Here is a 576,716-nt window from a genome sequence, read left to right on the forward strand (position 1 = left end):
TGTTTCTGTTGTATTTTCATATGACTCTGTGTGTCACTGGACTAGCCTTCCATAGGTACACTCTGCCAGATCGGAACAAGCACCAGAAAGTTGGTTCCAGGACCGGCGGCAGTGGGAGAGAAGAGCCTTTGTGGGTGAAGTAAGAGTTGCGGATTGGATCAAGGTGAAGGTTCCCCTCAGGTTAGTATGGTGGAAGTCAGGTGAGACAGAGCTGTAATCATCGACTGGTGGACAAGACAGTGGGCTGCTGTCATTGATTGGGTGGCGAGCTGGGGGAGTGATGTGATTGTCAGATGGGTGGGGTGGGGTGGGGTTCAGCAAGTTGTAAGCTGAGAGTTTGGTAGTAGGTTGAAGTGAACGACTTGAGACCAGTGGTTAATTGCTAAATGGTTTCTTATTGCCATATGTACCGAGGTACAGTGAAAAACTTGTCTTGCATTACCGTTCATACAGATCAATCATTACACGGTGCATTGAGGTAGTACAAGGTAAAACAATAACAGAGTGCAGAATAAAGTGTTACAGTTACAGAGAAAGTGCAGTGCAGGTAGACAATAAGGTGCAAGGCCATAACGAGGTAGATTGTGAGATCAAGGGTCCATCTTATAGTACTAGGGAATCATTCAATAGTCTTATAACAGTGAGATAGAAGCTGTCCTTAGGCCTGGTGTTACGTGCTTTCAGGCTTTTGTATCTTTTCCCTGACGGCAGGGGGGGAAAAGAGAGAATGTCTAGGGTGGGTGGGGTCTTTGATTATGTTGGTTCCTTTACCTAGGCAGCAAGAAGCATTGACAGAATCCATGGAGGGGAGGCTGATTTCCGTGATGTGCTGAGCTGTGTCCATAACTATCCATAGCTTTTTGTGGTCATAGGCAGAGCAGTTGTCATACCAAGCCGTGATGGATCTGGACAGGATGCTCTCTAGGTTGCATCGATAAAAATTGGTGAGGGTCAAAAGGGACATGCAAATTTCTTCAGCTTCCTGAGGAAGTAGAGGCCCTGGTGAGCTTTCTTGTCTGTGGCATCAACGTGATTGGACCAGGACAGGCTACTGGCGATATTCACACCGAGCAACTTAAAGCTCTCAACCTCAGCACTGTAGATGTAAACAGGAACACGTGCACTGCCCCCCTTCCTGAAGTCAATGACCAGCTCTTTTGTTTTGCTGACACTGGGGAGGTCAGTGGAAGTGGAAATCAGGGACAAAGGTTGGCAGAGCCCAGGGAAGAGTAAATTACTCAGAAAGGATGAAAATAAAAAAAATGCAGATGCTGGAAATTTGAAATAAAATAGAAAATGTTGGAAACACTCAGCAGGTCAGGCAGCATCTGTGGAAAGAGAAACAGAGTTAACCATTCGGGTTCAGAACTGGGAAAGAGAGAATAAAAATCCCTCTCCTATCCGCTTGATAATATAAAACTAATTTGTTATCTCACTTTTCCAGTTCTGAGAACAGGTCTTTGACATGAAACATTAAGTCTCTTTCCTCATACACTGCCTAATTTGAGGGGTGTTTCCAGCATTTACTCTTACTTATAACTTAAAAGGGACCTACCTGTGCCAGACTCCCAGCGCCTGCCTGGGTTCTGAATAGAGAGCTCCATTTTAAACCATGCTAGAGTGCTTTGAAAGTTTGCTTCTTTATAAGTGACCTGCAGACCACATAGCCCAATCACAAACCAGCGAAGATCCCAGAAGCAGCATTCGGCCGTGCATTGCCTGTCATCGGGGTCACTTTGCATGAACAGCATTCTTTGTGTGTATCATTTCATCTGCATGGAGGACTCTGGAACAAGAAACACAGACATTGCCGTCCATGCACTAAATCCCTAGTTTTCATTAACATTTCGTGTTAAGTTGGATTGCGTGGTGAACAAAAATATGAAGCTACATATATTGTGTTGTAGGCGGTGATATTCAGGATGTTTTGGGCACATTTCAGGTTGCTCTTTGTTTGGTAAAATGAAATTGAATGAAATAACAATATTCTTCACGAAGACAGACAGTAGGGCATTACTTCCTGACTTTAGTGATTGACCAGTTAGAGAACAGCACTGATACCTTAATAGCACAATTATTTGAGTGTGAAATAAAATTTGAGATGACCACAAACCAATATATTTCTTTTGCTTGAAGGCTTAAACTGAGCAAAACCCCTGACTTAAATAATCTTTCTCACTCATGAGATAAAAATCAATATTCCATTTTTCATGATATATTATCCAATTTAAATACTATGTACACTTAATAAAAGCCTGACAAAACACTGCAAGACCCTTGTAACACTGTGGCGTTGGTCACATGAAAGTATTTCAGTTTATTTAATTTTGTCACAAATTTATGCTTTTCACAATTGCTGCCATCAAAGTTCATCTGAATATTTCCCAGGCCTTCTTGAGAAGAATGTTACAGATACCGCACTAACATGAATTTGGAGCAGTACACAGCATACAAATGGCAACTAAAAACAGATGGCTGAACACTCCTCTACAAATGTACCAAAGTGTAGTCCAAGCTAGAATATTGAAACACAAGAAAGACAAAAAGTAGGAGGTCATTTGCCCCCTCAATTTTATTTCCCATTCGGTAGGACCATTGCTGATCATTTACCTCAGTTCCATTTTCCTGCACTAAACCTTGATTCCCTTTGATTCCCTTAATATCTAAATATCAATCCCAGTGTTTAATATACTCAAGTGAATGCGTCGACGTTGTCCCTTTGGGTATGAATGATGACCCCATATTCTGAGATTGTGACCCTTGGATCTGGACACGCCAGCAAGGGAAACATATCAACATATGAATTAGGAGCAGAATTAGATCTCTTGGTCCTTAAACTGCCTCTGCCATTCAGCGGATTGTAACATCAACACCACATTCCCGCCTACCCCTGTATTCCTTCACCTTTCAGTTTATCAAATATTTACATAACTACCTTAAGTACATCCAACGATTCTACTCCCACCATCCCTTCAGAAGAGAATTCCAAAGACCCTCTGATTACTGTCTCTGAGATAAGGAACAACTTTCCCCTACAACATGTTTGCAGCAATATTTTCTGTAAACTATATAGGGTTGGAAACTATAGAAAATAGTGGAGTCAAGCAATCCATGACTCCCTGAAATTCCATTGCAATCCAAAATGGTGAGATCACTGATTCTGCAAACAAGATTTTGATTGGCTTCACTTTTCTGAAAATTCTGACTTAGACTTCTGCTTTTACATTTTCCTTAAGTTACGCTACTACTGCAACCATATTTCCAGGTCGATGCTGAGAGAGAAATCTGGGCCCTGATTCTTGCAGTAATCATTGAAGAACAATCAAGTCCCTGCAAAAAGCTTCTCTGTAGCAGCTTGCACAGGATCAAGGAATAGGAACAGATACTTTCTGGCATATTATTTCTGCTATGAAAAATACAAGGACTAATTACTTTGTGAAAACCTCGCCTTCAGCATGTAGCAGGCATGAGCTATTAATTTTCAGATATGTATGCCCTGAATTGTAAAAGCTAATGATCACTGCCTGAATATAATTGCAACTATGGGGTAATGAGTCAATCTCTCCATCAGAAGGACCACTTACCTCCACAGATGTGACATTGCTGTCTCCTGTAATGACATAGTAAATCATTGAAAGTACAGTTAATATAAAATATACTCTCACTATCTTTCAAAATTGTCAATAACTTTTCCTGATGCAGATCACCAACTGCTGTATTCATTGCTCTTCAGCTCACTGCAACTTAGATCTTCAAAAGTAAGACCAGTTTGAAATATTGGATTCAATCATGTGAAAACATACATGTTTTTATCCTATTTCACCAAGATGGATTTGCTTTTTTTTGCAAAAATCTATTAGAATGCATTGCTATTATAACACATATAATTACTTGTAATTGCTTCCATATTTATGGTGGATGAAGGAGTACTTCAAACATGTGAGTGATAGCTGAAGGATAACAAATATGCTTCAATATGCAATAAGCAATTACACTGTGTTTAGGTGCAGGAGGAGGGTGATTCTACTGTTAGTCGGATGATAAGAGCTCTGAGAATAAAAGATCTAGGAAATCAACACTGTTCACCCCAAAATCATACAAGTAGTTTGTCAGAAAATAACAGAGGGATTTGGCCAAGATTTTTCAGATTTCCATAACAACCAGAGCTGGAAGTGACTGGAAGTGGGCAAAGGGAATGAAATCTTTGAGCCGTGCTGTGTTTACCTTCACCTCACAATCAAAGGAAAATTACTAGATGTCCGAATTAGAATTATAGAAAATAGTACTTAACACTTCAAAGGTTTATCAATATAACTAAGAGAAACTTGATATTTGACAGAAGAAGACAGTTGCTAAAATGCTGGATAAGATATCAAAGAGAAATTATTGGAATCCATGATTTCCAGGGTGAAGAGATTGTCTAAAAAGAAGCAGTAGATAGGTGCTTCTTAGCCTTGGCAAGTGATTACTAACTTAAACTTATCATTCAGTGTTGGGATGTGTTTTAGTTTCCGTACATAGAAACTATTCAGACTTTAAGGAATAGATGTCTAAGTTTAATGAGGATACCAGATTGAAAAGAGAATTAAACTGTCTGGAAAAATGTGGGAAACTACATAAAGAAATACAAAAATTAGAAGAACAGACAAATACATGGCAGATGCAATTTAACACTGAAGATGTCAATACAACTTTTGAGAAAGAATAAATTAAATGATCAGAATCAAAATCGGTCTTATTATTACTGACATAGATTGTGAAATTTGTTGTTTGGCAGCAGCAGTACAGTGCAAGACATAAAAATTACTACATTATAAATAAATAAATAGTGCGAATGAGGAATAATGAGGTAATGTTAATGGGTTCCTGGACCATTCAGAAATCTGATGGCAGAGGGGAAGAAGCTGTTCCTAAAACATTGAGTGTGTGTCTTCAGGCTCCTGTACCTCATCCCCAATGGTAGCTTTTTTTAAATCAATGCAACACTGAGGTGATACAATTGCACAGGTACTTGGGAACACCATAATCCACAGGTTCCACTCTGAACAGGGCTTCCCTGACTTGGAAATATATCAGCATTCCTTCATCTTTCCTGGGTCTAAGTCTTGGAACTCCTTACCCAACTATACCCTGGGAGTACCTTCACCAGACAAACTGCAACAGCTCAAATAGACAGCTTCCTTCCACCTTCAAACAGACAATCAGGCCTTGCCACTGATGTGCACATCCCATAAACAAGTTTTAAAAATCTGTTATAGTTAACTATAGAGCCAGGTTGAAAAACAAATTAAATGAGAAATCAGCTTTTGTGATCTATTGTTGAAAGAGTTTGAGTATAAAAACAAGAAAATTACCATCTACCAATTCATGCCCCTTATAATTTTGTATACCTTAATCAAATCTCCCCTCAGCCTCTTCTGCTCTAAACAAAACAAACATAGCCTATCTAGTCTTTCCTCATAACTGAAATGTTCCATCCCAAGCAACAACCAGGTGAATTCCCATGTAAAAATGGGGTTGAAAGAAAGGCCCCAGTTCATGGTTTACCATGATGTCTCAGTTTCTTCAATAAGATAATGACTCATCTTTTACTGATGGCATCACATCTCTCAAGGTACATAACCTATGTTTCTTAATATCTAAAAAAGGGAGTGCTTGTCTTGGATGTCTGGAGTCAGGTATCTGGACAGTGGCCCTCTCAATGGAACTGATCAGAGTCTCAATGTCGGGTATGTTGTTCCGGAAGAGGACACTGACATTGGTTTGCTTATTGAGTGAGTGGGTTTGGAGGATTTTGTGGAGGAAATTTTTTTTCTGAGATTTTGTTTAGATGACAATTGTGTTCCTGGCCTGAAGTAGTGTCATTAAAATCTAATTGTAATATAATTGCCCAAAGAAAGACATTTCTGGGAAAACACGTTATAATTCCCCAGCAATAGTCAATCACAAACACGACTCATATCCAGAAATGCCACTCAAATTATCAGGATAATGTAGAATGTGTTTCCCTCTGGAAAAGCTGATAGCTGAATAAACAGCTCTTAAGAATCACATTTCAAGGCTGTTGGTTTACTGCAAATGCTTATCTGGGAGAAATGGAGTGCTCCTTCTCAAATACATCACAATCATGCCAACAGGTGCCAACCTCAGTCTCTCAGCAAGTCACATTTGGATGAGGATGGAGGCCATTACTGGAAGAACTTCAGGCTTAACTGTTCATTTCCTGCACCCAGTTCAAGCTGGCCAAGGAATTAATGACTTAAAACAGCAATGGGAATGAAGTAGCACTGTTAATAGCACAAAGAATTTCAAGAATCTGCAGAGAAGCATTGACAAACCAAGTTCAGCATTGGGCCACATAGGGTAACCATTCACAAGCTTGGTCAAAGAGAGAAGTTCTAAGGGCTGCTTTAAGAGAGATGGAAAGAGCTGGAGAGGTTTAAGAATGGAATTACAAATTAGAGCTTTGAGACTGAAGGCATTGTCACTATGCATTAAAAAGCAGAGATGTGCAGAACAGAGCTGTCTTGGAAACTTGTAAGATTAGAGGAAACAACAGAACTAGGGAGGAAAGAGGTATTGGATGGGTTTAAAACAAGGTGAGAATTTTAAATTCAAGAGATTCATTAAGACATGAATGGAGGTCATCCCACCCATCGAATCCATGATATGCGTGTGTAGAGCATTCCAGTCACCAGTATACCCAGTCTATCCCCACAACTCTGGGTTTCTTTCCCTCAAGTGGCTATCCCATTTCCTTTTGAGCTCTGGACCATTGCTATTCACTGTTTAATCATGCTCCTCTTCACTTCCCCATTGTACCTTCAGCTCAAAACTTTATATCTGCATCCCTGAGTCCTTGTACGAACAGCCAATGAGAACAGCTTTTCTCAAAAGATTGGAGTCAGTCAATATCAGCAAATGAAACTTAGTATAAATTAAGACACAGTCAACAGAGTTTGGGAAAAAGTAGTAGGGAGGCTGGACAGTTGTGTGTTTAATGGAAGAGTCAAGTCCAGAGGTAACAAAGGAATGGATAGGAGTTTCAACAGCAGACAAGCTGAGGCAAAGGATGTAACAAAATTGTGGTAAAAAATAGAAAATCTTAGAAATAGTCTGAAAATATGGTCCAAAATTTATCAAGAGAGACAGAGTTGGTTTGTCCTTTATTGATACCCATGCCCTCATATTGCTGATATATCTCATATCCTTTTAAATCTTCTCTGCATACTCTCTGTATTCTTTAAATAATATGGCAGCCAGTTTTGTGTCTAATATTTCATCTAGTCTATCCATGGTTTAAGACAGGTTTAGCATAACTTCCATTTTATTCTGTTCTATCCCTCTAGAAATAAACCTTAGTGCCTGGTTTGCCTTCTTTATGACGTGGCTAACCCCTGTCACAGTTCTGAGATCCTTTTGTTCTTCTACTCAACCTATGCTCTCACCTTCCAATATGTACTACCCTGTATTTCTCTGTGTTGAATCACAGCCAACAATTTTTTTTAATATATTCTACATTTATTTAATGTTCTCTCGTAATTTCTTTTACAATTCAGTGCAAATTAAATTAAAAAATGATAAAGAAAAATATTAAGGGGAACAGAAATCTGGGATGAGAATGTGGATCTGGCAATGACATAAGAGCAATGGACTAATTTAACCCAGTTAAAAAGTCAGTATCATAAGCACTTCCTTGTGCAATGAGATGCATTTTGCACAATTATGTCACCAGGAACCAGTTCCCCTAAGCTAATTTAGTGACAACTTAAATATTTAACACTTGGTAGATAAGATAACTACAAAAGCATTGTGTGATGAGATAATGTCCTGCTACCGAATTGGAATTGCAAATAAAATTCAGCAGAAAAATCCAACACATTGCTATCTTAATTCTTTTGCTATTTTCTGCAAAGTAAAATCAAATCTTTCTTTAACAGCAAAAACACAATGCTTCTTTTCATTTAAAAACATTTATTTTGACATATCATGTACTTGGGATGAACTGTCTCTCCAGATTTGAATTTGTATTTTTTTCCTTTAATGCAAAATGGTACTCCTAACATTTCCCAGCAGTGACAGTTTCAGCTACAAGTAAGATGGAGCAATTGCATCTCTTGGTTTTCCTAGTGTAGAGCAGCACTTATCAAGAAATTGCAAGCATATAGCTAGTGATTTTCTGTCCCTTTGCCTTTTAATGAATGGAAGATCACGAGCTACATACCTGTAGTTTTCTAAGAATCCCTTGTTGTGAGCACCACTCATTTCAGAGAGTGCTTGATTGTGAAATTGCATTAATCTAAAGAAATATTTTAACTCTCCAGTATCTTTCTTGTTGCAAAGGATGTCCATTACTTCACATAGTGTTAAAGAGCATACTTAAAACTGATGTGACCAGACAAGTTCAAGAATATGCATAAACACTCCTTCATTGCTGGCTCGGAAGAGGGGGAAAGAGTGAATTCTACGAAGTTCACATTAACCAAATAGAAGTTTTACAATTTTCTTGGACCCTCATAAAGGTCATCAGTCAATGCTGAATTTCAATATCAGGTAATTAGAACATAGAACATTGCAGCACAATACAGGCCCTTTGGCCCACAAGTTTTGTGCTGACATTTTATCCTGCTCTAAGATCTATCTAACCCTTCCCTCCGACATAACCCCCCATTTCTCTATCATTCATATGTCTATCTAAGAGTCTCTTAAATGTCCCTAATGCATCTGCCCCCACAACCTTTGCTGGCAGTGCATTCCATGCACCCACCACTCTGTGTAAAAAACTTACCTCTGACATCCCCCTTATATCTTCCTCCAATCACCTTAAAATTATGTCCCCTCATGTTAGCCATTGTCGCCCTGGGAAAAAGTCTCTGACTGTCCACTCGATCTATGTCTCTTATCATCTTGTACACTTCTATCAAGTCACTTCTCATCCTCCTTATCCTCCTTCTCTCCAAAGAGAAAAGCCCCAGCTCACTCAACCTATCCTCATAAGACAAAATTAATCTAATATCAAAGGAACTAACTTTTTCTCACATGGTCTTTTGTTGATACTGATCACTCCTTGATCAAGGAAAGCTACCATCAATATAAGCTCATATCTTAACTATAATAAGAATGTAAGAAGTAAAAACAGAAACACACCATTCAGCCACATGTACTTTCTCTGTCACTCAACAAGATCATACCTAATCTTTTGGTTTAGTGCCACATTCCTGCATCAACCCCATATCCTTTAACATCTGAAGATCTATCAATCCCTATCTTGAGTGTAGTCAGCCAATGAGCCACCCAGCTCTCTTAGATGGAGAATTCCAAAGAAGCTTACTTAGCATACTGAATGAAAGTGTTCTGCAAAACAGTCACCAAATCTGCACTTGGTTTCTTCAGTGTAGAGTAGATCCCATCAGAAGTACCAAAAGTAGTACATTGAATTGGAAGAAGTGTAAGTGAATCACTGCTTCACCTGGAAAGGACTGTTTCGGTCCCTGGAAGGTGGGAATGGACAAGATAAAAGAGCAGGTGTTACATCTCCTGCAGTTGCATGAGAATGTGGCATGAGAAAGAGAGTGGGTTTTGGAGTTGGGAAGATAAACCATAGAGTTAGAAAGAGAATGGTTAATTCAGATTGCTGCCAGTGGAGAAAAGGGAAAGATGTGTCTGGTGGTGTCCTCATTCATCTCACCTGACTTACAGCTCCTTCAGAGAGGTTTTTTTATGTTTCACTAAGGTTAATCCATTCATCTAAACTCAAGAGACCATATTTTAATCTCTGTTCATGTGATAAATCCGCTTTCCCAGAAATCAACCTTATGAACATTCACTGTACTTCCCCCTATCGCAGGTACAACTTCCTTATACATGAAGACCCAACCTGTTCATATTATTCCAGGTGCAGTCTCACCAGGACCCCATATACTTGGAGTGAGACATTGCTACTCTTATATTCAGAATTTCTTGTGGTAAAGACCAAAATCCTATTTGCCAATAGTGACTACAGTTCAAAAGTCCTTGATGGTAAGTCGGCGACTATAAGTATACTATTTGAATACAGTTTTTCCTTCTTTTCTTTTGGATCCTTGAAAGGGAGCTGGAAACAGAGGGATCAATGGAGCTTTTGTTGACAGACCAAGCCACTGACACATAAGAATGATGACAGCAAGGCACCAGAGGACTGGCACCTCTGCCCTCATAGATTATCAAAGATCAATGCCCTTCAGAAAGGAATTGGAATAGAAGAAGATGAGAATATTGCTTGTAAAAACAGGTTCCCCTCATTTTCCACATAAACTTCATAATTCTCTGTTGTACCATTGGCAACAACATGGTGGAATACCCAAAATGGCAAAAAAAAAATTACTTTTAATTTATCGGTACTATTGTAAATTAAAAATAGACCATTATCTAGGGGTATAGATATAGCAAGTTTGTATTTGATCGAAATGAACTTGCTGGGGAAATCTTCAGATGAGGCAGTCTATCAGGTTGTCAGAGTACAATGGTTTTTCTCCATATTTGTGACAAAGGCAATGATTAACAGTTTACAGATTGTGATGTGACCAGGCCTAAGTATTGCTAGTGGTTAGCTGTTCATTTTAGTACCCCATCAGCCTCCTTAACATTGGCCAGAAGAGAATAACTTTGTCTTCTCCACCAGGCCTCATCCTTGATAGAAATGTGACTCATAGTTCCTATCCATCTCGTCCTCACTTCACCCTTTTCTCCCAAGAAGAGAATAACTTTGTCTTCTCCACCAGGCCTCATCCTTGATAGAAATGTGACTCATAGTTCCTATCCATCTCGTCCTCACTTCACCCTTTTCTCCCAATTAGCATTCTTGTGCCAATATTTTTTTTGTATCCAAATGTTTCTTGGGTTGTCTGTTACAATATAACTGCCAGCATTGATCTATGGATTTTACTGTTCCTGGCCTTCTGACATTCTTACTTTGCTCATGTGTCCCAGCAGGCTTGCCCAGTTATACTCACAGCATTTTAACAGTGCAGAAAATACTTTTAGACTGTGGTTTATACAATTAGTAGGTTTGCATAGATACAGATTAGCGATTTTACACACTCCCCACTAAGCTATACCTAAGAGCTATGCCTAATAAAACAAGTAACATTGGAACCACTGTTACACAAACGTACCATTGGTGAATTGCCACAGAAACTGGAGGTGATTCAAAGATCATATTATTTCCATTTTATCACAGCGTTGTGTTGTGGGCACTGGTCTTGGTTCTCATGGTGAGCACAGCCTATAAAGCGGCATATTTATTCTGTATGCTGTATGAACAGATAGCCTCCATATCCACTTAATTTATTCATAATTAAATAGGTACTGGTTTTTGTTTTTGTACTCAGCTGTCTTGAGAATGCCAAGCTATGACCACTGCCTGCCTTTGACCAATGCAGTTCACAGTTTGCCTTGACACATTGTGAATCCATTCCTTACTCACTGTGCTTATAATAAAATAGAATATTGATATTGAAATAATTAGCATTGTCACTTCTGTACATCCTGTGGAGCTGTTATCTCAAAATCCACTCTTAGCTTTTAAGATTCTACAATGAGGTGGCTATTATGAAAATGAGGAACAGAGCAAACAGAACGATCCCTGCTGCATAATTGTTGCCTGAAGTGGGGCTGATACCTCAGCACGTTTGCAGCTCCTTGTTCAGGCTCTTCAAGACTGCTGTTTGAAAGCCAATTATTTTAATACACGTCCTCCTCATCAAGAATCAAAAAGATTTTCAATATTTGCATTCCAATCTCTGTTAAACTGTGGAAGGGAAAGAGAGCACAGTTGTACGGTATGCTTCATTTTCCTTTCAGAGACTTTTCTGGAGAATTACTTGAGTGCACAAGTCAGGACTTGAGGTAGGAGTTGTAGTGGATAAATTACTGGACTTCTTCAGAAAATAAGGCTATTAACTCAGAGGCATGAGTTTGAATGCTGGCATAGTAGGTGGGGATGGAATGGTGGGTGGGGGGGTGGGTTAAATTCAAGTACTTAATCAAAATATGGAATTTAAAGTCAATATCATTAATACTGCCCCTGAAATGACCAGATTGTTGTAAAAGCAAGCTAATCTGGTTGACTATTAACTGCCCTCTGAGGAGGCTTAGCAAGTTATTCAGCTCAAGGGTAATTAGTGAAGGACAATAAATGCTGACCTTGCAAGGATGTCCACACCTCATGGACAAACAAACAAGCAGAAAGGTACTGATTCTCACCCAACAGTGGTGGATTCTCCTCCTACTGTTAGTCGTGCCAACACGCCAATGGGTACAATTACAACATTTAAACAACTAAGGCATTTAGACAGGTTTAAATGGGATTACTGGGACTAGCTCAGGTAGACAATTTGGTTGACATGGATGAGTTGGGCTGAAGAGCCTGTTTCAATGCTGTAAAACTCTATGACTCTATAACAGATTCTTTGGTCGTACACTCATTGACTAGCAAGCAGTTTACCCATGACAAATTATTTCCCTTGTTAAGTGAACATTTTAAATGCTTTATTTAATGTCAAATACAAAAAAACATAATTGTGATTCTTAATTGTTATTTTGTTTGATTGTATATAGATCACTTTTTCACCGACACTACCTGACCCGTAGAGAAGGCACCCTCATCTACAAGGGAATCTAACAAAAAAGATTTTCAGGTTATGAAAAGTCATTCTGACACACAGTAAGTGATTTAGAGTAGTCTGGTACTAAATGGAGTAAGACACAAGATGCTGGAGGAAGTCTAGTGGGTCAGGCAGCAGCTGTGGAGGGGAACGGACAGTCGATGTTTCAGGTCGAGACCCTTCATCTGTCCATTTCCCTCCATTGATGCTGCTTAACCTGCTGAGTTCCTCCAGCACCTTGCGTGTTGCTCCAGATTCCAGCATTTGCAATCTCTTGTGTCTCCATGGTTCTAAATAGAATTAGTCACTAAAGGGGCATCAGCGTTGGAAAATCCTGGGAAAGGAACATCTAGATTAATTTTCAACCAGGAACAATAAATGACACATAGTGTTGAAGCAATAACATAGGGTTGAAAGATAAGAATAGAATACTTGATCCATTCTGGTGATTGTTTAAGGCTGCCTTGTGCCACACCCGACAATGTTACAAAAAAGAACAGCAAGTCCAAAAAGCTTAGGTGAAGGTGGGGGGAAGGGAGTCAAAAGGGGGAAGGGAATCTGTATAATTCAGCAAAAGATGACCAAAGAATGGTATAAAGAAAATAGATTAAGAGGAAAATCTCAAAAGAGGTACAAAAATAGATTACAGTATGTGTAAAATAACAGATTAATTCATTTAAGTCAAATAAAATGTGATGCAACTGCAAGTAAGTTTTTCATTGCACCTGTGCATAAAGTACATGCATATGACAAGAAACTCGACTTTCACTTTAAACACAGAGAGACTACAAAGACATTCATTGTAGAAGGCACAAAAATATTCTGGAAATAATGGGGAACCGATGGTTTAGTGAAAATAAGAATCTTAAAGAAATAACTGTGGGTGATGGAGAGATTAATGTGAATAAAAGATGACAAATCTCCTGAACATGATGCCCAGGTGCCCTGGAGTTTTTAAAGAGTTGGCTCAGAGATTGTCAGTCCATTGAAATAGAAACTCAAAATGCTGTAAATGGTCAGCAGGTCCAGCATCTGCAGCAGTTTTCCGTGTATTAGTTGGTGGATTGGTTTTGATCTTCCAGAATTAGCTGGATTTTAGAATGGTCCCTGCGGGTCAGAAGGTAGAAGAGATAACCATGCTGCAATAGGAAAGAGACAAGGAAAAACAAAATACCAGAGGCTATTATCTTAAAGTCACTAATTTAAGATGGGTTTTCTTATGTAACAACCAGATCAATAAAGAGGACACAATGGCTTTCCTAAAGGCACTCAAAGATCTTCCACAAAATATGGTATTACACAACATTATGGTTCATTAAAAAGAAAGTAATATTAGTAATTGGTAATTACTTTATTATTGTCACATGTCCTGAGATACAGTGAACAGCTTTGTTTTGCATCCCATCCAGACAGATCACTCCAAATATAAGTACTGTACATTGAGGTAGTACAATGGGAAAAACATAACAAATGCAGAATATAGATTTACAGCTACCAAGAAAGTGTAATGGAGGTAAACAAATAAGGTGCAAGGGCCATGACGAAATAGATTGAGAAATCAAGAGTTCATCTTTTCGTATAAAGAGTTCATCTTACTGATCAGTTTTAGGAAGCAAGATCATTTCTGGTGGTTTAACACAAGACCTGGGCCTGAACTATTTGTGATCTACATCAGTGATCTAAAATGAGATGACTAAGTGTAACTAAATGAAGTTTTCTGGTGCATAAATTAGTTATTTTAGTCAGAATAGATATATAAACTGGTTAAGTGAGGGCAAGAATATGGTAGATGCAGTATGATGTGGAGCATCTTGCTTGGTGGGAAATATCAGAAACAAAATTGAGTGGTTTTAGAAGGTGAGAGATTTCAAAATGTGACCTGACTGCCTTATAAATAAATCACAGAAAGTTAACCTGGCTGTCCTTGTAAATAAATCACAACAAGTTAACATGCTAGTACAGCAACAATTAGGAAAGCAAATTGTATGCTGGCCTCTACAACAAAGGTTTGGAATATACAAATAAAGAAGACCAGTGACAATATCTAAGGCCTTAGTGAGACTGCACCTGAATTACTGTAAATAATTTTGGTCTCCTTCCCTAAGGAAGGATTTATTTGCCACAGAAGGAAAGCAATGGAGGGTCATCAGATTCATTCCTGGAATGGGTGTCCTGTCTTATAATGAAAGGCTGAGTAAATTAGACGTTCATTCCCTGAACTTTAAAAGATTCAGAGAAGCTCTCACTGAAACACATAACATTTTTAGGAAGCTTGATGGGTATATCGCAGGAGGATATTTTCCATGGCTGGTGAATCTAGATCTAGGTGCAAAGTCTCAGTATTAAAGGTCAGAAATGAGATGAGGTGATTTTTTTTCCACTCAAAAGTTTGTGAGTTTTGGAATTTTCAATGGTACAGGGCTGCAGATGGCTTGTCATTGAGTATATTCAAGACTGTAATTGATTGATTATAGATTCAAAGGAAAGCAAGGGCTCTGTATAGGCAGGTGAAGTTGCAGTTAAAATTCAGTTAAAGATGTCATTGAACAATAAAGCAAACTCAATGAACCATGTGGCCTACTGCTGGTTCTGTTTCTTTTTCTGGTCTCTCCAAGCACCAAGACAAAAATCTGTCAATGCACAAATGTTATTGGATTTGTCTGTTGGGTATATCTGTGAGAAATAAGAATGGAGAGAACAAAAGAAACTCTGTGGATAACTCAGCATTCTATTGTGACTGTTTTAAATTTTCAATATTTTCAACGGATTATTTACATTGTTTAAGATTTTTTCTCTTTTTTGCCTACAGCCATTGTTAACTGTTGGAGGAATTCTGAAATAATTTAGCAGCCAGAAATAACATTTCAGAATATTACTGATCAGTGAATGTCAGTGAAACAGAGACAAACAGAAATATGAAGTGAAGTTGAAGTCTAATGGGAGGGAGGAGAGGGATTACCTGCCAGATAACAGGGGAACCACTGATGTGAAGAAGAGACAGAATGCAAGATGTAAGAGAATTTGAATCTGATACCAAGTACAGTTTGCAACTTAAATCTTTTATTTCATCAAGTCTTTGACAAACTTGATGGAGTAGCCACACAGAAATAAATGCAAGTGTTCCACTTTTTCTCTGTGCAGAAACATAAACTTTGTGAACCTTTCATTTTTATTTCCCCCTGCAAGTTGTTAAGGATAGCTTGGGATCTTTAAGGGTTTCTGGTCATGGTCACTCTCATTGGAACTGTGATGATTCATTAAGACAGGATTTTTTGCGAACAAAAGATAAGGTAGTTTGTGCAAAAGATAAGATGCCAACTCAAATTCCATGTAAGTATGCAACTAGTTATTCATTATCTTAGTTCACTATCTCAAGACAAATTTGTTTCTCAGCTTATTGGCAAAAAGTAGTCAATAAGCAGAAATTGTGTATACTTCAAATCCATAGCCTCAGCAGAACATAAGTGCAGTCAGCTAAACTGTACTCATACATTAAATCCTAAATCTTCCCTAGAAATAAATAATTTAACCAATTCATTACTTTTGCTACAATAGACATCCACCAAGCCAATAAAACAAAACCTTAATTAAATGAGATTAAACAAAATGCTAATCCTACATATAAATACATATACAACTGCTTTTAACACAGATAAAACATCATTTCTGATAATTAATGTTAAGACAGAGGTTAAGTCATCAACTAATGCACAAAGAATGCTATGTGAGAGGAAATTAAGTAACAATGAATGGAGTTCTGAAACCAAAATATTGCAGATGTTATAAAGCTGAAATGAAGAGGCAAGTGCAAGAAATACTCAGCAGATCAGGCAGCACTTGTGGAGAGAGAAGCAGAGTTAATGTTCCAAGTCAATGGCTTTTCATCAGAATTTGGCTTTTACAAATTCAGATTGGTATTAGGTTAGAGTGAGCTAGTGGAGTGGTAAAACTAAGATGTTACCCTGGCAATTTGTAATGAGAAAATCTAGACAGGAGGAGGCCAGGTGGACAGGAAATTCTGATAATGAGAGAATTTGTACACTGTCAGGAGTGAAAGCTCCTGGCCAAAGAAGTAGGCATGGATGCAAAGAGGGTGAATTTGCATGGAGGCAGAGTTCAACATTACATCGGGCTCATGGTTCATTGAATTGGAGATATAGGAGGGTGAAGCTAAGGATTCTGCTGAGGACAGACCTTTCAGGATTAGAGAAGAGAAGATCAAAGAGTATGACAAGGCCAAGACAAGAGGGGACAGATGGGACCAGTGGGAGGAGGCCATAGTGGGATTGAACACCGCAGGTCAAGCCTTGAGGACCTGGACTAATGCCAGAAAATACTTAAATACCTCACACTCATGTCCCTCAACTATTCTTCCTCCCAAAAACATTAGCTTCAAATCCAGCTCGATGCAAAGCATCCCATCACTCACTACTAACAAGTTCTACCAATTAAGACATGGTTACAACTTTTAAATGCCCCACATAAATCTTACATACTTCCTACTAATCCAGGTCCTGTTTGCAATTCTCTTAAATTCCATGTACTCTTACCATGGCAGGCATGGTGTTAGAGCACATTACATGATGCTCACTGATACAGTTCCCATCCTCTTGTAGGACAAGATGGCATGAGTGAGCAACTGCCAAAAAAGTTTACCAAAATGCTGCTTTTTCTGGGAGCAAGCTCACATTGAAACACCCAGGCATCCATAGAAAGCTATGGATTGAGTGCTGGAAAATGATATTGGTCTAGATAGGTACTTGATGGCCCACATGAACAAAGTGGGAATAAAGGCCCAATTCTGTGTTGTATGACTCTCTGACCATTACTTTTTGTTGTATTGTCATTCATTTTTTGATATAATCATCAGTAAAAACTGAGGGAAAGGCCTTGAAGTGGATCTTGTTGCGCCTACTTTTTTAGGTGCTTCATGATCCAGTTTTGATTTCACCTAAAATAGATCATGCTGCATTTTATTTCTGGGTGAAATCACACCACTTGCAAGAGTTGGACTGAGCTCTTCCAGTTGCAATCCATAATAATGTACCTGACCTTTCCTGAGGTCGGGTGCACACCATATGGGTAACACCTATTTTCACCTGTACTGATATAAGACAGAGTTCAGTGCTCCACACTACAACTATCATTGAACTCTCCTTGCAGAAAAAGGAGAACATGGTGTGAACATGCTGCTTTTCTCTCTATTTAAAACACTTTGTCACATCAGGAGGCCTCACTGGGCACATTCAGAACTGACTGCAGGCTGTTCAAACATTTTCCAAAGCCCATAGAAGGTGCTACAAATAACACAGAGTGTTTTTCTTTTCTGGCATTTAACTACTGAGGTACTCATGCAACAGGTGCCTCAGTGGTGATAGCGCTGACCGCTCTCCATTACTGAAGATATTGCTATCACCATGGCTGGCCACCAAGCATGAGAAAGGGATATCGGGGCCAGGGTAATGACACATCCATCTAAAAGTGCCTGGCCCCAGAGAGTCTCCAGACAAGCCAAATCCTACCTAGAGCTTTCTGATGAGTAAGGTATTCACTGGTTCAGGTTTTCTGTCATCAGTGAGATACGTGACATTCAGCGGGAAGATTTTCAGCAACTTTCTCATATCGAGACTGCTCTCTCCATGGAGGTCAAGTTCATATTGAATGTCAGCTTCATCCCACTGGGACCTTTGCAAGTGTCTGCATCAGGGAGGTCACTCACTCAGACACCAAATTCATAAAGAAATGGTTTCATCTACTTTTATTTCAGAGAGGAACATGTAGCATCTCAGGTACTAGGATTTGCTGACATTATTGGCTTCAAAAATATTTTTAGGATCTTAGAGGGCAAAATCAAATAGCACAGAAACAGGCCCTTTGGCCCACCCAGTCTGTGCTGACTTCTATTCATCCTGCTCCACAGTCATTTACAGATGTGCTGTATTTCCTTCATTCTCAGCCCTTGGTATATTACCATCTCCAGCATGTTACCAATTCTTAATGTTTCATTATGTTAGCACAGATTTCAACCACACCTGTCACCCTTCCTAACTTTCCATCCATTCATTCCTCCTATTAAAAATCTCATCAAAACAAAGTTTTTAGCAATGCATTCACTGAAAAGATTTTCAAAAGTTGTCTTGTAACTGAGTTTTTAAGATAGCAATATGCATTCTCATTTCTAAAAAGCCACTGATGAAAAATGTCTCCTAAATGCAAGCTGCTTTTCATGAATGTTAGATTTTGTTTTCTGATCACCCAGATAAATTATCTGAAATGTTTTTGACTACTCTGAAGTACATAATACCCCTAAATATGCTAGCTTCCCATGAGTGTGGACAGCCATTGCTACATTCATGTGTCCAAAAGGGATCCCATTTAAAATAGAGTTACACAGCATGGAAAATAGGCCCTTCTGCCCGATGAGCTCATTCCAACCATCAAGTATCCTTGGCACTCATCCCATTTTATTCTCTCAACATTCCCAACAACTCCCACCAGATTCACTCACCTACACACTAGGGGCAACTTACAGTGGCCAATTATCCTACCAACTGAAACATCTGGGATGTGGAAGGAAACTGGAGCACCCAGAGGAAACCCACACAGTTTTGGAGAGAATGTGTAAACACCACACAGACAGCACTGGAGGTCAGGATCAATTCCAAGTCACTAGAGCTCTGAGGCAGCACCTCTACTCGTTGTGCCATTGTGCCAAATCTTTTCATCAACAGGAAAGGGTTTGCAACGGATTGATGATTATGGATCATGAGAAGAACTTCCTCATGATGAATGCCTTGTGTTCAGGAAGCGCATGTGACACCTTCATCCCCTAGGAGTCCACACTGCTCGACCTTGTTCAGTCACTAGTGCTGTCCAGAGAGATGGATACAAGGTAATAAAGGCTATCCTTTACGTCCATGGCTACTTCCAAAGCCACTGATAGTAGGTATAAGAAGAGCCTGAATCATAGTAGAAAAACCCATAGGTCTCTTGAAGTTTAGGTTTCATTGCCTTCATCATTCCAGGGATATCTTGCAGTGTTCTTTAGCTCAGACAGATGTGAACACTTCAACCACACAAGTTTGCCAATTGAAGACAATAACTGGTGATGGCAGAGAACAAGGAGACCTGAGACCACAATACGAAACCTGGACGGCAGCAGAAGTAAGAAAATCAGGAGGTAGAAATGCAACCAGGGGAATGTTCTTGCTCAGCATCCACAGTTTCACCTCTCAGCCCATGGGTGGAGATAGGCATTGGCCACGTGTGATATAATAAATTATTTTCATAATGAATCTGCAAAACAAAATCCACCAATACAAACCAAGCATCCTTCCACACACTACTCACTGCAATCCTCAACACCAACACAGCACCCCAATAATCAGGTAGGAGAATCAAAATAACATACAAATCGCCTTACATTCTCTCCCCAGCTCTACCTGTACTGAGTATAACCCATTAATGAAAGCCTAACTTTTATATAAATTGCTTCCTGCAAATTCCCAGCATTTCCTGATGAGTCGCACTTTGCTGAAACAGTTGCAATCTCTGCACAAAATGCACTTACCTCAGATCTGCTCCACTCTGCAGGTCCTACCATTGGTCGACATCCTTGTACCCTTTAGATGGCTGCTCAGTGCTGGTTAGTCTGCATTACACCACAGCAGCTGAAATAATGCAGGTGACAGCAGATTGGCATTCAGTTGGTAGGAGATACACTGAGGAGCTGTCAGTTCAAGCTAATGAAGTCAACAGTCTCCCGGCAATGAGAAATCCCCCATGAAATTCCAACCAAATTTCATTTTAAGCCATAGCACCAACTAATCATTTCAACGTTCTCAGTGGAGAGCAGCTGATAAGGATGCATTAGTAGAAGTACTACTTTCATTCAGCTGACAACCACGGGATTTGATCAGTGCAGTGTCACATTTCCTACATAACCCATCATTTCCCATTCATAATCTCTAATCTAATCTTTTCAAAATCCCCCTGCCCTCCACACACCCACATGCACATACACATCAAGGGTGTGTGTATCAAGGGTGTGTGTATCAATGTAGATAGTTCATCTCAGCATACAAACTTCCTCGTATTTCTCACCTCCCAGAGGAGTCACTTCTTCTGAAATAGCCGCAACAACAATTGTAAGAGTAGAAAAATAATTGTGAGATAGTAATTCACTTTGCTTTGGGGCCTAAATACAATAATTGCTGGAACGGCATTGTAGCTATGGTATGAGCATAAAGACTTCACACTCGTGTAATTCACTGGGGTAGGACCCACACACAAAGGACAAACTCTTCCCTGGGTGCATATTACTGTTCATGAAGCTGCTCCCATGTGGCAAAAAGCAGACCTCTAGGTGGAACAAAGTGAGTCTGGACAGAGTTGGGAAGATGTCTATGCCTCCAAGGCAGCTGTTACCTGCACCTTTTGTACTGTTTGATGGCATGGTTAAGGATGGCTTTCAAAGAATTGCACACAGCGAAGAAGGAGTATAGTAAGCGGAGGTCATGGTCCGCTGACTCCGCACAACTTCTGCATGAGCACGGAGATTGGCCAGGCAGGTCTGACAACATGATCCCAATCTCAGTGCATATCCACATGAGGCTTGTCATGAAAGCAGCAGTCATGGTCTTCATCTGAGTCTACTAGGGCAGTACAGATGCATAGGATCCCCATCTGCTCAACCCTCACATCAGATTTCCCAAGTCAGGTGCCAGACTCCAGCCAGCCAGAGCCTGGTATATCTCGCCATGACCCTTATTATATTCTGATTTTCCCACACTGTTGCAGCCTTTGAGGTGGTAGTGTGGTAAGCCTGGCACAATGACACACTTTTCACATCATCAGCCCCTTTCCCTCTGCTGCTCGAGCTCCAACTGCTGCTCCTATTCCAAGTGATGGAGATGACATGACACCGTGTTCCAATGGCATTGGAATTGGTTTATTATTGTCACATGTACCGAGGTACAGTAAAAAACTTGTCTTGCATATCGTTCATACAGGTCAATATACTGCACATTGCATTGAGGCAGTACAAGGTAAAACAATAACAGAATGCAGAATAAGGTGTAACAGCTACAGAGGAAGTGTGGTGCAGGTAGACAATAATATGCAAGGCCACAACGAGGTAGATTGTGAGGTCAAGAGTCCATCTTATTGTACCAGGGAACCATTCAATAGTCTTATAACAGCAGGATAGAAGCTGTCCTTGAGCGTGGTGTTACATGCTTTCAGGCTTTTGAATCTTCTGCCCAATAGGAGAAGGAAGAAGAGAGAATGTCTGGGGTGGATGGGGTCTTTAATTCTGCTGGCTGCTTTACTGAGCCAGCAAGAAGAAGAAAACAAGCATAATCAACAAAAATAAAAGAGAGGATAGTTGGACTTGTAATTTTTCCCAAAAGACCTTTATTACAATGATGCAGAGTTGGTAAGGAGGGTGATTACTGTAGATCAAAAAAAAGGGATGTGGTCCACACAATGAAACATTGTTACCGAGCTTACTTGGCAGATTTCATCTCGCCTCTGTTATTGAGATGTTTGGTGTCTGTGGTCCCTCTACCATCAGAAGATCTTCTGTAGCCTGGTGTGGTGTTGAGCTCCCGAGAGCCTGTCTCCCATGCAGGTAGTTTCCCTTCTATTCCTTGCTATCTGAATGGAGGAGATGAAGAGCATTGAGTAACCTCCTCATGATCCTACCTGTGAAGACTTGATCTCTGTGTGGGGGTGGAGGAGATAGAATGCCATTGGTGGGGTAAGAATAGTGGGATGGTGTTGGAACAGGTGGAGTGTTCTGTGAGTGTGTGTATATGTCAGGGTAAGTGTGTCTGTGTAAGATAGCAGCACAACTAACCTGCACATAACATAGCATTTGTCTAGCATTGGTCCATACTGTGGAGATTCTGATTCCTGGAGAAACTGATGAGCCCTCTCCTGCCAGCTCTGCTAACTGTGGCCCTAACTAGTCTCCAGCACCCTCCTTCTGCACTTTCTCTCTCTTGGCATGTCCTTACCAACTAGAGCTTCTATGTCTCCTTGACTAACTCTAAGTGTTCTCCCCTTCTCCTTTGCAGCCTCATTCTCCTCTATAACAACTGCGGTGTGTGTTGCTGTTGTCTGGCTGCCACGTGCAGTGTGCCTTTAAGGACCACCACCTTTCTCATGTTGCTGTCCGACAGTGTTGGCAGCTGCATTCAAGAGGGCCTGAACAAGTCCAGTTTCAGCACTCGATTATGGGCATAAACCATCTTAATATTCATTCAAGCTTCAGTTCAACTAAGTTTGCAACTTTTTTACAAGGTTCCAATTCAGCAGCCATCTTTTAACACACCAAAAATAAATGAATAAAATTATTAAACAAAAATATCTATTCAATATGCATTCCTGTAAGTTTATCACACTCATCCCATGGTGAGCCAATCTTTGTAATTCCTGTGCCTAAAGAATGCTCTATATTGTTATAATATTTGATAGTTCCTTTTCCCTCCTAATTGTCCTTTTAAGCTCTTCCCTAAACTCATCCTGTCAACATTTCCACAATGTTATTTTGTATTTGTTTCTTTATTTAGATTCATATTTATCTTTGATTTTATTTATCTGTGGAGTCATATCTGAGGTTAGTTTTTCTTATTTTTAAATGAAATCTAAATCCTGAGCTCTTGCCTTTAAATATTTCTGCCTCTTTGTCATTATTCTTCTGCAGTTTATTTCCCTCAGTTTCATCATCATTGGCTCATAATTGGCTTTTTTTTCCAGTCTATTACTGTTTTTTGTAACTTATATTTCTGTGAATCATCAGTTAAAACCCACTCCCTGTACTTTCTCCAACATTTATTTCCTCATTCTGTTTCAGCTCATTTTCAATTAGTCAATTTAGCAATGCTTCCTCTTTTGTGATACTTCTAAAATATTGGGTAAATATTGAGGCCTGTACACCTGGTTAAATTTCTCCCTTTCGTTATCTCCCTCTTTGTAGTTTAGTTGGAGGTTGCGTGGAGCTTGAAATTTTTCACGATCTTGAGTCATTGTTTTTCAGTCACTTCACATAATTGCTATTTAATGCTTCCTCCACTTCCATTCTGCTTTTTGAAGCACCCACGTACATCCTGAACAGTGTGACATTTGCCTTCATTCAATACGGGTGGATTCTGCGGCCGATCTTGCTAATGTCATTGTTTCTCATCAACATGGTTGCCCCTTGATCCTCTCTCTTTTCTCAATGTATTATAGCCTGCAACACTGTTCAAGTCCTCTTTGTGGTCATCTTTTCAAAGTCAAAGTGGAGTTTATTGTCATATGCACAAGTATGCACAGGTACAATTAATTATGTTTCTCAGGCATTCCTCAGAACACTCGTATTTGAGGTTAGCCTCATGCTGTGGCACACACTGACTGCATAATAATAATCTGACCATTCTCAGAAATTCATCACTAATTTTAGTTTGCTCCATGACAACATCCCTGGCGTAATCTTCACCAATGGATCCATCGTAAACCCAATGCCAATGAGACTGGAGTCACCCAAAGGTCTGTAATGGTATTGACATTCTTCTCAATAATTTTCACTGTAATATTTCAACTCACTAAGAAGCTCACTGCTGGAGTGTTAATTAATCTCAGAATGAGCAGGAAACTGTACAACCTTTGAAGCCTCTGGTCCTAAACCAAGATCACACTGAGCTAGTCCTTGAGTTGGAGAGCAGAGACGATGGTTGTGTATCTGCATTCTTGGAAGCTGCAAGAACACAGAAACTCAAGAAAATAGGAACAAGAGTAGGCTACCTGGCCCCTTAAGCCTATCTTACCATTCAATGTGATCTTGGCTGATCTATCCCAAGCCTCAACCTCTCTTCTGTGCCTAACACCAAGCCTTTGTTGTTTCCTTAACCCAAGAGTATGAAAGGATAGGCCTTATGTTAAACATCCAGAGGACAAAATATCTTCATCAGCCTATCTATGACACACAGCACCATCCTGCAACAATCAAGATCTAAGATGAGATCCTAGTCAATGTGGATCACTACCCATATCTCAGGAGCCTGGTCTCAGCGAAGGCAGATATAGAAGATGAAATTCACCACCACTTCCTGTGTGTCAGCACAGACTTCAGCTGCCTGAAATAAAGACTGTTCTAAGATCAAGATCACAAACCCAGGGCCAGTCTCATGGTTGACTGAACAGCAGTGATTCCTGCCCTACTGTATACATCAAATACATGGACGACATAGAGTAAACACTACCAACCTCCGGAAAACCCTCCAAATTGACCTGCAAGGTAAATGAAACAACGTTAACGTCCTCTTCCAGACCAACATCTCCAACACTGAAGCTCTGATTATGTCAACCAGCTCCAATGAGCAGACCACATCATGAAGGGGAGACTGGTTTTTGTAATGGACTGAGCTGTGTCCACAACTCTCTGCAATTTCTTGTGGTATTGGACAGAGCAGTTGCCATACTAATCGGTGATGCATCCAGATAGGATGCTTTCAATGGTGCTTCTATTCAAATGGAGAGGGTCAACGTGGGTATGCTGAATCACTGCAGTTTTCTGATGAAGTAGAGGCATTAGAGTGCATTCTTGGCCATAACATCTCAAAAACCCCTTGAGAAAAAATAACTTTCTGACTACTTCATAGGGATCCCTGGCTCAAGACTAGTGAAACTGGAAAACGGGTATCTGGGAAGGCACCGATCACTTTGAGTCTCTCCAATGGGAATCCAAGCGCAAACAGTGCGAGGAGTGTATAGCAATCCAACCTGCCTTGTCACTGTCCCACTGGTGGCAGAGTCTGCAGCTCCTCCCAAAGCTTTGTTGGTCACCTCAAAATTACCAGAACTGCAGTGGAAGCAAGTCTTCCTTAGCACCAAGCAACTGATTAATCAGAGAAAGCAAGATCATGACTAACTTAGGCAAGGTTTACTAGAGGGAAGCTGTTTCTTTCTGTGCATGGTTTAAGGACCAGGGGAAACAGATTTAAAATTTGGGGAAATGGATACAAAGGAGGTGTGAAGAAAAACCTTTTTACATAGGGAGCAGTTGTAACCCAGGATTGGGAACAGAATCATTTAAGGCTCTCAAAAGAAAATTGTTCAGCAAGTGAGGGAAAATTATTTGCAGGGCTAGAGGAAAGAATGAGGAAATAACACTGACAGGAATCATCAATGAGATTCCATGATTCCAAGTGTTTTTCTTTTGCCTTTTTTTCATATTTATTTTTAGTGCCTGGGTGTCACTGGCAAGGCCAGCATTTATTGTCCACTGCTATTTTCCCTGAAGAAGGTGGTGAGTGCCACCTTGAACTGCTGCAGTCCTTCTGGTGACAGTATTCCCAAAGTGCTGCTCAGGAGGGAGTTCTAAAATTTAGACCCAGCAATGATAAAGGACCAAGAATATATTTCCAGGTTAGGATGGTGCATTATTTGAAGGAACCTGAAGACAGTGATGTTCCCATAAACCTGCTGATCTTGTCTTTAATTGGTAGCTGATGTCATAGGTTTGAGAAGTGAGCCTGGATGAGTAACTGAATCGAAATTTGTAGATGTGCATACTGCAGCCACTATGTCCCAGTGGTGGAGGGAAGGAATGTTTAGCGAGTTGATGGGATACGATTCAGGTGGGCTGCTTTGTTCTTGATGGTGTCAAGCTTCTTAAGGATGCATTCTTCTATCAAGTGGAGAATATGCCATAACACTTCTGACTTGTGTCTTGTAGATGGTAGAAGTGGAGTCACTCACCACAGGAAATCCAGCCTCTGATCTGTTTTTATAGTCCCAGCAGTTATGTGGATGGTCCAGTTGAGTTTCTCTGTTGATGCAATGATAGGAGTGCTGTGGAACGTCAAGAGTAGGTGTTAGACTCTCTCTTGTGGGAGATGATTCTTGCATTTCACTTCCATAGCTTGAATGTTGTGTAGGTCTTCCTGCATGCAGGCATGGAATTTTCATTCACTGAAGAGAAGCGAATGCAATTGAATGTTGTGCAATCAGCAGCAAACGTCCTCACCTCTGACTTTCAGGCAGGAAGGTCATGATGAAGCAGTTGAAGATGGTTGGACCTAGTACATTGCCCCATCAAGCCTGGTAACCTTAACAGGATATTGATCACAACATTTACACATTCATATTTAAGGGTTTTTGTGATTCAAAGTTCTAGGATTTTTACAGTTTGCAGCAGAGGAACAGCTGTGTGCCATTCACTCTCTCAAGTGTGTTCTACTGTTCAGGTTTGCTGAGGACTTCTCTGTGTTATGCTCCACTGCATTGGTTTACATGCTTGAGATTATTGAGAAATCCAAGGTTTGTTTCATCTTTGTCCATAGATATTTGAAATTAGTAACAAGCTTACAACTGAAAATAAACTCAGAAAACTATATTTTAATCTAATCCCTGACCTGTGCTAGCAAAGTGTCAAAACTTAGTTTAAAAAGTAGGAATTCATTCAGTTACCTGCTACTTCACAATAATCAAAAAATCTCCTTTCCATTAAATAGGCAAATGGACATCAATTGTCCTTACCAATGTATTTATTAGTTGTAATTAATTAAGAAAAGTCTGAGGCTCCAGAAATCCTTCTTCCCCCAATTTTTCACTTGTATGGCTTTATAAATCACACCCACGCACTTGCTGCAGCATCAGTAAAGCAAATGTTGAAAAGTGATATTCTTCAAAAATCTCCACAGTTGAAAAAGATTTCTGCAAAGCTGGTATGTATAGATAAATAAGAAAATCTGTTCCCTTAATACACAGAAAGCTTATGATTAATGCCTCCTGAGTAATAAGCAAATGGGAACTTGTGAAGATTTCTTCATGTTGCGTATTTTTTTATCGGATTTACTTGTAAGTGGATTTATTTATTTTTTGTTATCTGAAGACTTAAATAGCAATCCAGCCCATGATTTTACAATGAAAACATTGCTGTGGTTCAGCATTTACTGGTTGCTTTATTTTCTAAGCCCTTCTTTTGCATTCAGATAAAACGTCACTGAATATCAAACTATAAGAGACCATTTGATACCCTAATACCTACAAAGCTGGTTAATGTATTTTACCTCCCACGATTGTTGTTAAGACTGTAAATCTGACATGAAGCATTTGTGACAATTAAACCAAGCATGTTTTTGTCTGAACAATGTAAAAGTATTCCCAAGAACCTTATCATTCTAAAGCAGGATACTCAAAGTGAAGTTCACACAATGCCAGTGGATATTAGAAATGCGAAGGCAGAATCAAAATAAATTAGCATATACCATTTGAAAAGAAACATTGATTCATCACACCAAAGTAAAGGAAAACCTTAATGTTTGCCATAATTTTCTTTGATGGAAAATATGGGAAATTGTAATTACAGCTGGAGAAGTTGCAGTAAATCTGAAAAGAAGTCTGATGTATAGTAAGTGCATATGACCAGAAAGCCTTGAATCTTTATATTCCTTTCACAGTTTCAGGTCAGTTCAAAGCACCTTACAAACAATTGTCTGCTTTTTGGATGGTGAAGTATGCAGCAGTTAATACTGCTGCCTCAGCAATCCGGATTCGATTCTAACCTCTGGTGTTGTCTGTGTGGACGTCCTCCCTGTGACCATGTGGCTTTCCCTGGGGTACTAGTTTCAATCCAAAAACATGATGGCAGGTCAGTTAATTGCCTGCTATAAATTGCTGCTAGTGTAGGAAGGTAATAGGAGAATCAGGGTGGAATTGATGGGTACGTGAGAGAGAATACGTTACATGGAAATAAGTGGAGGAATGTAACTGATGGGATGGATTTGAGAATGGCCTCCTTCAAGTCATAGAGCCATAGAGAGATACAGCACAGAAACAGGCCTTTTGACCCACTCATTTATACTAGCCCTACATAAGTCTCATTCTTTTATTAGTCATAGAATCAGAGAGTAATACAGCACAGAAACTGGCCCTTCAGCCCAACTCATCCATGTCAACCAAGATTCCCATCGAAGTGAGTCCCATTTGCTTGTGCTTGGGCCATATCCCTCTAAACATTTCCTATCCAGATACCTGTCCAAGTGCTTTTTAAATGTTGTTAATGTATCTGCCTCAACGACTTTCTCTGGCAGCTCATTTCATATATATACCACCCTCTGCATGAAGAAGTTGTCCCTCAGGTCCCTTTTAAATCTTTCCCCACTCACCTTGAACCTATGCCCTCCAGTTTTTTATTCCCTTTCCCTTGGAAAAGGACTGTGTATATTTACCTTATCTATGCCCCTTGTGATTTTATACACCTCAATAAGATTACCCCTTTCACCCCTTACTATTCTTAGATTCTCATCCACTCCTTCCAGATTCTACCATTCACTTACACACTGGGGTCAATTTTAAGTGGACAATTAACCTGTCAACCCAGACATCTTTGGGCTGTGGGAGGAAATCGGAGCACTTGGAGGAAACCAATGCTGTCACAGGGAGAATGTGCAAACTCCATACAGAGAGCACCCATGGTCAGGATTGAACCAGGATCTCTGGCACATAGCTGTGCCACAGTGCTGCCCCTTTCTTTGTTGTTAAACACATGAGTAATAAATCTGAACTGTAGTCACTGATGCAATGTCGGAAAAAGCTGCAACCAACTCGCTCACTGCAAGTTCCTGAAAGAATTAATTGGGTAGTGACCAGATGATCTGTTTGCGTGATATTGATTGAAGGGTTAATATTGGCCAGAATACTGGGAATAATTCTTCACAAGACTGCCAATGGCATCATTGACATCCATTTGAAAGAGCAAACAGGGTATTAGTTTAATGTCTGGATGTGTTGGACACTTAAAACGAGGAAGTGTAATTCCAAAAATGATGTGATTGTTATCATGTTCAATATTCATAGTAAACATATTAATATGTTTGAAATAAAATAGAAAATGCTGGAAATACTCAATAGGTCAGGCAACATCTATGGAGGAAGAAACAGAGTGAACAGGTCAGATCATGCCGTATGGCTTGCCAGACAAAAACACCAATCAGCTTCAGGGTGCATATCAGCATGTTACATTTGTATCTGTATATTACAGTAAAGAAGTATGGAATATGCTGGAGATCAGCAGGCATATCTGACTTCTAACACCCAGTCCACTCGGTAAGGTACTGAACTGAAGGGTCAGATGCACTTCACACCTGGCCCTTCTGTTTTATGCCAGCCATAACTGGAGCATATCTAACATAGCCCCATATCTTTGAAGGGAGTTTTATGTACCTGCATGAAAAGCATGTAAAGCTGACTTTCTATAAGTGGAATGAATATTAATGTTTACATTATTTTTTCATAATTTTAATGATTCAAATTAATTTATTATTTTTAATTATTTTTATTTTATTTAAATTATTTAGACAAATTTCAGCTGTTTCTAAGTGACTCTGATCACCAGAAACATTTAGGAACAGTGGAAAGTGGCCTCCAATACTATGAGCGTCACAGAAGAGCTGCAGCAGTGAGAACCGGAGAATGTCAGGAACCACACAGTGCCACAAGGTTAGTGGGACCTGCGCTTCATTACAGCTGAGAGAAGTTGTAGGATGCAAAGGAAGAAGGGAGGGAGGAGAGAGAAAAAGGGAAGGACTGTGTTAAGATGGAGGGGTGGAGAAATTAAATAAGAGAAGGGTGATCGTGCTGAGTGAGAGAAGGTGGGGAAGATATACAGGAGGAGGGCCTGCAGGAGGAGTAAACAGGAAAAGAACAATAAATCTGTGAAGTACCAACAGAAAGGTGGAAAGAAACCTATGAATGCTGGAACTTGAAGGGAATTATCTGATTATCCAGAACCTCTGAGCTCAGTGTTTAGTCCTGAGAGTGTGCCGAGTAAGAAGGTGAGGTGTTGTCTCGACCTCACATTGGGCTTTGTTAGAACATTGTAAGAGGCCAAAGTCAGAAAGGTCAGAGTGAGAAGAATGGAGAATTAAAGTGACACAGAACTGAATGCTGCCTGACTCGCTAAGTATTTACATTTTCTGTTTTATTTCGGACTCCCGTCATCTACAATATTTTTCTTTTTGGACATCAGTACACCCTTGGATTACCAGTATAATGAAGATAATTTTTCCTGGGTTATGTGCACTGGTGACCTCTATTTTACTGCAGTGTGAGGGTTCTGTGGGGGGAGCTCACTAATTGGGCACATTGCCACCGTAAGTGTATCTTACGTACCCATCATTACCAAGACATTTTAAAAGCAATTGGATCAATCCTGCTGAAACCTGTAAACAACAATCCTTCAGTAAGTCTAAGTTTTATTTTACAGAAATCTCACCTTCACTTTTGTTTGCCTTGGACATCATCCTGGTTTCACTGGGTCTCATTTCTACCAGGCAGAAGGCCACTGAAAATGTTCTAATGTAATGGTAATCAATGACTGCCTTATCTGTCAACATAGGGAGACCCTGCGCCTTCCAAAAAGCTGGGCACCTTATGATTCCCTCTGTTTTCCCTGCCTGGTATCCATCATATCTTTTCTTCTCTCACATTAATCAAAACAGAAGTGTGCTGAAAGCATCAAGGAATTTCAGCCCAATTACTTATCAGCTTATGTATTAACATTTTCAGCTGTATACTTTACAAACTGTTTTAGCTTTAGATAGACAGACAGACAGACAGACAGACAGACAGACAGACAGACAGACAGACAGACAGACAGACAGACAGATAGATAGATAGATAGATAGATAGATAGATAGATAGATAGATAGATAGATAGATAGATAGATAGATAGATAGATGTACAGACAGACAGATACTTATTTATTAGTCACATGTACATGGAAACACACAGTGAAATGCATCTTTTTGCATTACTGAGAATGTGCTGGGGGCAGCCCGCAAGTGTCGCCATGCTTCCTGCGCCAACACAGCATGCCCACAGCTCCTAACCTGTATGTCTTTGGAACGTGGGAGGAAACCAGAGCACCTGGAGGAAACCCATGTAGTCATTGGGGAGAACGTACAAACTCCTTACAGACAGCGGCGGAATTGAACCCAGGTCATTGGCGAGGTAATAGTGTTACGCTAACCACTGTACTACCCCACAATTTGCTTCCCATTTTGGTGGCATTCATTAATATAACCAATCTGACTGTTTTTTCATTTGTAAGTTTTTGGTTCTAAAGATGAATAAACAGGCTATCCGTGACTGCATGGTGTTCTGCAGCTACATCTCTGGTCCTCAAGCTGATGGCTTTAATATTTCCCAGTTATGAATGAAGCTATAAGGCAGGCTGACACTAAACATAAAACATTATATGCTATTACAGTAAAAATAAAATTAACATTTCTTGGAGTTTTATGGCATGCTTCAATCCAATTTAATTTGAATTTGAAGAGTACTTTTCTGACTGCCTCACAATATTTAATTTTACCTGTTGTAATCTGTCTTCCAAGATCATCTCTTCTGCTTCATTCTGAGGATCTGGGTAACATCAGTGCTTTAATGATAAACTTATGAGTTTTATTGGTGTAAATTCTATGATGTTAATAAAAAATGCAATATGTGCTATACACAGGATCCATAGATCCAAAGCAAAATACAGTGGATGTTGAAGCCAGAGTTTTCAGAAACCGAGCATGCATCAACACTGCTCTGATGAAAGGTCACTGCATTGAAACATTGACTGTTTCTCTCTCTGCAGATGCTGCTGAGTATTTGCAGCATTTCTGCTTTGAGTTTCAGATTTCAACACCCTACAGTATTTTGCCTTTGATTTAATTGTTTTAAAGTTTCTTCCAATGAATTCAATTTCCAGGGAAACTGAATTTTAGTGGAAACATTTTTATACAAGATTGGAATCTGTCTAGTGAGAACACCTACTACAAAGTGCTTGTAACAAATTATGGCCCCAGAGGAAGCTTAAAAGAATTTTTTTGCAAATGATTATGGTATTTATTTCCTGCTTTACATTTATCATGCACAAATATCCCTTTTTGTTTCAGATTGAATAACATTAAAATACTACAGAATTGGAGGTGAATTAGTAATAGTAATAATACCAATAGTAATTGGGATTGAAATAAAAATATTTCTTTTTATATGGTATGTGCTTTAGCTTTGATCCCAGTAGAGTGGCCAATGCCCATTTAGCTATAATAATTCCATTATTACACAACCGAATATGGTTGCTATGTGCTGAGCATAGTGCACTATTGGCAAGGAATTGCACATTGAATGTTAAAGAGGGTTAGAGTTTGCTTGTACACTCTTTTCACAAGTGAATGGTCTAGATACCAATTAATGGCACTTCTCAAGATCAAGGCAAACAGCAACATTCCTCCTTTTTGTAATTTAATACCACTGAGGTGATAAATAGTTTACAGGGAAACAGATATCCTGCTCAAGGTAATGGAGTTCACTGTTAACTCAGGAAACAAAACAGCGATGACCATCAACCACGTCTTCAGAGACACTCAGAAATATTCACTGCTCTAAGTCCTCTGAGATAGAAATCTTCTCACCAGGTCCCTTTAAGCAGAGGATGCTGGATGTTGTATATTACAGAGTCCATATTTCTATATTTCCTTACCTCGCAGAAGGAGGCCATTTGACCTGTTAAGTCTATGCCAGCTCACAAAGCAATCCCATCTCCCCCCTTAAATTTCCCTGTAAACTACTTATCACTTTCCTTACTTATCAAATTCTGCATCTGCAGCCTCCTGTTTCCATTTATCACCTTCCATCCTCTGTCTCTACCTCCATCCTCCCCTCACCACACCAGGCTCCATCTGCCCCCTTTTTTCTCTCTTTTCTTTTCTGTGTCCACCTATCACTCACCAGCCACCACCATTATATGTACCAGCTCCCTCCTATCAATAGCACCACTAACTTTTGTGTTCACCTACTAATTAATTGTATGTACAATGGGGTGAAATCTAATTTTTGCTTTAAGGTCGGTGGGACTTGCTACAACTTTATAACACCATATTACAAGGTTAATTACTGCAACGTTGTATGCACCATGCCTTGAGCTGGTGTAATAAACAGATGTGCTTCCCTGGCTCTCAAAGTCCAAATGAGAAATGTAATACTCCACGGCACAAGTATAAGAGGAACCCAACACTTTTGGTTACTAATGGCCTATTTGGCTCATCGGTTTCATGGAGAGGACAGAACAACAAATTCTGCAAGGTCTGAAAGATGTTGCATCCAAGATCTTGAGCAGTCTCACACCTAACTTACAAGTTAATTCGGTATGTTGCTGTAGTTGCCCCAATACAGCAGAATAAAAGCATAGTTTGGGCTCAAAGCAGGGTGCTGAGAACCTTGCCTCCACTCCCAAGTAGACTTCAGAAGACAGTGCAAGATGACCAGAGGACTTCAGTCACTCATACCAGCCTGTGAGCCAGGTGACTGGGGAAGGGAATCTTGGAAGAGTATGGCATTCTGGGGTTTTGATGAGAGGATGAGCAGAGTGTGCTGGTTGGATCTGAAGCTGCAGATAATGCACTAACACCACACACAGTGCAAGTATAAGTGGAATACATTTTTGAATTGGAGGAGAAATTTCATCTTATGGCAGTGAACCAGAGCGCTGATGGCTGGAGGCAGGCAGTATTCTACCTCTCCTCAGTAAATGGAGCATTTGACACCTTACAGCCCTGACAGACTGTTGCCAAGGATCACAGCACTCCGTGATCGAGGAGAAGCATAAGGGCAATCCATTCTGTTAAAGACACAGAGACTCAATATGCAGGGATTCTGCAGAACAAAGCACATTCGTCCAAAGTAAAAATGCTCACTACATACAACATTATCCTGATAATCTTGTCCTATCAGCACCAATGCAGGTTAACACATTTTGGTTAAGACAAAAGGAAACAGATTGTATAATTATCATTGCAGCCAGGGCAGAAAAATAGTTTAACATAGGAGAAGGCATCATTAATTGTTGCTGCTGTTCAGATACAGCCAGTGTTCTATATCATAGAGAGGTTTGGTGTACCCTCCGTTTACAATGATGTGTCTTTATGACATGGACCTCACTGACAGGACCAGCATTTATTGTCACTTCCTAACTTCCCTTGAACTGAATAGCTGAAAGGCTATTTCAGAGGACAGCTCAACTTGTGGCAACCTTTGCTATAACAATAGATTAATAATCTATTATTAGTAATCTGTAGAATAATATAATTTGGCAGGTACAATAACAACTCTTAAAAGGTATATGGGCCAAACGCCAGCAAATGAAACCAGCTTAAATGTGCATCTTGGATGGCATGGACCACTGGGCCGAAGGGCCTGTTTCCATGATGTATGACTCTAGGACTCTATGACTCTATAATAGAGAGGGAGACTCAGCTATGAGCTGTTCAGCTGTGTGTAACCATTTTTTTTTCTTCTTCCCTCCCGATCTCCCTTGCTGGTGAATTGTTGGTAAGCCAACATTATGGCAAACAAAGTAGAAAAAGTCAACAATTTAATTTAATTAAAGGATTAAACTTCCCTTCACAAGAACGTACATGTCAAACCACTCATCAATACAGATCAGAGCAGTTACTAACTCCAGGTCAATGTTAAATATCAGTACAAGTTCAGTGGATTATTCTGCCAACTTATAGAATTTGTTGCCATCTAACAGAATGCAGTCAGATATACCAATTTAAAGGTCAATTCTCTCTGCCCCCTTCCGTTGCTACATTGGATTCCTTCATTTATGAGTAATGGAGGCTGATGAGGTCAGATGATCATTAATGTGTAGAACAGGTTCTGCTACAGTTTCATGAACAGGTACAAAGTCGTCCATGTCTCTATCTTGATCTGAAAGAACATCCCTAGTGGTGTTGGATCTCATGAAGGTAAGAGGTAATCCACACAAATGTGAAAATGTCTTTTGTCCATTTAAGATTTCTTTATTAGTCACATGTACATCTAAACACACAGTGAAATGCATCTTTGCATAGAGTGTTCTGGGGGCAGCCCGCAAGTGTCGCCACACTTCTAGCGCCAACATAGCATTCCCACAACTTCCTAACCCGTCCGTCTTTGGAATGTGGGAGGAAACCGAAGCACTTGGAGGAAACCCATGCAGACATGGGGAGAACGTACAAATTCCTTACAGACAGTGGCCAGAATTGAACCCGGGTCGCTAATGCTGTAATAGCCATTTGTAATTTTCCATGTGATGAAGTTCTTTTCTTCATATCATCCATGAAGCAGTCCATGCAAACTCTGATCCATGGTATGCAGGAAAATCACTGGTGCTGCTGAAACTCCATTGATCTGGCAAAGATATCTGCACAGCGTTTTGTTGGTGTTAATGTTGAGGTAGATGTCAGACTCTAAATCCACCTGCAGCTGCTGGTATGCAAAGGATAAATCCAGTTTATTAAAGAACCTTCCACCTCCCAAAGTAGCAAACAAATGCTCTGCGTTGGATAATGGATATGTTTCAGCTTTTATGCAGTGATTTGCTGTGACCTTGTAATCATCATAGAGCCTCAATATCATGCCTTGCTTTGGTATGACTAAAATAGTTGCTGCCCAGTCAATCCTGTCTATGTGCTGCATGGTAACTTATCTCTCCAGATGATCCAGTCCATTCTCAACTTTTTCCTTAAAGGCACAGGTCAATCTGGAAATCTTTTATCTTCCCATAGCCTTCCTTAAAGATAGAAGCATATCTAACACTTCCTGCCTTCCATCTTGTGGAATGCTCTCTTTGCATCATAAGCTTTCCCAATTCAATTTGATATTTTCCAGCCAGTTTTGCACCGGTAATACAGTGCTGTCCACCTTCAATACCACCAAGGGTGGGATTCAACAACTGTGCCTGTAATTCACTGGAACTTGATTCTCTCAGGAATTATGTTTCCTCCATACAACAGTACATGACTGAGTGATGGCTGAAAGATGCAGATCACAACATCTCTCTGTCTATTTGCCTTGGCACAAGTGATACAGATGTCCCAGTGCCTAGCTGCATACTCATGGATTTTCCTGCCTGGTCAATTTGCAGGGAAATTATGTCTCTACTCCTATGTTGTGAAGGCAATTAATAACACAAATTGCTCAATTTGTGTCAATCATATATGCTCAATCATAAACAAGAGCAGCATGTTTTGAACTTTTGCATATTCTTTATACTTTTCCGCAATTTTATTGGTATTGGTATTGGTTTATTATTGTCACTTGTACTTAGGTACAGTGAAAAACTTGTCTTGCATACCATTCATACAGATCAATTCATTACACAGTGCATTGAGGTAGTACAGAGTGCATTGAGGTAGTACAGGGTAAAAACAATATCAGAATACAGAGTAAAGTGTCACAACTACAAGGAAGTGCATTGCAGGTCGACAATAAGGTGCAAGGTCAAACAAGGTAGATTGTGAAGTCAGGAGTCCATCTTATCATATAAGGAAACTATTCAATAGTCTTATCACTGTGGGATAGAAGCTGTCCTTGAGCCTGGTGGTATGTGCCCTCAAGCTCATTTATTTTCTCCCTGATGGGAGAGGAGAGAAGAGAGAATGACCCGAGTGGGTGGGGTCTTTGATTATGCTGGCTGCTTCACCATGGCAGCGATAGGTATAGACAGAGTCCATGGAGGAAAGGCTGGTTTCCATGATGCGCTGGGCTGTGTCCACAACTCTCTGCAGTTTCCTGCAGTCCTGGGCAGAGCAGTTGTCATACGAAGCCATGATGCATCCAGACCGGATGCTCTCCATGCTACATCCTGATGAAATCTACAGGTAATTTGTTGGTGGCTTCCAGCAACAGTAACATGCTTGCTTGTGTCACTTGACAAATGTTTGAGGAGCATTCTTCTGAGATCTCTGATAATAAAATGGAGGAAGCCCACTTCTTGTCTTGGCTCTTGCAGTGCTTCCTGGTGCTGTGTAAACTTTCTGGATAAATGCCTGTGGTTAAGTCAGAATGGCTTACTATCTTCTTGGCATCCTTTCAGATAAGGTCTAAAGCCAGTGCAAAATCACAGGCTGACCTAAAAATCAAATGGTCTTTTAACAGCAATTGTTTGTGCTGAGCTTTCCCTCAGAAACTATGAACAAATTGTTCACAAGGGCCTCATTTAGGAACCCACCAAATCACAGGGGCTTGATAAATGTTTCAATGCAATGTTGCTGTCAGCAAGAACTTTCCATTCCGCTTGGAATCAATGGTGAAATCCAAAATGTTCTGCATTGAGAATTGGCTTGTATATGAAATATTTTGCCAGTGTTTCAGCAAGACAAATCCACCAATATTTTTGGTGTAAGAAGACTGCTTGGAAGCCCAAAATAGTGATGAATATATTTCCCCTTTTATCATCTGCAATAACGTTTTGCAAATAACCAGTATTCAAAAAATTCCAAATAATAATCAAAATTTTCTTTGGATTCCTGCCCAGTTAGCCTTTTATTGCTCTGCAATTTTTTGTTTACAGTGGAGGTTTAATTGCAATAAAGAAGCATTGCTGTTTACTCATGCATCCCAAAACAACGTACAGGATATTTGCAGTACCCAGCTCAGGTCAATTCTGCCTCATTGTCATTGTATTAACCTTAGTTATAATAATACAGAGAGGGAGACTGAACTACGAGATGATGCGGCCATCTTTATTCTCCTCTCCTCCTGACTGTCCCTGCTGACTAACTGCTGGTAACTATTGCAACCTAGTGCAGACAAACATAACAAATGGCACAGCTCAATACACGATACCACCATATTGGTGCATTTGGAATCACCCACAGGTCAGGAGGCCAAGTGGGGGTGCCAGATCTGATTCCCTGAAAACACTGGTAAACATGTTGACTTTTTACAAAAGTCCAGAAGTTTCAAGATTACTGTGACTCGTTCTTCATTCCATATTTATTTAAGTTAGTGAATTTAGTTCAAGTTCAAGTTCAAGTTTATTGTCATGGGCATACATACCTGGGATATAAATGCCATGAAGATTACCTTTTTTTCATAAATTACATGAACTTAAATTAATATAAATTATACATAACATACATGATGCAATAAACAAAAAATAACATAATGACAAGTTGAGGGAAATATAGTCTGAGGTAGAATTAGGGTTTTTCAGGTTTGTTTAAGAACCTGATGGCAGTGGGGAAGAAGCTGTTGTTGAACCTTGAGGTGTGGGTCTCCAGGCTCCTGTACCTCCTACCTGATGGCAGCAATGAGAAGAGGGTATGGCCTGGATGGTGGGGGTCCTGATGATTGATATTGCCTTCCTGAGACATTGCCTCTTGTAGATGTCCTCATTTGTGGGGAGAGCTGTGCCTGTGATAGAACTGGCTGAGTCCACCACGCTCTGTAGCCTCCCGTGTTCCTGTGCATTGGAGTTTCCATATTTAAAATCTGCAGATGACATGGTGGGATTCAAATGTGTACCCTCAGAATCAATGTTGCCAGTTTCTGGACTCTATTCCAGTAACTTAATCAATATGCTACCTTATTCCAGGGAGACCAGAGCAGAAATACAATCATGAGCTCACTGAAACTATTTGATGAACACTCTGATCTGGGTCTTTGTACAGATTTTATAGAAGTCACAGTTGCAGCACACAACCAGAAAAATACCAATGGCATAGACGTTGAGCACTATCATTACCCTGAATACCCTCGGGATTGTGTGTTGACTGAAGACGTTCCTGAAGCTTGTTGTTTAGTCAGCTGAAAAGCTCCCTGATTAACCCCAGTCTTTTCATATATTCTTCTTCCATTAGAAACAGCTAGTTGCTTCTTGACCTTTACACACAGCCAGAGGGTAATTGATACAGATGCTCACGAGTCTTCTGTGACATCGTTGCCTTGTGCTCCTCTGTCTCCTGTGGGTGATGCAGGACACAAAATATTATATCTGTAATACTTCACAGGCTGCTTACTTATGCCAGAAATACAATAACTGCAACTCAGATCAGGAGAACCATGCAATATGCCATCAGACAACATAATGCCTACCACAGAAAATAGCAGAAAATGCCATTAAAACCCAATGAGAAGCTCTCAACAGGAATCATTTAACATAATGTCAGTGCTAGCTCATTCTGTCTTCACAGGTCAGGAAGAAGAATTATTGCAAAAAAAAATAAGTTTATTCTACAAGCACTTTTTTGTTTCTTTTACACTGATGTTGTGCAATTTTTATGAGCAGTAGGGCTGCAGAATATTATCGGTGATAATCGCAATGTTGATGTGAAGTAGGCTAGCCTTTCCATTGATTTTTTTTAAACTTGGTAGATTGTCTTTACTTCTTAAAGCACCTCTACTCATTTAGAGATCTTTTGAATTACTACATGGTGTAGTCACAGCAAGATTTTTCACTTAGTAATCCACATACAAAACACATTCTTCCAGTCACATTTAACTACATCAGAAGTATTAGGCCATAAACTATTGGTGTTGCTTTGTAGTCAGAGAAATTTTCATTTCCCGAGTTCCTGCATGCAGCTGCAAATTTGTCCAGGAGCTCAGATGTGACACTGTCCTCAAAACAATACATTAGAGAAGAAGTTTGTCCTCTGTTGTATGCATCAAGCATATGATTTACTAACATCTGTGCATCAAACATTGCTTCTGAAATTCTATTTCATTCTCTCTTGGCTTAGGCCAAATTATTTGGAAATATTCATACTGCTATAATAAATTTGAGAGTTAGTGAATCCAGGAGGTACAGCTATAGGAGATCCACTCAAAACTTAGCTTGAATCAAGAACACGGAAAACAGGCCATTAATTCTGAGCCATTAATTCTAATAGAAATTACAGATCCTGATATTATGATTATTATTATTGTTATTATTATTATTACTTGCAAAGCCAAAATTTATTGCCCATCCCAAACTGACTTTTTTTTAGGCTTCATGATGCTATATTCAGCCTAATGCCGCCTTGATATCCAGGGACCTCTGGTGAATGTGGGATACTACTATACAAATACTGTGTTCATCTACACTTTAGGTACAGGCCTGAGAGGAACTGCTTTCAAAAGACTGGAAAATAAGTTTATGAAAACATAAGAAATAGAACTTGGTTCAGTTTATAAGGCTCTTCAAGTTTGCTCTGGTACTCATTAAGATCATGGCTGATCCAATCCCTCTAGTTCACTTGGTCGGCCAATCCCCAACATTATCAGTGTCCTATAAAAGGGGCAGCACAGTGACACAAAAGATTCTGCAGAGGGCAGAAACCGGAATAAGAAGGTTGGGGAGGGGGGCGGGGGGGGGGGGGGGGGGGTGGTGAAGGAGCACACGCAGGCACGTGATAGGTGAGCTCAGGTGATAGGCGAGTCCAGGTGAGAGGGGGAAGGTTGGTGGGTGGGGGAGGGGGGGAGATGTAAGAAGCTGAGAGGTGATAGGTAGAAGAGGCAAAGGGCTGAAGAAGAAGGAATCTAGGAAGAGAGGGCAGTGGACCATGGAATAAAGGGAAAGAGGTGAGGAATAGATGGGCAGGTCATGAGGGCGGGGAAGAGAAAAGAGAAGGGGAGACGGGCCACAGGAATGAGGAAAGGCAAAAGAGGGGGGAGAAGGAGGGAGAACAAAGGGGGGAAGGGTTACCAGAAGTTAGAGAAATCGATGTTGAGGCCGTCAGGTTGGAGACTCCCAAGGCAGAATATGAGGTATTGTCCCTCCAACCTGAGTCTGGCCTCAAAGATGCACAGTGATGTAGTTAACAGAGCTGCTGCCTCACAGGTCCAATGACTTGGGTTCAGTCCTAACCCCGAAGCTGTCTGTGTGGAGTTTGCACGTTCTCCCTGTGACTGCATGGGTTTTCCGCAGCCACTCTGCTTTGCTCCCACATTCTAAAGACATGCAAGTGGTAGGTTAGTTGATTGCTGTAAATTGTCCATAACGTGTAGGTGAACCATGGAATCTGGGGTAGCTAAGGTGGGGGAGGGTGTGAGGAGAACAAAACAGGATCACTATAGGATTGGTTTAAATGGGTGCTTGATGGTTGGCATGGAATAGATGGGCCAGAGCGTCTGTTTCCCTGCTCTCTGACACTAAAAGTCCACTGAACTCTTGAATATACTCAGCAACTTGAGTGTTCACTTCCCTCTGAGATCAGGACCTGTAAACATTTACAACACTCTGCATGAAGAAATATCTTCTAATCTCAAACAAGAACAGAAATACAGGAAGAACTCAGCTAGTCAAGCAGCGTCTGTGGAAAGGGAAGCCAGTTTTAATGTTTTGGGTCAGGGTCACTTCCTCAAAAAGTGGCAGTAGGGCCCATCAATCCAAAACATAAACATTTCTCTTTCCACAGATCCTGCTGGGCTGGCTGAGTTCTTCCAGCATTTCTGTCTTTGTTTCAGATACCCACACATGCAGTTTTATTTGTTTTCCATCTTCTGATGTCATCCCTGAACATCTCATCCATCCCTCTCCTATATCCTGGAACCATGCCTTCCCAGTTCCAAACTGTCTTGCCAGAATAAACAACATCTTGGCAATTAGCCTGTCAATCACTCTCAGAACTTTTTTATGTTTCAATGAGATCACCTCACATTCTTCTAAACTCCAACAAGTGCAGACCAACCTTACTTTTCTTAAGAAGAAACTCTCATTCCAAAACTCAACTTAATGAACTTTTGCTGCACTGACTTAAAGTCATATATATCTTTCTTTATGTTTGCGGATCAAAAAAATGAGCACACATCAACAACACAAAAATAGAGGTGTAGTTTTTACTTAGAAGGGAGTTGGAAAAAATTATGTCAATAAAGTTTTCATTCCCTTATTATTGGGGGGTTGGGAATCCATACCAGGGCTACAAATTTTCCCCATTTACATTAAAGGCTTGGATGAAATGAATGGATAGTTCTATATCAAAGTTTGCAAATAATGCTAAAAGGGAAACAAGGTAGTATATGGAGGAATTTAAAATAGAGGGATATGTGGGAGGAAGGGGTTATATAGTCTTAGGCGAGGTTTAAAGGTTGACACAACATTGACACAAAGGGCCTGTATTGTGCTGTACTTTCTATGATTCTATGATTAAGAGTGGGGAAAACAACAAAGTCTGAAATGAGGGAATGTGAAGTCATCGACTTTGGATTTCAGAAAGGCACGTCAAAATACTTTGTTGAAAGCTCATCAGCCTGAGATATTAGCTCTGCTTCTCTTCCCACAGATGCTGACTGACCTGCTGAGTATTTCCACCATTCTCTGTTTTTAATTTCAGATTTCCAGCAGCTGTAATTAGTTTCATTTTCAAAGTCAGAATATTTTCTTGTTTATTGTGGCCCCATTGGAATGAAAGTTTAAGTAGTTTTGAGCAGTTTTTGCAGTGCCTTACACTGGCCAAGGCTCATCGCGTTGGATATTTAAACTGCGAGGGGCCAGTTTTCTTTCCCCAGACACCACTACCACACCTTCCCATTCGTTCCCACTTCAGTGGTGTGCTCTGAAAATGGGCTCAGCTTGAAGAGTGCTGAACCCACCAATTTTATACTTATAACAACACTTCATTTTCCCCTATGCTTTGCTGTCCTAATCCTCTTCCTGACTCTCTTTCTCTACCCTACCACCTCATCTATCTATCTTGCCTCATCATCATTCACTGATCACAAGCTGTTGCCAGGATTTGGATACTATGTGGAAAGCAATGATACAACCCCAAACAATGACCCATTGCCCATTGCTCCGCAAATAACTCATATCCTGTGACTAGATAACCGCGGGAGACAATTGGTAGGAATATTTCTTGGATAACTCCTCAGATCCTGACCTTCTCATTTTGGTTCGTCACTTATATAAAAAAAGTATGATCAGCATTGTAAAACTATCTGCAAGAAATTTTTGCAAAGTTCTACTCTGACCATATAGTCTTCCAAAATATTTCCTACTTGTGTGTTTGCAACAGCTACAACTATGTCTGCCACTAATATTCCCCTATTGTAGTTTCTTTCCGTCTTCTCCACCTGCCCCTCCATTACGTCAACCCACTGTCCTTTAAGTTACCAGATTCTGTGATATCTGGCTTACAATGAAGTAATAACTGGAATTAGTGGCAAATTCCACATGCTGATCCTGAGAGATCATCAAGTTTGAATGATACACTATGGGTAGATCCATCTATACGAGACAAGGGGAAGACTTAGCAAGGAGAAGAGGGATTTGGGGGAAGAGATGGTGAAAGGAGATGAAGAGTGCTGACAGTTGCTATAGATGGACTTTTATTCTATTATATCATTCTTTTATGTCATTCTTCTGTATACGGGAAAACTTTTTCTTCTTCTCCAAGTCATTGGCTAATCTGTAACCTTATGAGGAAAGTTGAAATCCTACATAGAGTGGAGTTAGGTGAGAAACGATATCAGTGGTGTAGACTCCAACACAACTAATCAGTTTGCAAAATTAAGCACATGCACACACTATCATGTGAATTTGCAGAATGTCATGAAAAATATCAATATTACAGCTGCTATGAAGCCCATTAGCAATGTGATGGATCATTGGAATCACATTCACTTTCACTTCCAGCATTTTTTATTCTGTAAAATGTCTCCATCAGAACCTAATTTGCTTCTGATGCATTTTGTGCAGAAGGATGAAATGACTGAAATGACAGAGAAATGCCTTGGGGACCTTAAAACAAGATGGCAACTCAGAGGCCATTGGAAGAACCTAGGCACACAATATCTCTCTAACTGGTTGGATAAGTAGGCTGGTAAAAGTATGAAAACTGCTGATTAAATAAATTGTCCGGGTTCACATGCTGCTGCCAACTCGATCTGTGCTCAGTGCTGTCACAACATCACACAGTTGGACTAAATTATGTTTATTTCCCAAATGTCGCTATATAACATTCAAATGCTTTGGCAGGTTGCAATAAACAGAGAACAATTCGAAGTGGATAGTAGACAGGATAAGAGCTTTAAAACACCTTGTAGCATCATTGAAAAATATAGCAAGAAGTGAAGACAAACCTTGCAACATTGCATCTTCCAGTCCCATTTGCTTTGAATTGTTCAGATTTATATTGTGGTCCTCATTCCAATCACAGAAAACACAATGTCTTTACTGCCAATGAAGTGTAATTACTTTAGGGTGATGCAGAATACCCAGTACAGCAAAGTGCCACAAGGAGCAAGCTGTGTCCAGATAAACTGTTTGTTTTATTGATGCTAGTGGAGATATAAAAATTGACCACGGCACCAAGGAGAACTCCTTATTTTCTATTAAAATAGAACCAAGGGACCATTTATATCCAACCATCAGGGCAAACTGAGGATCAGAGCAAAGCTTTGCAACTAAAAGCCAACAGCTGAGACATTGTAATGCACATAACAATACATGATAAAGCAGCACTGCACAGTAAGTTTGCATTGCTTTTGTTCTGCTGTGTACCAAACCGAAGATGTCCCATGTGAGCAATAGGGATTACATGCCCGAAAGGAACCAGAGATCTTTCCTTTGTTATCGGGTGTTGTTGCGAGTGCAGATTGCAGTGGAAATTGTGAATGGGACCAGATTGGAATGATGTGTAAGGCAAAATGTGGATGATCGGGGAAAAGACTGCAGTGTGAGATAGATTTGTGGAGAAGACCGAAAGAGGGGGAGCGATCCTCAAGCAATTTGATAGTTGAGGGGCTGGTGCACAATATTACAGGTTAGTTCGGGAGATGCTCTTGGTTGGGGTCAATCAGGGAGATGATCAAGGGGGGAGAATCAGTCAGGAAAGTGTTGTGTAGGACCTCTGCACTACTGGCTAGTTAGGGAGACACCCAATATGAAGATCTGACTAAATAGGCAGGGCAAGGTGCCTGATCACTAATAATAAGAACTTAAACAAGATGGACACCTGAAGTTCCCCAGTAGCAGTAAAAGTAATGTAAGGCCCTTTATCTAAATTCTAAAATGGGCCTCAACTCTCAGTTATGACATGCTTTTGAACCCAGGTCAATAAGCTCTCAGACATACAATCACTCAGTAATGATGAAAGAGTGAAGGATGCATAGGACAATAATGTTATATATTGTGGTGGTATACAACTCTTGGCATGACCAATTGAGAATCATAGCTGTTAAATCTGACCAAGATCTAAGTTGCAGGTGTACCTCAGAAAGAGGGGTTAGTCTTGTTCAAAATAGGAGAGGGGTTAGTCTTGTTCAAAAGGCAGCCTCGGTTCCAACACCACAGGTCAAAGCAATGCTCTGTAATCCAACAAGACTCTGCTTCAGATGTCTCACACATCTGTTCACAGGCCTTACATAAGTAACTTCAAATGAAGTAATGTACCCCATTTGATTTCACTGTTATGTATGTAGAAGTGTTGAAGTGGTACAATTGCAGACACTGAGGAAATAGTACGTAGGGTTAACTCACACATTATACTATAAAAGCATTTAGAGAGATCAAAGTGAATTTCTAATCCAGTAAATAAATCAGACCTGGTTTAAGTAGTGATACAGGAATAGAAACAAGCAGACCATTGGAATGTTCTCTTAAAGATAACACCAAACTGTCTCCATGGTAACCAGGTGTGTGAGTTAGGACAAGATCCTGCATGGAGCACATGAGTACAGCATATAGTAATGACATATTTAGAGAGAATAATAGATATGTGGCCTCCAGTAAATGCATGTGATGTGGATGGCTATTGACAGATCATGAGATTAAGGGAGCCAGAAGGCTCCTGGAAGAATATGATGATTGGAACTAATGGGCCTGCTCCTAGTACCATTACAATGTTAACCAAGGCCTTAACTGAACAAAGACTGTTTTAGACATGAGACTAGCAGACTCCAACCCAGAGGCAGGGGTGTGCAAGCACACAATGATCATGCAGGAAAGGTGATGTGAGGTGTGATCAATCATGTACCTTCTCATTTTGAGTTGGTCACAAAGTGATAACCAAACGTCTATGCATTAGCAGTTAGCTATTGCAGCGCCAGCGACCCGGGTTCAATTCCAGCCACTATCTGTAAGGAGTTGCACATTCTCCCCATGTCTACATGGGTTTCCTCTGGGTGTTCCGGTTTCCTCCCACGTTCCAAAGACTTACAGGTTAGGAAGTTGTGGGCATGCTATGTTGGTGCGGAAGCGTGACGACACTTGCGGGCTGCCCCCAGAACACTCTACGCAAAAGATGCATTTCACTGTGTGTTTCGATGTACATGTGACTAATAAAGATATCTTATCTTATCTTAAAAGAAGCAGTACCTTATCTCTAAACATGTGCAAAATTGCCACACTTTATAAAATCAGAGAAAGTTTGTGGATCACACTGCTAAGGCGAATTAGCCTCCTCTTCCTCCTCAAGGTGATAGATTGATCAAATAGATATGTTCCTACTTGACCTAAGGTGAATGATTCTCTCCACAATTGAGTCATGCAACAGAGGACCTGGACTGACAATCTGAAGTTTGATCCTGATGTGCAATGTCTTCAATAGAGATTAGCAATACAAGTCTAGCCTAACCTCTCTAATGCTGTAGCACTCTTTCAATGGTACAATGGAGTAATAGTGTAGAATCTGTGCTGAAATTGCAGAATAGGGTTTGAACCCACAGCCTCTGGTCCAGAGTCAGGGATGCTGTAAAATCATGCCAATAACCAACGATCAATTGAGTACTGCGTGCAGTTCCAGTTCACCTCACTATAGGAAGGATGTCAAGTCTTTAGACAGGGTGCAAAGGAGGTTTACTAGGATGCTGCCTGGATTAGAGGGCATATGCTATCACGAGAGGCAGGACAACCTTGGGCTCTTTTCTCTGGAGCGGCGGAGGCTGAGGGGTGATCTGTTGGAAGTGTATAAAATTATGAGGGGCATAGATAAGGTGGACAAGCAATATCTTTTTCCCATTATTGAGCGATCCAATACCAGAGGGCATGCAGTTAAGGTGAGAGGGGGTAGGTTCAGAACAGACATGAGGGGTACATTTTTTACTAAGAGAGGGGTGGATGCCTGGAATGCGTTGCCTGATAGGGTGGTGGAGGCAAATTCATTGGGGGCTTTTAAGAGGGCTTGGATGAGCACATGAATGAGAGGAAAGTAGAGGGATATGGGCATTCTGTAGGTAGGAGGGATTAGCTATGTCAGCACAACATTGTGGGCCGAAGGGCCTGTTCTGTGCTGTACTATTCTATGTTCTATGTTCTAACCCAGCATAGTGCTGACTACGGCAGATTATATCCCAGTTACATGGAATTTCCAGGTATGTAATTTAGGTGTTCTGTTCCCTCCTTTGTTTCTACTTTCTAAGTAAACACTTGTTCACCGGGCCAGTCCTACTCTCTCGGGTAGGCTGCGTATTTTATATAATGGAGCACCCAAGCCAATGCTCACTGTAGGTCAAAATGCAGGGGTAGGATGCAAGGTGAAGGTGAGTTGGTAAAGGATGTAGTGAGGTTCAGAGTGAAATAAAAATAAAGATTGCAGGGAACTACTTAGACACAGCAATTTGAAAATCTAAATAAAATGAGAGAGTGGAGTGGTGGAATAGAGCTGCAGCAAACATGCTGGAATCAAAAGCGAAGCAGTTATTGTCCGAGAAGTAACATTAGAGAGGGCAGAACTAGAGGACCCAGCTTACAAAAAGAAAATCAAAGGCAAAATCAACTGAGGCACTGCAGCTAGAATTGGAGGAAAGAAAACTCACACCTAGTGAGCAAAGACGACTGAGTAGGACTGGTCCGGTGAACAAGTGTTTACCTGGAAAGTAGAAACAAAGGAGGGAACAAAACAGCTAAATTACAGCACATAAAAACTGTGAAAGGTCAGGCACAGAGTGGAGCATGGGTGAGCTGAGTCCTGAGATGGAGGAAGCCTGTGATGTTCCACAGTGACACTTAACATTAGCACAGATAAAGATGCAAAGCAGCAGGAGCAAAAGGTGATAATTTGCTGCATTAGGGAGCCAAGGAACAAGGGGTAGAGGGAGGAGCAGTGCAGCATTCATTAGATCCAAATATAATCATTATTTTGGCTCAGGTAGGATGGTGAGAAAAATGGAACAGTTGGTCTGAGCTTTAACTACAACTTAGCCTAAGGGCAGCTTTAGTAGCCATGAGATTCAATTGGTCATCTCAAGAGTTGAATCCCATGACAGTGTTTAACCTCATGATCCTGTACATTCCTCACTCATCCATCACTACAAAGGCAGTAAGACTGAGTGATTATACATTTGATGGGGTTCAGAAGATGTGTAGAAGAAAATGCCAGGAGCAGGACCAAGCAATGAGTCATCAGTCTACTGAACCAGTAGCATTGGATATCTGCTATAACATAGTGGGAAGTGGACAATCTGTTCATCCAGACCAAAGGATTAGAGCAAAGCTTTGTACTCTGTTAAGGTCCAGTAGAGAATGATCGTAGACACCAAAGTAACTATTGGGAGGAGCATATCCCAATATGCAGCACCTCAAGGCTCAAGGACAGCTTCTATCGCACTGTTATAAGACTAGATATTCCCTAGTATGATAAAATGGACTCTTGACCTCACAATTACCCCATTATGGTCTTGCACTTTATTGTCTACCTGCACTGCACCTTCTCTGTAACTGTAACACTTTATTCTGCATTCTATTATTGATTTCCCTTGCACTACCTCAATGCACTATTGTAATGAAATGATCTGTATGGACAGCATGCAAGACACATGACAATAATAAACCAATTTACCAATTTACCTGAATTATGGCAGAGAGCAACATGTAAAAGACAAGTATTGAAGTGTTTGCAACAATCAATGACAAAACATGTCAGAAGGTCAATCCCATTTGGCTCCTCCAGAAATGCATTCCATAGTTCATGCCAGTGTACTGCTAATTCAATTCAATCCATGCGACATTGTGTAGTGGCTGATATTACTGCTCACAACATGCTCCAGAACTATCTGACTCTCTGGTCAAACCATTACAGCATTGCCTACATTATTTATCACTCAACCAGCATAGTGTAGTGTTGCCTGTGTTTTGCAGAGTGACTGATAAATAATTTTGTACATTACTGCAGTGACTACACTTCATTGGCTGTCAAACACTTTGTGATGTCCTGAAAGGGATGTGAAATCCACTATATAAACACAAATCTTCTTTTTGCTCAGAAGACCCGCTGACAAAGTGGAAAATTGGCATGCATGCCGTATCCTTGGAAAGCTGAACAAATCTAACCCAGTCAATTACTGACCTGTCAGCCTCCACCCAATCATGAGCAGAGTGATAGAACAAGTAATCAATAGCACCATTATGCAGCAACTGCTCATCCATAACCTGCTCCCCAATGCTCAAATTGGGATCTGCCACAAACATTAGGCTCATCAACTTCCTGATCCAATTGCAAAGCAAGAGCACCCAAGAAGGGAGGAGGGGCCATCGGCCCTCAAAGTCAAGGCAACAGTTGATTGACTAGAGCACCAAGAAACTTTATCAAAACACAGGTTGGCAGAGGATGCAATGCCTGTCCTTTTACCTCTTTCCATCATTCAGTGATCCAAGGACTTGTTCCAGGTGAAGCAGCGATTCACTTGTCCCATCATCTCATTTATTGTACTGCATTCAGTGCTCATAATGTGGTCCCCTCAACAATGGAGAACTATGTAACGTTTGGAGTTGCATCTGAATCAAAGAAAAAGGAAACAGAATATGTGGGAAATACTCAACAGGACAGGCAGCGAAACAGAGCCAAAGATCCAACACTGCAGGTATCGTACAGGTTCCTCTATCGTAGGCAGATACATCAGAAAAGTGAAATCATTCTGTATAACTATACATATACATATGAACTATACGTATGAACCTCCTCACAGAGTCATACAGCACAGAAACAGGCTATTAATCCCACCAATTCCGCACTGAATATCAAGTACCCACTTATACTAATCTTACACTAATCCCATTTTATTAAACCCACACTCGCATCTACTCTCCCCAGAGTCTGCCACTCACCTACACTCCAGCGGCAATTTACAGTGGCCAGTTAACCTACTAACAAGCACTTCTTTGGGATTTGGGAGGAAACTAAAGTACGCAGAGGAATCCCAGGCAGTCACAGTGAGAACATACAAACTTCACACATAGGGCACCAGACATCAGGATTAAAATCAACTCACTGAAGTTGTGAGGCAGCAGCTCTACCACATGCACCATAGTTTTACCTTGATTTTTACTGTTATGAATTTTGCCACCATGAATTCAGGGCTGTTAGGAAGTTTTTATCAACAAGAAACAACAGGCAGGAATGCTGAGTTCTGTTGTTGGCAGAGCACAGAATTTCTATTGAAATCACAAATATAAATCTTAGTATAAAATGTAACTACCACTGGAACTTAATCAGTACCACTGAAACAAAGCCATAATTATCATTATAAGATTTATTGGTAGTGAGTGCAGCAAGCTGAGATATTGTTGCTGCCAGATGGCGCTGGCGAAAAATCCAATTAACTCTTTCCCAGATGGGTTTGTACAGCAAACTGTCTTCCAGATGCAAATAATGAGGAATTTTGTCCTAACAAGACGGATAATCACCCGGGTGCTGTCCAGACCCATTGTGTCCTGGAGGGTTAATAACACGTCTGTCTTACTATAACAACATAATTCCTTCTTCTGGAATCAGCTTCTAATTCTGCTTGTAAAGACTACAAGTCTGGAAGGCAATGTAAACCAGCCAGGAGCATTTACTTCTGGGCCAAGCAACATCTGAAAAATTTTTAGAGGCTCCTTGAAAATTACATCAGTGTTGGTGAACTCACTACCAAGTGCAACACAATTCCATCCTATTCTGGAGTGCCAAGTGTTCCTTCCATCCTACACTCACGCAAGAACATTTAACTGCTCTCAATTACTGTCTTTCACAGGAACTGTGTTAAAAAAAAATCTGCTCCTAATGAAACCTAAGAAAATGAATCTTCAATGTATTTAGTCCCATGACATACTGAAGCATTGAGCAAATTCTGGTCTGGGTTTACCTTTAATTATTCCTGGATTACCACAGATGTGTAGATCTGCTCAGCATTTTCTGGGGATTTCTAAATGTGAATCAAAGGGTCAATGCATATTAAAGGAGCAGGTTAACAATTCTATTATAAACTGGTGAAGGGGATAGATCCTACTTCCTACCTTATTTTCCAGAAGCTGCCAGTCATTAACTGCTTAAGGTATTTTGCCTGAGGGCCTATAGGAATCTTGAGAGTCAGGCATGTTTTAAAATTTGTGTTACTTCCACCTACAGGTTTTCAGAGACAGAACATCCTGAGTTAAAATTGAAAGATACAATCTCAGTTGATATTTTCCAGTCCAATACTAATGAATTGCTGCATTTTCTATGGCACCACCTTTCAGGTGAGAGTTTGCAGAGTTCCCAACTGCAGCATAATTTTTTGTGCAATATTGGTTGTCAACAACTATTCCTGTTTTATGGCTGTACCACTTTAAGGATTGTATCATGTGACTGTACTCTGGATTGCAATAATTTTTAGAATGGAATTTGCTGGAAGTTGTCAGTTTTTATAGAAGAGGGGCATGGTTGCAAAATATTGTCTTGACATTGTAAGCCTTTCTTTTATTTAATAAAGCACTCTTGCTGGTTTGAATTACCAAGTCTTTTTTCCAGTATACGTACTGAGACATGGTGGGAGAAGTACGGTTTGAAGTTCTACGCCAGGCCTGGAAGCAAATAACAAGTGCTGGTCATTATCCTTGACAAATGAGGTAACACATGGATGTGAACCAAGAGAAGCAAACTGTATGATTCAACTGAATAGATACACAATGCAACAAGTAAAAATGCCCAAGCTTCGAGGCAAGTAACTTGTCTAAAGAATAGAAGGAATGGAAGGAAGAGCTTACATTGTATATTGAGTTGTTCTGGCAGGTAATCCAGACAGACAAAAGTAATTGTTACTGTATCTCGTTGGTCACGTGGGGAGAGGAGTGTACAATTCCACAAAGCCCTCAAATGAGACCTTGGAGAATGCATTAGATGCATTGCCAGCACTCTGCAACCTCCTTGGAAATGAATCGGTTGACCTTTACCTGTAACCTCAAGGAGCAGTCAGTCATGTGATACAATCCTTAAAGTGGCATGGCCTTAAAATAGTAACAATAATGATTCATGTATTAAAATACCTACCCTCAATTCGACATAAAAATCCCCATATCAATATTTTCAAGAAAAGCAGGGGAGCTTTCTTTCTGCCCATTATTTATCACTTGCTAAACATCACTAAAACAGAGAATTAGGTAATGGACTGTTTGTTGGACCTTGCCATGTCAATTGGCTGTGGTTATTTTCCCATACTACAACAGTAAACTACATGTCAAAAGGTATTCCATTGGCTGTGGCATGCTTTGAGATACTGTGAAAGGTGCTATAAAAACACAAAATCTTTATTTTCATTTTGCTAGTTCTGCTTTTCAGCAGAAACCAACATCTCCAATTAATGATTTACAATTACCTGACTTCCTGGGCCATGTAAATTTACAGAATTACACATTTGTGCCAAATAATCTTCACGGTCTCATTTTGCAGCACCGAAGCATTCAAAACTCAATATCAGAAATATTGAGCTAGTGCTAATTTGTTCTTTATTTATAAATATTTACTTTCAGATAGGGAAACAATTTTTTATCCCTCAGGATGAGGTCCCTCTCTTCAGGAAGGAGAAGGAATAATTGGAGCCAATTTACAATAGATGAAAGAGGTTTCTTTCCATGTTCATTGATCTCTTAGGTTTGAAGCAGTCAAAAAGGTTTAAGGAAGAAAGGGCATGCATTTACATACTGCACTTCACTGAGCTAATAGTGTAAGAGAATAGAACAAGATGACTCTAAAGTTTACGTGTACCATCAATCAGCAATATGCAATCTGGCATGGAATTTTAAATATTATAGCACTCATGTATCAATAAATATGTTACAGGCATTTAATTGAATAATGTTTCTTGTAAATGCAGGCATTTTGGTAATACAAAAAATATCTCAGACATTACACACTGAAATTCTCAAAAAAAAGCAGCCATTAACAACCGGATACCAGGCTCTGTAATAGGCGAACCATTACATGGTATTAGCTTGAATTCACTTATGGGTTTTTCAGTGCTAACCTTTTTTTAAACTTGTTTCCATAGCTATACACTAAAGAGGCCATTGCTATTGATTTAACTCAAAGAGCAATTTTATTGAATGGCAGTCAGGTATAATCTGTCCAGTTGTATGTATTCGTTTTGATCCTGAGTGATGACACATACACAAGTGACTGCAGTGGAACCCCACCCCCCGAAGTCTTGTTAGGCTTATGCACAGCCCTTCACTGAACAAAGCCATCTAGCCCAGGATAACCGGCGGTTCAGTCCCTATGCAATACTGAACCAGCTGAGCTCAGCAGTAGGGCTAATTTAATTGGTTTCACTGACTCTGGGATAGAGAATGGGAGAAATTAGCCGGACCTCCTTCTCTAAATCACTGTCTTGGCTTTAGGTACGAAGAATGGGCTCATGTTTGAACTGTGGGAGAGCCTCTAATTTATTATGGATTGTAACCCACAGTGAATTGACATTTTTAAGACAGGAAGGAAAATAAAGGTAAAGAACATTTTGTGTTAAATTCTGAGAATATAATGCCACAGTACATTGATATTACATTGAAAAACCTTAGCGCAGATAACAAACAACTAAATAATATTCCATCCAGCACCGTTCTGGTTACTTCTGTTGTGTAGCTGATGTTTTTCCATCATAATGTGAATTCTTTCCTAAAAGCTGATTCATCCCCAAACCCTTAATTAAACCTTTTGCCAAAATGTAAATTTTCCGTTCCAAAAATGCCACTTTGACATACAGAAGGAGGCAAGTCTCTTTAGACTGTCGATTAATACGGGATGCTCTTATTCTTGTCTTTTGATTTGATGCTGTCATCATTATAACAGTGAGACATTGAGTCGAGTAATCTGATCTCATTGCCGTACCAGGATTAGACAGCATGTGATGCTTATATAAAAGCAGCTTTCTTTTATTCCTGTTGTTTCATTCCCACACTCTCACTGGATAGGATGGAGAGCAACCCTTTTCATTTCTGAACATAATGTGACTTTAAATACCAACCAATGTGATCTTAGGAGTACTGACTACAAGAAAAGACGTTGCCCTTCAAGTGTGTGGACAGACTCTCCTATGGTTTAGAATTGCTTCCAGCCATTCTATGACATGTGACCATGTTGATAGTTGTCAAATGAATTATTAGTACATAATAAATTACTATGACATTAAAAAGTACATAATTCTCTCTCTTTCCTCTGTAGAAGAATAGTTGTGGGAAAAAAATACCATATGTCATAAGTATGAGTGTTATTAGACATTAATGTTCAACTCATTAAATAATTGTAATAGGTTTCAACCTGGTTTGCATCTCTTGGAAGAACAAATCTGTTCATTCTCTGCTAATGATCCAATTGTCTTTCTCTGTAACAGAATTACATGTAACATATTCCCTCAATTACCCGATGAAGAGTGCTGTTAAAGAGAATATTGTATGAACAAGGGAGTTGTGGTTTGCCTAACCAGCAGCATGGACAGCACAGAAATTTGGCCCATCGAATCCGTGCCAGCTCTTTAAAGAGCAGTTAAAATAGACCCATTCACCTGTTTTTTGCCCATAGCCCCACAAATTATTTTCAAGTACTTAACCATTTTTTTAAAAGTTACAGCTGAATCTGCATGGGCTTTTTCAGGCACAATAAGCACATAATAACAACTTATTGTGCTAACAAAGCTTTTCCTCATATCACCCATTACCTTTTGCTAATCACTTTAAATTATGACATTTGTCTTTGACATACCTGTTGAAAAGAACACCTTCTATTTGCCCAAACCCATCACAGAATTGCAGAAGTAATCTGCTGGAGGAACTCAGCAGGTCGAGCAGCATCTGTGGGAGGAAAGGAATTGTCAATATTTTGGGTCAAAACCCTGCATCAGGACTGAAAGTGGACAGGTGAGATGGCCAGTATAAAGAGGGGAAGGGGATAGTGAGACAGGAGCCTGAGGTGATTGGGTGGACTGAGAAGGGGTGTAAAATCTGCACATCTCTATCAAAACTTGTCTCAATCTTATTTGCTTCAAGGAGAACAACCTCAAATTCTCAAGTTTGTCCTCATGATTGCATTCCCTCATTCTTGAAAACATTCTTGTAGATCATTTCTGCACCCTCTCTAGGATCCTTAAATCCCTCCAAAATTACAATAACCAAAATTGAATGCAATTCTGTGGATGCATTCCAACTGGTGTTTCAACATAACCTTCTTATTTTTGGTCTCTATGCCTGTATTTATGAAGTTCAAGACATCACTACATTTCTTTGCATTTAATTTCATCTGGCAAGGACTCTTTCCTCCTCACTGCTTACCATACTGTTGACCTTTGCATTATCCACCAAGTTTGAAATGTTACAACCCATATCTCAGTCAGACATACAAATCAAAATTAGCAATGACCTGGGGAACATTGCTATTGATCACTAATCAACCTGAAAAAAATGTTTACTATGATCTTTGCTTTATCTCCCTAAAGCAATTTCTATTGCCAAAGCAATCCATATTGCCAAAGACCCTCTTATTCCATAGACTTCACCTTCCCAGCCTTTTATGTGACATTTTATCAAATACTTTTTGAATATCCACATATACAACCTCCAGTGCTATCGTCATCAATCCTCCCTGCTAGCTCATTACAAAACAAAATCAGGTTAATCAAATACATTTTGCCTTCCGCATTTGAATCTCCTTCATTAATTCTGATTTTTCCAAGTGTCTATTAACTTTTTTCCCCGATTAACATTTTTAAAAGCCTCCCGACCATTGAAGTTAAACTGGCATTGAGATTCCTGGATTTGTCTTTATACCCATTTTTGGACAAGAGTCAGATTGCCTGTTTTTAGAATGTCCTGTATTTAATTGATCCCTGCAGTAACTAGTACCGGCACATTATATTTAGTCATAGAATGTAAAACACAGAAGGCCATTTGACCCATCATATTTGTGCTGTATCTTTCATATTGCAGTGCTCGTTTCCACATCCCTGTTTCTTTCCTGTAACACTAAATTTCCAATCTCCAAGCATCTGTCTAATTCACTTTCAAAATTATTGATGAAATCAGGTTCCACTCCCTTTGAAGTTGAGCAATACAAGTCCCCGCAACTGACTGGATGCAAAATAATCCTCTCATCTCCATATTAGGTCTTTTGAAAGTGATTTTAAATCTATAGCCCTTTGTAATGACCTGGTTTCCAAAGAGAATAGCTCATCTTTCTACTTCACCAAAAACTCTCATCATGAAAGCCTTTATTTGGTCCTCTATTTAAAATAATTATTTTCCTTATTTTAAAAAGCACAGGATGTTTTAATCATCTAAGTTAGGTAGTGAGCTGCCTTTCATTATTTTTTCTCTGTGACCTATTCTCAGAAGGTGAATTACTGTGGGGATTTCCCCACACTACATTGTAATTTGCTGAGAGATTTGGAAACCATGAAGGAACAGAGTAAACATTTACACTGATAGAGTTTCTCTCATGATCTCAAGATGTCTCAAAGCACTTTGTGGATAATAAAGTATTTTTGAAAAGTGATCGCTATTGAAAGATAGGAAAGATGGCAGCCAATACCCCATAAACATCATGAGTTAATATCAATATAATCAATTTTTCAGTGACATTCAAGTTGTTTTGCCAACTTCATTCCTGAAAAGCAAGATTCTGAGTTTTGATTTGCCCACTGGTCCTAAATTCCCAGCAAGTGTAAATAGTTTAGCCTGGCAACTCCCTTTAGTATCTTAAAAACTTCCTTCAAATCATCTTTTACTCTACTAAATTCCAGACAGTACAGCTCTAGGTTCTTAAATCTCGCTCCATAATGTAAACTTGAAAATGCACGTATCATTCTGCCCAACAACTCTCCAAGACACTCCAACCTTTGATGCCTGTGTTTTATCTCACTTTGTGTCCTCTTCGTCCTTCATTCCTGGTTATCCAATGCCTCATTTTAAATTCTTTATCCTCAAAGGTCTCTATTGCGTCATCCTTTATTTTCTGTCTAAGTCTTCTCCGGCTCCACAACCTTTGGAAGTGTCAGCATTCTTTAAATCCTGGTCTTGCGAGCTTCCCTGATAATCATTCTACAATAAGTGGTCCTGCCTTCAGCTACGAGGACAAAGCTTTGATCTGAATTTCATCCCTAAACTTTTCTGCCTCTCTACCACACTTTCTTTCTTTAAGACGTTCATTAATATAGATCTCTTCAACAACTTTTTATCAACTGCTTTAATATCTCCTAATATATTTTGTCTTTTTTTCACTGCACTCCTAGAAGAGAAATGAGATATTGTGGTGCATTAAAGGTGTGATATAGCTGTGTTTATGTTTTTTTATACAGTTCCTACACATTTTTATGGAATATTTCTTTCAAGAGCTCTCTTTATTATGAAAGTGTCTGACCTCGAATTGCTTCACATATAGAAAAATTTGTAGTATTGCTCACCATTACTGAAGCTAGATTTTTAATTCCAGATTTATTCAATTAATTGAATTCAAAATTCCCAGCTGCCAAGAAGAGATTTGAATTCATATTTCCAGGTCATTAGTCAATGCCTCTTGATACACGCACAGTACCTTTACGATGCCATCTAATCCCTTGTGAAGTTCACGGTATTCACAGATACTGCCTTCTCCACCATGCCAGTGATCTCCTCAAAAATATTAGCTAAATTAAACAGGCATAACCTACCCTTCACAAATTTCTGCTGACTTGCTGAGGAACTGATACTTGATCGTGCTGGCTCACTCTGTGAATTCCAGTAACTTCCCCACAAATAATGCTAAAGTTACAGGTCAGTTGTTACCTGGATTCTCCTCTGATGGAGAAATCCATCTTTGATCATGTGTGTTAATCATTCAATATTGGAAACATTATGAATCAGATGGACATCAGATGGACCAGAATTTGACATCAGATGGACCAGAATTTCAGAAGTAGAGTACAGTGTGCAGAATCCACTGTACCACCCAATGGAACACATGCAAGGATAAGTTTTTACTCCCTGTATCTCTTCTTAAACCTTCTGCCCAGTGCTTCTCACCAAAGCAATTCTATTCTTATTAACTTTCCTGGTCCACCAATACCCATTGCAACAATTTGAACATGCTAAATATCATTTCCAAACCATCTTTCTAATATCCCCCTAAGAAACATTCTAGTCTGTAGACTGATCCAGGATTGTTCCCTCCCATCCTCCCTTCCTCCCTACTTCCATCTGCCCTACCATCAGTTGCATAGCCTTAAGCCACCTATATTCCCAACTTCTGGAATTCTTTTATTAACCTGCACCTAAACCTCAACAACCCTCCTCCAAATCTACCTACTTAACCATAGGAAGTCACATCCCAAAGCTCTTGCATTGTTTGAAGTCATAGTGTCGAGCTCTGTGGGATAGCTTTGTAGTAGCAGAGACTTTTCCATCGTTTAAAGGCAGGAAATGATTCACCAGCAAGAAGAGGCACATTTGCTGAAAACCAATCTAGAAATAATCAACATGCTTTGCTTGATTTTCTTTTGTTTAATTCAAATAGAAGGGCAGCAAGTGGGGAGTGGGTAGTGAGATGACAAAATTCTCAAAACAACTGTCTCCAGGAGTTTCATTTCCAAATAGGTACAATGTGTAATTGGGGAATCAAATTGATCATTCCCGCATGTAAAAATCGATTTCACAGAATCAACCCCTTAATAGAAAACCTAATAATTCAGACCCACTTGACAATGAACTTCATTTTAGCTCTGCTATTTGTATTGCCAAATTCAAGTTGTTAGATAATGTAAACTCACGGACAAAAGCAAATTATGAGTCCATCGAAACTGCATTGCTTTTGAGTAGGATATAATGAGGAAAGGAAGGGAACTTTTCATTGCTCCATGCAACAGAACGAGTGGCGAAGATTTCCTAGCATTGTTGGAGTTGCAGGCTGACAAGGCATTGGGTGCTACTGGACTTCATCTGAGCAGCTTAAAAGAAATGTAGATGCGATGGTTTTAACTTTCCAAATTCCCTAGACTTGCGTAAGATTAAAAATTAGCAAGCGTAGCTACTTTATTCAAACGTTAAGGGAGACAGAAAGAAAACAGGAACACAAATAGGTTATCAGCTCCTCAAGCTTGCCTGTCAAAGCAGGAAACTATAGGTCAGTTAGCTTAACATCTGTCATTGGGAAAATGTTTGAAGTTATTATTGATTATCTTATAGTCGGCCACGTAGAAAAATTCATGATAGTCAGACAAAGACAACATGGCTTTGTGAGAGGGAAATTGTGTTTGACGAATTTATGTGTTGTTGATAAAGGGGAACTGGTGAATGCAATATACTTTAATTTCCAGAAGACACTCAGTTGGGTGCAAGTGGTCCCTTCACCTTCATTGTGCACATGGTCCCACCATCTCTACTGTGCTTATGGTTTTACTACTTACACTGTGTATTTGGTCCCATGACTTCTATTACACACGTCATACCACCACCTACGTTGTGCATGTGGTCTTTCTACTGACACCGTGCAGGAGGTCTCATTACTTATATCTGTGTACATGGTCTTACTACTTACACCTGTGTACGTGGTCTCACTACTTACACCACACAATGTCCTACCAACTAACATATTGAGTCATGGAGTTATGGAGTCATATATCACAGAAACAGGCCCTTTGGCCCAAATAGTCCATGCCGACCAAGTTTCCCATCTAAGCAAGTCCCATTTGCCCACATTTGGCCCATATCCTTCTAAGCCTTTCCTAGTCATGTACCTGTCCAAGTACTTTTTAAATGATGTTAACGTACCAGCCTCAACCACTTCCTCTGGCAGCTCACTCCATATACTGACCACTCTCTGGGTGAAAAAGTTGCCCCTCAGGTTCCTATTAAATCTCTCCCCTCTCACCTTGAACTTATGTTATCTAGTTCTTGATTCTCTAACCCTGGAGAAAAAGTCTGTGTGCATTGACCCTATCTATACCCTACATAATTTTATACACCTCCATAGATCACCCCTCATTCTCCTACACTCCAATAAAATAAGTTCCAACCTGCTCAACCTCTCTCCATAACTCAGTCCCTTGAGTCCCGGCAACAGCCTTATATATCTCCTCTGCACTCTTTCCAGTTTAATGGCATCTATCCCATAGCAGCATGATCAAAACTGAACACTATACACCAAATGTGGCCTCACTAACATCTTGTACAACTGCAACGTAACTTTCCAACTTCTATATCAATGCTAATGAAGGCCAGCATGCCAAAAGCCGTCTTCACCACCCTGTCCACCTGCAACTCCACTGTCAGGGAACCACGTGCTTGTACTCCAAGGTCCTCTGTTCAACAACAGTCTCCACTGCCTACTATTCACTGAGAAAATCCTGCCCTCACATCTTTTCCCAAGTGCAACACCTCCCACATATCCAAACTTAACTCCATTTGCCACTTCTCAGCCCAGTTACCAAGCTGATCAATGGAGACACACTCAACTATAGATGCTAGAATCTGGAACAACAAACGATCTGCTGGAGGAACACAACGGGTCGAGCAGCATCTGTGGGAGGAACGGAATTGTCGACATTTTGTGTCGAAACCTTTCATCAGGGTTGAGAGTGGAGAGGGGAGATGGCCAGTATAAAGAGAAGAAGGGGAGAGGCGAGAAAGGATTCTGAGGTGATTGGTGGACTGAGGAGGGGTGTGAGATGACGGGCAAGTGGTGCTAGGTAGGGGAGGTGAGCAGTGGGGGGGGGAGTTGGAAGACAGTGGCAGGTGAATGATAGATGGAGGCAGACAGAGAGAAAGGAAAAAGGGAAAACAACAGATGGAGCAAGGTGGGGGGAGGGGAGTGTGATGGTTGGAGAGAGCTGCTGGAGGGAGATGAGCAGGATCACAGAGCACTACCAGAGCTGGATTCAGACAAGTAAAGGAGGTGAGAATGGGAACCATTAGGGGAAAGGTGAACAGCAGTTGGAACCAGATTGAGGGGGGAGAACCTGTGTGTGAAGGGGGAATGCACGAGTGTTCCTGTTTAGCTCCCTTCCCCATTTTTGGCTGGTGGGGGGGAAGATGGGAAAGGGGACAAAAATCTGAGGACTGGAGGAGGATCATCTTTCACCTTTCACCCATCTCCATCCCCTTCCACTCCTTTTTCCTCTCTCTCTGTCTGCCTCTATCTATCATTCACCTGTCTTCCAACTCCACCCCTGCTCACCTCCCCTACCTGGCATCACCTGCCTGTCATCTCTCACCACTCCTCAGTCCACCAATCACCTCGGAATCCTTTCTCACCTCTCCCCTTCCCCTCTCTTTGTGGAGAAGGGGGTGGGCATTACTTAAAGTGGGAGAATTCAATGTTTATGCCGTTAGGCTGCAAGGTTCCAAGATGGAAAATGAGGTGCTGTTCCTCCAGTTTGAGCTTGGAATTCTCCTGGCAGTGGAGGAGGTTGAGGACTGTCATATCAGTGATAGTGTGGGAGGGGGAGTTGAAGTGACTGGCAACTGCGAGACGCAGATCGCGGTTACAGACAGAGCACAGGTGTTCTGCGAAACGGTCACCTAGTCTGCGTTCGGTCTCACCAATGTCGAGGAGGCCACACTTGGAGCACCGAATGCAATAGATGATATTAAGGGAGGTGCAGGTGAATCTCTGTCTCACCTGAAGGGACTGTTTTGGTCCCTGGATGTAGGTGATGGAGGTAGTGTAGAGGCAGGTGTTGCACCTATGGCGGGGGCAGTGCAAAGTTCTCGGGGTGGGAGCGGGATGGGTGGGGAGGGAGGATTGAACTATGGAGTTGCAGACAGAGTGGTCCCTGCGAAAGGCAGAAAGGGGTGGGGAGGGGAAGATAGGCTTGCAGGTGGGGTCTTGTTGGAGATGGCAGAAGTGGTGGAGAATGATGTGTTGGACACGTAGGCTGGTGGGATAAAATGTAAGGACAAGGGGGAACCTATCCTTGTTGGGTCTGGGAGGGGTGAGGATGAGAACAGAGGCGTGGGAAATAGTCGAGATATGGGGGTGAGCTCTTTCGACCCCAGTTGGGGGGAAGCCCTGGTTAGAAAAGAAGTTGGACATCTCAGATGTCCTGAAGTGGAAAGCCTCAACGTGGGAGCAGATGTGATGGCGGTGGAGAGATTGAGAAAAAGGGACAGGGTGGGAGGAGCTGTAATCGAGGTAGCTGTGGGCGTCAGTGGGTTTGTGGAAGATGTCAGCAGATAAGGAATCTCCTGAGATGAAGACAGAAAGATCGAGGAAGGAGAAAGAGGTGTCAGAGATAGTTCAAGTGAATTGGAGAGCAGGGTGAAAATTAGTGGCAAAATTTATGAAACTGTCGAGTTCCACACGGGTATAAGAGGTGGCTAGTCATCAATATAACAGAGAAAGAGTTGAGGAATGGGGCCGGAGTAGGCTTGGAACAGAGACTGGTCAACGTAGCCAATGAAGAGGCAGGCATAGCTGGGGCCCATGCGAGCGCACATAGCCATGTCCTGGATCTGTAAAAAGTGAGAGGAATCAAACGTTTAGGGTGAGGACAAGTTCAGCCAGGCGGAGGAGAGTGTTAGTGGAAGGGGACTGCTTCTGCCTTTGATCAAGAACAAAATGGAGGGTGGTGAGGCTATCATGATGAGGAATGGAGGTATATAGGGACTGGACATTCATGAAGATGAGGTTGTGCATGCCAGAGAACTTAAAGCTATGGAAGAGATTTTTGTCAAATTATTTCCAGGAACTAGAAGCTGGCCTGTTTGACAGGGTCATGCTTTCCCAAGAATACCTGTTTTTCAAAAGATTACAGCTTTTCAGTTTGGCAGGATTTTATGACATAATTTCTACACACAACAATTCTATGAAAAAATAGAGACTCACAAAACATCATCATATATTGGCAGTACCATTCGCCATTTGGTACTGCAGCAGTCCGTGGTAAATTGGCTGTTATGCCAGCTAGAGTGACTCATTGTTTCACAGCCAATCTGACTATTTAGGATGTCCAGAGTGCAAGAACTTATTTGCAATCATCTAATTGTTTAAGTAATTTGTAACAGAATGTAATGTAATGAGATAAAGAAAGGGAGAAGCTTAGATTTAAATGAAAGAAATTGATTTGAATGTTTGTTAGCAAGTAGGATTGCTTTATTTCATAGGTATATGGGATTTTTTTCCTGATTCTTAAGTGAATGAAACTTGTTCCAAAAACTTTTTACCTCAAGTTACTTATTCTATGTGTCTATATCCTGAACATCTGTAGTACTCAAATTCGTAAGTCTTTCAGATTTTGCAGCATGAACTTAGAAACACGTTCAGAGTGGACAATGACAAAAATAATGGATGAATTAGTCACAAAGTATGTGATGGAGAAGTTACCTCATGAGAAAGGTGGGTCTGCTTCATCAGGGACAGATATGAACTGACATATGAGGTGAGCTGTGTTGAGGATTGCAAAAGCTGTCTGGCTGTTGGGATGAAAAGACAGATTTTGAACAAGAAGTGTACAGGGATTAAGTTGCGTAATTAGGAAGTGATCATAAACCCAGCTTTTGAAAGAGCTGGAGGAGAAGAGGGAAAGAAAAAATCTTGTGGAAATTCTGTTCTTGTGGAACTGCTTGGGAAAGAAAATGAGTGACGGTGGAATAAAGAACATACCTTGAGGTCCTATGTGTTAACTACTAGAATCAGTGTGAGGTTTGAGGAAAGAGGAAAAGCCCTAGAGAATATAAACAAAACTTGCAGATGCTGGAAATTTGCCAAAAGTTCATTGACTTGAAACATTAACTCTTTCCGAGGAAGCTGCCTGATCTGTTTGAGTATTGAAGCATTGAGGGAAAGGTTGTTGTCTTGACAGCGTGCCACTAGGCTCTCTAGCTCCTTCCTGTACTCCAACGCATTGTTATTTGAGATTTGGCCCACTACGGTGGTGTCATCTGCAATCTTGTAGATGGAGTTAGAGCAGAATCTGGACACGCAGCTGTGAATGTATAGAGAGTAAAGTAGGGGGCTGAGGACACAGCCTTGTGGGGCACCAGTGTTGAGCATAATTGTGCCAGAGGTGTTGCTGCCTATCCTTTCTGATTGTGGTCTGTTGGTCAAAAAGTCAAGGATCCAGTTGCAAAGGGAAGTGTTGGGTCCCAGGTCGAGGAGTTTGGAGATGAGTTTGCTTGGAATTATAGTAATGAAGGAAGAGCTGTAGTTAATAAACAATAGTCTAACATAGGTGTCTTTACTGTCCAGATGCTCGCTAGATGAGTGTAGGGCCAGGGAGATGGTCTCCACCATGGAACTGTTTTAGTGGTAGGTGAATTGCAGTGGGTTGAGTTTGTTTGGGAGGCTGGAGTTAATGTATGCCATGACCAGACTCTCGAAACACTTCATGATGGTGGATGTCAGAGCCACTGGGTGGTAGTTATTAAGGCATGTTACCTTGTTTTTCTTAGGTATTGGGACAATGGTTGTCTCCTTAAAGCAGATGGGAACTTCAGATTGGAGTAGAGAGAGGTTAAAAATATCTGCAAATATCCCTGCAACCTGATCTGCGCAGGATCTAAGCATACAGCCAGGGACACCATCCAGGCCAGATGCTTTCCGCAGGTTCACTCTCTAGAAGGTTGATCTGGTGTCCGCAATGGTGACTGTGGGTTCAGGTGCATTGGAGGCTGTCGGGGTGGGTGGTGACATTCCAATTTCCTTCTTTTCAAAACCTTCATAGAATGCAATAAACTCATCAGAAAGGGATGAACTGTTGTTGACGATGGTCCCCGACTCTGTTTTGTACCCTGTTATGGCATGTAAGCCCTACCACAACTAACAGCTGGTCTGGGACTCGATTTTGGATTGGTATTGTCTCTTGGTATCCCTGATAGCTTTACAGAGGTCGTATCTCAATTTCTTGCATAGGTCAGTGTTAGCTAATTTGAACACCGCAGTCCTGGACTTCAGTAGGGAGTGGATCTCCCGGTTCATCCATGGTTTCCAAATTGGGAACATCCGACTGACCTCATTGGTACACAGTCCTCTATACACTTGCTGATAAAGTCTGTGATGATGGTGATATACTCGTCTAGGTTGGCTGCTGAATCTTTGAATTTGGACCAGTCTACTGACTCAAAGCAGCCACATAGAAATTGATCTATTTCCTCACACTAGCACTATATGACCTTCTTTACAGGACCCTCATGTTTCAGTTTCTGTTTGTACACAGGAAGAAGAAGCACAGCCTAGTGGTCCGATTTACCAAAGTGTGGGTGGGGGTGGATCGGTAGGCATCTTTGATGGTTGTGTAGCAATGGTCAAGCATGTTTGGGCCCCTGGTGGGACAGGAGACATGCTGATAGTATTTTGGTAATGTACTCCTGAAGTTGGCCTGATTGAAGTCACAGGCTATGATGATGCGGGCCTCAGGGTATCCTGTTTCAAAGTGGTTGATCACAAAATATAGTTCACTGACTGCATGCTTCTTCTCTGCCTGGGGTGGGATGTAGATTGCTAACCGGAATGCCCATGTTAAATGCCACAATTCATTTACCTGGAGAAGTAACTTTGTTCCATAAGTATTTTACCCATACTTACACATTGAAAAGGCTCTGCTGATTTAAGACAATGGCTGTTTACCACTGTTTAAGTCCATGTAGCAGCTTGTATCCATTATTTGCACCTTGTTCAAGTTGGGTTTTCTTTGTTCCAAGATTTTACATAAAATTATGAAAATCAAACAGCTGCAAATTTGAGACTCTGCATGTTTCAAACAATATGCCAGCTGGCTACTAGTCATTTATTGCTGTCAGTGCAGTGAAAAAAATCAAGATACTGAGCATAAGTGGATGGAACCACTTGTCAGGGCATGCCTTGATGAGGCCTCTATCTTTCTAATAATATAAGTTAATTTTAGCAGATGGTTTAATGTGGCATTCCTGCAGCCATTTCAATTAGCTGTTAAAACTTGGGTAATCCTCTGCATTGCATTTTATGATTTATTAAACTGTGTATGACACATAAAAGAAAAATAAATAGAAAGGGATTCTGAAATGAGATTAATAGAAAGGGTAGAGAAACAAAGGACTGTAGATGCTGGACTCTAGATGAAAAAACAAGATGCTGGAGGAACTGGCCTGCAGCATCCGTGGAGAAAAACAAATGGTCAACATTTCAGGTCAGATCCCTTCTTCAGGACTGAAGATAGGAAAAGGGGAAGCCCAATATATGGGGGGGGGGGACAGAGCAGGGATAGGTGGACAAAAGAGGGGAGGCAGGGTGGGCACAAGATGGTGATAGGTAGATGCACGTAAGAGATAGTGATTGGCAGATGTGGGGGAGGAGGGGAGAGCAGATCCACTTGGGAAAGGGTCAAAGGTATGGAGGCAGGCACTCCATGAGGGGAGGGAAAAAAAAGAAATAGTTGAGGATAAAAAAGAGAGAGAGAGAGAGAGGCTAGGAAAGGGAAGAAAAGAAGAGGCATGGTTGGGGGGGCAGGGAGGGAGTGTGGGTTTTAGTTTACTTTAAGTGGGAGAATTCGACGTTCATGCTGTTAGGCTGTGAGGTCCCAAGACGGAAAATGAGTTTCTGTTCCTCCAGTCTGCGCTTGGACTTCTCCTGGCAGTGGAGGAGGCCGAGGACTGACATTATCAGTGATGGAGTGGGAGGGGAAGTTGAAGTGACTAGCAACGGGAAGATGCAGATCTCGGTTACGGATGGAGTGCAGGTGTTTCTATAAAATGGTCACCTAGTCTGCATGTAGAGGAGGCCACAGTTGGTGCACCAAATGCAGTAGATGATATTAAGGGAGGTCCAGGTAAATCTCTGCCTCACCTGAAAGGACTGTTTTGGTCCCTGGATGGAGGTGATGGAGGTGGTATAGAGGCAGGTGTTACACCTATGGTAGGGACAGTGGAAAGTCCCCAGGGTGGGAGCGGGATGGGTGGGAGGGGAGGAGTGAACTAGGGAGTCATGGAGAGAGCAGTCCTGCCAAAGGGAGAAAGGGGTGGGGAGGGGAAGATATGCTTGGGTCCCGTTGGGGATGGCGGAAGTGGCAGAGAATGATGTGTTGGATACGTAGGCTGGTGGGATGAAATGTGAGGACAAGGGGGACCCTATCCCTGTTGGGTCTGGGAGGGATAGGGGTGAGAGCAGAGGTGCAGGAAATGGCAGAGATGTGGGTGTAAGCTCTCTCGACCACAGTAGGGGTGAAGTGATGGTTAATAAAGAAGTTGGACATCTCAGATGCCCTGGAGTGGAAAGCCTCTACATGGGAGCAGATGCAGCGGAGGCAGAGAAATTGAACATAGAACACTACAGCACAGTACAGGCCCTTCGGCCCACAATGTTGTGCCAACATTTTATCCTGCTAGAAAGGGATAGTGTCCTTGCAAGAGACAGGGGTGAGAGGAGCTGTAATCAAGGTGGCGTCAGTGGGCTTGTAGAAGATGTCAGTGGATAAAGAATCTCCTGAGATGAAGATAGAGAGATCGAGAAAGGAGAGAGAGGCATCAGAGATAGTCCAAGTGAATTGGAGGGCTGGGTGAAAATTAGTGGCGAAATTTATGAAACTATCGAGTTCTGCATGGATGCAAGAGGTGGCACCAATGTAGTCGTCGACATAGCAGAGAACGAGTTGAGGAATGGGGCTGGAGTAGGCTTGGAACAGAGACCTTTTGATGTAACCAACGAAAAGGCAGGCATAGCTGGGGCCCATGCGAGTACCCTGGGAGCATGTATGGCATACAAGCTAGTCCGGATGCCAATTTTCTGCTGTATTTTCCACATAATTTAATGTTATTGTGATGGTTTCAGACAAAACAGCAGCCTCTGTTCTCTCTAATATGTTTGTTTACACTTAATACAAAGGTACAAATTTCAGAATTCAGCAAAGAAGGATCAAGGCATTGATAAGGAAAGAGCAAATAGAATATGAGACCAGATCCATGAGAAACATAGACAGACATTAAAAATTTAAATCTGAACAAAAAGTTACTGTGAATCCTTGACAGGTTGAAACAGAAATGATCATATAAGTGTAATAAGGACACTGCAAACAAAGGAACCATTTTTTTTCAAATGAGGAGCTCAAGGAAATTGGCATTATTGAAAATTCAGTATTGGGGAACTTAAAGACAATAAATCCCAAGAACCTGATGGCCTGCATCCTTGAGTTTTGAAAGGGGAGCTGTGGAGATAGTAGATACATTTGCTACAATCTTCAAAAATTCCATAGATCTGAATTGATTCTTGTAAATTGGAAGGTAGCAAATAGAACTCTAACATCTAAGAAAGGACAGAGAGAGTAAAAGAGAAACTACAGACTATTTAGTTAGTGCTAGGAAATTGCAGGAATCTGGTATTAAGGAAGTACTATCCTGGCACTTAGGAAATAATAATAAGATTCAGCAGAGTCAACATAAATTTATGAAAGAAAAATCATTTTGGACTAATGGTAATTTTTTGAGGCTGTAACTAACAAAATAGGTAAGAGCAAACCAGATGAGTGTTTATATTTGGACTTTCAAAAAGCTTTTAATTAGGAGCCATACACATTAGTAAACAAAATTAGAGCACATAACGATGGGAAAAATATGACAACAATGATTCAGGTTTTGTTAACAGAGAGGTATATGGATAAATGGTTCATTTTTGGGTTGAAAGGTTATGACATGGAGTGATGCAGGGATCCTTGCTGGGACTCCAAATGTTCACAATCTATATCGATGACTAGGGTGACGAGATCAAGTTGTAACATATCAAAGATAGGAGGGATACAGAACTAAGTAGCAACATGGACTGAAAGGATTCAGGGGAATATAGACAAATATCATTGAATAATATCATTGGAATACAACATGTAAAATGTTCATTTAGCTTGATGAAAAAAAATCAAAAGATGGAGCATTGCTTACATCATGAGAGATTAAAACATGTTCGTATTCAGAGGGACTTAAATGTCCTTCTACATGAATCACTGAAAATTAATATCCAGATTAGCCAATAAGTTATGAAGGCAAATGATGTTTTGGCCTTCATTGCAAGAGGATTTGGATGCAAGAATAGATGCTTCTTTTTCCAATTACATGAGCCCTGGTGGGACAGCATTTAGAATATTGTGTGTAGATCTTGTCTCCCTACTGAAGAAAGATTATATTGCAATTGAGGGGATGAAGTGAGCATTCACTAGGTTGACTCCTGGAATGTTCAATCTGTCACATCAGGAGAGATTAAGCAGAGTGGACTGATGCTGTCTTGCGTGTAGAAGAATGGGAGGCGAGAAGGAGACAATTCTCAGAGGGATTGACAGGTGGATGCAGAGTTGGTGTTTAGAGCCAGACATCACAGTCTCAAAATAAGGGGTCAGCCATTTGGGGTAGAGATGAAAGTCTGATTCCAGTTCCATAAAGACAGCTCAATTTGTGTTTCATGCAGTTCTATGGTATCAGATCCACATTCATGCAATTGTTAGCAGAAGCTTGAAATTCCCGGTTACATGATCATAGAACTTTCTATCTGTCCATCCTGCCAGTACGAGACCTTTGAAAAGGTTTTCCAATCTGTCCCCTGCAGGTGCCACATTTTCAAGTGTTTATTCATCTCCCCTCTGAATGTCATTACTGAAATTGCCTCTACTTTCAGGACGTGTTTTCCATACTTTAACAACTTGATTAAACATATTTCGCCTTTCCTCTATTAACCCTCCTCATCAGTTCAACCCCATTAATTGTCTCCTTAACTTTCCTCCTTTAAAGTCCACCTGCACTAGTCATTCTATGTACGTGAAGTCCCTTATCCCTGGATACTGTCTGATAAATCTCCCTTCACCACTTGAAGGCTTTGGCTTCTTTCTTGAAACATGTGGGCCAGACGTGGAGACTCTGTTCCAGTCGTGACCTAACCAGATCTCACACAATATTTTTGTTTCTGTCCTTCATGAATTTAGCTGTAAGACTGTTTCAACATTGTCACCTATAAAGTTAGTGTAAAGTTATCAACAGCCCAGAGGAGAAAAGGAGAAGATTCTGGTAATTTTGCAGAATTCTATAAAAAGAATGCAAGCAGTTCAATGTTTAATTTAAAAATCTTCTGGCTGCAACCATCTCGGGCCAAATTGGGAAGGGAATCTGCAATAACCTGATGATTTACATCCGTGTGAGTAATATTGTGTTGTGATCTTATTGTTATCATGAATGTCTAAATGCTTCTTACATGGTGCTCCATTGTATAGTGAATATTGTTTTCTAATTTAATGTTTGAATTTATTGAACGGCATTGGTGCAATGCAATCAGTGATGACACACTCGTCAGAGCCCCTGTAGATTTGAATTGACAATCCTCGAATAAACCTTCCTGTTAACTGATTGGTAGTTTCCTGGCAGAAAACAATACTTACCTGGTGACATTGTATAAGAACTAAGCAGAAACTACCTTCTGGTTTCGGGTGAAGACTTTAAGCAGCAAGGCCATTTTGAGACATTGGATGGCAGTTCTTTGCAGAGTTCTTTGAGTATGGATGGAGAGCAATGCAGGGAAGCAAAGACCTTGTTTTTTTTTGTAGAGTCTAGAGGAAAATTCCTGTTCTTGGCCTTACAATGGAGATTTTCTTCTAAACTTAAGGGACCCTGCTATCTTCTGGATTGCTTCAACACAGCCACCTTGAGTGTAGGCAGAGGTCCATGTTTGGCTTAGACCCCAAGTTTCATTTTTAGTAGTAAATTAGTTTACGTCACCTCTTATGGCACGTAAGTCTTCCATGAAACCAGCTCTACTTTGATCCTTTTGATAATGCAAAGCAGTATGTACGCAAATTGTTTATCTGAAGTATACTCAAAATATTACATTCACGAGCATCCATTACCAAGAGATTTACATATATTCACAGGCATCACTTGGACAAAGACCAATGATCTAAATATCTGCTCATAGCCAATGGAAGCAGTGATAAATTAATGACAAAGTGCAATACTATTGCAAAAAAAATGTAATGTTTATCTTCTTTATTATAATGCACAGAATATTCAAGGAACAAGATGTACATTTCAAAATGCTTGAGTGTGCTTTTAAGGTCCTATAAAATAGTCAACAAAAGGAATTAATTGAAAGTAAGAATTGAAGGGAATCTCAATCTTTGAAGGTTCAAATGAATATGAACCAATTATATCAAGCAGATGGGAGATGATAATGCAAACACAAGCAGTAGTTTTCAGACAGAGTCTCTGCAATACTCTGCCATGCAACTCTCCCAACTAATCTCTCACAATCAACCCTCTCCAACCCAAACCTTTTGTATGCAAACCTTTCACGCCCAGCCCTCTTCTCACACAAACTTCTCCTACCCAATCACCTCCCACCCAGTATTCCCCCAATTAACCCTCTCCCAACTAACCCTCTCCCAACCAATCCTTTTCCATCCAATCTTCTCCTATTCCCTCTTAACCCTCATGCACCCAACACTCTCCCAAATAAGATCTCTCTCACCCAACCCTGTCCCACCCAAACTAACTAACCCAACCAATCCTCTCTCAGCTAAACATTTTCCAACCAACCCCCTCTCATACAACCCTTTCCCAAGCCAGTCCATGCAAATGGCTCCCAACTGACCCTTTCGCATCCATCCTCTTCCACTGAGCCATTATACTACCTCTCTCCTGATCAACCCTGCACCACCCCCCCCCCCCCCCCCAATCAGCAAGTCAGTTTGTGAGTAGTAGCCTTGCAAAGGCTCTGCAACTCCTAACATCCTCCTCTGAGCACCTGTGCCACTGTGCTTCCAAGGAGGTGGGAGGTGGGGAGGGCGGGGTGTTATCCTTCCACTACTGCAGGTATCTTTGAACTTGAGCAATCACAACACTTGTTCACAAATGACAAGCTGCTAATAACTGAAAAATAATAAATGTCAAGTTAGGTTCTTCTGTGTGAATTTCAGCCCAATTATAAAATGAGACTGGAAACAATGAGCAGATGCTGAAGCTGTGTTTGGCACTTGGGCAACACTTACTCTGTTGTTTGTGAAAATGAACAATGTGCACTGGCGCCAAGTAATTAATTTGCTTGGCATTAGGTAAGGGAAGGGAGTGACGGCCAGAAATGGTCTTTGGGTGGATGCAACGTTGCACTGTGACATTTCTTCATGACTAAGGCAATGTGATAGTTCCGGTCACTGGGCTAACTCCTGACTACCCCTTGCCTATCAAATCAAAGTATTTCTGAAGCTGAGTGGACCTCTCCAAGCTTTTCTGGAAGCCATGCTGTTCTTTCAGGAATCAGTCATAGAGTCATGGAATCATAAGGTAATACAGCATGGAAACAGGCCCTTTGGCTCAACTCAAACATGCCGAACATGGTGCCACCAAGCTAGTCCCATCTGCCCGCGTTTGGCCCATATCCCTTTTAACCCATTCTGTCCATGTACTTATCTAAAAGTCAGTGGAAGATGCTGGACTGGGAAAATAAGGAAGTTATGAAGGGGTTGTGTTAATTACTGGTGCCGATGTGTAGGAATCTGAGATCAGCCCACAAAAAAGTACGTGGTAACCGTCTCCCAGCCATCCCTACCAAAATTTGAACTAGAATGAGTGGCTTCTCCAATCATTGTGTTTTGTACTTACGTTTTCAGTAAAAATACAAAATTATATCTACTTTCTAGAAACTTGGCTGAATAACTTCAGTCTAAATTACTGGAAGATGTGGCTTAGGTCTGTAACAACAATGAGGAAGTCCAGAGAAGCAAAAGAACTGCAGATGCTGGAGGATATCTGAAATAAATGCCGAAAATACTGGAGGTAGTAGGTCAGGCAGCATCTGCGCAGAGAGAAACAGAGTTAACATTTCAAATAATGTTTCACTGACAGATCGTTGAAAGTTTCATTGCTCACTTTCATGGTCAAGACTGCTGTCTTGAAAGCTAAATTTGTAATTGATGCACTTTCTTGTTCTCTGTTCCCAGATTTGCATATCATATATCATTTTGTTATGTAGTTGGGAAAATATCTCAGAAATCGATGCACAAAGCCATGGTTTACAGTTCCGTGCTTTGTCCAGATGTGCTCCCAGTAAAAGCTGGTCCTACTGGCAAGACCAAAGCACAACAAGAACAGCTATTGTTCAGAGCATAAGGAGAGCAGCCAATGCTTGGTTTCAGACATGATTTTTATTACTTTATTTAATAATAATGACAAAGGTTTTAATCCCATCACTACAACTGATGAATTTAAATTTTTGTAATTAAATTCTGGGATCTGTTCTGGGACCCCTGCTCTTTGTGACTTTTATAAATGACTTGGATGAGGATGTGGAAGGGTGGGTTAGTAAGTTTGCTGATGATACAAAAGTTGGTGGTGTTGTGGACAGTGTGGAAGGTTGCTATAGATTACCACAGGATCTTGATAGGATGCAGAGCTGGGCTGAGAAGTGGCAGATGGAGTTCAACCCAGAGAAGTGTGAAGTGATACACTTTGGAAGATCGAATTTGAAGGCAAAATACAAGGTTAATGGCAGAATTCTTAGCAGTGTGGAGGAACAGAGTGATCTTGGGGTTCACGTCCATAGATCCCTCAAGGTTGCCACACAGGTCGATAAGGTTGTTAAGAAGGCATATGGTGTGTTGGCCTTCATTAGTTGGGGTTTTGATTTCACAAGCTGCGTGGTAATGTTGCAGCTCTATAGAATTCTGGTTAGATCACACTTGGAGTATTGTGTTCGGTTCTGGTCACATCATTATAGAAATGATGTGGAAGCTTTAGAGAGGGTCCAGAGGAGATTTACAAGGATGCTGCCTAGATTGGAGAGCACGTCTTATGAGGATACGTTGAGTGAGCTAGGGCTTTTCTCTTTGGAGAATAGGAGGATGAGAGGTGACTTGATAGAGGTGTACAAGATGATAAGAGGCATAGATCGAGTGGACAGTCAGAGACTTTTTCCCAGGATAACAATAACTAACATGAGGGGGTATAATTTTCAGGTGATTGGAGGAAAATATAAGGGGGATGTCAGAGGTAAATTTTTTGCAGAGTGTGGTGGGTGCGTGTAATGCACTGCCGGCAGAGATTGTGGGGGCAGATACATTAGGGACATTTAAGAGACTCTTAGATAGCCACATGTATGATAGAGATATGGAGGGCTATGTGGGAGGGAAGGGTTAAATTTGTAGTGACTCACCGTCCGAGCAAGCGAACCGGCTCGGCGGTCGGGTCACACGTCATTGAAGCGGCGAGGCCCAAGATGGCGGTGGGACTTCGTATTCCCCGAGCGACAGGGAGAACCCGCACGCAGGAAAGGTTTGATGACGTGGCATATACGTCATTGCCGTCTTGAGTGGGCGGGAACAGGCTCTCTTAAAAGGCCCACGCAAGGCGGGAAAATAAACCAGTTCTATTCTGAAACTCTACGACTAGTGTCTTGTGTTCATTCCGCGGTAGTGACCGCTACATTGGTGACCTCGACGGTCCAAACAGATTTTGGACCTGCACAATGGACAACAACGCAGCATCCAATGCAGTGGCACTCAAGCTGCCCACCTTTTGGACACTCCGTCCCAGCGTCTGGTTTCACCAGGCCGAAGCGCAATTCCACCTTCGGCGGATCACCTCCGACTCCACAAAGTACTACCATGTGGTCAGCTCTCTGGACCAGGAGACAGCCGCCCAGGTCAGTGACTTCATCCAGTCTCCTCCAGAGGAGGATAAGTACCCAGCTTTCAAAGACCTTCTGATTCGGACCTTCTGCCTCTCCCTTCATGATCGCGCCACCCGCCTGCTTCATCTCGATGGCCTGGGGGACAGATCCCCATCCGCCCTAATGAATGAGATGCTGGCATTAGCCGAGGGACACAAGCCCTGCCTAATGTTCGAACAGGCTTTCCTCAAACAACTACCCGATGACATTCACCTGCTGTTGGCCGACGTTGATTTCAGCAACCTGCGTGAGGTGGCTGTCCAGGCAGATGTCCTGTGGAAGGCCAAGTGCGAGCGTGGTTCGTCCGTTGGCCAAATCGCAAGGCCGCGAGCCCAACGCCTGCCTAAACCAGTCCCAGCAACCGGGCGACCACACCCCAGAAACACAGACGACGACAATGGCAACCAGCTGTGTTTCTACCATCAGAGGTGGGGCGCGGAGGCCCGTCGATGCCGCCCACCCTGCAAGTCAGGGAAACGCCAGTGCCAGCCGCCGCTAACAGCTACAGCAGCCGGCCGCCGACAAAGCCTCTTATTCGTTCGGGACAAGCAGTCCGGGCGGCATTTCCTCGTCGATACTGGAGCAGAGGTCAGTATTTTGCCCCCGACCAGCCGTGACACTCATAGCAGGCAACAAGGTCCAGTACTCAATGCCGCAAATGGCACAACGATATGGACTTTCGGTACCCGTACACTTCAGTTACAATTCGGCGGCAGCCGTTTCACCTGGACCTTCACCCTTGCCACCATCGCCCGACCACTCCTAGGAGCCAATTTCCTTCGGGCCCACAACCTTTTAGTCGACCTGTGGGGGAAACGGCTAGTCCACTCCAGAACCTTCCAGACCTACCCCCTGGGAGAAACCAGCCGACCAGCCCTGCGTTTGGACTCCATTTTCCTGTCTGGCCTGAGTTCACCAAGCTCCTAGTCGAATTCCCATCAGTTTGGGCACCTCAGTTTACAAATTCTATGCCCAAATACGGGGTGCAACACCACATCATTACCACAGGAGCATCCCTTCATGCCCGAGCACAACGACTACCTCCAGACAAGCTCCTCCTGGCAAAGGAAGAGTTCCGTCGCATGGAGGAGCTGGGGATTGTTCGCAGGTCAGACAGCCCCTGGGCCTCCCCCCTGCACATGGTCCCCAAAGCCACCAGCGGGTGGAGGCCCTGCGGCGACTATCACAGGCTGAATGACGCCACCAGCCCAGACTGCTACCTCACCCCTCACATCCAAGACTTCACAGCCAACCTACATTGGGCCCGCATCTTCTCCAAGGTGGACCTCATCCCGGGATACCACCAAATCCCGGTCCACCCGGATGACATCCCCAAAACTGCGATTATCACCCCATTCGGCCTCTTCGAGTTCCTTCGAATGTCGTTCGGCCTTTAGAACGTTGTGCAGACGTTCCAGCGGCTGATGGGCATGGTAGGCCGAGACCTGGACTTCGTGTTCATTTACTTAGATGACATACTAATCGCCAGCCGTGACTGCCAAGAACACCTTTCCCACCTCCGCCAACTGTATTCCCGTCTCCGTGATTTCTGCCTCACGATCAACCTGGCCAAATGCCAATTCGGGCTTGACTCTATCGCTTTCCTCGGCCACAGAATCACCAGTGACAGAGCAACACCCCTACCTGCCAAGGTGGACACTATCCGCCATTTTGCCCGCCCCAACACGGTCAAAGGCCTACAGGAATTCCTGGGGATGGTCAACTTTTACCATCGGTTCATCCCTGCAGCAGCCCGTATCATGCGCCCTTTGTTCTCGCTGATGGCTGGTAAGGGCAAGGACATCACCTGGAACGACGGGGCTGCGGCTGCCTTTGTTAAGGCCAAGGATGCCCTGGCAAATGCCATGATGCTTGTACACCCTAGGACAGACGTCCCAACCGCCCTCATGGTGGACACATCCAACACCGCAGTTGGTGGGGTACTGGAACAACTAATCGAAGGCTGTTGGCAACCCTTGGCATTTTTCAGCAGGCACCTTAAACCACCCGAACTGAAATGCAGTGCTTTTGATCGGGAACTTCTAGCGCTGTACCTGGCGGTCCGGCATTTCCAGTACTTTTTTGAAGGCAGGCCTTTCACCGCTTTCACTGACCATAAGCCTTTGTCCTTCGCCTTCTCCAAAGTCTCTGATCCCTGGTCAGCTCGTCAGCAGAGACGTTTGTCCTACATTTCCGAATTCCCAACGGATGTCCATCATGTCTCCAGGAAGGACAATGTCATTGCTGACGCACTTTCCAGACCAACCATCCGCAGCCTGTCCCTGGGTATCGACTACAAGGCCCTGGTTGACGCACAGCAAGCCGATGACGAACTGCCCAGCTACAAAACCACAATCTCGGACCTGCAGCTCCAAGATTTCCTAGTTGGTCCTGGTCAGCAGACCCTCCTTTGCGACATCGCAACAGGTCAACCCCGCCCTATAGTTCCTGCAGCCTGGCAGAAACGCATTTTCGATTCGATACATGGGTTGGCGCACCGGTCCATCAGATCAACTGTCTGGCTGGTTGCCAGCAAGTTCGTCTGGCATGGCCTGTGCAAACAGGTCAGGGAGTGGGCCAGGACTTGTCAGTACTGCCAGACATCGAAAATCCAACGACACACCAAGGTCCCGCCATGGCAGTTCGAGCCTACCCGTAGAAGGTTCGACCACATCCACGTCGACCTCGTAGGCCCTCTGCCGGTTTCAAGAGGGGCCCAGTATCTCCTTACCATCGTGGACCGGTTCACGAGGCGGCCAGAGGTAACCCCTCTATCTGACATCACGACTGATTCCTGTGCCTGGGCGCTGCTCACAACTTGGATCTCACGCTTTGGTGTTCCAGCCCACATCACTTCAGACAGAGGCACCCAATTTACCTCCAGCCTCTGGTCTGCATTAGCGAACATGCTGGGGACGCAGCTGCACACCACCACGGTCTACCACCCTCAATCAAAGGGGTTAGTGAAACGTTTCCACCGCCACCTGAAATCATCCCTGATGGCCTGCCTGAAGGGTCCTAACTGGGTCGACAAAATGCCTTGGGTCCTGCTCGGCATATGCACTGCCCCCAAAGAAGACCTCCACGCTTCGTCAGCTGAACTCGTGTACAGAGCGCCCCTGGTCGTCCCAGGGGACTTCATACCCTCCCTTCGGGACCAAGGGGAACAACCCACGGCAGTCCTGCAAAGACTGCGCGACAGGCTCTGAAACTCAGCCCTGATTCCCACTTCGCGGCACGGTCAAGCCCCGTCCTGTAAGCCCAAAGAACTATGAGACTGTAGGTTTGTTTTCGTTCGCAGGGGCACACCTCGGGCACCGTTGCAACGACCATATGAGGGGCCGTTCCGAGTCATCAGAAATAATGGGTCCACCTTTATTTTGGACATTGGGGGCAAGGAGCAGGTCTTCACGATGGAGCACCTCAGACCGGCCCATTTAGATCTACAACAACCAGTCGAGGTTCCAGCACCGTGACGCAGAGGCTGACCTCCTAAGCAGCGGCCGACACAGCCCACAGACCTTGGTGACCGTATCGCCGGTTCTGGGGGGGGGGGGGGTTGTGTAGCGACTCACCGTCCAAGCAAGCGAACTGGCTCGGCGGTCAGATCGCGCGTTGTTGAAGCGGCGAGGCCCAAGGTGGCGGTGGGCCTTCGTCTTCCCCGAGTGACAGGGAGAACCCGCGCGTGGGAAAGGTTTGATGATGTGGCGTATACGTCATTGCTGTTTTGAGTGGGCGGGAAAAGGCTCTCTTAAAAGGCCCATGCAAGGTGGGAAAATAAACCAGTTCTGTTCTGAAACTCTATGACTAGTATCTTGTATTCATTCCACGGTAGCGACCGCTACAGATTGATCATAGAGCAGGATAAGATGTTGGACAACATTGTGGGCCGAAGAGCCTATACTGTGCTGTAGTATTCTCTGTTCTATAAGTAAACCTGGAATTTAAAAAAAAAATTGGTATTGGTATTGTTTTATTACTGCCACCTGTACTGAGGTACAGTGAAAAGCTTGTCTTACAAACCGATCGTTCAGGTCAATTCATTACACAGTGCAGTTACATTGAGTCAGTACAGAGCGCATTGATGTAGTACAGGTAAGAACAATAACAGTACAGAGCAAAGTGTCACAGCTACAGAGAAAGTACAGTGCAATAAGGTGCAAGGTCACAACAAGGTAGATCATGAGGTCATAGTCCATGTCATTGTATAAGGGAACTGTTCAATAGTCTTATCACAGTGGGGTAGAAGCTGTCCTTAAGTCTGGTGGTACGTGCCTTCAGGATCCTGTATCTGCTACCCGACGGAAGAGGAGAGAAGAGAGAATGTCCCGGGTGGGTGGGGTCTCTGATTATGCTGGCTGCTTCACCAAGACAGCGAGAGGTAAAGACAGAGTCCAAGGAGGGGAGGTTGGTGTCCTTAATGCTCTGGGCTGTGTCCACAACTCTCTGCAGTTTCTTGCGGTCCTGGGCAGAGCAGTTGCCGACATGGAATGTCCAGATTGTTATTAAATCCCACTGATGTTCTTCAGTGAAGGGAATTTACGTCCTTACCCTGCCTGGCCAGACATGTAATTGACTCTTAAATGCCCTCTGAAGTAGCCCAACTCTGTAATAAATAAAATATGATTATTCAGTCTGGAGTATTGCCTGTCATTTAAACTGATGTTTCACTTGTCAGAGTCAAAGCTGGAGAGCAGGCCATCAGAAGATGTTGTTTCAACAGCCAATGTATAGGTAAACATTGATACAAGGTCTTCAGTGAAAACAAAAATCGGGAGCATCATAAAACTAGCATTGTAAAACTACACAGAATAAAACCACCCATTTTACTCTGTCATGCAGTCAAACGACTTGGACATCTGCAAACTACAGCACCAGCTGTTAAGCAGCAACTTATCTGATATCTTTTTAATTTAGTGAACAGTAATATTTCTCATTCTTTACTTCATTCAAGTGGACATTGCCAGCAAAGCTTGCATTTGATGCCTGTCCCTAATTGCCATTGAGAAGGTGCCATCTTCTTGAATTGTTCCAGTCCTTCTGGAGAAGGTGCTCCCACAATGGTATAAAGCAGAGTATTCCAGGATTTTGGCTTGGTGATGGAGAGAGATTTGCAATGCATTGCCAAATCATCTTGTCTATAACCTGGAGGGAACCCACTCACTTGGTGCCCTTATCCTTCTGGGTTGTAAAGGTCATAGGTTTTGAAAGTGCTGTCAACAAAGTCTTGTTAAGGGCTGTAGTGCATCTTAATGCTGAACATCTCACAAGATAAAAATGTAACTTTTGGGTTACTTTCAATATTATTCTTTATGTCAGCACAAGCTTTATATCCTAGTTGGCTCTAAAGTTGAAATGGTCATATCAGCGGGGATTTTATTCAGAAATTATTCCACTTAGGAAGGATTGCATGTCTGCAGTGAGATGACAAATGCTCAAGATGTTTTTTTTAAAGTATACTTTCAAATGCTAACAAGTGATCACTGAAGTTCACCTTTTTGATCTAGAGTCTTGTTTCTCAGTTAAGCTGATGTGGAAACAGGTGTAAAGATCCACAAGCCTCACAGTCACCTTATTTATGGAAGAACGTTAATATGTAGGAAACAGTTCAGAGAGGGTTTATTAGATCAGTAGTTGGATGGTTGTCTATTGCAGAAAAGTTGAACTGGTTAAGCTTATATTTGCTGGTGCTTAGAGGAGTGAGAGGGGACTTGACTGAAACATATTGAACTCTATGTGGTCTTGACAGGGTGGAGAATCTATTTAAAATAAGAGGTCACCTATTTAAGAACTAAAGTTTTTTTTATGCTTTCAGATTATTATGAGTCTTTGGAACTCTTCCTCAAAAGGAGGTGGAAGCAGAGTTTTTGAATATTTTTACGTCAAAGTAGACAGATACTTGGGAATCAAGGGTGTGATTTAACAGCAGGCATTTTTCACACCCATGATCTTATTAAATGGCAAAGCAAGAAAGCGAAGTTGAAGAGCTTACTCCTACTCCTAATTTGTAAGTTTGTTTCTAAGTACTTACCTGAATGCCAAGAAGGCCTTGAAAGACTTGTGCATCCCCATGTGCTCTTGATGTTAAGAACCTCTCTCAGATTCACCTCTCATCCAGCACACCATCCAACAAAATACCACCTACCACAGATGCCACTTGCCTAAAGGGCCCAACTCCAACCTGGAGTTAACCAAGTTCAGCATCATTGGTGATCTTCACCCAATCTCTGCTACTAATGCATGGGTCATCCAAGACTGCCAGCCCATGACAGAACTCCATCTTTGGCATGAGCTTTCAGTATTATACCCATGCTTGTCACAGCTGAAAAGTCAATTGGCAGTAAATTGTGTGCTGAAATGGCTGAAAGCTCCTTTCCGTCTAGAGCATGAATTGTCACTGGAGATTTCACAGAGCATTACCCCCTAGGCCTCTGGAGAGGCCCAGCTACTGGCTCACATTGGGCCGCCTTTTAAGAGCTGACATCAAGGCTCCGGGTGAAGACCGACACCAGGGATCCTGTTAGCCAAGGGCTGGAATGGCAGATTGAAGTTATGTCAACAGCAAAGGGTAAACTAGGCACAGTTGCTGGAGCAGGGTACATGTTGCTAGTGGAAATCAGGTAAAAGTTGCTCACAGAGGTTATTAGCAAAGTCAATGCTGGACTGAAACAGGTAGAAGCCACTGATACCTATCCTGCTTTCACCTATTTATAGAACATAGAACATAGAACAGTACAGCACAGAACAGGCCCTTCGGCCCACAATGTTGTGACGACATACCTATTCCCTCCTACCTATAGATTGTCCATATCCCTCCACTTTCCTCTCATTCATGTACTAATCCAAGCCCCTCTTAAAAGCCCCCAATGAGTTTGCCTCCACCACCCTATCAAGCAACGCATTCCAGGCATCCACCACTCTCCCAGTAAAAAATGTACCCCTCACGTCTGTTCTGAACCTACCCCCCTCATCTTAACTGCATGCCCTCTGGTATTGGCTTGCTCAATAATGGGAAAAAGATATTGCTTGTCCACCCTATCTATGCTCCTCATAATTTTATACGCTTCCAACAGATCACCCCTCAGCCTCCACCGCTCCAGAGAAAAGACCCCAAGTTTGTCCAGCCTCTCCTGATAGCACATGCCCTCTAATCCAGGCAGCATCCTAGTAAATCTCCTCTGTACCATCTCTAAAGCCTCAACATCCTTCCTGTGGTGAGGTGACCAGAATTGTATGCAATACTCTAAATGCGGCCTAACCAGAGTTCTATGGATATGCATCATAACTTCTTGACTCCTGTAGTCAATATCTTGATTAATAAATGCAAGCAATAGTTGTGAAAGTTTGAAAGCAATAGTTGGCCTGATTATGGAAAAAGTATCAGTTTAATTCAACTGATCAGGAAATCTCCACTCTCAGGTTTTTTCATTAAATGCACATTGACAATCCATGATTTTCACACATAAGTAGTTCTTATAACTAGTGTATTCACATTTAAATGAAACTAATATGTTTGCATGGACACTTTCACAACATCAGAATTCCACATCTTGTGGTCTTTGACAATTGATAAACTATAGAAAGCATGAGCGAATCAATTAAAAGCAGATCATACCTAGTTGTAGTTATAAACAAGGTTATTTGTACTTAAATAATAAAGTGTATCTTTAATGAATCCTGTAGGTTGTGGGAGCTTCCGCCTGCCAGCAAACAGCTGACTCCCTCCCTCTCTCTCTCTCTCTTCTTTCTGGGCTCGGCGAACGGCCTGGAGATCTCTAGGGTCAAGGCTGCCCCCTTCTGGGCAGCACAACCAGAAGTCGCAGAGGGAACTGGAGCACATACAATGTTGCCCTCTTGAGCTAACACCCATTTTTCTGGCCACCCATTTGGGAGTTTAGTAGAGCAGCAGTCAGGACACAAAACCTTGAAAATATCCTCACAGGTGGGCAGACCAGGAGTGCTTTTGGGATGTATTCAGTTTGCACACTCTCAGACACGGTAACAAACTCCATTTTCTCCAGGCCAACTTCTATTAATGTAGCCAACAAGCAATAAGAGAGTGAGACCAATGATTTGGGAGGATATGAGGATATGGAAAGATCTATCCTTCCTAATTTTAAGATGGAGAAGAGGCCTCCCTCTATTGCAGGTGCAATCCCAACTATGTTCATGGGCAAAGCAAAAAACTCTAAAGTAGCATAATGGAGTAGAGACCTGACAGAATGGCCTCCCCACTGTTCCCAAATTGAAAAGCAAAGAACTGCAGACACTGAAATAAAAGCAGAGAAACAGCAAGTCAGGCAGAATCTGTGGAGAGAGAAACAGAGTAAATATTTCTGGTTCTATGATCTTTAAGATGCTGCGTTACCTGCTAAGTATCTCCAGTATTTTCTGTTTTTATTTCTCATTATTCCTCTTGGCTTCAGCTCTGAACACACATTCAAAATGCAGGGAAGGGGAAAGGCAAACTCTGTGCAACTAATTACAGGGACTGCCTTTCCAAAGCAATTCATTCGAGACAAATGTCTTTCAGATTTGCCGAGAATGTGCTGAAGTTCTTTCTTATTTTATTCTGGGAAATATCTAGAGTTAATATGCAATTGGGAGCTGAAATAAATGTTTTATATATTGTCTACATATAACAGTTTTTGTTAACATTTTAGTCATAAAAATACATTAAATCAGTGGAGGTGATTGTAAGACATATCTGCAGAAACTGTGTTGAGGCAATGTCAAAAACCTGTTACAAAGAAAATCCATTCAAAACCTTTAATGTATTTGTGTGAACAGCATAAACAGCTTTGCAGATGGGTGACAAGTGGCCTCTATAGGTGTCCCCAGAGAGACTAAATGCCTGAAAGCTGTTAAGAGAAAATTACCTTAAACCTTTACAAGTGGATTGTGTTGTACTGTATGGAAAGATTTGGTACACATTGGTAAAGTAATCTGCTCATGGCTTGGATTGGGAGGTCAGTTCTGCTCACTGTAAATTCAGGATTATGTTTGTAACTTGGAGTCGGAGGATCAGTCACAACACAAAAGCAACTGCTTCTCTCTTTCAAGTTACAGTGAGCTGGAGGATTAAAGTCATTGAGTTGCAGCCTGAAGTCAGCATCTCTCTCAATCTCTTTTTTGTGAGAAAGCATGAAGCATAAACAAATGCTTTGACCATTTATACTTCCTACTTGCTTGAGCATAAATATTCATGCTAGGAGGTGATCTCGTGAATTGCCGAACATCTCATTTAATGCAAGGGAATCTAAGCCAACAAGCAACCTAACAGTCTCCAATGGGATGTTTGTTTAACCTGGGGCATTGTGGGGATCTGGAAATGTGTCAAAAGAAATAGCAGCTTTTGACTGCATCACATCAGACAGAAATAAAAAAAATCGGTCCCAACAGCAATTGGCTCAATTCAAATGTGTTTTATTTGTAGATCCTACGAAGGAGCTATGAAAATTAAAGCAGCTAAAAATTGTGTGATATTGAGACCAACTTGCTTAATATTGAAATGAATTCAATTGTTTTGTATCCAAGCTTGAGATGATGTTAGTCAAATGCAGTAGTTGCATGTAATGCAAAAAAATGGATGATATTTATTGAGAGAGAACAAATAATGTGCAGTGAGTAACTCTGTTATTGGTTTGCTTGATATGTGGTACAGATTTTTGTGCACAGTGCTCAGGGAGTGTGACAGATAGGCAGAAATGTGAAGCTTTTAGGAGAGATTTTGATTTTCATTCTTACTTGCGTAAGTAGCAGGCAAGTAGGACATATATTATGGAATGTAAAAAGGTTCATTGTTGGACCTTCTGCATCTTACTACCATTGCCTGATCTGCTTTTAGTTCTTCGTCATGGTCATTGAGCACCAACCTCTCCTTCTGATGCACACATGCAGCATGTTGTAACGAGCTTCCAGCTTTCAAAGCTGCACCAGAGTGGTTTCTTTCAGGTAAACAACACCACAAATGGTTCTTCCATCTACACCTAGTACTGGCAATCGGCTTGTGGTTGGGGAGAGTGTTAGGAGGCTGACTCATCAATAATGTCAGAATCAAAATCAGATTTATTATCACTGACATATGACATGAAATTTGTTGTTTTGCGGTAGCAGTACAGTGCAAATGTTTTGTTAGAAATAGATGTTGCTTGTGGTCCATTCTGAGCTGATGCACTTGCAGGTATAAAGCTGTTGCTCTTCACTACATGTTAACAGCAATAGAATAACAAGCAAGATGCTGGAGGAACTCAACGGGTCAGGCGGCATCTGTGGAGGAAAAAGGACAGTCGACGTTTCGGGTCAAGACGCTTCATCTAGACTGCCAGTCCAGATCCCAGGTGAAGGATCTCGACCCGAAACGCTGACTGTCCATTTTCCTCGATGGATGCTTCCTGACCCACTGAGCTCCTCCAGAATCTTGTCTGTTGCTCCAGGTTACAGCATATGCAGTCTCTTATGTCTCCATCAGCAATAGAGTCGTAGAGCCTCCAGAGATACAGCACAGAAACAGGATCTACAGTCCTCTGAGTCTGCACTGACCATCAACCACCCATTCACACCAATGCTCCATTGATCCCACATTCCCATCAACTCCCCCCTAGATTCTACCACTCACTTATGGACCAGGGCCAATTTGCAGTGGCCAAATATCCTATCAACCAGCATTTCTTTGGGATTTGCGAGGAAACCAGAATACTCAAAGGAACCCCACTTAGAGAAAATTCAAGCTCTGCACAGACAGCACCTGAGGTCAGTAATCAACATGATCTCTGGTGCTGTGAGACAGAGGCTCTATTAGGTGCCCCACCGTGCTACCTATTTGGATTATATTGCATCTTTATTGCAACAAAGTATTCCATAGTTCTTCTAAAGGAGTGTTAGCAAACAAAATCTGATGCCAAGCCACATGAGAGATATTGGATCAGATGAGAAAAACATTGGTCAAATAAGTGCATTCTAAGTAACATTTTAAAGGAGATGAGATAAGGAGGTGCAAATAATGTTAGGGTGGTGGAGGTTACTCCAGAGGTTAGACCTTGGTAACTGGTTGCCATAGGTGAAGCAATGAGACGTCCAAGTGGTGAGAAATGGAAGAGTACAGAGTTCTTGAGTATTGCTGTCTGAAGGAGTTTATAGAGAAAAGGACTGCTCAAGGCTATGATCGATTGGAAAACAAGTGTGCAGAGCATAAACAATGCTCTTGCCTGATTGGGAGCCAATGCCAGTTAGCAGAGAGGAAAGGGTGAACATAACTTGTTGTGAGATAGGACATAAGCTGTAGTTTTGCATGAACTGAAACTGAAGGAAGTGTGTTACGGACTCAGTGAAAGTCCCTTTAAGATAGAGAGTGTGTGTGTATGTGTGTGTGGGGCGTGCTTACGTCAATAGACGATAAAGGACGTAATGACGTTGTTGAAGAGGTTGAAGAAGTAAGAAGAAGGAGAGAGAGAGAGAGAGAGAAGGGAGAGAGACACCAGCCTGCTTGTTTTCTCTATCGATGGATGAGAAACAATAACTGTGTTTGCCACTGAAATCCATGTATGGAAGTTGGAAGTAATCCGGTGGAGTTCACTTTGTTGCTGACCTGTAGAAGGAAACAGCTATTTGTGTGTGGACGACCACGATTCGGATGCTTTTCGGGGTGAGGAAGTCACTACCGAGTAAACACTGGAGTGTCGTTTGGGTTCCATCATGGAACATTTGGATTTCGTATTTACTCTCCCTATGCTTCTCTACGTCTACGTCTTACCTTCAGACAACGGTGGTTGTTGAAGAAGCCCTTGCTCATGTTTCACCTTATGGCTTGCGGAACTGAACTTTAAGAACCATTCCGGAACTGGGAGTTTTGGACTTTGTCACACACACACACGACGAGTTTAGTTTTGGGGTTAACGTTCCAGGTTTAACATTTTTGAATTCTAACATACTAACATTTTTACTTTTATTTTACGTATGGTCATAAGTAGTGATTAATAAAATAGTTTTTAACACTGAATCATGCTCAGTGTGTTTCTTTTGTTGCTGGTTCGTGACAAAATTGGGGGCTCGTCCGGGATAGTTCCCAAGGTTAACGAGATCCGTCCGGGATCCAATCCAAACATTAACGAGTGTCGTCTGGGATCGTTCCCCAGATTGACGAGATTTGTTCGGGATTCAATCCAAAGATTTTTGAGGGAGGTCTGATAAATTCTTTTTAATTGGCTTGTGTGTGTGGAAACCAGCAGCAATGGATATTAAGGCATTTTTGGAGTCACCAACCCAAAAGGGATTGGAGGTGGCGAAAAAGGATGATCTGATAAAGATTGCTACAAGGTTAAACCTTACAGAAGTAAAGCAGTCTATGAGAAAGGCAGATATTCAGAGACTGATAGCTGGCCATTATGTGGAAAAGAAGGTGTTTGAGAAGGAAGTGTTAAAACAGTTTCCTGGCAGTGAAATAGCAATTTCTGAGGCACAGGTGCAGCTGGCAAAGATAGAGGCTGAACGAAAGCAAAATAAATTAGAAGCTGAACGAGAACAAAAGAGATTAGAGGCTGAACGAGAGCAAACCCAGTTAAAGATAGAGGCCGAACAAAAGAAATTAGAGGCCGAACAAAAGATAACTCAGATGAAGTTAGAGGCTGAACGGGAATGGGAACTAATTCGGTTAAAGTTTGAGGCAGAGGAGAAGGAAAAACAGAGGCAGCATGAGTTACAAATGAAGCGTAGGAGTTTGGAATCTGATTCTGATGATGGTTTTTCAGCCAGCAGGGAGGTTCGATTAGTTCCTCCTTTTGAGGAAGATCAGGTTGATCAGTATTTCCAACATTTTGAAAAGGTTGCTGTGAGTTCAAACTGGCCAAGGAAAGGATGGGCTCTTATGGTACAGAGTGTGATTAAAGGGAAAGCTCAGAAAGCTTATTCTGCTTTGTCTGCTGAGGATGCAGCTGATTATACCAAGGTAAAACAAGCTATTTTGAAGGCCTATGAATTGGTCCCTGAGGCTTATAGACAAAAATTCAGAGACTTGAGGAAATCTGCAGATCAGACTTATATGGAATTTGCCAACGGAAAGAGAATATGTTTTGAACGATGGTGCCTGGCTAAAAATGTAGGTGGGGATTTTGATAAATTGAAAGAATTGATACTAGTGGAAGACTTTAAAAGATGTGTTCCAGCTGAATTAACAACATATTTAAATGAAAAGGGAGTGGAAACTTTACAAGAAACTGCTAGGTTGGCAGATGATTATGCTTTAACCCATAAATCCAAATGGGAACAACCTAAAACCTTTCAAAAGAGTTACAAGGACAATCCAGGTAAACCAGAGATTAAATTGGGAGGTAATCAAAAAGGAAAAGATGAAAAGAAGCCAGGGCTGGAGAAACCTGTTGAGCGTACTTGTTATTACTGTAGGAAACCTGGCCATGTGATATCTAATTGTGCCCTTTTGAAGAAAAAGAAGGAAGCTGTGCCCAATGCTTGCTTTCAGGCAATTAAAAATCAAAAAGGTTTAGGAGATGCTGTTAAAGATCAGTCCTTGAAAGAGGGAAAAGCGGAAAAGTTGGAGGAGGTGAGAAAGGAATTCCGTTCGTATGTATCAGAGGGTTTTGTTTCACTGAATGATGAGTCACCCCAGGTGCCAGTGAAAATTCTTAGAGATACTGGGGCTAGTCAATCTCTCTTGCTGGACAGTGTTTTAAATTTTGGAGAAGAAAGTGACACTGGTGAAGTAAATCTAGTACGAGGCGTTACAGGTGAGACCATGTCTGTCCCTTTTCACAGGGTGATTTTAAAGTCAAAGTTCGTAGAAGGACCAGTCGAGAAGGGATAAGACCTAGTTTGCCAGTTGAAGGAGTTTCTTTGTTATTGGGAAATGACCTTGCAGCTGGAGAAATTGTTCCTGTGGTACGGTTAACGACCAAACCAAGGATTGATGAGTCTGAGAATGATCCAGATGTTTACCCATCATGTGCGGTGACTCGAGCTAGAGCTAGAGAATTAGCCAAGACAGACAGTCCGGTGCAGTCTGATGTGGTTCCTTGTGACAGTCCTAAACAGGAAGAAAATTATGATGCCTTTTCTGAGACTTTTCTGTCTTCATTGGAGGATTAACATCCTTATAGTGAGCCTGAATTTAAAGATTTGTCTTTGTCGAGGAAGGATTTTATGGTGGAACAGACAAAGGACCCTGAGTTGACAGAATTGAAAGAAAAAGCACTCTCATGTGAGGAGATTGAAAAAGTGCCAATTGGATACTATGTCAAAAATGGAGTGTTAATGAGGAAATGGAGACCTCCTCATGTTCCTGTTACTGAGGAATGGGAAGTTATTCATCAGGTTGTTGTTCCAAAAGTTTATAGGGATGAAATTTTAAACTTGGCCCACAGTATGCCTTTGGGTGGTCATTTTGGTGTGAATAAAACTGTAGGGAAGATCTTGAAACAATTCTATTGGCCTGGTTTGAGAAAAGATGTGGTGATGTTTTGTCGAACCTGCCACACATGTCAGATGGTAGGTAAACCAAATCAAAAACCCCCTGTGGCTCCGTTGAAACCAATTCCTGCTTTTGGTGAGCCCTTTTCGAAGGTGATTGTGGACTGTGTTGGTCCATTACCAAAGTCTAAGACTGGAAATCAGTATTTGTTAACCATCATGTGTGCCACTTCTAGATTTCCAGAGGCAATACCCCTTAGAAATATTAAGGCCAAGACGGTGTCAAAGGCTCTTGTAAAATTTTTTACCTTGTTTGGTTTGCCAAAAGAAATCCAATCTGATCAAGGTAGTAATTTTATGTCAAAGTTTTTTCAACAAATAGTCTATGAGCTGGGAGCAAAGCAGATTGTATCATCTGCATATCACCCAGAATCTCGAGGAGCCCTGGAGAGATTTCATTCTACTCTCAAAAATATGCTGAAGACTTATTGCTTTGAAAACACAAAGGATTGGGACGAAGGTATCCACTTACTTTTGTTTGCCGTTAGAGAATCAATCCAGGAGTCAATAGGATTTAGTCCGTTTGAGCTTGTATTTGGACATAGGGTGAGAGGACCTTTGGAGTTATTGAGAGAGCAATGGGTTAATGAGGAAGTGCACTTGAGTCTGTTGGACTATGTCCAAAAATTTAAAACTCGGTTGGAGAGAGTCTGCCAGCTAGCAAGAGAGAATTTGAAAACAAGCCAGATGAGAATGAAGACATATTTTGATAGACGTGCTCGGCCTAGGACATTCGCAGTGGGGCAAAAGGTGTTGGTATTTTTCCCTAGCCAAAATAATCCCTTGCAATCTCGTTTTTCTGGACCCTACGTTATTGAATCTCGAGTGACTGATCTAACATATATAATCAAAACACCAGATAGACGCAAGAGAACACAACTCTGTCATGTAAACATACTAAAACCTTATTATGAGAAGGATTCAGTTGTGGCCTTGGTGGATGATGTAAATGTTGTTTCTAGAATGCCTGATGTTAATGTTGAGGAAGGCCAATTTAGACCAAATATTGTTCCATCGAAAAAAAAACCAAAATATCATGGAGAACCTTGAAACGAAGTTGGACCATTTACAAGTTTCACAAAAACAACAGATGAGAGAATTAATTTTAAAATTTAAAAATCTGTTCCCAGATGTTCCAAACAGAACATCGATAATTACCCATGATGTTGATGTTGGGGATGCAAAACCAATCAAACAACACCCATATCGAATGAATGTGGAAAAAAGTAAACTTGTTGATCAGGAAATCAAATACATGTTGGAGCTTGGGAAGCCAATTGGATTCATTTCTATCAGTGGCCAAATTAATTCTTGCAAGTTGTTGATGATCCAGAAATTTGAGTGCAATAATTGCTTTGGCTTTCACCTACAGTTTTGTTTCCCTTTGGTGATTTTAGCTATGAATGTTACAGAACAAACTGCAGTCCAAGGTCAAGATCATTCGTCAGCTTGAGTGTCTTCAAAGGCAGCTTCTCACTGTAGCTGCATTTTGCATTGTAGCTTCTTAACTTATGTATTAGAACATAGAACGTAGAAGAGTACAGCACAGTACGGGCCCTTCAGCCCATGCTGTTGTGCTGACCTATATAAACCTTATCCCCATTCAACTTATCCCCCAGTCCACCTCACATAACCCTCTATTTTTCTTTCGTCCATGTGCTTATCTAATAGTCTCTTAAATGACCCTATCGTATCAGCCACTACCAACACCCCCAGCAGTGCATTCCAGGCACCCACCACTCTCTGTGTAAAAAAAAACTACCTCTGACATCTCCCCTAAACTTTCCTCCACGCACCTTAAATGGGTGACCTCTAGTACTGGCCATTGCCACCCTGGGGAAAAGATGCTGGATGTTCACTCTATCTGTGCCTCTCATAATCTAATATACTTCTTTCAAGTCTCCTCTCATCCTCCGTCACTCCAAAGAGAAAACTCATTCAACCTCTCCTCACAAGACATATTCTCCAAACAAGGTAGCGTAAATCTCCTCTGCACCCTCTCCAAAGCTTCCACATCCTTCCTAAAACATACCACCCAGAACTGAACACAATATTCCAAGTGTGGTTAACATTACCTCTCGGCTCTTGAACTCAATCCCCCAGCTAATAAAGGCCAGCACACCATATGCCTTCTTAACTGCCTCATCCACTTGTGAAGCAACTTTGAGGGATCTATGTACTTGGACCCCAAGATCTTTCTGTTCTTCCACACTGCTAAGAATCCTGCCATTAACCATGTACTCTGCCTTCACGTTCATTCTTCCAAAGTGTATCACTTCATACTTCTCCAGATTGAACTATATCTGCCACTTCTCCACCCAGCTCTGCATCCTGTCTAAATCCAGGTGCAACCTACAACAACCTTTTTCACTATCTACTACACACCAACCTTCGTGTCATCTGCAAACTTACCTACCCATCCTTTCACCTGCTTTTCTCCATGGATCACCTGTTTTTCTCCACGGATGCTGTCTGGCCTGCTGAGTTCCTCCAGCATCATCGTGTTTTTCATCTAGATTCCAGCATCTGCAGTCCTTTGTTTCTTTAAAAACATGGGCTTTTGGTCCTCAACTTTGCCACTGTTGCCTATTTACAAGGAGATGATTGCAAATAAGTGTTTCTTTGTTGAATGAATATAGAATGTTCAAGAAGAAATTTGTCTGCAGGACCATGTGAAAGCATACCACTGACTTTGGGTGCTGTCTGTGTGGAGTTTGCTCTGGTTTCCTCCCACATCCCAAAGTCAAGCTGATAGATTAATTGGCAATTTTAAATTATCCTTTGGTGGAGGTAAAGTGGCAAAAGAATGAGAGGGGGAGTTGACAGACATGTAAGAGAAGATAAGTTGCGGGGCTATAATGGAAGAGGGAAGGGGAATGGGCCTGATGGATCACTCTGTTGTGTGCTATCATGGATCTGGAATTGGAATTGGAATTGGTTTATTATTGTCACATGTACCGAGGTACAGAGAAAAACTTGTATACTGTTCATACATATCAATACATTACACAGAGCTAACGAGGTAGATAGTGAGGTCAAGAGTCCATCTTATGGTACTAGGGAACCATTCAATAGTCTTGTAACAGTGGGGTAGAAGCAGTTCTTGAGCCTGCTGGTACGTGCTTTCAGGCTTTTGTATCTTCTCCCCGATGGGAGACAGGAGAAAAGAGAATGTCCTGGGTGGGTGGGATCTTTGATTATGCTGGCTGCTTTGCCAAGGCAGTGAGAAGTATAGACTGAATCCATGAGGGGAGGCTGGTTTCCGTGATGTGTTGAGCTGTGTCCACAACTTTCTGCAGTTTCTTGCGGTCACGGGCAGAGCAGTTGCCGTACCAAACTGTGATGCATCCAGATAGGATGGTTTCTATAGTGTATTGTCAAAAGTTGGTGAGGTTTGACCCGGACGTGCCAAATTTCTTTAGCCTCCTGAGGAAGTTGAAACGCTAGTGTGCTTTCTTGGCCATGGCGTCTACGTGATTGGACCAGGATAGGCTATTGATGATGTTCGGTCCCAGGCACTTGCTCTCAGCCTTCTTGACCTCAGCACTGTTGATGTAGACAGGAGCATGTGCATCGCACCCCCCCACCCCCGCCTGAAGTCAATGACCTGCCCTTTTGTTTTGTTGACATTGAGGGAAAGGTTGTTGTCATGACAACATGGCACTTAGCTCTCTACTTCCTCCCTGTACTCCAACTCAATGTTATTTGAGATACGGCCTACTACGGTGGTATCATCTGCAAACTTGCAGATGGATCTAGAGCAGAATCTGGCCACACAGTCATGAGTGTATAGGGAGTAGAGTAGAAGGCTGAGGACACAGCCTTGTGGAGCACCAGTGTTGAGAATAATCATGCCGGAGGTGTTACTGCCTATCCTCACTGATTGCAGTCTGTTAGTCAGGAAGTCAAGGATCCAGTTACAGAGTGAGGTGTTGAGTCCCAGGTCTTGGAATTTGGTGATGAGTTTGCTTGGAATTATAGTATTGAAGGCAGAGCTGTGTCAATAGACAATAGTTTAATGTAGGTGTCTTTACTGTCCAGATGCTCCAGAGATGAGTATAGGGCCAGGGAGATGACATCTGCCGTAGACCTGTTTCGGCGATAAGCGAATTGCAGTGAATCGATGTAGTCTGGGATGCTGGAGATGATGCGTGCCATGACCAGCCTCTCAAAACACTTCATGATGGTGGATGTCATGGGCTGAGTGGCCTCTTTCCATGTCATAATAAGTAATTGTAATTCATCACCTAGTAACGATTTACGTACACAGGTTAATACTAATTTAGTACAATGATTACTTGGAGAGTATGGAGGGTTACTAACACTGGAATATTTACCGATAGGCTCCAGTAATTCACAGGTCCTGCTGATTTGGCACAAGGCACTCTGGATTATAATCCAATTAAAGTCTTGGAAGAAATGCATAAAGTCCACAGGGAGTACAAAACTGAGGAAGGGTAAACAATTTTATTAAGAAGCATTATTTTCTAAAGTGCACAGGTGAGAGATGGTTAAGAGAGATTTTTGGCTGAGGTTTTAGCTTGGTCCAGCAAAGAAGATATATTAGAGTCACATCATTCTGATTGAGCCTCAGGCCCAAACAAACAGGAGAAACTTAATTGCAGAGACCATAAATGATTTCAGGATGCATTTGAGTACAGGAAATCAGAAATGACAGTGTGATGAATAATCAACTACCTTGAAGTAGGCAAATAACCCAGTGTCACAGACCAGCAACAAAAGAAACACACTGAGCATGATTCAGTGTTAAAAACTATTTTATTAATCACTACTTATGATAATACGTAAAATAAAAGTAAAAATGTTAGTATGTTAGAATTCAAAAATGTTAAACCTTGAACGTTAACCCCAAAACTAAACTCGTCGTGTGTGTGTGTGACAAAGTCCAAAACTCCCAGTTCCGGAATGGTTCTTAAAGTTCAGTTCCGCAAGCCATAAGGTGAAACATGAGCAAGGGCTTCTTCAACAACCACCGTTGTCTGAAGGTAAGACGTAGACGTAGAGAAGCATAGGGAGAGTAAATACGAAATCCAAATGTTCCATGATGGAACCCAAACGACACTCCAGTGTTTACTCGGTAGTGACTTCCTCACCCTGAAAAGCATCCGAATCGTGGTCGTCCACACACAAATACCTGTTTCCTTCTACAGGTCAGCAACAAAGTGAACTCCACCGGATTACTTCCAACTTCCATACATGGATTTCAGTGGCAAACACAGTTATTGTTTCTCATCCATCGATAGAGAACACTAGCAGGCTGGTGTCTCTCTCCCTTCTCTCTCTCTCTCTCTCCTTCTTCTTCTAACCTCTTCAACAACGTCATTACGTCCTTTATCTTCTATCGACGTAAGCACGCCCCACACACACATACACACACACTCTCTATCTTAAAGGGACTTTCACTGAGTCCGTAACACCAGGCCCTGAAATATGAATGTTTTTTTTCTGTGATGACATGAAGAAAAGGAATATTATTGCTTTTCACTCAGAACTCAGTGAAAACATATGACATTAAAGATTCAGAAAAAAAATAGTACCTTCCACCTCTGGTATTGAATTAACTGCATTTTACTTGACAAGAGTACCACCTTATTTTGAAAAAAAAGCACTAGACAATTCACCATAAAATGTTCCAACATTTTCCACAATAAAGGCTATGAATTTGTGATTTTGTTCTCTCTGTACTTTATAAATGGGAAAATGATCATGTTTAGGTTTCAGTTATACAGTAGAAGATTCCGCAAAATGCATTTGTTTATTGGCTCGTACAGAACAGTTTAAGCTCACTTTCAATTTTGGGAGTGATCCAACTTTAAAATTAAAACAAATAATTATTAGATTTCATGACTTGGACTGAGGAGAAAAGAGGGAGAGAGATTGGTAATCCATTTCAACCGATCTGTTTCCTGTACATTTGTCAGGAAATTATTTTCTAGCTTAAGTGGAGGTGACTGGGAATATTTCTAATGATTGTGGTGAACAATGAGAGAGAAATGGATTTCTGCTCATAGTAGCAGAGTTGCACCTTGACACATATGAATATATCAACATCAGAAACATTGTAGACATTGTCCCAAAGAGTAGTTATAGCTCTTCCTTTTGCAGTATAGGTTTGGATAATAAAAACCTTAATTCTTTTGTCTTATCAATCACAGCTTCAATGGTCTTTGCTTGTCTTTACAGTTCTTAATGTCCACCTGATCAGAATGACCGAGACCTCCATTAAGCTTCTGATCTGAAGAAGGACATTCCATTATTTCCGACTCTACAGTTATGGCCAGCCACCCTTCACTGTATCATGTCTGTACTACAAGTGCCTAAACAGATGTATTTGGCTCAACGGGTAACATTCTCAACATGGACAAGCAACTTCAGCTTCATTATTGGAGTGTGAAAAATCTATTGCAAACTACAAATTGACTCCCTTACGTTGATATCAAGATTTCAAATGATGTACTTTCCAGGTGTAAATCAGGCTGATATGGTGTAAGTTTGGTTCAGTCAGTAAAATGTTTTAATAAAACCTTCATAAAGTATGTGTATCATTGATAACATCAGTATTCGTTACCCATCCCTAGTTAACCACACCTTTATAGAGGGCATTTAGAATCAATCACATTGCTGGATATGAAGACCACATAAGGATGACAGATTTCCTTCCCTGAAAAGTTTTAATGAATCAGCCAGTCATTTCATGATCACCATTGCTGATAATAGTTTCTATTATTCCAGATTACTTCTTGATCTGAATTTAAATTCCCCAGCTGTCAGAGTGGGATTTGAACTCATAGCTTTGAATCATCAGTCTGAACCTCTGCATTTCTTGTCCAGTAACTTGACCAATATGTTATTTTGCAGTAATATTTGCCTGAGTTAGAAAGGCATGGAAATGGAGCTCTACTTCATGATTTGAATATCTGATTTAAGCAAATATTGGAGTGTAGTATCAGATTAACTGCATGTTGGTGGAGATGAGGGTTCCTTATGATGAGATGTTAATCAGAAGCCTGTATAAATCTGTAACAAAGATTCCATGGCATGATTTGCAGAATAGCAAAATTATCCCCCTCATTATTCCTTTCTCAACCACTGACAATAAATGCTGATTGACTGGTTATTTATCTCACTGCTTTTTTTTGATGAGCTTTCTTTATTAGTCACATGTACATCGAAACACACAGTGAAATGCATCTTTTGCAGAGTGTTCTGATGGGACCCCACAAGTTTCGCCACGCTTCCGGTGCCAACATAGCATGCCCACAACTTCCTAACCTGTATGTCTTTGGAATGTGGGAGGAAACCGGATAGAAAACAGATGGGAAACTTTACAAGGCAGAACTTAAGATACCAAGGCTACTTGTACTAAAATGAAGTCCATTACTGAAAGTAAAAGCTAAAAGCATGAGGAAGGAAGGTAGGAGATTTGTTCTTGTTTTGGAACATAGAATATTGGCTAAGGCAGGGTGTGCTTATCTTATGAGGGAAAATTGGATGAAAATATTTGAAAGGTACTGAGCTAGGGAGAAAATGCAAAGTATGTAATTTGTCATAGCTTGTACCAAGCACAGAAATGATAGCCAAATGTACTTTCTAAGGACTTTTGTCCTCTGAATATGCTTTCAAAACAGAGGCCACACTTTATTGGATGAGTGGTTTAGCAATATCTGGAGAGATTATAGGTCATTTACAAAGGCAAATTCTTTCTATATGCTTGCTGTATTGCATCTAGCTTTATTTTAAGAAATGGATAGTTGTAGATGGAATTTTATATATATTTTATTGTTTTTATTATTTACAAACCTACATAGTAAATAAGTCTTGAAATGAATCTGATTTGAGTAGGACAATTAAGCATTGAATGCATTAGTCTTTCATGGAGTTAGTATTGATTAAATAAGATGACACCACTGGGTATATTCTATATGTTGTCAACTAGTAGGAAGAATATTGAGGAGCAAATTTGCAATGAAATTGCAGACATATGCAGATGTCATTGAATATTACTAATTGGGGACTTTGACTATCTAATTATAGACTGATGTAGGAATAACATAAGGGTTAAAGAAGGCGAGGAGTATCTGAAATATGTTCAGGAGACTTTCTTGATCAATATGTTTCTGACCCAACAGGAATACGGCATTGCTAGACCATGTTCTGGAAATGAATTGGACCAAACATCAGAAGGGAACATTCAAGAAACAATATTCATGATATCCTAGCTATGAAAAAGGATAACAAACACTCTTTGATAAAAGTAGTCAATTGGAGAGGGAACAGTTTTAATGAGATGATAACAGATCTGGCCCAGGTAAACTGGAATCAAACATAGTCAGACAAAATTATAATTGAACAATGGGATGCCTTTGAAGTGGAGATGTTTCAGCTACATTCTAGGTGGATACCTATGCAGGAGAAGGAGAGGGAAATTAAAGCCAAACCCCAAGGATAGAGAGTAAAATACAGCAGACACCAGGTTGTTAACACAAGTGAGATGCAGGCTGATTGCAGAAAGTTCCACAGGGAAATGAGGTAGGAAATAGAGAAGAGAAGAGATAGCATGATAAAAGACTGCCAACAAATAAAAAAGGGGAATCCCAAACATTCTATTGAGATGTGGGTGGGAAAAAGATTGTAGGAACAGAGGTGGGGCCAAAAAGAAAATGAACTCATGGTGGCAGAAGGCATAGCTGGGATACTAAGCAGCTACTTTATATCATTCTGCACTGAGCAAAAAGAATCTGCTGGAAAGGATAATGTAGTTGAGATTCTGGATGGACTACCAATTGAGGTGCTGGAAAGATTGGCTGCACATGATTCATATGTGATGTGCTCGAGACTGCTGAGAGAAGGAAGGGAGGACAACGCAGGAGACCTGGTTATTACTTCCAAATATCAATCAACTGCACGGTGTAATGAATTGACCTGTACAATCGGTATGCAAGACAAGTTTTTCACTGTACCTCAGTAAAAGTGACAATAATAAACCAATACCAATTTAAAAATTGCAGTACCATGGAGAGAGGGCAAGGGAGTGGAGCTAGTTAGATTGCTCTTATATAGGGCCATTATGGAATCGACAGACCAAATAGCCCCCTTTCATTCTGTAAACATTCTGTGATTCTACGATTAGGTGGTACACGCTTTCAAAATATGACAAACTCTTCTGCTGATACCTAGCATATTAAGTTCAGCCAATGCCATAAGTAGACAATAGTGAAGGGAATATTCCAAAGACTCCAAAGACCAATGACTTCTCTTTTGCAAATTAAAATAAAACAACTTGTGAAATGTTGCCTATGGGAATAACATTAATATATACCAAATTTCAGAGGCCCTCTTCTCCCATTATGAGAAATATAAAGTGAAAGCATAAGATTCTGAAATACTCAGCAAGTCAGGCTAAAAATACAACTTTATTAAGTAAGAATAGTTGAGCTATTTCACAATCTCCATTTCTGTCAGAAGCATTATTCCATTTTAAATACTTTGACTATAAATACTCTTGCTGTAGGTAATTACACAGTAGTCAAATATTGGATCAACTCCCTTTCAAAATTAAAGCAGACAATATAAAAAGCTAATGAATTTAAAAAAGAAGTTTCTGCTGAATTAGCTTCCTGTAGAATTATGTTGTACGCAGTAAAAAAGCAAAGCAAACCATGATTTCAAAATAAGCACCATTTCAGAATTTGTATGGTGTCAAACATGCCATTTGCAATGAAAACTACAGTAAGAGATTTTCTGTAAAGTGGGGACCCTTGGTGACAAGAATATAAACAGATCACATTGAATCCACACACCAGCACCTCTACTTCCTCAGAAGGCTAAGAAAATTTGGCAAGTCCTTGTTGATCCTCACTGATTTTTATAGATGCACCGTAGAAAGCATTCTATCTGGATGTATCACAGCTTGGTACGGCAACTGCTCTGCCCAAGACCGCAAGAAATTGCAGAGAGTTGTGGACGCAACTCAGTCTATCATGAAAACCAACCTCCCCTCCATTGACTCTAAGCTTCCATCTGACTTAGGAAAGCAGCATAATCAAAGACCCCTCCCACCCTAATCATTCTCTCTTCTCCCCCCTTCCATCAGGCAGATGATACGCATCTCATTTGTGTACCTTTGCTGCACTTTCTCTGTAACAGTAACTGTAACACTATATTCTGCATTCTGTTGTTACTTTTCCCTTCGTACTACCATGATCTACTTTTGTTTTGGTATGATCTGTATCAATGGCATGCAAAACAAAATTTTTTCACTGCAGCTCAGTGCATTTAACAATAATACACCAATTACCAATATTAAGTCAAAAGAGATCGCTGATGTTGGAAACTGGAACAGAAAACAGAATGCTGGAAGAATTCAGCAGTCCAAGAAGTATCTGTTTGCTATATACTGGCAATCTTTCCTCTTCCCTCTCAGTCCTAATACAGAGTCTTGACCTGAAAGTCAATTTACACCTTTTACCTCCACAGTACTTCCAGTATATACAGTTCTGTTCTTTGTCTGAAATCATATTAATTCACATTACCCTGAAGTTCTTTACAATCAATAAATTAATCTTGATATGCAGTTAAAATTCAGTGACCACTTTGCACATAATAATGTCAATCAACTACCAACTGAGTTGAATGGCAAAGTAATTAATATTTGATGATGTTAGTAGGAACTTTGTCCGGGACAGCAGATTAATCCCGGCGAAGTTCTGTGCCAATGAAATATTATCTACCCAGCAAAACAAGCAGATAGTGTTTTATCCTAACATCTCATTCAAAAGACAATGCCTCTATCAATGTAACATTTCCACAGAACCGTAGTATACAACCTAACTAATATATACGCTGGGTGGTAGAGTTTCAAATAATAATTTTAATAGAAGCAATACTGCTACGAACAGATCTAAGATGACATTCTAAGAGATCTTTGACGTTTAATTTAGCTTCTGTGATTCATTGACACCAACATTGTCGACCTGCAGCCATGTTCTGTTGCTGTATCCAAATCATCAGTTGTTTACATTATGTACCAACAATCAAATATATTTGTTTTTCAAAACCTAAAACCTTGACAACTTGTTGTTAAAACATCAATACCATCTGACTTTATGTAAATCAGACCAAACTACAAAGGGATGTATGGCCTCACTAAACAATTAGTGTTGCAGATTTTAGTGAGGCCACATGAGTAGGTTTGTTTCCTTACATTGTCCCAGATAATTCTTGAGTTTGTCTGTATGTGTGTGAACTGGCAATAAAACAGTCCAGAAAAAGTTTAGTTCTTTAGTTTTATGTCATGACAAAATTTTACTTTAAAGTCAATTTCTCTTTGTGTCTGTAGCAAAATCACATGAATCAGTTTGTGTATCAATTCCGCTTTATCAATAAACTCATTAATAAAGGGGAATTGATACACAGACTGAAGCATATGATTTTGCTATAGGTACAATCTCAGGTGCAAGGAAATTGGCTTTGCTGAACACTTCAGCTAGAATTAGAGAAGATCTGCTGAGGGAAAGTCTGCATGCAGATAAATCCAAGTCAAGTGTGAGTGGAAGATAGCAAAACATGATGTTTATCTCCATTTGACTTGCTCTTTGAACCAGAAATTTCTTCAGATTTTGACAGCTTTCTTACTGTTAAATTTGAGCCATCCTGCCTTCTTAGAAGTGAATGACAAAAATAAAATGTGTCTGTGTGTGTGTGGGTGCGCATGTGCATGTTTTGTGTATGTGGTGTCTATATATACCTGTTTGGTGACATACCCCCATTGTATGACACTGACCTCTGATAATGAAGGTTCGTAGCGAGACCCTGGAAAGCGTGAACCACCTGCGACACCTCAGGAGCGACCTCTTGGTAAAGGCAGACATCCATGATGAAATTCACCATCACTTTCAATGCACCAGCACAGCCTTTGGTTGATTGAGGGAAAATGTATTTGAAGATTAAGACCTCAGAACTGGCACAAAACTTGTAGTATATTGGGCAGCAATGATCCATGCTTTTGAGACCAGGATAACAACATCCCAAGGCACTGGATAAATGCCACCAATGCTATCTCCACAAAATCTCCCAAATTCACTGGAAGGATAAGTGTCCATGTCATCTCCTAGGACAACATATCCACCACTAAGGTCCCAGATAATGTCAGTCAGTTACATTGATTGGGCTTCATTTTTCACATATCTGGCACCAGACCCCCAAATAAACACTCTATTGCAAGCTCTCTTTGGGAGGAGATTACCAGACAGACAGAGAAAAAGATTCAAGAATGTGCTCAAAGATTCCTTCAGAAAATGCAAAACAACCCCATTTGAAGGAAACTTGGGCCCTTTACCAATCAAAGTGGAGAAGGAGCTTTCAGGATAATCTTGAGGACCTTAAGGATATGATTTGGGAGCAGGCAGAGGTCTTGTGGCAGTTGCATCTCACAAACCACTCATGTACACACCTGCCCTGTCAGCCACCACCTTGTGTGTGTGTGTGTGTGTGTGTGTGTGTGTGTGTGTATACGCATGTGTACAAACACGTTTGTACATGTTTGTTTGTGCATGTACTCACCATCATGACTTAGTCTGTACTAATGTAGTTGACCTTGATAAGGTGGTAGACCAAGGCTGTTCAATCATGAAGATTTCTCCTCCTGATCAATAACCAGAAATTACTTCTGAAGAATATAGCTGTGCATTGGATGACCATAATATGATCAGCTATGATGCCTTCACAAACGATTGACCTGACTCAGGTCCAGACCTGCGCAAGTATTTAAATAATAAAGAAATGGACAAAGAGCTTTGAATATCGCTCTTGACTTTTATACAGTGAATGGAATCCCATCTGTTTTCCTCTGGGGAATAGAAACTGTCCTTCTTGCTGACAATCAACACAGGTGTGTGCCTAGACCACAGCTCTACTCTCTCTACACGCATGACTGTGTGGCTCAGCACAGCTCAAATACCATCAATAAATTCACCGATGACACCACTGTTGTTAGCAGAATCTCAGATGGTGATGAGGAGGCGTACGGGAGTGAGATAGATCGGCTGGTTGAGTGGTGTCGCAACAACAACCTTGCACTCAATGACAGCAAGATCAAGGAATTGATTATTGATTTGTGGAAGGCGAAGTTGGGAGAACACACACCAGTCCTCGTTGAAGGGTCAGCGGTGGAAAGGGTGAGCAACTTCAAGTTCCTGGGCATCAACATCTTGGAGGATCTTTCTTGGGCCCAACATATTGATGCAATCACAAAGAAGGCATGCCAGCAGCTCTACTTTATCAGGAGTTTGAGGAGATTTGGGATGTTACTAAAGACTCTTGCAAATTTCTATAGATGTACGGTGGAGAGCATTCTGACTGGTCACATCACAGTCTGGTATGGAAGCTCCAATGTGCAGGATCACAAGAGGCTGCAGAGGGTTGTGGACTCAGCCAGCTCCATCATGGGCACAACCCTCCCCACCATCGAGGACATCGTTAAGAGGCAGTGCCTCAAGAAGGTGGCATCCATCACTGAAGATCCTCACCACCCAGGACATACCCTCTTCTTATTACTACCATTGGGGAGGAAGTACAGGAGCCTGAAGACCCACACTCAATGATTCAGGAACAGTACCTTACCCTCCGCCATCAGATTTCTGAACGGTCCATGACCCCATGAACTACCTCATTATTCTTTTATCTTTGCACTATTTATTTATTTTTGAATTTTACAGTAATTTTATGTCTTTGCATTATACCGCTGCTGCAAAACAACAAATTTCACATCTTATAAGTCAATGATAATAAATCTGATTCTGATTCTGATTCTGACATAACCTCAGTGACATAAATCACTTGCAAGTCAGTTACTCATAGTTGCAAAGCCAGGTTGTTCAATGACCACCTTGCATAACCAATGGAAGTCTCCATACTCACTGATGGCCTATTATTTAGCTTTAGTATTAAACTATAATTCTACTCTGTGCTTTTAGGTTGTTTGCCTCATATTCCATTTTATTTCAAGCAAAAGATAAGAATAGTCATTCAGGACAATAAAATAGTTTCTTTAAAATGAAAACTGTGTGCGATGTAAAGAATTTTTTAAAATGCCAGTTAATTTTTATCAGTATAAGAGAATTTACTTTCCACATTGAGTAAGTTTTATCCGCAGAATCACCCCCAATAACCATCCTCCTGTCAAATACCAAAGACCACCCCCTCTCCCAACCATATTACTACTGCTATTTCCTTGTGAGATTGTTACATTAGTGGTATTGCAGAGCACAATTTTTCTTTAGCTATCTTCTTTATCATGCTCATGTTCATTGGGACCTGGATTGAGAATGCCCTAGTTAATTTCAATTGAAATTTTATATAGCTTTTGCAGAAAAGAGACATTTATCTTATCTCTTGGGAATGAAAAGGATTGGAGCCCGTCTTGCCGAGATTAAAGGGCAAGGTTTCAAGATGCACAGTGTCTGCTTTCAACCCATTTTCTCATGTAACTGTCTTCATTTTCTTCACCTCCTGCCCTAGAGCACTTTCAGATTTCATTTAACTGCAGTAACGAACTGCCCTAATTTTTGTCTTCAGCAATTGTGTTCCATTTATTAGCCAAGAGAGCAGGGAAACTTGTTAGAAGATAGGTAAAAGTTACAAAGCTGCAAAGATCTACTTGGAAGAAAAAAAAGCAGCATTGAAATGCTGGGATCCGATCTGCTTTGTATGCTGCAGTCTTCATATAATACTGGTCGTAGAACTCATATTGAAAGCAAGTTACTGCACTGTGCAGCTGTTATTGAGCAAAGATGATGATTGGTAATTGCTTTATTATTGTCACATGTACCAAGATACGGCGAAAATCTTTTGTTTGTGTGCCATCCAGACAGATCATTCCATAGATATGTACATTTATGTACATGTATATGTATATGTACATATGTACAAACCATTTATGTGGTTTGGTTCAGGAATAAATGACAGGTTAAATCTGCAAAAAGTAATGGCCAACTTCTATATTTAAAATAAGCATGTCAGGCGACAATTGGAAAACACCCTCAGGGAAGGCAAGGAATCAATCTCACTATGGTCTAGTAATCACTCATTAAAAATGATATTCACAGGAGCATGGTACTGAGCATTCATGGGTTTCCCAAGCTTCCTAATCCAAGCCAAGAACTGTACAAGGGCTGAGAAATTGACAAACAAATAAGACAATAAAAACTGCAATCTCATGACTGTATTTTTGAGTGATTTTGTGAAAGACTTCACAGAAATGAAGAATATAAAAACATAAGAAATAAAAGCAGGAGGTCACTTGGCCATTCTTGCCTGCTCCACCATTCCAAGACATTATTTGTGTCTTGTTGGTTCTTTCTGTATAAAACTTTGAATAGAGATTTTGTAGAATTTGTCCAACTTTATGAACTTTGACTTTCAAAACACAATTAGGAAGGCAAGGACGAACTATAGAACTAAATTATGAAGGAACATAAAACAAAATAATGAAATACCTTACAGATATTAATTAAAAATGAAAATGGAGTGGGAGTAGGTCTATTAGGAAATAGACATGAGAATACTACAGAGATACATATATACCAATTACTAAAAGTTAAGCTAAAGTTTAGCAAAGATCATTAAGTAATAAACTTGACAATACAATAGGTGGTCCTATTCCCCACCCCATATCCATTTATTTTTGTTGATGTCTATAAAGGGATGTGGCAGAAATAATAAATTATTATTTTTGCTTCAGTATTTACTGGGGAGATCAGGTGGACGTAACATTAGATGATGAGATAAACAATGAAATGAGTGCATTTAAAATAGAAGAAAAGGATGTATTGAAAAACTTACTTAAATGAGGATAAAAACCCTGGTCAAGATGGATTATATCTGTGCATTTTTAAAGAATTGTGGGTTGGGATAGCATAAGCATTGCTACTCATTTTTAATAATCCATTAGTGAAAGGTATGGTGTCAGGGGACTGGCAGATGAATCATACAATGAGGGAATTATAAACCAATCAGCATAACATCAGTCATAGGACAAATAATGGAATCCCAGCTAAAGAAGAGATTGGAAGAAAATCCAAAGGTGAAAATTATAATAATAAATATCCAACATGGATTCCAGAAGGGAAGCTCTTGCTTGGCTGATATTATTGAAATTTGTGGAGGAAGCAAAACATAAAAACAGCACGACGCTATTACAGCGCCAGCGATCGGGGTTCGATTCCCGTCGCTGTCTGTAAGGAGTTTGTACATTCTCCCATGTCTGCGTGGGTTTCCTCCGGGTGCTCCAGTTTCCTCCCACATTCTAAAGACGTACAGTTAGGTTAATTTGGGGGGTTGAAAATGTGTGGCACGGACTCGTTGGGCCGGAAGGGCCTGTTACCACGCTGTAAAATAAAAATAAAAAAAAAATAAAAAAAAATTAATGCTGTGGATGCAATTTACCTAGAAGTTCAAAAGACCTTCAGTAAAATACCAATAAGAAACTAATTAAAGAGGTCAGGCAGCAGAATGACTTTCATTTGTATTCATTCATCAGTTGGATGTGATGTCACTGGCAAATCCAGCATTTACTGTCCATCACTATTTGCCCCTGAATTAAAGAGGCAATAAAGATTCAACCACATTGGTAGATCTAGATACACATATAGGTCAGAATGGGTACAGGCAGCAGATTTCCCTTCCTGAAGGACATTAGATTATTAATTGCCTTCAGGACAAAAGGCAGGGAGTGAAGGCAGTGGATAATTGCTCATAGCAGAAGAAAGAGGTCAGAATCAGAATCAGAATCAGGTTTATTATCACTGACAAATGTCATGAAATTTATTGTTTTGCGGCAGCTGTACAGTGCAAGACATAAAGACATAAAAGTACTGTAAGTTACAAAAATAAATAAATAATGTGAAAGAGGAATAATGATGTAGTGTTCGTGGACCATTCAGAAATCTGATGGCAGAGGGGAAGAAGCTGTTCCTGAAATGTTGAGTGTGGGTCTTTGAGCTCCTGTAGTGATATTCCACAAGGATCAGTGCTGGAACCAATACTTTTCATAAGTTACATTAATGATTTGACTCTGGAATGAAAAATAACAGTTCTAAATTTGGGTATTCATACCATATTGGTGGGGATGTGGATGGGGGAGGTGGGGGAGCCATCAAGACTGAGAAAGACTAGAACAAATTACAGGAGGACATCAATAAACTTGCAGATTTGACTTAAAGATTCAGATTCAGATTAGTTTATTGTCATATAATCAGGATGCAATGAAATTCCTTGCTCTTATAAAGGTCACAGAATAAACAGTACACATGGTATTACCAGATACAACAATAAATGCAATGAGTACAAAAACAATGGAATAGTGCAAAGTATAATAGTGCAAACTGAGGTAGTACAAAAGGAAATACTCAAGTGAATAATTGGCAATGAAGTTGAACAGTTAAAGGTGAGATAGTACCTTTGGTGAAAGATACAAATCTAGGTGGGGTAGAGATGCAAATATACCAAGTACTTAAATTTGTGCCAAAGGTTAGCTCAGCCATTTAAAAAAAATACTAAGGTCCCTTTACAGAGGGATAGAATTGAAAAGTTAGGAAGCTGTGCTAAATTTGAACTTTTGTCAGATTACACTCTGTCAATTTCTGGTCAACTTACTATAAAAAGGATATTGAGCCATTGACTGGGTCTGATTTCTGGTGAGATAAGGAAGCTGAGGCCTGATTTTTTTTTGGAGGTCTTCACAAAGACTGCTGGAAGTGTATAGCGCTATATTCTGGCTGGCAGCTTGTCACCCTCCATGAGGAAGGGCAACATCACCCTCACCTACAAACAGAAGGGGGAGAGGGAGAACATCAGGAATTGCGCTCTTGACTGTGGATTATAAGATCCTATCCAAGACCATCGCCAACTGGGTCAAGTCTGCTCTGGGACAGGTGATCCACCCAGATCAAACCTGTGCAGGCAAATCTCTGACAGCCTTGCGCTGCTTAAGGATACCATTGCCTACATGCAGGACAGAGGAGTGGATGCCTGCTTGGTCAGCTTGGACAAGGAGAAGGCCTTTGACAGGATATCACACACATACAAGATGGATGTGCTCTCCAAAATAGGTTTTGGAGAGTGACTCAGAAATTGGATCCAACAACTCTACACAGACATCTGTAGTGCAGATCAAATTAATGGGTAGGAGACAGATAGCTTTCCCGTCAAGTCTAGAGTCAGGTAGTGTTGTCCACTCACCTCTGTCTTGTTTGCGTGTTGCATAGAACACTTTGCTGAATCCATCAGGAAGGATGAGAGCATAAGAGGGGTGACGTTGCCAGGCAGTGGAGAAACTCGTGTCAAAATCGCCCTGCACATGAACGATATCACTGTCTTCTGCTCGGATCCACGGTCAGTTCGCAGATTGATCAACATCTGCGACCAGTTTGAGTTGGCTTTGGGGGCCAGATTCAACCGTGGTAAGAGTGAAGCCATGCTCTTCAGTAAATGGACCGACTGATCCAACATCCCTTTCATTGTCTGGTCTGATTAGCTGAAGGTGTTGGGGATCTGGGTGGGAGGGGACAAGGTGTGTAACAAGAATTCGCTGGAGCAGATTGGGAAGATTAAACAAAAATTAGGTCTCTGGAAATGGTATTCTCTGTCAGTAACTGGGAAGAATTTGGTCATCAGGCATGATATGCTCTCAGGGCTTCTGCACTTGGTGCAGGTGTGGCCTGTTCCTTGCTCCTCTGCTTTGGTAATCACCAGAGCTGTCTTCCAATTCATCTGGGGCTCCAAGATGGAGCAAGTCCGATTGGTTATGATGCACATGTCCCCAGAGAATGGGGACAAAAGTGTACCCAAAGTTGCACTCATCTGATGACCACCTTCATGTGTGGCTGCATCAGGCTGTGCATGGATCCAAAGTATGTAGGCACCAAGTGTCACTACATGCTGAGATTTTACCCGTCCCTGGTGTTGGGGACAATAGGTCTGGCCCCATTGCCATGCAACGCCCCAGTCAGCTGGATGTTACCACACTATCTGTCCTTTGTGGAAGAGTTCTTCCAAGCAAACACCTTTGTCCACAAGTCCATCAGGCAGTGGTCAGCATGGAATGTACTGCAGACATTGTGGGACAAGGATTCTATGGATGCAGTGGGTTGGTCCCTGAGCAAACTGTCCAAATCATCGGGCAGAGTGCCTCAACTCCAGAACCCACCAACAAACACCAAGACCTCACTTGACTGGCGACGAGAGGGGCCCTCGTAATCAGATCCTTCCTGCAGAAGTAACATATCATCCCTAATCCTCGCTGGTGGGGAAGAGACATAGAGCATAGAACATAGAACATGACAACACAGTGTCCCCTTCTAGCTCTCCTAAGTCCATTCTTAAGCTCCCTCTTAGCTACCTTGTAACTGTCCAGAGCCCTGCCTGATCCATGCTTTCTAAACCTCAGGTAAGCTTCTTTCTTCCTCTTGACAAGATATTCTACATCTCTTGTCAACCACGGTTCCTTCACTCTACCATCCTTACCCTGCCTCAGTGGGACAAACCTATCCAGAACCCCATGCAAGTACTCCCTAAACAACCTCCACACTTCTGCTGTGCACTTCCCCAAGAACATCTGTTCCCACAGTCACCTACATCCACAGTCACCTACCTCTTTGCAGACTGTGGATTTGGTAAGAGGGTGTGGAGAAGGATGCAAAGGCCCTTGTCTTGATTCATCCCCACCAGCTGCGCAACAGAGGACTCTCTGATCCATGGGCTGTTCCCGGGGACACACACTGAGACAGACATCAAGTGCTGCTGCAAGGTTATCATCTCGGTGAAAGATGCACTTTGGTCTGCCTGAAACTCGTTGGTCTTCCAGCACAGCGAGATATCCGTAAGGGAATGCTGCTGAGTGGCACATTCCAGGCTGCAGGAGTATGTGCTGAGGGATGCACTGAAGATTGGTGCAGCCAATTTAAAGGTTTTTTGGGAAAGGTCAACAGTATCGGCCCCTTCCGCTACTGCACATGGAGGGGCTGAGTCGGGTGGGGAAACCCTTCAAACATTGAAAGGGTATATTATCCCAGGGGGCCATATGAGTGGTAATGGTGCTATGGTTTTTAAAAACATTAGTTAAGTGTAAGGAAAGAGTTAAGTTTGCCAGCAGTCATATTTAATTCCTCCTTGATATGTGTAAAAATATGTAACACAAAATGGTGGTTGTAAGAGCATTTGTCGGCTCTTGGACAGGATTCATTGGAGTACAGAAGAATGAGAGGGCACATCATAGAAACATTTCAAATGTTGAAAGGACTGGACAGAGTAGATGTGGTTAAGCTGTTTCCCTTGGTGGGTGAGTCCAGGACTAGAGGACAGAGTCTTAGAATTAGAGGGTACCCGTTTAGAACAGAAATGAGAAATTTCTTTAGCCAGAGGGTAGTGGTTTATGGAATTCTTTGCCATGTACAGCTGTGGAGGCCCAATCATTGGGAGCGTTTAAGGAAGAGATTGATAGGTATCTAATTAGTCAAGGTATCAAGGGATATGGGGAAAAAATTGGAAATTGGGGCTAGATAGGAATAGTTTAGTTTAACTCATGGAGCAGACTCGATGGGCCGAATGGCCTACTTCTGCTCCTTTGTCTTGTGATCTTGTGAAGACAAAATGGTGTTAGTTTGGGAGGTGGAAATGTTTTGAGAAAGTAAAAGGGTACCACCGGGTGATGGGTCAAAGGTTAGGAGAGAAAAACAAAGGTAAGGAAGGTAAGTGTTTTATTCTCTCTTTACCTTTGACCCATCCCTCAATGGATCTGCTCTCCCCATCTCCCCCACACCTGCCTATCACTACCTCTTACCTGCATCTACCTATCACCTTCCTGTGCCCACCCCACCTCCCCTCTTTTGTCCACCTACCACAGCTCTGCTTTTCCTTCCTATATATTGGGCTTCCCCTTTTCCTATCTTTTCAGTCCTGAAGAAGGGTCCTGACCCAAAACATTGACTGCCTGCTTTTCTCCATGGATGCTTCCTGGCCTGCTGAGTTCCTCCAGCATCATAGTGCTTTTCAACTAGTTAGACCAGTGCTTATGTATAAACATATGAATTTGGAGCAAGGGTTAGCCACCACTCCCTGCCTTGCCTTTGTACTACCTCAATGTACTTATGTTTTGAAATGATCAGTATGAATGGCATGCTAAACAAAGTTTTACCACTGTATCTCGGTACACTTGACAATAATAAACTAATTACCAATTACCAATCACCAGGCCTACTTCTTCATTCAATAAGACCATGGCTGATCTGATTGTAAACTCATGTTCACTTTCCTATCTACCCATGGTAACCTTTCATCCCTTTACTTATCACTTACATTCAAAGACTCTGCTTCCACTATGCTTTGAGGAAGTGAGTTCCAAAGACTCATGACCTCCTGAGAGAAAAGATTTCACTTCATCTCTGTCTCAATCGGTAATAGGTAATTTTTCAAACAGTTCTAGATTCTCGAACAAGAAGAAACCTCGTGTCCACATCCATCTTGTCAAAACCCCACAGGATCTTATATAATTCAAGCAAGACCCTCTCACTCATCTAAACTCTAGTGAACACTCATCTAACCTATCCTATCTTTCCTCATAAGATACCCCTCTCATTCCAGTTATTAGTCTAGTAAATCTTCTCTGAACTGGTTCCAATCCCTTCACATCCTTCTTTAAGTAAGGAGACCAACACTGTACGCATACTCCAATGTGGTCTAGTTAATGCTTCATATAAATAAATCATATCCTCTCTACTTTTGTATTCCATTCCCCTTGTAATAAAAAATAATATTCTGTTAGCTTCCCTAATTACTTACTGTCTCTGCATACGAGCCTTATCTGAATCATGCACTAGAACAGCCAGAACCCTCTGTATCCCAGAGCTCTGCAATCTCTCACCATTCAGGCTTCTTTTAGATTTTAAATGCCAAAATGGACAATGTCACATTTTCCCACAGCATATGCCATTTGCCAAATCTCTGCCCACTCACTTAACCTTTGCAGTCTCCTTACCTTAGAGCCTCCTTGTGTCTTCTTCACAATTTACTTTCCTTCCTATCTTTGTGCTGTCCGCAAGTCTAGCCACCATAATTTCAGTGCCTCCTTTCAAGTCACTTATAGGAATAGTAAAAAGTTGAGATCCCAGCACTGATCCTTGTGGTGCACCACTCATTGCATCTTTCCAACCAGAAAAAAAAGACCCATTTAATCCCCACTGTTTGCTTCCTATTAGCCAGCCAATCCTCTATCCTTGCCAATGTTTCACCTCTCACTCCATGGGCTTTTATTTTTGCAGTAGCCTTTGATGCAGCAACTTATCAAATACTTTTTGGAAATCTCTGTAAATCCTTTGGTGGAAGACTGTGTACTGTTCTGCAGAGGATGATAGGGATTTTGAACTCACTGCCTGGAAGTGGATGAGTGCCAGAAACCTTCATTACGTTTAAAAGGTGCTTGTATGTAGACAGAAGAGCCACGTGGTGCAGGGCTAAGAACCTAATGTTGGAAGGTGTGATTAGGCTGATAGTTCCTTCTTGATCAGCATGGACACAACTAGCTGAACAGCCTCCTTCGTCATAAATAGTAGATGACTCTTTGATTATAAGGACATCAATAACTCTCGCCAGCCAAGTTTTCAGTAAATTTGGAGCAACAAAACTGATTTTTTGTAGTGTTTCATGCTGGTGCAGGATCCTGTCTGTCTGAAGCCATCCAAGGACAGAATGTATGGCACAGCAAGCCATCATGGCACTGGACAACAGTGTTGAAATCATGGATGACCGCATGTACCAAGCTTAGCCACACCACTGTGGAATAGAAAGGTGATAACATTGCTGTCAGGACTAGCTTTATTCAGGTCTCAGCACGTATGACCATTCAGCTCACATAATCATGAAAGAGCAAACTGATATGATGCGTGAGTGGACACAGAGTGTCTTGTGTACGGATATTTTGCAGAAATTGGAAGATTATCACCATCTGAAGCTATTGGAATTTGTTCTTAACCAAAGCCAAAAGACAAAGAATGAGAACAGGTTAAAAGAATTAGGGAGCACCCTGTCTCATTCTAGAACTTACTCTTGCATTGCAATTTTGGTGCCCATTTTTGGGTCGTGTCTTACATAGTACGTTTGTATATGGATAGGTAGATGAATAAAATCAGTCAAAACTGTTGAGGATGCAAGATCTGACTTATGTGTATTTGAATTTTAAATTTGTTCATCAATGAAAAGAGCATCAAAGAATATTAGGGAATTTCATCAAACAGAAAAGACTGCTATAAGTGCAGTAATACTCGAAAAGCATAACAAACTCCAACGCTACAGAACAAAATCTGGCGAGATCAGTTCAATCCGATGCTTTAATTCCAGTGGCCATCACTCACCTCGTTGTATCAATTTAGCACAAACAAGCAATTCAGTTGAGGAAAGAAAGGTCACTTTTCTATATCCTGAAAATTCAAGGGTAAGATAAGTAACAATCATAAACAGAAAGGAGAACTTTATGGTTTGGAAGTTCATTCAATGAGGGACATGATTGCACAGTATCCATGCCTTAAGCAGTAACTTCAGAAGGAAGTCAGACTTTTGAGTAAAATGTAGATTAACAACTGAAGCATTGGCATGCAAATAAATACTGCTGCAGAGTGTCCAAGAATGAATCAAGACATGTTCAGCCAGATACTACTGATAGAAAGCACCATCACGTTGAAAAACTGCACAGGTTATAAATGCCACGAAAATAAATTTTTGCAGCAGCAGCACAGTACATTACAAATATGGCAAAGTTAAGTTAATATAAACTTAAAGTAACATAAATTATACATAACTCACACAACAAAATAAACATAATGACACTAGTGCAAATTGAGAGAGAGATGATGAAATATAGTCTGAGGTAGTAGGGTTTTTCAGGTCAGTTAAAGAACCTGACGGCATTGGGGAAGAAGCTATTGTTGAACCTTGAGGTGTGGGTCTTCAGGCATGGTCCTGATGATGGATGTCGCCTTCCTGAGACATCACCTCGTGTAGATGTCCTTGAGATTTGTACCCGTGACAAATCTGTGGGAGGAAAGGAATTGTCGACATTTTGGGTCCTGATGCAGGGTTTCAACCCAAAACATTGACAATTGCTTCTCTCCCACAGATGCTGCTCGACCCGGTGAGTTCCTCCAGCAGATTCAGGTTCCAGCATCTGCAGTCTCCTGTGTCTTTGGAATGCGTACTGAGTACTCTGTGGTTGTTTTTATCAGGGGAGAGGATGCTACCAGAATCTCAGAGGGATGGGGTGATAATTGATGAGGAGGAGGTACCAGAAAGGCTGACAGTGGGAAGTCACCTGATCTGGATAGGAGGAAAGTGAAAATTACAGAAGGGCTTGATCTCCCATGATCTTCTCATCCTCCTTTAGTATTCGAGAAGTGTCAAAGGCCTGGCCCACAAGAAATGCAACATCTTTGTTCAAACAATTGTGTAACTGTGTTGCATATGAGTTGGGACATCATGTTCCAAGTTATACAAAATGTTGGTTAGGCTGCATTTGGAGTATTGTGCGTAGTTCTGATTACCACACTACAGGAAGTACACGATTATGCTGGAGAGAGTGCAGGAAATATATGCAAGTATGTTGGCTAGATTGAGGAGCTTGAATTATCACGATTGGTTGGATAGGCTAGATCTGTATTCCCTGGATCAAAGTCATCTGAGAGATGACACGGTTGCGGCATATAAAATTCGGCATAGATAGGATAGGTAGCCAGAGTCTGTTTCCCAATGTAGGGGTGTCTAAAACTCGAGGGCACAGGTTAAGCTAAGAGAGAGGAGGTTTAAAGAGAATCTGAGGGTAAATTTTTCACACAAGGAGTAATTGGTATCTGGAATGAGCTGCCAGAGGCAGTGGTGGAGGCAGGAACAGTAACAACTTTTAAGAGACATCTTGACAGGTACTTGAAATGAACAAGGCATAGAGGAATATGGAATTAATGCAGGCAAGTGGGATTAGCATAGATAGGCATGATGGCTGGCATAGACATGATGGGCTGAAGGGTCTGTTTCTATGCTGTACAACTCTGTAATTCTATGTCATGCCTGGCAATTACAGGCTGGTTAGTTTAACTTCAGTGTTGGAGAAGCTGTTAAAAACAATTAATAGGGTAACAAATTAATAGGCACTCAGTGATATCAGAGTTAATAAAGAAGAGCCAGCATAGATCTGTTGAAGAAAAAATGCGACTGACTAATGTGATTGAATTTTTTTGGTGAGATTACAGAAAAGGTTGATTATGGAATGTAGTAGATGTCATCTATATGGATTTTCAGCTACTAATTGATAAGCTCTACATAAAAGGCTAGATCACAGAATTGATGAACATGAAACAAACAGGTCAGAAGCAATGTAGATAAAGAATTAACTTAGATGAGAAATCATAGTGTTGTGGAAAATGGTTGTTCTTCACACAATGAGGATAGACAATGGCTTTCACCAAAGGTCAAATCAAGGACCATAGATTTTTTTTGATGTACAGTAATGAATTAAATATGGTTCCGCAAGATAAAATTTCAAAATATAAAGGTGACATCAAACCTGGAGCCATAGTAGATGGCTGAGAAGATATCAAGAGGATATGGATTAACAGAACGAGCAGACAAGTAGAAGACAGTTAAAAAAGAGAAGTATGAAACAATGCATTTTATCTGAAATAATACAGATAGATTAAATGGCACAGTTCTAATGAATATACAGGAATGGAGGGGCCTTTACATAAGCAATAATCTTTGAAACTGGAAGGATATGCTAAGAGAGCACCTATTAAAGGATATGGAATCCTGGACTTCATAAATAGAGGCAAGGAGTACCAAACACAGATTATACTGATACTATATAAAACAGTAGCTGGACCGCAAATGATGTATTGCATCCAATTCTGATCATCACACTTTATGAAGGATGTGAAGGTCCTAAAGAGGCTGCAGAGAAAGATTTACTCGAACAGTTCCAGGGATGGGAGAGTTCAGCTGCAAAGTTGACTGGAGAAGCTGGGATTGTTTTCCTTGGAGCAAATAAAGAAGAGGTTTGATAGCAGTTGACAGATCATGATGGGTGTGATTGGGTAAATGGATAGAAACATATTTCCCACTAAAAGTTGGTTCAAAGACTATATTAAATATTATAGATTTAAGGTGTATGTGAGGTAAAGTACTTTATACAGAGATGTTAATGATTTGGACTCACACCCTGGCATGGTGGTAGAAAGACAATTAGGGCTTTCAAAAGGGAATTAAATGGGTTCCTGGAAGAAAATAATTTGCAATGTTTCAGTTAAAGGCTGCAGGAATGGGATTAACTGACTTGTTTTACTGGAGGCAGTGTTTTAGGCTGACTGCGCCATTCTGTGCCACAACAATTCTATGATTCTAAATCCTGATATAAATGATCTGGGGTTGTTTGATATTCATCCATCAGCAACCCTCTCAATTCTGTCAAAAATTCATTTTACACATTTTTGTTTCCAGACCCAACCTTAACAAGCTTGGTTAAAGAAAAATGCCTTTAAAGGAAATTTGACCTTATACAATGGACTTTTGTAACTCAATGGAACGAGAGTGCTCTGCCCCTTCATACATCAGCCATTGAAGCCACATGAGTAAAACAATTAACCACTTGAATGAATAGGTACATCCTTAAAGTTTCTCCAATATAGATGTCATTCAAGTATGTTACAATCTCTGTACATAAGTGCTGGCGCGTAGTGCACAAATAGGAGATTCCAGTTTGTGGGCTCTTCCTTAGTCCATCTATTGGGAATTAAATGATCTTCCAATCTCCATACTCAGTTCCATTCTGTGAAAACTGTTGTGTTCATTTTCTTACTCAAGCTCCATTCTTGTATAATTTCATTAACTACAAATTAAAAAGCCAATTTCTATTTGATTTCAATAAGGCCATGACTAAATTAGCTAAAAAAAATAATTGATTTATAGGAAGAGTTGAGAACTTTTGCAGATTTCACTATGAATTTGTGTTTATTTTCCTCCCTCCATCATTTTGTTGTTCTGCCAAACAGGTCCACAACAAAGAACATGGAAGTGTCAAATGAATATCAGCCAGTATATCCAGAAATGATCTGTAGCTCCACAGTGTAATGATGGGATGAGAGAGCTAGCACAAAAGCATATTGTAGTTCTCTGTTGAATCTTTGGTTGGATCTGTACAAGGGACATCTTATATTCACAAAGGATTGCATTTACATCAGCCATCCATTCCAACCATTTGTTATTTATTTAATAGCATATATTAAATGCCCTCAATCCATTTTTTAATCTATATTTAAATTAGGCATGGTATTGTACTTCAAGGCATCATTAAATAGTATGGATTACCAGACAAGCTTATAATTTCACATCCTATTTTAATGGAAGAATGTAACAAAACCAAAGGGGAGTTCTTAAAAAGGGAACTCTTCGGCATGTGACAGTGTGGCATCCTCCTGTGCGGTAATAATTCTATGATTCCACAAAAGATTTGTTCCGATGTAAAATGATGAGGGGGACCATAAGTGAAGGAGGAGCATATTTTATTTTGAAACCATGAAAATCTTTGATAACAAAAGTACAACTCTAGCCAAATCAACACGCATGTAGCTTGCCCAGTTGTAACACCAGGAAATAGCGCCATTAGAAAGGCAGGAGAAATCTTATTTTCAACATCATTTCTGGTGCATCGTTGTGCTCATCAGGGTGAAGGGCAACAGTGAAGGAGAATGAAACAGTTGTTTTGTAACAGTAGCCCTATTAGACACAAAGTAAATGTATTTTTCTTTGATCCTAGCAACAGAGAATTGTTTTCCCTGTACAATAGATAGAACAAACTAGGCAATACTGTATAAGTAATTCCGCTAGAGTGCTTTCTACGATGCAGTAGAATTCCTGCCAAGTCCCAACCAACATGTCCAGAAGCTAACCTATGCTAAAGACTCTGGGGCCTTTGCTTATTTTCAGTGGTTCCTCATGTTATTCATGTTGCAACAAGCATACTGGCCTGGAATGGTGATGTGGCTCCCTGTACTGTGAATGATGATGTGGCTCCGTGTACTGTGAATGGTGATGTGGGTCCCTGTTCTGTGAATAGTGATGTGGCTCCCTGTGCTGTGAATGGTGATGTGGCTCCCTGTTCTGTGAATAGTGATGTGGCTCCCTGTACTGTGAATGGTGATGTGGCTCCCCGAACTGTGAATGGCCAGATTCTAATTTCTAATTTTGTTTTAAATTAACATCAAATTTACTGCACATAAACAGGTCATTCAGCCCACTTAGTCTACTCTGTTGCCAGAGAAGCCTCCAACAACTCAATTCCTTTCAGAGTGCTTTTCCAATTTGCATTGATTTTTTGCCTGAGATTAATTCCTGCAGGGAAAATAATCCCATAAATTCCTTCTGGTGTTATATAAATGTCTCTTGTTTCTTGTATATTTCATTTAATTATGTCATTATAATATGGTGGCCTATCTGTGGGAGGATATTATGGATTCTCACTGCACCATTATCCGAATTCAAACAGCTGGGAGAAGGATAAAGGGCTCAGTGTGATCAATCTCACAGTCTGCCCAGTAATTTCTCCAGTTTTACCCCTTCCCAAGTGACTCAAACTTAAAACCATTTACCAAGTGGGCTACATCAATGTGTGATACAGTATATCAGGATGTGGTGCTCCGCCTTAGAACATTGGAGGCAATGTACAGCAGGTTTGTGCCACAATATTACACTTTTGGTGCTACTGACCAGGGACATATTGAGGCAAATGTGTTCAGAATTTTTCCAATCAATATGCAAAGGAAACCTTCCTCAATGTGCCAAACTCAAGTCCAGCAGAACAGCCTATCTTGGCATTTCGATTTCACCCTTGCCTTCAGTTAGTAATCCCTCTGAGCTGCTTCATCTGTTCTGCTCAAACAATATTAAAACTGGGCAGTTTGGTGCATCAATATCTGACTTGATTATGATTCAGCCCATTGGCTCCAGGATCATTTCAGGCAAAGGGCAGATTGGGAAAGGCTGGACTGGGCTAGATTTGATTCCAGGCCTATTTGATGAAAGGACCTCATTGTAATGGACAGCCACACCCAGCAGTGAGCCATCTTCAATTATTTTAAACAAAATAATTGTTGCATGGTTGCTGCCCAGAAATGCTTATATGTCTTGCAGGTCTTTTGCCATTATAACAATTCTAATTCTCTACTAATTCCCTTCTAAATACAATATTTCTTGCAATTTTATGCATATATATGAGTATGCATGTACACATTAACTGATGTCTTGTGGCATGTCACATCTGGGGAGGTGGGGCAAGTAGAACCTTTCCAGGAAGTAGGGTTAAAGGAGAGGTAATAATTGAATGGTATAGCAAGAATAATTTAGTTTCCAATTCACCGAGCTACATTCTGTCCTTATTTTAATACAACACTTTCATTTTGTATTATTTTTTATTTATAGCTTAATAGAAAAGTACATGGTAATTTTGGAAGCAGGTGTTTGACTTCAACTCTGCCATATTGTGAGGAAGAGTTACTACCAATGTGCTCCAAAGCCAACACTAGCAAGGGAATGTGTGCACACACATGGGTGAGTGTGTTGTTTCACACTTGGAGAGTTAACTAAATCTGAGGATAGATTCCATGAATAAAGGGGTGACCTGATTTCATTTTGGATGTAGGAAGTCCAAGAAAGAATTGGGAAATTTGGGTAGGTCCAGCCTGAGTCTCTGAACATTAATTTAAGTTATTAGAACAGGGGTAGTATAGGATGCAATAGGTAATGCTGCTGTCTTGCAGCTACAGGGGCGCAGGTTTGATCCTGACCTCTGGTCCTATCTATATGGAATATGTACATTCTCCTTGTTACTACGTGGGATTCCTCTGGATGCTCCATTTTCCTCCCACATTCCAAAGAAGTGCAGGTTGGTAGATTAATCAACTACTATATATTACACCTGGTGGGTGACAGGGAATTGGGGGAAGTTGATGGGCACGTGAAAGAAAATAAGTTACAGGGAAGTATGTCGGGGAATGGGATTGATGGGATTACACTGAGAGTCAGCAGAAACTCGCTGGGCCAATTGGTCACCCTTCTGTGTTGTAAGGAAGTATGAAAAATATGTAATATGAAGATGATACTTAGTGAATACCTGAATTATCAATGATCCTGGCCAGTAGGCGAAACTCCCCACCGGAAGTGCATAAATGGAGAAGTGTTCCCCAAATGCAAATAGCAAAAACTTTAAGATACTGCAAACAGACAAAAACTAAGAACAGATTAATTCAAGGAATAGTATTAAAATGGCTAGCAGTGAAGGTGTCATTGATTCAGAGTTCTTTGTAAACTCAATGCTCAGCATGTTCAATTCTACAACCAATATTGCAAATAGAATGCTTCACTAGGTGACCAAAGCAACCACACATGTCAGAGAAATCGTGCTCAATAATATCCCAGTCAGGGTACAGCTCGAGTCCTATGCCCCGTTCTGGCCACTCGCATCCATTCTCACGGGACGCTGTTTGAAAGTTGTCAGGACTCTTGAGTCCCACCATCAGAGATCTATGGTATGGCAGAAAACAGGTAAAACTGGAATTTTTATTGGATGCCAATAAGAAGGAATTTTGTAGAAGGATATGAAATAATAACAGTAATTGAAAAGTTAGATTCAGTAAATTATCATGAGAACGGTACAATGAAAAAAACTATTAACAGGTAAATTTAGGGCTAAGTTCAGGAAACTCTCCTTGACCCAGCCCACTGGCAACAAAAATATGTGATGGTTTCCTGCATGCCAAAAATCCTAGAATAAATTAAAACTATTAAATGCCAGGATGTAGTGAGGGGGGTGGGAGGGCAGGGATCTATTGTAATTTTTCTGGATAACTAGAAGAGAAAAATGGCCAGCTTTCTTGGATTTTGGGGACATGAAACGTGTTAGTTTTGATTTTTCTGACATTTCTCAATGCGATGACATTAAACACAATTAGATTTACTTCACACCATTTCAGGTATCTGCAATATCAGCACATGGAAAAACACCATCTTTTATTCTCTATACTACTTGGTGAGGTTTTTTTTAGAATATTTGCCAAATAATACCATGAGGAAGAAGGGATCAGACACTCTTCCATTGGGAGCCAAACATTTTGTGCAAAATATTGAGTTAAATGTAGTGTGAAATATTCAATTATTTTTTTCTATTCCATTGTTTTTCTCTTTGTGCATAAACTTCAGACAATACACAGTATGGACTTCATTTATTATCACAATATATGGCCAAGACTTTGCCTTTTATTACACACAATATTTCATCACTGTATGCTATCAGCCTAATGGAAACCCATTGAGATTTAGTGCCCGTGTGTTCATTTTTTGATAAAAATTATTACAAAAATTCCATACAAAAACTATTTTCATATAAATCTTGCATTTCCACAAATAAACATGAACATCTTGAAAAACTGCCCACAAGGAGTTGTAGCAGTGGTGATTTGAGATTTAGTGCATTCTACAAAAGAGTCTCCTGCAACATTACCATGGGGTCATGTCAATGAACAATCCTATATCCGTATTTATTTTGGCGGAACCACACGAGTTGAAAGGTCAGGTGTCAAATCACTTCAGCTGGATGTGGGTGCAGGTGGGTGACACAACTTGAAAGGGCCGATTCTGAAGAGCCAGGGAGGGAAAACATACTCTTCTGTTACCACAACGAGGTATGCAAACCGAAACGTTTAAACCCTACCTCATCATTCAAGTTTTGAAAAGTACTTCACAATCCATCATTTAATAAGGTTAATTGTCTAATAGTCTTTCTTTTTTTTGAGGGTTCATTGCAGTCTGATCCATGTTTTAAAAAAAAGTAAATTTGACAGAAAACAATTATTGCCTTGTGTTGCCTTCTGCTGGCGAAACACATGAGAGATCACATGAAGGTTTCACCACGTTTCCAATGCCTCTCAGTTCTCTTTCACCTTTAACCTCAATTATTTTGGATGGCCTTTGTTACAGCAACTGCACATCTTTGAACATTTATCAGCACCGTTTCCTCTCTTTCTACTTTAGCTAAAGTAGTTTTCTCCTTCTCTTTCAGTTTTCTCTTTCTTTTCTATTTTTTTCTCTTTTCCACTATTATCACAATATATTACCTGCATGGGGAAAAAGAGAAGGAGGGATGAGAAGATGAAAGGAAGGGGAAAATTCTTTACTGCTTTTTATTTTATTTGCAAGTTTTGGTCCGTCACAAGGTTTTCAGGATCTGGCTTTGACCACCCTGTTTTCATGTGGTAGGTAATTTTTGTTTCTCGATGCGGCAACATGAGGTAACTCGCTTGTTCGGCACGGTTTGCATATTTCCACAGGAAACACTCTTGCAGGTCATTGGGAACAAAGATTACTGTTTGTGCTCGGTGTGGATTTTCTACACTTCATGCCATTGTTTCCTTTCCAGGCAATCTCCTGTCGTTGAACGTATGCATGTTGATAACCTCTTCTGTTTTCACGATGACTGGTGGCTGAGGCCTGTGTTTCAGTCGTCGTTGACACTTGAGAGACAACCTGAGCTCCTCAACCATGGCACTACAGAAGGATCTCTGCGGGGAAAATTGAAGACTGAAAATGAGATGCCTTGAAGCAACAGTGAATTCACATGTTAGCTTAGATTTCTTTCCCCTATCACCAGGCAATCTTGGCAAAGATTGGAAACAAATCACTTAGCACATTTCTTCTCTTTAAATAAAAAACAGCATGATTGATTTTAAATGTACTCTGTATAGATTGCAATAAGCTATGGGAATGAATGATATAAAGACAGAAAAGCTGGAAATACTCAGTAGGTCAGGCAGCGCCTGTAGAGTTTTTAAACTTGTTTGATTTCTAGATTTTCTAGTTCTGATGAAAAGACGTTGATCCTAAAACATTGTTTCTCTTCATAGATGTTGCCTGACCTGCTACATACTACCAACACCTGCTCTGTCTAGCATCTGCAGTTTTTTAAGAGTGGCAATGAGTCAATCTATTGCATTCACATAGTAATCAAATGAATATTACATAGCCTCAAAGATTACAAATAACAATAATAAATTCTAATCATAATCATGAATCAGTAGCTGCCACTGTAAGGTGACCAATTGCACTCTCACTGATAACCCCTGATCTCCAAACAACCCTATGCCAAACTATTCTTCAATAGAGAATGTTTTCTTTGGTTGTCAGCACTAAACAAGTGCAAGCGTATCATTCTTTGGGTGCACTCAACACCCACACATTTAATTCAATTGATTTCAATAGAGTTGAATGCGCAGGATATGGGGACAACCATTGCCTGATACACTCACACAGGTTTGGCGTTGGCAAGCAAAGGTTTGTTTTTACCTCCAAGCTGCCTGGATAAATTGTAGCATTCCTAAAATCACCAGTGGTTAGATGAAAATTACACAAATGAAGAAGAATATCATCTCGGATATTGCCATCATCTAGATTTTAACCCGTAGAATTATGGCATGGAAGGAGGCCATTCCACTCATTGTGTTGAAACTGGCTAAAAGCCATTTAGGCTAATCCCACTTCCCAGCTCTTGATCTACAGCTCGCTTCAAAATTGGCTGATAGAAGAGTTACACTTATCTTACAAAAGAATACAGAAAAGCTAGTTAATGCGTTGACCTTTTAACCGACAGTGGATTTAACAAGTCGGTGTTCCAAAAGCAACCATGATAAAACAATCAAACCTCGTTATCTTTTAATGCCTGCACAGATATGGCAGAAAGGCTCAGCCCCCAAGTTTGCTTTCTAACCAGTATGTGACTCCTTCTGCCATTCATTAGGACACTCAAGTGATGATTCGTGAAGAAACCACCCGTCCGGCAACTTAACCCCCGAGGCAAAATGAGTCCTAAAAAAATGTGGACATGTGACAAGATGTAAATTTTACATGACAAATTTAAACAGGAGAAATTAGCTAAAATGACTGAAAAAATAGAAGTGCAATGACTACAACAGTTTGTAATCCTTTGGTTTTCTATTGCTGGAGCCACAATCTTTTTCAAAAAGCTAATGGCTTCATGAGGCTGAATAAACCACATGATAGCCCACGTTTTGGCAGTAGACTAAACAATTCACAGGCTCAGACTAATTAATTGTGGTTCTAAAGACTGAACATATTTTCTCAATGGAGAAATGCAATACATTTTCTTTTCCCATAACCTTAAATGCTTGTGATAGTGACTAACTTGAACTATTTGATCGTTTTGTCATCTGCAGTAAATGGGGCAGAGTTTGCCCCAGGACTATTCTTACTTGCTGCACCTTGGCAGCCAGAGAAAGTGCAAGGCCTCACTTCATTGTGTCTTGGATCAGCATAGTAATCATTGCACATCTACAGAAGAAAACAGTGTTTAATCAGAAAGGAAAATTCAGGAGATGTACAGCAGAGACAAAGCATTATGGTTAATTAAAAGCACAGCATGAATCAAAATGCTATAAATGGCAAACATGGATCCAGCTACCTAAGCCTATTATCTGACAAAAACTGAATCAGTAGCAACATGTTCGTGAATTGAGACATGGATTCAATGACTGTTGTTTTAATGCACTCTGCTTTCTGCTATTTGTGTTAATGAAACACAGTCATATTGCTTCCTTTTTATGGTTATTTCCTGCACTGAAATACACTGAACTGCCAATAACTACTTAACACAATTACATTTATTGAATTGAACACCAAATACAATGGGTAAACAATGAAAAGATTGCTTTTTGCAGCTCTAAGTTCAGAATGTACCTCAGACACAGAACAAAATTTATGGCATTACAAACTGAGTTATTCATGCAGTACTTGAATGTATTCCCTTGTTTATCTCACACAATAAATAAATGATGCCATATAATACTACATTAGGGTTAACACTAAAAAATCATTATTATACATCTTCAGAGAACGTTTTAATAAAGTGGGCTTCAACAAAGTCAGTAACTATTATTATTGGTACAAAGTTCAAATTCTGCAAACATGTATTCAAAGTCTCAGCAATATTCTTGTCAAAGTATCTCAACATAACGTTTTGCTCTAATGTAAGATCAATTGGACTGCACTATACAATCTCCAGTAACTTGCAGATGCACTGGAAAAGTCCTTTACCTTCTCAAGCTGTGCACTTTTTTTCGACTTGTACAGAAATTCGCCCACTGCTACAAAGATGGAGAGCACCAGGCCGGCAGCCAGTACTATAAAGATGCCCCCAATGTTCTGGACTCCTAAAGCACTGGCTTCTTTGCTTTCTTCCTCTGGGCAGCCATTTCCCCTCCACCATTTCTCTTTCATCATGTGCAGCTTGCCGTCCTCTTGTAGCTGGAGAATGGCAATTGTGATCTTTTCCCTGTACGGTGAACCTGGAGATCAACAAAGTGAGACAGGATTAGCTGCTCACCATGGAATTTCATCCTTCTGTTTACAAACCTTATGATAGCCAAACCGCTTTATGTTTCCCAGCTGCTGTAAAAATCAAAGACTTCAAACCGTTAGTGCAAAATTAGTTTGTTGCAAAGAGATAAACATGTGTCTGTGAAGTAGACTGAGTACTGTGAAGTCAGGGTGGCTTGAAACAGAGCATCAGGAAGTTTGGAAACAGCCCTCTCAGATTGTTCTCCAATCCATGAATTAAGAAACATCTCTTGAATGCAGCTGCAAGCATTCTGGGAGAGTGAAAAACTCTGGAACATTAAGTACAGCATTTAGAAAGACCTTTGACCAGGTACATGGATAAGAAAGGATTAGAGCGATATGGCATGAATGAGTTGGGCCGAAGGGCCTGTTTCTATGCTGTATGACTCTGATTCTATGTCATGCCTGTCAGTGGAGGTGCCCATCTCCATGGTAAGAAAACAGAGTGAAGGGACCAATAACCAAATGATACATTAAGTCAGTTTGTAAGTATTGGCTATTTAACACACACCACCCCCACCCCCATCCACCCATTCAATCAGAATTCAATACATCTTCTGTTAACATGAGCAGGCTTATTAATGAGCTTCTATTTTTGGATGCGGTCTGGCAGTATAGGGTGTTATAAAGTGCAGCATTGAGAGGTTGGTAACAAGGATCTTTATTACTGTTAGAATTATGGAAATGTTATGATACAGGAGGGAATCATTCAGCCCATTGTGACTGTGTCAATTAAAAAAGAGCTACAAGCTTATTCCAGCTTCCTGTACTAGGTCCATAGTTTCACAGACCATGGGTCTTCAAGCACAAGCAGAGGAAGGAGCATACCGCTTCTCAAACTACCCACCCCATCAGCCACCTCCTGTCCCATCGGTAGAAGAGTGGATGGTTCCCACATTGGCCTCACAAAATCAGAATGGAGATATTATTCTCAATCCTGAGGAAATATCTGAGAAGTGAACAAGAAGAACATTTACAAATATCAGTTAAATATGGTGAGGTTTCTGTTTCTACCACAAGAACACAAGAAAATAGAAGTGGGACTAGGGCATCTGGCCCTTCAAGCCTGCCCCATCATTCAATTTGATCACTGATGACCTGACTGAGGCCTCAATTTCTCTTCTGTGCCAGTTTCCTACACCTCTGATTCCCCAATCTTTCAAAATTTTCTCTATTACCTCTGCAGATACCCCCAGTGATCCAGCCTCCACAACCCTCCGAAGTACAGAATTCCAGAGATCCACCACCCTCTATGAGCAGTTGTTCCCATGCACTTCAGTCTTAAATGACCAACCCCTTATCTTGTAAGTGTGTCTCCTAGTTTGAGACTCTTCCAATAGTAGAAACACCTCCACATCTACCTTGTCATGCTTCCTTAAGATCTTATATGTTTCAATAAGATCACCCCTCATTCTTTCAGGCAGTGAATTCAAGACCCTACTATCCTCTAAGTGAAAAGAGATTTCCTCATCTCCCCTCTAATTCTTCTACCAATTATTTTAAAACTATGGTCCTGGGTTTTGACCATCCCACTGAGGGAAATAAATCCTTCTAACTGACTCTATCTAAGACCCACGTAATTTTATACAATTGACTTCCAATTAATTTCCTCTGCCTCAAAGAAGCCTTTGGAATCTTTCCTCATTGTGAAAATGATCTAATCTTGGCAAAATCCTCGCAAATCTTCTCTGTACTTTCTTCAGTGCAATCATATATTTTCTGTGATACAGGGACCAAAATTCTACATACTTCTCAAATTATGTTCAAACAACATATGCATCCAATTCTAGTCTAACCTCTCTCTCCTCATATTCCATGCCTCAACTAATAAATGAAAGTTTCACATATACCTTTTAACAAACTTACTTAGCTATCCTGCTAAAGATCTGCGGACATACACTCCTAGGTTCCTCTGTCCCATTACACTTCACATTTGGTATGTCACCAAAGACTTGCAAATTTCTATATACGGTGGAGAGCATTCTGGTTGGTTGCATCCCCACCATGAAGGTCATCTTCAAGAGGCAGTACCTCAAGAAGGTGGCATCCATCTCTAAGGACCTTCACCATCCGGGACATGCCCTCTTTTCATTACTACCATCGGGGAGGAGGTACAGGAGCCTGAAGACCCACACTCAGTGATTTAGGAACAGCTTCTTCCCCTCTGCCATCAGATTTCTGAATGGTCCATAAACCCATGAATACTATGTCATTTTTCCTTTCTTTTACACTATTTATTTATTTTGTAATTTATAGTAATTTTATGTCTTTGCACTGTACTGCTGCTGCAAAACACCAAATTTCACAACATGTAGGTCAGTGATAATAAACCTAATTCTGATTCTGATTCTGATTCCTTGTTCCACCTCCCCAATGCATTAGGTTAAATCAGAACTGTTAAAAAAACACTACAAATGCTGGAAATCTGAAATAAAAATAAGTAATCCTGGAGACATAAAACATAAGCTCTGGTTCTCTCTCTACAGATGCTGCCCGAACTGTTGAGTATCTCCACCATTTCTGTTGTTATACTTAAATCAGACTATAGCACTGAATGGATAAGTCATTACATGTCAGAAGATAAGTGGGTTGTAGTTGAATAATTTTAAATTGTGGACTTGATTCAAACAAGGCCACATCAGTACTGAACTATACAAGAAGATGACAGTGCAATCATCCAAGGCAAAGCAGCTCATTTGATTGACACCCCACCTACCACCATAAGTATTCATTTGTCTCTACCACACCATGCCTGCAGTTTATACAACATATAATAAGTGCTGCACTGCAGATATTTGCTAAGATTTCTTGTACAGCACCTCACAAACCCACTACCTCTATCACCTGGAAAGCAAGACCAATAGGCTTTTGAGTACTCCGCCACCAACAAGGCCCCTCCAAACTGCACACCATCTTGTCTTGGAAATAAATTACAGCTCCTTTATCATCACTCAGTCTAAACCCTGGAACTCCCTGCCCAGTGGGAAAATGTTCTCAATAGGATTGCAATGGTTCAAGAAGACAGCTCATTCTCAAGGGCAATGAAAGATGAGCAATGAATTCTGGTCTTTCCAGTGATACCTACATTCTATAATTTAATAATAATAAAAAAAACAAGTGGTGGCTTTGCTCATAGACCCAGACAACAATGGAACTATTTTTACTTGGAATATCAGATAGAGAATGGCAGAAACCGGTTGCATAGAGAGTTGATAGGCCCTGTGTGTTTTATCTCCTCGAATTTCATAGATCCTGATATTAATCTGCTCTTATTTACTGACTACCTGAAAACAGCAAGGAGATTGAAAAGAATTGTTGTTCAGGGGGATGTGAGTGTCCTTGTGCATGAATCACTGAAGGTTAACATGTAGTTACAGCAAGCATATAAGAACTCAAATGATAGATTGGCCTTTACAGCAAAAGGACTTGAATACAAGAGCAAAACATCTTTCACCAATTATATTAGGCCCTGGTGAGACCGCACCTGGAAAATTGTGTACAGGTTAGGTCTACCCATCTAGGGAACAATATATTAGTGACGGAGAAAGTGCAATAAAGGTTAACCAGCTTGATTCCTAGGATGGGAGGATTGTCCTATGAGGAGAGATCAATCAAACTTTTTTTGAATTTGGAGTTTATAGTTTATTATAGTTTTGAATTTGGAAGGAAAGACAATCTTATTTAAATGTTCAAAATTGTTATTAAGCTTGACAGGTTTATGCAGGGGTGATTCATTTGGGTAAGGTCACAGTCTCAACGTAAAGTGTCAGAGATTCAACACAGAAATGAGAAGAACTTTCTTCACCCAGAGGGTGGTGACTCTTAGGAATATTCCACCCAGCACTGTAGAGGCTTAGTTGCTAATTATGTTCAGGATAGAAAGTGATAGATATATGGATATTAAGAGAATCAAGGGACATGATGGATCAGGAAAATGATGCTGAAGTAAAAGATCAGCCATGATCTTATCAAATGATGTAGTGGGCACAAGAGACCAAATGGTCTACTCTTTCTTGTTATTTTTCTGCTATTCTTTTGCTCTACAGATTGCACTCTGGTGATATATCTGGAGCCCAAACAAAGTACTAATTGCAGATCTTTGTATGGGGAATACTTGTTAGATTAGTAGGTAACCCAAAATCTACCAGAATAAGTAGGTGTGCCATGCAAAAATGAGCAGAAGCCCTCTGGTATGAGTTTAGACGGTCACTGCTAGGCAGAGCCTAGCTAAGGAATTAACAACACCTAAATGACAGGGGAACGTGTTTTGGAAGGACTCATGGAATGAAAGGGATATTGGAGATGCTGGTGCAGGAGAAGTCATAATTTGCCTTGTGGGATCTGGAGAAGAATTTCTGCTCATCCTGGTACCACAATGAAAATTTTTGAGCAGGCCCTGAAAGGACTTTCTATACTCTCAGTTGCTGCCAATACCTGGCTTTACTTCTCAAGTAAATGGTGTGGAACTTTCTTACTCAACCCCAGGTTAAAATGAAATCAGACCCCCATTGTCTTCATACATGAATTCAGCACAATCATTTTTACAGTTCACATTGAAAATGCAGATAAGATTGAGCCGACAACAAAGGTCACCGATCTGCTAAAAGATTGATTGCTTCTCCACAGATGCTGCCTGACATGTTGGCATTTTTCAGTCATTTTTCATTTTTATTTTCAGTTTGTAACATATAATTTAGTTATCTTTTCATGTTTCTTTTCTGCATATGTCTGTAATTGATTAACCAAATGGGAGGTTGAGCAAGTGGAACAAAAAATCAAATAGATTCATAGAGTTTGAGAGGTACAGCACAGAAACAGGCCCTTGGGCACACCAAGTCCTTGCTGACCATCAGCAACCCATTTGCTCTAAGCCTACATTAATCCCATACAGAAATAAACCTATAGCGTCACGGGGAGAATGTGCAACCTCCACACAGGCTGCACCAGCTTCAGCATTGAAACCAGGTCTCTGGTGCTGTGAGACAGTGGCTCTACCAACTGTACCACTATGCTGCCTCATCGGTAGCAGGCAATGTACTTGTGTGCCTGGACTAACAGAGTGGTGTACGTGAAAAGTGCAAGCTTCCATTGGGAATGAATGTGATAAATTTGCATCTGGTAACATTTTATATTTTCAACATTCAATTATAGAACTGTCTTTTTAATTCATCAATAGTCATAATTGTTACTTTGAGCATTAACCAATTACTGAAAAGCTATAATTTATTACACTGCATTAAATTACATTTTAGCTTTATTTTCCTAAAACTTTAAATGTAAGCTATGTAAATCTGTTCATTTAATGAACATCTCTAACCATAAAAATAATTAAGTTGATGGTATCTTAACTTCAAAGATAAGATTTTGTATTTATTTAGTTATGTTAGGGCATCCTACAGAGCTTTGTAGCTGATTAAGAACTTTTGCACTGTCATAATATAAAAAGCATTGCTGCTAATTTGTGCATAGCAAGATCTCACAATTATCAATCCAGTAATGACTAACAACATGGGATAAATTGAAACTAGAGTTTTAAAAAAATATAAGCTTGATCTTGCATTAGTCTCTCAATCTCAAGCATGTCGTGGTTCAAATATACTGCTATTATGCAACCATCATTCTTGCCTTGATTGAAGTTTATTGACTCTTAAAAAGATACACATTGCAAAAATAGATAATTCCAACAAAATGGTTACCCAATGGACAAAGCAACAGATGGACTTTGGCCTAGAGTTCTGCTGTATGTTTGCTTCAAGAATTGAGACTGCTCACAAAAAAAACAATGTTCTGACAGTGTTCTTCAGTTGTTACAGTTGCTCAGTACAAAGAAAAAGAAGTTTATTCGTACAAAATGTTATGTTGGACATCACTAAAAATCAATCTTTTTCAGTCCAGTAACTAAAGTGCTAAAGTGGTTGAGTATTTTGGTTCCAACTGTAAAATCATGAAATGATGTCCGAGGGTTGCCAATCTTTTTACTGTCTCTATTGGATAAGCTTTGTCAGTTTTCAACCAGCCTGCTTGGCGGAATGTCACATGTTAGCAAGCTTTTCTGTTTGAGACAGGATGAAAATGCAACAAGCTCTCGGTTGAGCAAACTCAAAGTGCTGTTAATGATAGCTGTAGAGACTAGAACGGCACAGATATGCCCTGCCATCCATTGCATACGGAGTTTATTTGAACACAGGCATCATCCATTTGGAAAAAAATGTGCAGAACTAGTTCAAAAATCATTTTTTCAATCTATTATATTAGGAACATAATATCTCAGCAATATAATATTGTTCCAGAAGACAGGTTATTCTACTGAGAATATGAAAAATGAACATTTCTTTTCTAAGCTGCAGCAGGTGTATTAGTTATTTTATTAGGACGTGAATATGTATATTAGGTTTACTGTTCCTTTGTAAAAAATCAATTGTATTTAAATTTTATGCTGCTAAATTAATCTTTCTTTTGAATCACTGGGCTGAATAAAATTGAAATTGATGTGTATTTTTTAACATGTTATTAGTGGACTTTTGTTTTTACAGCTGAAGGCCAGCTGTTATCAGGCAACCATTATCATTAGAAAGAACTATCTCTGTTCCCCTAGCAATGATTACAGGCCCTGACATACATATTGGTTATTTTAGGCTAATTGCAGTTTTTCATGTTTGCACATTTCAAATTTCTGCTCTGCATGCTAAACTGAATGATACATTAGCTCAACAAACCAACAATATGAAAATGTATGAACTAATTTTGAAACAATTCTTTCAGAGAATATAAAAAGTTTCAGCAGACTGATAAGCCACAGCCGACTGCAGTTTATAACACAAGAGCAGGAATATGACATTTCTCTGCCTAATATTTTAAAACAAGAATTAAACTATTCAATTAAAATGGGTTGTCACCCCTAATAATTATTACTGTCATTTACGATGTTTTTTCTTAGGCAATGTTACCTACTTTTCATCCTGCAAGTTTACAGATTCTGCCTTGCCCAGCCCAAATCTAACAAATTCCTCATCCACATTACTAACATAGCATCTTCTCATATCATTCTAAATTGGGCAGGCACAGTAGTGTAGCGGTTAGCGTAACAATTTACAGCACCAGCGACCCAGGTTCAATTCTAGCCACTGTCTGTAAGGAGTTTGTACATTATCCCCGTGTCTGCATGGGTTTCCTCCGGGTGCTCCGGTTTCCTCCCACATTCCAAAGACATACTGGTTAGGAAGTTGTGAGCATGCTATGTTGGCGCCGGAAGCGTGGCGACACTTGAGGGCTGCCCTCAGAATACTACGCAAAAAGATGCATTTCACTGTGTGTTTCGATGTACAAGTGACTAATAAAGATATCTTAATCTTATCTTAAATTGGCAATCTCAGACTGATCTAAATCATTGTAGATATCTCTGTGATGGCCATTATCAGATTTGTGATGCCACCTTGCTCTGGATATTCAGTTGTCTAGTTAATAAAATTTGTGCAGATGTTGGCAGTGCAAAGCAAGCTTCCCACTCTTCAATTTTCTGGTGTCACATATACTTTGTTTAAAAAATTAGAATGTCGCTAAGAAAGTTAGTTTTTATGGCCTAAACCCAAGCATTCTTGAGGAGGTGGTGGTAAGCCACCATCCTGAACTGCTGCAGTCAATTTAGTGAAGGTACTCCCACAGTGCTGTTGAGTAGGGAGTTCTAGGATTTAGACCCAGAAAGAACATTTCCAAGTGATGTGTGATTTGGTAGGTATCCTGCAGGTGGTAGTGTTCGTATGCACCTGCTGACTTTGTTCTTTCATGTGATAGAGATCACAAGTTTGGAAGATTTTCTAAAAGTAGGCTGGGCAAGTAACTGCCGTGGCTTTTGTAAATTGTACACACTGCAACCATGAGGGTGATCTTTAGGGTAGTAGATGGACTACCTGTCCAGAAGGCTGGATGTCATTGAACTTCTTGAGTGTTACGGAAGCAACAATCTTCCAGGCAAGTAGAAGATATTCCAATTTGTGAGCTATGGATAATGGAAAAGCTTGAGCAACCAGGAGATGTGCCATTTACTGCAAGATACCTAGTCTCTGACCTGCATCTACAGATTTTCTTCATAACAATAGAATGGAATCCAGTTGTGTTTTTTTACCTCTGAATAAGATACTTCCCCATGCTATAAGAACAACGTACAGCATTAAGTTGCAGTATTGGAATACAAATGGAGTTCCATGGATGACTTCAAAATGCTGTGATCAGCTTACACCTAATTTGAAAATCATTGCCTAATGTCCTTGAATCTGTGAAAATATCCAATGAGTACTTGCTAAATCTAGAATGAACAATGAGATAATATGACAATATGTATAAGAATTTATATTCAAATTCAAGAGCCCTATAAACCTAACATTCCAAATACTCCAGAGGTTATCCAGTGAAGAAAAATGGCATGGAAGAGAAAGTTAAATGGCATTAAATCTGCAAAAGTGAAATTGGGGCTTGGACAATAAGGCAACTGGGCTTTCAGGATAATTGTGCAGTGATTTCCAAATGGTCTGCTAATTCACCATTTCTCCCTTTGCATCCAGGTCAAATTTCAATCTCTTTTCCCCCCTGCTGTTGAGTATGGGCAACCTGCAACATCTGCTACAGAGATGTGCCCTACATATCCTGACACATTCAGATCAAACAATGAATGAGTGCTGACAATTCAAATAGTAAAGATAATCAGGAACAGTTGTGCAAAAGCTAAGTGTTTTAAGTTGACAACGAAAGAAAACACCTGGATATAGACAAAAGGTAGATTAAATTCAGCAATGTAAAACATCAATGCAATACTTTTTAAAAATGGGTTAATGGCTTTAGGAATTTAAACAAACTCAACTCAAATTTCTTCAAACACATCTGCCAAAATACATAACAAAAAAGAGAGGAACTGAATCACAAAACATAGATTGCACAAAGTCACAGTTAGAGCAGTCATTATATTGTCACCAAATAGCCTATAAAAAGCAATTTAACATCTAATCAACCCAACAAACAAGATGAAAAGGGTAAAGAAGACACCCCTTAAATAATGTCTCTTAGAGCACCACATACAATGAAGTGCAAAATCTGTTACATCAACTAACATGAATGTTAAAGGTAGCGGATGAGGTACACTTCTTGCTGCCTTGGTAAAGCAGCCAACATAATCAAAGACCCCTCCCACCCCAGACATTCTCTCTTCTCCCGTCTCCCATCGGGCAGAAGATACAAAGGCCTGAAAGCATGTACCACCAGGCTCGAGGACAGCTTCTATCCCTCTGTTATAAGACTATTGAACAGTCCCCTAGTACAATCAGATGACCTCACAATCTACCTTGTTATGGCCTTGTACCTTATTGTCTGCCTGCACTGCACTTTCTCTGTAACTGTAACACTTTATACTGCATTCTGTTGTTGATTTTCCCTTGTACTACCTCAATGTATTAACGTGATGAATGATCTGTATGGATGGCATGCAAGACAAAAGTTTTTCACTGTACATCAGTACATGTGACAATAATAAACCAATTTACCAATTTACCAATCAGGCATTTGCTTTGTCCTGAAAGGTAATGAATTTCTTCATTGTTGTTGGAGATGTACTCATCCGAGGAAGTGAAGAGAAAACAACATCTCTTAATTGTAATGATTATCAGCTGGCATTTGTATAGCAGAAATGTTTCCTGCCACTTATCAGCCAATGCCAAGATAGTAACTAGACCTTGCATGCAGGCATAGTCTGCTTCAGCTTCTGGGAAGTGGTGAATGGCCACAAGAAATGAGCAGCTTAATTCAAATTAGATGGCATTTGGAGCAGTTCTTCTGATTTACAGTGGACAATGACAGTAAGCCTTAAGTAAATGGTTGCTTCAAAAGGACCAACATCACCATCTTATCTCTTGCCTGTCAGTAGCTGTGGGTCTTTACAATGACACAGTGGAACAGCTTTTGTTTATGAACTCTTTTGCTTTGGATTTGGACAGACCTTGCTGAGCCATCTATGACATTGAGGCCTCTGCCTCCTCATCATGTCACACAGGATGAAGTCTGGAGTACCTAAAGCCTTTCCTGCTTTAATGCTTGCTCAGTTTTGAATGGATTCATAAAACAAGAGAATGGTACTGAACAATATAAGTTTAGTGATACTGCATGGTACATGTGGCACTGCTTGCTGACCTTGCAGAGGTAAATTAAGGCACAAACAAGCTGCAAAGTGCAACTGGAAATGTCTACCTCTTGTAGGGAGGCTGAGTCCTCTTTAGCCTTATGTTATGTTGGATCAGGACTCTGGATTCAGCTGTATTTACATTAAAAATGCAACATTAGTACAAAGCATAAAACACTTTAGTTGGCTACTTATAATGATGTGTGCATCCATGTGAGTGAATGTTGCTTGTTAAAAATAATCTGGTAATTGATCCAATAAAAAGACTACCAATAAATCACATAGACTCAATGAAGAATTTCTTCTTGTATTTGATAAAATAAGAACTGTAGCGTGATAGCCCTAATAAGATTTGCTAAAGAAGCTTTTCAAGGCCAATGAAAAATGTGTTCATTCAACCATAAATTGGGAAGCCTTCGTGTCAAGCAGCTCTGCTAAGAGCTTTGAAATGAAGGATATCTTTTGGCAGACTCTAGATCGAAGCTTAAATAGCATTGTTCCCAGACTGCTAAATTATCAATGTGTCCTGGAAGAAATTTTTTATACCATAACAATTAAGTGACTTTTTTTCCCTTTGGAAATCAAATGTTTATAGTACCTCTCCAATTCGTCTAAGTAAAACCACTGCTTCTACTTTGGAGAAAAAAATATTAAAAAGTTAAAGAGCTTCTTTTTTTATAGATCATTTCACCTCTCTTTCATAACATCCCAAAACACTTTGCAGTCAGTAAGTATTTCCCCCAATCCTGAACACACTGTTGACCAGGAGTGTAGGAATGTGGCACCATGTGTGGCTCAACTGCACAAAGGAGGCAGGAGGGTGGCAGGGGGAAGAAGAGTGAGAACACAGATGGAATTTAATGCTGACAAGTGCAAAGTCTTGCATTTGGAAGTCACATAAGGTAGGGCATATACAGTAGATGGTAGGGCATTAATGAATGTTGATGAACAGAGAGACCTAAGGGTTTAAGTCCATAGTTCCTAGAAGGTGGCAACACAGGTCAGGTAGGTTCTTGGAGGGTTCAATAGTTTAGATGCAAGAAGGAGCTTAACAAGAGTTGGATGAGATGTAACATGGGTTGTAATTCTCTTTCAACCATATTACATCGTAACACAAAGTAGAGATTATTCCTGTAATAAAGGTTGACAAAAGTGCCACTGTTCTATGTTATGGCAGAGGGAGACTTCTTAAGGGTAATACTGTAAATGAAATGTTTAAATAATTATCTTGCAATGAGTCTTCAAAGGAGATGAAGAAAATAATATATCTGACATTCAGTGGAAACTAACAATAATAATAGATCAAGGACCAGCATTCACTAACACTAAGTAAAATAACAGTATGGCACTGAAATCTGAAATGTTTTCATCACAAGATCTTAAAGGACTGTTGGAAAATTCCAGATGCTACAGTATCACACTTCCATAGCTCTGTTGATTCAGGAATTGCTCCGCCCCTTCCCCCATCACCAACTCCCTTTCTCCCGCAACACCACTTCCCCCACCCTGATAGAAAACTACAATTGTAAGTCTGTTATTAAGGTGTGTGTGGGAGATAGCAAGGGATAATAGGCCAGATAATGTAACATTTGTTATAGGGAGCTTTTTGAAATTTATAGGTAGGGATATAGGTAAAGGATTTATTGGGGGAAATTTATCGCTAAGCACTGAGAGAAATTTGAGGAATTAGCGAGAGTCAGTGTGGGTTTGTAAACGGTAAATTAATGCCTAATGAAATGAATTGTATTTTTGAGTTAATGTCAAAAGTGGCAGTCAGAGAAATAACAACTTATGCACTTCATATGGACCTCCAGAAGATGCTCATTAAAATTACACATAAGAAGCAGTGAACTAACTTTAAAGCTCATGGAATTAAAGTTAATTTATTCATCTGGATAGGAAACATCCATTGGTAGAAGGTACAGTTTAGGAAGATTGGGTGTATACTCGAATTAGAACATAGTGGTGTACTGAAGGATGGGGACTCAACTATTCATTCTGGTTGTTATTGACTGAGATAACACAGAAGAGGACAATACATTCAAGTGTATCAAAGGCATAAAATCTTATGTCACTACTTAAATACATTTGTCTACTTACTAAGAGATAAATTGTTTGTTGGCCAAACTGTGGGATAGGATTCATCACATTTAAATGAGAGGTGAAAATAAAATATGGTGAATGCAGGAAATCTGAAATAAAAACAGAAAATGCTGCAAAAATTCAGCAGGGCAGCAGCGTCTGTGAGCATCTGGGGAGAGACACATAGTTAATGTCTTGAGATGATGAGGTTTCATCTGAATTGGGGAAAGAATGTTTGAGGTGCAGAGGCCAATAATGGGAAAGAGGAGAAAGGAGAAGAGAAGATTTGTGTAAAGTGGAAGGCAAAAGTGGATGTCCAAAAAGTGGATAAGAGGAAAAGGGAAAAAATAGTATTAAAATGACAAGTAAGAGCCTAAATATCCAAATATCTTTTAAATGTTGTAAGTATACCTGTCTCTACCGCTTCCTTTGGCAGCTCGTTCCATATACCCACCATCCTTTGTATGGAAAAACTTACCTCTCAGGACCCCTTTAAATCATTCCCCTCTCACCTTAAAACTATGCCCTCTAGTTTTAGACTCCCCTCCCTGGGAAAAAGACGCTGACTATCCACCTTACCCATGCCCCTTAATATTTTATAAACCTTTGTAAGGTCACCCCTTAGCCTCCTTCGCTCCAGGGAAAACAGTCCCAGCCTACCAGTCTCCCATTATGACTCAAGCCCTCCAGTCCTGGCGACATCCTTGTAAATCTTTCCTGCACCATCTCTCGCTTAATCACATCCTTCCTATAAGTGTAGCAACCAGAACTGCACGCAATATTCCAGGTGCGGTATCACCTGTCACAGTGTCTTGTACAGCTGTAACATGATATCACAATTCTTGTTACTCAATGCCACGTCCAAGTGTGCCATATGCTTTCTTCACTAGCAGTGTCGCCACTTTCAGGGAACTATGGTTACCAAGGCTCCAAAGGTATAAGATTGTGAGGAGCAATTTCATTAGGCACATATTGTCTGGAATGTAAAAGGTTGAGGAGTGATTTGGTGAAGGTTCCAAGGAACTTGAAAAGCAAAAAAATTGCAGCTGTTGGAATTCTAAAAACAGAGAATGGTGGAAATGCTCAGCAAGTAGGTAGGAGAAATAATCAATATTTCAGCGATCCTTCCTTTTCATTGGAACAGGGAAAAGTCAGAAATCAAACATTCAAGGAAGGGAAGAGGTGGAGAGACAAAAAGGTAATTTCTGTGGAGACACAGAGAGACTGAATAATTAGGTGGCATTGCTGGCTGAAAGAGCATGTTGAAGCTTTGTCAATTTCAGCTGATCGGTTTGCAGGAGATGAAAATAAAGGGAGATCAAAAAAAATAGAAAAAAACATCCTCAATCCCTTCTGTTACCAATTTCTGCCCTGACTCCACCCCAAACTGCAACTCCCTTACTCAAAGGCAGTCATCCCTCAGTCCTCTGTATTTTCCCAACCAAATCTTTGACGACCCTTCATTACTTTATCTCAACTTTCCTCTCTCCTCTACTCTCACTCATCTCCCATTATTTGCGCCTCCTCCATATAGATTACCTGTGATTAACAAACCGTCACCGTCCTCTTTCCCAACCACCACTTGTACCACTTAGGTTCTCTTGGTCTCCATCCTACCAATTACATTGTTTTTTGTCCTCTTTCTCTTCCTCTCCTTCCGTTTCTCTGCAACTTAAAACGTTTGATTTCTAACTTTTCCTGGTCCTATTGAAAGGTCATCGATTTGGAGCATTAGTTTAGTTTCTCACTTCATGGGTAGTACCTGACCTGCTGAGTATTTCCAATATTTTCTATTTTTTTCACTTTTAAAAATAATCCACAGGATAGATAGAGATAAACTACCTGAGACAGTCTAGATAAGTCTGCAGGGCAGACTGAAGACAAGTTTTTGTTTCTTGTCAAATCATCCATGAGTATAATTAGAAAAAAATTCCTCACATTGACAAATGAAGCAAATGTGGAATACTCTTCCAAAAAGAGCAACAGATGTCACAACAGCTAATGTTTTAATTTAAGATTAATAGATCACAATAGATTGCCAGATAAAGATCTTAAGATATTAAGCAGTTTGAGGCCAGAAATTATATAAAGCCTCAACAGTGGTTTAAAGCAGCCTATTGGAGGGAATGTGCAACACTTCTCCCAGTTCTATCCCACAGAGCATCATGTGAGGACAGAAGAAAGGCTGATAAGATCAGGGGATTGAGAAAGATTCAGTGGTAAAAACAGTGCATGAGAGAGTGGGGAGAGGACTTTTTGAGATGTTGTTCAGGAACAAAGAAGGATGAAGCCAGAGTTACGTGAGAGAGTTTGGTCAGGATAGAAACTGGGTTGTACAGGCAGTCCCCAGGTTATGAATGCCCAATTTAGGGACACCCATACATACGGACGATCTCCCATAATATTATTAAATTCAAAGTCCAGCATACATACATACATTCCTTCCTACAAATGGCAGAACTAGCTTCCCCTCTCTCTCTCTCTCTCTCTCTCTCTCTCTCTCTCTCTTTCTCCACTTTACGTAATTGTTCTCTCTTACTAGTCCCATGTGTTTTTGATGCCATTCATTTCAATACTAAGGAGGTATAGCTACCATATTGAGTATTTTTGTGTAATTTCTGATTTATGGACAAAATCGGCTTAAGGACATCTGTAAAACTGGAACCTGTTTGTTACCAGGGACGGCCTGTACTTGGTAATAGAAGTCAGCAATGGATAAGTAAGTGATTGGGGGTTTGGTGTCTGGCAAAGTGGTTACTGTGTGGGGGGTTTCAGAAGCAGATGGAATTGATGGCATTGGGCACAGTAGCAATTGAGTATCAGGTATAAAGACAATCAAGGGCCCTGAAGATATCATTGCTGAGGTGGTAGGGTGGGGTGAAATCAAATGGAGATTTATTGATAATAAATTTCTACATTCAACTGTGTGTGTGCACAGTCCAGGAGTTGCTGTCAGTTTCATAGTTTAAAGATGGTGAACGCTGACAGATTTGCCATCATCACACCCACAAAATATGAGCCATGACATCTGTATTTTCCACAAATTTCATCTGATGGAGTGATGGCATGAACCTTTCCAGCAGTCATTCGACCATAGACATCAGTTATCACAATCTGAGAGATCAGATTACTGCTAATTCAATATTATGTTAAATGTTATAACAGTATGGTCTTGTTGTTTGGAATGCATTGTTCCTGCAAGAACCTATAAATAATACAAGCATCTCATTTCTGATAATTTATAGCTTGAAGAGTGGCCTTTATGGGGAGAATAAGATAAATAATTCATGATTCTCAGCTCCTGACACTAGTATGAGTCAGTGTAAGTTACAGAGGTCTAATGAAATAATATCTTGTTGCATCACCAAATTGAATTGGCCAGTTTAAACAATACAGAATAACGGTTTTCTAATGCAGTGAAGGATTTGCAGCATTTCAAAATTATATGTGAACATTTTTCAGTTGGATCAATTGTCCAGACCTTCTGTCTTTGAAGTGCTTGTGGCAAGGAATAATTAATCAAACATGATTCATCATGTATGACTACCTACAAATTGCAAGACTAGACTGTCTCCATTCTTAGCAGTTACTCCAGCAAGTACAAGTGAGCTCCCTTTGTGGCAATGCGTCTCTCTTTCTCTTAGGCAGTCCAGGTGGTGGGGGGGGGGGGGGGGGGGGGAGAGCTGGTCAAGGGTGACTTGTGTCAACTCCAGTTCTGTGAATGCTGAGGTGGTTGATGAGACCAATGTAGAATCCACAGACTGCCACAGATCAAGCAGCAGGTGCTTGGGAGAAGTGCTGAATGGATAGTTTGTGAGGTGGTGCTCTCCTTCTGTTGTTTCTGTTGGGTTTCTGTGTGCTGCTGGTGAATGAACACAAGGTTCCTCATGCCATCTCAGATGCTCCTTCTCAGTTTCGACAGTCATAGGCTGGAATTCCCAAAGGTTGTTGGAGATATTACATTGTTTTTTCAAGGAGGCTTTAAGAACATTTTGCTTTTGCCAAGTTGGAACTCAGAATAGAGTGTGTTTTGGAAGTCTGGCTTTTGGCTTATGCGTGACGTGGCCTGACATCGGTTTGCCTATCTGCCAATAGATTTGAAAAAAAATTGCAGAGACATTTCTTGTGGTATCTCTAATGCTTTGAGGTGATTGTAGGTTGTCTACGTCTCAGAAATGTACAGGAGTGCAAGGGTCACTATTGTCCAGTAAACCTGGAGACAGATGAAGGCTGTACTAGCACATGGAAGACAATGGTGAATTTCGTATTCGATGAAGTTTTTGCTGAGAAGTGACTCCCAAGAGATGGAAGGTGGTTCATATTTTTCAGGCTCTCGTCACAGACCTCTAGTGCAGGAGAGCTATACTGGGTAGGGGTGCAGCCTTGTGAATGACCTTCTGTGGATGTTAAGTGTAAAGCTTGTACACTTCTCTTCACCTCCAGATATGCACACCAGCAAGCACTGGATGCATATTGTGGCTTGATGACTAAAGTTGATGTGGCCTCCATAACTGAGATACTGTAGGTTGAATATGATATGTTGCTGTTGCACAATACGTTGGTGAGGCTACATTTGTAATATTGTGTTCAGTTTTGGTCACCCTGCAAGAGGAAAGATGCCATTAAGCTGGAAAGAGTGCAGAGGACTCGAGAGACTGAGTTATGGAAAGAGTTTGAGCAGGTTAGGACTTTATTAATTGGAGCACAGGAGAAGGAGGGGTGATATTATAGAGGTGTATAAAATCATGAGGGGTATAGATGGGGTGAATGTGCAGTGTTTTTCCCAGGGTTGGGGAATCAAGATCTAGAGGACATAAGTTTAAGGTGAGGGGAAATATTTAATAGGAACCTGAGGGGAAACATTTTCACCCAGAGAGTGGTCTGAATATGGAGGAAGTGGTTGAGGCAGGTACATTAATAGCATTTAAAAGGTACTTAGTCAGGTACATGGATGGGAAAAGTTTCGAGGGATATGGGCTAAATGCTAGCAAATGGGACTAGCTCAGATGGGAATCTTGGTTGGCATGGACCAATTGGGCAGAAGGGCCTGTTTCCGTGATATACGACTCTATGACTTCATGACCCTATGACAGTTTCCTATTGGTCCGGTACATTAACTTCACTCCATCAGAAAGCTAGTTGGAGCTGAGCTGCAGCATGGTTACAAGAATAATTGAGAACAGTTTGGGGAGAATGATCTAGCCTTGTTTGACATCAGTGTGCTCTGAACTTTGATATATTGTGGACCCATTGGTTAAGATCACAGCTTGCATGCCATCAGGTATAATATGGAGGTGTTTTACTACTGAGCAAGCATCTTCTCAGTGGGCACTATCCAAAGAACTCACATTCCTCCTCCTCATGCAAGAACAGCATTCCTTCCTGAGCCAACTGAGAAATAAGATGTTTGGGAAACTTTTAATCAGCTACTATGTACCTTCTGGGTTTAAAAATTTGAATTGCACTGTTGTTACTGCCTCAGTGACTGCAATGCAGTAGAGTGTCTGTAGTTATTCATCTTAGCTTGGAGGGAAACTTGTCAGTTCTCCCTCCGCATTTATATTTTATCCAGTATACTACAGAGAACGGCTGTTCTCTTCATCTCTAGTCCTCGGCCACTTCTTTATTTAATCTGAATCTTGTTCCCCATGAAGGCGATTGTCGAAAGGCATTTGATTCAAGTTGAGAACACATCTGCCTCAGTTGGTGGTGCTGGGCCAGCAGATATCAATTTAGAAGTCTTTCTTTGATTCTTAGCAACGCAAGAGAAATCTAGATAATGCCTTTGAGACATGAGTCTTCCCAATACAAAGCAGAAGTGACAGTAAAGCAAAAGCAAATATTGCAGATGCTGGAAATGCAAAATGTAAACAGAAATTGCTGGAAATACCCAGCAAGTTAGGGAGCATCTGCAGAATGAGGAGGAATTTTATTTTAAGTTCATTGACATCTTTTTTGCAGAGCTACAACATCTTACTAGAGCTATAACTTTAATAGAGGGCCTGTAGTTAATTTTCATTTGAATAGATGAACGGATGAAGTAGGAGCATGAGTAAGTTACTTGGCCCCTCAGGTCTGCTGTCCATTGAATAGGATGAATATGTTCCTGGTCAACCCATGGTAACCTTTTACCGCGCCCCCCCCCCCCACCCCCCGGCCCCCTCAGCTTATCAACAATCTATCAACATTTGCCTTAGAAATATTCAAAGACTCCACTTCCGCTATCCTTTAAGGAAGAGAATTCTGAAGACACACACTTCAGAGCAAAAAAAAAGTCTCATCTCTGTCTTAAATGGATGAGTCCTGCTTTTAAAACAGTGATCCCTGGCTCTAGATTCTTCCTCAAGAGAAACTATACTTCCTACTTCCACCCTATCAGGACCACTCATGATTCTGTATGTTTCAATTAAGTTCCCTCTCACTCTTCCAAAGTCCAGAAGAAACAAGCTTAGCCTGAACAACTTTTCCTCATTTCAGGTATTAGTCCAATAAACCTTCCAAAGCATTAACGTCCTTTTGTAATCTCAAGATAAGGTCTCACCAATGCCCTATATAACTGAAGCATAACCTCACTACTTCTGTATTCAAGTCCGCTAACAATAAATTAACAAAGAAAGTTACATCTGTAAATAAGAATGTAGCAATTTATGAAGTGCATGGACATATAACAATAATTGAATTTTTCTCTCCCTTTCTATCTCAACATATATTTATGTAGACACCTAGGAAATTGCTTATATAGTCTGTGCAAATTACTGGGCAGGTTAATGCAATTTACAATTTTTTTGGTTCAAAATTGATAAGCAATTACCTAATTAAAATGACCTTGAAATGTGCTCAATTCTAGAGATGAACTTGAACCTAAAATTTCACCACTGAGCCAAGGTTGATACTTGGCACATGCTGATACATTATGCCTCCATCATTACAGCAATGTAGATCACTTCCCACATCTCTGGAGCTATCACCTGGCGAGTGCGGAAATTGATGACATAATTTACCCCTGCCTCCAGAGCACCAGGGGAGCCTTTAGCCACTTAAGGAACAGAGTGTTAGAAAATCAGGCTACTAACCTGGCACCAAGCTCATGGTCTACTGAGCAGGAGTGATCCCTGCCTTCCTGTATGCTTCAGAGACACGGACAACACACAGAAGGCATCTCAATGCACTGCAGAACTACCACTAATGGCACTTCAAAAAAATCTTCCAAATGCACGGACAGGATAGATAAATCAATATTAGTGTCCCAGGCCAACACTCTCCACATCAAGGCTCTAATCATACCCACTCATTAGCAGTGGTGGATCACAATGTCTGCATGCCTGTCACCAGACCCTTGAGTCAAGCTCTCTACTTCAAGCTCCATCATGGCAAGTGATTCTCAGGAGGACCAATAATGCTTCAAAGCCTGTTTGCTGATATGCAACTGATTCACTGATTCATGAAAAATACTCAGATTGGTGGAGAAGCATCCAGGAAGACATCATGGAGACCAAATACAACCAGTTCAAGGAGTGTGTAACAACCCAAGCGATCCGCTCACCTGCCTCGTTAAGCTCCACTGCCCCCTCCCCATGGCAAAGTCTGTGGGTCCAGCCTCAAACTCATTAATCACCTCAGAAACCACAGTACAGGAGTGAGACCAAGTCACACTAACACACCAGAGGGACTGCTTAAGAAGGAAATGATAATGAGGGAGGAATAATTTGCACGCTGATGCTGGAGGAACTCAGTAGGCCAGGCAGCCTTCACCATGGACGTCCAGTCCCTATATACCTCCATTACCCATCATGCCGGCCTTACCGCCCTCTGCTTCTTTCTTGACCAGAGACAGAACCAGTCCCCTACCACTAACACTCTCCTCCGTCTGGCTGAACTTGTCCTCACCCTAAACAACTTCACTTTTGATTCCTCTCACTTTCTACAGACCAAGGGTGTAGCTATGAGCACTCGCATGGGCCCCAGCTATGCCTGACTCTTCGTTGGCAACGTTGATCAGCCTCTGTTCCACGCCTACTCCAGCCCCTTTCCTCAACTTTTTCTCCGCTATATCGACGACTGCATTGGTGCCACCTCTTGCACCTGTGTGGAACTCAACAGTTTCATAAATTTCGCCACTAATTTTCACCCAGCTCTCTAATTCACTTGGACTATCTCTGACACCTCTCCCTCATTCCTTGATCTTTCTGTCTCCATCTCAGGAGATTCCTTATCCACTGACATGTTTTACAAACCCACTGACGCCTACAGCTACCTTGATTACAGCTCCTCCCACCCTGTCTCTTGCAAGGACGCTATCCCTTTTTCTCAACTTCTCCACTTCCACTGCATCTGCACCCATGATGAGGCTTTCCACTCCAGGACATCCGAGATGTTCAACTTCATTTCCAACCGAGGCTTCCCCCTAACTGTGGTCGAGAGAGCTCACACCCACATCTCTGCCATTTCCTGCACCTCTGCTCTCACCCCCACCTCTCCCAGACCCAACAGGGATAGGGTCCCCCTTGTCCTCAGATTTCATCCCACCAGCCTATGTATCTAACACATCATTCTCCGCCACTTCCATCATCTCCAACAGGACCCCACCACCAAGCATATCTTCCCCTCTCCACCCCTTTCTGCCTTTAGCAGGTACCGCTCTCACAATGACTCCCTAGTTCACTCCTCTCCCCCCACCCATACTGCTCCCACCCCGAGAACTTTCCACTGCCCCCGCCATAGGTGCAACACCTGCCCCTACACCACCTCCATCACCTCCATTCAGGGACCCAAACAATCCTTTCAGGTGAGACAGAGATTCACCTGCACCTCCCTTAATATCATCTGCTGCATTCATTGCTCCAAGTGTGGCCTCCTCTACATTGGTGAGGCCAAACGCAGACCAGGTGACCGTTTCTCAGAACACTTGCGCTCTGTCCGTAACCACAATCTGCATCTCCCCATTGCCAGTCACTTCAACTCCCCCTCCCACACTATCTTTGATATGTCAGTCCTTGGCTTCCTCCACTGCCAGGAGAATTCCAAGTGGAAACTGGAGGAACAGCAACTCATTTTCCATCTTGGAACCTTGAAGCCTAATGGCATGAACATTGAATTCTCTCACTTTAAGTAATCCCCACACCCCTTCCCCACAACTCCCTCCCCCACATCATGCTTTTTCTCTTCCCTTTTCTAGCCCCTTTTTTCTACCTTTTTTTTCCTTTCTCTCCTTACCTTTGACCCATGCCCCCATGGACCTGCTCTCCCCTCCTCCCCCGCACCTGCCTATCACTATCTCTTACCTACATCTACCTATCACCATCTTGTGCCCACCCCACCTCCCCTCTTTTGTCCACCTATCATTGCTCTGCTTTTCCCTCCTATATACTGGGCTTCCCCTTTTCCTATCTTCAGTCCTGAAGAAGGGTCCTGACCTGAAACATTGACCGCCTGCTTTTCTCCGCAGATGCTGCCTGGCCTGCTGAGTTCCTCCAGCATCATCGTGTTTTTCATCTACATTCCAGCATCTACAGTCCTTTCTTTCTCTCAGAATAATTTGCAGCTGACTCACTTGCAGCTTTGGAGAATGTCATCATCTACAAGGAAAGTGTACCAGTGTCTTTACTTTCTTCAGAGGTTAAGGAGGTTTGGTTTGTCACCGAATACTCTAACAAACTTCTACAGATGTACTGTTTAAATTATCCTGACTGGTTGCATCATGGTCTGGTATGGCAATTCAATTGCACAGGAACGTAAAAAGCTGCAGAGAGTAGTGGACTCTGCCCAATACATCACAGGCGCATCTCTCCCCACCATCAGTTGTATCTACAGGAGGTGCTGACTCATGAAGGCAACATCCATCATCAAAGATCCCCACCATCCGGGACTTACCATTTTTTTCACAACTTCCATTGGGTAGGAGGTACAGAAGCCTGAAGTCCCGCACTACCAGGTTCAAGAACAGCTACTTCCCTTCAACTATTTGGTTCTTGAACCAACCGACAAAACCCTAATCACTACAGTTTAGCAACACTATGACAACTTTGATCACTTTGCACTAAAATGGACTTCAATTATTTTTTGTTTTAATTGTTCTTTCTTGCAAAAGTTGTGCATAATTTATGTTTAATTTCTATTTTTCTTGTGAATGCTGCTTGTATGATGCTGTGTACATGTGGTGCTGCTGCAAGTGGGTTTTTCATTGCACCTGTCCATACACGTACTTGTGCATGTGACAGTAAACTCGACTTTGACTTTGACTTTGAAGTCCACACACTAATCCACAATGAAGAAACATGTATTCAGGGATTTGGAAGGTAACACTACTTTATAAACAAATTTGATGGTAACTTGAATACAGCACCTTAAGTTGATCTCCCTTCTGTCCATTTTGTTTTTCATTCCTCCCCATATGTCTTAGAAGTGGCATCTTAAAAGTTCAGTGTTCAACTCTTATTTGTGTTCCCAAGATTCCTAATTAGCCATACCCATCCACAACACGCTCTTTTGCTTTGCTCTCTCTTTCTCTCTGAGTCTCTAAGACATAGAGATACATTTCTAAATGCATTGAAAAGCATTTATAGAACTACTTTGAGAAAGGAAAAACATATCAAGGCAGGCAGGAAACAATACCAAGCCAAGCAGAGGAGATGAAAAGATATGATGAAAAAAGTGGTAAATATCAGGTAGAAATCTATCCGGTTATCAATGCTAACACACTATTGGAATTGGTGCAGAAGTTACATTGTTTATAATTGCTGACAATGAGCATTCATAAAATGCCAATTTTGTTGCTGTAGGAATTCAAAATTGGATGGTCATTGATGCTAACACGCAAATTGATAATATACTCCACTTCCAGAATTCCATGTCAATGCAATAAAATGTTGGAAGTGCAGTACAATGGGAAACCACTGCACATTTAGTTTAAGTAACCAAGAGTGTATTTCTGCACATTTCAGGATCACTTTAAAGGAATGCAGGTGAAAGAATCCAGTGAGGAATCTCTAGCGACTAGAAGGCATAGCTGTCAACAGTGAAACAAAAAGGAGGGGAAAACAGAGGGGGTTGGAGTTAGGGGAGTAGAGAATGCAAGGGTATGGTAGAATAAGAGGAAATTACAGACATGTGGAAGGGCAGAGCATGGAGTGAACTAAACATGATAGGAATTTTCAATTCAAGTACTGGGGACCAGCAGCTACTATTGGTCAGCAGGAAGTGGGTGAGTGTGAGAACTTGGGGTAGAATGGCTATGTTTTAGATGATCCATTGAAGTTTATAGTGAGATGAGAATGGGAGGTCAGCCAGTAGGGTATTCGAGTAATTGATCCTGGAGTTGGCTAAGAAACAAATACGAGTTTCATTGTACATGGGCTAAAATTGGGTCAGACAAGGAACGTAGTTAAAACTTGGTAATGGAAAGGAAATCTGGTTTCAAAACTGGCTCAACCACAAAAAGGATGTGAAAACCCCAGTCAGAGTCCAGAGTGAGGTTTGGAGTCTGCACCAAGTATGGGGTGTTTGAAGATAGCATCAAAATACCTGGGCTTTGGTCTTCTTGATTTTAACAGGAGGATGTTATGGCTTATTCAAGACTGGATGGCAACACATGGAGCGCACAGATACAATGAGGCAGCAGAGCCAGCTAGGTGCTTACGTGAAAGTTGACCCCTAGAAGTTGAATGATATTGCCAAAGAGCTTCATCTAGAAAAGGAACAGGAAGGCTCAAGATCCTATTATTATATCTGTTCCCTAAACTGAGATCCATCCTCCAATTTTGAATTCTTACAGTGGCAAAGTTGGCATTTTATGAATGCTCATTGTAAGCAATTATAAACAATGTGACTTCTGCACCAATTCCATTAATAATAGAAATAATAAATTGGATTCAATGTAAGCATCGGCCTATTTGTCAGATATAAATTGTATATATTGGACTACTTATTTAATGTAAATCATACACATAGTCCTATTTCATAAACAGAACCTAACACATAATTTAGCACCTGATTATAAAATTGACGTTAACCTTTCTGGTGGGTATTTCAGTACCAATCAAAATAGTTATTAAGAAATTCATACATAAGGCACCCTCAGCTGCATATTGTGGTTCCAATCTGCATACACATATATCATCAGGATTTATAACAGAAAACATTTTTGCATATATTAGGTAACAGAGAGCATATTCATGCAAAGAAAATTCATTAGTCAATAGGTTAAATAATATGTGTTTATCCTGTGCAAAATGAACAGCTAGATTTATCATCATAAATCTAGCCTACAAAAAGAACACTGCCTAAGTCCTACTTGACATATTACAGCATTAAGGAACTTATGGTAAATAATGTGTGTACAAATAGCTCGCGACATTCAGTGGCAGGCCACTTTTAGTTTTATTGTGTTCCTGATTAATTTACACTGAATACATCAGCTTTGTTACATACCCATGGGAGTGCCAACTCCATAAGCCTTGGAATCTATGAGACCTCCAATCTGAGTTAAATTGCAGTTTCTCTGTGTGACAAACTCAATGGTCGTTGACTCCATTAGCAAGGCATAATCTGTGGTTAAAACACGTTGGATTCCCTCTTCATTATTTTTGACAAGCGCTGTGTGCTGTCTGCTGCTCATGAAGGCCCACATCTTCTCATAGGTTGATATTTTGGATTTCTGGAAGAAATGTGTATGCAAGGGAGAGAGAAACAAAAAGTACAGTTGAATCTGATTTCTGAATGGAAAATTAAATGACAGTGTCAGTCAAGAGAAAGAAATGTTAAAAAAAAGGAGCAAGTAATATTCCTGTCAAACTCCTTTAATGTTCATGGCATGGGAGCAGCTGAGGGCTGTAAAAGCTTGAAAGGATACTCAGGCTAACATCAGCACAAAAACAATCACAACTCCTTCATGACGTGTTGTTTTCGCTGATGACAGCAATTTGCACAGTTCACGGATCAGAAATGGACCAAAGAAATAGAATTCAAACCACAAGTGGAGTTACTGATTGGAAAGCATGTGGATATTAAACATGTAAACTCAACAATTAACTTCAGAAACGCCACCAGCAACTTCTCTCCAACTCTTCATCTCACACACATGACACACATATGTTGTTACCTTCTGTGTGCTATCAATGGTCATTAATGGAATTCCTCTCCTGGGAGTCAGCATGGGTGTAAGTATAACTTTGATCTAAATTGCAACTTTATTTCAATTCTTCCGTGTATCTAACACATGGAGAAAGCCAGGCATGCACAGTGTAATCCACTGGTGTGCAGATGTAGCCTTTACCATGTTATCCTCTTGACTGAAAGACAATTTGCCTGACCAAGTCCCAGGTCATGCTGACACCCACCCTTCCCACCTCCACCACTCCCAATCAGTCATCCAATTTCTCTCTCCCCCATTGATCCCTGAGCCAACTCTCCACTAATCCTTTGCTCAACTATCCACCCTATTCCAATCTATGCCTAAAATCTCTCCACAACCCCAGAAGCTAATCATGAACTATCTGAAAAATTTCCCAGACCCTTGAAGTCGCAGTCCCCTGGCCACTGATTGACCTCCTAAACCTCAAGGAATATCTCTCCCTTGCAATCCCAGGTGCCCCAGTAACAGGGACTGAGACTTGAGGACTGAGACTTGGGACTGAGGAAGGAAAGGCCTATTCTGTTGGACTAACAATTGAACCCCACCAACAGCAATGATACAAGTGAGTAGTCCACTCATTTGGATGAATTGCTTAAAGGATAAATATGGGTCAGGAGACAAGGGAAAATCAGGGTAAATGTAGGAAAGAAACAGCAAATGTGATGCAAGTTCAAATCCTGCTATAGTAGTTGCAGAATCTATCTTCAGGCATTTATCTGGAATTTAAAACATACAGCTACTTAGGAGTGATGACCACCAAACTATTCACTGTGCAAATGAATTTTACAGTATCGATTCCTTAAACAAAACATTAGCCAGCTTGTTGCATGTACTCCATTAACTCGCTTTTACTGGTCTCCTTCAATTTTTTACACTGCCATTCACTTTGTTCTCTTGTTTCTGGTTATAATTGAGAAACAAAGATAAATGAATCCTGGAATTAGACTGTTCCATCTATGAAGAGTATCTATTCAAACAATGATGTTTAATTTAGAGATTATTATGAATTTTAGTTATTTAGAGCAGTTTATCTAATAATAGATTGAATATGAAAAAAACATCATTAAAATTGGTCTTTTTTCCAAATTTTCCATTAAGTACTTAGTTTAAGTTCACTGATTCACTATTTCATCATTTAAATATGCTAATTTAGATAACTTTCAATGTAATAGACTGACAGCAGAAGACTACAGATGCTGGACATTTGAAATAAAATACTGGAAATACTCCACATGCAGAGCAGCATCTATGGTGAGAAAAACAACATTAAAATTTCATTTTTCAGGAAAGGTCATCAACCTGAAACATTAACTCTGCTTCTCTCTCCACAGATGCCACCTGACCTGTTGGGGATTCCCAGCATTTTCTGTTGTAATTTTAAACGTAATGATATCAGTCTTTGTTCATTTATAGCATTTTCACTGAAGCCCAAATATCACATGTTCAGAATCCACTCAAGAGACAGGAATCCAGAAATTGACCTCCATAAACTCCCATAAATACCAGTACAATGCTGAGGAAGTGCTCCTTGACTGAGATACTGTCTTTTGAATAAGATATCCATCAGAAAACAAAAACTGTTGAATAGCAAAATTCATACAAGTATAAGAAAGTTCTCCCAATATTTAGTCTTACATGTATCTTGCAACCAATTACTATTTTTATTATTTTTGGGGATCTGAGCATCAGCGGCAAGGCCAGCATTTAAAGCCTATCCTGATAGGCCATTGAGAAGAAAGTGGAGAGCTCCCTTCTTGAACTTCTACAGTATTTCTGGTGAAGTGATGTTGGAAAGGGGACTCCAGGATTTTTACTCAATGATGATGAAGGATCAGGAATATTCAAAGTAGGATGATGTGTGAATTGGGGTGGAGGGGGCCTGCAGGTGGTGGTAATCCCATGTGCCCATTGCCTTCATCCTTCTTGGTGATGGAGGTTGAAGGTACAGGAGTTGTTGTCAGAGTAGCCTACTTGCATTTTGCAGGTAGTGCCCACTGCAACCAGTGTATGCAGGTAGTGGGGGACTAGTGATGGTCATGCCATTGAATGTCAAGGCTAGATGGTCAGACTCTCCTTCTTGCCAGAGGTGGTCGCTGCCTGGCATTTTAGGGGAATGAGTGTAACTTCCCACTTATCAACTTGGCCCAAATATTATCTGGATCTTGCAGCATGCAGGCATGAATTGCTTGAAGGATAAAACTATGATGCTGGAGGAACTCAGCAGGCAGGGCCACATCTGTGGAGAAAAGCAGGCAGTTTCGGGTCAGGACCCTTCTTCAGGACTCAAGATAGGAAAAGGGGAAGCCCAATATATAGGAGGGAAAAACAGAGTAGTGATAGGGGGGCAAAAGAGGGGAGGCGGGGTGGGCAAAAGGTGGTGATGGGTCGATGCAGGTAAGAGATAGTCATAGGCAGGTGCGGGGGAGGAGTGGAGAGCAGTTCCACTGGGGGATGGGTCAAAGGTAAGGAAAAAAAGGAAAAAAAAGGGTAGAAAAAAAAGAGAGAGGCTAGGAAAGGGAAGAAGAGAAGAAGCATGGTGTGGGGGAGGGAGTTGTGGGGAAGGGGGGGTGGGGATTACCTAAAGTTGGGAGAATTCAATGTTCATGCCATTAGGCTGCAAGGTTCCAAGACCACGAATTGCTTCACTGGTGAGGAGTTATGAATGGAATTGAACATTGTGCAATCAACCCCACTTGTGATCTTATAATAAAAGAAAAGTCATTGATGAAGTGGCTGAATATGGTAGGGTCCAAAAGACTGCCTGGAGGAATTCCTGCAGTAGTGTTCTAAGGATGTGACTCCAACTATTGGAGCATTGTCCCCTTGATTTCAGTTTTACCAGGGATCCTTTATGGTCAGATGATGCCTTGGTGATAAGCCTCTCTCATCTCATTTCTGGTATTCAGCTCTTTGGACAGTGCTTGGTAGAAGACTGTGATGAAGCCCAGAGCTGACTGGTCCTGCCACACCCAAACTAGGCACTGGTGAGCAAGTGCTACTTGATAGCACTTTCACTGATGATTGAGAATAGACTAATTGGGCAATAATTAGTTGGATTGGATTTGTCCCTGTTTTTTTTTGAACAGGGCACTCCTGGGGAATTTTCCACATTGTCAGTGTTGCAACAATACTGAACCAGCTTGGCTGGATAGTTTTGGAACCTGGGTTGTGAGGCAGCAGCACTACCTGCTGTGCCAATCTGCTTCACTGGCCGTGCAGCATTTGTGTCTCTTAAAGTCCCGAAAGGTATTGCATGAGTGCAAACGCTGTTTCTCATTAGCTTCACGGCTTGCAAACTAACACTAAAAATATTGCAGTTTTATTAAGAAATGAAGGAAAGAACATGCATTCATATAGCAGCTCCCCCCTCAGGATATATAGAACAATTAATTATTTGGATATATCACTGCTATGTGTAGAAGAGCAGAAATCAGAGCACATGAGCAAAGTCCCACCAACAGCAATGAGACAAATAAGAAGGTAGTCTGCTTACTTGGATGTATGGCTGAGGGACAAATGTGGGGCAAGTAACAGGGAAATCAGGATAAATGTAGGTCAGGACACAGGAAATTAAGACATGAGTTCAAATCCCATTGTAGAATTTATATTTAGTTTAATTACCTGGAATTAAAAAAAAACTGGTCTTAATGGTAATGACACAAAACACATTTGCTTCACCATAGAACCATAGAACCATACAGCACAAAACAGGCCCTTCGGCCCACCATGTTGTGCCATCCATCAAACCACCCTCACACTATCTAAACCTTTCCTCCCGCATATCCCTCTATCTCACATTCCTCCATGTGCCTATCCAACAAACTCTTGAACCTGTCCGATATATCTGCCTCCACCACCACCCCAGGTAGTGCATTCCGTGCACCAACCACTCTCTGGGTGAAAAACCTCCCCCTGACATCTCCCCTGAACCTCCCACCCATAACCTTAAAGCCATGCCCTCTCGTCTTGAGCATTGGTGCCCTGGGAAGGAGGCACTGACTGTCTACTCTATCTATTCCTCCCAATATTTTATATACCTCTATCATGTCTCCCCTCATTCTCCTCCTTTCCAGTGAATAAAGCCCTAGCACCTTAAGCCTCTCCTCATATTCCATACGCTCTAATCCAGGCAGCATCCTGGTAAATCTCCTCTGCACCCTCTCCAACGCCTCCACATCCTTCCTATAATGCGGTGACCAAAACTGAACACAGTACTCTAAGTGTAGTCTAACTAGAGTTTTGTAAAGCTGCATCATCACTTCGCAGCTCTTAAACTCAATCCCACGATTTATGAAAGCTAACATCCCATAGGCCTTCTTAACTGCTCTATCCACCTGTGAGGCAACTTTCAGTGAACTGTGAATATGAACCCCCAGATCCCTCTGCTCCTCTACACTGCCAAGTACCTTGCCATTTACCCTGTACTCTGCCCTGGAGTTTGTCCTTCCAAAGTGTACCACCTCACACTTCTCCGGATTGAACTCCATCTGCCACTTCTCAGCCCAGCTCTGCATCCTATCAATATCCCTCTGTAAGTTCTGACAGCCCTCCACACTATCCACAACACCGCCGATCTTAGTGTCGTCCGCAAACTTACTAACCCAGCCTTCCACCCCCTCATCTAAGTCATCTATAAATATCACAAAAAGTAGAGGTCCCAGAACCAATCCCTGCGGGACACCACTAGTCACTACCCTCCAATCCGAGGGCACTCCTTCCACCACAACCCTCTGCTTTCTACAGGCAAGCCAATTCCTAATCCACACAGCCAAGCTTCCCTGGATCCCTTGGCCTCTGACCTTCTGAAGAAGCCTACCATGAGGTACCTTATCAAACGCCTTCACCAATGTCCTTCAAGGGAGGAGACCTATAATCCTTCCCCAGTGGGACCCCATCGCATGTGGTTGACTCTTAACTGCTGGCTGACATGGCTCAGCAAGCCACACTGTTATACCCAAGCCACTACATAAAAGCAGAAGATCCACAGAGCGATCAGACTAGCTGACATCAACTGGGGGACTAAATTTGGATCTCACCATGTCTTAGTCGAGCAATGTGTCTGGATTGTGAGAACCGTGCCACAGACTAGTCAAGTAACAGCCTGACACAGTGAACTTAAAGTCATACCTCACAGACAATGTGCCAGACTATTCCACCACAACACTAGGAACTAACAGTTGGGAGGGAGCAGTCATGGAAGACTTCACTATCGATTCCAATCACCAACAAATCTGGGAAGGAAACCTCCTCCAGATTACGACCCCCTACCCTCCCTCAGCTGATGAATCAGTGCTCCGCCAGATTGATCAACACTTGTAAAAGGTACTGAAACTAACAAGGACATAAAATTTACTCTAGGTACTGGACTTCAATGTCCATCAGCAAGAGTAGTCTGATGCTGTCACTGCTGGTTGAGTCCTAAATAACAGAACTATCAGAGGGTCTGCAGTGGGTAGTGAGTGAAACAACATGCTGAAAGTCAGAAATAAATCCAAAAATACTGGAAATACTCAGCAGATCAGGCAGCATCTGAGGAGAGGGAAACAGAATCAATGATTCAGGTCATAGACCTCTCATCAGTACTGTTGTAAGTGAGACAGCAAAAGATGAAGATTAATGTGCATCCGGAGACAAGGATTGAGGACAATTGTAGGGCAGGAGGCAGTTGGAGATGATAAATCTTGTGCAGAAGACAGGAAGTTAGGCTAAATATGGGAAAGGAAAGAGATGATGAAGATAAATGTGCGACAGAAAACATTGGGAGATGGGGATAAATTTGGGACAATAAAGAAGATACGAATGGGACCAGTGAGAGGACATGTGGATAACTGTGAACAGGAGACGAGACAAGGAGGTAAATGTGTGGGAGTAGACTACGGAAGACAGGAGACAGAAGATGAGAATTTAAGAAATAGATTTTCAAAGAACCTCAATCAGGTGCCGTACGAGAGGCTGCTAAACTAACTTGAGCTTTTTTTTTACATATCCTCAGAAGCACTAACAATCTATTTTTATGCTTCTCATTAGTCTTTTATTGTACCTTCCCTTTCTTTTTCAATGCTTTGGTCCTGCTTTGCTGAATTTTGTTTTTTTTTTAACCAATCCTCAACCTCTTTGCTATTTCTTGGCAAAATTATAAATCTTTTCCTTTCTTCCAACAATATCTAAAACTGGTCATGATAGTTATAGCTAAACTGCTTTTCTCATTGGATTTTGTGCCTTAAAGGGATGTACATTCATTGTAAACTGCAATATTTCTTTAAGTGTTATCCAATGGAGTAAATATGTGGCAGGAGTTTGCAGGAGATATAGATAAGTCTGAGGCAGTAAATAGAAGATGAAAATAAATGTGGAGCAGGAGCCAGAAAATGGGGATAAAAGAGGAGCAGGATAGGAATTGGTAGTAAATATGGCCCAAGAGACAGGAAATTTGGTTAAGTGTGGGACAGGTAAAGTATAAAGATAAATAGGGGAAGGATACACACCATAGGAAAGATGTGATAGTGCCACACTATAGGAAAGATGTGATAACAATGGAGAGGGTACAGAGGAGATTCACCAGGATATTGTCCGGGATGGAATGTTTCAGTTTTGAGGAAGGACTAGAGAGGCTGGAGCAGAAGAGGGACATGATTGAGGTATATAACATTATGAGGGGTATAGATAGGATAGCCTACAGGAAACGTTTCTCCATGTCAAAGACAGATGTAACTAGAGGACATAGATTTAGGATAAAGGGTAAAAGATTCAGAGGGGATTTGAGGGGAACCTTCTTCACCCAGAGATGGTGAGTACCTGGAAGGCACTGCTTGAGAGAGTGGTTGAAGCAGATTTGCTGACAGCATTTAAAATGTGCCCAGATATGTGCTTGAATTTCCTGGGCATTAAGAGGCTATGTGCTGGCAAATGGGTTTAATACAGATGGGTTCCTACTGGTTCCTGTGGACATGGTGGGCAGAATGGCCTTTTTCTATGCTGCATAACTCTATGACTCCATGATACCAGGTGTGGAGCAGGAGACAGGCTGATGTAGTTAAGTTTAGGGAAAAAGACTGGAGATGGCAATAAATGTGGGGCAGAAGACATGAAATGTGATCCAAGTAGCAAAAATCAGCAGAAATAAAAATAGGAATTATTGGAAATACTCAGTAGGTCACGATCCATGGAGGGATAGATAGAGTCAATGTTTTGAGTCCTGTTTCTTTCATCAGAACTGAGGTGAAGGAGACAGAAGGTAGGGTCAAAAGTAGGACAGGAGGCAAGAAAAGAATATAATTGTGGGGCAGGAGACAATGAGAGATGAGGATAACTTTAGGGAAAGAGATGAGGAAAAAATGTGGGAAAGACAGTCAGGAGGTGTAATCTATGGTGCAGGAGACACCAGGAGATGAAGATAAATGTGCAGCAGCAGAGTATAAGAGATAAGCATCAATGTGGGCAAGAAAGTAGTGTACAAGAGAAGCAGTGCATTAAAGATGAAGGTAGTTGTGTGTGGTGGTGTTCCCATGAACCCACATATCTTATCCTATTTGGTGGGTGAGGTTGCAGGTTTGGAAGGTGCTAACAGAATGGTCCACTAGAGTAACGTTAGTTCATTTTATAAATAATGAATGCTGCAGCCATTGAACGCCAATAGTTGAAGTAGTGCCGGTCAAGGAGGCTGCCTTGTCCTGGATGATGGCTGAACTTTGTGAGAGCTATTGGCATTGAACTCCTCCAGGCAAGTGGGAATGAATCTGGGGCAGAAAACAGGAGATGATAAGAATAACTGTTGGGTGGGAGACATAAGATGAGGATAACTGCAAGGTGGGAGATGGGAGATGAGGATTATTGTGGTGTTGGAGATGGAACTTGAAGATTATTGTGGGCGGGAGGTGGAAAATGAAGATTATTGTGCAGTGGGAGATGGGTGATGAGGATTATTGTGGGGTGAGAGATGAGACATGGAGATCATTCTGGGGTGGCAGACAACAAGAGACCAAAATCTGAGGCTAGACAGTGGATCGAAGGACAAAACTGTGGCAGGAAACTGGAGGTGGGGAGAAAATGGGACAGGGAATGGGAGGAGATGAGGATGAATGGAGGGCAGGAAACAGGATGAGGATACATATTGGACAGTAGACTGTAAAAGAGATTGAGTACATTGCAGGAGACAGGAATTGTGGATAAATCTGGTCAAGAGATAGGAGATGGAGATAAATTTCAGGCAGGAGAAAGGAGATAGGAGAGCAGACAGAAAATGAGGATAAATGTGAGGCAGGAGACAGGCAGAGGGGAACAGTTACAGCAGCAGGCAGGAGTTGAGAATAAATTTGGTTCGAAAGAGAGGAGATGCAGGTAAATATATGGCAGGAAATGGGAAGAGGGAAAGAATTATGAGGCAAGAGGCAGGAAATTGGGACACATTTACCATGAGAAAAGATGTGCTTATAAATGTGGGGCTGTAAACAGGATATGAGGGAAAAATGTGGGACTGGAATCAGGAGGATGAGGATAAATGTGAGGTAGGAGATTGAAGATAGAGATTGAAGATGGCGCAAGAGGCAGGACAGGAGGAGAACAGTGCCACCGAATGGGGGTCAGTATAAGTATAGGACAGTTCAGCAGAGATAAGGACAAATGACTGGTAAGATGCAGCAGAACAACTCCATGTTCAAAAACAATTTAGAATGGGAATTGTGGTTTGCTGTCATTTCTTCATCTATCATTAATGATTTGACGGATGGAATCATTGCCAAATTATGAATGCGTTAAAACCAGTGGAAAGTGATTCTATTTTACTACAGGTGACCCCCCCCCACCCCCCACATTATGGGAGGGTTGTGTTCCTCGAAAAATGTCTGCATTGTGATTTTCCTTCGTGTGAAGATGCATCATCCACACATGCGTCAAGCAATGTGAGTTAAAAAATCATTGCGTCAAAGAATTCTAAAGAACTCTTAAGGAATTTATCTGAAAAAAAGTAAATAAATAAAGATCAAGTTTTATTTTATATCTCAAGTTTTTGGGTAGTGACTTGTGAATTCTGCAAGGATTAATTTCCATTACCTGAACAACCATAACGCAGGGGTCACCTGTATTGAGTGGGCGATCATTTACAGCAAAACACTGGCATCGCTGCTGACCTAAAATCTACTCAGTTGTTCCTATTGGCACAAAATATACACTTTTCACTCCTATATACTCAATAAGAAGCAATCAGTGTTCCTGCTCCCACTATCACTTCCCTGCAGAGGTTTCATAATGCAGCATCTTGAGATGCTTGATGTTTAAAATCAAACTTGATTGAAATACTGTGGCGACGTTGTGGATCCTCCATAGAACTCGTCTGAATCCGTGGCAGTCACCAGCTAGATTGCCAATTTAATCAATGCAAGGCAGGAGCATACAAGGAACCTGGACCTTATAAGAGTGGCATGGAGTATAAAAACAAGGCAGGTCAGCCAAGCCTTTATAAATCACTGGTTAGGCTCCAGCTAGAGTACTGTTTCTAGTTCTGGGCATGAATATTTAGAGAGGTTGTCAAGGGTTGATGTGTTGGAACCCATGGATCCACACATCAGCAGGAGTTTTAGAAAGATAAGTGAGAGGGGTTAAAGAAATTCAATAGTGTTTGAGAACATGTTGGTAACATATCTATCTACCACAACCATGTGAAATTGGAAACAGAGTGGAACTCACTGTGAATAGGAAATAAAAGAACCTCTGTTGTGACCTGGAACACCAGGAACAGCAGGGAGCTGATTTTCATAAAATGATTCATTCCTTCTGTGTTGCATTCATTCCTATTTAAACAAAGGAGTTACCAAGAAGTGAAAAAAAGAGATAAAATAAGTGAAGCAGGTATTTGCACCAGTGTGGTCTGAACTTGGTGTAAAAACTCCAGTGATTGACTGATACCCAGCCATGTGGTAGAAACGACACCAATAACAGAGCCCATTGGTAGGCAGAGCATAATAAGCAGTGGCAGGACATGGAAAGTAACCTTGTGATTTCTCGAGATGAAATTACAGCCTGCATGTCAACAAACTGTTTCCCAGTGAATCAAAGTCAGTAGCAATATTGATCCATGGTAAAGCATGCTCCCTGATCTCCAACTGAACAGATTTTAAAGAAGGATTAGAGAAATTATTTGTTAAATATCATTTGTGGGGTCTCTGGTGAAATATTATTGAATAACAGCAGAAAAATAGACAAGTAGTTTTTTTTCTCTCATTGCTGCTGCTGATGATTTCCTGGTTTGTATCAATTGTGTATGACAACATCATAATTAATTGTTTGCAAAGTGCTCACGGATATTCTGAGAAAGTGAAAGGTGCTAAATGAATACAAGTTCTTTATTTTAAAATAATATTGTAGTTTCTTATGCTGCTAGTTTATTTTCAAACAAATTAAAGAAAAAGTGAGTTTGTATTTATGCAATAAGTTTCAGAGTTCCCAGAACCCATGGTGCTGGATCGCCAATAGACTACTTTTGATGTCTGTTTTCATTCAGTGAAAGGCAGAATGGTCCCCCAAACGATTCCAGCTTCAAAGGCAGAATGACTGAGCAGTGAGACAAAGACCAACTGATCAAAGAGAAGCAGTATGGATATATAATGGGTAAGTCATCTCTGACTAATCTGGATCATTTTTTTATTGAGTAGTTTACTTGGATGATTAACAATGCCTATGGATGTTAACTAAAGGGCATTGAAAAGCATTTGGTTAGGTTCTGCTTGAGAGATTATTAACAAAAATGGAAAGGCACAGAATTGGAGGTAATCTTCTGATATGAGTGGCTAATTGGTTGGGACAAAACAGGCAGTGAGTGGAGATAATGAGAACAACCTCTGATTGATGGAATTTGACAGGTAGCATTCTCCAGAGATGTATTCTGGGCTCTTATCTTTTTATATATGTTTGACTGACTTTGATGAAGTTATAAAAGGTTTCTTATCCAAGTTTGCAGGTGACATCATATATGCAAAGTATTCCAATTTAACAGTGGGAGGATCTGCACCCTATCCACTGAGATGGAGGCCACACTGCTAAAAATCAAGGGAGCCATTAATTACAGGTCACAGGACAAATCTTATGAGAAGTGTTAGGCTACTTGCTAATGTTATTAAAGGGTCTAATGGTTGGTTTAAGACCCCTTACCAAAATTTAGCTGTCCTTAAGACAACCAAAATTGGGATTTGTTGGTCAAATTTAAATGAAACCAGAGATGCAGGCTTTGACTCTAGCCATCAAGCTTTACTCAACTTCTGTTCCTAAGGTAGGGAGTGCAATGAGGTATGTCCATGAGTGTAGCATTATGCAAAGGGGCATAGGCGAAGACAAAGCTCTGGCATATGTATGTATATAGTGATCCAAGCTGAGAAAATTGAGAGATGGTCCACTTGAGGTGTTTAAAACATTGAGGGCTTTTGAAAACATAGATGCAAGTCAACTTCATCTTTTGGCCAGCAGATCCAGGACAAAAGGAGGCAGCCTTAAAGTTAAATCCAGGCCTTTCAGCTGTGAAATCAGAAACCTCTATTCACACAGAGTGGTGGAAGTCTCAAACCTTCTCCTCCAAAAGACTAAAGGTGTTGCAATACAGACTTTCTGCACCTTTCCATTCAAATTCTTTAAATAGTTGACTTTTCAGGATGCATTACAAATATAAAAATGCCTTAACATCATCATATTTGAATAAAACTATATGTATGTAAATCAAAAGTAGTCTTTCAGGTTCTGTCTTAACAGTTCTGATGCTTTTTTTCCCTCCATAAATCTTTGGATGTTAATTTTCAAGCAGTTTATTATGGAGATTGAACCACAAAAAATAGTTAGGTCTAATGCTACCCTGTACCTGTACAAGAAAGTAGATGACATACATCAATATGCTGCTTATTTGACAATTATCCAGCACCTATCTATAATGTATTAGAAGTGATAAATGATGGTATATCTGTGTTAAGTTTCTGTCATACTGTCTGCACTGGGTGCTATTCAAACAACTGCAGCTATGCTCAATTCAATAATGAACCCTTGCACCACCTCATCCATGCTCTCTCTCTCCGTCTATTGCATAGTATATAAGAAAATGCAGTGAAATAATGGTTAAAATAGTTTAAATTGAAGGAAAATGAATTGCACCTTGCATCATAAGGTTAACTACTTTCAGTCATGCCATTTCTATAATTTGAATTAAAACCTCATCTAATGGTACTCTGTAGTTCATTTTGAGGATCTTGCAATATTTAACAACGTTAATTAATGACAATGTATTATTTTCAAAAAATGAGAAGTCACGGTCTTGGTCTTAAACACAATGTCAAAGTGTGTCTGTTTCAGAATAAAAGGGCATAGCATAAATTATTTTACAGATCAATTTTCTAAAGAGATGAGTAAATGCTCAGTAATTCTTGCAAACAAAGCACCAACTGTTCAATGTGGCTTTGGGAGATAATATGTATGGATTTGCTGTAATTGCTCTCGCTTGACATCAACAGGGTCATCTGTTACAGCCACCAATAAACAGAACCCCAATTAAGCACAACATTTAATAAAGTTTTTTTAACTATCAATAGGATTGAATTTTACTTAAGCCATCAAAGCACATACTTTGGGCAAAATAGATAGAATTTGTTTAGCAAGCATGTGTGATAATATACTACATATCATGAGTGTAAGTCTGACCTTCACCAGTAAGTTAACCCAACAAATGTTTAATATCTGTTGAGCAATTCCAACCATAAAATCAGATCCCTCTTGCTTTTCACAAAGGAAATTAAATCTTGACCAAATAACCGCATAATACGTCCTCATTTGGGTGACAATTTTCTGAATTTTAAGCCACCTTTTCAGGAAAACAAGAAACTTACTGTACCTTTAGGTCTGACGATTAAAAACATATTTTAATGATAAACATGTTTGGTTAATAGAAAAGAGCACCTTTATAAAGGACAGTGAGCAGCACATTTTATTGCCTACAAACATGTGTCAGCAGCTGGTGCATGCAGGAGGAAGATTAGAGATAATAACAGTTCCAGTCTGTAGTTTATGGAACTATGTGACAGATGTAAAACTTATAGTTGTCTAAGCAGATGTAGTATTTACTAGAATGTGTGACAAAAATAGAGTTTGTAGTGTTTCTAACAGAAATAGATTTAATGGCAACCACTTACAGAAGCAGAGTTTGCAACAGTTAGTAACAGAAGTAAAGTTGACAGCAATCACTATCAGAAGTAGCAAGGTTATATCATTCTGGACATGGAGTTGTGTTTAAAGCAGTCCATAACAGAATTTAAGTTTATAGCCATTGATAAAGGGATCAAGTCCAAGCCCCTCTTAAAAGCCCCCAATGAGTTTGCCTCCACCACCCTATCAAGCAATGGGTTCCAGACATCCACCACTCTCTCAGTAAAAAATATACCCCTCACATCTGTTCTGAACCTACCTTCTCTCACCTTAAGTGCATGCCCTCTGGTATTGGATCACTTAATAATGGGAAAAAGATATTGCTTGTCCACCCTATCTATGCCCCTCATAATTTTATTCACTTCCAACACATCACCCCTCAGCCTCCGCTGCTCTAGAGGAAAGAGCCCAAGTTTGTTCAGCCTCTCTTGATAGCAATGCCTTCTAATCCAGGCAGCATCCTAGTAAACCTCCTTTGCACCCTCTCTAAAGCCTCAACATCCTTCCTATAGTGAGGTGACCAGAATTGCACGTAATACTCTAAATGCGGCCTAACCAGAGTTCTATAGAGATGCATCACAACTTTTTGACTCCTATACTCAATACCTCGATTAATGAAAGCAAGCATTCTATAAGCCTTCTTAACCACCCTATCTACCTATGTAGAGACTTTCAATGAGTCATGGACATGGACATGGATATAGATCAGTTATAGATATGGGTAGAAAAATGGCACATGGAGCTTAATCTGGGTAAGTGTGAGGTATTGCAGTTTAGGAGATCAAATGTAAAGGGAGAATACACAGTTAATGGCAGGATCCTTAACATCATTGATGTACAGGGGGATCATGGGGTCCAAGTCCACAGCTCCCTGAAAGTGGCTGCACAAATTGATAGGGTGGTAAAAAAGGCATATGGCATGCTAGCCTTTACTAATTGAGGCAATGAGTTCAATAATCAAGAAGTTATGTTGTAGCTTTATAAAACTCTGGTTCATCTGCATCTGAAGTATTTCTGGTCACCCCATTATAGGAAGGAAGTGGAGGCTTTGGAGAGGGTGCAAGAAAGGTTTACCAGGTTGCTGCCTGGATTACAGGGCAGGTGCTATAAGGAGAGGATGGACAAACTTGGGTTGTTTTCTCTGGAGTGGTGGAGGCTGGTGGGTGGGAGGGGGGAGATCACAAGATCACAAGACAAAGGAGCAGAAGCAGGCCATCCGGCCCATTGAGTCTGCTCCAAGGAAAAGGGAAAAAATGAGAAATGAGAAAAGGAGGGGGGGGTGGGGAGGAAGAAGAAAAAAAAACAATTCTAATCGAAAAAAACAATTCTAATCCCAATTTCTGGCCTTATCCCCATATCCCTTGATACCCCAACTACTTAGATATCTATCTATCTCTTCCTTTAACACCCCCAATGATCTGGCCTCCACTGCTGTACCTGGCAAGGAATTCCACAACTTAACCACCCTCTGGCTAAAGAAATTTCCCCTCATCTCTGTTTTGAAACTGTACCTTCTAATTCTAAGATTGTGCCCTCTGGTCCTGGACTCACCCACCAAGGGCTGATAGAAATTTATAAGATTATGAGAGGCATAGATAGAGTACGCAGCTGGTATCTTTTTCCCAGGGTCAAAATGTCTAATACCAGATTATTAGTAATACTAGAGGGTATGCATTGAAGTTGAGAGGGGGAATGTTCAAAGGAGAAATGTGAGTAAGTTTTTTTTACACAGAGAGTGGTGGGTGCCTGGAATGCACTACTGGGGTGGTGGTGGAGGCAGTTACGATGGAGGTGTTCAAGAGGCTCTCAGATAGGCACATGAATAGGAAGAGAATGGAGGGATATGGACCATGTGCAGGCAGAAGGGATTAGACATCATTAGCTTAATTAGTTCAGCACAACATTATGGGGCAAAGGGGCTGTTCCTATGCTGTACTATGTTCTATGTAATTCTATTGCACTAATCCTAAGTAATGGCCATTTAGGACTCACTCACTCAGGTGACATCTTTGATGAACCAGTCATGGGGTTTGATGATGAAAATATGGCTAACATTGTACAGTACATGTGAAAATGAATGGAAAAATATTAATAGAGCAATTAATTGTTATGATTTGGAATGCACTATCTGAAATAGTGATGGAAATAGATTCAAAGCAACTTTCAAAAAGGAACTGAAAAAAAAATTCCTGAAGCAAAATAAACTTCAAAGGCTGTGGGGAAAAGGCAAGAGAGTGGAACTAATTGGACAGTTCTACCAAAGACTCAGCAGAGGGTTGATGGGCTTCCTTCAGTGCAGTATAACTTTATAATTCTATCTAGATTTGTGGAAAACCAATTTTTTTTGGTCTTTGCTAGACTTTGAAAGCAAGTATTTTACAAATCAAACTAGACAGGTTGAGAATGAGGATTACCCTCAGGTTTTGTGGAGCCTCATCAATTGATTCCAATGTGCTCTTAGTCATAAAGTTCAGTCTCATGGATCCATTCCAGGTAATGAGAGGGGAAATGGGGAAATTGAGCAGGGAATGGGTCTCTAGGTTAAACCCAGTTCACTGTTGCACTATTAAATACTGCCTCCTCACTAGTAGGCAGGATAAGTCAATTCCTGTACATAGAAGCCTCCGGTCTGCTAAGGGGGGCAGGTGGCAATGATATCACCAGGAGTAAATTTGGATTCATTGCAATTGCCATGGCTCAATTGTAGCCATCAAGCTACAAGGTGTATACAGTAAGTGCTGTGTTTATGCACGTAACAAAAATGATTGCATCAAAGTAATTTGTTTTACATATTGTGCCTCAGGATATTTCTGAAACACACACATGTTGTGCTTTCTCTCTTAGATCTGCTTCACCAGTTTCTTCTGCTGTATACAAGGCTAATTTTGAACTACACAGCCTTTCATCTTTACCACCTTTCACTTCAATATGCCTTGGGATGAGATTATCTGCATGTTGTATATCAAATGCCATATTTATAATGACTCCAATTTGACCTTTCTTTCTCTTCAATTGAGCCTAACATTTCTACAATCTTCTGACTGTAATCAGAGATACCAATTCTACCAGAGATGAAATTTCTATGTGCTTACAGTTGATGAAAGTCAACTTCTCATCCTATTTAAACTCTAAATATCTCCTACTATTAGCCAAAAGTGAGAAACCCAATTTCATCTTCCTTTAGCTTGTGTTACTATGGCTTTCATTTTCCTCTTCTATAATATAGTCCATTTCTGATCCACTTCCTCTTTGCTTCTAGAACCCTAATCACCATCTTTATTGTTTTAAGGTTCAGTATTTCCCAAATTATACAAGTATATTCAGAACATCATAACTACAAAAATTCTTCTCAAGCGCCATTGGGTTCCAATAACTTCAAGATGTTTATCCTTTACCTGCAGAAATATGTGGAACATTTCTAATTCCAGTTATATTACAAGTGTTGTTTCATCTTGCATATTAAGATATTCTACAAGTCCACTGCATTTTGCATGATTTATTAACATTTCGTTGGATTTGAACCACCTGCCATGATCAGCAGTTTTCCTACACTGCCTTGCTGCTTCCATTTATAAGCTCAAAATTTTCCACTATTTCACCTTGATATCTTTTACACCCCCAAGATTATTTGCAGACTCTCTTCAGCTCTGAATATCCATCCCCTCACTTGAAAACCCAACATCATTCTAATGTAGAGAGACATCCCATGTTCCTTCAAGGGCATGAGTCAATGTATGGTGTGCTGTAGCGACCATAATTCCCCCTCACCAATAATCATTAAGCATATTAAACATGCACACATCTACATGTATAATCACAATATGTGTCTGTTTGATGTCCTGCTATAAATGAGATCTAACTTAAATCTCTGTGCATGTCCATGGGTGCAATCAAAAAAGGAGTGAAAAGCCAAGGGGGTGATATCAGAAGGATAATCAAAAGCTTTGGTAAAGTGTTGGGTTTTTAATCAGGATCTTGCAGGAGGAAGAGTTGGAGTACTTCAAGGAGAGTGTTTCAAAGTGTAGGATTTAAATGACCTCCAATAATGGAGCAAAAGGAAAGGATGATATACAAGGAATCATGAAGTGATCAGGGGGTAGGGGCATGGAGGAGATGAGAGAAGTGGAGGTATGAGCCCATTGAGAGATTTAACACAAGTGCCTAAGAGCTGAAAATTCAGTCCAGAATGTGAAATTACAAGGGCAGTCTAACAGCATTTCTTCACGTACAAAGATTAGGCTTTAAAACACTGAACAGAAGAGATTGTATAAATTTGAAAGAATAGTTGATTGACTTTCTGGATCAGACTATGAAGTTTCCAATAGCATTAACATTTCTGAGCAACACTCAGGAAATACCAAAAGCATCAGAGACAAGTTGAACAAATTAAAGCTGAAGGAAGGCCAACAATTCGATACTTTGCCAGAAAGTAAATACGCAAATGAGACTTTAGTAAATGCTAGTTAATGTTGATTGATTCATTTAAAACAGACCAGGGGAAATATCTAGTAGTTAAGCAAGTTGATTGATCAATTGGCATTTTCTTGGAACCCAATTACAGGCCGTAATTAAAAATGTCACTGTGTAATTTCATTAATATACAAAATGAGTGCATTTTTGTGCCAGATCATGAATTTGAAACCCATCAAGTTGACATTTCTTTGCTGAACTGATGGTAAAGTATACTCTTTAGTGAAAGCAATCAAGAATTGCAACTACTTAATTCCCCCTGTTAATAAGTGTCCTGTGGTATTGGTTAGAGAATGGATGTTTCTGGTTAAAGATGTGTGCTTTGGGGAATTAAGGACTAAGTGCAATAATTTTAACCACATGGATGGCTAGGGGAGGAATGTCCAATATCCTTATTCCCCATGTTATTCTGCATCTTTTCTTGGTTTTTAACCTGGCTTTGGGTGAAGTGGAGATTCCATATGTGGTGATAATCAGCTATCATCGTTATGTGGATGTATAATCCAGAAAGCATTTATCTAAATGTCATTATTCATTTGCTTGTGTGTTCATAATGTCTCTTCTGCTTCAGCAACTGGAGTTCTGGTTAATGATCACCATATTAGATTCACTGTTCAATCTAACAAAGCACACTAAATATTTTGACCACCCATCTTCCCCCAACCTTGTACTCCGCACTTGCATCCAATGTGAAGTTTAATAGCAAGGGATGAAAATCTAGGTCTTATAAAGGATGGAACAGTACATGTGGACTAATTGTTTCTCACCAATTGCTGGAAGATGTTCAAGGATCATCTTAAGGACAGATACCAAACATGACTCATTTGACATATGCTTCATTGATTCTGCAGATGAATGTTGAAGGGGATGTGATATAAAAGACTTTTATTCACCAACTTTTCCTACACTTAAATACAGTAATTTTGAGAATGCTACAAAAGCCTAATTGATGCCACTCCAGCCTCATTTCTAGGTCCACCCCTGGGTATGAGACCCACATGGAATATAGAAAATAGGGGTAGGGTTAAGCTATCCAGCCCTTAGATCTTGCTCAGCTATTCATATTGATCATGGCTGATTGTCTATCACAAAGCCATATTTCTGCTCTCTCTCAATAGCTTCTGGATGCCTTTTATGTCTAGAACTGTATCTACCTCCTTCTTAAATATACTCAGCAAATCAGAGTCCATTACCTTAATGGTAGAGAATTCCACATGTTCAATACGTTAGAAGAAATTTCTCCTCATCTCAGTCCTAAATATCTTATCCCATATACAATGACCCCTTATTCCTGACCCCCAACCCTGGGAAAACATCTTCGCTGCAACCAATTTGTCTAGCCCAGTCAGAATTTTATATATTTCAATTAGACCTCCTTTCAATTTTCTGGACTCATAAATACAAACTTAATAGACCTAATTTCTGTTCACACAACAGTCTTATCATCGAAGGGATCAGTTTGGTGAAGTTCTTCAATGAGAAGCATACCTTTCATAGGTAAAGAGACTGAAATTGCACACAATACTCCAAGTGTCATCACACCAAGGTCTTCACAAGATCACAAGATCACAAGACAAGGGAGCAGAAGCAGGCCATTTGGCCCATCGAGTCTGCTCCAAGGAATAGGGAAAAAATGAGAAATGAGAAATGGGGGGGAGGAAGAAGAAAAAATCTACTCTAATTCCAATTTCCGGCCTTATCCCCATATCCCTTGATACCCCAACTATTTAGATATCTATCTATCTCTTCCTTGAACGCCCCCAATGAACTGGCCTCCACTGCTGTACCTGGCAAGGAATTCCACAATTTAACCACCTTCTGGCTAAAGAAATTTCTCCTCATCTCTGTTTTGAAACTGTACCCTCTAATTCTAAGATTGTGTCCTCTGATCCTGGACTCACCCATCAAGGAAAACAGCCTAGCCACATCTACTCTGTCCATTCCTTTCAGCATTTTAAATGTTTCTATGAGGTCCCCTCTCATTCTTCTGTACTCCAGTGAGTACAGTCCAAGAGCTGACAAACGCTCATCATACGTAAGCCCTTTCATTCCAGGAATCATCCTCGTAAATCTCCTCTGAACCCTCTCCAACATCAGCACATCCTTCCTAAGATATGGGGCCCAAAACTGTGCACAGTATTCCAAATGAGGCCTCACTAGTGCCCCGTACAGCCTCATCAACACTTCCTTACTTTTATACACTATATCTCTCGAAATGAATGCCAACATAGAATTCACTTTCTTTACCACCGATCCGACCTGGTGGTTAACCTTTAAGGTATCCTGCACGAGTACCCCCAAGTCCCTTTGTATTTCTGTACTTTGAATTTTCTCTCCTTCTAGATAATAATCTGCCCGTTTATTTCTGTTTCCAAAGTGTACAACTGCACATTTCTCAACATTGAATCTCACCTGCCATTTCCTTGCCCATTCTCCTAAACTATCTAGGTCTCTCTGCAAACTTCCTGTCTCCTCAATACTCTCTACTCCTCCACCTATCTTGGTGTCATCCGGAAACTTAGCCACAAAACCATTTACTCCATCATCCAAATCGTTAATGTACAAGGTAAAAAGGAGCGGCCCCAACACCTACCCCTGCGGAACACCACTAGTAACCGGTAGCCAACCAGAACAGGATCCTTTTATTTCCACCCTTTGCTTCCTGCCAACCAGCCAATGCTCCACCCATTCTGTTATCCTACCCGTAATTCCATGACCTCTCATCTTATTAATCAGTCTCTTATGAGGCACCTTTTTGAAGGCCTTTTGAAAGTCTAAATACGCAACATCTACCGCCTCTCCCTTATCCACCCTACCTGTGATTTCTTCAAAAAACTCCAATAGGTTGGTCAGGCAGGATCTTCCCTTCACAAAACCATGTTGGCTTGGACCTATCTTGCCTTGCACCTGTAGGTATTCCGTAACCCCATCCTTGAGGATAGATTCCAATAACCTTCCCACCACTGACGTCAGACTAATAGGTCTGTAATTTCCTTTATGCTGCCTCCCTCCTTTCTTATACAGCAGAACCACATTTGCAACCCTCCAGTCCTCCAGAACCATGCCGGAATCTATCAATTCCTGGAAAATTATCATCAATGCCTCCGTTATCTCTAAAGCCACCTCCTTCAGAACCCGGGGATGCACCTCATCCGGTCCGGGAGACTTATCAGTCTTTAGCCCATTTAGTTTTTCTAGCACCTTCTCTCTAGTAATCTTAACTGAACTCAGTTCCATTTCGTGAGACTCCTGACTAACCGGCACATTGCTGATGTCCTCCACAGTGAAGACCGGTGCAAAATACTCATTCAGTTCCTCTGCCCTCTCTTTATCGTCCATTATAATATCTCCTGCACCGTTATCAATTGGTCCTATATCAACCCATGTCTGTCTTTTACTCCTTATATATTTTTTTAAAAAACTCTTAGTATCCTTTAGAATGTTATCTGCCAACTTTCTTTCATAATTCACCTTTTCTTTCCTAACGACCTTCTTAGTTTCTCTGCAGGTTTTTAAAAGTTTCCCAGTCTTCTGTTTTCCCACTAATTTTTGCCTCTTTGTACGCCGTCCCTTTTGCTTTTATTTTAGCCTTCACCTCTCTCGTTATCCACATTTGTGCCTTTTTTCCATTCAAAACCTTTTTTCTTGGAATATATCTATCCTGCATTTTCCTTATTTCCTGTAGAAATTCCTTCCATTTCTCCTCTGCCGTCCCTCCAGCTAGCTTACTCTTCCAATCAATTTGGGCCAACTCCTCTCTCAATACCATTGTAATTTCCTTCGTTCCACTGAAATATCGATACACCAGTTATCAGCTTCTCCTTCTCAAACTTGAAACTGAACTCAATCATATTGTGATCACTAGTTCCCAGTGGTTCCTTTACCTTTAGTTCCCTAATCACCTCCTGTTCATTACACAGCACCCAATCCAAAACAGCCGATCCCCTGGTGGGCTCATCAACAAGTGCAAGTGCAAGTGCAGTAAGATATTCTTCCTCCTGAATACAAAACCTCTTGCAATGAAAACCAAAATACCATTTGCCTTCTTAGAAGCTTGCTGCATCCGCGTATTTACTTTAAGTGACTGATGTACAAGGATTGCCTTTCTGTCTTTCTATCTTTCCCGTCAAAGTGGATAACTTCACGTTTATCCACATTAAACTGCCATTTATTTTCCCCATTACTCCACCTGTCTAAATTGCCTGCAAGTCAATCTGCATCCTCCTCACAAGTCACAATGCCACCCAATTTAGTATCCTCAGCAAATGTATAAATATTCAGTTTCCTCGTTCAAATCATTGATATATATTATGAAAAGCTAATGTCTAATCATTTATCCCAATGGTATCTACTGCCTACCACCCAACAACAAACCTAGTTACTCCTACTTTGACTTTGCTGTCTGTAAACCAATATTTACCACAATCCCATGAGCTTAAATTTTGCATATGGACTCTTATATGGGACTTTATCAAGGACTTTCTGAAAATATTATCAAAGGCCTTCTGTGAGGCAAAGACCAGCACAACTCTCACTTTGGAAATATCCAAATCATTCTGCCACATATATCAGATTATTAAAATATAGGTTAGTTATAATATGTAATGGATAGTCACCAATTGGGCAAATATCAAGCAACATTAAGGCCCTTTGCTGAAGATCTCTCCGACTCACCTTCAACATGTGCCACAACAGTTCAACATTACAATATTGCTATTTCAAAAATAATTCAATGGCCTAAAAGTACTTTGTAATGTTCTGAGGACATGGAATGTGTACAGCACTTTCCACCAGACACCAACTTCTAGGTGCCAGCCTATGTCAGATGGAAGGGCTTTTAATATGCGAGTCAATGTTCTTTCACTGGTCAATGGTCTATTACAGCTATCTGAGTGGAATACACCCAACATCTCTGCTGATGCAGAAGAGTTCGGAGAAAACTTTGAGTTATTTTCGTGAGGAGCAGGAATGAATCTCTAGGAATAATCCACTGACAATGAAAAAGGGCCATTACATCTCAGAATGTCCCTCATCCCATTCCCATCCACCGCCGAAAACACCACCATCACTTTCTTCAGACCCAAAGATCACCCAATTGCCCAATATTGCCCTAAGGACATGTTTTATACCTGTCTCTTACTGCCATGTATGACTAAGATTCAAGCTTCTCACTAGTAAGCTCAGACCTCAGGCAATGTAGTTGGCAACACAACTGTCCAAAACTGACAGATGGAAAAGTCTACAGTTTCCCAATGTTAAATTTGTTAGGAAAATGGCAATTTTCTATATTGGTAAATTGATAAATTGGTAAATCGGTTTATTATTGTCACTGTACCGAGGTACAGTGAAAAACTTGTCAGATGGTGGCAAAAAGAAGCAGATGTTCTTCCTCAGCAGATCCTTTGGTAGAAAGGATCCACATGTAACAGGTCTGTAGGCCACAGAATTAACATTACTAAGCTGCAGCTCCCTACAGCCTTTGACGTGCAGCCAATTTTCCTGTCCTTGAACAATGTAATTTCTATTTATTATTTCAAGAATATAAGGCGAATTTAGAAATAATCATTCTAAAAGAGAATCCAAACACCGGAAAGTGCCTGTATTTTTATTCTTTCTTTGTGTTTCTTTAAAGAAATAAAGTACAAATTACCAAGTGGTTAAAAACAACTGAATGAAACTGTGTGTCACTTCACATAGCCATAACAATGTTTGAATGCATCAGAGTCCTAAATCTTTACTCCTATAATTGAAGTCAGAAGCTGACTCATTAACCAATGCTTACTAAATGTTATTTATCAATGTCACTTTGACAATATAATTCATGCTTTAATGAACATACCACAGAGACATGTCTCCTAACTTGAATTGCTTTTAACTTTTCTTTGGTGGTGATAAACAATTGTGGATGAAGGAATGGTACACACAGCAGGAACATACCTTGAAGAAAGTCACAGTGGCCCCATCTGCTACCGCTCCATATTCTATCTTGGTTTGTTTCGCCAAGTCATCAGCTGAATCAATGGGAGATTCCATGCGCTCTACCGTGAGAAAAGCAGCCAGGTTTGCAGTGTATGACGAGATGATGATCAGTGTGAAGAACCACCAAATGCCACCCACGATCCTGGTGGAAAGGGCTTTGGGCATTAGTTCGGAACCTGACAAGAGTGGTTGGGGAGTGGGGGTGATGGTGGTGGGGGAGGGGTGGGGGAACAAAAGTGATGGAGTTAAAGAGCACAGGGTGGCAAAAGTGGCTCCATTCGTGGTCTGAATCACCAGACAAAAATACATAGAGTGCTTCATGAAAATCACCACGCTCTCAGATCAATTGGTGCTCCAATTTGTTTTGCGCAATATAGTCAGGGGTTCAATTATATGTTTTCCAAGTCTCCAAGGAGTGTTAATTGTAAATCTATAACCAGATGTAATGTTTTACATTTTCATTGGCAGAATATGTACTTCCTTAATTTAAATCAAAATATATGCAAATATTAGCATCTGAGTAAATCAAATTCTTCAAGGAAACCAACTAAACTGTTTCTCGCCCACTGTCAAGATCAGATCTTTGAACCAAGGTCCAGCATGACTTATGGAGGGTACAGTCCACTGCTCTGTTGTGTTGATACAAAATGAATTGAACAATTACTGCCAATCTGCACCACATTGGTGATAACATTGTGTTGTGGAATTTGCAAACCAAGAAAGTGGTTGAGACTGACAAAGTTCATCATATTTCGAGATCTGTTTAGAAGTTTGCAAAAAGGAAGTGTTTTCTATCCCATCAACAGGCTAACAAATTCCTGGCAGGTGTCTTTTGAGTCCATGATGCCAACAGATTGTCATCCACATAAAGAATACCACTTGGACAAGATAGAGTTATAGAGTTGTACAGCACAGAAAGTGGTCCTTTAGCTCACCATGTCCATGCCAACCTTTTGTCTATCTAAACTTATCCCATTTGGCCACATTAGGAATTTATCCTTTTATACCTTGCGTGTTGTAGTAACTGTCAAAATGTCTCTTAAACATAGTGATTGTATTCGACTCCACCACTTCCTCTGTCAGCACATTTCAGATATCACCCACTCTTTGTGTGAAAAAAACTTTCCCTTCAAATCCCCCTTAAAGCTCCTCATTCATCTTAAATCTGTGCCTTCTTGTTCTTGATATCACTGCCATGGGAGAAAGATTCTGAATATCTACACTGTCTCTGCCACTTGTAATTTTATATTCCTCTATTAACTCACCCCGCAGCATTTTTCGCTCCAATGAAACCAAGCCCAGCCTATCCAATCTCTCCCCATAACTAAAGTCCTACAATCCAGGCAACACCCTGGTAAACCTCCTCTATACTCTCTCTAGCACAACCACATCCCTTCTAATAATCGGGTGACCAGAACTGCACACATTACTCCAAGTGTGGTCTAATCCATAATTTGGAAAGTTACAACATACTGTAACCTTCAATATTCTGTGCTCTGATCTATGAAGGTGAACATGCTGTATAGCTTCTTCACCACTCTATTTACCTGTGTCCCCACTTTCAGGGAATTATGGACTTTAACTCCAAGGTCCCTCTGTTCATTAACATTCCTTAGCACCTTATCATTTACTTAAATGACCTACCCCTATTTGACTTCCCATGATGCATCACCTCACACTTGTCCAGAGTAAGTTCCATTTTGTGAGAATTAAATTCCATCTGCCAATGTTCCACCCAACTTTCCATCTGATCTTACCACCACTAACTTTCATATTATCTGCAAACAACTTACTAATCATACCTCCTACAGTCACATCCAAGCCATCAATATATATATCACAAATAACAAGGTCCCAGCACCAATCCCTGCAGTACACCACTGGTCACAGACTTCCAACCAGACAAGCATCCTTCCACACTACCCTCTGCCTTTACACTACTACTCACCAAGCCAATTTTGGACCCAAATAGCCAGCTCACCTTGAATCCTGTGTGCCTTAACATTCTGGATCAGCCTACCATGCAGAACCTTGTCAAATGCCTTACTAAAGTCCACATAGACAATGTCTACCAGCCTGCCTTCATCAGTCTTCCAAGTTATCTCCTCAAAAAATCTCAATCAAATTCAAGAGGCACGATTTCCCCCACACAAATTCCTGATGAGTCCTTGTCTTTTCAAGCGTGCATAAAGCCTATCCCTCAGGATTTCCTCCAATAATTTCCCTACCACTGACCACTGACAAAACATTCACCTGCCTGCAGTTACCTGGCTTATCCCTGCGACCCTTTTAAAATAAATGAGCAGGATTAGCTGTCCTAATAAAGGGTCTCAACCCGAAACATTGACTGTCTATTTAACTCCATAGATGCTGCCTGACCCACTGAGTTTATCCAGCATTTTGTATGTTGCTCCATATTCCAGCATCTGCAGTCTCTCTTGTGTCTCCATTAGCTATGTTCCACTCTTCTGGCACCTTGCCTATGGCTAGCAAAGGTGCAAAAATCTCCGTCAGGGCCCCAACTACCTTTTCCCTTGCTTCCCATAGCAACCTGGGATAGACCTCACCCAGCCCTGGAGTTTAATCAAAGCTTATCCATCCCATGACATCTAACACCGCCTCCTTCTTAACACTGACCTGCTCCAGATTATCCACATACCCTTCTCTGAACTCACCATCTTCCATGTCCTCCTTGGTGAATACAGATGAGAAGTATTCACTTAGGACCTCATCCACATCACCTGGCTGCACACAAAGATTATCTCTTTGGTCCATTCTTTCCCTATCTATCCTCTTGCTCCTGAAATACTTATCAAGTGTCTTGGGATTCTCCTTAATCTTAGTTGCCAAGGATATTTCACGGCCCCCTTTTGCCCTCCTAAATTCTTTCTTAAGTTCTCTTCTACAGACTCTATGTTTCCTCAAGAGACTGGCTCGATCCCAGTTGCCCATGTGTTTCCTTTTTTCTCCTGATCAAATCTTCATCATCCAAGTTTCTCTAATCTTGCCATCTTTGCCTTTCACCCTTACTGGAACATGCTGGCCCTGAACTCTTACTCGCTTTTGAAAAACTACCACTTGTCAACTGTCATTTCACCCACAAGCATATGCCCCAATCTACTTTTTCCAGGCCCTCTCTTACACTATTGAAATCAGTCTTCCCCCCAATTCAAGACCTTAACATGAGGACCAACCTCATCCCTTTCTATAACTACCTTGAAACTTACAGAATTAAGGTCACTGTTCCTGAAGTGCTCCCCCTCTGACACTTCCATGACCTGCCCAGTTTTCTTTCATAGGATAAGGTCAAGTACCACCCCATCTCTAGTACGAACTAGTCTTTAGTAGATACTAGTATCTGACCATTGTCATTCTAACGACTTCATTATGCCTTCTGCAGAAGAGCACACAGCATGGATTGTATAAAATAAATGTGTTTCCAACTGGCCAATACAAATTATAAGGATTGAACCACAATAATGTTGGCTATTTTTAGGTGGTGGCACATGTGATAAGTATAAACATAAGTGAGACTGACCACATTATGTGAGCAATTAAGTCACAAGCTGACCGGTACTCAGTGGTTTGGAGAATAAGTTAAAATATGTAATTTTATTCTGATATTTTCCACCCAAGGCAATCAACTGATATTTTGTGTTTTCATTGTGTATCTCACCAATGGAATATCTGTACAAAAATATTAGTAGTTAAACCTCATCATTGTTTTTATCAAGAACAATTGAATGGCAATATATACAAGTATCAGTGCACTGTACGTATTTGGAAACTGTCGATAAGGAAGTTGAATGATGGACTCATTCTAGAGTCAACTTATCATTTCTCCTTAACTCCTTATTATGGATGCACATGAATTTTAGTAATATTTTAGTTGAACCCCTGAGTATAATGTATCCAATAGTTAAATTGCTTAAAAATATATTCCATTTATTCAACACTGGATGGAGTTGACTGTTCATGATTTCATAACCAACAGTCACAGGTCAGCATTACACCAAAAGACTGAGGTTAAACAAACCTTAATCCTAAAATAAATTCATTCTTATGATATCTTGTCTATCAATCACTGTTGTAACAATATGTCTAACTGGGACCACATGAGTTTGCCAATGATAAAGAACAAAATCTTTGCAAGTTTATATTGGGGATTTGCAAACATGCTTAGATAAAAGGCTCAGAATCCTCTATTCAGTCATACTAATGGAAGGAAAAGTCTGCAAGATGGGATAATCTTTAAATCTCGGCATTTTATAGAATCCCAGAAGGTCACAGTGGAGTGGAATGCCTTTCAATGCCACAGTGCCCTGTTGCCACTGAAAGAGCTATCCAAACAGTGTCAATCCCCTGCTCTTTGCCCAAAGTCCTGCATCTTATCACATTCATTTTTGAAAATGTTCTTTGAATCTGGTTCCACCATCCTTTCAGGCGTGTACACTCCAGAACATAAAACTCACCATGTTAAATCTCCCTCTGCCCTTCATGCAGCCTTTGGTTCAGTAGCCAATTAGATTAAATTTGTCTCCACTAGTAACTGGGCTTTTTGCCATTGGAAGTGGTTTCTTCTTTTTGGCTCCATTCAAACCTTTCAGTCTTTCCTCACTTCCATTTTAAATTTCCCATAAACATCTCTGCTCTCAGGAGAACATTGCCCGCTTCTTCAGCCTCTTCAGATAACTAATGACTTTTATTCCTGGTACCATTCTCCAGCTTTTCCTCTGCCTCCCTCTCTAAGGTTTTAACATCTTTCATAAAGTACAGTGACAACATGCTGGGATTGTAATTTTAGAATGTACTCTTGCACCTACGTAAGGCTTCAATTGATCCACATAGCACAAAATTGTGGTGGTTGTGTGTTATTATTTGAAAGTCACATGAAACTCCAAACCTAAACTGGTACGGAATAAATGTGTTCAGAGCAGAGGAAAGATAATGCAAGTGAATCCAATTTCCTATTAGTGAATATATGCCAAGGAGGTATTTAGCAACTAATAGGGTAGGGGCGGATCACATGTCTCCAGTTGATAACTTCAACAAAATCCCAGTGAGTACAAAATAGGATTTCCACTAAAATTATCATCAAGAAATATTTCTCCCCATCTTATTCTCAGGCTAATTATTAAAAGATGAAATTGCACAACTGATGCTCAATCATGCATTTTATTGCATGCTATGCTCATTTAACAGATATCATGCAAATGTAAGATTGCTTACATTAACCAGGATGGAAACATTTGAAGTGTACTTTTTTAAAATTAGATTTGGGTAATATGGAATGTGAGAAAGATGGATTCCTCAGATAAAGTTACAACTCATTCTTCAAGCATTTCAGTAATTTGGTTTAATAGCAGTTTATATAAGAGATGAGAAAACTCTCATTGATCCATCTTACCCTTACAATCCATCTTACCACCTAACTCCTAAACTAGGTAAGCTTGGACATGACAGCCAACTCCAAATCCAGTTTTAACTTTATAAAACTCTGTAAGAAAAGAAGAGAAATATACCTTGTTCATGATGACAAATAGGCCCTGAGAGGCATGCAGTCCGATACATAAAATCATAAATGATACCCACTCAGGGACTACTCGCCCACTTGGACTGCTCTTAACTCCTTAAGGTGGGGCTGCAGTCAAGCAATGTTGCATTTGCAGGCACACAACACGCCAGGGGAAGACGGAACTATCTGCTGTAAGAGTCACGCAATTACCACAAAGTTCTTATCTTACCCACATACCAGAGGAGGTGCCTTTTAAGGATGCTTAGACAGAGCCTGGTTGGGGCTGACTGTCATGTACCCAAGGTAACGTCATGTCCAACACTTTATCCCACAGTTTTCTGGGGGGTCAGCAGGCGAAGAAGGGTTCCCTCTTATCATGTACCCTGTTGTACTGAGGAAAGTGTATTAATATGATGGAATACTTACCTGTACATCAGGCACACATGTAATGGAGTCACATGCAGTGTATAGATAATGATGAGTGTGAAACTGTGCAGCTCAATTCTGATGTAGATCAGTAGATGCTTTTAAAAATAAAAATCTGTGTGCTAATATAGGATACATGCAAAGAGGCACCCATGCAAGCCAAGTGCCTGAGAGCAGTTACCCCCAGCAAAGAGTGGGACATGTGCCCAAAGAGAGGTGCAGGCTGAAGCGTATACCTTGCTGCATGAGAGCTCCAACTCCAAACCAGAAACTATTTAGCAAGGTAAAATTGTTTTCCACCACATCTGAGTCGGGATTGCAAGGGTGGGGATTATACCACTCATATGGGCTAAACCTGTGGTAATTGAGAGAAACAAATTGAAACTATGAGCAGACAAAATCTCAACAGAGTGCACGATTCCTGGAGGAAAAAAAAACAGAAGCAAGTTTAAGATCCATAACTGAAATTGCAACAACAGATTCATAAAACTTCTAGTCCATTGCAAAACAAATTTTGAACAACACATATAAGCAAACTGTTTTTAAAAAATATACATTTTCTAAAGGTGATCTCAATTTAAAACACCCAAAATTAACCATTTCAAAGTATTTCAAAGTAGCATTTCCAAAATTAATTGGTCATTGTTAGCAATGGTGCTTTGGTCTCCCTTCTAAAGGTACACTTTCTCTGTACTAAAGTTTTGTGGTGGTAGAGAATGGAACAGATCCTACAGCAGAAATCCAGCCGAGTATCCTGAGCTTCTGGCATCAATTTATTTAACTATAACCAAACTAAATATTATTCCATGGAAGTTGTTTTGGAAATTCAAACATTATATCTTATGTCGCCCAGTGACAGTCACAATGATTTGATCAGGTTTGCTCGACTTTGGCTGATTTGGATTACATAACCTAAAAGCTAAATCAAGATCTTTAAGCAATTCGGGAACAGTGCAAGTCCAAAAATATGTCCCCTCCCCCAGTGCTCCTGATGAAATATCTCCAATATTATTTAAAATACAGCTGTCTCAATCTATTCTCTTCTCTCCAATGATGATTGTTCCACTCTCCAGGCACCCCCACATTCTTTAGCTTCTCAAGGATAGTACTGACTGCCTGAATGCCAAGGTCCTATTTAATTTAGTCACCTATAGGTGCAAGAAACCGGACTGAAACAATTACATTTGTTTTCTGTGTATTTTGAAGGTGAGTCAACTCATTTTTCCTCAAAAAAACAAAATATACATTGTGATTGATCTAATGATTTTGAAGGCAGAGAAGTAGTTTGCTTCCTTTTTAAATTACTTTCCTTCCCTTTCAGTCCTGCCACATATTAATCACCAAGAATGAAAGGGTACATAGCACCTTGCTTCCAGGGCTTGATCCCAATTCTCCAACTGCTACACTTTATACTATAAATACCAGATTTTCTAATGGATTTCTGTTTTACCAAATCCAAAGTGTAGAGATGTGAAAACTATTCAATTTATTCCTGTAGCAGGTGTGCATTACAAATCCACTTAGTCCAGTGAAGCTTGATTTAGCATGCAGTGAAACTGTGAGCTAAGGATAATGATGGAAGCCTGTGTTGGAGTGCATTGCTACCATAAGAGAGCAGTTCTGCATTTCTTAGTGTATATTTCAGACATTAGTGATACCTGTGTTGTTGCCCTTAATACAGTTAGAAGGGTGCAAAATAATGCAGTATCCACAGTACAGTGAGACTAATAGACCACTCCATAATATTTCTCACTAAAGTGACTTCTTACTGATAACATATGTCTTTCAAAAACTGAATATTTTTATCATTAATTGGCAGACTTTAAAGAATGTACCAATGGGGCAGTATTAAATTTCAGCTGCAAAAAGACAGTAACTGATAATCTTAGCAATCAATGGAACACTTGCTACTTCACACAGAATGACTCTTAAATGCTTCCTAATTTGAAGAGAAAAAAAGTAGTTTGAGAACTTGCATTGCCTTTTAAGATCAACCAAAACCACAAGTAATTAAAAAGTACCTTTAAAATGGTGCTTCACAGGAGCATAATCAAACAAAAACTGACGTCAACCCATAAAAACATCTTCAAAATACAGAGTGTAGAGATGTAAAGAGTGTTATAAAAGAGGAAAGAAAGGCAGAGAGACAGAGAGATTTATGGAGGGAATTTAAAAGCTAGGAAAGTTAAGGGATTTGAAAACAAAGATGAGAATTTTAAACTTGATGCACTACTTAACTAAGAGCCAATGTAATTCATAGAGCTAGGGTAATGGTTGAATGGACGGTGCAAGATATGAAAGGGGTTGTGGTGTTTTGGATAAAATACTTAAAGACAGTTGATTATGGGATACCAACCAGGAATGCATTGGAGGTAACAGAGGAAACAAAGACACAAATGAGTGTTTCAGCAGCAGGTGAGCTAAGGGAGTAGGTAATCTGGAATTCTGTGACCTCAATTGTATGTGGACAGAAATTTATCTTGGAGTCAAATAAGATACCAGTTGCCTGGGGGAAAGTTAGAGGCAGCAACTCAGAAACAAAAATTATAAATGCGACTGAAGAAAATAGTTTGGGTTATCCACATACTTGGAGGAAATTTCTTCTCATCCAATATTGGATTCTGGATAATTGATCTGTCAGTTTAGATACAATGGTGGAGTTGAGAGAGGTGGTGGTAAGATAGATCCTGATGATGCCAACATACATGAGCAAACTGATGCTTTGTTTTCAAGTAATGTTACTGCAAGACATTGTGTCAATGAGAAACAGGATGGGATCAAGGGTAAATCCTTGAAGGCAACAGTGTGGGAAAGGAAGAGAAGTCATCACAGGAGATCTGGAAGAAGGAGGAGGAAATGGAGAGAATGGCTTTAGAAGACAGTTTGCAGTTGAGAAAACACTGTACTAGTCTTACTGCTTTAACATAATTTGGTCATTTATCAGTCAGTGGGAAGGGAGGAGTTTAAACAATGTGTACAGACCTAAGTGGTCCTTATGCTTGTCATTTTGAAGCTCAGTTGTAATCTTTATACAAATAGGAAGATGCAAATAGTAAATAACAAATCCCACATTGACTCAGTTTCCCATTTACTCCATGACACATCTTAGCCATAATTATGCAAATATTAAAGGAGTCTTAACTGCAACGTTTTAGAGCTTCCAGTAACTAATTGAAAGGCAAGACATACCAGCAGTGGGAGCTGCAACACTGACAATCAGAAGTGGAAGTAGAATTACATTCCAAGCTTCATGGTTATCTTTATTATAGAGATGCATGTTTTGTTCAAATCATTAAAGCTACTCATATAATGATGATTTTCCGCTTCATAACAAATGTGTCATTTTTCAATGTAACCTAATGAAACTACTCTAGCCAGATCATTGACAGAGGATGTGATGTAAAATGGAAACTAGCTATTGGGCAACTCATTATACACCCTCTACCCTGCCTGATTTCCTTTCCATTGATCATAGGGAAGGCTTTAGAATGAACAGCAGGGTTATGCTGCATCTTACACCCCTGTCAAAGTTGAAAGTGTTCCCTTATTTCTCTGATATTTTTCTATTATATTTCCAAGTTAAATGTAGCAGGCAACAACAAGGAATTTGTGGGCTCCGTCGTAAACACTCTACCTTTTGTGAGGCTTCCAATTTTTTTCTCCAAAATAATTAATGACTTGGCATCAGTCAAATGCTGGGTATTCCTGGTCAGGTTAAGTACTTACACTAAAAGCTGAAACCATTTCAACCTATCATACTTACATATGCAATTGTAATTTCACGCATCTGCTGTTTTGATTTAGATTTCTAACATATCCATTTTCTTTCTTTTCTTTGTTTATCTGCATTTTAAAAGTATTCTTTAAAATGCAGTTTTTCATCATTGCACAAATTGGATTCCCATTGATACCTGATGCAATTAGTCATTTCAGTGATATATGTTTATATTGGGAATAATCTTGCACAATTTTGCTGTTGCTTTTTAACGATTTTGTTTTATTGCCTAATAAAAGATGTGCCATGGATGGAGGACATTCAGTCCACCTTGCCCGTGCTAACTCATTGACCTACTGAATTAGACATTCTACCCAAGCCTTTTGACATGACCCTGCATTGGAATTTTTAAAATAAGTAGATGTTTACAAAATTTTGAAATCATAGTTTTTAATGTACAGTGTTAATGATCTTACTTATACCTCTGCATCAACTTTTATGTCAATGTTACATTTAGAAACAGTGGCCTTGACATCTGCAGCTAGAAGCTCAGCAACAAACATGGTATTTAAAAAATATTTATGTTGTAGTAGATGTGATTATGCCTTTTGAAATATGCAGGATTTCTAACATTGTAGCTGGAATATGTCTTAATTCTCTGACAATGTGACTTGGGTGGACACACCTGTTGAAAGAAAAAGAAGGGGTTTTATTTATAAAACGCCTTCACAACTGCAGGAATGTGCAATTAATACAACAATTTTAGGAAATTTCAGGTGGCCCAAAGGATCGCCATCAAAACTGCAGTTTAAAGGGGAAAGATATATGTTTGATGTCATGTGTGAACAGTGCCATTGGGGCAGTACTTCTAGATTATACATTTCTTATGTTGACTTTATCTTTGGTCAGTCTGGTTGAAACCCTCTAGCTATGTTATGTTGGGACTGTTAATTTCAATATATAAAATATAATACTATCCCATTGCAGAGCACCATTCCTTAAGTTGACAGGCCATATAAAACAAGAAAAGTGCAAAACATGCTGACTATTTCACCTGAACAAATTAAAATGCACATTTCTACAGCCAATCACTAAACTGTCACTTTAACCTGAGAAAGAGTAACAAAACTGGCAGGACATGGTTAAGAAGGAGCTGTTTAACAGAAACAATAACCTACCTACAGCAGAGAAAAAGCAGGCAAAACAATCTTTCTTAGCATTATCTGCTAAGAGTTCTAATATGTTATTTCTAGAAGTAGAACAACATCATAGCTAATGATTTGATGCTTCAGTGAGAATAAAATGGAAGACAAAGCCAGCTGTAATTTCAACTTGTTCTGCATGGGTTATAAGCTTTACATATGACATAGCACAGATTAAAGCATTGGCACAAGAAATAAATGAAGCGCTAATTAAGGGATTACTGCACAGATACCAATGTTGATTGCTGGATACATGGTTCTGCTTTATAGCAGATTTTATTTGATATAATGCATTGGAAGTTTACCTAAATTATGGATGGAATTTATCCAAATTTTAGACTGGTAGGTTACTCTGAATCACAACAGGCAGGGTTCTGAGGTGTTCAACAAAAATCTGCAAAAAGTTCCACTACAAAGGGAATTTAGTGACATTTCATTCAATGATTATCTGCTCAGGCCTTTGAATTGTCCCAGTTTTTGGGGAGTAATTATAGTGAAACTAATGCCACAAGGAAATCCCAAATTTGTTATCAGTGACTCACCACACCTCTACATTCTGTGCTGTTTGCAGCTTTCTCCAAAGGAATCAAAGAAAATCATTTGGACTGCTGTGAATTGAAGTTATTTATCAACTAATCACTGTAAAATACGCTGTAAATCTCATATCCGTTACGAGAAATTCAAGTTAATGATGACTGAACTATAATTATTGCTTAGCTGGTCCTACCTTTCCATGGAGAAACCAATTTTATGTAAGATTGTTGTAATTCCATCATATGAATATTTTAAAAGGTAAGGGATTTGATTTTTTTAACTTAATGTTGTTTCAGCATCAACAATTTCATGTGTATGATCCAACTTATTTAGCACTCTGCATAATCTTTAAAAAAAAGTGAATTCAAATTTATGCTTTTGCCTCCCTTAATTATATGTGCCAGTTCTTCAATATGATTGGCTGCCCAGCCAGCTTGATGACATCACAGCTTCAGGATGCCAAGGATTCCATTGAACTAATGCAGGCAAAAGCAAAAATTGGAAAAGAGAATGTTCTCGACAGAGCATCACCAGATCTTAGTGGTGAGCTATATTCAGCATACAGCAATTGAAATGCTACTATTTTTTGCAATATTTTAGCATTTATATTTTGTAAGTTTGTACCAATAGAACTAAAGGCTCCTGATCAACTGGTTACATTTGAAGATTTTACCTTACTATCAATTCATAGGTCAATATGAACTTGGAATATAAACATGAATATCCAAGCTATTTTCTACTTTCTCACCTTTCATTAGACTTCCTTTTTCCTTGTTTTTTTTTATACAAGGGGGAAGAACTTGTCTTGCAGTACCTGTTAAACAACGCTTTGCATTAAAATTAATCCAAAAGTCTGATTTTAGTGTCCTGGGGTGAAAATTAAAATACAGTGTTCTTCCTATTTCTTTAATGCCTTAACACATTTGTCTATCACTCAAAGAGATTACACGTTGCAGATTATATTATTTTATCACAATTCTCCCCTTCCTTCCAACTTCCTGAAGATACTATTTGAATGGTTAACTTTTTTGTCTCTTAGAATTTTTTCTCTTTTGACATTTATTTCTAGCATGCTTGGTTTATGGTTCATGATTTATGCTGTATCAGAGAGAGAATTGTTTTCTTGTTACATTACCTCAGTGCTCAACTTATTTCAATGATGGGATGTATGAACATTGCCGTGTTCATGAAATAGCGGGGGTTACAACGCATAAGCTGTAATCAGGTATTAAAACGTTGTACAAAATTGTAATAAAACTTGTTCTTAAACATCTCCTTACACCAAGGCCAGGACTTTCCTTGGACCTGCACTCATTCTGTTGCCATAACTGCTGAAAATGTAGCTGAAATAATTATAAAGAGGCAGAGCAGGAACAGCTTAGGAAAAATGTCTGACATAAATTATTTTTGTAAAGTTCAGATGCTAATGAGATCCCTCACCATCCAGATTTAGTGTCTTTGATTCTCCTGGGCTGTGGATTACAAGAGGAAATCTTTATCATTGTCTCAGTGACATTATCGTGTTACCAAGTTCCAAAGCACAGGAGCAAGTGCTTTGATAAAGTAAACAATGTCTGAAGAAAGTTTTGCTATAACTGAAATTCAGATTCAAGAGATTATCACTTTATGAAATTTGTAACAGAGCATATTTAATTTAAATAATACCTGGGAGGTGGGTGTTCTTTACCGTTGTGATGGAAACTTCTCTACATTTGACTGCTTTGCTAGGTTAAGTTTAAGCTGAGGCAAGCCGAGATCTAGAAATTACATTATCAGTATTATCCCATGAATAATTAATCAGATAATATTTGATTTCAATTAATCTGTTTCCAATTGTAAAGGAAGACACAATCTCTATAAAATGAATCAAGCAACTGTACAATGGTATCATGCAGTAAAAGTTCCAGGAATCAAGTTAACTAATGAGGGGTTAGTTCTTGCTTAGCTTGTAGTACTCCCACCTGAGTCAAGAAGTTATGAGCACAAATGCCATTCCAGAGCATTAAGCACAAAAATCCAAGCTGATGCCCCAATACAATATGAAGAGGTATGCCATATTTCAAGTAAGATATTAAATCAGATCACCATTGTTCACTCTCTAGGGTGACATGATTCTAAAAAATTAGATCTTCTATTCCAACTTTCCCCTTCAATTAGTATCACTAAAAAAGATTATCTGGAATTATCTCATTACTGTTTGTGGAAGCTTAGTTTCTGTAAATTATCTTAAACCTGAAATGTTAATTCTGTTTCTTTTCCCACTTACTTGCTGAGTGTTTGCAGCAGTTTTTTTTGTTTTTATTTCAGATTTTCAGCATCTGCAGATTTTTGAAAAACATTCCTACATTTTATTGTTTCATTGTAAGGTATTGCGAGTCATGCTGAGCTTGTGAAAAGTGCTGCATACAGTCTTTTGTGTTGTAACGGTTATTTTTATGATTATCTTTTGGAGACAGGGACTTGCTATATGCATAAAAGCATCTTATTTTTTTCCTTACAAAGTGAAATTAATAATTAACATGTATACACTTCTGTAATATACTTATTTATATAACAACCTGCAGATTAAAAAAAAAATTGCAAAGTGAGTGACTTTAAGAAGACAAACAAAGCTTTCCTGAAAAGAACGTTTCAAATTGTGGAAGTAAATTAACCATATCTTTTGTGGAAAATATTCTGTGAAGCTATATTTCCTTGAAAATATCTAAAGCTGTTGCTATTTATGTTACAAATGTTCCACTAAATCCTTGGCACTCAGCCATTTTTTTTTTACTTTTGACCTAGGACAAAGTATTTTTGGCTGACCCTGCATGTAGCAGATTTAAAAGGCAATACACAGGGTATTAAACGCTCCACTGGAGCTGACCAAATCACTTACTTCTGTATGACAGCCAGTGTTACCATCATTGCAACAAAAAGGACTATTTGAGGAAACGTTTCTTTTAAACCCATTTACTTTAAGGTAAGAGTTATTATAAAAATACCATAAAAAGCTTAATTGTGTATGGAAGCTACTACTTTATGCCACCGTAGTTTAGTTCTGGTTGTAGGGATTTTATGTCGAGGGTAAATATTGTGACACATAAGGTATCACAATTCTTTGGGATAGGCTGGATAGATAAGTGGGTTTTCCCTGTCCACCATGATTTTTTTTTGTTCCTGCTTAAAATCATAAATGATAAAAAAAATTGTCTCTGCTTAATTAGTCAACTGCTACTAGAGATACTGATAAATCCAAACCGTTAAGAATGATACTCATGGCAAAACTACAGGAAATTATGGAGACATGAATCCTGGGGAGCAAGGATTTTCATTAATGAAATTGAGATGCTTAACCCCTACCATTCATTTGTCATGAAATACTTCTGCCTTATTTTTATTTATGTAATTTGTGTACTTCTACAGATATTGACTGTGAAAGGCCTGCACCTTCCCTGTTCTCATTCCATCATTTACAATTTAAACAAAACATATAGCAAAATGAAAAAATATCAGTCTCTTTTCTTTTCCTGCATGATCTTTGTAATAGAATTAAATCCATGAGCAATAAGCTTTGTTATCAGTGCAAAGAAACCAGTGCTAAACAACAATGATGTAATTCTGCTGCTGCTTTAGAATGCACAATAGGATCTTGTAATGAAAAATATATTGACTTTACTGCTTAGATTTTGATGGATTACACTATACATTACAAAATGCCACTTGCTTTTTTTGTATGCAAAGTGTAATTTATGTATTTTCCTCTAAATTGGTTCTACAGAATCTGGGTTTTCTTTGCACAGTAAGGTTTTTTTACACCAAGAGTTAAGCCTTGTGATTATTGTTTTACTTTCATTAAAAGTAAATCTTGTTTATTAGAGTGCATCATTTAATTTTGTGACAAATAAGTCTCAACACATGCTGGCACACTTTCTTTTTATCTTTTAGTTTCACAGACGAGAAAGGCGAAAGAGGGAATAACTTACCTAATTTATCCTCACAGAGATGGTGAATAAAAAATAAGCAGGTGCATATTCTGAACCAACTTAGATGACAGTTGCTGCTCATTACTTTAGGTGTTCGTATTGCCAGTAACATCCATTGAGTGGCCAGGCCACTGTGCTTTTCACCATTGCTTCAAGTACTGACCCATCAGTTAATATTACTGGAGATTTGTAGTCATGGCTTTGTACAACACCCTGACTTTCCTTTAATTTTGGCCTCTGCCATAAAACATATGCTGAGCCATCTGTAATTTTCAAATTGTAGTGTCACTTAGCTCTACTCCTCTGTTTTTTTTGCTCTAGTGATTTCTCTGCTACTTCATATTGAGCCTTGAGGCTACTCTGACATCTTGAAATTATGGGTATGCAGTGTGATTGAGCCAGGATGCTTGCCATATCACTCCTACTATCATTTCCCATCCTGAGAATTACTTCAGATTTCAGACGGCATAGCAGAAGAACCACTCACTGAAAAGTAAGAACATGAGCAGAAATAGGCTACATAGCCCATTGAGTTTGCCCTGCCATTCGATATCATGACCGATCTCTTAGCTGGTGCAGGCTCCTGCCTGCTCCAATTATGCTCTGGTTTCTTTCATGTCCAAAAATCTATTGATTTCATCTTGAATGTACTACCCGACAGAAGTATCCATAGCATAGCTCTCCAGGGTAGAGCCTTACCATAATTAGGTAAACAAAAGTATTTTGACAGCCCAGAACAGGAGAAGATGGAAACAGCAGCAGAGATAAGTACTTAAGAAGCAAAACCCATGCACCTTGTAACTATATTAAAGTACTGGATCATAATCAGATCCACTTTGTATAGGTACTGAGAGAGTTGAAGAAAGGCAATGAACATCCTTTCAGCTCACTCTCCTGGTTCCTCGGTCCATAATAGACTAAATTTCAGAAACGTGTAAACTCAGCATCTGACAGGATATAATCACTGGAATGTTACCCACAATTTTGCATCCAAAATTAAACTTGAAGTGTCATTGTGTGCTAATTGCTAATAAGAACATTGCCTCCAAGTGAACAGCAACTGTGTTCATTAAACCAATGTAAGGAAATATATTGATTTGCTGTTTCTTCCTTCTTCACATTTAAAGTTATTTCGGTGACTAGCTCTTTAACAGCCCAGCATTGAGAATGGCAATATCAGCTGTGATTATGCTCTCATACCCAGTTTAGGGTTTACGCACATGGCCTTCACAGATTCACAAAATTATGGAAATTTGTGGCCCATCACATCCATGTTAGGATTAAAAAGAGCCACTCAAGCTAGTCCCATGTCCCATCTCTCTCTCTGTAACCTGTAAAAATGCCACCTTAAGGTCTCAATCAGATACTTTTAAATGCGGGAGCGTTTCTGCATCAACGACTCTTGAGGCAGTGAGTTCTGTGGCCTAACCAGATTTTTAAGTAGATCTGCATAACATTTCTATTCATAGGTTTGATATCTTGGCTAATACAGGTATGTATCATGTCTGCCTTCTCAACCATTTCCACATTCAGAGATCTTCAGGTATAGACAAAACCCCTCTGTTCCTCCACACAGTCAAGAATACCACTACTTATCATGCATTCCTTTGCCTTGTTGGGCTTCTCCAAATGTACTATCTCACTTTCTTCTGAAATAAATTTCATATGCCACATTTTTGCACAGCTGACCACTTCACTGATATCTTTCTGCAGCTGATCAAATTATTCCCACATCCCAACTCTTGGTCTGTACTCACTATTAACCACATTACTAGCTTTGGTTTCATCTTCAAGCATCTTAATCATAGCTCTTGAAGTTAAGTCCAAAACACAGATAAGTGCTACAGAAACAGTGAGGAATCTAACACAGTGGAACAACTCCAGAGCCAGACAGCCCTCTGAACTTCCTATCAACCATCACATTTGCCACTGGACCAAGTTTAGATCTGACCTGCCTCTGAATTACAGATTGATTAAAAGTACATTCATCCTAGGGATTCCTTGTACACAGTTCAAACTTCTTTATCTGTAACTTGCTCTACTTTAAGTGTAACTTTAATTCAACTAACTTGGTCTCAAATAATCTGGGTGGAATTTACTTAAATTATATTGGGAAATAATCTTATATATAAAATGCTACATTTCTAAACCATCTTTGGATTTTCTCTCTTCACTGCACCATCTAAATGGTGATAGAACTGTTTCCAATAGTATTGAAGTGGTTTTGTAAAGAGGCATTCATGGTAGGACCCTGCCTGTGATAACCTACCACTGGCTATGAATGACTACTAATTGGTGTTATTCTGCATTGCATATGGCACAAGCACTTGATATTTCCATACTGTTTTTAGTTCAAATTAAATACCATTTTCTGCCTTTTCATTCGTCATTTCTGCCTGATCCTCTCATTCCGTCACTATCTTTTGGCTGTTCCAATCAGTAGAGACACAAAACCTTGGTCTCATCTGATATTAAAATTATACAGCACAGGATATGTTTCAGGGAGTTCCTCAGGGAGGTGTCTATGGCCCAACTACTTTCTGCTGCTTCATCAATGACTTCCCTCCATCACAAGGTCAGGCATGGCGGTATTTGCTGACACTGCTGCAGTGTTCAACTCCAATAATGGAACAGCACATGGCAGCAGCAGTAGACTTTGACATCAGCACAAAGCAAACAGCAGGACCCGGATATGCTCCAGGCTACAGCTGACAAGTGGCATCTGCTACAAAGTTCTGTGTAACGAACCCATTGTATAAGAGAGAGCCTAGCTGTCTTCTCTTCACCTTCAATAGCAATACTATTGCTTATTCATCCCAGCTGATAGTACCAAACATGGTGTGCAATGATCAGCATTTTGGGACTCAGAAGATGACCCGAATCGAGGACATTAGGGTCACAGCTATAAGACTAGAACAGAGTCTGGCTACATTAGAGCAAATAGCTCACCTCCTGACCCTTCGGACGTTCAACAGTCACCAATAACAGTCACAATAATTTTCAAGAAATTCAGCAGTATTCAAAATCTTGCAGGCTATTGGACTGACACTCCTGTCAACATCCAACTTCTTTTTCTCCAGAGTATTGGGACTGTACTGTGTAGTGTACCCCAATGGCATCTTACATTATAGGAACTTAACAAGACTACTTCAGCAGTACCATCCCCGTCTGTATCTCAACATCAATTTTAAGGAATATCACTATTTCAAATAAAAGCAGAAATTTTTGAAGATAGTTGGGAGGCAAGGCAGTAACAGTGGACAGAGAAACAGAGTTAGACTTTCAGATCAATGGCCTGTCATTAGAACTGGAATAAGATAGAAATCAAACATGTTTTAAGTTTCAGAGAAAGAGGAGATGTGAAGAGAACAGTGGGAATATCTGTGATAGGATGGGGACCAAGAAGGACTAGATAACAAAAATGATAGTGGTGCTAGTTGAGAAAGGGTGCTGAGGGCTTGTTAACCACAGCTGATCTGTCTGAAGGAGATACAAACAGATGGAGATGAATACAGGGGAGAGAGGAAAAAACAATAGTGGAACTATGAGCCTTTGGAACTATGGCCTAACTAACAGCAGCAGAAAGTATTGGAACTTTGTTAGTCAGGGTATTGAGTTCAAGAGCTGCAAGGTAATGTTGCAGCTCTACAAAACTCTGGTTAGAACACACTTGGAGTATTGTGTTCAGTTCTGGTCGCCTCATTATAGGAACGGTGTGGGAGCTTCAGAGAGGGTGCAGAGGAGATTTACCAGGATGCTGCCTGGATTGGAGAGCATGTCTTATGAGGATGGGTTGAGTGAGCTAGGGCTTTTCTCTTTGGAGAGAAGGAGGATGACAGGTAACTTGATAGAGATGTACAAGATGATAAGAGGCATAGATCGAACGCACAGTCAGAAACTTTTTCCCAGGGCGAAAATGGCTAACACGAGGGGACATAATTTTAAGGTGCTTGGAGGAAGGTATAAGGGGGATGTCAGGGGTAAGTTTTTTTACACAGAGAGTGGTGGGTACGTGGAAGGCACTGCCGGCAGAGGTTGTGGGGGCAGATACATTAGGAACATTTAAGAGACTCTTAGATAGCCACATGAATGACAGTAAAATGGAGGGAAGGGTTAGATAGATACTAGAGCAGGATAAAATGTTGGCACAACATCGTGGGCCGAAGGGCCTGAACTGTGCTATAATGTTATACATACAGAACACGGTTCCTTCTTTTTAGACCTCCTTTATTCAGATCAGCATTGACTAACATGTCTTCACCACCACCATTTTTATTATTCAGTTCCTCTTGATCCTCACCCTATCAGAGACATCCCCTTTTGTTTTCTCACCACTCTCATCCTTCTTTGCAACATAAAACATGTATGACTTTTCCTTTTTTTTGATGAAAAGTTAACTCTGTTTCTCCCTCTACTATCTAACTTGCTAGTTCCACAATTTTCTGTTTTTGTTTCAGATTTCCAACATCTACAGTTTTTGCTTTCTGATAATCATCAGTTTCCTGTGATTTACTCATTGTTTCTTCTTGGACTGAGGTCACCATTCCTTTACTGATGGAGTTAGAGGAAACTAGTTAGCAGATTATCTCAAAACAGGAATTAATGGTAATGTCCATTTTACATTAAGCAATTTTTTTCTTGTAGTTTAGAAATTAAACTGAATATCACTTAAGTTAATCTAACATAACATGTTAAATGCACATAAATATAAGATTCTGAGCAATCCAATATTTCAAGAAAATACATCTTCGAAGGACTTCTTAATTCCTTCGTTATTTCATGATTTTGTGCCTCTTCCATTAGGGTAAAAGAAAGGGTTCCAATGACTATGAGAGTTCTGGGTTGCTTTGATTGTTGCATCAGTAATCCTGAGGTCTGAATTAAAACTCTCAGAGAAAGTGTACTTGGATCCCCTCACGGAAATTTGGAAATCTGAACTATTTCTTTTTTAAATCTGGTGATATAAAATTGCTATAAAAAATGTGGTCATCTATTTGTAGAAGTGTTGTGAAAATCCATCAAGTCACAACTATTCCTTTGGGGAAGAAGCCTGATATCCTTACATAACATGACTTAGATATCTCTTCTGTCCCACATTAACTCTAAACTGGCTTTTGCAGTGCCCTAGCAAGCCACTCAGTTGTATGAAACTACAAAATAGTTTTTGAACTACAAAATGGTGCATCATCACCTTTTCAGGAGAAACAATAAATGCTGACATTGCAAAAAGCCTAACAACTATGATTTTTTTCTAAAATAACAATAGATATGTTCTTTGAGGATCTTCAAGGATAATTGAGAATTAGTTCCAACCCAATTCAGAATGAAAATTCTACAGACTTTCCCCCAGGTGAAGTGCATCAGCTCACCCCCTGACTGAACAACTGCCTCATTCAGCCATTTCCTCTGTCTACAAATGTAAGAAACTCATTAATCCAGGAAATGTAAAATGTAAACTATCTTGGCTTAACTTTATGCTTCTTGTTTTTCTAACTCCTGGCATGTAAGTACATTCCAATTAAAGGTAGTACCATAACATTTAAAACATTCCTTAATCAGGATCTAGGCAATTCTGGTTACAATGTTATTTCATTTATCCTAAACAAAATGCTGTTGGGACTTCATTCTGAATGTTTCAGGAAGATTGCCACCTGGATGATGTCAAACCTCTTTAGGATTTCCAAAGAATCTACCCTGGTAAGTGTTAGGTAGCCAATTTCTGTTGACTATAGCTTTGTATCTTGTTGAGAGATTTGTACAGAGCAGAATGACTTTGAAGAGTGAAAAACTGTACCAGGTTGTAGGGAACCCAGACTTTTCTCTGCTCTTATTGCTGTGGTAATTAATATGTCTCACTTAGTAAGATGTCTGAGATCACTGGTGCTCCTGTGATAAAGAAGGCAATAGGTAATGGTGCTGTTTTTAAAAGTTAGTGGCTGGTTTGACTTTTGCTCATGTTAGATGGTTTACATTTGGCACATTTGTCAGCCAAAGCCTGGATATTATCCAAGTCCAGCACTGAGCCTGGACCATCTCATTATTAGAGAAAATAGTGAATGGAGTAAACGATGTGGAACCATCCTCAAATAACTCACGATCATTATGATGGAATGAAGGCCATTGACGCAGCAGTTGAAAATGATCGGGCTCAGGATACATTCCTCAAAGAACTCGCACAATCTTGCAGTGATAGCCTGGGTTGTGATGAATGGCCTTCAACAACCTGGGAACTTTTCACTGCAATGAGTGGCCTCTGAGAGTCAATGGAGGGTTTTCTGCAGAAGCTCTTCTACCTCACTACAGCCAATGCTACCTCTCCCTTTCCACAAGACTAACCAGTTTTGACTTAGCTCCACGATGTTGCCTATATATAAAAAGCTCCTTTCACCCCCTTCTCTGGCAGTCAATGCATGAAAGAAATAAGTATTAAAATACTTTTCATTTCAGAACTGACATTGTAAAATGACATTTAATTTTGTTCCTACACTACTCCGTATTCTACTTAGCCATACCGAGCAGGAAGATCCATTTCTGTGTAAGTTAGCTCAGCGCAACCAGAAGGGGCAATGACACTCCAACTGGCCTCTGTTTTTCTGCATCAGAAAAAGGGAAAAATTAGCTCAGTTTTGCACTTTGCAATGATAAACAAATATGCTTGCTGAAATCCCTACCCCACTTGGCAGTCAAGTAATTTGTCAACACACAGTGATTAGACTTACATGTGAAGAAGTTTAACACTATCTGGTGAGCACATTTTTAATGAGAAAACAACATGGAAGACTAAGTTATGGACAATAACTATGGAAAATATCGAGACACAAGAGACTTCAGGTGCTGGAATCTGGAGAAACAAACACTCCGGTGAAGGAACTCAGTGCAGCAAGCAGCATCTGTATCCCGATGTAGGGTTTTGATTCGAAATGTCGACAGTTCATTTCCCCCACAGATGCTGCTCGACCCGCTGAATTCCTCCAGCAGATTGTTTGTTACTATGGAAAATATAATGGACCAGAATGGAAACGGTTAAACAGAGTTGCAGCCAAAATCTCATTTGTATCTTTACTGTTGGCCCATCTGGTGATTTAATATTGCAATGGTTTATTATAAGCAAGTCTAAATTTTAAATTTTACTTGTCCAACAGGGTAAGATAATCCTTAAGTGACAATGCCTTAAAATAATCAAACCTTAATTACTATTTTGCGGTTGTGCGTTAGGAAGTGCTTAAGAAGTTGGTCTGCGAATGAGTGAATGGATAAAGAAATTAAATCTATGGCAAGAGGATGATAAGGGTATTGAGGTTAGAAAAGCAAGTAGGTTCTGTCTCTTCAATGAAACCTTCCTCTACAGGATGCGACAGCAAACTTGGATACTGACAGATTCTCATGAATGAATAGCAACAGATTTATGGTTAGCAGTTTCACATGGTTGAACAACAATTGACTCCAGAATGAATGTGCTGTGTGATAAGCAAACTGGTCCATACTGATACAAATTGCAAGGGTACCAGATTGTTAATTCAGCAAGAAAAAGCCATTTGGTCAAACATGACACCTTTTCTTCCAATACTAAAGTCTGGGGACAAGGGCGGTTTGCTGCCAGAGCAGGATGCTGAATGACACCAAACAGAGATAAGGAAGGGTATAAAGGGAGGAAAGATCTGCCCTGTTGTGAATTATCGACAAAAGAAAGAAAACTTGGTTGACACAGCTTATGTGACAAAAATAATCAGTGTTCTGATTGCAATCTTTGCATGCTCTCATACTGCAAAGTTAATGTTGCCACATTGCTGGAATGCATGAGGCTTATCACAAATAAAAATGAATATACATTTGATTCAATAGGCTGGAAGTCAAACTATATTTCAAGAAACTATGCCTGATTACCAAACAAAAGCCAATAGTGAAGGAAATACCAAGACTGGAAGCAATAAAGTCAAGAATTTCCTCAGAATTGCTTTTGTTCAGCAATCCTTACTTCCCCCAAAAATGTGGTGAAAATTATGCTTATCCATTTAAATGGCATGTCCATGAAATAACATATTCAGGCCAAAAATCTCCAAAGATATTTTCCAGCCTGAATGTAACAATGAGAGAAATTAGGAAGCGATTATGAGATGTCACATTTGGGATTCAAAATGCCTGAAGATTGCAGGAAGCAGTAGGAGGTCCACAGATTTGAAATCCAGCACAAAAGACTTAAATTTATTCAATGATTCTCGCACCTTCAAGATGCAGTGATTCAAAGGCAACTTTTGAAGTCACGGTCTTCTTGGAAGCAAATTTGGTGGCTAATCCATGGCTGTACAAAATGGAATGAAATAAGTAGCCAGGTAATTCTTTGGTGCTGGTTTTTGTATGAATATTGGTCAAGTGTGCTATGAAATCTCTTATAAATGAATCAAGTCGATAGATATAAATCTCTTATCAAAAAGCAGTATTGTTTCACTCCAACACTACTCATCTGGATTTAGAATATGGGTCAGGTTGGGGTTTAATCACAAAACCTAGGTACACCACATCAAGAGCTATGATGATGCGGGAAGAATACCAGGTACAAGAAGCATAAGAGCAAACTTGAGGGAACAAAATTGAAGGTCTTTAATGGATTTCCCCTCAGATAACAAGCATTCTCTTGTATCATTTTCCAGAATTGTGAAAAAAAATTTAGAGTTTCTTTTAAGAGAGCTCTGAAATCCACGGGAATTTTTTTCTCATCAATCATGATATTTCGTGGAGTTGCATCCCCCAGCAAGAGGCCTGGTTAATTCAGCAACCATCTTAGCAGAACATGGCACTGCTCCAATGTTTATAAAAGCCTGGGCATGTTCTCAACAGAGTTGGAGGTCCAGACACAAAAGGAGATGGACAGGTCAGAACTGAATAACAGCAGAGACTCAGTTTCACTGTCTGTAGATACCATTGTTTGTAGACAAACCAGCTAAAAGAATGACCATGGCGTGCAATAGCATGGTCATTGAATAAGCTTTGATTTAATTGATGGGACAGGCCAATGTAATATATGTATATCATGCAGTTCAACCTTTGAAAATTGTGTACAACTGTTAAAGAAAGGAGAGGTAGTTTGACAAATTACTAAAGTTCGGGACAGGTTTCCTTCTCTTTTCCCTTTTTCAATGTGGTCAGCGAGCATAATCTGAAATAAAGCAAAGTGACTTCCCTGAGGAGAACATCTCTCTTGCAATTTCCTTCATAAATCATAATGTTAATTCATCAACTGAGTGCCTGAGTACTAAATGTGTATTAGTATGGACGAGGTGGGATACTGGGATATGGTCCAGGAACAGCAATGACCTTCTGGCATCTTGCCTAAGTATGCATTGTTCATTTGAGCCTAGACAAGGGCCACTGGAGAGTTACTCAACAGGCAGGAGGTCTCACATTCAAAGTTAATCCTGCCAGGGTGTGGCAAGCATACATGCACATTTCAAGTATTACAAGAGGGAAATCAGGAGCAACTATATTCTTACATTATTGAAGACTGCACATGAACTAACCGGGAAAATAATGACACAGGTGGAAATGGCTGCCTGTTACATAAGTACAGATAATAAGCCTCAATATAAAGGAAGAATTCAGAGCCCAATGGACCATACTTTTTCCCTTGTCTTAAACTGGTCCACAATATTGATCAAAATATTTTCATTGTCAAGAGGCATGAACATCATTTGACATTTGTTGGGAGAGGATTTTCAGCTCTGTTAACAGATGATCAGGCAATATAAGTAAAGGTTAAACAATATCTTTACAGTGTACTCTATTTGAGTGCACTAAACACAAAATAATAACCATGGAATATTAATTTTTAACTTAGAATGCAGAGTTCATAGAAATTAGTCTTTCTTGGATAGTTTTGAAGTTTTCAATCCCTGCCAGTTTTAACATTGCTCGGGAAGTTGGGAGTGATCGTTGATGGTTTCTGAATGGAAGTGTTGCCATTTACCCACTTAAATAGAAGCAAATTTATGACATGCATTGTCAAACATTGAAATCCCAGACACACTGACAGATTTGGAATATTGAATCTACCAGTGTGCTCTGCTGCCAAATCCCACATGTAGTCTGGTGGTGGACCACTAGGAAAAATCACCTCTCGCATCCTGGAGGAAAATCTGTGACCCCTTTGATTTCAATGAGGTTGGTATGACTGCAGTAATAAAGCAAAAGGGAAGGGAGGTTACATTCATTTAAGTTATTTTGGTTCAATTTTAATTACTTATTAATCGATCTCAGTATTTTTAGCTAATTTTATTTATTCATTTTTTAACAGTTTTTAAATATTTTAATTTTAATTATTGTTAAATGTCTCTGAATGTCACCAACATTTGAAAACAGCTGTGAAAGCTTTCAGAGGTGGTTTAGAGGCAGGGCTTCCTCAGTGCAACATGGGGTCTTGGAAACTTCAGGCCAACTAGAAGTTGACTTCGGCACCAACTATCCAATAACCTGTTCACCATTGCCTGGTTTGGGTTTCACCAGAACCATTCAGCTCAGCTCCAGGTCTCACCACTGCCTTGATAGAAACATGGGGCGAGAGCTGAATTCCAGTGGTGAGGTGGGGATTACGACCTTTGACATCAAGGCAGCATTTGATCAAGTGTGGCTTCAAGGAGCCCTGGCAAAACTGAAGTCATCAGACATCAAGGAAAAAAAGCACTCCAACTGTTGGGGTCATATCTTGCACAAAGGAAGGTGGATGTGGTTGTCAGAGGTCAATCATCCCAGCCCCAGGACAACACTGCAGGAGTACCTCAGGGCAGCATCCTAGGCCCAACCATCTTCAGCTGCTTCATCAATGATCTTCCTTCCATCATAATGTTGATATGGGGATATTTGCTGATGTCTGCACAATGTTCAATTTCATTTGCAGTTCCTTAGCAAATGAACTAGTCAATGCCTGCATGCAGCAGGACCTAGACAACATTTGGGCATGGGTTGATAAGTGGCAAGTAATATTCATGCCACAAAGGTACTAGGAAAAGACTATCTCCAGGAAGAGAGCATCTACCCACCTACCTTGATATTCAATGGCATTATCATCACCTCCCCACCCCCACCCCAGCACCAACACATTTGGGGCCACCAATGACCGGAAACTCAGCTAGATCAGCCACATAAATATTCAGGCCACGGGAACAGATCAGAGGCATGCTATCCTGTTTCACTTCATAACAGCCCAAAGCCTCTTCACCATCTACAAGCACAAATCTGGAGTGCAATGGAATACTCTCCACTTGCCTGGATGAGTGCAGCTTCAATAAGTCTCAAGAAGTGAGACACAGTAAAGAAGCCTGCTTGGCACCTCATCCTCCAACCTCAGCATACAGGCTTGGCCACAGTAGACCAAGGGTAGTGGTGGAGGGGCACTATACTCACTGGAGGTCTGTGAAAAGTGGTGTTCTGCAAGGAGCAGGTCTGGGACCTCTGTTGTCTGTGATATATAGAAATGATTTGGATGAAATTGCAGCTGGGCTGATTACTGAGTTTGCAGGCGATAAAAAAGTTGACAGAGTTGTGGACAGTGAGGAAGGTTGTCAAAGGGTTCAGCAGGAAATAGACCAGATGGAAATGTGGGCAGGGAAATGGCAGATGGAACTTAATCTGGACAAGTGTGAGGTGTTGCACTTTGGAGATTTACAAAGCAAGTTTTATTTTACACAGAGAGTGGTAGGTGCTTGGAATGTTCTGCCAGGGGAGGTGGTGGAAGCAGATACAATGGCAACATGTAAGAGGCACTTAGACAGGCACGTGGTCAGGCAGAGAATGGAGGGATATGCATCATGCTCAGGCAGATGGGATTAGTTTTAATTGGCATAATGGTTGTCATGGATGTTGTTAAGGGCCGAAGAACCTGTTCCTGTGCTGTACTGTTCTACATTGTATGTTATTCCCTCCACTACCGGCATATTGGGTATACCATCTACAGGGTACACTGCAGTTAGTTATCTCGGATCCTTCAAAGTTACCTCCCAAAACTGCTACCTTTACACCTAAGGACAGGTAGCACATCCAATAGGCAGGCTCCCTACCAATTTAAACAAAGTCGAGTTTGAATTGAAACACCATCCTGACTTGGAAATATATCCATGCTCTTCCATTGCTCGTGGGTCTAAATCCTGAAGTACCTTCACTGACGGAGTGCAGTAATGAAAGAAGGCAACTGACCACTACTTTCTGAGGGCAATTAGGGATGATCAATAAATGATGCCCTTACCAACAATGCCCACATTGTGAAAATAAACAACATGAATGTATGGTGGGAGCAGGCTCGTCTGGCTGTTGAGCTGAATGTCCTTCTAAACATTTTATGTAACTTTAATCCTCTGCAGTAGTAGTAGTGCCATATCCATAAGCTTTGTCTTTCACCCAACCAGGTCAGAGGCTGGGAATCCCATGGCAAGTGACTTGCCTTCAGACACCCTACAAAGCTCTTCACTGTCCATGAAGCATGTCAGGAATTGTCTGGATGAGTGCCACTCCAACAATTCTTAAGCTTGACACTATCCAGGACTAAGAATCCTGCTTGATTGGGCATTCTGTCCATCACCCTAAACATTGAATCCTTTCTCTATAACATTTGGACATTAGGTGAGGATAGATAATGCCTGTCTGTGTCAGCTACACAAGGCAATAACATTGCCTTCCACACCATGCAGCATATTTCACAATGAGACATCAAGGTAGAAATATACAAATGGAGTTTCAACCAGAGGAATTAAAATCACTCAAATCCCAAAATATATTGCAACAGTCAACAAGTTTGTCCCAGTACCCTTATAGTATCTTGCAAGATTTCAGTTCTTGGACTGCCTTAAGAGTGATATTTCTGCTCTGTAATGCCTACTCTCACACTGCTAGTTCTTATACTCCTTACTTCATATAGCTAGTGATCCACTGCTACTTCATAAATTTAATTACAAAAAAACAATGATACTCTAAATCCTGGAATGAATGCAGTGAATGCAGTGTAGTAATTTCCAACACTGAAAAATCTACCCATGTAAATTATGGTTTTGTCTTTACTTAATGCATGTCCTTAATTGCTTTTCATGTAAATAATTATAGACATTTTACTTTAAGTAATGGGAAATATATAGCCTTGAATGATGACTATACGGAAATAGGTTCTCCTCTTTGCCATATGCCAATTCTCACTAGTATTAGACCTCAAAATCTAATTGAATGAACCCAAAAATCTTTAAAACTTAATTAAAATCATAAACTGTATGTCATTTTCCTATTTGGAGGTGCACTCATTTGGAAGAGATGTTAGACCAAGGTCATGTCTGCACACTCAGGTAGATGTGCAGGATCTCAGCACACAAAGAACAGGAAGTCTACCAGTGCTATCCCAACCAATAATTATCCCTCAACTGACAACGCTACAACAAATTAGCTGGCAATCATGACATTGCTATTTTGTGGACCATGCTGTATATAAATTGCCTGCCATGTTTTCTTCATTGCAACATTGATAACAATTCAAAAGTATCTCATTGATGGTAAGATACACTGGCAAAGCCCAAAATCATGAATTGGAGCTAGATAAGTGCAAGATTTTTCTTCATAGAATCCTAGAATTATTATGCCACATAAGGAGGCCATTTGGCTCATCCAGCTATGCCAGATCCAAGTCAAATAATCCCTTCAGTTCCCTTTTCTTTCCCTGCAGTTTTGCAAATTACTGTTCCTCATGTTATTATCCAATTCTCTTTTGAAGGCATTGATTGATTCTGTTTCCACCTCCATCTCAGGAAGGCAACTCCAGATAATTACTCTCTCAAGTTTTTCATCACATCTCCCTTCATGTTAGGTTCAAAATGTTAATATTTGTCACAAATTCTCGCATTTTTCCTTTCTAAACTAGTTGTACACCTCCATCAAATCTCCTCTCAAGCTTCTTTGCTTCAAGGAGAAGAACCCTAGATTCTCCAGTCTATCCTTGCAGCAAAAATCCTTCATCCCTGGAATTGTTACAGCAAATCTTCATTGAACCTTCTCCTGGATATCCACATCATTCTTAAAGCATAGTGACCAGAATTGGACTCAATAATCCAGTTGTGACACTCCTTGGTTTGTACAGATTCAACATAACATTTCCACTTTGGCACTCTATTCCTCTATTTATAAATCCCAGCATCCACATGGTTTCCTGGTGTATGACTTTATACTGCAGTTCTATTTTTTACATAACATTATAAAAGGTATGATTAAATATTACCATACTGTAGGATAAACCTTCCTCTCTCACACTTTCCCCCTCCTCACACAACATCCCCACCCCCTCCACTCTCCCCCACAAGCAAAGCACATACATAATAATTTTAGTTCTAATTGGATAATGATATCAGCAAAAGATTGGTTCATTTTGCTGATTCTTTCTTGGAGACGACATTACAAAAATGTATGATGTACTTTTGCAATAAACAATGCTATTATATGAGCTCAAATCTCTTCATACAGAAAGCTACTACAGATACAGTAGCAACACTCTGGTGCTGAAAGGACAGCAATGGCAGACATTGCTGCAAGAATGATTTTCTCTTTACCAAGATGCTAAGTGCCCTTTTCAAACATTATTTTTTGAAGTCTGATAGAAACCTGCTCAGCCCATTGCACTGTAATCTGAAATGTAAAGGTGCAAGCCTTAGACATCCTGCTGTTTCCCCTCTATCTCCTCAAGTATAATTGTTTATGGCAGAAAAATTTGATGGCAGATAGGAGACAGCAGTGTCTCACATGTGCAGTTTAGCACAAATTATGCTCCTGTACTTTCCCACTTTGTAATATAAATCACAGCTCCCTATTCACATTAATCTTAAAAATGCAGTAAGTACTGCACTGGCTGGTGCAGTATATAACTGCAGCAGTGATATCATGTTCAAGAACATGCATTTGAAGCAAGGTGAAAAGCATTTGTTGGTAACAGTGGGGGATGGGCACTTAGTTAGCCTAACTTGCAGCGCTGCATGATAAACTACCATCTCTCTACTACCATGCCTGTCCACACAAAAAAACCCTGCTATGACTAATTAATAGTCTTTCTTAAGACGTTTTCTGTGAAACCACATTTTCTATGCTTCAGTCCATGTGTGCAGTGAAACGGTGTGATGTGTAAAATTCAATTAACTGCCTTCATTTTTCTTCTGGACAGCATTCATCGTTTACACTGTGTCAGCAACACAGTAGGGGGACTAAAAAAGAGATGCTGGTTTAACATACTTATCTGCACCAGAAACCCAGTCAAAAATGTCTTTCTGAAACCATTTTCTTTTCCTCCCCCGATATGAGCAAGATTTTATCTCAGACAGGGATGACAAACAGCACAGAGGTGTTAAAACAAAGAGGGACAAAAAAATCAACAAAAAAAAATCAGTGACTTTTGACAACATTTGCAAAAACATAGTGGCATTGCCAAAACTCACTGAAGGCATCATGTTACCTGGCTATGACAAACAGCACACAACTGACACCCAAGTAAGCCAGCAGAATATACATCCAGATATCAGGGGAGAGAGGATTCAGGAAGGAGAAAACGCCAGGGTTTGTACCGTTGGGCTTTCGGTACAAAATACTTATTCCCAGAGTCATGAATGGCTTTGAGAAGTCAATGACCTTCTCTCGGACGTAGGTGATAGTCAGGGGTGCAACTGCAAGATCAGCTTTCTGTGGACAGAAGGAAAAGAAAAAGAAAATCTGGTTAGTGTGTCAGCAGAAGTAATGCACTGTCACAATATAACATTGGTTATGGAACTGTTGAATAATGAGCTGCAATATTTTCTTAATAGGTCCAACACCAAAGACACAATGTCTTGGCAATTGGTACAGCCATTGATAAATGATATTGCTGAAGTCAAACATTAAGTATAACATTAAAAAGTTTGTCCCAGAGAAACTCTACAATGTGTTTCATTTGTGCATTGAATCTCTTGTTCACAAGGACTCAGAGTGGACTTTTATTTATACTTAAGGTATTATCAGAAGTGGATTCTGGAGAATTTATTACTCGCCGGAAGATTTTCTGAGATTCAATACTACTAGTCACTTCCTTAAGCAGACCTTGGGGACTCATCAATCTAGAATGTACCATTGCTTGCCCTAAATCAAGTTAACCGATAGTGTAACTCACAGATCAAGGGCTTGAATTATTACTCTGTACACTGGTTACTGTACCACACCATAAGTAGGCACTGTGATCTCCTTACTTAGAGGCAGCCCATGTAGTTCTGGAACACATTTGGATTCCAAAAGATATTTTATTTTGCACATAGTAATTGAATGAATGTTATATGGTTTCCAAAATAATCTTGTTTTATTCTTCTCACAGATTTAAACAAAGATATAACCTGCTTTTGAAGAACGAAAAACACTATGAGGCTGGAGGAACTCAGCAGGCCGGGAAACATCCGTGGAGAAAAGCAAGCGGTCAACGTTTCGGGTCAGGATTCTTCTTCAGGACTGAAGATAGGAATGGGGAAGCCCAATACATAGGAGGGAAAAGCAGAGAAGTGATAGGTGGACAAAAGAGGGGAGGTGGGGTGGGCACAATGTGGTGATAGGTGGATGCAGGTAAGAGATAGTGATAGGCAGGTGCGGGGGAGGAGGGGAGAGCTGATCCACTGGGGGATGGGTCAAAGGTAAGGAAAGAAAGGAAAATAAAAGGGGGGGGTAGAAAAAAGAGAGATAGGCTTGGAAAGGGAAGAAGAGAAGAAGCATGGGGAGGGGGGGTTGGTGAAGTTCCCGAAGACTGGAAGGTGGTTAATGTTGTTCCATTGTTTAAGAAGGGTAGCGAGGACAATCCAGGGGACTACAGGCCGGTCAGCCTAACATCAGCAGTGGGGAAGTTACTGGAGAGAATTCTGAAGGACCAGTGTTTGGATAGACAGAGTCTGATTAGGAGGAGTCAGCATGGATTTGTTCTTGGAAAGTTATGTTTGACAAACCTTTTCAAGTTTTTTGAGGAGGTAACCAAAAAGATAGATGAGGGTAGGGCAGTGGATGTTGTCTATTTGGACTTTAGCAAGGCCTTTGACAAGGTCCTGCATGGCAGGCTGGTCTGGAAGGCTAGGTGCCATGGAATCCAGGGAGAGCTATTTAGGTGGATTCAAGATTGGCTCAGAGGTAGGGAGCAGAGGGTGATGGTCGAAGGTTGTTTCTCAGAATGGAGGCCGATGACTAGTGGTGTGCATCATTTATATAAATAATGAATAAATAAATCATTTATATAAATAATGAATAGCAAGGGTCCCAACACCAACGGTTGGTGCTGGGACCCTTTCTATTCATTATTTATATAAATGATTTGGATGCAAATGCACAAGGCTTGATCAGTTAGTTTGCGGATGACACAAAGTTAGGATGCGTTATTGATAGTGAAAGAGATTATTTTAGATTACAGGGGGATCTTGATGAGTTAGGGAAGTGGGCCAAGAAGTGGCAAATGGATTTCAATATAGTTAAATGTGAGGTGATGCATTTTGGAAAGTCAAACCAGCATAGGACTTATACTATGAATAGTGGGGCACCAGGGAGTGTAATGGAACAGAGGGACCGAGGAGTACAAGTGCACAGTTCATTGAAAGCAGCATCACAGGGAGACAGGGTGGTGAAAAAGGCATTTAACCCACTGGCCTTCATCAGTCAGAGCACTGAGTATAGGAGTTGGGACATTATGTTGCAGTTGTATAAGTCAATGGTAAAGCTGCACTTGGAGTACTGTGTACAGTTTTGGTCACCTTGTTATAGGAAAGATGTGGTTAAACTGAAAAGAGTGCAGAAAAGATTTACAAGGATGTTGCCAGGACTAGAGGGGCTGAGTTATAGGGAGAGGTTGGCCAGGCTAGGTCTTTAATCCTAGGAGTGTAGGAAAATGAGGGGTGACCTTGTGGAGGTTTATAAAATCATTAAGGGCATAGATAAGGTGGATGGTAGCAGTCTTTGTCCCAGGGTCGGGGAGTCCAAAACTAGGGGGCATGGGTTTAGGGTGAGAGGGGAAAGATTTAAAAGGAACTTGAGGGGCAACTTTTGCATGTAGAGGATGGTGAGTATATGGAATGAGCTGCCCAAGGAAGTGGTTGACACAGGTACAATAGTATCATTTAAGAAGCACTTGGATAGGTGCATGCAAGGGCGGGGCTGAGGGAGATATGGGCTGAACGCAGGAAATTGGGACTAGATGGGTGGGCACCATGGTCGGCACAGACTCATTGGGCTGAAGGGCCTGTATCCATGCTGTATTGCTCTATGACTCTAAGTCTGCCCCACCATTTAATATGACAAGGGCTGAACTAAGCTGGCTTCAAATCCTCTTCTGTGCCATTTCTCCATGATCCTCAAGTCCCTTTTAAGTAACACAAAAGTAGCCATCATAAGACCTGCTTTTGCACAAGTGGCACACAGATATTGCAGCCATACAGGTGTGCATGTGATTTCTGACTGTGGCATGGTGGTTTGTGTTTTGTAGCATTGGATCTCACTGGGCATATCTGGGCTGCTCTGGAGGACCAAAGAAGTAAATCACAGACTTGGTGCCATTCATTTAAGAACCCAAATTCAGACTGATTACTGTTCTACCTCACCAGGGGGATGAGAAACAACCCAATGGTCGGTGGAGTTCATTGGGTTGTTTCTCATCCCACTGGTGAGGTGTGTTATAGTGGTTGTAAAGAACGTCTCACAGGTTGAGCAGTTGCCCATTCTATGAGGCAGCCGCTTGATACAAGCTAAGTCATGTGTTTCAATCCACATTATGCAGCAGAAGGTTGAAACAGGGAGGAGCAACCTTGGAGTAACTTTGAGCGAATCAACTAATCAATGGGCCAATGATGATGTTCAAATGTGTAATCACTCTCCTGAAATAGAGACACTTTATTCATTACCAGTATTCTTTATCTCTTTTAAAAGGACAGAGACTGCACTCTAGAAACATCCTGCAATATAACCATAAACTTAAAGCTTCGTTTTCATAATTTTTTGTTCAGTGAATCACTACAACAGCACTTTTAAGCTGGTACTTTCCATTTAGTGCAAACAGTGCTCTTAGCTTAGCGTTTAACAACAGAGCCACTGGACCAAAGCACAGTTATTTGTCACAAGATGACTGAACTGACATTCCTAATACGTAGCAGGATTTCCTGTGAGTTTACTGCACCAGCAATTCGAGAACATACGTCAGCAATATCATTCAGTCTGGATAACCTGTGAACAGAATAATCTACCAGCAAATGCACAGAGAAGCTGCAAGAAGCCGTTCTTAATTGCTTTTGCAGTGCACAAAGTAATTGGCTAGGTTGGAGAGATCTCAATCTAGCAGCCAAACAAAGGCTTTAGACGAAATCACAAACACAAGAGTTGTCTCAGCACTTTATCACTCCTTTAAAACACGCAGTAAACCTGTTGTCTTGTGGTGTAACTCTTGTTTAAATCACTTTTTTTGTAATTGCCTGATCATCAAACTGATAGATGTTTGGTATGACAACGGAATTAAAATGACCTGGGTTTTATGCCGATCTTTCCACAAACGCAGTGATATCAGTATCAAGTATCACACAGCAAGGTTCCAGGTTTTCTGCCCCAACGATGTGCCTTCAGCCCTATCTCAGAACAACTTCCACTTGCACATATGCGCATTCTGTTAATTCTGCGTCACCGTCTGTTGCCGTCTGAATAAATTTGTCAATATATTTTCTGAATTAAGTGGTTTGTTGTGTGTGTCCACATTTATAAAGATTGGATTGAAGAAATTATTAAAAAAATAGAAAAAAAAATTACTTTTTTTAAAGTATCATGCCTTCCCTATTGCCTCCTAAATCTGTGCCCTGCAGTGGGGTTTTAGATCCCACATCAGGACAAGGCAAATTGACAGACTGGGTCTCTGAGTCTGTCAGTAAGTCTCAGACTTCCATGTTTCACAGTGTATACCTGGATCTCCAGGACTTGTTTCAGTTTCGAACCACCAGCCACAGCCAGCGCAATTTGGCCCCATATAATCACTGCAATATTGTTCAGAAAAATAACTGCAGAAGCTAGAGTTTCCATTACGTGCACAATTGGGATGTTGTGGCCCAAAGCCTGCTCGGTCAAGTTTCCCCTATAATTCATTCACACACAATCACAATAGTAAAATCTTCCACAAACTAGCAGCTTAATAGAGCATAATAGTTCCTTTCTCCTTCCAATAAGAAAATCCTTGATGTATCTAAGAATGCTGCTCGAAATTAATTCAGCTAGAAATGGGTTAGGGTTAGGGTCAGCAGTTGCATTTTTAATAAGGGTGTCTGACTTAAATTGGTAAAACTGACTTTAAAAATACACTGAACAACTTAATAGTTTTCTTGAGCACTAGTCAGTTCATTAGTAAATTAAATATTTTTGATATAGAAAGCTTTTAAAACATGCCCACATGTGCAACAGAAAAATGAATGCAAATTGAAGCCTGTGGCAAAACTAATACCCATAGTAATTACAGCATTTTGACCCTTATCTTATTAAGCAGCTGGCTTTAAAGCCACAGAATTTCTCAACCCAGAATTAAAATTCTCAATACAATTCAACTTTGAGTTAAAAAATATTGACTACAACGACTGCTGAACTGGCTACAATTAAATGAACAAATGGCAAACCAGATCAGCAATCCAAACTCCAGTCGAAGCCAAAACCTTGCAGTTGTTGACTTATCACACTTGAGCATAGCCTTAGTGCCTGGCTTCCATTTGACTATCTACGAAAGCTGCAGTTTAAAATAACAGGAATCATCAAGGCACATTAAAACCAACCCACAATTAAACAGAGCCTTAACGGTGGCAGATGAATGGCAAGTAGCAATATCCAATGTGTGAACGACATTGCCTCATTCATTCAGAAAAAATAAATCTTTCTGATGAATGCTATAATGAGCACAGCAGGCGTTTTAAGAAAAGATAAATGTTGTGCATATTAATGTTTATGAAGTCCATGTGATCAGATGCAGAAGTTGGTTTCAAATCAGGAAATATGATTCTTTCTTGGCACAAAATCATTGGCTCATTGAAAATCTTATTTCAGAAATTAACTGATAAATAAGTGTCGCTGAAAGTAACTGTTATGCATTGGCAAAACAGCCAGCTACATAACAATCTCATAACCTAACAGTTAAGGTACATCTGCTTGATGTTCATCTTTGTATTCCACCCTTCAAGCTATTCTGAGACATAATTTTATGAATGAAAAATACTGTAGTAATGCAAGCTGTTATTGCATTGTATTTGAAAAATGCTGATCTTGGTGCCAGGTGAGAAACAGAACTGATCAATTTGTTTTTATGTAAGCTTTACCTGTCAAATCTCCAAGTACATAACCCCAGATTTTAAGATAGCCTGTTGGTCAGGGTGTGAGTATGTTCTGATCAGATGTCCCTCTAGATTTTACATTCCAAATAAGTTAAAATCAGAACTTATGTTTTTAACAGAGAATAAATCCTTATCGAGTCATTACAGTTAAAACACAAAAGGAGGCCATTCAGCCCACTTAAGCAAAGCTGGCTTCTCATAAAACAAGCCCATTAGCCTGCTCTTTCCACAGAGCTCTGCAAAGTCTTCCCTCCTAATTGTCTGCCCAATTCCATTTTGGAAGCAATGATTGAATCTATCCACATCACAGGCAATGAGTTCAAGATCATAACCCGTACCTGTGTAAAAATAAAGATTAACCTCAGTCCCTTTCGCTTTGCCCAAAATGTTAAATCTGTGTGTATAGTATACTGGAAGATTAAGCAAAGAACAAAGCAAACAAAATTTACAACTTCAGGATATTTCTCAGCATTTTGCAGCCATTGAATGACTTCTGAATGGAAGGAGCATTCGGGCCATATAGAGTCTTAGCAATGAGTCCTCCAGCTGATCACTGACATTCCTAAGGTAGAGGCAAGGGAGCAAAGTGAAACACAAATCTGTTGTCTTCTTTTAGAATGATAGCACTGTGATCCCAGCACTGTCACTGCACCAGTGCCCTTGCTGATTGCCTGTCAACCTGCAAATCCTAAACACAACAAGATGGCATAACTTGAGACCGGGACATCTAGGCATAGGGCCGGTCATGCTTATCATTCAGGGATCTCTGCGGCTTCCTCCACTGTAAGGCAGTAGCCTTCTATCAGCTTGGCTACATTCACTGGGGAAACAATGCATGGCAGCAACAAGAGAGGTAAAGTCATGTGGAAGCCAGGCATTGAGGGTAGTCAAGTGTGGTAAATCAACAACGGCAAGGTTTTGGTCTTAATTGGAGTTTGGATTGCTGGTTTGGTTTGGGCCATCTGTTCATGAAATTTGGTCATGGAAGCTGCAAAGATCAGCAACAGGGGGAAGGTAAACCATTGTAATTGCAGGGGAATGTGGATTTTCTTTTCCATGTGAGCATTGCTGAAAGGTCGGCATTTAATGATGGGGCCAGACTTTGCTGGAAATGTCAGTAATTCTGTAGTTCATTACAACATGGAGGGAGACCACTCAGCCCATCCAGTTTATACCAGGTCACAGAGCAATCCTATTCCCCAACTAATTTTCCTGGTATCCTATTCTGCCTACGTTCTCATTAATTCTACACTCCGGGCAGCGTACAGTGACTAATTAAGCTACCAACCCTCACAATGTGAGAAGAAACCAGAGCACCTGTGGTAAACCATGTGGTCACAGGGAGAACATGCAAGCAAACACATGCCAAGTTACCAACATTCACCTCTTGCGAGCATTAAGATGTTTGGGATTCTCTTGCAAATGCACAGGTTCCCATGTTGCTGACTGAGTTCACCTGTCGATTTATGATATTGGACCTCGTGAAGCCAAGCAGCAGGGCACTAAATTGCTGCAATCCCTCAACAAAGGATGAGTATCTGCCCACTGAACCTGCGCCAAGTTACACCTGGCGAAGGAAGAGCAAGCCCATTGGGGACCAGTGACTGCGAGAAGGAAACGAAAGTAAAAGGTAATGTTTGGAATTGAGTTTGAATTTTTTGCTTTTAACTACTTAAGAGTACTTTAAAGGCTTATTAACTGAACTATTTTCTAACTTTCCTTTATTTTTACTATTTTTGTTTAATTGATGTTTAATTGCAGAGCAATTTGCCCTCCAACTGATTAAAGACATTGCTGAGGCATTACCATAGGGAAATGGAACTGGCTCTGCAGCACACATACATTATAGCACTTAAGATCCAACTAAGATAACTCCTCCAAAATCATGGGTGAGGGGTACCTGGTAGGAGGGGGAGCAGAACTTGTAGATCAGAATATACGGGTAGTCATTGTGAAGCTCAAAATGGGTGGGCCATCAAGTGAGGAAAGGATCACAAACTTGGGGGGGGGGGGTGAGACTGGATGAGGGAAGATAGATGGGGAACCTGAAAGAAAGCCTATAAATAAACTACTGAAAGCAGAACTACTCAAGAAGGGTTCCCAGCACGTTCAGAGGACCCCCTCAAATTCCGCACTAGCCTGCTTCTGGAGAAATGGACTGAAAGCAGCAGCAACCACTCCACTGCAAACTTGCCTGTCTTGATGCCTCAACCACTGATCATAATGACACCCCCACCTCATCCAACCACATAGTCCTCCCATGCACCCCTACTATGGATCAATAGTGGAAAACCTTCACAATGACCCACCTCCCACCTTCTGATCTATTAATTCAGAATCTATTAATTATGATCTATTAATTCTGATCTATTAATTCACGGGCAGGCACAGTAGTGTAGCAGTTAGCATAACGCTATTACAGCGCCAGCGACCCGGGTTCAATTCCCACCGCTGTCTGCAAGGAGTTTGTACGTTCTCCCCGTGACTGCGTGTGTTTCCTCCGGGTGCTCTGGTTTCCTCCAACATTCCAAAGACATATGAGTTTGGAAGTTGTGGGCATGCTATGTTGGCGCCGGAAACACGATGACGGTTGCGGGCTACCCCCAAAACATTCTATGCAAAGATGCATTTAACTGCGTGCTTCGATGTACACATGACTACTAAAGATCTTATCTAATTCTGTTCACCCCTCCATAGTGCATCTCTCAGCCATGATCTTGTAGGTGTTACATCAGTCAGAACAAGTCCAATGTCCTCCCTGTGTAACACCATAGTCACATGCAAGAGCCCAGAATGAAAAACCCAGACACGCTGTGAGTTCCCAGTTTTCATTCACAATTCATTTTTCATGGAAATTGGATTGCATTACACATGGAAGTACTGAAGAATGGAAACTAATTTCTTGCCATGCGTATGCTATTGCACTCATGGGAAATGGGATAGATTCAGAACAGGTCTACCAACTCCAAACTAGGCATCCCTTAGAGCTATGAACCATCAGCAGTACCAGAACTGTACTATACCACAATCTGCAACCAGGTGGGAAATCAGATCTCTCAGTTTATCAGTAACACGAAGTGAGGTGGCAACCATGGAAGTGCAAGGCAAAACTGCCCCAACCTCATAAAAATGAGTTATCATATGAACATCCCAATTAGGAGCAGGAGTAGACCACGTGGCTTCTCAAGCCTGCTCCATCATTCGATAAGCTCGTGGCTGATCCCACTGTAACCTCAGTTCTGTATTCCTGTCTACCTATATTTCTCAGATTTCCTTATGACATTCAGCCCATTAAGCTAATGCCAGTTCTCAGACCATTCCCTACAGACCCATTGCCCCACTTATTCCCTTGTAACCTATTTTCTCTGCTGCCACCCACCTACAATACGGGCAATTTGCAGTTGAGAAGACCATATCCCACCTGAAGGATAACAAGGCTACAGAGGCAGATAGTATCCCTGCTGAAATCCTAAGATTCTGCAGTGATGAGCCACTGTCGCAAATCCACATCCTCATCACCCACATCTTGGAAGAAGAGGATATTACTGGGAAACTCAGAGATGTTCTAATCATGACTATTTTCAAGAAGGAAGATATGTCTAAGGGGTCTCCTAGCTGTTGGCCACAAGGAAAGTCATCACCTTGGTTCTACTCAACCATTGCTTCCCAGTGGCTGCAGCTGCTTCCTAAATCACCGTACGGATTCAGCAGGCATGATCCTCACCATGTGAGAAAATTGCAGGGAGCAGCACCAACCACAGTACAAGGCCTTCTTCAACTTCACTAAATCCTTTAGCTCCATCATTTGGGACACGCTGTGAAACATCCGCATTAAACTGGCTGCCTAGAGGAATTTGCCTCCATCTTACGCTTACTGCCTGACAGTATGCAAGTTGTATTGCTAAGCAGTAGAACCATTCTTCGTGAAGACTGGTGTTATTACCACAATGAATTTCTCGATTTTTCTTGCTGTCATTTACATCTCACTTCCATGAAACCTCCTGTGGACATGGAGCTAATCTTCAGGCTTACAGGAATTGGTGATTGGTTTATTATTGTCACATGTACCAAGATGCAGTAAAACAATCTTGTTTGAGTGCCATCCTGACAGATCATTCCATACATAAGTATATCGAGGAATTATAAAAGGGAAAAAATGCAGAATATAGTGTTGCAATTGTAGTGCAGTACAGGTAGACTCTACAGTCCTGCCACATCCGGTCATAAACACCAGTTGTCATAAACACAGAGGTGCACGTGAACTTCTTCTCGCAGAGGATGATGAATCTGTTGAATTTTCTATTCCAGGCAGTTGTGGGAGATAGATTATCAAGGGTATTTAAAGAAGAAGTAGATAATTTTGTTTTGGAAGATCAAGAAGCTGGTACAGAAGAGGACATGAGGGCTGGGGCAGATCAGCCATGATTATATTGAATGGCGGGGCAGGTTTGAGGGACAAAGTGGCTTACTCCAGCTCCTATTAAGTTCTTATGTTCAATCTAGTACACCTGTCTCTATGTCAGAGAGAGATAAGTTCAAGCCCACACCATAATTATATTGTATCAACATTCAAAGCCGAGCAGGAAGTTTTCCTGACCCTCATTCACCCCTTAAGCAAGCTCTATTAATAATAGGTTAGTTGTTCCCTTTACTCACTGCTGTTCACGATGTGTTATTGCATGCAAACTGACTGCTGCATTTTCCATGACTGCACTCCAGATATGCTCATCTGGTTGTGATGTCCTTGGGATTTCATGAGGTCATGAAAGAAGTTACATAAACGTCAGTTCTTAAATCTCAAAATCTTGTTGCAGACAGTGCACTGCACTAATTCAGTAATGCGGTTACACCTGACCTCCATCAGAGACTGGACCAATAGCCAAGTAAAATAAGAGTGTGGTGAAAGACTGAGCTATACTGTATGATGTTTGATTCAATTAATACCATATGTGCTTGCTGGAACAACTTCTCTTGATGCACCATGTACTGAGCAACTTGAAAAATCTGTGACATTCCCATTACTTTCACTTTAGCTCCAAAATGAACCAGTGGACCAACAATGTCATAACACTTATGCTATTCATCTGCAATTTTTGTCTCCATAATTTTGCAGAAGTGTTAAACAATTTATTTTAATATGATTTATATTATTCTAAAATAACTGAATGAGGAATTGCTGGAAAACATATTAGGCAGCAATTGACAAGACCTTTCCATTAACGTGGAATTATATCAGACTTTGAAGCACTCACTTGCTGCAGTAGCTGGGAGCTGCCTGGCGTGAACATGCTACTAAAGGGCAGCCACAACAGTGTATGAGGAACTCTGCACTGCGGCAGCTGAAATTATCTCATATGGGATGAACTGTTGGAAAGCACTTGATTAAAAAAAATCAAATTCAATTAAAGCTAAGGCTAAGGTAAGACTTTCAATCCCCAGAATAGATGGGATGCAAATGGAAGGCAAGATAAAAATGTCTCAAGTCTGAAACCCATCCCTTATTTGCCTCCAGTATCTCCCAACCCATCCCTCTATTTCTGGTTTTACTGCATGCAAGTCAGGTCAGATATTGAGAGATTTTAAGAGAACTTTGCACACCATTTTTTTACTCTACAGTTTTATTTTTAACATACCGAAACTGGGATTCTCCTTGGAAATCTCAGCAGTTAAAGTGGTGGTGGGAGGTTGCTTCCAAGAAAAGCAAGCAAACTTGTCCCTCCACCCACGCCCAATCAGCCAAAAGCCAAGTTCAATGTCAAGTTCACACTCCAAAATCAGATTCACACCTACCACCGCATCAGGTTCATCTGCTGCCTCTGCAAGGCAGACTCACCCATCCATGCAGATGGGGTTCCACCACCAGAGGCAGATTCACCTACCACCTCTGCAAAATCAAACTCAACCTCATCCCAACTCAGATTTACCCTCACTTCCACGGTTAGGTTCACTGCCCTGACCTGCATGAAGTCAGATTCACTGGCACCTCTGCCCAGATTCATCCTGTATTATCACAGTTGCCTGACATCCTCTCCCCTGTAGGTTTCTAGCTCTGCAACCAGGCTGATCAGCAGGAAAATAATCGCAACAACTTAACAGGCATTCCACCTATCATAATGGGACTGTTCAATTAATCCATACATGCACAGAAACTGCACAAAGTTCCGGCTCATGGTGAGCTGGTCAGACACATGAAAGCAACCTGAGTAACTATTGTCTTTAGTTTTATCATCCAATAGACCTCTACATACAAAACCATTCTCAATGTCAGTGCAACAATACCCACAGGGCACCAGTGTCCTGAAGTTACAGCATAACCAAATGAATACTTCTGGAATTCCCATCTGAGAATCACATCTCCCTCCTCTCTCCAACCCATTCCTTTGGTTCTTGGTATGTTTGGGGTTTGCACGTTCTCCCTGTGACCACTTGTGGTTCCTGCAGGTGCTCCCTCACATTCCAAAGTCAGACAGGTTGGTAGGTCAATTGGCCACTGTAAACTGTCCAGACAGTAGTCAAGTGGTGGTAGAATCTTGGGGGACTTGATGGTAATGTAGGAGAATAGGTCAAAATTAGTGGGGGAATGGGATTATTCTGTGAGCTGGTATAGACTTGATGGGCTGAATAGCCTCCTTTTACATTGTAAGGAAATATGGATGGCAATATCAAGGGCTAAGCGCATGGAAGAAGAAGCAGTCGAAGCCTAAGACAGGGTAATAACTCGACTGCAGATTCCTCCAAAAGAAAATTTGCTGAAATATCGTCCAATTCAGTTACCATGCCAACATGGTCTCTTTAGGTTACAATTAAAAATATTAGGATATTTCAGGCATAAAATTAGATGTGTGTGATATAAAATAATTTGCATGGCCCTGCTGTTGTGATTTTTCCTTACATTTTCTTGCTACCTTATTGCAGCTCTGTAATACCAATAATTCTTACATAATCCGTATTACTAATGAAAGGCTCTCCCAATGGAAATACCTAAGTGTTCCTTTCATAGCATTCCCTTTGTGGCAGTAATCATATGCATGTGCTACCTGAAACCAGCTTTATGAAGTCTGTCTATGGCACGCTTTTTACATTACAAGTTCAAAAGTACCTAATTGTTTGTAAAGCCCTTTGGGACATACTGCAGTGAGAAAGCTGCAATATAAATGATGGTGTTTCTTTTATTGTATTTATAATAATTCCAAGCAGAATTACTCACATGATCCATCAGTTCCCTGACCATTCCATTCCACTGTCCTTTTTCATCTTGAACTCCATATCTCCCATCATCCACCAGTCTGACCTCATAGGTAAATCCGAGGATATTGGACAATTCCTTCAGGAGGTCAATGCAGAATCCCTCAAATCGACTATTTCCATAAAGAGGTTTATCCGACTTTTTAAACATCACATAAGGCTCTTCCTGTGAAGGTTGATAACAGTAAAGAGATCAATGCGAGGACTTTACAGGTCCCAGGTGACAAATACATCTCAGAGATAATGTCTCCACAACTGCCCTTCACTAATCAGGTGCAGACCTAAGTCAGAGCAGATAAATTTCAAAGGCTTCTGGCTATAATCCCTGAAGTCTGGCATTCCCTGTAGTGGGAGCTGTTGGAACTAAACTATTAGCTGTTGAAAGGGCTGTAATTTGAGATCAGAGCCATTGAAATAACACATTTAGGTTCTATATTCATTTATCCTGACATTTAAGATTACAAAGCCATTAAAATTACTGTAAAATAAGTAAGCATTTGATGCATAGAAATAACAAATAAAATCACTGTGAGTTACCTCCTGGCCATAATTAGCATCTTTTGGCTTATTTATTTCAGTATGTTATTTCTGTTTCTCTCAAGCCAAACGAAAGGGGACTACATATGGAGATGAAATGGGGAAAAATAGTAACATAATGACTCAGATATTACCTCATCCTTGTCAGAAAACTTTCATTTTAACTTAAACTTTGTACAAACTGCTCTGCACCTGGTCAGTGTTTTACTTTTCCTTCTGCACAATTAGGTACGATGGTATAAAATAGATAGGATCTCCATGTTGTCTGCATACAAGGAGATAAATAGACAACCTCATTCATTAAGCCAAGAGATGAAAGGTTCATGTGACAGGACCTGGAACCATCACCATCTTATTTTGTTGCTCTGCTTCTGCCTTGGTGTCTTGCACATGCAAGAACAAGTGTACATATTTCATTGTGGTGTCTAAAGAGGATACTAGTTTTGCATCCAATATATCTAGGAAGTTAGATCCAGATTCATCTTAACTTTGTATCACATTCCCACTTAATTTAGGTTGAAGTTTGTCAGCTTATTTTATCTGTAGTTTCTTTCCATTATGACTATCCAAGAGGTTCAGTGTAACTCATCTTCACCTCCCAGATCTAGATCTGCTACCGCCTCGGCGAACATAGGCCATAAGCACATTGGAACACCACCCCCTTGCAAGTGCCCCTCCAGAATGAGCAATATCCTGAATTGGAAAAACATTGCCATTCCTTCATCATCAGTGGGTCAAAATCCATGAGCTCCTTGCCTAGCAACACTGTAGGATTCCCTTAAACTCACAGATTGCAGGAGCTCACCAACACCTACTGAAGGATGATTGGAGCTGGGCTATAAATGTTGGTCTTCTCAGTGATACCAGCATCCCATGAAAGAATAAAGAGAAGCTGCAAGATGTCTTGTCTTTAAGATGCAGAATCACAATTATCATTCTTGCAACCAGCAAACTGTCAATCTCCCAGTTCAGGTTGGTTTAGGATCCAGTTTCTCGCTTTGATCTGATGCGCAGGTGGTGAGATCATTTAGCTATGCCTGTTACATGCTAGTTTTGCTGTACAGCATGCTTGAATTCCAGTGCTGCAGTCCCACCTGGCATGCTTTCTGCACTATTTATAATTGCAACCACTATCAAGCCAAGGGAGTGAGTAATATGCTGGGCCTGAATTTCAGATTGTGGCGGACATTTCTACTGATGATGATCTACAGCTCGTCTTGGATGCCCAGTTTTTGGCTGCAATGTGTGTGAGGAGTCCAAGACACTTAGCATGTTTAGAGTGACAGATAACATAATGAAGGATATGCAGACAGGACATTCACTTGAAATGTGCAGTAGTCACTTCTACCAATGCTGTCAGGGGCTGATATATCTGGCAAGGTCAAGTAGGTTTCTCATCATGTTTATTCACTCACTACCTGCTGCAAACTCCTTCTGCCAGCTATGTCCGTCAGTGTATGGCCAGCTCGTTCTGAGTTGGTGCTACGTGGTGATGAACACTGAAGTTCCCTGATTCAGAGCACATTCTGCACACTTGCTAATTTCAGGATCTCTTGAAAGTGTTGATCAATGTGGAGAAGCACTGATTTATCAACTAAGAAAAGGCAGTAGATGGCAATCACAAAGAGGTTTCCTTACCCACATTTGAGCTGACTGCAAAATGACAACTGCTATTGGCAGTTGAACCCATCACCCAGAGGTTTTTGAAGCTTTGTCCACAAGAATCAAGGGCAATCAGTTTGATCAATAAAGAATTTAAAACATCTATAAACCAGGTAAGGAGATCTGATTCATAATTGCTATAAGAGGAAAATTCTATGATTTGTTGGATGAGGGGCATATGAGTGTTTAATGGCATACTAAGCTATTGTTATTGTTTAGTGAAGTCCTGGGCACTATGATAGTATATTCATGAGCAAATAAAGCATTGCAGGAGGATTGAAATATAAGAGTGAGGAAATCTTGCTGCATTGTGGGACCACACCTGAGGTAGTGTGTATAATATGGTCTCCTTGTTTAAGGAAAATGATACTTGCCTTACAAAGAATGCAACAAGGTTTATTCCCAGAATGGGAAGTAGGTCCTTTGAGGTGGGTAAGTAGAATAAACCTACATTCTCTGGAGTTCAGAAGCAGGAAACTTATATCCTGAAGACATGCTTTGTTGGTAGGTTAATTGATTATTATTAATTAATTACTCCTTGTGTAAGGGGGAGAGAGTGGTAGGAGAATCGGGGGGAGTCAATGGGCATGTGACAGAGATTAGTTCACAGGGAAATAAGTGAAGGTATGGGATTTCTCTGAGAGCTGGCATAGACTCAATGGGTTGAATGGTCTCCTTCTGCAGTCCAACAAAGCACCACAAATTTGCACAGATCTCTCAGCTACCAGACTGGGAAATCTGCCCACTGAACCTTCAAATCAATGGGAGCAATCGGCTGCCAGGAAAAAGCTAAGTGAGCCTTTTAGTCTGACTTAATTAAGATTGTTTAAATGTTTTGAATTACGTTTAATAGCGCACGTGTTCTTTTTTACTTTAAAAGTATAATAATCTCAATTATTTGATATTTTTAGCTTTTTTGATAGTTCAGAAGTGATTTTGACTGTCAATGACTGTCCAGAGATTCTCAAACATTCACTAACTGTGACAACTTTGACAGCTGGTGAGCCTGGGAAGAGAGGTAGGTGGGGAAGGGTGGGGTAGGGTTGGAGGCAAACTCTCACCAGCTATCAAAGTCATTCTGTGAGTGTAGCCCATTGCTGGCATTGAGTTAGCCCCTACAACAAACTCAGCTGTGCTGAGGAGCTAGTAGCTGGGCTCCTGGCAGAAGACTGCTTTGGGAACCATGCTATAAGAAATCTACTTAAAAATAATTTCATTGTATCGCTGCCTCCTATTTTCATTTGGTTTTTCCCTAAGACTAAAGACTTTTTAACATGAAAACAAATTATATTTGATGATGAATTTGCCAGTGAAAAGACAGCTTAAATCCAACATAATTTCTAATTTAGTTGCTACTTTCAACATCATGGGGTAAAATGCATGCATGTACTGATTGACTAATATGATACTGATATTGAACATAATATCAGGAAGGGAGCAATTGTACCTGTTGGTGTTACCAACAAAAAACAAATTTCTGAACCACATGGTAGTATAATCAGATCTATAACATTCTGAATCAGTGACAAGTCCCAATCCAAAGAAATGATCATAAAAGTCTGGACTGATGCACCAATATGTTCCTGAGGAACTGCTGCAAACTTGGAGGAGCTGCATTTCAGATTAGATACAGTGGCAAAACCAGAAAATGTTGAAACTGCTCGGCAGGCCATCAACCTGAAATATTAACTCTCTTTGTCTCTCCATAGATGCTACCTGATCTACTGAGTACCTTCAGCATTATCTTGTTTTAATTTCAGATTTCCTGTATCTACAATATTTTGTGTTTTTAATATTGTTCCCTATCTTCTTTCAGAAAGATCAAAGTAATCCCATTGGATTATTTAGAAGAAAACCCCAGGGGAGCAATCCTGAGTTCTCTGACAGATATTCATCTCAAGTCATCACGGGAAGAATACTGACTCACATCATTACTACATTGCTGTTTGTGGGGCTTTGCTGAGCACAACTTAGCTTACATTGCAATGGTAACTAATTCAAGGATGTTCTCAAAGTCACCTTGAAAACATACAACAACCCCACGGTAATCTTCGGTCAATGACTGCTCAAAATGAAGACGGAGCATTTGGAATACCCACTGAGACCAAATATCAAGAGGATCCAGAAGCCCAGTGTATAAAGTAGATGGGGCGCACCAGCTCCACAACTACCCACCCACCCATCCCATCCTGCTCCACCTGTGACAGAGTCTGTACATCCCACAATGGCCTCATCAGCTGACTCAGAATCCACAAGAATTGCAGTGGAAGCAAAACATCTTTTATCCCAAGGAACCGCCTGAGAAGAAAGCGCCAACACCAGTGACTACCTTTAATGGTACTTTGGCCTAGATGTTTGTGAAAATTATTATAATGTCATACAGAGTAGCACAATGGCCAATGACTATTTAGATCATGGACCTATCATTGTAATATTGGTAGCACCGAAAGCTTTGTGCTTTGATGTGACCCAAAATACACCACGCAATGAGTGTTGTTTCTTGGGACCAATCAAGACCTTGTAGTATTCTCATCACAGTAAGTGGCAAAGGTGGCAGACAAGGGGTGGCCAGTGGCTGAAAGTGGTCATTGAGGGCTGGGTATAGTCCTGGGGCAGGAGAATGAGGGGTTCATGTTGTGTGATCAGAGCCTCAGTGCTCAGGATTTGTGGTCCTGGAATATGAGGGAGAAGACTGTTGGCTGGAACTCAAGTGGAACATCAGCATCTCAGGAGTGAACGTTGGGAAAGGAGGGGGAGCCTTTGTGATTGTAGACAGGGTGAAGGGCGTGATCATAAATTGAGGCCAGGATGGTGGGGGAGTGATGGGTCAGTTCCATGAGAGGTCAGAACTGGATGTAGGGTAAATAGTGGGTCTTGCATCCTATGGGGACCTTCCTGCGGGATATTAATCAAATACAGTTATTTTGGGAGTGACCACCAATCGCCAATTAATGATTGTTCCCAGAATGTGATTCAATTTCCCACACAATATTTCAAAACAAACAATGCACATGAAATGATGTTATTGAAATACTGCAACCAGGTATCCATCCAAGCACTTATCATGACAAGAAGTACCCAGTCAAATTTCTGGAACAATGGTAAGTATGACAAAAAATGTTACATTCACTGCTTTGCCAGTTGTCAATTAGTTTGGATCTTGCTGTGCTAAAAAATCAACAGCATGATTGGTTCCAAAATCTAAACCAACATAAGCTTCAAAACCTTCAAAACAACTGGAAGTGACAAACGTCAAGAGATACACACATGATTCTTTTTCGCTTTAACATATTTTCAGAAGACAACAGTGCATGTGCTGTCATTTTTGTGTGCTTTAAAGACATCAATAAAACTAAACAGATATTTACCAGAATATCCATTTAAAAATCCACCAGGCTTTTCCAGAAAATAACTAAGTCTGCGGATTAAGTTAAATGGCCCACATCCACTAATTTAATTATTTTTTTCCATCCAAACTCTTTTTTCCAAAATCAGAGTGATTGATGAAAGGACAAATCTCTGCTGAGCAACCTGAACAACTAATGTTTTCAGTCTGCAGAGCTCCAGGCTTTCCCTATTATGCTAGCTTTACTGAATATATGCAGTTTTTATGCCCATTACTATTTTACGCTTTACATTGCCAGCTCTCTGATGTTCAATGCTAAAAACAAAATTATTCCTTTTTGAAGAAGTGCCTGCAAACAGCAGAGTTTTTCATAGCTTGCAATGAACAAGAGGATTGTAGAAGACTTCAAACCCATCAGTTTTCCTGCATATAGCTTCAGGATGGCCCTTTCAGTTTACTTAAATTGATTGTCTTCATCAATCACCCTCTAACAAATGGCAGCTGGTCAAACAATTCAGTCTAATGGGAAGTCACTGAAAATAAAGGATAGGAATTGGATTTTAAAAGTGTCATTTGCAGTGTGCAACATAACTAAAAATAATGATGTATTACCCTCTGGTATGGTATCCAAAATTCCACGTACAATTTTCCTGTCTTTTCACAAAGATTGCAGATTCTGTAAGAAGAGCTATAACTTAGACAAACAGACAGAGGGAGAGAGAAAGGTGGGGAAAGAAAGAAAGAAAGGGAGAGGAAGAGAGTATGTTTTTGTAATGAGGGAGTAAGGAAGAAAACTAGATAACCCCCTGAGTTTCAAGCCTTTGGTTATTTTCTACTCAGCCCAAAAATGACTACAATGAAATCAAAAAGTGTTATAACATCACAGCAGGTCAATTAGCATTCGAAACAAAAAAGATGAGTTAATTTCTCATCTGATAACTCTTGTTGGGTTATCCTGCTGTGTATTCCCAGCATCTTCTGCTTTCTGTTTTGCAACATCTTACATCAGAATTATTCTTTTTTCCCCAATCTGAACCATTGTTTCTTCATGGGATTGCACAAGTTAAATATCAATATGTACAGAGCAGCCTTAACATGACACATCTAGATAGATATAATAATTGCTGTTATGATATGAAATTACCTATACCAAACAACTGCTGGTTTCAACAGCCTGGAATAATAGCACTGGCCGTTAATCCTGTTATTTAATACTGTGAAGTGTCGCTGTGCATCCATGCCAACAAGTACTAGCAATTTTCTAATTGAGAAAATAGGTGAAAATTTGCCAAGACCATTGGTATTTAACTTTATTTTTGCACTATAAAAAGTGGGGTAATATCTCTGTTGAAGTTACTCTGACTTCAGCATATGATCTACAAATACCCAGAGAAATGGATAAATGATTGCCTTTGCCATATCTCTTCCATTTATTTTAGGTGTCGAGGAGATATCACACCCACACATCACCAAACCACAAGATCCTCAAAATTATTAAACCCTAGGTGTTGAAATAGCACCTAAGCAGATATAAAATTCATGACTTGATTATCCCAGAGGACAGGCCCTCACATTCCATTCAAGTAGCCATTATTCATTTGTAAACAAAAATATAATGAGTATTTCTGATTTTTTGGGACAGAGTAAATCAATCAATATTGGATTGGTTAATACAACACGCCTCTCTAGTGTTCCTTTTAATGAAAATTAGGGGTGATGTATTATTTGATATCGGATCTGATATCCATCTGCTTGTTATTTGTAGTAATGTTTAGTAAGCGTTGCCGAACTTTGTGATCACAGGGGTATTATGGCTAGGTGTCATTTCTACCATCCACTTCAGCAGACCTCAGCAGGAATTTTAGTTGTCAACCTAAAGCACAATTTCAATTTATAATGCCCTTCCAAAGATAAGCTGTCTGAGGAACATCCATCTTAGGATTGTCTGTGGGTGAGACTTCCTTCCTGCTGTCTAAGGCACAACCATTTAATGGACAAATTTATTGAGCCATTGGAGAAATTTTATATGCTGTTAATTCAAAAAATTTACTAATGAAATCAAAGTTCAGTTTGCTAAGTACCAATGTACCAAACAGCGAGAACCTCGTGGTCAGCCTCAGGGAAGGGAGACATGGTGATCATGCTAGAAACAACAGGAAGGCCTTCTGTATGTGAACTGCTATATTTTAACCAGTGATCCATGTGATGGAGAAAAACTACTATGTAACACTATGTATTTCCAATTTTACTGCAAAAGACAAATAGCAGGCACGGTAGTGTAGTGGTTAGTGTAACGCTATTACAGCACCAGCGACTCGGGTTCAATTCCAGCCACTGTCTGTAAGGAGTTTGTACATTCTCCCCGTGTCTGTGTGGGTTTTTTCCAGGTGCTCCGGTTTCCTCCCACACTCTAAAGATGTATGGGTTAGGAAGTTGTGAGCGTGCTATGTTGGCACCAGAAGTGTGGCAACACTTGCGGGCTGCCCCCAGAACACTCTACGCAGAAGATGCATTTCACTGTGTGTTTCGATGTACATGTGACTAATAAAGGTATCTTATCTTATCTGATCTCATTTTAATTGTGCTCCAAATTCATTTTGAATCAAGTAGAATTCCATTGGTCTCTTTGGACTAAGCACAGTTTTCCTCCTCACAAAATGGTGAAAGATTCTAAACTAATCTCAGTCAAAGACTCGCAGTGCAGGACATCCATCTTCCACCAGATCTCTTCCAGAGAACTACCACTGCTTCCAGGAACAAGGGCACCCTCTTGTTTAACCCCTGGACCATGCAGAATCTTGTCACTGTGTATCTGCCAGTGCACATCACACCCTCAGGGAGTAGAGGCAGTGGAAGCTACAGCAACAGTGTCAGGAAAATTGCACGTAATCCCACATGAATGCAACAGCTACAGTTCCTGAAGACACATTCCAATCAGAATAATCATAATTCAGCCCAAAAATTGTGCAAAAAATCCACAATCTCAAATAGAACATTTTAATTAACCTGTTAGTGGGTTTTTGAAAGTTCATTGAAATCTAAATTAGCTGGGAACAAATGTGGCAGATGAAATTCTATGCGGAGAAGTTTGAGGTAATGTATTTGAGGGGGCAAACAAGGTGATATACGATAAGATACTAAGAGATAGAATATCTTGTCATGAGGAAGAAAGAAGCTTACCTAAGGTTCAGAAAGCGAGGATCAGACAGGGCTCTGGAGAGTTACAAGGTAGCCAGGAGGGAGCTTAAGAATGGACTTAGGAGAGATAGAAGGGAGCATGAGAAGGCCTTGACGAATAGGATTAAGGAAAACCCCAAGGCATTCTACACGTATGTGAAGAATAGGAGGATGAATAGAGTGAGGGTAGGTCCGATCAGGGATAAAAGAGGAAACATGTGCCTGGAGTTAGAGGTCCTAATGAATACTTTTGCTTCAGTATTCACCAGTGAGAGAGACCTTAACATTGTGCGAATGGCACACAACAGGCCGATACGCTAGGGCATGTTGACATGAGGATAGAGGATGTGCTGGAACTTTTGTAAAACATTAAGATAGATAAGTCACCAGGGCCAGATGGGATATATCCAAGGTTTATCGTGAAGTGAGGTAAGAGATTGCTGCACCTTTGGCAATGATCTTTGTATCCTTACTGGCCACAGGAGTAGTGCCAGATGATTGGATGGTGGCAAATGCTGTTCCTTTGTTCAAGAAAGGAAGTAGGGATAACCCTGGGAATTACAAACCAATGAGTCTTAGTTCAGTGGTGGGCAAATTACTGGAGAAGATTCTTAGAGACAGGATTTATGGGCATTTGGAGAAGTATAGGCTAATTAGGGACAGTCAGCATGGCTTTGTGAGGGGTAGGTTGTGCCTCATGAGTCTGATTGAATTCTTTGAGGATGTGACAAAGCACATTGATGAATGTAAAGCAGTGAGTGTGATGTACATGGATTTTAGTAAGGTGTTTGATAACATTCCTCATGGAAGGCTTATTCAGAAAGTCAGGGGGCATGGGATCCAGGGAAACTTGGCTATATGGATTCAGAATTAGCTCGCCCATAAGATACAGAGGGTGGTTGTAGATGGAGAATATTTTACCTGGAGGTCAGTAACTAGTGGTGTTCCACAGGGATCTGTTCGGTCCCCCTGTTTGTGATTTTTATAAATGACTTGAATAAGGATGTGGAAGGGTGGGTTAGTAAGTTTGTTGATGACACAAAGGTTGGTGGTGTTGTGGATAGTGTAGAAGATGTTGAGGGTTACAACAGGACATTGATAGGATGCAAAGCTGGGCTGACAAATGGCAGATGGAGTTCAACCTGGATAAGTGTGAAGTGATACACTTTGGAAGATTGAATTTGATGCAGGATACAAGGTTAATGGCAGGACTCTTAGCAGTGTGGAGGAACAGAGGGATGTTGGGGTCCACATCCATAGATCCCTCAAGTTTACCAGGCAGGTTGATAGGGTTGTTAAGAAGGCGTATGGTGGGTTGGCCTTCATTAGTCGGGGTATTGAGTTCAAGAGCCACAAGGTAATGTTGCAGCTCTATAGAACTCTGGTTAGACCACACTTGGAGTATTCTGTTCAGTTCTGGTCGCTTCATTATAGGAAGGATGTGGAGGCTTTAGAGAAGGTGCAGAGGAGATTTACCAGAATGCTGCCTGGATTGGAGAGCATGCCTTATGAGGAAAGATTGAGTGAGCTAGGGCTTTTCTGTTTGGAGCAAAGGAGGATGGGAGGTGACTTGACAGAAGTGTACAAGATGATAAGAGGCATAGATCGAGTAGATAATCAGAGACTTTTTCCCAGGGCAAAAATAGCTAACACAAGGGGGCATAATTTTGTGATTGGATGAAGGTATAGGGGGGAAGTTAGAGATAAGTTTTTTACATAGAGAGTGGTGGTTGTGTGGAACGCACTGCTGGCAGAGGTGGTGGAGGCAGATACATTAGGGACATTTAAGAGACTCTTGGATAGACACATGAATGACAGAAAAATTGAGGGCTATGTGGGAGGGAAGGGTTAGATAGATCTTAGAGCAGGATAAAATGTCGGCACAACATTGTGAGCCAAAGGGCCTGTACTGTGCTGTAATGTTCTATGTAAGTGTGAGGTTCAGAAGGATTTTTGAGTGTGTACCCACAAATCCCTGAAGGTATCCAGGTAGGTAGATAAGAGGATTAAGATACTACAGAGAATACTTGTCTTTATTGGCCGTGACATTGAATACAAAGAATTGTTTGAAGTACTAGTTAGGTGACAACTGGAATGCTGTGTATAATTATGGCCACCACAGGAGGGATATGTTAAGACTACGGAGGGTGCAGAAGTGAGTTACAAGGATATTGCAAGGCTGTGGAAATTAGGTTATGAGGTAAGACTGGATAAGTTGGAGTTGTTTTCCTTGGAATGAGACTGGGAAGAAATTAATTACCGTGTGTAAAAATTACAAGATCAAGACTGCGTAAATAGAAAGGACCTATTTCTCTTAACAGAGAAGTCAGCAGAGGGGCTCAGATTTAAGTTAATTGAAAGATAGGTTAAAGCAGAGTTAAGAAAAAATTACTTCCTTCGGGAACACATGCGGGTCTCTAATGCATTGCTTGAAAGGATGGTGGATTTAGAAACACTCAGCACACTTGAAGGGCTCATCCAGGTACCTCTGCATCCAGAGGATGAAAAATGTGGAGGGCCATGGACCAATGGCAAGGTAAGAGATAAGAGAAGATAAGGCAAGATAAGACAAGACAAGACAAGATTTCGTTATTAGTCACATGTACATTGAAACACACAGTGAAATACATCTTTTGCGTAGAGTGTTCTGGGGGCAGCCCGCAAGTGTCGCCACACTTCTGGCGCCAACATAGCACGCCCCAAACTTCATAACCTGTACATCTTTGGAATGTGGGAGGAAACCGGAGCACCCGGAGGAAACCCATGCAGACATGGGGAGAACATACAAACTTCTTACAGACAGTGGCCGGAATTGAACCCGGGTCACTAGTGCTGTAATAGCGTTATGCTAACCACTATGCTACCGTGTTTGTTTTAGGATTAACTTAAAGTCCGCTTTAGACTGACATTGACAGATGGGGTGAAGAGCCTTCTTCTGTATGGTGAAGTTCTATGATTCCACTCTGACAGCCGCCAACACAGCTGAACCTGTGATCACAGTAGAGGACGTAAGATCAGTCTTCCGAAGAGTGAACACGAGGAAAGCACTTGGCCCAGATGGTGTCCCGGGCCGCGTGCTCAGATCTTGTGCTGATCAGCTGGCAGAAGTATTTGCGGATGTATTCTAACCTCTCCCTGCTTCAATCTCAGGTTTCCCTCCTGTTTTAAGAAGACCACTATCATCCCCGGTACTAAAGAAAAGCAAGGTAACATGCCTCAATGACTAACCGACCAGTGGGCTCTGACATCCACTATCCATGAAGTGCTTTGAGAGGACGGTCATGGCACGCATCAACTCCAGCCTATCAGACAATCTTGACCCACTGCAATTTGCCTATCGGTGAAACAGATCTACAGCGGATGCCATCTCCCTGGCCCTACACTCAGCTCTGGAGCATCTGGACAGTAAAGACACATACGTTAGACTATTGTTTATTGACTACAGCTCTGCCTTCAATACATAATTCCAAGCAAGCTTGTCACACAAACTCCGAGACCTGAGACTCAACACCTCCCCCTGTAACTGGATCCTTGACTTTCTAACAAACAGACCACAATCAGTGAGGATAGGCAGCAATACCTCCGGCAAGATTATTCTCAACACTGGTACCCCACAAGGCTGCGTCCTCAGTCCTCTACTCTACTCCCTATACACTCATGACTCTGTGGCCAGATTCTGCTCTAATTCCATCTACAAGTCTGCAGATGATACCACCGTTGTAGGCCATATCTCAAACAGCGATGAGTCAGAGTACAGGAAGGAGATAGAGAGCTTAGTGGAATGGTGTCATGACAACAACCTTTCCCTCAATGTCAACAAAACAAAAGAGCTGGTCATTGACTTCAGGAAAGGGGGTGGTGTACATGCACCTGTCTACATCAATGGTGCTGAGGTCCAGAGAGTTGAGAGCTTCAAGTTCCTGGGAGTGAACATCACCAACAGCCTGTCCTGGTCAAATAACATAGATGTCACAGCCAAGAAAGCTCACCAGCGCCTCTACTTCCTCAGGAGGCTAAAGAAATTTGGTTTGTCCCCTTTGACTCTCATCAACTTTTACGGATGCACCATAGAAAGCATCCTATCTGGATGTGTCACGGCTTGGTACGGCAACTATTCGGCCCAGGACCACAAGAAACTGCAGAGAGTTGTGGACACAGCCCAGCACATTACAGACACCAGCCTCCCCTCCTTGGACTCTGTCTTTACCTCTCATTGTCTTGGTGTAGCAGCCAGCATAATCAAAGATCCCACCCACCCGGGACATTCTCTCTCCTCTCCCCTTCCATCGGGTAGAAGATTCAGGAGCCTGAAGGCATGTACCATCAGACTTAAGGACAGTTTCTACCCCACTGTGATAAGACTATTGAACAGTTCCCTTATACAATGAGATGGACTATGACCTTATGATCTACCTTGTTGTGGCCTCGCACCTTATTGCACTGCACTTTTTCTGTAACTGTGGCACTTTACTCTGTACTGTTACTGTTTTTACCTGTACTACATCAATGCACTTTGTACTAACTCAATGTAACTGCACTGTGTAATGAATTGACCTGCACAATTGGTTTGTAAGACAAGCTTTTCACTGTACCTCAGTACAAGTGACAATAATAAACCAATACTAATACCAATACCAATGTAGTGTAGCGGTTGACATAATGCTTTACAGTGCCAGCGACCCGGGTTCAATTCCGGCCACTGTCTGTAAGGAGTTTGTACGTTCTTCCCGTGTCTGCGTGGGTTTCCTCCGGGTGCTCTGGTTTCCTCCCACATTCCAAAGACGTACAGGTTAGGAAGTTGTGGGCATGCTATGTTGGCACTGGAAGCGTGGCGACACTTGCAGGCTGCCCCCAGAACACTACACTAAAAGATGTATTTCACTGTGTGTTTTGATGTGCATGTGACTAATAAAGATATCTTATTTTATGGCCTGCTTTCACCATTTGGCCTTTATCTCTTCTGCACATAGATAAACTACATGCCTCCTCCTGATCATGTACCTCAGTATATTATTTTGCATGCTAAAGGTCTTGTCTCCTGTGAAAAAAATAAACATTTTAAATCTGGACATGCGTTAGCATGCTTTGTACGTAGAGGGAGAAATTCAATTACTTCACAAGTAAGTTAATTTTACCAACCACAAGTGATGTTCCTAGATGTTCCAACAATCAAACTGAGAGAATTTAGCAAAAGCAAAGAAATTAAGGGCTACACCTGTCCCTACACCTCCTCCCTCACCACCATTCAGGGCCCTAGACAGTCCTTCCAGGTGAGGCAATGTTTCACCTGTAAATCTGATGGTGTCATTTATTGCATCCGGTGCTCCCAGTGTGGTCTCCTGTACATCAGTGAGACCCAACGCAGATTGGGTGACCGCTTTGTTGAGCACCTTCGCTCTGTCCGCCACAAAAGCCAGGATCTCCCAGTGGCCACCCACTTCAATTCTATGTCCCACTCCCACACTGACATGTCTATCCATGGCGTCCTCTACTGCCAGGTTGAGGCCAGATGCAGGTTGGAGGTACAGCACCTCATATTCCACCTTGGTCGTCCCCAACCTGATGGCCTCAAGATCGATTTCTCTAGCTTCCAGTAACCCCTCACCTCTTCTCCCCCCTTTTTTCTCCTTCCTTACCCTCCTCCTTTGTCTTCCCTTTCAGAGAAGGGAAAGAGAAGGGGTTCTCTTTATTCCATGGTCCACTGTCCTCTCCTACCAGATTCCTTCTTTTTCTGCCCTTTGCCTCTTCTACTTATCACCTTTCAGATTCTTACATCTCCCCCCTCCTCACCCATCTACCTTCCCCCTCTCACCCGGACCCACCTATCACCTGGACTCACCTCTCACTTGCCAGCCTGTGCTCCTCCCCCCCCCCCCGCCCCCCCCACCTTTTTATTTCGGCCTCTGCCCTCTTCCTTTCCAGTCCTGATGAAGGGTCTCAGCCCGAAACATCGACTGTTTATTTCCCTCTATAAACGCTGCTGACCTGCTGATTTCCTCCAGCATTTTTTGTGTGTGTTGCAAATAAATTGAGTAAATAAAATACTCACAGATCGCAGATTTGTATTTTAAAGCAATTCTGATGAATGATCTTGGATCTGAAATGTTAACTCTCTTTCCCTTTCCACTAATGCTGCCTGACTCTTGGGTGTTTCCAGCATTTTCTGCTTTCAATCTTGCTGCATTTTCTGTAGGTTACTTAGAATTTTGGCCCAAGTGCTTTACCCTTGTGCTTATGCTCCTCGCAAGCTTCCTCCTCCAATCTTAATGTACAGGCATTCAATTTTATCCCTTTTATGGTTAAACTGAGTTATCTGGAGACCCTGCAGTAATTCTGATGAAATGTCATTGCTGAAATGTTAACTCTGTTACACTCTCCACAGATGCTGCCTGACCTAATGAACATTACCAGCATTTTCTGATTTCATTTCAGATTTCCAGCATCTGCATTCTTTTGCATTTAGTGCAGCAGTTACTTTGACAGGTATCATGATATGTTGACCATGGGTATAATGGGCAAAATGGTCTCTTTCACTGCTATAATTTTCTTGGATTTAATGTGCTGCCCTGCACTCCAGTCAACAGAGGCTTTCACATGAAGCAGCAGCTGGGACCATCTTAATATTATATTTCTATATCCCACATTGTGTCACCTTATGGACCACTTTGTGTCAACTCATGGGCTGTTTTGCATCAAGGATTTGCTTCAAATAACTAGGTTGAAACTGGCCAACTCATTCAATTAGGCTGATTATATGCTTCAGATTTCATTCCACATGGCTGAGTTTTACTCGGACTCAGATTTCAAATGTTAACTTTTCAAATATTCATTATTATAATCTTCCTTTCTGCAGGCATTATAAGATTAAGAGCATAAATCTGTTGCAAGATTTCCGTGGTATGATGTAGGTTTGAGTTATGAATCCCCAAATGGTAAACCTTAGCAGCTCTCTCAAGGGGGATGTTTCCTTCAGGCAGGTAATATTAAAGGATGAATCAGTTTGACACCTTTCATGCACCTTCAAATGCTTGGCTGCAGATTGATTTTGGCAGAGATCCATGAGCAGAATGCCTTTTTTCTCTCTTAATAGGGGAATGATACTGATAAGTGCTGATCCAGTATCCCCTTAATGTAGGGAAAACAGTACTCTTCAATAATATGTATAAATTAGATGTTATATGTTTATTTATTAGTCACAAGTACTTCAAAACACACAGTGAAATGCGTCTTTTGCGTTACTGAGAATGTGCTGGGGGCAGCCCGCAAGTGTTGCCACACTTCTGGCGCCAACATAGCATGCCCACAACTTCCTAACCTGTACATCTTTGGAATGTGGGAGGAAACCGGAGCACCTGGAGGAAACCCATGCAGACACGGGGAGAACGTACAAACTCCTTACAAACAACGGCGGGAATTGAACCTGGGTCGCTGGCACTGTAATAGCGTTACGCTAACCACTACACTAACTTGCTGCCCCTATAAATCTAAATTCTTAGATTTTTCAAACTATATAAGAAGCCAAATTGAAAGATTGACCCAATTCACATACCTTGATACTAAAATAATTTGTCTTTGTTCATTTTTAGAGTTTATAGTAATTTAGTATGAATCATCTGCATAACTATTGTAATACTAACAAGCAAGCGATCATTATTGTAAAATATGGTGTATATTTTACTCTAAGTCTTACCATGGAGTGAATACTTAAAATAGAAAACTGAAAATAAACCCCTAAGGTGTTTTATATTCCAGTAAAAATGCAAACACATTTCAATCTGTAATCCACTATAAAAGTTTACTCTGAATCTTTCTGGTGCATTGTAATTTTAATTCCAAACTGAATTTGCTAAGTCATGAATTAATGCAGTAGAGAGAAAAAACATAAGGGTGGAAATTATTATTGATTTTATTTTAAGAACTTGTAATACATCCACTCAATTTTTTTTCTCCACTGCATGAATAGGATCATACAAATTTATGGCATGGGATATGGACATTCAACCCACTGTTCCTGCCAGCAGAAAATGAGTTTCTCTGGATATTTATATTGCTTGCCAAAGTCTGGTTAAGTCATATTGACAAATCCTTCCTCATAGTTCTGTGGTCTTAGAGAGCTACTGATACTCATGGGATTTCACAACAGTGAAAGTGGCAGCTGGGTCTTGCTTAATACTCTCAGCAACAACTTTTGATGTATTGAGGCAGCAAATGCCACCTGGAGCTGAGTTGCCAGGAATTGAGGCTGGGTTTCAGAGGGCTCATTGGTCTTAATGGAACATAAATGCAGGTTTAAGGAATTTTGGAACTGTAGTTTGGCCAGCAACATACATATCCGAAGAAAGGATTCACTTGCCATTGACAGAATGCAATGAAGATTCACTGGGCTGGCTCCTGCATTGGTGGGACTGTCATAACAGGAGAGATTAGGTTGATTAGGCTTGTATTCAATGGGGTGGGAAGAATGAGAGAAGATTACATTGAAACATACAGAATTCTGACAGGCCAGATGAAGGGAGGAAGAATTCCCTGGCTGGGAGTCCAGGAGTCACAGTCTCAAGATACAGAGTAAGAAATTTAGGACTGAGATGAAGAGAAATTTCTTCACTCAGAGGAGACTCAATTAGCAGAAAATTCAGATGGTTGAAAAATAGATGACAACAGCAAGAGAAGGACAGAGGGCATAGCCCTGAATAGTGCCAATATTTCATGCTAAATTATGATTTTGCAAAAGCAAACCACAAACACTACCTGAAGATAAATCAGTGTAGTGGAGGAGAAAGAGTGGATTCAAACCAAATGTACTCACCAGTTAAGAAACTGCATCCTCTCAGGAATCATTTTGGGAAGTATAATGCAATTGAGGGAAATAAATATCAGCAAGCAAAATCAAGGCAAATCCTCTATCAAGATCCGCCAGTAGATATACCCCCAACTGGGAAATAGTCAAAAGGAGGTTATAGCACAGTATTCCACTGAGCAAAGCTTTGACTGTGCAACTTCCATGCTGCCCAGTTGAATTCCCATGGAATCCAATGGGACAGCACAAACCTGCACAAATTTCCCAGCTCTCATTGTCTGCTGATCCAGACTAATTTGATTCATGCGCAAGGGGCCCATTGAAATCTATGGGAATAATTAGCTCCCACAAGACAGGTGAGTATTAATTTTATTTGATTAAGTTAGTCTGAATTTTTCAAGTAAGTGTATGTGTGTGGGTGTGTGCATGTGTAGTTACTCTTATTTTTCTTTGATAATTTGAACCTTCAAACATGATTGTTAATACTTAATGGGTTTCAGTGATTTTGAATATTTTAGAATGTCAAAGACATCCATAAACATTCAACGTAAACATCAGTTTGACAGCTGGTGAGCCAAGGGTGGGCCCCACTATTATCACTGTGGTTCTTGTTAATGCATAGATATAACAGAAACAGAGGAATGTAAGAGTGTATGTCATTGGGACAGGTAAAGAAAGTAGTTGAGAAGACAGTTGGGAAATTTCTCTTTTGGCTGTGGCATGCAATGTATGAGGAAGAAAATCATGCCAGGACCAGAGATAAACACTTCTGGATAAACGGCTAGAATTCTAGTCACCATGTTGCAGGAAAGAAGTCATAATTCCAAACAGAGATGTTGCCAAGACTTGCTTTGAGGAAAAATTGCAATGTTGTAGAATAGACTGAGTGATTATTAGACCAGGCAATCTGAAATCAGTGATGGCCATAAAAGTGAATCTGATGAAGATTTAATTGAGGTGCATAAAATTTTGAGAAACTAAGTTATGATGAATAGAAAGAATGCATTTCCCTGAGAGGAGATGAATAATGAGGGGCATAGATCAAAAGTATTCGAAAGGAGGATAAAAGGGGAGTTGATTAAAGATTTTTATGACACTATGCCTGTCATGGTTCTGAGTGCTGGCCCTCGATTTGGCTCCATTGATGGTGCCTTGTTGTGCAGCACATGGATTCTATGCACTACTAATCGCATAACAACACACACCTGAGCCCCATCAGGAGACGAGCATAACAGCCCTGGTTTCACTAGCACTAGTTGCCAGAGTATTGGTCAACCTTTGGGTATTCTTTGTCTCCTGGCTGCTTAGAACTGGCAACTCTAGAGCAGTCCTGGTTTCACTGTTCCTCTTAGGATATCCAGTTTTTGTGTTGGGACCCCACCTCAGAGCACTGAGGCAAGATTCCTTCTGGTTGCTGCCTGTGTTTGGTTCTGAGGAAGCAGCCTGACTCCAGTCTTGTACCAGTGTGCCACAGTTGGGTTCTCTGTGAGCTTGCTCTTTGCTTGACATTGTGACAATGCCTCTGTGAAAGATATTTCCACTCAAAGAGCAGCAGGAGTCTGGAACTTGTTACCTGAAGAGTGGGCAGGGGTGATAGGGTGGCCAGAACCACCTTCACATTGAAAATGTATTTGGAAGAAAACTTGATATTCAGTAGTATACAAGGTTACAGACCAAGATGGGAAATGTAGTATCAATACAGATGATCACCTATAGAACATCACAGCACAGAACAGGCCCTTTGGCCCACATTGTTGTGCCGATGTAGCTAATCCCTTCTACCTGCAGAATCCCATATCCCTCCATTTTCCTCTCATTCATGTGCCCATCCAAGCCCCTCTTAAAAGCCCCCCCAATGAATTTGCCTCCACCATCCTATCAGGCAACGCATTCCAGGCATCCACCACTCTGTGGAAAAAACGTGCCTCTGACGTCTGTTCTGATCCTACCCCCTCTCACCTTAAATGCATGCCTATGATTGTGGAAGCAGACTCAAAGGCCTTATACTTACCCCTATTTTTTTCTGTTTCTAACCTTTATATTTGGTATTGGATCCATTGCCAGAATATTTCTGAGTAAATGAATTCTAGTCATTCCTGCTCTGAAGTCAGCTCCTGGTTTAAGCACATCTGAGATCCACTGTTTATTCTTATTAGGGTTGAGACATTAGTGTCTTCAGGCACCGTACTGGTGCAAAGTTTGTTTGAAATTAACCACTGGGGTTCAACAACAGTCCAAATTCAGGATAGCCCAACATGCGTGCCAGCAAACAACTCCAGCTATAAGTTTCACCCTCAAGCAATTAAAAAGAAAGTTTGGATGACAAACATCATTTAACAGAAGTCCCTTCTACTCATAAGCCAGATGGAAAGTTGGGTCTATTTACAAGGTAAATGAAAATATTGTTCAGGCTCCATTGTTTACCCCGAGATTGTTCATTGAGGTGAAATCAGCATTGATTAAATTTCAATTGTCAATTCTCAATTGAATTAAAAAAGAACATCACTTTATTAATCTGTATACGGTTTTAACTTTTAATGCAGGTAGGCCAAGACATTTTCTTCTATCTGGGCAGTTGGAAGAAAGACTCAGGATCAATTTATTGTTAGCACTCTGTACAGCAGAACCATTTCTTTGAATTATAATTTTACCGAAAACAGCACAACAGAAAAATCAAAGATCAGTTCCTTGAACGCCACAGTCATTCCTTGCTTCAACATGTGGAAGTATGATATGAAGCAGCAATGAATGATTTGAGTAAACCTTATCCTGATTTGCCAGGAGAGACTTTATAGGTGCTTTAATTTTGCTGTGCCCTTAGTTGATCAGTGGATATAAGAGCTCAGAATGTTCAGTAAAAATCTGTACTGGGTACAAATGTACAGGATTGGCAGGTCAAGTTTTTTTAAGCAATCACTCTAATAGATTGTGGCTGATGTGTACTATGGCTCCATTGCATGTTTTTATTCAATATCTGAATTTCTGAACACATTTGAAAGCTCGCCACAGCCAGTCTGATTCACCCCATTACAATTACTACTTCAGTGTTTTCTGCAAAAGTGCACAGATTCCTCTAGCAAATAAATAGAATGAAAATAAAAACTCTGATACATATCCCTAAGAACTGTACCAGTCTGCCAGTCAGAAACTATTCCCTTTATCCCTCTTCTCCTTTTCTTGCCTTCCAACCAAGCCCCAGAAACAATATTACTTACAATTTCACACAGATTCACTTTTGCTTATAATACTACCTGCTTATGCCTTGTTTGCACACCGAGATAAAAAAACATTAAAATGTTACTTCCTTCCACAAATCTCTATCCCAAGCTACCACATTATACTGTTTCTGACCTGAGCTGACCTGCAGCTGATTTCTAGTTTGTTTAGCTTTAGTTCAATGTTCTTGCAGTTTCCTGGTATCTTGGTGCAATCTCCATTTGGAGAACCAGAAAGGAGCCATCCCAAATATGGTCTTCAGTGCAACAGATTGAGGAAGATGACCAACACAGTTAATGGATATTTTAATTAGACAATGCTATGGACATTTGTCTGCATTGAACAATGAATCCTATCTTCATGGCAGAATGAAAAAGATCTTGTCTATGCCAGTCTAAGATGAGATAACTGCATAGTTCAGTCATTTGCCAGGTCTGCTCTTAATCAGATTTGAATCTTGAGATCACTTTTGATTAGATAAGCCAGTCTTCCTGGGAACTTAGTCCCAGTCAGCATCACAAATGCACTATATAATAGTGCATTATGATGCGGAAAGCTGATTGAACTGAAATCAACAGAATGAATTTCAGAGTTACAGTAAAATCTGCTGTTATGACTAGATACCATGCTTTGCAAACTAAGTGGAGAATAATTTCTAGGTAAGTAACTTCTGTAGCAAAGTTTCAGGTAAACTATGGTGTTCATCTGAAATAAGAACAAAAAAAATAACTGGAAATACTCGAGCAGCTGCAGTTTTTTTTTCGCTTTCTGATATGGTGTTTGGGTCTTCTATTCTTGGCACTATTAAAGCAAACCTATCCAGCTATATTTTCTGTCCTGAGCCCATTTAGTGCTATCAGATTACCATCAGTACAATAAAAGCAACATATAAGAAGACTGATTTGATGTACTGTTTCTGACAATAATTTCAGAGGTGGAACTGAAATATCGAATCTAGTGATTGCAATTGTGGGATCAATCTTACAGTTGTGAATGGCTCTTTATATGGTCTTAACAGAATGACCAAAAGTTGTGCATCATGAATACAACTCTCTCTGCTGATTACGAATCAGGTGAAGTATTCCCTCAAGTACTTATGCAACAGCTCCCAGCTTATTTTACAAAGTAATTTATTTTTGATAACTAATACATTTTTCATATAAAATGGATTTAAAATTGATACAGAATAGTAACATAAAAATCAATCCTTACATCTCTAAATATCAAGCAATTTCAGGTCACGAGAGGAGGGGATGAGACTTTCTCCAAAATGAGGTATGGTCATGGATTAAATCCTGATGGGTCTGTTGCAAATTCTTTCACTAGGCCAACTGATGCCACCTAATTATACACTGACAACATCAACTTGCATCAATGTGCCACCTTTAATATATCAAAATGTCCTGAGGTACTTATCAGAAACATTATCAACACAAACTCAAGTAAAACCAGTCAGATTTCACTGGGCAAGCCCTTTGCATTTACAGACATCGCTAGAAAGTGCACGTTTTGAACTGTAAGAATCTTTGTTCGGGTGATCCAGAAGGATAAAGGCTGATATAATCTAAACCAATCTTATATGTCTAATACTAGAGTGCACACTTTTAAGGTGAGAGGAGGTAAATTTAAAGGAGATGTGCAGGGCAAGTTTTTTACATAGAGAGTGGTGGGTGCCTGGAATGGTAGTGGAGGCAGATAGCATAAAGGTGTTTAAGAGGTTCTTGGATAGGCACATGTATGTGCAGAGAATGGAGGCATATGGACCTTGTGTGGGCAGAAGGGATTAGTTTAGTTAGGCATTTAGTTACTAGTTTAATTAGTTCGGCATAACATTGTGGGCCAAAGGGCCTGTTCCTGTGCTGTACTGTTCTATGTTCTATAATAGTTCCACTGCCGATGCTGGCAATTCTCAAGCAGTTCTAATGTAAAAATCCAAGCAAGAATCCAGAAGGATTACTGAAACCTTGACACCATCTCATACTGGCCAAGGAGAATACACCTGCCTGTCATTTCTCTTGCATCATAAGAAAACAAAATGGCACCGCAGAATACTGTAGGAATTGCTACAGGATAGTAATATCCAGCTGATCAACTGGCAACAACCTCAGAGCAGCACATTCTATGGCATGATTGTGATTTTGTTTACAATTTCTCATTGTTGTCATTCTTGTTGTCCAAGCCTTCAGGTTAAGGTGAAATAACATTGAATTATAAAAATCTTTGTTCCAGTGATCCTATTTCTCTTCAAGGAAAAAAAGGCTGAAAAAGTCCAGACCCATTATATACAAGTCCATTGCCAATGCTGGCAATTTTCAAACAATTCTAATGTAGAAATCCAAGCAAGAATCCAGAGGGACTACTGAAACATTGGCACCACCTCTTAGCTCCTTCTGAGGCAGAGCTTTGGCATACGCCATTGAGCACTGGCAACAGCAAGGAATGCCGTGCCATCAATAGAGAAAGGAAGTTGTAATCCCTTCGGTCTGAACCAGATTCAGATGTTGGATCGCAGATATTAAGGCAAGTATGTTAGTCCATAAAAGTTTCAACAAACTTTATTCCAATGATAAAGCCTAATTGCTGAAGGATGTATACTCTTTCCAAATGGGCACAGTTTTGGCCTCACCATACTGACATCAGCATAATATTTTGTCCAACACTGACTTTAATGATAAGGGTGATTATAAAGAACATCGTCATGGGTGGATCATCACTGCAGCTCTACTGGTCCACCTTGCTCTTTCATTTAATTTAAAAGTAGAAAATCATGGAAAAACTCAGCAGGTCAGGCAGCATTTGTAAAAAGAGATACAGAGTTAAAGTTTCAGGTCAAAGATCCTTCATCAGAACTTCCTTCTCTTAGCCAGTTCTGAAGAAGTGTTTTCAAACCGAAACATTAACTCTGTTTCTCTTTCCACAGACGCTGCCTGACCTGCTGAATGTTTCTGGAATTTTTGGTTTTTGTTTCAGACTTACAGCACCTGCATTGTTTTTTGATTTTCATTTGATTGTTTTTATTTGCCAGGGTGCTGATAATCCATGATCAGGAAATATTTGAAGGACAATGAGCAATGCACAACAGAGTGAGATAAATGAACAGCTCTTTCAAATAGCTAGCATGGGCATGATGGGCCAAGTGACTTCATTTCTTGTGCAGTATCATTCTAGGATTTTTGTTTGTATAGTTATTATCAGATTATGATACATTATCCTGTGGTGCAAAGACCTGAGTATTTTTTTGCATATGATACACTTTTTGTAACATTGATCTTGCATTTTATTTTTAAAACATTTTAATTTTGCTATGGCTAGAGAGTGAACTAAGAGTTCATTATATGCATTATCTCTCCAGAAAAAACAATGTCCATTGATCTTCCAAGGAAATGTGCTGCAAAATATGTAATAATAAACCCGGCAAGCAATCCTGGGAAATAATAATGTGACACATTAAGTAAATAGTGAAAGCTGGCACATGTGAGATAACTTTCCAGTTCTGGATACAAGAAACTGCAAAGCAGTGCAGATTAAATCATACATTGCTTTAGGAACAGAAAATCATTGGAAGAAAACAGAATGAAGTCAGCAGAGCATAGATGTAATTATGTTTCAACACCTCTGCCAATGTTTTGTAGACCCAAGTTCTTACACAAATGCCAAAGGCAATTATAAACAGTCATAAATAATGTGTTTCAATGCAGATGTTCTTGAAACGTTTCTGCATTAAAAACAGAAGGCAAATTCACACCTATTTTAACACTACCTCTGAGGCCACTCTCATATCCTGCCATTTTAATCCTTTCAGGGCCAAACAATTTTGAAGGTTAACAAGTACACATATTTGTTTTGTCAGGCAAAATGCAGATAGAATTAACAACATCACACTATGTTGTTCACTGGGATGGGAAACCACAGAATCAATACAGATTTCAGCAAATTGTGCCTTCCTATCATGGCACTCTTCAATGAAGGGCAAAGATATTCTCTTGGAGTCCTGGTCAATATTTGTTTTTCACCAATATTACTAAAAACTTATTACCCAGGTCAGAAGTTACAGAGCCATAGAAAGATACAGCACAGAAATAGGCTCAACAGCACACTGACATCAACCATCCATTTACATTAATCCTACATTAATCCCATTTTTTATTTTCCCCACATTCTTGTCCATTTAAGAGAGAATTGTTTATGTTATGCACTCATCTTCCATTTCCTAATCTAATTATAAACACTAAAAAAAATCCATATTTAGAATTTGCATCCCTTTACCACACCACTCTAGGAGGGCCCACCCCGGAGTTTGCAACCCCAGAACCTGGTGAATCAGTGGTAGAGAGACCAGACGTTTAAGCAGCTTGGATTATCCTGAATTATGTTGCACTTCATGAGAGTTATTGGAGCTGCATTCATCCAGGAATGTGAAGAGTATTCTATCACACTCCTGATTTACGCCATGTAGATGAGATGTTAGAAAACATCTGGGAAATCAAGAAATCAGTCATGAATTGAGCTCATGTCTCCAGGCCCTCACGTTAGCCCATTGGCTTCCAAATCTAGTTGTGTAACAACCATGCTGTTGTTCTTGTTTTGCTGTAATCACTGGAATACAACAATCTAGCAATGAGTTGAGAGATATCTTTCTCCAAAGGGCATTCTTAAAAAAAAATGTCTTTAGGTAACCTGAAAGGGAGATCCTGGATGATGGATTCAAATCTTTCTATAAACTCTAGACTGATACCTTGCCGATGAAATGTGTCACTCATGTGGTGATGGGCTTTGGGGATCAGAGAGTTTGATTATTGGCATTACCTCTGTTGGCTCTGAGTTCTGTGACCTTAGCCAGAATATTGGTGGTTGAAGGCTGCGACTACAAATAACAAAATATCTCTTTGACCAAGAAAGTGAGATAAAACAAAATTAGTTGGAATTCCAACTTCTGTAAGCCATCTAGAGACTTCCATGTGCACATGCAGCAATGGATATGATGTTATTCTACCCCTATCCTATTTTCTTCATAGGCAATCTCTCAGGACCGATGATGACTTGCTTCCATTCATTGAGGTGAGTGAAGAGTCCAATGTGGAAAGGCAGACTCTGGCATAGGTGAGCAGCTGGTGCTTCGCAGGGTAACTAGGTATGGAGTTAGGGGTGTTGTGCACTCCTTCACTGTTAATGGACATCCTCTGCATCCTTCTTAGAAAGTGCTCAAAGTACTTGGTGCCTTCCTGGATGCTCCTTCTCCATGTTGAGTGGTCCTAGGCCAGGGATTCCCATAAATGAGTGAGCATGCTTTTTTTTTCCAAGGAGGCGATGAGAATATCCCTTAAGTGGTTTCTCTGTCCTGTTGGAAATCAATTCCTGTGACAGAGGTTAGGTGTACCAATAAGTTTGGCACTCATTGGCCGAGCTTATAAATACTGGTATAATGGAGTAGACATTGAGCATGAAAACAAAACCAAGAACCCAAGAAAACAGGAGTAAGAGTAGGCCACTCAGCTCCTCAAGCCTGCCCTGCCACTCAATATGATCATGACTGATCTATGCTGGCCTCAACTCCTCTTCTGTGCTAATTCCCACAACCCTCAACTCCTTGATCTTTCAAATATTTATCTATCTCTACCTTAAATATATATGAGCCAATATCTGACCATGAGGAAGTTCCCAGATGAGGAACAATATGCTCATACAGGTTGTGAAAGACTAATTCCATAAGTAGAATTGCTCCCTGAAGGACTTTCTTACCAGTGAGCGAGCACTAGTAATACAGAGTCAAAATGCTCGGTATTCAAGGCTGACAACAGGTTTCTAATTGGTCTGGGATAGAGGAGATCACAACGGCACCTAAGTCACATTTCATACACTGAGATAAAGTTTGCATTTTCAATAGTGCAAACAAAGTGAAAAAGCACCAGAGAACCTGTAAAATGGCAATGTTTGATAGCATAGTGCAGACTCGAGAAGAGCTAACTTGTTATCAACCTGTCAGATCAAACTCACTCTCACCTCGATTTGAAAATGTTCCAGTGCATTATTAATGTTGTGTCATCCCTGATAAAATCATATATCTGTTCAGCGTTAATCTTGTCAAGGCATTGCAGTATGGGGAATACATTTGTTTACAAACTGTGCAATTGGATTAAGCACCAATAAATCATTCCAGCAAGGGATCAGGCCTGATAATCTGAGGGTAACGGGTTTTCATAGTCTCTTAATTTTGCTTTATTCTTTTCTCACCAATGTTAGTGTTCTTATTGTGGACCCTTCTCTCTTGTGGACCTTGGCCTTTTGCTGAGATGGAATTCTATTGGTATTGATCATCCTGCAATACTTTGACTGAGTGGCTTTTTCTGCAAGCATATCTTAATAGATTTGTTGGTGAATTGCCATTTGTTTTGCTGCAGGATAGCTATATGCACTGCCTCTAGAAACGTCACTCTTATCCAGGATTGCCACATATAAACAAAGTGAGGTGACTAACCTCTCCAAGTTATCTTCTTCGATTCTTGTGCCAAACACAATTATCAGCAGGCAATGGAGCTAAGTTTTGGGCAACCCCTTCCCTGTTGTATTACTCCATGAACATAAATAAAGTCCAAATCCTAGGTGTTGAACCTTAGACTTCATCATAAATATGATGCTTATGAGAGCCTGGAGGGTGGGTACCCTACAAAAAGTAAGTCACCTCCTGGCACCCCAAAGCCTGTCGACCATCTACAAGGTGGAGTCAGGAATGCAACAGCACTGTCTCCAGTTGACTGATTGAGTACAGTTCCAACAATACTCACTAGGCTCCATACCAACCAGGTATGCCTGCTTGATTGGCATCCCATCCACAACCCTAAAGCATCACTGTCTGTCATTAGCTCACCATGGCCGTTTGTGTTGGTTCTACAAGGTACACTGCAAGAATTTCCCAAAGATTTTTCAATGGCATATCATAAATTCATAAACTCTTCTACCTAGAAGAATAAAAGCAGACATATAGAAAATGCAAATAGGTTCCACACCAACTTCCATACAATCCTGACATGGAAATAAATCATTATTGTTTCACCATTGCCAGATGAAAACCCTAGAACTGCCTCCCTAACTGTACAGTGGAGTATGTTCACCTCATAGACCGCAGCTTCCCAAGGATATGTAGGACAAGACAGTACTGCCCGAGACATGCACATCCTGTCAAAGTAATTTTAAAAAGAAAGAAAGTAACAGCACCAGAGAAAAGGTAAAAAAACAGTAAATTATGCAGGTTTAAGCTGTTGCTAGTGCACCAATATAGAGCCAGGTAGACTGGAGCCCAGGACTTGCTGAGCCAGAAATCAGGAAACCTGTAGATAGGAAATGAGAGTTCTCAACGTCTGGAGTAGCGGTGAACTGGATGTAGAACGTGCAAAGAACTCAACTCATAAATAACAGGAGTTATTTATAAATATGATGCTCAGACTTAGCTCTCCCTACAGCAGCCACTCTGCTACTCACACAGGTGATGGTTGCCTCAGGACAAACCAATGTGGCAGCAGGAATCTGAAGGGCAAGGTGGCCCCCTTATTTGCACATCTGAGAACTGGAAGGGGCTTAAGGAAGCAAGCTCCCTGCAACTTTCTGAACAGGCTACAAAATCATCCAGCTCCCTTAGTTCTTGTCACAAGCCCTGTGCTGCTACTAGCAGGAGCCGTTACTGACAGAATATTCGCATGCAGGTCCTGGAACCCTTATGCAGAAGCAGCTTTCAAACATCTATTGAAGTAGAGGCTCCTAGCAGTCCATGGGTGGACCTCAGACATGCTGAGCAGAGGGCCTGAATGCACTTCACACCTCAGCCTTTCTCAGCCACTTAAATGGGGTTGTCGTCATTAATTGAATAGGTAAATGCAGCTGAATGCCTTGATCTTTCTTTTCATTTCACTGAGATTTTTTTAATGAATTTATTTCACTTAATTGTGTGTTTTAAGTAAAATTATTTTCATGATTTTTCAAAAGTATTTACTTCCTTTTAAATTGTTCTTAAATATCTCTGATCAGCAAGCTGTCAAAAGGCAGTAACAGGGCAATCAGGAGGAGGCCCATAATGTCCATTACCTGAGGCCTAGTCACCAGTCTGAATCATGGCAGCAAGTCCTGAAGAAATGTTTGAACCTGCAGGATCACAAGTAATGAGTGTGGCCTTGGGAACAGCTTAGGCAGCAGGCAGCAAGTTTGAGGAGTAGGCTGGATCCAGCAGGATCTGGCCTAACAGGTGCAAGCTCTTTACAGTGCCCAGGGAGAGTAACATTGCTCTGTGATTATTAGCTGATCAATGTTCATCTATCAAACATCAGACCACACTGGACCACAAGGGGAGTTGTGGCATTCAAGAATAGATGTGCTATTACAGGATGAATGGCAAAACAGAAAAGCACTGTAGCATTCCAAATCGAAAGAGCCTCGTTGTTTTAACAATGAGTGATCACAATACTTGGATTCAATAATGCATTTGTGAGGAATTGATCTTTCACATTATCTGCTGATTTAACCTAAACCAACTGAGCTTTTTTTCTCTAGTGACACAGCTCACCGTTATATGTAGTGTCATACCCTACATACAAGAAGTTGGAAAGTAATCATTTCCTTTTCCCAAGCCAGAAAGTAACCAAAGATCCTTATGCTTCAGGCTTTGGCTTATCAACTTCATTCTTCAGTTGCCTTGACGCCATAATTGTTCTAGCTCACGGTTTTGAATCACTGTTAACCATCTCCATGGTAGCAGCGTCAAAAGCTATTCGTTGACCTTAAACACCCAAATGCTCAAGACAGCTTCAAACATTTTGAGTGTGAAAGAAGCAATGTTATTAGTAACAACCTGACCACATTCATTAGCAAGTATCCCTGACCAGTTAGAATCCTCCAAATGAGATGCTGATGAAGTGATATTGACCATTCAAAGTTAGACTGATGAAATTGATACCAAAGATGCAGGTTATTACCATTTACCAGTCTAAACTCTTTGCCACTGGACAGACATTTATTCAAAATATTTGTGCTATAATGTAATTAAATAAGCCCTACACACTGGCTCCATCTCTTGCAGGAACAAACATTAGTCTGGATTTTATTCATACCATTAACTCTCTCACACACAAGCAGAGTAAGCAAAGCAGAGCCCAAACTGGTAATCAATTTCCTACAACTTTGTGTCAATGTTACAGAATAAATCAATTAACAGGAAATGCATGCACTCCCACGTGGCTATGAGTGAACTAGAAACACCATTAACTATTTTCTGCATTAGGATGCCTTCTGCAGGAGCCTGGAGACACCTATGCATCTCACTATGTTCTGTCTTTTGTGACAGAACTCAGATAAAATATTCAACCTTAGAAACCTGAGCAGTGAACCTCTGTGCTTCACCTCAGACTTCTGGGGACATCTATCAGTTCTCAAATTCCACAGTGTCACACTATCGATGGAAGGAAAACAGAACAGAATTTCTATCAACTATAAAACTCCCAGTACTCATCTTCCCAAAACCCTGAGCATCATTTAAAAAATCAAGCTGCGCATCCTCTTGTAATGACTCAATTGGCATGAATTCCTTGCGGAAGGAACAGTTACATGGAATAACAATAAACCATTCTAACAAGTTGTTTGTGCATTTCCAATCCCTATTCTGTCATTACAAGCAGGATGACCAAGATTATTACTTAATTGGCCATAGAGGTTTTGAACAGCTTAATGCTGGGCACTTTGCAACTAGCAGAAATTCCACTCTATAATCTAGAAGGACAAAAGTAACAGGTGAGTGAAAGAACAGCACCACATTCAAGTCACGTATCATCCTAATTTAGTCATATATATGCCTTCCTTCCACTTATTTACCACTTATTATTTAACAGCACTGTGGAAATACCTTCAATTGCAGCAATTTATGAAGGTTGGTCTCTGTTATCTTCTGAAGCACTGGGCATCAAAATCTAGCTTTACCAATGATCCCCACTTTCCAAGTATATTGAAAGAATTGGAAAAGGTGTTGCTTAAGCTATGGAGGCAATAACCACAAGGAAAAGTGAAATCCTTGAAAATCTGGCCTCTGCATCAATGGCATTTTATCTTTCAGAGATGAAATTAAGGCCAACACCAAGACAGAATGGAAGCTTCTACACCAGAATCAAACCACCGATCACAAAACGTAGACTCTGCTGATCAGGTCTAGCCTCTTCAGGTAGACTTACTGGAGAAGTGGACAGATATCACCAGAGGTAAGCTCAGTGCAGCCACAGCACAAGGACAGGAGTCAAGCACTGGGACCATCACCTCTGCATGGGGTTCCTCTGTGTGTTCCAGTTTCTTCCCAAAGCTTCCAAAGACGTATGGGTTAGGAAGTTGTGGGCATGCTATGTTGGCACCGGAAGCATGGCAACACTTATGGGCTGCCCCCGGAACACTTTACGCATAAAGATACATTTCACTGTGTGTTTCGATGTACATGTGATGAATAAAGCTATCTTATCTCAGTGAGCAACAAAGTGTGCAATGAGGGGAATATTTCCACCTTGTTGCATAGACAAGACATTCTGCATAACACAAACAGCTGGGCTTTGAAATTTGGCTCAATTAATGTAAATGAAACAGAATTTTGCAAGTGGAGCACAATGGTCAGCCACTATTATATGGTATATTAAGAACATGCAAGCAAGAATGAAATTTCATTTGTAGGGTGCAGATATCCCCATCCAAAATTATCCTCAAATTGTGCAAAATTATATGTGCAATTTAAACATTGTTTTAAAATAATTACCCACGATGTTCCAAACAGGAACGCTTTCCACTTTATGCATTTATATATATATATATATATATATATATATATATATATATATATATATGTTTTTTAACATTTTTATATATGTTGTTTTATAGAGAAGGTTTTGAAGATTGGAACAAAAAATATACAGTATTGGAGAAAATAATTTCAAGAACAAAAATGTGAAATGTTATGCCTGAAGTAATCATTGCTCCTCCACTGCTCCTCAGCCCAGGTGGAACTATTTCAGTAAAATGCACTGGGGTGCCTGAATGTGAGCGCATTTGTACCAATTGTCTGCTTGATTTAACGGCAACAACTAGCATGTGCTGTGTTCATGTAAAAGACAAGAAAGTGTCCAGATGACTGATGGAGTACAACTCTGCCAATCAGAGAGGGAACGGAAAAGTGGGACATGCAGTGAGAGGAATCAATCTGGGAAAGAAAATTGGTGCAAACTCCATTGCTGTTCAGTCAATAGATTTCTCATCTTATCATAGGACTGGATCTGCATCATATAGTTCAAGCAGAAGGAGGTTTGGATATTTCACAGGATCTAAGGTCTCAAGATGCATGAGAGAGATACCTGAGATTTGTTGGCTTATAGATTTTTCAATCTGCAAGAAAATAGTAAGGAGAGGGGTCATGTGAACTCAGTGGAAATAACAACAGTGAGATATGCCTGATGGAATGCCAGTTCTCCATCACACAGTTTACCCATCATTTGAAGTAACAATTACTCCCAGGGCATTGAGAACCAACAAAACAAATTGTAAGATTAAACAAAAATTTAAAAAAACTGCAGATGCTGTATTCTGTGTATAGATCCAGGTAAGAAAAGAAAAGTGAAAGTGCAGGGGAGTTGGGTAAGATTCATGGAATATTCATTGTAAATGGACACACATAGCACCAGGCAATCTGAATGAGCACATTGCATATTAAGTAACAGCAATATATAATCTGGACAAATTGCATCTGGAGTCAGGGCTTGGTCTTTAATTTCTGCATAGATATTCCAATCCCATGCCAGGAGAGAAGCAGGAGAGAAGCAGAAACCCAGGACAAATTATGTGAATATGTATTTTCATTCACACTGTTATGAACCAGCAAACAAAGAAATACACCGAGTCATGTATCAGTGTTAAAAAACTACTTTATTAATAACTACTTATGATAATAAGAAAAATAAAAGAAAAATGTTAGAGAGTTAGAAGTAAAAATGTTAAATCTTAAGCATTAACCCCAAAACTAAACTCATAGTGTGTGTGTGTGGCAAATTCCCAAACTCCAAGTCCAGGAATAATTCTCTTCAAAGTTCAGTTCAGCAAGCCGTAAGGTGAAACATGAGCAAAGGCTTCTTCAACAACTAACATTGACTGAAGATAAGACATAGATGTAGAGAGAGAAAACAGAGATTAGGAAATCCAAATGTTCCACGATGGAACCCATACAACACCTCAGTGTTTACTCAGCAGTGACTACTCCACCGCATCTGCCTCACCCTAAAAGGCACTCGAATCGTGGCCGTCCACACAAATACCTGTTTCCTTCTACAGGTCAACAACAAAGTGAACTCCACTGCTTTGTTCCGAAGTATCTGCCACCCCGAAAGGCATCCGAGATGTGGCCGTCCACACAAATACCTGTTTCCCTCTACAGGTTAACAACAAAGTGGACTCCACCGGATTACTCCAATAATCCATACGTGGATTTTAGTGACAGACACAGTTACTTTTTTTCATCCATCGACAGAGACTAGCAGGCTGATGTCTCCCTCTCTCTCTTCTCTGACTGACTCCGACTGACTGCTTCAAAAACGTCATTACGTCCTTTATCTTCTGTTGCCGTCAGCACACCACACACACACACACACACACACACACACTATGCTCTATCTTAAAGAGACATTCACCAATAGTAACCTAGTTCATAACAACACTAATTCTCTAAAAATTCCAACAACCTCAGACTCAGAGAGCCCCAGAACATTCCCACAATAAAATTAAAGATAACGCTTATTACTTTGAGATGTACTGATTGATATTTTAAGCCAGTTGCTTTTCCTATAACCATAAAATATCAGCATGGCTAAGGCTTATGTTGTGGAGCATGTATTTTGAAGAACCAAATACTAATAGCTAACACAGGACAACAAAACATTTCCCAATGTCAGAGCCTCTCAATAACTACCAAAGTGTACAGCCAGAATTAAGTGATTCAGAATAATGATACCTGTTAAATATGCCAACACAAACAAGCCTCTTCACACAATTTTACTTTTCAAAATTATGCAATAATCTTGTATGGGAACTTCCTTTGTTTCATTTCCAAATAAAAACAGATATATTTGTTTCATTGACAGAAACCTTTAAATACTACAGCAATAATTTTGCAGTGCACACTTTTATCCAATATATTTCTAAGGAATAGCCAACACCTTACAGTTACAATGAGCTTGTAATAATACTTAGTTCAAGTGGTGAACAAGCACATAGTAAATGTACAAGTCATAGAGCTTCATAATAGGGTATTCAAAGGTTTTGAGAAATGCATTCAATTCAAAAGTGGCTCCTGAACACTGAATCTACCTTAAATAGACTCTTGCAATTTTAAACAAAATAGACTACTTCATTTTTAATATGACCCATTATCATAACATCAGTGGCCATAAGAAAAGCAGACTGAACTAAAGAAAAAAATGGGTAATGCAACTAACAGATCCATGTCTAATCACAAACATGGCTTTGGATAGATTAGTTTTAGCAACCTAAATCAGGTCAACCAGGGATATTTTTGTATCTATTCTCAACTGGGAAATATGGAAATGAATAAATTTCAGACATGTTTTCGGCACTTACCTCACGGCCAAGGTCAACATTTCTATGCCGCCTTCCTCTTTTTCAAAGAGTTGCATTTTGTTAGACTGCATCAGATGAAGCCACTACATGAATAACTTGCCTGCCAGCAGGACAGCCCCTTTCTACCCCTGCAAGCAGCACTATATCAGGAATCTCAATGTGCTCTGTGCATGATTTTCCAATCAGTTATGGATTCCCACTGGCAAGAGTCAGAAGATTATGCCTCATATGAATAATGTACCAATGAGCAATATTTCCCAGTGCTGGAAGGATATGGATTGCTGGCAGGACCACAAATAACTACAACCCAATATGCAATGGTGCCATGTAGTTTGCATAAGCTAAGATTCTGGGGGAAAACATTAAGCTCTCTTTACGAAGGGAGCTCTATACAGAAACATGCCTGAATCTGCAATATCCGCTGAGATACAGGCAACCTAAAACGACGGCAGTGGTGACCTTCACTGCCACTGATGCAACAGGCCAGCTAATTAATTATCTTTCTAATTGTTATGTAGAGCATAATATGCCGTTCTCTTATCCTGCTCTACTCCTCTGCCATGACTAGGTATCTAGCTTAACTCTGGGAGATCTGCAGATTATGCACCTCCAATGTTCCTTAATCACTGGAGACATATTGCAATGAAAATACAAATCTGCTGGACTTCATTAAAGCTTGACTATTCACTAGAGCTCATCTGCATTACTACATTATCATTGAAAAGAAGAAAATATGGGTCAAAGTTTTAAAAGTATAAATTTACAATTTTATGGCATTACTTTTTTAACAATATCATGGCTCTAAGTTCATCCATAGTTGACAGGATTAAACATGCCAAATAGTGATGCCAATACATTTTAATCTGCCTCTGAAATTCATTCTATTTTGTACTTCAAATGACTTCAGTGAAATGAATTTTAAAAGTGGAACACAACATACTGACATTACTACATAATGTATCAGCCACAAACCAGGGGTGAATGTCCAGGCAACAGTCTTCAAAATGGGGGAAGTGCATGATATTATTTTAGAAATGTAAAATCAAAGAGCTTAGAAAGATTTAGTTATGTAACATTCAACTGAGCAACAGGGGCCCATTATCATTGAAATCCTGACATCTCTGCCTCTTCTTTTGTTCCTACATGGAACACATTTTCAAATGCAAGCTGCTCATCATTCAACTCTCATTTGCTGACTTACCTTATCTGCTGTTTTGCTTTTACCCAGTTTTTTTGCACCCTGATCTTGAAACTGTTGCTTTGTTTTCTCAAAAGTAAATGGTTTATGGTAACTACATCTTGAAATATTTCATCTTGTATTTTAGGCAAGAAACCACAGTCAGAACAATGTTCTCAGTAACTAATCTTATTATCTAAATGTTTCATGTTTTGCCTTCAAAGCCTTTTAATTTCAGTTGAAAAATAGTACACATTCTCTGTTCTATATCGCAGCTTCCCACATTAGTGTAGCACTACTTGTCACAAATGAAAGGTGAGGAACATATAATAATTTACCAAGATCGTTGTAACAACTAATGATCGGTTGGATAATGAATCAGTGATGTTGGCTGTCTTTCCTTTGCGATTCTCAGTCATGTTCAATCCACTATTGGTTTCCCAGGTCCCAACCTGTAGTAAAGAGTAACAGATGCAATTGTAAAAATGGCCACCTGTTTTAGAGAATCCTTAATAGCTTGCTATTATGAAGTAGTCTCCTCTAAGAATTATGACTGAATGTAACAAAGTTACCAATAATTAATAAACAGCAGTTCTGGAGATGAGTTTTCTCTTTATTTTGTTTTCTCTTTTCCTTCCTACCCCCATGGAGCTACAGATTCAATAAACTATTATCCAGATACTCCTATTGGCTACTACTGTGAGATGCAACAGCTCAAACCTCTGGCCTTCATGTGTGATCAACAGATCCATCAATACTATGTGGCCATAAAAACCTGACACAATTTTTTCAAAAAAGGGAAGGGAAATCACTAAACAGTAAAGTTTCACTTTTTCCACACTGAAGCATCAAGAATAAACTTGAAAACTGAATTTCACTTCTTGACCATGTAATGCTCCATGGGACTTTGTTCCTCTGATCCTGCTGTACTCCCACCAGATACAAATGTATTTATTTAGGCGCAGATGAGAAGTAATAGGGTTCTTCCTTAAACATACTGATCATAGACTCTAATGATGTCTTAGGGATTAAGTTACAACATGAACCCCAGGCCTATCTGAGAAAGCCTTCCTGGCTTCCCTGCCAGGATAAATAACACAACAATAAAAGCAGAAAACATGGAAACACCACGGTTGAGATTAAATGAAGCTAAGAAGGTCAAATCTGTTTTGATTCTTTTTTATGTTTCCAGAGAAACATCTTGAGCCTACCCCATTTCATGCATCTCTGTCCCTCTATACATCTGATTATCTCTCCCAGATATATACCATAGTGTTGAAGACCCTTCAGTTCAGTTCCCAGAGGCAGCAACACCAACTATCTGAAATCCATCTGGTGATAACGGCGCCCTTCCCACCTGGCGGGAGACTCACTCTGATCATGTTGATAATGTCTTGGAGATAAAATCTTTCAAGCCTCACCCTCCAGCTGGTTGGATGCTCTCTCATCCTACTAATTCTCCAGTTGCACATAGTTAACCCAATGTTTCAATAATATAAAATCTGTTTGTCAAAAAAGGAAAACTTTTGGTCCCATCTCCAATTTTCCTTTAATCTAATTTTAACTATGGCTAAGCTAGTCAAAGGTAATTTCTGGTTCTATCACAAAATACATGAGGCATCTAAAGAAAATGCATGCATGAGGCAGATCCCTTGTGCACCTATGTTCTTGAATCTGCAGTCATCACTGCATCTCCAATCAATATCTCAGCTATGAACGTGGTTTTCATATTCTTAAATGTCATTCATTTGAGACATAAAGAATTGTGAACAATAATGGATCCAGAAATGCTATTGACTCACATTACCTGATGGGGAATTTTTTTTAACACTTTACAATCATCTCTTATTTTTTTCCTTTTTGTTCAGTTTATTAAGCTTAAAGTAGAACTCAAATACCTTTTCAAGTCCTTCCTCCTTCAAGCTGATCACATCCAGATCAAAATCTGTTCTCAAGCCATTGGAACTATTGAATATAATCCTTCCTGTTAGACCTTCCCAGTGAGCCTAGATAAGGAAACAAAGTAAGGAAAGCATGGCTTCACTACAAGATCAGCTGAGCATGTTAATTTGGAATTATATACATTTGCCACCATTTATAACATGGTGTTAATACAATTTACCAGCTACAAGTGCTGGGCAGTAAAAACAATTTTCCAGGCTCTCCTGGTTATTAACATATTGATTGGTGTCAGATGAATCTTCTACTCAGTTTCTGGAGAAGTGCCAACAGAAAAAAATACAAGTCTCCCAGCAATGAGAGAATCATTAGGGAGGCAGACAGCAATATTGAAGCTTTCTGGAGTTCTCATCGGAATTAAGAAGTGAACATCACACATCAGTAAAAAACAGACAAAAGTAAACATGGTGCACTTTATCCACTCGGAGCAGTGCTATGGTAACAGAGCCTAATGGTACCAGCTGAAAGGCAGATGCCTGTGATAAGCACAGATAACTTAAGTGGTGGGGATTGTAATTGACAACCCTGGACAAAATTCAGCCATTGATAATAATCATCCTTGAATTTATTAGACAAAAGAAACATTTTCTTCCTTGAAAGGACTTTATATTATCTTTCATATACATAGGAAAATAATATGGTTCAAGTCATACATAGCTAGCAGGGAAAGACACTATCTGATAATGCTCCTACCAGAGGTTATATATACCTATGCCTTGTGCCCTGAAGTGTACAAGTAGAGTATTGATGTTTGCAAGACTTCTAGTAAACTATTGCTGTAGATGGGCAGGATGGGCCCGTTAATCAGATAGAACCCACAGCATGCATTTCTGCAGTGCCTTGTCTGAGGCCTAACTTCCATCTGTCCTTAGCATTGCAACGCATCTCAGTAACTCAGGTGGCAGTGGCCAGGAAACTCCTCGGCTAGGAACCTCTTTACCTCTAGTTTGGGGTTTGCCTGCAGCTGTTTTGGGGTGAGTGACCTTGCAAAAGTGGAATCTAGCCCTGGAAATGTCAGGTAACAATAAGGAACTGCTGCAGACTCAGCCCCTTTCGCAATAAGAAAAGGTAAAACCCCAACTCAAAGGCTGCCCTACCCTGGCAGCAGCTGAGAAGTTGTTTTACATGGTAACCAGTCCAGACTTAATATACTCCAGGGGATCAGTTATGAAGGCTCCCAGAGGTACTTACATTGGTATTCCATGACAATATATCTTCAGTCTTTTTTATTCCATAATTCTTTCCATCATATTGTTCTTCATGTTTAACTATTTTATACAACAGGTCATTACTTTTCTGTTTCCTGACAGTGACAAAAGGGGAGGAGGGGGAGGGGGTGAGCATCTGGGTGATTGCAAAACCACAGGGGTTGAAGGAGCATTCCTGATTTGCTTTGAAAAGTTTATTAACAAATGCAGTCCAACATGTGTTCAATGATAAGGTCATGCATGGCCAGAACTCTTACTGAGTTGGACCTCCAGCGTATTTAGGAGATCAACCATGATCATATTGAATGGAAGAGCAGGGGCAAGAAGCTAAATAGCCAACTCCTTCTTCTATTTCATATGTTCATGGATATTTTTCAGGCACCTTATAAGAAGAGAACATTGGTCCCTGAATTTGGCCCACACAGTTATAAGACACATAGAGTCTTAGAGACATAGAGTAATACTGCATGGAAGCAGGCTCTTCGGCCCAAATGTTCCATGCTGACGACAATATCCTCCCTGCTGGTCCCAGTTGCCCACATTCAGCCCATAACCCTCCAAGCCCTTACCCTCCATATACCTATCCAAATACCTCTTAAATGTTGTAATTGTACCCCCCTCGATCACTTCCTCTGGCAGCTCATTCCAGGTACTCACTACCCTCTGTGTAAAGGAGTTATCTCTCAGGTTTCTTTGAAATCTCTCCCCTCTTACCTTGCACCTGTGCCCTCTAGTTATGGACTCCCCAAACTTGGGGAAAAGACTATGACCTTCCACCTTATCCATACCCCTCGTGATTTTATAAACTTCTATGAGGTCACCCTTCATTCTCCTACGCTTCAAGGAATAAATACCCAGCCTGGCCAACCTCTCCCTATAACTCAGGCCCTCCAGTCCAGGCAGCATCCTCGTAAATCTCTTCTGCACCCTCTCTAGCTTGACAATATCTTTCCTATAACAGGGTAACCAAAACTGTACACAATACTCCAAGTGTGGCCTCACCAACGACTAATATAACTGCAGCATAATGTCCCTACTCGTCAACTTGATGCCCTGACTGATGAAGGCCAGCATGCTAAACGCCTTCTTCACCACCCTGTCTACTTGTGTGGCTGCTTTCAGTGAACTGTGCCCTTGTGCTCCCAAGTCTCTTTGTTCCACAATACTCGTCTTGTGGCCAAGATTTCAAAATATTATCACTGCGGTCACTCATCAAGATTCTTTTCCCCCAGGACCTGGTTGAAGCACCAAGTGCCAGGAGTCACATAGTGAAGCAGGAGAAAGTCAAAACAAGGACACACAAGCAGAGAGGAAATAAATGCTCATGACTAATAATGCTTATCAACCAAGCAGCTGCTTTACTTCATTGGAATCACCTATTTGGAGAAGTTCCAGTATTAAAACCCAAGAAACCTTTGACTGAGACTGGGAAATAAGAACAGATTGAACAAGACTTCAATGAAAATCTATGATCTGCACTGCAGCACCAGCAGTAGGCAGTGAAGACCATTACTGCTGCATTATTACATAGAACATAGAACAGTACAGCGCAGAAACAGACCCTTCAGCCCACAAGTCTGCACTGACCATGATGCCAATCTAAACTAATCTCATCTGCCTGCACATTGCCTGTATCTCTTCTTAAACATTACTATTGTATCTGCTTCTACCACTTCTGGCAGTGCGTTCCAGGCAGCAGCGATGCTCTGTGGAAAAAACTTGCCTAACACATCTCCTTTAAATTTTCCCTCTCTCATCTTAAATCTATGCCCTTTAGTATTTGGCATTTCCATCCAGGAAAAAGACATGACTTTGTACCATATCCATGGCTCTCATGATTTTATAAACTTCTATCAATTCGCCTCACATGCTCCAGCAAAAACAATCCAAGTCTGTCCAATCTCTCCTTATGGATAATACTCTCCAATCCAGGCAACATCCTAGTGAACCTCTTCTGCACCCTTCCCAAAGCCATCATATCCTTCCTATAATATGGTGATCAGAACCGCACACAATACTCCACATGTGGCCCAACCAATGTTTTACATAGCTGCAACACGACTTCCCAACATTGAAACTCAATGACCGATGAAGGCCAGCATGCCGTATGCCTTCTTTACCACTCTATCTATTTGTGTTGCCACTTACAGGGAGCTATGAACTTGCACCCTGAGATCCCTCTGTACATCAATGCTCCAAAGGGTCCTGCCATTTACTGTATATTTTACTGTACGGTAAATGTTACTGTATAGTAAAATATACATTACTTAAAATATAAAATACACATTACCTCTCAAAATGCAACACCTTAACTAGCCATTCCGCCAACAATTTCTTTTCCCCTCACAGATGCTGCTCAACCTGTTGCCTTCCTCCAGCAGATTGCTTATTGCTTCAGATTCCAGCATCTGCTGTCTCTTGTGTCTCTACCTCACATTCATCCAGATTAAACTCCATCTGCCATTTTTCCACCCCAATATCCAACCGATCTATATCCTGCTATATTCTTTGACAACCTTCCTCACTCTCTGCAATTCCACCAATCTTTGCGTCATCCACATACTTGTTAATCAGACCACCTACATTTTTGTCCAAATCACTTATATATATAACAAACAACAGAGGTCCCAGCACCGATCCTTGAGGAACACCACCGGTCACAGACCTCCAGTCAGAATAACAGCCCTCCACATCACTGCTTCATTAGGGAGATAATCATGCATTATCATACAATAAAGGTTCACCAAATTGATGTCTGTGATGGAAATTTTGTCCTACGAGGAGATATTAAGCCTACACTCTCTTAAGTTTAGAAGAATGAGAGATGATCTGGTGGGACACATGTATCTTTTGGGAGTTGACAGGGTAGATGCAAGGATGTTGTGTCCGGAACCAAGGGTCACAGACACAAAATAAGAGGTTCAGTTATTGATAATAATCATCCTTGAATTTGTGAGATAAAGGAAGCAGGATTTCTTACTTGAAAAGACTTTGTAGGTGACATACGGAAATAAAGTTCCAAATATTTTGCTGTCGTACCTCTTTAATGAACTTCATGAAGCGCCCTCCAAAACGCCAGGGTTTGTGTCTATTGCACTGTAATGAACTGACTGTCATCTGTGGGGACTGCTGGACAGCCACGGATACAACGTGGACTGCATCATACACCAAGGCAGCATTTGTCTGAAATTAGAAAGAGAAGAATAAGAATTAGGTGGCACCATGGCATAACTAGTAGAGCTGCTGCCTCACAGCACCAGCGACCCAGGTTCAATCCCAACTTCCGGTGGTGTCTGTGTGGAGTTTGCCCTTTCTTCCTGTGACGATAGGTGTTTCCTCCCACATTCCAAAGTCATGCAGATTGGGAGGTAAATTGACCACTGTAAGTCATCCCCAATGGTAGAATCTGGGGGTGTTGATGGGAATGTGGAAATAATAAAACGGGATTAGTGTAGGGTTTGTATAAATGGGTGTTTGATGATCAGTGCTGAATTGGTGGGCTGACGGCCTGTTTCCATACAGTTTGATTCTATCACTCTAATAAAACAAAACAAAAAGAAACAAGTTCGATCAATTAAATCATAGGTCCTAAAGTAGGAAGACAATACAGAAGAGACATCACACAAAAATGCTGTTCTACTTTTCCAACACCTTTTATTTCAATTTCCAGCGTTCATGGATCTATTTCAATCTTTACTACTTATAAAAGTACTGAACTACTGGAATCTTTTCCTTAAAAGTGAAATACAGTTTACCACCTGAGGGCAACCATAAATGTGTCAGCATTTTCATTTTTATAAAGTAGCCTTTTGTTAAGGCATGAATGAAAGCCATGTAAAACTGAAAATCATAAAGAACCTTCCTTGGCAGGTCTGATAGTCATTTTTTTATTCAGAGCCACCATACTTCAGGGTCTGTCTCCGGCTGTCAAAAGCCACTTGTTGGAAGAAGCTGTTACAAACTCGCACACATTGAGGCTAAAGAGGCAGTTTTGATCAGTTTTCCACTTTGTCTCTGCCCTTCAACAGACTTGCTGTCACTTATGCTTCTGGGCCTTTATATACGGTGTTTACATGTGTGGGATAATGGTGAAGTTGAAATTCTACATACTGTTCTTTATTGTACCTGTAGTCTCAGTAAAATATCACCCCTACTTGTGCCCCGCTTGACATTTTTATCTTGTATTTCTTAATCCATTGCTTGAAATGACAGCATTAATCCACGTGTCTTAAACAGGTTAATGCTTCCATTAAAGTAATAGATTGTGAAATTGGATATCAATGTTATTTTTTCAATTCATGGGAACCAATGAAGGCCAATCAGCTTTACAAACCATTCCACTATTCAGGTGGATGATGGTTGTTGCGTACTTTAATTTCATCAGTTCCCAAAGGTCTACGATGTTGTTACAGATGTATTTGAAGAGAACAGATTAGCAGAATCAAAGAAAGGAATCCTGGTATTGATCAAAACTAAAATCATAGTTACATGTGTACAGCATGGTAGATTTTTAAATGGAAACAGTATTTTTCAGACAAATACCTGCTGTAAAATAACAGAAGGCTACGTGAAAAGATGAATGTTCAAAAGGGTGGCATGGATGTTGAACGTTTGAGAAGCTTTCTGAGGGAGTGAACCAGGATACCCTCACAAGAGCACCTTTCACCTCATCATAAATATTAACCCATTTTTTACTGACAAATCTCAAGAACACACAAGAAGCTGCTCACAAAAGTTTATTTTCTTTCTTCCCCACCATGTTCAATAAAACCATTAGTCAGGTGATGGGCCTAGGAATCTGTTTCTCCTAATGCCAAACTTCAAAATAGTTGGAAATTCACCACAGAAGAAACCAGTTTTAAAGTCAGAAAAATTAAAACTGGAGGTTCACACACTTAAATTAATCAGTGATTTTGTGCATCATTGTGAAACGTGAGGTAGCGAGTTAGCTGCCCACTTCATGCCTCTCGCAGAGTTCCATGATTGTTCTGTTCCTAGCAGAAAAGAACAGCTTGCCCTGCATCACAGAGCCATCATGTATACTGTAACATTCAAGACGTACTGTACTGTAGATTTAGTTCACTTTGGTATGATGGATTGAGTACTGTTGTGAAGTAACATGGAGGTAGATGTTGCTGCCCTGATCAAAGTGTTCTTGCTGCACTGTACATTAATAAACCACCTATCTTTATGCTGGTACTGCTGTCTTTATGTCACCTGCACTAGACCTCCACATTCCTACTCTACAGCCACGTTACTCATGATACATTCAGGAAATGCTGAATGGCTCAAACCTGGGCCTCTGCATCTTCCTGATTCAATAATATACACATTGTAAGATTGCAATTTCATAACTAAAATTCATAAAAATTAAACCTAGAGGTTCAAACACTTAATTAAACAGATTCCGATTTTGCTCATTAGTGTGAAACATGTGATGGTGAGTCAGCCATCCATTTCATGCCTCTGGCAAACTTCCATGGTTTATTTGTTCCCAATAACCAGTGGAATGGATGACTAGATCCTCAGAGAGCTCAACTGAAGCAGTCCGTGATTCGTGTCAGAATTGACGTTGGCCTATTTGCTCCTGTTGGATTACTTCCTGAAGACTCCCTATATCTATGAGGATATAGAGATGAAATCAATCCCCAATTTGGCACAAACCTCTTGCTGGTTGGCCCAGCACCCACAGCAAACCTTTCTTCTGTGAGCCAACTTTCCCTAAAAATTCCCTAAAAATGTCATAAAAACTGAAAACTAAAATGCACTTCCAACATTAATCAGCTTGGTTCTAGAACACAGAAAAAATGTTTGGTTTCTAGTGCTTTTCTCAGAGTCATCAGAGGCAATTCAATGAAGCAGTTTTGGACTTAGCCTCTGTAACACAGGTAAAGGCAGCAACCAACATATGTACCACAAGGTCCCACAACCAGCAACTTGAAGAATGTCAGATACTCTGGTTTAGAAATACTGGTTGAGGGATAGGTTTTGACCAAAACATCCACAGAATTCAGCAGCTTCTCCAAAGATCATGGTCATTTAAAAATGACCAAAACTTGGCTGAAAAGAATAAGAAGAATTTGCATTCAAATAATAAAAACAAATCAACTTTATTAACGAACTTTATATTTGTTTAACTGAATCTCCAGCCTCACTTTACCACCACCAGATCCCAACACTATCGCCCACCCCAACACTACCACCACCCCTCACCACGCCCCACACCTCAACCACTGCTTCTCCCCAATTTCAACATCAGGAAATCTCTGATCTTTGCTCAGTCATATGAATGGTCACTGTCTTGGAAATATTCTCTCCAATATCAGTTAATTAAGTCTATTATGTCTGTGATTATCAGTGTTAACTCACACATGTCACATATCATATTTTCTCCCAGTGAAATTTAATAAAACTTATGTTGTTGGATTAAATTTTACTGTTTTATGAACTGTTATGTCACATTGTATTCTCACTAAAACAAGCATCATTCTATTTCTCCACATGTCCCTAATTCTAGCCTCAGGCACTTCTTGATTCAAGTAAGTGATAGATTCTTTCTCCCACTTATCTCTGGTAGGATTTGTCAAACATTAATGCAGTACTTAAAAGGCTTGAATTATTACATCATAACAAAGAAGCTTCAGGTAATACTTTCAATTGGAACAGATGTATTTTAATATCACTACAATAACTTTTGATAAGGTGATTAAACCCGATTTAAGCAGGTGTTCCAGAGATTACATTGCAATAAATGGCGTTAGTTATCAGGCAATACTGCTTTGAATTTGTAATTCACCCTTGCTTTTGGTTTCAACCATTTTTGCACAAATCAATCTCCATCAAAATCTTTAGTGAGTAACTTTGCATGAACACTCAATATATATTGTCTGTCTCAATGACTCATTTAATTATTCTTGCACTCAACACCCGTTGGCAATCTATTTTATGAGTTGGTCTGCTCAAATCACTATTTTACGCTGTGTTTCTCTGACCAATTTCAGTAAATAGATTCTATATGGTAAATTATTATATCCAGCTGATCATGTCGTAATCACTATATCTAAAACCACTGATGTGGTATCCAATTTCCTGCTCACAATGTCAAGCCGGACTGGAAAACAATAACCCTGTTCCAAACAAAAAATGCTCTCATCAAGAAATTCGTGTGAGTTTGCTGGTACAATTACATTGGAGTGTAATATCTGTCCACCCACAAACATCAAAGCATACCTAATCACATTGGATGTGATTGTGGCCATTCTAACACTGAGGAAGGATAGGCCATTCCTGACAGGCGCATCAGCATCAGGGGTGTCCACTCCAAGAGTTCCAATCCCAAGAGTTTTTACTTTTTTGAGCAGCCTGTCTTATGGGGCCTTATCCAAAGCCTTGTTAAAATTCATGTAGACCATATCAAATGCACTTCTCTCATTCCTTCGATCACTACCCAGTCTACTCCTCTCTTGATGAGCCTTGTAATGAAGAGTGATCAACTGAAATAAAAGTAATACTTTCACGCACAGCCTCAAACTGCCACATTTTCCACTTTGAAAATGGGTAACTCCTTAGAAGTGAAGTTTTCAGCAGAAGGCCAATACCGAAAGGGTCTTTGGTACTCCACACTACTTCTGGCACACCCTTCTGAGTTCACCAGAATTCCTAGGCAGACATACATTGGGCTCGAGCTTACTGCCAGCAGCAAGCCTGCCACTCTTACCACTGACCTTGTTATAATTTCAGACTTAACTTTTCCAGGTACATCAGTGCCAAACTGCTGTCCAAAGCCGTCATAAACCTAAAGGCTAATGCCCTGCACAGGGGCAATAGAGTCCACATTGCTGGTGAAACAGCTGAACAAAAAACTTTTAACAGCTGGTAAGTCATGGTCTCAGGTTTACTGACCTATCAAACCTGTGGAGAATTTTGAATGCTTCTGAATATCCCATACTGACCCATTAATGCACTATCAAAAACCAATGAAATTACTAAAAAAATTAAAAATTAGAAAATGCTTACAAACAATTGAAAACATTAAAACAAAATTATTTCAAAGAAATGTAAATTATCTGAAAATTCTGTCTCTTACAGCTGGTCCTCTCAATCCTAATGAATGGACTCACTATTCTTGTGCCTGTTCTAATCGAAAGCAGATTCAGTGAGCAGTTTCTGCAGAGCCACAATCCACTGTTACAGTATATTGGACCAAGGCTGATCTGTGCCTGAACTCCATTCGCAGGCCTCAGCATATTCTTTGATATACCACTCCCCCCCCTCCCCAACCAACATCACAAACACCACAAACACACACACACATACACACACACGTGCACACACACATGCACACACACACACACGTGCACACACACACACTCACACACACACACACACACACACACACACACACACACATACAGGCACACGTACACACACGCATGCATTTGGCAAAAACTTTTGATCTCTAATAGTCCTGATATTCACATATTTTATGAGAGAGAATTTCTTAAAAATGGTGATAGATGAAGGAAACTAGTTCAAGGGTGACAGTATATCTCTCATACCACCTTGGATTACTTTATTGCACTCTGGTAAGAGTGCTGTATTTTCATCACTTTAATCTTCCTAATGAAGTCATCTAATGTGTCATTAAGATCAATGGAAAGAGTGGCACAGAAAAGTCTTGCGCTTTCATTGACTATAGCACATTAAAACAATGCAGAAAAATAACTGATTCCTACTCATTCTCACCATTTAACCGTATGTCAAAACATTATTACTCCTCATGTGAATTTCTGTATGATAGCTAAATTGAATATCTTTGTACATAATTTTACAGCATGGAAATACATGTAATTATTACATTAGCAATTGCTGAGGTAAATAGACCAAACTAACAAAAGGGATCAAATTATGAACTGTGGGAAATATTGAAAACATATGGAAAATTTAACAAGAAACATAGCATTTCACAGGCAATTTGAATGTTATGGATGCCAGCTTAGATAGTGAAAGCAATTGGGAGAAGAATATTTTTCGAGCTGCATGCTTAGTAAGTCAGAAAGAAGAATTGTATAATGTAATCCTTAAACAAATTCCTCAATTATACCCCTGTGAATATTAATACACAGAACCGCAGAGAACTGTTTAAAATTCAAACAAGTTATCAGCCTTTGAGAAATATTTTCACAAATAAAATGGCACTGCTTGATTTGGGCCATAAAATGCATGTAAAGGCATTGCTTTTGCTATGGAGGAAATGCCTCGAAGAGGAAAGTCAATGAACTATTAAATGAGAAATCATCTTGTTCCAGATTTACTATTACATTTCTCCAGTGAGCCATTATCTGATGCAGGGCTAAATCTTCTCATTTTCTGGTGTAATATTCCTATGCATTTCAATAAAGCAGGCAATGATGAATGGGAAGGTATGTGCTTATCATGGATTTTACCACACTGGCGCCTCTTTTGGCAGGAGATGCAACATGATAAACGGACATGCTCTCGACCATCACTGCAAGATAATAGAATCTGTTGCTTTTTAAGCTGTATTTATTTGGGAAAAAAGTGGAAAGATTGGAGAATGAAGAGAATGGTGCCTTTATTTTATTTCCTGATTTATTTGCAAACCCAGTGGCAAATTATTATGTGTGCTCTCTTCAAAGAATCCAATGGGTTTTTACCTCTTGGTGAAGCATAACCCAAGTGAACTGTATTTCACAGCATGATACATCAATAGAGGCTAGTGAACAGTGTCTTAATGTTCTTCCTTCCACTTTTTTGTCCCTATTATTTGAACTTGAGGCATTGACTACCAATGGGACGTAATTAGTTCCATTTTCTTTCAGCAAAGACTATTTTCCTAGCAATATGGCCTGTGCTTCAAGCAAAAACTAATATTACTGATTGCAAAGAACCTGAAGCTGATTGCTTATTACACAAAAGGAAAATGCAGGAAATACTCCACAGGTTGGGTGACATCTATGGAGAGAGAAGCACAGTTAACACTTTAGTTCAATTACCCTTCATCAAAGACAAAATTGTTTGTGTTTCAGATTGCCAGCATTTGTAGTAGTGTGATTTTGTTTTATTTTAATACATGTGGAAATAGCTTTGGATTTTACTAATAATGTTACCCAATGAAGAGGATCAGAATTAAACTGCATTGTTGTGCCCTTATTTCCCAGGGCCTAAAACTGCTAAAATGAATTGCTTCTATCAATTTTCCTTCCTCTTTATAAAACATAGGCCTTTTAAACTGTAGCAGGGCCTATCCACCCCAATCACTTTTCCAGCTCTCATTCCAGCTCGAAACAAAATCAGTTGAGTTTGTAAAATTCAGTTTGGCTGTCTGTGCATATGCACATGTGTGTATCCAGAGCCAAGGGCCAGGTAATGTGGCCAGTACTGGGAGCTGGAAACTGGATCACAGCCAGGAGCATGGGCAAGAAGTAAGGAGGGATGCCATGATCAAGGACTGTGCCTGAACCCATAGCTGAGTAAGTGTGTGTATGCACACACTCGAGTGTGCATGTGTATATGCATACATGTGTGCGTGTGTATATACACGTGTACATATCTGTTTACTAGTACATATACTTGTGCCCACCCATGTTTGCAGAGCCTTGTCTCCAGTTTGTCTTGGTCCCCTTTGCCATCGGACTAAGACCTTGCTCTGTGAAGTCCATTATGGTGTGCAATAGCCACGCCACACTGAAAGAAACTTCCACTCCTCAATCTGACCTTTACAGACAGTCCTAACAGAAACAGACCTGAACATCACTCTGCCATCATAGATCAGACAGAGACTATGATACTTTGCCATTGATATCAGTAACCTGCATAAGACATAATGGGCAGAAGGTGGTCGATTTAAAGACAAGCCTGTGGGCACACGTTCTTCTGGAAGTACAAACTGGAAGACGAATGTTACCTTCATGGAGTGAGCTTCACCATCAAGAATGAACTAGTTCAGTGTCTCAGCAACTCTCCCTGTGGAATCAGCAAATGCTGATGCTTTGTCTCTCTTTGACAAGGAAATTACATACAGTACTTAGGTCATCAGTTGATATACCCCAACCTTCGGACTTGGAAGCTTTGGATGAGGCCAAAGAGGACTCCTACTCTGACCTTGTTAAAATCCTAGTCCTCACTCTACTGGAAAACAAGCTGATCCTCCTGACTGAATAATGCTTGGGTGAGAAGGGACTCATTCCTCTGGCGAGGTGGGATCGACATGTTTAGAAAGGAAGGAATAGGGAAGGCTAACTCCAAAAGGGTCTTCATCCTCCTCCTCTCAATTGGAGCACAGTCGTCAGAAACAATGCTCAGAAGAACAAGCACAAACCTCAAGGCAACACCCCTGGTCTAAGCTCTAAGACCCTAACAGATTATAGCATCGCTCAAGTGAAAGACCGCAAGGATGTTCACATCACTCATGCAATGGAAGTACCTAGGACTGTTGGACTGACCAGCGCCTCATCCATTCTATTATCTCCCATCACCCATCCTAATGAAGGGTCTTTGACCTGAAACTCCACGCAGACAACACCCAAGCTCAGGACTGAACCCAGATCACTGGAACTATGAGTCAGCAACATTAACCACAGCACCACCACAGGACTGAACACATGTCTGCCTTGTAATGAAGCTGTGATGCAGCTGCAGTACCTACTTTAGGATAAGTCTTGAGAAGTGCACCAACTCACGATGGTTGCTCAGCAAACTTCCTGACCCTGAGGGATTAATTCCATGCATATCAACAGTAATTTATTCCGAAATGTTTCAAACTGTAATGATTTTAAAACTAAAAACACATATTATTTTTATACTACAAAAAGTGCTGGAGAAACTCAGCAGGTCAGGCAGCATCTGTGGAGGGAAATGGACTGTCAACGTTTCAGGTCGAGACCCTTCAACTGGACTGAAAGATAGAGGGGAGATAGCCAATATAAAGAGGTAAGGGGAAGGGGAGGAGCAAGAGCTGGCAAACGATAGGTAAATCCAGGTGAGGAGGGGTTGAAAGGCAGATGGAAGGGGGAAAGAGTTGCAGTCTCTTGTGTTTCTGTTATTTTAATAGGCTGATTTATGATATTGCACATTCTACCATAATTTTATGCAAATGTTCCACATTTTATTTAATGGACTGTAAAATATTTAAAATATTGACCGAAAATTGTGCCTCCCGCATTGTGGTTTGATGTCTTTGAAAATTCTTCAATGTGATTGGTTACTCAACCAGTTTGATGACATCACAAGAGAGACTTCTTTGACCAGCCAGTTTTGAAGAGGAGATCCATGTCACACGAATCACAACGTCAACCACCACTGCTTTACCTGCACTTCTGGTCACCTCCTGGCAACGTTTAACACCAAACCAACATTGCATTTTCACTTTAACAAATACATTTGTTAAGCCTGTAAGGAGGATGTAGAAGATACAGAAGACTGAAAGGGTAACATTTGCCACATTTGGGAACTTTTCCACCAGACTCATCCTGGGATTATTCAGGACCCAGGTGTCTGCAGCCACTGGCATTTGGTACGTATGCCCAATTGTGGCCTGTCCCTGTCTCCTGATGAGCCTTGAGATTGGATGTACAGGCACAGATTTGAGGCTGTTCTAGAACATCCAGTAATTTTCACAAATCACTACAGACTCCAGGCCAGCTCTAGAGAGTCCCTTGGTATGAAGACTATATTTCAGACTTTAAACTAATTTCCAATGGATACATTTTTACCAACATATTTCTATTAGTCACCAATATTTTTCATAAAAATGGAGGCAGGAATGATCAGCTCCAGAACACAGCAGTGTGTGAGCTCCCTCTGAGGAGGTCACATCACTAGGACTTGACTAATTATGTGGCATATCTCCTAGAAAAGTATTCTTGGCCATTGTACACAGAGCTCATTTAAACTCTTGGAAAAGTGAATGCTCTAAAACCAATAACATTACTCCTGTAAGGTGTTAGGCTCTCTCAGGTTCACACAACATTGCTGTTGCCAGATTCACACCATGATCTAAGCAGCAATGAAATTCAATATTGTTAACTTATGCATTGAAGATCCTGCCCCTTTCATCCAGAGCCATTCAGTTTTATTGGATGAGATAGCATGTTGCATTTAAGATTACCTTAGTGATATTAATCTCAGTATCTAGTTTCAGTCTTAATTGGCACAGATGCTCAGTAATAATATGGCACAAGTTAACAAGCTCACACAAAGAGACTGATTACATGAGAAGAGGAGAATTTTGCTGCCATTTTAGAGGATTCTCTTCTGTGATTAAATCCCATTTTAAGAGAGAGTTCCTAATCAACAATGGATGTCAGCAAACTTCCAACACTGTATAAAACAAATTTACACTTAAACGTAAAAAGGAATCAAATGTTAACTTACTGCTTATTCATCTGCCAACACTAACAGAGGCAAATTTCACTCTCAACTCCCTTCCACTACTCAAGCCATCTGCTCCCATCATGCCCCACATTATCCAAGTGCTACCAAGAAAACAAACAACTGAAAAATTAAATTGGATAATGTAAAAGTAAAAATAAGTAAATGTATTTCTGGTGAAATTGAATGGTTATGCCAACAGAGTCATCCAGAAACTGGACTACTAATCCAGACAACATGGATTCAGAATGTGAGTTTGAGAATTACAATTCCATTTTAAAAATATGCACCATGTCAGCTTGTATATTGGGTGGTTTGTACAAATTCCATGGACGTAGTTCTGCATCCTGGATTAAGCATCATAATTACTTGAATCAGACTTGGAAATTTCAATTCCACATATGATTTCTCCTTCAATTGTGACAATGTTCCAGATTATTCATCCTCTAAATTAACAATCTATTTTTTAAGAAACCTACAGCATGCAAAATTCATTCAGATAAAAATAGACAGTTCTTTCCTTTGTGACTATACTGGAAACAGTAAACTGCATTTCCTTCAGGCATTATGAATTAGAAATTAATATATTTGTTTAGTGTTTAGTATCAAAAATATGTGGATGTCCTGAGATGTTATTTATCAGGTAACTTCCAATTTGAAAAGCTGTTCATGAAGGGAATATTTTTAATATTTTATTATTCCAACCATAGCTGAGCTCACTTTGAGGTAATTAAATACAAGTAACCAAACCTTAAAGTGTGAGTTACTCACTGAACACCTGTTTCCCAAAATAACGTACTAAATAATTGTAAGGTAATAATCAGCGAAACAGGTCTACAGCGGATGTCATCTCCCTGGCCCTACACTCAGCTCTGGAGCATCTGGACAGTAAAGACACATACGTTAGACTATTGTTTATTGACTACAGCTCTGCCTTCAATACAATAATTCCAAGCAAGCTTGTCACCAAACTCCGAGACATAGGACTGAACACCTCCCTCTGTAACTGGATCCTTGACTTTCTAACAAACAGACCACGATCAGTGAGGATAGGCAGCAATACCTCTGGCACGATTATTCTCAACACTGGTGCCCCACAAGGTTGCGTCCTCAGTCCTCTACTCTACTCCCTATACACTCATGACTCTGTGGCCAGATTCTGCTCTAATTCCATCTACAAGTTTGCAGATGATACCACCGTTGTAGGCCATATCTCAAACAGCAATGAGTCGGAGTACAGGAAGGAGATAGAGAGCTTAGTGGAATGGTGTCATGACAACAACCTTTCCCTCAATGTCAACAAAGCAAAAGAGCTGGTCATTGACTTCAGGAAAGGGGGTGGTGTACATGCACCTGTCTACATCAATGGTGCTGAGGTCGAGAGGGTTGAGAGCTTCAAGTTCCTGGGAGCGAACATCACCAACAGCCTGTCCCGGTCAATTCACATAGAAGCCACAGCCAAGAAAGCTCACTAGCGCCTCTACTTCCTCAGGAGGCTAAAGAAATTTGGTTTGTTCCCTTTGACTCTCACCAACTTTTACGGATGCACCATAGAAAGCATCCTATCTGGATGTATCACGGCTTGATACGGCAACTGCTTTGCCCAGGACCACAAGAAACTGAAGAGAGTTGTGGACACAGCCCAGCACATCATGGACACCAGCCTCCCCTCCTTGGACTCTGTCTTTACCTCTCACTGTCTTGGTGAAGCAGCCAGCATAATCAAAGACCCCACCCACCCGGGACATTCTCTCTTCTCTCCTCTTCCATTCGGTAGAAGATACACGAGCCTGAGAGCACGTACCACCAGACTTAAGGACAGCTTCTACCCAACTGTGATAAGACTATTGAACAGTTCCCTTATACAATGAGATGGACTATGACCTCATGATCTACCTTGTTGTGACCTTGCACCTTATTGCACTGCACTTTCTCTGTAGCTGTGACACTTTGTTCTGTTACTGTTTTTACCTGTACTAAATCAATGCACTTTGTACTAACTCAATATAACTGCACTGTGTAATGAATCAACCTGTACGATCGGTTTGTAAGACAAGCTTTTCACTGTACCTCGGTACAAGTGACAATAATAAACCAATACCAATGCCAATAAAGTAGATTGTGGGGATTTGGTACCAAATGAAAATGGCAAATGATGTATGCTGTTATTTAATCATTGTTGAGGGTTGGGTGTGGGAGAGGTATGAAGTGTTACAGTAAGTGTAGAGGGTTTAATCAATTAATAGCCAATGAATTACTGTAAAAACCTAACTGGTATCAATATTGTTCTTAAAAACATGGGAACAAGAAGAAAATTTCAGCTTGGGAAGTTGTCCTTCATTGAATTAGATCAGGGTTGGTCTTCATGTCATCTCCATTTGCCTGCCTCTGTCCTGCATCCCTTGACACTCAGTCTCATCTTAACAAAATATTATTCATCTCAGTACTGAGAGTTCAATTGATCCCAAATCCATCTTCCTTTAGGAAAGGAGATCCAGCTCTCTGGAACACTATCTTCTTGTACCAAATTCCCTGACCAGAGGATATTCTCTCCTCCACCCTACTGAATCTTTTTATCATCGTACACTCCTCACATTGATCACCTCCCAACTTTCTAAACTCAAATATGGGTTGTATTTATGTACCATCCTTATGATATAACCCTTCCAGCCCTGGATACAAAAGCTTGAAAGCACATACCACCAGACTCAAGGACAGCTTTTATCTGACTGGATGGTACGCAAACAAAAGCTTTTCATTGTATCTCGGTAGATGTGACAATAATAAACCAATACAATCAAGTTAATTGTTCTTGCAGCCTCTTTATGACTAATATATCTCTCCTAAAACTTGATACCCAGGACTGTGCACAGTATAACAAATGAGATCATAGAACCATAGAGTCAGAGAGTCAGAGCATGGAAGCAGACTCTTCAGCTCCCCACGCCTGTGCCAACCATCAAGTACCTCTATACTAATCTTATTTTCCCACACTAGGCCCGTAGTCGTGTGTGCCATGGCATTCCAAGTACTCATCCGAATACTTCTTAAATGTTGTGACAGTCTCTGCCTTCACCACTCCCTCAGTGAATTCCAGGTTTCAACCAACATCTGGGTGATTTTTTTTCTTTCAAACCCCTTTTAAATCTTCTACCCCTCAGCTTAAATCTATGCCCTCTGATTAAAGATATCTTTGCTAATGGGGGAAAATTCTCATTATCGACCCTACCTATGCCTTTCATAATTCTGTGTACCTCAATCATATCCCGACTTAGCCTTCAATACTCCAAGTAAAACAAACCCCATCCTATCCAGTCTCTCCTCATAATTGAAACACTCCATCCCAGGCAACGTACTGGTGAATCTGCTCTGCACCCTCTCCAGTGCAATCAAGTCCTTCCTATATTGTGGTTTCCAGCTGCACACAGTACTCCAGCTATGGCCTCATTTAGGTTTCATGTAGTTGTGCCATAACCTTCCTGCTCTTATATTCTGTGTCCCAGCTAATGAAGACAAGCAAACGTCTTAAACACCTTATTGACCCATGCTGCTTCCTTTAGGAATCCTTGGATATGTACATCAAGGTCTCTCTGTCTTTCAGTAATTCCTAGGATCCTACCATTCATTGTGTACATCCTAACCTCGCTAATCTGCCCAAAATGCTCCCATACTTTCAGGATTAAATTTCATCTACCGTTGCTCTGCTCTTCTTACCAACTCATCCATATTGTTCTGTAGTCAAAGATTACTGTTCTCATTATCAACAACACCACCAATTTTCCAGTCATCTGCAAACTTGCTAGCCATATCTCCTACATTCACATCCATGTTATTTATGTATGTAACAAACAACACTGATCCCTGTGGTATATAATGGTCACAGGCTTCCAATTGCAAAAATAACCCTGTGCCTCCTATCACCAAGCTAACCTCAGATCTAATTTGCCAAATTGCTCTGGATATCATAGGCTTTTACCTTCTGGATGAGTCTCCATGTAGGACCTTGTCAAAGGCCTTACTAAAGTCAAGGTAGTCTATATCAAATGCACTACCCTCATCAACAAAGTTAACTCTTTGAAAAATTAAATCAAATTAGTAACACAGGATCTTCCCTTAACAATGTAGTGCTGATGATCCCTATCAATCCCCGCCACTCCAAATGCAAATTAGTCTTGTTCCTCAAGAATGTTTTCAGTAATTTCCCTACCACTGATGTTGGACCCGCTTGTACATAATTATCTAGCTTATCCCTGCTGGCCTTCTTGAATAAAGGTACTAAAATTGCTGTCATCTTGTCATCTCGCACCTCTTCTCTCGCCAGAGAAGAGGTCTGGTTAAGGCTCTGATAACCAAAACATTGTTTCATCATACATGAATTTCAACCTCTTGAAAAGTCTACCTTCTATTAACCTGTTTGATAATGTAGCATAAGAAATAAAAGCAGGAGTGTCTGCTCCACCATTCACCAAGGTCATGGATGATCTTTTACTTCAGTTCCACTTCCCTGCACAAACTCCATATTCCCTGAGAAATTGATAGAATTTTAAATAGGAAAATCTTGAATATAGTGACTGAGCCTCCACAGTCCATTTGGGCAGTGAATTCCAAAGAAATTTCACATCTCTGCCCTAAACAACAAATCCTTTATTTTGAGACTGTGACCCCCTGACTGCATATAGGGGAATTATCATTCCTGCATCTATTTTGTCAAGCCCTGTAAGAATTTTGCATGTTTCAATGAGATTACTTCTCTTTCTTCTAAACTCAAGAACAATTGGTTGTTTTTTAGCAACAGTAGTAATGAAAGGCATTAAATTACTATGAGTTTGGAATTACAAAATAAATAAATAGTGCAAAAAAAAAAGAAATAATGAGGTAATGTTCATGGGTTCATGGACCGTTCAGAAATCTGATGGTGAAGCTGTTCCTAAATCTTCGGGCTCCTGTACCTCCTCCCCAATGGTAGTAACGAGAAGAGGGCATGTCTCAGATGGTTAGCGTCCTTAGTGATGGATGCCACCCTCCTGAGGCACCATCTCTTGAAGATGTCCTCGATAGGGGGGAGAGTTATGCCCGTGATGGAGCTGGCTGAGCCTACAACCGTCTACAGCCTCTTGCAATCCTGTCTACTCTGGTACTTCAATCCTCCTGTAATAAGAGCCAATAAGCTGCAACTGCAGATTAACTTTGAGTGATTACTTTAGAAAGATACTTGTCTAATGGTCTTAAAATTTTTTACACTTAGTTTCCAAAAGCTCTTTGCTCCTTCACAAATCCTACTCACAACATCACGTTCCACTTTTTTTCTCATATTCAAAATTGATGATCTTACACCTTTAAATATATCACTTTATTCACTAGAGTTTTGCTTAAACCCTCCGTTAAATTCCTTTCTAGCTGCTCCGCATAACTTTGCATCTTCTACAAAATTAGATTGATAACTATATCACTGTATAGAGTGATATACTCTGGGTAATATCACTGATCACATTCGATCATCAAAATAATATCTTTCATCCTCACTCTCTTGATTCTTGCATTTCAACCTATGATCAACCTGTAATTACAAGGGCACATTCAATTGTTTGAGCTTTCATTCTGGCAAATAATTAATTATGTAGAACTATGCAAGTCCATGTACACCAGATTCATATACACTTCCCTGTCTAAGGAAAGGGGAACTGCCATTCCTTATATTTCGTCTATGTGTGACTCCAATCCTAAATTAATGTGATTGACTCTTAACTATTGTCTAGGCCACCCAACCTCATCATTCCATAGGGTCAGTGGTGGTTCAGGAAATAGATCCAGGGAAACTAGAATTAAAGAATAAAGGGAAACACAGTAATCTGCCACATTTACTCTTTTAATGCTCAAAGGAGACTTTATTTCCTTCCTTCCTTATCGCCTGAGAATATGGCTCTTTTCATGGTCAGATGTTGGGTATGGTTTCCAAACCTTCCCAAATGAAGATTAATGCCTGTAAATCAGTTCCACTCTGACCAGATAAGTAACACCCATTAATGTTGCCAGGGTGCATCGTGCACTTCACCTGTGGAAAGTGAGAAGACACATAATAAAATTCCCTCCATAAGGAATTACTCATCAGCGACCTTAATGGCAATTCAGGTGGTCAACAGTTGATCCAGCTGTGAAAATCTACCCACCATATACACACAGAACTTGATAATAACCAAAATCCAGCATAATTTCGCCTAAACTGCATCAAGGATACAGCATAGAATTTACCCTGAGCAAAAAGAATAAACTGCTGGAAGAACTCAGCAAGTCAAGCAGCATTTGTGCGGGCCAAGGGATTGTCAATGTTTTGGGTTGAGACCTTAGATCAGGACCAGAAATGTCAACCATTCTTTTGCTTACACGGCTACTGCTCAACCCACTAAATTATTCCAGCAGTTTATTTATTTTTTGCTTCAGATTCCAGCATCTGCATTTGCTTGTGTCTCCATAGAACTTACCCACATTGATTCAGTTCATCCAACAGTACCATCACCAGAGATCAAATGGCAACATCTATTTCTTCTGAAAGTCTTCAAACCATATCTGACAGTGGATTATCCACTGAATTTTATTCATGACTTTTATCACTAAAAAGCAAAATATTCAATTGGCTCCAGATAATCAAGAAATTTGCTGCATTTATTTGTTTTCTTAGCTGTAGGATAGAAGGATAGCCTGTTGAGCAAAAGCTATTTTCCTGTTGCTGTGCTAGGTTACTGTATAGTTGCAAATAAGGAAAAAAAATGAACATACTGGCTTTCATGTGTTGTAAAATACATATATATTTTAAAATAATAGCCAGATGAAACTTGTGCAACTTTCAGGTGATGAAAACCAATTTATGTTGAGGGCATTTATTAATATTATTTGCTATTCTCTTTGCAGTGAAATCAAAGCATGCAGCCAAGACCTCAAGCATAAAATGTCATCAAGGAAGACTTTGTATATCAGTGGAGGTTAGGGTATTGAGGAACATATAAGGAAAGAAGATAAGCAGTTTTATAATTTTGAGTTATCCTTGATGTCCTATTCAATTTTCATTCCAAAATCAACACCACGATCTAGTCATGACTACAATCAGGTTCTTTGGAGCTCACTATGGGTTTAATTCCTACATTACTTTAGCGACTACACTGTAAAAGTATTTCATTTGATGTAAAGAACACTGAGGAATCCCAAGGATGTGAAGGGTACTTATAGAAAGGTAGGTCTCTGTTTCAGTTTTTTTATCAAGGAAAGAGTGGTTTAGAGGAATAGGCAAGCATTCCTCCATGAAGGGATCAAAATGATTTTGACAACAAAGTGAATTAATTTGGTTAAGCTCACAAAAATTAGTCATCACAAGGCATAACAAGGAGCTTGTGTCTGTTCAATGTCATCAATCGTTACTGGTATTCTGTCTCGGCAAAGGGTCTCTGGTGTCATTCACATTGGCTTCTTGGTTGTCAATGAATTATAAAGTAGAAATGGACCTCAAGGACTGCAACAACAATTAGCGAGCTTCAAAAGCAATTGCATTCAGCTCCATTTTATGCAATCAATCAAATAGAACACTGAAGTCTCTGGGGATGATTTCTGTTGTTGTACATCTTAATGGATGGAAAGCACTAGTCATGCTAAAAGCATGGTCTTGGGGGGTGGGGTTACTTACTCCAAAAGCACCTTGTAAAGCACATCCACTCAATCAATTTCCCTCAACATCACACCAACAAATACAATGTAGCATGGGATATTAACCATGAGATAGCTGGAGAGGACCAAAACATCTTCATGCTTAGCTTAACCATTGTAAGTCAACAATAATAGCTAATCAATCTTCCTTAGGGAATTCTAACAGCATGTTGATAGTGGTTTCAATCCACCAGGAGCAAAAGGGGCTTTATAGAAGATTACAAAAGCCAACCTGAAGATATTGAGAAGATTTAGACTTAATTCAGATGAATAGCCCAACAACTGTTGATTTCATAGAGTCATGGAGTCAGGAGTAATACCGCATGGAAACAGGTCCTCTGGCGTATTGAATCCATGCCAACAGTCAACCACCATTTTAGTTGATGTTTAAAGATAAAACAGGATAATAAGATTTAAGAGGGTCCTTTGACCTGTGACATTAAAACTTTGATTAAAAACAATTATTTCATTTTGGAGGCATTGTTAAGCCAATTACATGCAGCATATGATCAAATGCTGAACTCTTAATTGAAGAAAGCACTTCAATGTAAGAAGATAGAATGATAATTATTAGATCTAGAGTAGATATAAAAGAAGTGGGCTTCCATTCTACAAACATAGTCCATTGGATTTTTTAAACCCAGTATAGAGTCACTTGGCTCCATTTTGGGGAACGTAATGCTCCAAACAACAGACATTTATACTTTTCCCTTGACATCCTAGGGATCTGAGAAAGGCTTTTGTCACCAGAGGGTGGCTTCAATCCGTAACACAGTCTCTGAGAAGGTGGTGGAGGCAGATACTCTCACAACACTTAAGAAGCATCTGGACAAGCACTTGAATTGCCAAGGCATAGTAGGCTATGGACCAAGTGCTGATAAATAGGATTAGTGTAGATAAGTACTTGATAGTTGGCATGGACATGGGCCATGGGGCTTGTTTCTGTGCTGTATGAGTCTAAATCTTTAACCCCTCCATTCTTACAATTTACCATCCTAATCCAACTACATTTATCACTTCAAAATTAGGCCATTCTGCCCTTTGAGTCTGCCATCTCTCCAATATGTGACTCTCTTTCCAAGAGCTCAGTGTTTGAATCCCTCCAAACAGATTCTGCCCTTTGTGGCACAGAAATCTTTATCAAATGTACAAATGACATACTATGCAACCCTGGCCATCCTAAACTATCATTGTTTATCTGTCCCAGGTGCCTTTCAATTTTTCTTCTGTATGCACCCACGTCATCAGTGATATCATCCAGGAATGCATAAAAACATTATAATAGGAGCAGGAGGAGCCATATTGTGCCTTGGGTCTGCACCACTGTCCAACAGCTTGGGAGACACTTCTCAGGGAAGGCAGATATTGATGATAAAATTATCCATTGTGCTCAGTGCACCAGCACACACACTGGCCTACTGAGGAAAATTGTATCTCCACTAAATCCTCCAAATCTATTGAAAAGATAAACAAACCATTATCACCATCCTATTCCAGTTTAACATTCTGAGCACTGAGGTCTTAATTGCAATCAGTTGGCTCTGCTGTGTAGAACACATTGTTCACATGCCTAAAATGAGACTGCTGAAACAAACACTTTATTCCAAGCTTTACCACAGCAAGGGATTAACAGTTGTTCAACGGAACAGATTCAAGGATGTTCTAAAACCTTCCTTGAATAAATACAACATCCTCACTGACTCCTGGAAACTTCTGGCCTTTAACCACTCAAAGTGGAGAAGGTGCATTTGGGATGGTATTGAGAACCTCAAGTCCATCGATCAGATGTCGGATAGCACAGAAATTCAGAATAAATGGAATGAAAATCAAAAAGTTGCAGATGCTGGAAAATTGAATAAAAACAGAAAATGATGAAAACGTTCAGAAGATCAAGGAGCATCTGTGCGTAGGGAAACAGAATTAACATTTCAGGTTGAATGCTCTTCATCAGGTGGTCTGATTTTTCTATCAGCGGAATTGTCCCTGTTTCTCATATTCTCTGATTTTATTTTAGATTTCCAGCAATCACAGCTTTTTTCTTTTGCTTTTCTCTCTCTTTTCCTTTTGAAGAAATCTTCTCTCTTTTCCTTTTGAAGAAAGGATTTATGGCAGCATTGGTTGACAGAGGTATGTTGGCCAGAACAATGGGAGAAACACCATTCTTGAAATATCCCATGAAAACAGTGCACTAATTATGTCAGCTTAAGTTTGGTGTTCATATCCTGAAGTAAAGCTGGAACACCAACCTTCTAACTCAGCTGCTGCTTGGCTGCCACCAAACGTTTGAACTAGGAGGAGGAGTAGGCCACTCGGCCCCTCAAGCTTGCTCCTCCATTTAATATGTTCATGGCTGATCTTACTGTTACCTGCAAACCTGTCTATCCATAGTAACCTTTCATCACTTGCTTATCAACAGTCTATATTACTCAGTCTTAAAAAAATATTGAAACACATTGCTTCTACCCTCCTTTGAGGAAGAGAATTCCAAAGACACATCAATCTTAGAGCAAGGAAAATGGTGTCTCACTTCTGCCTTGAATGGGTGATCCTTTACTCTTAAACAGCAGCCCTTGGTTCCAACTGCTCCCACAAGAGGAAATATCCTCTTCATATCTATCCCATCAGAATGTCTGAACTCCCTGTGCACTGATTGGACAGGTCATTCTCTTCACTGCTGAGACAGCAAAAGCCCCTGGTCTTTGTGATCCAGGCACCAGCAAGAATTTTTGCTGCATGGTAGAAGACTTCTGGTTGGGTTTAGGAAGGAATGGAGTCAGTGGTTCAGTTTGAGACTTGCAAACAGCATGCAACTGCTTTGGGGCAGTGGAGGGAGGAGGATTCCTGCAGAGCTTCTTTCTTGGAAGATTTAGTACTGTGCATTTGGAACTGCATATACCACAATAGAGACATTTGCAGAGTAGGTAATAGAAAGGTACAATTTGGCCTTTAATTCCTTGTCCACTGTCTTCTACAATGTTACAAATAGGTTACAAATGTTATAAATTGGAAAACTATTTTTAACTCTCACAGGTAGGGGAAGGAGGGAAGAGGTACAGGAGCCTAAAGATCCACACTCAACATTTCAGGAACAGCTTCTTCCCCTCTGCCATCAGATTTCCGAGCGGCCCATGAGCCCATGAACACTACCTCATTATTTCACTTTTGCACGCTTTATTTACTTTTGTAATGTTTATGTCTTCATGTCTTGCACTGTACTGCTGCCACAAAACAACAAATTTCACAACATATGTCAGTGAGAATAAACCTGATTCTGATTCTGAACTAACATATTTTTTTGCTCTGCTTTCCATTGTAGGAGACTATCTGAATTTCAATATCCAATTGGAAGTCAGTCAACCAAAAGCTCTGTAAGTGTACTCTTGTTGTTTCAAGGAACATTCAAATAGACTAATAACTCAAACCAATATTAAGCATATTTTAGTATTAGAGGATGGGAGAGATGCCGTGCATGGTTAATTGCATTGCAACAAAAATATCAACAATAATTTTGGGAACTGACTCCTGAAACATTAATATTGATTGGAACAGCTAGTCAATGCAGTTAAAAAGCATTAGCAGATGCATGGACTGTGTACCTTAGAACCATTCAATGTGGTATCAGAGTGATAATCTATTCCCCTTACTCTCATCAGTGTGCTAACAATATAGAATGAATGCCTGTTTCAATAATCAGAAATATAAATGCTTTGAGATATTGTCTGAAAGCTGCGCTGAAAATGTGCAGGAGCCTTGTACCTAAACTAACTGTTGAAATCTTAGTTTTACATGTTTTTATGCACCCTTAATTTATATTATCAAACATACAGTCCTATGTTAAATAAACTAAAAGGATAATTAATTTTTATACACTATTGCACGCATTTATGTGCACCATAAGGACATTTTGTGTCATCTATATTAAGCTTCCCTCATTATCATAATAAATTATTTGGGATGAAATCTAAACTCCAAATAAGATAGTAATCAAGCATGAATTCAATGTCATGCTAAACACTTAAAAGTAAATTGTGGATGTAATCCAAAGCTGGTATAAGCTACTCCACCCCAACAATCCCAATGTTTTAGTACAGTATATCTACAGAAAAGCAATATTGTGCTATGGGTTTATGCATGTAGGAAGAGAGTTGAAATTATAGACACGTTTTAAGTCAGCTTGAAACAGTTTCATATCTTTCTACCAAAACACAACGGTAGTGTAGCGGTTAGCGCGACGCTATTACAGCACCAGTGATCGGGGTTCAATTCCTGTCGCTGTCTGTAAGGAGTTTGTACGTTCTCCCGTGTCTGCGTGGGTTTCCTCCGGGTGCTGCAGTTTCCTCCCACATTCCAAAGACGTACGGGTAGGTTAATATGGATTTAAAATGGGCGGCGCGGACTCGTTGGGCCAGAAGGGCCTGTTACCACGCTGTAAGTAAAACTTAAGATTTAAAAATTTAAATATCCTCTAAATCACTACATCTGGAACCCAAGTATTCCAAATGGCAGCAACTTAAAATACCAGCAGATGTGCATTTTGCCATTTTAAAGGAGTCCATAACTTCAACTTTGTCTTTTATCCCTGGATATTGACATCTAAATGTATGCAGAGCAGTGAACTTTCTATCTGATGTAAGATCATCTTGCTGAAGATTAACACCGTTTCTCCTTTCACAGATGCTGCCAGACTTGCTGACAATTTCTTGCATTTTTTTGGATTTTTTACTACAAGGATGCTTTGTGGATATTCGCTCAGATTATCAAAGAAATAATTATTTCTTTTTCTCATTTGATTTTAGAACAAACTGCTGGCATACCTATGAAAGACTTTGAGTTAAAGATTCACATTTAAACTATTACAAATCTTTTTTTTTCTAATTCTAAGACACAGGGCAAAAAAGTAGGGGGTAGAAAAAATGTATTGTTCCACTGGAAAAAAACAAATTGTGACTTTTCTTGTAAAGCAGTTGATTATTTCTAAACAAGTTGGAAGATGAATTAATGAAGTAGTTCAACCGTAAGTTTCAACTATTTCACATCCAAAAATACATCAAGAATTGTGCTGATAGTATGTTAGAGCATCATTCCCTTTACATGGAGCATGGAATGGTGAGGCAGCTACCTCACAACTCTATAAAGACAGAAGTTCAACCCTGACCTTGAATGTTCTGTGTGGAGTTTGCATGTTCTCCCCTTGACCACTTGGGTTTTCCCCAAGTGCTCTGGTCTCCTCCCACATCCCAAAGATGTACTGGTACAATAATTGCAGGCTATAAATTAGAGTTAAGGTAGGCATGTGGCCAAAGAACCATAGGGGACTTAATGGGCATGTAAATGTGAATAAGCTGCAGAATTACAGGGCAAAAGGAGAAGAGGAATGCTCCTGGTGGGATTGCTTTGCTGGTAGATGGCATGACCTGAGAGGTCTATTGGCTGCCTTCTGTGCCACAATTAGTAAGTAAAACACACATTTTACCAACTGATGTGTCTCTCTCCCAGTATAGCCACTGAAAAACACTCCATCATGGGTTTGCAACGGACAATAAGAGATGAGGAATGACTTGTACTGCAGCTGTAAGTACATATAAAATAGCTACCTAGCAGCCATCTGGACAATCCAGCCCACTATGTTTATTTCCCTGTTAACAATAGCACAATTCTGGATCATAACAATAAAGCTCAATTTTAACTGAGAAACACAGCATTATCATTTTGGCACAATGACCTTTTGTCTTTGTTCTGATGGAACTGTAGCTGTTTTTTGTATTATAATTTATATTGAACCTAACCCTAGCTAAAGATAATAGCAGCTAATTGATGTTCAAACTGTTCAAATTGCCAAAGCCTTTGACAAGCAGCAGGCTGCAAAATTGTAATTGATATTAGTGTAAATGGTTAGTGCAATTTTGCCAGCAGAATACTGTATGCACTATGTTTATCCTCCCTCTATCACAGTAGGTTTTATCAAGGAGACAAGAAAAATGCTGACCCTTTAAGGATAACTCTTAACAATTAACAACCTGAGTGATTTCAGATATCACAGCTTAAAGCAAAATCTGTCAGAGTCAAACATTCTTGTGAAATAAGTGCAAACTGCTGGCCCATTTGGAGTTGAGAGGCAGCATTAAAACTACCCATTAATCTCTTTTATTCATGCATCACCTGGTAGATCTGCACATGATGTATCCATTGTATGACTGTGTCAGTCCTGTACCCTCAACATCAAGGCAGCATTTGACCATGTGGCATCAAAGCTGAAGTCAATGGACATCAATAATTGGGCTCATACCTTGCACAAAAGATATAGTTGACCTGAAGTCAATCCTCCCAATTCCAGAATATTACTGCAGAATTTCCTCAGGGCAGTATCCTGTGCCCAACCACTTTCAGTAGCTTCGTCAAAGACTTTACTTCCATCACAAGGTCAAAAGCAGGAAGTTCATTGAACATAGAACATAGAACACTACAGAACAGTACAGGCCCCTCAGCCCACAATGTTGTGCCAACATTTTATCCTGCTCCAAGATCTATCTAACCCTTCCCTCCCATATAGCCCCCCCATTTCTCTATCATTCATTGATGACGACATGAAGTTCAATTCCATTCACAATTCCTCAACAAATGAAACAGTCCATGCTTGCATTCAGCAAGACCCAGACAACATTCAGGCATGGGCTGACAGGTGGCAAGTAGCATTTGTGCCTGAAAACTGCCAAACAATGATCATCTCTAACAAGAGAGAGTCTAACCATCTATCCTTGACATCCAATGGTATTACCATCTCTAAGTGGCTCACCATTAAAGTCTAGGAGAGGGAGGAGGGGTCACAATTGACCAGAAACTCAACTGCATTAACTACGTATGTACTATTATTAAGAAAACAAGTCAGAAACTAGGTATCCTATGGCAAATATCTCCTGACAAAATATTTCATCCATTGGCAAGGTACAAGTCAGGAGTATAATGGAATACACTCCACTTGCCTAGATGAGAAAAGTAGCTCAACACCATCTGGGACAACACAGCAACATGATAGGCACCCCATTAGCCACCTTAAAATTCAGTCCTTCTATTACCGGTGTACAGTTACTGTAGTGTACACCCTATTTCAAAATGTACTCCAGTTCCTTACTTTGGCTACTCTAACAGCCCTTCCCAAACCTGCAACCTCTACCACCATGGAGGACAAGGACACACAACCACCTATAGTCTTCCTTCCAAGTTGCACCATATCTTGATTTGGAAACATTCGTCACCTTCACTCAATCTAAACCCAACAGCACTGTGGAAGCACCTTCACCAGAAGGATTACAGTGGTTCAAAAGGCAGCTCACCACCATCTCCTCAGGGACAATTGGGGATAGGCAATAATTAATGCCCAAATCACAAAAAAAATTTAAAAAACTCTGACCTGCCTGTTCATATCCGTATAAATTCAGTTCAATCTCCACAAAAATATCAAATAGCAAGAGCAAATAAACTCCAAGCCTGATTACCCCTGTATTATGGAAATATTTCAGCGGCACAATTCATGTTTAGGCAGTTATCAACCTGAGGAAATGCAGTGAAAAACATTAATGATCATGGTGGCTGTAAAAATCACTCAATCAGCTCAGCCTTACAGCAGTTAATTCAAGTCCATATGCCAGTTCCTGCATTTCTGTGCACTTCAGGTTTTTTTTCCTCAAGTGCTTCAGCCTGTGATGGTTTCTATTTCAATTGCAAGCAAATAGACCCTTTGTAATATATTCAAAAGGCACAGCAAATGGGAGTAGCACATGGACCTCTCTGCTAAAAGAATCAGTACCATAATTATAATAAATACATTTTAATAAGATTTGAACAGTAGAATGGAGAAGATGAGATCAATTGGAAGTAGTGATTAATCTCCAACATGTTTGCAAGAAGAAGAAAAATGTGGAAGCATGTAATAAGTAGCTCATTTTGAGGCCTTGAATGGATTTAGCTGAAGTAGGGGTGGTGATTCACAGATAATAAATAGCAAAGTGTATGAACAGCTTGTGAGTACCAACTTGGCCATCTCTCAGGACTACAGATGATGGCCACCAAGTCACAAGCCAATTTAAGATTGGTGTGAGAACAATTTGAAAAATTACTGGCCATACCATCTATCATTATGATCAAGGTCACAGAGCAGATGCAACTGAGAAATGTGGAAGAGATCTGCAGAATTAGTTGATTCACCAAGGTAATGAAGGACGGACCAAACAGAACATCTAAAGAGATTGATGTGAAGGGCTCCATTAATTTGCTCTACAGAGTCCAAAGCAATGTGGTGAAATGGCAGCAGCTCAGCACAACTAAAGAATGTGGCAACAGCTATCATCTACCAACAGAAGCAAGAGGATGAAACCAAAGCAACCATTATGGAATTCCTACCATTCACCAGGAAATATTGATGAGGGAAAATCAAAATAATGCAGATGCCTGAAATCTGAAATATAATCAGAAAATGCTGGAAATACTCAGCTGGTAAGGCAGCATCTGCGAAGACAGAAGTCAAATCAAGTCAAGTTTATTGTCAATATGCACAAGTAGAGTGAGGTACAGATACAATGAAAAACTTCCTTGCAGAAGCATCACAGACATGTGGATTCAGACAACAACACACAGAACATAAGGCAGTGAAGAAAAAATGGACTGTGCAAAACAAGACATTAGTGCAAAAAATACAATCAGAGACAAGTCCATGGTAGTACAAGAGGTGGTCTGTAGTGTTCTGTTACAGAGGTAGGATTAGGGTTGTGCAGGTCGGTTCAAGAACCTGATGCTTATAGGAAAGTAGCTGGTCCTGAACCTGGTGGTGTGGGACTTCAGGTTTTTGTACCTCCTGTCTGACAATGGCAGTGAGAAGAGAGCATGGTAGTAGATAGTGGGGACCCTTGATAGGATGCTTTATAGATGCATGTAGATGCTTTCAGTGGTGGGAAGGGCTGTGCCATGATGGACCATGCTGTGTCCACCACTCTCTGCAGCCTCCTGCATTCCTATGCATTGGAATTGCCATACTAGGCCATGATGCAATGATTCAGGATACTTCAATAGTGCATCTGTAGAAGTTCATTAAAGTATTTGGTGACATGCTAAATCTCCTTAAGCTTCTAACAAAGTAGAGGCACTGGCATGCCTTCTTTGTGATTGCATCTATGTGCAAGGCCCAGGATAGGTCATCCAAGATACGCAGGAATTTGAAACTGCTAACTCTCTTCACCTCTGACCCACCGATGAGCACTGGTATGTAATCTCTCGAGGTCCCCTTTCTGAAATCAACAATTAGTTCTTTGCTTTTGTTGATGTTCAGCATGAGGTTATTATTGTGGCATCTCTCAACCAGGTGTTCTAACTCATTCCTGTTCATTGACTCATCAACACCCATGATTCGGCCAACAACAGTAGTGTCATCTGTGAATTTGTAAATGGTATTGGAACTGTGCTTAGCCACACAGTCATGCGTGTAAAAAGATGAGAGCAGGCGGCTAAGCACACAGCCTTTAGGTGCACCTGTGTTGATCATCAGTGAGGAGGAGGCGTTGTTACTGATCTGTACTGACTGAGGTCTGCCAATGAGGAAGTCAAGGATCCAGTTGCAAAGGGGGGATAGAGGCCCAGGTCTTGGAGTTTGGTGATAAGTTTGGAGGGGATGATTATATGAAATGCTGAGCTGTAATCAATGAACAGTAGCCTGACGTATGAACTGCTGATATCCATTTAGTCCAGAACAGAGTGGAGAGCATCGAAACAGCATCTACCATTGACCTGTTGTGGTGATTTAATGCTTCAGTTTGATAACCTATTATTAGAAATATTTACAGGAGTCCTTTTCATTGCTTAGAAAATATCATTGATGCATCCCCAGGCAAAATATCACTTCAAAAGAAAACAAAGGACTCCCCCCAACAAGGTCTTTATTATTTATATTTGCAACTTAATTCTTTTAAACAATGTGAAATTGCTCAAACATTTTCAGATTTGAAAGCCAAAAGAGACTCGTCCATCTTGTGCATCAGCTCCTTAATAGATTGCTAAATAGAATGAATGAAGATAGAATGCCATTTAGGCTTCTTGCTATATCACTAATGGAGTCAAACAATACTGAGTGCTTGCAGCTAAATGCTTCTGATGAAAATTCATTGTCTTGCAGAGCACTTCTAGCACATTTGGTTTCTAAACTCTTTGGTCTATGCTTCATGACTACATTAATGACACAAATATAAACCTCATGATGGGGTTTTGCATATACTTCAAAGAACCACCAAAGAATGGAAAAGCACAGAAGTGCACCTGGAATCCAGCAGAGGTGAGAACTGATAGATTTAGACTTATGAACCTCTCAGTGACTCTCAGTTTTATGATGAAACTTCGGACAATATGGGTTTGTATCCACTGGAGTTCAGAAGAGTGGGAGGAAATGTTTGAAACATATAAGATTTTGAGGTGTCTTGACAGGGTGGGTGGGGAGAGGATGTTTCCTCTTGTGGGAGAGTCTAGAAGTAGGGGTCAATGTTTAAAAGCAAAGCTTCATCTGGTTAAGACAAAGATGAGGCAATTTATTTTTCTCTCAGGATTGTGACTCCTTGGAACTCTCTTTCTCAAAAGTTGGTGAAAACAGTCTTCAGATACTTCTAAGGCAGAAGTAGATAGTTTCCACCTGTGTTCCTAGAGGTAGAAAGCAGGTAATCACATTTGACAAGAAATCCTAGATTTCTTCGAGAATGTAACAAGCAGAGTCGATAGAGAGGAACTTGTAGGTATATTTTGATTTCTGAATGGCATTTAACAAGGTAACACATAAACGCCCATGCATTAGACAAGAGCTCACTGTTCTCATGGTGTTCATGATAAGTTATTTGAAAATGGGACTGTCACCTGGCACATTTTCATCTCCATTTGGAAGCACATCATACTTTGGAAAGTTTTCCTTTAGCAATACAGAAGTACCCACAGAACTATCAGTTTTCTTTCTAAGATTTACATGAAGTGAGTAATTGGCATTTTAGAACGTTTTTTTCTAATTTTAAGCTGTTTTGAATCCATCCCTTTGCGAAAGGGTAAAGCACCCTAAATGTGTGGTTGCAATTTCCAGGGAAGTGATAAATGTTTTACATCCTTTAGCATCACCTCTTTAGAAAATTTAAATCTACTTGAACTAAAATCTTCAAAAAATTGCTATCAATCACTTTATCTGTAATGTAAACGAAGAGGGAATACTGATCAGATCCCAATGTCTCCTATGACGACTTCATTCCAAGGGTGAATATTTTCTTATAGTCTTTTTCTCTCCTGGCTTCATTGTTGCTGAGAGCAATACCCATCACTTGCCATTATTTTATACTTATAACAACATAAGAGGCCATTTGGATCTATGTCTGCTCCCAGGGGACCAATCCTATCAACTCCATTCCCCCTCTCCTTATTTCCCTGCAACTTATTCACCCTTACTCATGCCCATCAACATTCCTTTGATTCTTTTTGATATTAATCTCCATCGGGGTGTTGGGAGGGAGTAGCCAATTAACCTGCCAGCACATCTTTGGGATGTAGGAGGAAATCAAAGCAAAGCACCTGAAAGAAACTCACATGATCAAGGAGAGAACATGCAACATTGCTGCTCCACCATACTGCTCATTATGTACCGATGCTTCCTTCATTGCTCACCTGTAAATATGTTAACACAAACACATCTCTCTGCATTCTTTCCTTTGTATTATTTCATTCTTACATCTCTTTTATTTCACCCTGACTTCTTTATCCTTCCATTCATCTTCTCCAGTTTCCTCTTTGACGTTTGCCATCACTTTCAACAGTCAGTAAAAACTCACAAACTGCCAATGAGTAAGAACAGATTGAGCTCATATCTGAGGACAGCTTGTCTATGGCTCTGTGGACACATGCATTATTACTGGAAATCTCCAGATTCTGTACATGAATAAGGAAACAAAGTTCAATAGGTCTGAGGACAAAAAGAGAACATTACGATGTGCTCAAACATGAATGGAATTATAATATTACATTTGCACAACATCTTCAATGCAACCTGGAGAACATGAATGGAAGGATAAGAAAGTCAGGGTAAAACAAAAGGGTAGAAGGGATGTAAGAATGAATAGTACAATGTAAAGAATGCAGAGAGATTTGGTTATATAGTTGAAGGAAACACTGGTATATAATAGGATGTATGGTAGAGCAGCAATAGAGATTCACAGATAAGAGCAAGAAAGAAGCCAAGGAATTAGTGGTCTCTATACTAATTCTATAGATTCAATCAGAAATAGGTGTGGTTCAGTTTTAACTCAGAACCATGTGCACAATATATGGCTATCATTTGCCTTAAATTTCCCCTGAGAAAGATGCATGTGGGGTAATAGATTAATGGAAAACATCTGATCCAGAAGCAAATATTCTTCTGTAGTTGGAATTAGTAGAGTTTCTTGAGGCAGACTAAAGGCAGCTTTGTGCTACATCTAGGCATGCAGCGTGGATTAGAGAGCATGTCTTATGAGGATAGGTTTGGTGAGCAAGGGCTTTTCGCTTTGGAGAAAAGGAGGCTGAGAGGTGACTGGATAGAGGTGTACAAGACGATAAGAGGCATAGATCAAGTGGACAGTCAGAGACTTTTTCCCAGGGCGAAAATGGCTAACATGCGGGGACATAATTTTAAGATGATTGGAGGAAGATATAAGGGGGATGTCAGGGGTAAGTTTTTTTACACAGAGAGTGATGAGTGCATGGAACAGACTGCCGACAGAGGTTGTGGGGGCAGATACATTAGGGGCATTTAAGAGACTCTTAGATAGCCACAAGAATGATAGAGAAATGGAGGGCTAAGTGGGAGGGAAGGGTTAGATAGATCTTAGAGCAGGATAAAATGTTGGCACAACATCGTGGGCCAAAGGGCCTGTACTGTGCTGTAATGTTCTATGTTTTATGTTATTCTCAGTCAGTGAGAATTTAACATTGGCAGTGGATAATGAAAGACAAATATGTGATTCATTCCTCAGTTCTCTTATCTCTTCCATTAATAATTCTTTGCCTTGATAATGTCAGCAAGGAATAACTTTGTTTAAAGAAAGGCTAAATATCAAATGAAGAAAGGTTTTGCCTTCCATCAATTCCTCCTGAGGCATAATACTTTAAATGTATATCATAATTTGCTTGGAAGAGATTGTGAGGTGCAACTCAATTTATTGTTTGCATAAAACAATGTATAGAGATAAACTATTGCAACATTATTCATTTGGTCACAAAGTTGAACCTAATAATGGGTTCCTTTCATACCTTTTAAATTTGACCAGCTCTGTAATGTTGTCTTTGTAAACTATTCAGAAAGTGACTTGCTTTATATGGGCAATGACAGAACATGGATATGATTTATATTCCACATTTTGGCTGAGTGGTAACAAAGTGAGAGGTAAGGCCATAAACTGGAAGGTCCCTGGGAATCAGGGAGAGATGAAATTCACCATCTAAAAACAAGTTGCATGATGTCAGTTTCTGTAGCAATTAGCTTTAATAGACTGCCCTAGAACTGACATGGATTATCATTGAATTTTGAACAGTTTTATATTGCTCACTTCATTCCATTTTGTCTGAGTTGAATTTGATTTTGCAAAGGTCCACATCACAACACAGATCCACATTCTGCTATTTATCAACATAACCGGTGAACAAGAAGAAAGGGTACTTTAAAATAAAGTAACTACTATAAGTAATAGTTATTGGATTATTCAATTTTTAGCATTTTCAGTAGATCTAGAAAGCAAAAGCAGCTTCTTCAGTACAGAATAACACTCTGCATCCTAAAAAGCTGCCAAATTGTTACTTGAATTTAGCTATGAAATATTACTGGGCCCATTGAAAGTAACTAGCTTTTCCTAAAAGAGCACAAGCAGCTACAAGTACCCTCCTTCTGATAGTTTATCACTGGGAACTTTGATTTAATATTGCATACACAAGTCCTTGTTTGTAACTACAGTGGGGGCCTTAGTGGATTAATATAGTCTTTTATGTTCTTTTTACAATGAAACATGAAAACACCTTTCATTCCTTTGAAATAGATTGAAATATAAATAATGTAGTGTGACACATTGTAATTTTTGATCAAGCTCATTAACTAAATGTAAAGAATGTTAGTAAGTTGAAAACAAAATCTTGCTAACTGATGAGGACATTAATAAGGAATCACTAACAAATTGATTTGGCTTCCCATGATATTGATCACCACAACATCTGACACAAATTCAGTGCACAATTACCAGCTTCTTTGACTAAGCTTTTGATCACTATTCCTACATCTCCTATACAACTCTATTAATTTGATATTACTCAGTCAACTGCGTTGCACATTTTACTTATTTAAAGAAGCTGCATAAATACAAGTTTGTGATGTATACACAGCCATTTTTGCTTGCAACTCAATAAACTTCACAGTGACACAACAGTTAGTGTGGCTGTCTCTATGCTCGAACAATCCGGGTTTGATTCTGACTTGGGTGTTGTCTGTAGCGAGTTTGAATGTTCGCCCTGTGGCCATGAGGGTTTCCTCGGGTGCTCTGGTTTCCTTCCAGTTGAAGGGGACAGGTTAATCATTTACTGTAAATTGGCCCTAGTGTAGGTAGGTAGCAGAAGATTTAGGAGGAGGAGGAGGAACTGAGGAAATGTTAGAGAAAAAATGGGATGGGTGTAGATGAGTACTTGGATGGTCAAGATGGATGTGGTGGGCCAAAGGGCCTGTTTTTGCACTGTATGATTCTATGAAAACAGTGCCAGAACTACACAGGCTACAATTTTTTTTATCAGCAGAGCAATTGTAAAATAGAACAAAGGAGCTGATTTCACACTCCCATTGAGAAACGTTGTTTGCAGAAAATGTAGTGTGGAAGATTGTGGGTCCATGACCATGACTTGTGCCCTGCATGCCTGCAATTTATCGCAGTGTATTTGCTGCAAGCTTTGCTTCCCATTGGGAGCATGACAGTGGCTCTTGACACTGGAGCAGATTATCAGGGTTCTTTGCCAAAAATGCACTCAGTGTTGAAAATGATAATTTAACAAATTCAAGAATGATCCATCTTTTGTATCTAGCTTTCAGTTAGGAGTTGCCCCAAATGCGGCTTGGGCATCAGTTTAATTGCTGGTATTCAATGGTGTTTAAGAATGACTTGTAAATTCCAACAGGTGCGACCTATTTGATGCAGGATTTTTTTTTAGTTGCCCCAACCTGTCACAGTTGCTAAGAGTTGTTAGCTGCTGCGATCCTCATTTATGAATCCAGATATAGTCTCACTCTCTCTTTGCTTTTAAACATCTACAGGGGTCTAGCCTTCCAAGATCCCTGCAAGTGTCTGATTCTAGATTTGCATGTTTCCTTGATTTTATTTGTTCTACCACCGGTGGGTGTGCTTTTTAGTTGTCTTTGGCCCCAAGCCATGGAATCCCCTCACCAAACCTCTCCTCTTCCCTTCCTCGATTTCTCTCCTCCTTAAGAACCAGCTCTTTGAACAAGATGTTTGGTTCCCGCTCTTCTAATAGCTCCTGGTGTGGTTTGATGTCAAATTTTGTTTGATGACTTTCTAGTTGATGCTGCTGACTGAAAGATTACTTTCCTCAGGTTATGAATAAAATAATACAGCCTCTAAGCTAATGAGCACAGTTCAGGAATGAAAATCTGTGCTGTCACAATGCAACACAGCAAAGATTAAAATACACAAGCTGAAACAGATGATAGTTGAGATAATTAGCAGGGAAGAGTTATGCTAATGACGTTGGAAGGCTTGTTAGGTCATCTTAATTATGCATGCAAAACTCCAACTTCAGGCACATTAAGTAGTACACAGGGAACAGGTTCAAATTTGGACTACTTTGTTTGCATTACTGTGACTAACTTTAAAGATTAACTATTCTCACTGAAGCTTCAACATGATCACAACCGAATAAAGTTTCTGTAGCTAGGATGGAACATCGCTGGAAACACTTAGCAGGTCGGTCCCCATCTGTAGCAAGAACAAATGAATGAATGGTTGTGGCTGGAGTAACCTCTATTACAATTAATCAGCAATTTTAAAAGAAGCTTCATGAAGGGAAAGAGAACACAAGGAAAAGAAAGAGAATGGCCAAAGAATGTGCTTAAATGTACGACAGGAGGCAGCTAAGTGGCTGAAATGATATTAACAGGAGATAATAGGAGGCCTTATGAGATAAATTAAAGATTTCCATAGCATATAAAATATGTGAATAGATGAGGTGGAAGAAGACAGATGGGGGAATGCAGGGCCTGGGGGTGTGGAAGAGAAGCTGATAGAAGTGGAAACAATTTTGCTGCATCTCAGTATTTACCAAGGGAGTAGAAATTCATTGTTGGTCACTCGTGCTAAATGTCCAATAGTGCATCTTGCACTTCACTTCCAAAATTAGATTCTATTAGTCAATGACCTGAATTTTGGAAGCAGAGCACAACATGTGTGAGGACAAAGCTCTTCCTCCTCATCTCTTCCCTCTGTAAATGCTAACTGAGCTGCCCAGTAACTCCAGTTTTTTTCTGCATTTTGTTAATGATTTTCAGCAGTCGCAGCCTTGAGCTTCTCATTGCTATAGTTTCCACAATATTGGAAACCTTTAACTTTATCAACTAAAGTCCCAACCTTTGTACTTTTGGGGTTAAATGTGTCCAACTTCTCTTGCCAGCACATCAGTATTAAAAGAAGGCATACAACTTTCCATGTTTAGGTGTTCAAAGGCAAATTTAAAAAATACAAATTTATCAACTGGATACGTACCCAAAAATTGTATAATAGGATTTGCAAATCTGCATTCCCTTCATGGAATTTTCTCTCTAAGTTGTCCAATCATTAAAATGTATATGATTGGGTAGTCTAGAATCCTCTCCTGACTCCACACATCAATTCTCAGTGCACAAAGCTTCTTATGTTTTTACATCCAACCTGATGGCCTCAACATCGATTTCTCTAACTTCAGGTAACTCCTCCCCTCTTCTCCCCTCCTTTTTTTCTCCTTTGTCTTCCCTCATTCCTGTGGCCCCCTTCCCACTTCTCTTTTCTCCTTCCCCCACCCTCATGACCTGCCCATCGTCGACCTTATGACCCGCCCATCTACTCCCCACCGCCTTCCCTTTATTCCATGGTCCATTGTCCTCTCCTACCAGATTCCTTCTTCTTCAGCCCTCTGCCTCTTCTACCCATCACCTTTCAGCTTCTTACTTCTCTCCCACCCCCAACCTCCTACCTCCCCCCCTCACCTGGACTCGCCTATCACCTGAACTCACCTGTCACCTGCCTGCGTATGCTCCTCCCCCTCCCTCGACCTTCTTATTACGGCTTCTGCCCTCTTCCTTTCCAGTCCTGATGAAGGGTCTCAACCCGAAACGTCAACTGTTTATTTCCCTCCATAGATGCTGCCTGACTTGCTGAGTTCCTCCAGCATTTTGTGTGTGTTGCTTATGATTGCAATACAAATTCTCAAGATGTCCACATGTAATAAGAAGGCTTCAAAGTACACTGGTCATCCTACACAGCAAACAGCATGTTTGATTTTGTTCACCTCACCAAATAGATGTTAAATATTGCAGTGAGAGGGGCACAAACAAGAAAAAATAAACATGTCTGGCATAACGAGAATGAATTTTGTGCAATGAAGCCTAACTGTGGCAGTGTCGAAGAGGTGCATAAGATGGTGCATGCCACTGATGTATTTGGCCCGAATTTTGTAGTCGGTGGCAAAGTGATGATGTCCCTAATGGAACAAAAAACAAACTGCTGGAGGAATTGAATGTGGGTCAAGCAGCATCTGTGGAAGCAAAGGAATGTTCAGCATTTCAGGTTGGGACCCTGCATCAGCAGTGGGAATATAGCCTGTGTAAAGAGGTGAGGGGAAAACCAGACTCTAACTAAAACAAGCCTGCTTAAGTGCTCCTTCAAGGGCAGTCCTTACCGCAGCATTGTGCAGAGACCATTAGAGAAAATGATACAGCTCCAATGGAACAACTAAGTAGGTTTTTCAGCAATTCACAAGTCATTCCTTCTGCAAATTTCTTGTGAGGGAAGAGTGTTCTAACTGCACCAAATCTATCCCTGGGTGTCCTCTTCTTCCAATATGATCTCTAACCCACCATCACAGAAGCAAGGTGCTCAGTCACGTGTCCATGTCCAGTTTCATGCTGCTTAAACAGTGTGTGCACACACACTCCCCTGTAGACTCAGCCTGAAACTCGCTCCAGTCTTCCATGCAATGCCACTGTTTGGTACATTGCTCAACATGGGACAATTTCTTACCATGTATCCTGCAATATCCAAGTCAGTTTACATAAAGTGTTGGGCCAAAGCACAAGAATGTAAAGCAGTGGACCTCATTTAAACTCAATATCAAAGAGTAGTTGAAGTTCCATGCGTTTGTAGTCTACCAAGGATGGAGGTGAAACTACTCTGAATATTCAAAGTTAAAAATGATGGCATTACCACACAGCTAAAGCATTAGGGAGAAGTCTTTTCCACATCTTTAACTCGTGCCATATTGGTTCCTTTGGCAGTGGAAAGATGCGAGTTCAACTCCTGCTCCGGAGATCTGAGCACCAAAATCTTAGCTAACACTGTGGTGCAGTACTGAGGGAGCTGTTTGTTGAAGGATTGTTGAAGCTGTTGCTTTTGGAAAAGTCATTAAACTGAAGTCCTCTCCAGTCCCTAGATGTGAAAGAATTCACAACACTATTTTTGAAGAATAGCCAGGGAGTTCTGGTAACTAAATGTCCTGCAATCAGAATTGTGGAACTGAATGGCCCAGAGCATCCACCCACCTGAATCGCCATCCACAATTCCCCCACCAAAGTACTTACTCAGTCCAGATACAGACAACCAGATATGGTAGCCCAAGATACCCTAAGCCCTTGCTGAGGGTTCTCAGCGGTGGCAGGATCTCCAGTGACACAGTCAGGAGGACACACCCTCAAAATATCCCTGAAGGCTTTTCTCAGCCGGAAAAGCCAAACTCCCAGCCTTACCAGCTGTAAAAGTTATGAAGGATTTTAAAAGTTTTTAAACTGTGCATTACATTCAGATACATTTAAAAACTATTGAAATTTAAGTAAATAATTTTAAATTAAAAATGTTTAAAAATGTTTCAAAGATGAAAAAGGTAACTAAAATCTTAGAAGTAATTTAAAATATTAAACTAAAACAATTAGTTTAATAAAAATCTTCCCTATTTCCTCCTAATCCGATAAACTACAAACCCCATTGAAATCCTGGGAGTCTACTGGATCCAGTGGCAGAGCAAACTCACAGATTCAGCCTTTTTTGGTCTGTCTAGGACCAATGTTTGATAGGACAGGTTAATAAGTCTGGAAAATACTGCCGTTTAAATGGCTAAACCCCCAGCCCTATATCTGGTCTTTAGTGCACTGCTCTTTGTGAGAGCTTTCTGTGAGCAAATTGCTGGTTGTGTTTCCTACTTTATAATAATGACTGAACTTCAAGACTGCTTCATTGACTGCTTAGTGGTTTTGGATTACATGAAAGGAGCTAAAGAGAAATTATAAGTGATAAAACCAACAAATTACTTGTAAAAAAAGAGTAACACATTGCCCATCAAACTGCTATAATTTAGGGCTTTAATTGAACCTTTTTAAGCAAACTAATAATTCAATGAACACACAATGCATCAATGCATGAAGAAATATAATGGACCAGATCACGACTAATCCTATCTGCTCCCTACATTCAACTTTCCCCACTATTCCTGTGGCTGAACTTGTATCTAGAAGCCATATGTGCCCAACAAAGTTTTAGGCCTTTTTGCCGTCAACATTCTGTGAAGCAGAGTGATCCACGAGAGGCACTCAGGCATCAGGCCCTGCCGCCATACCACTCTGATGGTCTTATACCCCTCGCTGTTAAATAGAATCAAGAAAAGAAACATTTAGCTGCACTTATCTCTTCAACAAATATCGGTGATCCTATTCAAAGGAGTGGGCTTGTACTGCATGCACCATTCGTGACAGATCCAAAGCTGAGGGGCCATATGCGGAGTTTATCCAACTCCTCACCAGTGCATCTGAACTCTGCCCTGAAGTCTGATGCATGCAGCAACGGTGCAGGAGATCAGGTGCACCAGCTTGCAACCTCCAGTACCATCCACAAGGTATGAGCTGACCCTCAAAGAGCACCCCTCTTCAGTTCTCAACAGAAGCACTGGCAAAAGCTACATACTTTGGGCCAATGTTCCCATTTTATACTTTGAGGTTTCTGACAGGACATTGGATATCATTTCGCACTGCGGTCACGTTGTTGTTTCTTGACTTGAATAAAACTGACATTTTTGCAACATGATAGCATGCAGCACTTTTTATAACCTTTTCTCATACCGTCATAAATCCATCCAGTAAACCGGAGCCCGGTTTCGGGGGGGCTTGTAATCTTTCCATTGACCACTTTTCAATTATGGAGGCGACTTGGCTGTTCTCAGTGTTGAGAATCTGGAACCCCGTCATGTTCACTCCACTGTAACGGTAAGGCTCCAAGTCCAGGGCAAAAATGTCCTGAAACAGAAGATCCAGCATCAAGACAAGTTGTTGTTTGTTCTGGACTGAATATTCTGACTGTTATTGTATCCCTCTGTGCTTGTGCCATTATATCTACAACTAATATCTACATTATATCCACAACAGCGGCTCAGAAGGGAAGGGAGGAGAAGAGGAGGGCAATAGTGATAGGGACTTGATAGTCAGGGAAACAGAAAGGAGGTTCTGTGGCAGTGAGCATGAATCCCGGATGGTATGTTGCCTCCCAGGTGCCAGGGTCCAGGATGTCTCTGATCGGGTTCACAGCATTCTTGAGCGGGAGGGAGAACAGCCAGAAGTCATGCTACATGTTGGTACCAACGACACAGGTAGGAAGAGGGATGAGGTCCTGAAAAGTGAGTTTAGGGAGCTAGGCAGAAGGCTGAAGGACAGGACCTCAAGGGTAGCAATCTCAGGATTGCTGCCAGTGCCATGTGATAGTGACGGTAAGAATAGGAGGAGATGGCAGATGAATGCGTGGCTGAGGAGTTCATGCAGGAGGGAAGGTTTTAGATTTTTGGATCATTGGGATCTCTTCTGGGGAAGGCGGGACCTGTACAGAGAGGACGTGTTACACCTGAACCTGAGGGGGACCAATATCCTTGCAGGCAGGTTTGCTAGGGTGGTTCAGGAGGGTTTAAACTAGTTTGCGAGGGGGATGGGAACCAGAGGGGTAGGTCAGAGGAAGAAGTGGATGGGGAAAAGTCAGATCTAACATGTAGAGAGGCTTTGAGGAAGGAGAAGCAGAGTATAGGGTATAAAAGTAGAAAGGTGGATAAGCTAAAGTGCATTTACTTAAATGCAAGAAGTATCAGGAATAAGGGTGATGAATTGAGAGCTTGGATAAGTACATGGGACTATGATATTGTGGCTCTTGCAGATACTTGGCCGTCACCAGGGCAGGAATGGATATTGAATATTCCTGGATTTCAGTGTTTTAAAAGGGATAGGGAGGGGGGGGTGGGAGAAGAGGAGGAGGGGTGGCGATACTGGTCAGGGACACTATTATAGCTGCAGAAAGGGTGGATAATGTAGAAGGATCCTCTCTAGAGTCAGATGGGTGGAAGTTAGGAACAAGAAAGGAGCAGTTACTCTACTGGGAGTATTCTATAGGCCCCCAGGTAGCAGCAGGGATACTGAGGGGCAGATTGGGAGGCAGATTTTGGAAAGGTACAAGAATAATAGGGTTGTTATCATGGGAGACTTCAACTTCCCAAACATTGATTGGCACGGTTAGTACCAAAGGCTTAGATGGGGCAGAGTTTATTAAGTGTGTCCAGGACGGATTCCTGTCACACTATGTTGACAGGCTGACGAGAGGGAATGCCATGTTAGATCTAGCATTAGGTAATGAACCGGGTCAGGTGACAGATCTCTCAGTGGGTAAGCATTTGGGGGACAGTGACCGCCACTCCCTAACCTTTGGCATTGTCATTGACAAGGATAGGAGCAGAGAGGACAGGAAGATATTTAACTGGGGAGGGGCAAATTATGAAGCTATAAGGCTAGAACTTGCGAGAGTAAATTGGGATGACATTTTTGAAGGGAAATGTACTATGGGGATGTGGTTGTTGTTCAGGGATCTCTTGCAGGATGTTAGGGATAAATTTGTCCCAGTGAGGCAAAGAAAGAATGGCAGGGTGAAGGAATGGTGACAAGAGAAGTGGAACAACTAGTTAGGAGGAAGAAGGCAGCATACATAAGGTGTAGGCAGCAAGGATCAGATAGGGCTCATGAGAAATATAGGGTAACAAGGAAGGAACTTAAGAAGGGGCTGAGGAGCAAGAAGGGGACATGAAAAGGCCTTGGCGAGTAGGGTTAAGGAAAATCCCAAGGCTTTTTTTCACTTATGTGAAGAGCAGAAGGATGACGAGGGTAAAGGTAGGACCGATGAGAGACAAAGGTGGGAGGATGTGCCTGGAAGCTGTGGAAGTGGGTGAGGTTCTCAATGAATACTTCTCTTCAGTATTCACCAAGGAGAGGGGCCTTGATGACGCTGAGGACAGTGTTGGTAAGGTTAATGTTCTAGAGCATGTAAATATTAAGATAGAGGATGTGTTGGAGCTGTTAGAAAATACTAGGACAGGTAAGTCCTCGGGGCCTGACGGAATATTCCTCAGACTGCTCCGCAAGGTGAGGGAGGAGATTGCTGAACCATTGGCTAGGATCTTTGAGTCCTCGTTGTCCATGGGAATGGTACCGGAGGATTGGAGGGTGGCAAATGTTGTCCCCTTATTCAAAAAGGTAGTATGGATAGTTCAGAGAATTACAGACCAGTGAGCCTTACGTCTGTGGTGGGCAAGCTGTTGGAAAGGATTCTTAGAGCACTTAGAGAATCGTGGACCAATTAGGGACAGCCAGCATGGCTTTGTGAAGGGAAGATCATGTCTCACAAGCCTGATAGGATTTTTTGAGGAGGTGACCAGGCAGATTTACGAGGTTAGTGCAGTAGATGTGGTCTATATGGATTTTAAGAAGGCGTTTTGACAAGGTTCCACATGGTAGGCTTCTACAGAAGGTCAGAGGGCATGGGATCCAGGGAGGCTTGGCTGTGTGGATTGAGAATTGGCTTGCCTGAAGAAAGCAGAGGGTTGTGGTGGAGGGAGTGCATTCAGATTGGAAAGCTGTGACTAGCGGTGTCCCACAAGGATTGGTTCTGGGAGCACCTACTTTTTGTGATACTTATTAATGACTTAGATGAGGGGGTGGAAGGCTGGGTTAGCAAGTTTGCAGACAACACAAAGATCGGTGGTGTTGTGGATAGTGTGGAGGACTGTCGAAGATTGCAGAGAGATATTGATAGGATGCAAAGCTGGGCTGAGAAGTGGCAGATGGAGTTTAATCTGGAGAAGTGTGAGGTGGTCGACTTTGGAAGGACAAACTCCAAGGCGGAGTACAAGGTTAATGGCAGGATTCTGGACAGTGTGGAGGAGCAGAGGGATCTGGGGGTTCATATCCACAGATCACTGAAAGTTGCCTCACAGGTGGATAGGGTAGTTAAGAAAGCTTATGGGATGTTAGCTTTCATGTCGTGGGATCAAGTTTAAGAGCCGCGAGGTAATGATGCAGCTCTACAAAACTCTGGTTAGACCACACTTGGAGTACTGTGTCTAGTTCTGGTCGCCTCATTATAGGAAGGATGTGGAAGTGTTGGAAAGGGTGCAGAGGAGATTTACCAGGATGCTGCCTGGTTTGGAGAGTATGGATTATGAAGAGAGACTAAGGGAGCTAGGGGTTTACTCATTGGAGAGAAGGAGGATGAGGGGAGACATGATAGAGGTGTACAAAATATTAAGAGGAATAGATAGAGTAGACGGCCAGCGCCTCTTTCCCAGGGCACCAATGCTCAATACAAGAGGGCATGGCTTTAAAGTAATGGGTGGGAAGTTCAAGGGAGATATCAGAGGGAGGTTTTTTACCCAGAGAGTGGTTGGTGCATGGAATGCGCTGCCTGGGGTAGTGGTGGAAGCAGGTACGTTGGTCAAGTTCAAGAGATTGTTAGATAAGCATATGGAGGAATTTAAAATAGGGGGATACATGGGAGGAAGGGGGTTAGGTAGTCTTAGATGTGGTTTAAAGGTCAGGACAACATGGTGGGCCGAAGGGCCTGTATTGTGCTGTATTGTTCTATGGTTCTAATCCTAATGAAAGATTTGATTTTGTTTTCCATTCATTCAATGTTTGTGGCTATCTCTGTCAAGGACAGCAATTATACTCTTTGTTGGCTGCACTGAAGGTCTGGTGGTGAGCCACCTCCTCCAAGAATACAACCACGTGAGTAAGGCATGCCCCAAGTTCTTTTGGGAAGGTGTTCCCAGGATTTTGAACCAGCAACTGTGAAGGATCAGCGATTTTGAAGGAAGTTTGTCAGTGATAGTGTTGAACATAGAAACATAGAAAAACCTACAGCACAATTCAGGCCCTTCGGCCCACAATGCTGTGCCGAACATGTCCCTACCCTAGAAATTTCTAGGCTTACCCATAGCCCTCTATTTTTCTCATCTCCATGTACCTATCCAACAGTCTCTTAAAAGACCCTATCGTATCCACCTCCACCACCGTTGCCGGCAGACCATTTGCCATGAGCTCTTTTCCTGTCTTTCCAGGTGGTAACCACTGTAGATCTGAGAGGAGATATTTTGTGCATGTGAATAAAATCTTGTGTAGTGTTACAGGTTATAGGGGAGAGGTTGGGCAGGCTAGGACTTTATTCCTTGGAATGTAAGAGACTGAGAGCTGACCTTGTAGAGGTGTATAAAATCATGAGGGGCATAGATAGGGTGAATGCACACATGCTTTTTCCCAGGGAAAGGGAACCGAAAACTAGAGGGCATAGGTTTAAGGTCAGAAGGGAAAGATTTAAAAGGGACCTGAGGGGCAACTTCTTCACACAGAGGGTGGTGTGTGTGTGTGTGTGTGTGTGTGTGTGTGTGTGTGTGTGTGTGTGTGTGTAGAACAAGCTGCCAGGCGAAGTTGTTGAGGCAGGTACAATAATAACATTTAAAAGACATTTGGATAAGTATACAGATAGGCAAGGTTTAGAAGGATACAGGCCAAACATGGGCAAATGGGACTAGCTTGGATGGGCACATTGGTCAGCATGGACTAGTTGGGCCAAAGGGCCTGTTTCTGTACTGTATTGCTCTATGATTCTATCAGTAATCCAGTTTGTACCATTTTTACAATGTTGGATTAATTATTTTGAAAATAATTATGGTTATAAACTATGGATGAAGCCACACCATTTCTATACTGAGAAACCTCATTGAGGGGGAAGTACCTAATGCTGGATGTCACCAGCAGAAAGGGAGCAGGTGAGCAATTGTTGGATAGCACCAAATTTGGGCTTCAAAATCCTGTAGACACTGGGGGCAAAGGTAAATCTGAGACAAGTAAAGATGTTCAGAGTCCTAAGATACTGAGAATGCATGTGTTCTAAGCAAACAATGCAAATATTGTTGTACACCCACAGAGTGAAAGGATAAAAGAGAGCTATTCAAGGTTTATTATTGACTGTCACTTTTCCAATGCATTACATTGGTGAAATGAAGGAGAATAAGGTGAAAACAAGTCAACCATTCATCAATGAGCATCATCCTTACATATCATGTAATGACAATAAATTGTTCAATTGCTTACCAAGGTAGTGAAAATGTAATGATAATATTCAGTCATCATTCCCATTGACAAAGCCTGAGAAAGAAATGAATAGGCAAGTCAAGCTCCAACAGCTGTCCTACACCTACATAATTATGAGAAATATTCAATGCAAATCAACGGAAACAACATGACTTCCATAGTATAATTAGAACAAACCAATTGAAGACACCCACAAGTTTGTCAATCTGACATTTAAAACAGTGGAAGAGTGAATCAGCCACTCAGCCATTCCACATTATTAAAGGGGCTCACTATTAGGGGCCTTAGTACAGTTGCAAATAGGCTTAGTAGCATATAGGATCTGTTTGGTATGTGATTGAGAAATTGTGTTCCAAATGCACTAGGTACTATGCTCATTAGTACCAGGCAGTACATAGGCAAGTTTCAGATAGAACACAAGCAGTAAATCTTCCATGAACCAACATAATTGGAATGACGTAATAGAAAATAATTGTTTCTTTTGCAATTGTTTCTTTTTGTTCATTTCTAGTAAAATTTTGCTCATAATACTAAGAGTATTAATGTGGTACAGTTTTATTACCCAGCCAAAATGGGTTGAAGAAAAATAAGCATTTTTAAATTCAGATGTTCCATTCTCCCTTACTGGTCAGAAGTGCTTCCAAATTCTTGTTGTTTTGTACTGAAGTGACATGATTGTTGAAGCAATGACTGTACCTTTGTTGTTACCAATTCACTTCCCTGCACCAGTTATCATGTATCTTTGCTGTGTACGTCAGGAAATGAATGCTTTGTATTCTCTATATAGTGCTGCAGAATGAGATGGCCTTGCATGGATTGTCACGAGTGTGGAGTTGGTTTGCTCCTCCCAACAGAAAGAATGAAGCTGAACTGACAAAGCAGGAGTACTAGAAAACTGAAATACAAAGGAAAACTGCACTCAGAAGGGAAAGAACGGTGAACATTTAGAATGCCTGTCCACTTAGTGGAATAGTTAAATCTCAGAATTGCAAATGTCTCCCTTTTTTAAATGCTGACAAATCTTCTGCGCTTTTCCAGCATTCATATGGGAAAAAGGAAGCTTTAAAGGAAAACATGGATTTTGTTTTGATTAAGAGACATATCTAGCCAAACTCCACCAGTGGGGCAAGTCTTCAGAATACAGACCACCACATTTTATCAATGATGGTCAAGATTTAACTTATTGTGTTTAAGTTAAGCTAATTTGGTTTATGCAGTAACATGGCTTATATTTAAACAAAATAAAATTAGACAGGACTAAAAGTGAAAGTTGACTACATAATTTCCTAACTGCTGATTAAGAAACATGAATATTCAAACTTTAATTTGCCATATGCAGTATGTTTCAAGTTTAGGCATTGTGCTTGGAACTCATTTGGTTTTTAAGTAGAAAATAATGCATGGAACAGTAATTAAATGATAAAATTAATGAATCACAGAATGAAGCAGCGTATTAGTCCATTCATCCATCACGCTTGTGCCAACTTTGCAGTCCCATTCCAATGCATTTTCCCCATATCCCTGCAAACATTTCCCTTCAAATATCCAATTTTCCTAATAAAGCTGTTGAATTTGCTTCCCCAATCCACTGAGGCAGACTATTTCTGGATTAAAAACCAAAAAATCGCCTCATCTGCCTCCAGTCTTCTTGCCTGTTACAGTATTTTAAATATATACTCTCTTGATTACCAGCCCTTCCACCATTGGAAACACTCTTTATTTACACTGTCAAATATTTTCATCATTTTGAATGTCTTTATTTAATCTGACCCAGTTCAGCTCTGATAACAACTACTCCAGCTTCACCACCTAAATAAGCTGTCACTTAACATCAAATTAACAATTCTTTGTAGGACCTAGCTACAAAGTGTTGGACCCAAAGCAAGTCATATAATTGAATCGAATTCAGGTTCTCCTGTTCCCTTTTTGTAAAAGTTTACATTTTTGTTTCAGAATGAGTTTCTAGGTGAAGAACTAACTCACAGGAAGATTGATTAGTGGTGGAGGAAGGCCAGTGGGTGATGGTTATGTAAAAATGACAACTTCATTTTACCAGGCAGTTATTGCCTAGCTAATAATAATGTTAACTTTAAACTTCATCACTGACATATCATTAAACCCACAGTAAGCGTTCCCAATGGCAAAACAAATTTGAAAATGCAATAGTTATGCTAATATCTTGTAAGTTTATAGCAAAATTAAATATTTATCGTAAGCTAAAGGGGTTCAACACAGCAGTAGTTTAGATGTAACTTAATCTGTGATTTGCTACACTGAGCAGAGCCTAGGAATTCCCTCAGAGCTGCTCCTGTTTTGCAAGAGTTATGTTCCTAAAAGTGAATATGAGAATGGGTTTAGATTTTGCTGGGCTTCCCAAGGAGTAACTCTGGAAAAGCAATTCTGACAAAGGAGCTTAGACCTGAAACCTGAACCCTGCTTCTCTTTCCACAGATGATGCCTGGCTTGATGAGTATTTCCAGCATTTTATGTTGTTTTATTATTTCTGGGTGAGTGAGAATAGCCCAAAAGAATTTCCCTTCCTTCACCTGAAAGAGTCTGAAATTTGCAGGTTTTTTTTGAGGTGCTAGAAGATTGGTTTATTTACTGTGCAGCTTCAGAAACAAGGTGAAGAAACACATCATGGTAACACAAACAAAAGAATGGCACCCAATGAACCTGCCTCTGAGCCACTGTTATTGTAATGGTGGTGTCATCATGAAAGGTGAGAGAGCAGGAGGAACTTGTGGATTGGATGGTGCGAGAGTAGGTAAGGACTGACAAATGCCACACAGATTTGTATTTGATTTTTGTAAATCCATTCCTAGTTTTTTTCCATAGAGAAGGTCCAAATCAGGAAGATAGGAGAATAAACTTGCTACTAAAGATTTATCCGTGTGCCACCATCATCAAAATTGATGGCTCCTCCAAGTCTGTAAAATTCATAGCACATGAAATCCGTCAAGGAGGTAGGATTTGCTTATTTCTTATTGGTAAAATTATAGCTAAGCCTGTCTGAAATCCATGGTGAAGATTGAAACTCCACCATGCAATATATCATTTGTCATACACAGCATGTTTCTGAAAGTTTGCAAGTGGCAAAAATAATAACTGTATGCATATTTTTGTAAATAATCTGTGAGCTCATCTCACATTTTCATTGATTTATGATAGCATATTTGTTTTTAAACGATATTATTCTTAATCCAATTTATAATACTTCAGAAAATTTTTGCCGAACCACAAATCCTGAGCAATTAATATAAGGCAGAGAAAAGAACACATAAAATAACGCTACATAAATATTTACATTGAATTTTAAGTAAGATATAAGGAATGCAAATAATGACTGCTAGCTTCACTTCATTTACAGCTGAATTTTAAATAGATATAATATGCAAATAACAACTGCTAATTTCATTAGGTTTTAACCAAATGCAGTTTTGGTTTGGTCCTGGAATTGGTTACCTGCTTCAGGATGCCAGCTGCCATCTCGTGACTACAGTCAAATATTACGTGGAATTCCTTGTTCCTTTTCATTTCCTTCAGCAAGGGCTTGGAATCCTTTGTATCTGCAGGAAGCTGCCGAATTTTCAAGCGGATGCTATACCGAGATGGAGCTTTAATGAGCTCTTGTAACCGAATCAGACCTTGAGGAGATGAAAAAAATAATGCAAATACAACATATGGCATCTGATCTTGTGGGGAGGGAAATTTTATGTTGTCACAGAGTAAGAAAAATAATTGGCATCTATTCACTTTGCTGCATGCTACACAAAAATATAATGACGGTGTGTGTGTTGGAGGCAAATGAATCTTCTTTTAATGATAACTGATCTATTGCTCTCTACCCATGTGTGACAACTGTGCCAATGTTGCATCTAAACCTCCTGAATTCCAGGCACACATTTTTATCAGGGAAAAGTCAAAGGTCACTTGCTGAGTGGCATTACTTTCCACTGACTGGCATGTCTACCGAAATACTTTATTTCAATGACTGTTACTGTGGTAATGAATGATGAATATAAGATGTAAGATATCAAGTACTTTGCTATTAATTTGCACCATCATTTCGAAGAGTGCACATGACTAATTTACAATTCAGCAATAACTCTCATGTGTTCTTTAATTTTGCATCTTTTGTTAATTTTCTTGTTATTCAAGATGTGGAATATCAGTATTATATTCCACACTTGATGTCAGAACTAAGAACTTCAATACCAGATATATTGCACTCAGTACATTGAAGCTCACAGTAAGTACCTTAACCTCATCCTCAGGGAGCCAGCTCTCCGCTCCATCGTCATGATTTTTTTTCTGTCATACATCATCTCCCCTTACAACCGGACTGAGTGAAATCGAGTACTTTGCTATTAATTTGCACCAAACCATGAGCAGTCTTATGTTATGAGTTCACACGCACTAGAAGCCAGATTGCAAGTGTTGAGCTAAGAGACTAGGATTGATTCAAGCCCAGGTCCCAGAGGTGGAAGCATAGAATTCTGACCCAAAGCACCACTCAATCCTCCTCAATCTTTCTACTTAATGTTTGTGCACCCTGCCTTCAGCACAGTGTATTAGTTATTGATCCACAGCCACACAATGTCCTCCACCTTCCATCCTCAATAAAAATATTTAAAAACTGTGGTGAAGCACATCAATGCTGCTCTTGAAATAGAACAGAAATGGATTGAGATAAATCCTAGAATCATTTAGTGAAAGGGTAAGGTAAAAATAGAAATAACAATCCACTTTAGTTTTCAAATGTCTGCATGCAGTTATCAGGTATACTGCACTGTTAGTTTGGTTCTGTGGGCTGGTAGCCTTAGGCTGTAATTATAAAAGCAAAAACTTTCATTGAAGCACTTAATCAACTGCAATCATTAGGTGAAATGTGCACATGTATCTCTGTTAGTTTACAGAGCAAATGTCATTGTCATCTCAGTTTTTTTCCAATGAAAACTGATCATTGATTGCCTGAGGGAATTCCTGTAAGAAGGAATAAAATATTTCATTTGACAACTGTCTCAGGGTATATCAGTCAACTCAGTTAGACTACCTTTCATTGTATCACTAGATGCAGTGGGTAAGAAAATATATTTTGAGCTGGGGTAAGTGTGAGAATAGGGAGTTTGGAAAAACATCCATTCATGCAGAAAATTGTTTTAGCAAAGTGCCACTACATACATCATGTAGCTAATGGTTTTGACTAGCCAACTCTCAGCCAACATATTCAGTGGGTTGCTGAATTATGCAAAGTCCCAGATTTGATTTCCAATTTGAGCTCAATTGGCTCCTATTAGCAAAACATTGTGATATGCCTCAGCAGCATAGGTTAGAAGCAGAAAAATATCATCCAGAGTTCAACATGCTTTGTTCCAGTATCCAGTAGCTAGAAATGTACATATTAAGGAAGAGACCTGAGCTGGGATGTGGCACCCTTTCCTGTCAAATCATTTGTTACACCTTGCTTTTTTTTATAGCACCATTAATTTTGTGGAATATCCCAAGGATTATCAAACAAAATTTGGCACCAGGCTGTGAAAGGAGATACTGCAACAAGTGATCTTAAGGAGGAGAGATGTTTTAAGAAGAGAGTAGAGGTGCTGAAGTTCAAAGAATTAAAGTGTCACTTTAACTGAAATGAATTGAAATGTCACTCTAATTCTCCATCTCACTCCCATATTGACTTCTGTCTTTGACTTCCCAAACTTTCAACAAAGCCCAACATACAGTTAAGCCACTGCACATCATCATCTGACAGGCATGTCTTCAGGTGCGAACATTGCATTTAACAATTTCAGATAGGAAAGATTTAGAGGGTTATGGGCCAAACACAGGCAAATGCCACTAGTTTAGATGGGCATCTTGGTCTGCATGGACGAGTTGGGCTGAAGGGCCTGTTTCTGTGCTGTATAACTCTATAATCAGCCATTCCAGCCTTTTATGCTACATTTTTCTCTTGCCTCTTCTGGTAATTTCAGATTCCAATCATCTCTGCCTATTTACCTCTCTCTCAGACATACCTTTTCTTATTCACCAGCCTCTACAACTCTTCTTCAGCTGGCACTGCCACCACTGTGTTACTCAATCCCCTGGTCACCAACCTATCATAAACCTTCAAATTTACCCTCGCCATCTTTTCCCTCAAGCTCCACAACTTAAAACTTCTTTTCCCGGTTCTGATAAGAGGTCATCAATCTGAAACATTAACTCTGTGTGTCTCCCTTCACAGACACTGCCTGACCTGCTGAGTATTTCCAACGATTTTTGTTTTTATTTCAGCTTTCCAGTGACTGTAGTATTTTGCTCTTGAATATTTAGATTTCAACCTGCAGCAAATTTAGCCAGCCTGAGGAAGGTCGATATTCTGAACAAGTGAGGTTCATGTCAGCAGCCAGATCATGTGGAAGAATATTATATTAGAATTCTGAAAAACAATTGTGCTATTATACACCTAAGCCAAGCACTGCTGAAGAACCCATGTTAAGGCTTGCAATATTTGGTTGCTACATACTGTACAAGTGTATGATTCAAAGAGGAATAAAGATACGTCAAGGTAATGTGAAGAACAGGTCTATATAACAAAGGTCAAGAAAACAAGATGGTGGATCATGGTATTTAAGTGAAAAATAATCAGAAGTGCTGTCAGTAGGGTTTTTGTCCTGCTAGTAAGCAACATTTATTCCTATCTTTCATTCAACCTATGAAACCTATGGGGCAGGCACGATAGTGTAGTGGTTAGCACAACACTTTATAGCACCAGCGACCCGGGTTCAAATCCGGCCACTGTCTGTAAGGAGTTTGTACGTTCTCCCCCTGTCTGCGTGGGTTTCCTCTGGATGCTCCGGTTTCCTTCCACATTCCAAAGACGTACAGGTTAGGAAGTTGTGGGCATGCTATGTTGGTGCCGGAAGCGTGGTGACACTTGCAGGCTGCCCTCCAGAACACTATGCAAAAAGATGTATTTCACTGTGTGTTTCGATATACATGTGACTAATAAAGATATCTTAATCTTATAACCCCTCACAGTGAAAGCCGTACAAAAGAGTATGTAATCTATTGAAGCACAAGATAAGATAAGATAAAACAAACTCAGAAGCTTATTATTTCTTATTTCCTGTTCAAATACAGCTATACATTGTATTTCTACTAAAATGCACTTAAATATAGTATAGCTGCTGCCCCACAATGCCAGAGACCCGGATTCAATGCTGACCTCAGGACTTGTCTGTGTGGAGTTTGCACAATCTCCCTGTGACCACATGGGTTTCCTCTGGGTGCTCAGGTTTCCTCCCACAGCCTAAAGATGTGCATGTCAGTCGGTTAGTTGGCCACTGTAAATTGCCCCAGTGTAGGTAAGTGGTGGAATCTGGGGGGAGTTATTGAGAATGTAGAGAAAACAAAAGAAATGGGATTAGTGTAAATGGTGGTTGATAGTCAATGTGGACTCGGTGGGTTGATCTTCATCTCTCTATGACTCTTTATCCCAAGATGTTTCACAGCAGTATTACTAAATTTTACATTGAGGCACTTGTTGGGGAAGGTAATTAAAATCTTGTTCAGAGATGCTGGTTTCAATGAGAGTTTGAAAGGTAATAGGCAGGAATTCAGGGAACACATTCCAGAGTTTAGGTCCTTGGTACGTGAAATTATGGATCTCAATGGTACACAGAGAGAGAGAGAGAGAGCAAGGGAGAAAAGAAAAGAGAAAGGGAGAGAGAGAGAGAGAGAGAGACTCTGGGATTGCCAACTGAGAGCCAATGTAGGTCATAAGAGCATAGGAAAAATGGATGAATATAAATAGTGATATTTCAGATAGCAGCAGCAGGGTTTTGGATGACCTGCTGTTTAAGTGGTTCAGAAGATGAGAGGATGTCCAACCAAGAATAAGATTACTCAAGTCTACAAGTAGCAAAAGCATAGGTGAGAGGTGCAGTAGTAGGTGAATTGGATCGGGCAGAATCGAGAGATCTCTTGGCCTTGGTAATGGAGTGAGATATAATTTACGACTTACCTCACTATCAAAAAGCCAAGGTACACCTGCTCCAGTCAACAGCTTTCAGGCATCCAACACAAGCTGGTAACAGGAAGGCAGTAGGATGCAGAGGAGAATCGAAACTGCCAGTGTGACTTTAGGGGGAAAGGAGGTGTAACTTAAATGAAGTTGGGGAGAGGGAGATGACTGGGAGGAAGGACTAAGGAACAGGCAGGGATCTCCATGCACTGATGGTGAAAAGCACCAAATCATCTGTGGCCACTTCTAAACAATTTAACATTTTAATTCAAAAACAGCCATGAACCTGCTGCATCTTACCCATGGGGAAGCAAGGACATTCCATAATCTTCTATAAGGTTAAAGATGTGCCAGTTATGCTTGCAATTTAAAATCATGCCTCACTGAAGGCTGAAGATAATGAAAGGAAATTGGTTTTCCTACATATTATTCCCCCATGCAAAAAAGATTCAGTTTAAAGTCTCAAAAGCAGAAATGGGAAAGAACTTTATTCCGTTTTATTATTCAAAAATTAAGTTTCTTACCATTGCCCAATAACCATTTCCAGACCACAAAATATATTCCTTTAGGGGATTGACTGAATGCAAAGTCCCCTCACAAAAGGGGACAGTAAAGCGCCAATTGCTGTAGGCAGGGTCCACAAGTCCTTATTTTGTTGTCTGTTCTCCATCAGATGGATAAACAACCATAAGCTTTTTTAAAATTCTTTCACCAGCACACAAGGCCTCATAATTCTCAATTTAAAATGCTGTCAGTGATTTAAAGTGGAGAAGTGGGGAAGTATCTTGTCACTTTGTCATTTGAGCCCAACTAAATAATCCTGTCTGCTTCCAAATTCACTACTCTTCTTTAATTTGCATGCTTAAGAATTTATTTGGAATCACAAATTCCTCAAGTGTTCTCAGTCCTCTCTATTCCTCTGAGTGACTCCAGCTATCAGCACAAGCCACATTGCAAAACAGATAAAATACATTTTAATTAAATGGGGATATGTAAGTAATATTTCACCACTTGATCTGCAAAGGGAAGCTAAACTGTACACTTCACTTCTTACTAAAGGACCATGGAAGTAAACTTTAAATTAGGATCCTTGTCAGTTGCAGTTCCAAAGTCAATTTTTTTTCAGCAATTGTTACATTTATTCCTATAGCAATTTGCCACAAGAATACAATGTTCATATGAAAAGAACTAAACTGATTCATAAGTTAGGGTTTAAACTTCTCCAACATAGGGTAAACGACAAGACAATTTGTTGTCCTTGTACAGGCTCAGTTCCAATTCAATGAACTGAAAGTTCCAATTCAATGAAAACATTTTCCAATGAAGAGAAGAATATTTGTATTGTTAACACAAGTCAAACACTGAACATTTTTCATTTGTTCTGCAAGATCATGGAATTCTTTCATCTCCCATTGACAGTGGTTCTGTTCCTACACCTAGCCTTTGACTCTGCTCTCACTAATTGTTTACAGCCTACAAATTCATTAGCCATAATCAGATGTGCATCAGTGCTGCTGTGGAGATGTTGCACCAGTTTGTTCTGATGACATTAATGGGCATCTTTTGAGTGCACAGCTTATGTAAACACTTGTGTGCTTTGGAGGCACCAATCACAACCTTTATTCCCAAAACTACGTTGAAATCGGGATAACTGTAATTGCAGGATCCTGCCATGCATTAGTTGAAAGTAACCAGCACCAGATGATGGTCTGGATTTCTTAAAGAGAAGTTGATCACAGATCCAAGCACTCATGGAAGTAATTTTGCTGATTGGGGAGCATTGTTTGCAACCATGGATCTACAGGATAGACTTGCAAATGGACACTGGTTCATAGAATCCCCAACCTGGAAAAGACATGGACACCTTCAGGGCAACCAGTAGGTCAACATGAGCAGAATTGAAGCCCAAATTGGTGGAGATGATCAGAAAAATTAATGTCTGCCAAGATAACCCAAGGGTCAAAGTCAGAGAAAATACCAACAAACTATGCACTCACACACTTGCCAGTTCTCCAAAACTCATGCAAACACCTTATCTCCCACACAAACTTGCACCAGTCATCCACACCAGCAGGAGAAGGTCTGACCATGTCCACTGGTTCAGTTAATTGGTGGGGGTATACCTAAGGGCTTGGCTTTGTACAGCTAGTTGCCAGTGTGAATCAGAGATCATTTAAAATGTCGGCATGGTCATTTCCAATACATCTCACTTTCCCCTTACCCCAGCATTTCTTTTTCCTTAGTGCACCGAGATGGTCCACTGAGGCCCTTCCATTCCATTGTGCCTTCCTCATTTCAAATGCAGAACTGATGGCACCTGGCCAGGCCCTTGGCAGAAGAACTGACACAGTCATGGCATCACTGCTTCCATCACTTACATCCCTCAGCTCATGCCCTGAGGTTAGCTTAGAGACAGGATCAACCGGTGGTGAATCACCAGGGAGATGCAGACTGCAGCCAGGCCAGGACAGAACATAGCTGTGGTTCCACTTCTCTAACAGGAGAAGCTGGTCACCAAGTCTGCCTGACGATGCAGTTAAGGACAGAGATTGTGCAGCACACAGACAAAAGCTCAGTAAGTGCTCATGGAGATGGACAGGACATTGACCAGTCCACCTGAGAGCTTAAGTAGGATAAAAATGCTGAAAACATTCAGCGGGTCAGGCAGCATTTGTGGAGAGAGAAATATAGTCAATGTTTCAGGTCAATGGTCCTTTATCAGTTGGTACCAGAGGAGCTCAAGGAGTATGGACAGAAGGGCTCTGGCTCAGAGATTTCTAGCATATGCAGGGTTTTACTATCAATTACAACTAAGTGGGATATTTAAGAGCATGGAAGAGGCCAACTCTAACCCACAACGTGGCAATGCAGGAGCCATGGGGGCCACGTCAATGATCACAGACACAACCATGATACATAGTCAAATGGCAGAGGTCACTGGCTCCATTTGGAGCTCAGGTGGAAGATTCTCAACATCTGAGCACCAACTAAGCTCCAAATGTTAGATTCTACAACTGATGAGAGCTTCAATGTTATAATGGCACTTTAGCAATCTGTCTTCCAGCCAATTGTTGGGCCAGCTGATGCCCTGCGCAGGAAGTGCTAGTGGCTCGACAGATGATAGCATTCATGCTCCTGCAACTTCCACCTAACACTAAATTCACAGTCAGCCAACTAGAGTGGATTAATATTTCTAATATGACATGATGCAGTCAGAAAATGGGCCATCAGACATTTGGGTTTCTTTTTATTCATTATCAGCCATCCCTGTCAGGCACCATTTGCAAGAGACCATTTGTTGTTCAACCTGGAAATGTAATTGGTTTATTGTTGTCACTTGTACCGAGGTACAGTGAAGAACTTGTTTTGCATACTGTTCATACAGATTAATTCATAACACAGTGCATTGAGGTAAAATAATACAGACTGCAGAGTAAAGTGCCATAGCTGCAGAGGAAGTGCAGTGTAGGTAGAACTGTTTTGCCATTGAGGATAATGAGGGAAAACCAAATAAAACTGCAGGGCTAGAAATCTAAAATAAAAACAGAAAACGCTGGAAATACATAGAAGGTCAAACTGCATCTGTGGGAAGAAAAACAGAGTTGAAATGTCACCTTCCTGACAATGAATGTTATATTCCTGTTACTGCTTCCCGATATTACACCTTCCTGAAGCTGCTGAATGTTAAGGGGAAAGATGAAGCTTCCACTTCAGGCAGATGGGCACTTCTGGGCATTGGTGTCCATGATGCCCATTTGCCAGTTTTCATCCCAAATCCAACTGACAGCAAGATCAGCATTTGGAGACTGACAGCATCTTGTGCCTTGAACCAGTGGAGTGGAATCCTCAGTTTGTACGCATGTAGGAATGTAGGAAAAATTATTTTCTACTGGAAGATGGAGGTGTTGCTCCCCAAAAACTCCTGGGGATAAGCCGCCTATCCAGAACACTTCTGCCCTGCTCCTTCAGCTTCCTCTGGCTTTGGCCTTGACTAGGCCTCCTTTCCCCCAGTGTTTCTGGAGCCCAAAGGAGCCACTATTAAAGCAGACATTATGATCTCTGATCTCAATGACTTACAACAAGTCTTCAACTTGCACTCTTCAGCTCTGTTGATCTCAATGAGTTCACCTCCAACTCAGTGTCCAACAAATCCACAAATAATGACTGATCCTTTCAAATAATCCCTGTACTGGTCCCAGCACTCCCAGTAATCCTGCTTTACTATATTTGATCTATGCAGACTGCTAATTGCATAATCAAGAATCAAATTCACAAGGGAGCAGCCAACTCTGTATGGCATATGGTTTGACATCATCCATGGAAATCCAGCAGCACAGCCAAAAAGTTGCCAGTGGAGCTCAGCCAGTAAGTTTGGAACATCCACATTTGCTCAAACATCCATACTTGCTGGAACTTGCCACTTGCTGCAAAATCACCGGGACTTCCCAACAAGTTCCAGCTCATAAAATTATGATATTGTGTCACCAGTTAACGGATCTCATCCAATGAAAGTTCACAGCCAAGAAATTAAGGAAACATTTCTCTTGCCACTGTTGATTGTTCTCTTTGTTTTTCTGGCACTTCCTCTTTTTATGATAATATTAATTGTACAAATGAAATTTCAACCTGTTTCTTACCAAGTGTTTTCCAAAATGGATTGCTGTTTTTAAAAAAGCAATGGCATTGAAAGCCTTGCATTTTTCATTAACATGGTATGTAAATAATTCAAAGTTGTGGCTCAGTTCAACATCAAACACATTGTTCTTCTCATCTGTTCAGATGAGTGCTTGGCCTTCCTTATCTTCATGGTGGAAATGTAATGATTAAATTTCCACCATGAAGATAAGGAAGGCCAAACAAGCATCAGGGCCCTGCTCCGTGGAAGTGAAGGTGTTTCTCTGGAGCACAGATCCGCTTGTCCTCTCTCCGGATAGCAGCATTTGTCCTCTCACCCCTACCACTCTGCCAATGCCCTTGCTGCTGCTGTCAGCCTGCCAGATTGGACTGTTGCCACCCATGACAAGATGGTGCAGTCAGCAGCTGGGTCTCTCGGTCCTTCACTGCATGAGGTCAACATGCATGGCCATCTGCAGTGTCCTCCACTGAAAGTCAGCAGTTTTTCCAAAGCCATGTTTCGGGTACGTGTAGAACTGCTTAGCAGGACCAGATCAAACAAATACATGCTGAAGATATGCAATGATGAGCAATTTAGTACTGCAGCTAGTACAGCTGCTGCCTCACTGCACCAAACACCCAGATTCAATCCGGACCTTCGGTGCTGTCGTGTGGAGTGCGTACATTCTCCCTGTGATCTCGTGGGTTTTCTCCAGGTGTTCTGATTTCCTCCAATATTTTATGTTGATAAGTTATTTTTGCTGCTGTAAATTGCCCCTGGTTTGCATATGAGTGGTTGAATCTCATAGGGTTTGCTGGAAATATGGGGCTGATACACAAGCTTTCTTCCACAGTACCTTTCCCGAACCCACCAAGCTCACCCCCAACACACTCTGATAGAACCATAGAACCACACAGCACAATACAGGCCCTTCGGCCCACAATGTTGTGCCGACCTTTAAACCCTAAGACTATCTAACCCCTTCCTCCCACATATCCCCCTATTTTAAATTCCTCCATATGCTTATCTAACAATCTCTTGAACTTGACCAACGTACCTGCCTCCACCACCACCCCAGGCAGCACATTCCATGCACCTACCACTCTCTGGGTAAAAAACCTCCCTCTGATATCTCCATTGAACTTCCCACCCATTACTTCAAAACCATGCCCTCTTATATTGAGCATCGGTGCCCCAGGCCCTGGGAAAGAGGCGCTGGCCGTCTACTCTATCTATTCCTGTCAATATCTTGTATACTTCTATCATGTCTCCCCTCATCCTCCTTCTCTCCAAAGAGTAAAGCCCCAGCTACCTTAGTCTCTCCTCATAATCCATACAGTCTAAACCAGGCAGCATCCCGGTAATTCTCCTCTGGACCCTTTCCAACGCTTCCACATCCTTCCTATAATGAGGCGACCAGAACTGGACACAGTACACTAAGTGTGGTCTAACTGGAGTCTTATAGAGCTGCCTCAATACCTCATGGCTCTTAAACTCGATCCCACAACTTGTGAAAGCTAACATCCCATAAGCTTTCTTAACTATCCTATCCACCTTTGAGGCAACTTCCAGTGATATGTGGATATGAACTCCCAGATCCCTCTGCTCCTCCACACTACCCAGAGTCCTGCCATTAACCTTGTACTCCGCCTTGGAGTTTGTCCTTCCACAGTGTACCACCTCACACTTCTCCGGATTGAACTCCATCTGCCACTTCTCAGCCCAGCTTTGCATCCTATCAATATCCCTCTGCAATCTTTGACAGTCCCCCACACTATCCACAACACCACCGACCTTTGTGTCATCTGCAAACTTGCTAACCCACCCTTTCACCCCCTCATCTAAGTCATTAATAAATATCATGAAAAATAGAGGTCCCAGAACCGATCCTTGTGGGACACTGCTAGTCACAGCCCTCCAATCTGAATACACTCCCTCCACCACAACCCTCTGCGTTCTACAGGCAAGCCAATTCTCAACCCACACGGCCAAGCCTCCCTGGATCCCATGCCCTCTAACCTTCTGAAGAAGCCTACCATGTGGAGCCTTGTCAAATGCCTTACTAAAATCCATATAGACCACATCTACTGCACTACCCTCGTAAATCTGCCTGGTCACCTCCTCAAAGAATCCTATCAGGCTTGTGAGACATGATCTTCCCTTCACAAAGCCATGCTGGCTGTCCCTAATCAGTCCATGATTCTCTAAGTGCTCATAGATCCTACCTTTAAGAATCCTTTCCAACAGCTTGCCCACCACAGATGTAAGGCTCACTGGTCTGTAATTCTCTGAACTATCCCTACTACCCTTTTTGAATAAGCGGACAACATTTGCCACCCTCCAATCCTCCGGTACCATTCCCATGGACAACGAGGACTCAAAGATCCTAGCCAACAGTTAAGCAATCTCCTCCCTTGCCTCGTGGAGCAGCCTGGGGAATATTCCATCAGGGCCAGGGATTTATCTGTCCTAATATTTTCTAACAGCTCCAACACATCCTCTTTCTTGATATCTACATGGTCCAGAATATTAACCTTACCAACACTGTCCTCAGCTTCATCTAGGCCCCTCTCCTTGGTGAATACTGAAGAGAAGTATTCATTGAGAACCTCACCACTTCCACAGCTTCCAGGCACATCTTCCCACCTTCATCTCTAATCGGTCCTACCTTTACTCTCGTCATCCTTCTGCTCTTCACATAAGTGAAAAAAGCCTTGGGATTTTCCTTAACCCTACTCGCCAAAGCCTTTTCATGTCCTCTTCTTGCTCCTCAGCCCCTTCTTAAGTTCCTTCCTTGTTACCCTATATTCCTCATGAGCCCTATCTGATCCTTGCTGCCTATACCTTATGTAAGCTGCCTTCTTCCTCCTAACTAGTTGTTCCACCTCCCTTGTCACCCATGGTTCCTTCACCCTGCCATTCCTTCTTTGCCTCACTGGGACAAATTTATCCCTAACATCCTGCAAGAGATCCCTGAACAACAACCACATCCCCATAGTACATTTCCCTTCAAAAATGTCATCCCAATTTACTCTCGCAAGCTCTAGCCTTATAGCTTCATGATTTGCCCTTTCCCAATTAAATATCTTCCCGTCCTCTCTGCTCCTATCCTTTTCCATGACAATGCTAAAGGTTAGGGAGCGGTGGTCACTGTCCCCCAAATGCTCACCCACTGAGAGATCTGTTACCTGACCCAGTTCGTTACCTAATACTAGATCTAATATGGCATTCCCTCTAGTCGGCCTGTCAACCTACTGTGACAGGAATCTGTCCTGTCAAGCCGGACATCCTCCTGATACTCGATGGTCAATCTCCTGATCCCAAACTCCCTCTTTGATTGCCACTGTCACCTGCTTCCCCCCCCCCACCCCACCAGCATCTCCCCCACCTCAAACACCGAAACTTGCTCAAAGTCAAATTCTTGTGTTCCCTGGTTGCTGAAGCCCAACCACCTCTAACAAAGCCCCAATCTCCACAACACACCATTCCCAGGCTCCTATCGTCAACGGTCCCCAACCTCCACCTGCCTGTTTCACCGCTCAGTTCCATTATCCAAGCCCATTCCACTTGGTGTCTGATCTCCACTTCATCCCGACCCCACAAGGTGCAGATCACCAGCCAGCCACACCGCACACACCCTGGCCCTGACTGAGGGTCTGATCCCCAACCCCTCTCCCCACCCTTCACCCTTTAAGCCAGCCTTCTCTGCCATATCCCTATCCCCTTCCCCCCTCCTAACTTTCTAAATCTGGCCTCAGTCTCAGGTACTTTGCTTTCCTTTGCATGAAAGAAAAGATGTAAGGGCTGCTCACAATGACCCAAGTTTTGGTACAAAGACAGCAAATGCATGAAACAGTCAGCAGGTCTCAACTGAGTATCCTCAGCACATTCTGTTCTTATTTCAGATTTCAAGCATCTGCAGGTTTTTTTTAACTTTCATTGCCCAAGCTATGGTGCAGTACACATACAGCCAAAACAACAGTGACCAAACACCATGCTGTATGATACAGCTCACAACAACTTTTAGGCCATTGCTTCATTGGAACCAGATCATGAAAGGAAATAACAGTATATGAGAAACATCAACAGGACAAATCTATTTGAAACCAGGCACCCCACTTAAAGATGAACATTGTAGGAAACACGCTTACATAAACCTACTAAAAACCAAGCTCATTTCTTCCACATTATAAATAGAGCAACAGAGCCCATCTCAAAGCATGATGATAATAATTACAATAATACTTATTTTGGAGGAAACTGGTATTCAAATACTTTGATTGAGCAGAAGTTGCAACTTTGTGACAGTGCAAAGTCATAATTAAAGTGGCCAAAAGCTGACAATTACAGTGATCACTGAGCCAGCTTCCAGCCTGGTATTAACATTCAGACAGGTGACACAGATCTCAATGGAAGCTCAGTAGAAGATATAGATGTGTTATCTGAGGGAGGTATTAATTTCACTGTTAAGAATAGGAATATTGATGATCCTGATTATTAGGGAAATACAAGGATTTACCAGCAACTAAAACCTCATTGATGTTCTTTCTTTATTTGTTCACTTACAGGACAGGGACATGATTGGCAAGGCCAACATTTAGTGACGATCCCTATTTGCCCCCTGAATTGATTGGCTTGTTGGGTCATTTCAGAGGACAGTTAAAAGTTCGTGGGTCTGGAGTCATGTGTTGTTCAATTGGGTAAGGAGGGTGGGTTTCTTTTGCTGAATGAACCAGCAGGGTTTTGAGATAATCTAGTTTAATGATCACCATTAATAACATTTGTTTTTCATTACAACTTCATTCAGTTACTCAAATTTGAGTTTGCCAGCTGGCATGATGGGATTTGAACTCGTGAGTCCAGGTCAATAGTTCAGGCCTTTGGATACTAGTCCACTAACGAATCCACAATGTTACTGTTATCCATGCAAGACTCATACAAGGATTCCGTATGTTGATAGGAGTGGAATGAAGTTAAAGTTATTTTCGAGGCAGTGAAGAGACATTAAATATAAGCACATTAGGGTCTGGCACCAGAAAGCAGGGGTGGACACAAAGTTCAAGTCTCAGACTGCTTCTAAGACAAGGCAGGCAGCGCTTGACTGGAGAGCAATGAGAAGTGAAATGAAGAGTCATGCCTGAGCAGCTCCTGACACCATCTAATGGCTATATTACAAGATGCATTCAATTCAGCCTCAGCACAGCTGGGGAACAGGAACAGGTCCCACCACTGGGATGGGATCAATGGTTGTACACTAGGGTCTGTGGTCTCTGAATGCACCATATTCTCAAACATGAGGTGATGAGACAGGCTGATGGAAAAAATAAAAACGATGGGGCAAGGATTTATTTCATGAGAATAAGAATCAAAAGAAATCCTTTCGGTCTTCAGTTTAATAAAGCTTGACATTTGTTCCTTTGTCAGAAAATAATAAAGATTGTTATTGTGTGAGAGACAAAATGTTATCTTCTTTCTTATGTACTTTAGTTTATTCGAGGGTAACATTTATTCCAGCCATCACTGAAATTATACAAAGCAGGAAGGGTTTCAACTCAGGAGACACAAGGGACTGCAGATGCTGGAATCTGGAGCAACAAACAATCTGTTGGAAGAACTCAGCAGGTCGAGCAGCATCTGTGGGAGGAAAGTCCGGATGTAGGGTTTCAACCTGGAACATCGACAGTCCTGATGCAGGGTTTTGACCCGAAATATTGACAATTCCTTCCCTCCCACAGATGCTGCTCGACCTGCTGAGTTCTTCCAGCAGATTGTTTGTTGCTCCAGTCTCAACTCGGAATTTTTCCCAGGGCTGGGGAACCATGAACTAGACGGCATAGGTTTAAGGTGAGAGGGGAGGGATTTAATAGAAACATGAGGGACAACTTTTTTTTACACAGAGGATGGTATGTATGTGGAATGAGCTGCCAGAAGAAGTAGTTGAGGCAGGTAAAAGAACAACTTTGAAAAGACAGTTGGATAAGTACATGGATTGGAAAGGTTTAGAAGGTTATGGGCCAAACACTGCCAAATGGTACTAGCTTGGATGGGGCGTCTTGGTTGGCATGGACCAGTTGGGCCGAAGGGCCTGTTTCTGTGCTGTATAACTCTATGAGGTTCAATAATCCAAAATAGTAAGAATAAAAAGGACATCATAGAAATTCATCAGCACCTTGGCCTAGCATGGCACACCAATGATCATTTTGGTTTTGGCCTGCCACTTAAAATTCTAGTGCAAGACAGAGCCTGAAGAATGAGGTATGACTGAAAGATCTGCAGGAACTTTGCACTCGGTATCTCCATGGAGTATTCAAAAAAACATTGCAGGAGAGTAGTCAGAGTTGGGGGAGGGTCGACAACAGGGTGAAAAGAGACCTGACAGCTGGACCAGGAGCTGAGGAGGAGGTGATTGAGATTGTGGGGCTGACACAGGTTGCAATTCATATCAAGGGGACTCACCAGTTCAGGGCCTGGGGTTCAACAGGAATCATGTATTGGCACACAAGTTGGAGATAGGTTATCAGATCAGGGCTTGGGGGTCATGGTTTGGTCCATGAGTCATCAGATTAAGGGTTGCACATCAGGGTCTGTGGTCTCTGAATTGGGGACTGAGGGTCGAGAGGGTGGGGGTGGGAGTCAGAGGTTGTGAATTGGCAGTGGGGTGGGTGGCAAGTTACTATGATAAAGAAGATCTCCCTAAGAGACACTACTAGCATTTGGCTGAGACCTGCCTGGGGAGGCCCCCATAAATCAAACTGCTGTAGTGAAAACAATGCTATCAAAACCTGATGGCATGAACACTGAATTCTCCATTTTCAGGTAACCTGCTCCCCCCTCTGTTCCATTTCTCTCTCCTCCTGATCTACCCAGTTCCTTCTACACTCATATACCCCCAATCCTCCATTACCCCTTCTTTCCCCTCCTCCAACCACTCCATCTGCCCACCGTCCACACACCCCTCCCACTGGGACCCCTCCCCCAACTGTTCCTATCTGTCCACCCACCTCACTTATTTGATTCCATACTCCACCTTCATCTCCTATCAGATTCTGTCATCTTAAGCGCTTTGTTGCCTCCACCTATCACCTTCCAGCCTCTGTTGCTGTATCCAGTCTTCCCTATTCCATCTGCTTATCAGGCCCCTCACCTGAATCCACCTATCACCTGTCAGGTCTTGCTCCACCCCTTCCCCCTCACCACTTTATACTGGCTATCTCGCCTCTATCTTTCAGTCCAAATGAAGGGTCTCAACCCTATACGTTGACAGTCCATTTCCCTCCACAGATGCTGCCTGATCCATTGAGTTCCTCCAGCAGTTTGTTTTTTGCTCTAGGTTCCAAGATCTGCAATCTCTTGTGTCTCCATCAAAACCTTGTTGCTCTGACAATACTCAACAACAGATATGCCTCAGAACTGGCAGAACTAATTGGCTGGAGAGTGATGTTATTAGGTGCACATCTGACAAGCAAACTTTTCACTGGAACAAGTGTGATTTATCATTCTAAGTGTCCAGTCAAATTTCTGAAGAGGTACAAATCCACTCAAAAATGTTCATTATCACATTCCAATCCGGGAAAAGAAAGGATTTTCAATTGCATTGAGGTGAAAAAAAGCTGAATTTCCATAGCAAAGTATTCCAGACCAGAAGAAGCAGTTAGAAGAAATCTTGCTATTATATGAACTATGTGCAGCTTCTATAGAGTAAGGTAAAGCTGACTAGGCAAATTTTTGGGTTTGTCACCGTTAACCTAAACACATCAGTTGCAGGTATATTTACAATTTGTCGGGCAAATCCTTGATGGAACTATCAGGGGATGGAACATAATGAGGCCATAAAATGAATGTTGACCTCAAAGAAAACTGCTCAGAAATCTCTTGTGTGATTAAAAAATGATATCCCACTCCAGCCAAACACTTTCCTGGAGTAAATTCCAAGAATAAATTATAATTTAATTATCTATAGCATGTCTTCTAACAATTTTAAAATGAACTAAAACATAATAATATGTTGAATAAATGTTAAGCATCAGCTGTTATGCATTATGATTCTTTTCCACTTTGAATGATATTCCAGTGAACAATAACATCAGTAAAACCACATTGAAATGTTTACAGTGGAATACATCCATTTAAATTCATCCAAACAGACTGGCAAGTCAAACCAGCTGGACCTCTGCACACATTTATTTGATTGTGCTGTATTATAATTTCCCTGCTGAATTGGTATTGTTTAACAAGTGCCGTTGTGGATTTAATACACAAGCAGTTATCAGCATTGGTTAAGTAATATCTCATTGCACATGTATATATTTAGAATTAAGACTTTGTCATGCAGTGGCACCTAGTTAGTGGTGCAGAATGAAACCTGATTCATATCCACTGACACTGCCATGTCCACCAAGCTTATTTAGGTTCTAGCATAGGACAGCTATGTGCTTGCTTGAATCTGAAGGGGATGCAGATATCCTAACCGATGCTTAACAAAAAAATAAAAGAGTCTTTACATTTCTCAAGGAAAGGACTATGCCACTGGACTAGCAACTCAGAGGCCTGTGTTAATGACGTGGAGACATGGCACTTGAAAATTCAGTGTATTAAGTGCATTAAAGTGAGAGGGGAAAGATTTAATAGGAACCTGAGGGGCAACATTTATTTTTACACAGAGGGTGGTTTGTATATAGAATGATAAGATAAGATTTCTTTATTAGTCACATGTACATCGAAACACACAGTGAAATGCATCTTTTGCATAGAGTATCCTGGAGGCAGCCCGCAAGTGTCGCCACGCTTCCAGCGCCAACATAGCATGCCCACAACTTCCTAACCCGTATGTCTTTGGAATGTGGGAGGAAACCGGAGCACCCAGAGGAAACCCACGCACACACAGGGAGAACATACAAACTCCTCATAGACAGTGGCCAGAATTGAACCTGGGTCACTGGCGCTGTAACAGCATTACGCTAACCACTACACTACACTGCCAGAGGAAGTGGTTAAGGCAGGTACAATAACCACTTTTAAAAGACAGTTGGACAGGTACATGGATAGGACAGGTTTAGAAGGATAAGGGCCAACATGGGCAAATGGGACTAGCTTGGATGGCTTCTTGGTTGATTATGGACCAGTTGGCCCAAAGGTCATGTTTCTGTGCATTATGACTAAGTAATCTGGAATTTAAAAGCTGGTATTAGGAACAATGACCCTGAAACTATTGGATTGTTGCAAAATGTTCTTCAGGAAGTAAAAGCCTATTGTCCCCTTCAGATTCAAGCAGTCTGATCTGTATATGACTCTAGACCAACAGCAAAGTAGCCGACTCCTAACTGCCCTCTGAAATGAGTGAGCAAGCCACAAAGGTAATAAGGCATGGGCAATAAATGCAGGCCTTGTTAACAACGCTCCCTGAATGAATATTAAAAACAAGCAGCCTCAGCTACTTAAGACTTTCTGGTCGGCTGTAGGTAAAGGCAGCTGATACAGAAGGAGTCTAAGGTTAGCCATCTCCCCCACTGTACCAGTTGGCATAGGCAGTCTGCCAGCCCCAAGGTAGCGAAGCAGGTTTGCAAGTCAGGACAGTGGGACAGCAGGCTGCCCATCTGCACCTTGGGAGAGAAAATCCATAACGTCTATCCTCATTCATTCCCCATTATTTACACTCCATACAGATCATTTATAATTATCAAGCCTTCACCACCCTCTCTCTGTTGGCATCACCACCTAGTCTATCATCCAGTCTCTCTCACTCTCCACCCTATCACAGACATTTCCTTTGTTCCTGGTTCCAATGAAAAGTCATCAACTTGCAGCATTAACTCTGTTCCTCCTTCTACAGATGCTGCTTGACTGGCTGACTATTTCCAGCATTTTCTGTTTTTATTGCAGATTTCTGGCATCTGCAGTTTTTGCTTTCTTAGTCATCCAAACTCTGTTGCTAGGTCTTAACTCACGATGGATTCCATTCATCCATCTCTGGGCTTGTTCATTGATTTATGAATGGAAACACCAATGCACTTGTACTGATGTAGCATCTTTAACACAGCAAAATGTCCAAGGACTGCACAGGAGTTGTATCAATCATAATTTGACATTACAGTCAAAAAGGAAGCTTTTAAGAAGCGTCCTAAATGAGGACAGACAGATAGAATGACGGAGAAGTTTAGGGAGGAAATTCCAGAACATGGGGCCTTTGGAGCTCAAGGCAAGTTTGATCCTAATTAGCATCTTGTTGTTTCCATTCAGGAATCAGTTAACAAGCCCCGAGATTGGTTAGTTAAGACATGGCAATAGAATTTGATGATTGAAAAAACAAAAACCCTCTTCGGACCTTATATGATTAAATAAAGTCACCTCTCATTCTTCTAAACTCCAAGGAATACAAACTCAAACTGTCTGCCCTCTCTTGACAGAACAACTTTCGCATCCCAGAAACTAACCCGGTGAATCTCCTTTGGACTGCTTCCAATGCTACTACATCCTTTATAGGTAAGGTGACTAAAACTGTACACAGTATTCTCAACAGATAAGGCAGCATCTGTGGAGAGAGGAATCGTTAACATTACAGACAGATGGTTTCACATCAGAAATGGCCAATTTCCCAAGTTGTCCCTAACCCCATACCATCATCAGTAAGCATGATCCTGAATTCATGACTTTAATTCTCCATCACACCTCTGATCTCTCTGTCTTAGGTCCCTTACACTGTTCCAACATAAGCCAACATAACCTTTCCTCTAACCAGGCACATTACTGAATTCAACAACTTCAGATGACCAGCCTTCCTAGTTCTTTCGGTACCTGCCTGTCTGATGAAAGATAATTAAATTGTAGACAGGTTTGTAAAAAAGGCTTTTGGAATCCTAGCGTTTATAAATCAAAGTATTGAGTATAGGAGTTGGAATGTTTTGGTGAGGTTGTATAAGTCATTGGTGAGACCAAATTTAGAATATTGTGTGCAGTTCTGGTCGCCAAACTTCAGGAAGGATGTCAGTAAGATTGAAAGAGTACAGAGGAGATTTACAAGAATGTTGCTGGGTCTTCAGGATTTGAGTTATAAGGAAAGATTGAGCATGTTAGGACTTTATTCCTTGGAGCGGAGAAGAATGAGGGGAGATATGATAGAGGTTTATAAAATGATGAGGGGCATAGACAGGGTTAATGCAAGTAGGCTCTTTCCACCTAGATTAGGAGAGATAAGTACGAGAGGACATGGCTTTAGGGTGAAAGGGGAAAGGTTTAGGGGGAACATTAGAGGGAACTTCTTCACTCAAAGAGTGGTGGGAGTATGGAATGGGCTGCCATCTGATGTGGTAAATGTGGGCTCGCTCTTAACTTTTAAGAGTAAATTGGATAGATACATGGACGAGAGAGGTCTGGAGGGGTATGGGCTGGGGGCAGGTAAATGGGACTAGCCGAATAATGTTTCGGCACAGACTAGTAGGGCCGAATGGCCTGTTTTCTGTGCTGTAGTTTTTCTATGGTTCTATGGTTCTATTGTTAATATGGATTTTCTCTATCCCTGGGTGGTTGTCTGGCTTCCTGAGTATTTACAGCATTCTTGTTTGTTTCAGATTTCCAGAACTCCAGCGTTTGGTACTTCATGGTTCCCACATAATTTTTGCCCTCTTCCATTTTCATTTATCTCCCTCTATCTCTTTCGCCAGACAGATCATGAGCAATTAACAATCCTTCACCACCCTCTCTCAGCCAGCACTTTGTGTCATTCAGTATCTCTTGGTCTCATATGAACATATAAATTAGGAGAAGAAATAGTCTACATGGTTTCTAGAGCCTGTGTCCACATTCAATAAGATCAAGACTTTTCTAAACCAGATCATCCATTCACAGACATTCTTTTTGTACTTTCCACTCCTCCAACTCTCTAATTTTTCCCAGTTCTGATGAATGGTCAATTACCTAAAATGTTAACTCTGTTTCTCTCTCCACAGATGCTGTTTGACTTGCTGAGCATTTCCAGCGGTTCCTGATTTCATTTCAGAATCTGTAAGATTATTGTTTGTAGTTGTCCAGGGCAACAAGTAAAGCTCAACGTCAACAAAATTTTGTAAATAGATTGCATAATTCTTTTTCAAAATTTTATCTGCTGCATGGCACAAATCATAAAAGTTTTTGCAAGAGTTGTCTTTAAAATGAGCATAAACCTAATCTCAGCACTATTTCAACATACAATATCTTCTTCACAATGTGTGGGAGAATGAGGGCATTCATTTTCATAATATTATTATAATGTGATTTTCAAAAGTATGGCTGACATAAGTGAGTAAACTGCACTGAAGTATGTTACTGCAAGACTAACTTTGACTCTGAATTGTTTGGCTATCTGACAAGCATCTCTACATGTCAACCCCAGAATAAAATTAATAACAATCTACAGGAAAACCACCCTCTGTTCACTATCAGCCAAAATCAATTGTTATCACCACACACAAATAAAGATTTCAAACAATGAATCATCATAATTTGTTCATTTCCTGAAAATAGAATTAATTCCATAACATTGAAACTTTCAAACCTTCTACATATTTCAGCAAAAGTCCAATTTGATGTATTCAGTGTAAATAGTGCAAGCCTTCATATATTTCACTGAAGATTAATTAAGAAGAATAAGCATGTCTGCCCATAAAAATCGATATCTTAAATGCATACTATTAAGTGCTTATATGCTTTCGGTAGGCACACATACCTGTGCTGTCATCGTAGACCACAGTGACGGTTTTCCATTTGAAGAAATGTACTAGATCTAGGATGGCTTGACTGAGAGACGAGAAATCTGGGTAGAGGTTGACGTAGAAAGAATCCCTGTTGTCTGAGACTTGATGCTTCCACCGGGTCTGTATGTGGGGGACTCCAAGTGCATTGCAAATGGACTGCACTGCATTAGCTGAAGAACTATGAGAAGGACCAAAGATGGCTGCCACCCCCAGAGAGAGTTGATCACATGCTACAGAAGAAACACATAATTCTGTCAGTAACAGTATGCTTGAACAGTACAACACAGGAACAGACCCATTGGCCTATTACGCCCATGTGGCATGAATTAATTAGGAATGGGTAGGTGGAAGAAACCTATTTCATTATGTAATATAACAGACCAGTTAACTTTACTTTGTCCCTTCAGAATCACAGTTTGCACTTAGATAGCTCAAGAGTTTACTTTTATAACATTTACTGATTAAAATTTCTGGAATTCTGGCGAGATCTAGTAAATAAATTTGGATCTTATAGTTTGGAGACAGTATGGAGAACTTTACCTTTTCTGGATGCTTCAAAACTGTCGTAAATATTTATCCTTTGGATGTCGTACGTTAATGTTGTGTTTGGCAACAGCGTTCTGTTTCGGTTGATTGTATTTAAAGCAAATTTAAAGGCGAGTTCCTCTGCCCCAGATGGGCTTTTTTCCACTGACTCAAAAATACCTCCTGAAACAGAGAAGAAATAATTGTGCTTTAGACATCACAAATGCTATGGAAACTTTCCAGTAAGACCAAACTTAAGGCGGGGTAAGGTAGCAGTGAAGGGAAGTGGTGTGACAAAGATTGTAGAAAAAAACATAAACAGAAGACAGTTACAGCTTACTGTGAAGGAAGGTATTTTGGAGATAGATACAGAAAAATCATCAGATTGAATATGAAAAATGGTCAGAGGGACTTTAAAATGTAGATACATAGTAATGATAGCAGTATAGGTCACCAAGACTTAAAACATACAAGTGCGGTTTTGAATCCAATGGCAGAGAATACAATAAAGAGTACAAAAGATAACCAAAGCTAGAATTTTTGTAAACAGTTTTTAAAATCCCACTCTAGGCAGAATATATGAGCAATGGAAAAGATACTGTATAGAACTGCCAGACCATCCATGACTGCAATACAGCTGTTTGCAAAACAGATCAATGTGGCCCAGCATTTACACAATGTTATTTCCAGAAACCAGAAGACAAATGTGGAATGCAAAAGACAAGCTGAATTAAGAGGGCCTAATGTTAATAGGTAGCCAAAAACTAATCCATATGAAAGATGTGCCCTTTAAATAGATGTCCTGCAGAAGGTTCTCTGTTTGTTGATAAGGCAAATTTCTCAGTGAATTAATCATATGGCATCAGGTGCCAGGGAAGACCAAATTCACAAATAATACAGGAGCCTTATTTGAATATCATAATATTGTAGGCCTCCATTCTGTAGTCCACGTCAATATGATTGAGATGCATTTCTGGAATAGATTGGACAATACATGATATTGGATCCTTAGGCACCTGTATTATGCCTATAAAATAACACTTAAAAGAAATTTGTACAGGCACTTGGATAGGAAAGGCATAGAGGGTTACAGGCCTAATGCAGGCAAATGGGATTAGTACAGATAGGCATCAGAGTTGGCATGGAAAAACCTTAGAAAATGTGAAGAACATGGTTTCTGATACAATAAAATTTCAGTCCCATAAATGCACTTTAATAGGCAGAGAGTCAGTGTAATGGACTAATTTCAAGGTTGGGAATCATGGTTGGGAATTTAGCAAATAAACATGCAGGAGCCCAGAAGTAAAAAAAATCTGTCCCTCTACAGCACAAACACATCCATTCTCTCATACCATTCTCTCACTTTCTCTGAAACTGTGATGCTTTATTCCGCATTCTATAATTGTTTTACCTTGTACTACCTCAGTGCACTGTGTAATGAAATGATCTGTATGAACAGTATGCAAGACAAGATTTTCACTGTACTTCGGTACATGTGACAATAATAAACCAGTTTACCAATGATGGAACTGCCTTAGAAAAAGTCTAAAGCACCAATATTGTAAGTTGAGGCTCCTTATCCACGCAAGCAGAGGGCACAGATGGATCAAATTGGTGACCCTGTGACCTATGCCCTCTGTGAAGCTTAATCTGATCTTAAATGCCCCTTAACTGCTACATTAAATCATGCAGTCTCTCCTATCAGAGATATACCCTTTGTTCCACCTTTGCCCCACTCCCACCTTCTTTGTTACATAAAACTAACTTGTATTCTCTCTTTCCCAATTCTGATGAAGGGTCCCAGACCTGAAACATTAACTGTTTCTTTTTCCACAGATATAGCTATTAGATATTTATTTATTAGTCACATGTACATCGAAACACACAGTGAAATGCATCTTATTGCATCACTGACAATGTGCTGGGGCAGCCTGCAAGTGTCGCCATTCTTCCGGCGCCAACATAGCATGCCCACGGCTCCTAACCTGTACGTCTTTAGAACGTGGGAGGAAAATGGAGCACCCAGAGGAAACCCACACAGACACGGGGAGAACATACAAACTCCTTACAGACAGCAGCGGGAATTGAACCCAGGTCATTGGCGCTGTAATAGTGTTACGCTAACTGCTACACTACCGTACCGCCCCTGAGATGCTGCCTGACCTGCTGAGTATTTCCAACATTTTCTGTTTTTATTTCTGTGACCTGTACTCCTGTTTCTTGAGATTGGCTGTAAGATAGAAAGCAGATATGATGGGCTTGGTAGCTAATGAGACAAGAGAAAGGAATGAAGCAGCATCCACAAGGATCAGCATTAGAACGACTATTAATTATAAATTACATTAATGATCTGAATTTAGTAATAGGTATCAAAATTTGTCAATGATACCAGACTGAGGAAGAACGGAACGTAAGTTTTAAACAGGCACATGTGAGGTGTTGCACATTGATAAGTAAGTAGAAATATCACCTACACCTTCTGAAATGGGAAATTTGAAGAACAAAAGGATGGAGGGATACAAGTAAAGAAATCAGTAAAAACAGCATCAAAAGCCAGCACAGCAAGTAAAATGCGAACCATACATTTGAACTTATTTCTAAGGGCATAGAATTCGTTTCTGAAGTTAAGCTAAACCCTGTGTAACATCTGGTCAGAATGCATTTAGGGTAAAGTTCCTGTGTGAAAAAAACAAGGAAACACTGTAAGGGGTTAAAGAAGATTAAGAAGGATGGTAACGGATCTGAGACAATGTACCAATCAGGGAAGGTTCAACAAGCTGGGGCCTTTTTAAGAAAAGGAAAGATCTAGCGGCATGGTAGCGTAGTGGTTAGCGCGACGCTATTACAGTGCCAGCGATCGGGGTTCGATTCCCGACGCTGTCTGTAAGGAGTTTGTACCTTCTCCCCGTGTCTGCATGGGTTTCCTCCGGATGCTCCGGTTTCCTCCCACATTCCAAAGATGTACGGGTAGGTAAATTTGGGTTTAAAATGGGCAGTGCGGACTCATTGGGCCAGAAGGGCCTGTTACCACACTGTAAATAAAAATTTTTTTAAAAATTTGAAAAAAAAGAGGACATTAAACAGAGGTCTTTAAAATTATGGATGGTTCCCTCAAAAGAAGCAGGAGGAGCATATGTGAGAAGAGAACAGAGAGGTAAGCAGGAAGACTGAGGTGAAATGGGTGGAATGGGAGGAGGATAGTACACAAAGTATAAACACCGACATAGTTTGGGCTGAATGACCCAATGCTGTACCATAAATTGAAACCAATTTCATGTTGACTAGAGACCAGGCTGGACTAACACATCCACATAAGCGGACACATGCACAAACACCTGTCTACACACGTACACTGGGGAGGCCTAGTGGCTCAGCTAGTAGAGCTGGTGCCTGACAGCTCCTATGAATGCTGTTTTAGGACCAGGCTGATAGACATAACACAGTTGATTAGGTAGTGGTCAGTCTGGCAGTGACTGGTATCTGTCATGGCCTGGGTAATGTGGAGATCCTTGCAATCTTTTGCTTAGCCAGTAATATAATCTAACATGTGCCAATATCTGGATCAAGGATATTGCCATATAATCTTGTATTTGTATCACTGGCAAAACAGGATTCTGGTTATGATAAGGTTGTGTCCCAAAAATTTTCTCAGAAGGAGGACTTCTTTGGATTTAATTTTCCACTCTTTATCCATTCCATCTCCAGCATCACTGCCACCCTAGGCCAACAAATACTACAAAGTGCCAGAGAGAATAGCATCTTCTCTGAAGTTCTGAAATGTGGCAGAGGAACACAAATTCGCACCTTCATTTCCCACATCTGGGAAATGAAGGAAGTGTTGCAAACCTCAGTGATGCCATAATACTCGTCATCTTTCAGAAAGAAGACAACACTGAATGGAATAAGTACAAAGGGAACTTCCTTCAGTCTGCCACAGGACAAGTCAGTGCATGGGCCCACTTCAAGGGTCTTAAACTGGCTGAAGATCTGTTTTCCAAATTACAGTGCTAATTCCATAATGCCCAGGACTTTCAACATATAGCAACCCCAAGATAATGCAGGTAGCAGTATCAAACATTATACATGTCCTTTTATGACCTTACAAAAGGCTTTGAAGTCTGGCAATTAAAAAAGGTTGTGAAGGTCCAAGTTGAGACCTGGGAAACATGGACCAGATCCCTCATCCCTCAGCAAAGGCAATTCTTGACAATGAAATTCATTATCACCTTCAATCCACTAGCAAAGCTTTCACACTTCTTAGAAAATGAATGTTCAAAGATCAAGACCTAAAGCACAACAGACAGCACATGATCTCTGTACAGCAGTGATCCGTGCCCTGCTTTATACTTCAGAGACACAGACTACCTACAGCAGGACAGGTACCACCAACCTCACCTCCGCAAATCCTCCAAATTTACTGATAGATAATGCAAACCAATCTCAGCATCCTCTCTGGGGCCAATATTCCCAGCATCAAGGCTTCAATTACACCTGACCAGTTCTAATGGGTAGAACACATTGTTCACATACCCGACATGAGATTCTCAAACAGGCAGTCTGCTCTGAGGTCCAACAACAGCAAGAAGGAGCAGGACAGGAGAAGGAAATCAAAGATGTTTTCAAAGCCCTGCTGAAAAAAATGTGATATCCTCATTGACTCATGGGGGTAGCTGGCCCAGCACCACTCAACACGGAGAAGGAACATCCAGGGGCACATTGAGAAACTTGAGTGTCTTCATCAGGAGTAGGTAGAAGCCTCGTGAAAATGGTGAAAGGACCATAACAACCCACAAACCACCCACATACCCATTCTGTCAAACACCTCCTGCCCCATCCATGACAGAGTTCTGTAGGTCCCACATTGGCCACATCTGGCAACTCAGAACGCACAGAACTGAACTGGGAACAAGTCATCCTGGATCTGTGGAACTGCCTAATAAGAAAATTTTGTGTCATTTTCAACCAAGACATACAAATCTCATGTAACCTAACTCTCTAAATAGTTTATGGCTAACCAATTCCATCTCTTCAATCTTACTAGATAACAAAGAATTGACTTAATGCATAATAATAGAGTCAAAACATTTAATGCAAGTGGACAACTACAATCCTCATATTGAATGATCAACAGTGAACATATCAATGTAAGAACATGATTTTAACTTGACAAGAGATCCCAGGAATTTAGGTGCACTATCCGTTTTGTTCAACTTCTTTTGCCAATAACCATCAACAAAGTCAATTGTTAAAAAAAGCAGTGATCTCTGAAGGCATTTCATGTGTCATAAATTTTTAGTAATGAGCCATCATCTGTCATTTGGCTTAGCTATCTGCTTTCAATACAAAAGCTCACACTGGCACCTTAACTCTTTAGCAAAACAATTAAGGATGCCCATGGGTTAGTATAAAACCAAATTACATTATCTGGTAACAAATGATTAATATGGTGTTTGACTTCCTCCTTCTGTTACACAGGAATACAAATGTATCATTCTTTAAAGATCAACTGTAGAAAAAAAAGTAATTCAAGATTTCAACCTGGCTGTTTTCAGGAAGTACAAACATTATTTGACACACCATAATGTAGGTGAATTAGCAATATTTTTTAACAAATCAAAGTTTAATGATGTTTCTATCTCAATAAGGGTCTTTCTTCAATCAATATTTCTGTGAGACAATAAATAGACTAGCACCAGTATTATTCCCAATAGCATAACAAAAAGTCACAATTTAATGCTTAATCCTCCATAGGTTGTTTCCACCAGTAGCTATTATTAAGCCCATTTTCTTTCAAATCATTATTCACAATCATAATCTATAACAACACACATCATTTTCCTCTGGGTTCAGTTTTCTACACTAAACAACAGAAAGCTCAAGTATCCACAGTAGAACATCTGCTGTTTGCCTCTGGCATCTTGATCAACTTTTCTCATGTTTAGTTTAACCAGATATCGCTGACTGCTTAACTTTGAATATCATCTCATCACCTCAGCGATACATGTAATCAAACATTCTCTCTCTCTCCCTCTCTCTCTCTCTCTCCAACACCACTACCAGCCACAACTACCCCTTCCCCTCAATCCCTCACTCCCACCACCACCCATCCACCACAGCTTCTACTTCACCGGCGGCTTTTAGCTCTGGTTTCAAATCTCCAGCAAACATAGTATTTTGCTTCTCTTTCACTTATACAAGCTGTTGCAGCTGAAGTAATTTCCTTATCACTAATCACATCTTCCACAAATGAATACAATTGGTTTGATGTTTTTTTTGCTACTCAACTGTGATAGATCTTTGTTGTCACAGATATAAAGCTGTTACAATCTTTCATGGAATTTGTATACTGACACAAGCAGATATTTAAGGGAACACGAATTGTAAGTTTTACCAGGAAGGAAAGAGCTTCACTGACATCTCTTGCCAGCCAGGAGCAAGAGCACATGACCCTACTTTATATTTACCATGATCAAACAGAGTCTCTTACCCTCTTCCCACCCTGGCTCTCACCAGGTTGACCCACTCCTCATTATCCATCCTTTTCAACCTTGGTGCTGGCTTTCTATTGCACCCTTTCCTAGGGAACAACTCAATCTGGCCAGCTGCTGGCCAGGAAGAATCAAAAATATTAAATACTGTGGCAATGTTGCATTTCTGGTTCACCCATGCTCTTAAAGTCAGCCCAGGCTTTCCCTGCCTCATTGCCCTTTCAGGACCCCTTGGCCTCAACACAGAAATAACAAGTTTGAAATTGCTTTTGCAATCCTTTTCATAAAACTTCTGTGAAAATGACACACACATTCAAATGCATATATCATTTGTATGCAAATATCTCAGAAGATATATATCAAAAGTGACCCTTGCACATCAGTCAGCACACCTGTCAAATTATTCAGATCATTTTCTCTTAATTAGCAATTGAGAGGCTCAACAGAAAATCTTCATGATATGTTAACAGTCTGTTCAGAAGGAGGCGATAATAAGCTGTTGTATTTACTCCAGCACATTTGTTTGCGGCTACCCAATTTGACTAATGTGTTCTGAATGTGTCAAGTACTTAATAAGGTTTGTTAAATTGAAAATTTCGCTTTTCATACACCGTATTGAGGAGCATGTAATGAGAAGCATGTAATGAAATGCATACATGCTGTGTCTGAGGTTTTGATTTCATTTATAACGTTGAAATTGTATTGTTTGTTACAGAAATTATGAGAAGGTCTTGAGATGGAAAAACCCGCTAGACAAATTTAAGATTTTCAGATGCATATACATCTGAGTTCATCCATCCTGTTGTAGATTTGATAATCAAACTGACATTTTACGGCTAATGTCTTTTGCAGCCAACTGTTGAAATTCAGAGAAAGATAACTGTGCCTACTTGAACAACATTTAGTCATGTGTTAATTTGATTATGCAGTGTCATAGAATTAGAAGTCTTGGGTAATTTTGCACAGGAAACAATAAGATTTTATTTTAGTACCTTTTAACACAAGTGTATTCTCACAAGATTTCATTTTTAAAAAGTGCAACGAAGTGGATGGAGGTTCCCTCAACAAAGGGGTAAAAATAAGCTGGAGACACAAGAAGCTGTGGATGCTGGAATCTGAAGCAAAAGGTAAACTGCTGGATGAACTCAGTGAGTCAGGCAACATCTGTGGAGGCAAAGGGATGGTCGGCATGTTGGTTCAAGACCTTGTAGTGTAGTGGTTAGCGTAACGCTATTACAGTGACCCGGGTTCATTTCCGCCGCTGAATGTAAGGAGTTTGTATGTTCTCCCCGTGACTGCATGGTTTTCCTCTGGGTGCTCCGGTTTCCTCCCATATTCTAAAGACGTATGAGTTAGGAAGTTGTGGGCGTGCTATTTTGGCACCGGAAGTGTGGCGACAGTTGCGGGCTGCCCCCAGAACCCTCTATACAAAAGATGCATTTCACTGTTTGTTTCAATGTACATGTGACGAATAAATAAATCTTGGGTTACCTTGGGTTGCATTAGAACTGAGAGTGCAGAGGGAAGGCAGCCTGTATATACAAGTGAGAGGAAGGGATGAGACAGAGGCTGGTAGGTGACAGGTGGAACCGGATGAGGGGGGAATGATAGGCAGATGGAGCTAAATGGGAGGGAGGAGGAGGGGAGAGTGCTGAGACAAAGACTGGCAGGTGATAGGTGGAAATGTAAGAACAATAATATTTTATGCAGATGGAACCAGGTGGTGAAGGGTGAAGAGTCTAGGTAATGAGCGTGAGGGGGGGAACGGAAAGAGTGAACAGAGGGAGAGAGACCCTGGATACTCTGGTTGGAGTGGGAAAAGAACACAGGGGAAGTAGGTTACCTGAAGCTGGAAAATTCAATGTTCATGCTATAGGTTACTCAAGTGGAATACAGTATAAGGTGGTATTCTTCTAGTTTGCATTTGGCCTCACTGTGGCAGTGGAGAAGGCCAAGGACAGACAGGTCAGTGTGACAATGGGAAAAGGAAGTGAAATGAAATGCTCAAGGTGGCCATTGCAGACAGAACACAGGTGCTCTGCAAAATGGTCATCCAGTCTATGCTTGGTCTCGCCAATGCAGAGGAAGTCACAGCATGAGCACCGAATGCATAGACTTGGTTGGAGGCATTACATGCGATTCTCTGCTTCACTTGGAAGAGCTGTTTAGATCTCTGGATGGTGATGACGGAGGAGTGTTGCACCTCCTACGGTTGCAGGGGAAAGTGCCGATGTGGATGGTCAAGGACGAGTGAACCAGGGAGTCATGGAGAGAGCAGTTCCTGGGGGAAGCAGAAAGGGAGGGGTGGGAAAGATGTGGCTGGTAGTGGGATCCCGTTGGAGCTGGCAGAAGTGGTGAAGCATGGTACGTCATCCTGGATGTGGAGGCTAGTGGGGTGAAGGGTGAGGACCTGGGGAACTCTTTATCTCTTCTGTCTAGGGAGAAAGGCCAGGACCTGGGGAATTCTATATCTGTTCTGTCTGGGGAGAAGAGCGGTGAGAGCAAACGTGCAGGAAATGGAGGAAATGTGTGCGAGGGCTCCATCAACTACATCAGGGAGCAAGCCATATCTCCTGAGGGTTTGAACAAGTTCTGCCAGGTGGATAAGAGTGTTGTTGAAAGGGAACTGGTTGGGCCTTTGTTCCAGAAAGAAACAGGGGGCCCTAAGACATTTCCTGTGAGGTACTTGTTGGATTTTTTTGAACAATCAAAAGCCCCTCAGGTTCAGTGAGGTTAATTCTCACTTAGCCTGGCAGAGATGTGAAGGCACCAAATAATTTATCAATTTAATACCTTGCCAACTTTTGTACCTACCGCATTCTTTCAATTTATATGTTAAAAACTATAGGTGTGAAAGAGAAGCTTACAGAAACTCAGTGCCCAGATATCACGAGCCTTGATTACACATCAAGACATAAGGCTTGTTCTGCTTGATTTACACTGTTCCCACCTGCCCATTAACAGGTGACTTGTTGCCATTGTATGATTAACTCATATTAATTACATGAGCGGACCTGCTGCGCAAAGGACATCTGCTGCTGACATGCAACACAGGCCTGGTACCAGAGCCAGACGCTGTGCCATCAACTGCAACAACCTTGCCCTTCCATCCCTCCAGGAATATACTGTGCCAATTTTTGGGAATGACACCATGGCGGAACAAAAGGCAAAATCCACTTCACCACCAGCTCATCCACAACCATGTCCTCCGTCACAATACAGGAGAAGGGTGGGGAACTGCTCCATCATTTTCATGTAAATTCAAACCAACTCCCTGAGCTTTTCTTTCCTGTTTTGCCTGTTAATTCTTTCCATTAATCTTAATTTCTCTGCTATTTTCACTTTATTGAGGTCATTCAATTTGTTAAAATCAATATCAAAATATCATTGTCCTTTTACCTCTTCCCTACCCGCCATGGGTGGCCCGGTGGTGTAGTTAGCAGAGCCACTGCCTCACAGCGCCAGCTGCCAGCCTTTAATCCTGACTCTGGGTTCTGCCTGTATAGTCAGTGTGGCAGTGGTCAGTTTCCAATTCCCACATCCCAACGACATGCAGGTTGGTGGATTAATTGGCCACTGTAAATTGCCTCTGAGTGTGTAGGTGAGTGACAGAATCTGGGGGGGAGTTGATGAGAATGTGGGGAGAATAACAAATAGGATGAATGCAGTATTAGTGTAAAGGAAGTTTGATGGTCAGCACAGACTCAGTGGGCCAAAGGGCCTGTTTCAGTGCTGTGCCTCTCCATGACCCCAATATCAAAATATCTTTGTCCATTTATCTCTTCTCTTCCCACTTTTCATGGATACAAATAATTCTCCCAGATGAACATACTAATCTAGTCTACTGCATTCAGTGTTCACATTATGGTCTCCACTATATTCAAAAAACCAAATGCACTTTGGGTGAAATGCAGTTTGTAGCACTGGTGTTCCGTCCATAGGAGCGACCCTCAGCGTTCAGTTGCCATCACTTCAATTCTCCCTTCCATTCCCATTTATCTCTGAGACCTCCTGATTTATTATAACAGGTCTAACGTCTGCCTGAAAAACAGCACCTCATCTTCAGTCTAGCCACAGTACACCTTCTCGGACTCACTTTAGAAATCAACACCATCAGGCAACTTGCTCTCTCTGCATCAGGACAGGCCAGTTCTGCTGTAATCCTCAACCAGCTGTAATGCTGGCTCAGTTTTTCTCTCTCCATTAGCATGGCCTGATCTGCTGGGCATTTCCTACAGCTCTGCAGATCACAGATTGTATATGTCCCTTTGTTTGTGTTCTCACACCCTAATTGCCTTCATTAATCTATGAACCAGATGGCTTCATCAGCAGGTTGTGCATCTTCTACTGTTCCTTTGCCCACCATCAGGGTTCATTGTTCTTCAACAGTAATGCAGCAATGTCAATACCATGGTGAGGTCCAGTAGAAACCTGGCATTGTTACCCAGGAAGATAAATGTTGGTGACATTCTTGGATCTTCAAGCCCTGACAACCCTTAGACTTCTCCTTGACTGTAGACCATTTGCAACAACCCTCAGATTCAAATAAACTACTTCTTTCTATGAAAAGATGCATTTAATTTTCTGGAGATTAATATCACTCTCTAATATATCCCTCTAAAGGTTTAGAGTGATATGGGCCAAACACAGGCAGTGGGACTAGCTCAGTTTGGCAACTCATTCAGCATGGACAAGTTGGGCCGAAGGTCCTGTTTTTCATGCTGTATAGCTCTTTAACTCTAATACTAAACTCATGAAGTCTCTTGAACTCTTCTTCAAAAACTCAAGGGTCTTTCTTTTCTGCCGCAGTTGTGAATAAAAACATCATCTTGATTGCTTAGACAGGTTTGGACTCCATCTTCTCCATGGTGCTCTCAAGCCTTAAGGCAGTTTGGTCTAGGAGCAGTGTACATTAATTGTTAAATACTGTTGGCTTTCTTTAACTGCATTTAATTGTGCATATCTGTGGGACAATCAAAGACCCCACCCACCCTGGAGATTTTCCCTTCTCCCCCCTCTCATCAGGCAGAAGATACAAAAGCCTGAAAGCACGTACCACCAGGCTCAAGGACAGCTTCTATCCCATTGTTATAAGGCTTTTGAACAGTCCCTTAGTACGATAAAATGGACTCGACTTCACAATCTACCTTGTTATGGCCTTGCACCGTATTGTCTGCCTGCAGTGCACTTTCTCTGTAACTGGAACACTTAATTCAGCATTTTGTTATTGTTTTCCATTGTTCTACCTCAATGCAATGTTGTAATGAAATGATCTGTATGGATAGCATGGAAAACAATAATAAACCAATTTACAGGTGCAACTCAGTAAAGATGTTGGTCCAGGCAATTCAGTACTGAGATCCTACAACATGGCTCAGTCGAAGATTGCTTTATATTGCCTAAAAAGCCAGACAGCTCTGTATGCATTAGGCAGCACCACAACAATGGCATCGGTACAGTGAACAATAATAAACCAATACCAATACCAATCAGCCAACAACTCTGTGTAGTTTTGATCAACACACTGTGCTATCTGAGTTTGTACAACTCTGCTTCTACTTGAGCTTTTAATTTTGCAGTACTTGTCGAGGTCTGCAGTAAATTCCATTGGCATTTGGTGCAATGCATGTGAGGTATTGTGCTCCTCAATATGAACCTTTAAATGTATCTGCATATTTCCCAAACTGTTCATCCAAATGTAGTTGCAAAATGCTCACAACGTATGGATTCTTACAATTCTCTTTCAAATTTTTGAGCCAGTATTTTTCTGACAGAATTAGTCTGTTTGCATAGTCAGCTGCAGTGCTTGGTGGCTTTACTTTCTGACCATCATGTGAAACCTGACATCTAATCTGACTTAGACTTTCCAATGTCTCAACAGAACGCAATCTTCAAATTCAGCATGCTTTTTGTTTACTGCACTTTGCTGAACTTCGTGACATACATAATGTCATAGAGTCATAGAGTAATATAGCATGGAAATAGGTCATTCGGCCCACCTCATCCATGCTGACCGTGGTGACCACCAAGTTAGTCCCACTTGCCAGCATTTAGCCCATATCCCTCTAAACCCCTCCTATCCATATACCTATCCAAGTGTCTTTTAAATGTTGTTATTGTACCTGCCTCAATCACTTCCCCTGGCAGCTCATTCCATGTATCACAACCCTCTTCATGAAGAAGTTGCCCCTCAGATCCCTTTTAAACCTCACCTTAAACCTCTGCCCTCTCATTTTTAGTTCCCCTTCCCTGGGAAAAAAAGATTATGTGTGTTCACTCTATCTAAACCCCTCATGATTTTATACATCTCTATAAGGTCACCCCCAATACCTTCCATTCCAAGGAATAAAGCCCTAGTCTGCCCAACCTCTCCCTATAACTCAGGCCCTCGAGTCCTGGCAGCATCCTCGTAAACCTCCTATGCACTCTTTCCAGTTTAATTACGTCTTTCTTATAACGGGGTGACCAAAACTGGACACAATATTCCAAGTGTGGTCTTCCCAATGTCTTGTATAATTGAAACATAACATCCCAACTCCTATATTCGATGCCCTGAATGATGAAGGCCAGCATGTAAAACATCTTCTTCATCACTCTGTCTACCTGTGATGTCACTTTCAGTGAACTGTCCTTGTACTCCTAGGTCCCTCTGTTCCACAACACTCCCAGGGTCCGACCATTCACTCTATAAGTCCTACCCTGGTTCGACTTCACAAAATGCAACACTTTGCACTTATCCAAGTTGAAAGTCATTTCCCAATCCTTGTCCCACTTACTTAGCTGATCAAAATCCTCCTGTAATTTCCCGATCTACCTTGTTGTGACCTTGCACCTTACTGTACTGCACTTTCTCTGTAGCTGTGACACTTTACTCTGTACTGTTATTGTTTTTACCTGTACTACCTCAATGCAATCTGTACTAACTCAATGTAACTGCACTGTGTAATGAATCGACCTGTATGATCAGTGTGCAAGACAAGTTTTTCACTGTACCTCACTAATAAACCAATACCAATACTAATACCAATATCTCTGCCCATAATCAAGCAGTTGTATAAGTGATGTAAGGATCATTATCTTTTAGTTTAATTTTATAATCACTGCACGTTCTATTCTTGCTTTTCATGCTGTTTTCCAGCTTCAATGTTGTACAATGAAAATAAAAAAACAAACTGCAGGTGCCAGAAATCTGAAATGTAAACAGAATATGCTAGAGATACTCAGCAGGTCAGGCAGCCCCTGGGGAAAGAAAAATAGAATTATTGTATCTGGCCAAAGGCCATTCATTAGTTCAGAACAACGAGAAAATAATCCAGCTTTAAGTCACAGAGAGGATGAGGATGGGATCAATAGGACAAAGGGAATATTTCAGATAGGGTGAAACCTTGGCGATCCCAGCATGGCTGAAGTTATTCTAGCTTGCCATCCCAAATCTAAAATAGTTCTTTCAGCCTAGGCAAAACACAAAGTAATTTAATTGTAATAGATTTAAGTATATTATTTATCTATTAGTTGATATGACTGCATAAATAGAGGTGCAAAAAGGCACCTCAGAACAGAGAAATGCACATGCTGTGGAAATTCAAGGATGGTTTCTAATTGCTGGACATCTACAGGTGCAGGAAGCACCAGGGGTAGGAATTTCAGAAGAGATAAAAAAGCAAAGCCCCAAAGATAGTAACCACTAGATTACCCCCCATGCTACTCATCATTGAGGAGAGAAACAGAAGGTTGGCGCTAACAAATGCATGGCTGGAGACATGGCACAGGAGGGAGGGCCCTTAGATTACTAGATTCTGGGTTTTAGAGAATGAGTAGAGCAGTTAAAGTCACTGCCGTCCATCTGGGAGCTGGATTGTTCTGTGGATAGCATACTACAGGCAAAAGTCAAGGAAATGGAATGAGTGACCACCAGAGAACAGCAGGCAAGTAATTCAGAAAATGCTTAAAGGTATCTTGTCCTCTAAACAGTACTGAGTCTCCCCACAGAGTGCAACCAAGACTACAGCACCCCAAATGACTCAACAGTACAAGGAGAAAGATCAGGTGGTCAATAGTTATAGGGGATTCAGTAGTTAGGGAGGCAGTCAGATGTTTCTGTGGCTACAGATTGATTCCAGGATGGTATATTGCCTCCCTGATGCTAGGAATGATATCACAGGGGTATAACGATGAATGAGGATTAAAGAATTAGGAAAGATGTGAAGAATCAAGGTGCAAAATATAGTAATCTCCAGATTACTCCCTGTCCCATGCACCAACAGGGTGATAGCACAAATAAATGCATGACTGAGAGATGATAAAAGAGCATTTGGACCAATTCTAGGGGAGGCAGGACACCGGATTGCACCTGCAAAGAACTGTGTGGGAAGGTTTGCTTACTGCTTTGGGAAGAGGTTTAAAAGTCTGACAGCAGGATAGACACAAGAAATCAGTGTTCAAAAAGAAGAAAAAAGGCAGAAAAGGATTGGGAGAGTTAGCACCTGAATGAGAAATATAAAACTTTAGGCCAGTCTAAGACAGTCCAAGATATTCCAAGAGAGGCTTGCAGCGTATGCATGTAAATGCAAGAAGAATATTAAACAGGGTTGGTGAGCTGCAGGCATAATCAGCCATTTGGGGTTATGATGTCATGGCAATAACGGAGAGCTGGCTAAAAAAAGGGCAGAAATGGGTTTGAAATATTCATGGGTACAAGGTGTTCGGGAAAGATGGGGAAGGAAAGAAAGGAAGGGGAGTGGCAACAGAATAATGCAGTGGTGGAGAGAGGGAATGTCCTGGAACAAGCAGGAATAGTGTCCACGCTCAGAGTAGAGAAGCACAGTGATGTGTTGACAATACAGCACAGGGATAAGAATAATAAAGCTGCTCGTTTGTAGGGAAATCACAGACATGTGAAAAAGCCATGAAGTAGTTTCAACAAGGGACTTCAACTGCCCAAAAACGATAGCAATAACATAAAAAGCAAAGAGGGGAGAAGTTTCTAAAGTGTGTTTATGAAAACCTTCTTGATCAGTACATTTCTAGCCCAATGAAGGAAGTAGCATAACTGGTTTGTGGAAACTAGCCAGGCCAAGTGAAGCAGGAGTCAGGAGGGGAGCATCAAGTAAACAATGTAACAATAGAAAAGAATCTCGACCACTTTGCGGTAAGAACATTCAACTGAAAAGGGACTGAGAAACAGCACTGAGAAAACTTCCCATAAGGACAAGAACAGATCTAACCTGAGGAAATTGGAGTCAAAGCTTGGCAGGCAAAATTACTTAAGAATGTGCAGCCCTCAGGTTATAGATGTTTCGACTACAGTTTAGGTGCATTCACATGAGGAAGATGGTTGGGGAAATTGCATGACAGAGAGGAAAAGAGTAAAACATAAACCACTGGACAAACTCAGTAGGTCAAGCAGTATCTGTTGAGGCAAAGGGAAATAGTGAACTTTTCAGGTTAAGACCCTGTATCAGGACTGTGATTGTAGGAAGACTGGGCTGAACATTGAGTTTTTGAATTCCACATAACCCATTCCGTGTTCCCTTCTCATTGCTACCAGTCCACCCAGGGTCTCTCTCCCTTTGTTCACCTTTTCTATCACTCTTCCCCCTGTTGCCAAAACCCATCATCACCCCCCATCTGGTTCCATTGGCACATCACTCAATACCTATCAACCTGGGTTTCTTTTCCCTTGGTGCACCTTTCCCATCCCCTCCCCCACCTGGTTTTACCTGCCCATCATCCTTCCCTTATCTGCTTCCACAAAGCACCTACCAGCCTGTGTCTCAGGACCCCCCCTCCTCAACCTGACACCATTTTCCATGATCACCCCCTTCTTTGGTTCCACCTTTCACCTACCAGCCTCTGCCTCATCCCTCCCTCTCACTTCTATACACTGGCTATCTTCCCTCTACACTCTCAGTCCTGATGCAGGGTTTTGACCCCAAATGTCAACCATCCCTTTGCCTCCACAGATGCTGCTTGACCCATTGAGTTCTTCCAGCAGTTTATTTTTTGCTGTCTCTCATGTCTCCAGAGGGAAAGAGCATAGGGCTGATGCCAGACTGTTAACACAAATGAGAACCAGGCTCATTATAGAAGGTTCAATGGGGAGGCAAAAAGAGAAATGAGGGATGCAAGGACAGAACAGGAGAAAAGACTGGCAGGAAACATGAAGGAGTTATAAGAGGGCAAAAGTGTGAATTCAAAATAGCAAGATATTTCATTTATTGAAAGCAAGGACACATGGTCCGAGTATTGAAGGTTAATAGAGGACAGAAACGCAAAGTAAGGGCAGTTAATCAGCGTCTCAATGGAAGGGAAATACTTACATAGAGGAGGTTGAGGAAAGTGAAGAGTTAATTTTAAGTAGCATATACTCCACTAGTAGTGATAAACATCATTAATTTTAAAATTAAAGATTAATAATTAAGACATCACTATGATTATTGACATTGATGGTGACTGATCCATCATGGGGAGGGATATATATGACCAGAAGTTTAGCGACAAGCATTTTCAATTTGAGAACATATTCTGGCAAGACCCTGAGAAAATCAAAGTAAATGAAATGTGTTGTCCTCTGAAATGAGAAAATGTCAAGGCTACCAGTTAAATTTGCTGATCATGTAAACAAACAACTCTACCAGGGAGAGATTGGATGGAAGTGTTTCATTGTAAACTTGGGCCTATACTTTATCCACTGAAAGCTCTGAGACAAGAGTTGAGCAATTGGAAGATCAAAGGGTATGGTAGATGTGTAATAGAGAGATTGTGTGACACCCATCATAGTGATATCAAAGGTAGTTAACAGCACCAGACTCTGCAATTATAAAGTCACCCTTAATGGAGCAGTAGATGATGAACATTTTGAGATAACTGGCAATTGTAAAGGATTGTATCTCAGTCAATATGCAGCTTTTATTCTCACTGATGAATTTTATGTACTCTTTGAGATCCCTCTCACCTATCAGCTCACATTCATCACAAAACAAAACAAGTGAAGGTGATGCAGACATTTACAATGATCCAGAAAATATATCAATGAGTATCAGATTGTGAGACACAATGATCTGGCAGACAAAACATGAAAACAAACATGGCATGAGAAAGAGAGTCAAATACACTAATAAGTGCACTGCTGCACACTCATTGACTGCATTTGAGATGAAGAAACTCCAAGTTTGTTATCTGTTGCACTCTCAGTGGTTTTGAATTCTATGTGATTGGGGTAATAAGCAAGAAGGGCATAAAGAACTGATGTTCATTTCTTTAAATGGAGTAGCTGATTTTTTAGAAAAGTCTGCACTTCAATCAAGATTCACTCAGCCAGCTCCATCACAGGCACAACCCTCCCCGCCATTGAGGGCATCTTCAAGAGGAAGTGTCTCAGGAAGGCGGCATCCATCATTAAGACACCTCACACCCGGAACATGCTCTCTTCACATTACTACCATCAGGGAGGAGGTACAGGAGCCTGAAGACCCACACTCTACATTTCAGGACAGCTTCTTCCCCTCCGCCATCAGATTTCTGAATGGTCCATGAACCTATGAATGCTACCTCATTATTCCTCTTTTGCACTCTTTATTTATTTTTGTAACTTATAGTAATAGTCTTTATGTCTTTATGTCATAATAGTCTTTATGTCTTTCACTGTACAGCTGCCGCAAAACAACAAATTTCATGACATATGGCAGTGATAATAAACCTGATTCTGATTCTAAAGATGAGTAATTCTCGCCACTTTGACCCAAAGTGGGTGGTACCTGAAATTCATTGTGCACCTCATAATAATTGTAAAGTCCAACCATTAGTGCCTATTTACAAGGTGTCATTTCAGGAGCCACTTGTATCTGTTGAAGCTAACTGTCACTGATTGAAGTTTCTATATTACTTAAAAGGAAAGTGTTCACTTCACAACTTCAGGAACAGTAGACCAAGCCATGGGGGAGCAGTGACAGAAAATGAGAACACCAATTTTTCAAAGCTGGTCTAGACATCTCAGTCCAAAAGGAGGGCGAGGGGGAGAATGGTGCTCTTTGTCCAGGTCCCTAAGGAAGCCTGCAGATCCATTATGCAAGAGGTGGCAACCCAGGTCAATTCCAGGATGAAAACTCCCTTGATCAGGACACGGTGATATAAATAGTTTAATTACATCACATCAAGATCAGCAAACACATCATTTCTAAGAGGCACAATTCTGAAAGAGGCACAGAAGCAGTGAGAGCTGCAGCTATATGCGCATAACTGTTGAAACAGTGACAGCAGGTTGAGAAAGTGATTTAAAAAGTTTACAGGATCCTGGATTTTATAAAGAGTGGCAAAGAGTTGCAAAAGACTGCAAGTCATGATGAATCATTATAAAAGACTGGTTCAGCCACCACTGCAGCACTAAATTCAGTACTGGATGCCACACTTTAGGAAAGATACAAGGGTTTTATTATGACATAGAAGGGCCCATTCAACCCACTGAGTCTATGCTAGCTCTCAAAACATTTCTACCAGTCCTATTCCCCCATTTATTTCTCTGTAACCTATTCTCACATGTACATTGACTTCCCTCTGATTCTAGTCACCCACCTACACCAGGAGCAATTCATAGTAGCCAATTAATCTACCAACCAGCATATCTTTGGAATGTGGGAGGAAACCTGAGCACCTGGCGGAAACCCACGTGGTCACGGGGAAGATGTGGAAATTCCATGCAGACAGTAGCTGAAGTCAGGAGCCATGAGGCAGCAACACCACCTGCTGCATCATGGTGCCGTCCTTTATGTGAATAAATTGGAGAAGCAGGGGTTGTTCTCTTTGGAGCAGAAGAGATATGATAAAGGTATTTAAATTCATGAAGTAGGTAAAGAGAAACTGCTCCCATTGGTAGATAGATCAATAACTACTGAACATAGAAAGAAAGTGAATGGCAGAACCAAAGATGACATGAAGAAAAATATTTTTACACAGCAAATGATTTGGGTCTGGAACACACATCCAGGTAGTAGTGGAAACAGATTAAATTGTGGCAGTCAAAAAATTTTTGAAAGGAAAAAAATTGCAATATTACAGGAAGAGGGCAAGTAAATTGGAAGAGCTGGATTGCTTTTGCATGGAGCCAGTAGGGATGCAACAAGGCGAAAGGTTTCCTTCTGAGCTGTAACTGTCATTCTTCATGAAGTTTCATCCCTAAACAAATTGACTTCTGGACTCACACCCTGCTCTATGCCTCCGTCCCTCATGAACAACAAACTTCTTTGTAATATTCACATTATCATTCAGCGGACTATACTACAATGTTCACACCCACATCATGGCTGAATCATGAGATATTGAAAAATGCGTCACAGCATATAAAATGACCATAGGCATTATCTCAGATACTTCACACAATCTAGGGAATTGGAGCTGGTTTATTATGGTCATATGTACCAAGGAACAGTGAAAAACTTTGTTTTGCACTCCATTCATACAGATAATTTCATTACAACATGCATTGAGGTAGTACAAGCGAAAACAATAACAGAATGTAGAATAAAGTGTTCTAGTTACAGACAAAGTGCAGAGAATATGGTGCAAGGCCATAACGAGGTAGATTGTGAGGTCAAGAGTCTATTTTATCATACAAGAGGTCCATTCAAGAGTCGTATAACAGATTACAGTTATAATAGTTTAAAGGCAAGATCTGCAAGTTACTAGTCAGTGGCCATGAGTGGTTTACAGCCAGGCTGGAGGAGAATATTAGCTCAAGTGTCTTTGTTCAAGAGTGAGAAGTTGCATTGAGGTTCTGTTCCAAATGAAAACTTTGATGGAGAAGCCTACAGGAGAAAGGTAATGGGCATGATGCTTGGAGCAAAGTCCAACTTATCTGAAAGACTGCATAAAATGTCAAGGCACATGGGGAGTCAACATCAACCTTGCATCTGACTTTATAGCAAGCCAGAAGTCTATTTTTCCAGCAAAGAAAGGGTGGTCCAATATTGGCGAACACAACACACATGCAACTTAAATTCCAACCAAATGAGCGCTCCGTCTATTGTGTAGAAATGTTCACACAGTGCCCATAAAAAGACACTGCGTGATCTAATTTCTCGGATGGCTTCTTACAAATTTATCTCATCAGCAGCTATTTCCTGGAAAATTGTATTTGTCTCCAGTGAACCCCATCAGTAGTTCTCTGGTTACTGTCTATTTGATTCAAGCAAATAGTTAATACTGATTGTGTACAACAAGGATATAGCTTAGTCATCTGTGGAGCCTGGTTACTCCAATGCCACAAAAAAAGCAGTGGGGTAAAAGTTTATCTTTGATCACCAACTCATGTTTGGCCAGCATGGATACAGAGGACATTCCATAAACGTAATAATCCTATGGTTTTGGACATGCTGGCCGGATATCAAAGTTTACAGCAGAAGAGAAATTCTCCTTTGTTCTCTTGTGCCAGGAGCAGCCTATGCTGTGGTGCCTGTTGGTACTGGAGAACAAAGGCGAATTTCTTCTGCTGTAAACTTTATGCGCAATTTACAATCTGATAATTAAATAACCCAATCCACAGAACCTTTACTAACTCCCACATCAATCAAAGTGCCAATAAGAATTTAGTTATTTATGAGATCCAATACTCATTTAGAATGAGAAAGACACTTTTACATAAGAGCTTGGCTTCTCAAGGTCAACTCTTCAAGTATGAACAAAAGCACAATCTATTAAAACAAGCTGAAGCTGCACTACACTGGCAGGAGTCAAATCCGTGGCAGATATCAGGAATAATGTAATTTTGGATGGATCGCTTTTGTATTGTCATGCTAGCAAAGGAGAATACAGGCCATTGATTATAAATGTAGTAAGCAAAAGGAACCTATCATTTTTTTTCTGAACTTATAACTAGAAATAATAGCAAATGACTAGTTTGATTAATTTGGTGATGTGGTTATTCATGTCCCTGATGGAGTTACTCATGTAACAAGAAATTTGAAGAAAAGCTTTGATAGATTATCACACGGTTGAAGACAGAGGGCTTTGATCTCTATCCAACCCAGGTATTTAATTAGATTCATCAAGTCAATACAATTTTTGAACTGGAAGATGCCTAATTAAAGGTGCCACCCTGGATGTCCCATGCAGCATAATATGGGTTTATATAACTGAATCACAATTAATTATCTTTTATCATCATACATACCATATGTTAATAGTCCAGCAAAATAATCTATTCCAATTACAGCTTTATGTTTATGTTACTAATCTTAAATTTCCGCCTCTTTGTTGATTGATTTATCAACTATTGGAAATCATTCTTTACATCTACTCTCAGAACCTTTTGAACATTCTTATTAAATTGCTCCCTGAGTTATTCCGCACCTCAGAACCTGACTGCAATTTTTCTTGTCTCATATAATTACATTCTTCTTTTCACATTATCACCCCTGCAAACCTATTAGTCAGCAGAGAATTAAGGCAGACAGACGATCCAAATCTGCCGGCTTCTCCCCAGCAGGTTAAGTCAATATTGCCACCTAGACTTCACCTTCCGCATGTTTCCAGTATCCTTCATAAAATGGGATACTTAACCTGCAGATAATGCCTCTGGCTGAATGGTTCCAACCTGGGTGCACAACACCTTCAGTTGGGGAGAGGAGGTGGCAAAGATTACAGGGGATTCATGGGGCTTCAATAATACTGAGGTAATTTAATTGCAAATTTAGTAACAGTAAAACTAAAAATTAATAAAAATATATTCTGCACACTTACTATCTGTAGGACAGCTAGCAGTCTCCAGGAATCCCTAGGATGATCCCAACTCTTTAACAAGAGCAGCCAGTGATGTTGTTCGGCATTAAATTGGTGAGGGAAGTGCACACTGTGAGGCATTGATAGGAATATTGGGAAATCACTGACCTGATAGTCCTGTGCATACAGATCACAGCCTTGTCTCAGATGTATATAGTGTCCAACTGTGAAACCCGTGGTCAGACTTTTACTGACTGTAATCCTGGTATGACACATCCATGTATACCACTGATGGAAGGTACCAGTTCCCCATGTCACTGAGTTACCAATTATCAAAATGGGGCAGATCTTTCATTGCCGCATTATTAATGATTGACTGTCCTTGTGTCATGCTGGCTCCCGTCACCTCAATGTGGACAAATGCAGCACAGCAGATGCCATGTGAGACCGTGCCCCCAGGATTAGGAGCTGTTGAAATGTGTATGTGATTGAAACCACTGAATATTTGGCATTCAACAAAATTCCACAATACTCCAGACACTTAAAGGAAGCAAAAATATTGTTAAGAAAAATTTGCACTTCCATGCACTGAATTGAATTTAATTTGTTAAATCTGAACTTAAATTTATAATATAAATAAAACTATTTACCTTTCTGCTGGAAACTATTTTGCACTTTTGTTTGAATGGGAAATGGTGCACCTACAGCATGTTCAACGCAGCACAGACTCGGACAGATTTTCCAGCCTGAGAGCTGGGAGACCTGTGGAAGACGGTGCTGCCTTGCAGAAGTTCATGCGGAGTTGACTGGAGCAACATAGGGTTGACATACAGTCTTTCCTCCCAGGGTTGGAGAGTCTAAATCTAGAGGACATTAAGGTGAGAGGGGAAAGATTTACAAGGGACCTAAGGGGCAAGCTCATCATGTGGAGGATGATGTGTATATGGAACGAACTGTTAGAGGAAGTAGTTGAGGCAGGAACAATAACAATACTTAAAAGACATTTGGACATTTGGATATGAAAGGTTGAGAGGGACATGGACCAAGCACAGGCAACTGGGACTAGCTTAGATGTGCATCTTGGTCAGTATGGACAAGACGGGCCAAAAGGCCTGTTTCTGCGCTGTGGCAGCAGAATGATAGTCAGGGCACAAGATGCCACTGCTGCTTAATGCCAGCACCAAAGCTAGAAACTAGGAGTTCCAATGGAATTCTCAGGTAAGTCTCACCATTGGCTTGGTCTCTTTGCCCTATTTCCAGTCAAGGAAATGTACTAGAGAAACAAGTCGGCTGGTTTGATAACAACGTCAGGGTTGGTGCGGAGGGAGTGCAGAGCAGAGCGTTCAGAAGGGGCAAGGTTGGAGTGGGTGAGGAGGGATCATTCTCCATGGATGCTTCCTGGTCTGCTGAGTTCCCCCAGCATCATCTTTCCATAAAATGTACTCTTGCCCCAAGAGTCACATCCTGCTGCACTTGCCATACATCTCTTCACTTCTCATACCATCCACCACCATTGTTCTACTTGTTCCATTCGTATCATCAGCATAGTTTGGCTCTCTGCCTCTAACGTGTATGGTTACACGTATAAAGAAAAGGGAGTCTGCCTTGCCAACCCAAAAATCACCCACAAATTTCTATTTCCATCTTTCTGGTAACGTTCCACCTTGCCACAGTCACATTTAATTCTGTGGTCCAGCATGGTTGATTTTCACCCACCCGTGCTGGAATTGCCAAAGGAATGATGAAAAAAAAACAAAAATAGATACAGATGCTGAAAATCTGAAACAAAACCAGAAAATGCAGGAAAAACCCAGCTATTCGGGCAGCATCAATGGAAAGAGAAACATGCTTCAGGTCAAAGGCATAGGTTTCAGCCTGAAATATTAACACTGTTTTTCTTTCCACGGATACTGACTGACCTGCTGAGCATTTCCTGCATGTTCTGTTTTTGTTTCAGCATCTGGAACTATCTTTTTATGATTTTCAAGGAGATCGTGACATTTGGCATCAATTATCAACTATCAAATTTTCTTTTCAAAATGGTGGTAAACACAGAACACAATACTTTGATTTACCATTTTGAATTTCAAATACAGAGTACTTCCACACTAAATACAGAACAGTTGCCAGAACATCAAAGATTAAGTGCAGAAGATAATACTACAGGAAAGTGTGCATTTTAATGTTATATAAGAAATAGAACATCATAGAACAGTGCAGCACAGGAACAGGCCCTTTGGCTCACTATGTCTGTACCAACCATGATACCAATTTAAACTGCACCTCTGGCTGCATATGGTCTAAATAATTAATGCATCAATCCAGTGAGTGGGAATACTGGATGCTTTAAACTTCTGCACATGAATGCTAAGAGTTTAAAACATAAAATCAATGATCTGGAGATCCTTGCCAGGGGCAGCACATTGGCACTGCAGCTGCATTGTGGCTCCCGTGACTTGGGTTTGGTTCCGTCCTCCAGTGTTGTCCACGTGGAATTTGTATGTCCTTGCTGGGACTGGCAAGGCTTCCCCAGGTCCTCCGCCATCCCAAAGACTGCTAGATGTTGGGTTAATTGGCTACTGTGAATTACTGTGAGTGTAGTTGGGTAGTAGGAGTAGCAGGAGAATCAGGGTGCAACGTTAATAGGCATGGTTGAGAGAATAGGTCACAGGGAAACAAGGTGGGAAGAGGGGTGGGACAATGTGAATGATGAGCTTTGAGAGCCAGCACAAACTCAATGGTCCAGATGGTTTGAACATTATCACAGGTTGGGAAGGGATACTTTGCAAACAGTAAAAGGACAGAAACGGTCGAAGGTTCAGCCTTTGATGTAAAATAGAAAAACAGAATTTGATTTAAATGCTGATGAACTGAATTGGTACAGATGCAAATAAAGTGAAAAGAGATGAGAGATTAAAGGGGAACAAAAGACCAGGAGGAGATATGGACTCTGCAAATGGATAATGGAAAAGGTATGTATGAGCAGATGCAATTGCTGTAGGTGAGTTCAATTTACCAAGGATCAATTGGATAATCTATAAAATGGCACAGTCAGAAAGCATGTCCCTGGACACAATATTGGATTGCTGCATGGAACAATTATCTAAGACGGACATGTTAGTGGACATACTATTGGAGTAGACAGTAATAGCAAGCAGAGAACTATAGAACAGATCAGACCCATAAAACAACTTGACAGTAGAAACCACCACGCCTCAGGGTTAAAGGTTAAAATGGAAATATCAATGAACACCTTAGGCACATTCAAATTTAGAAAGGCAGATGTTCTGTAGGTGATGAGTGGGGTCAGGAGACTAAACTGGATGGCACTGTTGGAGAGAAAAAAACATAATTAATAAATGGATTAGCCTCAGCAAAGCTGATGCAGAAACGGTAGAAACATGTCATTATAAAGTGTGCAGAGGGTTAATACTGGCAGGGGATGCAATGGAAGTAATGCAGTAAATAACACCTCTCACACCACTCCTTGTACTGATCCTGAAATTCTGTGGTGCTTCCATGGGGAGCATGGGGAGACAATTCAGAAATCAGAGGTGCAAAGGGACTTGGGAGACCTAGTTCAGGATTCCCTTAAGGTTAACTTGCAGGTTGAGTCAGTTGTAAAGAAGGCAAATGCAATGTTGCCATTCATTTCAAGAGGACGAGTAAATAAAAGCAAGAATGTACTGTTGAGGCTTTATAAGGCACTGGTCAGACTGCATTTGGAGTATTGTGAGCAATTTTGGGCCCCATATCTAAGGAAGGATGTGCTGGCCCTGGAGAGGGTCCAGATGTGGTTCACAAGAATTATCCCAAGAATGAAAGGCTTGATGTATGAGGAGCATTTGATGTCTCTGAGCCTGTACTCAATGGAGTTCAGAAAGATGAGGAGGGATCTTATTGAAACCTACCAGATACTGAAAGACCTGGATAGAGTGAACATGGAGAGGATGTTTCCACTAGTAGGAAAGTCTAGGGTCCACGGGCAGAGCCTTAGAATAAAGGGACGTCTCTTTAAAACTGAGATGAAGAGGAATTTCTCCAGCCAGAGGGTGGTGAATCTATGGAATTCATTGCCACATATGGCTGTGGAATCTAAGTCATTGGGTGTATTTAAGGCAGAGATTGATAGATTCTTGATTGGTAAGGGAGTTAAGGGTTACAGGGAGAAGGCAGGAGAATGGAGTTGAAAATAAAATCAGCCGTGATTGAATGGTGAAGCAGACTCGATGGGCCAAATGGCCTAATTCTGCTCCTATTACTTGTGATCTTATGATCTATTTCTGTAACTCCGCAGTCAAAAGTGCTCATCGACACTCTCTCCTGTGAGTTTCACCAATACATGGAAACCAGTAGAAAACTATACAATTATAGTGACAAAGTAGAAAGCAGTATAAATTCATTAAAGTGCCATTCTGTCTGAGTCCTTTTCAGTACTTTTGTTATAAAACATCAGTATAAATAAAAGGCTGTCCCTTTAGGCTTATACCATGGAATAATTGGACTGCTTGCCCTCTTGTTCCACTTAGGAACATAAGAAATAGGAGCAGGAGTTTGTCACCTTGACACCTCAAGCCTGCTTTGCCATTCAATGAGATCAGGGTTGATCTTATACTTATATACCATTCTCCTACTCTATCCTCATATCCCTTAATATCCATTGATTTCTCATATATCCAAAGATTCATCAATCTCAGTTTCCAGGGAAATCAATGAACCTCCTCAGTCCTTCAGGGTGGAGAATTTTAAAGATGTGTGAAGAAATTTCTCTGCCAATCAGTCCTTAATAGCCTACTGAAAGCTATACGTTTTAAAATTTAAACTACAGTTAATCCTGCTGTAATGTGATATTTATATTCCCAAGAAACCTCGTGTTATAGAAAGTTGTGTTAGTTGCCTTCAAAGCACAGATTTAAACAGGTTTTCATAATCGCGATCGCACTATAAACAATGTGGCCTGCATAATACAAATAGTGTTCTCTAATCTATCAATCATATTGTAATCAATTTGCATTATGGAAACACACATTGTAGCAGAACTACCTGTACTCTACATGATTTCCCCTGATCCCCAGTCTAGACCGTTCAGCCAGGAGAAATATGTATCTACCCTGTCAATCTCTCCAAGAATGTTATATACTTCAATGAGGTTACCTCTCATTTTTCTAAGCTCTAAAGAAGAGGCCTAACCTACTCAATCTCTCCTCTTAATGACAGACCCACCATTCCAGGAATTAATCTGATGAATTTTCATTGCACTTTCTTTATACATCCTTTTCTAAGTGAGGTGATCAAAACTGTACAGAATACTCCAGGTGGAGAGACAAGAGACTGCAGATGCTGGAAATCTGGAGCAACACACAAAAAGCTGGAGGAACTCAATGGATCAGGCAGCATCTATGGAGGGAAATAGACAGTCGATGTTTCAGGAAGTCCTGAAGAAGGGTCGCGACCCGAAACATTGACTGTCCATTTCCCTCCATAGTTGCTACCTGACCCGCTGAGTTCCTCCAGCTTTTTGTGTGTTCCTTCAGAATACTCCAGATGTGGTTTGATCAAGGTCCTGTATAAATGTAATTAGACTCCTTTAGTCTTGCACTCAAATCCTCGAAAATAAAGACCAGCATACAATTACCCTTCCGAGAAGATATGCTACATCATGATAGCTTTCAGTGATATGTGTTCAAGGACATCCAAGCCCATTTAACTATCAACACTTCCCAATCTCTGACCATTTAAAAAATACTTTTCATATCCAAATTGCCTCATATCAGAGTTGTTTTTACCCTGTACCACCTCAATGCATTGTGTAATGCATTGATCTTTATGAACTGTATGCAAGACAAGTTTTTCTCTGCACCTCAGTACAAGTGACAATAATAAACCAATGCCAATATCTACCAAAATGAATATTCAGCATTTTCTGTTCTCTTTACTGAAGTTTACAGCACATATTTATACCAGGTAAGGGTATTCCTGCAAAATGAGGCAGACTTCCAGCACAAATTATCTATTTGTAGTTTGTGACTAAAAGGATGGGAAACATTGTGCTGTTAAGTATTTAGAGGAAGCTTAAAAGAGTGTTATGTTTGGAAACAGGTCTTCAAGGATGTTAGGAAAGTATAGCATTCTAAGTCTCTACCAACCTCACAAGGATGGCTGTGAGGAATAGTAGAGCCTTCCTCAGAGAAGCTGCCAAACAAAAAGGCACAATGAATAACCCTCAGAAGCAGCTTCTGGCAGCTGGTTGACATGGCGACTCTACATAGTATTTTTATAAACTTCCTTCACACATACCATGCCATACATTGAGCAACAGTATTGAGAAGAGTTCATTGATGTTACCAGTCATCCATGGTAATAGAACAAACTGCTTTTCCATTAATTCATTACAAGCACAGTAGTGTAGCGGTTACCGTAACACTATTACAGTGCCAGTGACCGGGTTCAATTCTGGCCGCTGTCTGTAAGGACTTTGTACACAACAATTGTCCCCATGTCTGGATGGGTTTCCTCCAGGTGCTCTGGTTTCCTCGCACATTCCAAAGACGTAAGGGTTAGGAAGTTGTGGGCATGCTATGTTGGCGCCGGAATCGTGGCGACATTTGTGGGCTGCCCCCAGAACACTCAATGCAAGGATGCGTTTCACTGTGTGTTCTTATGTACATGTGACTAGAAAAGAAATCTTATCTATTATGATTCTTACAACTTTCCTTCCCTCAATCTGTCTGGAATTACTCAATAGTATTACTATGATTGTCCATTAATATAGAATGCATTTGGACAATCCTCCTTCTTCCTGAAATATCCTGTCAACTGTATTTTTGAATGTACTCATCTCACCTTTCCCACAGAAATGCATGCTCCATATTCCCCCAAAAACTGGATGCAACAAATTGGAAAATCTAAGCTTCCATGACCCACTCAAAAAAGACAGATTTCAACCTAAGGTTTTTTTTAAGAGGTTAACCTCACCCATTCATCACATTATTTCTGATAACGTCAGTGCTGTTCATATTGCACTCTTTACAAGTACAGCCAGTGCAGTATGCCTTTGAATTAAAATTAGTTACTGTATAGGCCTAGCACACTTAAGTTACTTCACCTTCTCAGCGATGACCTTTCCAGAACAGGTCCAGTGTGTTTCTAAAGATCACTTAAGATTTATTAATGTTCATTACAATAACAGCAACAATGATTTTGTTGATGAATAAATCACTTGCTTCAAATGAAATTCATGAATTGTAGTTGAAAGAAATTGTATTACTTAACAGAGGCTTTTTATGCAATCCTTTCAATAAAGGGTGAATGAAATAAATAAGACTTTACAAATTGATACAGTGCAAGGTGGTCCTTTGGGTCCATCATGGCTATTCCAGCTCTTTAAAAGAAATCCAGTTAGTCCCACTCACTGATCTTTCCCTAAAATACTGCAGAACATTACCACTCTGAGTGTTATTCAATTCTCTTTTGAATGTACTTAAGCAAAATACCCCCATGATGGACATCTAAATCAAAAAGGGAATATGTTGAAAATTCTTGACCTAACCAGCTAAGTCTTCCCTCTTTTCCCTATTGAAACTGCTTCCACTGACATTCCATGGAATCCATTCCAGGACACAAAAGTTCTCTGAGCAAAAAAAAATTCCCTACAAATTTCCATAAATGGTTCAAGGAATTATTTAATTTTGTTGAATAGTGGAAAACACACAGATAAAATAATGAACTCAGGCCTTTCTTAAAACACATAACGACTGTCTTATGGATATCATTTTCCTTCCTCATATTCTTGATGGAGCCAACGTGCTGGTGAATAACTGATTGACACACTGGCAGAGCCAGAGATGGAACAGGCCTTCTAGTTCCTCTGATGATTGCAATATCTGCTCTTAAATCATCCATAACGGCCTGACATTAATCAATTTAACTGGCCTTAAGACAGAATAGCCATATGTTAATTGTGAACATAGTCAATAGACCAGGGCTTATCAGTAGTCAAAAACGATGAAAGCAACATAGATTCTACTAATGCTTTGGAGTTCCTGAACTTTTCAATGACCATGAAATAGAAATTTGTCTTGTTGGTTTCAATAAGTTACCCACTTCCCATTTCATCCATCTACATCTAAATCCATAGCCCAATATTCAAACTGAATATTACACACTAATAGCAATCAGTCCAATATTACCCATTTCCCAGCACCATTTGAAATAATTTTCTATTCCAGATGTTTCTGCAGAACTTTAAAGTATATGTTATAAACCTTCACAGATTGGGCAGGCACGGTAGTGTACTGGTTAGCATAACGCTTTACAGTACCAGCGACCCAGGTTCAAACCCGGCCACTGTCTGTAAGGAGTTTGTACGTTCTCCCCGTGTCTGCGTGGGTTTCCTCCGTGTGCTCCAGTTTCCTCCCATGCTCCAAAGACGTACAGTTTAGGAAGCCATGAGCATGCTATGTTGGTGCCGGTAGCGTGGCGACACTTGCGGGCTGCCCCCAGAACACTCTACGCAAAAGATGCATTTCACTGTGCATTTTGAAGTACATGTGACTAATAAAGGTATCTTATCTTATCTTAGATTTTCCTGGGACAAGAATGCACTTCAGGAATTTCAGTGCAGAAATAATTCAATACATTATAGACATAAAACCCTCCAGGATCTGCTGACTTCTGCATCCAAGTTCCTGGTATGGATACCTCATTGCAGGATATACAAATTTGTAACATAATCCATTTGAACACTGTTTTAAATTAGATTGAAGAAGTTTAGAACTGGAACAATCCTCAAAGAAAATCGATATGGAATTCACTTGAGAATTGGAATTTCTAAATTCTGCAAGGTCCCAAGTTGATGCAACAAATTATAGCTCAGATGGTTAGATTTCGGGTCTGAAATAATATCAAAGCAATAGATGGAGTAAACTCATCATCATTTCTCTCTTCTGCAAAACCTGTATATTGGAATTTTAGACTTGTGTCCCTGTGGATTTCTATCCATTCGTTTTAAATCACCACAGCTCTGTCTATAGGCAGGAAGGTCATCATCTTGCTCCACTTGTTCTCTCCGCCCCTCACAGGCATGCCCTGATATTTCCTTGGTGCCAGTGCAGTCATCAAAGAAAGCAAATTTCAGAAGCAGAATTCAATTCAATTTTTTTCATCAATGTATGGGATATGGGTGTGGCTAACAAGGCCAAACTTTTATTGAACAATTCTTGCAGTTCTTCTGGTGCTGTTAGGGAGTTCTAAGATTTAGAACCAATGATGATCAAGGATTGACAATATACATCCAAGCCAAGGTATTATGTGACTCAGTTGCTGCAGTTGGTTCCATTGCAATCGACATTGTGCTTATAATAATATATAAAAGAGGATGAATATCTACTCTTCTAGATCTCTAACCTTGTCAGGGAGGCTTGAGTCCTGCCCATAGGTCCCCACATTTTTTGTTTGTTGTCTTGCACTATTGGCTTACCAACTTGTTCAAGGCTAAGGCATATATTAGATGGTATTTAAAGTATTTTTAAAGGCATTCTACCTGTGAATTGAGTACATTTGTTTCAACTATCCCATCAAGGAGTTAGGTAGTACAGGAACCTTAGCCTCCGAAGCTTATGCTCCGAGTTGAGTTCAAAAGCGGACAGATGACATGATAGCCTCCTCTTTCAATTGGCTGCACAGCCCCTTTATGAAATGATACTGAATCCAGAATTTTTTTTTGGCATGAGCCTAGAATGTGAAACTGACACTAAATTGGTAAAATCAGTCACAGAAGCTATTGAAATGCTGATGAGGGAAATAGCAAATGTCCAATGGGTATAATATAGTGGCATGTTGGTAACTGAGGCAGAAGAGCGGGAGTTTGCTATAAGCCTTGCAATGTTTACCTCAACTCTAAGTGCATGGTGGCAAAACAGAGAGAGATCCATTCCCCCAATTGAAGTCTCACCTTGACAAGTACAAAAAACACATATGGACAATATACTTGTCTCCACAGAATTTGTACGTACCCTTTGATTTTCAGTGCCACAAGGCAGAAGCTCATCCTCTTCATTAAAATGGACCTGATATCCTCATTGTTCAAAACTCATCAAATCAAGTGGGAGATAATCACCAATAAATATTCATCATTGGCATAACGTGTGCGCTAAAAGAATTCAGAGGCATCTCCCTTATAAGAAATGCCACATCTAGTACAGTGTATTTTGAATATGCTTACATTCTCGTGAAGCCTCTTAGAACATTTTGAGTGTTATATAAATCCAAGACAACATTACATCAGAATTTAAATGACCACAGAAGATGTCACTTCAGTTCTGACATGGAAAATGACAACATCTTCTGATACATAAGAAAAATACTGTAGAAATCAGAAACAAAAACAGAAAATGCTGGAAACATTCAGCAGGTCAGGCAGCTTCTGTACAGAGAGAAACAGAGTTAGCATTTAGATCAAGGACTTTTTATTTGATGCGAAACTTTCCAATGTCAGTGAATGAAAATAATCTTAGTACACTAAAAATGTAGGGAAATTTTATTATTCAAATCAGTGTTTTGATGAAGATGCAAGGATATTGTTCAATGGTTGACACCTCTTAACCACTTAAGTATCTTAATTGATAGTGTGTAACTGAGTTAGTATTTTGCATTTAATGAACAGTTACTTCGCACAGCCATCTTTAGTTTTTTGAATAGCTCTGAGATCAAATATGCATATCAAGTTCAATGTATCCTTAAAGTAAGCTATCAGTAGTAGAATTTATTAAAGGGACAGAATAATAGAAAAATGAATCTGATAAAGAGATGGATGGTTAAATTGAGAAGCAGACTCTCATGACATACTGTATATATTTTCTTTAAAAGAGGGAAATAGTGAAGGGAAATGAAGCACCTGGAAACAAAAACAATCCAGTCCGGTGACTTATTATCAACATCAGACAAGACTGTAACCACGGCAACAACCCAGTCAGATGCATGTAAAATTCAACAATCTAGTTCAACAAAGATATAAATGTCAGGCGATCACAACCACAATTATCTCTCTGCTTGGTTGCACTTCTCTATTCTATTGAATAGCAGAAGAGCACAAAGGACTGTCCCCACCCCAATCAATGAAACCATAAACTCCAACTCTAAAATGAAACTGGACAGGCTTTTCTCGTGGTCACTGTGCATTTGGAATACTGATTCTCGGAAACATATTAGTAAGTAAAAGTAAAAAAAACATAAGTTTTATCTGGTACAGTGGCACATTATATTTTATTCATAGCTTACTGAATAATTAATGACATTAATCATATTCTGTGAGATGTTATCAGGCAAATTTATTTATAAGCTAAATAACTCAGTCCCAGTTACGAAGTTGATTGCATTTTATAACACAATTATTGCATGGTAATAATATATGCATCTTATGCTTCCCAAACAAAGACCCAGTAGAAACTAAATAATTTATTTATTTTCCAAATTATAAAACTATATCGCAGCAATAACATGGAAACAATGAGCCTGATATTGCACAATAAAGTATGGCTACACAATCTGTGCAAAATTGCACCATATGGGCCACAGGCTATAACTTTTGGGATCTGGATATGCTAGATTCTGTCTCTGCAACATATCAGGTTCTATCCCAAACCCCACATACAAGAACTCTTGCTAAGGTATCAATTTATACAAATAACACATTTTCTAATATAACTGTTTGTGCAACAAAGGTTCACAGCAGTATTTACACATAAACTAAGCAGTTCACTCAAGCAGTGCTGTTAGAAGCTCAGGACAATTTGAGTCAACTTTTCTTTTTTGTTGAGATTTTTCTCCTAAACTTTGTGAGCTCCTATTCAACTGCAAAATCTACCCTCCTACCACCACCTCAATATTACCTCAGTATGGGCAGGCATGGTAGTGTAGCGGTTAGCGTAACGCTTTACAGCGCCAGCGACCGGGGTTCAATTCCGGCCACTGTCTGTAAGGAGTTTGTACGTTCTCCCCCGTGTCTGCGTGGGTTTCCTCTGGGTGCTCCAGTTTCCTCCCACATTCCAAAGGCGTACAGGTTAGGAAGTTGTGGGCATGCTATGTTGGCGCCGGAAGCGTGGCGACACTTGCGGGCTGCCCCCAGAACACTATGCAAAAAAATGTATTTCACTGTGTATTTTGATGTACATGTGACTAATAAAGATAGCTTATCTTATCTTATATTGCAACAGTGCCTCAGCTCCTTTTAACTTCCGTGGCATTATGGAAGTTACAGGGCCTCAAACCAGACAGACAGATGTGCAGAATAACATTACCTTACCATTGCATGATCACCATTATAAAGCATTTGCTATGGGACACTATGTCATTATCGTCAGTAAAGTCTGGCTTGGAGGTTAAGCCTTTGGAGTAGGTTTGAACGCAAGTAATTTGATTCATATGCAAGATTGTTGCCCCTTCTCCAAAGTTGCCGCCTTTCTGGCTGGAGGAATTACAACAGTAATGACTCTCATCTTTTCTGAATACCAACATTTTTTAGAACCTCATCAACACAGCCAATATAAGTAGTCTGATTTACCCTCATATATTTTCACTGATGGAATATAAATGTCACTGGTCATCCCTAACAATTGCTTTAACCATGGCTTGCTGTAGATTTTCAGAGGGCAGTTAAAAGTTAGCCACATGGTTATAGGTCTGGAGTCACATATAGACCAGGCAGGGTGGGGCTTCAGAAATATTTCTTCCCAATCAGCACTCCAGTAATTTAGCTAATATGCTACTATAGCATGTCCTAAAACAATCACAAATCATGAAGCTCTTAATACTGAACTCAACAGAGCTGTCAGTGAAATTTAAGTGGATCTACTTTGGATGTAGTTATTGGCCAGGAGACTCTTTTGTCAGGGGAAGGGATCTCATAATGTCACCAGGTAGAATGACAGGGTGTCAGATCTTTCTCAGATATTGCCAAGGCAGATGGGATTGACATTCAGCATTTCTCCTGACACCTGGTTTAAGTCCTTAAAGGTTCCTTGGTTGCTTCACCCAAGTGTCTTTCTCAGATGACAATTTTCTTTTCAGAGCAAAATGCTGAAATCCCCGGGCTTTGCAAACAAGCATGGGCTTGTTTCAAGCGACTGACTCCCACTGTCAAATCAAATGTGCATCTGATGCCTGGGCTCCCACCTGGTTAATGAATGAAGGAGTGCCACATATATCAAGAATCTGCAATGAAATGTCAGAGAAGTTGGAGGAGTTGGCTGCTTACTATGAATGCTCCAATGAGGTTATAAATCTCTTTCTTTACTGATAAAAAGTGCTGAAATTTGGGGAAGTGGAAATCACTATCATAAAGTGAGGCATCAATGTCTGCCACCTTCTTGGTTGATCTCCTGCCCCTAAACCCAAACTAACTGTCTCTTCTGCTCCCTCACTTCATTGCAAAAACACCCAAAAGCATTTCCATAAAACATGCTGCTTGTTCTTTCTGTCTGAAATATTGTCCTACTGGTCCTTTGTCTGAGACTGTCAACTCATCAGGGCAAGTTTACTTATGCAGTTTTTTTTAATTAAAAGTTCATAATGAAAGTTTATAATTAGGAGCAAAACATATGAATTTAAAATGGGATGTGCTTAACCATTTATCAATCCTTATGAGTTTTGGCTCTTAATATTCCACACAGGAGCAATTGATTAGTGTTAATTTAAAGGACTCAGTTTGTTGATTCAAAGATATTATTTTGAATATCACAAGGTGATATCTTAATTATATCATACAACCCTAGTTTAAGGACCTCAGTTAGATGTGAACATTCACCAGGCCAACTAATCCAGGTGCCAGATGACAATGGACACAGTAACGGCATCAAGAAAACAGAAAATATTTTCAAATACTGTCAGGGCTCTGCCACCATTTTCACTAGATGGGATGCCTTAAAGTTTCACCCCTCTCCATTTACTCACCCAACCACACCACCACCATGTGCTATGCTTCAAGAAATTGAGGAGTCTGAAAATGCCTAGAAAGTGAGCAGTCATGGAAAACGAACATTAGGGTGTGTATTATCTAGCAAAGTATATTTTCATAGTATATATTTTGGCCTTAATAATCAAAACCTTTGGTCGTTTCATTTTTTATTCATTTTACAGCAGTCCTCATTTTTTTTTATGTTATTTGGTAACTAATTAAACATTTTGCTTGGAAAAAAAATACCTACTAATAGGGTGGAATTATGCTTAATTTGCCTAAATTTCCCCTCTCCCACCATTTCTCCTATCCCCAGCAGCACCCTCACCCCACCCCCTCCCCTTCCCTTCCGTACTCCCGAAGCGTGTGCTAAACTGGTGCAAATATGTGGGCCCGATCATCCTTGGCCTTTAATCTTGGAGTGGATCAGTGGGGTGTGGTGGAGTGACAACGAGGCTTCCATTAGCAGACCTACCAGGGCTTCACCTCTGGAACACTGTTGTCAAAGGCTTTTGAACAGGTTTTTAAATTTTTCATCCAAAATGTATTCAAACAGATATTAAATCTATTAAAAAATTAAAATTAGTAACAAGAATATAAATACCAACAAATAATTAAAAACTGAAATAAAGTAAAATAATTCCAGCACATATCTTTACAGAGCAACAACACGTTCAAGGATTTTTAATTTTTTTTAATTATTTAAGCCTATTTGGATAGATTTTAAATGGAAAACTGCTCAAAAGCATTTGACTGCATCAAGTGTTAATGACTATTTGGGTATTTGAGGGTTGAGGATTCTGGGCTATTCCATTGAACGTCTAATCACCTCTCAGGCCATGCAACACCTTGTTTACTGATTCCAAGATCAGAAGGCCAAGGATGATTGAACACAACGTTACAAACAATGCAGTAAACTTCAAATGGATGTACTCTAGCCCTTGCTGGTATAAGGCTGAAGAGATGGATGGAGGGTAGACTCAGAATCCTCCCCAACACGCTATTGCGGGCTGCCCCCAGCACTTGCAAGCTGCCCCCAGCACATTCTCAGTAACGTAAAAAGACACATTTCACTGTGTGTTTCAATGTACATGTGACTAATGAATAAATACTTTATCTATTGTCCTATCCCTGGCCTCAATACCGAGTTGAGTGGTACAGCAGCCAGTTGAATGCACTGCCATTGAAGACCAGCTAGTCTTGGACTTGTGCCTTTCAACCCACAGGCACAGAAGTCCAAGATGTACTGAACATCAAAGGGCTGATGGCCAGAACCTTAGTGGCCAGCAAACACAATTCAGCCTATTATATGCAAAGCAAGGATTAACATGCTTGGTGGTTATAGCTAAAGGCCGTGAACCCAGTACTAAAGTTGCTATTAGCCTCCATGTTATTAGTGAAGCTTGAGATGATCTCAAGCTTCAAGGCACAGATATTATACTCCATACTGTACACTGAAAGAGTATTGATTTATGCCCAGAAAAGAAACATGTAAATTATAATTTATATGTTCACCTGACACACTTTCATACAGACATTTTCATTTTGGAACAGGATGCAGTGAGGCAACAACTCACTGAAAATTAAGGCAGTCAACCTCTCCACCACGGAGCAACAATCAGATATCCTCAAAACAACATGAAGACCCTTTGAAAGATGAGTCACAATGAAGAAAGGTGTGCGTAAAGGATACATTTTATCACCTGTTTTTTTTATTCTTATCTTGAACCAAAGATCATGTTTCTCACTGATGATGAAATATATAATAGTGATCAAAATTAAGCACACTTTGACTCAAATAACGTGAGAAAGCATTGGCCAAATTAGTTTGATAAAAACTGCACAGGATTCTAACTAATAAGATGCAGAAGGATTTCAGTCTTCGATTCATCTGTAATTATTTTTTGTAGATCATCCAGTATGGAGTAGACATGACACACCATGTTAAAATGAAAATCAAAAGAGCTAAAAGCATTACAATGCATTTTAAATACAAAATATGAACACATTATGATAGCTTTCAGAAACAATTCTGAAGGTAACAAATTATTATGTGGGAAAGTAGCCAAGTTCTCCCAATGTAAAAAGATTCAGTTTTTTACTGCACTAACTCATGTCATCTCATTGCAGCATCAGTCAGTTTATCAAGTACAAGCATGCATTCATACTACTGAAGATATCTTTATTAGTCACATGTACATCGAAACACACAGTGAAATATACCTTTTGCGTAGTGATCTGGGGGCAGCCCGCAAGTGTCGCTACATTTCCGGCACCAACATAGCATGCCCACAACTTCCTAACCTGTACGTCTTTGGAATGTGGGAGGAAACCGGAGCACCCAGAGGAAACCCACACAGACACGGGGAGAATGTACAAACTCCTTACAGACAGTGGCCGGATTTGAACCCGGGTCGCTGGCGCTGTAAAGTGTTACACTAACTGCTACACTACCAAAAGAGGCATTAATAGTCACAATTGCACAATTTGCTGCACTGTTTATCCATCCACTGTCATTTTACAGGAGTCCAGGCTGAGTGACCAAGCATGTTTCTCAGGCAATGGGCAACCTTCCAAATGTAAATTCAGATCTTTGCACATATATGCGAACATACAAATTAGGAACAGTAGTAGACCAATAGGCTCCATGGGCCTGCTCTGCCTTTAATAAGATTATGGATGATCCAATGTTCCTCAGCTCAACACAACAGTTCATTCACCCCTTACTTCTCAAGAACCTACCTGTCTCTGCTTTAAAAATATTGAGACTCCATCCTTTGGGGAAGAAAATTCCAAAACAGCATGAGAAAAATATTTGCACCATCTACACCCTTAAATAGATGACTCTTGTTTTTAAACATTGAACCCTAGTTCTAGATTCTCCCACAGGAGGAAACATCCTCTCCTACAACAAGAACGCTCAGAATGTTACATTTCAATCAAGCCCCCCCTCCTTATTGTTCAGACACAGTCCTAGTCAGTCCAATCTTTCCTCATACAACCATTGGCCCAATCGGTATTGATCCAGAACATAAGGAAATAGGAGCAGGGCTAGGCCACTCATCCCCTCAAATCTGTCCTACCGTTCACTATAATCATTGTTCTGATCTGCCCCAGGCCTCAACTCCTCTTCTGTGCCAGTACCCCATCGCACTTAATTCCCTGAACTTTCAAAAGTATATCTACTTCCTCTTTAATCGCCCAGTGATCTTGCCTCCACAACCCTCCAGCGTAGAGAATTCCAGAGATCTACCACCCTTTGCGAGTAGAATTTCCAGCACAATTCAGCGTTGTCACCTAATCTTATAACTATGTGGACACAAGAAACTGCTGCTGCTGGAATCCACAGCAACAAACAATCCGCTGGAGGAACTCAGTGGGTTGAGCAGTATCTGTTGGGGGGGGGGGGGGTGGGTGGGGTAAGGAATTGTCGACATTTCAGGTCAAAACCCTGCATCAGGACCCTGAGCTGGAAAAAGACTAAGGATTCACTGTTCAAAGCAGGTGTTTGTATTCTGTGCTTTCACCTGAAATTGACTTGTTAACCCTGAGTCCTGATTCAGGGTTTCGACCCAAAATGCGGACAATTCCTTCTCCACACACACATGCTGCTCAACCCACTGAGTTCTTTCACCAGGTTGTTTGTTGCTTATAACTATGTCTCCCTCCTTGTTTGAGATTTTCCCTTTAGAACATCTCAACACCTACCCTGCCGTGCCCCCTTAGGATCTTGCATGTTTCCACAAGATCACACCACATTCTTCTAAACTCCAAAGAATACAGACCCACTTATATCTGTTGCAGAGTCCAAACATCATTACAACATGCTCTCCCACCTATTTTTGAAATTATCTGCAAACTTGGATGCCTTACACTCTGCCCACTCCTCTAGGTCTGTAAATAAATTGTAAATAACTAGGTAAGTCTCTGAACTGCTTCCAATGTACTAACATCCTTTGTTAAATAAGGTGACCAATATGATACACAAATCCAGATGTGATCACACCAGTGCTCACCATATCTGAAGCAAAACCTCCTTTCTTCTACATTCAATCCTCTTGCAATAAATGATAACATCCTCTTAGCTTTCCTCATTACTTGCCTGACCTGCATACTAGTCTTTTGAGAATCATGTTCTGGGGCACCTAGATTCCATCTGTATTCCAGCACTCTACAATCACTCACCTTTTAGATAATGTGCTTCTTCTTTGTCATTTTTCCTGCCAAATGGACAAAATCAAATTTTCCCACTTAACACTCCATTTGCCACTCACTTAAACTATCTGTATTCCTTCATCATCTCCTTATGTCCTCCTCACAACCTATTTTCCTACCTAGCTTTCTGTCATCTGCAAATTTAGCAACTGTATCGTCGGTTCCTACATTGCAAGGATATAATTTGCAAAAGTTGAAGCCCCAGTATTGATCATTATGGTACGCCTTTTCTTTCCAACCAGAAAAAGACCCTTTTATGTCCATCATACACTTAATGTAAGTAGCCAATCATCTGCATGAGCCAATATGGAAGTTCCTGCACAATGAATTTTTATTTTCTGCAATAATCCTTTGATATAGTACCATATAAATTCCTACGGGAAATCTTGGTCCATCCAGCAGTTTACCTGATGCTATTTTATGAGCAAACTGGCCAGATCCTACATTGTGCATTCTCTAATCACTTCAATGCCAGTAATGCATTCACAGGGACCCAGAAAGGAAAGGCTGTAATTGCTTTTGTGGGATCAAGATGTGCAAGTGTGATCTTCCATGTGCTCCAAAAATAACATAGGCTGCTGCTGGACCAGCCACTCTGAGCCCTCAATCACTATCTCACCACCCCTCTGCTCCCCTTTTCCATCCGCCACCCGAGGCATACTTTGTCTGACTCCAGTCCAACGTGAACTGCCTTAAGTTCACTCGTTATGGGGAAAGACCCTAATTGGTCATGTGTGGATGAAGTCAGGAACTGAAAGTGAGAGTGGTCTCGTCTCTGCTGGAAATGGTAACCAGCAAATTTTTGCAGCTGGCACAGCCTGACATTATAGCAGTTTTGGTCTGAGTCAGTATTGCTGTTAATTGTATAAACACTGTCTGTGCCTGGAATCAGTCCATAACCTGATAAAGCAGAGTGACTTCCCAGTGGAGGAAGCCTCACTCTGCATGCATTCCTTTTTGTTACTTGGAATGTGCTTTGACAGTGAATTTCATTGCAGCAGCAGGCAGTTTATTGAGCTTTGCAAGCTTACAGTTTGATTAAATGGAGGAAAAATGAGCTTGTTTAATTACAGTTGAACAGTCAGCTTACCCTGGAAATCCTGGGTTCTCAACATTGAGCTGGAAAAAGATTAAGGATTCACTGTCCAAAACAGGTGTCGTATTCTGTGCTTTGACCTGAAATTGACTGGTTGCTTTGTCATAAATGATCATGATTCCAAGTCTGTTTCATGAAGCTAAACTAAAATTAATGATTTTTTTAAAAAGTGTAATTAAAAGATTCATCCAGCAGTTAACAGACACAACCCTTTGTGTCTGGAGGCATTTGTTTTTAATTGAATTCCATTGCAGATTTCATGCTCCTTCTGTGCTGGATAATGAAAAGTAAATATTCAAGTTTTCAGCTGCTAATAGATAATAAAAATTGTTCCAGATATATGATCAGTGAGTTCAAATCTGCAAGGTGCTTTCACTACATTAGATTAATTATCATGATTTACCATATAATCACTTGAAGGAATACACCAAAATATAGGTTGACCAAGCCCTCAAGAATTCTAACTAAAAGTATATTATGTTCCTCTGATAAAAACTAAGTAATTGAAAACTGTATTTAAAAATGGCATTTTCTGAGATTTATTGCTAATATGTGATATGCTGATCGCAACCTTCCAATAGGCTGTCCGATCTCTCTGGTACCTTATTCAATGCTGCAACACTCAGTCAATAAAAGAAGCTCATTAGTGGCACAGCTTTTAAAGATCTTATCGACTGAAAAAAGAACATGCTTCTTTATGCTTAAAACCATGATCTATAAAAATTTCTGAAAAGAAAATGGATTTTATGGGAGATGCAGGATTCTTGTTTTCATTCCTAATGTTTGTTTATACTTTTACATGTATTGCCACTAAATTCTGATCCATCAGTTCACCAGCAACAAAGGAACTAAATAGTTTGTGTTATGAAAAATCAGAATAATATTTACATCAATTCTATATTGTGAAATTAATAATTAGAACTAGTCCTATCATGGACTTTCTAAAGGTTTCATTCTGTTGAAGAGGATTGCCATAATAATTCACAAATAATGCAAGAGAAAGGTACATTCTGGTTTCATCTATAATCTGTAAGTACCTCTTAGTGAATCCTTGAATTTTGCTAAAGAGCTAACATCTGCCACTAAGTTGTACGGTGCTTTGTTTTACAAAGACTGGGTTGCTGTTTTGTATGATGGAAAAGGTATTACCGCACTGCCAAAGACGGCATTGCTTCAGATAGCTAGGCCATTAAGGCCACACGGCCCAAGTATTGCAAATAACTATGATAACAGCAATAAAAACTGGTACTTACATATCTCCTTTAATATAGCCAAAACAACCCAAAAGCAAAACCGGAGGCCATTCAGCCCAAATTGCCTGCTTCAGCTCTTTGAAAGAGCTGTCCCCTAGGTCCCATATTTCTTCCTTTTTATCAGCAGACATGCTTAGAATTGCTCTAGGAAAACTGATATACAATGAATTATTTCCCAATATGATATTTACATTATTCTGGTCGATAGAGGAATCACAATCATTTTTTCTTTCTTTCCATTGAAATCTATGTATATATTCACTCTCCTAAAAGAAAATTATCTTTGTTCTGGACTACAACTCCGGATTCAGATCTTGCCAGTGTTTCCAGTCCATCTGAGAGACAGAAGAGACTGCAGATGCTGGAATCTGGAGCAACAAACAATCTGCTGGAGGAACTCAGCAGGTCGAGCAGCATCTGTGGGAGGAAAGGAATTGTCAATGTTTCAGGTCGAAACCCTGCATCAGGACCGAGAGTGGAGAGGTGAGATGGCCGGTGTAGAGAGGAGAAGGGGAGTGGCAAGAAAGGATTCCCAGGCAATTGGTGGATTGAGGAGGGGTGTGAGATGACAGGCAGGTAATGCCAGGTAGGGGAGTAGGGGAGGTGAGCAAGGGTGGAGTTGGAAGACAATGGCAGGTAAATGTTAGATTGAGGCAGACGAAGAGAGAGTGTGGAAAAGAAAAAAACAACAGGCATCAGTCCTGATGCAGGGTTTCAATGCAAAGCATCGACAGTTTCTTTCCTCTTACAGATGCTGCTCAACCCACTGAGTTCCTCCAGAAGATTGTTTGTTTTTCCAGTTCATCTGTCTGCAACCTGCATTAATTTTGGCTCTTTTTCCTGTGTTAACTATTTTTTCTTGCTGGTTCTCTATGAACCTTGGCCACCAGTTTTTCTTTGTTTCTGGTCCCTGTATTTATCTCGCTTTATTATCGTTTCCAGGCCTCAGTTTTTGTGACAGGCTTAGCTACAGTCTATTAAAGTATTGATTTCTAATTCCCTGTCTTTGTGCAGTTTTCTGCCTCATGAAAGTAATTCCTTGCTTTCTTGTGATCCTTCTTCCAAAGGGCAGATTACTGTCCAGTTTGTATAGGCAAATATGGACCTTCTTTATTTTTCTTGCCAATGGGCTCACAGCCAGAGGCACAAGATAATTTTGCAAATGTATTTGTTCTGTGCTTGTATGCAAATAAACCTACATATTCCACATGTTAGCATGTGGAAAGCCCTAAAGGAATATTATTAGCATCCCTATTTTAATTTAGCAGAGAATTCTGTGGCAATGCACCTTAATGCTTGTTTAGTACAGATCAGTGACTACAGTATTATTTTGGGATCACCAGCTGCAAATTGCCTCTTTGTTCTAGCACTAGATCTGTACATGCAGAATTCTGGACCTTGACAAACATGTTTTAAATGCTGTGAGAGCACAGGCAGGAATAGACAAATTCTTAAAGCTCTGAAGTAGACCATGCAGTATAAAAGATATTCAGGATACCCCATGGTTCCATCATCACCTTTTAAACTGGACTCTTGCAGCACTTTGGTTTCTTTCCTGAGTGATGTTCATGCAAAGAGCTATGAGATCATTGGAATGGAAATATTTCAGCAAAGCACTTAATTTCAGTGCACAAAAGCTTCTGTGCAGACACTCCCTTTGTCCTTGACTATGCTTTAGCAATACAATGGAAGCAGTCAACTCCTTCAACACCTGTGAGTTTATCTAGTGAGAAGTTAAACCAGTCAGCCAGAACCACAACCTTAATCCCTGGTCCCTGTTTAGTGAATTGGAATGGGAGAATAGAAGTTATGTTACTGTATTAATAAACTGAGACGCTATATTTTCATAATAGGGGATGAATGGGAAGAAAATTTGTTTTTAAAAAGATTACAAATGGATGCAAGCTGATTAATATGTTATTCTGATCAAAATAAAGGACTTTTTACGATCAAGTAGAAACTAATAAACTCATCAAAGGTTGAGATTGAAGAATAACAACTTTATTAAAATTGTACCTCATAATTACAGATACATTTACAATGTTTAAAAGGCATTTGAACAGGTACCTAGATAGGAAAGGCATAGAGGGATACAGGCCTAATGCAGGTAAATGGGATTAGTGCAGATAGGCATCAGTATCAGCATGGACGAGGTGGGTTGAAAGGGCTGGTTTCTGTGCTGTGTGATTCTATGATTTTAAAAGTCCATGACTGTATTTACATTATTTACATTAATTATCCAAACAATCACTTTGTCCATTAGTATAACATAAATCTGCTATGCATTTGACATTTAGTGTAGCTACACTGCAGATAGATTTGTGTGAAGTTTTACACAATTCCTTGGAAACAGTGAATTGCACATTATTATCCAAGAACTATTTTCCAAAGCGGAGTTTCAGATCAATAATCATCAACCATAAAGGGAATGATGTGCTGTTATTTGCTTGTGTATTTAATGTAATCTCATACTACATTAACAAACGTTGTTAAAAATCATTGAAATGCGAAACCTGGGATTTTCCAACTAAGAGGTTATTTTCTTTTTCCCTTAATGAATTAGTGATACAAAGAACAGCAACAAAAGGGAAAGGTTGATGCCTGAGATTTCAATGCTTAACTGACAGACAGAACAGATCCAAAGCTTCCCTGCATAAGTCGGCCCAGACACCATCTCACACGGCAGTGTCAGGGTCATTGGCAATCTTGTATCAGGCAGCCCACACTTGTAGTCGCTCCCATTAGCATCTGTCATGTAAATATGTCAAGCGTGCTTTACACTTTATTTACTTTCCTCTCTTCTTACCCCTTTAGAAAAATGACCTTTTCTTCAAATACATCTTCAGTAACTATCTCTGAACAAATTGTTCTTGCAAGATTACTGACCTTCAAAGAACTCAACTCCTGGATAGAAACAGAGAGAAATATAGAAAATGTGGAATAGACCACTTAGCCCTTCAAAGATGCTACAGCGTTTAATACAACCATGGTTGATCATCTGCCTCAGTGACATATACCACTCTCTCCTCATCGCTTTACATCAGAGACAATGGGTATCATTTTCCACTCTGTTAAGAACTATTAAACAACCAAACATTTTTATTGCTAAACTTATATGGCAGTGGCAAATTGTGGTTTAAGAGGCCTTATAAACCTTATAACCACATACCTTCATAATATTAGTTAAATCGTTGTTTCAAATTTGGGCATGAAATTTTGAAGAATGAACTCTGTGCTCTTCTGTTGCTCCTTCTCTCAAAGTAAAAATATAAAGGTGAAACTAGGCAACCACTGTGGAAGATCAAACACCTACACTGATTACATGAGCTTCCCATCGCACTGGAAAAAAAAGACTTCCATGGTCCATGTTCAAAACAAACCTTTTGAACAAGAGGATGTTGGCTTTATCTGTTTGAGGTCAATTTCATATGGGGCTATTGCTGGCTCAACCATATTCAGGTAAATGCGTCTAGACATGCACAGGCTGACCCATGGTCCTTAATAAGACAGTGCAAGCCACCATCAAATAAGTGATATTTTATAAAACAGTGACTTGTCTAAAAGGCCAAGAGGGATATGGGACAACTGCAGGCAAATGGGACTAGCTCAAGTAGCTCAGTCCTAATGCAGGGTTTTGACAATTCCTTTCCTCCCACAGATGCTGCTTGACCCGCTGAGTTCCTCCAGCAGATTGTTTGTTGCTAGCTCAAACAGACATCTTAGTCAACATGGACAAGATGGGCTGAAGGGTCCGTTACTGTGCTGTATAATTCTATGAATATTGATTCATGAGATACAGAAATGTTGAGGAATGTTGCTTGCTACACTCAACCTGCTCCTTCTGCTCATTTCCTCCATCTTCCTCATCATCCTTCTCCCTGCCAAGTACCTCCTGCTCCCAGCCTCAGTATCCAGACATCAGTAGAATTCCAGAAATTTTACCAGTTTTTGCCTGTGAATTAATGGGCCCCAAATGACCACACTGGGTGGCTGCTTCAGTGATGAATGGGTGTAGCACTCCTCACATTTGAGAATGCGCTATCAAGAACAGAGGCCAGTTCTTGGAGTCCAGGGTGTAGAGCATCTGTCAGCCAGCGACTTAGATCAGACCACCAAGGAGAACTGAACAAGACAACTGCTGGGTCAATGTCTGAGCCAGTGCTTGTACCTGAGTCAGGTCCTCAAAGAGTCATTGGGGTCCAGGAGGATCAGGACCATCAGGGATCAAAGAGTAAAGGGAGGTACTGGGCTTCCTCGGACTATGAGAAACATTGAGGCTGCTGGGGTTTGTTCCATGAGGAAGCGGCAGGGAGATACAGTACCAAGGAATGACGTCTAAGGAAGGGACATACAGATATCCAAATCCAGATCTGCATTATGAAAGCACAGTTGTTCCTGAAGTGCCGATAGATGATTTCTTGGTCCAGGTTACTCCACACTGCTCCGAAAGGAATATTGCATAGAAAATGATGACGTCCCATGCAGAACTGAAGCAGAAGTCTCGTCAGTCTTTGAGGATAATTCATGCCAGGAACTGCCTGACCAAATTTCTTAATAATGCAAAATGACCGAGAAGTTCATTATGATTCAATCATATATTAATGAAAGAAATAATTGTACTTCCAGGCCACTTCTTCATGAAGATATCGCCCTTTACAACAACAACTAAATCTCCTCTCTTATTGGTAAGGCTACATTTTTTTTAAATGGTGCTGATTTTTTCACCATTTTATTATTTTAAACTCACAGGGCAACATTTCATTTGCATGAGGACTGCATTGAAACTTCACTCTTTCTGCAACTCATGTTCATTCACAATCTGAAAATTACACATAGTTTAAAACAAAAAATAAAAGCACAGAATGAAAGTGTTGCATTTCTGGCCCTGCCACTGATTGTAGCATACCAAACCTATAAAATGTACATCTGTGATGCAGCAATAGAAAGATCCTGATATGATTATTATTTGGCCTAAAGGAAAACATCACAATACAAAACTTAGTTAACCACAGGTATTTTGATCACTGACAGTGAAATGTACCACTAAATCTTCTCTAGTGTGAAGAATTAATCCACGTTACAAAGTGCTTCATCAAATTTGGAAAAAAAATGGAGATTATTTCAAGTTGATGTATTAAGATCAGTCTGCATGTGCAGATTGCGGCATTCAAAAGTAAATTTCTTGTAAGTCCTGTATTATAAGGGTTAAACCCAAAGAAGATAACAGCAGTTCACAGTTAAAAAATAAATCCGTCAACTGCAGCAAAGCATTGCTTCACAGTTCAAGGCCAGGGCCAAATAGGGATGCTATCCAAGTTAGCTGCAGTGTATCCTCTAAATTATACACACCACAACTAGTGACGAAGTTTAATTAACTTCAATGTCAGGGGTGCAAGCTCAGTGAACTACACCGCTCTGTGTGCAGATATTCTATGAAGAGACTTTGAGGAACCTAAAGGTGGATTGCTTCTTGCAGAGTACCCATTAGCTGCTCTGATCCTGTAAATAATACAATACTGACGCAAATGTCCCAGTTATTTGTCTTGTCAAGGATAATCCCCAAGAAGTGGACTGTCATCTGTTCTCTAAAACTTATTCACACTTACATAAAAGGCCACTGTCTAGATATCGATAGGCACATCTGAATTCTGGTTTGCAGCAGGCCAATTACCATTCTGTTTGAGGGATCGCTAAAGGGAAGTGTGGTGGTGCATTAGGACCAAGGTGTTTTGTGTCACTGAAGCATTACATGAGGAAAGGCCTGACCTTTGCTTGCTCCACCACTGTAGAGCACTCCAAGGAATACATGTTAGTCCAAAGCAGGTCCTGGTCTGTGTGGGTGGAAAAAAGAGGCCAAAAGGTTGGGGGCAGTCAGGGATTAGAAAGGTGAGCTGATAGTGGACAAGAGGCAAGGGTCAGTTGCTGGGGATCAGTGGGATGCTGTAGGTCATCAGTTGGGGGAGTATCAGTCTGTTGAAGGGGGAAGAGTGGAAATCAGTATTTGGATGGAGAACCACTAGCCAGCATTATGGGGTTGGAAGTTGGGGATGGGATTGTTAATTGGAGGGAGACTCTGCAGTCAGGTGGAGAGGGGGGAGAGGGTGGGCCAGTAGTTCATTAGATGCAGGGAAAGCCAAGATTGGTTGGCATTTCAATGGACGGTTTGTTGTCAGGTGAAGTCAGTGAGCGTGGTGGATGCCTGAGGGAGAGCGATTATTTAAAGGGACCTACCAGAGGTCTGTTTCCAACACCGAGCTGGCAAGCGCTGTGAAATCTTGTTCTGAACATAGGAATACCATGACCTTCAGATTCCCCTCTGAATTGCACAATATTTTGACTTGGAAATATATTGGTGTTCCTTCAATGTTATCCTATATCCTGGAACACCCTCCCCAACAGCACTGAGAGAGTACTTTCACTGGAAGGACAGTAGATGCAAGAACACTATTTAAGGGCAATAAATGCTGGACTTGCCAGCAATGCCCACATCCCAAAAAAACGAAGAAATATATTTTAAAAAATACAATCACTTTCTTCCCAACTAAATACATTTAACATGTCCAACCATCTGTAGTTCTTTCAGCTATAAGTAGTTCTTACTGAGATCAACTACAAGTTGGTTCATTTCATAGAATGATAGAATCATTTAATTATTTTTGCTATTTAATGGTTTATCTTTCTGACACTTCTAGATTACCAGCTCACTTTTGTTGTTGTTTATGCTTATATGTACTCTTGCACATCTAAGACTACCTTGCATCTGGTAAATTTACAGATACTGAGTAATATTAATCATTACAATTTAATTTGCTGAAGCTTCCCAGTAACAACATTCAAACGTTTAGGGGGAGATTTTTGTCTTGGCAGTAAATTTTGTCTTTTGTTACTGACAGTATAAATGGGTACTGTTGTACTCGCTATTTGGCTTGACTGACTTCAAGTTTATGACCGTCAACCAACTCTCACACTCGTGAAGCACAAAGAATCAAGGATAAATTCTTCCACTGGGAGTTAATACAACCCAGTTAAAATTCCTGTTTTCTTTATGAAGCTATATTTAGAATTCTGCAAGTTGGTTCATTTCATAGAATGATAGAATCATTGAAGTTTACAGCACAGAAGTTTACAGCCCATCATGTCCATAGCTGCCAAAAGTCAGACTTTACTGTAATCCTACATCCCAGTTTTTAATCCATCACTCTGCACGTTATGGCTCTTAAGAGGCTCATCTAGATATGTTTCATCTCCACTGTCCTTTCAGGTAGCAAGTTCCAGATCCTCACCACTCATTGCATGAGATAATTTTATTTCTCTCTCAATTCCTCTCTCATCTTTCTATCAGATAACTTTAATCTATGCCTGTAACTTCAAGACTGTTTAATAAAAGGAAAATTTCCAAGATAAAAATCCAATGACCAACAAAAGTCAGAGATATCCTACAGTCATATAATATTTTATCAGCATTTTCCAAGGACCAGAGTGGTATTTCCAATCTTCGTCATGGATCTCGCAAAATTAAAACACAACAGCATTTTACTGATGTTTTCCTGTTTTGGGACCCTGACTGAAATATAGGAGACTTCCTGAAGCAACATAGTGACTGGCTTCTAAGGGATTTAAAATGTTATACAACATACTGAAAAACACAAGGTCTCCAATTCCACTGGGGTTCTCTCAGACTGTTGTATAGCGTCACAGGCTTTGAGCACAAATTGACAGCTTTGTTTCCCACCTTACAACAGGTATGAATCAAGACCACTACAGCACCCCTAACCTCTGTCATCTGCGTGAAAGGAATTTTAGAGCCTAGATTGGCCTAATCAGCCATCTCCATACACATCGCAACACTATAGACTAGATGTCATTGTCTTACCAGAGGACGGATGACCAACAACAACAGTTTTGGTCTTTGTTAATGTCCTACCACCTTCAAAGATTTGTGCATATTATTCCAAGCATATATCATCTTGCTCTACATTTAATATTGTACCATTCAACATGCCTTCCCTTATTCTTGTTACCCAAAATTCATCACCTCACTCTTTTTGATGTTGAATATTATCTGCCATATCTCCCATTGCTCCAGACTGTCTGATTGTTTACGATGCTTCCACATTTCATGCCATCAGCAAATTTTAAAATTGGCTTTTGTAAATTTCATTAATGCAACAGTGATATTGTGTTTGCCAGTACAGATTCACACCTGTAACTTTGCATCTAATCCGAGGGTGGAATATCCCCTCATATGCCTGCAATCAGAAAGGGAATAATGCTGATTTCAAAAATTCAGGAATTTATTAAACAAAAACACGGAGCAGCTTTAAAATATGAATTTCTGAGTATGCAATCTTGTTGACAAATTGTTAATTAAGTAAAACAGATATTCCGTGTTTGTCACTGAAACAGGAAACCATCTTCCACAATTATAAATTAGCAAAGTATTCTGTTATTGGCGACATTTTAATTTTAAACTATCATTAAAATAAAAAAAACTTCAGATACTCGAAAGCAGTATTATGAATTAATATCACTCACTGAATATGTGTGAGAAACTAGCAGAACAGAGGAATTACATCAATTTACCTATCACTAACAGGATTTGACCACAGAGACCACATAAGAATTGGTGCAAAATCTAGCAAGTCAAACAGAATTTGGTAAAAGCTAATGTTAATGGGCTGCTAAGGCCACCATTTATATTAACAGAGTAGCCTTTATAAAAATATTTAATCATCAAAGTAAATACCAATTAAGAAGTCTCCATTTAAGAACTGACTTACTTATCATAGCCCCAAGTGACCAGAACCACGAAGTAAGCTTCCTGTTCAGAGATAAAGTAATCAATTTCTCTTACAAATACAAAGAGTAGAATCTTTTATTTTATTGGATTTCAGGTGATTGAAGTCTTTTCTATATTTAAGCATTAAAATGAAAGATAAAAAGCACCCATCAGCAACTTATAATCTTTAATTTAAAAAAAAACTGATCTATCTGCTGCATGGGATGAGAAAAGGTCCTTTTTTTGAGTGTCAACATTAAAGTAAATTAGCAGGAGTTCAACTAAAATACTGAAGAAGTCAAGGAGACCTAGAATCTTTTTCTCCTCCATTGATAGGGAAGGTAGCAACCCATCAAGAATCTGAAAAGGAAGCAGAGCATTTGATTGTGACAGGTGCTGAAAGAACCCATACTGGATACAACTGAGAGAATTAAATGGGCAGCTGGAGGTAACTGAAGCAAATGTGCTCTCAGCTGTTCAAATTCCAATTAAATAAATTGGCTAATTTATGTTTCACAACATTACTTGAATATTTGGCACCTTCACTGTCTGTGTATCAAAATGCATTTCAGCAATGGTACCATTACGCTTTGCAAGTTAATGTATCTGTATGAGCTGCTGACGTTTACACGCTACAACAAAAAAAGAAGCATACTCCTGACTACTCATGGACTGCAGAGCTCAACCAAAAAATGCCTATCGAGTAAAGAAAAGGAAATTATGATGTTATCTAATTCACAGTAAAAACTAGGTAAGAACATTTCATAGGAAGTACGCGATATGACCAGTGGTAGCTTTCCAACAAACTCCAGCTGTCCTAGTCAACATGAATAAACCATGACGCATAAGCACACTTTATTAGCAAACACTATTTTATCAGGCATTCATCTGAAACATGCTTAGGTCCTGAGGTTACTTATTCAATTCAAATAATTAAATCATATCTAAAAATCTTGCATCTAGTGCATATCTTGCACAGTTCAAAGGGTCAACATTATCAAATAAATGAGAAATACAGTCTATTAGATCCAGCTGTTCTTTTTAACAATACCTTGGCTCAAGGAAAAGCATTAAGAATTTACTCATCTACAGAAAGTTGCTATTCCATAAATAGCATTGACTTGACCATATGATGTACCTAAACCACAGTTAGTACAGGCTTTAACTTAATATCAGAGTACCTTAATAATATATCAGCTCCCAAGCCACACATGTGCTGCTGCTGGAGATCAGTCAGTATGGTTTTCATTCTTTGGAACAGTTTCGATTATAACACCCTAGGGCAGAAATTCTTCTCCAGTAGTCTATGTAAATGTATGGAAGTATATGTGCACTGTACCCTACCTTTCCACCCACAGTTGGTTCCATTGCTTACAATGGGCTGAATTTCAGAAAAGGAGTGCAACGTGCAGCTGCTGCTCTATTGTGTACTACCAAGGACAAATTTAGTCAATCAGTTTCACAACCAATCTGTTTTAAGTTCAATGTCAGAAGGTTCAGATCCTGGAAGATATTATTCATTGCTCACATGAGCTACATCGTGGCCTTTCCAAATAAGATTGACTGCAAAAGTAGGAGTAATCCTGGTTTTCCTTTCCTCACAACAGACTGGAGTAGAACTTCTGGTGTGTTGATCAGCCTGGATCTGACTGTAGTAACCTGACAAGGTTGATTTTACATTCATAATTTGCATGTATCACCCACTCATTGCCTTTTCTGAGCGAATTACACTGACTTTATTGGGAATTTTTGTAGGTTTTGACCTTAGTTCTATTTTCTTCACCTTTTAAATACAAAAGCAAATACTGATCATTGATTAAATTGATCTTGTTTGTGCATGACAGACTTGTTGAGCCCAGTCATGTGGCGTACCCAACTCCTAGGAACCTCTGAACCCATTGCAATCCCAGATAGAAAAATATTTCTACTCCAGAAGAGAGGTTGCCATTTCATCTGCCCCATTCTTTCACTAGCCTGGACAATATCAGCACGGTAGTGTAGTGGTGAGCATAACACTATTACGGCGCCAGCGACCCGGGTTCAATTCCCGCCACTGTCTGCAAGGAGTTTGTACATTCTCCCCGTGTCTGCATGGGTTTCCTCCGGGTGCTCTGGTTTCCTCCCACATGCTAAAGACCTACTGGTTAGGAGCTGTGGGCATGCTATGTTGGTGCCAGAAGAGTGGCAACACTTGCGGGCTGCCCCCCAAGCACATTCTCAGTAACGCAAAAAGATGCATTTCACTGTGTGTTTCAATGTACCTGTGACGAATAAGTAAACATCTATATCCATATATTTGTGTCCCTGGGAGGTATCGAGGAAGTAATAGGTAGTGGAGGAAATTGAAATTACTTTCACCAATGTTTCACTGCTGTACCACCCTTTTGGTGGAGAAAAATGAAAGCAATAACCAGAGACAGATCAGGTTTTCACTGCATCAGTCTGTGTTGGATATTATAACCTATATCTCACCATCCTATCATCACATTTTCATACAGAATTTATTTTAATCATTGATAATAGATAAGAGAATGCAATCAACATTAAGGTGTAAGTATTTTAATTTCCCATACATGTTAATACACTTACATAATACATGAGGTTGAAATCTGTGGGTGCCATTAAAATGCAATGCCTGACATACTGCAGCATAAGTTTGAACCACTCAAATATAAACTTCAGAGTTTATTTGCTACTCAAAAAGTTCTGTTAGTTCCCACACAATCATTTCCATATAAGTAATGTATAATTAATGTCAGCATAATGATCCCATCAGATAGTCCCTTCAGATCTTTTGATTTAGAATGCAACAGTTTCCACGATAACAATGAACCTGGCATGTTTCTCAAACATCAAATTCCAACCACCACATTAAACAAGCTTCCTAGAAACACTGAACCAAATTTGCAAAACAGAACTATGTCCAAAATGAAGTCTCTTTAGAGCAGTCAGAGAATGTACTCATTTCAAAAGAGTAGACTGGATATTGGCACGAAGCCCATATTTTACTGCAGCTAAAATGTATTAACATTTAAAATGCAAATCATATTGGATGTTGTAGAATCAGTCAGTACTTTATCTTGCAATGGTCTTTGAAAATTTCAGGTGGGAATTACCTCCAATGAGGAATGTGCTAGTTATGAGCAGCTGAACCTGGTGAATGATGTTTTTTTTCTTTAAGGCTGGTGGTGACAATCTTCATGCATATCAGAATGGAAATGGTTGGTTAACTCACCTGTCGATCAAACCTTGACTGAGGCTAATTTTACATATAGATTTGCATGTATCATCCACACACTGGCTTGTTTGGATAAATTACACTGCCTTTATCAGGAGAGGTTGTTCTAGTCTCTGACCTTAGTTCTATTCTTGCTGCTTAAAAAAACAAAAGCAAAAACAAATCTTATTTTCTGAATAAACTGAACATGTTTGTGCTGTCCGGTCGGTCATACAGTATGTCCTAGCCCAGCTCCAGCTCACTGGTTACCGGAGATTACTTTTGATGTGATTAAACAGGTGTCAATAATGTTAATTTCTTGTAGTGGCAAAATTTAAATAGCTGGAGCTAAACATCACATCTACAGGCCTACTTAAGAAAGCATATATTTTTTTGATGCATTCAAGTGAAAAATTCTTTCATTTTGGACCCTGGGGGTTCCTGCCATTTTGCTTCACATCTTGCAATTAGGTAGAATGTAGATAACATTATTGCAAAGTTTAATAAAGCACCCAACCAATCAACATATGAACACAGGTACAGAAGCTCATTACTACTGCCACTTCCTCTTAAGTCTGGCATCCCTCTTAATCTGCTGCAGTAAACAATGGATGTCATTTTTCAGGACGGAGGGAAGAAAAGTTACAAAATGGAAAATCAACAACAAAAATCTGTTTCAATTCCTAGGCAAAAACCTGTGGCAACTGCTGCACTGACATCTGATGAGGATCCAGTGCATCTACTGGTTAAGAGTCTGCTTTGTTGAACATATGACCTTCCATTATCTGTCATCTCTCAAGCACTGTAGCCACTGTTAATGGTCACTTTCAAGTCCTTATTTCCATAAAGCATTCCATATATTAAAAGGAAACTACTTTGGACATGAGGTAGACAATTTCCATCTTGCTATTGGAGGAGGAACAATATGAACATAATATTTAGTGTTCTAATTCTGAAGACACAACATCACTGGTGTTGAATGGGACATAACGCATCACTCTTGGTTAAATACAGTGAACACTCTACTTCTACAATTAAGTCTCAGCCAATTGATAACATCTGTTCATGAAGAATTTCTGAATGGTTGCAAACATCAGGAGTTAGATGTGCTGCTTGTTTGTACAGCAAAGAATCAGATTCAAACATGTCAATAGCTTATTCCAAAAGCCACAGCTTGTTGATGGGAATGAAGGTTAAATACTAATTTTCCCATCCAATAAACTAGAATCAAAACATAAAATAATACAGTAGGAGATCTTTAGCACAATGTATCTGGGTTGCCCTTTGAAAGAGTATTCAAGTAGTCCTTCCCCTCTCCTTTTTCCCTATGACCATTCTCTTTTTTTTGTTGATGTCCAATTGGTTTTTAAAAAATACTTTTGGAACTGCACTCACCATCTTATCAAAAAGTATGCCAGATCATTAAAAAAAACTATTCATTGACCCATTTTAATTTTTAACAATTATTTTAAATGCATATTCTTTGGTTACAGAACCTCTTGCAAGTGGGAAGAGTAGGATCTTGATCAAAGTTCTGTCATCTTCAAGACTTGACCAGCCTGGTCAGTCTACGTGATAGACATTGAAGACCCCCACCAGAGTACAGTTGTGCTTTTGCTGCTCCCAATGCTCTTACAAGCACTGTTCAATATGAAGGAGCACTAATTCATCAGCTGAGGGAGGAAGATAGCATGTAATCAGGAGGAGGTTCCCTTGTTTGTGTTTGGCCTAATGCTATGACACTTTATGGGTTCTGTGGAACAGACACTGAAGACTCCAAAGACCACTCCCTCTCACTTGTATTCCACTGTCCTGTCACCTCTGGTGGGTCTGTCCTCCCTGTGGGACAAGACAGACCCAGAAGTTGTAATGGAGGAGCCTAGCACACTGTTTTGTAAGACATGATTCTGTGACTACACCTATGTCAGGCTGTTCCTTGATTAGCCTGTGTACAACTCTCCCAATTTAGATACTAGTTGCCAGATGAATAGGAAAGGTTTAGAGGGACTTGAGCCAAACTTGGTTGGCACGGATGAATTGGGCCAAAAGGCCTGTTTCCATGCTGTATGATTCTTTAAATACTGAAACATACCTTATAATATTGAACTCTATGACTTTATGACTCTATGTTTGTGAGGAGGACTTTGCAAGCTTGATATAACTGGGAACGACTTTGCTGTGTCCAAAGTTGGTGCCAATAGCAGATGGACCATCCAGATTAATTCCTTCTCTGTTTGAACATAGCACTAATGGTATTACTGAGTGGTTTGCTAGCCCACTTCGGAATACATTTAAGAGTCAAACACAAGGAGAGGGTCTGGAATCTCATGTAGGTCCGACTGGGCAAAGATGGAAGGATGGGACAGGAAAAGTACAAAAGGCTGGAATCAGCAAGATACAAAATTTATTGAGGTCATTGTAGGATTGGAGAAAATTACAAGAGGGAGAGGCAAGGCCATGGAAGAATGTAAAAGAAAGGGGTGGGAATATTAGATTGGAGATCTGAAGGAGAGGAAACAAATGTAGATTAACAAAGACAAGAGTAATGGTTGCTGAAACGTGTATAATAAGATATGGGCAACAGAGTTTCAAAATGAGCCGAGGTTTGTAGATAGGGGAGTATGGGAGTGGGCTGCACCTCAATTCAAGGTCACTAAGGGCACCCTTGCCAAAAATATTTCCAAAGGAGTATCTGATCCAAGGGCTGGCAGGGATAATGGTGCAGCACATTGCATTGATGGACTCACCTCTCTAACCCATATCCATGCTTCCTAACTCAGCCTTGTGGGAATGAAAATTCAGAACAGGAAGGAAACCACGGATGTCCACTTTCTCTGACACCACTGAAGCTTAGTTGATTCGATATAGTTGCATTGGACTATTGACAATGTGCAAAACTGTCTTGAAAAGTACAGCCTCTGACTTTTGGAAGAGCAAGCTGTCAATCTGACATTGATGCTAGTGCCATTTCCAGCATAGATTTTAAAACCCAGTCAATTGAAAAGTATGAAAATATTCTTCATAATTTACAGCATTCCATGTATGTAACTTACTTTCATCAATGGTACACTTTAAACTAAATTCCTGCTGCAGCTTCAATTATTTATCTAGTGTGTATGCTTCTAAAATAGTTTGTGCATTGGGTATAAATAATCAGTGTGTTAAAATAGCTTGCCCTTTAATCTTCACTATTTTAGAATATATTATTTCTGACACATTATTTTTAATACATTTAAAAAACAATTGCTGGAGAAAGCAATTGCACATGACTAAATCTCAGAAACTGTTCTGCCTCAATGAATTAGCCTTGAGGATTGTTGCTTAGTAATAAGATAGTATAAATGTGGAAGCCCACTCAGATGCTCTTTATCTCCTCTTTGCAGAAAGAGTCTACACATCTTGCCCATCATTGTATTTAATTCATTCCTAACTTATGCCACAGTTTTTGCTCTCATCAACCTATCTATGTCAAAGTTGATGTCATCTGCTAATTCTCCTTCAGGTGATGTCCTCTCCTAATCTGATGTATCCTCTCATCCTATTATTAATTTGTCCTAATTTGTGATGTCCTCGATCTATCTTTTTCTATAACATTTAGATGCTCCTCCAGAAGGTCACTCCTCCCCAGGCTAAAGAAGCACAAATTCATCCTGATAATTCACTCTTATGAAGCCAAGGACCAACCCTCTGATCTTGTTAACAATCCCTTGGGTTGAATGCCTTGGTGAAAGGAATAGACAGACTGACAAACTGTGTTCTGGTCAGAACCACATTTACCAACTGTACTCTGCTATCTGAACTGCAAACTCAGCTTTTCTGCAGTTCTGCAGTGAGTGAACATGTTTGGTGTTGAGACTACTTAAAGCTACAGGGCCCTGGAATTCCGGTAGCTGGGGAGAGGTGTTGCACAGTTTTACTAGGAGGCTGAAGGAAATGGGGACACACGAGATTCTGCAGATGCTGGAATCTGGAGCAATACACAACAAGTGCTGGAGGAACTCAGCAGGTCAGGCAGCATCTATGGAGGGAAATAAACAGGCTCGGGGTCTCGGCCCGAAATGTTGACTATTTATTTCCCTCCATAGATGCTGCCTGACTTGCTGAGTTCCTCCAGCACTTTTTGTGTACTACTGAAGGAAATGGGACAGTCTTTGGGGGAGGTAGGGGTAATGGTGCAAGGAGTGTAGAATTTGAGACAAAATCTTCAAGGGATCTGCATTAACCATGTTCTAAATCCAGAACATTCATATATCATGTACCCACCTACAAATTGCTACGGTTGTTGTGGAGGAAAACAGGAAAACTGTTAAGATTTACATAATTTTCAAGGTCTCAAATGGAGCCTGTGAGCCTAATAATACCATAACATTTTGCTCCATCCTCTTTCCAAACTCAAATGATGTCTGGGTTTCACCAGAACCAGGTTTGCACTGTCACTCAGTTTTCTGATAACATCAGCGATGATATAAGCCATTATGATATATTCCACAAGCCTCTTAGGTGCTTACGATTTCATCTTTAGCTACTTAGGTATCAATTCTTGACATTTTTTGTAATCCATGTTTCTCTTACTTTTAGTACTTTGTCTTCATCCACATTTAAATTGTACATGCTGTGTTTTTCCTCTTAATCTACTTACATTCTTGCCACTGAGAAAGGGTACCCCAAACCTGTATTTAGAAACTGTATCTTCAGCATTAAGTAAAGATTTTTTGTGTCTCTTTGCAAATTCTGCAGGTGCTACCCTACATCCCCACCATCTCAAGTAGCACCATCCTTTGCAGAAATGTGTTAAAAAGTATTATAATGTGCACATATTTTGCTTCCTTGAATTCATGTTAGATTCATTGCACTGAATTAATGCTAATCAGATAATGCTTGATATTGGTTCTGATGATCAAATCCATTATTTTCAGCAGTATTGATTTCAATTAATGAATCTATGATTGCATAGATCTGTTTGTCAATCCAATTGAAAGTGGACATTTTGTTGGCCTGTTCACTGGGATCAGCCTCATCGCCAAATGATTTGCATACCTGATGTCCCTTTGCACTCAAGAGTTAAGTGCCATTCATGTTTGAGGCTTGAATGTTTTCCCTCCTTTTAATCTATTAAGGACTTCTATCTGACTTCTGTCAAAGTCCTTAGTTCTCCTTGCACTACTTCTATTGAGGGAGGGTACCCCATATTCTATGAATACTTGGAGGAAGTACTCATCTGGTATAGTAACTGTCTTCTCTATTTCACCTAATGAGCCTGTTAAGCATTTTAATTATTCTCATCTATGTTAATGTTATAATACTGAATCTTTTTTTATAGTTCTGCTTTGTCTCTGTAATTATGGTTACTTCCAGGTCTGTCCCACCTTCTGACAACATTTTAACTTTCTTTACATTGAACTCAGTGGACATCTTCATCTGCAGAATTTGGAAGGGTGATTTTCAATTTTGTTCATCCAATAAGGGATACCCTGGTTTATCCTGGGTTTTTTTAATTCCTAAAATATAGTTCCTGTATGCTGAACATCATTCTTTTCAGTCAACCCTGGAAACTTGTAGAGGCTTTCTCATCCTTGAGTCAGCATGGATTGGGTTCAAGTCCCACTCCATAGCAGTAAGTGTGCTGGGGTAAGTGTTGGTAATGGGATAATATATTAAAATAACATTCCATTTGCTCTCTCAGCAGGGCACAGAAGATCCCAAGGCACTCATTCAAAGACGAGCCAGGGTATCTAATCCAGCATAGGCACGGTAGTGTAGCGGTTAGTGTAACGCTTTACAGTGCCAAAGACCTGGGTTCAAGTCCGGCCACCGTCTGTAAGGAGTTTGTACATTCTCCCCGTGTCTGCGTGGGTTTCCTCCAGGTGCTCCGGTTTCCTCCCACATTCCAAAGACGTACAGGTTAGGAAGTTGCGGGCATGCTATGTTGACGCCGGAAGCATGGCGACACTTGCGGGCTGACCCAGAACACTCTACGCAAAAGATACATTTCACTGTGTGTTTCAATGTACATGTGACTAATAAAGATACCTTACCTTACTTTACCCTGTTCAACCAACTTCACTAAAAGAAAACAGATAATTGAGTCATTATCTTTTGTTTGTGGGAGATTGCTGTGCACAATTTGGTTGCCATCAGCGATTGACGGCTCTTGTGATTTAAGCGTTCGGTTGCACTATAACTTTCCCATCAACACAAATAGCCTTGAATGCATATCAGTACTGAAATGGCAGAACAGCTATTGAATAGGTATAATTAACTGCAAGTACATTAATCAAACCAGTGGAAGACTCCCATCAGCAAGCTACTTCACACTAATTTACATTCGTACCCGGTGCAGCCCATTGTAAAGTCATATTGATGATTCCCTTACAGATAGCATATGTTTCATGAAAAGTGTTAGCTCTTTTCTAACACTTATTATGCATTCTCAGGATGTGGCATCACTGACAAGGCTGGCATTTATTGCTAATCCCTAGCTGGTCAGAGTTCAATGTGACTAAGCCTCTGGCAGTTGGGAGTTAGTATGTGGTGTGGGGCCAGAATCAGAATGCTAAAGTTACGTTTTTAATGACAACTGTGGTCACATTTATTTTTTTAATGCTGAATTCAAATTCTAACATTGTCATGATGGGATTTGAACTCATGTTCTCCAGATGCAGGTTTATTAACACAGCCACTGAACCATTATATCCAATGTCCCCTGTACATCAGACTATACAGTTGCTAGGGACACCATGTAGGTGAAATGAGTCTTAAACATTGAGCAAAGTGGGCAGTGACAAACTGGCAGTAAATCACTCATTTTATGTTACTATTAAGTGATGATGGAAATAATTTACCTGCTTTGTTAATATTTTTCTCAAACTGAGTGAACTAATTCTACTGTAATGTTTTTTAACTGCAATCGTAATAGTGGGATAATTTGCAAGTCACTTAATGGGATCTATTCAATACGCAACACAAGGCAGCTTTGGTTTTGAAGTAGATGGCAGTTTGACATAAAATTGGCTCTCAGCAAAAGAAATGAGGAATTTACATACATTTGACAGGTGTCAAATTTTTAGGGGCTACAAGAGTCTGATAAAGTTCCAATATCCTAAAATACATGTATCATCAAATTGTTGTATGGACTATCTGAGCCGTCAGATTGCAGTAAACTAATTCAATGTGAAAAAAAATCCAATAAGCAGTCTGACACACATAAACCATTTTCTTATGTGATGAGAGGATTAATGCAACACTGGAGCAACTGATTAGGTAATTTGGAAAAAGTTGCATGTAAACAGGGTCTTTAATTTGTACAGAGTTAGCCTGGAGCAAACTGGTAATGCAATTCGTATGGAGCTTTATTAAAAATGTCTACAGCAGTGAGCAGCTTTTCAGCTTACTCACAACATGGTTAGAAGTTTATTCATTTAAAACTGCCCCAAGATGTATTATAAATAGAACTATCAAGGATTTTGCTCACGAGCTATTAAATATTTTAACGTGAGATATGTAGTTTTAGTGGAAACAGATCATTATTAGTAATTATACGATGTTAATTATCCTCAGTAGTAGTGCTTGCAAAGGCAACAGTGCTGTTCCTTCCAATTTCTGTGCAGTAAAATGCTGCAATTGAGTTCCCTTTATAACTGCCCTATAGCTAACAAAAAGTCAGTGTCAAAATTGTGCTATCATAATTGTCAATTATCTTCCCAACCATAAATTCTGAGACTTTATTCATTCAGATTATAAGATTCTGCAAAGCAGCTGATATTTTTGTTGCCTCCTGCCTCACCCAAATGCATCAGAATCTACCAAAGGCATTAATCAATGAAGCATATTTTTCCTCTGATGGAGTATGCACCAAAGATTGACAAGGACCATTGCTGTAGTTGAGTCTCCATTCCGAGCGGCTCACCCATTCAGGTTCTTGTCAGCAAATTCACAAACACATACCAACTTTACAATGTATCATGTTACATACAGGTAGAAATCCTTGAAGAAAGATTGCTAATAAAGAAATTCAAAATAGAAATACACATTGCTTGGTATCTACTGTATATTATTTTTGAAGTTTATATAACAAAAAAATCACATAAATAAGTGTGAAATATATAAAATTGGGTTCAATAATAGTTTTCTGTATGAGAAATGTGTAAGATTAGGAACTATCTTGCACAAAAATATTGAGTTACAATCTTTTATAAAATCATACAGCAAAAGCATTTACAGTTGCGGTAAGAATCAGTTTAGCCATTGACGAAAATGTAATTTAATGTTGGGGAAGTGATGTGCAAAAGTACTTTGAGGAAAAATGTTTTACAAATGGGGAGAAATGAAACAAATGAGGACAAAGTAATCCAATTCTCCCAAGATCAGTGGTACTGAATGAAGTTTAGCTGACCATTGTTTAGTATAAACTGAGTGAGTCTCAAAGTATGTTGAAAATTTTGTGAAGATCAGTTACTATTTCAAGAGTTTTGTGTTAGCTAGTAGCAAGGACAGAGCACCTTGAAGGAAGGAAGTCAAAGCACAAAAGTAGAAGCCAGCACGGTTATTATAAGAAGATCAATGGGAGAGAACGTCACAGACTTATACCACACAGAAACAAGCCCTTAGACTCACCAGGAACAAGCTGACCATCAAGTACCTATCTACACTAATTCCATTTACCAGCACTTGATCTGGAGCCTTCTATGCCTTGACAATTCAAGTACTTGTCCAGATAGTTCTTAAATGCTGTGAGAGTACCTGACACCAGCTGATTTCAAGTAGTGCATTCCAGATTCCAATCACCCTCTGAGTGAAAAGCTTCTTCCTCAGATCCCCTCTAAACCTCTTACCCCTTACCCTAAACCCATGTCCTCCTAGTATTGATATTATCTGCTATGGGCAAAAATAATAATTGCACAGTGAGACCTTCGGGTACAAGTACATAGTTCCCTGAAAGTGGCGACACAGGTTGACAGAGTGGTGAGAAGGTGTATGCTATGCTTGCATTCATCAGCTGAGGCAATGAGTACAAAGTTTGGGATGTCACGTTACAGTTGTACAAATTGTTGGTTAGGCCGCACTTTGAATATTGTGTGCAGTTCTGGTCGCCACACTACAGGAAGGATGCGGTAAAACTATACAGAAGGATGTATAGGAATGTTGCCAGGACTGAAGGGCTTGAGTTATAAGGAGAGATTAGATAGGCTGGGACTGTTTTATCTGGAGCTAAGGAGGTTGAGGAGTGACCTTATAAAGGTTTATAAAATTATGAGTGACATAGATAGGGTAGATAATCACAGTCCTTTTCCCAGGGTAGTGGAGTCTAAAATTAATGGGCATAGGTTTAAGGTGAGAGGGGAGGGATTTAAAGGGGACCTGAGGGGCAAGTTTTTTACACAGAGGGTGGAAACAAGCTGCCACAGGAGGTGGTCAAGGCAGGTACGATTACAATGTTTAAAAGGCATTGGGACTGGTAGTCATAGAGCATTAGAGCACTACAGCACAGAAACAGGCCCTTCGGCCCATCTAGTCCATGCCGGCCTGGTTTTCTGCCTGGTCCCATCTATCTGCACCTGGACCATAGCCCTCCATACCTCTCTCGTCCATGCAACTATCCAAACTTGTCTTAAGTGTTACAATTGAACCCGCAGTCACCACTTCTGCTGGCAGCTCCTTCCACAATCACACCACCCTCTGAGTGAAGGAGTCCCCCTCACATATTCCTTAAATATTTCACCTTTCACCCTAAACCTTTGACCTCTAGTTCTAGTCTCACCCAACATGAGGGGAAAAAGCCTACATGCATTCACCCTATCTATACCTCTCATAATTTTATATACTTCTATAAGATCTCCCCTCATTCTCCTGCACTCCAGGGAATAAAGTCCTAACCTATTCAAACTTTCCCTATAACTCAGGTCCTCAAGTCCTGGCAACATCCTTGTAAATTTTCTCTGCATTTTTTCAAGCTTATTGATATCTTTCCTGTAGGTAGGTGACCAGAACTGCACACAATACTAAGTCTGGCCTCACCAATGTCTTATACAACTTCAACATAAAATGCCAATTCCTGTACTCAGTGCCCTGATCTTTTTTTTATTTTATTTACAGCGTGGTAACAGGCCCTTCCGGCCCAATGAGTCTGTGCTGCCCATTTTAAACCCCCAAACTAACCTACCCGTACGTCTTTAGAATGTGGGAGGAAACTGGAGCACCCGGAGGAAACCCACGCAGACACGGGAGAACGCACAAACTCCTTACAGACAGCGATGGGAAGGCCAACGTGCCAAAAGCTCTCTTTACGACCCTATCTACCTGTGATTCCACTTTCAAGGAATTATGGGTACACAAATAGGAGAGGATTAGCAAAGGATATGGACCAACCACACACAAATGGGTTTAGAATAGATAGGCACTTTTGGTCAGCATGGATGAGTTGGGCCAAAAGGGTTGTTCCAAGCTGTATAACTCTGAATCCATGAATCTGTATGCCTTCTTCATAACCTTATCTATGTGTGCTGCCACCAGCAGGAATTCTGGGACCTATACAACCTAGGGCCCCACAATTCATTGTGTACGTCCTACCCTTATTGGACCATATGACCCAGGGCCCCACCATTCACTGTGTATGTCCTAACCTTATTGAAACTCCCAAAGTGCATCATTTTGCACTTATTGAGGTTAATCTCTATCTCCTATACTCTGCCCATCTTTCAAACTGACCAATATCATCCCGAGCCTACTTCTATCCTCCACATTATCAACAACACCAATAATTTTTGTGTTGAAGGAAGGAGAAATGCAAATTATACCCTTTAATTCTGAAGTCCAAAAGTCCACAGTACCTTTGGGGCAGCTCTTGTTTTTACATCTACAGGAAGATCCTTAGCCAGAAATTTATCTCCAGTCAATAGCACTGAATGGCAGCCAAGGAATTTAATTTCAACCAATGAAATATATATGGATACATTGGTATCTGTAGCCATAGAGTCACAGAGTTATAAAGCACAGAAACAGGCCCTTCAGCCCACCACATCCATGCCAAACATTTTGCCCATCTATATTCATCCCATTTACCTGTATTAGGTCCATATCCTTCTACCTTTTGCCTATTTAAGTGCCTGTTGTGATTGTATCTGACTCCACCACCTCCTCTTGCAACAAGTTCCAGATATCAACCACTCTCTGCATAAAAAAACATTTCCCTCAAATCATCTTTAAAACTCCTCCTTCTCATTTTAAACCTGTGCCATCTTATTTTTTTATACCCCTACCATGGGAAAAAGATTCTGACTTTCTAGCCTACCTGTGCCTCTTATAATTTTGTATACCTCTATCAGCTCACTGCTCAGCCTCCTTCATTCCTGGGAAAATAAAACCCAGCCTATCCAATCTCTCCCCTTAAATAAAGCCCTCCAATCCAACATCCTGGTGAATCTCCTCTGCGCCTTCTCTAGTAGAACCACATCCTACCCACAGTGTGGTGACTAGAAATGCACACAATACTCCAAGTGTTGTCTATCCAGTGTTTTGAGAAGTTACAAAATAACATCCCAACTTTTATATTGTCATATGACATTTTCACCATCCTATCTACCTGTGTTGCCACATTCAGGGAACAATGGACTTGAACCACAAGATCCCTCTATTCATGAACATTCCTCAGTGCCCTACCATTTACTGTATATGACCTACCCCTATCTGACTTCCAAAAATGCATCATCTTGCACTGGTTGGGATTAACTTCAACCTGCCAACACTCCATCCAACTTCTATCCTGCTGCAGGCTTAGACAACCTTCTTCACTATCCACAGCATCACCTATTTTAACGTCATCTGTAAAGTTATCCTATATTCACATATAAATCATTAATATACTGTATATCACAAACAACAAGAGTTCTTGCACTGATCCCTGTGGTATACCACTTGTAACAGACTTCCAATCAGAAAAGCATCCTTCTACCAGTATCTTCCACATCCTATCATCAAGACAATTTTGGGTCCAATTAGTCAGCTCACCTTGGATCCCACATGCCTTAACCTTCTGGACTAACCAACCTTGCAGGACCTTGTCAAATGCCTTACTAAAGTCCATATTCAGGAAGATGCTTGAGCACCACAATGTGTCATAGGCACAGGACAGGTCATCACACATGACTCCTGTCCTGGTAACTGGTCTCAATGTGAGAGGTCAGTGACAGGACCTACTCAGAACAGTCAGGTCCTATGTGAAAACCTGCCTGCTGAGGGGTCCATCACTGTTCCTAGGGTAGAGTTCATCCATTTAGTCGGAAGCACTCCAGGAATGGGTCAACAATCTTCACATGGTCCTCCTGTTAGGACAGGTTTTCACATTCAGTACCATGGAAATCAATGCTGTCAAGAAGGTAAATGAATCCCAACTAGTGGGCTCCCAACCCAGGCAATAACAACCCACTGGAAATGAAGTTAGTGTGTAGTGTTCATCGATTATCAAACAAGTCTTTAACTCTGCACAGTTTCCCAAAAATCCCAAAAGCAAAATGTGCAATAAAGCTGTGTGTGGTTTTCCACTTCTGAGTTATGGTTCCATTGATCAAGAATATTAACAATGTTTTACCTGGTGAAATTCAGTTGTAATACACTGCGGCATATTTTAAGAATCAACCTCACAGCTTTATGTACATCTTGCACTGCACACCTGATGTCTGCAGAATATGCAGCAGTGGCATTAATCACAATGCAACACACTTTGATAGCTGTCCCATTCAAATAGTCCAATCTATTCAAATAAAGTGCAGTTTGGGCCAATCACAGAAAAGAAGTCCATGCTATTTAAAGGACTTTTTTATTCCCAGTTGGTTTATTGGGGATTGAGTCGGACCTGAGCTCAAGAGAATTGGCTGAACTGCATTTTGAAGCGGGATCATTTTTTTTCCCCTGTGCTGCATTGAAGCTTTTTTTTAATTTCAAAAAGCACCAGTTTAAGTAGTTGAGCTGCCAGGTGGGCCTGAAGCACATCTAAGGGTTGAGAGCAAGGCCTTCGTCACAGAAAAAGGCTGCATGAGGGATAGAAAGGCTCTACCTTCCTGGCCATGGAAGCATATTCCTGAGATGCTTTCCAAGAGCAATAAGCTCAACTGCACTTGAGGCAGGCAGTTCCAAAAGGTATTCATGAGAATGTTCTGCCACTTCTGCAGACAGAGCTCCAGCATTGCACCAGTCCCTGGGGACGTGAAAGTCACTGTCAAGTGGAACTTTGTAGGCCTCTGATTATTCAGTTGACACTGGTTGATACATGCTGAATATTGCAGTTTGTTGCATATCACTCTCCACACAAGGAGGGCCAGTTGTGAATCCACCGGTATGCTGTGATCTTCAAAATTAAGCATGCAGCAGGTAATGCAACTTAAGTAGAGGGCAGCAGGCAATGTGGGCATGTGGATATATCCAGAGTGTGGGCTTTTCAAACATTTGGGGAGTAATAGACTGCAAACATGTAGCCATGGGTGATCATCTAGCACCAAACTAGCACCCAAAAGACCCAGGTACATCATGGCAGAGATGGATTGGAAATAATTCTTCTGAGGTTAAGACTTGTAGTTGAGGCAGTACAGAGGAGCCTTTATTCTATATCTGAGAGTACATGACTCTGAAGAGGTCCATTGATCATGGCAAGAGCTTACATCGATGATAAGGTAAGAGATAAAATTTCTTTATTAGTCACATGTACATTGAAACACACAGTGAAATGCATCTTTTTGCATGGAGTGTTCTGGGGGCAGCCCGCAAGTGTCACCATGCTTTTGGCACTAACATAGCATGCCCACAACTTCCTAACCCGTACGTCTTTGGAATGTGGGAGGAAACCAGAGCACTGAGAGGAAACCCATGCAGACATTCCTTACAGGCAGTGGCGGGAATTGAACCCGGGTCGCTGGCGCTGTAGTAGTGTTACGCTAACCACTACACTCTCGTGCCTGCTCTATACTGTTAAAGTTATATTGTTAAAATTTAATAAAATGAGAAGGAAAAAAAACTTCCACTGTATCCGATTGATTGCCATTTATTCATTCAAGTCAATGAAAAAGAGAAAACTAGATAACAGGAATAATGACAAGCAAGTTGGTATTTTAATGGAATTTCCAGAGGAAATGCTGACACATTAGTTTGCAATTAGCTTTGGAGTGATTTAGTGTATTTTTTCAAGCTACATCAATATATACGATAGATGAAAATATATTAGTGATGGGCCTTTCACCTTGCCAACGTTAGTCAGATAAAATTACATGGGATGAAAAATAAGTAATATCAGCTCTGCTACAACAGTCAATATGCACCCTGGTCTTTTAGTCTCACTCGTTATAACAGGCTGAGAAATGTCACAAAACAGAACAAGAGGTATTCCTGTACGAATGCGTTGAGTTAGGTTGGACTCAATGCCATGACCTGCTGACAACAGTCCCTGCCAGCTCCTACTTACTCAAACCAAAGGTGGAGAGCAAATAAAATTAACCCTCCACAGCGGGTGCAAGCCAGAGAGGTCTAGCATGGTTTCAGCAGTGAGCAGCAGGTGGGCAGCAAACCACGACCTCAGCCCCAGACCACCTTAACCGTCTTTAATTTTCAGACAAACCTGAAAACACTTAAAATTACTGCATATTTAAATACTATTTCATTTATTTGCGTAGCAGTTAGCATAACACTATTACAGCGCCAGCGACCTGGGTTCAATTCCGGCCGTTGTCTATAAGGAGTTTGCACGTTCTCCCCGTGTCTGTGTGGGTTTCCTCCAGATGCCCTGGTTTCCTCCCACATTCCAAAGACATACGGGTTAGGAAGTTGTGGGCATGCTATGTTGGGGCTGGAAGCGTGGTGATACTTGTGGGCTGCCCCCAGAACACTCTACACAACGATGCATTTCACTGTGTGTTTCAATGTACATGTGACTAACAGAGAAATCTTATTAATTAAAAGACACACTCAACAGTAATTTACAGCACTTAAATAAAATGAAATACAAATGACAATTTTCATTTTCCCTTCTAATCGACAGGACAGGAATCCCATTCAGAGGAATAGGGGTTTCAATTCTATGTCAGATCCAGGAAGTGCAGGAAGCCGGAGGCAGATCACGTTTGATTTCTAGCACTGGACTACAGGTGAAGTCTGGCAGTGCAGCAGAGTAACAAATGTTCCACTGCCAGACTCCACATGACCCAGACATATAGTGGGTCCAGGCTTTCTGTCCTTGGAGCAGCTGAATGCTGATGGATCTCTTCAGAACCAGCAGCTATAGTCAATACAATTCAACTCAACATTTTTGAGTGTTGCCATTTTAATGTTCCCACCAATTTCAATATGCTGAGGATGTAATTGTGTTGCCAACTATTATGCATACATAACCAGTAAACAATTACTACATTTTACAATAATCTTTGGAGTAGGGTCAATCATATAAAGGAGCATACTTAGCACTCTTGTGAAATTTATATCTGTATATCCATCTTTGAATTGTGAGCAGTATCACCTGTCAGCACTGAGTAATTTTAATTCATTCACATGAACCGAATACAAATTACATTTCATTATCTCTCAATAGTGTTTCATGCAATCCACACATGTAGGATTTCTGCAGGAATTAATTTCAGTTTTATTTAATTGTTCTAGTTCTAATGAGTTCCAAGGACAATTTAATTGTCCCCGGTAGGTCATGTCAGATGCCTCCCATCTCTCCCCAAAGGCCATACTCCTGAAAATTCCCACAATGGAATTCAAATATTCCACTCGTGATGTCACAGAACGCGAGTGGCATTTTGTTCACACAAATCGTTGCAAGGGTCAAGACATCCATAAGAAAATGCACAATATCTTACGAAGTTTATTGTTTCTCTCTTTAAAATGCTGCTCATCCTCTGAACATACGCAGCAGCTGCCAGTAGCATTCCTGAAAACTGGCTGCCCATACTGGGTATCAGTCACTTACTGATAGTTACCGGTAACATGTGATTGCAAAAAAAAACAGAGGAATATGCCCTCATTTTAACATTTCTTCACCTGCCAGAGCATAACAAAGGGCAGCCAGAAAAAAAATGGTCGAAGGCAGGATATGTGAATATTCTCAATAACTGGGGAGTGACTCTATTCAGTTTGTGTTCTGTTTTGCAGCAGCTACTAGATAATTTTCTGTCCAAGTTTTGCACATCACTATCTGTATTTCATTCATCGCAATTAGTTGGTCCAGAAAAAATATTTTTTTTCTTATCTTAATCTCTTTGTCCTGAAGACTAATGGATCTTCCAGAAGAGAAAGATTTACACATAATGAATTATTTTCTGAAATACCTGAAATACTGGGTTATTCCAACAGGATTTACTGCAGCAAATACTCACCTGAAAATTCCTATGATGGAAACTAAATATTCCACTTGTGATGTCGTCACTCAAGTGGGACTTTTGTTCAAACGAATTGTAACAAGGGTCAAGACATCCATTGAAATATGAACCAGACTCCCACTTTCCTAACTAGCCACAGGAACATAGAAAAGTTAACTTTCTTGGCACTTTTTACCATAAGTTTTGTGACAGCTTTATTCTGGTGTCGAGAAATTCAATACTGATTACTGAAAGGAGGTTATATTCACTTTTCAGATGTGTATCAGTTCATCTAAAAATAAAGTGGGGATGAGGCAGCTGGGGAAGTCGCATCAGAGATTATACAGAATGATCTCAGAGCTTAAAGAGTTTAATTATGAAGCCACTGTTAACAATTCATATTCCCTTTAGTTTGGATTTTTAATTGATTGGAAGCTAATTGAAGAATATGAAATGATAACAGGATTTGACACTGAAGGATCACAGAATACAGAAAATGGCTTTCAGTTTGTTATACCTGTGTCAGTTCTTTAGAGAGCTCTTCAGTTAATCTCAGTACCTGCACCTTCACTATAGCTCTGCATTTTTTTCTCTGTCTTCAAGTACTTATCTAGTAGAAAGTTACTACTTAATCTGCTTCTACCACCCTGTCAGATAATGCCATATCATAAAAACCCATACTGTCAAAATAAATGTCTTCCTGCTTCTTTTGCCAATCAGCTTAAATCTGTGGTCTCCGATCACTAACTTTCTGCCATCTGAAAATACTTTTTCTCATCAAAATCCTTCACAGTTTTGAACTCCTCTGTCAAATCTGCACTTAACCTCTCTGCACTAAGGGAACAATGCCAGCTCTCCAGCCTGTCCACATTACTGATGTCATTCATCCCTGGTACCATTCCAGTAAATCACTTGTGCACTCTTCTGAAGACCTTGACATTGATCCCTGAATGTGGTGTCCAGAAGTGAAGACAACCCTCCATCTGGGGCCATACCAACTTTTTCCAAAGATTTAGACCAACCTCCTACCTTATGTACTCTGCTCCTGTTGATAAGGCCAAGCTTTACATATGTTTTATTACTTTGAAAGAATTCGGTACATGTGGGTCTCTGTTCAAGCATCTACTTTAAAACTATAGAGTATAGTCACAGAGTACGGAAACAGGTTCCTCAGCCCAACTCGTCCATGCTGACCAAGATGTCTATCTGAGCCAGTCCCATTTGCCTGCATTTGGCCCACATCCCTCTAGGCTTTCTCTATCTATGCACCTATCCAAACGTCTTTTGAACATTGTAATTGTCCCCACCTCAACAGTTTCCTCTGGCAGCTCATTCCATATACCCACCACCCTCTGCAAGAAAAAGTTACCACTCAAGTCCCTTTTAAAATTTTCCCCTCTGACTTTAAATCTGTGCCCTTTGGTTTTAGACCCCCTGGGAAAAAGACTGTGCATACTCACCCTATCTATGCCTCTCATAGCTTTATATACCTCTATAAACTCAACCTTCTACGCTTCAGGGAAAAAGTGCCAGACTATCGAGCCTCTCCTTATGAGTCAAGCCCTCCAGTCCCAGTAACATCCTGGAGAATCTTTTCTGCACCCTGTCCAGCTTACTGATGTCCTTGGTTTTAATTGCTACTCCTGAATTCTCCTACCTCACACTTCTCTGCATTGTTTCATCAGCCTCATTCCTCATGGTACCTGTGATTATCGTCCTTATTGTTTTTTCCCTTTTCTGAACTTTGTGCCATCTTTAACCTTTGAAGTTATTTCTGTACCCTAGTCTGAGTGATTATTGGGTCAGATCATGCTCCCCTTAACCACGTATCACAAGCCCTGCCTCCCGCTAACCGCTTGAAGCCCATAGATCTAATCAAGCTCGAGGCCTCACTATCATGAAGCAGATTGGTCTCTGAGTGGCACCTGGGCCTCTGATAACAAACCTTGAGGCCCTACCCTGGGCAATCCTGATGGCCTTTTCACAGGTCATGCCACCAAAGGCCTTTTCAACTTTCTCTTATTGCCTTGGATGATTGGAAACATTTAAAAACAGCTGATATAGATTAACTAAATTAAAAAATAAAAATTATTTTAAAAACCTAAAAATGTCAAAGAATAATTTATTTAAAATCACATTTAACAGACATATATTAGTTAATAATAAACAATCTTTACCTTAATTTTTCCATACAAGTTGGCTGCTGGGTACACCAGCCATTGTTGGTGTGAATCTGAGGGGCCGGACAGGGTACAACCATCCTCTTGACTCAGCAGAGTCTGACTATAGAACAGTGAGTTAGATACGCATAAAGCACCACTTCAGAGGTTTTCTTCTGAACCACCAGAAAACGTTCTGCCCATTAAATATCAAAAAGAGCATTAGTTTAAGTGCCTTAGAGAAAAGGGTCACCAATACTCTCTGCTTCCTTTCTGTCAACCAATTTCATATCCACGCTGATCTCCTGAGGACTTTAATTTTGCTAACAGCATGAGTTGAGAGAAACTATTTCTTCTGGTGTTGCACCCAGGGCATGTTGGCAGTGTCAGTCAGAGCATAATCATAAAATTAGAGCGAGGTCATTTAGCAATGGCCATAAGCACATCTTGGCACAAAGGACAGTGAAAATCTTGAAGCTCTTACTTCAGGCTGTGCATACTGTGCCAACTGATATTTTAAGACTGGCTGAACAATAAAAGACAAGTAACAATATGCAGCAATAAATCATATCAAGATAAATCAAATACTCAGCAAAGAACACAATGTAGTTGTAAAATGATAGTTCTTCATTAGGAAATGTATCAAGGGATATTGGGCAGAAGTGGTTGAATGAAGTTGAGGTACAGATCAGACACAATATAATTGAATGGCAGCATTGGCTCCAAGGAATAGATGACCTACTAGTGTGCAGACATAATTTTTTTCCAGTCCATTGTATTCTTCCCTCAGATTATTTTGTTCTGGAGACTGCTCCCTTTTAATTACTTACTGCAAATAGCAATTAGTGCTACATCAATTGTTAACTTTAAATCTGAGATTGACAAGATGGAAGGTATTAAGGGATATGGAGAGAAGGCAGGTTTCTGGCATTAGGTCTGATCATCCATGATCCAGCTGAACAGTAGAACATGCTCAAGGGGGTTAATGCCTGCTCCTGCTCCTACATTCATTACCAAGGAATTACCATTGATGTAAAATAGCTCTTCAGGAATTTTTTGCTGTTGTCTCAACTGGTGTATGCTACATCATCTGAGTTATAAATTGACTTTTATCTGTTTGTCATTTTGGACTTTTGCATGCTAAAAGCTGACCCTGTAGAAATTGTTTCATCATGCATTCTGCGTGAAATACATTAATCTTCTTGACATGAACCAGAGTTATGCCTGCTGCACATTGCACACAGTATTTACTTGCTGACTTAATGAGATGAACCTTGTTGGCTGGACTGTCAGTTGCTGGAACGTCTCGGACCTCCATGCAGGCATCGTTCAACACAGAGGTCGGAGACATACTGAGTGGCAAATTGTGCCCCATCTGTCACTACTCTCCATCACTAGATTCCACATGGAATCCAAAGGTGCAATCCATTTTTCTGGGATTGCCTCAGAATTACTCTGGAGAGACACTACTCAAGACCAGCAAGAGATCAAATCCCATTCATTCCAGTGGGGTTTCCAAGCTTTAGGATTAGGAGATGAAGGAGAAAATGTTACAACAGTTCAATGTTTTTAATTATTTCTGAGTGCTTTTATGTGCCTTTAATTACGTTTGCAATTCTCAAGTTTTTTATCATTTATTTCAATTTCAATAGTTCTTAGGTATGATCTCGGAGGATCTGTCCTGGGCCCAACACATTGATGAATCATGAAGAAGGCACACCAGAGGCTATAATTCATCAGGAATTTGAGGAGATTTGGCATGTCATCAAAGACTCTTGCAAATTTCTACAGAAGTACGGTGGAGAGCATTCTGACTGGTTGCATCGCCACCTGGTATGGAGGCTCCAATGTGCAGAATCGAAAGAGGCTGCAGAGGGTTGGAGTCTCAGCCAGCTCCATCACGGGCACAACCCTCCCCACCATTGAGAACATCTTCAAGAGGCAGTCCCTCAAGAAGGCAGCATCCATCATTAAGGACTCTCACCATCCGGGACATGCCCTCTTCTCATTACCACCATCAGAGAGGATGTACAGGAGCTGAAGACCCACACTCAGCGATGCAGAAGCAGCTTCTTCCCCTTCACCATCAGATTTCTGAACGGTCCATGAACCCATAAACACGACCTCGTTATTCATTTCTTTTTGCATTATTTATTTATTTTGTAATTTATAGTAATTTTATGTCTTTGCACTATACTGCTGCTGCAAAACAACATATTTCACATCATAAGGCAGTGGTAATAAACCTGATTATGATTCGGACAGAGTCATAGACTCATACAGAACAGAAACAGGCCCATAGGCCCACCTTGTCCATGCTAACCATCAAATACCTAACTAACTATACTAAATATCAGTGAATCTTCTCCCTCAGCTCCTGTCAAAGCCTAACAGGGACTTTCGTAGGTTGGGGGACTCCGCACTCCACCACCTAAGGCCTAGCCTCCCAAACTCAGAGGTGTGGAGAGTCACCAAGATCAGCCCTTCACATTTTGCAAAACTGGGTGTGGACAGAGTACGGCACATCCAGCCCAAAGTTTGAGTCTCAGTGAACAGGATTGATGGAAAGAGGAAATTCACCACAGATTTACAAAAAAAATCTGAAATTAGGTAAGATACGATTTCTTTATTAATTACATGTACAGTGAAATGAATCTTTTGTATAGAGTGTTCTGGGGGCAGCCCGCAAGTGTCGCCACACTTCCAGCACCAACACAGCATGCCCACAGCTTCCTAACCCGTACGTCTTTGGAATATGGGAGGAAACTGGAGCACCCAGAGGAAACCCACGCAGTCACGGGGAGAACGTACAAACTCCTTACAGACAGTGGCTGGAATTGAACCCGGGTCGCTGGCACCGTAATAGCGTTACGCTAACCGCTACACTAAATTACAATGCTGCCAATCAGAAAATTCTGGGGGCAATTCTGTGGGCCAGCACATTGGTAACAGTTTTTAGTATTGTGTGAAATTGAAAGCTTCATTATCCATGCAGTTCAAACATACCAAGAACATCTGTAAGAAGGCTAGCTAGTGTTAAAGGTCAATTGAGTCTGGAAATGAAAGACCCATCTATCTGCATGGGAGACAAGCACTTTGCTGCAAGAATTTCAGGGCACCTATGTTCTGCTGACCCATGAAATTTGACCTAATCAGGTTCTGGTGTTTCCATATCGTTATATTACTTTTTATTTACAGCATTTGTTCAAGTCAGTAACAAGAGGATCAGCAACGATTCTCAATATCGTAAATCCAATTAAATCTGGATAAAGCAAATTACAAAATCACAGAATATTCTATTTCTTATTTAACTGCAGAAACCACACTTTCTTCCTTCTAACTGGCACGTCCAGAGATGGTGACAGCAGTTAGCCAATTTTTTTTTTAATTTAGTAATTCTTATCTACTGATTAGTGGAACGTCTACAGGACGATTTTTTGGAGCAACTTGTTGATGAGCCCACAAGGGGATCGGCTGTTTTGGATTGGGTGCTGTGTAAAGAACCGGAGGTGATTAGGGAACTAAAGGTAAAGGAACCACTGGGAACCAGTGATCACAATATGATTGAGTTCAGTTTCAAATTTGAGAAGGAGAAGCTGATAACTGGTGTATCGATATTTCAGTGGAACAAAGGAAATTACAATGGTATGAGAGAGCAGTTGGCCCAAATTGATTGGAAGAGTAAGCTAGCTGGAGGGATGGCAGAGGAGAAATGGAAGGAATTTCTACAAGAAATAAGGGAAATGCAGGATAGATATATTCCAAGAAAAAAGAAGGTTTTGAATGGAAAAAAGGCACAAATGTGGATAACAAGAGAGGTGAAGGCTAAAATAAAAGCAAAAGGGAGGGCGTACAAGGAAGCAAAAATTAGTGGGAAAACAGAAGACTGGAAAACTTTTAAAAACCTGCAGAGAAACTAAGAAGGTCATTAGGAAAGAAAAGATGAATTATGAAAGGAAGTTGGCGGATAACATTCGTAAGGATACTAAGAGTTTTTTTAAATATGTAAGGAGTAAAAGACAGACACGGGTTGATATAGGACCAATTGATAACGGTGCAGGAGAGATTATAATGGATGATAAAGAGATGGCAGAGGAACTGAATGAGTATTTTGCATCGGTCTTCACTGTGGAGAACATCAGCAATGTGCCGGTTAGTCAGGAGTCTCACGGAATGGAACTGAGTTCAGTTAAGATTACTAGAGACAAAGTGCTAGGAAAACTAAATGGGCTAAAGATTGATAAGTCTCCCAGACCAGATGAGGTGCATCCCCGGGTTCTGAAGGAGGTGGCTTTAGAGATAGCGGAGGCATTGGTGATAATTTTCCAGGAATCGATAGATTCCGGCATGGTTCCAGAGGACTGGAGGGTCGCAAATGTAGTTCCGCTGTATAAGAAAGGAGGGAGGCAGCATAAAGGAAATTACAGACCTATTAGTCTGAAGTCAGTGGTGGGAAAGTTATTGAAATCTATCCTCAAGGATGGGGTTATGGAATACCTAGAGGTGCAAGACAAGATAGGTCCTAGCCAACATGGTTTTGTGAAGGGAAGATCCTGCCTGACCAACCTATTGGAGTTTTTTGATGAAATCACAGGTAGGGTGGATAAGGGAGAGGCAGCAGATGTTGTGTATTTAGACTTTCAAAAGGCCTTCGACAAGGTGCCGCATAAGAGACTGATTAATAAGATGAGAGGTCATGGAATTACTGGTAGGATAACAGAATGGGTGGAGCATTGGCTGGTTGGCAGGAAGCAAAAGGTGGAAATAAAAGGATCTTGTTCTGGTTGACTACCGGTTACTAGTGGTGTTCCGCAGGGGTTGGTGTTGGAGCAGCTTCTTTTTACCTTGTACATTAACGATTTGGATGATGGAGTAAATGGTTTTGTGGCTAAGTTTGTGGATGACACCAAGATAGATGGAGGAGTAGGGAGTATTGAGAAGACAGGAAGGTTGCAGAGAGACCTAGATAGTTTAGGAGAATGGGCAAGGAAATGGCAGATGAGATTCAATGCTGAGAAATGTGCAGTTGTACACTTTGGAAACAGAAATAAACAGGCAGATTGTTATCTAGAAGGAGAGAAAATTCAAAGTACAGAAGTACAAGGGGACTTGGGGGTACTCGTGCAGGATACCTTAAAGGTTAACCACCAGGTCGGATCGGTGGTAAAGAAAGCGAATGTTATGTTGGCATTCATTTCGAGAGGTATAGTGTATAAAAGTAAGGAAGTGTTGATGTGGCTGTATAGGGCACTAGTGAGGCCTCATTTGGAATACTGTGCACAGTTTTGGGCCCCATATCTTCGGAAGGATGTGCTGATGTTGGAGAGGGTTCAGAGGAGATTTACGAGGATGATTCCTGGAATGAAAGGGCTTACGTATGATGAGCATTTGTCGGCTCTTGGACTGTACTCACTGGAGTACAGAAGAATGAGAGGGGACCTCATAGAGACATTTAAAATGTTGAAAGGACTGGACAGAGTAGATGTGGCTAGGCTGTTTCCCTTGGTGGGTGAGTCCAGGACCAGAGGGCACAATCTTAGAATTAGAGGGTACAGTTTCAAAACAGAGATGAGGAGAAATTTCTTTAGCCAGAAGGTGGTTAAATTGTGGAATTCCTTGCCAGGTACAGCAGTGGAGGCCAGATCATTGGAGGCGTTTAAGGAAGAGATAGATAGATTTCTAAATAGTCGGGGTATCAAGGGGTATGGGGATAAGGCCAGAAATTGGGATTAGAATAGGTTTTTTTCCCTCCCCCCCCCCCCCATTTCTCATTTCTTTTTCCTTTTTTCCCTTTTCCTTGGAGCAGACTCGATGGGCCGAATGGCCTACTTCTGCTGCCTTGTCTTGTGATCTTGTGATCTTGTGATCTTGTGATAAAGAACATAATCTTGATTTTACTCAGCATCTCTGAAACAAGCAGACTAAAATTACCATGAGATCCCCTTAAGTTTATTCAAAGAATCGTAATATTGTTATACCACTGAACAAGGCCATTTGGCCCACTGTGTATATACTGGCCCATCAAAGAACAATCCAGTCAGTCCCATTCTTCCACTCTTACCCCACAACCATGCAAATTATTCTCTCTCTCCCTCTAACCATTAAATTCCCTTTTGAAGGCACCGATTAATTCTGTTCCCATCACCCCTACAAGCAGAAAATTCCAGAACATTGAGTGAACAAAAGGTTTTCCTCATATATTTCTTGTCCAAAGTTTTAATTTTTGCTCCCTGAACTTGAACTCTGCTACTTGGAACAGCTTTCCTCTACTTACCCTGCCTAAATTAGTCATGATCATATTGCAAGAGTAACAGCAGTGATTTCAGATTGTGTGCTGTACGCTGGTGGTGCAGAACCACAGCCGTGGTCATGCTCACTGGTACTTCCATACACAGTGATCCTAGCCCTTATCATTGGTAAATAGGCCCTCATTAATTCCAGACATATAACACAATCTTCGTAGTTGGTATTTCACTCATCAGCCAGTGAATCTCTCCACATTAAAATAAAAAAGATTAAAAAAGGTCAATGATTGCCAAGCACAGAAGCGGAAAGGCCTAGCTTATAAATTTGAACTACTGGCAGCTCGAATACCTTACTATTGCCAACCTCTACATTGTTAACCATTCAGCTCATTCAACATGACTCCATAACAAATCATAACACCATGGTATATGGGTCAATCACATAGAATATACAGCACAAATGTTAGCCCAACCAGTCTAATTAGTTGTCCCGCTCGTTTCCTCTAATTCTTTCTCATCTAACTCCAGCAAAATAAACCTTTATGCCTTTCTCTCTCTTTGACGTATCTTACTTCCCCATAAATACATCCGTATCAGTTACCTCAGCTACTAGAGTCAAGTTCCCATTTTCTCACCACCCTCTGGGTAAAGTAGTTGTGAGTCAGGTTCCTTGATGACTGACATACTGATGAACCATGCTTCTCAACTCTGCCCATGTTTTTATGAACTCAAGTTATTGTCTAATTTGATTATGGCCCTGGAGCAGTTTTGTGGCCTTTGGTGATTTATATATTTGCAACCACAATTTCCTATCCTTCTCTATAGCTTATTTAAATAAGATGTGAAGCTTGATGTCTGCACTATTTTTATTACTGCAGTATTAACCATGGATCTCAACACCAAGAATATTTTAAAATTTTAATGCAATATCTCTGCTCTTCCTGCCTTCTTTAGCACATGATTCATACTGGCCCAGTTTTACCAGTTTAACTTTGCTTTATTTAATTCCTGTACCACTGTCAGTTCCCTTTTTGTAGCAACATGGCAGAGCTTCCAACCCCATTATAATGGGCAGGCACAGTGGTGTAGCGGTTAGTGTAATGCTATTACGGCGCCAGCGACCTGGGTTCAATTCCGGCCACTGTCTGTAAGGAGTTTGTACGTTCTCCCGGTGTCTGCGTGGGTTTCCTCTGGGTGCTCCGCTTTCCTCCCACATTCCAAAGATGTACGGGTTCGGAAGTTGTTGGCATGCTATGTCGGCACCGGAAGTGTGGCGACACTTACAGGCTGCCCCCAGAACACTCTACGCAAAAGATGCATTTCACTGTGTGTTTCGATGTACATGTGATTAATAAAGATATCTTATCTTTTCTTATCACCCCACAATACTATCCCAAAATGCAAAAATATAGGGCATTACTATGTTGAGGACTCAAAAGAGTGCATTATTCAAGTGACTTATTTCTCTCAGAGGATCATGAGCCTTAGGAACTCTTCTTCAAAGTGTAATTGAAGAGTTCATTGAGCATAGATGTTAGGATGTTATGTTGCAGTTATACAAGACGTCGGTGAGACCGCATTTGGAATATGGTGTTCAATTTCAGTCACCCTGCTATAGGAAAGATGTCATTAAGCTGAAAACGGTGCAGATTTACAAGGATATTGCCGGGATAGAGGGACTGAGTTCTTAAGAGAGGTTGAGCAGGCTGGGACTTCATTCATTGCAACATAGGAGAATGAGGGGTGATATTACGGAGGCATATAAAATCATGAGGGGCATAGATAGGGTGAATGCACACAGTCTTTTTCCCAGGCTTGGGGAATCAAGAACTAGGGGATATAGGGTTATGGTGAGAGGGGAGAGATTTTGTAGGAAACTGAGGGGTAACTTTTCACCCAGAGGGTGGTCCGTATATGGAACAAGCTGCCAGAGGAAGTGGCTGAGAGAGGAACATGAACAACATTTAAAAGGCACTTAGACGAGTACATGGATAGGAAAGGTTCAGAGGGATATGGGCCAAACATGGGCAAATGGGACCAGCTTAGATGGGTGAACCAGTTGGGCCAAAGGGCCTTTTACCATGCTGTATGACTCTGTGGCTCTATGACTCTATGACTCCAAGAGTGTTTAAATATTCTTTCAATAATTCCCAATGACCCAGGAGATGAAAGAGAGTAGGCAGGAATGCAGGGCCGAGTTATAATCTGATTTTATTGAATGACAGAGCAGGCTCAAGGGGCCAAGTGGCCTACCTTTGCTCCTAATTCTGTTCGGCTGTACATTCATATCCAGTGCAGAAAACAAATGTCACAGTAGCAGCCTGCCTCTCAAGTGGCAGAGCCTGCTCAGCTGAAGACTCCATGCAGGCAGATTCCAAACTACTTCAACCCTGTCACGTTCGGTTCAGAATCAAATGTGGACAAAATCCCTTTGGAGTGCAAACATCAGTACCTGCGCTGAATGATACTGTTGACATGCTGCAGTGATTCCAGTGCTTAAGTTCAATGATAAAATGCTGAAAGAATTGAACATTGCCGCACTGGTCGTCGGCTACACATACAGGAACAAACGGAGTGTATGCTGAATCCAACTTCAGCTCTTAATAGGTTCAGCATGTTCCCTGGCATGGGGAACACAGCTAAACAGATAGGCTCCAATTGCACTGGGAATTGAACAGAGGGACTTGGCAATTAATTCAGGATCTGGTTCTGACAGAATCAAATACAAATGCTGTGATGGTCACTCATCAATAGCCAAAGTCAGCTGTGCACTTGGTTTAAATTGCAAGTTATAGATTTCAGAGGTGACTTTATGGAGTCATTGTGTTTACTGTCATCACAAAGCGGGAGAAGATGATTTCCTGGCCACTTATGTCCTTACACGTCCAAATTCAGTGTCTGTGTGTAGGCTCTTCACCACTGAAGACTCAGAAAATTACTATTTTAACATAAAAATATTTCTAGCACTTTAATTTAAATTAGATGACTGCATAATAAAAGAAAATAAAAGCCCATATCATGAATTGTTCATTTTAATCTGCAACTTATTGTAGTCCTGACCCTGAGGGTAACTAATAAGACATCCTGGGATTTCACCACAAATGCTGCAGTTTTAAATGCTCTCTATTTCAGAGGCATTTTAAGAAAAAGGATCATTTCAAACTCTCCTCATTTGTTGCTGAAGCTGTATGTTTTTCTTTTCAATTTTCAAAGCAGTGTGGCAGGTGATTAATGGGGTCTCACATGCTTGTCTGCTGCGGTCACTACGGTCATTCAATTCTGGTTATAGTGCTCCACAGATCGGATCAGTTAAATGCAATTTCAGCTGGGAATGCATTCCAAAAGGTAACAAATCATCTCTGGTGTCATAATGGTAAATTATTGCAAGGTTTCCAATGGAAATCTGCTCGTGAGTGGGAGTGCAATATTGCCGAATCTGTCCACATTTCAGAAGCACACTCTGAGTCCCTTTTACGTTACACAATTCTATTCCCCAAATGGGACTACAGTTGCACTTCATTCCTTGGTTAATTATTGTGTAAAATGTTTTGAATGATTATGTGTATTTTTTCCTGAAATTGCACAATGGAATGATATTGGCTTATATCACAATAGTTAAATTGACATGAGAATCCCTGAAACCTTCCCCAGGATGAAATCAAAGGTCTGTTTTCTAATTAATTTCTTGAGATAAACTGTACCAGGGTGAATGAGAGGATTTTATAGTTTCTTCTTCATCCTTTTCTTGAGTAGCATTGGGTACCAGTACCTCATGTATGAAACAATTGCTACCATCTTAGGCAATTACCCTAAGGTCAGATTGTAGTGAGTTTACTAGACCAGTGATACAAAGATAAAGTGAATTCTAACCCACCATAGCAGTTCAGGAATTTGAATGAAGTTATTCTGGAAATTAAATCAAAAACTATTGCCAACCTCTGTAGTGACACTTGTGGGTAAATTATTGCAAAATTAGTAGATCTATCCTTGTGGAAGAAGTGTAGGTAGTTGAAAAACATAAACTAGCTTTTTAATTTGATTTATACTAGGAAACTTAACTCCTGGTACATTTGCATATTAAACTAGCAGGATTGGAAGAAACTTGTAATTTACTACAGCTTTTAGCTCCACAGTGAGAAATTGAACTGATTCTGAACAATTCTACGATAGCCATAGTTCACACACAGTTTACATAGAATATGTGTCTTTTATTCACTACAAAGCATACATATGTACAAAAAAGGACTCTTATGTAGTAGCTTGTCCATTAGGCCTCTCCTGTGCCGTATTGGAGTAACCAGCACACTGTCAACACCCACTTCCTTCCTCTTCTGCTCCTACATATAGGATTCTTGAGGGGGATTAACAGGATGGATGGGGAAAGGATATTTCCTCTTGTGGGGAAACCCAGAACTAAGGGCCATAGTTTCAGAATAAGGAATCACCCATTTAAGATGGTGCTGAGGAGGAACTTCTTTTTTAAAGTGTTTAGTCTAAGTTGTTGAATATAGTTGGGGAGCGATGTTTGGTCTATAGGACAGTCAAGGAATATGGGGATCAAGCACAAAAGTGGAGCTGATGCCAGTATCAGATCAACCACGATCTTATTGAGTGGTGGGACAGGTGCAAGGTCTTTATGATCTGCTCCTGTTCCTATTTCTTCCATTTTTAGATTTTTACTTACAAGCCATGAAAGCAACAATATAAAACAGAAAAAGCCAATTTTGCAACAACTTTGCAAAGTTCTATTTCTCTTACCCTGGAAACAGACAGGGTGATGTTCCAGTCCAACATCTGGTGACTGGATTAGTGGCAGTAGTAAATCCCTACAGAGTTACTACTGGGAAGGGATCCCCCCTTCCAATGGGCAGAAGATACAAGTACTTGAAAACATACACCACCAGGTTCAAGGGAGACACAAGAGACTACAGATGCTGGAATCTGGAGCAACATATTATTTTAGTTCAAAGGAACTAAACAGGTCGGGCAGCATCTGTGGAGGGAAATGGGCAGTCAATATTTTGGGTCAAGACCCTTCACCTGAACTACACTCAAGAAAAGCTTCTACCCCGCTGTTATAAGGCTCTTGAATGGACCTCTTGTACATTAAAATGAACTCTTGACCTCACAATCTACCTTGTCATGGCCCTTGCACCTTATTATCTACCTGCACGGCACTTTCTCTGTAACTGTAACACAATATTCTGCATTTGTTATTGCTTTTCCCAACCATTCTACAACCTCTTGGTATTTATGTTTTGCAATTATTTGTATGGATGCAATGCAAAACCATGTTTTTCACTATATCTCAGTGCATGTGACAATAATAAACCAATTCCAATTTGGTGCAACTGGTGACAAACACAATAGATCTTGAAATTTCACAATAACCTTATAGAAAAGATTGGTTAATCTCAACCTCAATTACACATTCAACAAACATCAAAAGCATTTCTTCAGGAATTAACAATGATCTTCTACATCTTTAATTATTTATCATTTTTAAAACACATCAGATTTTTATACTGTTGAAAAGATATTGGTGTAAGTCAGACTGAAAGTACAGTAATAAATCAATACAGAAAATCCTCATCCTAATCTATATTTCTAAGGGGAAAAATATTCTGAAATTGGAATGGTTTTGTTATTTAAATAGTTAATCCAGTTCTGTGTCAAACAAATCATCAACATTTAGGGTCTCAATAAAGCTTAAGCATAGAACCTTAACATGGGAGAGGTTAGGTGTAGCTCAGAGCACCAGAATTAGAATCAGCAATGGGATGGGAATGGACTTAATCTTTATAAATGATTAATTGCTACGGAGGTGCAAGACTGATCAGAGAACAGAATGAACAATAAATAGGATCCGCCGATGTTTGATAGCACATTTCTGCTTTAAACAGCCAGCAGATTTATTTGTTGCTATTGAATAGGCAGTATATAATATGAAAGAAATAGCACTGTGTAATATTCCCTTGTTAATACAGGAAACAAAGAACAGATAAATGGTATCATAATGAAATAGAAATATTTTTCTGGGGAATGTAAATATTTTACCTTTCTTAGGAATCACATATTAAATTAATTTCCATAATCACTGATACATTGTTTTTGATTCAGTATCTCTGTTAGATTACTAATGTAGAAGTGGCACAAAGTAGGGCACAAGAATTAAAAAAGAATACTTCAACTATTCTTCTTATAGCTGAAATAAGAGGCCAGTTTCTTTTAATGTACAAAGTTAATCATTTTGGCTGGAGTTCATCAGCAACAGAGGAGCAGAAGAGGTTTTCTGCTGGCTGGAATTGGTTGTAGAGCAGTGGCACATTTTTAGATTAAAAAAATTTAAAAAGCACTGATAATAGAAAAGGAATTATAGACTTTATTTAAGTATAATTAATGGATTGCCCCCATTCTCTTCTGAGAATGATAAGAATCTTCCTCTTCCCAGTCTTGCCAATTTATCCATTTGTGATCATCGGAACTATGAATAACTGCTGCCACTGTCACAGAGGAGACCCTGAGTACTATCAGTGCCAATGCTGGAGCAAGCCATCTGCTGGAATCTGAAAGGATTTCTGATGTGCATTATACAAGAGCTGCAGAAACAGCAGGTTCAACAATCATACAGGGTCCTCAGTAAACAAAGTATAACCTTAAATCTTCACTTTCTAGCTGGCATTGAGAAAAATAGTGAATACTTTTCTTTAAACCACTACTGTCACCACTAATACAGGAAGATTTAACAACAGGTTACTGTGAAGTTAATCTCAAAATGCGTAATGCTGTTTTTTTCAATGTTATTCAATTGAAGATTGATTTTTCTTCCCCCAGAATGGAACACAATGATGAACATTCCTATATCAATTTGCATCACTCAGAAAACTCAACCAGACATTGCCGGCGTCAGTCGCCCTTCAACTGTGACTAAAAGGATGATGTCACTTCACGTGCAATGCTGTTTCAAGGTCTGCAAGAAACTTGTACCAAGTTGTCCTGAGAAAGCACAAGGCTAGGTTCTTCTGGGAGAATGTGCAGTCCCAAGCTGGGAGACCTGCAGAGTAAGTTAAATAATCATCCAGCCGCCTGGGTATGCCTACCCAAAGTGGTGAAACAACATCCCCAATACCCACCAAACTCCAGGCCTCCCGCAAATCTCTCATTTGGAAACGACACCTAACTCTGCACTTACCCTGATCTGGTGATCACTCCTTCATATCATTTCAAACATTCAACCACCCTTCAACCATTTCCCCCCTTCGAAACCCCGACACACTGCTTTCCCCCACCCCTGAACCTCCTGCAATATATTGCCACCGTCCCCTCCACCAGAACCCCAACATATTGCCTCAGTCCGCCTTCCCCATGCCTTGCACTCTGCACACCTACTCGTCCCTCCCTGACATTCTCTCCACCCCTTCCTCCCTGACACTCTTGCAATGCCCTCCTCTCCAACACTATCCCCAACCTCTCCTCCACCAACACTCTCCCTGCCCCCTCTCCCCACCCTCTTCCTCTCTGAGACCATCCCCGCACTACTCCTCGACCAACATTCTTCCTGCCCCTTCCTCTCCGACACTCTCCCCACCCCCTCCTCCACCGACAGTCTCCCCTCCCCCACCTCCTGGACAATCTCCACACCCCCTCCTCCAATGACATTCACCACACCCCCTACCCCAATGCTCTTCCCACCCCCTTCTCCCTGACAGTCTTCCTGCCCTCACTGATGGACGGTTCTATTTCGTTATCAGTTCATGGGATGCAGATGTTGCTGGCATTTATTGCCCTTCAATAATTGGCCCTGAACTAAGGAGACTGTTAAGATTAGACCACATTGATGGGACTGGAGTCACACATAGGCCAGACCGGGGAAGGAAAGTAAATATCCTTCCCTAATGGACGGCAGTGAACGAGCTGGGTTTTTACAACCACCTACAAGTGGCACGGTCACCGTTACTGGAAGTTTTTTTTTATTTTAAATTCCAGATTTATTTACTTATTTGAAATTATTTTTTCTGGTGGCCTTGATAGGATGTTTCAGGATCGGTATTAGTTCCTCCCTCCATGTAAAATTCATGGAAAAATCTTAAAACTTGCCCCCCTCCCTTCCCCCAAAGCCCCTGTGACTCTGCCTCACATTCTTTCCTTACTCTAGCCGTTCTCTCTGTCTTTTTTCCATGTACTCTCAATAAGTCCACATCTTTTCCACCCAGAGGATGCTAGAATATGTAAGAGAGTAAGATACTAGTTTGAATCTTAAAATAAAATAATAAGTCAGTTCAGGACTGAGGGAGAACTGCACTTTCAAATAAGTTGTTTAACCATGATTCCTCTGCCCTCTCAGGTAGATATAAAAAAATCCAAGAGCCTGCTTGTCCTGGTCAACATTTACCCCACAAGTAACATCACTGAAAACAGATTATCTTGTTATTTATTTCATTGCTGCTTGTTAGAATTTGCTATGCTTAAAATTGACTGCTGCACTTCCTACATTAGAAACTTCATGGACTTTGATGTCAAGTGATGTAGATAATTTTATGTTCCATTTGTGGTGATACAAATTAGTTATTATTTTAATTTTACCCCATCTATCTGGAGTACCATAAACCCTCGAGCCCTTGTTTTGAATGAAATTTAAGAAATTATGGAGTATCTTAATACTAACTTTCCCTCCCTTTCGCTGCATGGGAAAACATTGATGTCAAATTTCTGAGAATCAGCTTTGCTGGATATAGAAACCTCAAGGTCAACAGTTCTAATCTCATCCTGTCACAGGGATCAGCTGAATATCATTGTTGCACTTATTAACAATGAAAAAAATCACTCATATGAAGGGAAGCGGATTTTCACAATAACAATTTACAAAAAAAACTGATTCTTTAACATTGAACTCAAGAGCCACTAAATTTTTTAAAATATAAAGTTGTTGTTTAAGTTTACAGCAAAGGTGTGTCATGAAGCATACAACAAACTATTTAATGACCAATACATTAGAAATCCCTATTGAAAGACTTGTGTTTGGCTCATTTGGTAACATTCTTAACTCCTGAGTCATAAGGTAGCGGTTCTGCTCCCACCTCAGAACCCTAAGCATGAAACCCCAATGCAGTTCTAAGGCAGTGCTGCACAGTCACACATGCCATTTTTTGAATGAGATAGTATTCTGATGCCATGTTATTCTCTCAGGTGGATATAAAATATCCTATGCAACTATTTCAAAGAAAGAAGACTTCTGCCTGGTGTTCTGTACAGTTACCAAAACAATCTGTTGTTAGCATACAACTGTCTGTGGAACCTTGCTCTGTGTGAATTGGCTGCTGAAGTTCCTACAGGACAATAATGACTACACATCAAAATCTTTCATGGTTTATAAAGTGCTTTGGATGTCCTGATTAATACAAATGCCACCATTTCTTTCCTTTATAGTGCAGTACCACATAAACAGACGGCATCATGTTTCAGCTCCAAGCAATAGTCATACTAAAGCGTATGAGAAAGGTGAAGTAACTTAGATGCTAATGTCTCTCGACTGGCCGTGTCAAAGCTAAACCTTTTGTTTACCCTTAGAGTGGCAAGGGAATTTGAGTGCAGCTCCAGAACTTATGGAAGTGCCATGTACCATTACACTTGCACCACACTGTTTACTTGCTGAAGAGAAAAATAATTAAAAATTTAAAAGGAAAGCCAGTTATTTTCCACTTATTTAACATTTTAGCATTGCATTTTTTGAACAAAGTCCTTAGGCGAACGTTTTGAACCTTGACACAACACTAAAGCTTAGACCATTTCCTTAAGCTCACCAAGAGTGAGTGATTTGTTTGCCTTCGTGCAGCACATTCCTGAGAGGCTTTCATCAATATGGTCAAATGAGTTTTGCAGTAGTAATGTCAATCATACCAGCCAAACGGTGAAACCTTTTCAAAATGATAATTTAGAAACACAATATTGGGCAGATGCTGTGTATTCTCAGTAGAGAGCTGAGAAGGCATGCTCAGATTTTATCATCATTTGTTTTAAGTGGTAGGAAAAGCATACGAGGAATGAAGCCAACCATCTGATTTCCATACAGGTTTTGAGACATCACTTCTTTTTAGTATGTGGTGAGGGATGCACTGAAGCTCGGTGCAGCCAATGCAAAGGCACTGTAGGGTAGGACAACAGTTGAGGGTCCTTCTACTACTGCACATGGAGGGGCTGAGTCAGGTGGGGAAGCCCCTCAAATATTGAAAGGGTGTATCACCCCAGGGGGCCACATGAGTGGCGATGGTGTTATGGTTTAAAAAAAAGTGTTAACACTACTGACACACAAGAGATTCTGCAGATGCTGAGATCTGGAGCAACACATACTGGAGACCCCTCATCAGGACCCAAAACGTCGACTGTTTATTTCCCTCTGATAGATGCTGCCTGACCTGCTGAATTTCTCCAGCATTTTGTGTATGTTGTTAACACTACTGGACCCGGGTTCAATTCTGGCCACTGTCTGTAAGGAGTTTGTACATTCTCCCTGTGTCTGCATGGGTTTCCTCTGGGTGCTCCGCTTTCTTTAATTTTTTTAAAATTTTATTTACAGCGTGGTAACAGGCCCTTCCGGCCCAACGAGTCCACACTGCCCATTTTAAATCCCCAAATTAACCTACCCATATGTCTTTAGAATGTGGGAGGAAACCAGAACACCCGTAGGAAACCCACGCAGACACGGGAGAACGCACAAATTCCTTACAGACAGCGACGAGAATTGAACCCCGATCGCTGGCGCTGTAATAGCATTGCGCTAACCGCTACACCACATTCCAAAGACATACGGGTTAGGAAGTTGTGGGCATGCTATGTTGCCGCCGGAAGCGTGGCGACACTTGCGGGCTGCCCCCAGAACACTCTACGCAAAAGATGCATTTCACTGTGTGTTTCAATGTACATGTGACTAACAAAGATATCTATCTATCTATTCACCTAAATGACACTAAGAATGTAAAAAGTTTTTGCACTGTTTATTCTTTTGTATATATATTTGATTATGGATGTTTACTTTTGAAATTAAAAAAGTGTGCAGCTCACGTAAGTGAGATCCAATCACTGACTTTGCCAGTGGTGTCTGTCCCCCAGCTCCAAAAGAACGGAGGTCCCTGATACATAACTGTCAAGTGCATCAAGGGTTTCATTGCTTTTTTAAAAAAAGGGACTGTACTGCAGAACATCTCACGTTTAACAAGCTCTGCTCACCTACTCAGAAGTCGGAAGGGATTGTACTTCTCCTGCCCCATGCTGTCCTTCCCACAGAGAGGCTGCTCCATGATGGGCCCGCTGCTCTTCTACAACACCAGCTGCTTCAGGCCTGCTGCTCCCCTTGATGCCGCTTTAGCCTGCTGGGCTACACTGATACTAGCTGCTTCCATCTGTTGCTCTGTTGGTTTTAACCTGTTTTGACTTGCAGGAGGTTTAAGTGCTTGGAAACCATTGCTTTCTGCACTGCTATTAGTGGATCCACAGAGAACAGCCCTTCACAAATGTCAGGGACCCCATGGAATTAATTCAAGTAGAACTACAGGATAACAAATAGATGCAAATGGAAGAAATGAAGCTCAGCAATGCAGGTTTGGTTTGCTAATTTGCAGTAACGGATGCTTGATTTTAGGACAAAATTTTCATTCACATTGACAAAAGGGTACAATGGGGGAACAGCGGTTAATTTACCAGACTAGTCTGGGACTCCAAGTCCATTCCTAGAAGTGTCTCTTAAAAAATTATGCCCTCTAAAATAACTGTCACGGCCACCTTCTCAAGAGGCAATTAGGGATGGGTAATAAATGATAGCTTTGCGAGTGATGCCCAGATTAAAAGATACCCCAACATTTTCTCCAAGTTTACTAACCAATAATTATCCCTTAGTCACCACTGACAAAAATAGTCTACCTTTGATTCATCTCATCAGTGTCTCTGGGACCTTCCTGTATGCAAACTAGCTGTAATATCACAAAGAAACATTGCATTACAATTAATTGCCAACATTTTGTATATAACAAGCTCTCAAACAATGATAGGTGGAGGCAGGCAGTTATAACATCCACCCGCCTCTGTCTCCCAACTCCACCCTTTCTCCTCCCCTACCTGGCTCCATCTGTCCATCATTGTTCACCCCTCCTCAGTCCACCAATCACCTACTGACTCCTGTCTCACCACTCCCTTCTCCTCTTTATACTGACTATCATCCCTCTCCACACTCAGTTCTGATGTAGGGTTGTGACCCAAAATGTCAGCAATCCCTCCCCCCACCCCCACAGATGTTGCTCAACCCACTGAGTTCCTCCAGCAGATTGCTTTTTGCTCCCAATGTATCTCTAGTCTGGTGTGGAGGGAGAATGGCTTTTTTTGTGCCCACAGAAAATGACCAGCTAGAGCTTTTGTGGGAGGGTACATGGGGATGTGAAGTCACCCTCCCTTCAGGCAAGAAACAAGCATTCAGCAATTGAAAGTTTTCTGTGGTGCGTTAGTGTGCTTTTTTTTATTTCACTGACATAAACCTAGGAATAAATTGCATTCACCATTTCACTAAGATACAACTTTCTCTCTCACTTTGATTCTGAATCCAGTCTTTCTTTCCCCTTCTTTGCAGCATAAAATGGGGCTGGCAGATATTGCGCGCAAGACGTCAATGTCAGAATGAGCACCCTTTAAATCCAGTCTCATTAGCAATTATACAGCCCTTTTCCTGAATGTTTGATGGCTTGCTGTGAACATACTCTGGCCTAACTGTGGCAGTGATGCAGACTAGTCATCCAAATATTTGTACAAGGTGTCTTACCATTGGCCATTTATGATTTTGTGTTTTTCTGCATGTCTATATGACTTGGGAATATATTTTTAAATATATTTACCTGGAAAGTAAACTGGATCACTTAAGTGAACGAAATCATCATTCCATGCAATACTAACACCAGTTCAGATCTCCCCAAGTCAAAACTGCTAAAGTGGATGAAAAGTTCTTTGAAAGTGCCTGATTGTATTTCCTACTTCTACAGATGCGATAAGACTTGACCCATGGGTTTCCTGTCAGGAGCTGCATGAGAAGCACACAACTGCTACATCATTGCCAAGCTGATCAATGGGAATGTTGGCAAACCTCAAAGGACCTCTTCCGCATAGTAACCACAGACCAGCTCCATAAAAGCAAAAAGCTGCAGATGCCAGAAACCTGAAACAAAAACAGAAAACCCTGGAAATACTCAGCAGTCAAACACCATTAATGGAAAGAGAAACAGAGTTAATGTTTCAGGTGGATGACCTGTTGTCAGAACTGGGTGACCTTCCATGCCAATTCCGTTTCTCTCTCTAGAGGTATTGACTGATTTGCTGAGAATTTCCAGCACTTCTTTTTTTCCACTCCAGATGCATAAATGTCTTCCATGGAAGTGAGGAAAAACACAGGGGAAAGGAAAGATTCAACTTTCTGTGCATGTTCCCAGCCCCTAACACAATAGGTCTGCCCTGAGTGGCCTCACACTGCTTAAGGTGTGAGATGAGTAGTGAGGCAGAATTAGCAGCACCTTGCTTGCAGGTGTAGAAAATAATAGGATTGTAATCATTCTTGGACCACACAATGAGTTTGCAAATGTCTTGAACTTTGCAAAATGAGGCTGGCAGATGTTGTGTGCAAAATATCAATGTAGAAATGAGGACCCTTTAAATCCAGCCTCATTAGCAAAGTTCAGTGGGTTTTGCTCCTTGTTTATTTTAACCTCACTGGGAGGTACAAATTCAGTAAGTAGGAAGTAAATGGTGCAATGCAGAACTAGTGGGATCATTGCCTGCAAGTGTAACACCATGTGAAGGTCGGATACAGCAGTGAGGATCCAAACTCTCTGCGCACAGTCCCATTTTGTGACCATCACAATTTCACTTCCAAATAATCCCTAGATCGATCTAGTCTGGGTGAAATCAATTTTTACATGCTTGGAGCCCATAAAGCAGGCACTATGATCCAATTTAAAGTTTACTATAAGCTACTTAAAGGTGACACAGACAGTGAAAATGTCAATATAATCAGGGCAAGTGATTCAGAATAGTTTGGCTTTGATTCTCTGGTGATAATTATGTCATTGAAGTCAATGGAACTGAACTTCGGAAGAGTACATTGCCCAACCACTATTGTATTGCAGACCTAAGCACAAGCAGCTAAGGATGCATATGTACCTTAATGGATTTTAATTTGTTTTTTTTAATTTAAAGTTTTGTTTTAGTGATACTCCAGCTTCTAACTTAGTTGCTTAGGTATAGATTGTATTGGATTGACAATGCATTTCAAAGATTGAAGTGTTTCCAATCTCCACAGAGCTGCGGCTGTTTGATCAAGTCACTCTTTTAGGTAAAAACAAAATCAGAAAATGCTGGAAAAACTCAGCAGATCAGGCAGCATTTGTAGAAAGACAAATGGACATTGTTTTGGGCCTACAAGAACTTCACCACACACCCCTGTTGAATATGACCTGCGAGTATTCTAGTCTGATACTACGGGAGATTTTCCCAGGTCTGCACCCAAGTGAAGTAGATCTCCCAGACTGACTGAACTTATTGTATGACCCAAAAACGGAGAGATTCAAGTTCCTGCCTATAAAAGGGATATGTTAGAAATTCTATCTCTGGAGATGAAACTGACAACTGCCACCATAATCATGAAAAAGTCAAGTGAGGCATATTCTCTGTCAGCTCATATTGCTTTACTGGTGACAATCAGCTTCACCCTTTTAATTTAAACATCAGGAAAATCAGGGTCTCCTTTACAGAAGTGTGCTTTGACCTAAACTCTACTTTGGGTATTTCTGTCCATAGACAAATCAATTCATCTCAAAATTTAGATTCAGAAAGTCAACAAGAATGTTTAATATTCCTTATACAGGTCATCCCCAGCTTACAAACACCCAACTTATGTACAATGATGGAACAGTGACACATTCTCAAGTCAGAATGATATGGGGCCTTGAGGAAGACCTGCAGTTGGTGGTGTTCCCATGTACTTCTGCTCTGTTCGGTGATAGATGCCATGGGTTTGACAGTTTCTGTCAGAGTAGCCTCAGTGAGTATGGTACATATTTATGCAGTTATGTGATCAGAAGACATATATAGGGCACTATATAGAGAGAGAACTTTACTGCTAGAGTTACAATAAACACTTTTCCTTGAATCCCTTGTGACCTACAATTTACCAAAGGTCCAGCAGTACCCAAGGTCCACTGATATCTTGTTAATAAGAGGTAGTCCAGAGATTGGAAGAATACTTAAGCCCACAGCCATCTGAGATAGCAGAGGGTTATAAATTCGGCACACGCAATCAAAATCAACTGATGATGAGGCTTGGAAAAGTAAATGAAAAATATATGGAATTATTTTTTAAAAGATTGGCACTGTAATTTAAGAGCAGGGCTTTGACTTTGTGGACTCTGAAAACTTCACAGAAAAAAGGACAAATGGCAAAAAAAATGGCAGGGGCCTGAAGGCTGAACCTCCTGACTGTAGTTCATTTTCCTTTAGTCCCACAGAACAGGTAGCTGCTCCTAACTGTGGAAAAACTGCAGAAATATGGCTAACACAAGGGGACATAATTTTAAGGTGATTGGAGGAAGGAAGGGGGATGTCAAAGGTAAGTTTTTTTTACACAGAGAGTGGTGGCTGCGTGGAACGCACTGCCGGCAGAGGTTGTGGGGGTAGATACATTAGGGACATTTACGAGGCTATTAAATAGCCACATGAATGACAGAGAAATGGAGGGCTATGTGCAAGGGAAGGGTTAGATAGAGCAGGATAAAATGTCAGCACAACATCGTGGGCTGAAGGGCCTGTACTGTGCTGTAATGTTCTATGTTCTATGTCCTATTTTTAAAGTACGATTAAAGCAAGGAAGACAGTGGAAGTCTATAAATAGTGGAAGATGCTGAGAATGGAAGTCAGAATGCACAAGAGACTTGAGTACTGCAGCACTGCTTTGCCAGAAGAAAGAAAGTGGTGGCTCAAGCGTAAGCAGGCTTCACAGGTAGCCTAGGGTGTGTAACAATGTGTGAATCATTAATATCCAACATGAAGAGGATGAAGATGATCTTCAAGGCCAGAAATATTCTTGAACTGGAAGGCAGTAATGAAAATCTGCTGGCAGTAAATACTGTGGAACAATATTGCGAAGTATTACTCACAGAAATTGGTCCTGAAGTATTTCGCTTTCTTACCAATTTATTGGCTCCATGGAAAGTTAAAGATCTCACATTTGCATCTGGGAAAGCAGGAAGCTATAAATTCAGCACACATAATCCAAAGCTGGAAGAAACTAAGAGTGATTATATTGTCATCCTCAAAGACCCAACAGAGTATCAAAACATTGGAAAGTTTTTGAATTGCACACACATAGGTCCGTATGGTCTAAGAGACAAAAAGGTCCAGACTGAGTTGCTGGGCACAAAAAGACTTACATTTGGTTAGATGTGTAGGACTGGTGCATCCTTACATTAAAGATTTTTAAAAGTACTTACAATAGAAAAGGAATTTAATTGTAATAAATAGAGTTCCACCATCCTGACCTGAGAACTATAAGGCTCTGCTGGGTTCCTGAGTTTAACACATCATTATTGGTAAGTAAAAGGCAAGCAATTTGTGGTGAGGAAAAGGTATGCTGTGACATGCAAGTCACTGCAAATTTCTGGACAATTTCTACCACTTAATATGCTCCATGGATTTCAACAAACTCTTGCATTTCTGCCAAAAATACAAATTATTCTCACCATAAAAACTTATAGTTGAGACAGAATGATAAGATTTATGCACATGTGATCCCAGTTAACATCAGATGTTTGAAACTGTGGAACCTCAGTCCTGGAGGTTGTATTTCTTCTTCTTTATTTCTTCAGAATTCTAACTTTCTCTCTCTCTTGTCTGTGATATCTGGATGAAAATGTAGGTGGTCTAATTAGTAAGTTTGCACATGACGCGAAAATTGGTGGAGCTGTGGCTCGTGAGGAAGGTTGTCAAAGATACAGCAAGATATAGATCAGTTAGAAATTTGGGTGGAGAAATGGCAGATGGAGTTTAATCTGTACAAGTGTAAGGTGTTGCATTTTGGGAGGTCAAATGCAAGAACATAAGAACATAAGAAATAGGAGCAGGAGTAGGCCATCTGGCCTGTTGAGCCTGCTCCACCATTCAATAAGATCACAACTGATCTGGTCATGGACTCAGATCTACCAGCTGTCTTTTCCCCATAACTCTTAATTCCCTTACTATGCAAAAATCTATCTAACTGTGTCTTAAATATATTTAATGAGGTAGCCTCAACTGCTTTCCTGGGCAGAGAATTCCATAGATTCACTACTCTCTGGGAAAAGCAGTTTCTCCTCATCTCCATCCTAAATCTACTCTCCCGAATCTTGAGGCCATGTCTCACCTACCAGTGGAAACAAACTTCCTGCATCTATCTTATCTATCCCTTTCATAATTTTATATGTTTCTATAAGATCACCTCTCATTCTTCTGAATTTCAGCATGTATAGTCCCAGGTGACTCAATCTCTCCTCAAAGGCCAACCCCCTCATCTCCGGAATCAACCTGGTGAACCTCCTCTGCAGCGCCTCCAAAGCCAGTATATCTTTCCTCAGGTAAGGAGACCAGAACTGCACGCAGATCTCCAGGTGCGGCCTCACCAGTCACCTGTACAGTTGCAGCATAACCTCCCTGCTCTTAAATTCAATCCCTCTCACAATGAAGGCCAACATTCCATTTGCCTTCTTGATAACCTGTTGCACCTGCGGACCAACCTTTTGCGATTCATGCACAAGCACTCCCAAGTCCCTCTGCACAACAGCATGCTGCAATCGCTCACCATTTAAATAATAATCTGATCTTCTATTTTTCCTTCCAAAGTGGATGAGCTCATGTTTACCAACATTGTACTCCACCTGCCAGACCCTTGCCCATTCACTTAACCTATGTATATTTCTCTTCAGACTCTCTGCATCCTCTGCACAATTTGCTTTTCCACTCAATTTCATGTCATCAGCAAACTTAGATATGCTACACTCTGTCCCCTCTTCCAAATCTTTAATGTATATCATGAACAGTTGTGGGCCCAGCATCAACCCCTGCGGCACCCCGCTCACCACTGATTGCCAACCAGAGAAACACCCATTTATCCGAACTCTCTGTCTTCTATTTTTAATCAATCCTCTATCCATACTAATACATTATCTCCAACTCCGTGCATCCTTATCTTATGGATAAGTCTTTTAAGCAGCCCTTTATCTAACGCCTTCTGGAATTCTAAGTATACAATATCCACCTGTTCCCTCTCTCCACTGGCTCATTATATCCTCAAAGAACTCCAATAAATTTGTCAAACAGGACCTGCCCTTCCTGAATCCATGCTGCATCTGCCTGATGGAACAATTTCTATACAGATGTTTCACTATTTCTTCCTTAATGAGAGCTTCAAGCATTTGTCCGACTACAGACTTTAAGCTAATTGGCCTATGGTCACCTGCCTCTGCCCACATCCTTTTTTTAAACAGTGGCATGACATTCGCTGTCTTCCAATCCACCGGGACCTGCCCAGAGTCCAGAGAATTTTGGTAAATTATCACAAGTGTGTCTACTATAGCTCCTGCCATTTCTTTCAGTACCCTGGGATGCATCGCAACAGGACCAGGAGACTTGTCTACCTTTAGGCCCACTAGTTTCCTCATTACTACCTCTTTAGTGACAGCAATTGTATCGAGGTCTTCACCTCCCATCGCATCCATAACATCTCTATTTGGCATGTCAGACATGTCCTCCACCGTGAAGACCGACACAAAATAGTCGTTCAAGGCTTCGGCCATTTCCACATTACCCAATATTAATTCCCCCTTCTCACCTTCCAAAGGACCTATGTTCACTTTAGCCACCATTTTCCACTTTATATAATTATAAAAACTTTAACTATCTCTTTTTATATTTTGTGTTTGTTCACTTTCATAATCTATCTTCCCTTTCCTTATTGCTTGCTTAGTGGTTCTTTGAAGCTTTTTTTAAAGTCTTCCTGATCTTCCAGTTTCCCGCTACTCTTGGCGACTTTATATGCATGAGCTTTTAGCTTGATGCCTCCTTTTATTTCCTTAGTTATCCAAGGCTGGCTCTCCCCACCCTTACTGTCCTTGCTTTTAACTGGAATATACTTTTGTTGAGCACTGTGAAAAATCTCTTTGAAAGTCTTCCACTGTTCCTTAATTATCCAACCATATAGCCTGTGTTTCCAGTCTACACTAGCCAACTCCTCCCTCATCCCATTGTAGTCTCCCTTGTTTAGGCATAATACACTGTTTTTAGATCGAACTATTGCACCCTCCATTTATATGAGAAATTCAATCATACTATGATCACTCTTTCCAAGAAGATCCCTAACTACAAGATCATTAATTTTACCTGTCTCATTGCACAGGACCAGATCTAAGATAGCATTTTCCCTTGTAGGTTCACTAACCTGCTGTTCAAGAAAGCTATCACAGATGCATTCTATGAAGTCCTCCTCAAGACTGCCTCGACCAACCTGATTCGCACTATCTATGTGGAAGTTAAAGTCCCCTGTGACAACTGCCATTCCATTCTTACATGCATCAAATATTCCTTGGTTTATTGCCTCTGCCACTGTAATGTTATTATTTGGTGGCCTATAGACAACTCCCACCAGTGACTTTTCCCCACTACTATTCCTAATCTCTACCCAGATGGACTCAACATTCTGCTCCTTGATCTTATATCATTTCTCACTATCACCCTGATCTCACTCTTAATTAAGAGCGTTCATCCACCTCCCTTACCTTCCTGCCTATCCATCCGTATGACCTGATACCCTTGGATATTTAATTCCCACTCACCTCCACCCTGCAACCACATTTCTGTAATGGCCACTAAATCATACCCCTTTGTACTGATTTGTGCCACAAGTTCACTGACCTTGTTTCGAATACTACAGGCATTCAGATAAAGTGCCCTTACACTCATTGTCCTTTAAGAATCTAACCTTTATGTCCTTTGTGTTTGACTTTTCTGTAGTCCACTCTTTTCTCTTTTCTAACTTTTGTTCTGGTCTCTGCTTTGCTTCCCTCTGCATGGATTCCCAGCCCCCTGCCATATTAGGTTAAACCCTCCCCAACAGCAGTAGCAAACAATCCCCCTTGGACATTGATCCCAGTCCTGCCCAGGTGTGGATCATCTGGTTTGTACTGGTCCTACCTCCCCCGGAACCGGTTCCAATGCCCCAGGAATCTGAAACCCTCCCACCTGCACCACTGCTCAAGCCACATATTCATCCTAACTATGCTGCTATTCCTACTCTGACTAGCATGTGGCACAGATAGTAATCCTGAGATTATTACCTTTGAGGTCCTACTTTTTAATCTATCTCCTAGCTCCCCAAATTCAGTTTGTAGGACCTCATCCCACTTTTTTCCTATATCGTTGATACCCACATGCACCATGACAACAGGCTGTTCACCCTCCCCTTCCAGAATGCCCTACAGCCGCTCTAAGACATCCCTGACCCTTGCACCTGGGAGGCAACACACCAACCGGGAGTCCCGCTTGCAGCCACAGAAGCTTCTCTCTATTTCCCTTACCATGGAATCCCTGACCACTAGAGCTCTGCCACTCTTTTTCCTGCCCTCCTCTGCAGCAGAGCCACTCACAGTGCCATGATTCTGGCTACTGCTGCCTTCCCCTGATGAGCCATCTCCCCCAACAGTGTCCGAAGTGGTATACAGGTATCTGTTTTGGAGGGAGATGACCGCAGGGGACTCCTACACTACAGAAGAGTATACAGGAGAGAATAGCAGGACCCTTACGAGCAATGATAAACAGGGGGATCTTGGGGTACAAGTCCATAGCTCCCTGGAAGTGGCAACACAAGTAGATAGGGTGGTAAAGAAGGCGTACGGCATGTTTGCCTTCATCAGTCAGACCATTGAGTATAAAAGTTAGCAAGTCATGCTGTAGCTGTTTGAAACTTTGGTTAGTCCACATTTGGAGTACTGTGTGCAGTTCTGGTCACCACATTACAGGAAGGAGTGGTCTTTGAAGGGGTTGCAGAAGAGGTTCACCGGGATGTTGCCTGGATTGGAGTGTATTAGCTACAAGGACAGGTTGGACAAACTTGGATTGTTTTCGCTGAAGATCAGAGGCTGAGGGCGACCTGACAGAAGTAGATAAAATTAAGAGAGGCGTAGATAGAGTCTTTTTCCCAAGGTGGAAATGTCAAAGATGAGAGGGTACAAGTTTAAGGTGAGAGGGGGAAAGTTTAAAGGAGATTACACAGTGATAGGTGGCTGGAACTCGCTGCCAAGGGAGGTGGTAGAAGCAGATATGATAGCAATATTTAAAAGGCATTTAGACAAACAAATGGACAGATAGGGTATAGAGGGATACAGACCATGTGCAGACAGATGGGATTAGTTAGGTTGGCATCATGGTTGGCGCAGACCTGGTGGGCCAAAGGTCCTGTTCCTCTGCTGTATTCTTCTGTATTTTATGTTCTTACTTTGATTCTGAATCAAATCTCTCTTTCCCTCTTTATTTTCTTCTGTATCTCATTCTGATTCATTTTATAGCATTCCCCATCATTCAGTGTCATTCTTTCTGATTTCCAAATCTCAATGGTTACAGAGCTGAAGTCTTAGTGCCATAAATTACTATGATACCAAATTCCCCCTTTTCCCGTTATCGATGAAGACCTTCAATAAACTATGCCATGTAGCAAAATAAATCTAATTCAATGGGCTGCTTACAAGATGCCATGCTCCAGTATGTAAAAAAAACACACATGCATTTAGGAACATTTTTCAAATTTAAGATGAGGGCATTCATTGAAAATGAATTGAACTCAATCTGATAGTGTGCCATATTTTACAAGAATCTGCATATAAAATTGAGAAATCTAATACAAAGTTGGCAGAGTTATCAGACCAAAGCATCAGGGCTACAGGAAAAGATAAATATAAAAGCCAGCACCAAAGTACCTTTACTTGGCAGACTGAGAGCTTGAGAGTAAAGAATTGACTCTTTGAGATTGATACTGAATTTTTTTTCTCAATTAAGGTTAACAAGGGAAATGGAGCAGAAGGTCAGAAAATGCAAATGACCTGCAACTCAATCTACCTAATGGTGAAGTTGGCCTGAGGGACTGAATGGCTTATTCCTATTCCAAATCTTTACACCGTTCCCTTTACATATTCTAGCCAGCTAAGCAAGTCCCATTAGGCCAGACTACACATCATCACCCAAACTTCTCAACATTAGCAACACATTGCACGGAAAACGGAGCTCAACTGTCCATTCTGTGGCTGTCACAGCCTATTACAGAAGTTCCCATTGAACCACACACTGCCCTGCCCTCTCTGTTACTTAGACTAAATTGTTTCCTCTCTTTCTCAGTTCTGAGGAAGGGTCGCCAACCCTAAACTTTGACTGTTTTTCTCTTTCCACTGAGTTCTTCCAGCATTTCCGTTTTTGTTTCAGATTCCAGTGTCTGCAGTTTTATTTGTTTTCCTTTCCATCACCCTGATGTGCAGACACATTTAAATAAGTAAAAGTCATACACCCACTGGGGAAGTGCCAAATGCATCTCATCGAGATAGCTGTGGTGAGCTGGATGGAACTCATGATGGATGGAACTCATTACCTCAAAACTCATGATGACATTAAAGGCAACCATTCGGCACATCATCTATGCCAGCTCTCAGAGTAATCACACCATTACCATTCCCCATTCATTTCCCTGCAACCCATTCTTTCTTTTCTGCCCATCAACTTTATCCTAATTCTCCAACCACTGGGGATAATTTACAGCAGCCAATTAACTTACCAACCAGCATGTCTTTGGGACGTGACAGAAACCAGAAAACTCTGTGGAAACCCACGCAATCACAGGGAGAACATAAAAACTTCACTCAAGCAAGTCAGGATTGAACCCAGGTTATTGGAACCCTGAAGCAACAGCAATGCCACCAATGAATGCTGTGGAGTGTACTCTACCTTCCAGCTGCTTTATATATCTAGAGCTGAGCTTTATGCAAAAGTGTAAAATGGATGACAGCAAATCAGCAACCGAATTTTGATCTCTCCTTGGTTTTCTTTCCTTGGATTTCAAACCACCAGTTTTGTATGATCGCACAAGGTCAAATTTGCCCAAAAGGAAGCAAGTGAATGAAAGAGCAGAATAATGATGCTGGTCTAAATTAGATTATGCTTCATTACTAAAGATTTAAACAAAGAGAACATTCAGTATAGGCCAGAGGAACTCGCCTTCTGCAAACCACTTCATGCAAAGCCTAATGAATGGAAAGTACAATCAGATGAAAGCTCATTGAAGTTGCACATATTTCATGGGAGTTGTGCATCTGTTGGAATATCTTTTGGGATCACCCCAGCTCCACAAATCCTCCAGTGCACATTATCACAAATGCTAGATGATGACAAAGGAGATGTAATCTAATTTGAGAAAATAATGAATGTAAATATGATCAAAGATTGAAAAGGGATCAGCAAAAAATATGTAGTTGAACATTAATTAATTCCAATTGAAATTGCTTATAGGACTGAAGGCCATTAAAAAAAATGATAAGAGATACTGAAAGCACACAAAATAAAATCAAGCAGCACAAATACTACCAAGTGTATCCTAGGATTTTGACAAGTTCCTGTCTAATATATCAGAAGTCAAAAAATCCAACTAAGTTATTACATAACAATGAACAAATAAGTAAACTACAACTTTTCAAGATCTACAACACCTTATAATAGAAACTTCAGTGCTGAAATATCGTGATGGCACCAAGCCTTTGAGATGAGTGTTAACCTTCCATTTTAAGAATACAGCAGGAATGATCCACAACATGCACCTCGAACTCACAGAGTCATAGAGAGATTCAGCATGAAAACAGGCTTTCCAGCCCACTTAGTTCACAATGACCATCAAGCACCCAACTACACTAATCCCATTTTATTCTCCCACATTCTCATCAACTCCCCCCAGGATTCTTCCACTCACCTATGCACTAGGGGCAATTTACAGGGACCAATTAACCTACCAATCAGCATGTCTTTAGGATGTACGAGGAAACCAGAGCATTCAGAGGAAATCCACACGGTCACAGGAAGAAGATAAGATAAGATGTCTTTATTAGTCACATGTACATCGAAACACACAGTGAAATGCATCTTCTTTTTGCGTAGAGTGTTCTGAGGGCAGCCCGCAAGTGTCGCAACGTTTCCAGCACCAACACAGCATGCCCACAATTTCCTAACCTGTACGTCTTCAGAATGTGGGAGGAAACCAGAGCACTCGGAGGAAACCCACACAGACATGGGGAGAACGTACAAACTCCATACAGATAGTGGCCAGAATTGAACCCGGGTCGCTGGCACTGTAATAGCGTTATGCTAACCGCTACACTACCATGGAAACTCCGCAGAGACAGCACTGGAGGTCAGGATTTAATATGGGTCACCAGAGCTGTCAGACAGCAGTTCAGGCACTGTGGCCTTACAACAATTTAGCACTGATATTCCCAAACAGAGAGAAAAGTGACAGTTGAAATACTTGGAATTAAAATGTTCTACCAGTAAGTGCATGGAAGAAATTTTGTACTGGAGTACAATCATAAGCTATTTGCAACAATTGTAAAAAAGTACATGACAAAACTATCCTGACATGGAGAATGTGACTTAAGTAACAAAGATAACTTGAAAGAAATGTGGGTAAATTGGGGTTGACAATTCTGGTTGGACATGTTCCTTGATGTTCAATTGCAGGACCTACTTCCTCCAATTTTTATGTGCCTGTGATATTTTTCTTCGGTTACACTTTTCAGGAAACTAATTATTAATTTCTGAAAACTCCAGGATAAAAAGAGAGGACTGGTAGCCGTGGGTTATATGTGGTCAATGTATTGAGTTGGAACAAAGGAACAAATGACCAAACAAATTAAATGAGTGTGTCCCCTATCTCCCTATAATATGGTGGTAGTCCACCAATTATCAGATTCATAATCTAAAACCTGGACTAACAGTCCGTGGACCTGGGTTCAAAGCCCACAAAGCTGCTGTGGAGTTCAAAACAATCAGTTAATAATCCGGAATTAAAAACAAACCACTCACTATTCATGATAAACACAAAACTACTGGATTGTTATAGAAAACTCATCTGGTTTACTCATGTACTTCAGGGGAGGAAGAATGTTATCATTATCCAATCTATTTGTGACTTTGAATGTGCCCAACAAGTCACATAGTTCCAGGAAAACTGGGCTGGACAGTAAATGCCGAGCTTAGATGGAAATCTTGGTTGGCCTGGACCAGTTGGGCCGAAGGGCCTGTTTCCATTCTGTAGGACTCTATGACTCTATTGTGATTTTTTGTAATAGAGGTCTAAGTGAAATAGAAACTGAGACTGAGAACAAATAGTGGTTTCAAAACTGACTTCACCAATTTCCACACAATTTCAGGCCACGGGAATCTAAATTTGATTCAGGACAAAAGAAATGTTCAGATTTGCAAGATGATCTTAAGGAGGATTTATCTTCAATGTCATACAAATGTTGTGTCTAACCACTTAGGGAAACTGGTGCTGAAGGATATACATCAAAACCAAGCAATTGAAAAGTACAGAGACCCAGCAATGAACATATTGTTCCATCCAAACTTTTGTGCTCTCTCTCTTCCTCAAAGATAATCATAAAACTTTCGTCCTTTGATTATACTTTTGACTTGTGGCTCAGTGTCACATTTTGTTTTGAACTATGCTGTGACAATGCTAGGATGTGTTAATGTGTTAAAAATGATTACCTTGAAATATATCCGAAGTGGGTCATGATAAACATGCACCATATTAGCGGCTAAACTTTGTATTCCATTTCTGGAATTTGGTTGGATCGATTTTACAGATGAGGTGCAGCAGCCACTATATAGTACATTTATCCGCACTGACCAAGGACAAATCCCCAGCTATAAACAAACAGTTATTTTTGACAAGGTTGCATTGTGTTTCTACTACAAATGCGGACATGGGGATCTACAATGAAAGCAATGATATGGGTGTGTGACAAAATCATACTCTCAGCAAGTATGATGATGTGCACTCAATCATTGTTAGCTGTTAGTGAACGTGCAAGAGAGAGAAATGAGAACACATTGCATACAAGCACACTTTTACAGAAATGTGGTCGAAAGTAAGTGCATTCATTTAAAATAATCACAGATGGCTATTGTTCATCTTTTTTTAATTCTGATAGACAAATTTCATTCTTACTGCATTTGAGGATAAAGAGTCACATGGGCTAGAAGTGCTCAGGAAATTCAGGTAATAGGATCATTTGCATGCATAATGGCCAGTTTGATTTTCTGCCCAAACCTTTCTGTTCATTTTAAAACTAGTTTTCTTCCAAACAGTAGGAAACTTCCACTACTCTATCTACCTCCTTTCCTAGAGATCTGTCTGGTTTCACCTAGTGAAAAGAGCATCATCTAAAAATCTAACATGGTAAACTTGGCAAATGAATCCAAATCACAAGTGTGTACTGGGAACAGCAGGGTGTGAACCAATAACATTCCCTGTGGCATATTACTCATTGTATTATACCTCCCACAAGTTCCCTCTGCTACTTTTCCTTTAGGTGACAACTTGTCTATCTTCAGAGTTAACCTGTGGATCGCTATGCCATTCAGTTTGAGAAGCAGCTTTCCATGAAGAATTTTGCCAGTGGGATTTGAAAAGTAAGTCATTGGCTTTCCCATTGTATACTTAAGGCACCGCCATCCAAAAATGTGATGGCTCACCCTGATGGATTGTGCTCTTTCAAGTTTTTTAGCTGTTGTTTTATCTTTAATTTGTAATGACCTCCAATGACTCTTGGGAATCTCTGGCCCATAACCACACAAAGTGGAGAGGGAGCTTTCCATATGGTGTTAAGAACCTCAAGGCTATGTGTCAAGAGCACATTGAAGCCCAGCATTGATGGCAGAAGGAGTGCACTACATTACAAACTGCCCACCCTATCAGGCAGCTCTTGCCTCATCTGTGGAAGAGTTTGCAATTACCACACTGGCCTCATAAGTTACCACAGAACCCAAAGAAATGGAATGGAAGAATGGAAGTTATCCTTGATCTCAAGAAATTACTGAAGAAAAAGAAATTACTATGATATTATCAGCTGTATAGTCAAACATTGATCTAAGATGAAAGCTCGCAGACCAGAAGTATTGACTGCTTATCTTCCCCACAGATGCTGTCTGACTTGTTGAGTTTCTCCAGCATTTCCAGTTTCTGTTTCAGATTTCCAGCATCTGCTGTTTTTTTGTTTATTTTCATTGATCTAAGATTAATGGGTTTAAGGTTCTCTGGATTAAATTTCTCCCTTTCCTTTCGTTACAGCATTATATTATTATTTCTGGTCTTCCCAGTATTCAGTCATTCCTCTGACATAATTTATAGCATTTGCAGTTTAATCTCTCAGCTCTCTCAGTGCTTTGGGATATAACCTATCCATGGTGCAAATTTATTGGTTGTAGCTTTTAAACTAGTTTGGAATACTATCTTGTTGACATCGAATTCCATAAATCTGCTTAGATTGTCTCCATTAATTGAAAGAATGATATTGTTAACATCTCCAGTGAGTTCTCCAAGGAAGACTGAATTGAATATATTTATAATTCTCTGCTTATCCTCAGTTCCAACTCCACAGGCATCATTTAAGATTTTCATCTTCTCACTGTGTATTCTACTGCTTTCACTGTACTGGAAGAACTTCTTGTTGTGTTTAGTGCCTGGAGCTCTACTTATTTCCTGTTTGATTCACTCCTCTTCAAATCAGACTGCTACATGTTACTGAGCCTTCTGTTCTTCTCAGTGGGCATCCTTGCCATTTCCTCTGAGTTTTTGAAACTCATTTTTCTTTCCCATTTCCATTCCTATCATCTTATGGAGCCATTAGAGCGATAGTTTTCAATCTGTTGGATCTTTTATGTTCTACCTTTGTTCTTCATGGGTGCATTCTTTTTAATTCCTTGACTGAGGTGTCAATAACAACCTTCCAACATCTAAACCATTTCATCTCCTCAGTCTTAACCTTTTGGTTAGCCTTTAAAAATTATAGATTTAGATCTTCAGCCACCCTAAATCCCAAATCATACCAAACTGAATTAGGCTCTGATTGCCATCATTCAGAGTTGGCACGATTTCCGTTTGCTGTTGGAATCAATTGTCATTTCTCAAACAAGCTTGACACTGTCTCTTGAGGCATCCGTGACACACGGGATCATGGAACATCTGTCATTGTATTTTCCAATTCTGATTCAAAGCCATTCAGCAATCATAGTTTATATCTGGTTGGTTGACATCCACGTTAATATACTTCAGATGCTACCCTTAACTATACAAACTGTAAGTTCTCCCTCCCTTTTACTCTGAACTGAAAGTTAGTAGTAACCTTACAGTTTAATTTTAGTTCTCTTTGAACCAAGGACCTCCAGCCTATTTTCTACACTGGCTGAAGGCCGATGTTCTAGAGAGCTTCTTAAAATTAAATTCAATTCCCTTTCCCAAAGTATATCTACCTTCTTCATTTCTCTCAGTGCACTCCTAAAGCAACATCATCTATATTTTTATTAATTCCATCCTATCTGCCATTTATTTTGGTGCATAACTTTAGCTTAAGTACTAGACACTGAGAAGTGATCTGAGAGTAGTGTTCAAAATGGTATGATGGCTTGCTTGGGATGCATCTCCTCTGGCACTGAATCAATATGATCATTAACATTACAGCAAGGCTTCTCATGACACTTGTCGTAAAGTAACTTTTCCCACAAAGGTTTGAAAGAAAGTTGTGGCTCTCTCCTCTGAAAGTTGCAGATGACATCTTTACTACCTAATTTACATTTATTATAAACAACCACTGGCTTGGGAGCATATTCCTGAACAGACAAAAGATGGAATCTGTTTGGATTTTAAAGTCATGCAAGGTTAGAATTGTCAGTGTGATCTGAAAGACAGAACCACCACTAGCACAGCACTCTGTTAGTACTCCATTGAAGTGCCAGCTCCAATGATGTGCTAAGGTTGGTAGTCAGGTTTCTAACACATCATCTCATGCAGGGTTAAAGGACTAACAACCGAACCAAGCTCATGCTTTATTGACTCGCATAACATTCTCTGGTTCAGCATTTCACTACAACTACTTCCAGTATTTGCCTTTGCCTTCAGAGCTTGATTCTGCTGGATGTTACATCCTTCTGCCAGGGTTCAGTAGTAGTTATCTTTGTATGGCTCATGAATCCCATTGGCCCTGTAACCAGCCCCTCTTGGAACACAGTTACTTACAAAACCGACACCATTGTTGTGGCAACAATTTGTCAGTACCATCTATTTTCCCAGTGTAACAGCAGAATATGCCCAATACGATTGATCAGCCATGTGGCGCAGTGACTAAAGTTTGCTGAGTGTTGCAAATTCCTTGCTAAGTTATAAGCTGAGCATACGCCTGTGTATTACATACACCTGTGTATTACAGGGGAAATGAAACTGAAATCATAATTCAGTTCTCAGTGACTCCTTTGATCTGTGTGGTTTTGCAAGCTACTTTCCTTGAAGTTTTCTTTCTGATGGATCAACCAGGGAAATCACTTTGAAGCTAGATTGCCAAGAAAGTTTTAGGATGCTCTTTAGTATGCTCATCAGCAGTTGGAAGATTGTTTTGGACAGTCGAACTTCTCAGCACAAAAACATAAATGCAAAAAAAACCTGCAGATATTGGAAATCTAAAATAAAAACAGAAAATATTGGGCCCTGACCTAAAATGTTAATGTTTTTCTTTCCACAGATGTTGATTGACCTGCTGAGTATTTCTTGCATTTTCTGTTTTTATTACCACTGTCCAAAACTTGGGCATTATAGGTGGTTTGTCCCCATTTTGAAAGAAACAAATATAGCTGCCACTTCTTTAATACCAAGGTCAAATTTTGACCAAGGCTACTTGTAATCTCCTCCTGGTGCTGGAAAGTCAATCCCTACAGTGCAAGAAAAAATAATCAACAATTGCTGTTATATTAATAGCCACAAGCATTGACGTTAGAATCACTAAGGTTCTGGTTCTATTTGCAACCGTTATTTCATCTATCTCAATAAGTTCCTCCAGAGGATCACAACCATTAGGTTCTTCATTCACAGCTTCCTTGAAGGAATGCCATCATTTTTTGCTGCTTTTATTGTTTGTGCCTCCAGCCCATTTTACTCAAATCTCCTCAGGCAGTGTAATGGCAATTATGTCTGATGCATTGTCACTGTAACAGCAATTGTAAAGTCCTTTGAAGTTTGTCAATGATATCAAATGGTGATTCATTGTATTTTGCAGCATTAGTACTCCAAAGATATGGGAAGCACCCCACTTTTTCGTTGTCATTCATGATCATCTGAAGAAAAATATATTTGAAGATCAAGGCCTCAGACCAAACACAAAGCACAGAGTACCAGCAGCAGCGATCCGTATGCTTCGGAGACATGAACTACCCACAACAGGCACCTCAAAGCACCAGCAAAGTACTGTCGATGCTGCCTCTTTAAATCCTCCAAATTCTACAGCTGGAGAAGCAATCCAACATCAGTGTCTTCTCCCAAGACAACATCCCCAGTATTAGGCTTTTGTTACATTCAATGAGAAACAAAATGCAGGTCATATTGTTCACATGACCAACATCAGACACCTGAAAGAGACACTATTATTTCAGATTTCTAGCATACGCAGTTTCGTTGATTGTCACTCTATTCCAAGAGCAATTAGGTCAAGTGATAACCAGTGTACAGAGGAATAATCCATGGATGTTCTAAAAGGTTCCTTGAGAAAGTATAACATCACTACTAATTCATAGGAGTCCCACGTTCATGACTGCTCAAAATGGAGGAGGAGGAGTTTGATAACACTGAGAACCTGAGTCCATTTGTTGGGAACCCACAGCCCAATGTAATGGCAGAAGACAACTCCAATCATCTTCCAACCTACCTATCCACCTCCCCTATCAAACACCTCCTGCCCCTCCTGTGGGTCTTCCAGTCACCTCAGAATCCATACAACTGGAATGGAAGAGATTTCCCTCTAAATTACAATTGTTTCCAATAGGGTTTTCATGTTAAATTCTTCCTAATGTAACATTCTGGGATGGTGTCCTCAATCCATTAAATAATTGAAAATACCAAGCTACTGAAATGGATAATATTGATTGCCCACCTGAATGTACTACTTAAAATTAAATTAGAAAGGTTCTGATTCAGTTCATAATTAACAATTAGTAAAAGGGGACAAATCATGAAATAGTGATTTTTTGAACATATTTCTAGTTTTATTCAATCCCCAGATCTGCCTATCAATCTGGACTCAACTATAGCATTAACACGCCTCACCTCACCTCACCCTTACACGTTGCTTATTGCAACCTGTCTCACACTCACATCTCATCATTGGCAAACATTATCAGCTATTCAGCCAAGACAGCCAGATAACCTAAGCAGCATGCACAACACTCACTGAAACACTTCCCCATCTCTTGCAGGGCAAAGTGACCCAGAACTGGATACAGCAGTAATTAACTGGAGGGAGATAGACACACCTTCTTCATGGAACAAGATCCTGCTGCCCTCTCCAGGAAGACCACATTCTTCCTTCCACTCCTTCCATTCTGCAAGTGTCTTTGCTGTTACCTGTCAACCATCCAACCTGGACTGTTGTCTCCCATACTGAGATGAAAATGTTAGCAAATGCACCTTCTGATAAAAGCATAAGTAATAGTAGCAGCAAATGGCCCTGTGAGCCTGCTCTGCCATTCAATATCATGAGTGACCCTGCCTTCATCCACTTCTCCATCCAATTCCATACCCTAGCATTCCCTGAGTGTACAAAAATCTATCGACCTCAACCGTGAATATGCTCAATCATTGCCTTATAATGTAGAGAATTCCAAAGAATTACAATTCCCAGAATAAAGAAATTTCTCATCTCAATATTAAATGGTCAACTCTTCATCCTGGGATGTTGCCCAGAGCGCTCCAGGTCTACAGCCATCTGCAGTTCCTGCTCTGAAAGTCATCCTCCAGCATAGTCTGGGTCGAGGGGTTGTTCAGAGTGCCAATGGTCTGCACTTTTTCACACTGCATGGATTTAATCACATATACTCCACCCCTGACGTGTGTTGGGCATTACAGTCATTAGTCATGTTGTCAGCTGATAGCTTTGGTCTCCTAGTAGCCAAACTTTGATGAGCAAAACAGGCGCAAATGTAGCTGGTACTGCAGACTGCTACAAAACGGAAGGATTAAGACAGCTTCCAGGACAATGGGTATACAGCAGAATGATTCACTGCCTATGGTCAAAAGCCAGCTGGACATAGAGGGTGTGGAATCACTTATTGTTGTCATGGGACACTTACAAAAGGATAAACATGCATTCAACTACACCCTGCACACCAGGGAAGCTTGTAGCCCTTGCAAACTGTGTGCTCCCTCTGCTGATTTTGGAGGATGAAATCCAGTCTGTTCTCTTTAAGTAAAGAGCAATAGAGACACACTTTATTCAACAGTGAGATCATGTTATTACCCCCAGCACCAGCCTGGAAAGTACCTAATGCATAAAAGCCACGTGCAATCTTGTCACTGCTCTGCTCTAAAGTTGCAGTTTTGTCGAGGATATTTTTACCTAAACAGAGGCATCTCACACACTTCCTCATTGAGTTCCATACATGCAAGAAATGCTCCTGAAATCTCTGGGCAGTTACAACCTCCTGCAACAAGCTTTTCCTCCATCCATCTAAGGATCCCTTTAAATTGTCTTGTCAGGGAGTTCCTCCTGATGCTTAATAGATGGGCGAGCATGTATATATTAAGTGTTGAGCTTCAGATTGGAGGTGTTGGTGTCAAACTGACACTGTGCACTGGTTGGTCTACTTACTCCACATAATTAGGTTAGGCATTCAGTGCACACACATTAACAATCTCACCAGTGCAAGCTGTGCCCACAAGTATGTGTATGTGACGTGACTGCCACTATTGGCCTCTGAGGGATCCTATAGTCCCCAAAAATCAGCCACTTCCAAGTCCAACTTTGTCACCACTGATTTATGGTATTAAGCAGTCCCCATCCAGTGAAGCAACAATGGAATTACTCTTAGCATTCAAAAGAGAATTGAATCCATTACAGACTTATCAAAAAGAGGAATCTATAGATTCGGCAAGGCAAAAAAAATTGATCAGATCAACCTTGAAGCAAACAGGCTGAGAAAGTCAGAGTCATAGAGTCATGCATTGGGCAATACATGCTAAACGGCCTTTCCTGCTTCCTACATTGCAATTTTTAACTACTCCAAGCACTGATACTGGCTTTCATTCTTTTGACGGCAAAATGTGACATTTCAATAGTGAAACACACATAATAGTGCTTTTGATGCCCAAATGCTCAGGGAGCCGGGACTTCTCATTATACACTCAGACCTTAGAGCATCAGCCTCCAGCTGCAAACACAGGGAGAGGAATGTTATTTCAGAGTAAAAGGACCCCTTGTATCCTCTTTCAAGTTTTCTGCTTTGCTCTTTAGCACAGGGAAATAAGATACTGTAAGAAATTATGATGAGGACATTGTTACATTAATATCTGTTCTGCAAATGTGGCAGCTTGCCATTTTAGCACAGGGACTTTTGTCCCAGAAACTGTGAAGAGGACTACCTCGGATGAAGTATTGAGATACAGTCACTGACATCCACTGCAGTTGACTCTGCCAGACTTTCAGGGGTCGTGATAAGCTTCCCTGCTAAAGCCAAGTACCCACATGGAGTGCCCATCAAATGGCCAGAAGATCCTGTGACAGAGCATCTGCCTGGTCATGCTGGCACCAAGCAACCCCCATCCTGAAGATTAATTTGCTGCACCAAAGTGGCCCTATTTAAAAGCATCAATATCAAAGCTGTATATTTACTGTTAAAAGCATTTGTCCATATATAGACCATTATTTTCACTTAAAATTTAAACCAGAGCTTTTTTTGCTGCTCAAATCTCAAGGTCACCTTTCTGCTCTCTCCCCATACCTCTGGACCCCCTAGTTTTTTTAAATGCCTGTCACTCAATGACTTCGCCTCCATGGTTCTCTGGGGTAGAGAATTCCAAAGGTCTACAAATCTCTGAGAGAACAAACGCCTCTTCATCTCTGCCTTTAATAACACCCCCTTCACAACTGCAACTAAGTCAATTTGTTTCAATTATTTTCAACAAGATTCACTACTGAGAATGAGCAGAATCATATGAACTGAACAGCAATGGGGCTTCATATGGCAGGTGAACTGAAGGAAAGGCTGTTCAAAGGAAAGAGCCTTCACTAAATAGATTCAACTACTGTGGCAAACACATATGCCTTGAAATTCATCCCCGACTGGTAGTACTAAGCATGCAATATAGTATCAGCTGCGTGTTGTACTCCACTTCTGAAATGTGGTTGCAAGGACTTCAAAGGAAATGAAGTTCAGAAGTGGTGGGAAAGGCTTAGCTGCTGCTATAGAGCAGGTTCACCTGTACTGACTGAGATGATCAATCAAACTACCAAACACGGAGAGGAATGTTATTTCAAAGTAAAAGGACCCCTTGAATCCTCTTTCAAGTTTTCTACTTTGCTCTTTAACACAGGGAAGTAAGATACTATAAGAAATTATGATGAGGACATTGCTGTATTAATAACTGTGTTACATAGTATATCATACTATATCCGTTTAGCATAATATAGTTTGCAAGGACTGTCTAGTGGCTAGCTAATAAGAAAGATTTCTTCCTCTGGCGAGCTAATCTCAGTTTGGATAGTCAAAACAATACAGTATCTGAAAACAACTCTCCGTCAGGGAAGGAGAAGAGTCACTTGGCAATTTCACTCCAAATGTGTTACTTAGCAATTCATTTTACACAATTTTATTGAGGACAGTGATGGTCCTATAGTCAAATACCTTGTTTTGGGGCCAAATCTCTGTTTCAGGTCTACCCTGTTGGTACAACTGGTGGCATACTTCCAGCATGGAATGTGTCACACATGCAAACTCTCACTTTAGAGAGTTAACCTCAAAATATAATCCACCACCAACAGATATCCAACTCCAGGTATTGTTAAGATATAGGATGATGTATGTGTGGCAAGTCAAACACCCTTTGTCCAACATCATTTGGTATTCATCAATAGGAAACGACACCACTCTACAAACATCCAAGTATTCCTTGGACACTGGCAAAGAATATTATTTAGCAATGTATATTCAGACCATACCAGGAAGACAATAAGAGTATTAACTTTTATTTTTTTTATAACTTATGCCAAAAACCAGAGAGAAGGAATTTAAATTTCTATCACACTTTATGAAATGCTGTGACTATTGTGACAAGGATAAACCCAATGACCTTTTCACACTCAAATTAGGTGAATATTTGGGGAAAGAGTTATATCACATTTGTGAAGCCCATAGCAAATGGATTAAAATAGATATTTGCAATAAGGAAGACAGCGTGTAATGCCAAAACTAGTATGTGCTGCACATGTAACATTATTTCAAAATACTGGCAAGGTAACAAATAGCATGTGAGTTCAATGCTACAGCAATCCTACTTCCATGTATCAACTCTGGATGAATATCAAATAAATATTTAAATTAAATATATATCACACTAAATGATGAACGATCCCTTTTCTATGCAATTAATCCTTCAAGTTTTAAGAATGCTCCTGACCTTCCAAAATAAACTTGCATTAATTGGTAGTTTGTTTTGGTCCATAAATCACATTTCCCTCTTTCCTGAAGAACACATTCTTTGTTGCATCAACATATAAGCAGGGAGCATAAGACAGCTTACAAACTTAAGATTTAGCTTTCAGACATAGTTCAGTGGAATCAGAAAACTGTGGCTTTAAACTCTACTCAAGAGGTGAACATGGAACTTTAGTGCAATGGGATAGAACAAGAGCTAAACCCTGAAACAAGAACAGAAGATGCTGGAGGTCAGGCTACTTCTGTGGGAAGAGATGTTTCAGGTCAGAGACCCTTGATCAGAACATCTCTGGCCTTAAACATTGATTCTGTTTCTCTTCCCGCAGATGCAGCCTGACCTTCTGAGTGTTTCTAACAGTTTCTGTTCTTATTTTAGATTTCCAGCATCTGCAGCAGTTTATTTTATTTTGGAACTAGATATATTTTTAGAGTAAATGTGAGTAAACCCATGGCATTATTTGAACAAGAACAAGGGAGTTATCTCCAGTCCTGACATTCAGTTATCCTTAACCAACATGAACATAAACAGGCAACCTGACCATGAACTGACCATTACTGCTTTGTGGGACTTTGCTCTGCCTTCTACAATGCTATTGTGTCTACACTTAAAATGTTCTCATGTGTGCTTTGGGGCATCATTTTGATGTGCTGACGGCAAATAAACATTACTAATAGCCTTACATTAACTTTTCAAATTGTATCTTTGACCATTATTTGAAAGTCAAATGACTGAGTATGAGTCTGTCAATGATTAAGATTTAGTACTAATATCTTACATGGGTTTCATTTGAAATTGATACTTTGTTTCCCTATTTATTATCTCTATATATCAAAAAAGTTATTAGTAACTCCAAATTTATTTGACTTTTAAGTTTTTGTCTATTATATAAGGCTCAAGGACAGCTTGTATCCCACTGTGATGAGATTATTGAATGGTTCCCTCATACAATGAGATGGACTCTTGACCTCACAATCTACCTTGTTATGACTTTGCACCTTATTGTCTACCTGTAATGCACTTCCCTGTAGCTGTGACACTTTACTCTGTATTCTGTTATTGTTTTTACCCTATACTACCTCAATGCACTGTGTAATGAATTGATCTGTACGAACCGTCTGCAAGACAAGTTTTTCACTGTACCTCGGTACAAGTGACAATAATAAACCAATACCAATACCTTTGATCTGGTTAAAATTAGGTCGTCCATGACACACCACAACAATGAACAAGGATGACCTGTCAATCAGTGAGGATAGTTGACAAAGGAGTGAAGTGAGTACAGCTAAAATCATTTGATTCATTTTAAACAGGTAATTTGTGAGATAATCCCAGAAGAGTAACAGTGGCACACAATAAATCTAATACTTGGGAGTCATTTTGAGTAAAATGGGTAATAAAGATGTAGATAAAAATTGGAGAGTTGTAAAACAGGCTCTAGCACTACCATCATCTGCTTTGCACTATCAAACAAAGACAAAATGTATTTCACCACACTTGACGAGGTCATACAAACTTATAGAAGAAATGCAGAGGAGGACAAACATCCCAATTCCTTCAAAGCATCTCACATTTTGTTCATAACATGTAAGACATGTGATTATGAGTAGAATTAAAAGGATAGAAACCATGCACTATATTAACACTCACGTTTTCACTTCTTTCAAAAGATGGAAAGGTCAGAGCACTGTAATCCATGTCAAATCAACAAAAGGCTTTGCAATCAATCAACCATATAACTTTACAAGGCTGGAATGGTGTCACAACCATATAGAATTTAAAAATAAACACAGAAAATGCTGAAAGTACTCAACAACTCAGGCAGCACCTGCAGAAAGAGGAACAGAGTTAACATATCAGGTCAATGATCTCGCAAAGCTAATAAATGGAAGTAGAAGTGCTGCAGCATTGAACCCGCACATAAATTATTTTCCTCTATAGATGTTGCCTGACCTGCTGAGTGATTCCAACATTTTCAGTTATTATTTCAGATTTCCATCTGGAATATTTTGCTATTGTAGTTCAAACATGAGTAGTTTAGGAATCTTTCTTCTGATTTTAATAGGATGCAATGAAGTTTATCAAATATTCTTAGTTGCATTAATCAAACCATAACAGGTTACCAATCTTAAAAATACTAAAGAATATATGTTAGTACAAAAATAGCTGTACATTAAATTCTGAAATGCCTTTGTATGATTTTTTTCAACATCCAGTGATACCTAAATGAGTGGATCAGAAACTCAAGTAAAAATCCAGTTCAATTTTAAGGGTAATTTGTACCTGGATTGATGATTGTGCACAGGATTGAAAGCCAGAATGTTTGGGCTGTGAAGCTGATTGAAATTAAAAACCTTGCCTCACTATGTATTTAGTTCTATGCCTTTACAGAATAGCCATCTTTAAGATTGTGCAGAAAATAACTTTTGTGAGATTAACTTGAAAGGAAAGGTACCTACACACTTCCAAAGTTATGAATATACAAACAATGATAGGCAAGAATAAACCATCAGGTTCATCTAGCCTGCCCTGCATATCCATAATGTCCTGTGTATCACTGTATGTCTGCAAAACCACAACATATCCTGAGCATTTCCATACTTCAGTGATTAAATTCAAGATTCACACATCATTCTTGATTAAGTAAAATTTAAATTGCACAATATCTCTTTAAAACGTTAGGAAGGGAGGCATTTGGATTTTCAGTGATACTTCCATTTGGTTTTTCAGTGATACTTCCATTTGGTTTAGATTAAATACCACATTCAATTAATCCGCCTATATTTTTGTGACTCAAGTGTAGCCAAGGGATTTCATTGCGAGTGCTTATCATTGCTTCGAAATTAACAATTTAATGAAGGCAAAATCTAATTGGTGAGGTTTTACAGTTGAAGAAACAAGGGAAAATGCATATTGATGCAGGTCTTTGAGCTCTCTAAATCTTGAGGAAGGAGCATGCATTTTTAACACTGAACACAATATATATTTATTTCACCATTACTTAACATGCTGGGCATGTCATGTTTGAATCCCTGTCTTTCCATCAGTGCCCATTAGGATTAAATGTTTAAATCTTGACATTCTGATTTCATCATAATAAATGGCATCATCTTAATAGACTACGTACCCAGCAGATATTAATTTCTAAAACACTGATGTAACTGTACACGAATTTATAAACCAACTCCTTAAATAGTGTTTATAGAGAATACCTTATATTTGAGGTTGATGAAAGAATATAACAGAGAATCAAGGAAACGAAGCATGTTTGTAATTTTACGATCACAAATCCTCTATCAATCATTGTAATGAAGGTATAATCCAAAGGTTAACGATTCATTTCAAGTAGTGAATGTTTCAAATTCCACACATAGAAATTTCATATAAATATATAAATACCTTCAACATTAATATGATAATACTATTTCAAATCATTACAATTGTGCAAGCCATGTTTTTAGTCAATCCCCATTTCAAACTTAGGATGTATTTTATATAACCTGCTTAAGTTTAAAGCCAGAAGTTAATATTTAACCGAGTACATTAGCAACACATGCTTGTCAAGGTGTCAGCTAATATAGTTGGAGCAAGCTTCCAGTTAAGTGCCACCATTCTTGCCTTTGATTTGGACCTGGCTCTGGATATTTCTGACTGAGGAATAGTGTTTTATCATCCAATAAGATTCTTGCATCTGAATGGTGTAGGTGCTCCTCCCCTCATCATTTGACATACTTCTGTACAACACTAACCACTACACTAATGGATATAAAGATAGGCACAAACATGGAACTGAATCCTCACTTCATGACCTGTCAGAAGGTTCATCAGCCTGTCAGTCCTTCCAAATATACCCCATATGTGCCACTGAACATGGTTAATATGAAGCAGTAACGACAATCTCTACCAAAAATTTGTTGTTGCCGTATAAATCATCACTATCTTCATACTCCCCAACTCTTTTTCCCCTACATTGATGACTGCATTGGTGCTGCTTCCTGCACCCGTGCTGAGCTAGTCAATTTCATCAACTTTGCCTCCAAATTCCTCCCTGCCCTCAGATTTACTTGGTCCATCTCTGACACCTCTCTCCCCTTTCTAGATCTCTCTGTCTCCATCTCTGGAGACAGATTAACTACAGACATCTTTTACAAACCCACTGATTCCCACAGTTACCTTGACCATACCTCTTCCCACCCTGTCACTTGCAAGGACGCTATTCCCTTCTCTCAGTTCCTCTGCCTCCACCTCATCTGTTCCCGTGATGAGGCTTTCCATTCCAGGACTGTCCTCTTTTTTTCAGAAAACAGGGTTTCCCTTCCACCACCATCAATGCAGCCCTCACTTGCATCTCCTCCATTTCCCGTACATCTTCCCTCACCCCATCCCCACCCCCCACCATAACAGGGACAGGGTTCCCCTTGTCCTCACCTACCACCCCATGAGCCTCTGCATTCAACACATCATTCTCCACACCTCCAACAGGATCCCAGCACCAGGCACACCTTCCCCTCCCTCCTTCTTCACTTTCCACAGGGATCGCTCTCTCTGTGACTCCCTTGTCCACTCATCCCTCCCCACTGATGACCCTCCTAGCACTTATCCCTGCAACAGTGCAAAGTGCTACAATTGTCCCTACACCTCCTCCCTCACCACCTTTCAGGGCCCTAAACAATCCTCCCAGTGGCCACCCACTTCAATTTCACATTCCACTCCTATACAGACATATCTGTCCGCGGCCTCCTCTACTTCCACATTGAGGCCAGACGTAGGTTGGAGAAACAAAACCTCGTATTCTGCCTTGGTGGTCTCCAACTTGACAGCCTCAACATCGATTTCTCTAACTTCTGGTAACCCCTTCTTTCTCCCTCTCCCCCTTTTCTCCCCCCCCCTTTGTTTTCGCTCATTCTTGTGGCCCCCTCACTCCTTTTCTTCCCCCTCCTCCATCCTCGTGACCTGCCCATCTATTCCCCACCTCCTTTTCTTTATTCCATGGTCTACTGCCCTCTCCTACCAGATTCCTTCTTCATCAGCCGTTTGCCTCTCCTACCTATCACCTCTCAACTTCTTACATCACTCCCTTACATCCCCCCTCCCCACCCAGCTACCTTCCCCCTCTCACCTGGACTCACATATCACCTGCCAGTTTGTTTGCTTCCCCCGATTTTCTTGTTCTAGCTTCTGCCCTCTTCCTTTCCAGTCCTGATGAAGGGTCTCGACCCGAAACGTTGACTGTTTATTTGCCTCCGTAGATGCTGCCTGACCTACTGAGTTCCTCCAGCATGTTAATATGCTTTTAATCTCAAGTACAAGTATACTGCCCTGGATTTAATGCACTTAATATTCAGTAATTGGAAAAGACAGGACCTTAACCAAAACTCTATTATTTGTATTCTTTAATGTCTAATCACCTTTGATCATAATGCCAAAGGAGGAACTGATGTTATTGCCTGCTGATGACTAGCTATAGTTTAAATGTGCACATTATGAGTATGCTTTAGGAACCTTCAACAATTAAGAGCTTTCACAGGAAATAGGCTCCAGCGTGAGGTGAATCTAAGTTTGGCCTGGGCCTCAAACCTGCATGGCATGGTGCAGTGACCAACTACTCCCGCAATATTTCTTAATTCAAACCATTTTTAAAAATATTTCAGTAGCATATGACAGTGCTCTCATTTATTGAAGACTCATGCATCCCTTACAATTGATCCTCACCAGACTTTGGGGACCATTTTTGATTCTGCTGTTAACAAGAATGTTGTTGCAACAAAATAAAAGTTGAAAATGACAAAACTATCACCAGAAGCAGCTGAAAAGGCACAGGTCAAGGAATACTGTTGCCTACACAGGAGTGTCTGATATAGTTTAGGAAATTATTTCACAATAATAATGATCAAACTGCCTAATTATGCAAAATGAACTGTAAACCACTTTGGTAATAGATCACTAATAAAATCCATAAAACATTGAAAAACATTTCATTTTCTGAGCAGTTCAAGATGTTTCACTTCAAGTGCATTCCTCCCCAAGCAGTATTTACATTTTCTTTGGAAGTGCCCAAAAGAGCAAAAGCTTCCTAGTTGGAAAAACTATCTTGCATTTTAGATCTGTTCCCTTTGATGACATCTTAAAGTTCTTTTCAATCTATTGAGTAGTTTTGAAGTGTAGTCACTGTTGTAATGTAGGAATGCTTCATTTCTATCTGCATTAGACATTCTGTGCAGTACTGTGATAAAAAGAATAAGAATTCACCAATAAAATCCAGTTTGACACTCAATTTTGATTGGAACAAATTCAGTCATGCTTGTTTGATATATGGAAAGGTCAATTTAGAATTCAATCAACCTGAAATGTGTTTGAAAAGTTAACTCAACATCGTGTGCCTTACGCAACACCTGCCAGTTTGGTGAAATTAATATTTACTCTGCAAGAATCGACTGAGAACATCACAATTTTAAAATTCCATCGACTTAAATGACATGGATCTTAGGAATTTTACAAATTAAGATTGTACCACCACGATGTAAACTCCAGCTTGGCTACTTCAACCTTTAAAGCCTCATTTAGCATCAACAGATCAATAATATATTAGAGATAAATGCTTTAGCGTGTGGAAATCATGAGGAACAGATTGATGTTCAACAAAAAACATCGGAAGGCGAGAACTCTAAGAAGTACCAGAAAAAAAATTACAGATAGAAGTGTTTTTAATCAAATCCCAAAATAAAGCACAGATAGCAATGTTGCAGCAAATCCTATTCTACATTGACCTGATTTGTATCAAATGCTAACAATTACTGACTGAAATCCTTTGTGGAAGATGGGGAGAAACATGGCTCCAGTCATTCCATGTCTTTGTGATAACACCTCCATTAACAAGCAAAAGCTATTTAACAGTTGACATTGGCCATTACACATTTATTTAAATCATATGTGTAACTAAAGATTAAGGTGTTTATTCAGCTGTGCTAGTTCACCATTGCAAATAAAATGCTTCCATTCACAAACAACTGTCTGATGCAAGTAGATTTACTACACATCAAATGCTCATATTTCTATGGCATTTTACTGCAAACTAAATGAGCACTGACAAGTTCAAAGGAACTCATACTAGTTTTTTTCTACAGGTACAACTGAACAAAATAGCTGCATCTACAACAGAAACTTGTAGGTAAAGAATACATTCAGTATTATTTACATCAGTAAAGATCCCTTAGGAATCATCTCAAGATGCATTATGAAGCAAAATGCATCCCTGAGTTAGACAAGGAGAGATCATGAGAGACAACCAAATGTAAAGACCTAGGTCTTAATGATCAATCTACGGGAGCAAAATAATTTGAAGAGTGATAGAGAGTTTTAATGGTGGAATTACTGAGTTCAGGCTCTTCTTCTTATTCTTCTCCCTCGGCAGTTCCTTGGATGACTTGCTTCCACTTGGGTCATGAGGTAGCTAATGTGAGACCCACAGACTCCACAGATTGGTGAGAAGGTGGCTGACAGGGCAGTCAGTAGTTTGTGAGGTGAGTTGCTTCTTCTGCTGCTTATTCAGTGCTTCTGTGTGTTACCCAATACATGGCCTCAAGGTTCTCAATACCATCATGAGCAGTCTTCACTTTAAGCGGTCATGGGCCAGAGGTTCCAAAGAGTCAGTGGGGTTGTTGCACTTTTTTAACCAAGCTTTGAGCACATACTGGTAATCTCTTCTCACAGCAGATCTCGGAATAGAATGTCTCTCCAACTGAGTATCTAGCATCTCAGTGCTGGGGGATGTTCCTTGGGAGAGGACACTGATGTCGTTTGCTTATCCTGTTGGTCAAAGCAAGTGAGTAGATGGGCCTTACACTCAACATCCACAAGACCAAGGTCCTCTACCAGCCTGCTGTCACTGCACCAAAATGCCCTCTGATAATAAAGATTCACAGCAAGACCCTGGAAAAAGTGGACCACTTCCCATACCTCAGGAGCCACCTCTCAGTGAAGGCAAACATCAATGATGAAATTCACCACTACCCTCAATACTCTAGAACAGCCTTTGGGCGATTGAGGCAAAGGGTATATGAAGGTCAAAAAGTCAGACCTGGCATAAGACTCATGGTCTATTAAACAGCAGTGGTAACTCTCCTCCTGAATGCTTCTGAGATCCGGACTACCTAGAATAGACAACTCAAAGCACTGTTAAAAAAAACCAACATTGACTCCACTTAAGTTCTAAAGATCTTGATTTCTCAGTCTTAACCATCCATTTTAATGTTTAGTAGTTTTAATAAATAATTGTGCACTGTTAAATTATTTCCATATTTATTGTATATAATAATGTCCCTCTCTCTCCGATTTTCATTTTTACTGTGGATATATAAAGGGACAACAACAATGGTGCAATACAGAATACTGCTACCTCACACCTCCATCAGCCTGGCTTCTAACACCACCATCCTCCAACTCCCACCCACTAATCTTCCCCCACCTCCCACCTATTCCCACCTTCCAATCATTCCAGGCCAGTGAAGTCATGTGGCATTGTAGGAACATGAATCCTGTTAATTGGTGTTTAATTATTGGAAGTGTAATGGTTAATTTATTGGACAGACAATCCAGCCATATGAGTTTGAATCCCACCATGGCAGCTGTAGAATTTAAGTTCAAGTGATCAAAAACAACTTTCACAAAAAACTGCCAGATGAAAAATCCATCTGGTTCATTAATATCTTGCAGGCAGAGGAAACCTGCCATCCTTCCCTGGTCTGGCCTGCATGTGATTCCAGACACACCAAGGTGCTTGTTGATTATACTGGTTCAGGTGCAAATAGAGAGGGACAGCATTGGAATAGACAAGTAGAGAGGTGGCATTGTCAGCAATGTTCAAATTGTGTGACTGAATAAAAAAAAGATGCCTATATCATTAATTACAATCTGTGTTTACACTTGTGGCACAAATCCAGCAATTTCTTGAAACTCATTGGAACATTTATGGTAAGATCCCATTTTTGGCAATTTGCAACTCATGCCTTTGCGCCTCACCAAAATGCTATGGTTTATTGTATCACAGCCTGCATTTTTACCAAGCTGAAACCCTGCCAGTAAATTTTGTTGTGTTCATTTCCATAGCCAGGAAGTTGCAACAAATAATGTTACAAGGTGAACATTTAACGTACCTGAATTAAGTTTGTTCCGCAACTAAGTTAGTGGTGGTTTTTAACCAACTTATTTCACGTAAGGCAATTCCACCTTCAAAGTATTGGAAGACTGAATTTTATGTGAACTCATTAAGCTATACAATACTCAGTCACAGTAATGTCCAGGTCTATAATTAACTTATCTCTTCATTTTAATAAGATTATGGAAACTGTCTGAAAATTCAACACATTTATTTCCTACCAAAATTGTGTGTTACATGATGAAACCGTTGAGTTAGGCATTGATTTGCTACACTTTCAGTTCCTTAATAGATGTGTTTGGGTACTCCAGTCAGGTGGAATATATTTTAAATAATCATCGAAAAAAAGTGATACAAGGAACCTTGATGTTTGTAAGCCATTAGTACAGACCTAAAATCATCATGTGTGCTCAAGTGAAACACTTAGCATCAGTTTAGTGAACAGAAATAAACAAATTTGTTTTCCCAGTATGAAACAAACTGAACTACTGTCTTTTTGCAGAATAAAAAACAAACTATTAGAGCTGCTGCTTGCTGCTTGCTGCTTACAAATCCCCCACCCTGCTACAGCTGCAGTGCTTCAGGGTAGCAAAGGGAGACATCATCTGCATCCATTGCACAGATATTTATTTCTCTCTTCTCTTATCCCAAGTGACTTGATAAACTCAGAATAACAAATTTGCTTTTATTTCCTCAATAGGAGTTATTCTTCACATAAGGTTATCAGAAACTATGTGAATTATCCTTCACATGAGGTTATAAAAAACAAGCAAAATAATTATTCAGAGAAAGTGTGCAATACAATGTAATTAACTGTAGTAAGCTTCCACTGTGACCCTGTATATGCAAAACTCTAATGCAGATGACTCTGCTTGATAATCACTGCACAACTTCAGTTTAACAGTGCAACCATATGATTAGTCGTACTTCAACACCTATAAAATGCTCATTTTTAAAAAATGTTTCAACTCACATCTATCAAAAGATATAATTCAAGATAATCCAAATTTCTTATTCTGACCTTAAAATGTTATCCTTTTCTGTATCTTCACCAGGGTAATGGATGGTCAGAGGGGATTGTCTTCAGAATTTAGCAGCAAGGGTTAACTCCAAAGCAGAATTACCTCCATGGTAAAACTCTGTAATGTGTCATATCCCTAATGGTGTTGACCACCAATTTCTATAACACTACCGTGAAGTGCTCCACAGCCCTCAGAGGCCATAGGATTGTGACCAGGACTGATAGTCTGATGCTAGTCTATGTCAAATTACGATCAATATTTCATGTTATCACTGACCTAGAACTCAGTTGAGACTTCCATCAGCAAACTCCTTCCTTCACTCCTAACAGGGGGAAAAAACTTAGGGTCTTTATTCATTCTTGGGAAAGGGGCATTGTTGTCAAGGCCATATTTCATATCCAACACTAATTGTCCTTAAGCAGGGATAAAATGCTTGCTAGGCCATTTCAGAGGTCAGTAAAATTCAAATACATTGCTGAACAGCTGGAGTTACGGAAGCAGAGGACAAAGATTTCTTTTCCTGAAATAAGCATTTATGACAATCTGGTAGATTCTTAGTCACCATTATTGATACTAACTTGATACTCAAGATTATTTATTCCATTAAGTGAATCCAAATTTTCCATCTGCCCTGGAGGAATTTGACCCCAGTTCTCCAAAAAAAAACTACCTGATAACCCATCTGATTTCCTAATCTCCTTCAGGAGAGGAAATCAACTGGGCTTCCCCAGTGTGGGTCATGTGACCACGGACAATCCTCATCTGGTTAAGCCCGAAATGCCCTCTGAAAATGGCACAGCAGGCTGCTCAGGTCAAGGGCAGTTAAGGATGGGCAATAAATGCTGAACTTGCATAATGCCAGATCCTGAAAAATGAATTAAAAGAAGTTTCTGCTCTATTTGGTCCATTTCTCTGAAATGTACAGGAGGGCAGAGATCGCTGCTGCCAGGTAGACCAAGAGCCTTGTGCTGGGTTTTAAGTCTTCATTTCCTCAGATGACCAAAGGTGGGGATGGCTCACTGAAGGTGGTGGTGAATTTCCTTCTGGAGGTTGATCTTTGCTTTGGAATTACTGGGCCGAGTAATATAATCACAATGCCAGCATTTTCTCCTATATACTTCAATCAGTAATTGCTGTAACTACTACACCAACCATTGCACCAGATAACTCTTAAATTTAAATCCGAACAAAAATATGTTCAACAAAAGCATTAATCTAATTTCACACTATCATATTAGTTTCTTTTTTCTTTCATCTGATAAAATGCATCACCCACAGAGCAATCTATGAAAGCAATGTTCAAGCATTAAGGAAAATTCAGTGCACTTTTGATAATCAAACATAAACAAATGGAAATAACAGAAAATTGAACTTTAAGAAAATTAAGTATTCCCTGCTAATACTTCCTCCAGATTACAGCCAGATGGCAAAGGGATTAAAGCAGTCCTGACTGACTAGAATTTAAATTCCAGTCTCAGCTCACCATGAGTCTGGAGTGAGCCTGTTCGTTTGTATTAATTTCTTTGTAACTTGAAGTAAATTAGCTTCAGAGGGACACCCACTATTCTTATTTATGCATGTGTCTGCTTCTGCTAACTTATTCCATTAAATAATTTGTAAATTAGATCTTTTTACCAACTATCATTGGAAAAGTATCAAAAAACTGCTCAAATGACTTCCATCTTATACTATATTATGGCCCCAGATGATTATTGGTTTGGTTCAGTCATGTGGTCTCTCAGATTCATCAATATGTTTTTCTCTATATTAACCAAACAAACAGTACAAAAACAGACATCAAACCCATATGCAGAGGGACACTAACACCCAATTTCTATATCCAGCTCCTGAGTGGACCGCAGGTGTTTGCAACACCTGCACATCTCATGAGGAGAAACAATCTGAGGCCACCAAACTGGCCAGAATGGGGAATGGGGTGGGTCAAACATCACATCACGGTAATCAGCAATGGAATGAGGTGAGAAATGGAAGGAATGCTTGAAGTGAACAGGAATTTAGCAGTGGTCTCAATACCACACAGAATGAGCACAATGCAGAGAGTTGTGGACACAGCCCAGCGCATCACGGACACCAGCCTCCCCTCCTTGGACTCTGTCTTTACCTCTCGTTGTTTTGGTGTAGCAGCCAGCATAATCAAAGAACCCACCCACCCGGGACATTCTCTCTTCTCTCCTCTTCCATCGGGTAGAAGATACAGGTGACTGAGGGCACGTACCACCAGACTTAAGGACAACTTCTATCCCACTGTGATAAGACTATTGAACAATGAGATGGACTATGACCTCACGATCTACCTTGTTGTGACCTTGCACCTTATTGCACTGCACTTTCTCTGTAGCTGTGACACTTTACTTTGTACTGTTACTGTTTTTACCTGTACTGCGTCAATGCACTTTGTACTAACTCAATGTAACTGTACTGTGTAATGAATTGACCTATACAATCGGTTTGTAAGACAAGCTTTTCACTGTACCTCGGTACAAGTGACAATAATAAACCAATACCAATACCAATAAATTACTGCAATTAACACTTACTTGCATCAGGACCAAAAAAGCAGATACTACAAAGACCTCAAAGGAATAAGGAAAGGAAAGCTAGATTATGAAAGTAAACTAGCACAAAATATAAAAGTTTTTATAATTATATAAAGTGGAAAGGGGTGGCTAAAGTAAACATAGGTCCCTTGGAAGATGAGAAGGGGGAGTTAATATTGGGGAATGTGGAAATGGCCGAAGCCCTGAATGACTATTTTGTGTCGGTGTTCACGGCAGAGGATATGTCTGACATGCCAAATAGAGATGTTATGGATGCAATGGGAGGTGAAGACCTCGATACAATTGCTGTCACTAAAGAGGTAGTAATGAGGAAACTAGTGGGCCTAGAGGTAGACAAGTCCCCTGATCCTGATGGGATGCATCCCAAGGTACTGCAAGAAATGACAAAAGCTACAGTAGACCCACTTGTGATAAGTTACGAAAATGCTCTGGACTCTGGGCAGGTCCTGGCAGATTGGAAGACAGTGAATGTCATGCCGCTGTTTAAAAAAGGACGTGGGCAAAGGCAGGTAACCATAGGCCAGTTAGCTAAAGTCTGTAGTCAGGCAAATGCTTGAAGCTCTCATTAAGGAAGAAATAGCGAAACATCTGGATAGAAATCATTCCATCAGGCAGATGCAGCATGGATTCAGGAAGGGGAGGTCCTGTTTGACAAACTTACTGGAGTTCTTTGACGATATAATGAGTGCAGGATAGAGGGGAACAGGTGGATACTGTATACTTGGATTTCCAGAAGGTGTTTGATAAGGATGCATGGAGTTGAGGGGGTAATGTATTATCATGGATAGAGGATTGATTAACCAATAGAAGGCAGAGAATTGGGATAAATTGGTGTTTCTTTGGTTGGCGACCAGTGGTGAGCGGGGTGCCGCAGAGGTTGGTGCTGGGTCTGTAACTGCTCATGATATACATTAATGACTTGAAAGAGGGGACAGAGTGTAGCATATCTAAGTTTGCTGATGACACAAAATTGAGTGGAAAAGCAAATTGTGCAGAGGATGTGGAGAGTCTGCACAGAGATATAGATAGGTTAAGTGAATGGGCAAGGGTCTGGCAAATGGGATACAATGTTGGTAAATGCGAGGCCATCCACTTTGGAAGGAAAAATAGAAGGTCAGATTATTTAAATGGTGAAAGATGGCAGCATGCTGTTGCGCAGAGGGTCTTGGGAGTGCTTGTGTACGAATCACAAAAGGTTGGTTTGCAGGTGCAACAGGTTATCAAGAAGGCAAATGGAATGTTGGCCTTCATTGTGAGAGGGATTGAATTTAAGAGCAGGGAGGTTATGCTGCAACTGTACAGGGTATTGGTGAAGCTGCACCTGGAGATCTGCATGCAGTTCTGGTTTCCTTACCTGAGGAAGGATATACTGGCTTTGGAGGCGCTGCAGAGGAGGTTCACCATGTTGATTCCGGAGATGAGGGGGTTAGCCTGTGAGGAGAGATTGAGTCGTCTGGGACTATACTCACTGGAATTCAGAAGAATGAGTGGGGATTTTATCAAAACATATAAAATTATGAAAGGGATAGATAAGATAGAGGCAGGAAGGCTGTTTCCACTGGTAGGTGAGACTAGAACTAGGGGACATAGCCTCAAGATTCATGGGAATAGATTTAGGATGGTGATGAGGAGAAACTGCTTTTCTCAGAGAGTAGTGAACCTGTGGAATTCTCTGCCCAGGGAAGCAGTAAAGGCTACCTCATTAAATATATTTAAGACACAGTCAGATAGATTTTTGCATAGTAGGGGAATTAAGGGTGATGGGGAAAAGGCAGATACGTGGATCTGAGTTCATGGCCAGATCAGCCATGATCTTATTGAATGGTGGAGCAGGCTCGATGGGCCAGATGGCCTACTCCTGCTCCTAGTTCTTCATATTCAGATCACCCAAGATTAGGTATCTGGCTGAAATTGTCAAGGTAATGAAGTTATTACTCAGACCACCACAGTAGAAGTGAATCAAAATTGAACCTACAGGAAGAGGTGCTAATGTTCAATAATTATTTGTGAGTGCAGAGTGAGTAAATAAGTTAAAAGTAATGTTGATAATTAAAATTATTATAAAAAATTATCACCACTTATCATTAGAGTAAGGATCCTTATTGCCACTTGAAAATTTTTTTAAATCTCTCAAGAATCAGCCAAAACCTTCAATGTCACCTTTGCTGTGATCAGGTCCTTCCTCTCCAACCAAAGGACAAATCTCCAGATTGAACCAAGCATAGCAAAAGAGTCAAAGCTATTGAGGAGTCCAAGACCTGTACCTACAAGCTGAAACCTAGTTAAATCCTGCAAACTCCACTCACTGTTACTGGGAAGTTAAATGATAGAGGGCTTTGGAGTTGAAAGCAAAACAGCTCAATCTCTCATCACAATGTCTAATATGACTTAAGATTGCAGAAAAACACAGTCCAAGACATCATAGATGATGAACGTCTCAAATAAAATCAGAAAATACTGGAAAATACTCAGTAGATCAAGTAGTTTTTATGGAGTTTCAGTATCAAGTCAAGATTACAGGTCACCCCCAGATTAGGGTTCTGTCCCTTTAAATTGTTTGTAAACCAAACAATTCGCAAGTCAGAAATGCAGCCACAAACCAACTTCCCAAGTGGCAGAAGATGCCTGCAGCCCCACAACAGCCTGACAAGTCCATCTCCCCTGTCTCCCAAATGTTCGATCGTATGTACGGGTTGTACATAAATCAGGTGCTTGTAAATTGGGGAGGACCTGCAATATTTTTTCTCTCCTTTCAGATGCCACCTGACCCATTGAGTATTATGTCATTTTCTATTTTTACTAGAGATGGTAAGGTTTTGTTTGAAGCATTTACTTGTATTGTCGTGGCTTTAGTTACTTTAAATTTGTCATATTTAGTCAACAGAGAAACAACTCGTTTTCTTAAATCCCTGATTTTAATTGCTCCTCTGATAGCAACTGTGCCTTCACATGCCAAGGCCTAAACTGAATTTCCTTTCCTTAAACTCTTCACCTTTGAAGCATTCTTTAAAACCGACCTCTCTTTCAGTGCCAACAGTCCCTTATTCTGCTTGGTCTCAGGTTTTGTTTGATCATGCTTGTGTGCATATCTTAAATTTGTTAAAAGGTAATGTGGACTCTGATGGACTCTGACCTCACGATCTACCTTGTTGTGACCTTGCACCTTGCACTGCACTTTCTCTGTAGCTGTGACACTTTACTCTGTACTGTTATTGTTTTTACCTGTACTACATCTATGCACTCTGTACTAACTCAATGTAACTGCACTGTGTAATGAATTGACCTGTACGATTGGTATGCAAGACAAGTTTTTCACTGTACCTCAGTACAAGTGACAATAATAAACCAAAACCAATACCAATGAATGAAAGTTGTTGTTGCCCTGTTGCACTTCTTTAATGAGATAAGATTTCAATAATACTTCACAGTGATTGTGTGGTATACCTTTATGTGAATCCATGCAAAGTCAACATGTGATAGCTAAGGACATATTCCTCTGCACTGATCTCTGTCCCAGATATTTTAAGTACAACAGTTGGTATACACAAACGAACGTATTTAGATGACCCAGAATTTTCTGCATTTGACAAACTTCCCGACCTTTGCGATAGTGGATGGTGAATCTCAACTTCCCAGCAAAGTGCCAGCCAGATTCTCATGGCAAGGTCTTGCACAGTGGCAGGGCCATATGTGCATCAACACCGTCACAAGGGAATGGCAGAACAAAAATCCCTCCTCCCACCCCACCAACAAAACCAATGGAACAATCTTTGACAATCAGCTAACATGCCACCTGGTATGGCCGACTGTTAAATCTTCCAATATCTTTGACATTTGGAAACACTTACAAAGCTGAATAAAATCATTTTTTTAAGAACAAAATAGAAACATAACAATAATTAAATTGGTTTATTATCCTCAGGTGTACCAAGGTACAGTGAAAAACTTTGTTTTGTATGCCATCCATACAGATCATTTCATCACATCGGTACATTGAGGTGGCACAAGGGAAAAGTAATAACAGATGATGTACGACATCAAGTAAAATGAGTTGTAATTCCTTTCTGTTAACAAGATGTGGACATTGCTGGCATTTATTATCCATCCCTAAACCCTCCTGAAATGAGGAGGATTAAGAGTTTACTAGGCAAGGGCTTATAGGTTTGGAGTCACACAGGCTAGACTAAATAAGGATAGCAGATTTCCTTCCCAACAGAGCATCAGTAAACCAAATGGGTTCAAACAACAATCCAGTGAATTAAAGGCTACCATTACTGATCTTTTTACCAGATTTACACAATTATTTGAATTTAAATTCTCCAGGTGTTGTGGGAGTTGAACCCAGGTTCTGAGCTGTTAGTCTCATAACTTAACCACAACACTATCTTACCCCAGGTCTAAACTGGTGTGAGTTTTACATGTGGATATCCCATGAGAGGTTCTCTCCAACATGAAAACAGTCAGAAAATTGCTGACTTTTCTTCACAAAATCTGGGCCAATGTGTGGCCAGCTATGTCATGCTGCAGACAGGGGTTTGGATTCAACCTTGCTTTAATGACCCACCAGACTGGGAATTAGGAAAGATTTAAGAATAATCCAAATATAAACTCCCTTAAACAATGAGGCGTCAAATACAATGATATTAATCCATCTGACTCTGACATCAGAGAAACAAGTTAAATGGACACATACTCCATTCCAAGACTCCATTAATAGAGTGCTGACACAGTACAACATATAGCTAATCTGCTTCATTAAGAAGTGAATTAAGTAACAGTTTCAAGCGTCGGTGGTAGAAAAGAACGTACAGAAGCATAGCTTGATGTACAGCGCTGAGCAGTACTCTACCAGTACTCAGAGAATAGAACACTTAACCTGACATTTTATTGCTTTGCTCTAAGGTACTGTAAGCAATACAGCATACAAATGAACACCTTGATCTCCTTGGGCGGTTCCTCAGCTTTTGTGGGTTCCGAGGTGGCTAATGTAGCACCCACAGCCTTGTTCACAGATGGAGAGGGAGGTTGCTGACAGGGTAGGTGCATGGGTAGTTTATGAGGTGGTGTGTTCCTTCCACTGCTTATACTGGACTTCTATGTGATCCCAAAGCATGGCCTTGAGGTTCCCAATACCATCCTGAATGCCCCTTCTCCACTTTGAGTGGTCACGGGCCAAAGCTTCCCAAGAATCAGTGGAGATGTTGCACTTCTTTAAGGAAACTTGGAGCACCTCTTTGAGTCCTTTTCCTCTGTCCACCTGGCAATCCCCTCCCACAACACAGCTCAGAATAGAGTGTCAGTTTTGGGGGTCTGATGTCCAGCCTGAGAATGATGTGTCTAGCCCTAGGTGACAGAAGAAGAGTAACTCAGATTTTAATGCTGGTAATGTTGGCCTGAGAGTGCACATTAATGTTGACTCGCTATTTTTCAAGTGAATTTGAAGGATTTGGCCAAGACAGCATTGGTGGTATTTTTCCAGTATCTTGAGATGCCTGCTGTAAGCCACAAGTTCCTCTTCAAATACACTTTTCTTCAATCACCCAGAGGCTGTGCTTGTGCATTGGAAGATATGATGAATTTAAACATTGGTTTCTGCCTTTGCCAAGAGATGGCCCTTGTAATATGGAAATTGGTCCACATTTTTTTGGTATTGCTATTAGTTTTGGTTTATTATTGTCATGTGTATTGAGATACAGTGAAAAGCTTTTGCTTTGTGTACCATCCAGATAGATCATGCTATACGTAATTACATCAAGGTAGTAGAAAGAAAACAGAATGCAGAATATAGTGTTACAGTTGCAGAGAAAATGCAGTGCAGGTAGACAAATAAAGTGCAAGTGCTAATGACAACGTAGATTGGGAGATCAAGGGTTCAAGAGTTCAAGTTTTGGTGTACGAGAGATCCATTCAAGAGTCTGAAAACAGTGGGATAGAAGATGTCCTAGGTTCATTCTCTCAAGCTTCTGTATCTGCCCAATTAGAGAGGGGAGAAGAGAGAATGACCATGGTGGGAGGGGTCCTTGATTATGTTAGCTGCTTTTCCAAAGCAGTATGATGTACAGATGGAATCAATGGAGGGGAGGTTGGTTTGCTGTCAACCTTTATTGTCAGAAAGTTGTGTGATGCAGCAAAGACAGTTTGGTAGATGTAAGACCTATCGTCTCATATGCTTTGGTGAGTGAGTCAACAATGCCTTGGAACGTGGCATCCAAAGATGCACAAATGCAACCATTGTCTGCATACTGCAGCTCAACCATTGAGCTTTGGATAAAGTTGGTTCCAGAGTGAAGCTGTTGTAGATTGAATAGTATCCCCATTATTTCTGAAGATCAATTCCACTTGCACAGGAAGTTTGTTGGAACTAAGGTGAAATATTGCAGCAAGAAAGATGGAGAAAAGTGTTGGAGCGATCACGACAACCATGATTGACACTGAACTACACTGAGAATGATCCTTTTGCAAACCATTGGTTGAAATCATGATTTGCACACTGTCATGGAATGGAAAGGATGGAGACGAATTTCTGTGAGCAGCCAAGTTTGAGGAGGGTGTTCTCCAGTCTAACACTAGTTGTACACATTCCACCGACTATATTCAAGGAGGGAACTTATTTAAGTGCATCAACTGCCAACTACAATGTTCTCAAATTGTTGACTTTCGAACAAAAGTAACCATATAATCCAAAATGAAGTGTTAACCATACTGAAATTAAAATAACAAAATGCTCTACTAGCTTGGATTTTTTTCTGGTAAATACCAACAGTTCTGAATGGAACTGTTGGTATTTAGTCATTTAAATTGAAACAAATTCAAGACTTCCATGCATGTGTAATGAAGATATGTGTAGATTTCAACTTACTTAAGAAAAGCAGGTGCAACATCTATCAAGGCACTCCACCGTTGGAATCCAGAGTTGGTTTTTAATCTTACTAAGATTCCCGGGAGTTACACTGAGGAATTGGCTCTTGGATACTGGTGTAGGATCCTTCACCCTTACTGATTTCAGTGGGGTTTATAGCATTATGAAAAAGAAAGCTAAGGTGATGGTAGGTTGCCTTATGTTTTTAGTCACGTAAGTTTAGTTTGGGTGCAAATTTCCCATATGTGGTGCCCATGTCAATAAGATATGGGCCATTATATTATTTTTATATTAAAGCACAGAAACATCTCAGTTTCATTAATTAATCTTTCAAATGGCTTAATCCGAGCAGAAATCATCGTGATCAATTCATCAACCTGTGATGGAGATTTTGTCAAGATAGCCACATACACTTGACCTGATATTGTTCACTGCACAACAAGTAAGGAAGAGCTTATTCTCAACACAGTGTGAGGTGTATTACCGTATGGTAACTGTGCGTTAAGATCATAAATGTGCGTTAAGATCATAACTCCATGCTGACTATTTGTTTGTGTGTGAATAAACCACATCAATTTCTCAAGACACACCATTGCCTATCAGTTAAGTTGATCATGTACTGTCAACAGTAGTTCTAAGCTGTGGTGCAAGATTCAATCTCTACTTTATGCTGAACTACATGACAGTGAGCTGCACAATTGGCCTCAGTGTCCACAGGCTCAAGAGTATCTAGGCATCTGGTTCTGATTATTACCCAACTATCTCCACTTGCATAGACTATGGATGAGTATATGGTCAGTACAACTGTGATGAACCCAGGATCCCCAAAAGAAACATAATCAATCATTGTCCAGGTATGGTCATGTACACATTGGGCTGAAACATACTCACCTCTGGCCAGCAGGCAGCAGTAAAAGTAACATAAAATTCATACTGGTATGGTCATGTAAACTCCTTACCTTTGCAGTTGTATCAGAAATAATATCAGTCACTTTCTTATCACTGCATCATACTTGCCTGTGTTGGCTTACTTTCACTTCTGCTGGCACAGACCAATATGATATAGCCACACACAAGTAACATTCTCTGTTAGTGCAGAAGCTAGAAAGGAGCTGGAACCAGATACCAGGGCTGAGAATGGATATACTGAGCTGAAGGCTGGATACAAAACATTTGGTTCATCAGCATATTGAATGTGTCGCTGACCTTGATTTAAAAAGATAAGTGGTTTGATTTTCCTCATTTTGCTTTATCCTCACATTTTCAATTAATTTTTCGTAGTTTGCTATTTTTAAGGATATGTTTTGTTTTTATGAAAGAATGTTCAGTTTGTAGTTATTTAAATCCATTTGAACTGCTTTTAAATGTCTCCAAATATCAGCGACATCTAAAACAATTCACTCTCCATCAGGACTTTCCAGGAGCAGTGCCTTGAGAAGCTCCTGAGGCCACTGTAGGTGAGCTCAGCCGGAACCACAGAGCTACAAGTTCTAGAGTCTGGGGCCAGGCAGAGGTGATGGTCTGGATCAAGCATGCTCCAAACAGATAGCCAGATCAATGATACCCATGAGAAATGTCTTACCATGAATTGCCACCTTGAGGAAAAATAGAGCAAGACAAGAAAATCTACTGGCAAAATTAAATAAAAGGAGAAAATGTAAAAAGCTTTAACCAATCCATGTTTTCATTTTCAGATAACAGTAAATACTTTTTTTTCTATATTTTTATTTTCTTAACAGACTTCTATTCTCAGAAGACTGTTTCTTAGTACCATGTCACTGTAAAAAGTAATAGAACAATGAATCACACAAGTTCATTTTTCTAGCTCTTATTCATTGTTCCTTAAATAATTTTCATTCAAATAATAACATGTTAGAATTGTTGTAGTTACTCATACTACCTGCCAGTACATTTTCAAATCAGTGTTCTTGTAGTTTTATAAAGACGATCTATACACAATGAAACATATGCAGCCTTCAGCCAGCTTTGAAGTGTAGAGCAGAAGCATAGGCTATACAGGGCAGGTCATAAAGATTTCACCACATTAATTTGAGAAAAAAAACTGAAAAGCAACAAATTACTGGTTCAAGCTTAATCTGGTTTTATGATCCATTCTAATACTAAATAGGGGCAGTTTTCAATTCAACATAATTCATCTCAAACTTCTTTTACAAATATGTTTATGACAACCTATCAGTTAGCAAATATAAACAAGTTTCAAGACCAATAATAAAACAAAAAAAGTATCTGAAATACTCAGCAGGACAGGCAGCATATGGGGAGGGAGAAAGGTTTCAGGATGATGACATCTCATCAGAGATCCTATGATATTTTGCTAATTACCAATTATTTGTAATTACCAATTACAATTAGTCTATGCCTCTTATCTTTTTTAGCCAGTCACAGACCTGAAGAGGGAATTATCCATCTGGTTGGAGTACAAGATAATCAAAATTTCTAATTTTACTAATATTTATATTTTCCAATTTGTATTCTTGTCTATATTCAGACATACAATTTTCAATACATCTTCATAAATATATATTTTACATGGTAACAATGATTTTTACAATTGTGTTCAAAGGAATTGTTCAGCTGCAACCTCACCTTAAGTGAATAATATTGCATTAAATTTCACAAAGTGGAATCAACCAACATATAACGCCACTGAATAAAATTTCAAAGACTTAATATAATCTTTATTTCAGTGTAATACAGTGAACAAATTATATACCTATTGAGAAATTGGGGTGGATTTATCTACAGCAAATGACATTGTGATTCCATACACCAAGCCAGCAATTGTAAACTGTCATATTCTGTCAGGAAAACCATGTTGAATGAATCTTCAAGATATTTAATACTTGGGAAATTGTAAAGACATTTGTGTTTTATAATGGCACATGTGTGTTTCAGTTTTAATAACAATATCTTTTTAAAAATGTCCAATTAATGTATAAGTTACTGTCATAACAATTTCATTCATTGGCATAAATAAGATCTAATAACTAAAAAATACTCTGGTATATGAATATTACATATAAATGAAAACACTAACCCCAATATGATATTGATTCAAATCTGTTGAAATCATCTACTTTCCATTTACACAATTACAAATGTCTGACAGGTTCCCATGCATAACTCAGACTAGACCAGTGGTTCCTGAAGTGAGAAAGTAATTTCTGTGCAGTTCCCATATTAGCAAACCAAACTCTGATGATTCATTTTGCCAGGAAGCAAAACTGGAAGTGACAGGTTTTATTTTGTGGTAGAAGAGCAGCAGGTGAATTCACATCACTCATACAACTATAAATTCAGCACTAAAGACAAAATCACCACAATGTCTTGTTACAGATAGGGTGCTTGTCTCAAACAATAGCTATAATAACATGTATCCAACATAGTCCTGCAATAATCCGTCTGAATAATTCGTTCTTTGTGGTTTTGTGTCATTAACTGCATGCGTTTTGTGTTTTAATGGTTTCTTTAATCCTTGTGTATGTGGGTTATTACTTCTCCAGAAACTGCATCTTTCACACTGTTATCATTCTAAATTAAAAACTGCACTTTTCTCCTGCTGATTAACCATCATTGTTTATGCATAATAGGTCTCAAATGGCAATTATTCTGTAACTGTTTTCTCTAATATAGCTGTATACGATGGATATTACTCTAACAGCAGTAGCAAGCAGTGGTGAAATACGTCAGCTACAATTAAAGAACAGAAGTCCTTAAATAAAAGATTTTTAACTAAGTCATGATGGTAGTTCAATGTATCCCTTTAAGTGACAGGCTAACTTTACTTGGAGTATGGTAAAAAGGAAATACTTCCCACTCATGTATGTCTTCCATTTGAGAGAACACTTAATCAATTCACCCAAAATGGAAAGAGGTATAGACATTTTAACTTAAAATAATTAAGCACCGTTGGTTTAATGAAAAGCCAACATCCATGGAAAACCAAGTTAGCAATAACCTTACTTCAATTTAGAAGATGCAGAATTTTAGACGCCTTTATCATTGCCCTGCAGATGGCTGTTACATTTTCTCTCAAATTGATAGGAGACATGAAGAGCAGAAGTGAGGATGAATCAAGCTGAAACACTCTTCTGCTCATTCTCACAACTGATAATACAGTTGTCTTGGCAGAGGCAAGCCTCAACTGGCTGCTTGTGCCCTTCCCCAAAGAATCTTGTAATACAGAAACATCTAAAACAAAGGAAAAAAAGAGAAGCAAACCAGAGAACAGGCCCAACAAAATAAAGGGGAATTTTGTATTTGAACAAGAAAAAGATAAGCTATTTCTTCCTAAAATGGACTAGACAACTAAGAATATCCAGTAAATGTGAACAATATAGCAAAATATTTCTCTGCAAACCTAATTTTGTGGGTATTTCAAGGCATTATTCTTATGAAAACAGGCAGATAATTAATCCTCGACTATTAGGAAGTAAAAGTGGTGTTTCAGTTAAAATTAGTTCAGAAAATGTAATCTCTGTAATCTAATATAACTTTTATCACTCAAGATCCACTGCAGAATTTGAGTGCATATTCCAGGTTCAGATTCCAGTGCCAAACTATGAAAACCCAAATTGTCACAGGTACCATCCTTCAGGAAGGGGTATTAAACCAAGGCATAGTAAATCTGTTCCATTAGTTCTAGTAAGCATTCAAGATTTTATGAGTTGTTCTAATGTTCCCTTTCAGCCAGCAGCACAAAAACAGATTAATGCGACATTCATCTCATTGCTGTTTAGATTATCTGTTAAAAGCAGTTGTCATTTTTTCATATGTAACAGACATTGAATATAAACCACTCTCAGCCATTTCTGCAAGATATAAGATATCTTTATTAGTCACATGTACATCGAAGCACACAGTGAAATACATCTTTTGCATAGAGTGTTCTGGGGGCAGCCCGCAAGTGTCGCCACGCTTCCGGTGCCAACATAGCATGCCCACAACTTCCTAACCTGTACGTCTTTGGAATGTGGGAGGAAACCGGAGCACCCGGAGGAAACCCACACAGTCACAGGGAGAACGTACAGACTCCTTAAAGACAGTGGCTGGAATTGAACCCAGGTCGCTGGTGCTGTAATAGTGTTATTGCTAACCGCTACACTACGGTGCCTGCCCCTACACTGCAATGCCTGCTGTTAGAGGAGAACCTGATTTTCATTATCCTCATTCCTTTCAATGTTTCATTTTACAAACTTCCAAATAATAAAATAATAAATAAGGAATCATTTGACATTATACTTGAACGATAATGGAGATGCATTGAAAGATAAATGACTGCGTGTCATTTTAGTAACTAACTCACAAATGCCCGGAATTATGGCTCAGAGTTACAAAGACTTTATGCTTTCTGAGTTCCACTGTCCAGAACTATAATTCATCCAAAGTTTGGTCTCACATCCTGTCCTACACCCTTCTCTTCAGCAATTTCCATCAATTCCTCACCTGTCCTTTTTCTTCATGCATTCCAACTCTGCCTCATTTGCAACCCTCTCCTGGCCCTACCCCACTATCTATCTATCTCTAACTCTGAACTCTGGACTGCTTTGATTTACTCTCTTCCTAGTCTACCTATGGTATCATCAGCAGCAGCCATCACACAGTGCTTTTCGTAAACCTGAAGACTTCTCTCTTCTAAAGCCTACTCAAAGCCAAACTCTTTGACCATAGCTTTGATCAAGTTCATTCTTTGACTTTTTTTGGAGTCCATTTTCACTAAATTACTATATTAAACCTGCTATAAAACTACAAATGTGACTATAATATCATATTCATATCTTTCTTGTTAATTTTTCACTCATTTAAGTGGCAAAGGTGAGGTATAAAGATTTTTGTACTTCAGATATTGTGCGCTTATATTAAATACAGCACAGCATGTGTCCCCAACAACATATCGCAGCACTAAACATTTTCTGCTGTAGTAGTATTAATTACTTTTAATTTCCACATCTGATATTTTTGTGGTTGCCTTGATGGAGATTACCATTTTATTAACTAACATGTGCTGGACTGACAATTCAAGCACATTTCTACGGAACTCTCTCAACCCATAGAAAAGTAAGACTTCGCACCTCATCAGCCTGTGCTGGATTCTAAGCCAGGTCCTGCCAATGCAAAGATATTATGCTTACTTTTTCTGGAACTTGTATTTAATTAAACTAGGGTTTAATTTGCAGTGGCTGGTTCCTTAATGCTTTGGTAATTCAATCAATCAATCAATCAATCAATAATGGTTGGAACACCAGGATTACCGCCATGCAGTAAAAGAAAAGAAGCTGTGTTTGAGATGACTATTAAACAGCAGCATTCAAATTTGTTACAGATAGCCATGACTTCAATATGTGAGAGGTGATTATATAAAAGCAAATCTTTGAGTAAAAGCTTGTGAACAATATAATGAAACATATCCATTGCCAGGTACCCAAGGTTAATGCGGAACTTATGTAACCCAAGTGGTATATTGTGTTAAGTATAATATAAACACACAGTGAGTTGTTACTTATTATCTCAGTGTGATTCACTTTTTATAACATAGGTATCTTCTAACTGTGATTTTAAAAATATATTAAAATATTCCTGATGAACAAATTTCCTTATATATTTTCAAAACCCTCAGTAAATTTATATATGGCTTTTCTTCCCAAACCCTTCTCACTAAAATAAAATTGGAAAACACATTTCAGGATTGCCATTTCTTTTAAAACCATGAATTGCTACCATGTTTTCAATTATGTCTATCCACTTACAAAGGAATGCAATACAGACTGAATGGTTATTTTTAAATATACTTCCAAAACAATTAATTATTTTTTTTCATTTGTAAATAGTTATATTTCATTGTTGTGTTTCCTGCACCAAGCACAATGTACAGAATAGTTTTCCATAAATTTGCCATTTATGTTCACGGTTATGCACATTGTTTTCCACTCATATTAAGTGGGTGAGCACCATATGGTATCAAGCATTCATCAATATTTTAAACATCAGAGGTTGTAGACTGTGCTTTATTTTATCACAATATCTAGTGTGCTAACTGGATTTGTTCTATAATGGCATCAAGCGCCGATTGATCATGGGCATTGATCATACCTACATAATTTCTCATTATTAACAACAGCCTCACATAGGTGGTCAGTGAGCTGACAAGAGTCTGATTGTTTTTGTGATTGAAAGATAAAGCAAGTGTATTTATATATTATAGTATAAGCTAACTGATTATTAGGTGAACAGCTAATATACATCTGATTGTCCCTTGATGTTGAAACTGTGTAATCTTTAATTTGGATTCAAAAATAAGAGTCCAGACTTCATTCCACTCTGCCACACATCACAGGTCATCAATTATGCTATATGTGGCATTCATCATTTTTATTCTCTTCTACAGTTATAGAACACTATGTCCAGCTAATCCCCATTGCCTTTTTCAATTAAGCTACTACAAGACATTTTAATACAATCAACCACAATGATGTACCATTAAAATTCTTGTTCCATGACAATGTTGTGCCATTCAGTGCCCCCATTTTGCTACCATTCCCAAACCCTTTAAATATAAATTCTATTAATAGTGTGACATGCCTTATTACATCGAGAGGTATGACAGAGAAAATACATACAGGGAGATCAGCAAATAAAGATTAGACAAACATGGTACAGGGATCTACGTGGTAATTAATGGGGGAAATGGCCACCTTTCATATACAATGGGTTCTAAATTAACAAGTTCTGCAAGAATTTCTTCTAATGCTTAGATGGTTAGATTCTCAGGTGTATGGAAGGGGTGGGCAGCCAGGTAAAGGATCGATTACACGGTAATGACCTATCATATTGATGTTTCCGTTGATAGTATTTTTCACCGGGATAATCCCATTTTTTGGTCATCTTAATTTATTCTGGCTCTCCCTTCACTTGCCCATACAATTTCAAACTTGTGAGGGATGTGGGGGATCTGTAATCCATTGGAAGGTCGAGCTACTGTTCGTCCAAAAGGGAGGTACCAGGAATCTGAATTAAGGACAGAAAATGCCGGAACTACTCAGCAGGTCAGAGAGCATTTGTGGAGAGACGGAGTCAATGTAGGTCGGATGAAGTTTCATCGGATCTGATAAAGATCTTCTGCCTGAAACGTTGCCTTTGGTTCTCCTTCCACAGAAGCTGCCTGGTCTGCTGAGTTTTATTATCGCCGAGCTGTCGGTGCCGGTAGGAACACATTCCATGACTGTCTTGACCAAGCTATGATTTTGTCTGGGTGAGCGGCAGTTTAATTCCGCGGGCAACGCATGATCGGGGTGAAAACAACAGCAACAAAATCCAAGCAACCCCCACCTAATTTCTCTAAATAGCCTCATTTTAGAAAATGGTCGCTGTAAGTGGAAGTGTTTGCATCTGGATGAGTGCAAGGAACTGCGAGCCAAGAGCGTTAATCAAGGGCCCTTCCGAAACGCCAGTGCTGTGTTGGGCTGGACTCCCCGGCTCTCTGCGGCAGTCTGTTAGTTCGCCCTTTGCTGCCTGTTCCCATCCCCTCTCGAGTGTCCCAGCTAACAGTAGCTCAGGGATATTGCCCAGGGAACCGCATCCGTCCATTAATGTCGCCAGTTGCTTGTTAGGCTCCAATCCTTCCAACACCGCCTCTTCACTCTGATTTTTTTTGGTCTTGTCATCCTGCCGTTCGGGTGATTTCTTGCCTCCTAGTAGGTAGTCATGGCGCTTTAGTGCCCGGTATAGTCGAGCACCTGACAAGAGAAAGGGACGATCTCTCTGAAACTGTTCTGGTGCATACCTCTTATTGCACCAACTCATTGATGTTCAGAGAGGGGTGATGGCAGTCTGGGAAAAGTTCAGGGAAACAAGCCGCAAATCTAACCTGGGTCCATGGCCTTGGAATCATGCTATGCATAAGGAGCCCATTGGTGCATCCTTCCGATTTTGCCCATGCATCTGGCTGCAGTTATAACTCAGATTATAGTTGTGGTTCCGTTTGTGAATGGGACGCAGACTGTGAGTACGGTTGCTCTCTGCCTCTTGCAGTGTGTGGTTATGTTCCTGATGTCGCTGCTGGCTGCCCTTATGGTTCAGGCTGTGTCACTGTACTGCCTGTTGCTTCGATCGACTTTGGCTTTTGTGCTTGTTGTAATTCACGGTGTTATCTGCTTTTGATCCAGGCTGCGATTATCATTGGCTGCTGTCGAAAGCACTGTCAAGTGCTGTCTCTGAAGGGTTGGTTGCGGATGCGATGCCGCTGTCCTGAGTGCTGAAAATAGAATCGGCACTCTTACTCCTGTAGCAGAGTAATCAGTTCACCGGCACATCGGGAGGTGTGCAGGGCACTCCCGTCCTCATCGGTATAAAGACACCGGGCCAAAGCCCGGGTTCTCTGCTGTCTTACGTAGTCCTCCCTCCCAAAGTAGTGGCACGATGGGCACAGAAATCAGATCGGCAATCTGCTGGTAAACTTAATTGTTGAAAACACATCGACTTTTAATATTTGTGAAACCAAATCCGAGTCCTTTTTTTTACCTAGAGTAAGATTGTCTTCGCTGGTCTCGCTCGAAGAAGCGTAGCCCTTCGAAGCGCGGCATGTAATGTTAATAGGAGCTTTTACTAAATCAGAAATAAATATTTTCTGCGCAATTCGTACGGGTGTCTTTGACGTATATTGGAGGAATGTATAGGATAGGGTGGGGAATGAAGGGAGATGGTGACTGCGACTTTGACCAGAGCTACTAAAATACATGTTACAATTATAAAGCTTTCTGTGGAGCATTGATGGTGTGAAGGTTACTGTCATGTAGGGTATGTTAATACTTAACTGGCTTGATCGATTCTCAGCAGAAACATCGTATACGAGGGCAATAGACCAGCCTTAAAGTGTAACGTCTAATCGCACGACTTTATTTTCTCAATGCACTGGCCGGTGTAGTTGGATTCTCTACCTAACTCGCCGCACCACCCCCCCCCCCCCCCCCCCCACTCCCCGCACCGCCCCCCCTCCAGTGAAAAGGAGAAGTGGTTACGCGGCATCACCATCCCGCCCCCATTAACAATAGAAAAATCCATATCAAATGTGGGATATGGCAACTTGGCGAATATTTTTTTCTGACTGTTAGAAGGCAATAGGGGGTAATGGTGCATTTCAAATGCGGTGGCTGGAATACTTCAAGTCAAAGCGCGTTGCCATAGCGCTGCTACATTGAAGATGTGGCCTGCCTTTTAAACAGCGCTTGCTGAAACCGCTGTCTCTCTCTCTCTCGCTCTTGACAAGTACCTGTTCATACGGGAGTGATGCAAGCTCGCTGCAAATCTCGGTCTGTCTGCTTTCAAAACGCCAGAGTGGATCGTTACAAAATTAAAATGGATCTGGGATGTAACCTGACAGGGTGTTTCTTTTTCCCAACGGGAAGCCTGCGTGGTTTTTTTTCTTACCGTCTGGGTGGTAATCACAAATATTAACAAGAGGTGTGTGGATACGGTAGAAACAGATCGGCGTGCATCAACATAGAATTAGATCCAATCAACTTTCAGTCCTGACACCGTTGGGTGGAAGGACTCTAACCTAAAGGGTGGGCGCCCGCCGTGTTAATGAGGGGGACGCCGCTTCAGAAGGACCAGGAAATATAGTCAGGGAAAAGTGAAAGACCTTGTAGTTTTGTACTTTGATCCTGCTGTTGTCTGCTTGGATGTCGGACACCACACTACAAGGGCATTACACGCGCATTATAACATCCGCCATGCTAGTAGTTAAAGCGTAATTCTTTCTATCCAAGCGGATATAATAAACGTCATTTCTAAGCCGAGGGCAATCTAAATAAATGTTCCAGTGTTGTTCTAGACCTCATTGAAACGCCATAATCGAGCTGTTGGGGATAAGTTCTGGCGATGTAACCATTACCAACATCGTGGATCCTTCGGATAAATTACGAAGGAATTGCATCAACTTCCAGCCGTTATTTTACAAATACCGTAGCAGCTCAAGCGCCGGTTAATGCACATATTCTCACCTACAGCAACCATCTGTTGGCTGTAACTTGCTTTATGCGCTCTTCGATGCATAGTATTTGTGAGAAAGTAGCTGTGCGTGTCGTGAGAGGGTGATTATGATATAATTTTATTGGGAGACCAGAGTATATGAAAACTGTATACACTCCGTCTTGCCCACCCTCTCCCCAACCACCATTATTAACAAAAAAAAGGTCGCTGAGGGTGTTAAAAGATGGGTTAATGATGTCATTCTGTTGAGCGGATCGCTCTTGATAGCGTTGACAACTGTTCAGATCAACCGGTGACTACATGGAAATTATCAATACCCTACAATTGTGAACCCAGTAGACCGAATCAATAATAAGCAAGCTGGTGTGGTGATTATTATCAAGAGAGTGCTCAAACACATTTGCGCTTTCATTCCGGGAACTTGTTGCGTCCGGAGCCGGTTATATATTCTTCAAGTTCGATACGCCCCTTCTCCACAACCCCCCTCTCCATATCGCCTTGCAAACAGTAGCGCCTTGTACTTCAAAGTAAAAATCCAATATTTACACTCACACATGCTAGAATTTAATGGCAGACTTTGTTTACTCTCTCTCTCTCTCTCTCCCTCTCGGTTAATTGATCAAATCTGCCTCGGTAAGGCGTCTGATTCTCAAATTATTTGCAAACAGAAAGCGCTAATTGATTAACAGTTGTCTTCGCGCATTCGTCTGGTGGGTTTTAATTGTCTCCGGCACTCCACATAGAACTTCGCCTGCCTGTCCTTGTAATTAATTACAGCTGTTAATATTCACACTCAAATACTTTATTAAGACTTCATGCTCTTTGCACTTACTATTCAGATCCATTTAGGAATCTCCTAAGTGTGGGCATTTTATTTCTGTGTTACAAGTTGAGATGAACGCACTTCTATTGCCGATACTGTCAGCTTTAAGCCTCGCCTGCTCGTCAGAAACAGTCGATTTATAATTTTGGGCAGAATCTCCCGTTTTGGGAACAGATGCTTGTGCGAAACAGTTTGACTTAAGTGCTCGAGTATAATCAACTATGGGTGATGAGACACCGGGTAGTTCTCCATCAAAGACATCATTCACTCTTTTCACATTGAGGACGCCAGTGTCCTGTCCCGCACAAGACAAGGAAATAAAAGCCCATTTCTGTATTGACCGATAGTACCGGAATATTAACTTCATGCGGAATTGGATAATCTTCCGAGCAGTTTATAGCCCTCAATGTATATTTTCTTTTTTTAAAAAAAAGTAATATATTGGACCACGGAGTATTAGAGATTGCAAGGTTAACAAAGTCAGTCCCGCCAGACAGCTCATCCTCAGGAGCGAGCAGAAGCCGAGCTGAGCGAGTCTGTCAGAGAACTGCAGCAAACAGACCAGACCATCTTAATCTTCTAAACGGAATAGGACATTTACCGGGGGTCAACTACGGAACCTGCAGCCTGCCCGCACCGATCGCCCGCAAGTTCAGCAACCTGCATTTGCAAATCACATAGGATAAAATCAAGAAAAAAAAACAAAAATCTTACCAAATCTTAAAACGTGCGGCATTCCCTGCGAATACCCCATCCCCAAGAGGCACAGGAAAAGTCTAATCGAATACTCAAAGACCAGACTGTTTAGAAGCGGAGAGATAATCTTCATGATTTTTGTATGTATATCAATTCCAGGGCGTGTTTCCCCTCTTTGTGTTATCAATATCAAGTTCCACTGCAGGGTTGGATTGACGGCGAGCAAGAGCGGTCGATGGCCCACTGAAAAGATCACGACATGGTCACAGAGAGGCAGCGCGACTGGAGACAGCATATGCTTCCCAAACCATTAGCAATCCCCGCATGTTCTTCATTCATTCACTGCGCAGAGAGGCACTCTTCCGCTGCAAGGAATGGTGGGGCATCCATGTTTTCAGACTCCCAGATTCTTGAAGAAATCCATCCACAAGTCCAGATCGGTGACGCTGAAAGGAGGGGAGGGGAGGGCGTGGGGTGGATGAGTGGAGGGGGGTGGGGGCGGGAGGAGGAGAGACGAGAGATGGGTACAAAGATCCAATGATAAGAATCAATATCGCACGCATTCAGACGCCAGATCAATCAATTGTTTTTTTTAAAAAGGACATCTAGAAAAATAAGCGAGCGCCCCGCTGCACTGCTGCACACACAACGCTCGTCTGACGTGAAGCTTTGCATTAGGATGTGAGCGGGAGTGGGAGAGCGGTGCAGATGCCTGGCTGCCCTACCGCTGCTGCTCCCCGGCATCCACATCAGGCCCTCTGTTTGATCCTCCCGGGGTTATTAAAACCCTTTCCCGTCGGTGAGCAGACAGGATTCTCCCAGAGCCTGTGTGTCTCTCATGCACTCGCCGCAAGAAATGTCCCGGGTGTCAGTGTTGAGGCCGGGATAGGTGAAGTCAACTCAGCCATGAAACCGCCACGGATCAGCTGCCAGCACCCTTCGGTCTGTGTATGTATCCGGGTAGGGGATGGCGAGGGAGAGAAGGAATGAAGCGGTGTCTACAAGGGACGGCACCTGTTCCATTTGTGCTCCAATCATGCATTTCGTCCCCCCCCCCCCCCCCCCCCCCACACACACACACACGGGTTTTACTTTAAGGAAGTCGTGGCGGTAGTTTTATACGGGGCACAGTCATTGAACCAGTAAAATATTCTGAAATAACCTTTGGCATAAGAACTATTATACGCAGCACTGTTCCCCGGAGATTATGCACTAAACTGCGACTCGGAACGCGGAATGTGGTGTTTGGGGTGTGAGTGTGCGTTTGTTGGGGGAGGGCAGTGACGAAACTGGCAAAAACTGTTGCATTTCGACGGAAAGGCCAGTCAACCAAATACTCGTCGCTTCTCGGTACCAGACCCTCACTACATCTGAGATCATCTGACATAAAACTGGAGGTGTCCCATTCAACTCCCGGCTCGTCCACGTCTAGCCTGACCCACAAGGTGGAACGAGTAGCCACCTTGTCTCAGAAAAGATGGCAGAAGTAATTGTATCTCTAAATTACAAAATCTTTGCCAATTTAGGTTATTACGAGTCCCAGCAACTGGAATGAACTGGTTTCTCAAAGCACGGTGATCGATAGCAAGCCTTTAAATCCTTTAAAATGCACTGAACAGTTTATTAGCTTGGAAGTTAGTTACCAACCAGAATACAGTCCGGGATGGTTGGACTAGCAGAGGAGGTCGTGGCAGTAACTGTCTTGCCGGTTTAACACTTTATGATGTAGTCATTGAAACGCAGAAGCACATTCGGAGGTTGTGGAGTACGCTGGAAGACCGCAGGAAAACATATCAGCCTCTGTTGCAGGAGAGCTGCGAGCGACGCGCCGAGCGCTAAACTAAGGATTCCAGCGACCTCGTCTGGCCATTCCATTATCTACACGCCGTGGTCCCGGGATAAGGTTTGGAAGGAACCACATCAAAGCTGGCGTGTAAATGTCACTCACTCATCCCTAACACCCGAACCAATATATAAAGCGCGACTTTATCTTGGAGATATTGGCGCCCACTGTGTTAAAAGGTCGATTTGAAAGCTGATATCCCAAAAAAAGATACAAAAAAATATTATTATATTTGCAAGTTAAAAACCTGCCAAATCATTGCATTCATCCTTTCCTTGGCTCGGACTGTCACCGATGGGAGTAACGTAGAATATGGGAAAACGGGTCAGCCTGTAGCCGGTGGAACAGTTGCCGCAGAAATTGCACCAATTTACCAGTAGCCAGTCCGCCAATACCGCACACAGCTCTTGAGAAAGCTCCCGTTTTGAAGCGCCGGAACCTACCTATGAAAAGTGTGTATACTCTTGCATTGAAAAATCGGTTCAAGCTCGGGACCTCAGCAAAGCACACGAAAGGAGTCGGCAAACTCTGGTAGTGAGTGCGCGGACTGCGCGGGGAGAGCTGGTGGTCGGATCGATCTACGTGCGAGCCGATGAGTTGCTCGGGTGGCGATGCTAATCTACAATGACGTGAGTGAGGGGGAGCACAACACGGAGAAATGAACTCCGGCCAAATGCGCCATCCCGGTGACTCCGTGCAGTAGCTGGGTGTCGGGGGAGACCGGCGCTGGGTTCTTGCCTCAAAACATCAATTAGCCGAGCGCTTTGCCCAGTTGCCCTTCACCTGTTCATTCGCCTCACGGACGGGCGGCTTCATTCACACATTGTTAGGGATGCCTCTCCTCTTGCCACCTGCTGTACCCCCAAAAGTGGCTCTGGTCGACTTCGTCCTCAGAATCAAACCCCTTCTATCAAATCAAACCACCCGTAGTTGCGTGTACCTGAGAGCAGGTGATACGTGTGGTAATCGGGCGCTCCGCTCCTAAAAGTGGGAGGCGATGGAACTAATAAAAAAAGGGGAAATTAATACTCACAATTGTCAGGAACCCTGTACCCAGCGTTACAGTCTCCCAAACCATGCAGGGGGACGTTGGAAGAGAGAGTGGCTGCCTGGTTTTCCCCAATGAGATATCGCGCCGCCCAAGTCACAAGCGTCCCTGGACTTCATTTAAGGCAGAAAAGTCTGCTATCCATATACTACTGCGCCCGCCTCTCGTGCGTCCACATGCAGAACTGACGAAGAATGGGCCCTTCCTTATCATTCAGGCCGACACCCGAGCCAAGGATGGCTGGGTGACTGCCCAGCGCCACTAAAGGGGCGCGTTCTGTTGAGCCTTACAATCAGTGAACTAGCCGCCAACCAAGGAGACAGAGCGCCCTTATGTTAACTGCACAATGTGAACGCTTCATGCGCATTGTTCAACGCGGGCGAGATGGCTTCCCGGAAAACCATTTTATTATCCTGGCCTGCAGTCCAATAAACAAAACGCGATCTATCTGCTGGATCTATTCAGTGGCTAATCGGGGCGGCTCTGATGCAGCCAATCATTTTGAAACTTATAATCAATCCATCCAACCACCTTTTGCACAGATCCTCTTAAAATTGGATTGCTAGGTACAGTCCCAGCAAGGTTAATCGCGACGTAAAGGCATATTTGTTTTATTTCACAAAAGACTTGAAATATAAATACCTTACTTCGTTAATGCCTCGGGTTTTGGGTGCCTTAGCAGCTGGTTCAATAGCGCCCTAAATGGTGCTAAACGCACTCGTTTCCTTCTTGCCTCGGGTTTTAAACCTCAGGTTGTTTTCTCTTTACATTTTCTCTTTGGGTACTTTGAATACGCGGCGTGCAGTTCCGCTGTAGGATGAATTATCTTTAATTCCCACAAAGTGAGCGGAGCCTCGGCGGCGCCTTGGCACACTCGCGCGTGTGGATTTGCGGGCTCGCAGTGACTGCTTTCAGTCCTCCCCGTCACATGTTGTGTGTGGGAGGGGTGTGTGTGTGTGTCTATATCCTGGGCATGGAATCACAAACATTGCTCCCATAATATTCCCAATAAACGAATGAAGTGATGAGTTCAAGCCAAACGCACCAAATTCCCTTCAAACATTATGTTCGCCCAGTTTTCAGCCACGCTCAGCGCTGGAGACCTCCCCGCCCTACTACATCTGGAGATATTTTCTTTCTAAACAGATCGAATTAAGTTGTTGCAAAAGCCTCGTTTATCACTGTGTGATGTTTACATAATTTTTTTTGCGAACAGCGGATTACTGTAACCAGAAACAAAATTCGTGCCGCCTAATATCACGCCACCCCCTCCGCAGATCTGCTTGTTATGCGTTTATAAAATCGCACCGTGGACCCGGTCAAAAGCCACAACGTTGAAACAATCGGGTCACACACCCTGATGACGGTCCCTCTCTCGTGTCTCACCGGTGAGTGTGCCCGGGCTGCGGACCCTCCCGGCTGTGTAAACCAACATTTGGGCTCCTTCAGCGTTTCCAATCCTCCTGGATTATCCTGCGATTTCCAACAATTAATTTACCTCCTGCAAGATGAAGAAATCAACGCAGAACTCAGAGGCCACCAAGGCAATTCTGTGGGGTTTTAAGTTACTTCAACCCCCTCCTCCCATTCCCATATTTGTTAGCTATATATGAGAAAACAGACGGTGGGGGTGAGACCTAGACGGGCCCGGATAAGGAGGGCCATGTGGTTAAGGCTTTAGAATTGCAACCTACCAGGCAAGGGGAGTCTGGTGCCACGGAGGGGAAAGGGTTAATTTGGCGATTAATGATTCTGGGGGGTGATGGTCCAAGATCGGCGGCTTTCCGCGGTGGAGTGGGTTCAAGGTTCACAGTGGACGGCGGGGGGGGGGGGGGGGGTAAAGTTAAGGAAAAGTTGCATCGTCCCCCACTACTAATCGCCGCTCCCTTCCGCCACCCATCTCCACCCCTCAGCTCTCCCCCAACCGCCCATCTCCACCACTCAGCTCTTCCCCCCGCCCATCTCCACCCCTCAACTCCCCCCGCCCATCTCCACCCCTCAGCTCTCCCCCAACCGCCCATCTCCACCACTTAGCTCTTCCCCCCGCCCATCTCCACCCCTCAACTCCCCCCGCCCATCTCCACCCCTCAGCTCTCCCCCCCGCCCATCTCCACCCCTCAGCTCTCCCCCCGCCCTTCTCCACCCCTCAGCTCTCCCCCACCCGCCCATCTCAGCCCCACAGCTCTCACCCCACCCCTCAGCTCTTCCCCCCGCTCATTTCCACCCCTCAGCTCTTCACCCCCCGCTCATCTCCACCCCTCAGCTCTCCCCCGCCCATCTCCACCCCTCAGCTTTTCACCCCCACCCATCTCCACCCTCAGCTCTCCCCCGCCCATCTCCACCCCTCAGCTCTCCCCCCCGCCCATCTCCGCCCCTCAGCACTCCCCCCACCCGCCCATCTCCGCCCCAACCCTCCCCCTCAGCTCTCCCGCCCGCCCATCTCCACGCCTCAGCTCTCCTGCCTCTCCACCCCTCAGCTCACCCCCCACCCGCCCATCTCCACCCCTCAGCTCTTCCCCCACCTCTCCACCCCTCAGCTCCCCCCCCCCCGCCGATCTCCACCCCTCAGCTCCCTCCCCCCCCCCCGGCCAATCCCACCTCTCAGCTCCTCCGCCCATCTCCACCCCTCGGCTCTCACCCCCACCCCCCCATCACCCCCCCAACACCCCCCACCACCCCTCACCCCCAACACGCCCCCGCACCCCCCCACCACACCCCCCTCACCGTCACCCCCCCCACCACCACCACCGCCCCCCACCGTCCCCCCACCACACACCCCCTCACCGTCCCCCCTTCCCCAAAACCAGCGCGGTAAGGCGCCTTCGTTTCCATTAGCCGGGGACTGAAAAGGGCGGAGATGCGCCGGATCTAGTGACAAGACTGGACTGTTAAAAATCGTGTTAATTAATTGGCGCCTTGAGGAAAAGGCGGCACCGTGCCAGTGATACTGAGGACAAACACGGAGTTAGTTACCGCCTGGTCACCGGAGGGTGAACCTTCCCAGCGCTAAACTGCAGCAAGTCACACGGAACTAAGGCGGTTTTAAAACCCAATCCTGTTGTAAATCCCTCTTCGTTAAAAAAAATACATGCAATGAAAGGCGCTAATCAAAGACCAAAAAAGCGCCGTTCCAACGGAGATCCAGTAAAGGCGGAACCTTCGATACTTTATCACAGGCGGACCACGCTTTAAACCGAAATCATAGGAACAGCGAAAGCTCGACACTCCCGAGATCCAGTGCCAAGTACCGCTGGCGGACGTGTACACCCGCTCATATATTTCACCTCCTTCCAAATTACGGCGCTTACTTTTCCTAATAGAATTCTGCACCTTAGATTTCACACGTGTGTCGACATTTGTCGAATAGTTGTCGGATCGTTTACATTGAAGAGATGGTTCTGCAGTCAGATAGTTTGCTGATTCGGTCGCTTTGTATGTCTGTGTTTGTGATATTTATCTTTATATTTTAACCAAAAAAAGGTGAGTTCTGAATCCCATTGAACACACTTGCTGCTTACCTTATCCCAGATTTTAGCCAGGATGTGCAGCGGGACCAAGTGCTCAGCGCCCACGCTGCACTCAGCCGTGTTGCTGTCGCTGCCGCTGTGGCTGTGGGAGAGTCGCGCCGCCTAGCGGGGCAACTCATTCTTGACCGCGTCCAATATATCAACCAGAACAGAACCTCCTCGATCGTGCTGGGGAACCTAAATTTGAACTCTGACCTGGAACTCACTTGGGGCAAGTAAAAAGACGATGGTGCGCTGTTTCATATACAGGATTACGGGGAGGATCAAAATCTCATAGAACGACGAGATACTTCAGGGAATGCTGGAAACGTTTCAGTTTGATAAACATCGATACAATTGTCCAGAACTCTTCTGTCTGTAGTCAGGATGCATTTATTGCCCGACTTCGAGTCTCAACGACAGTGATAGTCTTGTGCACCTTTTTTCATAGATTCCCGGATTAAAATCACAAAGGTATAAAATAAGTATCAATGAGGGTGTTTTTTTGGTGGGTAAAACCATGAAAATTAGTTTCAGGATTAAATGCAACCTCAAACTCGACATGGCTAATGCATTGTTGTTATATGTTGATGCAGCATCGAGCTGTTTAATTTCTATGGATGTGTGGAAATGTAGCATCGTGCCTCTTCCTGTGATAAACATTCATCCCTGTGATAAACAGATATTAGCTGAATGCGGGAACAACATTAAATTCCAGTCCCAAGGACAGAGAGGCAGTTAGCATCCACGGGGTTGGGGGGGGGGGGGGGGTGCGGGAGGAACACTTCAAAACTTCAAAGAACTGTTCAGCCGTGACTGTCTTTAATGCGTGTGTCGTTGATACTATTCCCCCTACAAACCACCTGGTCCAACCTCGCCATCACCCTGGGCAACATGAAGTCAGAAAAGTCAAAAAATAAACTAAAAACAAGGCCTCTAGAGCAGAGAGTATCTAGGCTGAAGTCGAAAACTTGGCAAAGAAGAACTTCAGTCACAAATTCACAATCTCATCTCTCATATCTGGCAAGAGGGGAATATACTATACCAACAGAACTCAGAGATGTGTATTTGTGGCCACCTTCAAGAAAGGAAACAAATCTGATTGTGCTAACTGCAGAGGGGTCTTTCTGCTGTCCACTATGGGGAAAGTCATCACCAGGGTTCTCCTCAATTGCTTCTTCTCAGTCCTGAGTCACAGTGTGGACTCCATCCATCTTGAATCACTGTGGACATGTTCTTCACTTTGCATCAACTCCATGGGAAATGCAGGAAGCAGTATCAACCTTTAGACATGGCCAGTTATGACCTCATGGAAGCTTTTGATTCCATCAATTGAAAGGAATGTGGAGAATCCTTCACAAATATGGCTGCAAGACTTTGGATCTCACACCTGCTACCTGACATCCCACAAGCCATGATCTTAACCAATGGGTCTAGAACAAACCGAATCTCAATGCAGACTGGTATCAAGCAGGGCTTCATCACCTTATCATCAGTGATCAAGCTGCGGTATACAAATGATGTTTGCCTTTGCACACTTATGGACAGTGTGCTCCAAGTCATCATTGACTTATTAACAGAAGCATATGAAAGGATGAATTTTGCACAAAACATCTGCACAACAAACATCCTGTATCAGCCTGGCCCCATTGGACAATACCACCCTTCAACAATACAATCCCCAATGAGACCTAGGCAAAGGTAGTTCACTTTCATATCTTTGGAGCTACCTCCCAATAAAGGCAGGCATCAATGATGAAATTCGCCATCACATCCAATGTGTCACCACTGCCATTGGTCATCTGAGGAAATGAGTGTTTTGAAAACCAGTACCTCAAACCTGACACAAAGGTTTCCAGGCAGCAGTGAGCCATGCCCTCCTGCATACCTCTGAGTCATTGCCTGTAAACAGCAAGCACCTCAAAGTGCTGGAAAATTCTCCAAATACACTGGCAGGATAAGTGAACAACAGCATCCACTCACTGTACAACATCCCCAACAATGAGGTCCTAATTACACTCAGGTTGGCCATATCATTCACATGCCCAAGACCTATCTCCTGAAATGGATACCTCATTCCAAGCTCTGTGATGGTAACAGACTAGCAGTGGACAGAATGTTCTCAAAGCCTCCTTGAAAACATGTGATATCCCAGCTACATACAGGAATCCATTGCTCATGACTGCTCAAATGCAGGAGCATTCAGGATGACATTGAGAAAAGTATGCATTCATTGGGAATATACAAAGGTCTAGTACAAACAATTGAAGGAACCCACCACCTACCCGTTCCATCGAGCACCTCCTGCCCCACCTGTGACAGAATTTGCAGGGGCCAAATTGGCCTCTTCAGCCACCTCAAAACCAACAGAACTAGAGGGAGGAGTTATCTTCGATCCTGAGGAACTGTTCAAGAAGATGAAGATTCCAAAAAAGAATGTGTCTCCCACCCAACAACATAAGAATAAAGAGCAATGATCATTCCCATGAATTGTAAAAGATAAATTGAACATTTTCCAAAAAACATCCCAATAATGTTTATTACAACACTCCAATAAGAAATATTAGACCAGCTGCAACCCTGGTATCTGTACAACCATTGCAACTACAAACAAGGTGAATTGAAAGTTGCCTTAGAGTATATTATTGGTGATGAAACTCAATGCTTAAAAATAATGGGTTAATACCTTCAGTGCAATAACAGAGAGAGAGCAGCAACATGTGAAAAATATCGGCAAAATAATTTAAATAGCTAACATTTGTGAGATACCATCATTATAAGCCAGAGTTGATTCTGTCCTAGATTACATAGTTTATCATAAATAAGTCATTGTATAAAATGAATTACCCCATGTCCCATTACTACCAGAACTCTTTCACCAACATCAGCACACAAAAGCAAAATAGTGTAGATGTTGAAAATCTAAAATAACAGAAATGGTGAAGCACAAGTAAGGCAACATCTGTTGAAATCAAATTAATATTTCAGGTGAATGACTTTGCATCAGAGAATTCTGTCAATCCTCCTTGCCATTCATGGCTATTTGCCACAAATTACATTCTATTTCCTGATAAAAGGTCACCAACCTGAAACATTAACTCAAGTTCTCTTTCCACCACTTGATCTGCTGAGTATTTCCAGCGTTTTCTACTTTTATTTATTTTTGCTTCTGCTATGACTCCCTTAGGACCAGAGAGCATTGGATGCCTTGCTGAAGTGTCTGTTCACTTCTGTGCCCTCCTGCTAAGCATTAGCTGGCAGGGGGATGAAGGGAAGTGATGACATTTCATGAGGACCTCAAGTTATCCTCTCTCTTCAAATCAAATTTCAAGTCAAAATCTGACCAAATTCCCACACCATTATCAGGGGACACCAAAGTTAACTGTCATAACAATGCCAGCCTGTCTAAGGTCATCAGAAAGCACAAAGTAGGAGAGGGCACAGTGTTGCAACTAGTAGAGTTGCTACCTGCCGGGTTCATCCTGAGCTGCAGTGCTGTCTGTGTGCAGTTTGCACATTCTCCTCTGTAGGTTTCCTTTGGGTGCTCCAGTTTCTTCCCACGTCCCATAGTTTTGTGGGTTGGGAGATTAAGTGGACATTGTTAATAGTACCAGTGATTAGATGAGGGGTAGAATCTGGGGAAGGTTGTTGAGCATGTGGGGAGAATAAAATGGGATAGTGTAGGATTAGTGTAAATGGGTGCTTGATGGTTGGTGCTGACTTGGTGGGCTGAAGAGCCTGTTTCCATAATGTATGACTTATGAAAATTAGGCTGTATGTCCCGGCTACATTAAATAAATACAGCTAACTGATAGACTAAAGGTTTACTTAAACTGTATTTAATAACAAGGAGACACCCTGGATGAGATTTAAATGCAGATGATATTATGTAGTTATCCCAACCATTGGGTGCACATGTCAAACAAAGCCAATCCAATCCAATTTTTATCAATTCTAATGCAGAGATATCACATATTACTTAGGCAGGCAATCAGACATCCTTCACACAGCTGCAACTTCTTACACTCTATATTTCCTCAGGGTTAATTTGCTTTGTGCCTGATTAAATGGATCATGTGCAAATACTATAAATTGGGCATTTCTTTTTATAGACAGTCAACCAGAAGTTCCCATCCCAGCATATTCGTGATCTGAGCAGAACAGTTCTTGGCAAACCGGTCATGCATTTATCAAGATTAATCTTAATTGATTTTTTTTTGTGAACGTTTTTCTGAGTTAACCTGAAAAAAAGGGCTTACCAATAACTGAAAGAAAAACTACTTCAGGTCAGATTGCATTTATTACTTTCTAAAAGTCTAAAGACTAAATCCAATTAAATATGCCCTGCAGCCCAGAAGAAAGTAACAAAATCATATTAAAAGTCTCAACTGTAACAGTTAAAGAGATAACAGTCTTCTTCAGAATGAGGTTAATTGAAAACATGAAAGGGAATGTGTGTTAATTTTAACAAAAAAAAATTAGTCACGCATAAACATAAGGGCAAGACCCAGATGAATCTGGCAATGAAGTTTTTCTTCCTTTAGTACTGCTTCTCTGGTTCATGCATTCGTTCTAAATTGAATGAAAAAAAATTCCTATTAAGACTGTTAAGCCTAGATCAAGGCCAATCAGGAGATATTCATGTGTATTATTCTGTGGAGGCGGAAGGGAAAGAAGTTATATAAAAAAAAGTAAGGCAAAGCTCATACCAAGAGCATTATTTGAAGTCTCAGTACAATACTGAAACAAATGAATGGTGCAACAGCGTTTTCCAGTCTGATACTAATGATCAGCAAACATTGGACATCCTTTAGAGCAGCTGAAGTAGCAGGAATTGGCAGCCCATAAATAATAAGTGAGATAGGAGTTCACTTGTACCATGTACTGGATCTACCGTACCAGAATCAACAATTTTCGATTGATAGAGATAAAAACAGAAAGTGCTTTAAAACAGATAAAAACAGAAATAGCATGTCAGTTCTAATGAAGAGTATCTATTTCTCTCTCTGCAAAATACTATCTAACTGGCTCAGTTTTTACAGCACTTTGTTTTTATTTCAGATTACCAGCATCTGCAGTTTTATTTATTTTCAGGACCAGTGTAAAATGTAACCTCAGAGATGTATCCTTTGTCTATCCATCCCATTCCACATTCTCACCAACTTAAAACTAACTTTTTTTCTCTCTTTCCCAGTTCTGACATAGGGTCTTTGACCTGAAATTTTAACTGTTTCTTTTTCAACAGATGCTGCCTGACCAGCTGAGTGTTTTAAACATTTTGTTTTCTTTTTGTTTCAGATTTCCGACATCTGCGTTTTGTTTTTATTTTCAATTTAAAGTTCATCGATGAAACATTAACTCTTGTGCTGCAAGTCCTGCAGAAATGATTGTGTGCACTTGTACCAATGTGGACTGCACGACAAGTGACACTGAAGATCACCATAACTGAAGACCACCTCTCTGCACATGGCCCTTTGGAACACTGGTAGAGCACAATACAGAAGTTAGATATCTTGCCCAATTCAACCACTTCTACAGACATCAACAGTAATCTGCATCAATGATGGAAGTGGCAGATGTATTATTGACTTGGAGCTTTTTTTTTACATACTAGCAAGTCCCTAATATACCTTTGATATACATTTTGCTTTACAGGTGACCCCCACACTATGGAGGGGTTGCATTACTAGAAAACCATCTGTATCACAATTTTCTGTAACATAATCCACTGAATCCCATATTATAAGCAGAGATGCGTTCCTATGGGATGTTTTTCTCTCATGTTAAGCCATTTTATCGGATATGACAGTGACCCACCACCGCTATTTAACAGCTGAGGCCAACATTAAACTCAGGGGATGGACAAGCCTCGTGCAAAAGAAACAAACTTTATGAATTTTTATTTTTAGTCACTCAATATTTTGGAGCAATAAGATTTGGATATGATGTCACTGCATTGATTGGGTTGGCTGTCACAGCCGAGTCCCTACTTTGCCACACCCTCTCCAGCCTGAGGACATGTGAACAGATGTGTCAGTACAGCGCTGCCATGCTCTTTATCTGCAAGACAGTTCTCTGACGCACAAGGCTCGTAGGTTAGGAAAGGGCTTAGGAAGTGAGGATATCAGGGAGAGGAATGGGATTCAAGGATTGGGGTTGATAGGAGAAAGGTGGTGTAGAAGGAGTTCAGCAGGGTAATGGGTTAAAGCGCAATGACTTTAGTGGAAGTGGAGTAAAGGCTGAGAGATTACTTTAAGGAGCTGGCCATGGCTACTGTGGCTCCCCACAATGCAGCATGTCAGAGAAAATGCTGTGACTGCTAACCCAATTGACACAGTGACTCATAGCCAAATCTTATCACCTCACAGTATTGACTAAAAATAAAAATTGACAAAACTTTGTGTTTATTTTTTTCACATATAAATTCCATAAGAGCAAATTTTATTCCATACTTCAAATTTTTGGGTAGTGATTTGTGAATTCCCTAAGGGCAAACTTCCGTAACCAAACAGCCATAATGCGAGGGTCACCCTGTATTCCAAAGCAATTAGGTGGCACGTAGCTCTTACAAGGGAAAGATGGATCACAGTCTAGGTTCCTGGATGTAGGGACGGTGGAGTGTATTTACAACTGATGTCACCTCTGTCCAAACATGTACCATTGGATATAATGAGGCTCATTGCCAAACCTGGTTCTTCATTTGACGGATTTATGAGTCTATCTCATCTAGCACATTTAAGAATCAATGAAGGAGAAATACTTTACAATGAAGTTGAAAGAGAATGTCTGGAAAATTATAATCCTGTACTGACTGGGTAATATACGTTAGTTGCATCTTCTTGTGGTAGCATTTTCACCTCTAAGACAGATGGTTGTGAATTTGTGTCCTACTTCGGACACTTAAAATGGAAAATATTAATTGTCTTTCTCGTGCAGTGTGAAGAAATGTTCCATTGTCAATGATGCCATGTCAGGTAGATATAAATTATCCCATGGCACAATGCAAAAAGTAGTGGATCTCTCCTTAGTGTCCTGTCCAATTCTAATGCCTCAGTGAATATCCCTAAAAACGAGTCATCTGATCTTCATTAAATGGCTATTTTGTGAATTTGCTATGTACAAATTAGCTTTCCAGTGATTAAACTGCAAAAAACTGTTGCACAATGTTTAATTTGGGGGGGCATGCAGAATCCTAAAGTTGTGAAAAGCACATACATGTGCAATTTCTTGCTTTATTTTCTACAAGGAGACCAGAAACAACATAGCACCGAAGTGAGATTGATCTGCAAGGAAAACACCAGGATTGATAAAGAACCACGAGTTGGCAATTGTTAAGTCTAAGATATTGGTAAAGGATATTATTCTGTAAATATGACTTAAAGCATGCAGTTTGACTGAAATCTTCCAACCTTGGAAACAGTCCTCGGTGATTGGTGAGAATAAACTAAAAAGGGTAGATGGATTGGGTGTCCCTTTGTTGAGTCCTGATTTATTATCTTGATTGTTACTGAATAGTCCAATGCAGTTTATAACTATTTGCAGTAACCATTTGCTGGGCCACTTCTGGGCAGTCATAATAATAACCATAATTATCATCATAATCATAGTCAATCATGATGGTCTTGCACTAGAATTACACAAAGCCAGACTAGGTAAGGTGGCAGATTTTTTTCCTCTGGTGGGCACTGATGAACTAATTGTCTCTAAAACAACTAGTTCTAGCTTCTGGATCACATTCAGCGATGTAACTAAAAGAAAACTATTGTGCCCTAGATATTTTCACAAGTCATATCATGTCCAATAGTGGTACATCAGATTGGAACTATTAATCAGCCAATATAAAATAGTTTTTAGATCCAATTGTGCTGAAAATTATGAAAAGTACAGAATCCACTAGAAAAATGTTTAGTCTGGAATAGATGTTGACTTGATTAATCAGAGAGAAAGTGTCAAACAATTTCAAGTTTTATTTGGTTCCTTCATCGTACAGTGATTGACAGTGCAGCTGATTTGATTTGGTCCTGTCCACAGTCAAAAATTTGAAATAATATACATTTAAAGTATGTAAGTGTGTTCTGACTCAAAGAGAGTCTTAGCATTGTCCAGTACCAATGGTTCAATTTTGTGCTTCACCATAAGATCCTAATCTCCTCCAAACATCACCAAGGTCCAAGGCCTCCCTTTGCAACTGGATACTCAACTTCCTCATCAGCAGACCTCAATCAGTACAGATTGGTAACAATATCTTCTCCTTGCTGATCATCAGTACAGGTGCACCTCAAGGCTGCATGCTTAGCACCCTGCTGTTCTCTCTTTACACCCACAACTGTGTGGCTAAGCACAGCTCCAACCCCATCTATAAGTTCGCCAATGACACCACTGTTGTTGACTGAATCACAGCTGGTGATGTTAGCGTACTGTGACAGAACATAGTGCAATAGAACATCTGGTTGACTGATGCTGCAGTAACAAATTCTTGCTCAATGTCAACAAAACCAAGGAGCTAATTGGTGACTTCAAAAAGGCAAAGTCAGGAGACCACGTACCAGTTGTAATTGGTGGGTCAGAGGTGAAGAGAGTGAGAAGCTTCAAATTCCTGGGTGTTAACATCTCAGATGACCTGTCCTGGGCCCAGCACATTGATGCAATCACAATGAAGTTACAAAGTGCTTCTACATTCTTAGAAGCTTAAGGAGATTTGGCTTGTTACCAAATACTCTAACTACTTCTACAGATGCGCTGTTGAAAGTATCCTGACTGGTTGCATCATGGCCTGGTACGGTAATTCCAATGCACAGGTACACAAGAAGCTGCAGAGAGTGGTGGACTCTGCCCGGTCCACCACATGCACAGCCCTTCCCACCACTGATGGCACCTACAGGAGACACTGCCTCAAGAAGGCAGCATCTATCATCAAGGATTTCCCACCATCTGGGTCATGCCCTCTTTTCACTGCGACCATCAGGCAGGAGGTAAAGAAACCTGAAGTTCCACAACACTAGGTTCAGGAACAGTTACATCCCTACAGCCATCAGGATCTTAAACCTGCACATCCCTAACCTTACCTCAGCAACGGAACACTATGGATCACCTCTTGCACTACCATAGATTTGTCTGCAGTTGTGTCTGTTTTTTGCACTGTCTTGTTTTTGAACAGTCTTTTTTTCACTGTACGGTATCATTTTATGTAAAATTTATATTCTGTGTGATGTCTATACTAGTGCCTGTGAAACTGCTGCAAGCAAGTTTTTCATTATTCCTGTACTTCACTGTACTTGTGCATAGGACCATGGAACTCAATTTGACCTGACTTAACATGAAAAGTAGTTCATTAAACTAAATTAGGAACTCTGCAATTGCTGGACTGATACTTATAGCTGATGTTAAATGCAATTATACTGCACAATAATCAAGTATAATGTTAATCAATGGACGCAATACAATTGTTGATCTAATTTACTTTTAACCTTTAGAGCAGAATGGTGGAAGGAATTCTAATTGTGCCATGAATTTGAATTAAAACTGTTAAAAACCTTGAAATTCATCCCTGGTCACACGCGATAAATGCATACATTTAGTGAAGGATAGTTTCCTTTGTTCTCCACTTCCCCTGAAGTCAATTTCAGAAGCAGAGTAAAACACACATATGGCAAAATGTATTTAGCACAAATGGCTAAGGACGAATTTCTATTCATACAGCCTTTAAGAAACTACCTGAACACTTTGCAGAATCTAAACGTTTAGACACATATATATATTTTCCTCTTTAAAATTATGCGTGATCTAATATAGTTTTGTTTTCTCATGACATAAACAATTGTGCCTATAATTACACAGTATGATTCTGAGAGAAATAGTTATTCAAGAGCACAAATTGTAGATTAAACTATGGTCTATCTACTAATTTTCTATTTGGTCACTTATCTCTGTTTCTTCTCGATATTAGATATGACTGCAGGCTATAGTCTCTGTGGGGAGGCTGTGATGGAAAATCTACCAAGGCAAAAGCAAATCAGGAAAGCTAGATAGATATGAAGGATTAAGCAACACCTACACTCCGAGGCATCACATGAGTATGTAACAAGCAGATCAGAACCCCATTGATACAGAATTGGTGCCAATCTGTTGTTAGGGGAAATCAAACAGTCAAAGAATCATTTCATATCATTCCAATCATCACAGGATTACTGTTTTTACACCAGTTGCTGAATATCTCCAGCAATTTCTCCATTGAACAAAGAAAATCATGCACTTTTATACATTTTCTCCAGTCCACCCTGGTTGGCTGCATTCATTGATTGCATTAATTGATTACGTACAAGTTAATAATTAGACATTTATGTGGCTAATTTGTGGTCAGTTTGTGGACAGCTCTAAATCATCCCATGATGTTTACCATACATCTAACCAACTGTTCTTGGGCCTATACAATGAATCCTAGAGTTCACGATTCCACTGAGCTGATAAGAGGGCCCTCTCCAGCAGTCTGCAACAGCAGTAGCCACAGGAATAAGGACAGGTCCCACAATACCTTACAGTCAGTCCACAGTTGTCAATGTTATAACAAGTAGCTAATCTCCATTTTGTAACATTAGTGCTCTAATGATATCTGGTTATGTGGAGCTGCTTCTGCCATAGCCTACAGGGTAGCAAAGGACCAAATTACAATCTTATATAATACAACCACATAAACTTCCCAATGTACTGGGAGTGGATGGAGGTATGGGGAAGGGCATGGAGGGGGTGGATGGAGGGTGCTTACCAGTAGACTGAAGAATCAGTTCTTTTTGTTGTAGCATTTTCTTTACCATGTTTCATCCTGGCTTCTCAGTTAATTAGAAAGAGTGAGCATGATGACAGTGTTCACACATGAATTTCAGCATGTCCATATGAAGAGACATTGGAAGCAGGATGTCTTCAGTAAGCTGCCCTGCCAGTGAAGAGATGGAAATGGGTAGTGAATGTGCCAAGGCTGCCCAGAGTTTCTCAACTTTAGATTAGGAAAAGCGGACATAGTGCCACATTCATTTATGGGACATTTTAAAGATGATGCAAGGAATTAGCAAACCATTTTCCCTTCTTATCTAGATACCATCTTTTCAAGCTCCCCCATTGTCCCCTCATCAGAGCACCATTTGCTGCCCTGTGTTCCAATGGCCAAGACCCACCCTCCCCTCTCAAGTGCAGTTCGAGCAGATTACAAAGGAGCCCTAACAGGGTCCAAAGCCCAGGGGATGTCAACCATTGGAGGATGGATTTGAGTGGCCCATCTTCCTCTCTGCTGGGTCGATAGAAGTTGTACATGTAGTGCATTAGGAAGAAGAAAATTGAAGGTTTTGTAACGGTAGATAATATGAGCATAGGGTTTTTTTTATTAGAATGTTACAAGAAAGCGATAGTTATAGTTAAGAGTTAAAGCTATTTTAATAAAAAGTTAAAGGTACAGAATACAAAAATCCTATTGGAGTTTTACAGTTTGTCGTATTTTATATCATACCTTCAATAATTTCCTTCAACATTACCTTCAGTAATGTTTGTATTTATATTTTATTCGTTTGTGCCATTTGGTCAGGTTTTAATAAACAACTTAAAGTAGTTCCAGTTGTGCTGGTCTGTTGACTTTATTTGTTTTCTCCACTCGGACAGTTTCAGGTGAAGCTCAGAAAATAGCTGTAGGATAAGCTACCTACAATGCTACTCTCCTGACACTTGCTGTATCTACCTCATCCTCCTCCTTTTATTCTGTCCATTCCTTACTTAAAAGCCTGTGCTTCTGCAAATAATTTTCATGTTTTGATTTGCTGTCTAGTGTATTGCTATCAGATTGGACAAGGAGCTTCCAGAGAGATATCTTGATTTTGGGGGAGGGTCGTGGGGGGGGGGGGCGGTGGTGTGTGGGGGGGAAGAGGATGAAAACACTGCAGATACATTCACTAGATGATGCCAGTGCTTAAAAGATTAAATTGAGGACAGGCTGGATAAACTCGGATTTCCTTTGAGTTTAGAGAGTGAAAGGGTGGTCCATTTGGGATCTGACCCAATTCTTTTCTCAAAATGATATAATAATTCAATAAATTTGATGTACAATAATTGTTACACTTGGTCAGAGATTTCAGAATAAGTGCTAACATTCTTAAAATTAGAGCTATCTTAGCATCTTTTCACATAAATGGTTGTAGAAATATGGAACTCCATTCACCAAAAGGTTGTGGTAGCTGGGTTAACTGGAGTGTAAGACTTTGATTAGTAAATTTAGGTTAAATAAGAGGACCAAGTGAAATGGAGTACAGGTAAAAAAAAATTGAAACTACTTGAATTTCCATAGTACGTTTGAGGATATCCCAAATATTCAGTCATGACATAATGGAATGGAGAAAAATTTATAGAGCCAAATAAACGACTCTTGTTTTTTCATTCTACTTGTTTTATCTGTGCTGTCTGAAATTCATTGAACTTACAAATTTAACTCTTTGTGATAATTACTTTTCATGATAGGAAATTAATTCATTTATTGCTGAATAATTTCAATGGAAAGCAGTTATGCGGTTATACACACCAATGAATATGTAATATTAACTTCATGGTGTCTTAGTTAGATTAAGCTGCCTGAATAATCAATCAATTTGTTCAGCAAGGCAACTAAATAATGAAGTGGATAATAAAGATTGCTGCGCCAAATTTGTGGTTTGACTGTTTTGATTTCCATCTTAAAAGGCCAAAACCTACATCATTTAAGTGAAGGCAGCTGTGCAGGGTCAACTTAATTACCACCTAAATAATCTCTGTTTTGGAAATTCAACAACACTGTCAGAATAGATACCATAGGTTTCAAAATAAAATATCAAACCCCAGGTATCATTCCAAAAATATTCTTCTGCAAATCATATAATAGGGTCTCTCATTAATACTTCCTTCTAAGTATAACTGCCCAATTGCAATATAATCACAAAACCTAACTTAAAATTTAAAGTGGTTGCAGTTTTTGAAAATTCCTGGGTTCATTACATTGGCCTGTGGCTCTGACATCTATTCTCGAAAGAATATTTGTTTGGGAAAACACTAATTGAAAATAATAGCCTTAAGTACATCAGTTATATTCTTCCCACTGCAGTAAATATATACTGTATATATATATGTTATAGTCACAGTGAAGTCCTTAATGTGGGCAGATTTTTAGATTCAAATCTCTGAAAGAATAAAATCATCAAATCTGCTTTAACTTATGCAGTTCTATTTTTATGTTTAATTAAAGTAATCTAAACCAATTAAAGGTAATGTAAATAATGTTACAAGCATTTGAAAAATTCTATGAATTGAGGATCACTGTTGTGCTTACATCCATATATTTTACAACAATTTTTGCTTTGTTCTTATATTTCATCTAATTGTCTTTCAAGACCCTGGAGATCCAACTAATCCAATAAGCACCTCGATATGGGTGATTTTCCTGTACAGACTTGAGGACTGAAATAAACCCATGAGAGATGGTTTCTTTCGGACTCCACGTGTGCTCACTATTGTATTCCAATATTAGGAGAAATTTTCTCTTGAATAAAAGGGTGTGTTGCCAAAGACTGGTTTGTCATTATTCAGTTCTGATCCAGTCAATATGCTCAAGAAAATTGTTTGATGAAACAATTAGTAAAAAGGAAAAGACAGTTTGCCCTATTAAAATAAACACAACTCTCATAGCCTTTCAACAAATGCTAGAGTCTTCAAGGGCCCTCGCCAGCACTTATGATCACAGTTCAAAGGGGAAGTCTACTCAACAGTCTCCAAACCTTCATTTCCTTGAAAAGTTTGCAATCTTTCAAGAGGAGTATTAAATGTATTATTTGTTTTAATGTGATAGAATCTATTTCACAAGATATGCAGGCATCGAAGGTGTGAGAGAAGGTGGTTTGGAGGAGTCCATTTGTTAGTGTGGACTTCCATTCTACATTCACTGTGGCCTCCCACAGGCAAGTGTTGGAATACTGAAAGCTTCAGTACATACTGGTTCTAAATGCTATTTCACAGAACATAGAACAGAAAAGCACAGTACAGGCCCTTCAGCCCACAATGTTGTGCCAACCTATGCAAGCCTACTCCATGATCAATCTAACCCTTCCCTCCTACACAGCCCATAACCATTTTTCTTACATCATGTGCCTATCTAAGAGCCTCTTAAATGTCCTTATTGTATCAGTCTCTATCACCATCCCCAGCAGTGCGTTCCAGGCAGTCGTCACTCTCAGTGTTAAAAAAAACCTACCTCTGACATCTGCCCCAAACTTTCCTCCTCTCACCTTAAACAGATGTCTTCTGGTATTGGTCATTGCTGCCCTGGGAAAAAGGTGCTGGCTGTCCACTCGATCTATGCCTCTCAATTTTATACACCTCGATCAAGTCGGCTCTCATGCTCCTATGCTCCGAAGAGAAAAGCCCCAGCTTGCTCAATCTTTCCTCATAAGACATGTTCTCTAACCCAGGCAGTATCCTGGTAAATCTCCTCTGCACCCTCTCTAAAGCTTCCACATCCTTCCTATAATGAGGTGACCAGAACTGAACACAATACTCCAAGTGTGGTCTAACCAGAGTTTTATAGAGCTGCAACATTACCCCGTGGCTCTTGAACTCAAACCCCCGATTAATGAAGGTCAGTACACCATATGCCTTCTTAACCAGCCTATCAACTTGAGTGGCAACTTTGAGGGATCTATGGACTTGGACCCCAAGATCCCTCTGTTCCTCCACACTGCTAAGAATCCTGCCATTAACCTTGTACTCTGCTTTAAGTTCCATCTTCCAAAGTGCATTACTTCACACTTCTCCAGATTGAAGTCCATCCGCCACCTCTCCACCCAACTCTGCATCCTGTTTATTTCTCATTGTAACCTTCTACACTATCCACAACACCACCAACCTTCCTGTCAGATGCAAACTTACTAACCTACCCTTCCATTTCCTCATCCAAGTCATTTATAAAAATCACAAAGATCGGGGTCCCAGAACAGATCCCTGCAGAACACCACTCGTCACAGACCTCCAGGCAGAGCATGCTCCATCTACTATCACCCTCTGCCTTCTGTAGGCAAGCCAATTCCAAATCCATGAAGCCAAGTTTCCATGGATCCCATGCCTCATTACGTCCTAAATGAGCCTACCATGGGGAACCTTGTAAAATGCCTCACTGAAGTCCACATACACCACATCCACTGCTCTACCTTTGTCAATTTGTTTTGTCACCTCCTTGAAAAACACCATTAGGCTCATGAGGCATGACCTTCCCCTCACAAAGCCATGCTGCCTATCCTTTATGCTTCTCCAAATGCTCGTAAATCCTGCCCCTAAGAATCCTCTCCAATAGTTTGCCCAACACTGATCTAAGACTTACTGGTCTATAATTTCCAGGATTATCCCATTACCTTTCTTGAACAAGGGAACAACATTTGCCATCCTTCAATCCTCTGTTGTCACTCCTGTGGCCTGGGATGATGCAAAGATCATCGTCAATGCCCCAGCAATCTCTTCCCTTAGTAACCTGGGGTACATCCCATCCGGCCCGGGGAACTTGCCTATCCTAATGTTTTTCAGAAGCTCCAACACTGCCTCTTTCTGAGCCTCAACATGCTCCAGTACATTAGCCTGTTCTATGCTGACCTTACATTTGTCTAAGTCCCCCTCCCTGATGAACACTATTCATTCATACCCCTACCTCCTCTGCCTTCATTTCATGCTCTTATATTTGTATTTTTTCCTCTCTCTCTCTCTCTCAATGGAACCATTTCATAGCTTTTATGTTCCTTTATTCATGCACTTGATCTCCAACTGCCCCCATTAACTTATCAACTGAATGACTCCATCTGTAGTTTATCCACATGGCAACCCTAGCCTCACCCTATCACAGATATTCTCTCTCTCTAACCATCCCCCAGCCTCTGCCACTCAAAACTAATTTGTTTTCTCTTTCATAGTTCTGATGAAAGGTCTCTGACCTGAAATTTTTACTCTCTTCCTCAGATGCTGACCGACTTGCTGACCACTTCCAGCATTTTCTGTTTTATTTCAGAACTACTCTTAGTCCTTCATTTAATGTAAGGTTTGCACGAGAGATACATTGACCCATGAAGTTACAAACTGGGGTCAAATATACGTAGTTCTACTACTACAGATGGTCCAGAGGCCACTATGATTTAAGCCTCATATTCTGTTTTGAATCTACCCTATTGCACACTGTGGTAGTGTACAATACCAAGAAAAGGACCTATCATCAAAATGGATAGATGGTGGATAATGCTACCAATTAAAAGTTTCCTTGTACAAATTTGATCTGATAACACAAGGGTCTATGGGGTCCAGAGTCAATCTTACTCCCAGGGACAGTGGTGGGTGTCTTGCATTTAGACATGTAGCTATACTATCTAACACATAGGTGCAAGCTCGTACCACCCAGAAGAAATCATGTGTAGCAAGTATTCTTCAGGTTACAATAATGCCCTTTTTCAAATATCTGAAAATGCTGCTATAATTTCCTTCAAATTGATTTAGCATACTATGTGAAAGTTTTCTTTTCATTCAGAAAGAAAAGCACATATTTCACTTTGGCTTAATCTCATTTAAGAGATTATTGCTTACCTTTACCTTGGACAATTGGCCTTTACCAACCTGAGGACTATTACCACCCCCAAACCCTTCGACAGTACTTCTGCAAATCGAGAGTGGGACAAGCTGGATTTCTCTTGCGTGGAGTCAGCACAGCTCAATTGGGTAAATTTGCTCCTAACCAGTTGTGACTTTTCCATGATTCTGTAAATACTGCACAGTAACTTAAAAGTGAAGTACAAGGTGCTGGCTCCATCATCTAGTCTGATCAATGCTACCATCAGTGAATGAAACATTGCAAGAGCAGTTATGCAGTGAGACCAGTAGAGGGAAGACTTGAGCTCTTAGTACATGGAGAAAAATGCATCTGGTCAGTTTTCATTATTTTGAATTTTCTGCACAAGATTTTTAAGTTGAAGGAGAAGTAAAATTTAGCAAAAATCAGAATAAGCATTATAAGGAATAGGATCTTCCTGTTCCTGTGCTGTGTATTCTATATAAAAAGATTTTTTGGAAAGAATACTCCAAATGGAAAATGTTTCCCCAAGAGGGTGACCCGCCGTGATATTTACCCTGTACTAAAAATGTTTGAAGATAGTTTAGAATTTAATATTAGTTGGACAGAGTATGAAATGAATGTCTGGAACATACCAAGGGACTGTGGATTGGATATTAAATAAACCTTCCCAAACTCAGATGAGAAGGTAGCACAATAAGAGTGAGATTCCCGTGGAAGGAACCCAGAGGCACCCTGCCTTCCCTCCCTTCCATTCCACTTCTACAGTTACTTCCCAAGGTCTTACACTCTGGGATAACTTATGAACATAACTGCTTGCATAATACTGGCACCCTAGCTGCAGTACACAGGATTCTGCAAACATTCCAGGAATGTTACTGAAAGCCACCTTGCAATTCCCCAGTCACTGCTCTGAGAAAAAACACTTTCTACGGGAGGGAGGCTTGTCACGGCTTATGCTGAGAACATACTTCACCATTCAATCCGTTTTATTTCAGAGGAAAAGACTAAAGAATACACCAAATATTATTGCTAATATTGTTCAATCATATTCTGGTATTCAATTTATAATGACTAAGACTTTAGCATGAGTGGGTCAAATTCAAAATAACTTGGAAGTTACACAAGTTAAATGAATCTTCTTCTTTAATGTGGGTACAACTTCAGCAGAAGAATGGGTGAGCCATATTAATGTTAAACGTGTCAAAATCTACATGATTACAACATCCTCACTATGGGAAGTTCAGTTAGCATTTTTTTTATCAATAAGACAAACTAATTATTATTCCAAATCTATTTTCTTTCCAAACAGTGAAAACACCTTCTGCGCGGTGATAGGAGTACTCAAATAAAGCCCTTAAAGCACTTCACACCAGGGACCTTCCTTCTTCTCTGATAAAGATGATCCAACCTGTTTTGATGAACAACAGCCAAGGATGTCACAAAGAGTTATTTGGAGGAAAGCAGAGGTTTCCATGCTTGTAGTTTAACAGTTCAGTGGTTACATAGAACATATTTGAAGATGGAAAATAGTAAACAAACCTGCAGCAAACAAACCCCTCAAACAAACAGCAGCTTATTTTGAAACTGTCTTAACTGAGTATACTGCAAGCAGAAGAGATAACTAATGCTTAACTGATTGTTTCTGCCAGCCTTTTGTGTAAGCATCTAAGCAGTTTGATTCTGATTCTCCCATCGCTGGAATAAATGACTGAGGCTGGAGCAGTTGGAACACAGTGGCCGGGAACTGATTCAAATTGCAGTCATTTATCAGTAGTGCACTAGATGTTGATTTCTGGCTGCTGTGGTGGCTGTTTCAGGTATTCCCAGTGTCTGCCAGAAATCAAAGTTGGTCCAATTACAGACTGTAAAGAAGAATCAAATATCTGTGCCTGGCCCTTCTGCAAACATTTTGGAAATTTAGGATAGAGTTGGAGCAATCCAAGCTCTGATAAATTTACCACAGCTCTCTTCCAGTGAAAATGATCTTCAGAGAGATTGCAGGAGGTCCTGTCCTCTTTTGGAAAAAAATTGGAAAGATATTTTTAACATTATTTCAAATGTATTGAAGATTGATTTACAACCTCATCCTATCACTGCAATTTTTGGTTTACCAAGGACAGAATCTGGCCATTTATCTGCCTCCGCTAACCGTATGATTGCCTTTGTTACATTAATGGCCAAACGATCCATTTTGCTTAAATGGAAAGATCCAATACCCCCTACTACTTTTCAACGGTTCTCTCAAACTATGTCATGTTTAAACTTGGAAAAAATTAGGAGTGGTACTGTTGATCCTTTGCTTAAATTTGAGGAAGTTTGGAGTCCATTTATTCAATATTTTCGCATGATATACATCCCTTTGTAATAACCTTTCAATTTAGAGGAACAGAGTTGATGACATAATATTGCTCTGTTTCTACTGAGAAATTTTAGTCCAGTTTTTTTTCTGTTTTTTTAATTTTTTTCTTCTTTAGCTTAGTTTGGTTTGATATATTGTTTATAATTTTCTTACTGTTTTGGTTTTTTTTATATTTTATAATAAATCTTTTTCTTTTATATTATATTCATTCACTAACAGATCATTGGATCTACAGATTTTTTTATACTCTATTGTTCTTTATGATTATCCGTGCCATGATTGTTCTCCTGATCTCTTTGTATTACATGTATAAACATTGATATATTAATCTGTATTAATTTGAAAACTAATAAAAAGATTGAAAAAGAAAAAAGGTTGCAGGTAACTGGCAAATAAAGTTGGTTTTACAGTGGTAGAGTGAATAAATGTGTAGACTGTCAAGAGGTGAGAATGTGAGGAGTGTGCCAATGTCTTGGAAGGTTATAGTGCTGGAGAAGATTGCGGGGATAAGGATGGGCAAGTTCATGGAAAGGAATTGAAAACTCATTCCTTCTTACCTTATTCCTATTCAGCATGGTAGCACTTTCCTTGTTATTAATTCAGTTTTTAAACATTGTGTGCATTTATCAATAGCCTATCGGTGCTGTTATTTTCGAGTACAAATTCGTATTTGGCTGCATAAAATTAAATGCAATGTTATGCTTATTGATAATGTAACAAAATTTCAGGCCTCTTCTTTAGAACATAGAACAGTACAGCACAGAACAGGCCCTTCAGCCCACAATGTTGTGCCAAAATAGCTATTCCCTTCTGCCTACAGAATGCCCATATCCCTCTATGTTCCTCTCATTCATGTGCCCATCCAAGCCCTTCTTGAAAGCCCCCAGTGAGTTTGCCTCCACCACCCATCAGGCAATGCATTCCAGGCATCCACCACTCTCTCAGTAAAAAACGTACCCCTCACGTCTGTTCTGAGCCTACCCCCTCTCACCTTAAATGCGTGCCCTCTGGTATTGGATCGCTCAATAATGGGAAAAAGATATTGCTTGTCCACCCTGTCTATGCCCCTCATAATTTTATACACCTCCAACAGATCACCCCTCAGCCTCCGCCGCTCCAGAGAAAAGAGCCCAAGTTTGTCCAGCCTCTGGACTATTATCAGCTTACTAAAATTGCAGTTATAAGAGACAAATTTGATAAAAAATATCTTCATGTGCAGTAATTTACCAACATTACCTGCAAGAAAGGTTATAGAATTGTGCATTTCTTTTAGTAGAGAATATCTACATCATCATTAACCTATTCCATTTATTTTTGAACAGTGACTTTGGTTAAAGTCAGTCCCCTGCCTGGAGCACATATCAGAAATTTAAGCATGATACACATGGTTTTCTGACAATCTGATGATAATGTTTGGGAAAATGCTTGTATTTTGATCTTAAAAACCCCAGAAGCACAGTGTCAGATAATTACCTCCCAGATGTTCAGCACTTCATTCAAAACTGTGTTCTGTTTTGTCTCATAATGTGACAAGGAAAAGTTTATATACATCTGCAGACACCCTCACCATCACCAGTGACACTGGCTGACACTCACACCATCCCCTGTCCCAAAAGGAGTCACACCTCTAGACACCTTCACTATCACCGGTCTCACCAGCAGGCACTTTTGTTGTCCTCAGTCCCTTCTGCCATCCACCGCTTTGCTGGCAGACAGTGTCATTGTCCTCTATCTCACAGTGCTAATTTCCATTGACTCAGTCTCACTGGCAAGCAGGTTTGCTGTTCATACACTCACTTCCCCACTCTCATTGTCCTCAGTCTCTGAGTCTGTGGTCTCACTGTCTGCATTGCTTAGCTGTGCTTATTTCCAGTAGTTAGTCTCCCTAACGCTCATTGCTTTTAGTCCTTGTTCCATGCAAATCTACAATCAGGCTGTATCCTGTGCTTCCAAACATTCAGCCTTTACATCAGCCACCTAGATGTTCACTGACACTGTACAATAGATTCACCTTTTGTGATCCATTGGGATGATCTATTACTGTTTGGGTTTCCTCATTTATGAATTTGGGATTTTTCATTAAGGGACCTGCATTGAAAATAAACTGAATAAACCACCAAGAAGAAAATAATCAAGGCCTAGAGATTTCTCCACACTTACTTTTGGCATCACCACAGTTTTATGAGTCACCAGAATGCTATTTGTGATTGTCTCTTAAAGAACCAATACATCAGTTGTGAGGTTCACATAGAAAGTGTTGTCATGCTTCTTGGTGTAATATAGAGTAATGCAGCATGAAAACAGGCCCTCAGATCAATCATGCTGACCAAGATGCCCTCCTAAGCTAGTCCCATTTGCTCACGTTTAGCCCATATCCCTCTAAACCTTTTCTATCCACGTACATGTCCACATGTCCAAATGTCCTTTAAATGTTATTATTGTACCTGCCTAAACCACTCCCTCTGGCAGCTTGTTCCATATTTTTAGACATGTAAAAGGCCAAAGACTAAATGGTCAGAACGAGAGTGGGATGGAGAATTAAAGTGACAGGCAACTGAAAACTCAGGCTCAGCTTTGCGGACAGAATGGAGATGTTCTGCACAGTGGCCACCCAATCAGCTTTTGGTTTCTCCAGCAGACAGCAGCTATACCTTGAGAACTAAATTGGCAGAAGATCCGCAGTTAAGATTTGCTTAGTTAAGATTAGGATAAGATATCTTTATTAGTCACATGTACATCGAAACACACAGTGAGATCCATCTTTTTTTTGCGTAGAGTGTTCTGGGGGCAGCCCGCAAGTGTCGCCACGCTTCCGGTGCCAACATAGCATACCCACAGCTCCTAACCCATATGTCTTTGGAACATAGGAGGAGACCAGAGCACCTGGAGGAAACTCTTACAGACATGGGGAGAACGTGCAAACTCCTTACATACAGCAGCTGGAATTGCACCTGGGTCGCTGGCGTTATAAAGCGTTACGCTAATCACTACACTACCGTGCCTAGTTCATCCATCTCATGGTCTTTATTTCTGAATGTATCTTCTTAAATTTCTGCTATTACTTATCTACTATTTTACCCTTTAGCTGATTTTCAAAATCCACTCTTGCCACAGCTGATTTCAAAACTTTCAGATCTAAGATTATCACTTTCAAACTGTATGTGAAATTCTATCATGCTACGGTCAGTCTTATCCCAATAATCCATTACCTTGAGATCAGTAATTAATCCTGTCTCATTGCACATAACCAGAACTAAATTATTTGTTCCATTGTTGGTTCCACAACCTATGGTTTTAAGAAACTGCCCCCAATACACTCAATGAACTTCTCCTCAAGGCCACTTTTGCCAATTGGATTAAAGCCACCTACAATTTTTGCAATATCATTCATGCAAGCCTTCAATTTCTTCTTGATTTACGCTTACAGATTAATTTCTCCCAGGGACCCTGGAGACTACTCACACCAGTAGCTGCTTTCCCTTGCTATTTCTTACTCCCACCCAAACTGATTCTACATCTTGATCTTCCAAGCCCAGATCCTTAACCCACAGATGCTTCTCTCTCCACAGATGGTACCTGATCTGCTGTCTATTTCTATTATTCTCATTTATTTCAGATTTCCAGAATATTTGTGTTCTGCACCTCACAGTTTTGGCATTGTTTTTGTTTCCTCTTTCATCCCTATTTACCTCCTTCCAGACATATCAGCTGTGATTAATCACATCATGATTAGAAGACATCAACAGCATTTGTGTTACCTGGACAGTTATGGTCTCCACCCCATCACACACAGTCACTCCTTTCTCTCTGCCTTGCCTCCCCACCTTGCTACTTGTTTGTGCACTTTTCCAGATGTAATGAAAGGTTAACTCTGTTTCTCCCACCACATATTCTGCCTTACCATTTTTTGTTTTCACCTCAGATTTCCAGTGTTTGCAGTTTTTTTGCTTTTCCATACCCAGTATAGCAATTCAGTTCTTTAATATGCAGGTATGAATTCACAAAATGGCTTTCCTAATTTATGAATATAATCATTGCTTGCTTGAATTATAGAAAGAAAATATCATCAACTTCCAATTTATTAGCATAGAAAAACGTCCCAAGGCACTTCACTGAAGCATTATCAAGCAAAATTGGCATCAAGCCACGAAGCAAAATTTGAGGGCAATGAGAAAAAGCTTGTACATAGAGCTTGATTAAAAACATAATGAATTTAAATGGAACCTTTACAGGACCTCAGGACATTCAAAAGCATTTCCCAGCAAGCAGCATTCTTTTTGAAGTGTTGTCGCCATAGTAATGTGGAAAACGTGACAATTTAATTCATGCGCAAGGTTCGACTAAGAGCAAGCTCCAAGGTCTGAATGTTCCTGCTGAATCAAGATTGGCTAAGAAAACAAAGCAAATGGAAATACAGCCCACTGATTAACCAGGGTTTATAAAAGAAAAGACAATGGAGGAGAACTTCATTTTCAGTCACATTAGCTGACCATAAGATATAACAGCACTTCTGAAATTTAGCTCTACTGACAAAAATTTAATCAAATTTTCAAAGCAAAGGAACTTTGTACGCATGCTGCTCTAACTGTATGTTTAGCAAATACTGGTTAATTTTAGGGACTACTCACACATGAACACCATTTGGTGTATTAATTGGTTAAATGAATGGTTTAGAATAGCTGCACAGCAAGCAGAATTAGATATGTCATTAGTGCCTAGCAAGATTTCAGTTTTATTTGTCTTTCAGTTTTCACTTTGGCTTCAGCACTACTCTGTATCTGATAAGATTCATTCTTAAATCAGGTCAAAAACAGAATGAATTTAAATGGAACCTTCAGGACCTCAGGAGATCCAAAAGCATTTTCCAGCAAACTAAATTCTTTTTGAAATGTGGTCACCATAGTAATGTGGCAACTGTAAGAACCAATTTGTGCACAAGGTCAATAGCATCGATGAAAAACACTTTGATGCTTGAGGAACTCAGCAGGCCAGGCAGCATCCATGGAGAAAAGCAGGCAGTCAACGTTCTGGGTCAGAACCCTTCTTCAGGACTGAAGATAGGAAAAGGGGAAGCCCAGTATATAGGAGGGAAAAGCAGAGCATTTTGATAGGTGGACAAAAGAGGGGAGGCAGGGTGGGCACAAGGTGGTGATAGGCAGATACAGGTAAGAGATAGTGATAGGCAGATGTGGGTGATAAGGGGAGAGCAGATCCACTGGGGGATGAATCAAAGGTAAGGAGAGAAAGGAACAAAAAGGATAAAAAAGGGGGGTAAGAGAGATAGGCTAGGAAAGGGAAGAAGAGGGAAGATGAGAAGAAGCATGGTGGGGGAGGGGGGGAGATTACTTAAAGTGGGAAAATTCAACGTTCATGTCGTTCGGCTGCAAGGTTGCAAGATGGAAAATGAGATGCTGTTCCTCCAGCTTGTGCTTGGAATTCTCCTGGCAGTGGAGGAGGACAAGGACTGACATATCAGTGATAGTGTGGGAGTGAGAGTTGAAATGACTAGCAACGAGGAGAGGTTACGGACAGAGCGCAGGTGTTCTGCAAAATGGTCATCTCGTCTGTGTTTGGTCTCGCCAATGTAGAGGAGGCCACACTTGGAGCACTGAATGCAGCAGATGATATTAAGGGAGGTGCAGGTGAATCTCTGTCACCTGAAAGGACTGTTTGGATCCCTGAATGGAGGTGATGGAGGTGGTGTAGGGGCAGGTGTTGCACCTATGGCAGGGGCAGTGGAAAGTTCCTGGGGTGGCAGCAGGATGGGTGGGGGGGAGGAGTGAACTAGGGAGTCATGGAGAGAACGGTCCCTGTGAAAGGCCAAAAGCGGTGGGGAGGGGAAGATATGCTTGGAGGTGGGATCCCGTTGGAGATGATGGAAGTGGCGGAGAATGATGTGTTGGATGCGTAGGCTGGTGGGATGAAATGTGAGGACAAGGAGGACCCTATCCCTGTTGGGTCTGGGAGGGGTGGGGGTGAGAGTGGAGGTGCGGGAAATGGCAGAGATGTGGGTGTGAGCTCTCTCGACCACAGTTGTGGGGGGGAAGCCTTGGTTAGAAATGAATTTGGACATCTCGGTTGTCCTGAAGTGGAAAGCCTCATCATGGGTGCAGATGCAGCAGAGGCGGAGAAATTGAGAAAAAGGGATTGCATCCTTGCAAGAGACAGGATGGGAGGAACTGTAATCGAGGTTGCTGTGGGCGTCAGTGGGTTTATAGAAGATGTCAGTGGATAAGGAATCTCCTGAGATGGAGATGAAAAGATCGAGGAAGTAGAGAGAGGTGTCAGAGATAGTCCAAGTGAACTGGAGAGCAGGGTGAAAATTTGTGGCAAAATTTATGAAACTACCAAATTCCGGACGGGTACGAGAAGTGGCACCAATGCAGTCATCAATATAGCAGAGGAAGAGTTGAGGAATGGGGCCGGAATAGGCTTGGAACAGAGACTGTTCAACATAGACAACAAAGAGGCAGGCATAGATGGGGCCCATGCGAGTGCATTAGTGAGTCAATAGCATTGATATTGAGAAACATAAAATGCAGATGCTGGAAATCTGAAATAAAAGCGGAACATGAAGATAAAAAAACTGCAGACATTGGAAAGCAGTAAAGCATCTGTGGAAAGAGAAACAGAGCTAACGTTTCGTGTTGAAGACTCTTCATCAAAATTTAGAAATCAAATCTGTTTAAAGTTGCATAGAAGGGCAAGGATTGGAGTGAACAAAGAGAATGTTTGTGATAAGTTGAAGGCAAAGAGGTAATGGATGACACCACTTTGTGTCAGCTGAGCCAGTGATGAAGACTTTTTAACGGCAGCTAATCTGTCTGGAGGAGATGTAAATAAAAGAGATGAATGAGAACAGAGGAGAGATAAATACATTGCTGGAACTGTGAGATACAAAATCCCTGCAGTTGTTATAAATCTGAACAAAAGGGAATTCAGGAAACACTGAGTTGATCAGGCAGTATCTGTACAGAGAGAAACATTGAGCTGAAGTTTAAAAAAATTATAAACAGATCTGGAGAAATAAAATGCCAACAATTGGGCAGGTACCATAATCTGAGGGATCAGCAGAAAACATTGATTCTCACTTGAAAGATTTTGAATGGTGGTCAGCAGCAAAGGATACTTCACATGAGAAAAAGGCAAGTATATTCTTTGGGCATGAAGATTTTGGGCTTCTCAAAAGTCTGGTTGCCCTAAAGAAATTGATGGACTTTTCTTACATAGAACTAAAAGGAGAACTGGCAATACATTTTGTACATAAGCAAATTCTCAGTGCAGAATACTTCAGAGTTCATTGTTGGTGCTGGTAGAAAGGCAACATTCTTGCTGACAACACCTGACAAGTGTTTGGCAAACTCCTGTGATCACAACATGTTAGATATCGAAGAATTTTCTCCTGTTTGTGTGACTGTAGCAGTACCCGTTTCACATGCTAATGACCATCCGGGCTCACCAGCATCCATAACTCCTGACCAAAGATATGTGGCAATGGAAGGTACCGGAAAGACTTAACCTTTAAAGTGGACATATCTAACTGTGTTCCACTGGCAACATGTTCCATCAATGAGCAGAGTAATCCCCTGAACTTGTTCTGGGGTAGAATGATTTAGTGGGTAACTACTGTGTTGTGTGTTGATGAGTGGCTATTTTCTTTTTATATGATGAATCCAAAGGTGAAAAGTACAGTATATTGAGTTGTGCAATTCATTGTGTTTGTCTGCGTTGGTTTGCCATAATGCTGAGGTACCACCTGTTAACCAGGATGTAGCACAGGGTGGAGCGGGAGAGAAAAATAAAAAATGGTTGAACACAAATGAACAAGCACATGTTGGATCTTGCTGTCTTATTTAAAGATTATGAGTTTCACTGAAGTGAACTTTGAATTTTCCCCCCTCAAAACAATTACCTGTGAAAATTGATAGCAAGGATTAATTAAATCAAGCATTTCATGAACATACGTGAGTTTATTTGTACAGAAATGTATCCAGAGGGAGGCATTCAGTGAATGAACTGTTAAGTGCATGATTTATGTTATTATAAAGTGATGCTTGTTGCAAACAAGAGAGGAGGGGGAGAGAGACTTGCAAGAGATTGCTGACGGTCTTGGAAGAATTCTTTTGCGCTATGACCAAGGTAAGTTCTCTTCAGAACAGAGATAGAGAGAAGTAAATGCGTTGAAGTTACTGTTTGAAGCTATGTAAGATTGTTGGAGTACGTCGGCTGTATTAGTATATGGTACTTTCATACAATATAATTATAGTTTCTTGTTATATTTGGAATTGGAATTTGTTTATTATTGTCACTTGTACCGAGGTTCAGTGAAAAACTTGTCTTGCACACTTCATACAGATCAATTCATTACACAGTGCATTGAAGTAGTACAAAGTAAAACAAAAAGAATGCAGAATAAAATGTTACAGCTACAGAGAAAGTACAGTGCAGGTAGACAATAAGGTGCAAAGTCATAATGAGGTAGATTGTGAGGTCAAGAGTTCACCTTAGCATACTTGGCATCTGTTCAGTAGTCTTATAACAACAGGATAGAAGCTGTCCTTGAGCCTGGTGGTACGTCCATTCAGGCTTTTGTATCTTCTGCTCAATGGGAGAGAGGAGAAGAGAGAATGTCTGGGGTGGTGGGGTCTTTGATTATGCTGGCTGCTTCAGCAAGGCAGCGAGAAGTATAGACAGAGTCCATGGAGGGGAGGCTGGTTTCTGTGATGTGCTGAGCTGTATCCACAACTCTCTGCAGTTTCTTGCGGTCCTGGGCACAGCAGTTACCCTACTAAGCCGTGATGGATCCGTGATGCTTATTTCCATAATGTTCTATTATGTGTAGTGCTTTATATTGTCTTATTTACAATAAATAAATGTATTTATTTAAATAAATTTTAAAAATACTTCTGGGTTATGCTGCTGTGTGAATCATAACTGATTTTACTCCACCTGGACAAACTGAGGTCAAACTTGTTGAATATGTATAAAGGAGAACTACCAACAAGATGTTTAAAGCATTGGGTGAGAATTTTTTTATGTGACACATTAAGACATTGGGCTACCAAAAATATTGGTATTGGTATCGGCATTGGTATTGGTTTATTATTGTCACTTGTACTGAGGTACAGTGAAAAGCTTGTCTTACAAACCGATTGTACAGGCCAATTCATTACACAGTGCAGTTACATAGAGTCAGTACAGAGTGCATTGATGTAGTACAGGTAAAAACAATCTAAAACTAATCATTGTACATTGGGTCACATTTTTGAAAAATTGTTGTTGCTGCTCTGGGTATTTTACCTAAGTATGGACAGAGGCAGCTGAGCATACACAGTAACAATCAAAGCCAATCTGTAACAAAACTATTTTAAAATTCCTTCCTTGTTCTTCTGATTCAGCAGCAAGAGGTATTTGCAAACAAAGGAGGCACTATATGCATGTTAAATGTTCCAAAAACTACTTTATTAGAATTATATACTACTTATTAACCACTTCAAAACAACTGCAGAATGATAGGATGCAAAGGATACTTATCAACCACTCAATGAACAGATCTACACAATGCCGAACGGAACCCCAGGTGTCCGACAGCCGCTTCTCCTGTTATCTCTCTCTCTCTCTCTCACACACTCTCTCACTCTCTCTCTCTCTCTCTCAGTCGAAGGAAAATGCCACAATGCATACAATGCAATTCAAGACTGACCAATTATTTAACATCCAGCCAGGACGAGCAGATATAGCAATCCATTTCAGAAACTACTTTTCTATCCACACTTTTGCACATACTAGGGAGGAATCAAATATCACTTCTAGGAAATGTAATTCTCTCCTTACACATACAACCCTACCATGAAATCTGTTGTGCATTAAAAGCTCATAAACAATGCATCCCACTCATACAAAACTCAGTCTCAACTGGAAAGTTATAGGGACTGCAGTAACATGTTCTGCTGCCAGGCTGATTAAGATGTAGTTTTCCTGGCAGGCAGATCCATTTTATGTACCTTGTTTGGCATCCCATTCTAATCAGCCTTCAACTACCCCATTGCTACCAACGTTGATAATGCTCCTAATTGCATTATAGTTTCAATCAGTAGAAGAGAATAAGATGCTAGGTTCTTGTAAGAAATCAACTAATTCATCCAGCTTGGCCGATGTGTAACCCTTGATACATGGCAGACTCTTAAAGGCCAAGAAAAGAACGAGGCTGTTTAAAAAAAAGCAGATGAAGGCATTCATTTGTCAAGACGAAGGCTTGGCAGGATTGCCCATATCCTGTGCACAAAATTACAGAACACACTTGACTTAATAGCATAGAAGGCCAGGAGTTGATAATTTATCTATCAGTTGCAGAGATATATCACCAACTCCTGGCCTTCTGTGCTATTAAGTCAGGTGTGCTTTGTAATTTAGTGTACAGGATAAAATTGGATATATATTCTTCAGACTAAGTCTGGTTAAACACTCAAAGAGAAATTTACTGGATAAGAGAGAATTGCATAAAGGCAATATTGTGAATAAGTTTATGGTTTAGTTTTTTTGTGTTACAGAAAAGGAGAAAAGTTAAAGCAAAATGTCAGAAGTCTGAAATTTTAAAAGTAAATGCAAGAGAGAGAACTAACCCCTTGACTGCATCTCACCTTACACATAACAACACCAAAGGAGGCCATTCAGCCCATCAATATTTCCATGCTGGCTTGTAAAGCTGCAATCTGATTAGTCCCAACACATCTTCTTCTTTGCTTGTATTCCTGCAACCTATTTACTCTCGCACAATACCTTTTTTTTGTTTTTGCCATTAACTACACTAAGGAGAAATTTACAGTAGCCAATTAATCTACCATCTCATCACACTTCTGCTCTAACCCTATCTCCTCTTGGACAGAGAAAGGATGGAATTTCCCTGGTCCTCACTTTCCAAACCACCAGTATCCTCTTTCAACGGATCAGCCTTCACAATTTTTGCCACCTTCAATGAGATTCCACCACCGAACACATCTTTCCCTCCCCTCTCCTCCGTTTTCAGGATTCCAAAGGGACCATTCCCTTTGTGACTCCATTGGCTCTTCCATCTCCATCAACACTGCCCTTCTCACAGCACTGTCCCATGCAACCAGAGGAGGTGCAACTCCTGTTCTTTTACCTCTTCCCATCCCACCATCCAAGAACCCAAGGTCCTTCCAGATAAAGCAGTGATTCACTTGCTCTTCTTCCAGTCCAGTGTACTGCATCCAGTGTTCACCAAGTGGAGAAACCATGCAAAGTTTGGTGATCGTTTTACAGAAAGTTTTAACTTCTGCATTCAGATTGCCAGGCCGACCCTAAGTTTCCCATTGCCTTTAGCTGTATTTCTCCATTCCACTCCCACTCTGACCCAAATCTCTGTGACCTGCCGCATTCTTATAATGAAGCCCAATGCAAGCTTGAGGAACATCAGCTCATTTTTCATCTGGGCACATTGCAGATTCAATACTGTATTCGAAAGCTTCATTTAATTTGATTACATTTGTAACAGAATTGGGTAGTTCTGCTGTAGGTCATCCATCTGTAATATTGGTTCAGATTTTCCCTCTTCACTAACATGGCCTGACGTGCTTAACAGTCCCTACAGCTCTGCATTTCACACCTTCCATGTTCCTCTGTTCTTCCAGAAATGATTCTTACACTTCTGTTATAATTTTGGATTTCTGACATTTTGCTTTTAAGCTTTGATTTTAATGTAACACAAGAAAGCACAACCATAAAATTATTCATAATATTGCCTTTACACAACTCTTATCCACTCCAGTACATCTCTCCTTGAGTGTTTCATTGGGGTTAGCCTGAAGAATATGTGCCCAGTTTTATAAGTAATTTTTTGTGACATATTTTACAGAAATTCATTAATCTACCAATTGCAGGGATAAATCACCAACTCTATCAACCATTGATAGATTGATATTGGAATTGGTATTGGTTTATGATTGTCACATGTACCGAGGTACAGTGAAAAACTTGTCTTGCATACTGCTTGTACATGGATCATCAACACATTATCCTACGGTAACGTTGGCCTCACCCTATCAGAGATATTCCCTTTGTTCTATCTATCCCTTCCCCACTCTCACTGTAACTTAAAACTGATTTCCTTCTCTCTTTCCTAGTTGTAATGAAGAGTCTTTGACTCTTTAAATTCTTTAATTTTAAATTCTGTTTCCCTTTGACACTGCCTGAACTGCTGAGTGTTTTTAGCATTTTATGTTTTGCTTTAAGGTCTTCAAAATGTTTGAGTGGCAAATGGGGATTTCTCATGATTCATAACTGCTGAGTTATTCAGTTCATTTATAACATTATCCCAGGTATATTAACATGTTGAGTTGCCACCAGCCTAAAGAAAAGTCTTCTACTGTCATTTGGAAGTCATGCATTACTGCTAAGCTAATGATATAATTAAACCTCCATTTTGAATCTGCTGGGCTGTTAAATCAAAATAACATTATGTTTATGCTGCAGGGTGGCATTAGAATGCACAATGAAACAGCAAATTTGTCCCTTCTGCTGGCAGATCCATCATTTATCCTCTGAGGGATTTTCATAGACAGGAGAAAGTATAACTTTTACACCTACTGTCATTAACCCAGGTAATTTTCATTTTCAACAATAAAACATAAAATATCAGCTCTGTAGGTTAAACATATCCTTCATGGAACCACAAACCTGAGTGGTATTTAGTGGATTGCTCATGCATTTGTCAGAAGTGAAAACTTATCCACAACTCTGTGCCTTACATTAAGTAATATGTTGATATTTTCTTTACTAGAGCTAATACTGTCAGAGGTAACTGCAGTTTTGCAGATTTGAAGGACCTGCTCATCAGTCTACTGAGATCATGTCAGAGTTAACTCTAGAAAAGTGCATATAGTATGCAAAACTACAGAACTACCCAAATCCAGGCTAGAAATGTTGGATGGCCAACAGAAGGAAGATCATGCAGGAAGCTTATGCATGAAGTATATGACAAAAGGCAAAAAGGAAAAGTACATCCAATGTAGCTTGGATTTTGCAAATATTGCAGATGGCAACATGAGTAGATGAAAAATAAATTCCCTGCATATGAGGAAAAATTAATGTAATATGGATTGGAACATAATTTCTACAAACAGTGCACATGAAGAGTAGAGGATAGGTGTGTCTACTGTGGCTGCTATAGTAGAAACACCTACTCCCTGCTTGTGCAGTGACAAAAAATGGCAAGTTGAAAATTTGCCTAAATCCAAAACACCATAATGGAGCTCTGAAGTTGAATCACTACCCATGAAGATGATAGAAGATGTTTTGTGAGACGTAATCAGAGAAAATATTTTCATTGTGCCAGATGCAAAGAATGGGTTTTGGTGTGTAGAGCTTGATGAGAAGAGTTCACATTTAACACACTGTTCAACAGATACTATTGGAGAGGAATGTCAATTGGATTAACATAGTAAAGTTAAGCAACACTTATATCAGATAATAGCTAAATATAGCTGATCAAAGCATAATAAAAAGAATTTTAATTATCTGGAAAATGGAATAGTTTCATAAGATTTGGGAATTTATTTGATGAATTTTTAAACACTTAAAAATCTTGAAGGAATAGACATCTGATGTAAGAAGTGATTCAAAGAAAGAATCAAGGATACAGATGTAAGATTTTCACATTCATTAGAAGTAACATTAATTATTCTGTGTATTTTGTTGGAGCAGAATTTACAGTAAAAATAACAACAAGACTAACAGTGATCAATATTACTTTTGCATAAATAGAACAGGATCTTTAACTGAGCACAGATGGGTGGTAACCAGAAAAATCAATTTTGCTGTTCATGATATGCTTCCCCTCTGAAAATTGTATGAAAATGGTATCCATTTGACTCCCCATTGAAATCAATAGAATAGCATAAAGTTAGTGTATTTATACATTCATATAAACTAGACATGTTACAGAAAGTCAGTGCCTTACCAATTCAGAGTAAGTACTCCTTTTAATGATATGATATGTTTTGGTTATTACCAAATAACCTCTGTGAAGATTAACTTTTACAGACAGACTCTCAATTGTTCAGCTTCTAGTTGGTAAAAGAAGTTAAATTACTTGTATTGTTTTATATTCTCTTCTTATCTATATTTTGATTGCATGATCGATCTTTCTCTTGTGTTATTTCTGCAGATTATATGACATTGTTAATATTATTCCAGCCTACATTACTTGGTTCAAAACATTATAGACAGCATAAGGCCATTTGGAAAAGATAAAGCTGAACAAATGCTCTGTGCTTTTCATTTGCCAGTTTCTGTAAATTCTGCCCAATTATTACAAATACAAAGCAAATTATAATTGCAAGCATGAATCTGTTTTCTGTAATCCTGGATCAGGAGCATGGGTAGAAATTTGAATTTGACCACTTTTGGATGGGTACTTTAATTTGTGTACATGCACATATGCGTGTCTTTAATATGCTTAATAGGGCAGAGATGGCGGGAGTGGCAGTCATGTCCCTGCTGCACACTCATTCCAATCCACCATCTTGAAATGTGCATTAATGTAGTGTTTTTCTCAGCCTCACTTCTTTTCAGAAATTGGTCAGTTTGTCTATTTTTTTTTGGAACCTGAGCATTACTGGCAAGGCCAGCATTTATTGACTATCCATAAATGCCCTTGAGAAGGCAGCAGTGAACCACCTGCTCAATGTGCTGTAGTCCTTCCAGTGAAATTCCAGGATCTTGACCCAGTGATGATAAGGGACAAGTTATCGGGATGGTCTGTGACTGGGAGGGGAACCTGAAGGTAATGGTGTTCCCAAGAAGCTGCTGCCCTTGCCTTCCTTGGTGGTTGAGATCATGCGTTTGGGAGGTGCTGTCAGAGTAGAGGATATACATTACAGCCAGTGCTTGCTGTTCTTGGAGGGAATGAATGTTCAGGGTAGTCAATGGGGTGACAATCAAATTTAGCTACAACTGAATCCTTGACCTCCTTATCAGGAGACCACAGTCAATGCTGATCAGTAGTAACATCTCCTCGCTGACAATCAACACAGGCATACCTCAAGGATGTGTGCTTAGCCCACTGCTCTACTCCCTCTACACTCATGACTGTGTGGCTTGGCACAGCTCAAACACCATCAGTAAATTCACCAATGACACCACTGTTGTTGGCAGAATCTCAGGTAGTGATGAGGAGGCGTACAGGAGTGAGATAGATCAGCTGGTTGAGTGGTGTCACAACAACAACCTCGCACTCAAAATCAGCAAGACTAAGGAATTGATTGTGCACTTCAGGAAGGGGAAGTCTGGGGAACACGCACCAGTCCTCATTGAGGGGTCAGTAGTGGAAAGGGTGAGCAGCTTCAAGTTCCTGGGTGTCAACATCTCAGAGGATCTATCCTGGGCCCAACACATTGATGTAATCACGAAGAAGGCATGCCAGCAGCTCTACTTCATTAGGAGTTTGAGGAGATTCGGTATGTCACCAAAGAGTCTTGCAAATTTCTATAGATGCACGGTGGAGAGCATTCTGACTGGTTGCATCACCACCTGGTATGGAGGCTCCAATGTGCAGCATCGAAAGAGGCTGCAGAGGGCTGTAGACTCAGCCAGCTCCATCTCCATCAAGAAGGCGGCATCCATCATTAAGGACCCTCACCATCCAGGACACGTTACTACCATCGGGGAGGAGGTACAGGAGCCTGAAGACCCACACTCAAAATTTCAGGAACAGCTTCTTCCCCACTGCCATCAGATTTCTGAATGGTCCATGACCCCATTAACACTACCTTGTTATTCTTCTTTTGTACTATTTATTTATTTTTGTAACTTATAGTAATTTTTATGTCTTGCACTGTACTGCTGCCGCAAAACAACAAATTTTATGACTTATGTCAGTGAAAATAAACCTGATTCTGATCCTTCATGGTATGAGCAGGTGGTATGTACTGTCCACAATATATGACTAACACATGCTCCTATCATAAAGTCAAGATGCTTAGAGCATTCCTGTTCATTCCTTCTCCATTTTGAATTGTCCTGGGCCAGGGATTACTGTGCATCAATAAGCCTGTTACATTGTTCATATTTGGGAATGTCCTTGAAGTGATTTCTTTGTTTAACTGGAAATCTTGACCTATGATGCAGTTAGGTGTAGAGTGTCTGTTTCAGGAATCTGCTATCATGTATGTGGATGATGCAGTCTGCCCACAGGAGCTACAGGAGCTAGTTGAGTGCAATCAGAGCCTGGGAAAGCATAGTGACATAAGATTATCTCTCCTGCCAATGGATTTGGGGGATTTTGCAGAGGCAATATTGTGGTACTTGTCTAGTGTTTTGAGGTGATCATGGTCTTGGTCTTAGAACACTCACTTTGTCAGGTCATCAAAGGCTGTTGGGCACATTGGAAGCTGTGAAGAATTTCATCATCAATATCTGTCTTTGCTGAGAGGTATCCTATGTTGTGTAAAATTATCCATGTTCTCCCTCCTCTCAACATGGATTGTGATTGTTCTGAGTCTTTGTTGTGCAGCATGGCATATTGGTACAGTGATTTAGCCTTTTTGATATTTAGTGTAAGCCCCATCCTCTCATACGCTTCGGTAAAGGAGACAACAATATCCGGGGTAACAAACAATCTGCTGGAGGAACTCAGCAGGTTGAGCAGCATCTGTTGGAGGAAAGGAATTGTCAGCGTTTTGGGTCGAAACCCTGCAGCAACTTGTACTGATGCAGGGTTTCGACCTGAAACATCAACAGTTCCTTTCCTCTCACAGATGCTGCTCAACCTGCTGAATTCCTCCAGCAGATTGTTTGTTGCTCCAGTTTCCAGTGTCTGCAGTTCCTTGTGTCTCCAACAATATTAGGGGATCAGCCTCTGAATGCACATATTTATGAAAGTGTGATCATTGCACTGAAGGATGACATCATATGGACAATGGTACGTATAAACTGAAGTTCCAATTACTAGTGTCATAGCAACTTTTTTTTAATCATTCACCTGAGTGGGTAATTCACACCATACATCGTCGAACTTACCAAGAACATGAAGTGAATTATAAACAGAGTATGTGGATACAATGTACCCAGCAGTGATTTCTAAATCCAATATGAAAGGAAGTAATGTTGAATCTGCTTTTAAGAACTGAGGTGGGACAAGTAAGCAATGTAAAGAGAGGAATATCTTGAAACTAATGACATAATTAGGTTCAAAGTGAAAAATTAATTGGACACAGATACTTGACTAGAAATAAGCTAGTTTCAAGGAGCTAAAAATAGCTGCTAGCCCAGATAAAATGGAAAGAAAATCTGGCAGATAAGACCAAGGAAAAACAAATGTAACCTTTTCAGTAGGAGTGAGAATGAGCATGCTCTCATGAGGTATAGACGTAATGCAGGAAAAGCTGAAATCACTTATTGCTAAAGAGCCATTAAAATTAAAATGATATAAATGCATGGTATAAACATGGAGCTAATACAAACAAAAGAAATTAATAATGGGTATGAAAACAGATATAAGGGAAGACTGAAGCCACATATAAAGAGAAACAGGGGATTTACAGGCATAAAATTAATAAAGGAGAAGATGGAAGAAATTCAGAATGAGAAAAAGAATCTCTTGGAGTGGGCCGATATAGTAAGAGAGTGCCTGGCCTCAGTTCTTCACAAAATAAAGTTAAAATAAAATGTGAGGTTCATGAGGAAAAGGCAATAATTTGAGGCAAATTTATTAGATTTTGTTTAAGGAAATAATTGTGTTTTGATAAAGGAAATAGAGTGATTTGCCTGGATTTTCAAGGAAAATTAACCCCACTATAAATATTGATCAAGAGAGCAAAAGTAGAATAAGATAGTAAACTTACAATGGACTGCAAAAGCTTCTACAAATATGTCAAAAGTGGAATATTAATGAAATCGAGTGTGGGCCCCCTATAGTCAAAACCAGAGCATTCATAATGGGGACTGAGGAAATGGCAGAGCAATTAAGTGGAAGAGCACACAAGTAATTCTCCAGATAATGTAAGGGAACCAAGAATCTAATGAAGGTGAGGAATAAAGGAAATTTATGCTAGTATGTAAATAGTGCTGGAGAAATTAATGGCACTAAAAGCCGATAAATCCACAGTCTGATAATTTGCATGCCAGAGTATTAAAGGGAAAGTGGGCAAAGGAATGGCAGATGGAATTTAACTCAGACAAGTGCAAAGTAATGTAATTTAGGAAGTTAAACCAGGGCAGGACACTGGGGAATGTTGTAGAACAGAGAGACCTGGGGTACAGTACATATTTCTCTGGAAGTGGTTAAACAGGGCGGCACGGTGCCTAGCGGTTAGCGCGACGCTATTACAGCGCCAGCTATCAGGGATTGATTCTTGTCGCTGTCTGTAAGGAGTTTGTATGTTCTCCCGTATCTGCGTGGGTTTCCTCTGGGTGCTCCGGTTTCCTCCCACATTCTCAAAGATGTACGGGTAGGTTAATTGGGTTTAAAATGGGCGGCGCGGACTCGTTGGGCTGGAAGGGCCTGTTACCAAGCTGTAAATAAAAAAAAATTTTTAAAATGATGAAGAAGGCATATGGCATGCTTGCCTTCATTGGATGGGGCACCGTGTACAAGAATTGGGACATATTATAGCTGTATAGGACATTGGTGAGACTTCACCTGGAATATTGCGTGCAGTTCAGGTTGCTATACTACAGGAGGTGTGTGATTCAGCTAGAGAGGGTGCAGAAAAGATTCACAAAGATGTTGCCAGGACTGGGGTACTTCAGTTATTTTATTTTTTATTTTATTTTACAGCGTGGTAACAGGCCCTTCCAGCCCAACGAGTCCGCGCCGCCCATTTTTTAAACCCAAATTAACCTACCCATATGTTTTTGGAATGTGGGAGGAAACTGGAGCACCCGGAGGAACCCCACGCAGACACGGGAGAACGTACAAACTCCTTACAGACAGTGACGGGAATTGAACCCCAATTGCTGGCGCTGTAATAGCGTCACGCTAACCGCTACACTACCATGCCGCCCCTAACCGGATAAACTGAAAGAAAGCTGAGGGGTGACTTTATAGAAGTTTATAAAATCATGAGGGTCATAGACTAGGTGGATGGTCACAATCTTTTTTGCAGGGTAGGGGAGTCTAAAACTAGAGGGCGTAGGTTTAAAGTGAGTGAGGAAAGATTTTCAGAGGACCTGAGGGTCAAACTATTCACACAGGGGATGGTGGGTATATGGAAGGAGCTGCTGGAGAAAGTGATAGAGGCAGATACATTTGCAATGTTTATAAGACAGGAAAGGTTTAGAGGGATCTGGGCTAAATGCAGATAAATGGAATTGCTCAGCAAGGTACCTTGTCCAGCATGGATGAGTTAGGTTGAAGGCCTGTTCCCATGTCATATGACTCTTATGACTCCATGAATTGACGAGGTAACCACATCGTTATCTTCTTCCAGAATCCTATAGATTTTGAAATAGTTCCCACAGATTGGAGGGTAGTAACATGACTCTACCTTTATAAGAAAAGGAGAGAGAGAGAAAACAGGAAACTACAGACCTGTTGGCCTCACATGACGAGTAGGTAAAATGCTGGAGGCTTTTATAAAGAATGAGATAACAGGACACTTGGAAAGTGTCAGCCAAAGTAAACATGGTCAATGTGGATTTCTGGAAGGAAAATCATATTTGACAGAACTACTGGAGCTTAGTAAGGATGTAACAAGTTGAATAGATAAAGGAAAACCAGTGGATGTGATGTACTGGATTTTCAGAAGGACTTTGATAAGGTTTAATATAAAAAGTTAGAGCGTAAAATTAAAGCAGATGGTCTTGGAGGTAATGTATTGAAATGGATTGAGAATTGGCTGACAGACAGGAAATGGAAGTAGAAATAAATGGGATTTTGTCAGGGTGGCAGGCAGTAACTAGTCGGGTACAGCAGAGATGGGTGCTTGTTCCACAGCCTAAAAGAGAAGACAGAGCAAGAAATTGTAGAGATTTAGGGAGGGAATTCCAGAGTTTATCGTCTTGGCAACTGGGATAGCAAAGTAAATTAGGGATGCAAAACAATAGCAGAATTGGAAGAACACAAAGAGACTTGTGCTCTTTGGAAACTTGGGCAGCCACAGGAATTTACACATATTTATTGTGCCCATGCAGTGGAAGCAGAGGATGCCTGGTGTAAGCCACAAAAGGTGCACACCACCTCAAAACTATTCATCTTTCCGTCCCCTCATGCACCCCTTGCCCCATCTGTGGAAGAGTTTGTGATTCCCACACTGGCCCCATCAGCCACCTCAGAACCCACAAAACTAGAGGGTCAAGAATAGCTGGCAAGTTGTTCTTGACCCCAAGAGATGACCTAAGAAGAAGATGTAAACTGGGAAAGGCAAGAGTTCTGACAAAGGGTCTGAGGCCTGAAACTCTGTCTGTGTTTTGCTTTTCACAAATGTTGCCTGACCTGTTCAGCATTTCCAGTATTTCCTTCTCTTGGTTAAAACCAGATAGAGATTTTGAACCAAGGATTCTGGACTGATGGCTAGCATAGTTCAGTAATCACAGGGCAATAGGTTAGCATATTATTCTGAAAGGGAAACTGTTACAGTAAATAGGCCTTAATCTACATTAGCAGAAGGGTAAAGAGTAGAAACTAGGGGCATGGTTGGTGAAACAGGCTGGATCCTGCATTGAACTCACTATTAAAAGAAATGGATGTTCTTTTCCTAAGGACATCCAACTTTATCATAGAAAGCATGATCCTTGTGGCCAAAGAGACAGGATTGTCAAATTCTTCTAATTTGCTGGATTCTCCATGTGACCATCATTGATATTTACGTGCATCTAAAAACACCAGTGAACACAACACATTTATCAGCAGGCAACATTTCCTTTTGCTAGATATACAATGAACACAAAATGCTGGAGGAACTCAGCAGGTCAGGCAGCATCTATGGAGTGAAATGAACAATCAACGTTTTGGGTTGAGACCAGATTTCCAGCATCTGCAATCTCTCTTGTGTCTTCTGCTAAATATACAAATTGCCAACAAATCCCATTAAAAAATCTAAAACATACTGTATATTCTGCAAATTAAAGAAGCTGTCACTATCTCATCCTTCTGCACTTCAACACCTACAAATTATTTAACTTGAAGGAAAAAGGAGGTGGATGTGATAACAAGTTATGGCCAGAAACCATTGTTGACATTATGTCATTATTGACTGATATGATGAATTTGAATGTCAGAATGGCTCAAGTGGCTCAGATATTATTGAGATCATGTCAATTCATGAAAATTCTACCCCCCAAAAAACTATTAAATTTTCATTCAACAATAACAAAGTAAACCTCTTATTCATCAGGTTTCATGGGTATGTAAAGATTTCTCATGGGTTGTACCACTTTCTAACACCCTGATTTACCATGTGAGATTGTTCCAGAAAATCTCAGATTGAATTTGCAAGAGGAAGAAGGATCATAAATTAAGCCAATCTTATGGTTCCCAGAAAAGTTGCATTAATTGAGGTTTATTTCACTGCTTTCTAAAGGACGCAGCTATGTGCAAACTGGTCACTTTATTTGCCTGCATTATAGCAGAAGTAAATAGTGTGACGTGCTCTAAGACATTTCTTGTGGATGCAATAAAACACCATGCCCTTGAATGTCCACAGAGTTTTGTGATCTGCAGCCAACAAATGACTGGTTATGTGTTTAATATATTGTGAATGTTCAACTTTAGATTAAAGAAAGTGTGGTAAGGTAATCAATTGTATTAATGTGTTATATTTATACAAGATCACTTTGCAATGGATCAATTGCACCAACATGATTGACTTTGGATTTATTTAAAATCATATTCCCTTATATGATTTGAATATACCGGTAGTAACTTAAAGTTAAGTGGATGGTTAATGTAAGGCATTCAACAGATTCGAGCCATTCTGACATTTAAATTCATCATATCTGTTTTGTATTTTAACTCCATCTAGCTCTCTTGCTGAACACCTCATCTAACCAAAATTTGTCGATGTCCATTTGGACATCTCAATTTAATTAACCACATCATCTTTGAGTAAGATTGTACCAGCTGTCCCCTCCACCACTATCAATGCAGCCCTCACCCGCATCTCCTCCATTTCCTGCACTTCTGCCCTCACCCCGTCCCCCCACCCAGCATAACAGGGATAAGGTTCCCCTTGTCCTCATCTGTCACCCTATGAGCCTCTACATCCAACACATCATTCTCTGCAACTTCCATCATTTCCAATGGGATCGCACCACCAGGCACATCTTCCCCTCCCCTCTCTGTTTTCCGCAGTGATTGCTCTCTCCAAAATTCCCCTGTCCACTCGTTCGTCACCACTGATCACCCTCCAGGCACTTATCCCTGCAACTGTGCAAAGTGTCACACCTGCCACTACACCTCCTCCCTGACCACCATTCAGGGTCTTAAACAGTCCTTCCAGAAGTGGCAGCACTTCACCAGCGAATATATCGGTGTCATTTATTGCATCTGGTGCTCCCAGCGTGGCCTCCTTTACATCGGTAAGACCCGACGCAGATTGGGGGACTGCTTCGTTGAGCATCTTTTCTCCATCTGCCGCAACAGCCAGGATCTCCCGGTGGCCAGCCATTTTAATTCCACTTCCCATTCCCACACTGACATGTCTGTCCACGGCCTGTTCTACTGCCACATTGAGGCCAGATGCGGATTGGAGGAGCCACACCTCATATTCCACCTTGGTAGTCTCCAACCTGATGGCATCGACATCAATTTCTTGAACTTCTGGTAACGACTCCCCTGTTTTGCTCCCCCCCTTTGTTGTCCCTCATTCCTTTGGCCCCTTCATCCCTTCTCTTTCCCCTCCCCCACCCTCATGACCTGCCCACCTGCTTCCCTTTATTCCATGGTCTACTGTCCCCTCCTGTCAGATTCCTTCTTCTTCAGCCTCTTGCCTCTTCCACCTATCACCTCCCAACTTTTCACATCATTCCTTTTTACCCCCCCCCCACCCACCTACCTTCCTCCTTCACCTGAATTCACCCATCACCTGCCAGCTTGAGCTCCTCCCCCTCCCCCTATCTTCTGGCTTCTGCCCTCTTCCTTTCCAGTCCTGGTGAAGAGCCTCGGCCCAGAGCGTCGACTGTTCATTTCCCTCCATGGAGGATGCCTGACCCGCTGAGTTCCTCCAGCATTTTGTGTGCATTGCTCCAGATTTCCAGCATCTGCAGTCTCTCTTGTGTCTGTAATACCCTTTATTGCTGTTTCCTCCGCTAATGGCCTAACCCTAAATTTTAAAATTATGTATTGGTATTGTTATTGGTTTATTATTGTCACTTGTACCGAGGTACAGTGAAAAGCTTGTCTTACAAACCAATCATACAGGTCAATTCATTACACAGTGCAGTTACATTGAGCTAGTACAAAGTGCATTGATGCAGTACAGGTAAAAATAGTAACATTACAAAGTAAAGTGTCACAGCTACAGAGAAAATGCAGTGCAATAAGGTGCAAGGTCACAACAAGGTAGGTCGTGAGGTCATAGTCCATCTCATTGTATAAGGGAACCGTTCAATAGTCTTATCACAGTGGGGTAGAAGCTGTCCTTAAGTCTGGTGGTACGTGCCCTCAGGCACCTGTATCTTCTACCCGATGGAAGAGAAGAGAAGAGAGAATGTCCTGGGTGGATGGGGTCTTTGATTATGCTGGCTGCTTCACCAAGACAGCGAGAGGTAAAGGCAGAGTCCAAGGAGGGGAGGCTGGTATCCGTGATGTGCTGGGCTGTGTCCACAACTCTCTGCAGCTTCTTGCGGTCCTGGGCAGAGCAGTTGCCGTACCAAGCCGTGATGTTCTGGACTCTCCATCTACTCTATCAAATACTTTAATCATCTTAAGGACTTCAAATTGATTATCTATTAACCGTCTATATTCAAGTTAATACAAGCCTACCTGGACATAAGATGAGTTGGGCTGAAGGGCCTGTTTCTACGCTGTATGACTATGACTCTATAACAGACCTTTTCAGTCCTGTACCATTCTGGTGTATTATGCTATATGCTTTCCAAGGCATATAGGTCACTGTATCTTTGCTGAAGTGCAGTGACCTGAGTGAATACAATATTTGAGATGAGATCTCCAGAGTTCTGCACAGCTATAACTTCCACCCCTTCATTTTCCCTGGCCTGCACATTTAATGCAAAGTCATTATCAGAATCAAAATTATTATCACTGACTTAGAAGATACAAAATTAGTTGTTTTGCAGCAGCAGTACAGTGCAAAGACATAAAATTACTATAAATTGCAAAAATAAGTAAATAGTGCAAAAAATGGAATAACAAGGTAGTGTTCATGGGTTCATGGATCATTCAGAAACCTGATGGTAGAGGGGAAGAAGCTGTTTCTGAATCATTGAGGTGTTTCTCAATTGTTGAATCATAAAGTGATATTACAACACACATCCAGTTCGACAATGCTGAAAATAGCCCTGTATATATTATTTACCTGCAGCCAAAGTAGTATTAAAGAAGAATGCAATCTTGCACCTTTGAACTAACCAAATCCTGACTCTTCCCACTAAACAAACAGTTTAGTTCACAATTTCATGTTTATCTACATATTGAATGTTCCATTTCATCCTGTTACCTGCCACCTTTTCAATTCCCCTTCCACTCTGAACTGTCTATCAATGGCCTCCCACATTGCTATAATGAGGCCCAATGTAAGCCTGAAGAACTCTTCTTCTGATCGGGCACGTTGCAGCCTTCCAGACTCAATAATGAAGTCAATAGTTTCAGGTAATTCACTCTTTCTGTTTGTTTCAGATATGGCTACTTACACTTTACATTATCCATCTGCAATATTGGCACAGCAGTCCCTACACTCTCCATTTCTCAGTTTTACCTTCCTCTGTTTATACTATCTCTCTCTCTAACTGCCTTCATCTCACAGATTTTAAATTCCTTTGTTTGTGTTATCTCTCTCCAATGGCCCTCATTAATCCATCAACAAATGACTTGAACAGCTAATCACCCGACCCTACCATACCAGGGACATTCCCTTTGGGACATCCACTCCCCATCGTCTCTGAAACATGAAACAAACTTATTTACTTTCTTTTCCAGTTCTGACGAAGGGTCTTTGTTCTGAAATTTAATGTTCCTCCTCTTTCTACAGTTGTTGCCTGACTTGCTAATTGTTTCCAGCATTGTCTGTTTTTATTTTAGATTTTCAGCATCTGCAGTTTATTCTGACTACCTGTTCAGTATATCCTATTCTAGAACCTGTTGCGAAGGTTTTAGTTTGATATTCTTAATACAGCATGTGTAAGTCAACGTTATCCACAACTGTCTGAGTTTTTAATTAATGAAAGGAATACTTTAAAACAATAGCTTAACGGTTACACATGAACTGTTGCCTTAGTGAACAATGGATATAGTTAGCAACCCAGAATGTTCTGTCTGTGAACTCTCAAGTGAGCCATTCCAGTGATCTTTAGTTGAGTAACTGACAATGAGTCTGAACTTAATTCTAATTAACCAAATTGACTCATTTCTGTGCCATGAATTCTACTTGTCCAATGTTCTGGTTTACTAAACTGTCAAAGTTATGTTAATATTAACCGAGCACACTATTGAGGAAACCAGTACAACCATTTATACAGGTACACTCTCTTGTAAAATGTTCATATTTTTATTTGATTGTTTAATCCATATTGACCATTGTTTTGCATAGGACAAGGCACAGCAAATATGTTTAACTTATTCTTAAAGAAGAATTTTGAGGACAATTTAAAAACTTACAGGGTTACCATTTTGGAAAATGAAGTTAATGTGGGCGAATTACAAAAACAAAACAGAAATGCATTATTACTTTTACACAATAGGACCATATTTGGAAAATAAACCAATAGCGATGACCATGTGCTAATGCATTTTGATGGAAAGTATAAAGAAGCCACATATTCCTTGGAAAAATCAGTGTCCAAATGTCCGCAAACAACAGAGGAATTGGGTGTGTAGATACACAAATCATTAATATTAGTAAAAGTTAGGAAGGCTGTAACAAGCTAACAGAGCACCTGAGTTCATATTGTAAAGGAATGGAATTGAAAATCAGACAAGTTGTGCTAATTGTACATAAGTACCTGTAATAGAAAGCCCAGAAACAGGCTGTTGAACCTAACCACTTCATGTCCTTATTTATGCTTCTCCAAAACCTCTATCAATCAAACTCTGTCAGCATTACTCTCAATTTCCTTTTCTCTTAAATGCTTATATAGCCTCCTCTTAAGTGCATCTACATTATTTAAGAAGTATCTGGATGTATACCTGTGTGCAGAAGGCTCCGGACCAAGTACTGGTGAATGGGATTAGTGTTGATGGGTAATTGTTGATTAGCATGGATATCAGGGGCCAAAGGGCCTGTTTTAGAACATAGAAACATAGAAAAACCTACAGCACAATTCAGGCCCTTCGGCCCACAAAGCTGTGCCGAACATGTCCCTACCCTAGAAATTACTAGGCTTACCCATAGCCCTCTATTTTTCTCAGCTCCATGTACCTATCCAATAGTCTCTTAAAAGTCCCTATCGTATCCACCTCCACCACCGTTGCCGGCAGCCCATTCCAAGCACTCACCACTCTCTGAGTAAAAAACTTACCCCTGACATCTCCTCTATAACTACTCCCCAGCACCTTAAACCTATGTCCTCTTGTGGCCACCATTTCAGCCCTGGGGAAAAGCCTCTGACTATCCACCTGATCAATGCCTCTCATCATCTGAAATACCTCTATCAGGTCCCCCCTCATCCTCCTTTGCTCCAAGGAGAAAAGGCCGAGTTCCCTGAACCTGCTTTCATAAGGCACACTCCGCCTTCCAGGCAGCATTTTTTTTTGAAAAAACTACTTTTATTTTGACTTAAGCAACCTTTTGTGTCAGAAGCAGTACAGGATGACTTCCCAAGTGCACCAGAATTACCACCAGGAATGCGAAGCCAGCATCAACTGGCAGATCAACATGGAGCTTTATGCCTCCTATGTCTGTCTATGTCTACTTACTTTGATCGGGATGATGTGGCGTTGAAGAACTTCACCAAGTTTTTCCAGGATCAGTCCCACAAGGAGCGGGAGCATGTGGAGAAACTGATAAGATTCCAGAACCAGCGTGGAGGATGTGTTATTCTCCAGGACGTTTCGAAACCTGACCGAGACGAGTGGAGCAATGGCCTCAAGGCTCTGCGGTGTGCCCTTCACCTGGAAAAGACCATCAACCAGTCCCTCCTGGAGCTCCACAAACTTGCCGCTGACAAGAATGACCCTCATATGTGCGACTTCTTGGAAACCCACTACTTGCATAAGCAGGTCAAGGCCATAAAGAAGCTTGGAGACATGATCACCAACCTGACTCACATGGGGGCACCCCAGAACGGCATGGTGGAGTATCTGTTTGTCAAGCATACACTGGGCGAGAGCAGCTAAATCACCAAACCTCAGGAAATCAGTGTGCCTATGTTTCCACTTTCAGTATTCTTCAATGCTTTTCTCTTGATAGTTTTTCAATCGTGAGTCTGTTTTGGTAATGTCATTGTTGAATTGGGTGTTAACTTGTTCGTGAATTAAGTGAAAAGCTAAATCTAATGTGAAACTTTTCGATCTTTGTATCTGGTTTTTAATTAAAGAAAAAAGACCAAGTTGTTGTTTTCTGTGCCATATGATTTCATAACTGAGAATAGACAATAGAAAATAGACAATAGGAGCAGAAGTAGACCATTCGGCCCTTCGAGTCTGCACCGCCATTTTGAGATCATGGCTGATCCTCAACAATCAATATCCTGTTCCTGCCTTGTCCCCATATCCCTTGATTCCCCTATCTATAAGAAACCTATCTAGCTCCTTCTTGAAAGTGCCCAGAGAATTGGCCTCCACTGCCCTCTGAGGCAGTGCATTCCACAAATTCACAACCCTCTGGGAGAAGAAGTTTGTCCTCACCTCTGTCCTAAATGGCCTAGCCCTTATTCTTAAATCATGCCCCCTGCTCCTGGACTTCCTCAACATCTGGAACATATTTCCTGTCTCTATCTTGTCCAATCCCTTAATAATCCTGTATGTTTCAATCAGATCCCCTCTCAATCTTCTCAATTCCAACATGTACAATCCCAGTCTCTCCAACCTCTCAGCATAAGACAGTCCCGACATCCCTGGAATTAACCTCGTAAACCTACGCTGCATGCCCTCTATAGCTTTAAGCAGAGAGCCAGAGGGAGAACAGTTCTTTTTATAATGCCGAAAGGGGAAGATATGTCTTGATGAGGTAACCACACTGAAGATGGCAGAGAGGATGGAAGGTTGGGTGGAAGGTGAGACAATGAACCCTATTCTTGTTCTGGGTGGGAGAAGAGGGGTGAGAGAAGTGCGGGAAATGAAAAAGAGATGGTCAAGAGGCATGTTGACTATGGTGGAAGACCAACCATGAATAAGGAAAAAGCAAGTCATCTCAGAAGCACTGGTCTGGAAAGCATTATCATCAAAATAGATATGAGAGAGTAGAAAATCAGAGAATGGGATGGAGCTTACTATGGGAAGTGTAGTCTGTGGGCTTGTAGTGGATGTTGTTCACTGACCTGAGACGGGTGTCGAGAAGTCAAGAAAGAGAAGGCAATAGTTAGAGATGGACCAGGTGAAATCGAGAGCAGGGTGGAAACTGGCAGCAATGTTAATAAGATTTTTGATATCTGTGCGAGAGCAAAAAACAATGAAATTGTGAATATACTGGAAAAGGAAATGAGGCAGGGGACCTGAATATAACTGAAACACGCACATAGATAATAAGTTTGAGAATGCAAAAGGGAGAGCAAGAATGAGATCCAATGTCTACAAGGAGTTGGCATGCAGGATGGATTAAAAGCAGAGGCACAGGGATGGAAAGGCAGCCAAAATTGTTACAACTGAGGTCCTGATATCCAGTAACATCGTGTAAAATGGTAACTATTGTAGCTGTTGTTAAAAATTCTTAGTTTTGCATTAAGTTTCATGTGAACTGTCTGGTTCACCAGGAAGATAGTGATCAAGAATATGTAATACATTGTATTCACAATTACAAAGACAATTATGATAAAGCAAGCATGTGTATGAAGTCTATATGAGGAAGTGATCCATAAGCATTATCAGTACCTGGACTGAATGTGGTAGAGATACAGTTTGCAATGAGGAGTCAATAAACAAAGATTTAAAGATAAATTTATAATTAGCGCAGTTTACAACTGTATACTTATGTAAATATGTAAGTGGTTGTATAAACTTATGTTTGTAAATATTTAAGTTTGTGTGGTGGGGAAACAGTGTGCCCTTTGAAAGTGTAAGTGCGCCGTTAAGGTCTGAGTGTATCATGTGCTTTGATTTTTGATATGTTACACAAGGTACTACCCATCAGATGAGAGCTTGCTGCCTTCAATAAGTTTTATAAATTGCTCTACCTTTGTTATTTGTCTTTTCCAGCAGCACTATTAAAGAACTTGCCGATGCTACATCTGCTGCCTGAACTTAACTTTTATGTATGCATAGGGGTGAATAAACTGACAGCATTCACCCAAAATGTGTTTGATGAGGTACTAAGCTGTGAGTAGGTCTCAGACCTACTGTATCCCAAAACCTGTCCTTGGAATGCCCTGACAGCACCATGGGATGGAAAAAGCTTTTCAACTGTTTGTAAATGTCTTTAATAATCACAGATGTTGAAATGAATAAAATTTAAATAATAAAAAAATTCTTTTGTTAAAATATAAATTAAATTAAAGTCACATTAGAACATTATTGTCTCACCCATAGAAGACAGGGGGTGATGGTAGATGGAGCATTTTCTGCCTGGAGGTCGGTGACCAGTGGTGTTCCGCAGGGATCTGTTCTGGGACCCCTGCTCTTTGTGATTTTTATAAATGACTTGGATGAGGATGTGGAAGGGTGGGTTAGTAGGTTTGCTGATGATACAAAGGTTGATGGTGTTGTGGACAGTGTAGTAAGTTGCTGTAGATTACAACAGGATATTGATAGAATGCAGACCTAGGCTGAGAAATGGCAGATGGAGTTCAACCTGGATAAGTGTGAAGTGATATACTTTGGGAAATCGAATTTGAAAGCAGAATACAAGGTTAATGGCAGGACTCTTAGCAATGTGGAGGAACAGAGGGATCTTGGGGTCCACGTGCATAGGTCCCTCAAGGTTGCCGCACAGGTCGATAAGGTTGTTAAGAAGGCATATGGTGTGTTGGCCTTCATTAGTCGGGGTATTGAGTTCAAGAGCCGCGAGGTGATGTTGCAGATCTATAGAACCGCAACATCACCTCTATAGGTGGTGGGTGCATGGAATGCACTGCCAGCAGAAGTTGTAGGGGCAGATACATTAGGGACATTTAAGAGACTCTTAGATAGACACATGAATGATAGAGAAATGGGGGGCTATGTGGGAGGGAAGGGTTAGATAGATCTTAGAGCAGGATAAAATGTTGGCACAACATCATGGGCTAAAGGGACTGTACTGTGCTATAATGTTCTATGTTCTAACAACTAATTAAGTAATTGAAATAAAGTGAAATAAGTAAGGCATGTACCTGCACTTACCTTTTTTCCACACGATCAGCAATCACATTAAAATATATAGGTTTGCTGTTTGTGCACCAGCCCTCCCTGGTATAGTGCTGAAAAGTGCATCCAAACCAAGAAGTTACTGCACCAGCACCAGACGTTCAGGATGTCTTTGACGTCCATGTTTGACTCTGTGAGTGCAGAAGTCCAAGACTTCCTGACACATGAATGGCTGATAGCCAACAGCTCTGGAAAAATCTAGCTATCAGGCAGCACGATTTGGTCCAATAAATGGCGGGATGCTGAAAAGTGTGGAGGAACAAGAGGGATCTTGGAGCACATACCCACAAATAACTGCATGAAACAGAACTAGACATGGTGACTGAAAGCATTTACAATATTATCCAAGGCACAGAGTACAAGAGCAGAGAGATTATGCTGGAATTGTAGTTAGGCCACGGCTGGAGTACAGTTTTACAGTGTGCAGTTCATAGATGAGGTGCAAAGGAAGTTGAGGAGAAATTCAATTAAGGTGTGTAAAATTATGAGGGGCATAGGTAGAGTGATTAAAAATAAACTGATTGTATTGGCAGAGATAACTATAAGAAGGGGCCATAGATTTAAAGTCATTGGTAAATAGATGAGGGTAAAAGTGAGGAGAATAGTTATTTCAGCAAGAGGTGATGGCAATCTGGAATTAATTGGCTGAAAGGACGACAGAGGTAGAGGTCTTCATTATACTTAAGAAGAATTTTGATGTGCATCTGAGGTTTTACAACATACAAATGAAAAATGGGATTTAGCTGGATTAACATTTTTGACTTCAAAAGACATAAGGGGTTAAATTGCCACCTGCTATACTGTGATTCTACAATAAACTGAAACCCATTGTTTATTCCACCTTTAAGATAACTTAGGCAACTATAGTGCTTTATATAATCATTTTTTCACTGGATCATGATAAAACATTTAATGACTGTCAGATGCTTCACAATCAAGAGATATCTATGTAACAATAAGAGTTTGCATTTCCCAATATACTTTCTTTGTTGAACAAAAGTGCAAATAAAATGCTAATATCTCTGGAGTAAGAAGTCATTGATATCAATTTATCTAGCCATGTCCCAGTAAACTGGCCAAAAAATGTTAACTTTCACACACACAGGTGATCAAAACAATGTATTAGTGTTTTCAGAGAAGCTGTCGATCTATTCTACTCAAATATACCAAGTAGCTAACATACTGGAACCTTTTTATGTTAGTGGGTTTGATATATTGAAGTGTGTTGATATTTTAAAGATCAAGTAAGTTGGGTCTGAGAGATTTTCAGGGTTATGATTCCTTTTCTCTTTTTGATATAAAAGCCTTCTGTTGTACCTGGTAACAACAGGTTGCACCTGAACTGGAGGGGAACCAATATCCTGGCAGGGAGGTTTGTTAATGCTACTGGGGGAGGTTTAAGCTAGCTGTGCAGGGGGATGGGAACCAAAACAACAGGTCAGTAAGTGAGGGAACGAGCAGGAGGGCTGATGTCAGGGAACGTAGTATTAGGCAGATTTCTGATAACAGATGTGATGGGATGAATGGTTTGAAGTGTTCGTACTTTAATGTTAGGAATATTATGGGCAACAGTGATGAACTCAGAGCATGGATCAGTACATGGAACTATGATGTTGTGGCCATTACAGAGACTTGGTTGAGGGAGGGACAGGAATGGGTGATCGATGTACCAGGATTTTGAGGTTTTAAGAAGAATAGAGAGGGGGGCTAAAAGAGGGGCAGAGTTGCAATGCTAATTAGAGATAATATATCAGCTGCACTCCAGGGAGACATTATGGAGGGCCCGGACACAGAGTCTGTATGGGTAGAACTCAGGAATAGGAAGGGTGCAATCACTCTCTTGGGGGTGTACTATAGACCTTCCAATAGCCACCGGGACATTGAGGAACGTATATGAAACAGATTGGGGAAATGTATAAAAATTACAGCATTGTAGTCATAGGAGACTTCAACTTCCTGAATATAGATTGGGATCTTTTTAGAGCAGAATTTGTTAGCTGTATCCAGGAGGGGATCTTACATCAATATGTTGACTGTCCCACAAGGGGAGTGGCTATTCTGGACCTGGTGTTGGGTAATGAGCCTGGCCAGGTGACTCACCTGTCTGTGGGTGAGCAATTGGGGAACAGTGATCACAGCTCATTAACTTTCAGGATAGCTATAGATAAGGATAGGTATGGGGCTAGCGGGAGGGTTTTAAATTGGAGCAGGGCTAATTACGAAGGCACATGGCAGGAACTAGGTAGAGTAAACTGGGAACACCTTTTTGCTGGCAAGTCCACATCAAACATGTGGAAAGTGTTTAAGGATCAAATTCATAGGGTACAGGATAGGTATGTATTGATTAGAAGGAAGGACATGAATGGCAAAATAAGGGAACCTTGGATGTCCAGAGAAGTAATAAACTTAGTCAAGAAGAAAAAGGACAAGTATGTAGAGCTTCAGAAGTTAGGATCAGATAGAGCACATGAGGACTATAAAGAAGCTAGAAATGTACTCAAGAAAGGAATTAGGAAAGCCAGGAGGGACCATGAAAAGTCCTTAGCAAGTAGGATTAAGGAGAATCCAAAGGCATTCTATACCTACGTAAGGAATAAGAGGATAATGAGGGAGAGAGTAGGACCACTTCAGGATAAAGAAGGAAATCTATGTTTGAATGCAGAGGATGTGGGTGAGGTCCTGAATGAGTATTTCTCTTCGGTATTTACCCAGGAAAGGGACATGCAGGATGCAGAAATTGGAACTGAGGGTGGAAACATGTTAGGGCATTTAGAGGTCATGGAGGAGATAGTGTTAAGTCTCCTAAACAGTATTAAGGTGGATAAGTCCCCGGGGCCCAATGAGATATACCCTAGGTTCCTGAGGGAGGCAAGAGAGGAAATTGCTGGGGCCTTGACCAGTATTTTTGTCTCCTCTTTGACCATGGGTGAGGTCCCGGATGATTGGCAAGTGGCTAATGTTGTTCCTCTATTTAAGACAGGAACAAGGGAAAATCCGGGGAACTATAGACTGGTGAGTCTCATGTCAGTTGCAGGGAAATTGCTGGAGAAAATTCTTCGGGATGGGACATACGAACATCTGGAATCCAATGGCTTGATTAGGGAAAGCCAGCATGGATTTGTGCAGGGCAAGTCTTGTCTTACTAACCTGGTTGAGTTTTTTGATAAGGTGACGAGAGAGATTGATGAAGGCAGAGCCATGGATATCATCTATATGGACTTCAGTAAGGCATTTGACAAGGTCCTACATCATTGGTTAATCAAGAAAGTTCAGATGAATGGGGTCAGTGGAGAATTGGCTGTGTGGATCCAGAACTGGCTTGCCCCTAGAAGACAGAGGGTGGTGTTGAAGGGACTTAATCGAGCTGGAGGCCTGTGAGTAGTGGTGTTCTGCAGGGATCTGTACTGGGACCTCTGCTGTTTGTGATGTACATAAATGACCTGGATGAGTATTTTGATGGGTGGGTTGGTAAGTTTGCAGATGATACCAAGATTGATGGAGTTGTGAATAGTGTAGAAGACTGGTGATGGATGCAGCGTGACATAGATCAGCTGCAGATGTGGCCAGAGAAATGGCAGATGGAGTTTAACCCGGATAAATGTGAGGTGTTTCACCTTGGTGGGACTAATGTCAAGAGGCAGTACACTCTAAAGGGCAAGACCCTTAACAGTGTTGAAGAGCAGAGAGACCTTGTGGTGCAAATCCATGGCTCACTGAAAGTGGTTACACAGGTAGATAGGGTGGTAAAGAAGGCTTATGGAATACTTGCTTTCATTAATCGTGGTATTGACTACAGGATTCAAGAAGTTATGATGCATCTCTATAGAACTCTGGTTAGTATGGCATACAATTCTGGTCACCTCACCACAGGAAGGATGTTGAGGCTTTAGAGAGGGTGCAGAGGAGGTTTACTAGGATGCTGCCTGGATTAGAGGGCATGTGCTATCAGGAGAGGCTGGACAAACTTGAGCTCTTTTCTCTAGAGTGGCGGAGGCTGAGGGGTGATCTGTTGGAAGTGTATAAAATTACGAGGGGCATAGATAGGGTGGACAAGCAATATCTTTTTCCCATTATTGAGTGATCCAATACCAGAGGGCATGCATTTAAGGTGAGAGGGAGTAGGTTCAGAACAGACATCAGGGATACACTTTTTACTCAGAGAGTGGAGGATGCCTGGAATGCGTTGCCTGATAGGGTGGCGGAGGCAAATTCATTGGGGGCTTTTAATAGGGCCTTGGATGGGCACATGAATGAGAGGGAAATGGAGGGATATGGGCAATCTATAGGTAGAAGTGATTAGCCATGTTGGCACAACATTGTGGGCCGAAGGGCCTGTTCTGTGCTGTACTGTTCTATGTTCTATGTTAGTTTTGAAGGTGGCCCATCTATGCCCACTTCCCCAGTTATACTATTATCAGGAACGAGTTCAATCAGAGGATGTCAGTCTCTTTAATTCTCTATTCCAAAAGATTGTGGATGATCATTTGTTGGATATATTCAGTAGATTTTTGGTCAATAACAGGATGAACAAATGTAGAGATTTGGCAGTAAAATGTTGAGGCAAAAGATCAGCTCGAATCACAGCAAAAGGCAAGGAAGGCTTGAGCTACTTTCTTGCCTTCTCTTGTTTCTATTTCTTGTATTCACGTTTGGCAAAGAGATTATAAAGTGGCAAACGATGGTATCCAATAAACTGGAGCCAGTGACAAAGGTTCAACCACTGGTTTTCATTACATTTAGCTAAATTATGAGTTGGAAAACTGCAATTTGCTTTATGGTTGAATAGAATGGTCAATGCTACTGATCACAAGAATATTTAATATATAGTTACTACTTTATTGTAGTGCAAATGCAATAAAATATTGAAACCATTAACATGAACTTTCTGATGAAAGGAAGAGAAGCAAAACAGATATTACTACCCATGAGGAACTAACCTCCTGTCATAGAATTTATTGAACCCTGCAACGACCCATCCAACTCTCCAATGCGTCCATACATTGATCTACTTCTTGTTAAGAATTTGAACACCTGGCTGCAATGACAGTCTTACACTACATCTGAGAAATGCAATATTTTTTTCATTTTGTGCAAAATGAATATCACTGGCAAGGTGAATATTTATTACCAGTTGTTAAGTGATTTTGCGAAAGTGTTCTTGAGTTGCTGCCTTGAACTTCAACTTAGCTTTGGGCAAGGAATTCCAGCATTTACACCCAGTATAGATGAAAGAATGACAATGTATGTGACTTGAATGGGGACTTGGAGGACGTTGCCTCCCATGAGCCTGCTGATCATGTGTATCTAGGTCATGATTTTATGATGATCTGTTGAAGAAGCTTTGGTGAATTGCTGCAATGCATTTTTAAATACCACACACCATCCCACCAAGTTATTTTATCCTTTACTTGGACAGTGGACTTAATTACATCTACCCATGCTGTTCCAAGTCCCTTTGTTGTGTGCAGAGCTCCTCCTCCTGGGCAGCTACTGTTTTATTGCAGGAGAGTGTAAGCAGAAATAGGCATTTTTCTTCTTAAGATAAAAACTTGAAAAATATTTTCTGACCCGCTGAAGTCCATATGATCTAAAGTGTAGCTTCAGCTTTAACCCCCATCCATTTCAAACCCACATTTTCACCTCTGCACTATTCCACATCATCACCCTTACTTGTCCCCTCCACCTCAAAGTCCTTTATCTGCACTTCTGTCAGCTCTAGTCTTTGTTTTTTAAATGTCTTTCTCACTAGCTTTCCAACCAGTTGCCTATTACCTGTGTCCCAAGTGACTTCTACTGGCTCATATTTCAATACCATTTAAAAATTAAAATCCTAATCCTTAGCATTTACGTTTTTAACCTTTAGGTATTGTAATAATTAAGTCTTATTCTTCTTAAGCAGTCCCTTGGTATCGAGGGTGACTTGCTTCCCTTTCAGTTCTGTTGGTTCTGAGGTGGCTGATGAGAGCAGAAGAAAAGATGAGGTTAAAAGGGAAAGGAGGGATAGCGTTGTTAATCAAATAAGGTATCAGGGAAGTGTTGAGTTGTGATATAGAGGCAGTGGATAGTAATGTAGAATTGGTTTAGTTTGAAATCATGAATAGCAAGGGAAACAAGACACTGGTGAGAGTAGTCTATAGGCACCCAAAATGTGACCTCTCGATAGGGCAGTGCATAAATGGGGAAATATCAAGGGCATGATTGAAGGGAACTGCAAATATCATGGGAGATATTAATCTACATATAAGATGATATCTTTATTAGTCACATGTACATCGAACACACAGTGAAATGCATCTTTTGCGTAGAGTGTTCTGTGGGCAGCCTGCAAGTGTTGTCATGCTTCCGGCGCCAACATAGCATGCCCACAACTTCCTAACCCGTACGTCTTTGGAATGTGGGAGGAAATCGGAGCACCCAGAGGAAACCCACGCAGACACGGGGAGAATGTACAAACTCCTTACAGACAACGCCCAGAATTGAACCCGGGTCGCTGGCACTGTAAAGTGTTATGCTAACCATGGCAAGGGTATTGTAGAAGAAAAATTTGTGGAGGGTATCAGGATTGCTTCTTACAGCAGTATGTTATGGAGCCGACCCAGAAACAGGCTATTTTATATTTAGTCATGTGTAATGACAAAGGATTAAATAGAGATCTTATGGTTAAACAGCTGGTCCATAATGCTCAGCAGGAATTTATCCCAATTAAAAAGAGGGGTTCCATGAGAAAGAAATGCAATCTGTGAATAACAGAGGTCAAGAATGATATTACATTGAAAAATCAGGCATACAAGATAGCAAGGGCTGGCGGTAAGTCAGAAGACCGGGGAATTTTTAGGATCCAGCAGTGAAAGACTGAAAGGCTCATAAGAAGGGAGAAAATTGATTTTGAGAGAAGACTTGCACGCATTAGCAAAATAAACAGTAAGAGTTTCTATCGATACATAAATAGAAAGAAGGCAACTAAGGAAAGCGTTGGACCTCTAGAAAATGAGGCTGGTGAACGAATAACAGGAAACAGGGAAATGGCAGACTTGCTAAATCAATCTTTTGCATCAATCTTCATCGAGGAGGACACCAAGCTAATTCCTGGGATGAAAAAGTTGTTCTGTCAAGAGAGGCTAGGCTAATCTCGAGAGGAGTTTAGAAGAATGAGGTGTGACCTTATTCAAACATACAACATCCTCAGGGGGCTTGACAGGGTAGATGTTGAGATATTTTCACTAGTGGGAGAGTCACACAGGAAGGGACATAGCTACCAAATAAAGAGTAAATCATTTAAAACTGAGGTAAGAAGAATTTTTTTTCTCAGAGCACAGTGAATCTCTGGCATTCTCTGCCCACCGAGGGTGTTGGAGGCCAGAACATTAGATATATTTAATGTGGAGATAGATAAATGTTGGAAAGACCTGGGAATTGGGGGTTATGTTGCACTGGCACAGAAGAGGAATTGAAGCCAGCATAGGTCAGCCTTGATCATATTGAATGGTGGAGCAGGCTTAATGGTGGCATACTCCTGCTGCTATTTTTATGTATTCTTGAGACCGATGTGGGACCTGCAGATTCTGGCACAGATGGGACCCGGTGAATGGGTGAATGTGAGAGGGTGAGCTCCTTCCATTACTTACACTGGGCCTTTGTTGCTCCTGACAAATGCAGTCAAGGTTTTCAGCTCTATCCTGAATGCTCCTTCCATTTTGAGAGGTTATGAGCCAGGAATTCCCACAAGTTGGTGGGAATGTTACTCTTTCACAAGAAGGCCTTGAGAACAAATTGGAATCTTTTCCTCTATCCACTTGCTGTAATGAAGCTCTGAATGGGGAGTCCATTTTGGGAGTCAGGTGTTGGACATGGGAATGACTAGACTTGGCCATTGGAACCATGTGAGTGAAATTAGAGCTTCAACATTAAGGGCATTGACGAAGAAGAGGATACAGAGTGGATTTGGAGGATTTTGCACATTGAAGAAGTGCATTGAGGTGCCTGCTGCCAGTAGTCTGTTTTCAAAGCATACAGGAGGGCAGGGAGTGTTGCTGCACAATAGATCATAAGCTTTGCACCAGATCTGTAGTCTTGTCCTCAGACAGCCAAAGGTGTGCTGGCACACCGAAGGCGATGATTAATTTCATACTTCATTGAGACGTGGCTTCTGAGATATGGGAAGTGGTGGTCCAAATTTACTGTTTCATCATGAATCTGTATTGTTGGAAAGAAGTACTGTACAGTGGTGGCAGGTTGGCAGCATATCCAGACATTATCAAAGTTAGGAGTTTGTCTTGCACATTCAAATTTCAAATGCATAATAGTTTCAAACCCTCTGTCCATTAATATAATATTAATTAGCTGAGTACATATGATCATTAAAGAAAGTAAAATAGGAAACAACCTAATTTCTAGTATCTTCAGTGAAAGAGCAGATGATGATTTAGAACTTGACTTCCAAAAGCGCACATATGCAAGCATTGTTTGTTTATTGTGGCTTGATGACTGAAGTTGAAGTGCTCTTGGTTCTGGAGTGGAGGTGATGTATCTCAGACACTTTTCCATTTGTCCTGTAAATTAGCTCTACTCAAACAGGAAACTTGTTGTGAGCAAGATGCAACATTGCAGCAACAATAATTGAAGGAAGTATTTGGATGATCTTGTAGCCTTGCTTAACATTGTCCATACAGAGATTGGGTCTTCACAAGGACACACTTGAGAAAGACTCAGGTGATGGCTTTCCCTGCAGCAGGCAGCAGGGAGAGGCAACTGGAACTACTGCAATCAGATTGTCGTCTTTCTTGAAGATGGTCAACCACAGCAGGATATGATAAGTTTTACAAGAGCTAAGCATGAAGAAAAAAATAATGGACTAAAAATGCAATATTGTAACCTTCCCTTTTAAAAAGCATTACATGAAAAGGGGAAGCATGAAACTATCTCTTATACAGAACACAATGGCATAGAAATTCATTTTGAGCAATCACCTCGAAAGGGTACTTGTGCATAATACAATCTTAACACCTACTCTTTATTCTTCTGAATCTTCCCTTCAACAGAATAAGATGTTAGTATCCATAAAAAATGCAAATATCATAGTGTAGGGAGTAATAGTTAGTCCCACACATATCACATTTCAAATGCATGGAAGCTTCACAGAATCTGCCCAAGAATACTTTTTTCATTAGCTGATTAAATATCTTCAAAAAAGAAAGTAAAATAGGAAATGACCTGAATAATTCTGTCAGTACTGTCAAACTGCTCCAATTTTGGCTCCAAGAGTAGAACTTTAAGAGATTTTCTATATAGCTGTTATCTTCACCTTCCTTGATTCTTTCATACTATGGTTATTTCCCGAATTCAGATGATATATCTCAATGAGCTTGGGATGGGTAAGGTAAATCTTCCTGCTTTTAACTTACCATTGATGAATATATTTTATTGGGAAAGATTTCTCCAGTAAATCACAAAAAAATTGTAATTTTTCAATAATTTTTTTTCATTTTTTAACCTAAAAATGTCTCATTGCTCTATTTAGAATCTTAACTGTTAAAGCATAATAATGAAATTAAATATTTGACAATCTACCACAGTAATTAATCTAAATTGAGAGTCAACCATATTAATGGGTCTGGAGTCAAGGTATTATAAAAGATGTTCTTCCCCAGAAGATACTTATGAATATTTTACAACAATTAATTTAGTTTCATGGATACTATTCCAGTATTTATCTAATTATTTCAGTTTAAATTAACAGCAAGGAAAACCGAGAATAGGAATAAATGGGTTGGAAACTGTGAGACTGATTCGTTGGGTAGAGTGGGGATTGATATTCACAATATACATCAATGATCTGGATGAGGGGAATATGTGTAATATGTCCATGATGTGAAAATAAAACAAAAACTACAGATGCTGGAAATCTAAAGTAAAAGCAGAAAATGTTGGAAATACTCAGCAGGTCAGGCTGCATCAGTGTAAAGAGAGCTAATGCTTCAGGTCAAAGACCCTTTGTCAGAACCTGGAAAGAAAACTAGGATGTTGCTTCCCACTTACATCCATGACACCTCTGATGTCCTTCACTACTTTGACTGTTTCCAATTCCCTGCTCACAACAGGCTCATCTTTACCAATTCCATCTCATGTCAGGATGGTCTGAGAGCCTTCAGGTTCTTCCCTGAGAGAAACCCAAGAAGCTCCCTTTGACTAACACACTCATTCTCTTGGCTGAGCTTGTTCTTGCATTGAATAACAACTTCTTCAACTCCACTCAATTTCTCCATATCAAAGGTGTAGCTATGGGCACAAGCATGGGCTCAAGCTGTGCCTGTATGTGGGATATGTGGAACAGTCTTTGTTTCATTCCAACCCAGACCCATTTCCTTATGTTTTATTTCCAGTGCATCGATACTACAATGGTACTGTCTCCTTTACTCATAGAACAGTACAGCACTGGATAGGCCATTCGGCCCATGATGTTGTGCCAACCTTGATGCCAATTTATACTAAATGTCCTCCTCTTGTGTATGATCCATATCCCTCCATTCCCTGCATATTCATGTGTCCATCTGAAAGCTTCTTAAACTCCACCAAACTGCATGTTTCCACTCCTACCCCAGTAACCCATTCCAGGCACCTACCACTCTCTGCATAAAAGAATACCTGCTCCTCACATCAGCTTTAAACTTCCCCCCTCTAACTTTAAAAGCATGTCCTCTGGTGTTTGACATTTCTACCCTAGTGAAAAGATTCTGACTGCCTACCCTATCTATGCTTCTCATAATTTTAAAATTATGAGAAGCATAGACATTTGGAACTTGACAATTTCATTACTATTGCTGCATAGATCCACCCTGCTCTCACCTTCACATGATCAATCTGTGACTCATACCTTCCTTTCCTGGATCTGTCTCCATCTCAGGTGATAGGCCAGCTACTGACATCCATTACAAGCCTACTGACTCCCAGAGCTATCTCAACTACTCTTCATCCCACCCTGCTTCTTGCAAGGATACTATCCCATTCTTACAGTTTCTCCATCTTCATCATTTTTGCTCAGAGATTTTCCATACATGTGCCTCTGAAACATCTTCCTTCTTCCTGAACCATGGCTTCTGCTCTACCATTGTTAACAAAGCTCTTGACCACATGACCATTTCCCATACCACTACTCTTATGCCATCTCCTCTGGGACAGAACAAGTTCCCTGGTCCTCACCTTCCATCCCACCAGCCTTAACAATCAACAGATCATTCTCTGCAATTTTTGTCACCTTCAAAGAGACTCCACCACCAGACACATCACCACCTCTCCTCTCCTTTTAGCATTTTGCAGGTTCCCTTTGCAATTCCCTGGTCCACTCATCCATTCCCACTGGCTACCCTTCTACTTATGACTTATACTTGCAACTGCAGCTGATGCCACACTTGTCCTTTCGCCTTTTCCCATCCCAGCATCTAGGGACCCAAACAGTCTTTCCAGCTGAAGCAGCAATTCACTTGCACTTCTTCCAATCTAGTGCACTGCAATCGATATTCACAATGCCATCTCCTCTAAATTGGAGAAACCAAACGCACATTGGGAGCACCTGTGTTTAGTCCATAGGGGTGACCCTGTGCTTCCTGTTGCCTACCATGGTAATTCTCCATCCCATTTCCACTCTGACCTATCAGTCTGTGGCCTCCCGCACTGTTACAATGAAGCCCAATGCAAGCTTGAGGAACAGCAACTTGTCTTCCGTCTGGGCACGTTGTAGTCTTCTGGATATATTATTAAATTCTACAACTTCAGGTAACTTAATTTTTCTGTCTGTATCAGTTGCTCATCTGTGATATTGGATCAGTTTATTTGTATTCTTTCCCTTTTTTTGCCAAAATGTAGAGCCGGCATGTCTTCTGCTCTGCATTTCACAACTCCCGTATCATTTTGTCTATTTTCTCACTTGCTAACTGCTCATTGACCAGATAACCTTGTTTACAGCTTATCCCCATGGTCACCCTGGTTTTCATTGTATCAGAGACATCCACCTTCCCCTACCCTCCCTGAAGCTTAACAAGCTTCTTTTGGCTCCTGCCAGTTCTGATAAAGAGTCTTCGACTTGAAATGTTAGCTCTGTTTCTCTTCTCACTGATGTGGCCCGACCTGCTAAGTATTCTCAGCATTTTCTATTTCTATAATATGTCCACATTTGTCACTTAAAACTAGGTAGTAGTGTGAGCTGAGAGAAGACGAGAGAGGCTTCGAGGAGATATAGATAGGCTAAGTGAATGGGCAGGATCACACTAAATGGAATACAATGTGTCACAATCACTGAGTATGTTCAAGACAGAGATGAATAGATATTTATATTTATATATTTAGGGAATCAAGGAATATGGGACTTCTGCAGGAAAGCGGTACTGTAGCACTAGCAGTATATCAGCCATAGTCTTATTGAATGGTGAAGCATGCATGAAGAGATGAGTGGCCTTCACCTGCATCTTTTTTTTATATGGTGTTTTAGTTGCCAGCCACAGTGATTCAACCACTAAATTAAAGGTTTTGAGTTGTAATTCTTGGTTTAAGGGACCTTATGGCCTCCTAATATCAGGGATTCCAACTTAATTGCTATCTATATTTTGGACGATCAGAGTTTCTGTCCATTAACATGGCTCAGCACAATCCCTGATGTAAATCCAGACATATCTGGGTCAGCCTAAACCGTGGCATTTCCAGCATACTCCAAGTTGAGGTGCTGTAGGAATATCCATTTTCTTGCTCTGCCCAATGCAATTATTTTACTCAGAAATATCAGATTGACAATTCTGGGCTGGCAGTTAGTTTGTTGCAAGATTAAAATTGGCTATTTATTAAAGACAGTATCTACTAACTGAAAAAGTTGCTGATTACATACTGAATGTGTGAGAGTAAGCATTCCTGAGACAATAGTTAATATCCAAGTTAGTAAAGGTGATGAACAAGGAGTAAGGTTTCATTTGCTTTGAATATTAAAGTAATGCTGCATTAAGGTGTGGGATTGTGTTTACATTGTACATATTATATGGGTATATTCAAATACATTGCGTTTTATCCTCAGTGAACTGTTTCAATATGTTTCTTATAAGCAGCTAATAATGTAATTAGTGTATAATTATTTATTTTCATGCTTGTGCTAAAATGCAGTCAATTCTTAGGTAAAATGTTAAAATAGTAAAATATTGATCTATCACAGCTATTAGGCACTGTGAGTTATCAATTATAATAGCAGATCTTGCTAATAATACTTAAGGTGTTTTGTCTGGGTAAGTCATTTCTGAAATTGCTCAGGCCTTGCATTTATCTATGATGAGTAAGGAGCTTGGCAGAATTTTCTCCACTTGGCTGGATGAGTGCAGCTCCAATTATATTCAAGAAACTCAACATCATCCAGGAAAAAAGCAAATTGCTTGACTGACACCCCATTTTCTACCTGAGGTTTTCATTCCCTTCACCACTGGCATACTTTGGCTGCACTGAGTACCATCTACAAAATGCATTGTAATCACTCAGCGAGGTTACTCTGACAACACCTTCCAGAATCATGTACTTTATTATCAAGAAGAACAAGTACAGCAGGAATATGGGAATAACAACAACAGCAGATTCCCCTCTGGGCGCACAGTAGTGACATTTAGGAGGCATCTGGACAGGTACTTGAATGAGCAAGGCACAGAATGATATGAAATCAATGCAGACAAGCGGAATTAGTATAGCTAGGTATGACAGTCAGCATATTCATGGTGGGCCGAAGGGCCTGTTTCTATGCTGTACAACTCTTTGACTCCATGACCATGCTGACTTGGAAATACATCATTATACATTTAGCACCATTCGTTCTAAATCCTTGAATTCCATACACACCATTACTGCTGCGTTCAAGAAGATGGAGGTGATGTTAAAAAATGCATTCAATGCTTTTAAAGCCATTGTGCATATCTGGATGTCTCCTTGTGGAAGTGTATCATACACACAAATGACCTGGAATCAAACTGACATCTTATAAATATGTGCAATATGTACCTGATCATTTTTGGTAATTCTATTCTTGACTAAATTCCTTTGTGTAGCATATGAAAATAATGTGTTTTATGAACATATGAAAGAACAAGGAGGAAAATGCCATTGAGTTGCTTGAGCATGCTCTGCCATTTAATAAGATCATAGCTGATCTTATAGTAATCCAATCTACCTGTGGGTAACCTTTCACACCCCCCCCCCACACCCTGCTTATTTATCTATCTGTCCCTTAAAAATATTCAAAATTGTTCTTCTACCAGCCTTTGTGGAGTTCTTAAAGACTTGTGCATAATTGAGAAAAGAACTTCACCTCAGCTCTGATGAAAGACAGACAGATCTTACATTTAAGTAGAATTTCATCTGTGCTAGAATATTGAATTCTGTGACATATTTTTGAAGTGTTTATTACTGTTGAAATATAGGGAAATACAGCAGTCAAGTTGTGTTTATCAGAGAGGGGTGAATAACAATGAAGAGCATGCTTTGAGAATCATTCCAGTGAGCAGTGTTATGTATTGAGTGCTCTGGCTCTGAAATTCTTTCCAATTAAGTCAATGGAATGCATTTTGGAGGAAGAGTACTGTGCCCTGATGATTCAATATAATCTGTTTAGCTCTAGGATGTAGGAATGAATTTTTAGTCAACTCTATTTTAACAATACTCTTTTGCCAATATCAGAAAAGCTCTGTTGCTATGGAACCTCTTATGTTGACTTGAAGTACAGATGAGGTCTCGGCTTTTTAGCTCATTCAATGGATGGCATCTTCAATAGTGCAATACACCCTCAGTACGGTATAGAAAGATCATTCTTAATTATGTGATCAAGGCTTTGCTGAGGTGTTTCAGAATCACAGGCAAATACTTCCACTGAGCTAAGATCAAATATGAAATGATTACTTTTTCAGTTTACTCAGTGTTATGTAAGAAACTGTGGCAACAAATTTCTGCATACCCAAAATCTAAAATCAAGCACACAGAAATGAGATAAATTAAATACAGTACAAATCAAACATATTCTAATAAAAAATAATATGGAATCTGAATATTGATCAAAAAGTAGAAAAGAATAAAATTATAAAGGGCAATAAATGGCTTTTCACAGGCACATTTGTTGCAAGAAATAGAGGTAGGAATTGTGCTGTAATGGAGAGCAATGGAAAATCAAAGAAAGTATATTACTTCACCTAAGTTTTAACAAGGTAAGTGGATGTTGGGACAATAGAACCATCAATTGAACAATGGGTAGAGGTTATTATTCAAAGAGAAGTTATACTGAAGGCACTATTCAAAGTTAGGATAGAAAATTCCCAAGACTTGATAATTACATTGGAGAATCTTGGAAAAAGCTATGTAAAAAATAATCAGGACCCTGACAAAAATTTTGCCTGAGCATTAGAAACTAGAAAGTATGACTCTCCTCTTGAAATCTGAAGACAAAAAGAGATCAAGGAATTATACATTGGATAATCTTACTTCAACCACGTACATTAAGCAAATATCTGAGACAGCTTTTAAATCACCTTTGTTCATGCCTGATGATGCTCTGCCTTAGTTCATCTACTGGTGAACCTGATCAACACCTTTGTTACCACAGTTTCAATGTACTCCTGTTTGGCCTCCCACATTCTATGCTCCATAAATTTGAGATCATTCAAAACTCTGCTGCCCAGGTTCTAACTTGCACCAAGTCATGCTCCTCCATATACTCTGCACTTATCCCACATTAGCACAGTGACTCAGCTAGTAGATCTGCTGCCTCACAGTTCTAGCAACTAGTGTTCAATCCTGGCATCCAGTGTTGTCTGTGTTGAGTTTCTCCCAGTGACTTCATGGGTTTATTCTGGGTATTCTGGTTTCCTCCTACATCCCAAAACAAAATATGTAGGTTGATAAGTGAATTGGCCACTGTAAAATGCCCCTTATGTATAGGTGAATGGTATAATTTGGGTGGACATGAAGGGAACATGGGAAGAATAAAATGAGTGAAGGTGGGATTAATGTAAAAATCAGCGCTTGATGGTTGGTGTTGATTTGGTGGGCCAAAGGGCAGGTTTCTATGCTCTCTATCTCTATGACATCCACATCAAGTTAGACAGTACCACTGTTTTTAATTTCTCACTTTTGTTTTCTAATCCCTTCATAGCTTTGCCCTTCTTTTCTATAATCACCACTTATAATAATGTAATTTTAACATATTTTTGGGTGGAGCTTGTTCTGCCAGCCTTCTTCCCCCCCCATCCCACTTTACGCCTTTCTTCCCATTGATGATATGATTTATACAATAAGTTTGAAAGGTTTTCTCAATGAGGATCGAAACATCTTTGGCAATGGAGCAGACACTTGGAAATCTGCATGCTAAGTGCACAATTATTACATGGTTGAGCAGCAAGTATAGGCAACATCATGCTTCCGTGAAGTCTATGCCATTAAAAACATTCTTCTTATCTCACTGTGGTAGGTCCATTTGCTGTTTCTGGTGCAAAGTTGTGCAAAATGCTTGAGATGTCCACAATCTGAGACAGTCTCTCTGGGTTGCACTTCAAATAGCTTTTAAGCTTGTCGAGTTTGAGCAGCCCATTAATCTGCTTGACAGTGAGGCTAGCAGTCTATTAACTCACTGTCATAGCAATGTATAATGGAGAGAATTCTACATAGGTCTGTAATAAGCTCTTTGCAGAAAGATCTCCTGCTGCATTGGCCTATGAAAAACTGGAGGTACATGATTGTCTCTATTGACCATATACTTAGAATAAAGATGACTGACCTGTTTTCCCCCTTTGTTATCTTGTTACTACCTGCTCATTTCCAGCCTTCTGAGATACAACAACTGACCAGATGTCTGCTGGTCTTCTACTTCCCACAAGTCTCCCTTGCTCAGCTCTGTACAGTTCCTCACCGAACTTTATAAAGATCTTGGGCAGAGGAAAACAGTCATACACTAACAAATAAATCTTAAGTATCTGAGCAAAAATTCAATGAGGAAAACTACAAGTAGATTCCAAAGATTTTAGTGCTCGCAAGTAGGTACCCTATTGTGTTACTAAATGATGATTCCAGTTTGCACCACCTGGTTATTGGTAGGTCGAGAAGTACATGGTATTTACATCTTTTCAGCTACAAATAACATTGGAATCTTATTGATATCACAGAATTTCAATTTGAATACTCTAATGAGGCTAATGTCTGCTTATGGAAGAAATACAGACTATTTTTCTGAAGGCCTTTAATAAAATTGATGTAGACAGCTCAAGAATAGAAACTGGACAGAATACACAACACTTCTACAGTCCCTTTCATGCCTGAGGGGGAATTAAAATTGTCTCCATTGTTTTCAGGAAGATGTTCAAACGCAGCTTGTTTTTTGCTACAGAAAGTTCCCTCCTGATACCCATGACAATAAATTAGAGTTTGCTTCAGAGTCAGTGGGAGTAATTTTTTTCAGTGAGAATACTGTAGAACTTCATTAATATATTGAAAGTTAGGTTTTATATTAAGGTTGAGGTATCAATTGCATATTAGCATTAACTATCTACTTTAATAGTAATGGTCAAGGCATTGTGATCAAAGAGAAAATTATGTAAGGAAATGAAAGAACAGAAGGATCTTTAAAATTTAAAGCTTCAACAGATGTATTTTTTAGGCAGAGCTCTAAAAGCAAGTTTGTGCCCCCCAGCATCCAAATAAGGCCAAGTCACATTTCATGGGGTCATACATCACATAAACTGGCCCTTTGGTCTGTTATGTCCATGCCAACCATCAAGTAACCATTTTCCAGCACTTGTCCTGTAGCCTTCTGTGCTTTGGCAATTCAAATGCTCATCTAGATATTTAGAAATCATAGAAATGTACAGCACAGAAATGCGCCTTGTCCATGCTGAGCATGATGCCTATCTACACTAATCCAATTTGGCCGCATTTGGTCTGTATCTGGAGTACCTGGAGTACGTGGAGACAAAAGAGACTGCAGGTGCTGGAATTTGGAGCAACGCACAAAATGCTGGAGGAACTCAGCAGATCAGGCACCATCTATGGAGGGTTATAGACAGTCTACGTTCTGAAACCAAAACGTGGACTGTCCATTTCCCTCCATAGATGCTGCCTAACCCACTAAGTTCCTCCAGCATTTTGTGTGTCTATCCAAATACCTGTCCAAATGCCTTTTGAACATAGTGATTGTATCTGACTCCACCACCTCCTCTGGCAGCAAGTTTCAAATAGGCAAGGCATAAAAGGACACTCACCAGAATAGCACACAATACTCCAAGTGCAATCTAACCAATGTTTTGTAAAGTCACAACATAACATCCTAACTTTTATATTCTATGCCCACCCTATGAAGGGAAGCATGCCCTATGCCTTCTTCACCGCCTTACTTACCCATGGTGAACTATGGACTTGAACCCCCTCTGTTTGACATTCCTTAGCACCTTACCATATACTGTATATGTCCTACCCCATATGACTTCCCAAAATCCATTTGTACATGGGTGGGTTAGTAAGTTTGCAGATCATATGAAGATTGGTGGTGTTGTAGATAGCGTAGAAGACTGACAAAGGATACAGTGGGATATCGATCAGTTGCAGATATGGGCAGAGAAATGGCAGATGGTGTTCAACCTGGCCAAATGTGAAGTGTTGCACCTTGGGAGATCAAATGTAAAGAGACAGTACACTGTTAATGGCAAGATCTTGAACAGTGTTGATGAGCAGAGGGATCTCAGGGTCCATGCTCATAGCTCCCTGAAAGTGGCTATACAGTTTGATAGGGCGATAATGAAGGCATATGGCATGCTTGCCTTCATTAGACAAGGTATTGAATTCAAGAGTCAGGAAGTTATGCTGAAGCTTTATAAAACTTTAGTTAGGCCTCATCTAGAGTATTGCATTCAGTTCTGGCCACACCATTATAGGAAGGATGTTGAAACTTTGGAGAGGGTGCAGAAGAGGTTTACCAAGATGCTGCCTGGATTAGAGGGCATGTGCTATGAGGATAGGTTGGACAAACTTGGGTTCTTCTCTCTGGAGTGGCAGAGGGTCTGATAGAGGTTTATAAGATTATGAGAGGCATAGATAGAGTAGACAGCCAATATCTTTTCCCCAGGGTTGAAATGTCTAATACCAGAGGGCATGTATTTGAGGTGATGGGGGAATGTTCAAAGGAGATGTGCGGGGCAAGTTTTTTTTCCCAGAGTGGTGGAGTGCCTGGAATGTACTTCCTGGGGTGGTGGTGGAGGCAAATACCATAGAGGCGTTCAAGAAGCTCTTGGATAGGCACATGAATGTGAGGGAAATGGTAGGATATGGATATTGTGTAGGCAGAAGGGATTAGTTTAGTTGGGCATTTTATTATTAATGTAATTGGATCAGCACAAAAGGCCAAAGGGCCTGCTCCTGTGTTGCACTGTTCTATGTTCTATATTGTTCAACCACTCACTCAACCTATCTATACCCTGTTGTAGTCAAAATATTCTCCTTGCAACATGCCCTCCCATCTATTTCTGTTTTTATGTCATCAGCAAACTAGGTCACCTTATACTCTGTCCTTCTCCAGGTAATTAAAACAACTTGTAAATAAACGAGTGCCAATAACTAAACTTTGGGGCACATCACTAGTTAAATCCTTCCAAACAGAAACAGATCTATTTATTCAGCCTCACTGTCTTCTGTGTGATAACTAATCTTCAATCCATGCTAACAGATTTCCCCTAATACCTTGAGCAATTACCTTGTGCACCACCCTTTTTCATGGCATCTTATTAAATGCTTTATGAAAATCCAAAAATATAATACATCTGCAGATTCCTCTCTACCAACTCTACTTGTTCCATCCTCAAAGAGCTCTTGCAAATTTGTCAAGATCATTTATTTTTCATAAAAGCATATTGACTTGGTTTGATCACATTAAGCTTTTCTAAATGACTGTCAGTTCCTTCTTTGATTTAGCCTCTAGCGTCTTGTCAACAGCAGATGTTAAGCTGATATCCCACTAGTTACCTGCATTTTGTCTTCTTCCCTTCATGAACAATGGAGTCACATTTGCAGTTTTCCAGTCTGATGGCACCTTCCCAGAACCCAGTGAGTTTTGAAAAACTTCAAACAATAGCTTCACTATCTGTCAGCCATTTTCTTTAAAACCTTTGGACTCAGTGGTAAAATTTGTTTGATAATAGTTCTCTTAAGCATCTTAGTACATTTTACTCCATTAATGTTGCTTATATAACACGTGGTACATTAACATAATGTCTAAGTTTCCACAGGACTGGACTATTGATTTGGAGACACGACCTGAATCCTATTAGGCCAAATGGGGCAATTTAAACTAAAATATTATAACAAAAGTAATGGAGACATGAATCTACTGGATTATTGCAAAAACCCATCAGCTTGCTAAAAGACCGGTCATCCTTTGTCAGTCTGGCTTGTATGTAACAACAGTACCACACAATGTGGTTGATTCTTCCTTTTATGTTGTAAAGTGACCTAGCAAGCCATTCAATACAAGAGCAATTAGGAATGGCAATAAATGCTGGCCCAGCCATTGCTTACCACATCCCATGAATTAATAAATATAATTGTTGATATTTCAGAAATTTCCAAGTGATAACTTACTCAGTGGCTATAAATCAGTTAACTATGAACTATAAATCAGTTAACTATATTTTAGAATGCGAAACATCTCAAAATTGCCCTTCCATTAGCAGTATGAGAATGTCAGCATGCATAGCAATGTCAAAGAATAAAGTCATCTGCTTGACACTTCATGCAATGTCTTTTTGCACAACAAATGCATGCTGTGAATCAATAGCTCCACATCTTTTGAAACTGACAACACAGAAAATTCATGTTCAGAAAATATCTGTACAAATGCAGTACTTACCACAAACCCATCAAAATCTAATTGTCTTGGTGTCTATCCCTCCATAAATGTGAAGTAATTTGAATCATCTACTCAAATTAGGGGTACTACAAAATCAAATGGCATAAGGAATTCCTAACCATATTGATATTGAAGCCTACACAGATGATAAAGATCATTTTGACTAGTGGGATTTCACTCTTCTGCTACACAATTAAATATCTCCAGTTCATTAAAACTAACCTTTTTGGTACAGTTGTGACACCATCAGGAACGCTAAACATATTGGTTTATACTAGTTGATTAATTTTGTGACTTGCTAAATGTTTAATCATTTTTCTCATCCTGTGAATTAGTTTATTCATCACCAGCCAACTACTGCCCCCAGTCAAACTGGAGAACACAGAGAAAAGCAGAAAGGGTATATAAAAGTCATGTATATTCACCATCTTTGATTTTTGCCTACTTTGCTGTGACAAAGCATTTGGCCTCATCTTAGTTCCCATATAAAACACCAGGACTCCAATCAGAGAACTAGTTAATATATTGAGAACAACTTAACATTCCCAAAAAATTCTGCCATTTGTGATTCTTGCAGAAGTTGACAAACTGTGTGGATTTTGAAATGATTGCATTGTCTGGAAATGAGAATGTATAGTGCTCACTTTTTGGGAGTTATGAGGTTCAATTATGATTTATGAGTGGATTTTCCAGGTGAAATCATGACAAGCAGGAAACTAAACTGGGAACTTCCCTGCACAATTCATGTCAGCAGGCCTGCTGTCAGTCATACCCCTTATGATGTCAGTATTCATGCAGTGCCATTTTATATATATGTAACAACACAGAACGAAGTGGAAAGCTTCACATTATGGTTATCTTGAAACAGTCTCATTAGAAAATGGAGCTTCTTGGGAGTTTTTCATGATTTAGAGGCAGATTCACCACAAACAATTGATGGCTGCACAAACACCTTCCAAATTCAGAGTGCTTTTTCCAGTATTCAGCTGAATATAAGAATGTAAGAAGCTGGAGTAGGCCAGTTAGCCCCTCGAATCTGCTCCCCCATTCAATAAGATCATGACTGATCCAATCTTGGCTTCAACTACTTTCCCTCTCTCTCCCCATATTCTTTGACTTCCTTCTAGTTTAAATATTTGTGGACTCCTGTCCAAAGATTCATGACTCTCTGAGAGAAGGAAAGACCTGAAACATTAACTTTGTTTCTCTTTCCATAGATGCTGCCTAACCTGTTGATTAATTGCAGGATTTTCAGTTTTTATTTCAGATCTCACTGATCTCCTCTCCCTCGGTTCATACAGCAGCATGTTCTCCAATCATATCACGAGTGCAGATACATTGAGAGCCATTCAAGTTAGTGGAAAATGCCCACTGGTTTCTTGTCCTTCTGAGTGATAGAGGTCATATGAAGGGGAGAACTCAAAGAAACTGTTGTGAGTTGCTGTAGTGTATTCACTCGACATTACACATTGCACCACTGTGGTGAATGTAAATTGATGAATGGGCTTCCAATCATGTAAACCTACTCATTTTGTACATTGACAGCTTCTTGAATGATGTTACAGCTTTACCTATCCAGACAAGGGAAGTATTTCATTAGATTCTTTAATTGTAAACTGTAAGTAGTGAAAGGGCTTTGAAGAAACAGTAGACAGGAGAATCACCACAGTTTCTGACTTGCTGCATTGACAAGAATATTTATATGGTTAGTTCAGTTTCCAATCAATGGCATTCTGAGAGAAACGGCGGAATATTTGCTCAGCGCATTCAACAGACAGGTAGAGACCATAGTATGAGTGTTGCATACATTCCTACTCAATGCTCTACATTTGATGAAGAGAAACTTTGCCATAAGATAGCTGAAAATTCATTTAAATGTGCAGAATATATCTATATGCATATATAAAATAATGTTCAAATAGATATTCCGTACAATACCAGATGGGAATAACTTTTAATGCACTGTTTCAGAAGCCTGAGGCCAAAGATCTTTAGTTTTTCAATAGACTGCCCATCCCAAAACCACAACAATTTATTTAAAGGAAAATGCAGTATCCAAAACTATTGGAAAATATATGACAATGTAACTTGAAAAATGTCTGTGATAAAGACATTATTTTGAGATCAAATGACTTGACAATAGGAAGTGAATGCCATTTAATTCTAAGATTGTTTTCCATGGAACAGAGTATGCTAAGGGGAGAGTTAACTGAGGTGTATAAAATTATGAGCGTTCCAGATAAAGTAAATAAGATGGAGCTTTTGCCCTCAATAATGGAGATACAGTGACACAACTAGTAGAGTCACTGGAGACTGATCTTCCTGATCTTGGGTGCTGTCTGTGAGGAGTTTGCACTGTTTCTTTGTGACAATGTATTAGTATTGGTATTGGTTTATTATTGTCACGTGACCTGAGGTACAGTGAAAAACTTGCCTTGCGTACCGTTTGTTCAGACCAATTCATTACACAGTGCATTGAGGTAGTACAGGGTAAAAACAATAACAGAATACAGAGTAAAGTGTCACAGCTACAGGGAAGGGCACTGCAGGTAGACAATAAGCTGCAAGGTCAAACAAAGTAGATTGTGAAGTCAAGAGTCCATCTCATCATATAAGGGAACCATTCAATAGTCTTATCACTGTGGGATAGAAGCTGTCCTCGAGCCTGGTGATATGTGCCCTCAGGCTCCTGTATCTTCTGCCTGATGAGAGAGGAGAGAAGAGAGAATGACCCGGGTGGGTGGGGTCTTTGATTATGCTGGCTGCTTCACCAAGGCAGTGAGAGGTAAAGACAGAGTCCATGGAGGGGAGGCTGGTTTCTGTGATGTGCTGGACTGTGTCCACAAGTCTCTGCAGTTTCTTGTGGTCCTGGGCAGAGCAGTTGCTGTACCAACCCATGATGCATCCAGATATGGTGCATCGATAAAAGTTGGTGAGTGTTAAAGCCAACATGCCAAATTTCTTTAGCCTCCTGAGGAAGTAGAGGCGCTGCTGAGCTTTCTTGGCCATGGCATCTACGTGGTTGGGCCAGGACAGGCTATTGGTGCCGCCCCTTTTCCTGAAGTCAAGGACCAGCTCTTTTGTTTTGCTGACATTGCTGACATTGAGGGAAAGGTTGTTGTCATGACACCATGTCACTAAGCTCCCTATTTCCTTCCTGTACTCCAACTCATCATTATTTGAGATATGGCGTACTATGGTGGTATCATCTGCAAACTTGTAGATGGAGTTAGAGCAGAATCTGGTCACGTGGGGAGTTGAGTAGAGGGCTGAGGACACAGCCTTATGGGGCACCGGTGTTGAGAATAATCATGCAATTATAGTATTGAAGGCAGAGCTGTAGTCAACAAAAAATAGTCTAACGTAGGTGCCTTTACTGTCCAGATGCTCCAGAGATGAGTGTAGGGCCAGGGAGATTGCATCCACTGTAGACCTGTTTTGGCAGTAGGTGAATTGCAGTGGGTCGAGGTTGTCTGGGAGGCTGGCGTTAATGTGTGCCACGACCAGCCTCTCGAGGCACTTCATGATGGTGGATGTCAGAGCCACTGGTCAGTAGTCATTAAGGCATGTTACCTTGTTTTTCTTAGGTACCGTTAAATATGTCTGCAAATACACCCGCCAGCTGATCAGCACAAAATCAGAGCACACGGCCAGGGACACTATCCAGGCCAGATGCTTTCCTCGGGTTCACTCTCTGGAAGACTGATCTTACATCCTCGACGGTGACCATGGGTTCAGTTGCAGTGGAGGCTGTGAGGGTGGGTGGTGACAATCCACTCACCTTCTGTTCAAAACGTGCATAGTATGCGTTAATCTCATCGGGAAGGGATGCACCGTTGTTAACTATGCTGCCTGACTTCGTTTTGTAGCCCGTTATAGTATGTAAGCTCTGCCATAACTGACGGCTGGTCTGGGACTCTATTTTGACCTGGTATTGTCTCTTGGCATTCCTGATAGCTTTCCGAAGGTCGTATCTCAGTTTCTTGTAAAGTTCAGGGTCACCTGATTTGAATGCAGCAGTCCTCGACTTCAGTAAGAAGTGGATCTCCTGGATCATCCATGGTTTCCGATTTGGGAACACCCGTATTGTCCTCTTTGGTACACAGTCCTCAACATACTTGCTGATAAAGTCCGCGATGGTGGTGACATACTCCTTCAGGTGTCCTTCAGGTGTTGCAGTTTCCTCCCACCTCACATAGACATACAGGTTGGTAGGTTAATTGGTGTCTGTACATTACCTCTAGTATATAGGTGAGTGGTAAAATCTGGGGAGAGTTGATGAGAATGTGGGAAGAATAAAAATGGGATTAATGTAGGATTAGTGTAAATGGGTAGTTGATGGTCGGTGCGGACTCTGTGGGCTGAAGGGTCTGTTTCTGTGCTGTATCTCTCTTTGACTTGATGTAGTCAAACACAGGAGACAAAGGTTAAAAGAAATGGGTAGGATTACAGGGGCAATAAGGAAGAGTTTTTTTTAATCTATTGGGTGGTAAAGATCTGGAACTCACTGCCTTGAAGTATGGTGGAGATAGAAACCATTATCATGTTTAAAAAGTATTTGGATGTATTCTTGAAGACCTGTGATTTGCAGGGCTACGGACTGAATGCTAGAGGTACAATAAGGCTGGATAACTCTTTTTTATCAGGCATAGACTATATGGATGGAAATTCAGAGGCAAAGCTCATTTACTGTCATGCATCCTCACACCGATACAGGTTTCAGAGTCTCTAGCAGAAGAAAGATACAATCAGTCATGCCACAACATGTAGCTTAATAAAGGATTCCATAGGCAAGCTGGAGATGACATTCAGCTCTCTTCATAAGGGCTGCTTTTTGACACTTGCCCAAATGATCCTTCTGTTTTTACTGCATTCTGTTTCATGCTACTTAATTAGTTAACAACAATGCAGAGCCCTTCAAGAGGAGGAAGGAATACCTCAGAAGAGTAGGAAGATCCTGAGCAGGATACATCTGCCAACACACAGCAGTCTCAGCTAATGTCAAGAGTAAGATGGAAAGCAACACTGAAAGCAAACAATCTCCACTGAGCTGCAAGGCAGCAGGTAGAGGACCACCTATTTTCTTAGCCCACATTACAAACAAAGCAGAAATTGAAAAGTATGCCACCACCAAAACCTCAAATTTAGAGTGGAATTATTTATGTTTGTCAAGCTTTCACTGAGTTTTCCAAAAGATTTGGTTATCCTCTTTTGTTTATCATTAACAATATGTAGAAAATAAAGTATGTCGTCCATCAAAATTCTTCAATCTGATTTAACTCAAACTGCAGACCTCGACATTAAATTTTATCTCAAGCAAAAAAATCATACAAACTACCAAAGTTGAATACAACATTTAGACTTTTCTGAGCACAACCACAGACACCATAATTGAACATGCTGCCTCAAAGCTATTAGCTATAAAAATCTTTAATCTTTTCCATACTCTTAGACACATACTAACATCTTTCTTGTAATATGCTTACAGCACCTGCACTGCAGGCTATAAGTACATCCAAAACCACTACAATGCAACATAGCTATATATAATCATGGTTCTTCACAAGTACTAATTTAGTTTTCTGAGATTTAAGGAAATTACCTTGCTTTGACATTATGTTGAAATAAGCTGAGCTCCAACATTGCTCATGTCATTAGATCTTATTGTATACATAATAAGCTGCCTTCATTTGGAAAGCATTAATTAGATGTGTACCTTTTAATACCATTTATATAATCACCAGTAATAATGAGCATTTAATGCACTGTGAAATTCTATGTGCTGCCAACAACCAGGGATGAAGTCTCACTGTGAAATGTCTGTCTAATAACATCAAGAGTTTTATTATGGCTTTGTCAGGCAGAGCAATGTGGTGTAGATAAAAGTAGTTAAAGCATGACTCCAGAAATTAAGAAAGAATTGAGCCATGAGATTTGGCAGGATTCCTGATGGTTTTCCTCAATAATCAATACTGAAATGTAAGTCCATGTGATTCTGCTCAGTGTGTTGAAAGTGTAATCGCCTTGATGCTTGTATTTGATTCAAAATAATGAGCTCCATAGTCAGAAGTTCAACCAAGGTGACTAAATGTCAAAATAAATATATTTTTCAGTCTGCCTTTCTGAGTTCTCCTCTATCCAAGATTCTATGAACAAAGTGCTCGTGAAGTTCTTGTTTACTTTTCACAAGCTAAAAGAGTTTTTCCAATTCAACCAAATTTATTGTTTACATTGCAGTAATTTAAAGATGGCTTATATGAAAAATAATATAGACACCCCATTTCTTACTCAGAGCCTTATATGTAGTTTTATTAAATCTCGAACTACAACAAAGTGCCTTCACTCTGGCTCTAGCCAGGCTCATGGAAGGCTAATTAGTTTCTGTGTAATCAATATCAGATGGCCATCTTGAACACCCATGAACAGGCATTTCTCCACAAGTTCCAGCTTCAGACTGCTCTCTTACACCAGGACTGCATGCTGTTTGGGGATGCAAGCTAGGGGTATACACGTAAGGACATGTGAAAGCCAGTGCTGCAAGGAAAAATGCTATTGCATTGAAGGAGTTCAATTTGTTCCTGCTCAGCCTCTCACAGAACTAAGCATACAACAGAGCACCATGTTAAGTGTGAGGCAAATTGCCCAACTGCTACAGTAGAAGCAATTTGAGCCTCCCGAGTCAGTTATTTGCTGGCTCCTCCAAAAGTCGACACCTTCACCATGGGGCTGCAAGGCACTAGTTGAATAACTCCCAAGATCAATGTGTTTTGCATGGTCCAACACTCTGTTTTTTGCTCACTCAGGTTACAGCTGATCATTAGTCCTAAGCCTCCTAAATGAATAGCTCCTGCTGTTCAGTATATTTCATGTACACTGTACAACTCTTTCTCTCCCAAGGAAAATGGGCACAATTTGTTTCAAAGGTTTATTATCCAATTATAGTGAAGATCATTTAACTGTCTCTTCCTCACCCAAGAAGGCGCAGAAATTCATATGATTATCTTCCATCCCTGAGTCAGATGATAATAGAAGGATAAATTGCATCATCCAGTTATTAAAAAAACAAAGGTGACAGGACAGTACCTTTAGTTTCAGAATTCAAGAGGTGGTGGAGACATTTCTATTATTGCCTATTAATCTGGCCTTTGGGGCACAGCAAGCAGACTATGAGGTCTCCTTTTATCTTGGTGTGACAAGATCTTATCTTGCATGTGTATCTGGAATCTCATACCTCACTGGTGTTACTGAAGACACAATTGTCAACAAAACAAAAGAATTGGTCATTGACTTCAGGAAAGGGGGTGGTATACATGCATCTGTCTACATCAATGGTGCTGAGGTTGAGAGGGTTGAAAGCTTCAAGTTCCTGGGAGTGAACATCATCAACAGCCTGTCCCGGTCAAATCACGTAGAAGCCACAGCCAAGAAAGCTCACTAGCACCTCTACTTCCTCAGGAGGTTAAAGAAATTTGGTTTGTCCCCTTTGACTCTCACCAACTTTTACAGATGCACCATAGAAAGCATCCTATCTGGATGTATCACGGCTTGATATGGCAACTGCTTTGCCCAGGACCACAAGAAACTGAAGAGAGTTGTGGACACAGCCCAGCACATCATGGACACCAGCCTCCCCTCCTTGGACTCTGTCTTTACCTCTCGCTGTCTTGGTGAAGCAGCCAACATAATCAAAGACCCCACCCACCCGGGACATTCTCTTTTCTCTCCTCTTCCATCGGGTAGAAGATACAGGAGCCTGAAGGTATGTACCTCCAGATTTAAGGACAGCTTCTACCCCACTGTGGTATGACTATTGAACGGTTCCCTTATACAATGAGATGGACGATGACCTATGACCTCACAATCTACCTTGTTGTGACCTTGCACCTTATTGCACTGCACTTTCTCTGTAGCTGTGACACTTTACTCTGTACTGTTATTGTTTTTACCTGTACTACATCAATGCTCTCTGTACCAACTCAATGTAACTGCACTGTGTAATGAATTGACCTGTACGATCGGTTTGTAAGACAAGCTTTTCACTGTACCTTGGTACAAGTGACAATAATAAACCAATACCAATACTAATTTACAGTATAAAATGTAATTTGGGGAATAAGCATGGGGTGAGAGTTATTAAGAGTAGGCACTAGATCACACTTTTTTCGATATTTGCAGATTAGAAATTTTTTAAAAGCTACTATACCCTCTTTTCTGACACCTTACAAAACAGAAATTACAGAAAAAATTTTAGGTCTTAATCCTTATCAGAAGGGCTTGATAGCATAATCTATGATTTAATTATGAAAATATGTCCAGAATCACTGGACAAAATCAAGAATGAATGGGATAGTGAACTCCAGACATCTTTACCTACAGAGACTTGGAAGAAAATTCTTCATTTAATTAATACATCTTCAATGTGTGCCAGACACTCTTTGATACAGTTTAAGGTAGTTCACAGGACTCATATGTCCAAAGATAAGCTAGCTCATTTTTATCACCATATAAATCCTATATGTGACAGATGTAAATCGAATGTGGCTTCTTTGACACATACGTTTTGGTCCTGTCCTCTTTTGGAAAAGTATTGGAAAGACATTTTTAACATTATTTCAAATGTATTTAAGATTGATTTACAACCTCACCCTATCACTGCTATTTTTGGGTTACCAAGGACAGAGTCTGGCCATTTATCTGCTTCCTCTAACCGTATGATTGCCTTTGTTACATTAATGGCCAAACAATCCATTTTGCTTAAATGGAAGGATCCAATACCCCCTACTACTTTTCAATGGTTCTCCCAACTATATCATGTTTAAACTTGGAAAAGATTAGGAGTGGTACTGTCGATCCTTTGCTTAAATTTGAAGATATTCAGAGTCCATTTATTCAATATTTTCACGATATAGATCCCCTCTCAATAACTTTCCAACTTAGAGGAACGGAGTTGACGACATAATATTGCTGTTTTTACTGAGAAATTTTAGTCCAGTCTTTTTTTGTTTTTTTAAAAATTTTTCTGTTTAGCTTAGTTTGGTTTGATATATTGTTTATAATTTTTCTTATTGATTTGGGGATTTTTTTTCTCTTTCTTTTTTTATTTATATAATAAATCTTTTTCTTTCCTTTCTTTTATATTATATTCATTTACTAAGAGATCATTGGATCTATAGATTTTTCATATTTTATTGTTGTTTATGATTATCTATGCCATGATTGTTCTCCTGATCCCTTTGTATTACATGTACAAACATTGATGTTATATATTAATCTGTATTAATTTGAAAACTAATAAAATGATTGAAAAAGAAAGAAAGAGTAGGCAATGTAGTTATTTGAGAGCCATTAAGAAGGAATACTTCCCTTTCTTCTTCAATTATTAATCATAGAAAAAGAAATGAGCCCTATCAGCCCACCTTGTCCATGCCAATCGTGATGCCTATCTACACCATTCCTATTTGCCTGCATTAGGCCCATATCCCTCTATGCTTTTCCTATCCAAGTAAATGTCCAAATACCTTTTAAATGTTGTAATTGTATCTGCCTCCACTATCTCGTCTGGCAGCTCCTTCCAGATATTCACCGCCCTCTGTGTGACCAAATTACTACACAGATCTCCTTTAAATTTCTCCACTCTCACCTTAAGCCTCTGTCTTCCAGTTCAAGACTCCACTACTCAGGAAAAAGATTCTGACTCTCGATGTCCCTCATAATTTTATAAACCTCTATAAGGTCACACCTCAGCCTCCTATGTTCCAGTGAGAATAGACACAGCCTATCCAATCTCCCCTTATAACTACAGCCATCCATTCCAGGAAACATCCTGGTAAGTGTTTTCTGCACTCCCTCTATCGTTACGTTCTTCCTGTATATGGCGACTAGAACTGTACACAATACTCTCAGGGTGGCCTAACAATCTTTTGTGCAGCTGCAACATGAGGTCACAACTTTTATAGGCAATGCTTCAGCCTATGAAGGTAACAAAACCAAATAACTTTTTCATTACCCTATCCACCCGCATTGTCACTTTCAGGGAGCTACGGACTTGCACCCCAATGCTCCTACGGTCCCTGTAATTTTTCTCTTCTACCAGAATTTGATCTCCCAAAATGCATTACTTCAAATTTGACTGAATTAAATTCCATCTGCCATGGTTCCACCCAACTATCCAGCTGCTTTATGTCCTGCTCTATCATTCGACAACCTTCTTTGGTATCTAAAACTTCACCGACTTTTGTGTCATCCGCAAACTTACTAATTATATCACCTACATTCTCATACAAGTCATTTATAAATATATATATTACAAATAACAAAGGTCCCAGCATCAATTCCTGTGGTACACCGATTTCCAGTCCGAAAAAAAATCTATCCACCACTACCCTTTGCCTCCTATCGCCAAGCCAATTAATCTCACTTTGGAACTTTCTTAAACAGTGATATTTAGCCAGTGTTTACTAACATTTGTTAACTTTACGAGATCAAGAGTAAGTGTTATCTACTCTGTGCTTTAATACCTTAACCAGATATAATCATGTCATTCTTACTTTCTGTATTTGGCCTGAATGATATTCTTTGACTGAGTGCCTAAGGACTTCTGAGAAAAATCTGGGATAAATATTTAAAAGTAGAATTTCTTAAGAAGTAATGCTTATTTTCCTTTCATAGTCATTAACCTGACATCAAAACACACCATGGTGTCTCTATCTTAAAGTACTTCCATTCAGTGATATTTCGGCCTATGTTGTCAAATGTTTGCTAACTTCAAAATGTTATGACAATCTAATTGCAGAATGAATCCCTTAATATTCATAACCACATAAAAGGTCAGGAGAAATCTCATTTCGTTATGTGAGTTTATGATTAAACTGTAGACTGGTCTTTAATGGAGTTGGTGGATTATATTACCAGGTGCTCCCTGCAAACAAATTATCTCCTGGATGCTATATCTTTAATTAGGAAGAAATTGCAGCAGAAAGTAAATCTGAAGTAAAAAGTGCAAAATGTTGAAACACAAGGCTCCTTATCTGAATGTATGGAGTATTTGTAACAAGATAGATGACTTGATGGCACACATAGCAAAAGATGAGTGTGACCTAATAGCTATTACAAAGGCACAGTTGCAGGATGTTCAGGACTGGGAACTCAATATTCCAGGTTATTCAAGATTTCAAAACAATAGGCAAAAAGGGAAAGGAGGCAGTGTAATTTTGTTAATCAAGAAAGGAATCTACACGGTGTTGAACAGTGGTATAGATGCAGTGGATGATGATGTGGAATCAGTTCTGGTGGCAATAATGGATAGGAGGGAAAAAAGACATGGGCGAAAGTAGTCTACAAGGTGTTGCTTCTTAATAGGATGAAACATAAATAGAGAAATATCAAAGACAAATAAGAGGTGAACTGCAATCATCACAGGTAGTTTTAATCTGCATATTGATTGGATTAATCAAACTATAAAGGGTATTGTGAAAGCAGAATTTGTGGAATGAGCCAGGGATTGTTTCCTAGAGCACTATGTTATAGAATCTACCTGGGAACAGGCTATTTTAGATTTAGTCACATTTAATTAGGTAGAATTAATAAAAGATGATTATGATTAAGGATCTCCTAGTGATCACAATGTGGTACAGTTTGAGGATGAAAACTCAGGGTCATAACCAATGTCCTCAAATTAAATAAGGACAATTGCAATTGTATGAACGTAAAGTCTGGACTGGACTGGGTAAGTAGGCTAGAGGATTGGTTGGTGAATGAATGTGGCCAATATTTAGACAGCTGTTCATACCACTCAGCAGATATTTATCCCAATTAGAAAGAGAGATCCCAGGAGAAAGATGAGCCGTCCATGGTTAACAAAGGAGGTCAAGGAAAATATTAAATGAAAAACTAGAGCAGATAAAGTGGCATGGGCTGGTGATAGAGCAGTGGACTGAGAATTTTAACAGAGACTAAGAAATTAATAAGGAGGGAGAACATTATTGAGAGAAAACTGGCAAGGCAATATCAAAACAAACAGCAAAGGTTTTTATGAACATGTAGAAGGAGAGTAGTTAGGGTAACTGTGGGAACTCTAGAGAGCACAACTGGGGGATTAATAACGGGAAATAAGGAGATGGCAAGTAAGTTGAATAAATACTTTGCATCAATCTTCATAGTGCATGACACTGCAAACATCCCAAAGATTTCTGGAGGAGGAGCAGAGTGTAAAATATCCAAAATACTAATATAGGTGGGAGACCATACTGTGATGATGATGTTATTAGGGTTCTGCAATAGGATATAGAGAAGGCAAAAACTTGGTAAATGGAGTTTAATGTGAGAAAGTGTGAGGTTATGAACTTCAGTAAAAGGAGACTATTATTTAAAGGTAGACTACTGTATAATTTAAATGAAGAAAGACTGCATGAGCAAAATGCAGAGGGATCTAGGTTTTCTTGTGTATGAATCACAAAATGTTAGCAAACAGGTGCAGTAAGTGGTAGGGAGGCAAATATCATGTTGGCCTTTATGGCAAGAAGGTTGGAATTTAGAAATAGGGGAGTATCATTACAATTGTACTGTGCACAATTTTAGACCCCTTATTTAAAACTTATGTTGAAGCAGTCCAAAAATGATTCACTAGCCTAGTTCCCAGGATGAGAGGGTTGTCCTCTCATAAGTGTCTAAAGAAATTAGATCTATATTCTTTGGTTTGGAAGAATGAGGAATAATCTTATTGAAACATAGAAGAATCTGAGGGGCTATGACAAGGTAGATGTTGAGGTGTTACCATGAGTGGGAGAATCTTAAACTAGGGGACTTAGTTACAAGATTAGGAGACGGTCATTTAAAACTGAGAGTGAGAGGAACTTCTTACAGAGGGTGGTGGAGGCTACATCATTGGGTTTTTTTTAAAGATAAAGAAGATACAGTTTAAGGATCGAAGAATTGAATGGGGAACTGGCACAGAAGAGGAAATGAAATCTGGGGAAGATCAGCTATGATCATATTGAATGGCAGGGCAAGCTTGAGGGGCCAAGTGGCCTACAACTGCTCCTATTTTCTTATGTGCCTATTTTTTTAAATTATATATACACAGAATTAGGAACAGATGAAGTTAATAATGTATAGACGTTGCACCATGTCACCATAGGACTGGCTTCTTGGACCGGCTGGTCTTTAACCAATCAGCATCTGTTCAAAAGCCAGTTATTAAATTTGTTGTTAAATATTAAAGACACTTTGAAGATAGTACATCCCCTAGCATCTTAACTTGCATTCTTTCTACAACCAATGTCATCAGAAATCAAATTAGTTCGTTAATCAACTCAATTTTTAAAAATATTTATTGTTCAAGACTTGAGTATTCCTAGCAAAGGCAGTATTTATTTTCCATTCATAATTGTTCTAATGATATTGGCATTGAACCAACTTCTTGAATTGTTGCGATTCTTTTGGTGAAGGTAGTGCTACAATGGTATTAGAAAGGTTCCCTGATTTAAATCCAATGATGATGAAGGACTGACAATATATTTCCAAGTCAGGATAGTGTGCACCTTGGAGGTGATCCTGCAGGTAGAGATGTTCCTTAAGTCCTTGTCCTTCTCAGTAATAGAGGTCACAGTTTCAGAACAGAACAGACGTAACACTTCCCACATCAGTGTTTCTGAGACACCTTTTTGTCTGAATCATGGCTTTCCTTCTGCCACGTTTGAGTGGCTGTCAACTGTCTCTGCTCCAGTTTTCACACTTCTGTTCTTGTCCCCTCTATTCCCAGTCACAAGGATAGGGTTCCCATTCAATAGATTATCCTACGTAATTTCTGAAGACATACCTTCTCTCCCCTTTCAGCATTCCTAGCAGACCATTCCCTTTATAACTTTGCTGGTTCACTTTTCCTTCTCCACCATTGTCAACTTCCCCTCTCATGGCACCATCCCATGCAAGTATTTCCAGCAACTTTTGCTTCTATTTCAACTTTTTTGTTACCTCTGACAGCTGGCTGAGTCAGAGTTGTTTTCTTATTCATTCACAGGATGTAGGTGTTGCTTGCGTTTATTGTCCATCCCCAATTGCCCCAAAATACAGAGACAAATAAGACTGGTGGGTCAGGAACTGCATTTCACTCAGATTAGGGAAGGATAGTGTATTTCCTTTTCTGAAGGATATTAAGGAACAAGCTGAATTATTACAACAATCTGGTAATTTTATGGTTACCATCACTGATACTAGCTTTTTATCCCAGATATATTCACTACAATTTACATTATTCAGCTACCATGCTGGGATTCAAACTCTTCAAACTCTGGATCAATGGTTCTAAATTCACAATTCCATGTTGCATAAATATTGTTGATTCTAACTAACAGAATCCAAGATTGTCTAGGTTCCATTAACTAATTTTAAATATTCCTTAATTTCACATATAGGGTTAATTGCACATTTCATCTTGTAAATATTTCAAGATGGTTGAGTATAATTTTGCATACTGATGCTGACCTAATCAAATTCAACTTTTGTGAAGTAATGACCTTCTATAAAACTGAACAGTAGATTTAGCTCTTTGAATGTGAATGGTGTCGTTGAGTCATATAGTATGGAAACAGGTCTGTCAGCCCACTGTGTCTGTGCCAGCCATCAAGTAGCTACCGAATCCAATTTTGCAGCACTCGGCCCTTAGCCTTCAATACCAAAAGATTTCATGTGCCTATGTCTACTTAGTAAATATTGTGAGATCCCTACCACTACCATTCCCTCAGGTACTGCATTCCAGAAACTTCATTCTTTTCCAGCCCCATCTATGATTCATATTTGGTAAATCTCTAGGAAAGTTTAGAACTGTGAGAAAAAGAGAAATTTTGAGCTGTGCTTATTCAAAGATGAGATTTTGAGTATTTTTGTTTAGGGAGACTAGTCGCCATATTAAAACATTGAGGACATGTCAAATCTCCTCAAATGGTAAATCTAAATCACTGTCAAAACAAAAGGCGCAACTGTTTATTCTGCGGCTCAACTGTAGGACAGGGGAAAACAAAAGAAAATCACAGAATATTTCAAATCAAGCAAAAGTGATAAACAAAAAAGACAATCCAGCTGAGGGAGGTCAGTGAAAATCTGCAAACATTTGTTACAAGTCCTCTGGTGTTTTCATGTTAATGAATGATGTGAAGGAAATGACATTCCATATACAATTTTAAATTTGTCAGTGATAGCATGTTGTTAACTCATGTCCAAAAAAGCAGATGATCAAAGAGACACTAGTTCTAAGAATATAATTAGAAGAGTAAGTCACATAGCCCTCTGAGCCTGCTTCAACATCAACCAGATAATTACTGATCTTTTTTCTCAACTCATTTTTTCACCTGATCTCCAATCCCTCTGTTCCATAAATCTTGAAATTACTCAATGATTGGATATCTACAGAAAACAAATAAAACTGCAGATGCTAGAACATGAAACCAGGAATACTGGAAGAACTCAGCCATTCAAGCAGCATCTTTAGAAACAGAAACCAGTCAACATTTCAAGTCAGTAACTTCCTCAGAACTCAGAGGAGTGTCTTACAGTTTAAAAGCAGAGCTGGGGGGAAAGAATGAGGGGCAAGACAAAAGCCTATATGGAAGTGGGTTAAGACAGATCAATACTCATGCCCCTTATCAACCAATCTGTCTTAACCTATTTCCATATAGGCTTTTATCTTGCACCTCATTCTTTCCTCCCAGCTCTGCTTTTAAACTGTAAACGCTCCACTCTCTCTCCAGTTCTGAGGAAGGCACACTGACCTGCAACGTTGACTGATTTCCCTTTCCACAAATGCTGCTTGACTGGCTGAATTTTTCTACCATTTCTATTTTGGACTGACTATCTACACCCTTCAAGTCTAGAATATTTCAAGGATTCACAATCCTGAATAAAGAAGTTCTTACTGACTTCAGAAAGATCCCTAATGCTGAAACCACTTCCCTAAATGTCTGATCCCTGATGGTGAAACCACCTCACTATTCAATGGTCGGGCACCAGAATCATATACATTTCAATGAGAACACTCCTCATTCTTCTAACTGCAGGAGAAGATAGGCTTATTCTTTCATACAGGAGTCTTCTCATTTGAGGAATCAATTTGATTAGCTTTTGGTACATAGTTGTTAAATTAACCTTAGGGAAATAAGAGGTAAGACTTTACCAGTGCTCAGATGTACACAAGGATACAAGAAAATTGGAGCTGGAGTAAGCCTCTCAATATGATCATGGCTGATCTATGCCGGCCTCAACTCCTCTTTTGTGCCAGTTCCCCATAACCTTCAATTTCTTACTCTTTCAAATATTTATCCATTTCAAATGTAATCTCACCAGAGGGTTATCCTGTAAAACTCTGATAATCCAGTACCCTCAGTGGTATCAGATATGAAGATTTCCAGGATTATCACAAAGCACTTTTATTTCACCTTTGTTTTATGTGATACACAGTAACATATTTCCAAGGTGTAACATACAAGCACTCCAGACCTCAGCCCCAGCCGTGCACATGGCCCACACTCTGGATCTGGGCTCTGACAGCAAACTTACCCACATTCCCGACTCTCTATGTTCCTGAGCCTGACTCTGGCCGCACACGTGGTCCATACTCCCAGTTACGCACAGCTGATCTTGCTGGTCTGTGCATAAAGACTCAGTATACTAATGAGTGAGGCAGATGTTGAACTATTGAATATTGGATTATTGAAGTTTTGTTGTACATGAAGTAAATGTAGATAAATGACGCAAATAAACTATGAAATAACTATTGACATTTAATATAATGAAAAGAACTTTAACTCTAAACATAACAGATACACCTACAGTGAAAGTGCAACAAGAAAATTTGATGAATTCATCCAGTCAATTCTTATGATGCTCATCTCCCAGACTATTTCTTAATCCAATTCTTAATTAAAGAAAGCCATTTTAATAATTTAAAAATATAGCCTACAGATACATACAGAGGATTTAAGTGAGCTGGTGAGAATATGGTGCGACAATAATACATTACCATTGCCAGGTCCCTCACCATCAACATTCTGTGGCTCTCCGTTGATAAGAAACTCAGCTAGGTCAGTTGAACAAATACTGTGGCTACGAGAGCAGGTCAGAGACCGCGTATCCTGCAGAAAAGAAACCCTAAGCCATACTAATGTCTACAAGGCACTATTGAGTGTAATAGAATATTCTCCTTTTGTCAGGATGAGTGCAGCTCCAACATTTCTCCCAAAGGGTGTAGATATCAAGTCAAAAATAAAAATGCTAGAAGAACTCAGCTAGGCAGGCAGCATATGTGGAAACAGAAACCAGATGATGTACATATTTTTATTTACTTTTCATGTTTTATTTTTTCCCAGAAACATTTCAATGCACTCCATACTATGAAGAATTATCAATGCAGAGACTGTTGGTATGTAGGAAAAACAAGAAGTTGACAGAATTATAATTCTATTCATAGGAAAGAAACAGTCTATTTGATGTCCAACTTAAGTGGACTGTTGAATACAATGATTATGGAGAGCCAGCACTAACCTGAGGTTCAAGATCCCTTCCCCCAGAATAGTAGATGGTTTTTTTTTGGATCCAAAGGCAGTGCAGCAAACAGCTCCTCAGGTACAAATAAGAGGTCCAGCTCTTATCATATTTCATGTTCTCCTTCCAAACCAGTTGAATAATTACCCAAGATTTCTCTTTCTACAAACCACTATTAGTCGTGCAATATCATAGAGGCACAGAAATAGGCCCTTTGGCCCACCACATCCATGCTGACCATTTTACCCATCTGCACTAATCCCATTTGCTGCATTAGGCCTTTCTATACTTTGCTTATTCACCCCTCAGTTTCCTTCACTCCAGGGAAAACAAGCCCAGCCTATACAATCTCTCCTCATAACTAAAGATCTCTAATCCAGGCAAAGTCTTGGTGAATCTCTTCTGCACTCTCTCCAATGCAATCACACCCTGATGTAATGTGTTTTAGCTTTTAATTTCCCCTCTTTTTTATTACTCTGGGGCTCAAACTTGGTGCACTAGAGAGTTTACTAACATCCTTTACAATTATTTCCATGCTTTTGTATTCTATTCCTCGACTAATTAATTAAGGGTCCCTTTTCCATGATTGCCTCAACTTGTATATCCACTTTCAAGATTTGTGAACATAACCTCCAAGCATCTTTGTTCAGCACCCCATTTAAAATGTTCACTCTTCCTGTCAGACATATCACATCAATTTTTGTTTAAGTTCATCTGGCATATGTTTACTTATTTCAGCAGTCTATCAACATTCCTCTGTACTCTGTTACCATCTAGCTGCAAACACCTTGTCCTGAAATCCTAAATTCAAACCATTAGTATAAATAAGGGAAGTTGTCCTCCTATAATTCACAGACCATTGTTCAGGATTTAGTCATTACTGGCAAGGGCAGCATTTATTGCCTATCAGTAATTGTCCTTGAGAGAAGTTGGAGTTGAGCCAATTTATTGCACTGCTGTAGTCTTTCCAGTGCATGTCCTCTCAAGACTGCTGTTAGGGAAACTGTCCCAGGATTTAAGAGGCTCAGGATGGTGTGTGCCTCGGAGGGGAACGTGCAGATGGTGATGGTTTCATGTGTCTGAAGCTCTTGTCCTCGCTGGTAGAGGTTATGGATTTGGGAGTTGTCAGAGTAGCCTACGCAATTAACTGTAGTGCATTTTGTAAATCATATATACTGCAGTCACTGGCTGAAGGGAATGAATGGTCCTGGTGGATGAGGTACCAATAAAGCAGACTGCTTTGAATTGGATAGTGTCAAGCTTCTTGAGAAAGGTTGGAGCTGAACTCATCCTGACAAGTGGAAAATATTCCATTATATTTCTGAATTGTGCCTTGTAAATGTTGGTATGGCTTGGGGTTTCTTTCTTGCAGAATACAGAGTCTCTGACCTGCTCTCATAGCCACAGTATTTATTCAACTGATCTAGCTGAGTTTCAGGTCAACGGTGAACCCCAGAATGTTGATAGTGAGGGACTTGGCAATGGTAATGTCTGAATGTTACTTGTCAACTGTTGTCCTGTGTCTCAATGTTGTCTAAGACATACTGCCTTATTTGCTGAAGACTGGCAAATGGAATTGAAAATTGTGCAAACATTTATGAACATCCCCATTTCTGACCTTATAACAGAATGAGGGTTAACGACGAAACAACTGACGATGATTTGGCCTAGTACCCTGAACATGGAACTTCTGCACTGAAGGCTCAAGAGATAATTGGTCTCCATTACAAGACCACTCACCGTCCTCCACGAACCCCCCCCCCCCCCAACACACACACACACACACACACACACACACACACACACACACACACACACACACACACACACACACACACCAACTTACTTCTTTGTAAGAGTTGTGGCTCCACACATTAGAGCGTTTAGAACAATTTCAGGTAATTTGCTTTCTTCCATTTATAACAGAACCGGCAAGGTCATCCATCTGTAATGTTATATCAGTCTCTCTCTCTCCCCAGACACTGCCTGACGCACTGGGCCTTTCCAGCATTCTACCTTGTGTTTCAGGTCACAGCTTTAACACATCCACTACTTGTTTTCTTTTTCTCTAATTTTCCTCATTAATCTATGAACCATATAGTTCCATAAACATTGAGATGACCCTGCCAACCCTGGTCTCAGCCCATCATAGATATTTCTTCATCTTCAGTTTTACCAGGATTTTTTTGATGCTACACTTGATCAAATGCTGCTTTGATGTTAAGGGAAATCAATATCACCTGACTTTAGGAATTTGGCTCTTTGGCCTATGTTTGGACCAAGGCTGCGAGGAGGTCTGGAGGAGAGTGGTACTGACAAAATCTAGACTGGACGTCAGTGAGTAGGTTACTGGTTAACTTCCAACTGGCTAAAATTATAATTTAATATTTTGATTTTACAGCAAATAATTAGGAAGATCTTGTGCTTCATGACTTCAACAATGCTGCAATTATTTCAATGATGTAATGCAGCATGTTCCAGTGTTGAGATATGTGGTGGGATGTGTTCATTTCAAGATTTGAGCAAAAATAAGGAATAAAATGCTTCATTTTCTTTTGATCCCAAGTCTCCCATCAACCTTCTTTATTCTAAAGAAATCAATTCAACCTAGGCAATCTTTTCTCGTAACTAACCTTCTTAAGTCCTAGAAATATTCTTGTAAATCTCCTCAATACCATTTCTAGTGGTGACTGGAAATGTACACACTGTTCTAACTGTGGCCTAATGAGTGCTCTCCATAGATCTAGGATGATCTCCTTATTCTATCATTTCTAACCCTTGACCAAAAAGGCAAGCATTAATCATAGCTACTTAACCAATTTACCCATCTGTCCTGCTATCTTGGGCAATATGACTCAAGTTGCCATGATGTGCTCCTGGGGGTAAATTACAGCATTCAGAGCATGAACTTATGACTTTTCCATTAATTGTGATAGGAAAGGGGAAACAAAATATCCTGAAATATCTTTACTATCTCATTCAAAGGACGGCACTACGGACACTGCAATATTACCTCAGAAAAATAAGTATTTCTGTGAGGTTAGTTGGCCCTAAGTATTAGCCCTAAATAAAAAGGGATATTAGTTTATTTTACATCCACCTGAAAAGCCCTGTGTTTCATATTTCAATGCACCAGTGCCAACCTAGATTATGTCCTCGAAATAAGGCTTGAACTTGTAAACATCTGAGAGTAGTATCAATCAGCCAAGGTTGATACCTTAAAAAATTTACTAAGGAAAATGAAATGTATATTTCTCAAGGATAATTAAACACAGTACAATACCCAAGCTGAATGGAGTTTGTTACAAGGAAGTAGTGCTTTGAGTGGTTCAAATGACATGATAAATCATGAGATTAAAGCACAGGCATTTATCAATTTCATCCCAATCTTCCTGTGCACCATAAGGTTCAATTAATATAATCAATTGTAATAAATTCTGATAATTTTAGTCGAGTAGAAGTTACTTCAGACACAAATTCTTAAACTATTATTACAACTGGTGGTGGAGCTCCAACTCTGCAAAATGTCTTTCAATGAGATCATATCAGGCAAGACCACAATTAACAGCATTTTGAGGAGTTTTTATGTGCAATTTAATAGATCAAAGCAAATTAGACAATGTGGATATCACTGATTGCAAGGTCTTTCATATTATAGGAATCTGCAGTTAGGGGTCATTTCACTTTAAGGGAGCTTGGTTTTGCTGTACCAGTGAATCTCTAGGATGCCATTTGAACTGGGTATTTTTTCCATAAGAATTGAATTGCAAATCACTGAAAAATAACTAATCCCATAAATTTTACTATTCATGGAGATACTTTTTGTCCATAAATTAGGCAAATCTTGTAAAAAAAAGCAGAAAGACATCTTCACAATCAGCAAATTACGCAGAATCTATGGAAAGAAAAGAACTAATGCTTCAAACTCAAGATACCTTGTCAGATAAGGCTACCAAATATTTTCTACCATTTATTGTGGGCAATTTATTTACTGATGATCCTTCAGCTGTGTTCAAGAATCTTTAAAAAGTGAAGGATTGCACCACATGGCCCATCAAGCCTGTTCTCCCATTAAAAACATTCATGGCTGGACCTCAACACCAACTCCACTTTACCACAAAAATCTTTTCCCTAATTTGGAATAAACTGAGCATCCATGGCTTGGAGGAAGAGAATTATAAAGATTCACAACTCTCTGAAATCAGTTTCTTCCTGGATCAGTCTTAAATGTGTGAAACCTTATCCTGAAACTGGAACGCATAGTTCTATACTTGGCATCCAGGAGAAACAGGTTCTCAATATCTATGCTGTCAGTCCCTCTAGAATATTGATATTGCAATTCAATTGTTTATACTTCAGTGACATTGTTGTTACTTGAGAAAAGTTGTCAATTTCCAAATGTTCAACAGAATTTCTTGAATATTTTGATTAACAAACCCAAAACATTGGAAAATTGACAGACTCTACAGCAGGTCAACAGTGAGGGAAATATGAATATAATCTTTCATTGCAGAAATACAACAGAAACCTTGCTTTCAAAACAAATACATTATCCAGTCATTTAGATCACTGGGCTAGGAGGAATCTATTTCCCTTAAGAACCTGAATGTTAATTTAAGTGGTAGAAAATTGGCAGTGTATACACTGATCCCCATTCAATTTTCCTGTACTCACTATGTCCAAGGAATCTAATATCCCCAGATACAGGAAGGGAAAAGTGCCTACTTTGATATGCAAGACTGAATTCTCTTCTTAGGTCTTTTTTTTATTTCTTGATTTGATGAATTACTGTTGGAAATGTTGAAGGCGGGATTTAACATTGAGGTTAAACTATTCAGACTGTGGCATCCTCCAGTGATGTTTTCACTGTCTGACAATATCGATCTATGAGCTGGCCCCCCTTTCTGTGCTATGTGAAAGCAGAAAGGTGGTGGTTCATTTAGATCCACACATAAAACTAATTCCATCAGACTGAGGGCACATCTGGGAGTACTTCATGTGGAAGAGGCATAATATTGAATAATGACACAGACCACATAAAAAAAATTAATCTACATTCAAAAGTTTTCCATACACTAAATAACCCATGCATTTAAGAGCTAAGGCCTGCAGTAGAGAAAGGGAGGAAAGATTTTTGATGCAATAACAGATCTATCAGAAATAGTACTATTCCTGGCTCCTAGTCAATGGCAACTAGCTACTGGACTCTTTATTTCCATACTCCTATGATGATACATTTTGCACAGGTGCCTCTGAAATGTCTTCCTTCTTTCTGAACTGTGGCTTCCCCTCCTCCAGAGCACTAGACAGAGCAATTCATCTGTATCCCACACCT

The 576,716-nt window shown here is 40.5% G+C and overlaps 2 protein-coding genes across 2 annotated transcripts; one reads left to right on the forward strand and one right to left on the reverse strand.

Annotated features, from left to right (window-relative positions):
• Window positions 1-120,986: 120,986 nt before the first annotated feature.
• Window positions 120,987-479,951, reverse strand: LOC127575007 (glutamate receptor ionotropic, kainate 2). Its single transcript, XM_052024597.1, has 17 exons — window positions 479,849-479,951; window positions 476,991-477,418; window positions 329,567-329,734; window positions 328,999-329,256; window positions 307,138-307,319; window positions 303,673-303,726; window positions 298,339-298,512; window positions 259,908-260,051; window positions 255,600-255,707; window positions 254,040-254,153; window positions 218,117-218,320; window positions 205,026-205,249; window positions 180,386-180,504; window positions 174,167-174,384; window positions 149,887-150,112; window positions 124,914-125,164; window positions 120,987-122,368 (listed from the first exon to the last, which is right to left on the reverse strand). The coding sequence occupies exons 2-17, from the start codon at window positions 477,265-477,267 to the stop codon at window positions 122,204-122,206; spliced, it is 2,886 nt and encodes a 961-aa protein (XP_051880557.1). The 5' UTR covers window positions 477,268-477,418; window positions 479,849-479,951; the 3' UTR covers window positions 120,987-122,203.
• A 49,322-nt stretch (window positions 479,952-529,273) lies between these two features.
• Window positions 529,274-529,800, forward strand: LOC127575186 (ferritin heavy chain-like). The gene is given in 2 exon segments (XM_052024887.1): window positions 529,274-529,358; window positions 529,361-529,800. Coding segments are annotated over 2 exon segments (525 nt in total).
• Window positions 529,801-576,716: the final 46,916 nt, after the last annotated feature.

This window comes from Pristis pectinata, chromosome 10, assembly GCF_009764475.1.
Source record: "Pristis pectinata isolate sPriPec2 chromosome 10, sPriPec2.1.pri, whole genome shotgun sequence".
Classification (NCBI taxonomy): domain Eukaryota; kingdom Metazoa; phylum Chordata; class Chondrichthyes; order Rhinopristiformes; family Pristidae; genus Pristis; species Pristis pectinata.

Excerpts from the sequence above, each read along its gene's own strand:
- LOC127575007 (XM_052024597.1), bottom strand. The coding sequence starts at position 477,267 with ATGCTGTCTCCAGTCGCGCTGCCTCTCTGTGACCATGTCGTGATCTTT. Across the intron at positions 307,320-328,998 it reads GGTCTACGATGACAGCACAG|GTCTGATTCGGTTACAAGAG; the intron begins GTATGTGTGCCT and ends CATCTCCTCAAG. Across the intron at positions 255,708-259,907 it reads TCATGAAGTTCATTAAAGAG|GCTCACTGGGAAGGTCTAAC; the intron begins GTACGACAGCAA and ends TTCCTTATCTAG.